The sequence below is a fragment of the Tenrec ecaudatus genome, chromosome X (genome assembly GCF_050624435.1).
Source record: "Tenrec ecaudatus isolate mTenEca1 chromosome X, mTenEca1.hap1, whole genome shotgun sequence".
Taxonomy (NCBI): domain Eukaryota; kingdom Metazoa; phylum Chordata; class Mammalia; order Afrosoricida; family Tenrecidae; genus Tenrec; species Tenrec ecaudatus.
Window position 1 is genome coordinate 17,941,462 of NC_134548.1, and position 576,716 is coordinate 18,518,177.

The 576,716-nt window shown below is 39.8% G+C and overlaps 2 protein-coding genes and 1 pseudogene across 5 annotated transcripts; 2 read left to right on the plus strand and 1 right to left on the minus strand.

Moving 5' to 3' along the window:
* The first annotated feature begins 81,126 nt into the window (after positions 1 to 81,126).
* CNKSR2 (connector enhancer of kinase suppressor of Ras 2) lies at positions 81,127 to 377,732 on the plus strand. 4 transcript variants are annotated; one of them, XM_075539028.1, is made up of 22 exons: positions 81,127 to 81,678; positions 136,031 to 136,194; positions 155,759 to 155,961; positions 164,619 to 164,706; positions 193,096 to 193,137; positions 211,974 to 212,093; positions 224,280 to 224,339; positions 227,335 to 227,403; positions 242,843 to 242,989; positions 256,157 to 256,290; positions 262,174 to 262,385; positions 281,611 to 281,700; positions 283,132 to 283,346; positions 308,643 to 308,691; positions 309,086 to 309,258; positions 314,022 to 314,095; positions 314,352 to 314,423; positions 321,339 to 321,406; positions 328,825 to 328,925; positions 332,965 to 333,511; positions 372,529 to 372,725; positions 375,359 to 377,732. In XM_075539028.1, the coding sequence occupies exons 1-22, from the start codon at positions 81,615 to 81,617 to the stop codon at positions 375,572 to 375,574; spliced, it is 3,105 nt and encodes a 1,034-aa protein (XP_075395143.1). In that variant the 5' UTR covers positions 81,127 to 81,614; the 3' UTR covers positions 375,575 to 377,732. The 4 variants fall into 4 exon arrangements, with proteins under 4 accessions (XP_075395143.1, XP_075395144.1, XP_075395145.1 ...); XM_075539029.1 differs by lacking the exon at positions 281,611 to 281,700; XM_075539030.1 differs by lacking the exon at positions 242,843 to 242,989.
* LOC142435116 (U1 spliceosomal RNA) lies at positions 210,787 to 210,934 on the plus strand (annotated as a pseudogene).
* A 1,403-nt stretch (positions 377,733 to 379,135) lies between the features above and the next one.
* Positions 379,136 to 381,079, minus strand: KLHL34 (kelch like family member 34). The gene has a single exon (XM_075538295.1). It carries the CDS (start codon positions 381,077 to 381,079, stop codon positions 379,136 to 379,138), a length of 1,944 nt encoding a protein of 647 aa, XP_075394410.1.
* Between the last annotated feature and the right edge of the window lie 195,637 nt (positions 381,080 to 576,716).

Here is a 576,716-nt window from a genome sequence, read left to right on the forward strand (position 1 = left end):
ATTAATTTCTGCAAGTCAGTTAACCAGTTGAGTTCATCTTCAAAATTTCTAGGAATAGACAAGTGAATTATTCCAGTGCTTCATCAACTTAATGAAACATTTCTATCGGTACTGTCATTTCCTGGAGCCGTGTTTTTCACTAATGCATTCAATGCAACTTGGACTTCTTCCTTTAATACTATTGTTCTTGATTATATGCTACCTCTTGAAATGATTGGATGTGGATCAGTTATTTTTGGTGCAGTGACTCTTTATATTCCTTCTATCTTCTTTTGATGCTTCCTGCATCATTCAATATGTTAACTCCAGGCTTGACATTTTTCCCCAATTCTTTCATCTTGAGATATGAAGAGTTTCTTCCTTTTTCACTTTCTAACTAACTCCAAATTTTTGCATGCTTCACTATAATATTTTCTCTTTTCAAGCTGTCCTTTGAATTATTTTTCTTAAGCTCTTTCTCCATCATTTCTTCCATTTGTTCTAGCTATTCATCTTCAAGACCAAGTTTCAGTAATTTCTACTGACATTTACTTTGAACGTTCATTTCTTTTCTTTTCAGTGACCCTTTGCATTCTTCATGTATAATGTTCTTGATGTCATCTCTTAACTCATTAGTGTTCAGTGTGTCAAATCTGTTCTTGAGAATATCTCTGAATTCATGTGCAATATATTCAAGGTCATATTTTGGGTCTCAAGGACTTCTTTTAATTTTCTGCACCTTGAACTTGAAGTCACATATGAGGATTTCCTGGGCAAGTTTTCACAGTCAGACACTAGTCTGGTTTGGGCTGATGATATTGAGTTGCTTCTTCATTTCTTTTCTCAAATGTAATTCATTTGATTCCTGTGGCAAGGTCTGTGTGCATATTGGCCTTGAAAAATTTCTATCATGCAATCTCTAGATTCGTTTCTGTCACAAGGCTATATTTCCCAACTACCGATCCTGTATTTTCAATTTTCTCATTTCAATAACCATTAATGCAAATTATCAATGAATCTTGATTGTATGTTTGATGAATATCAGACTGGATACTGGTAGAATTCTTTAATTTCTTCATCACTTGCTTCGTGGTTGTTGTGTAAATTTGAATAATAGTTGTATTGACTGCACTATCCCATCACAAACAGCATTGAACTTGAAGATAGTTCTAGTGATGTTTTTTTTGAACAAATATGCAATTCCATTCCTCTTGAAATCATCATTCCTAGCATACCATTCTAGTAAATCATGATTGTCCAACTCAAAATAGCCAATGCCAGTGCATTTTAATTCACTAATGCCTACATCAATCGTTATGCATTCCAATTTATTTTTGATGACTTCCAACTTTCATACATTCATGATTTGTACATTGCACATTCTCATTATAAATGGAAATGTTCAGCTGTTTCTCTTCATTTTGAGTCGTGATCCATCAACAGATGTAGGTACCAAAACCTTTGCTCCATTCAGGTTATTATGGTCAACTCTGCTTTGAGTTCGCAGCTCTTTCCCAGTCATATTTTGAGTGCCTCCCAATCTGAAGGGCTCATATTCTCACACGATATTGAACAATATTCTGCTGCTATTCATAAGGTTTTCAATGGCTAATCCCTAAGAAGCAGACAGTCTATTCCTTATTTCTAGTATGTTCTTAGTCGGAATACCCTACTGGTACCTGTTCACCATGGGTGATCTTGCCAGTATTTGAAGTACTACTGGTGGCATAGCTTCCAATATCACAGCAACACACAAGCCATCATAATATACCAAAGTTAATGATCACTGGTGGTATTTCTTTGGTGATTTTTTGGTACTTTTTGCTGTCTTTATGCCTGATGTTCTTGATATCAACCCACAACTCACCTGTTCTTTGACAATCAGCGTTCAGTGTGTCAACTTTGTTCTTCAGATAGACTCTAAATCCAGTGGGATATACTCAAGATCCTATTTTGGTTCTCATGCACTTGTTCTAATTTTCATCAGTTTCAACCAGAATTTGCATATAAGCAGTTTATTCCACAATCAGCTTGTTTTGAGTTGTATTGAGCTTCTCCATTATCTCCTTCTACAGATGCAGTACTTTGGATTTCTTTGTATTCCATCTGGTGAGGTCCATGTATATGTTGTTGACAAAATGTATTTACAAAAAAAGAGTGGCTGGTCTTGTGAAATTCTATCATATGATTGTCAGATTAGTTTTTCTTGCCAAGGCTGTATTTTACAATTACGCTATGCTTCCAAATTTGAATTCCAATCCCTAGTAATTATCAATGCACCTTGATTGTGGTTGACTGCATTTTTTACAAGCAAGGCCACCAGCATACATGTTGAATATGAGGGTTATAATTTCCCCATAAAGAAATAAGGTCTGTGTTCCCTATTCTTCAAATACAGGAGTATTTGTGGGGAGTAAGGTGGGAGACAGAGGTATAATGCTGGCATCATACAACCATGACATTAAATAAACCTTAGCTTTTGGAATATCAATACTAGAAACTTCTTGTCAAGTAAAATGAGTTGGGATAACTCTTCCATCCACAGCCTTTGTAACTCCTACTAACTGAATGGGTCGGGGCATGCAAATAAAACGTAGAGAACTTTTACTCAGGGATTGGTTAGTGTTGCAAGTCTGAGATCCTTGCATGGAGAGGTGGCCGAGGATCAAAGCCTGAGAGAGAGAGGCGGGCTTCCTGGTCCACAGAATTAGTAAATCTGAGTTTGGGCAGGAGGTTGGTTTGTAGTGTAAGGGTGCACTTTAGGCATTTTCAGCACTAAAAGAGCTTTGTAACACTCGTCCAGGCAGGGTATCATGGCTGAGGGACCAAGAACCAGAGAGTGACATGCTTGCTGGCATGACTGAGAAGACATCCTTCGGGAGGGAAAACAACCAAAAAGCATCCTTAGCATTTTGTAACCTGTGAGTATTATCTGTAAATCTTGTATGGACATTGCAATGAATTCTTGAATCCAAGAGAGAATTAGAGTACCGAACTGTCAGAATAGGGTAAGGAATTTGAAGGGTAGAGAAATGTCTGACTTCTACCTCATGGGAATCAGCCTTGAGTTTGTGGGGAACTGGCGTCTCTTTCTCCTTTGTCTAGTTAGAGGAAGTTACGTCATTTATCACTCACTTGGTAATTCCTTTCATAATTTTAAATCATTAGCTTTCCAGGAAAAAAAAGGCCCTGGTGGTATAGTGGGTTGCACATTGGGCTGCTAAGCAGAAGATCAGCAGTTCAAAACTACCTGTCATTCCATGGGAGAAAAAAAGAGACTTTCTGTGCCTGTAAAGATTTGTCATCTTTACAGGCACAGAAGTGCCCCACTCACAGGAGGGTTAGATGGCTCAGGGGAAAATCAAATCAGCGCTTATGCTGCTTCTCCTTCATGGCTAACCACCTCAGCTGCCTGCTGGAGAGCCTGGACCAGATGGACCTCAGGGTTGAAACTTTGAGAGAAGCAGCAAGCGCTATTGAGTAAGAAAAAGAAATCCTCCTAGAAATGATCCACAGTATCCAAAACAGCCAGGACATGAAGCAGATCAGTGGTGGAAAAAAGAGGAGAATTAAATCTGACTGCAACTCATTTGATGGGAAGAACCCTCACCGTTGAAGTTTCAGTAGAAAAAATTTGGAACATCCTTCACCCCTGGCAGGAAGAATCCCAAAAGCATGCCACCAGGATCATTGATAAGGTGGTCAATACGTTTCGGGATGATCTGAAAAATGCCAAGAGTCATTTAATGTCATTGTACAGTATTTGCTCTTCTGAGGTGCGCCCCTGGGCCAATTGATGAGAAATAGTTATTGGCTGTGCTGTTGAAGACCAAAAGAAACTTAAGAGAAGATTAGAGACTCTACTTAGAAATACTGAAAAAGACTGACGAACACAAGGCTAGTAATATTTTAATTGCCTATCTAGTTTTTAGATTGAATTGTCTTATATTAGATCTAGTACCTAATATATATTTCACTATTCTGTGGATACTTGGCGTGTGCGGAGAGGAGAAAAATAAGTGCTCAGTTGGGGGTCAAAGGACATTACTGCTTTACTGGGGATTTTTCTGGTATGGAAACAGACAAATGCACATCACATGATGCATTTAACCAACAAGATGTTATTTCCCTTAAGCAACAGCATTCTTCCTGTATACTTTTGGGAACAAAGCACTATGCTTAGAGGATACAGGAACTACAAAACAAGATTCTTTCCCTGTATTCTCTCTTTCAGTCATCAAAAATTTTGAAGGTAACTGTTTCAAATTTGTTAGTACTTAAGATTTATGCATAGGATGATATTTTCAATATGTGAGAAAAATCACATGATTTTACTATGTACAAGTACTCATTTGTCAAATAGATCATTTCTATCAAATTTTAATCATAATAAAAATGAAAACAATATGTGTTTATAGTCCCCAAAACCCACAGAAGGCAGTTCTACTCTGTCTTATATGGTCACTATGAGTTTGGAAGCAACTCGATGGCACTGAGTTTTAAGGGTGAGGTTTCCATGTAGGATTTACATGTCCTAGAGTTTTGCATGGTCAACCACTATGAAATAGGAAGAAAATGTTAGCTCTTAGACCTTCTGTTTTTATTCCTTTTTTCATGCATATATTTAATGCACACTACTATTTTAAAGATATATATATATAGAACTATGCTATTGAACATGGTAGTGATTATTTACATAGTTACTGAACACGTGAAATGTGGCCAATCTGAACTGATATGATAGTTTAAAAAACATTGCACTTCAGAGACTCAATATAAGAAATGTATAAAAAGTAAGTAATTTTATATTAGTGACATATTGAAATATTATTTTAATATTATTAGTTCAATGAAAACATATTATTCAATTAATTCCTCATGCTTCTTTTTTCTTTCTAAAAAATCTGGGTACTAGAAAAATTTTAATTATATACATGGTTCTTACTTTTAGCTCACATTATATTTCTATTGGACAATGCTGATACGGAATATAGTTTTATAAAAATGCTGTTTTTGTTGTTAGCTGCCACAGACTTGGCCGTGACTCATGGTGATCCATGTATTTACAGAGTAGAGCTTCTCCAGAAAATTTTCTTTATGGAAGCAGATCACACAGTCTTTTCTTCCATGGAATTACTCCGTGGGTTTGAACAAACCACCTTTGGGTTAGCACCACTCACAAGCTACTTGCCCCACCCAGTCTCCTTTGGATAGTAATGCAATATGTACATTTAAATTTACAAACAAATAAGCTTATATTGGGAAGTGTATTCTTCTGCCTTTAAAAGAAAAAGAGCGATACCCACTGCCTTCCAGTTGATTCCAACTCATAGCAACCTTATACAGGGCTTGTTAGACTGTCCATTTTTAGAGGAGCAGACAGCCCAGAGGACCTGAAGGGTTCGACCTCCTGACCTTACAGTTAGCAGCCCAAGACTTACCCAACAGCACTACGGGAACACTTTTAAATAGTAATAGAAGTGGGTAATGTAGAAATGTTTGGATAATATTGATTTAGAAAGGCAATTGGGGGAAAAAGGAAAAGCACCATAAATGACAAGACTATTTGTTTATTATCCAAAGCCATCCTCCATCTTTTCCTCGGTCCTCCTTTCCTGAAGTCCTACAAAAAATATCCGTAATCCTTGAAGTCAATAATACCCTTCTAGGAGGGGCCAGTTTGCATTGCTTTCTACAATATAGTTAACTCGGTGTATACTACTGGCAAAGCTGCTAGTGTAGATCTTTCCCATTAAACAACTATCTCATTCAAATGCTGTATCTTACATGGCCTTGGTTCAAGATTACATATTTGTCAAGCCTAGAACAAAAGATAAATGCAGGACCTCTTATTCAAAAAGTATTAAAATTTAAAAAGATAGCAGAGCATTGAGAACAGTCCCCTATGCTCCTGGAATTCTGAGCAACCACACAGGTCATTTACCCATAAAGCTGACCCTGCTTCGGGTCACGATCTTTCTCTGAGCCTCCAGGTGTTCTTGGTTCTTTCATACCCCTAGATAATTACTGTGAGGGGCTGAGAATTCCCCATCCTGATTTAGCAGGATGATTATAGGCCTTTATAATTATAGTTTCTTAAGTAAAGGCTCTGCTCTTTCATTAAACTGCTAAAACCATATGCTTTCTTGAATCTCTTGGACCAACTCTGGATGAAGCATTCCTGGCCACAACAAAAAGGACATTTTTGGTCCTTTCACAAATGGGATACATCTCATTCCCTTAATATTTTCAATACTTTGATTAAATTTGAATTTGGTTGTTTTTCATATTGACTAAGAGCCTTTTTATCATTTTATTGGGGGCTTTTACAACTCTTGTTACAATCCATACATCAATTGCATCCAACATATTTGTACATGCATTCCATCATTCTTTTCTAGACATTTACTTTCCATTGAGCCCTTGGGATCAGCTCCTCATTTTTTCCCTCCCTCCTCCACGTCTCCCACACCTTGTGGCCCCTTGATAGATTGTATACTGTTAATTATTTTCAAATTTCACACCAACATCTGTCTCCCTTCCCCTCTGGTTTCTGTTGCTCTTCCCCCCCTGGATGGGGGTGTGTGGTTATGTGCCATTCATTGTGATCAGTGCCCCGCTCCCCTTCCCCCTCCCCCTCTCCCACCCCTCCCCTTACACTTTTGTTATATTTATTCCCATTCCTGTGCCTGCTTCCCATGTGTTGTGAGTTTTATCTCTTGCCTATACTTATGTACATGCTCCCTTCTAGTCTAAACTGGAAAGCGGCACTGGGGTCATGATAGCGGGGATGAAGGTGGGGGTTGGGGTTGGGGAGAGGGGTCTCAAGGGATCAGAGGCACACTGCGTGACCCATTAGTGCTCTACCGTACCCTGATTAACTCAACCCCTTCCTGTGACCCCTCTGTGGGGGGATGTTCCATTGTCCATAGATGGGCTTTGGTTCTCCACTCCAACCCCTCTCCATTCTCACCAATCCATTTTTTTTAGTTTGTTTACTGTTTGTTGTGAGTCTTCTTATGCCCATTGCATGGTCCCGATGCCACCTCATGATCGCACCAGTTGGTGTGATTCCTCCATGTGTGCTTCTTGCTTCACTGTTGGATGGCCGCTTGTTTAACTTCAAGACTTTAAGGCTCCAGACATTATATATTTTAATAGCCGGGCACCATCCTCTGTCTTCACCACATATGCTTATGCACCCATTTTGTCTTTAGTGATCGTGTAGGGGGGTGGGGGGGTGAACATCACAGAATCCCAATTTGTTAGAACAAAGTGTTCTTGTATTGAGGGAAGGTATGAGCACAGGTCCAAAGCCCATATGAAGCTTCAGTGTTTTGCCTTATAAATATATGAACATTGGCCAAATATCACTTTTGTTATGGATTAATGTATTTGCAAAATACATTTTGCAATGGACACCTCTGTTAATCTCCCTATCTATGCCTCTGCTTGCTAGCGCTTCCCTCTGTTTCCTTTTGCCTCCTCCTACCCTGTCATCACTTTCCCCCTTCCTCCAGCTCTTAGTGCATCCTCTCCACCAGCTTGGTGTTGCTCTAATACTCACAGGATCTCTACCCTCTTCCTAGATGCTGGTTCCACTTCCAAGAATCAATATTTTGATGAAAATTATTTTTTCAAAAGCTATAAGGTCTAAGTTACCTAATGAATGTCAAAATGAAATGTAGAGGGCTGTCTTTGTCACAATTACATTAAAATAGAAAACATACTAACAAACATAAGCATTATATTACCCTATAAAATTTCATTCCATTAAGATTTCATTATTAAGTTAGAGAGCTACTTAAGAGTTATGAAAGAATGAGTGTTTTTTAAGTTGAGGTTTTATTTGTTTTGTAGTGTTTTTAAATCATTTTATTGGGGGCTCATACAATTCTTATCACACTCCATACATACATCCATTGTGTCAAGCACACTTGTAAATGTGTTGCCACCATCATTCTAAAAACATTTGATTTCTACTTGAGCCCCTAATACCAGCTCCTCATTTTAGCTGCTCCCTCTGCACTCCCGCCTCCTTCATGAACCCTCCATAATTCATAAATTATTATTATTTTGTCATATCTTACACTGTCCGATGTCTCCCTTCACCCACTACTTTTCTGCTGTCCACCCCCCAGAGAAGAGGTTATATGTAGATCCTTGTAATCGGGTCCCCCTTTCTACTCCATCTTCCCTCCACCCTCGAGGTATCGCCACTCTCACCACTGGTCCTGAAGGTGTCATTTGTCCTGTATTCCCTGTGTTTCCAGTTCCTATCTGTACCAGTGTGCATCCTCTGGTCTAGCCAGATTTGTAAGGTAGAATGGGATCATGATAGTGGGGGGGGAGGAAGCATTTAAGGACTAGAGGAAAGTTGTATGTTTCATCGTTGCTACCTTGCACCCTGACTGACTCGCTTCCTCCCCACAACCTTCAGTAAGGGGGTGTCCAGCTGCCTAGAGATGGGCTTTGGGTCCCCACTCCGCACTCACCCTAATTTACAATGATATGATTTTTTTGTTCTTTGTTGCCTGATACTTGATCGCTTCAACACCTCATGGCCATACAGGCTGCAGTGCTTCTTCCATGTGGACTTTGTTGCTTCTGAGCTAAATGGCTGTGTGTTTATGCACACATTTCTCTTCAGTGATCATATCGGGAAGGTGGGAACCCATGGATATGATTTTTTGTTCTTTGATGTCTGATACCTGGTCCCTTCTACACCCCGTGGTCACACAGGCTGGTGTGCTTCTTCCATGTGGACTTTGATGCTTCTGAGCTTGATGGCTGCTTGTTTATCTGCAAACCTTTAAGACCCCAGATGCTATATCTTTTGATAGCCAGGCACCATCAGCTTTCTTCACATTTGCTTATGCATAAATTTGTCTTCAGTGATCATGTAGGGAATCTTGGTATCATGGAATGCCAATTTAATAAAACAATGTGTCCTTGCATTGAGTATGTACTTGAGTGGAGGTCCAATGTCCATCTGCTGCCTTAATACTAAACCTATAAATATATGCACATTGATCTATTTCCCTACCCGAGGGAGTGCAAAGGATAGACTCTAGGGCCAGAGCATGACATCCCATCGGATTTGACTGGAGGACATGCTTAGAGGTTGAAAACCAGACCTTGATCTATTTACAGGTGTTCCATTCTTTTTTTAAATTTTTTCTTTAAAAATAATTATTATTTTATGGGCCATTGGTTTTCTTTTTTGTTGTCATTGTTGTGTTCTCATTCATCACTTTGTCTTGCTATACCTTGTTTTTGGTGCATATTATTATCTCTAAAGATGTATCTAGATAAGATAGGCTGGATGAAGAGTCTGGAGGAGAAAACAATGCGACCCATCGCTCTGGGAGGACATAGGGAGGAGGAGGCTGGGGTAAGGAGGTAGTGTTGACTAACCCCGGGTCAGGGGAGCAACAAGTGATCCAAAATTAGTGGCAATGAGGGTGTGAGAGGCCTGGTAGAGATCTGGCAATGACAATGTAACCGAGTGAAATGACTGGAACCCAAATGAAGGCTGAGCATGATAGTGGGACAAGAGGAAAGTAAAAAGAAATAGAGGAAAGAACTAGGCGACAAAGAGGGTTATTTATAGAGGTCTAAATACAAGCATGTATATATATATATATATATATGAAGGTGGGGAAAAAGATTTAGGTTGAGTTTTTTTTTTTTCAGAATACAAATAATTGGCCCCAATTTACTTGGTATAAAATGTAGGAGTATGGATTTACCTATAATTTACACGAGTTGACCATTTTTTTACACAAGCTGACTTGAAATAAAGTATAAGCTCTGAAAATAAAGGAAGTTTAAAATTATTCCATTTGCCATGGAAAAGTTGGGAATAGGCATAGATAATGTATGGAAAAGTTGGGAATAGGCATAGATAATGGACATGTAAACATTATGATAGATAGATAGAAAATGATTTAAGGACACACCATCACATTGAACAGAACAAACCATATCTCCAAACCTATTGCTATTGAGTCGATGCTCACTCATAGTGACTGTAGGGCAGGAGAGAACCACCTCCTATGAGTATCTGACACTGTAACTCTGTGGGAATCAAAAGCTCCATATTTCTGCTGTGGAGTTACATGGTTTTGACCCACTGACCTCTCAGATCACAGCCCAATGCAAAAATACTATGACACTAGAGCTCCTATTGAACTGACAGTGTGTCACAAACTGAATAACCTAATTTCATACCACTGACAAATGGTCTACTTTTACATACCTTACGCCCCAAACCATACTTTTATTTGCTTTAAATTGCATTACGTATGAATTGAAAACAAAATAAAATGTAAACTGTGAAATCAAGGAAAATAAGTAAGTGCTGAATCAACACTTGAAAAACAATAAAACATATCATTGGACAGCATTCATGAAGTTATCTTTTATAGAAGCAATATATTGAATATCTTATATTCTTATGTTGAAGTGTTTATATAAAAACTAACTACCATCTAGTAAATTCTGACTCGTAATGGCCCTCCAGGTAAAAGCAGAAGCGTTCCCTAAAGTTTCTGAGGCTGTAAATCTTTGTGGGGAAAGAAAGCCTCATCTTTGGAGTAACTGATGGGCTCCAAGTGCGGACCTTTCAATTAGCAGACCAACATGACATGCCACCATGGGTCCTAAGTATTTATGTAACCAACTCAAAATACCTAACATTTCTGTAATCAATTAAATATCAAAAGAGCAGAATCTACTTTTACAGTGACATGATACATTGCAATTTCGTCCATGTCCAAATTTGTTTGCTTGGGGTCAGCATCTCCATCCAAGCATATAGAAAATGAATTAGCAGAGTTGCTTTAATTATATTATAATGTAAGCATATCAGAAAATACCAAGCAAAGTAACCCTTTACTAACCACTTATTGCCTATTAAGTGCAAAACACCATCTCACCTCTAAAAATAATTATAAAGCCTGCCCTGCTAACTCACCAGCTTTAAAAATTCAAATGAGAAAATTGTTATGAGGAAAAAAACACTTTAAAATCTGCTAACTCAGCTCACTCATGGTCATCGAATCATTTCTGTCTCATACCGACCCAATAAGCATAGAACTTCCCCTATGTGTTTTCAAGACTTTAAATCTTTACAGAAGTAGAAAACTATCCCATGGAGTGGCTAGTGATTGTGAACTGCTGACCTTGCAGTTAGCAATTCAATGAATAACTCACCATACCATCAAGAGTCTTTGAAAAGAAATAGACAATGGACATTGGGTCTCTACTTAAGTACTCCCTCAATGCAAGAACACTGTGTTCAAATAAGCTGGCATTGTGTGATGCTCACCTTACCAACATGATCGCTAAAGACAAAATACTTGCATAAGCAAATGTGGTAAAGAAAGCTGATGGTGCCTGGCTATCACAAGATATAGCTTCTGGGGTCATAAAGGCTTGAAGATAAACAATTGGCCCCATATAGCTCAGAAGCAACAAAGTCCATGTGGAAAAGCACACCAGCCTGTGTGATCCTGAGGTGTGGATGGAATCAGGTATCAGACATCAATGATGTAGAACAAAAAATCTTATCAATGTGAATGAGAGAGAGGGCAGAGAGGAGATCCAAAGACCATATGTAGACAATTGGACATCCCCTTACAGAAGGGTCACAAGGAAAAAATGAGCCAGTCAGGGTGCAGTAAAGCACCGACAAAACATACAACTTTCTTCTAGTTCTTTAATGTTTCCTTCCCTGCTCCACTATCATGACCCAAATTCTACCTTACAAATCCAGCTAGACCAGAGCATGTACACAGGTAAAGATAAGCGCTCTCAACACAGGGAATCCAGGACAGATAAAACCCCTAGGACCAATCATTAGTATAGTATAGCGATACCAGGAGGTAAAGGGGAAGGTGGGGGAGAAAGAGGTCACAATGATCTACATATAACCCCGCCTCAGACAGAAAAACAACAGAAAAGTGGGTGAAGGGAGACAGCAGTTAGTGTAAGACATGGAAAAAATGATAAATTATCAAGGGTTCTTGAGGGAGGATGGTGGGGGATAGGGAAAATGAGCTGATACCAAGGGCTCAAATAGAAAGAAAATGTTTTGAAAATGATGATGGAAACATATGTACAAATGTGCTTGACACAATGGATATGTGTATGGATTGTGATAAGAGCTGTAAGAGCCCCAATAAAATGATGTAATTAATAATGATACTATTAATAATAACATGAAATCTTTGGCAACATTTTCCCCATTTCTAATGATGCTGCTTATTGGTCCAGATGTGAGGATAAATTGTTTTCAGTATGTTGAGGTCTAATCCATGCAGAAGGCTGTAATTGTTGCTCGTCATCATTAAGTGTTTAAATTTTGTTCACTTTTTCAGCAAGCCAAGTTATGTCATCTACATATTATAGGTTATTAAGGAGACTTCTTCCAATATTGTTACCATGTTCTTTTTCATATAGCCCAGCTTCTTGCATTATTTGTTCAACATACAAATTAAGTAAATAAGGTGAAAGGATAAAAAAATAAATCTGCAAACCACTGTAACTATTTCATATTTGCATTATCATACACCCTCAGGAGTACTTTAGTTCTGAAGTTCATGTTTAGTTCTGAAGTGTCTTTTCAGGCAATTGCTTCCTCCTAATAGTTTAGTGATATTTTTGTAGCCATTCTACCTGTCTTCCAAATGTTACTTTTGAATGGTCCCTACATTGTGGATAAGCAAGTGGTTAGTATAATATCCACTTAAGGTATTACACCAAGAAATTTATATTTTGTGGTGCTTCTTGATTAGCATGACTGTTTTTCAAATAATATATTAAAAATAAGATTCATCTTGACATATCTACTCAGTAAATCAGAAATATATAGTCTCTATAATGAACTTCCAGGATGAATTCAGTTAAATAAGAATAGGTCATTGTAGGTTTCATTTTGTATGTGTAGATGACTCATTTCTTACTAGGCGGTTAATTCCTCTGTAACACATGGACAACAGCAGGTGAATTCAAATGAGAAAGGTCACTTCATTCAAAGTAGAAAAATAGCTGTGATGCGATTTTCATAACAGTCAGTCATATTTTAGTTTTATAAATGTGGATATTGACAGAGCCAATACTAAAGAGAAATACTTTCTTTTAGATGTGTAAGGAAAAAGGAAAAATACCTTCTCTCTGAGGACAAAACCCGCCATCTTCAGGACCATTAATTTTTCATATCAATAATCAGAAAGCAATAACCTTACTTGAGATGCATATTATAAGTTTGGTAGGTTTGCTTTGCGGAGGGGAGGGGGATATATCTAATCAAAGTCCTTATATGATAGTAAATTTGGTATAGCTAAATAAGCCATGACGTTGGCCTCATTCAGGTATTAAAAACTCACTGCCATTGAGTTGATTCCAACTCATCGAAACCCTGAGTAGGGTTTCCAAGGCTGTAAACCTTCATGGGAATAGTTATCTCATCTTACTCCCAAGGAGCAGCCAGTGGGTTGGAACTTCAACCTTATTGTTACACTTACCCTACAGTGACTCCAGGGTAATAGCACCCAAAGAACTGGTGCCTGCTACTTGCCAAATACTATAAATGACAAAATAACATCTCTATTTTTCTAAATATTCAACTCTATTCTAGGTTATGAAATTATAGCTTCTCATTCCAAAACAAAATTTCTAGGAAGAAATATTTTAAAGTAAAAAACACTACTATTTGATCCATATCATAAAATTACAAGACATTATACTTGAAGATATCATAGTAATAATTTTATTTAACTGTTTCACTATACAGATAAGGAAACTAAAGTTTAGAGTTAAAAGTACTAATAGAATAAATCAGTAATAGAACATAACCTACACTTGTGTCTCTGAACTCCTAATACATGATGTTATTTTTATATGAATTAAGTTGATTTTTATTACTTTTGAGATGGAAATAACTGTTTATTTCTAGGATTTGGAGTTAAAAAATAGAAACACTTTACCAAAACTTAGTTTCTGGTTATTTTTTCTGTTTTCAGGTAGTTTTCCTTAGTTTTATACTATTGCTACAACAACAACAAAAGCTAAGTAATAAAATATTTTGTGTCATCCTAGGCTCACCCTAACTCCTTCTTTATTCCCTGAAATTGCTCTGAAGTCCATTTCAGTGTTGATTTCCCAACACTATTATCTCTGGAGACCAATCTGAGAAGAGGTAAAAGAAGAAAACCCTGGTTAGAGAACAAAAGGGACCTATGAATGCACAAAGGTACTCTCAGCCCTCTCAAAAGGACTATTTTCCTGAGAAAAGCCATTAAACGTTGACATTTCTTCCATGGTTTGTACGTAAGCTACTCAAGACATCAATTTAGATTGACTGTCTGCATGGTTGTTATGAGAAGACTACAGGATTGCACTGACAGTTGTAAACACCACAATATACCACAGGGCCTCTTTTGACCTCTGCTTCTAAGTTCATATATTCTTTCCACCTCTACTGGACTCTTTCCAACAATAAACATTTTAGCAAGTATTTTTAACATCTTTTACTATGTGCTAGGCAGTGGAGATGCAGTGACAAATAAGGTAAACGTGGTACTAAATCTATAGTGCTAACATCCTGATCTGACATAAGAGGAAACAACAAAAATAACTGGTTGTGATAAAAGTTTTCTGTAAAATTTAGAAGATAAAATGATAGTAACTAACTTACTTGGCAGAGGATCCACTATTTGGCTTAACTTAAAGAACCCAAAGTAAATCTTACTGAAAAGTTAATATTTGCATTGCTCCCTAAAAGGCTAGTTAATGTGGTTGGTTTGTAGGAAGCAAGTGATTATGTATAAGATGAAGTAAGTCACAAAGGCAGTACTGATTACATAAGATGTTATGTGCCAAAGAAAGAAGTTTTGATTTTATTAGTATTGTAGGAAGCCATTAAAGAGTTACCCAGGTATTTTATACATTTTAAATTTCAAAATATTAAACTTGAATAACCCATAGAGAAAATATTTTATTATAAGGGTAGCTCTAATAGTATTGCTACTAGGGTTCCAGTTCATATATGCACAGGTTGATTCCAAATAAAAGATTTTTAAATTGTCTCTGCAATCAGTTAATGACTACAGACAAATTCTTGTAGTCATATATTTGTTTTAGGCTATAAAAAAAAAGAATAGCTTCTTGGGTCTTAAAGGCATGTCTTAAAGCAAGTGGACATCTAATTGAGACATCCACAAGAATCACACCAGCCTGGTAATTCAAGAATTATAAATAATAAAAATCCAAATCGGAAGGAGGGAATGATATCAAAGCTTAGATTGCAAACAGCCGGTTTGCAGAAGTGGATGACAGTGGAAACCCAAAATCCATTACAGGGTCTTGACATGGTGCAAGCCTCTGGTAACACCCCTGACTATAGTCCAGTGATGTGAGTGGCCATGCAAACTCGATTAAGACAGAACAGTTAGGTTACAATGTCATACCTTATCATTTAATCTGACATTTGACCCATTTTAAAGTAGTTGCATAGTAAAAAGAAAATGAAAGTGAACAGGAAATATACTTGGATTATGTTCCCAGTGAATCCCCTCTGGTCATAGATCAGGGATGTGAATCAGGCCACAGATCAAGACAGCTTTGCTACCTTGCAGAGTGCAATGGAAAATGATATTGTTACAGAATCAGTTAAGTTAAAATCTAACACTGTGTCTATCATTTGATCTCCCCTTTGAGCCATTTTAAAGTTCTTCTGATTTGTAATGTTTCCTGTTTTCTTGTGGATTGAGATTTTTCTTTGGTTTATTTTGTTATTTCTTGTGGTAGTTATATAATCATTTGTCAATTTGAGGATTAAGAGAGCAGGGATGGAGTCCAGCCTATCAATCATCGTATACCCAATGAGACCTCTGTGTGGGCATGGCCTTCCCCTGAGGATTCTGGGAATTCCTGTATTTCCTTCTGGGAGGTAGGAGACACTCAAGGCTCACTCCCTGTGAGACATTTCTGAGGAGAAGCCACATGACACTACACAGATAGACCCCGTCCCCTGGGAACAGGAGGAGCCATGTGGAGACCCCTGCCAGTGCTGAGATGTTTTTACTGCCACTGGAACCATAAGACTTTGCACCCACTAGCCTGTGATCTTCCTGCATTCGGAATCATTGCATGTGTTTCATGAGTCTGAAGAGGATCTTATAGATTGGTATCAGACATATAGGTTAATATCAGACTTATGGACTTGATCTGGACTGGGCTGGGGTGTTTTCTCAATATTCAATTTCTCTTGTATATAAAGCTCTTTCTTACACACAAGAGTGTCTATGAATTTATTTCTCTAGTCTACCTAGACTAACACACTGCTGTTGGGGTTTTCTTGCTGTTATTGCTTTTGGTGGGATATTGTGTATGTTTTCCAGTGTATGAAATCCAGAACCAGTAAATCTGCAGAGCCATTAAATGGATTAATGGCTTCTGTGGTATGCTGGGGAGGGTAGGGTGAAATGGTGAGCTAATAACAATGAGAACAAGGAGAAAGAATATGTTCTAGAACTGATTATAGTGATGACTGTACAACTCTTTTTAGTATGAATGAACTATTGAAGTGTATGATATGTTAATTATGTTAATAAAGCATTTTAAAAGAGGGGGGAGGGTCTGCTAGATCAGTTAAATTCAAGGCAGATGGCTCAGTTCAGAAGGTTATGGGACTATTTGGGGGAGGGGGGCCTCCAAAGGAGTCACCTTGACACCTTCTCTCAAAGGACACAGGAAAATCATGAGGACATACTAGAAGAAGCTTTTAAGAACACTGATTAGTAGAAGACCAGAAAAGTTGAGCCATGGAATTTTTATCCCAATCAGAACAATGTACCTGCTCTTTGTTGAAAGGTAGCAAGTCTTTTAACTGGGGTTTTTCCTCTATTTTGTTATTGTTGTAAGCTTTTTTGTTTTTCTCTGTTTGTGCAAATATGAAATCCAGGATGAGTGAATCTATAGAGATAGTAACCGGATGCATGTTCCTTGAGGGGATAACAAAGGAGGTTGGGGGAAATGGGAAGCTGATAAAAAGGAGCACAAGAGAGAAGAAAATGTTCTAAAATGTATTGTGTTGATAATTGTACAACTCTTCTTGATATTATTAAACTATTGAATGGTATGATGTGTGGATTATATCAAAAAAACTGTAAAAAAAGAATACCATTGGGAACACTTACACCATCCACCAAGTGGTTCTCAACCTTCCTAATGCTGCGACCCTTTAATACAGTTCCCCATGTTGTGCTAACCCCCACCAATCATAAAGTTATTTTCATTGCTACTTCATCACTGTCATTTTGCTACTGTTATGAATCACCATGAAAATATCTGATATGCAGGATGTATTGGATGTATTTTCATTGTTACAAATTGAACACAACTAAACATAAAGTATAGTGATTAATCACAAAAACCTGTAATTATATATTGTGAAATGTTTGTATTTTCCAGTGGTCTTAGGTGACCCCTTTGAAAGGGTCGTTCGACCCCCAAAGGGGTCGCGACTCAAAGGTTGAGAATCAATACTCTAACCCTAATCTTGCCCCTTCAGGCTTCTTTTTGGTACCAATATTCAAAGTAAATTTCAAAAGAACATAATCTGAGTCCCTCAGAGATACAAAAACTGCCATTTTGATGTAGTATAATTGAATAACTTGGAATTCTTCTAGGAAGGAATAAAGAGATGGAAATATGACCTTTAGAAGTATATACACCTCGATAAGAAATATGTTTGGAAACAAAGCTTCACATTTTGATATTTTTATTAATAAATAAAGGTTTCTACATTTTTAAAGAATAATTTTAACTTTCCCTCATAGACAGGACACTAACACATTGGTATCACATACGAGTAAAATTAGCTGAATAGATCATCCATTGACAGGGAGCTGCCTGAGATACAAGCCAGATTCAAAGAGGATGTGGAATAAGGGATACCATTGCTGATATCAGATGGATCTTGACTGAAAGCAGAGAATTCTCAAAAGATATTTATTTGTGTTTTATTGATAATGCCGAAACATTCCACTGTGTGGATCAAAACCATCTATGGTTAGTTTTTAGAAGACTGGAACTTCCAGAACACTTCGTTGTGCTCCTGAAGAAGTTGTACATAGATCATAGTTGTGCAAACAGAAAAAGGGAATAGTACTGCGTGGTTTAAAACCAGGGAAGGTGTGCATCAGGTTTCTATCCTCTCAGCATACCTATTCAATAGGTATGCTGAGCAAATAATCATAGAAGCGATTATATAAAAATAATGTGGCATCAGGATTGGAGGAAGGCTTATTTACAACCTATGATATGCAGCTGACACGAGCTTGCTTGCTAAAAGTGAAGAATACACGAAGCACTTGATGAGGATCAAGGATTGCAACCTTTACTATGAACTATAACTCAATGTAAAGAAGACCAAAATTGTCACAAAAGTTTTAACAGATAACATCATATGATAAAGGGAGAAAATATTACAGTTGTCAAAAATTTTGCCTTGCTTGGATCCACAATCAATGTTCATTGAAGTAACAGTCAAGATATTAAAAGATGAGTTGCATTAGGTAAATCTGCTGCACGATTGCAGTCCAAATAGTAACCACTAATCCACAAGGGCTCTTCTCTTTGGATTTCCCCATAATTCTCCCATAGTTTTGCATTATCCATTCCTCCCCCTTCCAAGCTATTTTTTTCCCTTCTTTTTTTAAAATTTTTTTATTTTAACAATTTATTGGGGCTGATACAATTCTTTTCACAGTTCATACATATACATACATCAATTGTATAAAGCACATCTGTACAGTCTTTGCCCTAATCATTTTTTTCTCTTTTCTTCTTTTACATTTTATTAGGGACTCAAACAACTCTTACCACAATCCATACATATACATACATCAATTGTATAAAGCACATCCATACATTCCCTGCCCCAATCATTCTCAAGGCATTTGCTCTCCACTTAAGCCCCTTGCATCAGGTCCTCGTTTTTTTCCCCCCCTCCCTCCCCATTCCCCCCTCCCTCATATGCCCTTGGTAATTTATACATCGTTATTTTGTCATATCTTGCCCTATCCGGAGTCTCCCTTCCCCCCTTCTCTGCTGTCCCTCTCCCAGGGAAGAGGTCACATGTGGATCCTTGTAATCAGTTCCCCCTTTCCAACCCACTCACCCTCCACTCTCCCAGCATCGTCCCTCACACCCTTGGTCCTGAAGGTATCATCCACCCTGGATTCCCTGTACCTCCAGCCCTCATATGTACCAGTGTACAGCCTCTGTCCTATTCAGCCCTGCAAGGTAGAATTCGGATCATGGTAGTTGGGGGGAGGAAGCATCCAGGATCTGGGGGAAAGCTGTGTTCTTCATCGATACTACCTCACACCCTAATTAACCCATCTCCTCTCCTAAACCCCTCTATGAGGGGATCTCCATTGGCCGACACTTGGGCCTTGGGTCTCCACTCTGCACTTCCCCCTTCATTTAATATGATATATATATACATATATACATATACACATATATACACATACATACACACACATATCTTTTCTCTTTTTTTTGCATGATGCCTTATACCTGGTCCCTTGGGCACCTCGTGATCGCACTGGCCGGTGTCCTTCCAAGCTATTTAGTAAAGATGTCTCCATTTATTTAACAAACAATTCACCACATTTTTTGCCTGTCACTTTTCATGTGGTGATGCCCAAGACTAAGTGTTTCAAGCACTGTTTGAGGGTAGTAAAATGATGTACTGTAGAGAGAACCCATATTTAGATGCCACGCTCATATGCTGGCATAAGTATTTGTACTTTGACATTAACCAAGGGCTTAAATCTTAACTTTTAAATACAGGAAGTAAGGGTGATTGCTTACTAGAACTAAACTTTCTTCCTTTTAAAAATGTTATTTTCAAAAGAAATTTCATAACAATTTTATTATGCAGGATGTTTATATGTGTGTATGTGAGTATGTGTGTAAAAGATACATTTAAAAATAATCCTTGTAGTGTTATTTGAAATAACTTAAGAAAAAGTTCGTTGGTTCCTTGAGCTAATAAAAAATATATAACGTAGTAAATCCAATTGCCTTTTTGATAGAAATGGATTGTTTGACTTGGCATAAGTTATATTGTTTAAATGAATAACTTTTAGTGGAAGACAACTGTCTGATATAATAACATTTTCTTCAAATTAAAACAGAGGAATCGAAAATGAAAAAGATTATGCAATCGTTCTGCAAGGTTATTGGCAAAATGAATAAACGTGTGTTTGGTTGCTCTGCAGAGACTTGACCTAATTGAAAGAGAAATGTGATGCCTGGTGACAGAGCTGAATAATTGTCCTTTTAAAAAGAGAATGGAATAATTATCCATCCTCTGTATTTCTTCTACAAAGAGTTTATGACTGCTTCAGCCCTGGGAAATAACTTAAGCTCCATGTTAGTAGTTTAATTCTGAGTCTTTATTAGTAAAACAATCACTTCTTGAATGCCACAATCACTGATGAATCAGAAGCTGCCCTGCACCTAGATAGGTGATTTTAGTGACTCACCGCAAGGTACAAATTCTAAAATAGTTTTTTGTTGTTTTTCGATTTTTCCATTACTATTTATGTTTATTTTTTACCTCTTCTCCCCCACCTCCTGCACACACCCTCAAGTCTGTTTCCATCCTAACCAATGGATTGATTTGTTGGAAAAGTCTGTAACTAGAAACATATTGATGTTCACAGCCATATAAGAAAAAAAATCCATCAATACTGTATCTCTACACCACACAGTAAGTAAGAATCCAAACCACCAAATGCTATTCAGTCAATTCCAACTCATAATGCCCCATGCAGCATTTCTGTGACTATAAATTTCTACAAGAGCAGACAGCTTTACATTTCTCTATACACTAGCTGGTGGACTTCAATGGCCCATATTGAAGTTAGGGGCCCAATATCTAACCCACAGCAACACCAGTATTCCTATAAAATAAGACACTCTTTATAATTATTTGCTCACTTCTTTTTAGTCCCCAGGAAATGATGAGCTTCTTTGCAAATATACTTTGTCTTTGTATTCCTAGTTTCTAGATTACAGTATATACTCGAGTATAAGCTGAGTTCTTCAGCACATCTTCTTTTCTTTTTTTAATCATTTTATTGGGGACTCGTACAATTCTCATCACAATTCATACATACATTCATTGTGTCGAGAACATATATACATTTGTTTCCACCAACATTCTCAAAACATTTGCCTTCTACTTGAGCCCTTAATATCTGCTGCTCATTTTCCCCCTCCCACCCCACTCCCCCGCTACATCATGAATCCTTCATCATTCATAGATTATTATTTTGTCATACATTACACTGTCTGACGTCTCCCCCTGCCTTCTTCTCTGCTGTCCCTCCCCCAGGGAGGAGGCTATGCGTAGATTCTTGTAACAGTTCCCCCTTTCTACCCCACATTCTCTTCACCCTCCCGGTATCGCCACTCTCACCACTGGTCCTGAAGGAGTCATCTGTCCTGGATTCCCTGTGTTTCCAGTTGCTATCTATACCTATACATCCTCTGGTCTAGCCAGATTTGTAAGGTAGAACTAGGATTATGATAGTGGGGTGGGGGGAGGAAGCATTTAAGAACCAGAGGAAAGTTATATGTTTCATCATTGCTATTCTGCACCCTGACTGACTCATTTCCACCCCACAACCCTTCAGTAAGGGGAAGTCCGTTTGGCTACCAATGGGCTTTGAGTCTCCACTCTGCACTCACCCACTTTTACAATGATAAGATTTTTTTTTTGTTCAACACAGTTTCTAATGTAGTTTTGTGGTAAAATTAGGTGCTTCAACTCATATTCAGGTTAGCTTATACTTGAGTATATATGGTATATATGCTATAAATGTTGGTTTGTACATTGGATCACCTAAGCTTCCAAATAGTGTTATTCTTAATGAGATAATATAAATTATTTAACCCGACTGCTAAACCAACTTCTTAAAAAAATCAAAAAGGTAGGAGGTAAAAACACATTCTTAATTAAGGTCTTGACTCTATTGCCGTTTGAGAATGTAATATTTCATAAGCTTAGTACCAAAATCATTGTGTCACACTGTGCACCCTTTATTGTCATAGAAATGAGAGCCTGTTTTGTAATAATAAAAGTTTTTTAGGGATCAGTCACTTTGATGAGATCAGCTTTATGCAAGGAAAATCAACAGTTACTCATCTGATTCATTTGACAAACATTTACTGAATGAATAATAGGCTGTATACGAAGTGTTATCTTCTTGAGCTGCCCTTTGAAATTTTCTATTTAGCTCTCCGACTTCATAATTTCTTCCATTTTCATTAGCTACTCTGCTATGAAGAGGAAGTTACAGAATCTCTTCTGGCATCTACTTTGATCCAAAGACATGTTGCATTAGGTAAATCTGATGCACAAGACATCATTAGAGTGTTGAAAAGCAAGGATGTTATTTTGAGGATGTAAGTGTGCCTTACGCAAGCCGTGGTAATTTAAATTGCCTTGTATGCATGTGAAAGTTGGACACTGAATAAAGATGACTGAATATTAGATGCATTTGAATTGTGACGATGGAGAAGAATGTTGAAAGTACCATGTGCTGCTAAAAGGACAAAGTGCACTTTAGAGACTAGCTTGGTGAGAATTGTCTTACATACTTTGGCTATTGTGGTGGTTACATAATCTAGTGTCAAATTTGGACTAGAGAGGATTAAGAATGAAGGGGTGGAGTCTAGTCTGTCAATTGGGTCATAGCCAACGGGGTCTCTGTGTGGGCATAGCATTCTCTTGAGTGTTCTGGGAAATCTGGTTTTTCCTCTTTGAAAGCGGGAGATATTTCTCTCTCTCTCTCTCCTCACTCCCTGGGAGACATTGCAGCTGACAAGACACATGGAACTATGCTAGTGCCCTGAGCTGGAGAGGTCTCTTGAACCTACCCTGATGCAACCAGACCTCTGAAGCCAGAGAAGCCACGTAGAGACCCCTGCCAGCACTGAGATGCTTACAACGCCACTGGATTCAAAGACTTTCTACCCATTGGCCTATGATTATCCTGCATTTTGTGTCATTGAATGTGTTTTGTGAGTCTGAAGTGGACTTTATCAATTGGTATCAGACATATGGCCTAACATTGGATTTATGGGCTTGACCTGGACTGGGTTGGGATGCTTTCTTAATGTAAATTTACCATTTATATAAAACTCTTTCCTATACACATATGGATTTGTTCCGGTAGTCTACCCAGACTAACATGGCTATGTTGTCAGGAGATATCAATCCCTGGAAGACATCATGCTGGGTATTGGGGTAGTGAAGGAGAGGAAGACTTTCAAAGAGATGGTTTGACACAGTGACTGCCACAATGGGCTCCAGCATAAGAAAAATTATGAGGATGGAGCATGGATGAGCGATGTTTTGTTCTGTTGTGCATAGGATCACTATGGGTTGGAACTGACTCAATGGTCCAAACAACAACAACATACTAAGTGTTGTAGATGCCAAGTTGAATGAGACAGGTCTCAGTCTTTAAAAATTCTACAGTGTAACTGGCCAAACAGATTCCTATAATGTAAGGTAGTTATACCACAGTTTATTATGACTGTAGAGGGAAAGCACCTGTCTGTAGTCTTTACCTAAGGACTCAGGAAATCTGAATCTTAAAAAATGAGTAGGAAGTACTCATGCAGAGAGGACAGTTTGAGAAATGATATGAAGAACAGGAAAAGGGGAAATGAAAATATCCCCGTGTTGCCGAAATATAAAAAATGAAGAAAGCATTGGCAAAAGATAGCAGAAAAGACAAGTAGTAGTAAGTTAAAAACAAAACCTACTGCCATCCAGTCAAATTTAACTAATAGCGACCTTATATAGGGTTTCTGAGTTTGTAAATTTTCACAGGAGCAAATATCCTCAACTTTCTCTGATGGAGTACCTGGTGGGTTTCAACCAGCCTACCTTGGGGTTAATAGTCCAATGCTTGTTTGACAGTGCCACCAGGTAACACAGGGCCAAATGTGTCCTGTTATCAAATCTGGAATTTAAGTGAACTCCCAAAGACTTTTAAGTGAATCAATGACAGGATTCAATGTGCATTTTAAGTGGATCATTCAAATTGAGATAAAGATGGATTTGAAGAATATAATACAAAAGATAGAGAATGAAGTGTTAATTTTTTTAAAGCCCACCCCACTGCTTTCGACTTGATTATATATACAGGGACTCTGAGGCTATAACCATTCATGGGAGCAGATAGTGTCAACTTTCTCCAAAGGGGCAACTGTTGGGTTTGCATGGCCAATCTTTCTGTCAGCAGTCCAAAGCTTACCAGCGGAAAAAGTGGTACCATATAGGTGAAAGCTTGTAAGAGAAAAATAGATGAATTCCAAAATTATTTAGCAGAGTCTGGTGATGTGAGCTGTAAGGAAGAGATTCCCAAGTTTCTAACGTGGGTGACTAAGTGGATGTTACCATTTCCAAAAGGCTTAATACAAGGTCAAAGTGAAAGAATTTTGATATTTTGGCATTTGAAATCATGGGAATAATAACTAAGAGAACAAAATGTTATGAGGGATAGTGCCATGGCAGACAGCAGAAAAGAAATTTAAAGGAGGGACTTATCAACAGGTTAAATAAAGCAGAGAAGCCCAGTTAAATAATGACTTAAAATAGCCTGTCTTATTTGACAGTAGGTTTTTGTCAAACTCACTTTTTAATTGGGTTATTTTGTAATTTAATAATTGGGAGGTCATACATAAATTATTCCATAATTCAATCATGTCAAACAGTATTGTACAATTGCTACCACAGTTAGTTTCCTTCCTGGACTCCTTGACATCATCTCCCTTCACCCTCACCATCCCACCATCACTCAAACCCCCCCACCCCCCAAAAAATAACACCCTTATTCTACTTGCTGTCCCTATAGGTTCATCAATCATGGGTTGGATAAACCAAAAAACAGAAAAACATGTAACACAACTTCAAGAGGATGACCCCCAATGATATAACACCTCAGAGATAAACCCTAATACGAACAAACAAACAAAAAAAAAACCAAAACCCAGAAAATATTGAAAACCAGATTAGATCCAGCATGCATCAGAGTGGGGATCAACTGACAACGTTGTAATTGTTCAAGTCAGGTTTATCCCTTTGATCTTCTATACTCATCTCTCCAGTACACTCTGTTTAGTAACCACTTTCCTCCCATCCTTAATTATGGATAAAGAGAAACCACCGGAGTCTTATTTTCTATGTAGTTTCCTCTTATGTGGCTTGGGCTCTCATTGTCACCCATACATTTCTGCAAATCTGATTCTCACTATTTATATTTTTTCTTATTGAAGTGTTTCAGTTTTCTACATATGTTAGAGATTAGCCCCTTGTCCAATGTGTCGTTTGGACAAGGAGTTTTTCCAACTCTTCCGGTTCTTTTTTTTTCTTTTGATAAAGGCTGTTGATGCACATAAGTGTGTTATTTTAGGAGGCCCCAGTCATCTATTTTGTCTCCGTTTCATTCGTTATATTTGATAGTGCGCCATTAAGTTATTCCCTGTTTTCTCGTTGTTCTACATAATTCTAAGACTTATATTTAGGTATTTGCTATATCTTGAATATGTTTTTGTACATGAAGTGAATTATGCGCCATTTCATTATTCTTCATATGGAAATCTGACTTTGCCAGAACAATTTGTTGAAGAGTATTTCTATACTATTTAATATTTCTGGCCTTTTGTTGAAGAGCAGTTGTCTGTAGGTGGATGAATCTATTTTGAGTTCTCTATACTCTATTGGTCAATGCAGCTACAATTGTACCAATAGAACAATGTTCTAACTATTGTGGCTATTAATAGGTTTTAAGGTCAGGAAGTGAGAGGGTTCCCACTTAGGTTATTTGCTTGATAAGTTCTTTGCTTATCCTGAGTCTATTCCCTCTCTACATAAAGTCAATAATTAATTTTTCCTTTTGTTTAAAAACTGAAGTTGCGATCTGGATTTGACATTTTCACAATATCAAGTTTTCCTATCTATGAGCATAGAATTCCATTTATGCAGGTCATTTTAGGTTTCTTTTAGTAGTATTCTTTAGTTTGCTTTGTATAAGTCTTTTGTTTCTCTGGGTTAGTTTTTTTCCTAAGTATTTAAATTTTTGTGTGGATATTGAACATGGGATTATTTTCTTAATTTCTTTTTCAGAGCATTCTTCATTAGTGTACAGTAGGGGTGAGGAAATTCCAGCCCTTGGGCTGTATAAAGGGTAGGCAATCTTCAATACCAGCTACAATCACATACCTTGCCAAAGAAAACCAGTTCCAGCCATCACATTAGGTGTGAGTTAATTAAATATTTGATCAGCATGACCCTGGAATGCTGTTATAAATATCCAAATTCCTGTTAGCAGAAAAAGATTACCCCCCACTGGTATACAGAAATTCAATTGATTGTTGTAGTTTAGTCTTGTATCCTGCCATGTTGCTAAACGTTTCTATTTGTTCCAAAATTTTTCCAATTATTTGTGATTTTTAAGTATAAAAAAACCATACCATCTTTAAATAGTGAGTTTAATTTCTTTGAATTCATATGCATTTTATTTTTTTTGTTGTTCAATATCTCTGGGTAAGACTTCCAGCATAATATTTAGTAAGAGTAGTGGTAAGGGGCTTCCTTTTTGTTTCCCGTTCTCAAAGGGATTGTCTTCAGCTTCTCCTTGAGCAAGATGTTGATCATTAGTTTTGTATAGATGGTCTTTATTGTGTTGAGAAAATAATTTTCTATGTCTATTTCGCTTAGTGTTTTTTATCAGGAATGGGTTTTGGATACTGTAAAATCTCTTGACTGCATTAATAGATATTTTGTTTTTATATTTTGTTTATGTGCTGGATTATATTCATTGTTTTTCTAGTGTTAAACCATCTTTGTGTCCCTGGTATGAATCCCACTTGATCATACTGGATTCTTTTTTGCCATATAAGATTTTATTGACCAGATTTTGTTGAGAATTTTTGCATCTATGTTCATGAGGGATTTTTATTTATAATTTTTGGTAGTGTCTCTGCCTGGTTTGGGGTTTCAGGATTATTCTCACTTCATAAATACATTTAAAAGTTTTCTGTCCTTATTTGCATTCTGAAATAATTTTTCTAGGATTGGTGTTAACATTCTCTGAATACTTACAAGCATTCTCAAGTGATGTCATGTGGCCCTGGAGTTTTTTCAGTGGAAATCTTTAATGGCCTGATCTATTTCTTCTTTTGTTATGGGATTGATGAGGCTTTCAACATCATTCTGAATTAATTTTGGTAGATAGTGAATTTATAGAAATATGTTCCTTTCCTCTGTTTTCAAAGTTGTTGTAAACACAGTCTTTCATGGTAATATGTTATTATTTTTTGTTAATTTCATTTGAATATTTTGTTAGACCCAGGTTGACTGGAGAAAGAAATCCAGGGAAACTCATGTATGTATAAGAGAGAGCTTTACATCAAGAGGTATATATCAAGCAAACAATCCAGCTCAGATCAGATCAAGTCATTAAGTCAGATACTACTCCATAAGTTCGATAATTGCTCTTCAGACTCACACAGCCACATGCAATGATGGAGAATGCAGGAAGATCACAGGCTGGTGGGTGCCAAGTCTTGTAGGTCCAATGGAGTTGGACGCATCTCCAGGGGTGTGGCTGCCATCAGCTTGGCACAAAGTGGCTCATCAATAGGAAGCAGAGAGAGAGGGAGATTCCTATAACCTTCCTTATGAGGAACTCATGCCCACAAGGAGGCACCATCAGATTGTGACCTAATTGAAAGTCTAGACTCCAACCATATCTCCTTATGGGTGCCATGTTGGCACAAAAAACCTATCACAAATGTGTTGTAAAGTCTATTTTCATCTTATATTCTTGCTATGTACACTTTCTTTTCTTTTATTCATTTGCCAGTGTTTTGTAAAGATTTTTAATTAGTTCAAAAAAACCAATGTCTTATCTCACTGAATTTTCTATTGTTTTTCTATGTTCTGAATCATTTTTTCTGCTCCAATCATTATTATTTCATTTTTTCTAGGTGATTGAGGCTTATTTTGTTGCTCTTCTTTTAGTTCTTTTATATGTTGGGCTAAGGTGTTGACTTTGATTCTTTCTCCTTTTTTCATGTGTGTGTTTATTACAATAAATTGCCCTCTGAATACTGCTTTCACTGTGCCCCAAATGTTTCGGTATATTGTGCTTTTATTCCCATTTTTTAAAAGAAATTTTTAAATTTCATCAATTACCCAGTATCTATAAAGCAGTGTATTATTCTATTTTCATGTATTAATTTTTGCTTTTTCTCTGGATATTATTAATTTCTAATTTTATAGTATTGATGTCTGAGCACATGGATTGTAAGGTCTCGATACTATAAATTTTGTGAAGGCTTGCATGTGTCCGAAAATATGGTTTATTCTATATCTTTGTTTCTCATGATGTTTTTTTGCTTTGATATCTGTTTTATCAGAGCTTAATATTTCTACACTTACCATTTTTGGTTATCATTAGCTTAATTCCACCCCCCCCTCATCCTTTAATTTGTAGTCTATTTTTGTCTGTGGAGCTAATGTGTGTTTCTTGTAAGCAGCAAATTGATTACAGTCTAAACATTCACTCATTTCTATTCCATATTTGTGGGATAAATCTTGGTGGATATAATGTTTTTGGTTGGTAGTTTTTGTCATTCTATTTTCTTCTTGCCTGCATGATTTCTATTGAAAATTTCAAGTCTATTCTTATTGGTTTTCCTTTTTGGTGAGTGCTCTTTTTTCTGTAGCTGATGTTAGGATTCTCTGCTTGTCTGTGATTTGGAAAGTTTGACTATGAGATACAATGCTTTTCTTTTGGGGTCTATCCTGGTTGGGGTTCTCTAAGATTTCCTGAATAGTGATTTTCCCTTCTTATTTGCTATTTGGGAGGTTTTTCTTCCAGGATTTCTTTTATTATTTTCTCGGTGAGTTTTTTATTTCTTCTTGAAATTCCAATGAGATGTAAAATTTTCCTTTTGATAGTGTTCCACACTTTGATCTTTTTGCTGATATTTCTTCTCATATATTGGGGTGTAGAAATTTGTCTTCAAGCTCATTAATCTAGCTTTCCATTGTTTCAGTTTGATAACTCTGGTCTTTCAATGTGTTACTTCTTTTATCTTATTATTCATCTTCTGGGTATATATTTGGTGTCAGGTTTCTAGCTTTACAATTTTTGCATTCTTCTCTAGAATTCTTTCTCCATCTGCTGAACAAACCTGAACATTATCATTCTGAATTCCTTTTTCTGGCTTTTCAGATCTTTTCTTCAATAAAAAATCCCATTGAATGTGGGTGTTGTTCACTTGTTTGCACTTGTTTTCTTCTTGTTGTTCATGTGAATTAAGATTGACTGGTGTATCACCAATCTTATTCCAGCTGTTAGGGTTGGGGAGACTGTTGTATCATGTGGGGCTAGTTGACTATGTCAAGTGGTGCCAGAAAAGAATATAGACACTACAAAACAAAAGAAGGAAATCAGAATGAAAATCAAAGAGAGAAATAGGGAAAGGGGAGGGAAAGAAAATTGCCATAAGAAAGAAAAAAATGAAAATGGAGTTTGGGAAGGGGATAAAAGTTATTATTCAGAAAAAAAGAGGGAAAGAAAAAACAGGTTTGGCTCAATTCTTCCCTTGGCCTAAGGGCAAAGTATGTAGGGGTACCTGTATGCTGCCTGCCCTGGTAGCTCATTGAGACATCTGAAGCCTGCTTGCCTTGGTGGCATGTGGTATATTTTTCCCAACAATTTGAAGGAGGACATTACAGCTTCCACAGCGGTGGTACTATTTTCCTGTCTCACCAAAATCATACGAGTGTATCAGCACCCTCACCAGTTTTTGTTGTTTTCTGGTATTTTACATTTTGCTATTAATTGTAGGGTGAGCTGATAGCTCATTGTTTCGATTTGCATCTCTTGAATGGCAAATGTTCATGAGAATTTCTTCATATGCTGTTGTTAACCTAACTATTTCTTTAGTTAGGTATCTGTCCATGCCCTATAACCATTGTAAATTGGATTATTTATCATATTCTAGTTGAGGTGCTGATGTTTTCTAAAATTTAATCACTTCTATAAAATGTCATTGCCCCAAATTTTTCCCAGTCTGTGTGTTCTCTTTCTACACTTTTGGTGAAATATTTTATACAATTAAATGTCAAATTTTAGGAATTCCTAGTTATATTGTTTGTTTCTGTTGTTTGTGTGTTTTTTATTTTTTAGAGTGTTTATGTCGTTTGTATTTGTTATTATTTGTCTCTAGTTTTTCATATATGATCTTTAGAGTTCTAGGCATTACATTGAGTTCGTTGATTCATCTTGAGTTTGTTTTTGTATATTGTGTGAGATATGGATCTTGTTTCATTCTTCTGCAAATGGATATCCAGTTTTGCCCACACCATTTGTTAGAGACAATCTCATACCTATTTTAGTGATTTCGTCCTTTGTTGAAGACAAGCTCTCTGGAGTTGGATTGATTTACTTCTGGATCCTCATCGCTGTTCTCCTGGTCTATGTGTCTATTTTTGCTCTAGTACCAAGCTGTTTGGGTTACCATAGCTGTGCACTGGGTGTTGAGATCAGAAAATGTGGAGTCTTCCTTGTTTTTCATCTCTAGTAGTGCTTTGTTTATCCAGGGCCCCTTTCCTTTCCATATAAAGTTGATGATTAGTCTTTCCACTTTTTTAAAGAAGGATGTTGAAATCTGGAAGGAGATTGCAAAATATATAAGGAGATCACCATGGGTAATAATGAAATTTTCATACTATTTAGTCTTCCTATCCATGATCATGGTATATTCCTCCATTTATTTAGGCCTCTTGGTATTGTTTTGTAGGTTTTTTGTTTGTTTTGGTTTTTTTTATGGGGGGGAGGTTTGCATAGGCCGTTTGTTTCTCTGGTTAGATTTATTTGTAAGCATTTCATCTTTTGGTTGACTATTGTAATTGCTCTTTTTCTAATGGTTGGAAAAGAGGTCAAGGTATTTTTTTATTCATTCCTCTTTGATGTTCACATTTATTGCTATAAATTTCAATCTGATACTGCTTTTCCTATGATGCAAAAATTTTCATAGGTTGCGTTTTCATTCTCATTTAAAGATTTTTTTAATTTTGGTTTTTACTTTTTTTATTACCAAGTAGTTTTTAAGAAGACTGTCATTCAATTTCCATGCATTTGACATTTCCCTTGATCTTCCTATTACTGGTTTCTAATGCTATAGCATTATGATCTGAGAAGGTGCTTAATGTTTTAAAAAATTATTGAAGCTTGCTGTGTGGCCTACCATAGGTTGTATTCTGGAGAACGTCCCATGTATACTGGAAAAGAGTGAATATTGTGTTGTTGAGTAGAGTTTTCTCTATATGTTTATGAGGTCAAATTGGTTGACTGTGTCATTTACTTCTTGTGTATTTGTTAAGTTTCTTCCTAATTGTTCTATCATTCATTGAGTGCGGTGTTTTAAAGTCTCTTACTATTATTATAATATCATCTATTTAGCTCCTCAATTCTGTAAGGTTTCGAGGCTGGGTTTGCTAGGAAAGCTAAACCAGAGAAGTTTACATATGAGAGAATTTTATCTTAAAAATAGCTACACTGTTTCAGAACAGTTAACAGGAATTGCAAACACACATGCACACATATATTGACTTTGTATATTTATTTTCAATCCTGAGACATTTAAAATTTTCTTTACTAGCTCCAATAACTTCTTTTTAATAACATTTTCTTGTGAATTCTTTGGTTCCTATACATGTAGGAGCATGTGATAGGCAAATAGTTTTATTTCTTTTCCAATTTGGAAACAATGAATTTCATTTATTTACCCGTTTATTCCAGCTATAACTTCTAGTACAAGTAATACTGGTGAATGTAAGCATCCTTGTCTTAACCCTCTTCATGAGGAGAAACTATTACCTTTCTACACTGAGTATTATATTAGCTGTTGGCCTTTATCATATTACGGAATGTCCTTTCTCAGTTTTTCAAAATTTTACAATGAAAAGCTGCTTAATTTTGTTAAATGCTGTTTCTGCATCAATTGGGATAATATTTTCTTAGAAAACTACAAACCAATATCCTTTATGAATATTTAAGCCAAAAAAAACCCCTAAAGTAAACTCTGGAACACAAAGTCCAACAGCATATTAAGATGATTACAAAATATTATGAAGTGGAAATTATTACATTAAGGTAGGATTGGTTCACTATTCAAAAATAAACTAATATGCTACACATTAATAATACAAAAGAAAAGACCACATGACCATTAGATTGAATAATTTAAATTGTCTTAACTTCTTGTTCACTGATTCTTTTTTCTCCCAGATTATGTCTGTTGTTGAACCACTCCAGTGGGATTTTTATTTCCATTTCTGTGTTTTTCAGTACCAGTAATTGTTTCTGGTTCCTTTTTATATTGTACCATTTTATTAATATTTCCTGGTTGTGAAGGGGTAACACACCAACATTATATGTACAAAATAATTGAAAAAATAGAGTATCCCCTTATAGTGGTCACCACATTTCCCTTAATGTTAGCATTTATATAACCAGTTTGATGATCAATAACAAGAAATTAACCTCAATAATATTAAATTATATGACATACTCAAAATATTTCCACAATTGTCTTTCTACTTTTTTTGTTCTAACATCCTATACAGGATACCACTATACCCATGCCTTTATCTATCTATCTATCTATCTATACACACACATTCAGGTAAGTAAAAAAGTATTGCTCTATTGTCCAGTCCATACATGTATAGGTTTTTTCCAAATAAAATGTATTTAAATATGTTTTCATGATAAATGGGAAATTGCTTACACATTCTCTTGTAGTACACTTGTCTTCATCTCATTAGAATGGTTATTTAAGTCCAATAAAAATGGCTTCAGAAGGTAAATAAGAGGCCATCTAGCTCAGAAGCAACAAAGCCCACATGGAAGAAGCACACCAGCCTGTGTGATCACGAGGTGTCAATAGGATCAGGTATCAGGTATCATCAGAACAAAAAATGTTATCATAGTGAATGGGGGGGGGGAGTGCGGAGTGGAGACCCAAAGCTCATTTGTAGGCCACTGGACATACCCTTAAAGAAGGGTCTCAGGGAGAACATGAGCCAGTCAGGGTGCGATGTAGCAACGAGGAAACATGCAACTTTCCTCTAGTTCCTAAATGCTTCCCCCCCGCCCCCACTATCATGATCCCAATTCTACCTTACAAATCTGGTTAAACCAGAGGATATCCACTGGTACAGAGGGACTGGAAACACAGGGAATCCAGGGTGGATGAGCCCTTCAGGACCAATGGTGTTAGTGGCGATAATGGGAGGGTAGATGGAGGGTAGGTTGGAAAGGGGGAACCGATTAAAAGGATCTACATGTCACCTCCTCCCTGGGGGACAGACAACAGAGAAGTGGGTGAAGGGAGATGTCAGACAGGGCAAGATATGACAAAATAATAATTTATAAATTATCAAGGGTTCATTAGGGAGAGGGGAGCAGAAAGGGAGGGGAAAATGATTAGCTGATGCCAGGGGCTTGGTGGAGAGAAAATGTTTTGAGAATGATGAGGGCAGTGAATGTACAAATGTGCTTGACACAATTGATGTATGTGTGGACTGTGATGAGTTGTATGAGCCCCTAATAAAATGATAAAATATAATTAAATTTAAAATGGCTTCAGAGGAGATCTACTGGACTGCATATATTCAAAGCACAGAGGTCTTCTCAGAAGGTCATGATGCCTGTTATTTGGGGGATTATAAAAGGTAATCTTGATTTTCTTGAAGGACACAAGATACTCTCAGAGGCTTATTAGGAAGAAGTGTTTGTTTGTTTGTTTGTTTAATTCGAAAACTGCATTCAGCTTTTCCATGAACTTTTTGAAACTCATATATATGTCCATAAGCTTCACTGGTTGTCCTTTTCTTGAGAACCCAGCCTAGGGCATTTGAAACCAGGAGTGGTTCTAGAAAATCAAACTTGTGAAGATGAGTTTACTAAGTGTAGTCTTAAGTCTGGCTAGTTTTAAGGCACCGATGACTCCAGTATCAAAGGGGGCACTGCTAATCCATTGTATGGGATAACAATAGAAATAAGCAAACTATTACTACCAATGGACAAAATATTTAAAGAGGTTCCAGGTAATGGCATAGTGGATGATTTTTGAGAACGTTGTCAGAAAGATGAATATAAGGAAGCTGGTTGTTTGGTCCTACTTTTAATAGACAAAGTGATGAAAGAAATGAGATCAGGGATTCAAAATGATATCTCAGGTACTACATAAAAGATCTGAAAGTTGCAACCTGGTACATGAAAGAAGGTCTTATTTTTTGAAGTAACAGAGCTAATATTGCCCCCCCCCCCAAAAAATAGGAAAATCAGCATCTTATAACAGTGGTTGAATTCCAATGTCAATTTAATTCCCTGCCTTAAGTTAAAATGAAGTCGCCAATTGGGAATAAATGGGATCCTGACACTTAGGATGAGGACATATGCGCAATCAGAAAGATGGGTACATAAGATCTATATTGTATTGCTTCACTTCTGCCAATAGAATCACCCTTCCAATCTGAAGAGATTAATCTATCTTTGTCTGCTTAGCCACTCCCCAGTAAAGCCATTATCCCTTCCACAACCATTTGATGAGATTACCCCTGTTATGTATGCTGAGATGGTACCTGGCATGTTGTCTGGAGCAATGCCTTACAAGAGACTGTTGAATGTACCCCCAGCACCAATTTATGCTTCTAGAAATATAACTAGACCTACTTGAGCCCAAAAAGATAAGTTGTGATCCAGAAAGATGTATACAACAGTAAAAAAAGTCCTGGATTTTTCTAATGTGAGTGGGCTACAAAATATTCAAGGAAAATGAAATAGAAAAATAATGAAATTTCCCCCACAAACATCTGAAGGCCCCTCATATGTACAAGTAGAGGGCATGTGTTGGAATGACTACTAGAGTTTGAGATAACGGTGCAAGAAACATGAAGTTGGGTCAGTCTGAGTCTAATGATATAGACTCAGTAAGCACAGATTCTTCATTCTGTTTCAGGTTAAGCAGTTAAGAAAAGATTTCACAGTTTATTTGGTTAGTTCACTGAAGTATGGATTGCATGGTGGCCCACACTAAATCAGGTGGAAGTACCAGAACTGCTTTGGGATATTTCAGAAGATATCGAAAAGCTTTGGGAAATGGATATATTGTTTTTGTTGTTGTTAGGTGCCTATTAAGTCAGTTAAGACTAATATCCACCTTATTAACAAAAGAGTGAAATACTACCTGCCCCTACACCATCCTCACAATTGTTCCTATACTTGAACCCATTATTGTAGCCACTGTATCAATCCATCTCAAGAACCTTCCTCTTTTTCACTGTCCTCTACTTTTCTCTCTACTGATGTCCTCCTGAAGACCTCCTGCATGTGGTCTTTCTGACAACATGTCCAAAATATGTAAGATAAAATCTTGCCACTCTAACCTCTAAGGAGTATTCTGGACTTATTTCTTCCCAGACAGATCAGTTTGTCTCTTAACAGCCCATGTTATTTTCAATATTTTTTCCAGCACCACAATTCAGATGCATTGATTATTCTCCAGTCTTCCTTATTCAATGTTTAACTTTCATATACAAATAAGGAAATTGAAAATATAATGGCTTAAGCGGCACCTTAGTCTTCAAAGTAATATCCTTGCTTATCAATATTCTAAAGAGGTCTTGAGCACCAGATTTACCCAATGGAACCCATCTTTTTATTTCTTAGCTGCTACTTCCATGAACATTGATTGTGGATCCAAGTAAGACAAAATCCTTGACAACTTCGACCTTTTTCCCCATTTATCATGATGTCACCGGTTGCTTTACTTGTGAGGGTTTTGGTCTTCTTTACTTTGAATTGTAATCCATACTAAAGGCTGCAAACCTTGCTCTTCATCAGGAAATGCCTTTATTTATTCTCACTTTAAGCAAGCAAGGTTGTGTCATTTGCATAATGTAGGATAAGACTTCTTTCTGATCCTGATGCTACATTCTTCTTTATATAAGCCAGCTTCTCTGAACCTAAACCTACAGATTGAATAAGTATAGCGAGAGGATATAACTCTGATGTACACCTTTCTTAATTTTAAGCAATACAGTATCCCCTTGTTCTGTTCGCACAACTCTCTTTTGATCTATCAAGTTTCACATGAGCACAATGAAGTATTTTGGAATTTCCACTCTTCTCAAAGGAATCCATAGTTTGGTATGAAGCACACAGTCAAATAACTTGGCCCAGTCAATAAAATAGAAGTAAACATCTTTCTGGTCTTCTCTGCTTTCAGCCATGATCTATTTGACATCAGCACACATATAGCCTTTGTTCCATGTTCTCTTCTGAATCGGGTCTGATCTTCTGGTAATTCCCTGTCAATATACTGCTGCAACTGTTGTTGGATGATCTTCAGCAAACTTTTACTTGCACGTAATATCAGTGATACTGTTCTATAGTATTTGGCAATGTTTCAATGCTTTTCTTAAGGGTTCCAGGTGCTATATCCTCTGAAGTGGGCAGCCAATTCTGTTCTTCATGTGGAAGCTCCTCTGAAGCCTGTTCACTTTGAGTGATGCTGCTGACATTTGAAATACTAGTGACATAACTTCCATTATACAAGCAACCCACAGGCTTACTACAATATGACAAACTGACAGACAAGTGGCGGAATGTGTATATTAAAGGAACTTATTCGGTCAGATTCCTAGACTACATATGAAATGTCCAGAGGATATGCAGTTTACCACAACAATGAGGAACAAATTTGTTAAGAGAGCCCCAGTACCCATGAAAACTCTCTGATTGCTATATTAGGTAAGTCAGATTTGACAATAGGAACTTCCATAATTAAACTAAGATACTTAACTAATATGGGATAAGTTGGACACCATGGTAGCCAAAGTACAGTAGCAACACTTACTCAACAAAAATCAGGGGGTTGTGGTTACTGTAAGACACAGTAAAGTCAAAAGAGTAATCAGAATATTCCATTGCTAGAGGGATTGTAGAGATTACTGAGACCATCAAAGATTTGAAGGATGCAGGAATGATGATTCCCAACACAACTGCATTTAACTTGTCTATTTGTATAAAAAATAAAACCGCTGGATCTGGCAGAATAACAGTCAATTATCATGCAATTTCCCAGGTGGCAACTTCCAGCATGGCTGCTATTTCAGATGTGGTTTTATTGCTTGGACAAAGTAATACAGCTCCTTTCACCTGACATGCAGTTATTGATCAGGTCAATGCCTTTTTCTCAATTCTGGTTTTGAAGGGTCACCAGAAACAGTGTCTCTTCAGCTGGCAAGGCCAACAATCCACCTTCAGTGACCTGGCTCATAACAGTTGTCCAACATTATGTCATAATTTAGTCCATAGGGTCCTTGATTGTCTTTTGTTTAAACAGACTATCATACTGGACCATTATATTGATGACAGTATGCTGATTAGACCTAGTAAGGAAGAAGTATCAATGAGTGTATACTTCAATGGTAAGACATTTGTGAGCTAAACAAAAACAACTCACTAACGTCAAGTGGATTCCTACTCATAATGACTGAGACTATAAATCTTTATGAGAGCAGACAGCCTCATATTTTCCCCACAGAGAACCTTATAATTAGTAACCAATCTTGCAATTAGCATCCCAAGGCCTAACCCACAGGCATCACCTGTGCTTATTTGTGAGCTCAAACTCAGTGCCAACTTATAGTGACCCTATAGGACAGGGTAGAACTTCCCCTATACATTTACAAGACTATTGGAGTAGAAAACTTCATCTTTCTTATAAGGAACTGCTAATGGAGTCAAACTGCTGACCTTGCAGTGAGCAGCACAACAGGTAACCAAAACAAGGCTCTTTATTTTAGACCTAGGAGGTGGTATATCAATCCAACAAAATTTCAGGTGCCTTTTACCTTAGCGAAATTTCTGGGGACCCAGTGATAGGGGATGCCAAAATATTTCTCCTCAAGTCAAGGATAAGTTATATCTTCTATATCCTTCTACAATTAAAGAGATGCAATGCCTGGTAGAACTCTTTGGATTTGGAAGGCAACATATCCCTCTTTGGAGTGTGCTACTCTGGCTTATTTGTGAAGTCTCTAAAAAAGTTACTGGTATTGAGTTGGGCCCATAAAAACAGAAGACATTACAACAGGTTCAGGTTGCTGGACAAGCTGCTCTGCCACTTGAGGCATATGGTCCAACAGATCCAATGGTGATTCAATGTATTTATCTTATGCTTTCCCCCAGATAATATTTCCACATACCTTTTTCTGAGGTGATTGTCTTCATTTTTCTTAATTTCTGTTTATCTAGAAATGTCCTAATTTTGACATTGTATTTGAGGAAACTTTTATGGATACGTAATTATTAGTTGGCATTTATAATGGTTTTGTATATGTCAATCTATTGCCCTCATACCTGCATGGGGCTTAGTGTTATTGGTTTATTTCCCAAGCTCCTCTCAGGATTCTTTCTTGACCTCAGGTTTCAGAAAGTTTTATTATGATATGTCTTGGTGGTTTGTTTTTTTAGGGTATCCTTCCTGTTGGAGGTTTATTGAGCTTTCTTGAATGCATATCTTCCCATTTTTCAAGATTTTACAGATGTTTTCTGCTAGCAAATTGTAGCGTGGCTATGCTGGACTGGCTGGCAGGACACCTCCACTCCTTATTTCTCTCTTTTTTTCTGCTTTCTTTAAGTTTATTCTTCCAATTTGATGTGTTTGATCTTATGATCTAACCTTTTATTTAATTTCCAGGGTTCCAGGATTGTCCTTTATGTCATTGATGTATTCCAATACATTTCTCAGGTCTATGTTGTAAACATAGAGTGTTTAGCACTAACCCTCTTTGAATTAATTTTGAATCTTCAAAGAGTTAAATCACTTGCTAATACTTCAATTTGGCTTCTTCTAGGTTTTTTGTTGATTTTTGCAGATTTAATACAGCTGCAGTGATTATCTTACACATTGTCCATGATAGGTGTCTAAAAGAAACCTAGCATGAGCTCTAGATAAGTAGAAATTCTGTTGAACTTTTCCCTTCAACTCCTTGGAAAAATATTCTCAAACAAGGAAACATATGCCAATTTGACTTTGAAACTCTGCTTCAATGATCTATCTTTTTTCAAATAAAAGTAATCAAAATTCATTTTTTCAAATTTGCCATTACCAAGTTGCATCTTCAAGACATCCTGGTGACACCTGTGGGTTAGGTGTTGAGCTGCTAACCACATGATCAGTGGGTTAAACCTATCAGTCACTTGTGAGTGAAAGATAAGACTATATGCTCCCAGAGAGATTTAGTCCTGGAAATCTATATAGGGTCAGAAGAGACACAATAGTAGTGGATTTGGTTATTTTGTTTTGTTTTAATGTCATACTCAGATACCCTAGTGTCATTGTGGTTAAGTACTCAATTGCCCCTCTCTGTCTCTATAACCCATTAACAATCATGTAATTATTAATAGGTATGGTAGTTACATAATCTGGTGTCAACTTGAGACTACTTAGAGTGAAGGTGTGGAGTTTAGCTTGTCAATAACTTTGCAGCTTGATGACCTCATTTGGACGCACAAAGGAGCTAAATGGTTCACTGGAAGCCAGACCCACACTCTATGCTTCATTTTCCTGCTCCTATTTGGAATTTTCCCTTCAAACTTTTACTTCATATGTTTAAGAGACAATTTCAGAATCTCTTCAGACTTCTACTTTGATCTTTTTTTCTTCCTGTCTTTTTAATGACCTTTTGCTTTCTTCATGTATGATGTTCTTGATGACATCTCACAGCACATCAGGTCTTCTGTCATTAGTGTTCAGTGTGTCACATCGGTTCTTGATATGTTCACAGAATTCAGGTGGAATAGATTCAAGGTCTTATTTTGACTCCTGTGGAAATGTTTTAACTTTCCTCAACTTCAACCTGAACTTACATGTGAGCAATTAATGGTCAGTTCCACTGTTAGCTCCCAGCTTCATTTTGGCTGGCTGAATCAAATTTCTGTGTCTCTTCCTGCAGACATAGTCCATTTGAATCCAGTGTATTCCATCTGGTGAGGTTCATGCATACATTCACCATTTACTGTGTTGGGAAAAAATATTTGCAATAAAGAATTCATTAGTCTTGCAACAATACATCATGCAATCTCCTGTTTCTTTTCTATCACTAAGTTCACATTTTTTTCCAACTACTGTTACTTCCTGATTCCAACTTCTGCATTCCCAGCTACAATAATTATCAATGCATCTTGATTGCATATTTGATCAATATCAGACTGAAAAGTTGGTAGAATTCTTCCATTTCTCCATCAGTATCTGTAGTGGCTGATGTGTGAATATGAATAATAATTCTATTACCCGTATTTCCTTGTAAAATATAGATTTTATGCTATCACAGGAAGCATTGTACTTCAAGATAGATCTTAAAATGTTTCTTTTAAAAATGAATGCGATACAATTCTTCTTGAATATGTAATTCCTGACATAGTAAACAACATAATTGACTGATTCAAAATGGCCAATACAAGTCGAATTCAGCTCATTAGTGCCTAGCATATGAATCTTTATGCATTCCTTTTTTATGACTTCAAATTGTTCTACTCATACTTTGTACATTCCACATTTTGATTATTAATAGATGTTTCCAGCTGTTTCTTATCATATTGAATTGTGCCTCTTCTGCAAATGAAGATCTCAAAGGTCTTTTGTCCATGTTTTATGGTCGACTGTACTTTGAGAAGGCGGCTCTTCCTTGGTCATCTTTTGTGTGCCTTCCAACTTTAAGGGCTTGTCTTCTGTCACTATATCTCACAATGTGCCTCTGTTATTCAAAGCTAATTCCTCTAAAGTGGACATCATATTTCTTTTTTGTATTCTGTTCTTAGTTTGGAAACTCCACTGAAACACATTCAGCGTGGTTGACCCTGCTGGTATTTGAAATATCAGTGATATAGTTTCCAGCATCACAACAGGCTGGCCACCACAGTACAACATACTAACAAAAGTCATGCATTTTTCTCATAGAATCCTATATTGCAACATGAGGTTTGATTTTTTTTCTTCAGCATTTTCAGCTTGAGACATGACAAACATGTCCTTTCCTTTTGGTTTGGTAACATTTGCACATTTCTTTATAACACTTTGCCTCTTTTTAAAAAATAAATCATTTTATTGGATGCTCTTACAGCTCTTATAACCATCCATACATCAATTGTATCAAGCACATATGTACATATGTTGCCATCATAATTTTCCAAACATTTTCTTCTACTTGAGCCCTTGATATCAACTCCTCTATTTTCTGTCCCTCCTGCACCCTCCCATACTCGCGAACCCTTAATAAATTATAAATTATTATTTTCATATCTTACACCATCCACTTTCTCCCTCCACCCACGTTTCTGTTGTGCGTGCCCCTGGAAGTGGAGAGTACATTGATCCTTGTGATTGGTTCTGTCTTGTTCCCCCTTCTCCCCCCACCTTCCTCCTACCCTCATGGTATCCTGTTCTGGATTTCATGTGCATGTCCTATACAAGTGTGCATGCTCCAGTCTAGCTGAATTTGTCATGTAGAACTGATATCATGATAGTGGGGGGAGGAAGCATTAAAGAACTAGAGGAAGGTTGTGAGTTTTGTCAGTGCTATACTGCACTGTGGCTAACTCATCCATTCCATGTCACCCTTCTGTGAGGGGATGTCCAATTCTCGACAGATGGACTTTGGGTCTCCAATCCAAGTCCCCTCATTTTCATCAATCTGATTGTTTATTTGGGGTCTTCTGATTCTTGAAATCTGAACCCATTGATACCTTGTGATCACACAGGCTGGTGTGCTTCTTTCATGTGGGCTCTATTGCTTCCCTGATAGATTGCCACTTGTTTAACTTCAAGCCTTTAAGACCCCAGATGCTATATCTTGTGACAACCAGGCACAATCAACTTTCCACACCACATTTGCTGATGCACCCATTTTGTCTTCAGAGATCGTGTTGGGAAGGTGAGCATCACAGAATTCCAGGTTACTAGAGCAAAGTGTTCTTGCATTGAGGGAGGACTGGAGTAGAGGCCCAATATCTGTCTGCTACCTTAATCCTTAATATATATATATATATATATATACTTATAGTTATATATTAATATATTTACATGATACATACATATATTTATACTCCTATAAATGTATTTTGCCTCCTAACTCTTTCCTCTATCTCCTTTTACTTTCCTCCTGTCCCACTATCATGTTCGACCTTCATTTGGTTCTCAGGAATTCCTCTTGGCTACGTTGCACTTGATCAAACCCCACCAGGCATTCTACACCCTCTTCACCACCGTTTTTAGATCTCTACTTTTTCCCTTGTCCCTGGATTTGTTGACTCCCTGCTGTCTTTTCCTCACTTTATCCTCTCCGTTGAGTTGCCATTGACATCTTCAGTTCAGTTTTTTTACTTCATCATTCATTCCTTGCGTTAGCTATTCTTTGTTCAAGGAGTTGCACAGTGGGTTAACACTTAACTGCTAATCCAAAGGTTGGTGCTTTGAATCCAAAAGATGCTCTTTAGAAGAAAGATGAGGCAATCTGCTTCTACTTCAGAATCCCTACAGAACAGTCCTACTCTGTTCTATAGGGTCACAGTGAGTTGGAAGGGACTCAACTGCAATGGATTGTTTGGATTTGGGTAATCTACAATCAAGAACAAGTTTCAGAGTTTCTTCTGACATCCATTTTAATATTTTCTTTCTTTCTTGCCTTCTCAGTGTACCTTTGCTTTCTTCTTTTATGATGTCCTTGATGTCATCTAACACCTTATCTGGTCTTTAGTCATTAGCAGTCAGTGAATCAAATATATTCTTGAGATGGTCTCTAAATTTAGGTAGTTGGCATATATTCAAGGCCATACTCAACTCTGATATACTTGTGAAATATTCTTTACATTCAGTTTGAACTTGCATATGAACAATAGGTGGTCTGTTCCATCGCTGGCACCTGGACTTGTTCTGAATGATGATATTAAGGTTTCTCACCTCTTTCCACACATATGATCAATTTGATTCTTTTGTATTCCATCTGGTATTCAGAATGACTATAATGTGGGTGTGTATATAGTATATGTATTATTTAGCTATGATAATTTTGAATACCTTGACTTATTTTAGCCTAATGAAAATTCTAAGATATAAGATTCTAATCTTGCAGAAAGCAATACCAAAGTTTGGTGAAGTCATAGTTTGCTTAATATTGCTGTACCTGGAATGTGATGTTTGGAATGAGAGCCCAACTCTATTTATTCCTAATTTAGCTCTTTAGAATTATGCCATATTTGACATTCTATATGGTCTGGCAAACAATGTTTTTCTTGCTATTTTGTAAAATTATTTTAAGATAAGTTATAAAAATATAATTCATGCAACTGGAAACATCCTTAACTCTGATTTTTGAATGAATACTTTCAGATTTTAGTTAAGTAGAAGTAAAACACTTAAATATTTATTTCCAAAACTCCAGACATCTGATACCCTAAGAGCCCCAGAAGTAGAGTAGGTTACATGTTAGGCTACTAACTGCAAGGTCAGCAGCTCAAAACCATCATCTGTTCCTTGGTAAAAGGATGAGATTTTCTGCTCCTGTAAAGATTTTCATAAAGCTTTGGAAACCCAAAGAAACAACTCAGTCCTCTCTTATTGGCTGTGAATTGACTCAATGAGTTATGAGGTTTTGGAACTCTAAAAGTCATTACATTAGAACAACTAATTCTTGATACTGATTTTAAAACCTGAACACATTATAAGGATAATAAACAATGCACCTCCTTTTCGTCATGTTCATAAACTATCTTGAAATAAAAAACAAAAAAGATTTTTTATGTATAATATAAAAAGTAACCACATGCTAATGTAAAAGTACTTGCTAGTTGTGCCTTTATGCAGGTCTATCTATATTTGGTATACAGTTCACATAGCATATAATTTATCATTCAATTATATTCAGAAGATTTGGGTAATCATCACCACAATCAGTTTGAGAACATTTTCTTCTTATAATCATGTCCCCCCCCCCATCCTCCCTTACCATGCCCCTAGGTGATTATCAATCCAGTTACTGTCTCCATATATTTATCTATCTGGGCTTCATATACAGAAAATAACATAAAATAGAAACAGCAAGCAAGCAAACAAACAAGAAACACTCAACAATGACTAGACAAAACAGAAAAATCTCACTCAAAAAGCATAAAACATTAAAAACAGAGACAACTTTAAAATGAGTCAAAATGGAAATCAAGTAAGTTAATACATGTTAACCTAGCTCCGTCTGCTCTAACTGACTTAACAATGCTCTCTGTATGATAGCAAGGCTATTCACTACCTTTGATTATAGTCAGAGGGCATTCACCGGAGGCTTAATCCATGCGGGTACTCTGCAAGTGGATTTTGGGCTTCCACTGTCATCCATAGCCAGTTAAGTGTTCAAAATTTAAACTCTGATACAATTCCCTTTCTCATATTTGGATTTTGTTACTTATAATCCTAGGATCACACAAGCTAGTGTGTTTTCTTCCAGGTAGATACCTCATTTATATGGCTGCTTTTTTATTTAAAAGCCTTTAAGACCCCAGATACTATTCTTGCTGATAGTCAGGCACCATCTGGTTTCTTCACCACACTTTACTATAGCACCCATTATCTTCAGTGATCTCTTCATGAGAGTGGACATCAAACAGATTTGGGGCTAGAGTTAAGTGCAAGGCCCAAACCATTCATATATCTGTGGTTTATGCATATCTTTGGTTCACTCTAGAGATGTCATTATCATTTTATAATCAAGAAAATTATAAATAATCCCCTGGGGTAGTGTGATTAATTTAGTCAACAATATGGAATCTAAAACACTGTTGAGAAAAGGAAAGTATACAAGTTTAGGCCGGTTTTGCATATATTAAACTTGTAATTGGATACTACTTACACAAACAATGAAGGGTTGGTGATAGGCAGAAACTTTCAATGACACTTATTCTCAAAGGTCAAACCATGTGTACCAGATAAATGCAAGCCTTAAGAAAGCAAGGAGGTTATTAAAATAGTAAATATATGGTCATCCTGGGCTACCACTTATTGGACACCCTGAAAGCAATAGATCCAAACCAAAACTCAAGGACCACCATTGCCATAATTTTGGGACAGCAGCTGTTTCTTCTCACACTACAGCATTTCAGCCTTAAGTCCAACGGGATATGTCAGTTCCTTACATCTGCTTTAGGTCAGTTTGACGTAAGGAAACGTTCACTTAGTGGGGTTGTAACATCAAATCCGTTTGGTGTGGCCTAAGAAGGATGTTGTTCACTTCAAAAGTACAGAGTTTAAAGTCCAAATGATCTACAGGACTCAGCCTGGATCAACAAGGGCTGGATAGAAACTAGGTCAAAAATGCTCTAATTAGGAACATATTGCCAAGTCTGTTCTCCCCTTGGGTTCTACTTAAATATTGTTACATGATTGTTTTTTTTCTAATGGGAGGTTGCTCCTCCCAGTTTACCCACCAACAGAAATGTAATCACCCTCTCCAAAATGTATATGCCCACCTCCCCATCTTGACTTGAGTTTCCAAAATATTTCAGTTATCACACTTGTTGTGACTGTTGATTTGGGGTGATGTTAGCCCATTGTTGGATGGCAACCACTGAATGGTATTCTCCCTCTCCCTCCATCTTGGAAATTTGGCTCCAGCTGTGGGGAGGTCTCCTCTCTCAAGCTGGTTTTTATATATGTATATATAAATGGGTGATATCTGGTTCATGGGTGCTAGGCAGGCTCTCTACCTTTATTACTAAGGAGACTGGATTAGATGAGTGCATGGTCTAAGAGCAGAAGTTTGTCTTTGTCTTGGTTTTCATTCTTATCATAGTGGATTCATACAATATCTGTCTTTTTGTATCGACTAATTTCACGCAGAATAATGTTTTCCAGTTCCTTCCACATCATAAGTTGATTCATAGTTTCAACACTGTCTATTATGGATGCATATTATGTGCCAGAGTTTCTTTATACATTCATCTACTGATGGGGATTAGGGTGTTTTAAGCTTTTTGGTATTGTGCACCATGCTGCGATATACATGGGAGGGCATATGTCTGCTCATGTTCATCCTTTTATTTCTTTGAGGTATATACCCAGCAGAGGTAGTGCTGAAACTTAGAATATTCCTATTCCTAGTTGCTTCAGAAGTGCCATACCATATCACTTTTCAAAATGTTTGTGCATGTTTGCAAACCCACCAGCAGATGTAAAGGATTTTTGCAAAGTTAAATGCTTGAGAAGCAAGAAATTGCCATGTTTTCCTCATTACTAAATGATTCTTGTTTCTTCTATCAAATTTCACATTCTATGAAAAATAGGTGAATTTGTAATTCTATGACTTGTTATATACTACATGTTCGCCAGCTAGAGAAGATGTGCTGCTTCAGTGAAGCTTGGAAATTGTGTATTGTTCAAGAATTAAGGTTTCTGACTGGGAGACATATGGTAAATCTTCATGAAGACAGGGGGGAAGGGGGAGTTGTCATGAAATGTGCTCCATTAGACTTGCCAGGGGAACAGAATGTACTTTCCTCTAACAAATGTCCCTTTTTAAGTGTGGTTGTCCATATATTTTCTTATTACATGCACAATTCTTTCACTTTTTCCTCTATGAATATGTAAAATTCTTTCTTTTTTGATTCCAAGATTTGCTTCCATTTTTCTTACTAAAACTCAAAACACATACTCATTGCATATAAAAAATAAAAACATGCTGGGAAACAGATAGCAATTCTATTCCTGGGAACGACAGGCTGATTAATTTGGTAAAGATTGTTTTCAGAAACTAAGATGGTGTGAGTGTGTGGTATTTACTATGGATATATTATCAGGAAGGGCCAATCCACATAGAGAAAGACATCACACTTTGCAAAATAAATGGACATCAAAAAGAGAGAACCTTTCAATGGAATGGCTTGACATAGTAGCTGGAACAATGAATTCAAACAAAGTACTGTTTTCAAGGATGGCACAGAATTGGACAGTGTTCTGCTATGTTGTACGTCGGGTCACTATGAGTTAGAGCAGACACAACAACCCTGGAGAAAATAATATTTTCAGAGGACCTTGGTGTGTGATAAGGGCACTTGAGGGACAGATATACCAAAGCAGCAAGACTGTTTTCCTATGTAGCTAAAACAAAGTACTGTATGCTGGAGTAGAAATAGAGACATAAAACTAGGTTAGGGGTAGAAATAGAGACATGAAACTAGATCAGGATCACCCTGTAAATCAGTGGTTCTCAACCAGCCTAATGCCTCGACCCTTTAATATAGGTCCTCATGTTGTGGTGACCCCCCAACCCTAAAACTGTTTTCATTGCTACCTCATAACTCTAATTTTGCTAGTTATTAATCATAATGTAAATACCCAATATGCAGGATATATTTTAATTGTTATAAATTGAATGTAATTAAAGCATAGTGAGTAATCACAAAAACAGCATGTACCATAAATATAGATTTTGAAATATTTACTTCTAATGACAAATGAAATTTTGTCTTGAAGCATGGTGTAGCATGGGTAACAGTCTTCATGCCAGGTACTAATATGTGGGCATATCTGCATGTGGGTGGACCCGCCTGGAGACAGATAGAGGAGTGGTGTCTCAGTTCCTAAGACCATCGGAAATATGTGTTTTCCTATGGTCTTGGGCGACCCCTGTGCAAGGGTTGTTCAATCCCCAAATGGGTCACGACCAACAGGTTGAGAACAACCGCTGTAAGTGATTTGACCACTGTGCACGCACAGGGGCCCGGGAAGATAGGAGTCGGGTTCAACACTGTGGAACCTTTGGGGTATTACTGGAGAGCTTTGAAAGAAAATTGCCGTCCTGACAGAAGAGAACTTGGTGAAATTAGGACCACCACTCTCAACGTAGGTTTAATTAGTACTGCAGGTGGTTCAGTATTGGTGACACTAGGAAATACTACTGACTTCTATAGAATTAAAGTGGAATTTATAGCAGCACCAACAGATTCCCTGATAAAGGATATGTAGTTCCTAAGGTGGCTCTACCACCCTTGTGTTGTCTGAGATTTCAGTGTGCACCTCCTAAGGAAGAGGCCCAAGTGGCTTGCCAGTTCATTGCATATGTCATTGAAAATTCACAGATAATTTAGAATGAGGGTTTACACATTTTTCAAAGAAAGTCAGCTTGGGTTCTATACTGCAATCTCCTTTGTTTCATCTATGATGGAAACATTTTAGATGCCTGCATGTTTACTTTGTTAGCTGCACTTTTTACTTTCTTTGACACCATTCCAGTAAGGGAAGTGGTAGTTATTCTTTCTTTCTGCCAGGTCTGTGTAATGGGGTGAATTACTCAAAGACCAGTGCAATGTAGTAATTTATTTAAAATGATTCTTCCAGCTATACCTATTGTTACACCAAATGACGTTCAATTTTCTGATAGGTCTCAGTAAGTAGGTGGGGGAAGATACTGATTGGATTATATGATTTAGTTTTGCATGCTTCTTAACAATATTAATTGTGATTACTATCCTGCTGGGTATAATAGCAACCATCTGAGAAGCAACAGGAGATATTTCACTACCTGCAAGACAGAGAGTCAGAAGTGGAGCCATCCTTTGACCCTGAGATTCCTGTGGACTGAACCTCTTTGATCCAGGAAATAGCTCTGACACCAGAGAAGTGGGAGAAAAGCAGAACCAGGTGCAAGCGTATGAAATAGAGTGGTGGATTCCCAGCCCACCGAACAAGTAAAGTCAGGTGCTTTGGGACAACAAACTAGCTTGTGGAATAATGTGTCTCCGTGCAATTAATTGGGGGAGCTGCATATGCTGACCCAGAGAACTGGAACTAAATGTCTTTGAGTTGAGTCTTATCGAAGAATGGCATGCCCTTTGGGCATTTATTGGCAGTCCTAAATGAGCTTTGTAACATTACTTTAGCATGGCAGAGGCTAGGCCAAGTGGCTGAGGGCCAATGACAGGCTTGCCTGAGGGCATTTCAGAGAAGAAACCGTCCTAACTGAACAACTCTCTCCTGAGCATTTTTCACCTGAACTATACCCTGTTAATTTCCTGAATAAACCCCCAGATCTTTAACATCAACTGTGAACTCTGTATGGCCACTGCAATGAATTATAGAACCCAGCTAAAAAGTGTTGTGGGATGTTAAGTTGGTGTCTGAATTTATAAAGAAGGCTGGGGGTGGGGCAAGTCTGTCCTCAGCCTCATAAACATAATCATTGGGTGAGGATGACATAGAATTTGATTTTCAGTCTCCCTTATTGAAGATGAAAGAGATGAGATATGGCCCCCATGCCATTATTTCGCATCCAAGTTCCCCACTCAGGCTTCATCAAAGCTTTAAAAGAGGGTTCCCAAGCATCAGGTCCTTTTTTTTCCCCCCTCCCTCCCCATTCCCCCCTCCCTCATATGCCCTTGGTAATTTATACATCGTTGTTTTGTCATATCTTGCCCTATCCGGAGTCTCCCTTCCCCCCTTCTCTGCTGTCCCTCTCCCAGAGAAGAGGTCACATGTGGATCCTTGTAATCAGTTCCCCCTTTCCAACCCACTCACCCTCCACTCTCCCAGCATCGTCCCTCACACCCTTGGTCCTGAAGGTATCATCCACCCTGGATTCCCTGTACCTCCAACCCTCATATGCACCAGTGTACAGCCTCTGTCCTATCCAGCCCTGCAAGGTAGAATTCGGATCATGGTAGTTGGGGGGAGGAAGCATCCAGGATCCGGGGGAAAGCTGTATTCTTCATCGATACTACCTCACACCCTAATTAACCCATCTCCTCTCCTAAACCCCTCTATGAGGGGATCTCCATTGGTCGACACTTGGGCTTTGGGTCTCCACTCTGCACTTCCCCCTTCATTTAATATGATATATATATATACATATATATACATGCCTTGAGAATGATTGGGGCAGGGAATGTATGGATGTGCTTTATACAATTGATGTATGTATATGTATGGATTGTGGTAAGAGTTGTATGAGTCCCTAATAAAATGTAAAAGAAGAAAAGAGAAAAAAATGATTAGGGCAAAGACTGTACAGATGTGCTTTATACAATTGATGTATGTATATGCATGAACTGTGAAAAGAATTGTATGAGCCCCAATAAATTGTTAAAATTAAAAAAAAAAGAGGGTTCCTCATTACTGCTGGACAGTGGTTGAAATTCTGGTTCTTCATTAGGCTTTCATTTATAGCCCCCTGGTTGGAAAGGGGACCTATGATGGTAAAGGGTGTGGGAAGTTGGCTTCCTCATTACTGGGTGGTGGCAAAAATCCAAGCTCTTCCCGAGCCTTCTTCTCCCACTCCCCCAGTGGTAGATACCCTTTGTGGTTTGCTTTCTTCTCATTACCTTTCACCTTATGTTTATTGTGGTATTTAATGTCCAATGCTTTAGTTGTACTTAGTGGAATAGGGAAAATAGTTCTACTCTTTTAGGAAGTGGAACTCATCCCCTTTGATTTAAAAATATAAATCAGATCATATCTCTGACCTGCTTAATGGTTTCTCACTGCACTCAAAACTAGTTACTACATGTACTACAGAGTCCGTGTGGTAAAACAGGAAAACATTTTCCCCCTCTGATAGTCTATTTATTTAGCCTATTTTCATAAATCTGTCCATTCACTATGTTTGAACTGCAATGGTTTTCTTTTTGCTTGCAAATCACCTCAAGTTTTTATAGACTCAGATAGTTCACACATGTTTTTGCTTCTCCCACGAATAAGCTAAGTTTCACATATTTTAAGACTGACATCACCACAAGGAGTTTCCTCTCTTCTTTATCCCCATTATGTTCTATCACTACACCTTTTACATTTCATACATAGTATTTGTCATTGTACTTGTATAGGTGGTCCTTTGTAGTTATGTAGGTGGCCCCAAGATTATGAATGAGGTTCAGTTCTAAGTCTGTCCTTAAGTGTAATTCACATGTAAGTCAGTACAGTTAGGCACAATTCAAGATTATCAGGAGTCAAATGTTTGGTTTAGCATATACTATATAGCATACCTTTCTATGCATAAAAACAGTAAAAATACTTCTAGATATTCAAACGTCTTTAACACAATAAAGTAAAATTTTTTATGCACAACACAAAGTTATAACCATTTGTGTTGGTGGTGTTGTTTGAATGTTTGTCACAAAAGAAGCCAAATCCGTGTCAGTTTTGGTTTTCCTTCTTTTTAAAAAATAATTTTACTAGGGGCTCACACAACTCTTATCACAATCCATACATACATCAATTGTGTAAAGCGCATCTATAAATTCATTGCCCTCATCATTCTCAAAACATTTGCTGTCCACTTAAGGCACTGACATCAGGTCCTTACTTTTTCCCTTCCCTCCCCACTCCCTCTTCCCTCATGAGCCCTTGATAATTTACACATTCTTATCTTGGCATATCTTGCCCTGTCGGATGACTCCCTTCACCCACTTTTCTGTTGTCTGTCCCCCAGGGAGGAGGTCACATGTAGATCCTTGTGACCCATTCTCCCTCTACTCTCCCAGTAACGCCACTCACACCATTGGTCCTGAAGGGATCATCCACCCTGGATTCCCTGTTTCCAGTTCCTATCTATACCAGTGTACATCCTCTGGTCTAGCCAGACTAGTAAGGTAGAATTTGGATCATGATATTGTGGGTGGGGGAAGGAGGAAGCATTTCGAAACTAGAGGAAGGTTGTATTTCTCATAGTTGCTACATTGCACTTTGACTGGCTTATCTCCTCCCCTAGATCCCTCTGCAAGGGGATCTCCAGTGGCCAACAAATGGGCTTTGGTTCTCCACTGTGCACTCCCTTCCCTCATTTACTATGGTAAGGTTTTTTTTGTTCTGATGATGCCTGATACCTGATCCCTTCAACACCTCGTGATCACACAGGCTGGTGTGCTTCTTCCATGTGGGCTTTGTTGCTTCTGAGCTAGATGGCTGCTTGTTTACCTTCAAGCCTTTAAGACCCCAGACGCTATACCTTTTGATAGCTGGGCACCATCAGCTTTCTTCACAACATTTTCTTGTGCACCCATTTGTCTTCAGTGATCATATCAGAGAGGTGTTCACCCTTGTTTTTAGCTTCTTGTGTAGCCACTCAGACCAATGTTTAGATCTGATGGGGAAAGAATCTGGAGGTTTTTAAAGCTGTGACACCTCTCTCTCTTTTAAAAATTTTAATTTTATTTATTTTGTTTTATTTATATTTGTTTTCCTTTTCATTTGAGGAATATAATACTCAAATACACACAAACCATATTCTATGTAGTTGTACAGCCCATCTCATCAAATCAAATCAGTAACTATTGGATTAAATCCTCAATATATGTGGATCTTTTGAGTTTTTATTTTTTCCCCACCTTCCCTCCCTCCATAGTTTCCCTCCCTTCCCTTTCCCCTCAATTACCCGCAACCTTGGCCTTGTCACAGTTTAAAATTTTATCTTTTTATGTGAAAAGCATTTTTCATTTTCTTTGTTTTCCTTTATAATAGTGGTGTCATAAAATATCTTTTGGAGATTGACTAACTTTGCTGAGCATAATGTTCTCTAATTTTTCTCTGTCTTAAGGTGTTCAACACACTAGAAATTTTCTAAAGAATGTATTTATGTGTATGAGTGTCCTAGAGCTTATGTATGTGTTCCTCTACAGTGACAATCTTTATTGTTTCCATCTTTTTGCTATTATGGAAATTGCTGCAATAAACAGTTGTGCATATATTTGTTTATGTTTTGTTCTTTATTTCTTTAGAATATATACCAAGTAGAGAGACCAAAAGATAGTGAAATATCTTTATTTGCATTTGTTTAAGGAAGCTCCAAACTGGTTTCTACAGTGGTTATTTAATTCTACAGGTCCACTAGTAATGTATGAGTGTCCCAGCCTCTCCACATGCTCTCTAGTAAACATTGTTTTGTTTAAATTTTTTCCCTCAAAGTTTCATGTAACGTGGTATCTCACTGTTGTTTTAATTTGTATTTATCTTACAGCTAATGAACACGAACGTTTCATAATGATTGTCGACTGCCTGGGTGTCATCTTAATAAGTTTTCCATTCATAGCGTATAACTTTTTTACTGGGTTATTCTTATTTTCCTTATTATAGTTTTCTATAAATGTGCCCTTCATCTGATATGTCATTACTAAATATTTTCCCCAGTTTGTGAGTTCTCTTTTAACTCTTTTGATGAAGTCTTTTCATGTATCTAAATGCTATGTTTTTAGAAGGTCCCAGTTCTCTATTTTGTCTCTTGTGTCTGTATGCTGTTAGGTGCTGCTGAATCAATTATGACCCGTACCAACATTATGCACAACAGAATAAAACAATGGTCAGTGCTGTGTCATCCTCACAATTGTTCTCATATTTGCGCTTATCAATGCAGGCACTACATGAATTCATTTTGTTGAAGATATTCCTCTTTTACACTGTCTGACTATTTTACCAACCATGATGTCCTTCTCCAGGGACTGATCTCTCCTGACATCATCTCAAAAGTACTGAAGATAAAGCCTTGCCATCCTTTCTTTTAAAGAGCATTCTGTCTATAGTTCTTCCAAGGCAGATTTATTTGTTCTTTTGGCAGTCCATTGTACTATCAATATTCTTCAACAGTACCATAATTCAAATGCATTGATTCTTTTTCAATCTTCCTTATATTCAATGTCCAGCTTTCACATGCATATGGGATGACTGAAAATACCATGGCTTTGGTAGGTCCACCTTAGTCCTCAAAGTAGCATCTTTGCTTTCCAACATTTTAAAGAGGTCTTGTAGAGCAAATTTACCCAATGCAATACATAGTTTGATATTTTGACTGCTGTTTCCATGTGCATGAAATGTGGATCCAGAGAAGGTAAAATCCATGACAACTGCATTTTTTTCTCCATGTATCATGTTACCTACTGGTCCATTTGTGAGGATTTTGGGTTTCTTCGAATTGAGATGTAATCCATACTGAAGATAGAAATCCTTGATCTTAAGCAGTAAATGCTTCACGTCTTCCTCACCTTCAGCACACAAAATTTTGTCATCTGCATGTCACAGATTGTTAATAAGCCTTCCTCAAATTCTGATACCACATTCTTCTTCATATAACCCAACTCTTCTGATTATTTTCTCAGAATATAGATGGACTAAGTATGGTGAGATGATGCAACCCTGATGCAAACATTTCCTCATTTTAAACCATGCAGTACTATGCCCTTGTTGTGTTTACACACCATATGCAGGTTCTGCAAGAGCTTAATCTAGTGTTCTCGTATTCCCAATCTTCTCAAAACTATTCATACTTTGTCCGCATGATCAAATGCATTAGCATGTTAATAAAACACAAGTCAACATCTTTGTGACATGCTGTGCTTACAGCCAACATCCATCTGACATCAGCAATAGTAGCCCCTGTTCCATGTCCTCTTCTGAAAGTAACCTGAACCTCATGGATACAATATCAATGATATTGTTCTGTATTTTAAGCATTCTGTTCTACATTTGTTTAAAAATGGGTATAAATATGGATCTCTTCCAATAAGTTGATGAAATAACTCCCTCTCAATTTTCCTGACATAGATGAGTAAATGCTTCCAGTGCTTCATCAGTCAGCTTGTTTAAACATTTTTTGGGTATCCCATCAATTCCTGGAAAATTGTTTTTGGCTAATGCTTTCAATGCAGCATAAACTTCTTCATTTAGTACCACTGTCTCTTGCTACCTCATGAAATGGTGGAATGTCAACTAGTTCTTTTGGACACCATGACTATATTCTTTTCATCTTTTCTCGATGCTTCCTGAATCATTCAATATTTTGCCCCTAGAATCTTTCAATATTTCAACTTGAGGCTTGAATTTTTTCATCAGTTCATTCAATTTAAGATATGCTGAGCATTTTCTTCCTTTGGTTTCCCAACTCCAGGTCTTTGCACATTTCATGATAATATTTCTTGGGCTGCCTTTTGAAACTTCATGTTCAGATCCTTGGCTTCATCATTTCTTTCAAGTACCTTACTATGCTATGATTAAGCGCAAGTTACAGAATCTCTTCTGACATCCACACTTACCTTTTCTTTCTTTCCTGTCCTTTTAATGACCTTTTGCTTCATTCATGTATAATGATTTGGATGTCATCCCACAGTTCATTAGGTCTTTTCTCATGCTGAAAATTTGTTCTTGAGATGTTCAGGATATCCCGGTGGGGTAAAGTCCAGGTCATATTTTGTTTCTTGTGGACTTGTTTTCCTTTTCTTCAGCTTTATAAATTTTATAAATTATTATTTTCAATGAGACATGTGGACTTCGGTGGGAAGAGATGATGGAGAAACTCAACATTAGCAGCTAAAATCAGACCTGGGTTGTCTGTGAAACAGGCCATCAATTGTTTATAAACAATTTCCTTTTCTTCAGCTTTCTTCATGTCTCATTGAAAATAATAATTTGCTATGCACAAGTCATTGCTCTTTCCAAATTCTATCATACAATCTCCAGCTTTTTGTTCGATCACCAACGCAATATTTTCCAACTCCTCCTCCTTCCCTTTTTGTAACTCTTGCATTCCAATTGCCAGTAATTGTCAATGTAGCTTGATTTCATGTTTGATCAATGGGATATTGAAGACAGTGGTAGAATTCTGCAAATAATGCATCACTAGCTCATGTGTTTACTACGTAGATTTAAATAATAGTTGTATTCATTAGGTTTTCTTGAATTTGGATGGATATACTCTGTGTTAGACAGGGTTCTCTAGAGAAACAAAACCAGAGCACTTATGATTTTTATATAGAATAGGTATAGATATATACAACATGAATATATAAACAGCTAATTAGTCCACAGAGCAGCACAAAGGACTCAGTTTAACTCACATCCATGAGACAAATAATATACTAGCAGTTCTTCAACTCATGACGGCTGCTGGGTGTAAGTCAAGGAAGCAGACAGCTGAGTCTTGTGTAGAGAAATAAGGCAGTCCAACCACAGCCAGCAAACAGCAGTGCAGGTCACCAATAGTCAGCCAGATGACAGGGTTCGATAGTCCCCAGCTCAAGTGATGTATGCTCCAGCAGTGTGGGGAAGGAAGTCTCAAAGGAACCTCAAACTATAGTGACAAAGTCCACGGGTTGGGTGTCCCACAGGTAATGTAGCTCTCAGGTTGAGGCAGAGAACTAGCTAAGGCAGCTGTACACTGGCATGATCATCAGAGAGTAAGATACAGAATGGCAAGGCTCACTGAAACATTTATCTCTTTGCCCTTCAATGAAACTGCAAACTTATTAATCCCACATGGGTTTATTGGCCAGATTGGCACAATAAACATACTTATCACATACTGCTACCACAGACAGCATTCTATTTCAAGATCTTGAAACATCTCTTTTTGAAAATAAATGCAACACCATTCCTCTTGATTGTTTCATTCCCCAAATAGCAAACCATATGATTTTCTGATTCAAAATGGCTAATACCAGTCCATATCAGCTCATTAATACCTAGATTTCTTTTTTTTCCCAAAGCTATGTATTTTAAGTTTTTTAATCGTTTTATTAGGGGTTCATACAACTCTTATCACAATCCGTACATACATCAATTGTGTAAAGCACATCTGTACATCCACTGCCTTCATCATTCTCAAAACATTTGCTCTCCACTTAAGCTCCTGGCATCAGGTCCTCATTTTTCCACTCCCTCTCTGTGCCCCCTCCCTCATGAACCCTTGATAATTTATAAATTATTATTTTGTCATATCTTGCCCTTTCTGACATCTCTCTTCACCCACTTTTCTGTTGTCCGTCTCCCAGGGAGGAGGTTACACGTAGATCCTTGTAATTGGTCCCCTCTTTCCAATCCACCCTTCCTCTACGCTCCCAGTATTGTCACTCACAGCACTGGTCCTGAGGGAATCATTTGTCTTGGATTCCCTGTGTTTCCAGCTCCTCTCTGTAACAGTGTACATCCTCTGGTCTAGCCAGACTTGCAAGGTAGAATTGCGATCATGATAGTGCGGGGGAGGAAGCATTTAGGAACTAGAGGAAAGTTGTATTTTTCATTGTTGCTACATTGCACCCTGACTGGCTCCTCTTCTGCCCAAGACCCCTCTGCAAAGGGATCTCCAGTGACCGACAAATGGCCTTTGGGTCTCCACTCCGTATTCCCCACCTCATTCTGATGATGCCTGATACCTGCTCCCTTCGACAGCTCGTGATCGCAAAGGAGGGAGTGCTTTTTCCATGTGGGCTTTGTTGCTTCTGAGCTAGATGGCCACTTGTTTACCTTCAAGCCTTTAAGAACCCAGATGCTATATCTTTTGATAGACGGGCTCCATCTGCTTTCTTCACCACATTTGCTCATTCACCCGCTTTTTTTTTCAGCAGTGTTGGGAAGGTGAGCATCATAGAATTAATGCCTAGATTTCTATGCGTTCCATTTCAATTTTGCAACAGCCTATTTTCCTAGATTGATACTTCATACCCTCCAACTTCTGATTATTAATTGATGTTTGCATCTGTTTCTTTTCATTTTAAATCATGCCCTTCAGCTTATGAAGGTGTGCAAGATTTTACTCCCACAGATTTTACTTCATCTAAATCATTATGGTAGATTCTACTTTGAAAAGGTAGCTCTTCCTTATTCATATTTTGAGTGCCTTCCAACTCTATGTGCATATTATCTGGCACTATCTCCAACAATGTTCTGATTCTTTTCATGGGGTTTTCAGTATCAGACAATATTTTGATGTTGTACTTAAGTTTCTCCATGATGAATTCCTCAAAAGTAGACAAGCGTCCTGCTTTATAGTCTGCTCTTAGTCTGGAAGCTCTGGGCAAATCTGTTTAACTTGTTGACATGTAAAATACTAGCGACATAACTTCAAGAATTGCAACAACATACAAGCCACCACAGTACAACAAACTGACACACAAGTGGTGGTTGTCTTCTATAGTGTGGGCATTTTTGTTATGTTTTGTAGAGCATTTATACCTTGGATTAGGGCTTCTAAGTTAGTCCCTACTTTTTCAGTGGTGGTCTCTATGGTATTAGGGTTTATAGTTATGTTTTTAATAAATTTTTCATTTGTTTTTTTACATGGTGTGATGTCTGGGTTTTTATCTATTCTTTTGCAAGTGGAGATCCAATTTTTCCACCATCACTTATTACTTACTGTGTTTCAATCCTTTATTAAGATCAGATGTCTGAAGAAATTCAGTTGTCTTTCTAGGTTCTCAATTCTAATCCATTGGTGTTCATGGTTATCATTGTACCAATAGTGAGCTGTATTAATTACTGTAGCTATATAGTAGAATTAAAACCTGGGTGTGAAAGTCCCCCTAGTTTGTTTTGTTTTTAATAGGATTTTTTAAACCTGCATTTCTTACCTTTCCATAGAAATTGATGATTAGTTTTGTTTACATTTCTTTGAAGAATTGTGCTGGCATTAAAACTGCATTGAATTTATATAGTGTTTGTGGTAATATTGACATTTTCACTATAGTTTGTCTTCCTATCCAAGAGCATGAGACATTCTTCCATTCCCGGAAGCCTCTTTTCATTTCTGATAAAACTTATTTATATATATTTTTTTATCTTTAGGGTGGTTATTATAAATTGTATTGTTCTTTTAATTTCCTTTTTGGAGTAATAGTCTGTAATATACAAGAATCCAACTAATTTCTGTGTGTTGATCTTATAGCCTGCAACATTACCAAATTTTTCACTTAGTTCCAGAAATCTTTTAAATGAATCTTTAGGGGTTTCTATATGTAGGGTTATATCATCTGCATATAGAGTTTTTGTTTCTTCTATGCCAATTTGAATGTGTTTATTATCTTTTGGATATCTTATAGCTCTGGATAAGAATCTGACACTATACTAAATAAGAGTAATGATAAAGAACAGCCCTGTCTGGTTCCCATTTGAAAGGGGAATGTTGTTTTCAATTTCTCTTCATTTCGTGAGATGCTAGCTGTTAGTTTCCCATATGTGGTCCTAATGATGTTGAGGAATTTCCCTTATACTTCTAATTTATTGAGTGTTTTTATCAAGAGTAGATGTTGACTTTTATCAGATAACTTTTCCGAATAGGTTGAGATAATCATATGGCTCTTATCCTTTATTTTGTTTATGTGGTGAATTACATAGATTGTTTTTCTAATATTAAACCATCCATGCATACTTGGTATGAATCGATACCATATGTTATCATCAACCATTGTGCTCTGGCTTTTATCATATTAGTCATTATAGGGATTGGTTCATAACTGGGTTAAACACAACTCAGATGCTCATAATCTGAAGACTATACAAAGGGCTTTCAAAAAGTCCATGGGAAAATTCCATTATCTTTTGATTCCATTTGCCTGTGACCTTTTTAAAGCTTCTTCATATTTCTTTTGTTTACTAGCATATGATATATCTCCCACTTGATTGTAGGGTTTGGACAGTCCGGAACCGTGTTCATTGTTTTCACTAGTTTATTTATAGTATTTAGCAGTAACCATTCAATAAGTGTTTATTGAATGAATAGACACATGGCATTATATGTAGAGACTACATTATCATCATTTAATCTAGAGATAGTCTCTTCTGTCTCTTCACTTGCCATGCAGTCATATTTTTATACTGTGCAATATACCCATGACACTTTCATATACCTGTCATTTCACTTGCTCTATAAGAAATATCTATTTATATGCTTTGTTTAGTTTATAAGATTTTAGATAAACATACATGGTCTATTCATTTTGGACCTATGGTGCATAACACAGGGCCTACGTATAGTATATGCTAATGTTGGTAAATAAATAAGTAACTTGCAATGTTCCAGAAAGTATTTTAAATGGTTCTTTAGAAAAACTGAAAATAAAACAGAATTTCTTCATCATTTGGATCACCAAAATAACTATATTTCCTTTTTTTAAAAAAAAGAAAATTTCAAGAGCACTGACAAAACTTACATGCCACCTTCTTTTTCTGGATACGATTCCTGATTATTGGAAAAAAACAGATTTGTCCGAGTTGGTAGGAGCATCTTCCTAAAAGTAAATAAGGCCCATTTTAGAAAATATTATTATATCTATGGTGAACGGGAACGTTTTTCTTCTCTTATTCCCTACTCTTATTTTTCTGTAATCTGTCAATTATTAGACTAGGTTTAAACATTTTGTTTCTTGTATTATTTTATTAGGCACTTTTTACATTTAAACAGTTTGATCTCTTTATACGTACTGGTTAAGTTATAAAAACCTGCTAAGATTTCCAAATGCTGACATGAAAATGGACATAACATCATGAACATGAGAGAATTCCCTAAAATCTAGGTGTTTTGTAAGTAAGCAATACTAAACTGTAGAATAAAGGGGTTTATATTGTTGTTTTAAAGTGTTTTATCACAGCAAAAATATATATACCAGAACAATTGCCAATTCAACAATTTTACATGTCATTTTGTTGATAGTAATTATGTTAATCATGTTGTACGCTATTACCACTATTCATTTCTAATTATTCCACTACCATTAACAGGAACTCAGTGTCCCTTAAGCAATGATTCCTACTTTCTCCCTGTCACTGAACCCTGGTAAACACTTTGCTATTGTTAGATGCTGTCAAGTCAAGAGACCAAAACATAATAATTGCTATGTTTGAGTCTATTGTTATAGGAAATGTGTAATTCCATCTCATTAAGGATCCTCCTCTTTTTTGCTGACCCTCTGCTTTAGCAATCATGACATCATTCTTCAGGGATTAGTTCCTCTAGATAACATATTCAAAGTGTATGAAATGAAGTCTTATCATCCTCACCCCTAACACAGACATTTCTGCTGTACTTCTTCCAACACAATTTGTTCATTCTTCTGGAAGTCCATGTTTTTTCTGTCGTTAGATGCCATTGAGTAAGTTCAAACCCATAGCAACCGAATGCACAACATACATAAACACTGCCAGGTTGTGCAACATCCTCATAATTGTTCCGGTGCTTGAGCCCATTGTTACAATGGAATTATGGTGTCAATTCATCTCCTTGAGGGTCTTCCTCTTTTTCATTGCCCTTTTACTTTATCAAACAATGTCTTTCTCCAAGGATGGGTCACTCCTGACAACATATACAAAATATGTGAGAGGAGGTCTCACCATCCTTATCTCTAAGGAGCTCTCTGGCCATACGTCTTCTAAGACAGATCTATTTGTTCTTTTAGCAGCCAATAGATAGTATTCTTCACCAACACCATAATTCAAATGCATTAATACTTTTTTGATTTTTCTTATTCTTTGTTCAGCTTTCACATACATATGAGGTGATGTAAAATACCATGGCTTGGCGTCTGAGCACCTTTATCCTAAAAATTACCTCTTTTCTCATTTATACTTTAAAGAGGTCTTTTGCCCAGATTTGCCAAATGTAAATTACCTTTGGTTTCTGTATTTCATATAAATGAAGTAATAGAATACTTTCTAATTTTTGAATGATTCATTTCACTCAGCATAATGTTTCAAGTTTCATTTTTGTGGCATACATCAAGACATCCCATCTATTTATGAATGAGCAATATTCCATTATGTATAAATACCAAATATTATTTATCTAATGATGGACATTTATATTGCTTGTATCTTTTGACAATTTTTGCTGCAAGGAACCTTTTAATCGAGTCTATGTGTTTTTTCTTACCCTAAAGCGGTAACATGTAGGTTACATTAAGTATGGGTTTATCCCAGGAATCCCTAATGATTAGGGAAAATAAAGCTATTTATTATATAAAATTAAGTTTCCAGTGTTGCTAATTTACTAGGCCACACATAGACTGGCCTAATGTATCTATGCAGGAATTCAGCATATTTTATTATTTTGGGGAGTATTTACAGACTTCCAGATTTTATTTTTGCCAAGTCGTCAAGTGGTACTTATTCAGCAGCTTGGTGACAACTGCTAGGTAGGCTTGTACACTTCCATGGATTTGTTGAGGAGAAAACTAGTCTAAATGGATTGACTTCTAAAGCTCTCTATTTATACAGACAGCAAAGCAAAATCAGCATGGGATCAAGTCCTCTTTTCCACAGTCGTACCTAATAACATTAAAACCAGAGTAGCCAAATGACAGGCAACACAACTGGTTAGTTGCTCTGTTTTTTAGACGCCAACTCTAACTAACTATAATTAGATATTTTAAAATTCTGAAGTCATATCTGAAGTGAGGTTGAAGTGGAAATTCTCATGCTTCATTAGAACAAGAAAGGTGGATTAGAAATGGGCTTTTGATTGCAATTAACATGACTGACAATCTTGCCAGGTGCCAGGATGGATCAGAGTGTTTTGCGATGCCTTAAGTCAGACTGCATTTGAACCTTGTTTACATGATGTAAGTAGAGATGTTCAAGAACACCAGAGCCAGTCAAGTTCAAAGGGTGCCATCACTCTATAGGTGGTGAAAGTATATTCAGAACAGAAAATTCATGTAGTGCTTAATTAGAGAACCATTACTATTCGTTGTAACTGTTCTATTTCTGACCTATTTTAACACATACCAAATTGGCCCCTGCCCTCCATTCTGTCCATCTCAAAGGTGTGATCCTCATGTCTACCAGAGTTGATGTTGTTAGATGCTATTGAGTATGCCATAGCAACAAAATACACTAAGGAACACAATGCTGCCCTGACCTGTACCATCTCCATGATTGGTGGGCCTGGAATGCTGTGATCTATAAGGTTTTCCCTGGCTGCTTTTCAGCAGTAGGTTGTCAGACTTTTGTTACTCAGTCTAAAACAAAAAGTTCCACTGAAACCTGTTTAGTATCACAACAACCCACAGCTTCCAATAACTGCTGTTGTAAGGTGCTGTTGAGTTGGTTTCAACTCACAGTGACCCTATGTATAACAGAATGGAACATTTCCCCTTGCTAAACAATGCTCAAAATTGTTGCTATGTTTGAGCTCATTATTGTAGCCACTGTGTTATTTCATCTTGTCTGGGCCTCTCTCTATTTCCCTGCCCCTCTAGTTTACCAAATATGGTGTCCTTTCCCAGGGACTGGTCTCTCCTGACAACATGTCCAAAGTATATGAGGCAAAGGCACCATCCTTCCCTCTAAGGAGGACACTGGGTGTACATCTTCTAAGACAGGTTTATTCTCTTGGCAGTCTGTGGTACTCATAATATTCTTTGCCAACACAATAATTCAAATGCATCAATTCTTCTTTGATCTTCCTTTTCAATGTCCAACTTTTACATGCATATTAAGTGGCTGAAAATACCTTGGCTTGATTTCCAGGAAGACGGCGCTGAGGTGAGAGTAACCTCATTGGAAGCTCCCAGAGTAATAGCTGTGTTGGGGATTAGGAAACTAAATGGAAGAGTAAAGGAAGAGTATTTGGGTCTCATGGTACCCTAGGTCTCTGTCCCAGCATGTGGACCAATCTTTCCTGAAGCTCTGTTCTGTCTTGCCCTCTTGTCCATACCATCAAGATGTGGCATGACTTATGGCCTGATACCCCAGCCACATTAATCTGTACTGATTGCACTGTATGTCCCACTCCTGATTTGTGGTGGTCACTCAAACTGCAGCCCCAATGTTGGAGTCTGAGTAATCTGGGGATCCAGCCAGATGTGTCCACACAGCCTAGGCTGCTCGTGCGTGATGCTTGGGTCCCATGACCATAGAACACACTGCCACCCTGCAGTGTATCTTGGCAGAGCCTGAGATGCCAGGTAGGTCTGATAGGCTCAATTGGCACTGCTCATTCTACCTATGTCATCTGAAAAATGGGTCCATGGAGATCTCCACCCACTACCTGCACACACTTTTGGAGTCTGAAAGATTTGTGGATCTGGCCAACTGTCCTAGCAGCCCAAGCCAATAGCATGGCCTGGGACACATGTCTGCAATGGGTCCCTCGCCTCTGCCAGTGCTGCTTGTGCAACCTGATCGACCTGTGGCTAGAGGCTCTGGCCAGAGCAGCCTGAGCTGATCACACAGCTGGTGCAACCAGCTACTCACACTTATATTTCACTCCATCCCATAGTCTTGGGGCACCAGGGACCCCTGCTGCATGTGGTCTCAACCACTTTAACCCAAACTGAAGAGCAGTGCTTGCTACACATGGACCTGGCCAGTCCCAGCCCTACTTCTAAGTGCTATACACACTGCACATAACATACTACCTCCAACAACATCAAAATTCCATGTAAACCACAATTAACACCATCAGTCACTATAAGAAAGCAAGAGAAACAAATCACAAGATCTGAACCTAATGATATATACAGAAGAAGGAGATTTTGAACTACCAGAGGAATACATCTTCAGAATGCTTTTTGGATTCATACAGGATATGAGGAAATCAATACAGAAAAAATGGAGAGGACAGAGTCTACATACTGAAGGGAAATACAAGCATTAGAGGACGATGCAACAGATACAAAAATAAAGATAAAAGATCTTACCAACAGGCTGAAAGAAGGAGAGAATTGTATCAGTGACCTCAAAGATAGCCAAAGAGAATTCAACAAACATGAAAGACAAACAAGATAATTAAAAGCTGAAGAAGACATGAGAACAATGAGCGATGGTATGAAGAGAAACAATATTAAAATAATTGGGATACAAGAGTAAGACATAGTAAGGGAATTCCTGGAAGAAAACTTCCACAATTTAATAAAAGAGGGTCAGACAATCATCTAGGAAAGAAAGAGGACACCAATTAGAATGAACCTCAAGAAGAACAGACCAAGGCATATAGTAGTCAAAATATCCAACTTTGAGGAGAAGGAGAAAATCATAAGAGCAGCTAGGAAAAAAAATCTGTCACATATAAGGATAATCAGATAAGAATATGCTCAGACTTAGCAGAAACCATGAAAAAGAGGAAAGAATGAGAAGTAGCATATTAAGAATAACAGTAACCCAAGAATCCTCTACCTCGTCAAACTCTCCATCAAAAAAGAGAGATAAGAGTATTCCCAGATGAGGAAAATTTACAGAATACATTAAAAAAAACACAGCACTACAAACATTACTTTCCAACTTACTTTGGATAGAAGACCAACATCCACAGCACACAAACATGAGACCATGGCATAGTGTAACACTATCTAGAGGTCAATGCACTGAAAACAATGCCCAAGACATCTTTGACCCAATGGTGAAAAGAAGGCAAAATGAATCCCCCACACAACTACGGATGGAGGTAGAAAAATATATATCATAGCAAAGAATCCACAGATGGATGTCCTTACTATGAATGTTAATGCCATTATAAAAACAAAGCAGACTGGATTAGGAAACAAAACCCATCAATCAACATCTCAAGATCACAAACAAAAATAGGTTCAGGGTCAAAGGATGGTGAAAAGGATATCAAATGAATCTAAAAAATCAGGTATTGCAATTCTAGTCTCTGACAAAATTGATCTCAATGTGCATGACATTACAAGAGAAAAATATGGGCACTATATAATGCTTAAGTGATCAGTAGACCAAGAGCCAGTGAGCATATTAAACACATATACTCCCAATGAGACACTGACGAAATTTGGTAATCAACTCTTTCAAAAGATGAAAAAAGAAATCTCAGGGTCAACAATCATAGTAAGAGATTTCAATAAACTGCTATCCATGAAGGACAAATCAACAGGAAAGAAGCTCAACAAGGTGGCTACAGAACTAAACTCTACAATCAGACAACTAGACCTAATGGGTATATCCAGAGCTCTCCACCCAACTGCAAGGAAATGCATATTCTTGTCAAGTGCACATGGCTTGTATTTGAAAAGAGACCACATGCTTGGACACAAGGCACTCAAGTAAATTCAAACATATAGAGGTCATACAGACTTCCTTCTCTGACCACTATGCAATAAAGTTGGGAATCAACAAAAGAATAAACTGGAAGAAAAGAACAAATACATGGAGGATACAAGACTTACTTCTTCAAAAGGAGTGGCTATTGGCCCAAAGTAGACATGAAATTAGGAAATTTCTAGAAACTAATGAGAATGAGACTACAACATACCATAACCTATGGGACACAACAAAGGAAGTTATCAGAGAATGTTTTGAAACGATAAATACACACATGAAGAAGGAAGAGACTTATGATCAATACTCTACCAAAATACCTTCAGCAGTTGGAACAGTCAACAAAATAATCTTTCTAATAGCAAAAGAAAAGAAATTATAAAAACCAGGGCAGAAATAAATGAGTGGTGGAAAAGAGGGGAAATTAACTCAGTAAAAAGTTGGTTCTTAAAAAGGATGAACAGAATCAACAAACCGCTACTAAACCTAACAAAACACAGGAAAGAGCAGACATCAATATCCAGGATGAGGGATAAAACTGGGGAAATTACACCATACCCTCATGAAATTAAAAGACTAATTACACAATACTATGAAAAACCATACTCCAATTAATACGATAACTGGGAAGATATGGGAAAGTACCTTGAAAAACAAACCCTCCCCAGACTATTTTATATAGACAACAAGAACTGGGACACACTCATAGCAAAAGAAGAAATAGATAAGGTTATCAAGGAAGTACCATCTAAAAAAAGCCCTGGTCCTGATGGCGTCAAAGGAGAATTCTACCAAGCATTCAGTGAAAAGTTAACACAAATTCTACAAAAAATTCTTCCAGACCATATAAAAAGACAGTAAACTCTTAAACACATTCTACAATGCTAGTATAACACTGATACCAAAGGGGTGCAAAGATCCCCACGAATACAGAATAGGAGGTTAGCTCTAATGAACTTTGATGCAAAAATCCTTAACAAAATCTGGCCAATAGAATACAAAAGTATATAAAAATAATCGATCATGACCAAGTGGAAATGATACCAGGGATGCAGGGATGGCTCAATATCTAAAAAGTCATCAGCATTATCAGCCACATTGACAAGAAAAAGGACAAGAACCACATGATAATATCAATAAATGTATATACACCCATAGGAAGATAAAATATATGAGTGGAACACACTAAAGATAAAACACTTATGTACACCAGTGGCATTGTAGGCATCTCAGCGCTGGCAGGGGTCTCCATGTGGTTTCTCCAGTTCCCAAAGGCACGGGGACTATCCGTGTAGTGCTATATGTCTTGTCAGTAGTGTCTCTCAGGCAGTGAGCATCGTCATAGAGAGTCTGTCTCCCACCTACAAGGAGGAAATACAAGAATTTTTAGGATTCTCAGGAGAAGGCCATGCCCACACAGAGGCCTCATTTACTATCACCCAAATGGACAGACTAGACTCCACCCCTTCACTCTTAATCCTGTCAAGTCCCAAATTGACACCAGATTATGTAACTACTATAGGTGACCTTCGAAAAATTTTACTTGCATGACATATAAATGACACTTTTATAACTTGAACTTTCTGTGGGGTCACCTTTCTTTGGAATGGGTACAAATAGGAGTCTTTTCCAGTCATTTTGGCAATTTGCTGTCTCCCAAATTTCTTGGTATAGATCAGTGAGTGCTTCCAGTGTTTCATCAGTTTGTTGAAACATTTCAGTTGGTATTCCTTCAATTCCTGGAGCCTTACTTTAAGTTAATGCTTTCAGTGAAGCTTGACCTTCTTTCAGCACCATTGGTTCTTGCTCGTATGCTATCTCCTGAAATGGTGGAATGTCAAGTAGTTCTTTTTGGTACAGTGACTCTGCATATCTTTCCATCGTCTCTTGATGCTTCCTGCATCATTCAATATTTTGCCCCTAGAATCTTTCACTATAGCAACTTGAGGCTTGAACTTTTTGCTTGAGTTCACTGAGTTTAAGATATGGTGAGTATTTTCTTCCTCTTTGGTCTTCTAAATCTAGGTCTGCACATATCATGATAATATTTTATTTTTTCTTCTTGAACTGCCCTTTGAAAATTTTTGTTCAGTTATTTTACTTCATCCTTTCTTAGTTTCCTTAGCATCTGTTCATTTATGAGCAAATTTCAAAGTCTCTTCAGACACCCACTTTTATCTTTTATTTCTTACCTGTCTTTTTAACGACCTTTCACTTTCTTCATGAATGATGTTCTGATATTGTCCGGCAGCTCATTAGGTCTTCTCTCATTAGTGTTGAAAGTCAACTCAAATTGACTACATCTGTGGGAAGAGATGGTAGAGAAACGCATTATGAGCAGCTAAAACAAGGCTAAAGGCTAACTGTGGTACAGAGCAACAATTGCTCATATGTAAGTTCAGGTTGAAGCTGAAGAAATTAAAAATAATCCTCAAGAGCCAAATATGACCGTGGGTTGATCCTAAAGCAGATAGGTGTTAGTTATTTATGAGATGCAGTGTCTAGGAATTAAATCTGACTTCTTCATATAGAAAATGAGAATTTTACCTATGAACACCCACTACCAATTAAGATGACAGAGTTACCCCATTGCTTAAGTAACTATCTTTTAATGTTACAGTTGAACATTTCCCCCCATGATCTAACTGTAGTACATTCTTGCCACTTTATCTCCTGTCAGCCCTGGATTTGCATTATCACTCTATTTATCAAAGTAGCAACAACTCTACTTTTGTTCACATTGTCCTTCTGCCTACAAGCTATTTCATTATTGTTTAGCTGTGCATATTAATCATTTAAGATAGCAGATATTTCCCCTTCATATAATCTTCCCTCCAGCTGAATTGCTTATTCTTTGCACAATACTGCCATTGTACTTCTCACATTCTAATAAATTAACTATGAATGCTCTATTTATTTGTACATGAGAGTTTTGGTCATCTTTATGGCCACAAAATTAATTACATAGACTGACTTGTTAAAGTGTAAAAAATTTTAAAAAGCACTGCCCGCAAGTCTATTCTAACTCACAGTGACTCATATGGACAGAGTGGACCTGTCCCATTGAGCTTCAAAAGCTATATTATCTTTATGGAAGCAAGCTGCCACATCTTTTTCTCATGGATCAGCTATTAGCTAACAACATATCAGTTCATTTGTTTTGTTTTCAGGACTCTTTCTAGGGTTCTCTAATAAAAATCCCAGAATGGACCAAAATCAGGAAACCTAGCTTCCTTAGCATATAAACTCTTATACATCAGAGAAGATTCTTTTGCAGCTATTAGTTAGGAACATATCAATTCATTAGTCCTGAAAACAAAACAAAATAAAACTAGATTGTGATTACCTCCATTCAATTTCTCTTCATCTCCAGAGGATTGCTGTGAATCTGTTTAGCAAAGACACAACTGGAAGTCATACAATTTACCCTAGAGGCAGAGCAACAAATAAATGATTCTAAATTTTTGTCTCCAATTGCCTTTCCTTGATAATCTGAAGTGAGCTTTGGTCAGGAGCAGTATACTACTGAAGGTCATGTACAGTTAAAAGTCTGTCCTTACTTCTTTCATGATTGAGTGGCTATTAAAGACAGATTGCTATTAGATGTTTATATCAGAGGTTTTGGTTCTTAAATCAATGATTATAAGTGAATTACATTGGGAAGAAATTACCAACAATATTCCAAATTAAAAAAAATACTTTTATTGGGGGCTCTTACATCCCTTATCACAATCTATAAATTCATCCACAGTGTCAAGTACATCTGCACATATGTTGCCGTCATCATTTTCAAAGCATTCTCTTCCCACTTGAGGCCCTGATATGAGCTACTCATTTCTCGCCACCCCCCCAACCCAATGTTCCAAATTTTTTCAGAGTTTTTTTCTGTAGCATTGTTTTTAGGTATAGTTTGTGTTTTTATTCACTTCATCATTACTAACCATATCAGAATTTCCTAGGCAACTTTTCTGTTCTTTGTCCAGCATAGTAGGGGGTTGTATAAAGGTCATGAAAAAACTCCATTATCTTTTTACTCCATTTTTCCAAAAACTTTTTGAAACTCCCTAATAGAACATCTGCTTTTGAAATTGTAGGAAAGAACTCAGTGGAAAAGATTTATAATCTTGGAAACTCTATATAAGGTAGTTGTGAGTAAAAAATCAAATCAATGGCAATGGGGTTTATCCCCTAGGGCAGAGGATCTCAACCTGTGGGTCATGACCCCTTTGGGGTCAAATGACCTTTCCACAGGGGTTGGCTGATTCATAACAGTAACGAAATTACAGTTATGAAGTAGCAAAAATAATAATTTTGTGGTTGGGAGGGTCACCATGACATGAGGAGCTGCATGAAAGGGTCGCAGCATTAGGAAGGTTGAGGACCACTGCTCTAGGGAGCTGTGGCAGTTAAATAATCTACTGTCAACTTGCGAAGGGGTGAAGTCTAGCCTGTCAATCAGATCGTAGCTGGATGAACTCATTTGGAAGCGTGATGAAGAAAAATCGCTCACTGGAGTCCAGATTACACTCTCTGCTTGTCTCCCTGGGAGACATTCTTGTTGACAAGCCACATGGAGCAATGCTGACGGTGCCAGAGCCCTGAAGCTGGAGGAGGCATGTGGAGACCCACACCAGAGCTGAGATGCTTCCACCACCACTGGGTCCACAACTTTCCACCCACTGGCCTGTGATCTTCCTGCATTCTGGATCATTGCATGTCTTGTGTGAGTCTGAAGAGGAATTTATAGACTGGTATCAGATATATGGGCTGAAATCAGACTTGCAGACTGATCTGAACTGGGCTGGAATGTTTTCTCAATATACAATTTCTCTTTTATAGAAAGCTATTTCTTATACATTTATTAGTGTCTATGAATTTGTTTCTCTAGTCTACCTGGACTAACACAAGAGCTCTGGTGGCTCAATGGTTAAAGCAGTTTGCTATTAGATAAAAAAATTCGCAGTTCAAACCTACTAGCTCCACTATGGGAGAAAAGACCTAATAATCTGTTCCTGGAAATTTTAGGAAACTTTATGGGGAAGTTATACTTTCTCATATAAGGTCACTTGTCTCTCAATTTGTCATACTTTGGTGGCTTGTGTGTTGCTGTTATCCTGGAAGCTATGTCACTGGTATTTCAAATGCCAGCAGGATCTTCAAAAGTGAACGGGTTTCCTTGAAGCTTCCAGACTAAGAACAGAAAATGAAGAAGGCGTCAGCTCCCCACTTTGGCAGAAGGGGCTTTAGAAAACCTTATGCATAGCTTCAAAACACTGTCAGTTACTGAGGCCTAACGAATGGAAGCAGAATATTGTCAGAGGTAGTGTCAGCATATGGGCTCCTTGAAATGTGACTGAGGCAGAGCTGATTTTTCAGACTGGAGTGCACCATGATGATGTGAATCAGTAAAGCATGAGGGGGAGCCTTCAGGATCTTCATGTGCTGATGGGGCAAAAATCAATGTAAGGAGAAACAGCTACAACAATCTGCTAATGATCAGTCTTAAAATGTGCAGAATATGAATTTTGAAAAATAGAAGTCATCAAAAATGAACTGGAACACACGGATATTCTAGGCACTAGCGAGCTGAAATGGGCTGGTATTGGCCACTTTGGATGAGAAAATCATATGACTTTCTCTGCCAAGAATAACCCAATCAAGAGAAATGACATGGTATCCATGGTCAAAAAGGACATTGTAAAATCAATCATGAAGGACAACGTCGTCTGTGATAGGATTATACTTATCTACCTTGAAGGAAATCTAATCAATACAACTCTCATTCAAATTTACACACCAATCACAAAAGTTATCAATGAAGAAATTGAAGAATTCTACCAATGACTTCGGTCTGAAATTGATAAAACATGCAATCAAGATTCACTGATAATTATTGGTGACTGGAATGCAACAGTTGGGAACTAAAAGGAAGAAACAGTGGTTTACACTATAAGGCGCTGGTGATAGAAAAAAGCTGGAGATCCCATGGTAAATTTTGAAAATCAGTAACTTATTCACAGCATATACCTTTTTTCAACAAGACAAAATGTTCCTGCGAACATAAACTTTACCAAATTGAATACACAGAAATAAAATCCACTACATCTGTGGGAAGGCATGATGGAGAAGCTCAATCTCAGTAGCTAAAACCAGACCAGGGGCTGACCATGGGTCAGATTGCTCAGATGTAAGTTCAGGAAAAGCTGAAGAAGATTTTTAAAAGTCCACAAGAACTTTGAATCTATCTCACCTGAATTGAGAACATCTCAAGAACAAATTTTCTGCATAGAACATTCATAGTAGAAGACCTGCAGAGCTGTGGGAAGACATCACCACTGTTACTCCTGAAGAAAGCAAGAGCTCATTAAAAAGACAGAAAAGGAAGAAATAATCAATGTGGTTGTCAGAAGACACTTGAAAACTTTCTTTTAATGGTAGACAAATGAAAGAAAGAATGAAATCAAAATGCTGAATAGAACATTTCAAAGGGCAGCTCCAGAGAACAAAGTAAAATATCACATGTGCAAAGAAGTAGAGTTAAAAAAAAAAAACAAAAGGAAGGCACATTAAGCATATCTTAAACTGAAAAAAAGTCAAGATAAAATTCAAGCATTGAGGGGCATTAATCCACCCAAGGGGAGGGTATTGTTTATATCTCCACAGGGAAAGTGGGACCAGACTTCAACCCAGTGCCGCAAGGTGTGAATGCAATATCCCGGCGTGGAGTAGGGAACTAGTGGAGAGGTCTGGGAGGCTGGCCCCAGCACCAAAAATTAAGTGGATTCCTGCCCCTCCCCCGAAAAGAATTTGTTCCAAAGGACGACATTGACTCTGCAGCTCCGGGAGATGAACATATCTGATCAGAGCACACGGGAGAAGATGAAGGGGCAGGAGGAGAGAGTGGAGCACAGCCTGGCCCACCAGGCCATGATGATATTGTTCCTGAGTAGAGCAGCCCGTCCACAGAGAGAACAACATGACTGGCCCCACTATGAGAAATGATGCCAATCAGTGACTAAGGGCGATACAGGGGACAGCACCGGAGACACAGTGTGAGAATTGCACCTGACCTGATCCCACCACACCGAGGCAAATCACTGGGGGAGTACAGCGAAACAGCAAGGGAATGGAGTGGCAAGGTCCCCAGGGAATGCTGAAAGTGGACTTTGGGGCCAGGGGATGGTGCACCAACAGACTGGACTGGAAAACGCTCCTAAGGGCCAGCAAACGATCACTGAACTAACTACAAGCTTTTCTCTTGTGAACTGTTTTGTTCTGTTCTTTGTCAGTGGTTTGTTTTTGTTGTTTTGTTGTCTGGTTGTATACTGTTGCTTTGTTTTCCTCTGTCTTGTTTTCATGCATGTTAGTGTCTCCACAGGTCTGTCTGAATAGGACAGGCTGGATGAACTATCTGGAGGAAAAACAATGGGACCGACAGTTCTGGGGGGATTTGGGGTGGGGGGTAAGGGGGGTAAGGAGGTGGTGTTGACAAACTCAGGGACAAGGGAAAAACATGGGACCCCAAATGGTAGAGAAGGGGGTGTGGCAGGCCTGGTGGGGAATGATCAAGGGTAAGGTTGCTTAGAGAAGAGGTATACTCTAGCCCAGGTGGCGACAAAGCATAGTAGTAGGGCAGGAGGAAAGTCAAGGGAGATGGAGGAAAGAGCTAGGAGTCAAGGGGCATTCATGGAGGTCTAGACAAAGACATGTACATGCAAATATATATAGGAGGATGGGGAAATAGATCTATGTGTCTATATTTATAGGTCAAGTATTAAGGTGGCGGAAGGACCTTGGGCCTCTACTCAAACACTCCCTCAATACATGAATACCTTCTTTTATTAAATTGGAACTCTATGATGCTCACTCTCCCAACACAACGGCTGGAGCCAAAGTGGGCGAACAAGTAAATGTGGTGAAGAAAGCTGATGGTGCCCGGCTATCAAAAGAGATAGTGACTGGGGTCTTAAAGGCTTGAAGACAAACAAGCGGCCATCTAGCTCAGAAACAACAAAGTCCACATGGAAGAACACACCAGCCTGTGTGATCGAGTGGTCCCAAAGGGATCAGTTACCAGGCATCAAAGAACAAACAATCATATCATTGACTGCACACCTCCATGATAGGATCGCTGAAGACAAATGGGTGCATAAGCAAATGTGGTGAAGAAAGCTGATGGTGCCCGGCTATCAAAAGAGACAGTGTCTGGCGTCTTAAAGGCTTGAAGGTGAACAAGCGGCCATCTAGCTCAGAAGCAAATAAGCCCACATGGAAGAAGCACACCGGCCAGTGCGATCACGAGGTGCCAAGGGATCAGGTATAAGGCATCATGCAAAAAAAAAAAGATATAAGTGTGTGTATGTATGTGTATATATGTGTATATGTATATATGTATATGTATATATATATATATATCATATTAAATGAAGGGGGAAGTGCAGAGTGGAGACCCAAGGCCCAAGTGTCGACCAATGGAGATCCCCTCATAGAGGGGTTTAGGAGAGGAGATGGGTTAATTAGGGTGTGAGGTAGTATCGATGAAGAACACAGCTTTCCCCCAGATCCTGGATGCTTCCTCCCCCCAACTACCATGATCCGAATTCTACTGGTACATATGAGGGCTGGAGGCACAGGGAATCCAGGGTGGATGATACCTTCAGGACCAAGGGTGTGAGGGACGATGCTGGGAGAGTGGAGGGTGAGTGGGTTGGAAAGGGGGAACTGATTACAAGGATCCACATGTGACCTCTTCCCTGGGAGAGGGACAGCAGAGAAGGGGGGAAGGGAGACTCCGGACAGGGCAAGATATGACAAAATAACGATGTATAAATTACCAAGGGCACATGAGGGAGTGGGGAATGGGGAGGGAGGGGAAAAAAAGAGGACCTGATGCAAGGGGCTTAAGTGGAGAGCAAATGCCTTGAAAATGATTGGGGCAGGGAAGGTAAGGATGTGCTTTATACAATTGATGTATGTATATGTATGGATTGTGATAAGAGTTGTAGGAGTCCCTAATAAAATGTAAAAAAAGAAAAAAAAATTCAAGCATTGAGTTGCAAAGATTCTATGGGCAAAATATTGAATGATGCAGGAAGCATCAAGAGAAGATGGAAAGAATTCATAGTCACTGTACCAAAAAGAACTATTTGACATTCCACTACTTCAGGAGGTAGCAGATGAGCAAGAACCAGTGGTACTGAAGGAAGAAATTCAAGCTGCACTGAAATAATTAGCCCAAACCAAGGATCCAGGAATTGAGGGAATAGCAGTTGAAATGCTATGGAAGCACTTACTGGGCTGTGCCAGGAAATTTGGAAGCTTAGCCAACTGACTAGAAAAGACCCATATTTGTAACCATTTCCAAGAAAGGTGAACCAGCAGAGTGCTCAAATGATAGAATATCAGTATCATGCACAAGTAAAATTTTGCTGAGTATCATTCAACAATGGTGGTAGCAGCATATTGACAGGGTACTTCAGATTCAGAAGACATGGAACAAAGTATAACATTGCTAATGTCAAATGGATCTTGGCTAAAATCATAGAATATCAAAAAAGTGTTTACTTGCGTTTTATTTTGTGTTTTCTTGACTATGCCAAGGCATTTGATGGTGTGAATCATAATAAACTGTGGCTACATTCAGAAGAATGGAAATTCCATGAACATTTCATTGTGCTCATGAGGAACTTTTATGTGGATCAAGAGGCAGCTGTGTGAACAGAACAAAGGAATACTGCATGGTTTTAAATCAGGAAAAGTATGCATCAAGGTTGTTTTCTCTCACCATAGTTCAATCTGTATGCTCAGCAAATTGTCAGGGAATCTGGTTATATGACAACGAATGTGGTATCAGGTTTGGAGGAAGGCTTACGAAGAACCTCATTATACAAAAAAAAACAACGCAAAACCTGATTATGCAGATGTCACAACCTTGCTTACTGAAAGTGAGGACTCACAGCATTTGCTGATGAAAATAAATGATTGCAGCCTTCAGTATGAATTATGACTCAATGTAAAGAAGTAAATTATGTAAATTATGACTCATTGTAAAGAAGTAAATTATGTAAATTATGTAAATTATGACGCAATGTTAAATCCTTATAACTGGACCAATAGGTAACGTCATGATAAATGGAGAAAAGATTAACGTTGTCTTGGATTATGCCTTGCTTGTATCCACAATCAGTGTTCATGGAAGCAGTGTTTCAGGAGATCAAAAGACATGCTACATTAAGTAAATCTCCTGCACAAGACCTCTTTAGAGTATTTAAAGGCAAGGATGTTACTTTAAGGACTAACATGTGCCTGACCCAAGCCATGACGTTTTGCATTTCCTCATATGCATGGGAAAGTTGGACATTATCTAAGGAAGACCAAAGACGAATCAATGCATTTGAATTGTGATGCTGGAGAGGAATATTTAAAGTACCATGGACTACCAAAAGGCCAAACAAATCTGTCTTAGAAGTACGGCTCAAGTGCTCTTCAGAGTCAAGGATGATGAGACTTTGTCTTTGGATATATGATCAAGAGAGATCAATTCCCGGAGAAGGACATTATGCTTGGTTAAGTGGAGGGTCAGCAAACAAGAGAAATGAGATGGACTGGCACATTGGCTATCCAATGGGCTGTTAGGCATAGGAACAATTGCAAGAATGGTGCAAGACCATGCAGCATTATTATCTCTTGTGCATAAGGTCTGCCATGGGTCAAAACTGACTTGATGGCCCCTAAAAAGAACACGAGTCAGAATTCATTTGGAAACAGACAATTACTACATACCTTGTGTGGTCTGTTTTAGGACATGCACTAAGCTCATGTGGAAGAAATATGTGGCGGTCTGTTTCTGTTAAGATGTACAGCCTTGGGAATCCTAGAGGGCACTTCTATGCTGTCTTACAGGGCTACTGTGAGTAGAATCACTAGGTGACAGTGGGTTTTGGTTTTGTTACTAATATATCATAGTTGTTTTCTCTATGTTGTTATTGCTCACTACCCAGTTATAAAAGAACCATAAAAAATAATTTATGAAATACATTACTTATTAAAATCTATAATTAAATGGACAACTATTTAAAATATACAAAATCTAAGCAAGTAGGTAAAAATCACTAGAAAGGGCTCGGAAAGACATTTTGTCTAAATAATAAAAACGTATTAAAATTACTTGCATGGCAAAGACCAGTGGTTCTCAACCTGTGAATCGCGACCCCATTGGGTGTCGAATGACCCTTTCAAAGTGGTCGCCTGATTCATAACAGGAGCAAAATTACAGTTATGAAGTAGCAATGAAAATCATTTTATGGTTGGGGGGGGTCACCACATGAGGAACTGTAGTAAAGGGTAGCGGCATTAGGAAGGTTGAGAACCACTGCCTTAGACTCAGCAAACTTGCTAACAGCAGAAACAGTAAGTAAAGGTTGTTGTTGTTATTTACCTTCATATCTATTTGGACTCAAGGTGAACCTATTGTGTACAGAATAGGAATGCTCCATAGGTTTTTCAACGCTATGACCTTTTGGAAGCAGATCGTCAGGCCTTATTTATTTCCAAAATGCCTCTTCTTGACATTGAACTGTGAACCTTTTGTTGGTTAGTAGCTCAGATCTCAACCATTTTCATGAAGATCCCTATAAGATAACCTAGGTTGAAAAATAAGGACAGTGACCCTCAGTAAACCCATAGAAAATCTTCCATTTATCACTCAGATACCAGTCAGAGGACCATTTATAAATTCCATATCCAAACTAAATAGAATCTTTATACTATAAACTCGAGAATATTTTGGTCCAATTTTTAAATTTTTAATTAAATCTGGAGGAGAAAAAGATAAAAAAGAAATGTTATACTAATTAGTGTCATACATTGAATAAAGAGATTAAAAGTGATTTATTTTGTTATGACTACAAACAACTCACATGTTTTATATCCCCAGTTAATTTAATTAATTTAACCTTTCTTTCTATTCTGCCTGCTTCCAGAAAGAATCTAAGGCTGCTTCTAAAGAATTACACTTTGGCTTTTGTTTCTAGATGGTTGATGTATGTGTGCCATCATGCTCTCTAATTTATTATATTTTAATATGCACTTTATGACAAGAAATGTTTCTCATCTATAGTCTCAGTCCTTTGAATTATGAAATAAAAGCCAAAATTAAAGACCATTATATGTAGTTATACTATCCTATACTTTAAAAATTGAGCAAGGTATTAACATTTTGAATAATAACAAATCAACTAGTTTATGTGAGATATTGTGGAAAGAAAAAGCAGGGAACTTTAGCTGACCCACTTGGAGTTAAAAGAGTGAAGGAAATATTGATTTAATCACTTTATTTTCTTCTGCCCTTCAAAACTGAAGAATACTTGAAGTGACAAATGTTATATTCTGAACAAATTAACAGAAATAATACCTATCATATTGTCAGAATCAAAGGCTATGTTACTTTGTCGGAGAAAGTTCCAGGAAGAGGATTCGGGTCAAACGCTTAAGGCCTTGGTAAAATCTATCAGACACTATACCTCCACATTCATATTTGGTTCAGTCTTTAGAATTCATCTTTATAGTTAATTCAGTTGGGGCAAATTAAATTCTTACTGTGACTTATATAGGACCAGAGCATGTGCACAACTTAATTCTGATATATAGTCTTCCTCAAAATTCTCTTTCTCTAAATACATTTTACCATCTTTTGGGCACTAGACTTTTAATGAAATATGCATCTCCTTTGCTTTTACTTCATTCTGGTCTTCTGGCTTTTGTTTTGATTTATATTCCATTAATTACACACACAATTAAGGCTGGTCTTGATGTACAGTTTGATCATTTGGCCAAATTTGGTCATTTCCTATTCTTTCAGTTGCTGGTTAAGTTAGCTAACACTCAATGGATTTTCCATTAGCTGATAGTGTTAATCTCCTGACACAGGCAACAAACCTTAAAACTAATTTCCAAAGTTTGTATCCTAGAATCACTTAAACTTAGTATTGGTATTCAAATTCTAAGCTATGACCTATGAAAAATTACCTACCCTCTTTGAGCTTCTTGGTTATTAAAAAAATAATTTATTCAACTATGTAAAATAGGCTCGGGGATAGGGAGTGAATGTGACAAAGTATTTTTTTTCATCTTTAAAATGCCTGTTGATTGAGCTGTTGTAAGCTTAAATGTATGTAAACTACTAAGCACTGTGCTCAATAAATGTTGTTATTGTTAGTTTTATTATTTTGATAAAATAACTTTTAAAATCACCATATGATTATAACTCATGATTCACACTATAATGGGATTAAAATTTAAGCTACTCCATAAATTATGGAGGCTAAAACGGGTCTTTTCTAGACATATTGATACACTGTTCGTTCTTAGACTCAATTGAAATATAAGCACTCCACAATACAAAATCTTTCACACCCGGTCAGCCAAGAAAAAACTTTCCATCAAAACCATGATCTGGATTAGGAAAGGAAAGTGCCCAAATTGTATCCCGATCCTAGACTTGCCTAGAGTCTTCCAAATGTGTTTCCAATTTACTGTTAAATTTATATTGTTACACTAAATAAGACTAGGAGCCGTAGTTATGCTGAGGGTTAAGCATTGGACTGCTATCCGAATGGTGGACTTTTAAAACCCACCAGACATTGGGAGAGAAAGATGAGGCTGGTTACTCCCGGAAAGATTTACCACCTCTGAAACCAGGTATAAGGTTGTTACTGGTTGGAATGGACTGGATTACAGAGAGTTTGGTTTTAGTTTGGATTGTTTTGGTAAATAATAAGCCTAACTACAGAGCATTTACAACTTTGCTTTGTATCATTACCATGAAAACATTTAAATATGTTAAGGGGTTGTGGACATGGGCAGGTGTGCCAGTTGAGAAGAGCGGCATTTCTGCATCTCACAAAGTTGAACAGGGAACAGGGGGTTCCTGCCAACCAACTGACCGACCGACACGCAGTTGCTTCCGATTCATAGCGACCCTATAGGACAGAGTAGAACTGCTTTTGTGGGTATCCGAGGCTGTGGCTCTTCACAGAAGCAGGAGATCCTCAACGTTCTCCCACGGAGAGGCTGGCGCTTTGAACTGCCGACCTTGTGGCTAGTAGCTCAACTCGTAAGGGAAATTCTATTGATACTTTGTAAATGGTCATAGAAATGGAGCTATTTAGGAATGACAGCGCCAATATCTGCAAGGGTGGCTGAATTTGTGGAATTCCTTCTTTGTACTTTAACGAGCAGTTTCATTAGGCAAACTCCATCTAAGGGTCACCAAGTGTCTTGTCAGCTTTTGGAAGAAAAAGAATCTGGAAGTGGCATGTGGCTGACAAATTGCTACTCATTTGAAAGCCGGCAGTTAGGTATCTTTAAGTGCTTCTGTAAGACTATGCGACATGAAACAGTATCTTGTCGCTAGGGTTTGGGGCTCGCTCCCAAAGTTGCAGAAGGTGATGGGGGACCCGGATCGCGCCAGGTTCGCAGGAGACCAGCCACCAGCGACAGCTCGTCGGTGACAGAATAAGCGCCTGGCTTCCCGGGCCCCTGGTCCTCGCTGGGGAGCCCCTCGACAGCAGATCCACCCCGCCACGTCATTCCTGCGTTTGAGGCTGGCGGGTCCCCGTGACCAGGTGGCGCGGGCGGCCCCGGGGCTCGGGAATCACCTCGTGAGCCTACTCAGCGGCCGGCGAGGGCGGGAGCGAGGAAACCCCGGCCCGGGCGAAGCCCCCGCGCTCCGCCCGCGGAGCCTCCGGGGCGGCCACAGCTGCCTCGCCACCGTCCGTGCTCAACTGGCGGGCGGTCGGTGCCGCCGCCGCACCCCCTCACGACCCCACCCCCACGCCCGCACCCCACCTGAGAGAGGACGACGGGCCAGGGCTCAGGCGGGCGCTGCAGCCCCGCTCGCGCCAATCTCTCTCCCGCCACCCTCCGCCAGCGACCGCTGGGGCGCGAACGTGGAACTGGCGGCGGTCCGCGCCCAACACACCCACTGCCTGAGAGACCCCCAAACTCCGGCCCCGGGCCGCGCGCCTTTCGCCTCGTGCCGTCGCTGCGCGCGCGCGCACGCGCCGGGCGCGCTTGCCGCTGGGCCGGGGGGCGGGACCGCGCGGCTGCGAGCGAGCGGGCGGGGGGCTCGTGGCGCGCGCGCCCCGCACACGCGGGCTGCAGGGAGATATTTTGGGTGGCAGGAGGCCCCTCGTCATTTCCGCCGGGCAGCGTGTCGTGCTGGGGGCTTCACTCCCGCGCGCGAGGCGAGCGGGGCAAGTTGGCTGCGGGCGCGCGGCGGTGGCTCGTTCCCCCCGGCGGCGCTGCGACCCTGGGGCCGGGCAAGTCATGAACTGAAGGCGCGGAGAGAAGGCGACCGGAGCGGAGCCGCAGAGGCAAGCGGCAGCCCTCACCGCTGACCGACCGACCGACCGACTGACCGAGCCTCCCTGGCGTGGAGCCGCGAACCCCGCGCACTCCCCTCCCTCCAGCGGTCCCTTTCGCAGGCAGCTCCTTCTGAGAGTCTTGACAGCCGGGAGCCGGGACACACAAAAGCCACCTTCTCTGCACCGACCGCCCCGCGAGGCAGCGGTCGCCCGGGGGACCCCACCTGAGGGTGCCTGGGCTGCGGAGTTCGTTTGGTGGCGGAGCCCCGCGCCCTGTACGGAACCGATCCCGCCCCCATGGCTCTGATCATGGAACCAGTGAGCAAATGGTCTCCAAGTCAAGTGGTGGACTGGATGAAAGGTAAGGTCCGAGGCTGGGATCGGCGGAGGCCAGGGCGCCAGAGGGGCTAGGCGGGGCTGGGAGATCGGGACCCCGCTGAAGCCTGGACGGCGGGATTCGCTCCCGGGGCCAAGAGGACTAGGCGATCCGGCTTCCCTCTCTAACCACCCCCCACCCGACCCCATTGCTGGGAGGAGACCCCCCCCCGCCCCCCGGACCTGGACCTGCTCTCCGGAGAGCCTCGCTTCCCGGACCCCTTTGTTCCCGGGAAACCTGACGCCCCCTCCATGGCCATCCCTGCCCAGGTGCCTGCTCTGGCGCCAACTCTCCCCGCAACTTTTCCGCTCCAGTAATGGGGTCAGCAGGCGGCCGCCCCCATCTGGTTCTGGGGCTGACCCGCCCGCTGTCGCCCCGGGCTGCGGAGGCTGCAGGGCGCCGCTGCCGCTTTGGGAGAGGCCAGTCTGCCTCCCCCGGGACCTCTCCTCCTGCGCAGTCCGGGGCCCCGCAGCTGCTAAGGCCACCCGGCTGGGGGCCACCACGGGTCCAGAAAGGCGCTCCGCGGCTCTTGGCTCTCACCCATCTCCTTTTCCCTAACCTGGCAATTTCGAATAGCCACCAAGAAGCTCGCCCTCCTGGTCGAAAACGTGGGCTTTTTCTCTTTCCCTGGGCTTTCCTGCCTCACTATCTCCCTCTGTTGTCTGAGTTAAGGGGCTTATGGAGGGACTCCCCCACCCCCTCCTGTACCACTAGGACCACCCCCCTCCTTCCACGTTTCATCCCCAGGTCAAACTCCACCCTAAGGATTTGGGGGATGCTTAGAGGGGTTTGAACAGACGGATCAGGGTGCCCTGGCCACACGTGGGGGTTATTAGTGCCCTGCTGGTGCCTGATCTTGGTCACCAACTCCAGGTAGATGAGTCAGGGACAGAAGGCTTCTGATATTGGGAAATGCCCTTTGAGAAGAGAAGGGAGCCCTCTTCTTGGGGCTTGTGGAGCAATGAGACTTTGGAAGCTCCCCTGGGGTCTTTAGAAGGAAGGTTGGTGCTTAGAAGGGATGGCCACTGAAAGGGAGAAGCTGTTTCCCCAATTTATTTTCAGCCTCATTGCTTATCCTTGTAGATTTTTCTTGATCCATTTTGCCCCCCCTTTATCCCTTGACTCCCCCCCCCGCATTCACTTTGGTGGCAAGTGCTTTGCAATTGCAAAGCACAGTACAAATGTGAGTGAATAGAATTGAAGCAAATTCATTATCGATGGCCCCCCTGTGTGTGGTGCATTGTGCTAAGGTGCTATGGGGGTTATAAAGATGACTAAGACAAAGTCCTGCAGCGGCTCATCTTTTACTGTGTCTTCATTTCCCATATTTGCCTATGAAATAACAGCTTTCCTAGATTCCCGATGATTCCCACCCTCACCCACCCATGCTAGATTCTCAGATACAGTCAAAGGGCTGTCATTTCGATTAATCCGACAGAGAAGAAAGGGCTAAGGCATATGCAGGAAGTGAGCTGCTTAATTAAAACCTGTCTTTATTAGCTAGTGCTACTGTAACAACAATACCACAAGTGGATGACTTTAATAAACAAACACAAATCTATTATTCTCACAGTTTGAGCGGCTAGAGGGCCAAATTCAGGGTGCAGGCTCTAAGGGGGTTTTCTCTTTCTGTTGGCTCAGAAAGGTCCTCAGTATGATTTGGTGTCTTTCTCTATCTCCACTCCTCCTTGCTTGTTTTATCTCTTTCATAGCTCAAAAGTGGTTGATTTAAGACCCACCCTTAACTAATACAGTCTCATTAACATAACAAAGATGACCCATTTCCCAAATGGGATTATAACTCCAGGTTAGAATTCACAACACATTTTGGGAGAACACAATTCAATCCCTAACAGCCATTTCTCTGAATTTATCTAAAAGGTTACTTTAGTGTCAGTCTGTTGCTGAAACACTCAAAAAAAAAAAACCGATCTGTATGGCTTCCTGGGTGTCATATTACCTTTCAAGATTACCTACTTCTCACCAATTCCCAGAATGCTCCCTGACCAGCACTGTATAACTCCATCTTCTTCACCTCCTACCCTCCCCCACAAGTTACCTCTGCACTTTCCCCTCTCTCAGCAATGTAGGTGGACTGAACCTAGTGGAACATGTTTTGACCCACATTCTTAATTTTCCAGTCCCACTAGTTCTTTTAAAACCTCTCCACCCAAAAATGTAGCTTCTTTGAAGCTGGGCTAACATCTTTAGCTGTGATTCAAAGTGGTTGTTTTGTTTAAGTTGATTAACTTGTTTTCATACTTGCTGATAAAGTATTTTGTGAGGTGTTTGAACAAATCCAGGGGGTAACCAAGATACAATTTCCATATCTTTGTACATATAATGTGACTAAAAGAGAATAACTGGTACTATTATTGGGATATTACAAGCCCGAAACAGCTTACCGCTGGAATTTCCATAAGACATATGAATTGGATTGGAGAGATTAGGTGAAATAAGCTTTTAAAACTATGGAACATTTCCTCAGCTTGTAATTTACACCATTACCTCAGGTATTTTTTCCCTCTCTACCGTGTTCCTTTACCATGAGTTTGGAATCTTTGGTTTTGGAATTTGGACCATGTTCCCTAAATAAACTTTAAAAAAAGACATTTAAAATGCGGGTTTCATGCCATCCTCAGATGCAATAAGGTCTAAAAGTCAGCTGCTAATTAAGCTGTAACTCTAGAACAGATAAATATCACTTAGCATTGCATAATGGCTAGGGTTCTAGCACACACACACTGTATATTATACAACATTAAGTGAGGTGGTGTCATAATGGTTATGCATTGGTTCAAAACCACCAGCTGCTCTGCTGAAGAAATAGGAGGCTTTCTACTCCCCTTAAAACTTACAGTCTCGGAAACGCATAGGGGCAGTTGTACTCTGACCGATAGGGTCTCTACAGGTCACTACAAGTCAGAAACAACTTGATGACAAAGAATTTGGTTGGTTTGGGTTTATAGTATTCAAAAGATGGTAATGAGCAGAACTTTTCAACAACATGGTGGGGTTTTCCAGAGCATTCTCTCCCTTATTGATGTGACAGTTTTCATCATCCTTTAAAATTATAGATAGCATTTTAAGCTTATAGCCTATGCTTTCAGCTATTCCAAATCATAAATTGTTATAACTCTTGTTTAATAAGATACATGATTTATGCCCTTTCAAGGGTATTTTTCTCTTTATTGAACAGAAAAGGAATCAGTAAGCATATAAGAATTCCGTGGCTGTGTACTTATGATTAAAGATAATATATAGAAGTAATAGAGTTATAGAATATAGAAACTCAAGTTATCAGGGAAGTAAAGGGAAAAAGAAAACCAGGCTGACAAAATTATTAAACGTGGGTAACATGTAATCAAGATTATATAGAAGGACTATTTATACCTCCCAATTATTTGTGATAAATTTGGGGGACTTAGAAATATACGATCTATTTATTAATGGTTGTTAAAGGTAAATGAAAATGCTTGCATATTTTTATTTGCTTACCCCAACTCCACTATTTATAATGTCTACTACTTGCTGAATTTTTTTTCTGAGTGAATATTTGCTGTCACACAATACCAGTGTCAGTATTAGTAAGCATACGAACTCCTCAAAAGTCAGATAAATGGGCAGATTCTTGACTATCCTGATAGTACTTCTGGTTACTTGCCAATATCTCACAGATTTTCAGAATTTCAAAAAATTCATTTTGTAAAAATTTTGGAGAAAATTAACTACTCATCATTTTAGCATCTTGAAACCAGTAGTCTACAATTGGAAATTGCATTCATTTCTCATGTAGCTTGACAAAACTGTGGAGTAAAAATCCTTCTCAAAGTAAGTAAAAGCTGCTCAGGTATTGGAAAAAGTGACAGAAAAGTAGGTCAATAACTTTCTAATTTTTGTGTGGTCTACTAATCTATATGACATTTTATTTTCTTAGTTCCTATGTGTTCACTTCCAGGACCTGGAAATATTTCATAATCGGCAACTGTGTGAGTCACCAATAATTTTCTACCTTTTTTGCCAAGTGAAATATAACAAAGCCATCTGGACACTTTAGGGCTTCTACTAATTTTATTATTTATTTTCCTTGTCCTTTTTATGCCAAATAATTATAACTTTTTACTTACACCTTTCTCAACTCAGGCTCATTCAAAATATCCACATGACAAAGCTAAATTTATTTTCCAGGACCAGGCTTCTTTCTATGACATCCTTCCAGTGAGTATTTTCTTTTCTGGGTCAAATAAAGTGATTAGGTATTATTTTCAGAGTCAAACAACAGGCCCCCCTTTTTTTGATAGTGTTCTCACAGTGTTTATGACTAGCTCAAACCAATTTTATATTATTATCATTATTAAAATGATCTGAATCTTTACAACAGCCTATTCTCAAATCATCCAACATTCAACTGCTTTGCCCCTCCCTGCCTTGCTTTCTATAAACCATTTTCTATTCGTTTTCCTCAAGCAGCATTCCCTGACTTCTCATTTCTGCCCTGAGATGACTCAGCCATCTTGAGGATAGGAACTGTAATACACTATTTTAGGTATTAAAAAAGGAAAACAACGATAAAACCAGTGTTTTGAACAGAACCCTGTAATAGAGGAAGTGCGGTGATGAAATCAGGCTGATTCAGTAGAAATGTTAGTGCTGTGGAGGGGAATGTATCTGAGAAGGCAAAGAAGTTTTGATAGGTATGCTGCTTCTCTCCTTCCCCCTCTAAGGCTCAGAGCTGAGAGTAAAATGCATCTTAATTAGACAAAGGAAAACATCAACATTTTGAGTTAAATGGACTTGAGAGATTAACTTTGGGGCAGGAATTTACAAGTATAAGGGGAAATGTTAAACAGCATCCTATTGGCTGTATCACTTTATTTTGAAAAATTATATATTTTTTGCAATTGCAAAGTGATTGTATTGTCACCAGTAAGAATCTACTTTGGAGTTGACATTTTGTGAGAACAGGAGTTTTTATAATTTTACACAAAGGATGAATTTAGTTTCTAGATGTAGAGTTTAGTTCACAAGAAACATTTTTTGGGGTGTTATTAACACGTGTTCCTTAAGAAAACACTCATAATTCAGTGCAGACTAGGAACAGTATATTTATGTGGTTGTATTCTGGCCTTTAAAAGGCGTTCTCGTGGCATTGTGTTACAAATTGGGCTGCTAACAGCAGGATCCACAGTTCAAGCTTCGCCATGGGAGAAAGATGGGGCTTTCTACTCCTCTAAAGAGTTACAGTCTTGGAAACCTGCAGGGAGAGTTCTACCTTGTCCTGTAGGGTTGTTATGATTTGGCATTGACTTTATGACAGTGAGGACTTTTTTGTTTTGTTTTGGTTAATTCTAGCCTTTAGCTATTATTTACCCAATAGGTCTGTATGGAGAGTGCTTTCATGGATTGTTTAAATAAACTATTTTTTTGCTTTGGGAGAATTAGACTTTTTAAGGGACAACAATAGCAAGGACACTTACCTCAAGGCAAAGACAGGCGATAAACTAGGGCATTAGGTAATTTTTTTAAGTGCATTCTTATCCAGGTACACAAATACCATCGAAAGAAAAGATCGTGTATTTACTAAGTCAATAAAGGGTACGGTACGTATATGGGGAAGGTACAGTTTTATTTATTTAACTCAGGCATCCTCCAAAAGGGATATGTATTCCAAATGGAGAGGAGCAGCGAGAGACTCGAGTTCAGATGGGGTGATTAACCAGAGAGAGGTTGTGTCTAGGATTGTGTGGTTGAAGGCAAGAGGTGGGCAGGACAGGGAAAGTGAGGGAGGAGCATGAGTAGGTGGCACAAAAGTACAAGAACAAATCTGCATTTCACAAAGACAATAAAACTCTCATCGTGTCCTGAGTTTAAATAAATACCACATTATAAAACTTTGGCTGCCAAAACTAAACCCACAAAGAATGTGTATTGAATTGGTACAGCTGTTTCAAATCTGTTTCTCAGGAATAATTTGGAAATAATGTTAAAATGAGTTATTTTAATGATTAATTACATCATTAACATTATGTTGCTGGATATTTAGAGTTGCCCTGATACACATTATTATGTGAAGAATGGAGATGGAAATTTAAATATTGATGCTATTCTTTAAGCAGTACTATATTATAATTTTCCTTTATACCAGAGCAACCTCAGTTTAGGACTTAATATGTTCTTAATGACTTTTAGCTTTCTGTGTGACTGACAGCACCTCACACGTAATGCAGCTTATGAAAGATGAAGCGTTCCAGAAGAGTGGATGATCTGTACTGTTAAAAGGAAGGTGGTAGAGGCTGAATACATTGATAATAATGGATTCTAAGGCATTTTTATTTTTTATGACTGTCACGGTCCAGTGTCTGACTGAAGAACAAGTATAGTATTCAATTCAGTATAATTTCATTGACTAATGTTCAGTGAGTGAATTCAGGTCCTTCAAATGCCACATTGTTCAGGTCATGTGATCAAAGGAACCAAAAGGGTTAATTTTGCTAAGTATTTTAAAACATTCTTCCATTCAAACAAACATGGATGTTATATATACAACGCAGAAGCAAAATTGGCAGGATTTTAAAGCTGAGACCAGATATAATAGGAATGTCCCATTTGCAGTGGGCTGTTTAAACCTACGTTCCCCAAACCTCTCAGGGTTATGAGTATGTTCACTTCAGCAATTTTGGTTGCATCAGTTGAAGAGTTGGAGAAATGGTAGTTGGGTTTAGAAATGGTAAAATTAATGTACTCTGCTTTCTCTTTTTCTCCCATTATTACAAAGGGGAAAATAGCTTCTTTTTTTTCCAGTTAAGGTCATAATTTGTAGCATCTTAATTTTGATTTATCTACCCATCAACCTGTAGTCAAGATGAACATCTTGATTCGCATCTGAGCCTGTCCTCCTCGCTTTCTAGCCCCATCAGGTTAAAGCGATTTAATGGTTTCTCCATGCTTTTAAGATAAAGATTAGAGCCCTACCTAACATGGCCTAAAAGATGCTTGAATATTTGGCTATTGCCTGTGAGGTAAGCCCCTTTCCTAGTACAAGCTACATTGAACATTCAGTCCTTCCTGTTCTCTCAGCTTTGTACTTAATGTTCTCTTTTCACCTTTCTTCACCCTGTTCATTTCTAGTCCTCCTTCAGATCTTAAACCTTCCAAAGAAAGCCAAATGCTCTCTCAGTGCTGTGTATATTTCCTTTGTCTTATTTGCCAGTTTTCATTGCACATTAATTTGTATGCTCATTTAATTGCTGTCTAGCTTCCCCACTAGATTTATGGTACATGAGGGCAGAAATATTGCTTGCTTTCCATAACAGTACATATGAGAGTTTCTGGTCCAAAGTAAGTGTTCGAAAAATATTTGTCGATTGAAGGAATAAAAAAATACATTCACGGGCTATTGATTTGTCAGCAAATCTGCTCTCCTACATGCTGCATATAAAGTTCCTTATAATGCTCTGATGGATACTTCATTGCCACGGTGTATGCTGTGTGGCAGATTAGAGTGAAAGGACTTTTTCATAGTTTTGGCTCTGGCCAAATTAAAGACCTGTCATCATTTAGACTCCTCTGTTATGAAATAGTAATAATTTCAGGAATCCATAGCACTTCTGTGTTTATGCTATAAATTATAAGTATTATTTGCTCATGTCACAAATGGGCTACTACAATCAGAAAATACTTATGATCTAAATATCAAAACTCATTCCTTTTCCTAGGTCTTTGTATTCCTTTAAAATTTCTAGACTAACTTAACAAATTTTCTAATTGTTATTCATTTTTATGTTTGTAAATGGATGCTCTATATTATTAACAGAATTTATAAAATGCCTAAAGATGGTTTTCTTATTTTTAAAAAAGCTCATCTAAGAAATGAAAAGGCATATTTTCTTGTGAAAATAAAATGCCCTTTGTTAATTAGGAGGATAAAATGGGAAAAAAGCTTGTTAGTATAATATTCTTTATTATATTTATATTCTTTATTATATTTATATATTTCTTATATTTCTTTATTATATTTATATTCTTACTTGCATTCCTTTTATTGGAATATCATTCATATACTATAAAGGTAGATCTTACATGAACATTCATGAACAATTTTCATATTCCCTTTGACTTTGATAAAAAATTCTAATATTCTTTAACAAAATATGTTAATTTTATTAATTTTTGAAGGATTCTTTTGAAAACCCATGTAGAGAGTTCATTGGTGCCTCATAGGGATTTTTTTCTGAATTATAAGCTACTAGACAGCCACCAGTAGGCAAGTCGTAGGGATTTTTTTTTTAAATCTTTTTATTCCCCTTGAAATTTAGCAATGTTGAAATATAACTCTGAATTATTGAAAATTTGAAGGCATTCTTATAGATATGCCAGTTTATTAACTCTTAATAAAACAACCCTTTCAAGTGGAAAATGTTCTAGTTAGTACTGCAAAACAATGGATTGCAGTTGTACCCTGATTTGAACTATAAACAAAAGTTCAACATGATGGAATTTTTTAAACTTTAAGGATATATTTAATTTCTTATTTGATTTTAATGTAAATGAAACTCTTTTGAGGTTTCCCTTGTTATTCTTTCTCTTGTAATTTCAGGAAACAAAGGATATAGGAAGGCATATGAATTCATTGACATATTTTTTAATAAAGTACAGTAATTGCTGTTTTAGTTTTCTATGTGTTTATTATTTTGTCACAATGTAAAATTATTTTAAAAAACCAAGATTAAATAGAATAAAAACTGGCAATGGCATTTTTGCATGAGAGCCTGTCATGATAAAAACATCATTACATAACTAATAACAAGTATAGAACACATGTTTGTGTTATATTTACTTGTCTTTGCTGGTTTTGGGGAAGCAGTCTCGTTGAAAGTAGGTTTGAACATCTCCAGATAAAATGGGAGATAAGAAAAAAACATTGTTAATTGCCTTTTAAAATATTGTCCAATAAACTTACCCGTTTGAACTTTTAATTTTGTTTCATGTATATCTGCTATAATTAAAACTGGTTTGCAACATGTTTTCTCAAGTAATCTCTGCAACAAATGAAGTCTGGCTTATATCCTAGATTTCATGTATAGTATGTATTTTTTATATTTTTATGTATTATATACTTTATGTGTATTTTTTCAGCTTGTTTACCAAAGATCCTGAAAGGATCCATTTTCCAGCAAGTTAGGCTTATAAATTTAGCTTATTAATTAAAGCCTTCCCGATACCGATCATAATCATGCTGAATAATTATCACAGTATTAGTTTGATTATAATTTTGGTCTGATTTTTACATGCCTGTGGTAAATATTTTTTGTACTTTATATTTTTTAAATGTTTGATAGTTCTGAGGACTTGCATTTTTTCCCCCATGCCCGAGCAAAAGAGCCACATTTTCGGGTTGTGTAACTTATATTTTCATCTTCAAAGCAGACCACAAGGCTGGTTGATGCATATAAAGTGTTTTAGAAGTTTTTGCTAATGGTGCTCAAAACTATGCGATAGTCTAGTTTTCCTCTCAGCCTGCCAGCGCCCATGTGGAGGCTTAGTTAGATGTGCTATACAGCCAAACATCGTATGTTTCCTCCATATTTCCCTCTGAAATGGTGCCACGTTAGTTTTCCGGAGTTTCTGTTGGTACTAAAGGTTGCATTAAATCAACAACAGGTTTTCTTGTCTAGACCATAGGATTTCAGATCGATGTTGAATTGTTACCTGTGGATAAAGCTCAGTTGTTTCCAATGTTTGGAGTTAGGTAATTGTTCTTTCTAGTCTTTATTTTCTAGTGTGCATGTATTGTGTAGATAAAATGCTTCAAAATATTTATAGTATGACTAAATTAATAACAGTATCAATAGATTTACCTTATGCTTTAGGGATGCTTTAGAATGTTTTCTATCATAAAATTATAATGATGTGTCTAAAGTAAACTAGAGAGATATATAGAAACCATAGATTCATTCATGTGCCCAATCTAAGTACAATTAATTCTTATGACATGGCCCTACTTTATGCTTACTCTTGTGAACAGATTACTGAAGATGCAGGTGCTATAGCAAAGTGTGAAGAAACCAGATGGTGCTCAGCTAGTAGAAATAATAGGGTATTGGGCCTTAAAGTCTTGTCTTCAAACAAACAACTAACTAAATGCGTTATCAACCAAGTCCACATGGAAGAAGCACACCAGCCCGTGTGATCCAAGGATTGTAAATAATAAAATCTAAATCCAAAGGAGGGAATTGTATCAGCGGTTAAATTGTGAACACTTGGTTTGCAGAAGACTGTGGATGACAGTGGAAGCCCCAAATCCATTTGCAGGGTCCCTGCATGGATTAAGCCTTTGGCAAATCCCCTCTGACTGTAGTCCAGGCATGTGAATCCCCTTGCTATCAGAGAATATTGTAAAGTGTATTATTGCAGATGTAGTTAGATTAAAATGTAGCATCTATCAGAGCCTTGTAAAGTTGATGATAGTTATGTAGTTACGTTAAAATGTAATACATTCTCTTTGGTTTTTCCTTCGACCCATTCTAAAGTTGTTTCCGTTTTTAATATTTTCTGCTTTCTTTTTTTGATTGAGGTTTTTCTGTTTTGTGTGGTCATTGTTTTGGTTTTGCCTTTTTGTTGTTTTTGCTTCCTTTCTGTGTTTTGTATGAGTTTTTGTATATGCAATCCAGGATAGGTAGATCTACAGAGACAGTAACTGAATTGATCACTGTCTAGGGGCATGGCAGGGAAAGATGGGTATGGGGAGTGTAGAGCTAACACCAATGAGTGCGAGAAGAAAATATTTAAGTGCTGCTGGCAAGCCAGCTGTCCAAACCCACCAGCTACCTTGCAGTAGAAAGATGAGGCTGTCTGCTCCTGTCAAGATTTATAATCTCAGAAACCTAATTAGGGTCACTTTGAGTCACTCAACTTGATGGCAGCAGTATGCTTAGCCAAGAGCCATTTCATACTAGGGAGAAATACAAAAGCTACTTAGAAGTAAAATATAGTTGTAGAGCATCTGCCTACTTAAATTCTTGGGATTTTTTTATTGACCTCCCTCAATATTGCATTACTATAGCTCCATTTGTCCAAATTAAATGTCTCAAGTACTTCACATTTATTATTTGCAATCCTTAAAAGTGAGATAAGGGACAGCTATTAACATCCTTTTACAGGTAAGGTGCAGAGAAGTTAAGCAGCTTAACAGATTGTGGAGCTGCTCAGTGATGTAATTACATTTGACATGACTCTTCTTTCCCCATTGGATTGCATGTATACTTTTGGGAGCGAAGAACATAGCTAAATTTGTACATAATTATCTTCAGATTTTATTTTTTTAATTCCATCACTTTCTACTTATGCAAATGGACAGACTATACTACATAACACTCCAAAGTTAGCAAATCACAGCCTCACGATAGGATAGAGTACAACTGCTCTTGCAGCTTCCAAGACCGTAACTCTTTCCCTGAGTAGAAAGCCTTGTTTTTCTCCCACAGAGTGCCTAGTGGTTTTGCACAGTTGGCCTTGTGGATCAAGGCCTGATGTTCAACGACTATACCACCAGGGCTACTGTAATATATATTATAGAGTTAAAAGCAATTGGAGATCCTGACTCCATCAATTCCTAGATGCATGAACTTAGGTACAGAAAATCTTAAGGAACTGACCCAAGCTTTCTTATTTTTATTTACCTCATAAGATTGTTGTATAGTGAGAACAATACCTGGTACATACTAAGTGAACCATGCCAGCAAGTTTTTAAGGACAAGGTTCATTCCATTGGTAATATTCAGACAGAACTAATAATAAATGGTTTGTTGAATGCTTACTGCATAAATATACATTAAACTTGGTGTTTTTCTACATTATTTTTAATGTCTACCCTAATCCTGAAAAGGTAAACTTATCCTTATTTTATAGATGAAGAAACTTAGCGATATTACACACGGCTTCAAAAAGTTTGTGGAAAAATGGAATCAAAAATTAATGTAGACCCTCTTGCATTTGTGTTGTATATTTTTCTGTTTTTCAATATATGAAACCCAGGATTGATGAACCTACAGGGACAGCAATTAGAAGAGGGGGTTTGGGAGTACAGTGGTGGTGGTGGTAGTGGGTATAAAAAGGAGCCAATGTCAAGGAGTCTAGGAAGGAAAAGGTTGTTTGGAAATGGAGTGTGGTAGCAATTGTACAGTATTGTTTGATGTGATTGAACTGTGGGATAATGTATGTATTAACTCCCAATTTAAAAACATGAATAATAAATTTTTTAAGTAATGGAATTTTCCATAATCTTTCTTAATGGTTCATATACCCAAGTATCTTTGATAAACCGAACTCATTGACATCAAGTTGATTTTCACCTCATAACAACTCCATCTATATAGGGCTTTAAAGACTATAAGATCTTTAAGGAGCAGACAGCCTCATCTTTCTCACAGGGAGATGCTAGTGAGTTTGAACCACTGACCTTATGATTACCAGTCTAATACCACCAAACTCACATTACCACCCTACTCAATATTTTGAGGAGTGAATAAATAGTAAGTGAAAGAAGTAGGATTCAAATTGGTTTCTAACTGGTTCCAAATTATAAAATAATTTCCACCTTGTCTTTCTACCCCAGATATATATATGGAATCTTGGGAATCATTCAAAACATGCGAATGTTCTCTCCATCAGTCCAATCTTCTGTAGTCTCTAATAAGGTAGTCTGGGTTCCTGGGTCCTTTTGCGTTCTCTGGGTGTGGTACTTCTGCTTCTCAGAATAGGACTATAACCAGTGACCAAGATGCCACACGTAACTGTAATCACGGTGACATTTCTTTTATTGGGAGCTGAACCCCAGGAGTTTGTTGTTCACTCCTGCTGAGTGTGGACCCAAGAAAAAGCCCTACTTCAGATTATTGCTGCTACCCACCCAGTAGTGAGCAGATGATTATTTCTCAAAGGATAGTTAATAAAAGGTATCAGTGCCCATAGTGCCTGATAATAATCACGAAGTAGCTTCATAGTTGAAGAAATAATGGCATCTGTTATGCAGACAGTCCCCGGATTAAGAATGTCTGACTTACCAACAGCTTCTATTTGCTCTTTAATGTTATGTCAATTTACTTTCACTTTGAAACATTGAGCCAACCCCTCACACTCAGCTCACTGCCCTCTAGTCAGTTCTGACACATAGCGGCCCTCACAGATGGAGTAAATCTTTATAGGAGTAGAAAGCCCTATTTTTCTCCCATGGAGTGGCTGGTGGTTTTGAATTGCTGACTTTTCAGATCTCAGACCAACGTGTAATCACTATGTCACCCAGGCCTCTCCCTTGTATTAAAGTAATGTTAATAAGAACCATATGGAAATGTCCTGAGTTGGCTACAAATTCTACTTGAATATACACTTAGGGAAAGATCTTGTTCATAACCCAAGGACTGCCTGTACTATTTTGTGCAGATTCACCCAGCAGTGGTTAACACTGTCATTTGTATCTCAGTATTTAATTGAATAGGCTTTTTCAATACATTTCTGTATCGTTGAAATACACACCTAACTACCAAAAGAGTTTTGTTTGGAAACTTTTTTAATTGTAGACCATATTGCTTCATAAGACAATACTGGATCATGAAAGACACTTAATTTTTACCGCTCCAGGAAATGTAATCACAATAAAAAAACTTACGTGAAATAAATGCAACACATGGAGTGATCGGATTGAATTAGAGGTCTTTGATCAGTTGCATATTTTACAACTTAATGCAGGATTTGGTCAAAGTGAAAAGACGAACATCTTATCTTTTAGCTCTCGTTTCCCTTTGATATTTTTTTTCATGAAAGAAACGGAATGTCTTTTTATGTAGTATTTCTATTGCTAGATGCACTTTCTTTTTTAATAATTGTTTTATTGGGGGCTCTTACAATTCTTTTTACATCCATACATCAATGTATCTGACATAGTCATACACATACTCCATCGTTCTTTTCTAGACATTTACTTTCCATTGAGCCATTGGGAAGTTACTTAGCTTTATTTTCTTTTACAGTGAAAAATTTTTTTCCTTGTTTACTTATGGAACAAAGGGATTGAAGTCTCACTTTTTATGAAAGCTACCACAGTACCAAGGACAATAGACACTTAAAAGCACAAGAGTACCGAACTGTGGTAATCACCAACTATGGTGAAGCAACCCTGACTTTGTGCATTTGATTATGTAAAGTGCTTTTTTCTCTCCTGAAGTGCTAATTATCTTATAAAATTCATATGAATTAAAATGATTTTGTTTGGCGATATTTTTGAGAATTTTATCACTTTCATTAAAATAATTGGATATTCTGTTAAATGGTTTGGTAAGAGATAGACTTTAAAGTATGATGACACAGTAAATTTCCATATCCATTCGTTTTTAAGGTGTGTGTGAGTTAATGTTTATGTAGTGGTTTATTATGTCTAAGAATTTTTTTAATGAAGCTGCCTTGTCAGCTTATTCTTATATTTGCACTGGAAATCATTATACACTCACAGGTAATAATTAAAGCAGGCTGAAAAATAGCTAATGATATAGTGATCACCCCATTAACCCCTTCCCCACACCCCGTCCAAATGACACATCAACCAAGAGCCTGACTGTATAGTGGTTATCTAACTGCAGGATCAGAAGCTTAAAACTGTAAGCCTCCCCATGGGAAAAAGGTTTTCAGGACTCATAAAGATTCATAGTCTCAGAAACCCACAGAGAAAATTCTGCTCTGTCCTATAGAGTCACTAAGAATCAGTCCGTTTTTGCTGACACTTTGAAGGAGCTCTGCTGATGTAGTGGGTTATGCATTAGACTGCTAACTACGAAAGTTCGAACCCACCACTAGCTGCTCCAAGGCAGAAAGATGCAGTGATCTGCTACTGTAAAGATTGACTGTAAAGATTAACTTGTTGAATGCAAAATTGATCAGGTATGTAAACCCCTACCTAATTCACAATTAAAAGTTCAATCACCCCCCCCCCAAATTTTAGTCTCAGAAACCCAAAGGGGGCAGTTCTAGTCATATCTGTAGGGTTGCTATGAGCCTGAATAAGCTACATGGCAGTAGATATTGAAACACCAATAATGAGGCCATGAAATTTTAAGGCTATAATATGTTTCTTTCTAAAAGGAGGACAAGCACACAAGGAGGCTTCAAAAAGTCCTGGGAGAAATGAATTAAAAGACAACGAAATTTTTCCATGAACTTTTAGAAACTCGTGTGTGTGTGTGTGTTAGACACACGCACATACATACATATGAGAGTACTTACAAAATTATATGGAAAAATTGATGGAAAATATTATGATCTTTTAAAGCCCCTTCATTCATATAGCTGAAGGAACCCTGGTGGCGTACTGGTTACAAATTGGGCTGCTAAGTACAAGGGCAGCAGTTCAAAACTACCAGTTGCTCCAAGGCTTTCCACCCTACTAGAGAGCGAGAGAAACAGAGACCGCATCATGGCCCACCCCAGGGATGACATCCCTGCTTAGAGCAGTCAGTGCATAGAGAGGAAAACAGGGCTGGCCCCACCACTGATCCATAGTGCTATGGGGACAGCATGGGAAACATTGTGCAGAAAATTTACCCAGTCCAACCCATACACAATGGGGTGAAACATGAAGGGAGTGCAACTGGGCAGCAAGGGGAACAAAGTAACCAAGTCCTCAAGGAATCCTGAAAATAGACTTCTGACTGGGGGATAGGGCTTGGCACCTCATCAGACATGATTGGGAAACATACATAAAGGTCAGCACACAGACCTGGAACTACTGTTTTTTTGTTTTTCCTCCTGTTCTGTTTTGTTTCATTTGTTTGTTTTATTATGTTTTTCTTTTCCTTCGCCCTGTGTCTATCTATGCAAGATAGGATGAACAATCCCAAGGAGAAAACTATGAGACTGGAGGGTTTGGGAGGACATGGGAATGGAGGGGGCGGGAAAGGGGAGTAGGGAGCCAAGAAACGCAGAGATAAGGTAACAACCGAAGATCTAAAATTGATGGTGAGAAGGTATATAATGCCAGGTGGGACTTGACCAAGAGCAATGTATCTGAGAGGAAATACTGAGAGATGAATGGAGGGTGAGCATGATAGTGGGATAGGAGGAAGGTGAAAGGAAATAGAGAAAAGAAACAGGCAAAAGCTATTTATAGAGATATAGTTATAGGCATGTATATATGTAAATCTATTTATAATAAAAGGGATAGAGGCCAATGTACATATTTTTATATGATAAGATAGCAGACAGACTTTGAACCTCAACTCAAGGCCTCCCTTAACACAAGAACACTTTGTTCTGATAACCCGGCATTCTTTGATAGTCACCTTCCTGACCCATTCACTGAAGACAAAATGGGTGCATAAGCAAATGTGGTGAAGAAAGCTGATGATGCTCTGCTAGCATCTGGGGTCTTAAAGGCTTGAAATCAAACAAGCGGCCATCTAGCAAGGAAGCAACAAAGTCCACTTGGAAGAAGCACATCAACCTGTGTGATCATGAGGTGTTGATGGGATCAGGTATCAAAAAATCCAAAACAAACAATGATATCAATATTCGAATAGAGACCAAAAGCCCAACTGTAGATAATTGGATATCCCCACCCCCACAGAAGTGGTAAAAGAAAGGGATGATTAAACCAATGTGTCATCATTCCTGTAGTTCCTGAAGACTCCCCCCACCCCCCGCACGCACATACAGTACCTTGACACAGTTCTAACTTACAAATCTGGCTAGACCAGAGAACACACATTGGTACAGATAAGAGCTCTGGACACATGGAATTCAGGACAGATAAACCCCTCAGGAACAGTAATGGAAGTAGTGATATTATGAGGGTAGGGGGATGGTCAGGGAGGGGGAATGATGAGAAACAGGGAACCCATCACAAGCTTGGGTATATAGCCCCTCCCCAAAGAGGAGGAATACAGATGTGGGCAAAGGGAGACAATGGACAGTGTTAGATACGAAATAATGACAATATATAATTGATTGGGGAGGGAGGGGAAAAAGAGGCGATTATACCAAGGGCTCAAGTAGATAATGTTTAAGAAATGATGGCAACATTTATACAAATATGCTTGATACAATTGATGTATGAATGTTGTAAGAGTTATAAGAGCCCTCAATAAAATGATTTAAAAATAAATAAAAGTTTCAAAAAAAATTTTTTAAGCTAGAGTTCCCTAAACTCACATGGGGCAGTTCTACTCCCTCCTATAGGGTTGCTGAGTCAGAATCTACTTGATCACGGTAAGTGAATGAGTCAAATAGCTAGCTAGATGTAAAGATAGAGGTGCATCTACATATCACACACACAGCTCCAAGACTATTATTAAATTCATTCCTTAATGTCATCAAATATCTACTTGGTATTCAGATTTTTAGTTTCATAAATGTCAAACAATTTTGCAGTTTTAAGTCACGATCCAAATAAGTCCCACATATTACAGTCTTATTCTTTATTCTTTTTTATATCAATCTTTTTGGACTGAACACTCCCTTTATATAACAGACATTACATAATGTCTCCTGAAGTAAAATTCTTAAGCAGTGTAATCTGTCTACTGAGATAATTTTTTAAAAATTCAGTGTAATGCTTATATTGTATTAAAAGGAAAAATAAAGTTATAAAATTAGATACTCAGTATGGATATACTGGAAGGAAAAAATGATGCTTTGACCTACTTTCAATGAACATTTCGGGGTGTAAGAAAAATAATAAGATCAGAAGTCATAAGAGCGTATCACTGGTGGCGTAGTTGTTACATATTGGGCTGTGATCCACATGGTGAACAGTTTGAAACTACAAGCAGCTCTGAGGGAGAAGACTGGGCTTTCTATGGAAACCTACAGAGGGTTGCTATATATCATCATGGACTTGATGCCAGTGAGTTTTTTTAGAAAATTAAAAAAAAAGATTATTAGAAGACTAACAGGCCAGATTTATTTGACTTGGGGTCCTAATAAATCCTGTTGGGCACTTAAAAGTCATGTGGGAAGGAACCACACTTTGGTGGAGAAATGTCAGATTCTAGGGCTAGGGCAAGGAAAATGCAAGGTGAGCCTCTGAAGCATATTTTAGTGCCAGAAAATAAGGAAATACTCAAAAGCACATTATCAAAGGGACACAGGAACCAAAGAGGTCCCACTGGCTAAAACAGGAATATTTGAGCAAGAAAATCAAGTACTAATGGATTATAACCCAAAGTATACCTTAAGTATCCAGAAGTGCACACACTACCTTGGCTAGTAAACAACATCATCAGAGATAAAGTCATGTTGGTATTATATATCCTTGAGAGGATGTAGTATCAAGAGCACTTCCCTGCTATAATTTCCCCAGCCCCCAAGCCCATAGCCACGAGAACAGCCTCCTAGATACACCCAAATTTAAATATGCTTTATAAGATACGTGACCAATATTTCTCAAAACTGTCAAGAGCAAGAAGGAAGATCTCAGAAACTGTCACAGACCAGTGGAGGGTGCAGAGACAGAATGAATAATTGCATTGTGTGTGGTATCCTGGGTGCAATCTTAGAAACAGAAAAAGGACATTTAGTGGGAAAAAACGAGTGAAATCCAAATGTAGTTAATAGTAATATGTCCATGATGGTTCCTTTGCTGTAATGAATGGGCCACAGAGCTGAAAGTTGTTAATAGGGGAAAATGCAACTTTTCTGTACATCCTGAAGTATTTTGAAATGAAATATTTAAATTTTAAAAAGAACACTTTCAAAGGTGGTAATTCTAAAAGATAAACAGTACCCCATCTATGGAGTCACTTTAGCTTGTCTCTCTGGAAGTATTAATAAATGACTGTCCAATGCAAAATAACACCTAGAAAGATCTTATAGAACATAGACCATTCTTCATTGTATAGGAGAACTTCATCTATGGATCAGACAATCGTTGGGTAAGTCTATGCATTCTGATAACTAAAACACCTCACAATTCTCACAGTGCTCCCAAGAGGCAATACTGACCCTCTGACTCCCGATCTCCTGTATAAAGCGCATGGCTTTCCACAGGTGAAAATTTTTATTTAATGTTAGATATTTGATTTCCATCCCACTGAAACGAGTCTGCCTAATTAGCACATTTTGCTATCGAGGCGATTTTAACTCACAGCAACCCTATTTAGGGTTTCTGAAGCTGTAACTCTTCATGGGAGTAGACACGCTCATTTTCCTGCCAAGGACTGGAAGCCCAATGCTTGCCTGACAGTGCCATGGAGAGAGCCTTAGTTTAGTTACCTCAATGCTAACAAATATGCAATCAAACTCTTAAGCAGAAGCTTGTGATATTCTAAGCCTTTTAATTGTAGTTTCTGTAGATATTATGTCTATTTCGTTAAACAAGACGTGGCTATTTTTGAGTCCACAAATGTAACAGCTGAATGTATAAATATAGATAATACAAAGCAGCTTCAAAATGTCACACAAAATTTCCTCATCTGATAATTCATTATTTTCCATGAATTTTTGAATCCCCCCCTATTTATTTTCCTAGCGTAGATATCCTAAAGTGGAATATAACTAAGAGACCTTTTCTGCAATCAACTTTTGTTTTTGTCATTAGATATATAACATTTTCATTTTATATAATAGGGCCCAGGTAGTGTGTTTTGTAATTGAGTTTGAGAATTGTTCCAACCTCAGATATTTTTTTGACCAAATGTCCAAGAAATTATATCAGCTTCATGACAGAACTACTTCAAAACTTTCACTTAATGCCTTTTTGGTTACGATAATCTGTTTTTCCGATGTGAAAAATTTGAAAAGGATAGTCTGGTAATCAGATAAATTGTAACTGAGTTGAATGTATTAATCTCATATTTCTCTTGCCATAATACATTGAAATGTAGTAATTATCACAGCGTTGGTCTGTGTGATTCTTTAGTAATCCACCTCTGTAAACTTGTGAAGTTGTTGATGTGAATGTTTTGGCATTCTTTCTCTGCTTTGCTGCTAAATGCCATTTTGTGACTTTAAGCTCTTTAGTACCAGCCTAGATGTGCGTAAATGTGCTGTCTGTGAAATACTATTGTTTTTTGTATAAAGGATTCGTTTTAGGCTCACAGGAATGAAATTTTTTCTGCTTTGTTTTGTTTTAGTAACATACAATTATTTTGCAATTACAGAAACCTTAACAAAAACCCTGTATAAATGATATATTCAATAGCAAGAGTTTGAAGGTACCTTTGAAAAGGTGACTACAAAGTATCTTTTGATTTTGCAACATCCCCCAGTACTTGGAATCTTCAGAATCTATTTTAAAGGCAACATTTAGATTGAGGGTGCTTTGAAACCATTCCCTTAATATTTTTCATAACATATTACAGATATTTCAGATGATAAATTATTGAGATAATACAATCTTATGATCACTAAAAAATTATTTGTATGACATATGAATTACAGATGGTGAGTAGACGTGGAAGCATTTCTAGGGTGCAGATGGACACCAGTTCTTGATTAAGAGGAATCATTTTGTAGTAACCACATCCTGTAGGCTGCCGTAAATTTTGTATTCAATTTTCCCAAATGAAAATGCCAGATGATATCTTTCAAGGCTACTGAAAACATCTTCATCATTTGTGGCCATACATAAGGGCTCATTCCACTTTCCTTATCTTCTTTCACCTGTACATTTTATACAGGTGAATAAAACAAATAACTAAAGACACCTACTCAAAAGTTCTGTATATAGAAGACAATACAAATTATCCATAGAATCAAGTTGAGATTTGAAGTAACTCTGGTTGTATTTGCCACGTGTGTGAAATCCATCTCTTCCTGAGCCCTTGATTTCTTTATCTAAACATGAAGATAATGAAAATATACTTTATAGGGAATACTGAGGAATAATTAGGAAAGATGTCCAGGAAGAACTAAAGTAACATTTTTGATACTGGAAACATTAAAAATCTAAGTTTTGTAACAGGATTTAAAAAATTATCTCTATGGAAAAGAGAATTTTAAATATTCCCATTTAGAAATAAAATGATAGAATGCAGTTTACATGTTTGCCTTAAGAACGGAGTGCAAAGCAGAATGTACTGATTTTAAAATGTATTTGGGGCATGGATTTCAAGTAGAATCTTGGGAATGTTTTCCCTCATACTAACTTCTGTCTTTTATGACCTTCTTTCTAATAGCTTTATTGGATCATTTCTGTCCAGTTCTCTTTTATTAAGTTAAATAATTATTTAAATAATTCAGTCTAATTTTAAAAATAGTATCTCCTACTTTTCCTGCCAGGGAACTCAGTACAAAGGTCCTAAGGCATTGCTATTGGCGACTCTGCTGTCTCTGGCTAAGTCTGAATGAGTAGATAGATGAATGGTTCTTCTCAGCACTGTTTTAGCACAAGGTTCATGTTCACTGAAATTTTCTTTCAGGCCATAAGAATGAAAAATAAGAATTTTATTGTCACAGGTATGTGTATGATGATCAGAATTGTTTTTAAACAAATCTGTAATGAAATGCTAATTACTTACAAGCACTAGAGTGTCATTTAGTGATAAGAATGTATTGTCTTTTCATAGGAAAAAGAGTCAAGTGTCCGAAGCAAAAGACCAGTTCATTTGTGCTTAAATCAGTGAAACAAGGGAGAATCACTGGCAAAACAATGCCCTTTCTCATGCGTCACAAATGGCATTTGGGTTGTGGACAATTTAGAAGCATTGACTGTGGTGATGATTACACAACTTACTATGATTAGACTATTGAATTGTGTGATTTGTGAACTCTAATGTCAATAAAACTTTTTAAAGGATATGTTAGTTTCCATATTATGACATATTTTTAAAGTATACTTTTCTAGCCCTAGTATGCTACTTTTTTACCATGCTTTTTTTACATACCACATATTAACCTGCTTATGTTTTAAGAAGCACACCAGCCTGTGTGATCATGAGGTGCCTAAGGGATCAGTTATCAGGCATCAAAGAACAAAAAATCATATCATTGTGTGCTTACCTCCCTGATACGACCGCTGAAGACAAATGGGTGCATAAGCAAATGTGGTGAAGAAAGCAGATGGAGCCCGGCTATTAAAAGATATAGCGTCTGGGGTCTTAAAGGCTTGAAGGTAAACAAGTGGCCATCTGGCTCACAAGCAACAAAGCCCACATGGAAGAAGCACTCCAGCCTGTGCGATCACAAGGTGTCGAAGGGATCAGGTATCAGGCATCATCAGAACAAAAAATGTTACCATAGTGAATGAGGGGGGGAGTGCAGAGTGGAGACCCAAAGCCCCTTTGTAGGCCACTGGACATCCCCTTACAGAAGGATCTTGGGGAGACGAGCCAGTCAGTGTGCAATGTAGCAACAATGAAAAATACAACTTTCCTCTAGTTCCTAAATGCTTTTCCCCCCCCCCGCCCTCCCCACTGTCATGATCCGAATCCTACTTTGCAAGTCTGACTAGACCAGAGGATGTACACTGGTACAGATGGGAACTGGAAACACGGGGAATCCAGGGTGGATGATCCCCTCAGGACCAGTGATGTGAGTGGCAATACTGAGAGGGCAGAGGGAGGGTGGGGTGGAAAGGGGCAACCGATTTCAAGGATCTATATGTGGCCTCCTCCCTGGGGGACAGACAACAGAAAAGTGGGTGAAGGGAGAGGTGGGACAGGGCAAGATATGACAATAACAATTTATAAATTATCAAGGGTTCTTGAGGGAGGTGGAAGTGGGAAGGAAGGGGAAAAATGAGGAGCTGATGCCAGGGGCTTGGGTGGAGAGCAAATGTTTTGAGAATGATGAGGGCAATGAATGTACAAGTGTTCTTTATACAATTGATGTATGTATGGATTGTGATAAGAGCTGTATGAGCCCCTAATGATTTAAAAAAAAGAAATGTGCTCTATATATTCATCACTGACATATCTTGTGCAAATGATGTCAACTTACTGCTAAAATTTAGTTGAGTTTTTAAAATATAAAATTAAGCAGGAGGAGTCCTTAGTGGCACAACAAGTTAAGCACTTGGCTTCTAACAGAAAGGCTTGGTGATGAAACTCCGAACGCTCACAGCCAATGAAAACCCTATGGAGCACATTTCTCCTCTGAAACATAGGGGCGTCCTGAGCTGAATTGATTTGATGGCAACTGGTTTACTTTCTCATTTTCATCACCATAACCGTGTAACATTGTTGACTGTAATGCTTTCCAAGAACTACTTTCACCATGATTTGGTTGTTGCTACTTCATTAACTATAGACAAAAAATGTCACGTTTTCATTTCCATTAAATATTTTATATTTAAATTTTGAAGACCAGTTGTACTTTTTTCTTTACTTTTTGGTGACTCTTGAGCTATTCATAACTCATTTTATAGTAATGTATATACTCGTGTATAAGCTGAGTTTTTCAGCGCATTTTTTATTTCGTTTTTGTGATAAAATTAGGTGCCTTGGCTGATAATCGGGTCTTCTTATACTCAATTATATAGGGTAGATGTTTTAAAGTACATGAGTACCTTTTAAGAAAAGAGATTGGTGATATAGTTGTCCTTATGAGAGTTAATTCCTATTGCTGTCATGCCAAAGATGACACATTGTGCCATGACAGATTTGTCAGTTCTTTTGAAAGTCTATGGTACGTACTTTGAATTTCTTCACCAGCAGCATAATTCAAATGCATTGATTCTTCTTTGGTCTTTATTATTCAATGCTCAACTTTCACATGTAAGCAAGATACTCTAAGGTATATAAAAATAATACCCTTTTTACTGATATTCATTTTAAAAGTGTGCTCTTAAAATCAGGATCTGTATTTTAATGTTCAAGAATATTTTAGAAAGATGAATACAAAACTGTTTCAAATGAGTTAGAGGTTGAAGATCTCCCAAATTTCCACCTTTCCCAAAATCCTATACCAATCCATTATCTCTGTAACAACTACACCACTATTCCCTTTACTATATTCCTCACCTTGCAGGGTTATGTGATTCACCACAGTATCTCACAGAACTCACCAACTGTCCAAAGAAATGGCTCATGTGGCTGTTAAGGCTGATAAGTCCCAAACTAGAAGTTCAGGTGTTTCTCTGGAGGATCCTAGTCAAGCACAAGCATGTGGAGTCTGGTGAATCAAGCCAGGTGTTAGGTACAATTAAGGAAGTGCCAAGAACAATCTTTGATAGAGGTGTGCTTTGGGCTTTCTGATATCAACAAGTTAGGGAGAGGACACGCTGATCATTTCTGCACATATTAGATGGTCCAGGTCTAGGCTCAGCCAGTTCTGTGAACTTGGTCTCCTGCTGTTCTCAATTAAGCAGGCAGCTGGTAGTTTGACTATTATGAGAGCAGCTTAAAACTGGAGTTCTTGTTTTAACACAGGTTATACCCACATGTGTAAGGGGTAGGATGCACAATACATCACAAAATGCAGGGCTTTGGCTAGAAGAGGGACCCTGGAGGTGTAGTGGGTTATGCATTGGGCTGTTAACTACAAGGCCAGCCATCAGCCATTCCTTGCGAGAAAGATGAGCCTTGCTGCCCCCTCAAAGATTTATAGTCTCAAATACTCAAAGGAGGCAGTTCTCTTCTTTCCTGAGGGCTGTTATGAGTTGGGATTGAATGGATGGCAGAGGGAGCTGGCTAGAAAGGACAGATACCATCTAATGTAATAATTCTTTAAGGTACATTGAGATATTTGGTTTGTATTATGCGTGTTTCATGTACTTGGAAAGTTCTTACAAACTGTATCGCCATTTTTGTAGACTTTTATGATGATGTGGAGCCCTGGTGATGTAGATTACTCAGTGTGCTGCCAACCTAGAGGTCAGAGTTTGAAACCCCTAGCTGCTCTATGGGAGAAAGATGAGGCTTTGTACTCCCGTAAAGATTTACAGGGTTGTAAACCCACTCAGGCAGTTGGAATCAACTTGATGGTAGTGAGTTTGTTTTTGAGTTTAATATGCATGGTTTAATTATTTTTGCTAGGCATATTTGAAACACAAACTCCAATACAGTTCTCATATATGTTGTTGAACACATTACTTAAGAACATTTACAAATCTCTTGAGCTTGTGCTATACCACATATGAGAAAGTGAGCTCAGAAATTTAAGGTCTTATCCATGTCACATATATTTCTATAGCAAAGTAGTTTAACAAAGAACCCAAATAGGAATATAAAATAATAGTTTTAAAATTCTAAACTCACTGCCATCGAGTAGATTCCAACTCATAGGACAGAATAGGACCACACCAATTGATATCCGAGGTGAAAGCTTTGTGGAAGCAGAAAGCCTCATTTTCTGTGGAACAGCTTGTAGTTTTGAGCTGCTGACCTCAGTAATTCACTGTAAAGGCCAAACACATCTCATAGACCATGCTCATGATTTGGAGTTTATTAAGCACGTTAACAGGTTACAATTTCAAATGAGAAATGCTCAAGATACAGTTATTCAGTGAGAACTACCTCTTCCCAGCCATTCCCCCAGGAAGACCTCACTTTGGTCCTCAGCCTCAGCCATTTGGCTCCTTGGCCCCTTTCCTGCTCAGGCAATATTACAAAGTTCTTTTAGGGATTCCAAAACATGCCCAAAGGGCAAGCTACTTCGTCACAACCCTCAACCCAAAATGCTCAGCTCTAGTTCTTTGGGTCAGCAAAACTAGTTCCTTAATTAAACATCTGGAGGCACCTCATTCTTCCAGCAATCCTTTTGCTCTATGGCACTCAGCTTTGCTTTCTCTGTGAACCACAGAACCAAGAAGCTCACCACTCTGTCTTATGCTCTGGCTCTAGATTCTGCTGGTGCCCAAACTTTCTGTCCCTGGATCTAAGAAGTTCAATGCACAGGGATATTGGGGTCTAAAAGACATGCTCTACTTTCTTAAGGGTAGTGAGATTCTTCCCTCCTGCTTCTGACATGGCTCATTTTATACCCAGCGGGATGGCAAAATTGACCACACTTCACATCAGAGTTCTAAGTTTTTACAATCAAAATTAGCTTGGTTACCAATGACTCACAACTGAGTCAAATAATCCTATCAGTTTTTTCTCCCACCTCTTACACATATACATCAGGAAAAAGTCATTTGGTGGGAGTTACTAAGGCTATGGATAGAAGAGCCATATCCAGTAATTCATTGCGCCACACCCTTCATATATGAATGCCTAGATGCCATATGTTCCATAGATCTTTTCATTGTTGTGGGAACATCTCTTCCAAGAAGAAAAGAATGAATTACTTTCATCACTGGTGTCAAAGTTAGAGTAAATCTTGATTATTGTGTGCAACAAGCTTATTTCATGGAACAATCGCTCATTAATATTTGTTTTATATTTCATTTTACCATAATCAAATGTAAGACTATGGTAATCCCAAGCCTCAATGTTAGGTTGTTAGGTACCCTAGAATTGATTCTGATGCCTAGTTTCTCTATGTACAATATAAGAAAACACTGCCTGGTCCTAGGCATCCAGTAATTGGAATGTTTGAACCCATTATTGCAGACACTGTGTCAACCTCGTTTTCACCGGTCCTCTACTTTATGAAGCATGATGGCCTTTTCAGTGTACTAGTTCCTCCTGATGCCATGTTCCATGTTCATAAGAAGTCTTTCCACCCTCCATCCTAAGGAGCATTCTGTCTGTAGTTAGCCTGGAAGCTCAGCTGAAACCTGTCTACCATCAGTGATCCTGCTGGTATCTGAAATATTGGTAGTATAACAGCATTGCAGTGACATGGGGGCTACGGCAGCAAGACGAACTGACAGACAGTTGGCAGAAATGCATTTTTTAAAGAGTTAAAATGTTGGGACAAGTTCTACTGATGGTCTTCTAATCTGTGTGTTTGACTCAATGATTTATAAACCTCATTTCCCTACTTGTGGATTAAGCCTCTGTTGGGGAAATTAAAAAAAGAAAACTCTGTTGAATCCCCTCTGATCATAGAGCAGGGCTGGGAATAGCTTTGCTATCGTACATAGTGTACTGGAAAGTGGATTATTTCAGATGAGGTTCATTTAAAATTTAAACACCTTATCATTTAATATCCCTTTTAATCCAATTAAAATTTGTTCTACTTTTTAATATTTTCTGATTTCTTTTCAGTTGAGGGTTTTCTCTGTTTTACTTTGTTATTGGAGTTTATTAATTTTAGGGTGGATCTTTTGGGTTTTCTGTATATGAAATGCAGGATAGATAAATCTATAGATACTGTAACTGGATTAATGGTTTCTGGAAGGTATGGCATGGGTGGTTAGGGGGAAATGGGGAACTTAAACAATGAGTACATGAGAGAAGAGAAACATTCTAAACTTGATTGTGGTGATGATTGTACAACTCATCTTAATATATTGACATATTGAATTGTATTGTATGTGAATTATATGCCAATAAAGTTGTTTTAGAAAATCTCATTTCCCAAAGATTTGCAGATTTTGAGTGCAATGCACAGCAGTCACAGCAAATTAAACACAAATCAGAACACACCTTTTTAAGGTCCATTTCGAGCTTGTTAATTGATTTGCCATGCTGAATAATTTATTATAATTTATTTTAATATGTTCAAATTTTAATTATGAACAATATGCATGTTCCCAAAGCACTAAATGTGGAATAATTATTGACACTGGATTACTTAACTGTCTATAAGTAAATAATTCCTGCTACTGTAATTTTATTAGAATACATTGATCACTACCAAATATACAAAGAACTGTCTTTTTAAAAAATTCATTTTATTGGGCGCTCGTACAATTCTTATCACAATCCATACCTACATCCATTGTGTCAAGAACATATGTACATTTGTTGCCATCATCATTCTCAAAACATTTGCCTTCTTCTTGAGCCCTTAATATCTGCTGCTCACAAATAACTGTCTTTGTTACATCAAAAAAAAGTATAATGAAATATCAAGGGTACTGGATTATTTTAAAATTTGTTCAGAGTCAACTTACTGTGATTTTCTGTTTTGTACATACTTTAGATATTGTTTTCGTCTATAAGTAAATTTTGCCTAATTTATACTGTTTTTAATCTCTCTCTCACACTGTAACATCCCTATGTCCCAGTGTTATTTAAAGCCTCAAGAGTTGGAATCTCTGAATTCAGAGAATATTAAATTAGAATCTAGAGAAACTATTAATAGTGTGGCATATGCATTTATTTTATTAGTTTTTTGTTCAGGCAATTCAATTACATGTCCACAGTGATATTTTCCAGTAGTTATTTTTAAATAAATACCTAGATACCAAATAGGGAGAAACCACTATATGAAAGAACTTTAAAATGGACATGTACATATTAATACATATTTTCCAGTTTATTATGTTTACAAGTCCCTTGTATTACTTCTGCTGTCAAGCACCAAAAACCATGCTGTGATATTCAATAGCTCAATGAAAATAGAAAGTACTTTTTCATTTTACCATTGAAGTGCCATTGTGTATTTTCTGTTCTGATGGCATTTACTTTCCTTTAGAAGCTACTTTGTTTTGCATGTTAATTTTCAGGTATTACATTTTTCAAGATTTGTCATTCTTTAAGAAAGGCAAATTTATATAACTTAATCTCTTGAGAATAAACTGTGGCATTATGCACATTTCTTGATAGCTGCTGTCAAAAATGGAATAATAACACTTTCCCTGGCACAGTAAGATGTGTGGTCACTTAGGATAGCACTGAGTCATACTTCTGGGGCCAGTAAGAAAAGTTCAAATCATTGGCAACCACCTGGGCTCTTCGTGTTCCGTGACAAATGGCAAACTGGCACATGGTGTTACTGAAATGTTTTTCAAATGCCTAAGTCCAAGGAATAATTAATGTTAAGGAATGCAAAAACTGTCTGAAATCCATGATTTATATTGAACCCGTAGCAATGAATTTTTAATTCACTTATGCTTGCTTAATAAATTTATAATTTTGTTTAATTGGGTTTATAATTTCATATGCTAAAATTAAAACTACTTGTAAAGGACTCAAGAATTGAGTTTCATTCCTGCTCATTTATCTATCTATCGATCGATCTATTTATTTATTTATTTTTAAGGGTGGTAACTAATCTCAACAACCCAGGCAACAGTGAATGTATTTGCTGGAGTCCTAATATATATATGTATATGAAGTATTTGAGCAATTACGTAGCAAAGTATAATAATAGAAAATTTAGTTGTTTGCTGTTGATATATATCAGAAGAATTTGGAACCATGGAAACTAGCCTCCCCCATCTACTCAATAAACAACCATAGAGCATATGTTTTTTGAATGTTTTATTAAATAATTATGTAAATATGGTTAAAATAATCACCTCTTAAAATATAATCTTTAATTGAATGGGTTCTTTTTGACTGTCCAATCACATGTTATAGCTCTTGTTAAGTGCTACCAAGTTAACGCTGTCTCATAGTGACTTTATGTATAACAAAACATTGCCTAGTCCTGTACCATCATCAGAATCGTTGTTATAGTTGTGTTGCATTAAATTCATCTCATTGGGGGGGTCTTCCTCTTTTTACTGACCTTCTACTAAATATGCCACCAGTTTTCTCATCAGTTTGTCATACTGTGGTGTCTTGTGTGTTGCTGTGATGTTAAAAACTATATAACTGGTATTTGAGGAACCAGCAGGGTCATCCAAAATGAAAAAAATTCAGAGGCGCTTCCAGACTAAGAACACACTATGAAGAAGAACAGGCTAGCCATGGCAATACTATTGATAGTATCGTAACACTGTCATTTACTCTAAACTTAATGAGTAACAGAATATTGTCAGTGATAGTGCCAGAAGATGAGCCTCTTAGGCTCGAAGCCACTCAAAATATGACTGAGGACGAGCTGGTTTCTCAAAGTAGAGCCAACCATAGTTGACTCAGATGGAGTAAAGTCTTCAAGACATTCCTTCATGTGCTGATGGGGTATATAACTCAAAATGAGAACAAGCAGCTTCAAAAATCTAATAGTAATTAGAACTTGGACTTTATGAAATATGAATCTAGGCCAATTGTAAGTCATCCAAAATGGAATGCATAAGGATTGATATTATAGGCACTAGTGAGCTGAGGTGGACTGGCATTGGCCATTTGGAATCAGAAATTCAGACGGTCTCTATGGTGGCAATGACATAATCAAGAGGAATGGCATCGCATTCACCATCACGAAGGACATCTCAAGATCTGTCTTTACGTACAGCGCTGTCTGTGGTAGGATAATGTCTCACCACATACAAGGAACTCCAGTCAATACAATTATTCAAATTCATGCACCAACCACTAAGGTTAGTGATGCAGAAATTGAAAAATTCTATGATGTCAGTCTGAAATGGATCAGACATGCAGTGAAAATGCATTGATAATTATTGCCAACTTGAATGAAAACGTTGGAATCAAAGAGGAAGGACCAGTAGGTGGAAAACATGGCCTTAGTGATGAAAACAGTGCTAGCCATCATATAATAGAATTTTGCAAGACCAATAACTTCAATCCAAATACCTTTTTCCATGGCACAAACAAAATATTCACATCGAGTTCACCAGATGGAATATTTAGAAGTCAAATTGACTACATTTGTGAGAACAGAAGGAAAATCAGTGCATTTGGACTACGGTGCTGGCAAAAAACATTGAAAGCACCATGAAGTGCCCAAAGAACAAACAGATCTGTCTTGGAAGAAGTACATCCAGAAAGCCCCTTAGAGGGAAAGAACCATACGTCACCTTCATGTATTTTGGGCATGTTATCAGGAGAGACCAATCCCTGAAGAAAGACAAAAAATGTGCTGAAAAACTGGGGTTTGGCTTATACACGGGTCAGTGGCATGAATGGGTGTCATCTGGGCAAGCCCAACTAACAAAAGGAGGAAATCTCATGAAGCCTGACATAGAGTTAATAGCAAAGTGGGTTCGAGATGCATGGGAAGACATTCCAGAAGACATGGTGCGACGTGCCTTCCAGAAATGTAGTATTAGTAATGCTATGGATGGCAGTGAAGACTGTGCTTTGTATGAAAATGACAGCAGTGATGGTGATGACGGCGATCTCAGTGAGGACAGCGGCTATGATGACCTCACACCAGCTGAAGCTCTGCATTGGGATACAGATGACGATGAGGAATCCAGTTTCGAAGGATTTTAACTCCTTACATTTTAGTTTGGTTGCTGATTGAGCTCAGGGACTAGTACTTTAAGATATCATTGTTGATACCTTATTGTTTTTGTTGAACCTAGTTTCCACTTACTGTGCTGGTTTACTAATGTTAAATGACTTGTCCTTTTATTTATGTTTTTATTTAAAATAATTTTAAATACATTTTATTTGTTTTGATTATTGAAACTCACCAATAGCTTCTGCATTTTCCACCCTAGGCTTATACTCGAGTCAATCAGTTTTTCTGGTTTCCCAGGTAATAATTAGGTACCTTGGCTTATACTCAGATTGGCTTATATTCAAGTATATACAGTAATACTTGGTAAAGTAGAATGGCAGTGAAAAAGAGGAAGGCCCTCAATGAGGTGGAAACAATGCTAGGGATGTAACACAGTGGCTGCAAAGGTGAGCTCAAACATAAGTAGTGGCTGGTGTTTCTTTGTGTTGTACATAGGATTGTTATGAGTCAAACTGACTTGATGGCACCTAACAACTACTACCAAACAGGATATCTTTTTTTCCAGATATTGCTCTAAAATAAGCAAGACGAACTCTCCCTAAGCTTTCTTCTAAGGGGTATCCTGTCTTATACTTCCTCTGAGACAGATTTGTTCATTCTTCTGACAACCCACGGTGCAATAAATATTCTTTTTCGCTACCACAATACAAATGCCTTAATTATTACACCGTGTATATACATTTTATATGAAACTATGTAAATATCCTTCAGATGAATTGAGATTTCTTTTAGAGAAATTGTATCTCTTATAGTCTTACTTGAAATACATGATTTTCTAATTATAACACAGCTACTTCTGTATGTTTTAGGTAATTAATGTGCATATGGGCTATGTATAGTGTTTTCAATAGTAAAATATGTGTTGATACTACAGGTATTTTTTAAAAGTTTCACTAAACATTAGCATTTACTCGAAAAGCCCTTTAAACCCATTGCCATGAAGTAGATCTAACTCATAGTGACTTCTGTAGGACAGAGTAGACCTGTTCCATAGGATTTCCAAGGCTGTAAATTTTAAGAAAAGCAGATTGCCACACCTCTTTCCTGAGGAATAACTTTTGAGCTTGAACCACTGACTTTCATGTGAGGAACAAGTGCTTTATCCTCTGTGTCACCAAAACCCCACCCAAACCAAAACCTAACATTGAGTAGTTTCATAGTGCCATTGAGTTTCACAGTGACTCTTTTGTCTCTAATTAATCTCTACTTTATCTCTAGATTATAATATGTATTGCAATTAACTATGCAGAACTCACAAAATTCGCGGTTAAGGTTAAAGAGTTTATTAGGAAAGTTAACAAATTGTAATGCCGATGGGAAAGGCTCAGGGTAGTTATTTGATAGGACGTGTTACAAAGTTTCAAGTCTGCTAATAAATGTCCAAAGGGGCATACTACTCTGCTGGAAGCCTCAACCTAAAGCATTCAGCTCAAGTTCCGCACACTCAGATCTCAGAATTACGTGCCCAGAGACACTCCAATCCAACAAGCCTCATCCCATAGGCACTCAGCTCTATTTCTGTGGGTCAGCAAGTCCAATCTCCCCAACAAAGTGCCCAGAGGCACCCTACTCTGCAAACCAGCTTCCTGCACGGGAGCACTCATCTTAACTTGCTCCAGAGGTTGAAAAGTCCATTACTCTGTTCCATGCCCTGCCTCCTGGTTCTGTTGATGCTCTTCTGATGGTATCACTGTCTTCTAATACAGTAGCTTCCCTATGTAGGGATTTGGGGCTCAGAGGATGGGCTCCAATCCAGACTGTCGCTAGTACTTAGATCCCAGCTCCTGCTTCTCAGAGGTCCCATTTTATAGGCAGCAGGATGGCATTCTATAGAAATCTAGTTTGCGGTTATAGGTGGATCTTACCAGTATCTTCCCCCACATTCTTACCAGATCCATGTAGGGACAGGATTTTTGGTGTGAGTTAGAGACTTAGGCTAGAAGAGTCAAATTCAATAACCAACTACCCCTGCAGTGAACTATGGGGTATCTGAGGCAGAAAATCCTTAATCAGGATCAGATGGTCTGTTTGAATCACCAACTTTGTGGTTAGCAATCTCAAGCTTGCCCAACAATGCCATCAGGGCTCCTTAAAAAAATTAGGATAGTACAATTTTTTTCACTAGACTATCAGTATTCCTAGTTCAAGTTTTATCAGAATTTTAAAAAACCATATGAGTGCGTACTTCTGACAAATAAACCTATAATGTCTGTTCATAATTACCAATGTTTAACTTGACAATTTGAAGCATAAGTAGTTTATTACATTGGGAGGACTGGGACTTTGAAGTCAAATACGCCTAAACTTAATCCCAGCTTTGCAAATTTTTGACTATATTAATTTGGGCAAATACCTCTTGTACTGTTGATTCTCTTAGTCCCAAATTGAGGAAATACCTCCTTAATTCAAGGAGGACTGAGGTTCCAATGAAAGAATATATGTAAGACATACTACCGTCACTCACACTTAGTAAGTTTTAGATGAAGGTTGGCTATTATTGCTATCAATACCACTACCTATGCAGGAAAGTAGTAGTCAAGCAGTAGTAATATACAAATATCTTAGTAGAAGCTAGAGAAATATTGTGTTAGTATTGTTGCCACCCGGTGTCATATCAGTAGCCTATGGTCATTTATTATAATTGAAATTGAATATAAGTAGGTATTTTTGAGCCAATCCAATTTGATTTCAATAAAATTATATTTAAAAACCTAGAGAATAAGAAGAGGTTATTGTGAAAAGGAAAAAAGGCTCTATAAGCACTTCATTTACATTTGAGTCAGAATCAAGACTCTGCCAAGAATGGACTGCTGAACTCAACATGACCTATTCATAGAAAAAATTCCACTTATGTAGCTCATGCCTTAATATACTTGGATTGCCCTGCTCTAACTGTTAAAAAAGTAATACTTCTGAAATGTAGTAATCCTCATATTTTTCATTTGGTTAGCACAATATTTTGTTAAGACTTGGCAAAACGTAGGTTTCAGAATATTTCAAGAATATTATCTGGCACATGGACACTATAAATATTTGTTGAATGAACAAATGAATGAATTCACCCCAGCTAATAAAACGTGCTCTCACAGAATCACAACTACTTGAACATCTGTCTCATAATTGAATTTAGAGGCAGGATCAGGAGTATTGTACATGACCTTTTTTTTCTCTTCCTCTCATTCAAGACATAAGATAAGTTACAGGAAATGTTTTGTCCTCATCTCAGTCTACTCCTGGAAATCCAGCCACAAAATGGCTTTTGAGGTGACTAAATGTAGCTGACTATCTAGCTTCAATTTAGACTTTCTGCTTATGATTAGAGGCATTGCTTTTTCTGTTTGTATGGATTAAATACTTTTTTGAAAGCTTTTTTTCCCTTAAATGTGGCTGCTTTAGTGAAAACCCTGATTAAAATATATAAAGAAAATACCATTTTAAAATAATATATTTGTCTTAATTCTCGTTGGAAAAACTGTCCTAGCATGTACATATGTAAATATATTTATATATGAGGATGTGGAAATAGATCTACGTGGATATATGTATAGGTTTAGTATTAAGGTAGTAGATGGATATTGGGCCTCCACTCAAGTACTCACTCAATGCAAGAATACTTTTTTTCTATTAAACTGGCATCACCTTCCCGACACAATTGCTGAAGACAAAGCAGGTGCATAAGCTAATGTGGTGAAGAAAGCTGATGGTGCCCGGCTATCAAAAGAAATAGCATCTGGGGGTCTTAAAAGCTTGAAGGCAAACAAGCGGCCATCTAGCTCAGAAGCAACATAGCCCACATGGAAGAAGCACACCAGCCTGTGCCATCACGAGGTGTCGAAGGGATCAGGTACCAGGCATCATCAGAACAAAAAATCATATTATTATGAATGAGGTGGAGTGCAGAGTGGAGACCCAAAGCCCAGCAGTAGACAATTGGACATCTCCTTACGGAAGGGTCTCAGGGAGGAGGCAAGCCAGTCAGGGTGTAGTAACAACAATGAAACGTATCTATCCTCTAGTTCCTAAATGCTTCATCCCCCATCATGACCCCAATTCTACCTTACAAATCTGGCTAGACCAGAGGATGAACACTGGTACAGATAGGAACTGGAAACACAGGGAATCCAGGGCGGATGATCCCTTCAGGACCAGTGGTGAGGGTGGGAGTACCGGGAGGGTAGAGGGAAAGTGGGGTGGAAAGGGGGAACCAATTACACCGATCTACATATAACCTCACTGGGGGATGGACAACAGAGAAGTGGCTGAACGGAGACATTGGACAGTGTAAGATAGGACAAAATAATAATCTGAAAATTATTAAGGCCTTATGAGGGAGGGGTGAGCAAGGGGAGGGGGAAAATGAGGAGCTGATGCCAGGGGTTTAAGTGGAGGGCAAATGTTTTGAAAATGATGAGGACACTGAATTTACAAATGTGCTTTACACAATTGATGTATATGGATTGTGATAAGAGTTGTATGAGCCCCTAATAAAATGATTTTTAAAAACCTGCTATTTGTGGATGAAAAGAACAGGGATAGGAAAGATAAGATTTTGAACCTGTATTTATTTCAGATATTCCTTCTTCCTTCTTACAAATATTTTATAGTGGTTGATGAACACAAATATAGTTTATAAGTTTTTTAGTGTAACTTTTCCAAAACACCCTGGAGATTAACCACACTTTGCTTGAATTTGTTCTGAGTGGCTAATTTTCTTTTAAATCACGATGTCAGGGATACTAATTTAATGAATGAATTCAGCAAATTGTATTAAAAAGTGATCAGGAGAACATAAGAAACTTATGTAATCCTCAAAAAATAGTTTTGGAGGCAAACTTTTAATTGTTTATGCGAAGTGGTAAAAAAAATAATGGGGTTTTAAATTTGAAAATAACATATAACTTATTCTGGAAGAACCAAAAACAGAAATGTCGTAGCCTCTGATAATGAGATATTTCTAATCCATAATAAATGTTAAACTAGAAACTTGTACATACAGTAGGAATCCTGGTGGCATAGTAGTTACATGTTGGGTCATGCTCTTCAAGGTCAGTAGTTCAAAGCCACCAGCCACTGTGCTAGAGAAAGATGGGTAAACAGTCTCGGGAACTCATAGGGGCAATTCTCTCCATCCCATAGGGTTGCTGTGGTTCAGCATCCATGCCATGGCAGCGAGTGTGCATATGTATTTTGTACAAGTAGTAATGATCTATTTATCTATTCAGTGTCTACTATGTATCCATTTTATTAACTTTGTGAGTTAATTTGGACATTATACTGGCATCTTTAGGGTAGCTGTACTAACAGACTTTAAAGATGACACATAGAAAGGTTAAATGTTTTAGTAAATGACAAAATCAAAATTTGAATCCAGAACCCTCTGACCCCAGAGGCCATAAATACATTTTCTTTCAACCATAGTTAAATAAGAGCTCCTACCCTGTAGAGACCCTTCTTCTTTTCCAGTGAGAATTATTTTCAGTAAGAATTCATCTTAATTCATTCAAAGAATTGGTTCTCCACTTGGCTTTCAAAAAAGGGCAAACACATTGCATCTACATTCAATTGTATACCGCTCCACCGCTCCACATGTATTTGGTTAGGCAGCTTTATACTATAATCTGTCCAACTCTCTGTGGTATCCTTGGGTGAATAAGGACACAGTGCTGGAAACATAGAGTACATAAAAGGAAACTGATCATTAATTTGCTGTTTTTCTTACCTAAACACATTTAGAAAATTAGAATAAATCATTAGTATTCAAGAATTATTTCGTTTGTGTTCCTATTACGATTTGCTACTGTAAATGTTTATGTCAATGACTATATTTGAATGTATGATGATACTTAATAGCTATAATATTTTACAGAGACATTGATATGTTTATATATACTTCTATATATGACAACTAATATGAAATTTGAACAGCAAATTAGCACATGTATTCTAACATTAACAATACATTTTATATTGCAGAACATGAAACTATTTTACATTCAATTAGTACTTAAATACTATATGATATTATGTTAAAATAGTTATTGTTGATACATGCCATCAAGTCAGCTCTGACCCATAGCGACCCTGTGTACAACAGTACGAAACACTGCATTATCTTGCGCCCTACTTAAAATTTTCCTATGCCTGAGCCCACTGATGCAGCCACTGTGTCAATCCTTCTCTTGTTGGCCTTCCTTTTCCTCGCTGCCTCTCCAATTTACCAAACGTGATATTTTTCTCCAGGGAATGTACTAGCCTGACAAAATGTCCAAACCGTGTGTCCAACATAAAGTCTGGCCTCATTGCCTCAAAAGAACATTCTGACCTTACTCCTTCCAATACAGATCTGTGTGTTCTTTTAGCAGTGTGTGGTAGATTTCAATGTTCGTTTCCAGCACTGCAATTCAAATGCATCTATTCTTCTACTATCTTTCTTATTCGGTGTCCAGCTTTCACATACATATGGTGCAATGGAGAATACCATGGCTCGGATCAGGCCCACCTCAGTCCTTATAGAAACATCTTTGCTCTTCAGTACTCTAAAGAGGTCTTGTGCAGCAAATATACCTAATGCAATACATGTGTCTTTTGATCTCTTGACTGCTGCTTCCGTGAGCATTGATTGTGGATTTAAATAAGACAAAATCCTTGAAAACTTCAACCTTTTCTCCATTTATCATGATGCTACCTGTTGGTCCAGTGGTGAGGATTTGGGTCTTCTTTACATTGAGTCATAATCCATAGTGAAGGCTACAATCCTTGATCTTCATCAGCAAGTGCTTCAAGTCCTCCTCACTTTCAGGAAGCAAGTCTGTATTATTTCCATCCCGCAGGTGGTCAGTAAACCCTCCTCCAGTGCTTATGCTGCACTCTTCTTCATGTAAAGCAGCTCCTCTGATTGGTTCAGCATATAAATTGATCAAATATGGTGAGAGTATAAAACCCTGGTGCACATCTTTCCTGATTTGAAACCATATAGTATCCCTTGATCTGTTCCCACGATTGCCTCTTGCTCCATGTACAAGTTCAGAAAGAGCCAAGGAAGTGTTCTGAACTTCCTGTTCTTTTCAAGGTCATCCACCGTTTATTATGGTCCACACAATCGAATGCCTTTGCATAGTCAGTGAAACATAAGTAACCATCTTTCTGGTCTTTTCTGCTTTGCGCCAAGATCCATCTGCCATCACCCTTGTTCTGCATCTTGTTCTCAATCTGGCCTGACCTTATTACAGTTCCCTACCAATGTGCTGTTCCAAGAGTTGGACAATCTTAAGTAACATTATACTTGTGTGTGATATTGTTCCATAGTTTGAGCATTCTCTTGTGTTACCTTTCTTTGGAATGGGCACAAATCTGGATCTCTTCCGGTCAGTTGGCAAGGTAACTGTCTTCCAAATTTCCTTGCATAGAGGACTGGGTGCTTCCAGTGCTTCTTCAGCTTTCTGAAACATTTCATTAGGTATTTTGTTAATAATGCCTGGGACCCTGCATTTAGTGCAGCTTGAATCTCTTAGCTCTTGTTCAGACGCTGCCTCCTGAAATGGTGGACTGTTGGCTAGTTCTTTCTGCTACGGCAACTGTATTCTTTCCGTTTTCTCTTGATGTTTCCTGCATCAGCCCTGGAGCATTCAATATTGTGCCGATAGAATCTTTCAAAATTTCAACTTGAGACTTGATTTTTTTTTGTTCTTTTGGGTTCAGATATGCTAAGAGTACTTTATTTTTGGTTTCATACTTCTATGTTCTTACACATTCCATTAAAATATTTATCTTTGTCTTCTGAAGCAGCCCTTTGACATTTTCTGTTTAGCTCCTAGACTTCATCCTCTCTTCTTCCATTTGCTTTAGCAACTATGATTGAGAGCCTGTTTCAGAGTCTTCTGATATCCACGTTGACATTTGTTGTCTTTTTAATGGCCTTTTGTTTTCTTCGTGAATGATGGCTTTGATGTCATCCCACAGCTCTTCAGGTCTTCTGTCATTAGAGTACAATGCATCATATCTATTCCCGAGATGTTCTGGAAATTCAGGTGGGATAAATTCAAGGTCATATTTTGTCTCCTGTGGACTTATTTTACTTTTCTTCAGCTTTATCCTGAAGTGACATATGACCAGTTCATGGGCTGATCCACACTCAACCCCTGGTCTGGTTTTAGCTCTGATATTGAGCTTCTCCATCATGTTTTCCCACAGATATAACCAGCTTGATTTTAGTGTATTCCATCTGGGAAGTCCATGTGTATAGTTGCCTTTTGTGTTGTTGAAAAAGGTATTTGCTATGAAAATGTTGGCTTTGCAAAATTTTAGCATGCCATCTCCAGTTTCATTTTCATCATCAAGTCCTTATTTTTCAACTACTGTTACTTCCTGTTTCCGGCATTTGCATTCCAATCACCAGTCAGTGATACATCCTAACTGCATGTTTGATCATTCACACTGAAGTTGAGGTAGAATCTTCAATTTCTTCACTAGCTCTTGTGATTGGTGCAAAAATTTGAATAACAGTTGTATAGATTGGATTTCTTGAAGCCGGATAGATATGATGCTATCACAGATAGCATTGTACTGAATGATGGGTTTACCTGGATCCTTTCTCAATGAATGCCATACCATTCCTCTGGATTGTGTTATTCCTGGCTTCCTAAATCATATGATTCAAAATGGCCAACACCATTCTATTTAAGCACACCAATGCCTAGGATATCAATTTTCATGCATTCCATTTCGTTTTTGACAACTTCTATTTTTTCCTGAAATTCATACTTCACCCATTCCAATGCCAATCATTAGAAGATTTTTGCAGCCGTTTCTCTTTACCTTGAGTTATGCCCTAACAGCAAATAAAGATCCCACAGGCTCCACTCCCACAGGCTTTACTGGACTCAAGTCGATTCTCCTCTAAGAAATCAGTTTTTCTTAAGTCACATTGGAATATCCTCGGACCTGAGGGGCCCATCCTCGGCAGTATCTTGACAGTGTTCCGTTTCCTTTGTTTACACTTTCAGTATGTGACAGTGCTTCAAAGCTCTGCATACGGTTTTCAGTGGCTTCTTCCTCCAAAGTGAGGAGCTGAGTCCTTCTTCATTGTCTGTTCTTAGTCTGGAAGCTCTGTTGAAACCTGTTCACTCTGGGCGACCCTGCTGACATTTGAAATCCCAGTGACATAGCTTCCCGCATCACAGCAACACACAAGCCACCACAGTACGACAAACTGGCATACAAGTGGCGGGCTAAAATAGTTGGCAGTGAGATTTTTACATTTAATTGACATAATTTAATTATTTGTGCTTGGCTTATCATAGTACTTGTGTTCTGAATATTCTTAAATTAATCTATTGCATTTTTAAATATATGACTGAGTGCAAGAAGTGGCAACCTATAAAAGACTAGCCAGGAAAACACTAGAAAAATAAAAGTATGAGATGCAATTAGTGCTCATTGTTGTTCGGTACTGTAAAGTAGCTTCTGACTCATATTGCCCTCATGTGACAGAGTAGAATTGTCCATAAGGGTTTCCTTATGGAAGCAGATCACCAAGTTGTTCTCCCAAGGAGCAACTCGGTACATGCCAACTGACAACATTCTGGTTAGCAGCCAAGTCCTGTTTCATGACCCGGGCTTCTTGCAATTAGCCCTTTCAGGTATTAACACATAATATGAAGCCTCTATAAATATAAGGGGCTTCAAATTTTTCATGAAAATTTGTATTATGTTTTTATTTCATTGTCCCATCAACCTTTTAAAACTCTGTCATAAAATGAGTTGTGATGTTAGCACATGATTAGACAAATATACGAGTGGACTAGAAGTAAAAGCCCAGAACTAAAACCTAGCCCATAGGGAAATTTATTAAAAGCTAAAGATGGCATCTCCAGTCACTGGAGAAAAGAACTTTTCAATAAATAGTGTGCTTTCACAACTGGGTAGGCATTTGCTAAAAGATAAAATTAGATTCTTGCATAAGAATATACTTTTTTAAGTTTGATAAACTGTTGAACACAAAAATGATGCTCTCTTCTGTCAACCCTCACCTAATCCACAGTATAAAGTGTTTTAAAAATTGAGTTTAATTTAATCCTTCTTTTTTAAAAAAGGGCATAGCTCACAGCAACAATGAATACACTCTGAATTGCCTAGGGATCTAAATGTCAAAAAAGAAGCCATACAAATACTAGAAAAATCTCCGGGTTGAATTCCTCTTTAACTATAACATACATTTTTTTAAGAAAATTTCCATAGAATAGCAAATTTTCTTTTTGAAAAGGCCAGCTTTCTGTCTTCATTTTTCAGATGTGGTTATTTTCAGGTGATGAGCATAAGGGAAAATAATTTGCCTTCTGTATTTGCACACTTCTTACCTGGTAGTTTTTTAAAATATCACTGTCAAAATTATTAATTAAGTAATTTATGCTCTTTAAGAAGAATAAACTTGCTTTCAATGACCATGGCATGTCTGTATACATTTGCAGTATTACCCTAATTTTTTTCATATGATTATTAGAGTGTCAAAGGCATCTCAGATTCCATGATGATGAGGCTAGGGGAAATATTTTTTTTAATTGTGACTATTCATAGTCACAATCTAATAGTCACAATGAAATTTAACATATTTCACCTAGTCTCATCATCATGGAAGTGGAAAGGAGCACAGTAGGTAACATGTTATGCTACTTAATTACAAAGTGAACAGTTTAAACCCACCAGCTTCTCCACAGGAGAAAGATGAGGCTTTGGGATCCTGTAAAGATTTACAGTCTTGGAAACCCCAAAAAGCAGTTGTACTCTATGCTATAGGGTCAATATGAATAGGAGTCAATTCAGTGGCAGTAAGTTTTAGCGAGTTATGACTGCTGACAGGAACTCTGTTGGTACAGTGGTTAAGTACTAAGCTGCTAAACAAGAGGTCATGGTTTGAACCCAACCCAACCAACCACTGACTACTCCAAGGGACAAAAATATGAGTCTGCTTCTGCAAGGAGCTACAGCCTTGGTCACCCTCTGGGGAAGTTCTAGTCTGTTTTACAGGCCTACTGTGAGTCATAATTGACTCAATGGCAGTTGAGTTTTAGAGGAATAAAGAAGGAGGATGAAAAGAAACATTTTTCAGAAACTGGGGTTTATATTACTTGAAGAGCCAAAATATGACCTTGAGTTTATCCCACCTGAATTTGGAGACCATCTCAAGAACAGATTTGACACATCAACAATAATGAGAGAAGTCCTGACGAGCCGTGGGATGAAATCAACATGATCAGAAGAAAGCGAAGAGTCATTTCAAAGGCAAGAAAGAAAGTAAAGATCAAATGGACAGCAGAAGAGACCAAGAAACATCCCTTAAGTAGTATTTGCTCAAGCAAATGCATAAACAATGAAGCAAAAGAGCTGAACAGACATTTTCAAAGGGCAGCTCAACAAGATAAAGTGTTATAATGAAATGTGCAATGACATGGAATGTGAAAGACAAACAAGAACACATTCTTCTCGATACCAACAGAACAAGGAAATACCGGTGGTTTTTGTTATTTGTTGCTGCTGCCTTGGGCACGGGCTGCTTGTTAGTGAGGGCAAACAAGCTGCAATGAGGCTATGTGAAGCATGAGTACCTGAACTTTTTTTGTGACTGTGCCCAGGTCTTCTGCAGGAATCGAAGGAGTTAGTGGTCACTCACAGGAAAAAGAGAGCTATGACTGAGAACTCATCTCAGGAGGCAAGGGGCAGCAGGAGCAGCGGTAAAGCCTGAGTCAAAGTCCTAAATCTCTGGCACCTGGTCCATTGTCCCAGTACCCTTCACTTGGTCAAACAGAAGTTCAAAAGCAAAACTATTAAAAATTTCAGAACAGTGACCACAGGGTATTAAAAAAAAAAAGAACACATTCTTCTCAAGCTGAAGGAACTGGAGGAAAAAAACCAAGCCTACAGTTGCTATAGTGAAGGATTCTAGAGGCAAATATTGAATGATGCAGGAAGCTTCAAAAGAAGATGAAAGGAACGCACAGTCACTGTCCCACACAGAATTAGTCAGCATTCAGCCATTTCAAGAGGTAGCCTATGAGCAAGAGCCAATGGTGCTGAAGGAAGAAGTCCAAGCTGCACTGAAAGCATTAGACCAAAACAAGGCGCTAGGAATTGATGGAATACCAATGAAAATGTTTCAATAAAATCAATAAAATGCTTTTTAAATGATCAAACACTGGAAGCACTCTACCCTGTGCCAAGAAATTTGAGAGACAAAAGACTGGCCAACTGATTGAAGACAAAAATCCAGAAAACTACCTGAAAGAGATCCATGTCTGTGTCCACCTTAAAGAATGGTAACCCCACAAAATGTTGAAATTAGTGAACAATATCATTAATATCGCATACAAGTAAACTCTTGCTGAAAATCATTCAACAATGGTTGCAGCAGTCTATTGACAGGAGCTACCAGAAATTCAAGCTGGATTCAGAAGAGGACATGGCAAGAGGGATATCATTGCTGATGTCACATGGATCTTGACTTAAACTAGAGAATACCAGAAAGATGTTTACTTGTGTTTTATTGACCATGCAAAAGTATTTGTGTGGATAATAAACCACAGATAACATTGAGAAGAGAAATCCCAGGATATTTTATTGTGCTGATGCAGACCCTGTAAATGGATTAAGAGTCAGTTGTACGAGCAGAACAAAAGAATGTTACATAATTCATAAGAGTCCACAAAGTGTCTTTTTTTAATGGAAATATTTAAATTTCAACATAATCATGTTATTCTTTTCCCTTTTAAATCTGCTGGGTGTTCTATCTTGCTGTTAAAAGTCCTCCTTATCCCAGTTTTATGCCGATCCTTTCCTATTTTTACTTACAATAAATTTATTTTTAACCATATTTTAAATGACTTTTACAATACGAATGAAGGGTTTTACTTTTTTCCCCTCTTTCCCAAATGTACAACCAGTTGTTAAACACAGCTTATTGGATATCCTCTTTCCTCGATTATTCAAAATGTCAACTTTATAAAAAATTCAAATGACATATTTCAGTCATAAAAACTAAGATGCCTTTGGGTAGGACTGTTTCTGGAGTCTCCTTGTATCATTTATCTATTCTACTTTCAATGCAATTTTAACTTATTGATGCTTTATGTAATTATTTCTATCTTAATAGTCATTCACATATTTACCCCTGTGCATTTCAAATGTTTCTTGGTTTGCTCATGTTTTCTGTCATATATAATTTAATATCAGTGTTTCAATTCTCACACAATATTTTCATTGGGATAGCTAAATTCCTTGAAATATTCATCTCTAGATTAAGTAGGTAGTTTATTGGTTAATGTGGAGAGAATGAATATCTATATGGTATTAGGTCTTCATATAATATGTCTTATTTATTTAGATGTTTACATCCTTCAGTGAAATTTGATAGCTTTTAAAATATATGAAGGATGAAAATGTTTGAAAATTGATTGTAGTTATGAGTGTACATCTTTTTAATATGTTTAAACCATTGAACAGTATAGTATGTGAACTGTAAGTCAATAAAATTGTTAAAAATAAAATTAATAAATGAAATTAAAAATAAAGCATTGCAGATAGTAAAGACAGATGTATAAAGTTGTGTTTCCTCCAAGAAAGAGTTTCTCAAATCAATTTTTCTGCCTTCTATGCTAGAATTAATTTTTTTTAAGTTTCATTCTTACCTTTGAACTTCCTATTCTTCGGTTCTAACAAGATTATGAACAATGAGTCCCTAAAATAAATCCCCACCAGTTTGAGCAGAAGTAATTTGGTTATTTTTTCCTTTTGGACAAGATTTGAGATTGACATGAAAATAATAGAATCCGATCTTTTAGGTAAAAAAAGATTTCTTGGGATGGCATGGCTCAGTTTTGAGTGTAACTAGAAGTTTCCATTTTTGAATTTTACCTTTTCTTATTTGTAGTACTAGGAAATCCAGATCACAATACTTTGTTCATAACTACAAGTGTCTGCAGCTTTGACAAGCAAGTAAAGTTGCCCTTATCATTATTGAGTGAATTAAATTCTTGTTAAATTACTTGTAATCTGTCGTATTATCACCAAGGGAACATGTTTCCAAGACACCTGCCGACAATAAAACATAGGTTTTCTTGCTTTGTTAAATATTTTGGTGCATTTCTTAATCTACTCTTTCTTGGAACAAGTGGGTTTTTTCCCCTCTAGATTCCTTAGATTTTTTTCCTATTTCTAAAAAAGTACCATAAATTTAGTAGCCTGTTGTTTAAATCTTTGTGATTTTAGCGGGTTATGTGTCTGGCTGCTTCTGCAAGGTCAGCAGTATGAGTTCACCAGCTGCTCTGGTGGAGAAAGATGAGACTTTTTGCCACCATGAAGATTGACAGTCTCAGAAATTGGCAGGGCCATTCTCGGTCCTGTAGTGTCACTGGCAATCAGAATCAACCGGACGGCAGTGAGTTTGGTTTGGTTTGTTTACAGTTATAGTGACTTGGTAACGACCAACTTTGGGACAGGAGTGGTTTTGATTTATTTATAAATTTAAAAGAGAAAATTAATCTTCACATTCTTTTTCTTCCTCCTTGTTTAGTCTTTTTTCCCTAGGAAAACTAATTGTTTATATCTTATAGAGGTAGTTCACTTTTTCATCTAGTGGTTTTTGTCTGTCAAATAAAACTTACGTGTTAGGCTAATAAGTTTTTTTGGGGGGGTGGGGGGCTTTTAATATATTATCAAAACAAACCCAATTGATATAGTTAAAATTTATTGTGCCAACCTGGCTGATAAACACATGTGGGATTAATTGAAGGTGGAGAGATAGATAAATAGCTCTGTGAGCCTCGCCTTTCGAGTTCTCCGGTCTCTTGTTTGTGATGATCAGACCAGGGTGCAGCTGCCTTATCTGGTTCCCTGCTTCAGCTAGCAAGTCTCACTTCCTGCAAGACATTCCTGAGGAGAAGCCACATGGACCTACTCCGATGCAGCCCTGGGTGCTGGAGCAGCCATGTGGAGACCCCTGCCAGTGCTGAGATGCTTACACGCTCACTGATTCTGCTTTCCTGCTGCAGTCGGCGTCATTGTGTGTGTTTTGTGAGATGGAGGAGTACATCCTTTTATTTGCTTACTTATAGCATTTATTAAGAAACAAGCACCAACATTACAGTTTGGGCTGGTAAAAGCAATATTGTAGAGTAATTTTTCTTTCTGGGAAATCTATAGAATTTTACATTGGCTGTTTAAACAATTTGGTTTACTAACTCATTTTCTCTGTTGAAGAGCATGTGGTATATATAATCAGAAACATAAGAATATTAAGCTCCATTAACTGTTGGTAACTAATGGTATTAATGAAATATTAATTTATGGCTTGTAACTTTGGAAACTATTATCTAAAATTTCATTCTTAAGTTCCCTAGCAAGCAAATATTATCTGCTAGGAAACAGATGTTCTAGAGGTTAATTAATGATTGGAAAGGCAGTGACTCTGTTGGGTAAAAGGTAAGTTCAAGATTTTTAAAAATACGATCTGCCGATCTGTTTCTTTGACATAGTATTTGCGAAGGCTCTATCTGGTATCTTTGCTTATCATCTTTTTTATTCTATAAGTAACTGCAATTTCTCCTTTCCTTTCTGCCTGGATTTTAAGGGATTTCTAACCTTCTTGTAGGGATTTGGAGTCTAGGGGGCACCAAGGAAAAGCAACAATTATTGACAATCTCTTCCAGTTTGATTGGTCAGAGGGCAAATCCCACTCCCAAAATGGACAGTGATTACAGAAGAATGATATTATATATAAAGGCAAATTATACTGAGCAGAGAGAAATTATAAGAAATATGATAAGACCGATTTTAGGAGGTCACTGAGCATTGCTTAGTGATAAGGGGCATGAATTTGCAGTGCGCGTGGTTTCTTTCCTTTTTTGAAAAACTTCCATAATCTTTTATAACAATATTATTAAGAATTTGCTTAAATGAGTCTGGTGATTTTTCTCTACAGACTTCACATTTTAGAAAATTACCAATAGTTTTCTAAGTGCTCCTTAAAACAAGCCATTAGGAATTTATTCAAATAAGCATAATTATAATTAGTTAGAAATAGCCTTTCCCCCTCTCTATTTAGCTATAATAATTTGAATAACCTACAGTATGAGAATTGGTTCTTTTTTGTTCTCTGTAACTTCTGTGGTTTATGAATTTACAGGGTATATTTGTTCATGAGTATCATTATAAATATATCTACTAATTGCAACTGCTAACATAGTGATTACACATTGGTCTGCAATCTGCAAGGCCAGTTTTCAAACCCACCAACTGCTCCAAATGAGAAAGAAGGGACTTTCTACTCCTATAAAGAGTGACAGTCTCTTAAGCCCACAGGGACAGTTCTAACCTTTCCTACAGGGCCCCTCTGAGTCGACATCAACTCAATGGCAGGTTATTTGTTGTTGTTTTTAAGCCAAAAAGGACATGACAAGGCTTTTAGAAACCTAAGCCTAATTGCATTTATATATATGTAATATATATAATAATTTAATAATGACTTCATCATTTGTGGAAAATTAAGTACCGTTTAACAGTTGTTGCTCCAGTACTCTAGCTGGTGTGTGTTGTGACACGAATGCCTGTAAGGTTTAGGTAAAATTTGAATATATATGACAATATTGTGGAAGTTGGAATTTGTTAATACACAGTGATTGGGGAAAGATATTACATTTATAACCATACGACCATTGGATCTTGCTACTTAAAATGTATTAAATAGTTCAAAATTAGGAAGGACATCTCTTGGGAAATTGCTAGAAATGTAAAACCTCAGACTCTACCCCTGGCTTGCTTAATCAGAAGCCACATGATAACAAAATTCTAGATCTTTTTCATATACATTCAAGTTTGAAGCAACAGGCAATTGGCATTGCTTTGGGTTATAATTGTGCAAATGAATTTGATCAGGTTTCACTAATTTTAAGGGGGATAAGTCAAACCCTCAAAATAGAGTATATTCCTATTTTGTAATAGAAACCTATATTCCTAGGTTTAGGAAACATGTGATAAGCGAATTCAGCTTTTACTATAATATAAAATCAAACCATCAGCATCAATGCTGATTGATAGTGACCCTATAAATTAGAGTAGAGCTGTCCCACAAGATTTCCAAGCCTGTAACTCTGTAGGGAACTTAACTGCCACATTTGTTTCCCATGGAGTAGCTAGTGAGTTCAAACCCTTTAATTTCAACTGGCATGAGTGCTTAAACAATGCTACACCAGAACTACTTTTTAGTGTAACTATTTAATTATCTAATTCCGACACATGAAACCCATTAGATACAAATTAAATATCACTGTTTATATTCTTAGGAGACAATCTAGCAGAAATGGCTGAGGAATAGTGTAGGATTTTTTATCTCAATGATAAATTCCTATTAATACACTTTAAACTTTTGCTGGAAGACCAAAACTTATAGGTTTATTTCCATTTTCAAATTTGGTTAAACTGATCCGAACATTCATTGGGTCTTAATCCTTTATAGTATGTTTTACGAGTTATAAAAAATTAATACACAGATTCTGCATTTTCTTGACTCTGCAAAGGCATGTGGAGCTTAGCAGATTATCAATAAAATTGTAAAAAAGTGGAAATTCCAGAACACTAAATTGTGCTCATGGAGAACCTGTACATAGACTTAGAGGCAGTCATTCAAATAGAAAAAGAGCAAACTGCATGGTCTCAAGTCAGGAAAGACGTGTCAGGCTTGCATCCTTCCATTATGCTTATTCAGACTCTGTTGAGGAAATCGGACAACCTGCAGTAAAGTATATAAAGAATGTGACCGGATTGTAAGAAGACTCTAGCTACTTGTGATATGCAGCTCACACAGTTTTATTTACGGAAAGTGGAAAGAATTGATAGATTATTAGGTCACTAAAAATAATGAAATGCTTATATGTGAATTAAAATATTTAGTTGTAACTTTTAAAAAATCGTTTTCTTAGGGGCTCATACCACTCTAATCACAATCCACACGTACCTGATTTGTGTAAAGCACTTTGTACATTCATTGCCCTCATTATTCTCAAAACATTTGCTCTCCACTTAAGCCCCTGGCATCAGGTCCTCATTTTTCCCCCTCCCTCCCCGCTCCCTCCTCCCTCATGAGCCCTTGATAATTTATGAATTATTATTTTGTCATATCTTGCCCTGTCAGATGTCAGTTCACGCACTTTTCTGTTGTCCGTCCCCAAGGGAGGAGGTCACATGTAAATCCTTGTAATTGGTTTCCCCTTCCAACCCACCCTCCCTCTACCCTTCCAGTATCACCACTCACACCACTGGTCCTGAAGGGATCATCCGCCGTGGATTCCCTGTATTTTCAGTTCCTATCTGTACCAGTGTATATCCTCCGGTCTAGCCAGACTTGCAAGGTAGAATTGGGATCATAATGGAGCGGGGTGGGGGGGCGGCGGGGAGAAGCATTTAGAAACTAGAGGAAAGTTGTATTTTTCATCGTTGCTACATTGCACACTGACTGGCTGTCTCCTCCCAACACCCTTGTGTAAGAAAATGTCCAGGGGCTTACAAATGGGCGTTGGGTCTCCACTCTGCACTCCCCCCTTCATTCACTATGATAAGATTGTTTTGTTCTGATGATGCCTGATACCTGATCCCTTCGACACCTCGTGATCTCACAGGCTGGAGTGCTTCTTCCATGTGGGCTTTGTTGCTTCTGAGCTAGATGGCCGCTTGTTTACCTTCAAGCCTTTAAGACTCCAGATGCTATGTCTTTTGATAGCTGGGCACCATTAGCTTTCTTCACCACATTTAGTTGTTCACCCACTATGTCTTCAGAGGTTGTATCAGGAAGGTGAGCATCATAGAATGCCAATGTAATAGAAGAAAGTATTCATGCATTGAGGGAGTACTTGAGTGGAGGCCCAATGTCCTTCTGCTACCTTGATACTAAACCTATAAATATATGCACACACATCTATTTATTCATCCTCATATAAATATATTTGCATATGTACATGCCTTTGTTTAGACCTCTATAAATGTCATTTGCCTCCTAGCTCTTTCCTCTATTTCCTTTGACTTTCCTCTTGTCCCACTATCATGCTCAGTCTTCATTTGGATTTTCAGTAATTCCTCTTGGTTACATTACCCTTGATCACACCCTACCAGGCTCCCTACACCCTCCTTACCACCGATTTTGATCACTTGTTGTTTCCTTGTCCCTGTGTTTGTTAACACCACTACATGTCCCCCCACCTCCCTCTCTCCCATGTCCCTCCAGAACTGTCGGTCCCCTTGTTTTCTCCTCCAGACTGTTCATCCAGCCTATCATATTTAGACAGATCTGTGGAGATAATTACATGCACAAAAACAAGACAGAACAAAACCAAGCAGCAATATACAACAAAACAACAACATACCCATGACAAAAAAAATCAAAACACAACAAGAAAGAAAAGCTTGAAGTTAGTTCAAGGATTGCCCGTTGGCCTTTAGGAGTTTTTTCCAGTCCAGTCTGTTGGAGTACCATGCCCTGGCCCCAAAGTCCACCTTCAGCATTCCCTAGGAACCTCGCCACTCCATTCCCTTGCTGTTCTGTTGCAACCCCCCCCCCCCCAGCATTTTGCCTCAGCGTGGCAGGATCAGATCAGGTGCAATTCCCACACTGTGTCTCCGGTCCTGTCCCCCATAGGTCTGTGGGTCAGCAAGGGGCATCATGTCTCATAGTAGGGCCAACCATATGGTCCTCTCTGTGGACTGAACACTATAATTGGGAACATTGTCCTCAAGGCATGGTGGGCCAGGATGTGCTACACTCTCTCTTCCTCCCCCTTCATCTGGTCCCATGTGCTCTGATCATATATGTCTGTCTCCCGGAGCTGTAGATTCAATGCCATCCTCTGAAGTAAATTCTTCTGGGGGAAGGGACATTTATCAGTTGTAACTTCTAAAGGCAGTTTTTATATTTTCTAATTACTCTACTAGAATCATGTTAAAAAGAGATTTTACTGTTACCATGTTTTCCTGTTTATTTTGATTTCTTATTCAGGAAATCATGGATATAGTCCTAAATAATATATAAGATAAGTTTTATTTGTACACTTTTTCCTTTCACTTCCCTTACAAGGTGGAGAGTTAGGGGGATGTACATAATGGATGGAGAAACAAACCAGGTCAGAGCAAGGAGGTTTGAGAGAGCCATAAGTTTCAATTCACATAGATTAAATAGGGCATTTGAAGGTCCCAAACATTTCCTGCCAAAGATGATCATTTCTTCAATGGAGCTGGAGAATGCAGGGAGGAAGCCAAAAGAGTGCAGCTACTTTATAGACATTGCAGTCAAACATTGGGGGCCAAAATGTGTATAAATTAAATGGAAAAATATTTTTCTCTATAAATCTTCACTTAAACCCTAGTGAAAAGTTGGTTTATTTAAACAACAATAACAAGAAAAGTGACACTATGAAGATATTTTCTTTGACAAAGGTAAACTGGCCACAAACTGGCTACTTTACATATAGAAATCAGAGACACCTTTGTAGGATGTACACCTGACTTTAAAACCTTAACTGGCTCTCCTTTGTTTTTTTAAAAAAAAACAGTATTTAAAGTTCTCTCTTTTTAAAATGGTCCTGAAAACATATGTACCCAAATATTTTGCCAACACATTTTCCACAGGGACAACGCAGTAACATTGATTGTATTGGTTATGTTGTACCACCACGATCTGCCTTCATCTAAAATATTCCACCGTCATTAACATAAACTCAGTGCTCTTAACCTAAAACTTACCCTTCCTCCATCCCTCCTATACTTTTAACCATTAGTAATTAATAGTGCTTATATATTTTTGTTTATTTCATATAAGCAATAAACCATAGGAGACCTTTTGTGACTGATTTATTTCAATCAGCTTAATGTTTTCAAGTCTCATCTATGTTGTGAGCTATATTAGAACTCAGTTGCTCTTTGGGGTTGTGTGATGTTCTATTCAGTGTCTATGTCACATCTTGGTGAGACATTTCAGGAGCTTCCATCTTTTGGCTATGTTGAAAAGTGCTGCAATTATTGGTGTACAGGTTTGCACTTTTACTTTTGAGTGTATACTGACTTAAGATAATGATTGTTGGGTTGTATGGTAATTTTAAAAATATTTTTCATTGTGCTCCCTTTTGTCCCCTACCTCCTAGAATGTTGCCTAATTCAGAAATTGACATTCAATAAGTATTTGTTTTAATAATAAGTAGAAATTTATATCAGGCATTGGAAAAGGATCCAGGAAGGGGAGGGATTGTTAATCTAGGAAGCGAATTGATCAGTGAAAAGTCAAAGATTTGTGCTGTGGTGGAAGTATAGGAACCTGCAGCTATTGACCTAGGAACCTGCTTTAAATTTGAGGAAATCAAAAGCATTAAGGGCAGCCTGAGTCTGAGGTGATCCAAGGTTAGGTATGTCCCAGAGTAAAGTTAGATCAACGCCATTTTCAGTGGCAATTTATGGACCATCCCCATTATCACATTATCACATCATCCCCACTATCACCTTGGAGAAAGCTCCCTCCTGCCCATGGGCATGTGATGACTCATTAACATTTTTATACTATTTCTTCAAAATTCATTGAGACAGCATTTGGAAACAAGGTTCCTGTTTTTCCACTTGGAATAGTTGATTTAAAAATAATCAAAATTTATACACTTTCCAGGAACAGTTTTCAGTATGTCTTCATACTATATTATTTGGATATTGAATGGTGTAATAAAATGACGAATGCATTAAACCCCATCAAGATGAGGCAAATTATTTTCTTTTGAATTAGCGTTGGATGAAACATCTTAGGGGTGAGTTCTATGCAAGATGCGCAGAATTTCACAAATCACTGCCTTTTATAGTTTTATTGTATTCAATAAAAAGGAAAATTGTGCAGTATTAGAGAAATTTGACTGCAAATGGACATAGCATTCATAATCAAATGTAAGAACGTAACTTACAGCTGTAGCTTTTATGTGTCTATATACCTCACAAAAATTTTAAGTCTAATTAAAATTTGCAAGCAGCAAATTGAGCTTATTCATGATTAATCTGTTATTTAACTTCTACTTTTTAAAATCAAAATCAGTCAATGTACTTTTTAGGATAAGCAATATGACATTTAGAATCTTTCATTTAATAGTTTCATTATATTTCCTCACTATGTAAGTGTGCATCCGCAAACATTTTTGGTACTTGTTGGCAAACTTTTAGTTTTCAAAAGATGATTCACATCTTATACAAGATTTATTTATGTTCTTTCTTCGGTGATCCCCTAAACCAAACCACTGCCATCTAGTTTATTCGGTTCGTAGCAATCCAGAGGACAGAGTAGTATATTCTTAGGATTTCGGAGACTAAATTTTTATAAGAGCAGATAACTTCATTTATGTCTTGTTATATAATCTATTCATTTTGTAATTCTTATGATCCTTCTTTTTTGGGCCACATTTTATATACACATATTTGGTAAAATTGATTTCAACCTTTTAATTAAGACAAATACTCTAAAATATTATGAGCTCATTGATTATATATGAATAATGTGACATTACATGTATGTAAGTATATGTATGCACATATACACATACATACATTTGTAGATATATAAAACATTTGTTTAAAAGAATGACTAAGAAACATAGGCATGGAGAAAGTTGTTCTTAAAAGATATTGGGAAGGGATGGTCAAAGAGGTAAGAGACCAGAAGAGAGAGCTATGTACGACCAATGGGTAATGAAAGGTAAAGAAGATAATATGGAAAGGTTGCAAGGTGACTACAGTTCCTTTTACGTGGGCCCTGGTGCTAGCCTCGTATCAGAAACCAAGCAGCTTTTAGGACTGTCACACTCTTCTCTCAGTGTTAATGGGACTTTGTTTCTCGTTAGGTACATTTGTCCTATTTATCCAAAACTTAATTCTCTACTGAAGGTTTTTGCTCTGGCATAATTTCAGCTGGAATGCAATTCACTATGAACTTCCCTGTCCCTCTTTGTTGGAATCAAGAACTTCACGTTTCTGCTAACTGCCCAGTTTACATGGCTTGACTCAATCTATAGCCTGATCAACTGGTCTGCATAATTGTGAAAAAATTTTAAAAAGGTAGTTTTTCTAGTGCAGTAGAGGTCAGGCCCACCATGCCCCTCTTTACTTGTTTGGTTAAACAGTTTTCATTCAGGTCTTCAATATTTTTTTCTTGTAGGTCTTGATGACTGCTTGCAGCAGTATATTAAGAACTTTGAGAGGGAGAAGATTAGCGGGGACCAGCTGCTGCGCATTACACACCAGGAGCTGGAAGATTTGGGCGTCAGCCGCATAGGTCACCAGGAACTGATCTTGGAAGCTGTCGACCTTCTGTGTGCACTGGTAAGGACAGGTGGGGTCATGGGAAACCCTTTTGGATGCTTTTCTTGCCCTTTTATTAGTTTTTGCTTTATTTGTTTGGTTCCTCCTTTTCCTTCTCTCTCTTTCCCCATCTCCCTCTCTCTGTCTACTCAGTCTCTCTAATTTAAATGCCGGTAGGAAAAAACAAATCACCTAATTCGCCATCAACTGGGTGGAGTATTTTCCTACTTCCTTAAATCTAGCATATTCTAAAATGTTGAATTATATAACATTAAAGAAAATTATAAATCAGTTGGTGACCTTACATTTATCTTCTTGAAAGTTTAGGCAGCAGCATTTGGAGTATACAGTTGTATACAGTCAGGTATAACGTGTATTCCCTTACTAATGTCCGGACTTAGTGTCACAAATACTAAGGAGTCCTGTTCTCGAAAATGCATCCTTAACATAATAAAGTTATTTGAGTGTTCTTTATGAATATATGCAATAAAAATTAGATGTTCTACATTACATAGTGGCTTTTATATGTGCAAAGGTCTATGCATAATCATAAAAAATCAATATCAACGTGACATTCTAGCAAGATTCTGCTAGATCAGATATTATTATTAAAACTACATTTTTCTCTTTGACATTAAGTAAGATATTGAAGAAAGAAATGATAGAATACATTTAACATTTTTAAAATATCACCAATAGCACAAATAAATATGTTCAGCATGGACATCAAATATATTTTACAATGTTAGTTCTTTGTATTCAGAATCTTAATTTGAATGCATCATGTAGCAGGTGTTTGGGTTTATAATAGTTTTGCCTAGTAAATATGAGTGTATGAGCCCTAAAGGCTTTGTTTAATAACTTTTATTTAGGAAATAGATTATTTTGATTTTACATCCTTTCTGGTGTTAATTAGGGGATCAGAGCGATATAGAGAAAGGATATGGACTTTGCAATAATCAGGGTGCAAATCTTGGCTCAATTACTGGCAATTGTGGGCAAATAATTTCACCATAACCTCAGTTCATCTCTTTAAACTAGAGATAATAACAACTGCCTTTTCATGTTGTGGTAAAAAGTTTTTGTATGGTGTCTAATAAAGTATGTGGAACACAATAGTAATTCATTAAATAGTAGCTGTTAGGAAGATGATTAATTAGAAATGGGCAGGTAATTAAATACAGTCTAATGAAATAATTAATAGATTCAGTACTATATTATTCCTGTTGTGCCAAACATAGATAAGAGTTAGTTCCTACCCTCTTGCTAGTGGGTGGCAGTTACAAAAAAGCCTACCATACTGTAGGCTAATTACTAAAATAATCCTATGAGCTTAGTATTATGGGAACAAGGAAGGGACCATTGCTATCTTTGACAAACATAGATGATTTCATTTAGAAGAGGTAATATTTAAGCAGCTCAGTGGGTTTTTGTTAGGTGAATAAAAAGGGGGAAGGGCACTCTAGGTGAATGAAACCATAGACACACAGGCACCCAGAATAAAACATTGATGGCATGTTTTAAAAATAGTGAGCTATTTAGGATAATAAAAATAACTAGGACAGTATAGTAGGAAATGAAGAGGTAAAAGAATGAGAATAGACAGTAAAGGGCCTGTAACACCTTTAAAAGGAGTTGTTGGTTCTTCTAGGTGTGGGTATTGGAGACATATACAAGAATGGCTAAATACTTGATTTAAAAGAACTTTAGTGAGAAGCAGAAATTAGAGTAGGAGTAAATTAGAGACAAGTATAAATGTTTGGAACAAACTATGTGAGACATAAGTAGATCCTGAATTAAGGTCACAGCATTAAAATAGACATCTGGTGAGTAGTATTGGAGAAATTGAGAAAGAGTTCATCTTTTTTTTAGCTTCCAAGATAAAATACATCATTAAGTACTAAAGATAGGAAGTAGCAAGGGTAGGTTTGGGTGGCAATAGAAGTTTTTTTTCAAAACTCATTTCAAACTCACGAGCCACATCATGGGGGAAAGCTGACGGTGTCTGTATCCATAAAGTCTTTGAGCCTCAGAAATCCTAGATAGGTTGTTTTTATGACATTGTTTTGTTTTGGCCGGGTGGGTGGTAATGTTATTCAGAAGCCCTGCAAGAGTAGTGGGTTCAGTATTAGGCTGCTAGTCAAAAAAAAAAAAAAATCAGTGGTTCAATCCCATTAGTAACTGCAGGTGAAAAACTAAGGCACTGTGCTATTGTGAAGAAGCACAGCCTTGGAAACCCTGTGGAGTACTTCCCCTCTGTCCTTTAGGGTATCTATTAGTCAGAATCAACTTGATGTCAGTGAGTTTGCATTGAATTGAGTATGTAATTCAAAAGGATACTCATTAGACCGTCAAACATATGGGGGCTTCAAAAAGCTTATGAAAATTCCATTATTTGATTCCATTTTTCCTTGAATTTTTGAAGCTGTCTTGTATAAGTTTGAATCAGAGAAGTAGTTGAATATTTAGGACTTGAATCCATCGGAAGACAGGAGATCAGCTAGGGAGAACCTGTAACATATAAAGAACAAAGAATTGACATTAGGGTTGCAGAAGAAGATGAGCATCTTGGAAACGAGACTTACAAAGTAGTGAGATAAGCATGAAGGCAACAAGAGTTGACACAAAAGCATATAGGAATGTGATTTTCATTAAACACCATCAGGATGATCAAATTTCACTAGAAGGCAAGAGGATAAGCAAGGAAAACAAAACACTTGACATCAAATAATTGCCCAAAGAGTATAATCCCAAATCAGATTTAATAGCACCTTGATTTACCTAATTGTCAATTGATGTCAGAGAGGCATCACTCCCTCATCCTTGCCTGGTCTAAATTTAGGCCCCCCACTGCTATTCCCTTAACCATCTCATTTGGTAGTTTTATATGTAGATGCATATCTATAAGATTTGTGACTCTTCCGGTAGACTGTAAGATTTGGGACAAGTGAGTGTGCCTATTGAACACCTAGTGTGTGGCACACATGACTGGCAGTAGTGGATCTCAAAACATAGTGATTGAAGTGGGGATGAAAGTGACAACATATTGCTCACATGATAATTTGGAGACATTATTTCCCTATTCCTAAAACAAAGATAAATAATTTTACATTGTACCTTATGCTTGTTTATGGGACACAGCAAAGGCAGCCATCAGAAGAAGGTTCATAGCACTACATGTACACCTGAGAAAGGAAGAGATACTCATGATTGATATGCTGACACAAAATTTACTAAAACTAGAGCAGAGTCAGCAGGAAAATCCTACTAATAGCAAAAGGAAGGAAATTATAAAAATCAGGGCTGAGATTCAGAAGAGGGAAAATTAGAAAACTATGGAAAAATTAATATCGCTAAAAGTTGGTTCTTTGAAAGGATAAACAGGATCGATAGACCATTGGCAAACCTAACCAAAGAAAGGAGGGAACAAATCTCAATAGCAAGAATAAGAGATGAGAGAGGGGTCATTACAACAGACCCTAATGAAATCAAAAGGATAGTTACACAGTACTATGAAGGATTGTACGCCAATAAATTCAACAATTTGGAAGACATGGACAAATTCCTGGAAAAACAATCCCTCCCTAGATTATCCTCGGTGGACATCAAGAATCTCAACAGACCCATAGCAATAGAAGAAATGGAAAAGGCTATCAAGGGATTACCAACAAAAAAACCCCTGGACTAGAACATATGCTTGCACTCTATCCCTTGTCTGAATCAGGTATCAGAAATGAATCCTAAAATGGCCCCCAATATCATTAGCATGCAGATCGCAAAAGCCAAATCAGTAGAACGAAGATGATGCAACAGAAGTAGCTTAGAAACTAAATATACTGGTTGCAGCTTTGAGGCATTCTTCCTCTTTGTGATTTTCACAGCAGATTTAGAACATAACATACTTAAGGCCCATCAGGCAAGGGATTTGTTATCCAAACTGCTGGTAATAGATGTGTCTAAAAGATTTCTGTTGATAAACCTCTCCAGCAACCATATATTTATGTTTGGTGTAATCCTTCTGAAGCAGAAGCTCTACCACCAGAGATCTCTGATAAGCAGTTAGATGAAAGGGAACACACAACAGGAGAGTGGAAAGGTGAGGCATGTGATAACTCTAGAGCAAACACATGAAAAAGCAAATGAAAAAGACTTGGATGGTAATCCTGGCACCCTGAGTTTCAAAAGGAAGGACAAAGAAGTGGATTGAATACCAACTGGAAGAAGAAATTTAACATAATACTGAAAAGAAGGCAAACAGGCTTGACACAGCATCTCATTTGGAGCAACACCTATTACAGTACTTAGTAGCAACCAGAAAGCACCGATGCCCACATTACCCAGCGATGCTTGCAAATAAAGTAGCCCCATTCACTGGGCAAGACATACCACCACTCCTGCACCACTTGATCAATGATCGACAGTAGCTAACGCCAGCCCAATACACTCTCAAGTGCTCTATGTGCACACACTCCCATCCTTTATTCACAACCATAGTAGAAAGGTAATAAGGTCCTAAGTGTTGCTATGTTTGTGAAATGCGTGGCACACCTGCCCCATTCACAGATACATTAAATATACTCCCCATATACAAAAATACACAATAATTCTTGGGCAAAATATGCCATCATACAATCAATCACCAATTACACAAAAATACAACACAAGCACTGTGTCTCGGAGACAACTTTAGTTCACACAAAAAAGAAAAGAGTGGCTCAAACAAGTTATCACAGACTAAAAATTACTTCCAGAGGAAGAACTATCATTGAAAGTACCTGACCAGGAGTGAGAAATAAGAATATTTAAACAACCTATCATTGAATCCATTCTAACACCTAAATGTCTTCAATTAATTGAGAGAAAGATCAAGGAAAAGGAAAAAAACAAGGAAAACAAAGTATTAAATGAATACAAGAAAAACAATATAAGAATAGACAAAAGTAATGAACAATCCAACACCCCTCTAAAACCAACCCCGCAAAAAATTCCCAAAAACAGAAATCAAGAAGAGTAATACTAAGATTTTCCTCATAACACATTAGAAGAGCAAAGGAGTAGAATTTAAACAACAGAATACAGATTTTGCAAGATTGAAGAGAAATCTCTCAATAGTAAATTATTAGTGGAATAATCAGAACAAAAGAATGAAAGTAAATGAAAACAACAACTAAGAATCATGTGGGAACACATTCAAGAGGATTAACTTACATGTGGCCAGATTTCCAAAACAGTAAGACATAAAAAACTCAAAATCGCCAAACATGTTAAAAGAATACTTCCTTAAAATCCTGAAAGATGAATGCAATGAACCACAAAGAAGAAAAACACCAAAAGAAAATCACCAAAGCAGGGACAAGGGAACAACAAGTGATCCAAATCAGTGCTGAGGAAGGACTAGGAAGCCTGGTACGGTGTCACCAAGGGTAATGTAAATGGGAGGAATTACTGAAACCCAAATGAAGGCTGAACATGATAGTGGGACAAGAGGCAAGTAAAAGGAAATAGAGCGGGGAGCAAATGCTTTGAGAATGATTGGGGCAGGGAATGTGTGGATGTGCTTTATACAACTGATGTATGTATATGTATGGATTGTGATAAGAGTTGTATGAGTCCCTAATAAAATGTAAAAAAAGAAAAGAGGGGAAAAAATGATTAGGGCAAAGACTGTACAGATGGGCTTTATACAATTGATGTATGAATATGTATGAACTGTGATAAGAGTTGTATGAGCCCCAATAAATTGTTAAAAAATAAAATAAACAGCAAAAAAAAAAGAATGACCTACGATGGAACATTCTTGGAATGAATTTGCTTTCATTCATCCTAGAAATATTTGACTATCAAATCTATATTTCTGTTTTTTATCATTAAATCAACCAGAATAAAAAAAAGGAAATAGAGGAAAGAGCTAGGAGACAAAGGGCATATATAGAGGTCTAAATGGAGGCATGTACATATGTAAATATATTTATATATGAGAATGTGGAAATATATGTGCATACATTTACAGGTTTAGTATTAAGTACTCACTCAATGCAAGAACATTCTGTTAAATTTGCATTCCATGATGGTCAGCTTCTCTACACGATCGCTGAAAACAAAGCGGGTGCATAAGCAAATGTGAAGAAAGCTGATGGTGCCCGGTTATCAAGAGATATAGCTAGCATCTGGGGTCTTAAAGGCTTGAAGGTAAACAAGCAGCCATCTAGCTCAGATGCAACAAAGCCCACATGGAAGAAGCACACCAGCCTGCATGATCACGAGATGCCAGAGGTATCAGTTTTGAAGCATCAAGGAACAAAAAAATCCTACCAATGTGAATGAGGGGGAGTACGGAGTGTGGACCCAAAGCCAATCTGTAGGTATTTGGACATCCCCTTAAGGAAGTGGCTTGGGGAGGAGACCAGCCAGTCGGGGTGAAACATACAACTTTCCTCTAGTTCCTAATTGCTTCCTCCCACCCCACTATCATGATCCCAACTCTACCTTACAAATCTGGCTAGACCAGAGGATATACACTGGTACAGATAGGAACTGGAAACACAGGAAATCCAGGGTGGATGATCCCTTCAGATCCAGTGGTGAGAGTGGAAATATCGGGAGGGTAGAAGGAGGTTGGGGTGGAAAGGGGGAACAGATTACAAGGATCTACATATAACTTCCTCCCTGGGGGACAGAAAACAAAAGTGGGTGAAGGGAGACGTTGGACAGTGTAAGAAATGACAAAATAATAATTTATAAATTATCAAGGGTTCATCAGGGAGGGAGGAGTGGGGAGGGAAGGGGGAAAATGAGGAGCTGATGCCATGGGCTTAAGTGGAGAGCAAATATTTTGAGAATGATGAGGGCAATGAATGTACAAATGTGCTTTACACAATTGATGTATGTATGGATTGTGATAAGAGTTGTGTGAGCCAATAATAAAATGATTTTTAAAAATTAATTAAATTGTAAAAAATCACCAAAGCATATCCTAATTAAACTTCCAAAACCAAAGAAATACTCCTGAAAAATATTTGAGAAAAACCAACAGTTACCAATGCAAGTTCTTTGGAATAACAACCAAAGGAATATGCAATAACCCAAAGTTAAAACACATGGCAATATCACTGAAGTACCAATCCTGGTAGAGAAGAATCAAAAGTAAAATGAATCTACAAGACTGACAATATAGAGAGACTCAATTTGTAATGGAGGACAACTTAAAAGCAAAAAGTAAGAATAGTAGTTACAGAAGTAAAACAAAAATTGGCAAAGCCAAGATGGAATGTATTGTTTTAAATTTGGAAAGCAATCAATAAATTTCAATACAAAAGATTTACTGAATCATAAAAATAAAAAATATCAATGACTTATTAAGCACAAAAAGATCAAAAATGAAACCTATGAGAAGCTCTATATCATTTAACGTATTGACTTCCATGACCACTTATTTCAGTCCAAGTAAATAAAAGCCTAGACAACTTTAATAAAAAGGAGAAGGGAGAAGAAGGAAAAGAAATGGCTTAGAAGATGGGCCCTGTTTGCCACAAGTTGAGAGAATATGTTTCATAAGAAAGGCGCCGCATAGATACACTGCATATGTGCTAGACCTCCCACACTACAAATTTGAGAAAGGAAAGAATATTGATGATATAAGGATAGACTCTAGGTTCTAGAGTTTAACCAGTAAAGCAAGCACTCCTGACCTTAACTTATTTGAAAGGATGGCTTCATAGATAGAAGGTAGTACCTCCTCCAAAACAGATTTTTTTCCCAAAGCTATGATATAATTTTTTTTTCACAGACAACCTTAGCACCTTCAAAGTACTTTGCATTACACTGAATGCATTTGTTAAATCTGCAATTCCATTCTTGGAAACATTTTTCAAACTCATCTATTTGGATTACTAACCACCTCACTCATTTTTTCACTCTTCTAAGTCAGCAAATCACTGCTTTCATTTCCTTCTGTATTCATGGAAACAAAAAGAAAGTTGCACAGTGTGATGTCAGGTGATTAAGGTGTATGGTGCATGAGAGGCATGCTGGGTTTTTTTTTTTGCCAAAAACTGGTACATTGAGATGGCTGCATGAGCAGGTGCTTTGTCGTGGTGGCAAAATGAATCCTGTGTCTGCCACAAATCAGACTCCCCCCCCACCGCCCCCCAACGCACTGGTACGCAAACTTTTCAGAACCTCTAAATAGAAAGCTTGATTAACAGTCTGACCTGGTGGAACTCACTAAAGTTGACATTTTCATCTATTCTGTAAGTTGACGGATATCCAGAACAAGGTTTGGTCATTAATTGACATTTCACCTGTTTTGAAATGAGAAAACTACTCATGTGCTTGAGATTTTCCTTTAACGGTGTCCTTGTCAGCTGTGTTGAACATCACAGCAGTTTCTCTAGCTTTCATAGCCAAATGCTGTGCTCTTAAATCAGCCATCACACAAAATACGAGGTTCAAGTGAAACTGCTTTTACAAAAAAATTCACTGTGACCAGAGAGAACCTTCCCAGGTGATGACACTGAGTGCACTAACTCAGAATTAATTGCTTGATGCACGCCTAGTTGGCAAAATGTGTACTACGAAAGCTGCACTCCACCCAGCACGATTCCGTTTTTTTTTTTGGGGGGGGGCGTACCACTTCATATGTCTTAACTGTTTCTAAGCTTGAGCTATGAAGCTGTTGTAAATTCCTCCAGCTGTTGAGGTTTACTAATATTACAAATCTAGGTGTAAGCACCATAGTATTGAATCATTTTGTTGGAATAACATTATGTGGCAGAGTTCTCTGGAAATTAACCGGAAAAATGAAAACTCTCAATTCATTTTTAATGCTTTTATTCAGCAATAAATTGGGATATGTTCCCCAAAGATAGTAAATGATAAACTAACCTTTTACCACTTAATTGAGATTCATCAACAAGTTAGAATTGTAGATATCTTCTAGTTTATACAAAAGATGTTTTCCAGTGAATATAAAGCAAATTTCTGAGGAGTAAATACTAAATTACTTCCAAATAGCATTAGAAAATCAGAATGCATTTTGATCAGCAAGTTTAATTGACTTGACCTGGGGGTTGTACTGTTGGGAACTAGAATTATATCTTGTGTCTCTGAAAATGTTATGTCTTTAACAGGAACCCTATGGTTATACATTGGGCTGTGATCCACTAACTCCACAGTTCAAAAGCACCTGTCCCTCTGAAGGAGAAAGACTTAGTCATAGAAACCCTGCCCTTTAGGTTCTTTCTGAGTCAGCATTAACTCAATGGTAGTCACTTTACTGGCATTACTAATTTATTTGTACATTTATTTTTTCTTTCAACATTTACATATTCATCTACTACCATGTTGAACTAGATGTGTATAGTCCAGTAAGGATACAACAGTCATTAATTTAGAATTAAATAAAATTACCAGAGGAATAGAGAAGGAAATGATTAATGCTGTTGGGAGACAGAAAAATCACCAAATTCCTTTTGATTCTTTTGTGCTGTGATATAGATATTTTCATCTAACTTGTCTTGAAGTTAATCCGGATAGGAAATAAATATTATGGCAGCTTATGGAAACCAAATATTTATATAGTCACTTGTTCATTCATGCAGTATGTACTTATTAAGCATCAACTATGTTATTTGTATGTTACTCTCGAAAGTAATAACTGTTCATGATTTGAAGCTATATTAACTCTTTCCAAACTAGGTATATTAACTCAGCTTTTCAAGTACAGCTAAATATATTACTTCAGGTTGTAGAGAGCAAAGTATATTAACTGAAGGAGTAAAAGCATAAATGAAATATATACATATATATAGTTTTACATACAGCCCTTAATTTATGCTCTGACAATATATCTTTGAGTGGGAATTATAAGTAAATCACTTATGACAGGAAAAGAAATGTAAATTTATTCTTCATGTATTTTTCATATAATAGACATTTTACATGAAATGTTTGATGTTTCCAATTGCTAGAAATAGTTTCTTTGCAAGATAATTGCTTGGCTCATTCATCGCTAAATAATTTATTTTCTAAAATAAGATTCATTAAAGCAAGCCTTTTAGGACTCACTCATATTTATAAATCACAACTGTTGTAAACCTAAACACCTGCTACATGATGCATTCAAATTAAGAACTCTGAATAAAATAGGATTGACATTGTAAAATATATGTGGTGCCAATGGTGAATATATGTATTTGTGTTTAGTGAGAATTTGCAATTGGTAAGAATATTATAAAAATGTTAAATATATTCTATCATTTCATTCTTATGTATGCCTTTGAGTGCACAAAAATTGAAAGAACTTTGCTCTAATTAAGATTAGTCTGACAGTTGACTCAGAATGGAGTCATGACTGGTTCCTGGTAGACACCTGCTGAGGACAGGCATGTGAATAAATGTGAACATACAGGACAAAAAAGGAAGTTAAATACATTCCATGTCCAACACCAATAGCAATGCTTAGTTTTCCCATGATCAGTTAATGAAAAGTACATGTATAGTAAAGAAACCTCTTATGTGGTTTTTTTTTTAAGTTTAGACAGTACCTCTGATCTGTGTAATCTTGGCCAAAAGCAAATGGCTGCTTCATTTACTTTTAAAAGTTGATGAAGAAAGCTGAAAGTGCCTGGCTACCAAAAGATAAAGTGTCTGGTGGTCTTAAAGGCTTGAAGGTAAACAAGAAGCAACAAAGCCCACATGGAGGAAGCACACCAGTTTGTGTGATCATGAGGTTTTGATGGGATCAGGTATCATGCATCAAAGAGCAAAAAAAAAATCATATCATTGTGAATGGGGAGGAGTGCAGTGTGGGGACCCAAAGCCCATCTGTAGGCAACTGGACAATCCCCTTTAGGAAGCGTCGTGGGGAGGAGATGAGCCAGTCAGGGTGCAGTGTAGCAACAATGAAACATACAACTTTCCTCTAGTTATTTAATGCTTTCTCCCCTCCAGTATCATAATCCCAATTCTACCTTACAAATCTGGCTAGACCAGAGGACATACACTGGTGCAGATAGAAACTGGAAACACAAGGAGTCCAGGACAGAGGAACCCCTCAGGACTAGTGGTGACAATGGCGATATTGGGAGGATGGGGGGAAGGTGGGGTAGAAAGGGGGAACTGATTACAAGAAACTACATATAACCTCTTTCCTGGAGGACAGACAACAGAAAAGTGGGTGAAGGGAGATAATTTGTAAATTATCAAGGGTTCATGAGGGAGGGTGATTGGAGAGAGAGCGGAGAAAAATGAGGAGCCGATACCAAGGGCTCGAGTAGAAAGCAAGTGTTTTGAAACTATGGCGACAAACATACAAATGTAGAAATTACACAATGGATGTATGTATGGATTGTGATAAAAGTTGTAAAATTTCCAATAAAATGATTTTTTTAAAAGGTTGTAGACAAAAGAGTATGCTTTATTTATATATGTATTTATAAACATTAAGGGCTTTTACAGCTCTTGTAACACTCCGTGCATCAATTTTATCAAGCATATTTGTACATATGTTGCCATCATTATTTTCTAGACATTTATCTTCTATTGAGACCTTGGTGTCAGCTCCTCTCCCCCTCCCCTACCCACCCCCACGGCCCCTTGATAAATTATAAATTATTATTTTCATATCTTACACTGACCAGTGTCTCCCGTTCCCCACTGTTTCTGTTGTTTGTCCCCCTGGGGAGCGTGCAGTTATGTGTTGATGATCACGATTGGTTCCCCCTTCCTCACCTCCTCTCCCCACTTTTCTCCTGCCTTCCTGGTATCACTACTCACATTCCGCTTCCTGGATTCCATGTGTCATGTGCTCTTACGTCTTATCTGTATCTGTGCACCTGCTTTGGTCTAGCCCACAGTGAAAGGCAGTACTAGGGTCATGAGAGTGGGGGATGAGGAAGCCTCAAGGAACCAGAGGAGTGTTGTGTTTCATCAGTGCTTTACTGTACCCTGATTGACTCATCCCTTCCCTGTGACCCCGCTGTGAGGCAATGTCTCATTGCCTACAGATGGCCTTTGGGTCTCTGCTCCTACTCCCCTAGTTCTCATTAATCTGGTTTTTTGTTTGTTTCTTGGGGACCTTCTGATACCTGTTACCCGGTCCTGTCAGCACCTCATGATCACACAGACTGGTGTGCTTCGTCCATGTGGGCTTGTTGCCTCTCTGCTAGATGGCTGCTTGTTTAACTTCAAGTCTTTAAGCCCTCAGATGTTATATATCTGTTGATAGCCGGGCACGATCAGCTTTTTTCACCACATTTGCTTATGTAGCCATTTGCTTCAGCAATTGTGCCGGGAGGGTTAGTATCACAGAATGTCAGGTCATTAGAACAAAGTATTCTTGCATTGAGGAAAGGCACAAGCAGAAGCCCGAAGTCCATTCACAACCTCATTGCATTGCCATATAAATATATGTACACAGGCCAATACTTCTATTTTGATGAACTAATGTATTTACATATGTACACATGTATACTCTATCCATAGCTTTATTTCCTAGTTCACTCCTGTTTCCTTTCACCTTCCTGCCCCATCATCATGCTTACCACTTAGTAATTCCTCTCAGTTATACTGCTGTTGCTCCAACACCTCCTAGGATCTCTACATCCTCCTCATTGTTGATTTTAATTCCCTAGTTGTTACCATGTCTATGGAGTTGTTTTTCACCACTCTCTTCCCCTTTAGTCACACACACAGATCTTCTTTCATGAAAGAAATAGCATAAAGTTATTAGCAGTGGTTTATTATGAGCTACTTGTAATTGATAATTGTAAGGATAAAAATTAACTTGAGAGGCCAATTAATCCATCCTTTTTATTAAAATAGAACCACATAGACATTGTTACATATGGATGCATATCTAATCTGTTTTTATATTCCAATGAAAAAATATGATTCTGGAATATCAGTGTAACTAATTGTATGTTAACTAGGACAAGTTGTAAGAATTTGTTTTAACATTCTTTGCTACGTGTCTTTTCTATTTTATTTTCATTGCGTTCCTCTGTCTTCCCCATTTTCACTTTTATACCACACTGTGTATTGCTTTAGTAGGTTTGCAAGTCAGAAGGCCTTTTTAGAATAGTATTCCAGCTTGTGTCTAGTAGATTTTTCAATTTCCTAAATTTTACACTTGATCTTAGCCAAAAGGCCGAGAAGCGATGAATTTCCTAAATTTTAATCAACCATTCCTTAGCTCAAAAAAAAAAACATGTAAGCAATATCACAAGATGCTGACTATGGACTATTGAGTAATTATTTTACTTAATTTAATATCTTTTGTATCTGTCCCTCACAACAGAATTCAATTATGTTTGAAATAAAAGGCATATATATATGGCTTTTCATCCAACTCTTATATAACTTAGAGCAGGGGTCCTCAAATATTTTAAACAGGGGGCCAGTTCCCTGTCCCTCAGACCCGTTGGAGGTCCGGACTATAGTTAACAAAAACTATGAACAAATTCTTATGCACACTGCACATATCTTATTTTAAAGTAAAAAAATAAATGGAGCAAAAACATCCAGCAGGTGGATAAATATCCTCGGCAGGCCACATGTGGCCCACGGGCTTTAGTTTGAGGACATCTGCCTTAGAGTATCTAAACAAACCTCAGGAAACTTTGTAGCTATAATAGCATGAGAATTTTAAAAACAACAAGGGATATTTAGAGAAGACTATATAGACTTTTATACTTTTTTGGACTATATATTTATACATAAGATTTTTACCTTATCAATTTTTAGAGATGGGAATTGAAAGGGATACAAAACAATGTAAAATTTTGGTTTTAGTAAGTAGACAAGGCATGCAAATGTAAAATTCTGCGTTAAAATATAAGGAAATACTTGATTTTGTTCTGAAATGAGAAAGACTGCAAGGTTATTACACAGGTTAAAAGGAAAAATCAATATTGATTGGATAGAATCTTGAGACCAGCTGGAGTTTTAGAACCTTTAGCTTAAAATGAAAACAAAGCCAGAGCAATAAAAAAAATTACCCTATCTTTTTAAAGAAATGAATATTGGGTGATGGTTTTTACCAGGACTTGGTACCAGTTCATTCTAGTTCAACCTCCTACAGCGAATTTGTATTTCCCCACCCCAAATATACTAATTCAGAATCTAGATTCCCACAAGCTACCCAGCCCATCTGTGTACATAATACTCACATGAGGATCTTGGGAAAATGATTCTGAATCGATGTATCTGGGGTGGAAATGCAAATTTTCATCAGGGGATTGAAGTACAATGAACAAATTTGAAGCTCTGGTATTACCTTAGGCATAAGTTCACCGATCTACTTAAAACATATTCTGTTGACTTTATATGTTGAAAAATTTCACAACATAATTACATTCCAACTTGCAGTGGGTGCTTAAAATTGCTTTTTAATATCCATAATATTCTGGATTTAAATTATCATTGCTCACCCCTAATAATGTATTGGATAGTCATAGGATCACATGGTTACAGGAGACTTTAGAAATGATCTAGGTAAAATGTACTTTGTGCACAAATACAGAATTTTATGTGCCTAGAGTAATGGAATAAGGGCAACAGCACACAACATGGTGACATAGAAGAATTATGAAGTATGGTCTATTTCAGAATCTCAAAGCTTGAACATTCATTTTCTAACATTCAGAAGTTTAATATGGCTATTATATTTTCTTCAAAAAGAATTAAGGAAAGGAGGTCTTCCAAGGAAGTGAGGGAGGCAAAGAAATGACAGCAGTCTTGGGCAAGCACATGTAGTTTGAAACATTGTTTTGGTTTTGTTTTATCACGATATTCAATGTATTTTAAAATCGAAAAGATTATTAAACACACGAGAAGTTACTTTACTTCACAAGAGAGCAGAGTTACCAAAGTTTGACTGAAACAGTTTTAAGTGATTGATAATCTAAGTCAGAAAAATCAGAGCGAAGAATAAACTGTTCGTTTTTCTTTCAATCCCTCCATCATTTTCTCCTAAGTGGTCATATTAATTACAAAAATGTCGACATACTTAAGACTGATCATATGACCCTTATGCACTGTGTGGTTGGTACAAATGATTAATACTTCAGGAGAAAGGCATGATAATCTCCTTCCCCCAAATCAGCCACTAAAAACCCTATGGAGTGTCGTTCTTAAGGTTCTTAAGGTTGTCATGAGTCAGCATCCACCGGAGCAGCAGATTAAGGGAAACTAATGTCGAGTTCTTGAGCAGTCTTGTAGAAGGGATTATGCCATGATGTTAAGGAATGGAGAAGTATGAATTAGGAAGGTTTTGACAAAAGCATTAAGAAAATGTTTCTCATGGTAGGTATTGACAGGAAATAATGAACTTTCCTTTGGAGCAAAAACTGCATATTTGACAAAAGGGATTGTTTCTAATTATTAAAAAGAAACATGTGGGTGACTTGTGAATACTTCTAAATAATTTTAGTGTGTCTTTAATTTTAAATGTTCAAAATATTTTAATTTGCCTTCTGGTTTTTATTATAAATAAATTTTTATTTAAATTATTTTTTCTGATCAAATGCTTGAGATGTCTAATATTACATGTACATAAATCAAACCTATTGCCATCAAGTCAATTCTCACTCATAGGGAACCTATTTAGAGTTTTCTAGATTGCAAGTTTTTATGGGAGCACAAAGCCTCATCTTTCTTCCACAGAGTTACTGGTGGGTTTGAACCATTAACCTTGTGGTTAGCAGTCTAACACTTCCCCAACAGTGCCACCAGGGCTCCAATATTATATAGAGAGACAGCTAATTTAAATTAATCTTTTATGCAGGCAATGATTGTAGAATGAAAGATTCATTACAAAGTAATTTTTTAGGTCCTTCCCTAATAGGTTGAGTTTCTGTAAGAAACTTTTAACAGGAGAAAAGACCTGGATATCTATCTACTGCCATCAAGATGTTAACCTAGAAAACCCTATGGGGCAATCCTGCCCTGTCACACAGGATTGCTATGGGTTGGAATAAACCTGATGGCACTTAGTAAGAAGAAACTATTATAAATTGCTTGTAAGCAAATATTTCTTCATTACATTATTAATAACAAAAATGAAAACATTGTACTTCAGGGAAAATTCTTCTGGAAAAAAATTCGAACTATTCAGAAGTATCATTTATATTTAGTTGATATAATTATGAATTGCTTTTGTCATTAGTAAATATCTTTAACAAACTTATAAAATGTTCCTTATAATGTAATGACAAGCTGTATATAATCTCCCAGATGTCTCATAGATAATCAATCATCAGATGCTATCAGAATCTGAACAGGATGCTATTTTATTTTCAATAGCTTAAACTTTTATCTTGAGAGAGGAATACTGAAATTCAAATTAAGACATGAATTCCAGATTAAATATACTGTATTTAGGGGGAGGGCAGAGTATAATTCCAACAAAAGGAGTACTCATGAAATTTTTAGTGAAGGTATTTCAAATCATTAGTGGCAACATAGGGGATAGTAAGTAATATTTCCTTCATGAAAATCAACAGCAGACTGGTCTCAAGAAGGTAGAAGGTAAATAGATCCCAAATGTGTCCCACCTTTTCAAACTGCTGTCACCGCTGACATCAGCCACCACCTCTCCACTTGGTATACATCTCCTTTACATCCCAATGTTCTGCAACTCACTACAGTTGGCCATTCAGAACTCACAACATAAAGGAAAATGACACTTCATCTTATGGATGCTGGTGGTTCTCAAATCATAATTCAGACATCTGTCATGGGGATCCTCCTTATCCTCACGGTTGTGGAAGCTAGAAAATTAGGTCTAAGAACAGAAGGGTCTTGAAGAGAAAGGCAGACCAGATGCAGGATCTGAAGGATGAGCTCTATTCTTGCTGGCAGTGAGATCCCCTTTCCTGCCTCTCAGAGGGTTCCTTTTATACTCAGCTGGATGACAATTACTTATAGGGGAATCTACCAGTAACTTCCCCTACCTTCTATTTTAAAAAATATTGGGACATAATCCAAATATCATACAATTCACTAATTCAATCATATCAAGAAGAGTTATACGGCCATTACCACAATCCACTGTAGAACATTTTCTTCTTTCTTGTACTCCTTGTTATTTTAGTGCCTCATCTCCTAGTGTCCCCTGCCATACCCACAAGTAACCATTGATCTAGTTACTGTCTCTGTAGAGCGGTGGTTCTCAGCCTTCCTAATGCCGCCGCACTTTCATAGTTCCTCATGTTGTGGTGACCCCTCCAACCATAAAATTGTTTTCGTTGCTACTTCATCAGTGTAATTTTGCTACTGTCATTAATGTAACGACCCCTGTGAAAGGGCCATTTGACCCCAAAGGGGTCACGACCTACAGGTTGCGAACTGCTGCTATAGATTCACCCAATTTGGATTTCACATAGTGAAAATCATGCAGAAACAAAACACAATGAAACAAAAAAAAAGCTAACAACAAAACAAAATATTGAAAAAACTCAGTTCAAAACAGAAAATATTAAAAACTAGAAAAAATTAAAAGGGGCTAAATAGGAGATCAACTAATAAGGTATTAAATTTTAAAATAACTACATCTGCTGTCATCTCCTTTCCAATGCAGTCTCTCCAATAGCAAAGCTAGTCACATCCCTGATCGATAGTCATAGGGCATTCAGCAGAGGCTTAATCCGCCTGTACTTCCCCTTGACTTTGTTTTTAACTGATAAAGTTTTTAAGTGGGTTGAAAGGGGGACCAAATCAGGTATTACATTTTAACCTGGCTACACTGACTCTAATCGTCTTTGTAATACTCTTGGATACAAGGGTATTCATATCACTTGACTATGGTCAGAGGGCAATCCCTATTATTGAAAGTTTGGCCTCATCACCAACTCCCATTGTTTGTGTAAATTGTGTCCAGTCATTTAAGAGTTTAATCTGTCCAAGTCAGTAATTCTCATTGCAGGTCATAGCCACCTACACTGACAATCTTCCTTTCTCAGGTGTGTTTTATTTATATTCCCCCAACTTCTTGCCCTGACCCATTCAGGAAAAGATCATTTGGTGGGAGTTAAAGAGATTGCCTAGAAGAGCCACATTAAATAATTCACTGGAGAGTGTCAAAATGTTAACAAACTCCATTTTTCTCATGAACGTTTTGAAACCTCCTAAAAAAATCACATAAATGGGCATTTAATCTGTATGCACCCAAAACATCCTCTTCCTCCTTTTTTCTCACTAAGTCCTCTCTTTCTATAATTATCAATATTTCAAACCCTGAATTTCATAGTCAGAAGTCCCCAATGGTTGGTGGCTTAATATAGCTAAATACACTGTATGATTATGTTTTCAAACTTCCCATGTACTTTATTTTCCATTTCAATTGTTGTCACCACCCTTTTAACATGAGAGAAATATGACTGTGGCAGAATGTGGTGGAAGCATCCTGCATAGGTGATTTGCAGTCTCACTCAGAACATGAGTCTAAGCTCTGAGCTCTTTAAGGAAATAACAATCTTCCTCTTATTCAGTATCACAAACTGTAAAGGGAGTATAAATTAAACTTTGTCTCTAGGTTCAACCAAGATCTAACATTCTTTGCATTTTATGATTTTCTTTAAAATGAGGATATCTTTAATTTTAAACATGATGGCAAAACACTTGCTTTATGTGGTTAAATCAAGATGACCCATCGATCAGGATCAGATTAACCATCCTTTCTCGGGGTGGTGTTACAACTCACACTGGTGCTATAAATCTTTATTGTACCTTAATAAATCTTCCCATCTTCTCCTAAGGTTTACTAGAGATGATCCTATGATTTTTTTCTTATTAGAAAATGGTAAAAAGTTTTATTACAGCTTTATTACATTTATATTAATGAATGTAATATCACAGAAATAATATATAAAGTTATATTATTTAGTGTGAATATTATAACTAAACTTTGAAAACAGAGGCTAAGAAAGAGAATTATCTTGTGCTTTTTAATTTTAATGTTAGGTTATAATTATCTTGCTCACTTAAGTGAAACAGCATTTTCCTGGGATATAGATTCATGATTGTGTGTATATATCTACACACAAACAATTGTTGATAATCTCACAAATAAATGAACTTTCAAACAGAAAGAAACAAAGTAGAAATGTTCATGAATCCTTATACTCTTGCTGCCTAGGGTGACAGCATTCCAAAATATAATGCCCATGTTCTTATCTGGCTATAGTATATAACATGTTTTATTATTATTATTTTTTTGAAATGACATCTCTCCAAACGGACTATGGATTTCTCTAAGCCAGTGGTTCTCAACCTTCCTAATGCTGTGACCCTTTCAGACAGTTCCTCATGTTGTGGTGTCCGCCAACCATAAAAGTATTTTCGTTGCTACTTCCTCACTGTCATTTTGCTAATGTTATGAATCAGGCGACCCCTATGAAAGGGTCATTCTCCCCCCAAAGTGATCATGACCCACAGGTTGAGAAGCGCTGCTCTAAGCTAAGAATCCCCTATTTGTAACTCTCACAGTAGCCTCGCTGCCTGTACATAGTAAAGTTTTCAATAAATATTTTATTGAATGTATAAAATATTGACCTAAGGTTCATCCCCGCCTCCTTTTATTTTACAGAATTATGGCTTGGAAACAGAAAATCTTAAAACCCTCTCTCACAAGTTGAATGCATCTGCCAAAAATCTACAGAATTTTATAACAGGAAGGAGAAGGAGTGGCCATTATGATGGGAGGACCAGCAGAAAATTGCCAAATGACTTTCTGACCTCTGTTGTCGATCTGATTGGAGCAGCTAAGAGTCTTCTTGCCTGGCTGGACAGGTAAAAATATTTACATGTCTCATAGACACTCTTTGTATTCTTTAATATTTTCCTGTAAAAGGATGTATTACAGGAGTAATACATAATAAATGACTAATGCTGCTTCACTATAATACAGGTTGAAATCAAACAGATATTTTTCTTTTGTAAAATTTTATATTCAACCAAGCAGCCAATTAATAATTACTCTCTGATAATTGCAAAATTCCCTCTTTTTTTATAGGTTATTATTTAGCTGCTTGTTCACACCATGCCTTACAGGTCTCTTTGCTCTTGCTTTAGTTATTCTTTCTTATTATTTACATTATATAGTTTCTCTAGATATTATGAACCTTTAGAAAATTTTCAATTTTGTTAATTTCTATTTGTCTTGGGACATATTAAAAGACAAACAAAAACTAAGCATGTTCCCACGGAGTCCATCCTGACCTATAGTGACCTTGTAGACATTAGAACTTCATAGAGGCTGTAAAGCTTTATGGAATGAGGCTGCTAAATCTCCTCCCCCCACCCCCCGAGCGGCTAGTGGATTTAAAGTGCTGACTTTTCACTTAGTAGCCAAGAGCTTAACTACTCCACCACCAGAGCTACCCTTAGGATATATAAAATAATACAAAATTTTCACACAGTTTTATAAAATATATTATGTTGAAATTGTGCATGTGGAAGGGATGGTTTCAAAAATTTTGTGGAAAACATAAAGTAGTAGAATTTTTCTGTTAACTTCAAACGAACCATTTTATTGCGAATTAGGTAAAGGTGTACAGAGCAGATCATCTCTTACTTTCGACAGTCCATATACATTTTGTTTTGTCTCAATATCATTGAATCCCCAATATGTAATATCACTTATCCCACTTCTACTCATTATCTGTTTTTTTTATGCTTTCATTTAAATCTTTAATGAACCCCCCCCTCGTTATCTGTTTTATTCTTCCTCCTTTCCTATCACTTTTAAACATATTCCTTTGGAAAATTATACCCTTTTGAGCTCAAATGGTTGATTCTTTCTAAGATGTGCATGCATCCATAGTGCTATTTTCCCCTTATAGAACTGCCCTTTTTAAAATCAACATGCGCCAGTTAGTTCCAGACCTAAAGTGTGACTAAGTACCATTGTGTTGATAGCCTCCCAATCTCTATCTGGCCCAGTCACCCTGTCTTTTTTATGATTTTGGATTTTACTCCACACATTTTTCTCCCCATGTATCCAAAACCTTCTAATATGATCTTTTCTTTTTAGAACAATTGGTAGTGGTAGTCCAGCACTAGCTTCTGGGGTCAAGGTTATGGAGACTGATGTTCAAGTGGCTTATTAGTCCACTGGACTAATTGTTTTCATGTGTTTTGATTTCTATCACTCTTCTATCAACTGGACTAAAAAAGGCCATTAGTTGTATCTTAGATGGCCTGTTGTGAGTTTTTTAAAAATCATTTTGGGAGCTCTTGCAGCTCTTAAAACAATCCATACATACATCCCTTGTATCAAGCACATTTGAACATATGTTGCCATCCTCATTTTCAAAAAATTTTCTTTCTACTTGAGCCCTTGGTATCAGCTCATTTCCTCTCCTCCCTCATGAACCCTAGATAATTTTTTTTCATGCGTTACCCCAACCACTGTCTCCCTTTACCCACTTTTCTGTTGCCCATCCCCTCTGGAAGAGGGTTGTATGTAGATCATTGTGATCGGTTCCCCCTTTCTTCCCCCACCTTCCCACACCCTCCTGGTATCGCCACTCTCATTATTTGCCCTGAGGGATTTATCTGTCCTGGATTCCCTCAGTTGTGAGCTCTTATCTGTACTAGTGTAAATACTGTGGTCTAGCCAGATATTTAAGGTAGAACTGGGGTCATGATAGTGGCAGGGGGTGGGGAGGCTGGGGAGGAATCACTAAATAACAAAAGTAAAGTTGTATGTTTCATTGGTGCTATACTGCACTCTGACTGGCTCTTCTCTTCCTTGTGATCCTACTGTAAAGTGATGTCCTATTGTCTACATATGGGCTTTGGTTCTCCACTCCATTCTCCCCTTCATTCACATTGATAGGATTTTTTGTTCTGGGATTTTCGAGGCCTGATTGCTGATCCCATCAATACCGCATGAGCACACGGGCTGGTGTGCTTCTTCCATGTGGATTTTGTTGCTTCTCATTTAGTTTGCTGCTTGTTTATCTTCAAGCCTTTCTTTACCACATTTGCAAGATCTTGTCGGGAAAGTGAGCATCACACAAAAATAGACTGAAACTAAAAGATGAAAAAAAACAAGCTAATGACAATCAGAAAAGAACAAGAGTGGCTTCTTATAAAATAGACTTTAAGACACAAACCACCGTAAGAGACAAAGAAGGGCGTTGAATAATGAAAAGAGGATAAAACCATGATAAATATCGATGAAATATCTCAAATGACATAACTCAACCTCTAGAAGAATAGAAATAGGTAACTTGCAATAACAGCAGGATACTTCAATATAACACTTTCAATGATGGACAGAACAGGTAGAAAGAAACTTAACAGAGACATAGAAGATCAAACAACACAGTCAGTCAATTTGACCTCATAAACATATATAGAACACTCCACCAAACAATAATACACTATACATTATTTTCCAGGACACATGGAAGATTCTCAAGAATAGCCCAAAAAGCAAGCCTCAATACATTTATAAACATGAAAATATTGGAGATAATCTTTTCATGTCACGCCCTATACAATTAGAAACCACTAATAGAAAGATCAAAGTAAACTTTAAATACATGGAAATTGAATAGCACCCTTCTGGGTAATACAGCAATTTTTTTAAACGAGAATTTAAAAATTTTGTAGATCAAATTACAGTGAAAATGACATACTAAAACCTTAGGCACGTAGCAAAAGAAGGGAAAAGAGGGAAATTTACAACATTAAATGCATGTATAATGAAAAAAACAAAATCAACACCTTAACCCAACATATCCAACCATTAGGATAAATGCATCAAAGGAAGGCTTCACAACTGGAGGAACACAACAATAAAAGCAAAAATAATGTTAACCGGAGAATAGTGGAAAAAATCAACAAGAAGTTGATTTTTGAAAGGATTAATAAAATCAACAAATTACTGACAAAGCTACAAAAGAAAATAAGATACAAATAACATTAGTAAGGAATAAAATTAGCACTGTACAAGCAATCAATAGCCTTTTAAAAGCCTCCTTGTATAATTATATTTATATGTAATAGACTATGCTATAATGATTAACAATAATTTTTAAGTATTCTTTCTGTCATACCAAACCAAAAACCAAAATCACTGCCATCGAGTTGATGCTGACTCGGAGTGACCTTCTAGGACAGGGTAGGATCTGCTCTTGTAAGCTTCCAAGATGTAATTCTTTTTTTTTTTAATTAAAAAACTTTTATTGCTAACTGAATAGACAATTTATAGAGCAGATCAGTTCTCCATTAAAAAATTCATATACTTTAAAATTTTCAATCCTCACGATGTACCATCACTTATCGCACTTCCTCCCTGTTTCCTGTGTCCACTTTTTATTCTTCCGAACTTTGTCCTTGGGTAAATGCGGCCCCTTGCTCTCAAATGGTTGATTATTCGGAGGTATGTGTACCTCTCAAGGGTACTGTTCTCCTTAAAAACCTGACTGACTGTTGCTGGGCTGAAAATTAAGCCGTGGGGCTAAATCCATTCCCTGACCGGAAGTAGATTTTCAGGTCCTTCTTCTTAGTCAGTCATAGTCTGGAAGCTCTGCTAAAACCTATTCACCAGAGGTGACCATGCTGGTATTTGAAATAGAAGTGGCACGGTTTCTGGCATCATACCAAGACCTGTCACCGAAGTTAGACAGACTGGTGGCTGTTCTCCTAAATGACCACTTGAAATGTAATGAGGCATGATGCATTTGTGATAGTTATACAATATTCAGTGAAAATATCTTGCACAGAAAAAAGATGCACACATAGATATTTGGGAAGTTAAAATGCAATTGAGATTTAAAGTCATAGGTATGTTACCCTGGCCTTTAGAGAGTTTTAGAATTAATTCCTCATATTTTGCTCTATTTTCTATAAAACTTATTACTTTCTAATACAGTATATAGTAAAATTCAATTTCATTAATTGTTTGTATCCATGAACCTCATCTGTCCCCAAAACAAATCTTTCATTATGTTTTCTTTATCTTATGTAAGGGGTCTGTTTTTTTTAATTGTTTGCTTTTGAAGAACTTATTGCTTAAATGCTTAATTATAAAAGTTCCATGGGAATGGTGCTGACTAAAATTCTTATATGTTTGTCAGTATAGTTTGGCTTTACTGATGGCGATTAAAAATAGCCACTGCCATAAAATATGGCCAAGAATTTAGCATTTAACCTAGGCTTATTTCATTGGGATGAAGTACCATATAATGCTTTACTGAAGAATTTTTTTAAATTTAAAGATGGTTATTTTGATACTAAATAACTGGTTTTATTTTTAATAGCATAAGTAAATGATTTTGGCTTTAAAAAACTTATTACATTTTGGAGATAACTTGGATGCACAGCAATAAGATTTAAGCTTATTAGATTTTTCATTTTATGGATGACACAGGAAAGAAAGAAAATATAGACAAAATATCACTAGTTTTATATACTGAATTTGATGCTTTATTTATATGAACTCACTGAACCTTCACACAACCTTATCTTTATCCTTATTTCACATATGAGAAATTAAGCTAATTGTCTGAAGTTAATTTTCCAGTGTGGACATTATATTTCGAATCTAATTTTGTATGACACCAAAGCCCATGTTGTTTTTTCTTTCTCATGCTGTCTCCTTTTGAAAGCTAATTCGTAAGGATTTTAGGAAGTGATTTTCAGGAAAACAGCATTTAAATATTTATAATTTAATGTTTATCTTTAATGCTAAGTAACAAGAAACAAGTTTTCCTGGTTTTAACCTTTGTTGTTTGGTGTCGTTGAGTTGATTCTCACTGTGCACAACAGAATGAAGCCCTACCTAGTCCTGTGCCAACCTCCCAATAGTTAAGTTGGAGCCCATTGTTACAGCCACTATGTCAATCCACCGCCTTGAGGGTCTTCCTCTTTTTCACTGTCCCTCTCATCTACCTTTTCCAGGAACAGGTCCTTCCTGATAACATGTCCAAAGCATGCATTCTGACTATATCTTCTATGGTATCTTCATTCTTCTGGCAGTCTGTAGTCTAGTCAAGATTTTTCTCCCACACTGTAATTCATATATATCAATTCCTCTTAGGTCTTCTTTATTCATTGTCCAGCTTTTGCACACGTATTAGATGATTTGAAAGTACCATGAGTTGGTCAGGCACCAAATCTTAATATAAAATTTTATTTATAGAAAAGCATTTTTCCCTGTAGGAAAAAGATCTTATTTTCTCTCATTTTAGCTTTACCTATAATCTTATTGTTTACAAATACTTTTCAAGACCATGCTTTTTTGATTAACTTAATGAAATACCAGTATCATTGAAACTCTTTTTAATGTTTAAGATAGAATTGGTATTGTAGGGGGAAATGTTTAATACCCATAAACATTGCCAATTTCAATGGAGCATTAATTTAAATGATATTTTCATATACCAGCTCTTTATCTTTTGACTAAGATAAAATCTAAGCCAAACAAAATTCCTCTCTTCCTCCCATTTTAAATATTGACTTGGCTGTAAATGCAGAGTTTGCCAGAGGGAATGCCTCAGAGAGGAATCACAGTTGGTAGCTTTACCGTGCACTTTCAATGTGTGGTTAGTTGTCTATTTTTAACCTACATCCTGCTGTTTTTCACACCTCATCTTTCTTGCAGTTTTCTATGGCTTTGCCAAATCAATCTGCTTGAGGGTTTACAGATCACTGTATGTATGTCTTGCATTGTGCAGTAGATTTAATGAAAATATTCAAAATGAGTATAAAATTTGTTGCCTCATATAAGAGAAGATTTTAACTAATGCCCTCTTCCATGATTGGAAACTCTTAATTCTATATCAGGAAAAAAAGACCCCTGAGAGATTGAATTGAAAAACCCCAGAAACAACAGTGACAACCAAAAGCCCCAGCGAGTGTGGCTCACATTGATTTTGTCTTATTTTCTCTGACCTACTCATTGCTCTCACTTGGCTTGGCACCTTGGGTTCTAGAGCAGAGCAGTGTTGATAAGGCTGCCACTGTTCAGTAGACTTTTCTTGAGGCTATAGTTATGGTATTATACATTTTCCTCATTGGTGCATCTAATTGATTAAAGATTTCTGAATGATGAATTATAACGCTTTTATTTGAAAAGGATGTACAGCGGTTAATTACTTACAGATCATGGACCGTTGCCCTAAAAGAATAAGCATTGTATTAACCATGTGATGATTTAAGGATAATTGCCTATTATATACAATTTAAATAAAATAATTCTCATAATTGCTACATATTGATGAGCCAAAGATTTGATTTTTTTTCTTTCTATATTGAAAACCTTTCCTTCCATGAATTTTATTTCCTTTAGAGTCACTGGATTCTTTTTGAAAAAAAGTAGCCCAAGTTCAAAACTTTTTTTGAAGTTTAAAAAAAATTGGTTTGTTTTTTTAGCTGATCATATTCAGTTACTTCAGAGAGATTCAATGCTTTATCTCATCAATGAGCATTATGTCATGGCTGAGTCACCATCTTTTGGAATCTACAATGATGAGCCATTTCAGGATTTGTTTATCCTTATATATCAGCATTTCCAGGTTTAAATGGAGCCCTGGTGATATAATGGTATGCAGTTGTCTTCCAACCCCAAGGCCTGCAGTTTAAAGACACAAACCTCTCCACGGGAGAATGATGTGGCAGTCGACATCCATAAAGATACACAATCTCAGAAACCCTTTTTAGGGTCTCTTTGAGTCAGAATTGCCTCAATGGCAAAGGTTTTGGTTTGTTAATCTGGTATCTTATGTGGAACTGAGTGAAAGGTGATTGAGTTGCTGAGGATTCTAGAGGGGAGGCAAATTCATTTCTAGTAAGTTGCCTAAAGAGATCTCAAAAAGGAAATCTAAATTGACAAGGTTTCAGCAAATTGACTAAAATTTCACTTTCATCTTGTTTGTATTAAGTTTTGTTTTCTTTTCCGTACATTTAAAGTTTGACCTCACCAAAACCTGATTGGAGTTCACAAGTAGGTAACTGGCATTTAGGAGTATAGGAGTCCCATACGCTAGAAGTATTGTACAGCCACCGAGTTTTCCTTTAATACAAAAAGACTGCTGTTTTCAGTGTATGTATACATAAACATAAATGTACATATAAACGCTATACATGTGAAGGCTTCAAAAAGTTTGCTCAAGAATTCCATTATATCTCTCCCGTTTTCCATTAATATTTTGAAGCCCCCTAATATTTACTATTTTTCCACCAAGTTATTCCATGAAAGATATGAACTCACATATATAATAGATCTAGTACTTGGCAAGTTCATAGAGGCAGACTATTAGTATTGAAGCGTGGCTTAACAAATGTCCACTCATATGTCCTAGATTGGAGTAGCAGCCTACCACTTATTAGTTACATGGATTTCTGTCCATCACTTACCCTTCTCTTCCTTACGTTTCTCATGTCAAACCAGTCATTACTAACATTAAATTATTTATTATATTTAAAGCACTTAGATCAGTGGTTGGAATATAGTAAATCCCCAGTAAGTGCTAGCTATGGTTATTTTAAACAAATAAGCAAACCCACTGCACTTGAGTCAATTCTGATTCACAGACTATAGGACAGTGTATAACTGTTCCCATAGAATTTCCAATGATGGTTATTATTACTAGTTCATAATTATTAATACTTTAAGGTGATAAAATATAATCAGTTACTGTCAGGCCAATTCCAATTCATGGTAACCTCAACTATGTCAGAGTAGAATTGGTCTCCATGTAATTTTCAATGGCTGAATTTTTGGAAATAGATCTCCAGGCCTTTATTCTGAGGGACTTGAACTTCCAACTTTTGGGTTAGCAGCCGACTGTCATTAGCTGTTTATGTCATTCAGGGACTCCTTCAGGAGTATACTGCATTAAAAATCTTAAGGTTCTCTAGGTAAATAGTGTATTCTTAAAATGGTCGCTCTCTCCGGTGCGGAGTGCCCCTCATCCCGGGAAACGGGGCACGGCCGGAAAGGCGGCCACCCCCTCGCCCGTCACACACCGCACGTTCGTGGGGAGCCTGGTACTAAACTATTCGTAGATGACCTGCTTCTGGGTCGGGGTTTTGTCCGTGTAGCAGAGCAGCTCCCTCGCTACGATCTATTGAAAGTCAGCCCTCGACACAAGGGTTTGTAAAACAAAAAAAAACAAAAAAAAAGGAAAGAAAATGGTCGCTCTCTTTTTTATTTGCTTTTCATGTAGCAGAGGCCTTGAATGACATTCCATTGAACTTATAAATATTAAGAAGGGAAAGAAATAAATTTAGTGACAAGCAAACATTATTTATTTCATTTAATTATCCCAAGTATTTCTTCATTTTAAAAATATGATCACAGATAATTTTATCACCATTTAACCTTCAAAATAATTCATTTTGTGTTATTCAAAATCTTATTTTACACTTAGTATATAGGAACTTTTCAAATTCTGTTTCTATGAATGATAATTTTCTTTTTTCCTTTATAGATCACCGTTTGCTGCTGTGACAGACTATTCAGTCACAAGGAATAATGTCATACAACTCTGCTTGGAATTGACAACAATCGTGCAACAGGTATTAGCTCACAAACACTCCTTCTATTAATGTATTCATATAAATTACCATATCCTATTAATGTATTTCATAATCTGACAAGAAAACTTTTTTCACAACTTCTATACATGATGCTTGTTTGGAAGGTTCTCATTCAAACACAAATGGTCCTAAAAATTTATATATGTAAATATTTATTGGGAAATTATGCATATGGCTCAAAAAAATAAGAGTTTTATTCACCAGAAGAGTAAAAATACTCGAACCTCTCAAGACATAATTAGGTTCTAATGTCTTTTAATCTCACATTTTCAATGGAGATGACTAAGCTATTTTGCCTTTCACAAAATTAAATACCCTGGTCAAATATAAATCTAAGACGTTTGAGCTGAATCACTATTATTTCTTACTTGTTCAATTACTAGTTTCATGTATACATACAAACACACATATAAAATAATTTTTAACATTGATGTAATTCCATGTTCTGTTTTCCTACTTTAGTTATCATATAAGTCACAGATCCCTAAGGCAAATGCTTGGTTTAAGGAAAGGTTGAGTGGTAGAATCTGGGGTAAATTCAATAATACATAAACCAAACTCACTGCCATGCACTCGCTTCTGGCTCATGGAAGCCTAATAGAGGATAAAGTAGAACTGCCCAATATGGTTTCCAAGTGCACTCTTACGAGTCTTTACAGAAGCAGACTGCCACACCTTTCTCCTGTGGAGTGGCGGATGGGTTGTAACTTTTCAGTTCCTAACCAAGAACTTTAAAACTGTGCCACTAAGCCCCCTCAGTAGTACATATCATGTTAAATCTAATAACAAAACATGTCAGAGAGGTCTGAAGCCTACACATACAGATTTGTGGAAATCTAACGTAGTTGCTGCTTTCTCAGAGTGCCATTGTATTGGATAGTTTGGGGAAGTTGATAATTTAATTTATGCCTCTATCCATGTCCTTCATTACCAGGAATGCTTATGAATTTATAATAATCTTATACGTTATGAAATAAATACATTTCAGCAATATACATTAAAATTTTTCAGTAAAATGTCTGTTGTACTCTATGGATTTTCATTATGTGTAGGAGAGTAACTTTATGACTTAATTGTGCAGTATGTCAGATAATCAAGCAAATTTTATGACAATAATAAAATTAGAAACTCATTGCTATTATTAGATAATAGGATATACACAAAGTTGATGAACATATGAGCTCTGAAATACCCTAACAGTGACATTGCATGTCTTCATCTTTGGAATAAATTTCATAATATTACAATTTCTGAATTTCATAATATCCCAAAGAACAGTAGGGATAAAAGTGACATTCTAGGACATGGGTTAGCAAATTTGTACAGGTTCTAATAGTAAATATTTATGACTTGGAGATCATATGGTCTCTGTGTTGTCTTAATTAATGTCCTATTTTATTTTTCTGGGTTCTAGCCTTTACATTGCAAAGGCCACACAAGATTAATAAAAATCAATTAAAGGGTTTATTAAGGAAGTTAACGGGTTGTAATGCCAGTGAGAGATGCTCAGTGTAGCTGTTTATCAGGACACATAGCAAAGTTCGTTCGGGTCTAATAAATGCCCAAAGAGGAATACCACTCTGCGGAAGCCTCAATACTAAGGCATTCAGCTCAAGCTCCAAGGGTCAACAAACTCAGTTCCCTGATATAAGTGCCTAGAGACACCCTACCTTCAGTAAGTCTCAGTCCAAAGTCACTCAGCTTCACTTATGGGACATGCAAGCTCAGCCTTCTCATGCTGAGAGGTACCCTACTGCACAAGCTAGTCTCCTGCCCCAAAGCACACAGCTTTACTTGCTCCATGGGAAGTCTATCCCGCTGTTCCATCCTCTGGTTCTTGGTCCTGCTGTTGCTCCTCTGATGTTTCAGCTGTCTTTTGAATATAGCAAGTTCATGGCACAGGATCTCCGCTTCACTCTGCTCTTGCTAGTTACAAGATACCTTTTTCTGCTTCTCAGAGGGTTCATTTTATACACAGCAGGGTGGCACTCCAGGGAAAACCTGTTCATAATTACTTACAGGTGAACCCGATCAGTATAGTTTCCCACCTTCTTACCAGTCTCATGCAGGAAAAGGTTGTTTGTTGGGAGTCTAGAGACTTTGGCTAGAACAGCCACATTACATAATTCATTGCTCTTGCAGTCTCTTACAATTGCTCAGCTCTGCTGTTGTAACACAAAAGCAGTCATAGACCATGTGTAAATGAATGGGCATGGCAATGTTCCAAAAAAAATGACTTGCAAAAAGAGGCATCAGGTGAATTTGGCCCATAGGTACAGTTTACTGAGTTATGTTCTAGGTCTAGGGCAGTGCTAGTCTAGTGGGGTCCACAGACCAGCAACGTCATCAGATCAACATGCACTATATGCCCATTTTGAAGAGGATGCTGTGCCTTCTCTAGGGCTTTTCTTTTCAATCAGAAAGTCTGCAAGTTTACTGGTCTCCTAGGTGATTCTAGTTCTTGTATATTGTTCCAGGTGACAGATTTAAAGAATAATAATATGTATTATTTATATATTTTTTCGAGTAATTTTGTATTATCAGTGACATTTCTTTTAAAATTTTATGTGTTAAAGCTGTGTGTATTTTAAAGGTATTAAACTTGACCACAAGCTAGGGGTGTAGCTATCAGCTTATTAATTTATTCCATTTTACACTAGAGAAAGGAATTCGTTCGGCTTTAAAGTGTACCTATTGCATAGTATTTGTAGTAATCCTTTATAGCCACTTAGTAGTGGATATGTGATTAGTTGCGATATGAATACAAACAGAAGTAGTAATAATATAATGATTATGCTTGTTATCCTGGTATGTGCCAAATTCTGTGAAAACTAAATTAGGCATAATGTAATATTTTTCATTTATAGATAAGACTCAAAACAATTGAAATATACTATGTAGTTAAATGAAAAAATTAAAAGTTATTTTCAACTTTTAACACTCAAGAAACCAATATTTGTTGCCAGTTCCTTGTTGAAATAATCAATCTGATATAAATAGCCAAATAATTTTTATTTCCAAACATAATTATGACAGTAAATTAACTGGACAACTTTTGAGTAACTGACCGACACGATGACATCTTGTAAACCTTGACTCCAATAGTAAATAGCACTAATGATAATTTTTCTTGAATATATTGAAAGATAACAGTAGGGAATAGTTTTTATCTAATTTGTGGATAACGTTTTTATCTATCAATAGGTGATAAGCAAAGTAATCATGGAAGAAAAAAAGGTATTTTTTTAACTGTCAAAGTATGGTATGAGGTCAGGAATGGAGAGTTCTCCTATGTAAGAGATCATCAGCCACTCTACCCTTCCCATGTTACCTTTAGAGGAATGACTGAGATAACATTCAGTAAATTAAGGTCTCCCTAGGGAAATTTGCAGTGGTGGAAATGTAGTTTATGTCAGTTGCAACTAACTCACATTTTCGGCTCTTTTAATAACCGACCATCTAAATAACAAGGGATTTCATTTTTGTCTGTTTCCAGAAAGCATAAACACCTGCAATTGACAGCTTCATGGAAAACATATATCATTTTAATATTGCTCTCAGAGGATTGTTTTATACTCTCAATAGAACTATTTTACAGCTGTACTATTTGTTTTCATCATTCTCTTTAGGAATCTTACTTTCAAGCAATAATAGGTTGAAGTATTATTTATAGGTCTGGAAAGATTAGGAAGAATATAGAGAGATGCTTTTACAGGTTCCACTTTAATTGCATTCAGTCTTGATCAAGCCTAGAGTATTTGAAACTACTCCCAATAACTGAAACATTCCAAAAATACTTTGAACGTGTATGGACCGTCTACTCCCACTTTTTACTATATGCCCGTTTTGAAGAGGATGTTGTGCCTTTTCTAGGACTTTTCTTTTAAATCATTTTATTAGGGGCTCATACATCTCTTAATCACAATCCATACAGACATCAACTGTGTAAAGCACATTTCTACATTCATTGTCCCCATCATTCTCAAAACATTCACTCTCCACTTAAGCCCCCAGCATCAGCTGCTTATTCCCCTCCTCCCTCCCTAGTCCCCCCTCCTTCATGAACCTTTGATAATTTATAATTTTGTCGAATCTTACACTGTTCAGCGTCTCCCTTCACCCATTTTTCTGTTGTCCGCCCCCCATGGAGGAGGTTATATGTAGATCCTTGTAATCGGCTCCCCCTTTCGACCCCACCCTCCCTCCATAGCGATTCTCAATGGTCCAAAAGGGATCATCTTCCCTGGATTCCCTGTGCTTCCACTTTCTATCTGTATCAGTGTACATCCTCTGGTGTACCCAGATTTGTAAGGTAGAATTACAATCCTGCTAGTGGGGAACTATCATTTAGGAACTAGAGGAAGTGGTATGTTTCATCATTGCTATACTGCATCCTGACTGAATCGTCTCCGCCCAGAGACACTTCCTTAAGGGGACGTCCAATTGCCTACAGATGGACTTTGTGTCTCCACTTTGCACTCTCCCTCATTCACAATTATATGATTTTTTTTGTTCTGATGATGCCTGATACCTGATCCCTTCGACAGCTCGTGATCGCACAGGCTGGTGTGCTTCTTCCATGTGGGCTTTGTTGCTTCTGAGCTAGATTGCCAATTGTTTACTTTCAAGCCTTTAAGACCCCAGACGCTATATCTTTTGATAGCCAGGAACCATCAGCTTTCTTCACCACATTTGCTTATGCATCCATTTGTCTTCAGCGATCATATCAGGGAGGTGAGCACATAGCAATAGGATTTTTTTGTTCTGTGATGCCTGATAACTGCTCCCTGCAGCACTTCGTGATCGCATAGGCTGGTGTGCTTCTTCCATCTGGGCTTTGTTGCTTTTGAGCTAGATGGCCGCTTGTTTACCTTCAAGCTTTTAAGACTACAGACACTATATCTTTTGATAGCCGGGCACCATCCGCTTTCTTCACCACATTTGCTTATGCACCTGCTTTGTCTTCAGCGATTGTGTCAGGAAGGTAAGCATCATGTAATGCCAGTTTAATACAAGAAAGTATTATTGCATTGAGGGAGTACTTGAGTGGAGACCCAGTGTCCTTCTCCTACCTTAATACTAAACTTATAAATATGTGCACATAGATCTATTTCCACATCTTCATATATACATATATTTACATATGTACATGAGTCCATTTAGACCTCTATAAATGCCCTTTGCCTCCTAGCTCTTTCCTCTATTTCCTTTTACTTTCCTCTTGTCCCACTATCATGTACAGCCTTCATTTGGTTTTTAGTAATTCCTTTTGGTTACATTACCCTTGGTCATGCCCTAACAGGCCTCCTACACCCTCCTTACCACCGATTTGGATCACTTGTTGTTCCCTTGTCCCTGGGTTTGTTAACACCACTTCCTTTACCCCCACCTCCCCCTCGCCTATGTCCCCCGAGAACTGTCAGTCCCGTTGTTTTCTTCTCCAGATTGTTCATCCTGCCTATCTTATTTAGACAGACCTGTGGAGATAATAACATGCACAAAAACAAGACAGAGCAAAACCAAGCAACAAAAGAATACAAACCAACAACAAGACAATGACCAAAAAACCCCCCAAGAAATCACAACAACAAGAAAGAAAAGCTTGCAGTTATTTCAAGTACTGTTTGTTGGCCTTTAGGAATGTTTTCCGGTCGACTATGATGGGGCACCAAGCCCTGGCCCCAAAGTCTATTTTTGGTATTCCCTGGGGACTCTGTTGCTTTGTTCCCCTTGCTGTTCTGTTACACGCCCTTAGTGTTTTGCCTCAGTGTGCTGGGATCAGATCGGGCAGAAATCCCACATTGTGTCTCTAGTGTTGTCCCCTGTAGGGCTATGGATCAGTGAGGGATATTGTGTCTCATAGTGGGCCGGCCACATGGTCTTGTCTGTGGATTGGCTGCTCTGAGAGGGAATCTCGTCATCAAGGCTTGGTGGGCCAGGATGTATTCCACTCTCTCTTCCTCTGCTTTCATTTGCTCCCCTGTGCTCTGATCAGACATGTCCCTTTCCTGGAGCTGCAGCTTCAGTGCTGTCCTCTGAAATAAATTCTTCTGGGGGAAGGGACAGGTGTTTCTAGGACATATTGCCCTTGCATTAGCTAGTTCTGTTTTTATAAATCTAGTAGCTCATAACATTTGTCACAGTTACTTCTACCTCACTCTAATTTTCCCATCACCCTTTCAGTTCCATTTGTTACTTTTATGATACCTTTAAAAACCAAGTCTCTTTACATGGGTGTTAGGGGTTCTCAAATTGCTTACCCTATCCCAACTTGTACCTGGCTTCATATCTCAATTTATGTACATTAACCATGTCCTTCTACTATACCTTAAGAAGAATATTAGATGTATGTTTCTCTCAATAAAACAATGTATTCATTATGATATTTTAATTATTTTTAAGTATAGAAAAACACTTTCAGAATAATCATCCCAACACCTAGCTCCATTCTTTACACATTCAGAAATTGCCAAATTGATTACCAATTCCTCTCTTTGGAATTCCAAGGCCTGTCTGTGTGATCCTAAGAATACTTTGATTTTAATTTTCAGTCCATCAATGTATTTTGTGTTCTTTGTTCATGTGGATGGCATATGTTGCTAAAATGAATTTTACAGGCTCATCTTTTTATGTTCTGAAAGCTCCTTAGATAGAACATGCTGCACATTTCTTTTTATCCCTGCCAATTTAAGGGTATCCATCTTTTAAAGCCTCTAGGATATACCTCACATCCATGATATATTTTTTATTTCCCACAATTGTTAGAATCATCTTTCAACTTTAACCATGTATTTATTATATTAACTGTTTGTCTTCTATTTTTATTATCGTTTTTCCCTTTTTGCTCTTTTTTTACTTCATACATTTAGATTTTTTTTATTATTCCCTGTGCGTCTTTTATTAGCTTATAATTTGCCGTATGTGTTTATAATTGCTGTAATGCTTATAATGTACATCTTTAATTTTCAGTGATGTCACTTCATGTATAGTATAAGAATCTTAAAACAAGATCCTTCCCATTTCCTAAATCCTGTTTTTTTGCTACATCCCATCTTTCATTTTACCTGTACATATGCTATAAATACCACAATAGATTGTTATAATGTTCATTTAAACATTAAATTATCATTTGAAATATTTAAATAATGAGAAAATTATTGTTTTATCTTTTACTCACATAGTTACCATTTCCATTGCTTTTCATCCTTTTATGTAGTAGACTCAGATTTCCATATAAGTATCATTCTTTTTCGACCTGAATTATTTCTTTTAACTTGTCTTCTACTCATGAGTTCTTTTAGCTTCTATATCTCTGACATCATTATTTTGCCTCTGCTTTGACAGATATTTTAGCTGGTTAAAGAACTGTAAGTTGAAAGAGGTTTTTTCCCTAATAATTTAAAAGATGTTCTTCCACTGTGTCCTTGCTTGTATTGTGTTTGATAAAAAGTCTGGAAATTAATGTGCTAGGACACAGAGCGATACTTTCGTAGGTTGGATTAAGTCTTGACAAAACATGGAGTACTTGAAATCACTCCAAATATAGTCAGAACACAGAAGGAACATCTGTACCCTCTACCCACTATATTCTCTCTTTTTAAGAGGATCCATGTCTGTTCAGCGTCATTTTCCCTTACTATGGGTTTAATTTTCTGCTTCTTCATATGCTTAGTAATATTTCTTGGTTTCTAGACATTGTGATGCTGCCTTTTTTGGTTCTACATATTTTCATATGCCTATAAATGTCTTTGAGCTTTGTTCTGGGAAGTCATGAAATTATGTGGAAACAGTTCAGTTCTTTGGGGCTTGCACTTCATTAGATGGCAGCCAGAACAGCAAAACCCTTTCGGCTAATTTTACCCCCCTTTGGCCTCGAGGATTTTTCTTATACATATCTTCTGATCTGTATTGAGTTGACTACTTGAAGGGGTCTCTGCAGACCTCTTAAGCCCTCTTTCTGTTGAGTGCTGTGTTGTGCACGCTTTTGTTACCTTGGCTGGCCCAGACTTCTAGTACTGTTCCCTCAATTTAGGGAAACCACAGCCCCCATATTGGTTTCTTTTTCATCTGTTGTCTGGAAACCCTTTTCAAGCAGTAAATGGGTACGCTTTAGAGCTAAACTTAGGTGTTTATCTTCCAGTGGCCACTATTCTTTCTTGCCTGATGTCCATTATCTTAGAAACGGTTCTTTCATATATTTCTTCCATTATATAAGTAGGTTAGATGGGAGGGCCCCTTTTACTCCCTTTTAGGTAGAAATAGAATACTTCCCATAGCTTTGCCTAACACTTCAGACCACTGTCATGAAAACTACATTCTGCTTTGAATAATAATTATCTGACTTTAAATTATAAACTCCTTAAGACAGAAACAATGTGTTACTCATTTTCATGTTATCTACCTTACGAGCCAAAAACCAAACTCTCTGCCATTGAGTCAATGTTGACTCATAGCAACACCTTGTGGGTTTCTGAGACTAACTGTTACAGGACTAAAAAACCCAGTCTTTCTCCCACAGACCTGCTGGTGGTTTTGAACTGCTAACTATGCGAATCACAGCCCAATGCATAACCACTACCCCACCAGGTCTCCTTATATTACTATAGTATGTGCTCATTTGTACTGTTAAAAGAAATTTTTCTTTAATGCTTAAATTAATATTCACTTTTTTCATCTCCTGAGTAAAATCTACAGTTCTGACTTTGCTATTCATGTAAAGAACCCCAGAGATGCCCATCACTCTGCATCTAAATTAATATGCTTAAAATAAAAGTATTGATCTTCATAGGCAGTTTCCAAGGCTAGAATGGATGTGAACAAAACTATCTGAAATACTATGCAAATATGTAAAGCTAATAAGACATATCTTTTAAATTTAATCATAAGGATGTATACTAGTATTTTAAAACCATCTCTTTAAGAAAGCATTATTTTCTCATGATATATGATGTCATCTTTTTTAGGCACCAAGTTTACTGATATTTGTAGGTCTTTCATTGGGCTGTCTTGACCATTGCTACCTATAATAGCAAACGAGAAGGAGATGAAAAAAATAGTTAAGTGTTTATTTTTAATAATGGAATTATACATGCTTTCTATTAGAAGGTTCTTTTCTATGTTTTACAAAAACATTAAAAATTAATTTAGATTTTTTAAATGCCGTGTGCATTGAAAAAATTCTACGATAGTTTGATAATAGCACAGCATAAACAAGTCCTTATATTTTAAAATAGAAGATATAACTTGATGAACAGTTAATGCCTATCTAATGTTTCCATTCAACTACTATATACACATTAATCACTCCCTTCATTTGGAATTGTAGGAAGTATCTAAAGATAGAAATTAAACTTAAGCTACCAGTAAAAGAGGCCAGTTTGAATAAGGAAGGTTTAGATATAAAAAAAATCTGGGGCACGCATTTATTACCAAGCTTTAAAGAAACCTCATCTGAACAGTTAAGATGGTAGCTAGGCTTTTAAATCTACTGTGCTTCAAATTATTTTTTACTCAACTTTAATTATTTTTATTCCCTTTGAAGCAAGATGAGATGATCAATATCTAAAAATAAACTGTCACAAGTCCCACCCCCCCCTTAGCACAAAAGGAAGAGGTAACATTATAAAGCCAGTGGAAAATACTTCTTGACAGTGGCCACAACTACCTTAAATTATGCTGGAATTTGAGGAGAAAGATAATATAGATTTCCCCCCCTAATGTTATGCTTGAGAGGAATTCATTTAATCAATCTGTTTTATTGTCAGTTGTGATGGGGTTGAATAAGTTATATTTAAAGTCGTTTAAAAATAATTCCCCCCCTCCACATGTTCCTTCTGACATAAGATTGGTTATAAAAACACTTTTGCGAAAAAAGGAACAGTAGTTTTAAAATCCTAAATGGAACAAATTTTCACAAAGAGCTGAAGCTTCACTTAGAGCACTGTTAGCAACGGAATCAGAAAAATAAGACAGGTACCCACACACTTCTTGTCAGCATTGAGATAATTGCCATGATGTTTGCCCTAATGGGTATCAGCTTAACCTAAAAGTAGTCTGTACCATTTTTATATTCATCACTTCAAATACAAAAATTTTGAAGTAAATTGTCACTAGTTTAAAAAAGAGCACAAACGTTGATAAAGTTTGGAATATTTGGTGCAAGGGACTATGCGTGGGGGAAATGAATCTTGGGAGATTTTGACTATTTCACCTTGCACAAGCCATGTGCCATCTACAAACAAATAATCACATGCATTCATTGCTAGAATGATATTAGATGTATTTTTAATTGGTTCCAAAGGTGAAGTGAAAAAAGTGCCAATTATGAAATAAAGAGATTTGATTAAAAATCAGGGTAAAAACTGTGTTAAATACTGCATACACACACATATTTCTCTATTTGGTTTTTAATAATTTTCTTGACTTGCACTTACAGTTGAATGTAAAACACTGAATTGCATGCTGAGAGAAAAAGTAAATGTATTCTCAAATTTTTAAAATGCTAAATATAGAGTAAAACTTTTTTTAAGTTAGTTCAAGGATAGTTTGTTGGCCCTTAGGAGCGTTTTCCAGTCCAGTCTGTTGGGGCACCACGCCCTGGCCCCAAAGTCCACTTTCAGCATTCCCTGGGGACCTTGCCACTCCATTCCCTTGCTGTTCCGCTGCACTCCCCCAGTGCTTTGCCTCGGTGTGGTGGGATCAGGTCAGGTGCAATTCCCACACTGTGTCTCCAGCGCTGTCCCCTGTATCGCCCTTAGTCCCTGAGGGTCATCATGTCTCATAGTGGGGCCAGCCATGTTGTTCTCTCTGTGGACTGGCTGCTCTACTCAGGAACATCATCCTCACGGCCTGGTGGGCCAGGCTGTGCTCCACTGTCTCCTCCTCCCCCTTCATCTGCTCCAGTGTGCTCTGATCAGATATGTCCCTCTCCCGGAGCTCTAGAATCAATGTCGTCAATTGAAACAAATTCTTCTCCGGGGGGAGTAAAACATTCTTCTAAAACTCAAGTTCTGGAAATATGCTTTTACCTTAAATGGGTTTCTCAGTTGTATTGATTTGAAACTTCTTTTTTTAAAAATCTTTTTATTGGGGCTCATAAGGCTCTTATCACAGTCTGTACATACATCAATTGAGCAAAACACCCTTATACATTCATTGCACTTGCCATTCTCATAATTCACCTTCCACTTGGGTTCCTGGAATCAGCTCGGTTTCCCTTTTTTTCCCCAGTCCCCCTCCCTCCCCGATCCCACCCCTGGTCCCTTGATAGTTTATAAATAATTATTATATCTTATCTTACACTCCCTGGCGTCTCCCCTCACCCGCCTCCCCATTGCCCATCTCCCAGAGAGGAGGTAACACATAGATCTCCGAGATCGGTTCTCCCTTTCTACACCCCCTTCTCTCCTGGTGTCGCCACTCCCACCGCTGGTGTTGAGGGGTTCGTCTGTCCTAGATTCCCTGTGCCTCCAGATCCCCACTGCACCGCTGTACATCCTCTGGTATAACCAGGTCCGCAAGGCAAGGTAGAATTGGGGTCATGATGATAGGGAGGGGAGGAAACGTTCAGGAACTAGAGGAAGGTTTTGAGTGTCACTGTTGCTACACTGAACCCTGAGTGGCCCATCTCCTCCACACTACCCCTCTGGAAGGGGTGTCCAGCTGTCTACAGATGGGCATTGGGTCCCCATCACGCACTACCCCTCTTTCACGGTGATGTGATTCTCACCACCACCCCACCTTTGATGTGGGAGACCTGGTCTCCTCTGTCCTTCACGGTCACCTATGTTAGTGTGCTGCTTCCGTGTGGGCTTGGTTGCTTCTGGCCTAGATGGCCGCTTGTTTGCTTTCAAGCCTTTAAGTCCCCACGCTATATCTCTCAGTAGCCGGCCACCATCAGCCTTCTTCACCACACTTGCTTATGCGCACTTTCGTCTTCAGCGATTATGTGAGGAAGGTGATCGAACTTCTTTTATAGACGTTCTCATTTTCCAATTTTTTTAGATCTAATTTTCCTTGAACTTCACTATCTGAATAGGGTGGGAAACATTTTGCTTTTTCAGATGAAAGTTGGGGGGGAAAGGAAAATAAAGAAAATCAGTAGTCTTTGACGTATATTTGTTATGAAAGAACATGATAAAGAAAGGAATGTAGAGCTAATCATTTTATAGATTTCTTTAAAACATTGATTAAAGTATGCATACACAAGTCTTGTTTCCTACCCACAAAAACTTGAAGAAATAATATTTAGTAATAAAAATTATTAATGGAGAGAATTTTAGCTAGGAACTGAAAGTTCATTTAGAAGTTGAAAGTGTTTTTATGATCTTTGCTCTTTTTTTAGATTAAAATGTATACCATTGATATTTTTTATGCGATCAGTATAATGTTTTTTGTGCACCACACTCTATGCCACCTTAAATTTTTTAAATAGTAAAAGTAATATAAACTGCTTTGCACATATATATATGCATATATATATATATATATGCAGTACAAGTAATAAAAAGGAAGAAAAAAGCATTGCTTGTAATGGTGTAACCTAAAGACAATCTAGGTAAATCGTTTGCCTGTATTATTCCATCCTGTTTTCAGATACTTTTGTTGTTAGTTGGCTCTGACTCATGGTAACCCCATGTAGAGAATAAAACTGTTGTAGGGTTCTACACCAACTTCCTAATTGTTAGTGTATCGTCAACTCCATTGTTAAGACCACTGTGTGTTTTGAGTGCTTTGCAATGGAGGGGCTTCATTTTCCAGCACTATATCGGCCATATTCTGTTATAATCCATCAAAATATATTTACTAATTTTTTAGAGGACAAGGGTAAGTCAAAAGGTATTGTTGTTTTTGTATACCAGTTCATACATAAACAGTTTATTCAAAACAAACATGTTTAAAGATGACTGATCAGTGATTGTTGAGGATATGTTCTCCCAGTAGTACACATAGTATAAGTATACAACTGTGTCGGGTTGCTATAAGTTGGAATTGACTTGCTGGCAGTGAGGTTTGGGGAAGTTTCGTGCGGATACCTTCCAAAAATGTCCCCTAAGAGAATCTGAGAGGCCACGTAAATTCAAGACACAGAGGTTAACTCGGAAGATGCTGATGACTCAGAATGATTTTGGGATCCCCGAGGGAAAATCTTCATAGAGTTTTTGAAGAATACAGAACTATCACTAAGGCTTATTAGGAAGAAGTTTTAAGAAAATGGAGAATTGCATTGGGAATAAAAAGTTTTCCCCGCCTTCCCCCCCCCCCTGAGGAGTTTTTTTCCATTGCAATACACTTGCTCATTTCCTGAAGAGAGTATCAGGGCTGTCCTATGACAAATTTCAGTAGGACACCTTAACTCGCCCACTGTCCAGCCCAAATCTTGCCCCTGTAGACTTCCTTTCCCCCCTAAAAGTAAAGAATACATAGAAGGACCATGATTTCTGTCCCTCAGGAAAACCCAAACTGCCATTTTGATGCGGTGTAAATCAAAGAGTTCAAAATTCTTTGGGGTAGGATTAGAGAGATGGAAACAGCACCTTCAGATGTGTATAGACCTAGATGAATGTCATGCCTAAGAAACAGTAGCTTCATGTTTTCATATTTTTGCTTAATAAAAGTTTCTATGATTTTATAGCAATACTTTTTATGTACACTTGTAGAACAGCATGAGTTTTTCCTAGGTTTCTTTAACCTGGAAACTCCACTGAAACATGTCCACATCATTGACCCTGTTGGTGTTTGAAATACATGTAATTCAACAACATATATATCACAGTACAATTTATGATGTATTCCAATTCAGACCCATCCTTATTTATGCCCCTTTTTACATCTTATCCCTAATAATGTGTACTATATGCAATGTTTCATATGGAATAAATATATAGGTCTTTTCTATGTATCCTCACTCATATTTAATTTAGTGACTTTATGTGTTTTATATGCCTAAGAAAAATTAAGAGATTTTCTAGTATTTATTAAATTAGCCATTTATGGTTCAAACGTTTAAATATATATTTGTAAGTATTTTAAAAGTGTAGATTTTTGCCAAAATCACATAAGGAATCTTAACATCAAGTAGATCTGGATTCACCATTCTGCTTCTGCTCTTTGGTAGATGGTATGAATTTTGACGAATTACTTTTTATATTTGATATTTCATCATTTTCTCTAAAAGTAGATTATTACCTTGTCAGCCTTGTAAGGGTGTTGTGAAGATTAAATTCTGAGTTTGCCCATGATATGGCATGTTGCACGGCCCTTCTAGTGTGTCTTTTTCCAAGGCCTCTAACCTCAGCTAATTGCTTGCTCCCTCAAAACCTAAAGTTATAATGTTGGACTTATTTTGCTTTTGGATAACCATGAAAAAAGACCTCTTTCTAGAATTAGAATGATTTTAAGAAATCATTTTATTGGGGGCTCACACAACTCTTATCACAATCCATACATACATCCATTGTGTCAAGTACATTTGTACATATGTTGCCATCATCATTCTCAAAACATTTGCTTTCTGTGTGAGCCCTAGGTATCAGCTCATCTTTTTCCCCCTAGAATGATTTTTCTAAAGGATTTTCATTTTACGTGGTATGTTCTTTCCATTTTTTAGGCTTCCATTAATTTTAGGCTTCCATTAATTAGGCTTCATATTCTGAAGCATACATTCAAATATTCTCATTCAAAATAATACAGAAATGAATTTTGATGACCCGTGATTTTCCCATCCCTACCCATATATTTAAATAACCCAGAGTTAATGATGTCAAATCACAAAATGTGTAACAAGCTTTGAAGGGCCAGCAGATAATAGACCTATGGAATATGTTTTAAAACAGATTACCATTCAAGTAACAATTGAATACATATAACGATCTAAAGGGGGACATCAATTATAAAGGAGTAGACAGAGAATGTGTTTTATAGTTCATGTATTATTAAAATATATGAAAAACCTAGTCAGGATCGCCTCACCACCAGCTCAAAGGCAACTTAAATACTGGTTTTAGTGTCTACTCTGGGTTGGTGTTTGAGCCTTCCAAAATCAGACATTCTAGGTGACCTGAAAATTGGACTGGACCCTTGGGATTGAAACTAGGGCATTTCAGACCAAAATCCAGGACAAGCTTTATATGTAATTTTTACACAATGTGAATTGCATTATTTAGCAAGCACACTGAAAGCAATATGAAAGATGAGCCTATTTTATTAACTTTATATTTAAATAAATTTAATTCAGTGTGCTTTATGTGTAATCCTATAAATTATCTTCAGTGGTGTTAATTAATCTTGAAGACATAATATCTTTGAATACTGTTCTATATCATTCTACTATATATAGTTAATCAGAAATTAGCTATAGCGCTATTAGAAATAATACTAAATTATTTCAGGTTTTTACCAAAGACAATGAAAATTATACTTATTTAGAACTAAAAAATATATGGTATTCCCAGAGCTCTATAGTAGCTGGAGGAATGTTATATGTATACACCTGCATCTTTTTACCAGTCTGGAATAAAGCATTATATATAAACACATGCACACCTAAAACCTTTATTCATGTTAGTTTTTTTTAAAACTTTATTCCTGTTAGCTGCATATTTCCTGAAGGCTCAGAATTGCAGGTAAAGTGACAGTGATGAAATCATTGTATGATTCAGTAAAATACTATTTAAAATATTGGGACCTAATAATTTATTATCATTCCAGCTTTTCTAACACCAGCATACCTTGCAGCAAAAACTTTAAAACATATTACATATCATATAAAAAGGAATGCTGAAATGGATGATTTTCCTAAGTTGGTTCCTTTATAAACCTAGACTACCATATTTGTCACAGAAGTAATATGCCTGCCTATAATGTACATAGTGCACATAGGAAACTAACACACAAGGTGATTGATCAGTTTGTAAAAATTATGTAAAAATGTGTTATTTGTGTGAAAATGTTATGTGTTGAGTCATCTTGCACAGATACCTTAAAAGATGTAGATAGTATTACTGTCAGTAATAACAAAAGAAGTAATAGATGTACTAATTAAGTTTTCTTGTGTAGCAAACAGCATGCTATTTTCTGCTTTTTTCACCATATTTAATTTTTAAATACTTTATATATAATGATGTATGATATTAAAAAGTTATGACTATTACATCCAATTTAATATCTGGGACATTACTATGAGAAAATCCTAAATGAATAATGAGTCTATAGATTATTAAGATATACCACATTAAACCTTGATTCAAGATAGCACCATTAACTAGATAGCATACTGTTTATCAGGAGATAAATATATTATCATCAATAATCTAAAAATACTTGTTGTATACATCAATATAAATGTTGCTCACAGTTACTGAGGCAGAAAAAAAGGTTCCATTTTGTCTAAGAAAATATAATCTAAAACATAAAAGGAATGAAGCTACGTGGGCTAATAAATGTTTATCAATAATACAATTGTATCATAACATTAATTTAATCTCTGACAATACCAAGTGGATAATCTTGAATTACTGTTTAATTTTAATTTGGGTATTAACTTTGCTTGAACTCATAATTTGAATTTGTCACAAGGAACCAATTGTCTCATATTTAGACCTTGTAACATTTTTCCCTTTTGTAATATATTAGATGCATTATAATAAGTGACTTGGTCATCCAGAAGCTAGAGAGGTTTCTCATTATATATAAAAGGATATTACAAGCATGAATATAAAGTTATTTATGTTTTTATATAATATGAACCTTCATGTAGAGAATGGCCCAATTATTTCTGTTGAAAATATCTCCTGAGATAATATGGATTAAAATTGGAAAACAAAATCACGTTTAAAATGTTTTTAAAGCTGCGAATCTCAGTCTATTTTTGCACTCAGTGGGAGTACGAAGAAACTAAATGTACTAGTTTGTTTGGCAATTAGGAATTTTGCTTTCAAAAATATAGCATTAAACGTTTTATTTTTGTATCTAGTCTATAAAACTAATATAAGATGTTTATTATAGAATTTAAAATAGAGAAGTGGAATAAATATTCATAGCTGATATATGCCCATAATAGAGTATAAAATATATAAAATGAGACAATGCAGTTGACTATAGGATTTCTTCTTCAAAAAATATTAATAATCTAATGGAGAGACTGACTAATAGGTAACGGATGGAAATATTAAATATTATGCAGATCTCAACTCTAGACATGTCAAATAAACTCTTAATTAACAATGGGAAATAACTTCCTGATTCTCTATAGCATCAAAACAAAGCTATTATATATTATAAGTTATTAAAGGAATTATAATCTTACTCTGAGTTTTCTAATTATTGGTACCCTGACACTTTAACTTTTTAACAATTTTTTCATTTAAACCTTGAAAAGCTTTGTTGCTTTTTGTGAATTTATTAGAGACCCATCAGGATGCTCAAAAAACAGTTGGTCCCTACCCCCATCTCGATATACTAAAAAGATCTCCATATCCATTCAACTACTGAGACATTAGCCTTTCCTTGTCAAATGCAATGAAGCTACATTTTATTTTTTTAAATCATTTTATTAGGGGCTCATACAACTCCTCACAATTCATACATACATCAGTTGTGTAACACGCATTTGTACATTCATTGTCCTCATCATTCTCAGAACATTTGCTCTCCACTTAAGCCCTTGGCATCAGCTCCTCATTTTCCCCTCCCTCCCCACTCCCCCCACCCTCATGAACCCTTGATAATTTATAAATTATTATTTTGTCATATCTTACAGTGTCCGACATCTCCCTTCACCCACATTTCTGTTGTCCATCCCACAGGAAGGAGGTCACATGTAGATCCTTGTAATTGGTTCCCCCTTTCCAACCCACCCTCCCTTCACCTTCCCAGTGTCACCATTCTCACCACTGGTCCTAAAGGGCTCATCCGCCATGGATTCCTTTCCAGTTCCTCTCTGTACCCGTGTACATCCTCTGGTCTAGCCAGATTTGTAAGGTAGAATTCAGATCATGGTAGTGTGTGTGTGGTGGGGGGGGGGGAGGAAGCATTTAGGAACTGGAGGAAAGTTGTATGTTTCGTCATTGCTACACTGCACCCTGACTGACTTGTCGCCTCCCCGCAACCCTTCCATAAGGGGATGTCCAATTGCCTACAGATGGGCTTTGGGTCTCCACCCCACATGCCATCTCATTCACAATGATATGATTTTGATCTTGGGGAGAACTAGTTCAGAATTTTGGAAAGCAATGTTGTGTAAGGTAAACGTGTTGGCTATGTTCACTGGCAAATAGCCAAGGTAGTTTCCACTTTTTTACCACTGAGTAGCACACCTTAAAAGATGTGGGGCTAATGAACAGTATTTGGATGCCAATTAATTTTCCTGCTTTTTAGTTGAACATATCTACTAACTAGTCCAACAAAGGAACCAGTGTTATCAGTCAAACTGTTGGTATAATGTGTGGTTTTTGTTGCCTTTTCCTGAAACTTCAAAGGTGATTCTTAAACCCCACCCCTCCGGTATTATCTCCAACCTACTGAAAACTGTAGATAGCAATATATGTTTCTTTGTTTTATTTGTGGAATAATAAATTTGAGGGGGGAGTTAAGCACAGAAAGATCTGACACCCCCCCCCATACTGGGGCAAAACAAAAAGGGTGAGCTACAGAGTACCAAGGGGGGAGCAAAGTAATGAAGTCCCTGAGGAATCCCCAAAATAGACTTCAGAGGATGGGGGTCAGGGTGTGGTACCTCATCCTACTCAACTGGTAAGCACTCATAAAGGTCAACAGACAGACCTGGATCTATATATAGGCTTTTCTTTGTTGATGTTTAGTTTGGTTATTGTTTTTTCATGTCTATTTACATAAGATAGACAGGGTAAACAATCCCAAGGAGAAAACAATGGGACTCACCATTCCAGGGGACATGGAGAGAGGAAGCTGGGGGAATGGGAGAGCCAACAAACCCAGGGACAATGGAACAATAAGTGATCTAAAATCAATGGCGAGGAGAGTGTAGGATGCCTGATGGGGCTTGATCAAGTGCAATGTAGCCAAGAGGTATTAATGAAAGTCAAGTGAAGGTCAAACGTGATAGCGGGACAAGACAAAAAAAAAGTAAAAGAGAGGAAAGAACTAGGAGGCAAAGGACATTTAGAGAGGTATAAATACAGTCACATATGTAAATATATCGATATGTAACTATAGGGAAATAGATCTATTTACATATATTTATATAATAAGTATTAAGGTAGCACACAGACATTGGGTCTCTACTCAAGTAATCCCTCAACGCAAGAACACTTTGTTCTAACAACCTGGCGTTCTGTGATGCTCACTTTCCTGACATGATTGCTGAAGACACAATGGGTGCATAAGCAAACATGGTGAAGAAAGCTGATGGGGCCCGACTATCACAAGATATAGTGTCTGGGGTCTTAATGGCTTGAAGCTAAATAAGTGGCCATCTAGCTGAGAAGCAAGAAAACCCACATGGGCGAAGTACATACACACCAACCTGTGTGATCATAAAGTGTCGATGGGATCAGGCATCAAAAGACCCAGAACAATCATATTCATGTGAACAAGGGCAAAGGTTAAGTAGCAACCCAAAGCCCATCTGTAGACAATTGGACATCCCCTCACGGAAAGGTCACAAGGAAGGGGTGAACCAGCCAGGGTGCAGTATAGCACATATGAAATATACAATATCCTTCTAGTTTTTTAGTGCCCCACCCCACTCATGACCCCAATTCTACCTTACAAATCTGGCTAGACCAGTGCATGTACACTGGTACAGATGAGAGCTCTTGACACAGGGAATTCAGGACAGATAAATGAATCAGTACTAATAATGAGAGTAGTTATACCATGAGGGTGGTGGGAAGGAGAGGGGAGAAAGGGGGAACCAATCGCAATGATCGACTTATAAACCACACCCCCCAGGGGACGAACAACAGAAAAGTGGGGGAAGGAAGATAGTGGTCAGTGTAAGATATGAAAATAATAATTTGTAACATATCAAGGGCTCATGAGGGAGGGAAAAATGAGCTGATACCAAGGGCTCAAGTAGAAGGAAAATATTTTAAAATGGGTGATGGCAACATAAGTACAAATGTGCATGATGACAATGGTATGTATGATTAGAACTGTAAGAGCCCCCCCAAAAACAGAAAATGAAGAATAGCACAGCAATATATCATATATACCAATACTCAAAATTAACATGTTTTTAGATCCCTTCAGTGTCAGTCAGTATTACTATGTATCCTTCCAGTAAATGTTTATATATGATTTTTAAAATCGGTATATTCTCTTTTTCTTCTAACAAAATATTTTTAAATTATTTTATTGGAGGCTCTTACAACTCTTATAATCCATACACACATCCATTATGTAAAGCACATATGTACATTTGTTGCCATCATCATTTTGAAAACATTTTCTTTCTACTTTGAGCCCTCATGAATCCTTGATAATTTATAAATTATTAATTTTCAAGCCAAGGATAAGAGGATCAGGGATTTAAGCAGGAGGGTATAAAATCATGAAAACAAAAACTCACTGCTGACAGGTTGATTCTGACACATAGGAACTCTGTAGGACAGGGTAGATATGCCCTGAATGGGAGCAGACCACCTTGTTTTTCTCCCATAGAGCAGCTCCAAAGTTTCATATCAGTTACCTCTTTGATTTACCCTCTGGATAAAAGTCATAGCATTTAAATGACTCAGAGCATCACATGATCAAATTCGCTCAACTTTGATCTCTTCTGTTTCATCTCTCACTGTTCTTTCCTTTGTTAATAGTCATACTGCCATACATACACAGATTAGTCTCTGAGACTATTTTATGCAAAGCACTTCTACCATCTTTAAGTCATAACATCTTCTAACCTCGGTTTACACATCATTTACTCTGGGAAGTTACCTCTAATTCATATAAGATAAGGCATTAGGGCCAAATGAAATCATTGGGGAAGCTGCAAAAACCAGAGTTGGTTAAGATATGTATGCTTTTCACTCTATCCCCATGTTATTAAAAATCAACATAAATAATTATAAGGAAATTTAAATGTTGGCTTTCCCTACAGTCACTAATTTGATTATTTTACATTTTGAACACTAAATATCCAAGTTGCTTTATTACCATCAATTAGTTTATTTGTTGGTTGAATACTCTGACCCTGCATAGCCATCTGCCCTTAATCCATCACAGTATTTTTCAAGAAATATTTTTCCGTAAATTTCAGTAAACTGTAAGCAGTGTGATGATATCAATGTCTTATTCACTATTGTATCTCCAGAACCAGGATAGTGCCTGGAACGTGGATATTGATCAATAAGTATTTGTTTAGTGTGAAAAGAAATCATTCTTATTCTGGTTTTCTCAAGATATACAATTATGTAGTTGAATGACAGTGCGATAGCACATTTGGGAACAATGCAAATGCCTATCTATTTGGCATGCAATCCTCTTTGCTCTCAGGACACTTAGCTTTCAGTCCTTGATGAATCTAAATTTAGTTTGGATCTTGTAAACCAAATTCAAGTTCCAAACAAGATAAACTTATCCAATTCAGAGAATTGTTTTTACTCCTTGGCACTTTATCTTTGCTCACAAAGCTATGGGTAATTGGAGCTCCTTTTCATGGCTCTTTCCCATAGTTGGTCCTATAAGAAGAATTGGTTTCATTGTACTTTGCTGCTACTGTACTGTCATAACATCTTGGAATCTGCTCTTTACAGAATGAAAAATAGAGCCTCTAGTCAATAACTTCATTAAATCCCTTTCATTTTTCCTTCTTAGATAGTCCCTTAAACTGTTATTTGTTTGCAATTTCTGTTAAGTGGCTCCCTCATATTTTGTAACTGTGAGATCTCAAATAAATAACGAAAAGTACATTCCTACTCATAGAGACCCAATAGGACAGAGTAGAATTGCCCCGTGGGTGTCTGAGACTGTCACTCTTTATCGGAATAGAAAGACCCATTTTTCTCTGGCAGAGTGGCAGGTAGTTTCAAACTGCTAACCTCATAATTTGTAGCCGAGTGTGTAACCCACTACATCACCGTGGCTCCTAAGTGCTCTATACACATATATATCTATTATAGGGTATCGAATTGGGCAACAAAGACAGAATGTTTTTATTGCATAAAGTCTTATTGAACAATGCTGCTCCAAGACCCTTGCTGTACACATGCATACAAAGACAGGACTTGATGAATTAGTTCTGATCCAAATTAATCCGGAATGACAGCAGTCAGTAACCAGAAAGACTCTGCTTGATGAATTTACCACACTTACCATTCTTCCATGTGGATATATTCTGGATTCATTTGGTTTTCCCTTTGATATCACTCTTTAAGTCATTATCCCTGGTCTATATTTGCCATACTAAACCTTTTATTTATATATTCTCTTTAGTTGGTAGATAGAACCAGATCTTCATTTTTCCCTGATGCAATCTTCCAACAGTAATCATGTTATATAGAGCATCCCTCGGGCATTGTTTACATTTATAATATTTAAATTAATTGAGTAATGTAAACTTGTTTACCTGTGTGTTATTTAATAATTTTTTTAAACTGTAAACTACCTTTTTATTTTTCCTCCCTTTTCTATTGCTTGAACCCCACTTCCCATAAAATGTTCAGTTACTTTCCTATGTTGAAACATTTCCTAGAATAGTAATGTATTAATTTTTGTTGCTTCCTCGTCTACATTCCGTACCCTATCCTTTTCAACAAGTATTTCATCCCCATCATTATGTTAAAAGTCATCTTCAAAGGTTCTCAATATCATTTTGCTCAGTCTCTCACTTAAAATAGACATTGTTTATCATTTCTCTGCTTCTTACTCCTGAAGTTCTATCCTCAGTTCTCTTCTCACTGTGCATAGTCTATTTTGATGAACTCATCAGCTATTGTTATTATTCCCCCTTATGTATGCAAATTGCTTATGTCTCTGACTCGGTTTTAGTTCCAGCCCCTCTTTTGCAACTTTATGCTGGACAACTTGATGTCTTATCTCTTAGCCATTTTTATTTTCACGTTACCAGAGTGTAATTATGTATTTTAATCTCCCAGATCCTCTCTTTTTTTACTAATCATTTTACTGGGAGGCTCTTAAAACTCTTATGACAATCCATCATTCAATTGTATTAAGCACGCTTGTACATATATTGCCATCAACATTTCCAAAAATGTTTTTACTTGAGCCCTTGGTATCAACTCTATGTCATTCATTGCTCAGGCTTGAAACCCTGACCTGAAGCAATGCTGACTTCTTCCCTTCCCATTATTCTCTGTATGTAACCAGTCACTAAAACTCTTTCATTCTGGCTGTAAGTGTGGCATCTACCCAGGCCCATCTTTCCTTTCTGCGTATGTAACATATTTTCTATTGAAATGGGTATTCCAACTGATTTCCATGCCTCCAGTTTTTCTTCATTTCAAGCCTTTGGCCTCCTTTCCTTTATTTCCAGAAAACTTAAAATAGACCCCAATCTAACCATAAAGAGTGCTTGTGGCACTGTGGATGGAGTAGGCATGGGACAACTAACCACAGGTACCCTGGTTCAAATCCACCAGTTATTCTGGAGTAGAAAAATTCAGCAGTCTGTTCCTGTAAAAATGTACAGCCTCTGAAACTCTAAGGAGCAGTTCTACTCTACATGGTCACGTTGAGTCAGAATTGACTTAATGACAATGGGTTTAACGTCCCATATTTAAACATCTGTTAATACCTCCCTTATATCAGAGTGAAAACATCCACTTGGTATATCTTGGCAGAAACACAACTTTGCAAAGGTCACCATATCTGTGACTTGAAATTTAAGGGGCCATGATGAAAGGAATAAGGTAGGTTTTGGAGATTGTTAACTGGACCAGAGGGTATCAACACATGCACTCACAACACATGTTGCTGTATCAACAATGACACTAGGGAAGCTACCCGGTCTTCAAGATCTCCCCAAGAAAAATCAAGAGGAACTGCTATTTGACTCAGTAGCATTTTTTTTGTCAACCTGTAGACTGTAACTTCAAAATAGAAATTAAATTTTTAGAAAAATTAAAAAGTTACTTCCCCTTAAAATAGAAACAACAATTTTCTTTAGTCTAGCATTGGTAGTTTTCACAATTTAGCCTTATTTTTGCCTGCTATTACACACTGTACTGCTCCCCAATATATTACTGTATTCCGTAATTAGTTTTACTCCTTCAAGGCCGTGGCTTTGTTAGTGTATTCGCACAACCTAAAATATTCTCCTTTCCACCCCAGTTCCCATTTCTAGATTTCAATGTTATTTAAGATGAGCTTAAATATTCTCTCTTCCAGAAAATTAAGTCGGTGTATTGTTAATCAAGCCAGAATCTATCTCCCTTCCTATAGAATATTATGTTGCTTTAATTACTCAGCAGTCTCAAAATTCACTCCCATCAAGCCGATTCCAACTCATAGTGACCCTATATATAGTTCAGGGTGGAAATGCCCCCTGAAGGTTTCTGGAACTTTAACTATTTACTGGAGGAGAAAGCCTCATCTTTCTCCTGTGGAACAACGTGCAGTTTTGAACTGCTGAACTTGAGACTATCAGCCCACTGTGTAACCACTATGCTATCAGGGTTCCTCTGGACAGTTAATTGCATTAAGAAGAAGCCAGATCTTCTATAATACCATAAAAGTGTTTTGGTTACTTTAATTAATTAATTCGAATATAAGACTAACTCATTTTATGAATCAATCACAGATATATGAAAACATTCTGATAGTTTAAAAGTAGAATGTGTATATGTTAATTGTGAATGTTTTATATACCGTACATACTCGTGGTTACGCCGAGTTTTTCAGCACAAAAATATGTGCTGAAAAACTGGGGTTCGGCTTATACACGGGTCAGTGGCATGAATGGATATCATCTGGGCAAGCCGGACTAACACAAGGACTAACACTCATGAAGCCTGACATAGAGTTAATAGCAAATGACTTGTTGTCCTTTTATTTATGTTTTTATTTAAAATAAATATTTAAATACATTACCCCACTGATGTCTCAACTTTTAGTAATTTTATTTTCATTATTTTGATTATTGTAACTCACCAATAGCTTCTGCATTTTCCACCCTAGGCAAAAATAATATTTTATCTCATTTGTAAAAGCTTACTATAATAAACACTAAAATGAGACTGAGCTATAATACTTATTATTATAAGGAGCCTTGTAAAAGTTTGTGGAAATTTTCTATTATCTTTTATTTGATTTTTTTTCATGAACTTTTTGAAGCCCCTTCCTATAGTTATATGTACCACTATAATCATATATACTACACCGTAGCTCTTCACTACTTTTGTGTATATATCATTAATAACCTAAGTTCTGTTCTTGTGAGACATATTACTTTTAGTGAGCATTTTGACCCCAGTACTTATAACTTGTTAACTTATCAGTGAAAATATATAGTAAGGGAGTGCTTTCTGTGTGTTCTGCTCAGCATAGCAAATACATTATTGTTCCACAGGAACAGTAGCTGATTATGAAATGCTTGTTCCCAGATTCTGTTTCAGGGGCATCATTTGTCCAAGAAAAACTCAGTGCCATCAGGTTGATGCCAACTCAAAGATAAACCTATTACACAAAGTAGAACTGCCCCTGTGAGTTTCCAAGACTGTAACTTTTTGGGAATAGAAATCCTCATCTTTCTCTTGTGGAGCAGCTGTTGGTTTTGAACTGCTGACTTGCAATTAGCAATCCTAAAAATAAAAATGTTCAAAATTAAAGAAGGAGTTCTCATTTTTAAGAATATTATCCCCTCATTAAGAAATTTGTCCATTTAACTGTACAGGACATTATTTGTGGAAGCATTATATGGAAAAGAATAAAGACAAAATGCAAATTTTATTTTATATGTGGTGTAGTGGTTATGCATTGGGCTGGGATCGCCAAGGTCAGCAGTTCAAAATCAGCAGCTGCTCTGACGGAGAAACACAGGCTTGCTACTCTCATAAAGAGTTCCAGTCTCGGAAAATCACAGGGGCACTTCTACCCTGTCCTATAGGGTCACTATGCGTCAGTATCGACTCAATGGCAGCAAGTGTGGTTCTTCGACTGGAAAAACTTGAACTACTGAAGGAAATTTCCAGGAGTGTATTGTGGCATAGCTCAAAATCTAGTTTGAAAATTCTAAATTTACTTCTATCCTAAAAATAACTAGAATGCCAGAAGTGTATTGTTCCATAGGATATATCATAAATGGGTTCCTAAAATGTAGATTTCTCCAAATGCAGTTGTATTTGACTTTTTAAATTTAGCACAATGCTTTTAGGAAAGATTTGGTCCTTGGCATAAATAAAACGCATACTTGCATAGCAAATATTTTAAAATCAAATTTTAAAACTCATAACCTAGTGAAATTATTTCCTCAAAGTACCTAATATGTATTTAAATATAAGGGGAGTATCCCCAAAATACAGTTTTTTTCAAAGCTATGTAATTAATTTTTTTTTACAGAACAAACATCACCTTCAAAGTACTCTCCATTATACTTAATATATTTCTCAAATCTGTGATTGCATTCTTGGGAACATTTTTCAAAATCAAGGGTTCATTAGGGAGTGAGGAGCGGGTAGGAAGGGGAAAAATGAGGAGCTGATACCAAGGGCTTAAGTAGAAAACAAATGTTTTGAGAATGATGATGGCAACAAATGTACAAATGTGCTTAACAAAATGGATGTATGTATGGATTGTGATCACAGTTGTATGAGTCCCCAGTAAAATGATTTAAAAAAATAATAATGGAATTGCAGATTTGACAAATGTATTAAGTGTAATGGAGAGTACTTTGAAGGTGTTAAGGTTGTTTTGTAAAAAACTTTAAATACATAGTTTTGGGGGGAAAAATCAGGGTTTTTTGGGCTGTACCCACTCACAGTTTTCCCCTGTGTTGTTATACCATTAATATGGTACAGACTTAGAACTTTAGTTTTTTAATTTGGGAAAATCCCTTTTACATCTGACCAACTGATCATATCCTCTGTTTCTGGAATGGTAGGCAAATAGGAAAACTTGTATCTGCTGTGGCTGAAGAAAGTTAGAGAGTTAGCATGCGGAAACTGGAAACCTGCCCACGTTTCCTCAAATCATCGCTTCACAATGTAATTGTGCTGGAGTGTCATTTCTGTAAAATTGGGCTATTATAAATTTAAATCTTAGTACAAATTCTCTTTATAAATGTTTTATCTACACCTTGGCTCCTGTCTTTACAATAACTCATGTTTTATTCACAGTTGACATTGTATAAGTACATAGACAGATTTGTAGTAAGCTTCTCCTCTGGCACAGGAGTCCCTCATAAAAGCAAGGTTCAGTCCATTCTTCATTTCTATTAGTTTGTAAAATAAATCGGAACTCCTTCTAGGAGTGAAAATGTTAAGTACACTAGCACGAACATGTAAGTAAACTACGAAAAACTATTTTGAACAAGATTCTATTTTGTTTCAATTAAATTCAAGGGAAAAAAGGAACTGAACAGTAATTCTTTAAAATATTTCAATTAATTAGAAAGCCATATGGAAAATAATTTGTAGTTAACTTTATTATAAAATAAGCATTTTAGAATTAAAGAAATGATATCCAGCAATTAATATATAGTTGAATATATTTATCATTTACTGTATGTCACACTGCCAAACAATGTATTTCAATTCTCATTTATTCCTAACCCTTACAAGGCTAGTAGTGAACTCATGCCCATTTTATTAAGTCTTTGAGGAAGCCAAGGCTTAGAACACTTTGATATATTGCTGCTTATTGTAATTCTAGCACTTACATATAAAAAGGCAAAAATAATATTTAAAAATTAAAAAATAGATAATTCCAGGGATTCAAGTTTGATAAGTGTTATAAACTTGATATTTACTAGAAGCATGTATCCACTTTAAGTGTATAATATAAAGAACATTTCTGGAATATCTTGCAACATTTGCTATGACAATATTTATTATACTTCGGTATGATTATTGAAATAAAATTGATATTTGAAATGCTAGCAATATTTAGAAAAATGCATTCATCACAGGTAATGTTTCAGATAAAAGCAGTCACAATAATTTATTTTAATACTCTTCTTACTTCTCCTTAATGTATGTTATCCTATATTATGTAGTGAAAAGAAAAATATTAGAAATTAAAATTAAACAAAAAATAAGAATTTCCCCCATCAGAAGTAATGAATAGAACTAACTTTAGTATAAAATTTCAGATTTTTTAAATAGTTCCCTCAATTTTTTGCTTGAATTGTCAAAACGTTTCCACATTTCCAAAGAAAGTATTTTTAAAATGAAGTTTTATATGTTGGAACTAATGTGTATGCTTCTTTTTTTTTAGGATTGTACTGTATATGAAACAGAGAATAAAATTCTCCACGTGGTAAGTATACTTGATGTATATTCATATCATTACAGACTGTTTCTTTGTTTAACTGGTAATTAAATAAAATGTGCAAAATAGTAAATCAACATAGAAAATGTAGTGACTACATCATTTTGATACAATTTTCAGGATCTTTTATAGGAATTGTAGAGAGAATCAAAGCATACATTATGTTAACTGTAATCATTCTATTATATCTAATAGAAAAATATTATGTATTTTTATTGTAATATGTAATAAGGTTGGAACATAATAAATAATGGCTACAGGAAAAAGAAAATTAGAAATCATTGTTTTCACTGTTCATCTCCGACATGAGAGATCAGGAAAAGGTACTTTGTAACAAAGTAACTTTCTCTTATCATCATTCTGATGGAATATTAACTACATTAAATAACTAAACTTCCTTTGCTTTTATTGAGTATTCACCAGCCTTCCTATTTTAATTTGGCAAAGTTGATTCAATTAATGATTTTGAAGATAATTTTTATTAGAAATGCGTTATGTGATCAGTATTGTTTTGTAAAAAGCACTCACTTTTCTTGAAGATGAACAGTTTCCCTAATTTTGTTTGTGTATCAGTTTCTTGGTTGATGCCAATATGTCCTAAGAACTTCTTCACCTACAATGCAAGGTCATGGTGTTTCTGCATGCGCCAGGTCCAAGTGAATTAAGATCTCTATGCCTATCAATTAATAGTTTCCTCTTTTTTTCCTGCTTCCAAATTATGAGTTTCATAGTTCTAAAATATTTGGATAGTTTTAAAACAAAATTTATCTTATGTTTAGAAAGAGAAATATTTTAACATTTACCTAAATATGTGTCAGAAAATATTAATTCAGAATATTCCAGTGCAGACTTTTTCTAATGTCAAGAAGAGTTAGAATCTACTATATAATTGCTATTGAGTAATGATGGTAGCCATAGTGATTTATAAAGATGGCTTGATGAATAGATAATTAATTTATTATTTTAACAGTTAGTTCAGGAGGGAAAATAATTACTACCAATCCTTTTTCCATTCACCTGGTTGGTCTGAGAAACGGGGGAAATTAAGATTTAGCAGACAGAATTGTCTCTAGGGCACCTAACAACAGCAGCAATAGTGAGCTTGAGTTCTATCCAATCAGGATCTCAGAACTTTCCAACCTGCCACCTATCAAAGGCAGAAGAAGGGGAGGGGAATTTGCCACTGGCTCCAGGCCAGTTTTACTCTTGGTCCAGTGTTGCCCCTGGAGGTCTTAACTCTTTCAAACTACTAAGTTCTCAGAGGCATTAGAGAGCTCCATGTGGAAAAGGAAAGGCAGTGCAATTAGGGCAAGTACATTTCTGTAATAATGGTGGAGGGAGTGCGCTGAGAGAATGTGAGATACATCTCAAAAGGCATCTAGTCTTACTCGTATTTTTATTGTTTAAAAACAATAACCAACTTCTTACTGATTTGAGTTTTAAGAAGATTAATTCCAATGGAAAACATTATGGAACTTTGGTGGGGGGGGGGGTATTGTCTTTAGGTGACAATCCAAATTTTAATGTCTTCTGGATCACATACAGTATTATGATATTGGAAGCTATCAAAATGTTGCATATATAGCATGAGCAAGTTTCAAAAGAGTCATAGTATAACACCTGCGTAAAAAACGTCTACAGAAAATGAAATAATTTGAGATACTGCAACAAATTTAATACTCTCTTTGGATGATGTGGTTATCAGTTAATGGGCAAATACCAAATTTTTTAGTCTAAATCATGCATCAATGATTGACTATATCATATCAATTAAGTGTTAATCAGGAAAAAATATGCAAAAGTGAAAATATTTTCGACTAAAATATCCAGATGAATGGTGGAATAAGGAAAACCACTGTGTAGTATCCCAGCCTCTAGATTTTAAAAATAATGATTTTCCATAAATTAGTAGGATTTACAAATAGGTTTTAAAATAAAGAACAGTAGGCAACCATTGACTCATAAATAGCATAGCTGAGATATACTGCCAAGATGATTTAGAATTCTATGTACTATATGAATAAGTTTTGCCTATTAATCATATGAATAGGTAAAAGCAAATAAAATCCTCTTTGCTGTACCAGAAAGTGAATACATAGATATTTAGAGCAGCTGCCATGTGGCTGTGATTTCAAAATAACAAGGAGAAACTCACACACCTGAGTAGAAATCACCGTAGTGGAGGGAGGGGAAAAAAAAAAGGACCTGATGCAGAGGGCTTAAGTGGAGAGCAAATTCTTTGAGAGTGATTAGGGCAAAGAATGTATGGATGTGCATTATAAAATTGATCTATGTATATGTGTGGACTGAGATAAGAGTTGTATGAGCCCCTAATAAAATGTAAAAAAAGAAAAAGAAAGAAAGAAAATGATTAGGGCAAAGAATGTACAGATGTGCTTTATGCAATTGATGTATGTATATGCATGGATTGTGATAAGAGTTGTATGAGCCCCTACTAAAATGTTTTTTTTTAAAAAAGAAATCGCCGTAGCTTGAGGTACAAAAAGGTTCATCAACCGTCTTAGCTCAGACCCTTCCCTCAAATCTTTATTTCATTTAGATGGTTTGTTAGGTGCCTTGGACTCAGTTCCAACTAAAAATAAACCTGCAAGTACAACAGACCAGAAAACACTGCCCATTCCTGTACCATCCTCACAATTGTCTTGCTTGAGCCTATTGTTACACCTATTGTGTCAGCCCATCTGGCTGATGGCCTACTTCTTTCATTTTCCCTCTACTGTACCAAACATGATGTCCTTCTCCAGGAATAGGCCCCTCCTGATAACATGTCTAAAGCACGTGAGGGGGAAAAAAGACTATTCTTGGTTCTAAGGAGCAATCTGGCTTATGTCTTCCAAAACAGAAGCTTTCATTCCTCTGGCAGTCCACGGTATTACTGGTCAGCATTGTAATTCAAAATCATCAATTCTATCTTTCTTATCTAGTATCCATCTTACATGCATATGAGGCAAATGGAAATGCCGTGGCTTGGATCAGGCTATACCTTATTCTTCAAAGTGATATTTTCGTAACATGTTAAAGAGGTTTTTTTTGTAGCAGATTTGCTCAATGCAATTAAAGTCTTTGGTTTCCTGACTACTGCTTCCATGAGGATTGATTATGAATCCAAGTAAAATACAATCTTTGACAACTTGAAGCATTTCTGCATTTATTGTGATATTTATCGATCCAGTTGTGATATTTTCTTTATGTTGCGGTATAATACATGCTGATGCATATAGCCATTGACAGTAGTGAGACTCAAATAACTTAACAATCAGTTCACTGTCCTGATGACCATTTTAAATATAAAAGAGGTATACCAAAAGGTAGTTTATTATTTATAAATAATATCAGAACACTGCTATTGTGGAGGTGAATATTTTAAAAGTGTAAAGAAATTTTGGTTTCTGCATTGGGTAGCTGTTCAGCTTCCAACCTTATACGTGCATTGTAACAACTGGTTCACCTAATGTAACAAAAAATGATGTGTGGGTTCTATTGAACAGGTGAGAATTGGCTGAATCCCATCACTTGTTTTTGATCTTCATCAGTAAACACTTTGAACAACCAAGATTATGTTATCTGCACATCACAAGCTTTGAATGCATCTTCCTTCATTTCTGATGTCATATTCATCTTATAGGCTATCTTCTCCAATTATCTGATCAGCATGCAGATTGATAAGGATAATGAAAGGATATAACCCTGATGCAGAACTTTTTTTAAAAAACATGCAGTATCTCCACGTTCTTTCCAGTGACTGCCTGTAAGGTTTTACGTGAACACACTGAAGTGTTTTGGAATTCCCATTCTTCTAAGTTGATGCATAATCTGTTAGGATCTATCCAAAAATGGGCTATACCATCCCCTGGGGGTGGGGGTCGCTGTAACGATCCAGGGGGCTGCAAAAGCAGATGCCTACATTTTATCCTGGGTTAAAGGCTATAGTACGAAAGTTTTAATCACTAGGGTTGCCAAGTAATATATTTTTTCTGAAAAGGGGCAGCAGACCAAATACGTTTGGGAACTACGGCATAGTCGATAAAACACACGTGTGGGAACAGTGTGCAAGAGGCCACATCTGACCTTCTCTGGCTCCCAAAGCTGACTGCCACAAGGAAGAGGTTAGACAGACTGCCACCCTCCATGCCTTTTTATCCAAGTCACTGTTTCTGAGGGTTTGATAATTCAAGGCAGTGGCCACACAGAATTCACAGACATTGCTCATGATTATGATGTTTATTAGGGAAATTCACAGGTTGTAATTTAGGTGAGAAATTCTCAGGACATAATTGTTTCGTTAGGATGATTTCTTCTGTACCATGCCCTGAGGCCAACCTCTCTGGTCCTCAGCTCGTTGGCCTGGCCTCTCCCCTGCTCAGGGAAAATTACATAGTTCTTTTAGGGCTGCTAATAAATGCTCAAAGGGCATGCGACTCTACTGGAAGCCTCAACTCCAGCTCCATGGTAAATAAATCCAGTGGTCACAAGTAAGTGTCCAGAATCACCCCATTCTATATTTCTGCCCCAAAGTACTCAGCTTTACTAGCTCTGTGGACTGGAAAGCCACCCCGCTGTCTCATGCTTTGACTTTCTAGTTCTACTACTCTTCTGCCACTTCTCTGGTACCATAACTGTCTTCTAGATCAAGGAGATCAATGTGCAGATATCTTGAGGTCCAATGTATACACTACTTCCAGCTCTTCTCTGTTAGAAGTGGGATCTCCCTCCTGATTCTGAGAGAACTGATTTTATACCCAGCAGGATGACAATCACAGTTAAATCTCTTAACAGTCATTCTCTGCTGAATCATAGAATCCAATTAATATATTCCTCCACCTTCTTACCAGACTCAGCAGGAGAACAAAAGTCATTTGGTGGGAGTAACAAAGGCTATGACTATAAAAGCCAAATTAAATTCACTGCATTGCAACAAATAAACATCTTTCTGGTATTCTCTGCTTTCAGCCAAGGTCCTTCTGATGTCAGCAATAATATTCCATATTCCAAGTCCTCTTCTAAATTTGGCTTGGATTCCTAACACCTCCCTGTGGATGCACTGCTGCAAATAATGTCTACATTCCTTTGAATTGCCTTCCTTTGAAATGGGCTTATGTGGCTCTCTTTCAGTCTGCTAGCCAAGTCTTCCAAATTTCTTGGCACCTCTAACACTGGATTTGTTGAAATCTTTTAAATTGTACTCTTATCAATTTCTCAAGCAATGCTTGTGCTTTGTCAGTGCCTTCAGTGCAGCTGGAGCAACGTCTTTCAATACCAGTGGTTCTTGATGATATGCTACCTCCTAAAGTTCTTGGACATTGACCACTTTTTAAACACTTTTTTTAAAAGCAGTGATTCTGTGTATCCCTTATATCTTCTTCAGATGCTTCGTGCATCATTTGCTATTTTGCTTACAGAATTCTGCAATATTGTATTTTGAGGCTTGAACTTTTCTTCAGTTCTTTCACCTTGAGAAATAGCAAACATTTTTCTTCCCTTTGGATTGTCTAGCTCCAAATCTTTGAACACGTCATTATAGTATTTTGTCTTTTTGAGCTGCTTTTTGAAATCATCTGTTCAGCTCTTTTAATTCAGCATTTCATCCTTTTCAAAGTCTTACCTGATATACATTTTGATTTTTTCTTTCCCTCCTGTCTTTTTAACTTTTTTTTTCTCGTGTAGGATGTCCTTGATGTCTTTCCATAAACTCATCTGGCCTTCAATCACTAGCGTTAAATGTGCCAAATAAAACCTTGAGAAGGTTTTATTTACTTGGGATACACTCAAATTTGGATTTTGGCTCTCTTGAACTTGTTTTAATTTTCTTTGACTTCACTTTGCATATGATAAATTGATGGTCTTTTGTGTTTGTTTGTTGTTTTCAGTTCAGCCCTTAACCCCTTTCTGACAACATACTGAGTTTATCATCTCTTCTTACCTATGTAATCTCTTTGGTTCCTTTGGATTTCATTGGATATTTGCAATAAACAAGTCATGGGTCTTGCAAAAGTCTATCATGTTATTGCCAGTGTTGTTTCTGTCAAGACCATATTTTCCAAGTGCTCTTCCTGCTTCTCTGTTTCCAGCTTTCTCATTCCAATTCCTTGATTGGTATGTATCTCAATTCCATGTTTGATCAATTTCTTATTCTTACTGGAGAAGTTGGTAAAGATCTTCAGTTGCCCCATTATTGGTATTAGAAGTTGGAGTGCATATTTGAATAATACTTGTATTAACTGGCCTTTGTTGGAGGCATATGGATATTATCCTATCACTGACAAGGTTGTACTTCAAGATAGTTCTTGATGTGTTTTTGTTAACAAGGAATGCAACAGTATTCAACTTTTCATTTTTAATTCCAGCATAGTAGACCATACAATATGACCTACCATATGTTCAATTCAAAATATCTAATACCAGTTAATTTCAGCTCGCGAATGCTTAGATGATTGATCTTTATTAATTCAATTTCATTTTAATGATGTATGATTTTTCTAAATACATGCTTCATATATCCCATGTTCTAAATAGTAATAGATGTTTGCAGCTGTTTCTTCTCATTTTGAGTCATGCTACATCAGCAAGTAAAGGTTCTGAAACCTTTGCTTCATCCATATTGTTGATAATGGCCCTATTTTAAGGTGGCAGCTCTTCCCCAATCATATTTTAAGTACCTTCTAACCTAAAGAACGCATCATCCGGAACTTTATCAGACAATGTTCCACTGTAATTCATCTCGTTTTCAGTGGCTAACTTTTCAGAAGTAACCTACTTGTTCCCAATCTGCCTTAGTTAAGAAGCTCCAATGAAACCTGCCCACTGTGGGTGAATCTGCTGATATTTTAAGTGCTGTGGCAGAACTTCAAGAATCACAGCAATATTGTGAGCCACCACAGTATGACAAACTGACCAGCCACCAGTAGACTAGATGACGGGAAAGGCAATTTTCAAGAGAAAATAGACCATTCTAATAAAGGCCTCTTATAGCTTAGCAAGTCCACAAGGCATGGAAAACATCAGAGTGCTTTTCAACATCTTGGCAAGCAGATTTAGAGACCTGAGGACAATTATGAGGTTGTATGTCCTTTCTGTAAAGTAGGCCTCTATTGAAGGATGAATGAACAAAAAGCATAGGAAACAGAAGAGTACATATCCTTATATATATTACGAGAAATTATTTTAATGAAATTTTATTATAAACATTTGTTTAATGTTTTCAATAAGAGTCCAAAAATTGCCTATATTAAAAAATATTGAGGATAAGACCAATTTAATGGAGTGAAAAATTAAGTTAAAAATTTTAATTAAGAACATGGGAAAAGAAACGGAATCATGCGGAAAGCAATAAATTACAGATATTACAAAACAGTGGTGTGATAAGATATAAGATAAACTATAAAAATTAGTAGAAAGATGAAACTTATGAGAAAATTGTATCTGTAGAGGATAGATTATGGTTACCCCACCCCTAACTCATTGTAGATAAACCAAGGAAATCTATGATAGGAAAGAAAGGATATAATGGATACATTTAAGAATAGAAATTGGAGTATGATATGTGGATTCAGTGCCAAAAAATGAAAAAAATTAGGTTTTACAAAAATACAATTGGGAAATGTGTGTTAAGAAAATCAGAAACTGTATTGAAAAAATTCTTTCAGGATATGTTTTGGTAAAATTTTATAATTTCTATAGCAAAAAAGCAACCCTGATTGTATTCAGCCAGTGGGAAGATATAATGATTTTTCCTTCAAATTAAAAATTAGATTTTATTAACTAAACGATGGCTCTCAGAAGACAGTGGAACACAATCTATGTCTTTGAGGGAAAATAATAATAACAAAAGTATTATATTTAACTGAATTATCATTCATGTGGGGAAGTAACAAAAATATTTTTACATCAGCAAAGTCACTAAAGTATCTTTTTGACAAAAAAGTTGGAAGAAGCTCATGAATTCACTAATAAATACAGCAGTACTTGAATTCAGAATAGGAAAGTTGTGATAGCAAAGGAGTGGATATAAACAACAAACAATGAAGAAGTGACTAAAAATTATGAGTGCTGAATACTGTTTTTAAAATAGATATTGTTAATGATGAATCAAATGTTAATGAGGAAAAACCCCATTCCCATCTAGTTTATTCAACTCATTGTAGACTCCCTAGGAGTAGAGGGTTATGATGGTGGACAGAGAAATGTGAGAATGAATAAAAGGAGACTGAATGGCTTGTGTTTCCTTGGAATTTTCCATTAACAATAATGGAGCAGACAGCAGAGTGTAGCCATAAAGAATAAAAGGAAAAACAAAGCAATCAATCTTATATATTCCTTTGTAAATTATTGATTGTCATCTGAAGATAAATTCTATTAGAGTCACCTATATTGATTTCCCCTTCAGCTATGCTTTGGCCCTGATTACAGATTCCTTGTTAGCCCACCTTTTAGTGCTCTACACAGGACTGTGTTATGTGGGTATGTAGTTATTCATTGACCGTGAATCTGCATTTCCCTTCAGCCCCTCACCCTACTGTATTCTCACTCCCACCTTTCATCGCAGCCTTGGAAACGGGAGAGGGAATCACTCCTGAGAAGGCATTTCAGAGCTTGTGATTTCACAGACTTAACTCTGCGCTGTAGCCCTGTTGCGCTTCTTGGTGATCCTGAAGCCTGTGTTGGCATTGAGAAACTCATGGAAATCCCATGCCAAGACCAACCATGAAAGTCACACTGTTTACATCAGATGGTCTTGAGCTCAAATCCGCCTAAGCCAACAGTGTGGTATAGTACAAGGCTCTTCTTCTTCTCGTAAAGATAATGCAAGCATTAAGTACAGCCAATGTCCACTGTATATTGCTGTGTTAGGATTGGCTTTTAGTTTTTACAGTACTTTACAAAGTACAAATATTTTCTCTTGCTCTAGCTTCTCCAAGCTTGTTTTTTTCCTGTATTTGGGTTTGATGATGAAGTAGGCTTGTTTTGGCATGTTAAGTATTTGTTTTATTTAATAAACATGTGTAATTTTTTCCTGTCTTTAAATTTTAGTTCTTTACTCCTCAACTCCATCTGGGCTAAGATTATTGTACCATCTGTGCGGTCCAGACTAGAAATGACTCCAACTGCACCGAGCCAACAATTAGATGAGAGGGTCCTAGAGGAGAGAAGAAATCGTTCATGTTAAGGCTTGCCATCCAGCATATCATTTATATAAGCATAGTTTTATCTCCTAATTACTCCAGACTTGAGGATATATTTAAGGAACTAGGGTAACTTGAAAGTCCATAAAAAGATCAGTGGTACAGTGGAAAGTCAGTTTTTGCCAATTTTAGCCTAGATTATTCTTCTCTTAAAACCATGGTCTTAGGTCAATTACCAATGGATTTTTTTTCATATGAATGACCTTTTGGTTGACACTGTGGCATTTGAGCATAAAAAAGTATGACCAAGCCAATTAAAACATGAATTCTAATACCAAGTTTTATAGCTAGAACGTGGCAAGATGTTTTAACAACTTTTCCTTCCTCCCTTTTGAAGTCCTCCTTGCTTCATTCTCTTGAGTCCCCTTTCACTATCACTGTGATCATCTTGAAGTGACATGCCCATACTATTGCTGAACTAGATATTGTCTTCTTGAGGAGTTTTAGATTGTCTTCAAGTATTTGACACTTTGGTTGTTGATTGCTTTGTGAATTATATTTAACTGCAAATTAATTTGTTCACACACATTTTCCCATGCAGGAACAGTAGAGAAAAAAATGTAGACATCATATGATGGAAGCACAATCTGTTTTGTCTTTCCTGGGACCAGAAGACAATGTGGATATACTAAAGGAAATTTGACCATACATAAATTTTTTAATATTCAGTTTTAGTGTTTCCTATCATGATTTAGAGAGACAGTATGTAACTTGGCATGTTGACATGGATGTTCTGGCTAGCATTACCTTGCTGAACACATTATACATTACAAAGTACTTGTCTATTCTGATACCTTCTGGGGACGTGATCCTTATCCTGAAGAAATATTCTTTTTTTTGTGGAGTCAAGTGAGGCATAGCCATGCAGTGCCATTTTTAGAATAAGAACTGGCTTCGCCTCACCATTCTGACAATTAGTAGCTATGAGCAAGCTAAAAAGAAAACTGATTAAATGAGGGGACTGAATATCTGTTATTTGTAAAGTCTAAATGCCATAATTCACCCCTTGTCTGTCAGTTTGACATACTGTGGTGGCTTGTGCAGTGCTGTGCTCTTGGAAGCTCTGTCACTGGTATTTCAAATACCAGCAGGGTCACCCAATGTGAACCGGATGCAGCAGAGCTTCCAGACTAAGAACAGACCACAAAGAAGGAAGAGGCTGTCCATTTTGGAGGAATTAGCCACTGAAAACCTGGTGCAGAGAATTGGAGCCTTGTCAGATACTGAAGGCCAAACGAATAGAGCAGAAGATTGTCACAGAGAGTACCAGGAGCTGAAACCTTCATATTGGAAGACACTCAAAATATGACTAAAGAAGAGCTACCTTCTCCCAGTCAGACAACAGTGATATGGATGGAGTCAAGTCTGTGGGAGTGCAGAAAGAGCTGTAACATCTACTAGTAGTCAGAAATTGAAATACACCAAGTTGAATCCAGGCAAATCTGAAGGCATCGGCAATGAAATGAAATTGATAAAGATCTATATCGTAGGCATTAGTGAGCTGAAATGGACTGGCATTGGCCGTTATCCGTCAGAAAATCATATGGTGAACTCTTCTGGGAACGACACAATCAAGAAGAATAGCATCAAAAAGGACTTTTCAAAATTTATCTTGAGGTGTAATGCTGTCAGTGATAGAGTTGTACCTATCCCCACTCAAGGACATCTAATCGATACAACTATTCAGTTTTATGCACCAACCACTATAACTAGTGATGAAGAAATTGAACAATTCTACCAACATCTTCAGCTTGAAGTTGAGCAAGCATGCAGTTTGGATTCATTGATCATTATTGGTGATTGGAATGCAAAAGTTGGAAACAAACTCATTGGAAAATTTGGCCTTGGTGATAGAAATGGAGCTGAAGATCACATGATAGAATTTTGCAAGACAAACGACTTCTTCATAGATGGAGGAAGCTTCAAAAGAAGCTGGAAAAGAATACACAGAGTCACTGTACCAAAAAATAAAAATAATAACAAAAAAACTAGTCGACAGCCCACCATTTCAGGAGGTAGCATAATAGCAATGGTATTAAAGAAGAAGCATAAACTGCACTGAATTGAAAGCATTGGCCAAAAACAAGAGTCAGGGAATTGATGGAAGGGTGCGTGTTGAAATATTTCAACAAACAATGAAGCGCTGGAAAGCACTAACTCATCTATGGCAGGAAATGTGGAAGACAGCCACTTGACCAACTGACTGGAAGAGATCCATTCCAAAGATAGGTGACCTACCAGAATGCTCAAATTATAGAACAATATCATTAGTATCACATGCCAGTAAATTTTTTTCGGAAGGTCATCCAACAACAATTACAGTAGTACATTGATAGGGAGCTGCCAGAGGTTCAGGCCTGATTCAGAAGTGGATGTGGAACGAGAAAGATATTTACTTGTGTTTTGTAGACTATGCAAAGACATTCAACTGTATGGATTACAAAAAGCTATAGATAACCTTGGAAAAAATGGGAGCTCCAGAACACTTCCGTGTGCTCATTTGGAATTTGTACATGGATGAAGAGGCAGTTGTGCAAACAGAATATGGAATACTGTATGGATTAAAATCAGGAAAGGTGTGTTTAAAGATTGTATCCTCTTACCAAACTTGCTCAATCTGTATGCTGAGCAAATAATCAGAGAAGTTGAATTACATGAAGAAGAATGTAGTATTAGGATTGGAGCAAGGCTTATTTACAACCTTTGATATGCAGATGAAACAAAGTTGTTTGCTGAAAGTGAGCATCCGAAGCACTTGCTCATGAAGATCAATGATTGCAGCCTTCACTTTGGATTGCAACTCAGTGTAAAGAAAACCAAAATCCTGACAACTGGACCAGTAGGAAAATTCATGATGAGTGGAGAAAAAGTTTGAAGTCCAGGATTTCATCTTGCTTGGATCTATAATCAGTGCTCGTGGAAACAGCAATCAGGAGCTCAAAAGATGCATTGCTTTAGGTAAACCTTCTGTACAAGACTTCTTTAAAGTCTTGTAAAGCAAGGATGTTACTAAAGTGGGCCTGACCCAATGTTTTAGTTTAATTGCCTCATATGCACGTGAAAGTTGGACATTGAATAAGGAAGACTGAAGAAGAATCGATGCATTTGCAATGTGATGCTGGAAAACAATATTGAAAGTACCATGGACTGCCATAGAACAAACACATCTGTCTTAGAAGAAGTTGAGGCCAGAGTGCTCCTTCGAGGCAATGATGGTGAGACTTAGTCAAGAGAGAAGACCAGTCCCTAGAGAAGGACATTATGCTTGGAAAAGTGGAGGGAAAAAGATAAAGAGAAAGGACCTGGACAAGATGGATTGACATAGTGGCTATGGCATTGGGCTCAAACATAAAACCATTTGTGAGGATGTCACAGGTCTGGGCAGTGTTTCAGAACTGACTCAATAGCACCTAATAAACAAGCAAAAATAAAAACCCAAAAAACCTCACAGAGCGTTGGGTGCCATTGTGGCCTTTAAAACATGATGTCTATATGGGAAAGGTCACAGGATGGTAATCAGTGATTCTGGGCCAAGGCCACAGTTTACTGAGGAGCTGCTCGGTCTGTGTGTGTATATCTGGCTTTATGGATCTTGGAGCAGGAGGAGAAAGACAGAAAACCAGCACCCAGGGAACCTTGGAGAGAAGCCCCTTCTCCTGCAATGTTCTTCCAGCTCCCTCTACTGACCAAAGCATAACACCACACTCACTGTAAGCAGGAGCCCTGATTGTGTAGTGTTTATGTGTTGGGCGGCTAACCACAAGGAGAGCAGTTTGGACCTCCCAGCTGGTCCATGGGAGAAAGATGAGGCTTTCTACTTCTGTGAAGAGTTCGTCTTGGAAACTCACAGGGGCAGTCAGTTCTACACTGTCCTATAGAGTTGCTTTGAGTTGGAAATGACTTGGTGGCAGTGAGTTTTGGTGCTCGCTGTAACGGAGAATGAGTCTGGTCCATTGTCAAGAAGCAAGGACTGAAGGATGCCTGTGGAGCTGAGAACCAATAAGTTCCTAACTGGCGATCTAAATTTAGCATGTCTCTTCAGAAAACCACACGTAACAGCCTCTAATTTCTCCACTATAAGTGAAAAAAAATTGCCTCCAAGTCCCATTGTTCCCTGTGGCCATAAAGTATATATAGCAACAGAATTTTCTGGAGCTCATCATCATAACACTACTTGAATGTAAAACACAAAGCTAATGAAATAGTCTTTCTACTAACCTTTATCTTAGGCGAGCTTCTGGTATGTCCAGATCCTTGTTATTCTTCAGCCTGGAAAGTAGCTTGCCCTCTGCCAACTACACATTCCTCTCCTCGGGGAGCCTGCATAGCTTTGCTTCCTGTAGACGAAACAGCAGGAACACACAAGGAGGCTTCAAAAACTTCACAGGCAAATTCCAATCTCCTTGAATTCCATTGTGCTATGAACTGTTGAAGCCCCCTCATGGAACAGAGATACAGTTGCCCAATCTCTCAGGAAAGTCGGGAAGTTGCACAGATCTTGATTCCATGTGTTGCTCATCAAAGCGGGTGCAGATTTAGGACTGACTTTCTCTCGTTTTGATTGGTATTTTTGATATCAGTGTAGTTGATAATGGCTTCTCACTAAGTTTGGCTCTCTAGGTATAAAAATAACTGACAAGAATGAAAACATGCAAAACTGCCTAAGTATAACTTGGTACTGCCGTTTAAAAGCGGTGCAACCAGGATCAAGTTGTTTTTGAAATAACCTTGATGACTCGGTTCCCTCTTCTGTACAACAAAGATAAAGAACAATGTCCATTTTAGGGCGGTTGTGAGGATTGCATTATTTAATACATAGAGGCTTAGAAGAATACTTGGAATATATTGAGCTCTCGGTCTACATTATTCATTCGCTATTCACATTGCTGTGAAATAGATACCAATTTATCCCAATTCTGTGAATAAGGAAACAGACACAAAGGGATCAAGTAACTTGCCTGAGATCCTGCAACTAGTATGTGGTAAAATGCCTAATCATGATACCTGCCTCTCTAAACCCCCTCAAAAACCAAAATGCATTGATTACATTGATGCCAACACTTAGCAACTCTATAGGAAAGGGTAGACCTGCCTCTGTGAGTTTTCAAGACTGTAACTTCATGGGGATAGAAAGACTCATCTTTCTCCCTCAGAGTGGCTGGTGGTTTCAAACTGCTGACCTTATAATTAGTAGCTCAACATGTAACCACTGTTCCTTTTAGATGCCTCCCTAGAAGATCATGATCGAATTTTAAGATTGTAAACTTCAGATGTATCATTTCAGCAACTTTCTCTTTACTCGTTATGTTGATGCTTCTCTATCTGTGGTAGGCAGAATTCCAAGAGGCCTCCAAGGCTCTTGCCCTCTGGTGTATCATCCCTCTTCATCAGGGTAGGTCGGATCTGTGCATATGATAGATATCATATATTTCCATTTATTTGCTTAAGTTCTCTCTGAAGAATAGCTGAACTGTTACTCAACTTATATTGAAACACATAAGTAGAAATATTGTAAGTAAGTCTATCATGCCTGAGCATATTTTGAGGCTACTAGAAGACCACTTTCCTATCCCTTGCCTTATCACTTAGAATACATTCAATGTTTCATGTTTTCATGCAATAGTTAAACTTAAAATATTTGTCTAAAAATTATCTGATAAATTTAGAGATACTGAAAGAAAGCTGATACAGTATTACAAATCTGTCTTGGAACAAGTATGACCAGAGGGCTCCTTAGAAGCCAGGGTGACGCGGCATCGTCTCTCATACTTTGGACATGTTGTCAGGAGAGAGCAGTCCCTGGAGAAGGACATCATGCTTGGTAAAGTGGAAGGGCGGCGGAACAAAGGAAGGCCCTCCACTAGATGGAGTGACAACCCGGCTGTAATAAATGGGCTCAGGCAGAGAAACAGTTGAGAAGATGGCACAGGCCTGGGCAGTGTTTCATTCTGTTGGGCAAAGGGCCACGATGGGTCAGAATCAACTGGATGGCACCTAACAACAGCCCAATATATTTAAAAAAGTCACACAGCATCATTAAGTGTAGGACATGTCTATCTTCAGTTTTGAAAGATTCTTAAAATTATAGCTAACCTTGTCTCATTGTTATTCAGTCATTAAACCTTTAAACCATTGTGAGTAGTTTCTAACAGAATCAAAAGAGCCAGTTTTAATACTCTTTGTCATTTTATGTTCCCTAATTGTGGTAAAGACAGGTTATTTACTGTGTTTTAATTTTTGTTCCATTTTTTCCCTTCCGTTTGTAGAAACAAAAGTAGAATTTACAATCCTTTGATGTAAATATTACAATTTACCACATGCAAAACAAAACAGAAACCTCCTTTCTGCTAGTTAGCTACTAGGTAGAGTACAGTTGGCCTTTTGCTGCTAAAATTGCTTTTAGTTTGCCCCATAGAGCCAGGGCTTTCACACTCTCAGTTCTAACCCTCCTTCTTCTTCCTAGTCAATGACCCCTTGCTCTATTTCTTTAACTTTGCTCTCTCGTCTGGTAAACTGGCCCAGGTAACACTTGTTTCAGGAAGTTGTTATAAAAATAAGGGAGATAATGAATATAAAGTACTTACCATTCTGACAGATATATGGTAGATGTTCTGTAAATGTTATCTAGTATTATTTGTGTGATAATAAATTATAATAATAAAGGATGTATTTTGGCATATGAGTTTTCTTTTCCTAGAACACGCAGTAGCAATTGATACTTATGTTTTAAATAACATAATTTCACTGAATGAACAGAATTGAACAAATTAACGGTTTTACAAGTGTGCGTTAAATAACTTTGTTAGAACTTTGCCATAATACTCAATGTAGTTTCCTGCGGTGGCTTGATATATTATATAGTGATGAGTATAAAATTAGCATATAAAGCAAGAACATTTTATACTCCTCCTAGAATTGACTAGTTTATTCCTGTGGCAATTGCTGCAGTTTAAAGTTTCTAGTACATTATCTCAGAAGCAGACCAGCAAGGTTCTCATAGTTTTGGTTCTAACTCTTGCTTTTTGTTTATTTGGATCTTTAATCTATTCAATATTGATAACTTTTGATGGTAAAGCCAATATTTTACTCCTGTTTTGTATTCCCATAGCAGGTATTTATAAACAAAGTCATTCAAGAAGAGAACTCTGAAAAAATTTGTAATTTAATATGTTGGATTGATTGGTATTTCTTTTTCTTTTTAAAATAAAAGTCTACAGTCTATTATTTCTGCCATTTCTCCTTTTATCCTAATTCTAAGTGTTACCAATACCCAAACAGGAGAGATAATGTTGCTTAATACCAGTGTGTTACATGAAGTTTGAATGTTGTAATGCACTTACATTGGGATATATATATATATATATATATATATAGAGAGAGAGAGAGAGAGAGAGAGAGAGAGAGAGAGAGAGAGAGAGAGAGAGAGAGAGACAGAGAGAGAGAGACAGAGAGACAGAGAGACAGAGAGACAGAGAGACAGAGAGGAGAGGAGAGATAGGGTCCCAGTGAGCTACATCATTTGTGAGCCCTGATGAAAAATGAAAATTTGGAGCCTCATGTTCCAAAATGACTAAGAATTTCAAGGAGACAACAGCAGAACATAAGGCTCCCTGTTTCTAAAGTATGGTCTTCTTGTTGGTACTTTTAGATACTTACTGGTTTCTGAAAGTATCAAGACTTGAACATCAGATAAGAAATAGATATAACCTGTTCATCATGATCATATAGGTAGACTGGGCAATGAGATTACTGATCAACAACAGAAATGAGAAAAAATAATTCATCCATGAGTAATGACTGAGTCCTCTGAATGTAGAAAAACCGAGGAGAATATAAGCATTTATTTAGTGTGGTCTTTGCATAAGAGCCATATTGAGCTCTTTTTAAAACACATTTTCTTGATTTGGTGGTGGTGTGGTTACTCATTGGGCTGCTACAAGGCCGTGTTCGAACCCACCAACCACTCTGTGGGAGAAGGATGAGGCTTTCTTTTCCCCTAAAGAGTTACCATCTCAGAAACCCACAGGGGGAGATCTACCCTGTCCTATAGGGTTGTTGTAAGTCAGAATTGACTCCATGGCAGTAAGTTTTTATTGTTAATGTGACTTATTATGGAAATTTTATGAAATAATTTTTACTATCCATTTTCTACATGAGGGAACTGAGATTCTAGGATAAAAAACTTGCTTTAAGTCACCAGCAAATGGTGGCAAAATAATGACTATTAGTTCATGTACTTTCACAAGTATTGGTATCATGCTAATATCTATTTTTAGAGGTTAGAAGCAATAATAATAATAATTATAAGGTGAACAGAAAAGTCTACCTTGGATGAAGTACAGCCAGGAATCTCCTAAGAAGCCAGGATGGCAACATTGCATCTCATGTATTTCGGTATGTTAGCTCATGAAACCAGTCTCTAAAGAAGGCATGACGCATACTTACCTGGCACGAAGGTGGTTTTCCCAGGGCGAGAGGCTCACCCATTGCACTCCGGATGTGCTGACCCCTGCGATTTTCCCAAATGTGGGAAACTCCACTGCATAATTTGTGGTAGTGGGGGACTGCGTTCCCGCTCTCCCCTGAAAAAAAAAAAAGCCATGATGCTTGATAAAGTACGGAGAGGTTAAGAAAAACAGAAAGAGATCCTCAAGACGATAGATGGATTGATACAGTGGCTGCAACAATGGGCTCACACATAACAATTATAAGGATGGTGTAGAACCAGACAGCGCTTCTTTCTGGTGTACACACACAGAGGGTTGCTATGAGTCCATATTGACTTGACACCTAATAACAAGCCACAATAAGATTTATATGAGTCGGTACCCCAAAAAACTGGAATTGCCCAAGTGGAAGGTGAATTATGAGAATGATGAATGCAACGAATGTATAAGGGTGCTTTGCTCAATTGATGTATGTACAGACTGTGATAAGAGCCTTATGAGCCCCAATAAAAAGATTTAAAAACAAAACAAAAACCTGAAATTGCACCGAGCAGAGCTTTCGTAGTACACATGTTCTCCCACTAGGCAAGCATCCACCAACTCACTCTGAGTTAAAACACTCGGTGGCATCACCTGGGAAGGTTCTCTCTGTTCACAGTGAAAATGCAGTTTCGCTGTCTCCTCATTTTTGGTGGTGGCCAATTTATGAGAACAGTGTGTTGATGAGGGTGTTTCGTTAAAAAAATTAAGTACATAGCTGGTAGGGTGGGATTCTGGTTTTGGGGGGCTAACCCCTTGTATATGTGTGCATGCTTCACCTGAGCACCTTTTTTTGCGTAGTAACTTGATTTTATAGAAATAGCAATTATTTTCTTCTGCTGCTTTTAATGCGCCCTCATGGCACAATGGGTTAAGCATTGGACTGCTATCTGAAAGTGCATCAGTTTGAAAACACCAGCTATTCCATGGAAGAAAGATGTGGAATCAGCCTCCATAATGATTACATCCTTGGAAACCCTCTGAAGCAGTTCTACTCTGCTCTATAGCGTGTTGGAATTAACTGTTAGGGCTTTTATTGTTCCTTGCAAAAAAACCCGGAAAAAAAACGTATAACAAAAAGTGATTTGTGCGATACTTATAACATGTGGTTACCATTCTTTTTCCTTCTTGTTTCCAGTGTAAAACTCTTTCTGGAGTCTGTGATCACATCATATCCCTGTCATCAGATCCTCTGGTTTCACAATCTGCCCACCTGGAAGTGATTCAGCTGGCAAACATCAAGCCAAGTGAAGGCCTGGTAAGAGATACCATTTTTATCAATGTCGTCATCCATCAGGAGACAGTTAATGACATGGGCAAAGCAACCTCCAAATACGTCAATCTGTGAATTTTAACACTCACTGAGCAGATTTATATTTCTCTTTAGGGAGTTAAGGTAGTGCGAGTTTTCATGATAAGATGTTTTAGGAAGATAAATGAAAATGGAAATGGTGCATGTTGAATTACCCTGTTTACCATGGTGATAATTTAGCTTTCTTGCATTTTTCTATCCCCCTCACCAAAGTGATACTTAAATTTTAAAGCAAATTCAAGTCTGCTGATAAACACCACATTGCTTTCTACCGAAGCACCACGCACGGGGGTGTCTTGTTTGTTTGTTTTGCTTTAGTTTGTTCTGATTTTAATAGCTCTTTTTTCTCCTGGGGTGAGTAAGCAAAACAAAACTCATATTCTTTATAACTCATAGCTATTCTTTTTAAGGGCAAACAAGCAAGTGGATAGCGCCAATAATAGGCTTACATCCATGCATTCTATTTTTACTTGTATTATGTAATAAGATAATCATCTTCTGTATATTGTTCACCTGATTAAAAAGTATATTGCTTCTAAATTTAACCCAAGGGAGAGGTTTTTGTTTTGTTCTGTTTTCAAATAAGCTTCTAGTCCCCACAAAAGCCTGTAAAATTGATGTTAAAGTGGGAGAAAGAGAGACAAAAACCAACAGCAACAAACTGGTTCAAGATCATCTTTCTTCCATAGTTATTCCAGGTTAGCTTCGTGCTTCAGTGTCTGCTTTCTCCTTGTAACTGGATTTTTCCACGGGATCCATTAATACTATTTAGAAAACAGAAATCTGGGAACTTAACATAAATAACCGAATTCAGGCAGTATGTTCTTAAGGATCACCAACCATGTTTAACGGTTGATGTGAATTTTTTTCTTCCAACAGCCACAGATGGCAAAATCCTCAGTAATTGGTGACCAGTGATTTTTAGGTCTGAAGCTGTCTGCTCTATAAAGTCATTTTAACTTGACTCTCGATATTTGGCAATCTCTTTATGGGCATCTTTAGTTCATAGTGCTAGTGAATGTGGCTTTTAAGGGTATTTTCCTGGATTGGTGGAAATCAGCCTGTCAAACATAGCCAGCATGCTATCATCATAGTGTATAACTATTATATATCATTTTGATTCATTTTAAGAGATTATTTCTAACATTTATAAACTCATTGGAAGTAATTATGATTTTAAATTCTTAGTACTTTTTATTACTTTCATTACGTTTAGTTTTACTTTAAAGATCCTTCCATCTATAGCAGGAGGAGCCCTGGTTGCACTGTGGTTTCATGGTTCAGTTTGAAACCAGCAGCTCCTCTCAGGGGAAAGATGGGGCTCTATACTCATGTTAAGAGTACAGTCTTGGAAGCTCACAGGAGCAGTTCTACCCTGTCCTATAGGGTCTCCATAAATTGGCATTAACTCGTTGGCAGTGAGAGTTGTCGACCTATAATATTAAAGTGTTTTCTTTCTACATATTCTCTTTTAGTACTTGAAAAGGAAAGAAGCTTCTCTGAGCATGATATAGAGATTGAAAATTTAGTGACTAATAGACTAAGAGTCAAAACAGAGGCACACAAATTGCTTACATGCCCTTAGTGTGTTGGGGTGGGGGTTGTAAATGTAACCTTTGACATCGATATTTTCATCTGTAAAAGGGAAAGGGGCAATAAGAGTTGTATGAGCCCCTAATAAAATGTAAAAAAAGAAAAGAGGAGAAAAAAAAGAAAATGATTAGGGCAAAGAATGTACAGATGTGCTTTATACAATTGATGTATGTATATGTATGGACTGTGATAAGAGTTGTATGAGCCCCTAATAAATTGTTTTTAAAAGGGGGGGGAAGGGGCAGGAAGGGTGGCTTGAAAACTCAAAAACAGTTTCCACCGAGTCATTTCTTACTCACGGTGACCCCATGTATATCAGTGTAGAATCAGGTTTTTCAGGGTTTTCAATAGCTGATTGTAGGAAGTAGATGGGAAGCTTTTCTTCAGTGCCATCTCTAGGTGGACTAGAAATAGATCTCCCTTTAAAGTCCCTTCTAGTTCTAGGAATCTGTGCTTTTAAGGATAATGGTATTCAAAGGTGTCATTTTATCCCCTCCAACTTTCAATGATGTCATTGGGTGTGTGTAAATAGTCACATAATGTGATTCAATACAATGTTAATTAATGGACTTTAAGAAATCTTGATTTTGTTTTAATACAGATAAAGCCCTGGACTTGTCTTTTATTGCCTTTAATTTAGAAGAAAAATATGTGTCTGTTCTCTGGAATTGTCATTATTTTTAAATGCTGAGCACATTCAATTAAATAATCTGGGAAATCGAAGGGAAAGACTAGGAATGCCTACAACTTGCCAAGTACTTTTCTCAAATTTTACAGAGTAGGTATTAATTTTCCAATTTTTCATATGAGACAACATCAATTGGCCCTAAATACGTTGTTACAAATAGAAGCTCACCACAATTTGAAGGTTTCTGTATGCATATATGGAGGTCATTTTGTTTCCAGAAAAAGCAAATGGACTGAAGAGGTTAGGTACAATGGGGCTTAAAACAAGAAGTCCCACTGAATTGATTCTGAGTTCTAGTGACCCCACAGGCAGAGTACAACTGACCTATGGCGTTTCCAAGACTATGATTCTTTACAGTACCAGAAAACAGCATCTTTCTCCCTCAAAGTGGCTGGTTGGTTCGAACCACCAAGTTTTTGGTTAAAATGGACAGTTTAACCTTTGCTTTAATAAGGCTCCTTATAAGAAGAAGAAAGCTCTAAAACCAAACCAACTGCCATCCAATGGATTCTGACTCGTAGTGAACCTTTTGGGAAGAATACAACTGTTTCTTAGTGTTTCGGAGACTGTAAGTCTTTGCTCACTGCCATTGGGTTGACTTTGACTCATAATGACCTTGTCGAATTTCAGAGACTGTAAGTCTTTCCAGAAGTGGAAAGCCTGGTCTTTTTCACGTGGAGCAATGGTGGTTTCAAACTGCTGACCTTGTGATTATCAGCCCAACATTTAACCACTGCACCACCAGGGCAGACAGCCTCATCACAGAGAGGCTGGTGGGTTTGAACTGCTGACCTTGTGTTTAACAACCCAATACATAACTCACTGCACAAGAGTCCTTAATAAAGAGAAGAGGGAGAAACATAGATTAGCTAAGTTTAACACATTTTATTATTGATGACTGCTTACTTCTAACCTGGCTGATAAGGATAATGTAGCCTTCTCGCCACGTCAGGAGGCTTTTGAGGATTTCAGTTAGGAGGTAATGCATGGTTTGACAACACTCCTTTTCTAGTGGCTATGAGTTGGGCTGCTAATTACAAGGCCAGCAGTTCAAAACCTGACCTGGCTCTTCAGGAGAAAGGCAGTACTTTCTATTCCTGTCAAGAGTTACGGTCTTGGAAACTCACAGGGGCATTTGCATCTTGTCTCTAGGGTAGCTATGAGTCCATATTGACTCGATGCAAGTGAGAGAGAGCAGTTTCTGACTGGTGTTTGCAGTTTAGTTCAGGCTCTTTATAGTTAATATTTGATTATATGCAAAAGAAACCCTTTAAATCCAAGTAAGATGCCGTTAAGTTTCCTTCTCAACAATATAGAGTTAATAAATAATAGAGGAGAGGCTTGAGTCCAGGTAAATCTAAATGAAGTGCAACTGAACAAAGCTAGTTCCATGAGCCCACATTCAAATTTGCAATTGTTCCAGGAATGTGTGAGAATTTGGGGAGAATGACTTAAAACTGGAACTACTTTGGGAAATTTATGTTAAAAGGCCAATGGGAAAGGATAATTGGGAAGACATTTCCAGAGGAAGAAGAGAAACACAGGAAGTGTTCAAAATTAATTTATACAACCTTTTCTGGTGATTCATAGGAGAGTAGACTAAATAAAGACTTTAAAATAATTTATTCAAGGTTGTGATTTTAAAACTCAGCCACCATTAAGTGAGTTTAGTCACTTATATTTGAATTAAATAGAGTTGCTGATTTTGGTAACACTTAGCCTGTGCTCAGCCATAGCAAATGTCTAAATGATAAATGAAGGAAAGAAGTGGAAAGGGGGGGGATTAAGCTTTAACGAGGTATAATTAGCCTAGAAAAATTTACAGAAGGCCTGCCAATCTCAAAACAGAATGTCTCTTATGTACAATGGATCATTACTTTTTTATTCAAAAGACAAAATAGATACAGGCAGGCAGTCCCCTGGTTACTGATGAGATCTGTTCCTCACTGTGTCTTTAAGTTGAATTTGTAGGTAAATTGGAACAAGTTCAATTCAACCTTACTTTTATGGAGTCCAGGTGGTGTAGTAGTTATGCAATATCCTGTGGTCTTCAAGGTCAGCAGTTTGAAACCCAGCTAGCACCACGAGAGATAAAGGTTTTCAACACCCGTAGTTAGTCTCAGAAACTCACAGAGGTGGTTCCACCCTTCGCTATATGGTCGCTATGAGTCTGCACCAGCTCGATGGCAATGCGTTATAGTAGAGCTCTGTTGCGTATGTAGTTGGTTAGCTATTGAGCTACTAAATGTACAGTCCATAATTTCAAATCTACTAGACACACCTCAGGAGAAAGATGAGGCTTTCTGCTCTATTAAAGATCTGCAGTCTTGGAAAAACCCATAGGAGGCTGTTCTGTCTACTCTGTCTTAGAGGGTCACAGTGGGTCAGAACTGACTCCATCACAATGAGTTCCATTTTGTTGTTGTTGTTGTTATTACTTGTTTAATTTGGGTTAGTGTAAGGGAAACCTTTTAAGTGATTGAAATATGATGCATGTAGCAATTGTAGGTGATTGTGATGAAGAATTTGTTGCCAGTAGGAGCTGATTCAGTCATTCCAAATTGAGGGCAAATTTACATAATATAAAGGGGCAACTATAAGGCTTCTATTACTCTGTAAGTCAGAGTTCTTAACCCAGGGACTTATTTTAGATTGTTTCTGTCACAGAAGAAAATCTTTTACTCTGTTAGGAGTGAAGAAAAAGGAATTTTATTGAGCAATAATACAGCTCAAGCAGGACAGCATGAAGTGAAAATACAGTGTGCCCTGGGGTCTTTATGGAGTTAGAGGTTTTTATACAGGAGAACAAAGAAGTAGTGGGTTAATGCTGGATAGGGCTGCAGCTCTTGAGTCTCTTGAGATGTAAAGGGTGGGCCTTTTGGCTGGGTAAGTAGAAGCGAGTTTTACTCCCTAGGTGAGTGGTCCCAGCTGATCAGGTTATACACATTCTTTCTGGGAACCAATTGTTTACATAATGATGCATTATTCATTATTTGCAGGAACCAGTTGTTTACATACTGCTCTTTTGCTTCCTGGGTAATTGATCCCACCATTCCTGTCCAAGTTTGAAGATTTTCTTTTGTATTCCTCGGCTTCTTACAAAGTTAGCCAAATATCTTAGAATTTCTCAGATCTCCAGTTCCTTGAAGAATTATAAGGAATGGCAAGCACAGTGCTTAGTTATGATTAAAACATATTTGTGATATAATACTTCTAAAATGATTTTTAAACAACAACTAGCAGAAAGCTATTGGAAGGAAAATTGGGGCTACCTTAACATATCAAAACTGCATCAGTTGAATCTAAAGGACTGAGTTGGGAGCTCATCCTGGGGTAAGACACTTGGCCTCAGAAAGTTCTTTTCCAATGTAAGCACCTTCACTGTCTCCAAGCATGCCTTGTTCCACGGACTTGACTGTGAGGTTGCTTAGGCTCCTGCTGGTTAACTGGCATTTGGAAACAGAATGAAGCAAATGTCATTTTGGCAGACTGAACAGGAGAAAGGGAACAGTTTAGAGTCAGCTCCAAAATTCATCGATTTTTTTTTTTTTAAGAACAAAGGCAGAATGGCATTTCTGGTGAAAGGAAAGCCTGGGATTATCTTTGTTCCAGAAAGATAGCCATTTAAATTTTATGTCCTCTTGCTGTTCGAACCTTACACACAGGTGATCAGATGTGCTTCTGTGTACTGTTCAATATTCAGAAGATAATCAGATAATAATTTTTCTAAACATTTGGCCATTTTTCTCGTTAGAAGGAAATAAGAAAAATAAAAAGTCAGATTTGATTCTTACAAGCACTTATCACAGATGGTTTATTGAGATTGGAAATGAAAATATTGCAAGAAACATCTATTTTATGTGACAGTCTTTAAATATGCATTGTTTGTATCATATTGGTTATGCCTACAATAAGGTTTGTGTAAGGTGGGCGAGGGGCGCCAGATACCAAATCAGTCGAATTTAAGCAAACAGGCTTTATTAGGGAGAAAAACCCATCCTGGGTGAAGTCTCACAGTGTCCAGGCCGAGGGAGTCGTGCTTCAAGCTATAAGGGTGGTGTTTATATTGCCAGGGAACATGTAACTGGGTTGCCTTGAGTCTGTATAAAGTAAAGTAGTCAGGGATTGAGAGACACAGGTACATCCGAGTTTCTGGAATGTAAGTTGTCTTCCTGGTTCCGGGTGTATTCGTGCAGGGTGCAGGGCAGGCCGTGAGCAAAACGGGCCGCAAAAAAAGACTTGCAAAGTTGGTGAGAGGTTGCATTAGCCAGCTCTGGTCAGCTCTGCACGCGGGTGGGGGGGAGATTCAGAGGTCACTTGCTGCTAGGAGCCGGCCAGATAGTGATCTGGCCAGTTTTATAATTGACTTCTATGTACATGGCTAGGTCTACCTGTATGTAAGCTATTAAAAATAATTTTTATCCATCTAAATTAATTTTAATATAAATTATGTACAGTTATTAGGATGAATCTTTTTATAAATAGTAGATAATTAAGTTCATTTGCTAGTTTTTAAAAAATTATTAAATAACACATATTATTCACAGTCATAGTTAAATTATCTCAAGAATTTGCTTAACTCAATATCAATGGTGTCATTTTTTTCTTAGGGTACTGGAATTTCTCTATTACCTGGTGATTTATGAAGTTATTTAACACTTGCTAAAAACCTTTATTTCATAATCAGAAATATAGAGCGCTGAGATAAATGTGGAATAAAAAAATAAACATCTGCTTACAGTTGTCAGAAAAAGATGAACAATTAAAATAAAGTTAATATCAAGCCCAGTTACTTCCTTATTACTATATTTTACATTGCACATGTGTGGTAAAGATGTCTTGGTCCTTTAGAATAGATGTTAAACAGTCAGTCTTAGACTTTAATATCTAGTTACTAAACAATAAGTCAAATAACCATACATAAAACTCACAACTCTTGATAGTAGTTGAGATGTGGACTCTAGGATTACATTGCCTGTTCTTGAACAATGACTTCACCACTTAGGGCAAGCTACCATTTCCTTTACTCGCAAAAAGGTCGTAATAGTCACCACCACACAGGCAGGCAATTGTGAAAAATATATGAAAGACTTAGAGTCTTCCCTGTGTTTGTAACATGTAGGTATTAGTAATGATGTGGAGGAATGATGACAGTTTTGCTAAAACCTGAAGAATGATTGCAAACATCTTATTTTTTCTAAGTTCTATAGTAACAATGTTATCCTTACCTTTCAATAAATAATGGGATACATCTACCTGTCTCCAGCTTAAAATTCAATATTACTACAGAGCCATTGATACTTAATTCCTATTTCTACTTCTGTTAAGAAGGCTTATTTTATATAATATAAAATTATAAACTTTTCAATTAAGAAAATAGTTAATAGGTAAATGATCATCATTTTTAATTACACTCATTTTGTTTCACATGAGAGACCTAAGCTCAGTCACTTGGGGAACCGATACCAATATTTAAGACGTATGACATTACTGAAATGACCTTTTAGAATCAAAGCCTGAACAAACCAAAGCCAAGTTTACTACTTCAGGTTGATTCCAATTCATGGTGATCACACACATTATAGAGTAGAATTGGTTCACAGGATTTTCTTGACTGTAATTTTTTTAATACTTTCTACTTTCCTTTAATTTATTTTTCTTTTTTAAATCATTTTATTGGGGGCTCATACAACTCTTATCACAATCCATACATACATAAATTGTATAAAGCACATTTGTACATTCATTGCCATCATCACTCTCAAAACGTTTGCTCTCCACTTAAGCCCCTGGCATCAGCTCCTCATTTTCCCACCTCCATCCCTGCTCCCTCTCCCTCATGAACCCTTGATAATTTATAAATTATTATTTTGTCATCTTACACTGTCCAATGTCTCCCTTCACCCACTTTTCTGTTGTCCATACCCCAGGGAGGAGGTTATATGTAGATGCTTGTAATCGGTTCCCCCTTTCTATCTCACCCTCCCTCCACCCTCCTGGTATTGCCACTTTCACTACTGGTCCTGAAGGGATCATCCGCCCTGGATTCCCTGTGTTTCCAGTCTCTATCTGTACCAGTGTACATCCTCTGGTCTAGCTAGATTTGTAAGGTACAATTGGAATCACGATACCTGGGGTGGGGAGGAGGGGGAAGCATTTAAGAATTACAGGAAGTTGTACGTTTCATTGTTGCCACACTGCACCCTGACTGGCTGTCTCCTCCCGACGACCCTTCTGTGAGGGGATGTCCAGTTGCCTACAGATGGGCTTTAGGTCCCCACCCTGCACTCCCCCTCATGCACAGTGACATGATATTTTGTTCTTTGATACCTACTAACTGATCCCTTCAGCACCTCCTAATCACACAGGCTGGTGTGCTTCTTCCATGTGGGCTCTGTTGATTCTCAGCTAGATGGCCGCTTGTTTACCTTCAAGCCTTTAAGACCCCAGACACTATGTCTTTTGATAGCTGAAACCATCAGCTTTCTTCGCAACATTTGCTTATGCACCCATTTGTCTTTTGCAATCGTATCATGGAGATGAGCACATAATGCTATGATTTTTTGTTCTTTGATGTCTAATAACTGATCACTTCAGCACCTCGTTATCACACAGGCAAGTGTGCTTTTTCCACATGGGCTTTGTTGCTTCTGAGTTTGATGGTGGCTTGGTTATTTCAAGCTATATCTTCTGATAGGCGGGCACTATTAGCTTTCTTCACCACATTTCCTTATGCAACCGCTTTGTCTTTAGCGATTGTGTCAGGAATCTTGGCTGTTATTTTTGTGTGTGTGTGTGTTAATCCCATGGCTTTTTTTTAACAATTTATTGGGGCTCATACAATTCTTATCACAGTTCATACATATACATACATCAATTGTATAAAGCACATCTGTACAGTCTTTGCCCTAATCATTTTTTTCTCTTTTCTTTTCTTTTTTTATATTTTATTAGGGACTCATACAACTCTTACCACAATCCATACATATACATACATCAATTGTATAAAGCACATCCATACATTCCCTGCCCCAATCATTCTCAAGGCATTTGCTCTCCACTTAAGCCCCTTGCATCAGGTCCTCTTTTTTTTCCCCCTCCCTCCCCTTTCCCTCCTCCCTCATGTGCCCTTGGTAATTTATACATCGTTATTTTGTCATATCTTGCCCTATCCGGAGTCTCCCTTCCCCCCTTCTCTGCTGTCCCTCTCCCAGGGAAGAGGTCACATGTGGATCCTTGTATTCAGTTCCCTCTTTCCAACCCACTCACCCTCCACTCTCCCAGCATCGTCCCTCACGCCCTTGGTCCTGAAGGTATCATCCACCCTGGATTCCCTGTACCTCCATTGGCTGTTATTTTTATGGAAACAGATGACCAGACCTTTCTTCTGCAGTACTGATGAATGAATTCAAACCACCAATCTTTAATTTAATGGACTTTCTCAAATCATTTGTGCCACCCAGAGACTCTAAAGTCTACGCAATAATTTCCTGAGAGTTCTATACTTATTTATTTTTATCTCTTACTTGCTTTCAGTGGAAGTACATGTATATTCAAATATCTAAATAAACAATTAGGATTCCTGGTGACACAATGGCCCAAGTTTCTGGCTGTTAGCTCAGAAGGGTGGTGATTCCAATGCTCCTGCTGCTGCTCTTACGGAAACAGAAGAATGAGCGCCTGGAAACTTCTACCGGCCATGATCACATCCGTCCTCTCCTGCAGGGCGGCTGTGAATTGGAATGCACTAGATGATAGCAGGATTACTTTGGAAACATATACTTAATAAAAAGCCTTGGGAAGTGAACGTTATAGTAATTGTTTACATGGTGCTAATATATGCTTTTTCTTACTGGGATTCTTGGCTATTGCTCAATCCTTGTTATTCCAAATTTGACTTTCATTAAAATGAACGGTTTTCACTTATGGAATGAACCAATGACTTACAGTGCAAAGCACTTTTGTAGATAAAATTTAAGTAATTTTTCCCCAAAAGATATTTTAAAGTGATAGAATCTTCTTCAGCAGGGAAAAAAAGCCATTAATTGAATCTATAATTTTCAAATTGTATTTAGTATATTTTAATTCTTGATTGGGATATTTTTATCTTTAATTTGTTTATTGAGCTATCATTAACATAACATACAATTCAATAGTTCAATCATATTTTTAAAAAATTGTGCAAACATCACCACAATCAACTTTGAAACATTTTCTTCCTCTATATCCATTGCTCTTGTCCTTCCATTTTCCTCACCCTCCCTTCTTAGGGGATTATTATTTCAGTTAGTCTTCATAAATCCTGCCTTCCCTATATAGAAAAGCATATGAAACAAGGAAAAAGAATGGGGGGGTGGGGTTGAGCGGGGGGCAACGGACCTAGCAACAACGATCATATAAAACAGTGAAAGTCCTCAATCTAAGAAAAAGCAAATGATATTAAAATTTTAGGGCAAATTGAAAGTGTGTACAAAAAGAGATCTGATGAGAAAGTGTTGCATTTCAGTCAAGTACTGTTTCTAAGAACCTCTTTACAATATTCTTTGTCAGACATTAGGACTGTTCATATTCCTGGTCTATGGGCAATGGGGATTCCCTAGGGAATGTTTTGGGGGCTTCTACCATCATCCTTAGCATTCTGCAAATTGGTTGTGTGGAATTTAGGTACTGGGTACTATTCTCTCTTCTGATTTGGATCTTATTATACGCAATCCTTTGGTCACACATGCTGGTATGTTGCTTCTGTGTGGACTTAGTTGACTCTTCAATTAGATGGCTGCTTGTTTTGAGACAAGACCTTTAAGACCCTAGACACTGTTTTTCCTGATAGCTGGGAACCATCTAATTTCTTCACCACATTTTTCTATGGTACCCAATATCTTCAGTGATATGAGGGCAAGCACAAGGTAGGGCCATGCCTCAAGAACTATTTGTTCTAATATTAGGGCTATGATCAAGCAATAATTCAGTCTATTCATATAACTTTTAGTTCTATATATCCCTGGTTCATTTTTGGAGACATCTTTGCCATTTTGTTGTATTACATCATAGAACATCCCCATGAGACTTAAGGTAATTCTACTGATAGTAACATTAGTATAGTCAATGATAAAATACATATTTTTCTTTTAAAGTCCCATGACTACTCATAATTTAATTTTTTGTTTTATTTGTTATTTGTTAGAGTTTGCACAATTCCAGATTTTCTGAATAATTGTTAAACTCTCATGAGGTTTTTACTAAAATCTATTTTTTAAGTAGAAATAGAATCTTACTCTTTTATGGAGGTGGAGGTGTTGTCACACATTACTTCTTAAATATTCATGAAAAGTTGATTACATAGAATGAGTGAAACTTCATTAATATGATATAAAAGATAATACAGGTAGTATTGTCATTTGTTGGTCTCCAGTTATAGTTTAAAGAACACTGTGGAAACCTACTGTTTGTTGTGTAATGTGTGTCAAGTATATGCCAATATTTGAGTCACCTTTTGTTAACTTTAATTTTGCCATGAAACATAGAGTGTAGACTTTGTGCAAGATTAATTGAACTCTTCAGAGTATTGAACTAACATGCAACATTTTTATAAATCTCAGGCGATTCACTTACCCAGTAGTTATTTGGTTAAGTAAACTTCAAGCCACTTCCCACAAGATTAGAAACCAGAACATCTGGCAAGATTTTATCACTAGTTTAATGACATAATTGAATCATATATCTATCACTCGGGCATGTAGCAACTGTAATTCCATAGTGTAATTTTGTTTTTTTGTGTGTGTGAGGTTATAATGTATTTGAAAATATTCCAGTTGCTTCACTTTTCCCCCTTGATGCTGTCTTTTTCTTAGGGTATGTATATTAAATCAACCTATGATGGCCTCCATGTAATTACTGGAACCACAGAAAATGTAAGTATCATAGCATTTTAAGTTTTGGAGTGTGTTTTTCCCTTTTAATGTTTACCAGCTTAAAGATCTCACATAATTAACATTGACTTTTGAGTAACATGCATACATTAAGAAGTACAACTTAAAAAGACATAATGAGTTAGAGCTGGTTTCAAGTAATTTCAGTCAATTTATTTGTTTAAGATTTAACTAGTTACTTAAAGTCAATTTGATGGTTTCTGTTCACGGCCAGAGATGTGTTTTTGTAAAGTATTTTCAGGTTCATGACAAGTTATGGTGACATCTAAAATGAATCTACTTCCATCTGTCAAATATTTTGGTTATTTTAAGAAACTTACTTCATGCCTCAAAGGAACATTAGATAGGGCAGGCTTTCTGAATCTTGTAGAATTATGCTCCGTTGCTTGCAGAATAGGAGGGAGCAGCTCAGTGGTTCCCACAGTGTGGTCAACCTGTTGAATCAGAAACTCTAGGGCCTAGCCTCTATTTCTGAACAAGAGATTCTCTTTTAAATGAGTCGGAGACATGATCAAGTCTGAGAACCACTGAAAAGCAGTGGGCCAGAAGTCCCCAGCCCTTGAAGGCTGCCCTAACCAGCTCTGCTTCCTCATGGCAGTATTGCTTTTGGTAAATCACTTACCCTCTCATTGCATCAGTTTCCTCCACTCTAAATGGGAAATATTATTTGCTCTACATACCTCACTACATTGCTATGGAAATCCAGTTAATAAATGGGAACGACTATGCTATAAAAAGCTATACAAATGTGAAATGCTCGCATTGGGCATTAACTTGATCTGTATACTTGATTTGAATAGAATAAATCAGCATTCCTGCACCTGGTTGTTCCAGACTTCCATTCTGTTTTATATGCAGGTATTAATAAATCATTTAGAGATTCTGACAAATTACATGTTTGTGCAGTGTTTCTTAAAAGAAGAATGAAATGAAATTAGTTTAATCTCAAGTTATTATTGATCTTGACAATTTATCAAAATTTTCTTTTTAAAATTAACGTTCTATTCATCTAAATTACATAGTATTTTTAATCCTTCTTTGATTTTGTCCCCACCTTTATCTCCTCGTTTTGTGTTAAGGTAAAACATATAATATTCATCAATCAAATTCCTACAGCAGCTTCATAATTTGGTATTAAATATGAGTTATATAGGAATCAGAATATCAATTAAATATATATTGTGAGCTGTTTAAAAATTTAAAATACAGTACAGCGCTGAAACAATATGCTTGCCAGTGATCATTCCCATTTATTCGTATATTCATTTCATTATTTATTTGACAAACTTCTTTTGTATGTCGGCTATGCTCCAGGCAAGGGCCCGGGTGATAAAAGAATTTTTTTTAATGTTACCTTTCCTGCCCTAAAGCAAGTCTGAATTTATCTTTGTAAACGGGTAGCGAAATCATATGACCAAAGGAAAGAATAGTAAATGCCACCAAGCAAGGGAAATCAGAAAGAGTCAGGGAAAAAATGATGAATTGAACTACATCTTGAAGACTTGATAGGAACATATGTCTATTGTGTGGGATATGTGGAAAAGCATTGCGTATTATATGCTTTGCTCATATGAATTATTTTGGAAATATCTTTTTCTTGAAAATGTTTTACAGATTTTGGCATGCTTAGTCATTTATAAATAGGAGATATGTCCACTCTTAGTAAACCTGCTCACTAAAGTGGTCCCGTTTTTTCGCTCTCCTATTTCTTATTTTTTTCAAATGCAAAATGAGAAATGATCTGTAGGATCTTTCTTCACACTGAAAGTCTACAATTTATGTGACTTATTTTCATTTCAATTTATGTGTAACAAATGCTATTTTCTATCAAACCAGGACCATTTGCTTGATATTTTTTCTTCATACATTCCTTAAAAATGATCAATTGTGGATCAGATGGAATAGGGACAGATACCATAGTGTTATCTTTTCAGGGTTTTTATATGGTATTTTTCTCTTTTACTAATAAAGATCTGTGGAATAAATACATTTTTTCCTTGTCATCCTTAGGGCTTCATTCACATGCTAGCTGAATCTAGCTCCTTAGTAGTATACTTGTATTATTACTTCACAGACTGGAACTTTGTGAGATGTATTAGCTTGAATTCTTGTTTATGGCAGATACTTTTAACATTGTTTTAAAACATTTCATTGTAAATTAGGTAATAGTATATACATCAGATGATCATTTTTGTATTCAATAACTTAAACAACTCATCAAACATATGTTTATTGAATTAAGGTTAAGTCGTTTTAAGACTTCTTTACTGGAAATTGGAGGTCAATGAAAAGTAGATGAACTAGAAATTACTTTTATTGCTGGTTTTATAAATCTCTATTGAGAATAAGGAAAAAAGTGATGGGTTTATTATATCCTATAGAAGCATTAGCATTTTATTTTTAGCACATTGCATGTGGTTTATTTGCCGATGTATCATATTATATAAAACATAGAAATCGCTCATCATATAATTAGATCTTTAGAGAGAGAATATCATACAATACAGTTTTGGGCTACTTTCTACCAACCTTTGGTTTTCTAAATTATTCCGCATTGATATTATTCATGATGAAAAAGTTAGAATCTTAATTATTAGTCTTCAACATTTATGCTGATAATGTGAGCATAGAAATTTATGCAAATTATGTATATTAAGCAGAAAGGATCAAAGTCTATAAAAAATAATCTTTTAAAATGTATGATGAAGCTGTTCATCAGTAGAACTTAGCAGGGTTGTCTGCATGACTTTTACAAAAGTTAACATTATCATTCAGTTAGTATTATCATTTATTTCCTGTCATAATACAGAGTACAAATAGCATATTAAATACTGGCAACAATTTTTATTTGTTTAATTCCTTGAAGACAATAATTTAAAACTTGGTCTAGTTTAAAGAGATTACCTTATTTATTGCCAGAGAGAGAAAATGACTCATAAAATTACGTCCTTTATTATTTCTTTTATATTATATTCAGTCACCTGCAGATCGGTGTAAGAAAATCCATGCTGGCGATGAAGTGATTCAAGTTAATCATCAGACTGTGGTATGTATAATTACCTTAAGAGTCAGTGGGAAGAACTAAGTTAAAGATTTACTAAAGTTTTACAAAATACTAATGAGAAGAAGTTGTCTGTATGTAGAACAATTGAAGAAATCACTGGAAAGCTATTTCTCATTATTTGATGTAATGTAACCATGGTTCGAAAAGAACATGAAATGCCGGTGGTGGTTTCAGTGAAGCATCCAATACAATACTATGTGGACAGGTGTAGGATAACATACATCAAATGAACTGGGATAGTAATTTTGCATAAAAATTAAAGTGGTGATGCATATAAATTTGATATTTTCTTGATATAAGTGTTATAAGTTTAATTTTTAAAAGTTTGATTGCCTGGGAAATATGCTTTGTAATCATTTGCATTGATTTATTTACTTTAGCATTGATTTGTTACTAAAAACACCAGCCTAGGAGTTTTCATTTTTCCTTTAAGTACAGATTTCTTTGAAAATTTTAAACTTTAGTAGCTGAATTGGGTCTTCATTTCTTCGAAGAGCTCTTGACTCTAGTTTTAGTTGAAAATCGATTGCATTAATTAAATAAATTAATAAAATGTTCTCATGAGGAGTTCTGGTGATCCATTGGCTAACTAGCTACACTGCTAACCAAAAGGTCAGGAATGCAAACCCACCAGCTACTCTGCTGGAAAAAGATGTGGAAGTCTCATTTTAGAGTGGAAAGAGTAGAAACCCAAAGGAGGCATTCTACCTTGTCCTATGTGGTCCCTGTGAGTCAGAGTCAATTTTAGGGCAGTGAGTTGATTATGAACCTCATGACTTTATTTAGCTAAGAATGACAGTGGCATTCTGTGATTTTTGAAAATTTTCAAGGATCCTCTTTCTTAATCCTAAATTTAGAAAATGAATGTTACATTATTTTCATTTCTTACTATTTTCTTTGCCTCAGTTGATTCATTTTGCTATATTTTTTCTGCCAAAATAATGTGTATTTTTTAATAATCAGATTATTAATATAACAATCTTCATTTGGAATTTTTGGATAAATAGTCTACTTGTAGCTCACTAACTCGTCAGAGTACAGAATTCTCTTTCACTGCAACCTTTTAACTAAGTTTATTTTGTCATGTCTTAGTGGTAAAAGAAACTTAGAAAAGCTATATTTTGTAGATAAAGAAGACTTGTGTTAAAAGACTTATCTTCCTCAATGATTCTGATTTCAAGGCAAAGGGACTCATTTTAATGTTGCCTTCGAATGAACTGAGAAGGTGGTGATATTTTGGAAAGGTTCCTAAACCCGGATGATCACACTATGCTTGTTCAATAAGTTCATTATCTAAACGAAAGCTTAAAGTTTATGGGAGAAAGACACTAAATAATCTAGAATATTGGTTGGAGACAAAGCTTTTCTGTGCTATAAACGTGTTGACGACTAGAAAGTTCTCATTACTTGAAATTATGCAAAGTGGTTGTCCTGACTGCAGTTTCTTTTCCCCTAGGATGAGGATTTGGGCTATGGGATAAAGCAGCTGCTTCAATATATTGGCAGCTTTTCCCTCTCTTACAATGTTCACGCTGCCTCCATTTCTGAAATGTGACCTTAACAAATATGACATCTGGCGGATAGTTCCTGCACTTACTTGATTCTGAGGGTAGAAAATAATATCTCAGGGGAAAACAACAAACTTATTCAAAAATGTTTAAGGGGAATAGTCTGTAGACTATTTTCCCCCAAGCTTAGAATTAATGAAATCTGTATGGATTGGTAACATTTAAGTATAATAAGAGTATGTATATATATTTTTGCATCATAGCAAGAGTCAAAAATGATGACAGTTCTACAGAATAATGACTGCCGAAAGTGGGTTTCGGTTTTTGCTGTGAAATCGACCTAGGGTTGGTTCTCAGTGAGTTGTGGTGGCTAATTGAGCTCCAGTTTACTTGTTTCATAATCATAACAATAGTCAACACTTGCTGAGTTCTGGCACTGGGCCAAGCAGTACATATTTTATTTCATTCATATATTACAATAATCCTAAAAAGTGATTCTTTTTGGAAATTGAGGGTTATAATAATTATGTAATTTACCCACAACTTGGGGCCGTCTGAATCTAAGGCCCATACCCTTACTTCAGTTTTAGTACATTGCTTTCCCAAACTGAAATTGCGAAATGATCAAACAAAAGGAAGAAGGATCCCAATAAGCATGTAAGTACATCTCAAGGTTTAGTGAGAGACTAGTGAACCTCAAGGTAAGAGAGAAGAAGAGGGAAGTAACGTTACAAGTGAATTTGAAATGTCCTTTTACTACCGCTTCTATTCTTTCCCCTCATCCCCTCAGATAGACTAGATATGTTTTACACCTCTCACAATGTGGGGCACACATTAAGGATTCATTGAAACAGAACTTTCCCACCTTTCTTCCCTCTCTTTACATATTGGAACACTGGGTCACCCTGAGTCCACTTCTCGATGAGCACCTTATAGGGCCTGCACATTGATTTTCCTTCATACTAGAGGCATTCTCTCATTCTAGAAAAAGCGTTGAGTTCTATGAACGTAGCTTTGCTTAATAATTCTCTCAATGACTAGATTTTCTCTTTGGTGTTCAATCAAGTGGAAAATTTGTGGGAGTGCGGGGAAAGGGTTTTGTGGAATGCAACTTACTTTGTGTTTCCAGATGTTGCCTGTATTCTGGTCTCTACAATGTTTCCAAATTCTTACTACACAATAGGGAGAGGAGATAAAATGCAAATTATCTGGAATTTGTTTCTAGGAAAGGGTTGCTAGGTAGATACATTAGTGGAAACAAGTGTAAATTATTTGTAATATGCAAGGACCTTTCCTATTCTTGCTTTTATTGCCATGGACCTTATGGGTTGGTCATGATGTAATAATAAGGTCCATTAAAGTATAGCCCAGTTATACTAAAAATGTACAGTTCATATTAGTTCTCTAATCCGTTAGCTAAATGACCATGATGTATTAATTTCTAATTTTATGAAAAATCAATTTAGTGTCAATAATGAGAAAAGCAACTTTTAAATCTTATTAATTTTGATGATAGCAGTCCAGTTTGCGTTTTTCTGTAATTGTAAAATTTCTTACTGCTTAAGTATACTTGAGTATACCTTTTACAGGTAATTATGCACAACATATAGAAGTTGCTTGAAAGTTTCCCCTAAATGTCTAACAAAGTTGAATGAATCACAGATTAATTCAATTATTATTTTTGAAATCACTTTATGGTATATCTTGTCCAGTTAGACCTGTGTGTTTCTAGTTTGTTTTTTAACATATTTTTATTTGAAATGAAACTGGAATTTTTATGTCCATTTTCATGTTGCTATTTTTTTAAAGTTATACATGGCTTTTAACTTATCTACCCAACCTACTTCTGTGGCCGAGAAGCCGTGACTGCCAGGTAGGAAGAAGGCAAAATCATGACCATCCAAGCAAAGCAGATTGAGTCCTAGTGCTTGTCTTCCCCACCACTGAAGATCCAACTCCTCACAGGCTGCTGGACTCTCCCAAGATTTTCCCACTTCATCTGCCACTATACTCCTCTCTTGGGGAGATACCTCTGCATAACTTGAATCAGCAACTCTTCCTTCATGATGCACGTTTTCTTTTTTCTTTTTTTTGAACCTCACAGGACTGTTTATAGTAATTAAAGCTATTTGGGCATATTCCTAATGAATCTGTTAATTTTCATGTTAACACTGTCTTGGGTATGAGATTCCTTCCTTACTAAAACCATATACTTAGCTCCTTAGAATTGTCCATTGAAAAGAATGTCACACATGATGGTTGAACACAGCATTCTGAAATTTGTCCTTTAATTTTGTACAAATATAAAACCTATTGGCTATTATTTTTAAAGGTCTTTTGGAACCTGGTAACTACACTGGGGCATGAAAGGATTCAATTGATATGGCTAGCAAGGCTATTGAAAGAGGAAAAAAAATAACCAAGTTTGGACAGTCTAGGAAAAGATAGATGGTGACACGTGGTCAGTATGATGATCACTGATTAGCGAGAGATGGACAATGAGAACTGTGACCTAGAGATTGTTATTACTGCTAAAAATGTTACACATCATTGAGCAAGATGAGTAGGTGATAGGAGTGGGAATGGGGTTAAGCAAGGGCACAGATTCCGTCATCTGAAAATTTTTACAAACGTGTCTCCCTCATTTTTATTCACACTGTAGCCTCTCCCATTTTTGCTCCACTCTCACCTTCTTATTTCCTCACCCTCAGAACAAGAGAGGACTTGGTGCCACTTAGCCCCTCGACTTGGCAGTGATGATTAGTTTCAGTTCTTCACTGAGTGAAATCAGTACCATTCTGTGGTCTAAAATCAGATGTCCTTTCTCTTTTCACTTACTATAAATTGTCATTTTTTTCAGGTTTTCTTCTAATTGTAGCTATTTCTCCTTTAACATTCTCTTTTCTCACATGACTAGTTTTCCTCCATTTTTGCTCGTTCTGTTTTATTCTTGTCTATGTTTCTTTCTGTTACATATTCTAAAAGGAGAGCACATTTTTCTTACAAATTTTCTTATACCTCAAAATTTGAAAAAAAGTGAAATCCAATGACGGTCTATCTGGTGTACCCCATTCCTGTAAAAATGAATGATTAACTGGATTATGGAGACTAAATATGTTCATGTAGTATTTAAAATATCACTTAATAAATTATTAATACTTTAAAATAACTATGTTAGCAGTTTAAGAAATTCTCATTCTAGGAGAGGGAATTTTTCTCTTTTGCAACGGTGGGGAAAACCCCTAAAGAGACTTTTACCAAAAATTAAAGGAAACTGAATTCTAGATCTCAGTTATTCATAATATTTCAGATTCTACTGTATAGTCATGTATTTTTTACATGGATTACTTTAAACTTTATAAGAATGTGTGGAAACTGGTTTTGTAGTGCCACATACTGAAATAAATTACATTTTTGACTAGAGAAATCAATTTGTTATTTTACTATCCAACATATTGCATTTTTCTCTTATAACATTAAAGTTTATGAAGACTTTCTATAAAGTCAATAAATTGTATGATGCCTTAGCATTGTTAACTGCCTGTCAGAAAATCTACTTTCTTTGCAAATCTCTGCAGCTTGATTTATTTCTTCATGTTTGCTACTAATTTACTAGTCTATTCTTGAAATATGTAATTACTATTTAAAATTGTACTCTAATTTTATTTTAGTGTAATTTTCAGTGTCCACAGATAGTTGATATTATTTACTTATTTCATATTGAATTGAAAATGTGTCTTATGAGTAATGATTTTATATGCACTTTAAAATGTATCTACTGGTTGAAATTCTTTACTACTACTACTACTTATTAAATGTGCAGCGCATTTTGAAACTCAGTAACAATAATCTCAGCCCTTTTGCCAGTCTTTATCAAAAGAGAAAATATATCAGTCATAGTTGCCTAATGTAATTCCTATAAATTGTAGGGATGGACAATTAGTGGATCTCATTTAACTGCTTGGAGAGGATAAAGAAATTATTACATCAAAGTGAAATACATTATAACACCAGAAAGAAAGAAATTCAAGAGATAAGGACACTTGTGTGAAATTCATTTTTAGGTTACATAGCCCTAAGATTCAAATACAGGGTTTAATCCAGTAGCATGGTGGCTGAAATTTTAAGAGAACATAGCCACTATTTAATTTTACGCATCCTCTCACACTGTCCCCTCTATATTTCATTATCTTACTATTGGGCAATAAACAATTAACTTTAATTGGGAAGATTGGCATGTAGAGTTTACTATGGCTCTATTTAGTGCCAACACTTAGTTATTTTTTTCTGCATTGCTGTGATTCTGGTAAAATGATTACTAAAGATAACATCTACAGTAACAATACTTATGGCCAATATGGAAGTTATTAAAAGAAAACTTCATTGCAAATTTTAAAAGCTATTTATTTAGCCAGACACAAGGTGACCTCGAAAAGTTTGTGGGAAAATATCATTGAATTTTTAATTCTATTTTTCCATGAACTTTTTGAAGCCTCTTCATATATGTATGCATAAACAGGTAGGTCAGTAGACTGATTTCGTATTTTGATAAAGATACTTTTGTAATGTTTGCTAGAATATTCAAAGATGCATATATCTATGTGAAACGTCTACTAGTAAATAGCATTTAAAAATTATTCATAGTGATGTAAAATTTGAAGCTTGTCACTTTAGAGCACAAGGTTTTGGTTGCTCCCCAACTCCCCCACTCCACCCCAATTTTGGTTCCCAACCTAAATTTAAGCATTATTTTGTTTTCATAAACAAGAAATGACGTTTTCTTTATTATTTCTCAGACTTGAAGGGAGACTTTATATATATTTAGATACACATTCTTTGTTTCATTCCTTACTTTGGTGATTATGAGCCTCTTTTATTAATTAAAATTATTTCCAGTGTCTTTCAACAGAACAAAAATGAAATATAGGAAACAGTTGAATTTCAACAACTTCCAAATATAGGTAAAACTTAAATTGTTTTTACAATTTAACCTATATAAATATCTTTATAAAATTCCTAGTTATAAATCTGTATTTGGATTTTTCAAATAAATGTTACTGCTTTTAGTGGAATGAGGTTCTGTGATACGATGAAAAATTGACACACATATTTGCCTTTCGCTAGGATATTACTGTCTTTTTCTTCCATCTCTTCATCACAAAGGTTTTCAGGCTCAGTCTTATGTTTTGGGGAAGTTTTGGGAAAGTCAAAAGACATTGTGAATTTAGAAGAACTGAAAATAATTAGCTTTGATTTTAGTTTTACACAGCATATATGAACATAACTATATGCCCCCCCCCCAAACAAAAATAACCATCGACCTTCAGAGACCCCAACATAAGCAGAGACACCAGTGAAACCAAAGCTACAGTTGGTGTAAATGACAGGTTACAGAAGATAGTCCAAGTAGCTTCATATAGAAAGTTGCCACCTTTGGTAAAAATGCATGTGTGATTCAGAGAACTTAGAGTAAAAATGGACGGTTAATCATTTGTTCCTTCCATAAACTTCCTCATGAAGCAATCAAGGGCTTCTGATTTAGCCCTCAATCTTTTTTGGCTACGGAATGAAAGATTCCAGGAAGATGGTGATAGGCTGGGGGAGGGGACTTCTTGTATTGCTCAAGTTGACTCAGACTCCCCGTCCATCTTCATCATTGGAAAATTATGTTCTCTTTTAGTGCTTGATTTTTATATGCACTTTATACTACATATGCACATTAATTATATAGGACTGTGAAGTGTATATGAAAATAGTATTCAAACAGATGTATGCAAAGTAAAATTGTGAGCAACTCAACATTGTCCAAGTTTCACAATACACTTAGGCAACATACTCAAAATGCCTTGGTGTATTCTTATTCACTGGATAAATTCCTTTCAAGGTTAAGGAGGATGTGAGATGATTGAATGAATAAAATTGTGGGGTTTTGTTCCCCATTAGAATAAAATACTTAATTCCCATATCCTTTCTTTTCAAATGCTTGCTTGTTTTGTGTTCTCCCCAGACTATCTCTTTTTATCATACTTATACAAATACCAGTACTAAGGTTTATTTGAGATATATAAACTGGAAAATTTCAAAATTTCTGAAAACTGAGTCACCTATTCAAATGATTTTATGCTTGGATTTAAAATAACTTTTGCATATAATCCCTTAATAGAATGCACATTCTTTAGTTCATCTTTTAAATTTTATATCATTCTTTTTAGGGAATTAATTATTATGGAAGAGCATATATACTAGGTATTAATATCATGAATCTCTTTATTAGTAGCTAGTGAAAATATTAAGAGAAGATGAAGATTACAGATTGGTACTCAAGATTTAGTATTTCTAGGCTCTTTAATGATATTGCGTATCAAAATTACTTTTAAAATGTTTACATTCGATATTTTTTCATGGCTCTGTTTTGCTAAAGAAATAGGTAATCATTGGTATAAAAATTGGATTTATTAGGTACTTTAATTTTTTTGTAATGTAAATATGTTTTGAGAACCAAAGATTTTAGGAAACACTTAAGTGCCGTTACCCACAGCACGATGAGTTCTGTATTGAATGAAGGCCCTTCTGTGCTTTTAAAATAGAAAAAGGATATTTGGGTATAAGAGATCCATATCAGAAGACATTTCAAGTCTCTTTGGAATTTCATTCGTGAGGAGGCATCATTCATAGATTTCAACCTGAGATATGGAGCCTATGTATACACAGAACCATGTCTAAGTGTTAATGATGAATTTGTTTCTTTGTCTTGTGAATGGTTATTCGAAAAATCCCAAGAAATGTTCCACCTTCCTACCTGTGACTATAGTGATGCTCTTTAATAACAAACTCCAAAACATAGCTGCGAATTAGGTAAAGAAGTTCTAAGTTGATAAATTTAAATCCTTTCCATATAACTTTGGATACTTGGGGCAATTGAGTGGAGTGGATGTCTTTTCATACATTGGGCCAATAATTCAGTTCTTATTTGGAAAACAGGCCACCACAATTCATGAAAGGGTCAGAGACAGACTTCGTTCCGTTATATACTAAGAAGAAAGGAAATCTTTCTTCAGCACTCAATCTGAAGACCTTTTTTGTACTTACTACAAACGACCTATGTTGCGCTTTACCCAGGACACCCAGTCTTCTTTAACCTGATCAAAATAATTCCAACTTGTTCCTTCACCCCCAGAACAACACACACACACACACAGACACACACACACACACACACACACACACACCTTATGGCTTATAATAGTTAGAATACCTTAATGAAGTTCTGGCGGGATTTTAATCTGTTTATGCTATATGTAAAATTTTTTATCTAAATTCAGGATTATATATAGATTAGTAAACAATATAACTTGCCATTCCTTGGAGAGACGGATACCTTGTATTATAATGAATATAATAGTAATAATTGAGTATATAAGAAAACATGTCTATATTTCATCAGACATTTTGTGTAACATACATGCTGTGATTTTTAAGAGGTTTGTTTCCACCTTTACTGTGATGAAATATCTTACTAAAATATTGAGAAAGGGAAAGGTAGATGCTTTGTATCCACAACATTATCTTTCCCTAGAAGAGGGACACTTGCTTAACTGTGTTCATGTAATACAAATGATAAAGTAGAATCTTTTTGTGACAAGAATCTATATCCACTGTCATATTCTTTGTCATAACCACATCACTATAACTTTAAATCTAGAGTATCCAAGTTAGAAATACTAAGAGTTTTTCAAAGTTCATTTTTAAAGGGAATGTTTATTTGATAACATTGAGTAAAGAACAACCACTATAGTTTTACAAGCAGGTATATTATATTAAGAGAAAAATTAGTACTACATCTGGTTTTCTTATAAAACCAAACCTTCCTTTGGTGTTTAAAGGTGCTTTGTTGTCTCTCAAACATATATAGTCTCATTTCACTCTACTGTCTCACAAAAAACTTGGTCAGTTATTAACAAATAGTATTTAAATCCAATTGATAAAGGACTAATTTGATTACAAGGTATATCAAGATAATTAAGACTCCATTTTTAATTTTGGAAAGCTTGAAAGCCAAGGAAAAATGTATGAGGCCAACTAAGAATAAACTCACTCTCACTGATGCAATTCACACTCATAATGACCTATAGGACTATACAGAACTGCCCATATGGCTTTCCACGACTCTTAAGGAGACAGTCTCATCTTTCTCCTATGGAGGTGCTGGTGGTTTTGAACTGCTAACCTTGAAGTTAGCAGTCCAACCCGTAACTCACTGTGCCACCAGCGCTCTTGTTTACTATGAGACAATACATGACAAATGGAACTAGGGAGACACTTGTGCAGGTATAAGAAGAGGTTTATGATGTATTTAAGATGAGCTTTTGTGCATGGGTAAGGTTTTATAGATGAGATAAAAATTAAACGCATGGAGAGAAGAATGCTTTTGCAGCACCTTAGTTGAGAAAACCAGTGTTTGACGGGAACATATATGTTCACTACTGAAACAACTTTTAAAATCATTCATGGTACAAAGCCTTTTCTAATCATCCGACCAGTGTGTTTATTCCACCTCATTACTCCACCTCTTGTTCTGTTTTCCAGCCATACTTAGTTGCTGAAAATTGCTCAAACAAGTGATATTTTGTCTCATAGCTTTCTTCGCCCCACTAACGTCCACACTCCCTTCACTTGTTCAATTCATAAAAAGCTCAGCTGAGAGTGAATAAGTAGCCTTCCCTGAACTCACAAGGATGGGTTAGGTAACTTTTGGGAGTGCCCATGATACCCTGTATTAGCTTACTGAGGTGCTTTTCTTACAGTACTCTAAATGTCTAGTCACCTGCTGTTCTTTCCCTCTGCTCATTATGCTCTTTAATGAGGCACAATCTGCACCTCGTAATTTACCACCGTATCTATACACGGAGGACTCAATAAGCGCTTAGTGATTTATGTTTACTATCTTGTCATATTGAAAAACTAAAATATTCTCGACATAGGTAAGTCACCACATTTAAGGATCTTTTCAGCACAGAGGTTCTCAAAGTGGGGTATGAGCATCACTTGAAGCATTGTTAAAAATAGGAATTTATTGGTCACCACACCAGACCTACTATGTAAGAAACTCCCAGTAGGACCCAGCAGACTGTTTTAAGCAGTTTTACATGCATCAAGTGATTCTGGTGCATGCTCAAGTTTGAGAACCAGTGCTTGAAAGTAGTAGGAGACAAAGATGTACCCACATTCACGAATTGGCTAATTAGGTGGAACCTTAGAGACCGATTCAAAGGTTTTCAAAAGGAGAGCAATTGTATACAATGGTGGTCTCCTGAGCTGTGGAATGACTAGAAGCCAGCAAGGCCACTTGTACTCTCTCTTAAGTCTAGGGATCCTATACTAAAGCCAGCACTAAGGCACTGTTAAGATGTGCTCGTTGCTAGGATCTTTTCTTCTTGGCACATACACGGATTACAAATGAAGGGGAAAGATCATAGGTGAGCCCAACCTTTGCCTCTGATGAATGAGGGCAATGGGAAATTGCGTTTGATTTCCGAACAGTCCCATTCACTTGGGCAAGCAATGAGACATTCAGAGGAAAATGCTTGGATGCGACTCTGGAATTGCTACTTATCTCTTTGTGCTTTAGTTGCTTCACAGTGTAAGCAAAGTTTCAAAGCTTAGTTCATGGGCTTTCAAAATAATGGAAATATAACTCAAAGGAATGTAACATAAATATTGAAAACTAGCATGGTAAAGTATAGGTGCCTGATAATTCAATAGCTGTTAGTATGCTTGAACTGAAGTGAATAATTGGAAATGCATGACTCAAGTTCATGATAGAAAGTATGGGTGACTAGAAAGATGTGGGAATCCTGAAGAAAGTAGTTAGTTCATAAAATATTAGAAATGATTACCTTAAAGGGAACACCTACATTTATTGGTTATTGGGAGGAAGGAGGATTGAAGGCAAGTCAGGTACTTGTTCTTTTGCACAAACGGCTCTATTGTCATCTGTTCTCATTTTCCTACCACCCACTCTATATGTTACCATTGAAACGCATTGTGATATTGGAATTCATTTAATCATTCAACCTATACAAAAATAGCTTAACATCTCATTTCATATTCAAGAGTTTCACAAGTTTGCAAATTTCTTATTTGGATGTCTTTGATTATTAGCGAAATTTTCATCATTTTTATCTATACTCTTTTATCTTGAAATTTTGCACCTTATTTAATTTCATTCCTTATTAATGGTTCATAACATGTACATTACTGATTTATTTGTTATTACTATAATAATATGCTTTCGATTTCAATCCTATCATACATAATATTCCAAACCAACCAGACTTAACTCAGAAAATGAAAAACATATTTTGAAAAATGATTACCAAATACTTACGTCTCTTTTTACATGAGTGCACTATAACATTGAGCTTATAACATAAGCTCCCAAATTTGTCGAAGTTGTAACATAAACTTGCCTCATTTGATCACACCATCCCACACAACAGCTGGAGGTTTAGAACTACAGCTCAATGCAGATGTCTTGAAAAAATGTCCAATCAAAACTATAGCTTCTGCGGAGATCTGCTGGTCCAGTGAGAGCCAAATCTGAGAGATCAGCTCAGAAGCTTATGATGACTGTGTTTTTATTTTGGATTCCGGAGAGTGATCTTGATAGATATCCTTGAAAAACACAGGTTGATCAGAAGAGCTTATTAGGATGAAGTTTTTAGAATATTGAAACTGCACTAGTGAGAAGAAGGCCAGGAACGTTTGCATCAAGGAATTTTTGTCCCCTCATGACAATATACCTAATCATTTAAAATTATCAAGGGTGCAAATGGACGTGATAAAATTGATGCATGGATGGCTGTAAGAGCTGTAAGAGCCCCCAATAAAATGATTTCCTAAAATAAAATAAAATTTAAAATAAAATTATCTAGGGCTGGCCTACGAGAATTTCACTGGGAATCCTAACCTCATCCACCCTTTGACCCTGATCTTGCCCCTTCAGACTTCTTTTTGTTCCAGAACCTCAAAGAACATTGAAAAGGAACAATTTTGAGTCTCCTAAAGATGAAAAATTTCCTTTTTGTGTAAATCAAAGAGCACAGAATCCTTGGAAGAAAAGTTAGAAAGGAGGAAACATCACCTTCTGAAGTTGTAGGCCTAGATGGAGGACATGCTACGAAACAGTAGTTTCATATTTTGATAGATTCATTTCATAAAGGTTCTAAAAATAATATTTTTGTTTCCCACGTACATATAGCAAAAAATGAGCCAAGTTTGATGTTTTTGTTGAAATTCTTCATCCAGAACAAGCGGTACTGAATAGGTAATTCTTAAAATATATGAGTTCCTAACTGGAGTGCTGTTATTCATAAAGTAGGTTCTATTTGACCTGCACATTTTTTGTGGTGGTTTATGAAAGCAATTTTTTCTTATTGCCAGAAATTCAACATTTAAAATCATAAAAAAGAAAATCTATTTCACAATCTCTATGCCTCTCTAATATAACCACTACTATCATTGTATATCTTCCTGTAACTTTATATACGTTTTTTACAAAAATAGTATTGATGTACATTTACCATCTTGCAACTCACTGCCAGACAACAACGTTCCTCTCTTACTAATGGAAAATTTAAAAATAATATAATTTATGTAAGTTCAGACAATTGTGTAACGCATATTATATATTTATCTGTGCTTTTAATCCAAATTATTTCCTATGTTAGTGGAGGTAGGTTTTGGGAGTCGGAGACATGGACTCTTTATGCTTCTTGGTGTATATGTGTTTGATTCTTATGAAAACATTGCTAATGTTATGTCAATGATAGTGGGAAGACTAATTAAAAAGTACTAAAGTTATATAACCACATTTTCTGTCATTAAATAACATTCAGCTGTAAAATTCAAATCTAACCAAATTAACTTTCTCATTAAAAAACAATTCTACTTTCTGGTGGAAAAACAATTCTTTATTTTGTTTACTAAAAAAGCATATAGAAAGTATGAATGGAGATGAGTCAAATTACACTGAATACCATTTAGTCTCAGAAATCTTCAACTATTCATAAAGAACTTATGATAGATTAAAATGAACAAAATAACTGGATAGAACACTATGTATAAACTATTATGGAGAATAGATAAGCTGGAAGAAAGGCCTGTCCATCATATCGACTGCTTTATATACCGGATGATTAAGTAAATGAGTCATATGGTTATTATTAATTGTTGCTCATAAATTCTTTATATAACCAATCTGTTTTCTCCTTCCAAACCTATAACTCAGATATCTTCTCTCTGCCCCCCCCCTTTTTTTTCAAGCATTTGGATTTAAGCTTGTTTTTATTTGACTCTTAGCTTGTTTGAAAGGCTATAGGGACATTATTTAGCCATCAGAGAAATCAGAATCAAAGTAATATGTCTTTGGGATCATAATAATTTCTACTTATAGATAGTAGGAAACATTTGACCAGTTCCATTACTATAGTTGATCAACATTAACGTGTGTGCGTGTGTTTTCCAAATTGGCAGGATCTTATTTATATTAGGCAGAGATCACAGTGACTTTTTGGTTCATATCTGAGGCTCTTGAGATTTTAAGAATGTACATTGTCTCACTTCTTTCTTGTCCTCTTTTCTTCACCATTACTCAACTCAGCAGTAGTTAAGGTTATACTTTCACATAATGCCCCTTAAATACACCAGAGTCTTCCAGTGTCCTTCCGTGGATAGATTCCAGATTACCTCGTCATCATGGTCTCCAGAGATCTGCGCTGCTGCTTTGGGGAAGTGCTTGTTCTCTCCAGTTAAGCAGTACCTTCTGGACAAAATATGAAGAACTGACAAAAGACACCCTCACTCTTTCACTCAGGTGCATAAGAAACTAGACCAGTGTTCATATCATTTACTAAATCCTGCTTAAAATTCAGGATACATTTTGAACCAGCATATTTAAATAACACATCCTAGAATGTGATATTTCATTCAAATTAGAATACAGATATTTACCTCATATATAATATTGTTTAAAGAACAAATTTTGGAATAATACATTTTAATGTGCTTTTTAAAATAATTGTAAGATTTCAGTTACCTGAGACAGTATCATTAATCCATTAAAAAACACTAACACAACTTACTCTGTGTTCAGAAGTTTAAAATAATAATGAAGTATTTTAACATGACTAACATCTGAGCCAGGTGTCAGAATATTTACCAAGTACTTCGGTTTAATTGCACAATATGTTTTGAGATGAAAGTCAAATAAAATAGCTTCATTAAGTTTAGCACATAATATTCTAAGTTTATAGTGTTATTTGGAATACATTCCCAATAGCTGCTATATTGAAGAAGCATTACCTTGTCATTTTTATTCTATTTTTATAGCATGGTAAAAGGTTTATTTTATTGAAGCTTCCATACATGAGAATGTTGCCTTGGTGTGTCAGCACCAGATATTGCTAGTCTGATGCCAGTCCGAGTTAAGGGCATGTGTGCCACATTTATCTAAAAGATGGTGATGAGAAAGCATGTGGTGTGTTTTATTAAGCTCCGGGCATTGCCAAGTTCTTGTTTTCAGGCACGTGGATATTAAAATTGTTACTTGTGAACAGAGCTTGGATCTAGACCTAAGAGCTGAGCAGCATTAATGGTGACAGGATACTGGTCTAGCCTCTCCTTTGACATGGTAAATGTCCACTATGTTGTCTCATTTTGATATGGACTCTTATGCGATAACATGCTTAATCAAGTCAGTGATAAAATTTCTTTCTTGAGTATAAATCTCCTGAAAATTGATAGGATGGTACACCAATTATGTGATTAAAAAAACTAATCTTATTAAAGGGGGAGAACATTAAATCTTGAATACTGTACCTCAATTTTATTGTAATGATTTTGCTGGTTACCAGGTGGGGTGGCAGTTGAAAAATTTGGTGAATGCACTACGAGAGGACCCGAGTGGTGTTATCTTAACTTTGAAAAAGCGACCTCAGAGCATGCTTACCTCAGCACCAGCTTTACTGAAAAATATGAGATGGAAGCCCCTTGCTCTGCAGGTAATGAAGCTTAATCATAAGTCATACACCATCATTTTAGCCATAGATTATCTCAGTAATGCTTCTTTATTGTGCCTCATCTAAGCAGCATATGGATTAATCTTGTATGCTTTTGGAAATTTGTTTGTAAAATGATCTCTTCACAGCTTATCCGAATAGGCTTAATTGTGATGAAATCTGAGAGTTACTATAATTAATCCCAAATGATAAAGAACCCTGGCTTAATTTGTAAACATTTGAAGCTTAATTCCAAAGAACCACAAGTTATTTCATTGCCAAACTAGGGATAGAAATGAAAAACAAAAAGTTTCATTTTGTGATATAATCTTCTATTGTTCAAATTGTATTTGCATATACTTCTTGAGGAAACTAGGTGATAGCTTATAAAGTTATTTTAAATTAGTTCATAAGATAATGATTGATAAAAAGTAGGAAATCAAGTTTTAATTAATAATAAAAATGTAACTAGAACATTCCTCCTAACCGATCTTTTTTCTCTTTCCACCATTGAGTGGCATAATGAGGGAAATTGTTGCATTTGAATTTCTGCTTTTTTTTTTCAACATAAATCATTACTCTAAAGTATTACTCTGGGTATTGATTAAATTTTATTAATGTAAAGCAGTGTTAGCTAGGAAAATTTTAAAGTATGGTTGTGATTGATGAAAGACAAGGAGGTGAGGTAGTAAATTTTAGGATATAATCTTTAAACACTAAAGAACTTTTTTGCATCATAAATCTGCATTTTTATAAAGAAGTGACTAGTATCTTGTCTTAAAAGTCTAATTTTAAAAATTTTACCCACTGAAATGAAGCATTGCCCACTGTTCAGATAAAAACTCAAAGCAATATGTTAAACTGTCATTTGCTGTCACTGCTGTGCAAATTGTTAATACATTTATTGGAATATTTCATACCATTCATAGATTTTTTTTCTAGTAATTAAACTCTCCATTACATATGAATGGCCTTATTGATTGTTTTGATTTTTCATTGTTTAAAGTTTTAGTTCCTATTGGCCTCAGAGCTAACTTTATATGTACACCATATAAAAACAAATAAAATGCTCCAACCCTAGGTTCTTAAAATTTTAATGTGAATCTTTCTATTTTTCAAATGAGTTTATATGTAACTGTATCCTATGTCCAAATGCATTTGATTTGCAGTATATGTTTATTACCATATTTTTATCATGGTCATTAAAGCTCAAAGACTCAGTAAGACATAAATTAGCAGACCAGATGTACATGTTGCATCATTTTGTTTTCTCATTGCAGTTATAAGTTGTTTGTTCTTCCACTCTATAGTATCCTATTGACATGATGTCCCCAAGGACTCATCTTCAAAGTCTGAATGATAGGACCTTTGTAAAAGAGGCCCCACTGCCAGCCATTAGCTTTTTGTCTCTTTGTAGTGTACTTAAATTTAAATAACTCATCTCTGTTTTGAGGAAGTGCCATTGAGTTGGCTTCAACTAATAGTGCTCCTAGCTGACAGAGTATAACTGAGGGTTATCTTTAGCTGTACTATTTATGGGAGAAAATCATCAGGGTTTTGTCCCATACAGCAGTTCAGTTAGTAGGTGAGTATTTTACCAGTTACTACCACAGCTCTATAACTTTAACCATCCCTTGTATTTTCACATTGAACACCAAAAGGATGCTAGTTTACTATTGACCCATGAAATGGGGGAGATTATCTCTAGCAAAGAAATGGAAATTTTGTTCTTCCCTTGGATTCATTTCCACAAATAGAAATTAAAGTGGTAAATTAAATAACAGCAAGAGCTAGTTCAAAATCACTTTTACATGAAATGTTGACATTGAAAATTTGACATTTTATTTTGTGTAGGTACCCATTGGTATGTGTATCTTTAAAGCTAGAAAGCATACCTTATTTTTTCATTGTTCCTAGCTCTGTGATAGAAGTTAAGGTCTTATTCCTAGGTCTATTCCTAAACACCAATAATTGTACCTAACCAGATCACTGATTATATTTACTCCTCATTATGCATGCAACCAGTCTGTATGTATTTGTAGATTTATTTTTTCAGAATTGTAAAATCGGGGGTTAGGATGCAATCAGCATTTTCACAAGTGATTTCTCCCTAGTGCAAATAAACATTTTTATGAATGTGTTATTTCCACTGAACTGGGTTCACCATATTAGCATCCACCTATAGTTAAATTAATACTATTAGGAAAAAAACCTGCCTCTTGCTCCCAAGAAATTGTATCAGGGTTCACATTTCCTAAGCAGAAGAAATATTATTAGTTCTAATTAAGAACATGCTTCCTGCTGGTGCTAAAACCAAGTCTTAGGACTGCGGCTATAGGCAAGTCCTCCACATAGTGCACCAGCACCATCATCCCATATCTGTCCCGGAACCCATTTTGATGTCCTCCAATTGTACCGTTTCAGATTTCCTTAGGCTGTGGCCTGTGCTACAAATATAAAAACATCTAGGAAACCTCTGGTCAGAATCTGTATGCAATGTATATTTTGAAATAACCAAAAATGACCAAAACTGAGGATCTCAGGATCTGGAAGTTGAAGATACACTGCCTCTCAAGAGAAAGTCAAAGAACTAGTGGAAGGAGATGGCCTGGGAGATAGCTTTGTAGGATTTTAAGACTTTGCTTAAAGGCCACTTTTTCTTCTAGTACTTATGATAGGACTAATAGTCCTCTGTATAGAAATTAACACGAAGACCATTCTTCTCATATTCTTGCTTCTGGTGTGTGTACAAATACAGTGGGTACAAAATGCCCCTAAGCTTGCCTATCTTCAGTGTTCAAACTGAAGGAATTGAACATTAGTTTTCTTTCTTTCATTTTATTTTTCTCTCCTACAGGGTGTACTACTAGAAATTATTTTAAATAGAATCCAAGTACAAAAAGCAATACACCATGGCATTTCTTTAGCTCAGTCTGTTTCATCATTTTTAATATTTTACCAGGCTTAATTTACCTATTAAATTTTTCAGATAAAATACCGAAAAGTTTGTGAAGTCTGAAGGTATACATTAATAGGAATAAATGCATCCATCTAAAGATAATTTTATCCTAATATAAGGAATATTGAATTTTTAACTAAAAGAAAGTAATTTGTGCCCACACAAATAGGATATAACCTTATGTACCCCCAAGATACAAGATTATTATTATTTTAATGAAAAGACCACTTTTTCTAGAAAAAATTAAAAGGGATAGTGACTTTGAATGGTAAACCACTAAAACAGTGAATTTTGATTTTCTTTCAAAATATTCATGATATGCTAGTCAAATAAACAAAAGCATACAATTCAGCCTCATGGTCACAGAGCAATTCCATTAGCACATTTCATGAAATGTGGCAGTTCTTTTGTGAAAGTCCGGTTTCTCAAGCATTGTGGAACACCGCTGTAGGACTAAGAGATGCCGTAGTTAAATGCTACAAGCAGATTTAATATTTTGAAATGGAATTTGTGTTCGTCTGCAGCCATTTATAAGTAGCAGTGATGTCTTACCTGAGATACAGCCTTTTATTCTAAAATAGCAAGCTAGGAATTCTTTGCTTCACGAGAGCTTTTTTTAAAACAAAGAAATCCTTAGTGGCACTCTGCTAATTTACTGTATTCTGGTATGCACCGTGACTCCTTGGTATGCATGGCAGACACAGCTTCTTTCCAGCTCAATGAAAAATCCCAAGGAATTGTGGATAAACTTCCAGGTATATTTTTATGTGTTTGTGGTTTTACATTATTGTGCAGAGACCATGAAGATGCATGGGTGGTGTAATTGTTTTAATAAGAAATGTGTGGAAGAATTAGTTGGACGTTGCCAAGAATGCTCCTTGAAATCATCATTGGGAAAAATAATTTTCAAAAACATTTAAGAGCCCAGCCTTATGTGGTGAGGACTCTTCTCAGAGATGACCGTTAGAATCTGTGCTAGACACTAGGGCTCAAACCAGTTTTATTACATTCAAGTTGTATCATTAGCATTATGTTCCCAAACTGAATTTCTAATACATAAATTTCTTATATTCATGCCATAGTTATACTTTCATGGTTGTGTGCTTTTCAGCTAAAGTTTTAATGCTTACCATTACTTTAGATACCATTTTTGCAGGATATTTAATGGAAGGCAGAAATTCATATCAGATGTTTTTGACTAACACCTGGTGTGAAAACGGGAGAATCCTGCTTACACTGCATTTCAACCATATACAGATATGAATGGTTGAAGTCTTTCTGTAAAAATCAAAAGATATAAGCAATTAGCACGTACTTCAGTATTAAATGTATGGGTCTTTGTAACTGAAAAAAAAAACAATAGTGATAGAAAATATATGTTACATGGTTGGGACAAAAAAAGAAAATATATGCTACTAAGAGTTTTAGAAGCATGTTTTGTAAAGAGAACTAATAAAAATAATATAATATTATTAACACTAGTTGTGAACTAATATTAGGAAAACACTAGGAAAAGTAACAGTTTTTAAAAATAAAAACATAATTGTGCTGACTGGAAGCAGAAGCATTGGCTGTTTCACATGGCCAAGTTATAAATAGTACAAACAATTGTGTCACACATTAAACTTTTGTTCGTGAGTGGAAAGAGTCTAGGTTACATGATATAGTTTCTATATCAAATCTGTAGTCCTATTTGTCTGCAAGTGGAATAGGAGAGGTAAAATTACATGCTCATAAAAGAATATTGTACTATTTTGTATTTATAAATTTTGAATCCAGAAAAAGCTGTGAAGCCACTAAAAGTGGAAGAATTATGCTTATATTATTTGCAAGTAATTTACAACCTATGAAAAGAATAGCTAGACAAGAGTATGTCCAATCATTTTCCAAATTAGATTTAGCGTTTTTTTATATCATTAAGGAATTTAAAACTATATTGCATAAGGCATCTTGTCTTGTCTCCTCAAATCAAGAATCCATTTTCCCTGGAACATTTGTTTAGATAATCCAGAGAGAGCTGCTAACATAAAACAATATTTGGTTACTGGTGTTGGAGATTGTAATCGTGTACGTGGACCAAATGAAAAGGACTGGTGTGAATGTTCTATGCTAGCATAATGGGATATTGTGATCCACTTGAATCTGTGTTTATTTCCAAAAGTGAATAAAATAAATGGCTGGGCTTGGTGCTTGATGTGATCATTTGTATTGCAGTGTGTATCTCCCTCCACGCCACCCCAACCCACACAAGGTAAAGCGAGCTTTGTGTGAGCATTTGCATTAGTTAATTTTATAGATACCTGCATCATGCACTGTTTTCATCTTTAATGTTTGGGCTGTGTTTATGTCATTGGTTTCATTCAATACTTTTTGTAGGTCTTATCAAAGTTGGATCGGTTACGAGACAGACAACAAAATTAAGGTGTCCTTGCCAAAAGTTGATAAATGTAAATTTCGTTCCTTAAATATAGAAATTCTTTTCTCATTGTCTTTAAGATAATTAAGAATTTCAGAGATACATTGATAGCTCCCAGATATGCTCAGTTGCTTTCGAGATGTTAGAATTTGGGAGTACAAAGAAAACACCTGATCCAGCAAAGGAATTGAACTGAGACTTCAGTGATCTCTTACAAAAGAAAACTTCCTTTCACAATAATGACAACTTTCCAATGATGTTTACGCTGAACCAGTAGGCTATTATTGCTCAAGCCACCACTCTTTTTGCAGAGGATGATTTGTGCCATAAAGCATTTTGGGATACACCTTTACAGTATTAAATCTATCCTCTAGTTGAGATCCCGTGAGAAATGTATTAACAAGTTGTACATAGTAGATTTCTGAGTCCTATTAGCAGTAGTAGGTTGTCATTAATTGGTCTACGGTTATAAAGGTCGATTTACAGAGCTTCATAGGAACATTTTACGTAGCATTTGGCCACTGAGAGCAATGGGTGCCTGTACGTCCAGCTGTAGAAGAACAATCACGTAGGAAAAGGTATATTCCGTGTTGGAGCTTCATTAATGGAGAGATATGAATTATAAATGTATGACAAGATCCTCCTAGGAAATAAAACCATGTCATACGTTATTACACACTGTAATGGATCAAATTAAACTGGAGCTTCACGCTTTCTTGAGTAATATTTTTGTATTTTCTCTGTGTTGATAGTTACTGTCTTTCCATACTACTGTAAGAAAAAGTAATCAAAATGACAAGCTAACCGGTATAAAGAAAATAATATTTCCATTTATTTATCCTGTTTTCTTTAAGTTGAAAAGCATGTGCAGTATAATGGTCAGTGCTTATACGTAAGAACGAATGATTAAATGCTGCCAAAATATAACATGCTACTCTTTTTCACTATTATACCCTAATTTTTAGATATTGTTGTCATACTAAAGATTATTTCTATGAGCATTTTAATTGAATGCTGAGAGATCTCCCTTGTTGAGTTAAAGGAAGCTAAATTTGTTACTTTTGGTGTGCACCCGAATGGTTATTGGTAATAGGTTTATTTTCATTGTCACTTGTTATAAGTAGGAATCATTCACTGGTAACTTCATCTAATTGTATCATTTTTCTGTCTCTGATTTAGTCAAATTGTGCTTATCTTTCGAATGTTTTAATGCATTTTTAATTCTTTTAGGTGTCTAATCTTGCACTCTTTAAACTGTCAAAGTTAAAGAAAATTTTAAGAAATTGTAATTTTTGTTTGGAGAGTTAATTAGCTATTTCATTTTACCATGAAGCTTCTGTTTCGCCATACTTTATTTTTCATGGCCTAATGTCTAAGTTTACCCACTTATTTTTAAATGTGGTTTATTTTTAATTTTTTAATTTGTTTCTTTTAATTTGGATTAGCTTATCAAAAACAATAGTTAGTCTAAAAAACTAAATATACTTGTACACCTGATACATATTTACAAACCCAATTATATCTGCATCATAAAGGTGTCAAAATATCTTCCATGATTGACCTGTTAATAAAGAAACTATCCAGTTGAACTAAACAATGAGGGTGGCTAATTACATTTTTCTGTGAAAGAATTAGTTCTTTTCAACTAATTCAACTAGTAAAATCACTGGTGTGATCAATCTAATCAATGATCTGTTTTAAAATGTCACAGAGGCTCGTTTTTCCTTATCTTGCTAGCAATGGTAAGATGATATCCATATTCCTACAAGGAAAACTAATGAACAGTACTGTTAGTCAAATATACACAATGACTGCTAATGCCATACACGAAGGCATGGAAAATGTTCACCAACTTCTGCATTCTGAAATTGAGCAAACATGCGATCAAATGCTTTGATGATTTACTGATGATTGGAATGCAAAAGTTGAAAGCAAAACCAGAAGCATCGACAGTTGGAAAATATGGCATTGGTGATAGAAATAATGCCATGATAAAATTTTACGATACCAACAACTTATTCATTGAAAATACCTATTTTAAATAACAGTGATGTGAACCTCGCTGGATGGAATAAACAAGAAGCAAATCGCCACCATTTGTGGAAAGATAAGATAGAAAAGCTCAATATCATCAGCTAGAATAAGACCAGGGGCCAATTTCAAAACTGACCATCAGGTTCACGTTGAAGCTGAAGAAATTTAAATCTAGTCCACAAGACCAAAGTACAACCTCGAGTATATCCCACCAAAATTTAGAATCCATCACAAGAACCGATGTGATGCACTGACCACTAATGGCCAAAGACCAAATGAATTGTTTGATAACATCTTAAGACAGCATGCAGGAAGAGACCACAAAGTCTTTAGAAAGAAAATGCAAAATATGGATACGAGGAGACTGAATACTTGCTCTTGAATGTAGAATAACAAAAGCAAAAGGAAGAAATAATGAAGCATAAAGACCTCAACCGAAGATTTCAGAGGACAGCTGCAGAAAGAAAAGTATTTTATTAAAATGTACAAAAATCTGGATTTAGAATACCAAAACCAAAAGGGTCGAACACCTATATTTCTCAAACTGAAAGAACTGAAGAAAAATTTAAGCCTCAACTGGCAAATATGAACAATTAGAACAGTCTGTCAACAGGGAACTGCTAGATATTAGAGCCCAATTTATACGAGGACATGGAACAATATTGCTAATATAATATGGATCCTTGCTGAAAGAATAATTACCTTTAGTTTATTGGCTATATAAAGGTATTTAGTGGTGTGAATCATAGCAACTTATTCATATTACAAAGAATTAAAATTCCAGAACACTTAATTGTGATCATGTGGAACCTGTAAAAATATGGGGATATTGCATGGTTTTAAATCAGGAAAGTTGTATTTCAGGAATGTATTCTTTCACCATACTTAGTCAATCTGCATGCTGAGTAAATAATCCAAGAAGCTGGACTGTATAAACCAGTGGCATCAGGATTAGAGGAAAATTTAGCCAGTGACATGCAATGATAAAACATTGTTTCTGCAATCAAAGGGGACTCTAAGCACTCACTGAAAATCAAAGACTGTAGCTCTCATTGTAGATTACACTTTAACATAAAAAGAAAAAGTTCTCACAACTGGCCAATAGAGGCAACATTCGGGGAAATGGAGAAAAGATGGAAGTTGTCAAGTATATCATCTACTTAAATCTATAATCAGCACTCATGGAAGCAGCCATCAAGAAATCAATGATGTATTGCCTTCAGTAAAATTAATGCACACAGCCTCGTAAATAAATGTGTTAAAAGGCAAGATAACGCTTTGTGGATTAAAGCGCCCGGCCCAAGCCAGGGTATTTTCAGCTGCCTCATAACATCCTAGTCTTTGCACACACACACACATGCACACCCTCCAATCAATGTTCTTCCCACATGCAAAATACATTTACCCCATCACATCGTGCCGGAAGTCTTAAATCAACTGCATTCTAAAATCTCATCATCTAGCTCATCAAAAAAACAAAATATGCATGAGAATTTATGCATATTCCATACTGGAGAAAATTTCCTCATAATCTGTGACACCAAGATTACAAATGACCTGTTTGAAAAGTACAATTGCACAACTATGACAAAGTAGTTATACTTTGCATTACAAATTGGAGAAATTGGAAAGGAGGAAGAGTTCACGAGCTTCAAGCAAGTCCATACCCAGCAGAACAATTTACATTAGCTCTCAAAGCTTGGCCACCATCCTCTGTTCACTTAGACCATTTGGGAAAGACCCTGCCCTCTGTACTCTAAGTATTGGCTACACGCTGGATCCTCAGGCCTGGCCTTCACCTATGTCATCCAAGCCCATTTGGAGGGTAGCTCTGCTCCCTCAATTCTAGGTGGTCCCATGCTCCTGGGTCATATAAGTACGGTCCTCACACCACTAACCCCAATAGGGCCCATTTTTCTATCCCTTGGGTATGGAAACCTTCCCCCTCAACTTTGGGTGGCAGCCCCCCCACACTGCAACTGAGTTGGCAAAGAGCTACCATTTTTGCATCCTAGGAGACTGCAATCCTACCCTTTTAGACCCAGGAGGCCATGACCAGCCACATCCTTTAGAAACCTGCTTTCTGCATTCCTTCCAACAGTTTTCCTGATCTAAGCGATACTCCAGGGACGGTCCTTTTCCTTTCTTGGAAGACAAGAGATATACCACTGTTGGTTTTGACTTTTATAAGTCTATCAACAGTCTCTTCAAGACAACCTAGGCTTTTGCTATTCAAATAAATAAATAAATCGAACACGGCCATAAAGTCAACTCTGACTAAGGCACCTTAAAAATCTCCTAACCTCTACCCATTAATTCCAAAATGGCGTTCACATTTTAGCTATTGTTTGAACCGCACCCTACTCTGCTGATAAAGAAGAGGGAAAACGGCCTTAGCTGTCTCGCACTTCTACAACAGCGGGGAACTTTCACAAACAGAAAGTTGTATTCTCGCAATTTAACAGCTGGAAATCTGAACTCGGAGTGCCAGTTTCTTTTTTCAGCTCTGGAGTGAAGTTCTTGGCTCTTCAGTTTCTGCTTCCTGAGTCCCTGGCTAACTCCATGTATCTTGGAATCGGTCTTACCCCATAGCTCCTTCTCTTGTCTGCTCGTTTAATCTCTCTCGCAACTCAAAAGAGATTGAGTTAGGTGTTGAAGGTACCTAACAGCGACACGAATAGTATCCTGATAATAACAAGCATGATAACATAGCAGTTCATCTTTACAACACGTGTTTTAGGGGAACACAATTCAAGCTGGGGCACTCCACCATGTGTGAAAGCGGGACAGGGCATAAGGAAGACGGAAGAAGAATGGATGCCTTTGGATTATGGTGGTGGAGAAGAATATTGAACATCCCCTGGACTGCTAGAAGAATTAGTAAATCTGTCTTAAAATAAGTACAACCAAATTGCTCCTTACAAGCAGGATGTGAGAACTGTCTCGGATACTTTGGATATTTTATCGGCAAATATCATGCTTGATAAAATAGAGGTTCACAAAAAAATAGGAAGAACCTCATAGAAATACATTGAAACAACGGCTGCTACAATGGACTCCAACCTGGCAATGATGATAGTGAGAATAGCAAAGGCCCACTCAGTGTGTGTTTCTGTTGTACATAAGGTTGCTATAATGGGAATTGATTTGACAATATCTAACAACCACTTAGCTAATCTCAATAACTGGTGATCTTTAGGGAAACTCCTTGTTGACAATAGAAACCTGGAGTAATCGCTGTTGAAAGGCAGTTGATATTGATGTTTACATTTCTTGAAAGAAGAAAGCCACAAGTACCTGAAGTAACCAATTCTGGGAAAACTCTAGATACAATAAAAGACTCTGTAATTGTAGTCATTTTTACAGTTTATTTTTTCCTTTTTATTTGGAGATGCGAAGAGGTAGGAAGGCACTAATCAAGAAAACTGTTTACCTCCGTAGATGATAAAATAAAAGGGAGAGGTCTTCGAAGTACAAATAGTGGTCCTAAAAGAGAGGAAAGATCGTCAGATTTTTTTAGATTACTTAAAAAGCAATTTGCTTTTAGTACTTTTCCAAAGTTTGCTTATAATTATTATCTCGAAGACAGTATTTTTTAAAACATTTTATTAGGGGCTCATACAACTCTTATCACAATCTATACATATACATACATCAATTGTATAAAGGACATCTGTACATTCTTTGCCCTAACCATTTTCTTCTTTTTTCCTCCTCTTTTTTACATTTTATTAGGGGCTCATACAATTCTTATCACAATCCATACATATACATACATCAATTGTATAAAGCACATATTTTTAAAGCATATTGAATATAGTTTCCTCTCACCGTACACCTGTTAGTGTACTGTGTAATGAATATTTTATTTACAATATTTCAATTCTTTTATTATAAAACTCTTGTCAAAATTCTTGTTTAATGTTATCTGTATTTAATATGAAGATGTCCTGACAGACATAGGAAAACAATTATAAACAGCCACATCCACACTAACTGCATGCACACAAATATTTTTTTCTTGTCTAGATATATGATCCAATGAATCAATCATTCAAGGTTGTAGAGGCACACAAAAAATACATTCTTCTGAAAATTTTAATTCTTTGTTTCTTGGAATGTCATGGCATTCACCTAAACTTGCAACTCCTGTGATTACATTTATAATCTCAGTATGTTTCATTGTCAAGAGTTCTGTTTCCAAAATACCCCACCTGGTCCAAAAGTAGGAGAGTTAAACATAGTAGCTTTTATTGCATACTGACATATCTTAAAATCCCTCAGTTAACATGTAAAGGTCCTTTTTAAATATCATATGGGAGAGAATATTATGGAGTCCTAAAATAAGTGATCCATTCTTTCCCCTGTGTCTGTCTGTCTCTCTCTCTCTCTCTCTCTCTCTCTCTCTCTCTCTCTCTCTCTCTCTCTCTCTTTCTCTCTTTCTCATCTCTGTTTCACATAAATTAAAACTTAACCATCTTTTTGGGAGGATGTGTGATTTCAAGCTATTAAGGTGAGCAGTGTAACCAAGTAAAGTCAAAAGTGTGAGCTGAACCTTACACAATGTAGCCTGCCCCAGTGACCTATATTGTGCATATACATTGTACTTATGCCTGGTTTTTAAAACAAAGTTTGTCTATCTGTACAAAAGTATCAGCATGATATAAAGTAGCTGTAATGTGCCATTTTCATTGTCCAACGATACTTGTTAAAGTTACAGAACTATGGATCTATATAATTATGCAAAACCTGCTTCTGTACTGGCTAAAAGGATATATTGCCATGTGAAGATCCAGTCCATTTTGTAATCATTATCTCTGGTTTTCAATTGCACTAAAACTCTTACTTTTAATGTGTTAATTGTATATGTGGGTAATCCATACAGTCTGTGCGAGAAAGATGCAAATGAGGGAATTATAGCTCCACTCTGGAATAATTTCATGAAGCACATGATCAATGTTAGGTGCTGGTAAGCTTCGAGTTGGGAGTGCTCTCCAGTTAAGGCATTAGGACAGAATACCCATTATCTTAACTTTTAGAACAGCTGTTAAAGGCAGGCACAGAACTCAGATTTATAGATATGCAACCAACATTCTTTTAAACCAGGATAAATGTATGAGCCTCTAAAAGTGAAATAATTATTGTGTCAATTTGATCAGCAAACATTTGAAGACGTACCATCAAATGAGTTTGAGAAGACAGTTTTTTTATTTACAAGAAAAAAAATATTTTCTTAGAAAATAATCTTTCAAATTCGCCTTTCATAAGACATGTTAAAGTACTATGGTCTGACCATCTTTGGCATTCTGATAACCTAAATGTCTGATTTGTCTTTTGAGTGGAAATGACATGAGATATTTTCTCATATATCAATCAAAATATGTGTAAGCAAATTCTTTCGAGAATATTTTTTATTATCCTTCCTTTGGAGGTATTGGTGAGATTCTGATAAAGTACATTTAGCTTAGATTTTCATGCTGTGAGGTCAATCTCCCCATTACAAACCACTGCGTGTTTTTTAAGTCGCTCTTAGGTGGTTATACTACAGGAAAAGGTGAGTTGGGAACTAAGGGGGAAATGCTTATGTAATTGTTTGTATTTGGAGATGCAAAGGATTCTTTCTGTGCCGAATAACATGCCTCTTGATTTCAGTCAAGTTCAGAAATTTAGCAGAAATAGATATTTTAAAATAACCCTGTGTCATTGTTGTTGTTGTTTTGTGTGTTGTGTGCGTATGTATTTTCTTTTTCATTTTAACCAGCCTCTTATACCTAGAAGTCCCACAAGCAGCGTTGCCACGCCTTCCAGCACCATCAGTACACCCACCAAAAGAGACAGTTCTGCCCTCCAGGACCTCTACATCCCCCCTCCACCTGCCGAACCATACATTCCCAGGTACAAAAGTAACCATAATGTTGCTCTGGTCAGCTTCTATCTAAAGTCTAATCCAAGGAACAGTGGAGAAACTGTGAAGTCAATTCCCAAATGAATATTTTCTCAGAAATTCTGAGCACCTTCTGGAAAGTCACTCCATTATTAATAATGTACTCTGTTAACAATTACAGTAATTAATGCATTAAAAATATTTTTCTTTAGTTTTAGAGCTACAGGAACTTATGAATAATGTTTCCTAGAAAATATTTAAATATACTTAAGAAGGGTAAATGATACTGGCTTGTCTTCTGGGTACATTGTGCTGAGTTTAGTCAATCAAAAGAGACAAATATCATATGAGAGCACTGTTATTAAAACATGAACTATGTGTTACTCTCTTATACCCATTTTTCTCAAATAATAGGAAAAAATAATAGGAGAGTAGTGTGAAATAGTAGCTGCAGTGACTTTACCAGGTAATGAATAAGTGAGGCCCTTGGGCTAAGAAGACCCAGGGCATCCCAGTGTACTTTGAAGCTTTTCCTGCTCTTTGAAGAGGAAAAGTTATAGACATTGTTTATGCTTTCTTAAGTTGATGTGGTCCAGATAGTTTTTCTTTCTTTTTAAAAAAATGATAATAGAAATTCTAGATTTCTATTTCCTTGGTTCATTTTTGTTTCAGAAAGCACGGAAAGTTTGCAAGAGAATATATTACCATTTAAAGTCTGTTGTCTTGAGGCTATATCTTAGTTTCATTTCCAGTCTCCTATTTGAAATTCCTGACAGTCCTAGGAGAACATGACTTTGTTTGTAATACATTCTGTCCAAAAGCATACTTTTAACTAGTCTTGTGGAATGCAAACATTGTGAGGAAGGCTTAGCACTAAATAGAGATAATTAGTACCAGTAACCAAAAAATTGACTCAGTTTTGAAATTTGTTGTGCAATTATTTCAAAGCAGTCATTTAGGTCCCTTCTTTCTAAGGGCCATACTTAATATTAAATTTCTTCTGTATGTATAATTACTGAAACATTATATGTCTAATCAATTTCCATTTGCTTTATTTTAGAGCCCCTACTTTTTCAGAAAACCTTATTCTATTGTTTATGATAGTACTGACATTTTAGGTACTGAATACTGCCTGGCAATATGACCTGTCTGCAAAAACCAGGTTGTTATCGAGTAATAAAACTATAGTTGGCTTTATAAACATTTTTGTCCTGATTTTTGAAATTTAAATATACCTATGGAAACATGTTTATGAGAAGATATCATTTACTAAACTAACATTCTATAAAATATTCTAGTATATAATTTATAGCCATAGGTTCAATTTGCAATCAGATGCACACACCCATCCAATATCCTACTAAAATAAAAGTTGCATTTACTCTAGGAAGATAATGTCTAGCGTCCTCGGTACTCCTGTACAAGGATGTGTGCTTTAAATAGGACAAATTATTTTGGAGGGTTTTTACTTTAATCGAGAAGATTTATATTTAAGCGCAAATGATTGTTTAAAGGGCCTTATTCTTCAGAGAGAACCCGAGGTGACACTTTGGGGTAAGCATTGGACTACTAACTTCAAGGTTGGCAGTTCAAACGCACTAGCAATTCCATGAGGAGAAATTTGTGGCTGTCTGCTCTTGCAAAGATTTACAGTCTTTTGATAAGAATTGTATGAACCCCTAATAAAATGATTTTTTAAAATGCCTTTTTTGGGAAGGGGAGAGCAATTTGGGCGCCTCTATTGAAATTAAAAATCCATGTAAAAAAATATGTACTGTCTGAGACCACAATATAGGTTCCCTACAAGTTGGGAAAGACTTGATGACAGTGGGGTAGGCTTTTTTTCCTTCCTATTTTTCTCTTTATTACTATTCAAAATCCTATCTATATCAATATATATATCAAAAGGTTGTTATCAAATTTCTGAATTAAAAAATATTTTTTAGTTTTAGAGGGAGAGGAGCTTATGAATAATGTTTCTTAGAAAATATTTAAATATACTTCAGAAGGGTAAAATGATACTGCTTGTCTTCTGGGTACAATGTGCTGAGTTTAGTCAATCAAAAGAGACAAGTATCATATGAGACCACTGTTATTAAAAAAATCAAGAAAAGATTTTCATGCCAAAAGAAGAAGCCTTTTATGGATGTCAGGTGTGGTCGGTGAAATGTGGCTAGGGGAAGGCAGGCTAGAGCAGTGGTTCCCAAACCGTGGGTTGTGACCTCTAGAGGGGGTGTCAAATGACCCTTTCACAGGGGTCACCCAATTCATAAGGATAGCAAAATGACAGTTTTGAAGTAGCGACGAAAATAATTTTATGGGTGGAAATCACCACAACACACGGAACTGTCTGAAAGGGTCACGGCGTTAGGAAGGTTGAGAACCGCTGGGCTAGAGAGTAGACAGGTGCTAACTAGGGTGAAGAGGGAGATAATATCTTGCAAGAGGGAACCGGGCAAACAGTGGAAATAGGGAAAGACAATGGAAGGTCTGATGGGCTGTTGAATGTAAAACTGATTATCTGCTCTGTAAAGCTTGACCTAATTCACCAGAAAATGATTTTTTTTCATAAAACAAAAACTGTACTAGAGAACACGAGAGGTTCAAATATCGCAAGGATGATCCTTGTTTTACCAGCAAGACTTGAAAGCTTCATACTTTTTGGTAAAGTTCCTAATTACTGTTTACTATCTTGCTTTATGGAGCACTGATAGAGTAGTGGTTTACTCGTTGAGCTGATAACCACAAGGTCTAGTGGTTCAAACCACCAGATGCTTCACAAGAGATGGATGAGGCTTTCTCCTCCCATGAAGATGTACAACCTCAAAACTCAAAGGAGCAATTCTATTCTGCCCTGTAGGGTCTCTATGCGTTCTAATCAACTCAGTTGCACCTGGGACCTTTCTTTTTCTGCTAATTGATTTTTAGTTGATCTTAGGATATAATGTAGCAGAATATTCAAAAGATATTTTGCCTCATTACTAGTTAGCAGGTTACATAATATTTTCTAGCATAATCAGAACAGTCCATGCATCAAAGAAGCTGCAGCCTTATATTTAGTCTGGATTTTAAGCTTACAAATGGCTTCTCATTTTAAAAAATGGTAAGATACGTACTCAAGTTTAGTAGAATTTTCTCCATGTAATTACAGTTCTTTGAACATATTTATTTCAGGAAAAGTCGTGGTCACAAAAGACAAAGCATTTAAGTTTTTGAAATGAGAGACTTGTTTTGTGACTATATACAGCTGCCATAAATCATGATAGATAGTACATTTTGCATGCAATCAAATTCTTTTTTATTATACAAATGAACAGTATAACTCTTTTCATGCCTATGAAGTTAAAGCATTAATTTATTTCTTATTTGCTCCGTTGTGTGCCTTTAACTAATAAAGCACTATTCTTTGCATCCTTTACCTTAAAACTCTAATAAATAAAGAATCTAGATTAGTACATGGGCAAATGTATAGCATTAAATTTTAAAGAACTTTGTAATGCAATTAATGAATACTAAAAAATTCTTCAGGTACTCGTGATATGTATGTATGTACAACACATTTATGAATTTATTTTGCTGTTTTGGGGGTTGTACTTCCTTTAATTCACTTTTATCTGAGGGTGTTTCATGTAGAGATGTTTAATTCATCTGCCCAGGTTGGTATATGGCTCATCGACTGCCTCCTTAGCATTGGGCCCTAATCTCAGGGTTAGTGGTTCAAACCCAGTAGCCTCTCCTCAGGAGAAAGATGAGACTATCTGCTTCTGAAAGATGTATAGCATTGGAAACCATATATAAGGTCTCTATGACTCGGAATTGGCCCAAGAGCATTGGGCTTTGTTGTTGCTGCCGTTTCATATCATAAGCAGCACTTGCAGCATTCTACCGCAGGGTATGTCCATAGAAATGGAGCATGGTGGATTAATTACCCTCTGATCTCAGCTGCATTGACATTCCATTTCGAGGCTTCAGAGAGACGCCTGCCCATTTGTAAATAGGCATTAACCTTGTGCCAGTTGCCACAAATGCCTTGCAGCTCTTTGCAAGGAAATTGCAGTGTGAATTTCTTTTTGACTGCGGACTAACGGTAACAAAAACGACCAGGGAATTTGTTCAGAAAAAAGTTCTCAATGAGATAAATAAAAAATTCTGCCTTTGTACTTTCTGAATGCTGCTTAAGAACTAGCTCTGCAGTTATAATTGAATAATCAACAATACTTTCATTTTAAAAATATAAAGAGGACATGGAAATGTAAGTGGCAACTTCAGCTTGCAATAAGTTAGACTGAATAGCATGTACCATGTAGTACATATTTCAAGTAATAGGAATATGGCTCTCTACATTTGGTGAGCCAAATTAGGGTGTAAGAGAGAGGGGGACAGGCAGACAGACAGCTAGAAGATCCTGAGATACTTATTTGATATTTTTACCAGCTTATCACTATCTTCATATGATACAATAGGACTTAGTTGATTGGGAGTTGTTTTCTATAGATTTAAGAGTTCAACCTTAGAATATAATATAAAATTAAGTTTTTTTTCAAATTTCATTATATTCATGGCATGTTTCCGATAACGGGAAACGATTAAGTGCTAAAAAGAAATCTAAGTAATAACAGACAAGGGAAGAAACATATCTCCCTTATATGACTACTCATGTTCCAGAAGACAAGTCTTTCTAACATTTTTATAAGTAGTGAATCAAACTAAACAAAGTTCTATTTAACCAATCATAAATAGAATATTTCTATCAAATTACCACAAAATTCTATCAAAATAACCCCTAATACCAATTACGATGTATAAGTAAGAGGTTTTAAGGATCCTATGTATTTTTGGAGATTCTTTGCTGTAGAATCCTGTATAACAGCAGATTTCAACCTGTGGGTCATGACTCCTTTGGAGGTCAAACAACCTTTTCACAGGGGTTGCCCGATTCATTATGAAGTAGCAACGAAAATAATTTTATAGTAGGGCATTCACCACAACATGCGGAACTGTATTAAAGGGATGCAGCATTAGGAAGGCTGAGAACCACTGTTGTAGAACAAAGAAACTCGTCACTGCCCTACATTCCAGATTTCATGCTATTCCATCTTCTTTCTATACGAATCACTTGCATATAATGAAATGCTGATTCTTCCATTTAGAGTGAGTTCTGTGAAAATCCCGTATTTTACTCTTAACTGAGAAACAGAGACCTTGAATACTAAGGCTAATTATTGACATTAAAGTTTATTTTAAATTATTGGCAATGTTGTTTAAAATTCTTACAATACCAGTTTACATCAATGCTAATTTGTTTCTTATGCCTGTAGTACCCCTTTACAGAGGCGATAGTTCCTAAGTAAATCTTTGTTTTTAAGCCAACCCCAAATCAAATCTGCTGGCATCAATGCGTTTCGATTCATAGCAACCCTGGATAGGGTTGCCAAGGCTATAAAAGCAGACAATCTCTCTTCTCTCTCTCACGGAGCACCTTGTGGGTTTGAAGTGCCAGCTGATAGAACAGAGCTCATTTAACGTTGTTAATTTAACAAAGCTAATGTAACATGGTTAATACCACTTTAAAGACCAAAGCCAAGTTTATATGCTCTAATGATTTTCATTTATGACAGAATAGAAAAACATTGACCAGAAAAAAGAGTTGAAAGTCCATGGCCCATTGCTTCCCATTTTTAGCTGTGTGACATTTAGCCACATCATGTAACCTGTCTGAACCCTAGCATTTTCTTTCTCCTAAGTAGGAATAATTACACATTTTCCCTATAACCGTCCTTTGAAAGTTAAAAAGATTAAAAGATACTGTGTTTGGGAAAGGTGCTGTTATTTTAGGCACTAAAATGAACCCTAACTCTTTCTTACCTCCTCCTCCTCTATGTACCCTTCCATAGAGATGAAAAGGGAAACCTTCCCTGTGAAGACCTCAGGGGCCACATGGTGGGCAAGCCAGTCCATAAGGGATCGGAATCACCAAATTCATTTTTGGATCAGGAATATCGAAAGAGATTTAATATTGTTGAGGAAGATACTGTCTTGTATTGTTATGAATATGAGAAAGGAAGGCCCAGCAGTCAAGGAAGACGAGAGAGCACACCAACTTACGGTAACTATGCCTTCTCTTTGAACATTTCTGTTAGAATGTACTTCTGCCACAAAAGTCTTTATGCCCCTGCATAGGTGTTGGACTGTGAGAATTGCTTGATAGCATTGGAATCTTTATAGGGGATCTGTGTCGGTCATGTGCTTCTACGTGGAATCTTCACTCTGAGGCATGAAATTAGAAATTATCCTAAGTTTTCCAAAGATAAGTCAGGACAGTAGTAACAATTGAGCTCATTAATGATTAAATGACAATCTTTTTAGAATCACATGTACTTTTTTGTGTGTCAGATGTTTCCAAAATGGAGTATGTAATTCAAAGGGGTTTTTCTTGTGTTCTACAATGAATACCTCATGTTAACATGACTTCTTTAAAATAAATTTGTTTCCTTATTCCTTGGGAATGCTTTTAAATCTCAAAATTAGAGTTTTCTGGGAACTTAATTTTTATATTTTTTACAGAAGCTATAAAATGAATTTGATATATGAGTAGGAAAGTTGACATTTTAACCAGATGGACATGTTATATACCAGACAGAAATGGGCCTAGAGTTGCCATATATCTAGGATTTTTTTTATATTTAACAAAAGTGAACCAGTCACAGTACTTTAAAAAAAAACCAACATAGTGCTTTGCAGATAAAGTTGCCTAAAGTCAAAGTAGGAAAGCATGTGGTACTATTCTAAAATGATAGCAATTGGAAGACCATGTTCCTTTTTTACCCAGTTTCCAAACTATAATTTTCCATGAGGCACTAATATATACTGTGGGGAAGAACAAGATTCCCTCCTCATTAGTCCAGACATTCTCCAGTGGCAGCTGAGCAGACAAAAAGTTGTTTAAAATGCTCCATACCTCAACGTGTTCATCATGGCCCTTTACCTAGCTCCTGTGACACCAGAATAACAGGCCTCACGTACTTTATTACTCTGCCTTGCTTTCTAATGCTCTTGGGCACTGCTTTTTATGATTTTTTTCCAAGTTGACCCTAAGGAACAGGTACTATACTTAGGTTATTCTCTGTACAAGTGCTTTTTCGGCATAGCTTCTCAATTAGACTATTCTGGTAGCACTTAATTTTAAGCCATTATGTTTCGATTCTTCTGCCTTTGCTTTTCTCCCCTACAGCATTATAAATACCTCTGTAATATGAAGGCCTGCCATCTTTGTTACCCAATGATTACTAAAATAAACTGAAGATAGGAGACTCTCAGTGAGACTCAATGAATGTAAAACAACAATTTAAAGGAACAGAAAATTGCTTGAGTGGAATTTTCGAAAAGTCCATAAGATTCTCATTTATTTATTCCACAGATACTTAATGGCTTGTGCCCTCTCTAACTTAGGGCTAAGATCTAAAGACTGACGTAAATGTACCCCACATACCTCAATACAAATAACTTCAGAGCTTTGCAAGCAATGACAGCTGACTTCCAGAATAACACTTCTGTATGTAACCTGTATAGTGACCCTAACACTCCCTAGTATGACCGAAGTTCTCTTGTGTTTGAAAATAATGACAATGAAAACACTATTCTGATGAAGTATATAGCAAAAAAGTATATAGTGCAAAATATTCACATTTAGGATGTTGTGGAAATGACAGTAATTTAACTTTTAATTGACAGTAATTTAACTTCCAAGTGCTTGTACAATACTCAAAAATGCAGTGTATAAGGCATTTATCTGTAGTATGTTCAATTTAGGTCTTAGTCACAAAAATTCTTATATTGAAGTCTGTAAATTTAACCACCATTACACTTTTATTTTTCCAGATTTCCTCTTCATTCAAAGAGGTTAGAGTCTGGTTACAATTGTGAGAAGCAAGGGAGTGATGTGTTATAGTGCCTAGTATGTGCTTTTGGTGAAATATGTGTTGGGTGTGTGTGTTAATAATTTCCTTTAGAAGAAAACCAGGCTAGCCCCAAGGAGTTGGAGATAATGATGTCCCACCCGTCCAACTCTTCCAAGATGCCATTCAGGCCCACCACCACCACCCCCCTTGAGTATATCCCCTCCCATTTTTCAGATTGCTACAACATCCCACAGAAACTCACAAAACTTTGAGTGAATGTCTCATATGATAGTGAGTGCTGTTCATTCAAAAATCTGAGGTCAGACAGGAGTGGGCCAGATGCAGGATCCAGAGTCAGAAGCCAAAATATCCAAAAATCACAGCATGTCTCCTTGCTTCTACTAAACCTTGGTCAAGAAAAAGAGGTCTGGCTTTCCTGGTGAGGCGATGTGTATAGAACTGTATGGTGGCACCATTATATATCCAAGGAGAACAAGTATGGTTTAGTTCACACTCAGTACTATATGGTAGGGTCTTAAGGATGTCATCAAGGAAACAGTGTGCCCTGGTTCACACCCAGTACTAAGGTGGTGAGTTAGGCCAGGTTGACTAGAGAAACAAGGTGGTATGTTAGGCCAGATTGACCAAAACAAATCCAGAGACACTCATATGTGTAAGAAAGAGCTTTATAAGCTTTATATCATAAAGTAATTGTATATCAGGAATACATTCCAGCCCAGTTCGACTCAAGTCCATAAGTCTGATACCAGTCCTTAAGTCCCTCTTCAGACTCTCCCAGTCACAAGCAATGGTACATAAAGCAGGAATATCACAGGCTGGTGGATGCAAAGTCCTGTGGATCCAATGGCAGTAGATGCATCTCTAGGTCACTGGCAGCAACCAGGGTCCACCAGCAGGAAGGTGAAGGGAGAGAGCGAAATGGGAGGTTCCTAGGGCCTTCTTTATGAGAAGGCTACACCCATACAAAGGCACCAGCAGGCTGTGACCTGAATGAGTGGTTTAATACCACCCCTACACTTTTATATATCTTTAAGTTGACATGAAATTATAGTATATATTTATATAGCTACCACAGGTGGGATCTTAAAGATAGCATAAAAGAAACAAAGACACCCATACAGGAGTTGTGATGGCATAGTGATTACATTTTGGGCTGTGATCTTGAATGTCTGTAGTTCAAAACTACCAACCACTCCTCTGGAAAAAGGCGGGGCTTTCTACTCCTATAAACAGCCAGTCTCAGAAACTCACAGGAAACTTCTACCTGACTGCCTAGAACTCAGCATATAGATGAAATACAGGAAAGGTAAATAATTACTCAACTAGTAAGTAACAGTTCTGGGATTGAGCACCCATGGATATTAGTACCAATGGTACTAATAACTGAGTGCATTTGGGTGTAATAAGAATTTGCTAAATTATTGGGAAGTAATTTCTGAAAAATGTCTTACTCCTTCCACATTGAAGTATTTTATTTCAGATGAGCAAAGGGATGTAAAATAAACTCTTAATTGTAGGCAAAATGAGCTAGGTTAGGTTATGTTCATTTTAAATCAGAGAGCACAAATCAGGTTTTACTTTCCTAAAAATAAAAAACAAGAACGGAGTAATATTTAGAAACAGATATCAGTAGGAGAAGTAGCATAGACCAGTGAATGATTGCTATCGCAGAGACATAGTTTGTATTTCTACCTGCCATTATCCCATTGTGACTTCAGGGATGTTACTCTGGGCCTCAATTTTATTATTTGTTGAATTGGAGATAATAGCTGTCTTATAGTTTAGTGAAAAATTGATAGCAAGATGTTATGGATTTCATTGAAAGTACCCTGTATGTGTTAGATTTTTATTTTCACTACACTCACTCATTTATTATCTGAATGCTAGATTCCAAACCAGTGTTATGCAATACTCAAGGGATGTACCCTATCTTTGACTGGTATCACTCCACCCCTCCCTCTGTCACTCATTGCCCATTGGGCACCCCTGGCATATATCATCATTCTTGTATGGGGCAGGCAGGCCCCCTTCCCCATCAGGTCCAGGGTGCTGATGGTGATCATTGACTAGTATGGCTTGTCTTCTATTCGCCGATAGTTCTTTCCTGCTTCCCTTTTCACTCTTCCTATTCCCCCTCTACTGACATCCTTGGCATCTTTGGATTCTCACCTGACCTCCCACTGTCCCCACCCATAACCTCACTTCTTCCCACCATTTCCCCCCACCCTGCATGGCCAGACCAAGACATTGCCAAAGAAAGACAATACACCACAATTGGTCAGCCGCCATCTCTCACATCCTCCAGGATGTAATTCAGGGTAGCACATGGTGGGCAACCTAGCTCCAACAGTGGCCCCATGTGGGACTGAAACCAAATTTTCAAGCTGAGATACTGCCTGGAAATTTGTTTCAGGTTATTGCAAATACACATTTTCAGATAAGGAGATATTCAATAAGGGTAAGTGTAAGTGTATTCTTATTACATAGATGCTTTAATGTAAACAGAAAGGGGTGGGAGAGAAAGCATTAAAAATCAAGTTAACTATTTGGTCTCATCTGCACATGTTTCAAAGGCACAAGTTTAAATGTGATGAGTGCAGTTGCTTGGCAACTTTTCAGAATTATAATATTTCCTATCAGCTTTCCCTTTCTCCGTTCTCAGACTCCTTGCTCTTGCTTTTCCATTTCTATGTACAGAAATCAGCTAAAAGGTAGACACAGTTGGCTGAGTCTATGTGGTGTGAGTGGTCATTTTTCATTAAAATTTGGGGAAAACATTTTACAATAATATAGCACAACAGTATTATTTTGAAGATTGGAATCTAGCCTTTTTCTGGTTGGTTGAAAACCCAAGCCCTACAGAAAAGTATATGAATGAATGTAAACTTGGTTTTTAGAAATGTTATTTTGTACACAGTGGATATTTAAGAAAAATAATTTCTGTAACATTGTACCCGAACATTTTCCACTCTAATAACCAAGACAAAAGATAACCCAATATCATGTCCTTTTAGCCACCAGAATAGGAAATGACAAAATAAACCTATAGCAGCCAGGTGCCATGGGCAATGAAAGATTCTGCAAACTAATACCCTTCATTCATGAGAGACCAAGTGTGTCTATAGTGTCCAGGGTCTCTTCATTATAAACTTTCCTTTTTACAAATTCATTCTAAGAACTTTGCTGTATCTTTTGAACACAAATTATAATTAGCATTTAAAATAGTTCTTCAAGGATAAAATACATTAAATAAATGTACACTTTCTTCTCAATTTCCAAATATAAGAGTTTCTCTTTTCTATGATTTCTTAATGTGCTCTTCCCTCTCAGGTGAAGGTTTAGCTATGATTCAACACCTCTGCTAGATGGAAGAGAAAATGGGATTCTAACCACATGAAATCTCTGTGTTTAAGTAAAAATAGCCCATTTTGAAAGCAGAACTAACTATAGATACAGTAATGAATTGGAAATGAGACTTTGACTGTATTTAGAGTAATTATAATTCCTTTGGATCTATTTAATATTTTTCATAAAGTCAACATTATGGGTAGTGTCACAGAATAATTTTATAAGTCAAACTGATGGTGTTAAGTGACCAGGGAAAAGCAGTCCAGTAATATTTTTATATAGACTATGTCTAATATGAAAATTAGAATAATCCTCACTCTTCTATAAATCTTACAATTTTACTAGCATAAATAGACTTACGTTTGGTGTCCCAGCTACTAATACAAGCATTTTATATCTAATAATTTTAAAGTAATTTACTTAGCCTGCCTTTGTTTTTCTATTTGTAAAATGGGGCAGCAAAACTACTCAGGATATTTATGAGGATCAAATGAGGTCATGTATGTCAGCTAGGACAGTTCTTGACCTTATAAAATGCTTAAAAAAAGTTCTTATTTATAGAAACTACTTAAGACATTAGTACTAAATCACTGGACATGAAGGCCAGGGACTATCACCTAGACGGAGGATATCTAGGTCAGGTAGCAAAGCAGAGTTCATAAAGATAAGGTTCTTCTAGGAGCTTCAAAAGGTTAATGGAAAAATAAAATCCCAAGATAAGGTTATTTTCCATGAATTTTTTGAAACCCCTTTTGTACATCCTAGTTCAGTGAGTAACAAATGTGGCCTTAAAAATTTGTGCATGGTCACCGACGGTAAGGAGCACCTTTATTCTCGGTCTGCCTATAACGCCAAAGACAGAAAAGTGCAAACCCAAGAATGGTGTGCAAAGTTTCCTGGAGCCTGGGGCCAGATGAACTAGATGATGCCCACCACCATAACAACCACTCTGATCAAGACCACAATAGCAGGTCCAGGTTAGAGCGAGTTTTAAAAATGTAGAAGTTACCTTCCCGCCACCAAAACAAAAAAAAGGGGGGGAAAGACCAGATTGACTGGGTGGAAAGAGGCTAAAGGAACTCTCTTGCCTTGAGAAAATCTTTTAACTGGAAACTGAAAACACCCCCAGAAGCCACCTGCCAACCGGACAGTAAAACAAAGAATGCAAACAATATGCTTCTCAGAATAAAATGAGATCAACAGGACATTTACCCAAAACCTACGATGAAAAGACAGGGAGGGAGGGACTGGGAAAACAGAAACGGCAGACCCAGGGAGGAAATAGGGAGAGTGTTGACACCTTCTAGGAATACAAGCAACATCATGGAACAATTTGTGTCTGAACCCAATTGAGAAACTCAATTTGTTTGATAAGTTTCACTTAAAGTGCAATATAATATTACTGGTGCTTAAACAGTATGCTAGGAGCAGTGGTGAGATTCAGGCAGTTTGGCAAAACGAATACTTCATTTTTTGTTAAGTGTGGCTGTTAAAATGGCACTTGTGATCAAAATTCTCTAGAGTGGAAATCAAATCATAAGTGTATACACCTTAACTATTTTCTAACATTCATCTGTCCAACAGCGTTTTCTAAGCACCTGTAGTTACATTCCATAGGTATAAAAAATTAAATGAAACTATTCTTTAATATTTCTTTATTTCATACAACTCATTATATGTTGGATGAAATACTACATTTTTATTCACTTGCATTTTTACTCCAGTAAACAAACATAAAACTTAAGATAAAAAGTGCCAAGCTAGTGCATGATACATTATCATTTGTTTCAGTTTTATATTACTTACATACGCCCCAAATGTCCAGAAGATATTATGAACAAATGATGCGATTCTTAAAAAAGTATTCACAGACTGAAAGTAGTCAGAACAATTGATGTAAATTCAGCAGAAACGGAAAGGGGTTCTTCAAACATGAACTTAGTATGTTCAGAGAAGAGGAGTTGCCACTTTCTAATATGTCAAACACAATGGCAATTGTGTAATTGTCCTACCTCTAAAGGAATGGGATGCTACTTCTACAGTGAACAAATGGTTAAGGATAAGTCACACAGCCATTAATGCTTTAATAAAAGGGAAGAATATTGCAAGTGAGGACAGCAATCGAGAAGCAATGTGGAAATATAAGTTTTATTGCTTTTGTCAGATATTTAATATTTTTATTAATATTTTAAAACATAATCTAGTTTTATGTACCTCTTTAATTGTTCTTATTTAAACATGAACTGCATGAAATAAAGTACCTTTTGGTATTTTTCTTTAATATTTTTAGCAGTAATTAGCACAGCAAACCTGTGGTTGAATTATTTGAATCCCACCATTGGCTAGGATCCCTGGCAACAGAGTGGTTACCTATTGGGCTGTAAAAAGAAATGTCAGCAGTTTGAAACCAACAGCCACGACACAGGAGAAAGATGGGGTTTTCTAATCCCATAAAGAGTTACAGTCTCGGAAACTCACAGGGGCAGTTCTGTCCTGTCCAGTAGAGGCTCTTTACGTCGACAGCGACTTTATGACAGTGAGAACTGGTGTGATTGAATCAGATTAGCATCGCCTTCTTTGTCCTGGAGAGATTTCGGATGGAACAAAGGAGCTAGATGTGTTCCCCCTACATACCCTGTAACTAGTTGTGTCAGTCTGGGTAGACTAGGGAAACAAATCCACAGAAACACATATGTATAAGAGAGAGTTTTATAAAAAAAAGGGTAAGTGTACATTAAGAAATCATCCCAGCCCAGTGCTTCCCAAGTCCACAAGTCCAACATTAGCCCATGTATCTGACACCAATCTACAAAGTCCTCCTCAGTCTCACAAAACAGACGCAATGACGCTGACTGCAGGAGGAAAGCCGAATCAGTGCACATGTAAGCATCTTAGCGCTGGCAGGGGTCTCCACATGGCTGCTCCAGCACCCAGGGCTGCATCGGGGTAGGTCCATGTGGCTTCTCCTTGGGGATGTGTTGCAGGAAGTGAGCCTTGCAGTTGAAGCAAGGAACTGGCTGAGGCAGCTGCACCCTGGTCAGACCATCAGAGAGCAAGAGACCCAAGAGCTTGAAGGTGAAGCTTACGGAGCCATTTGTGTCTCTGCCTTTCAATTAATCCCACATGTGCTTATCGGCCAGGTTGGCACAGTAAACCTTGACTATCTCACCAGTCATTTTAATTAATAGCAATTAAAAGAAATTTGAATCTAATTTTCAGGTTTGGTTTTGCAGAAGAATATTTAAACAGTTCATCACATAAAAATCGCCTGATTCAAATCTTCTTAAAATCTATCACCTCATATGATGTTCCAGAGGGACCCAGTTATAGCCTCTCAGCATCAGAGATCTGAAAACAATTCCACCAGCTCCTACACCTGTAAAAAATGTATTATTATATTATTTTATTTATATATTTTTATTATTATAAAAAGAGGGAAAGAATTGGAGTCTTTCAGAAGAAATAGAACCGACAAAGAAGAGACCTCTCTGAAAAGTCCAAGGTAGTAAGTAGGTGATGGATAAAACCATAAGATTAAGAAAAGTTTAAATAAATTGCAGGGAATTAAAATGTGGGTGAAACGGAAACATTAGCAGACTGAATCAGAAAAGCTAATTCACCTACCGGGGTGGGGGACAGGGTGTTCTTTAAATTAATCACTAGAAAGAAGATCCAAAAGATACAAAAATTCTAATGCAGTACGTCTCACCTAGGAATATTACCGTACTCCTAGGAGGTAAATACCAGTAGCTGACGATATTTGTTACTACCTAGCAGTTGGTGGGTGCTACTGTGTTCTGTTTCTAACAATATTCTTATTTTCTGAACTGTACTTTTCCTCTAGGTTCTATAATTCGTTGCAATGGCAACACAGAACTCACCGTATTCATAATTATAGAGTTTATTGAAGTAGTTAATAGGTTACAGTCAGGTGAGAAATGCTCAGGATAGACATAAGAAATGGCAACTGGGTATAAAACGAGCCTTCTGAGAGGTAGCATGATATGGATTTCCTCGGGAGGTGGGGAAAGAGATATGGAGTTATTTGGTCAGGGCTGCTAATAAATGCCAAAAAGGCATGCCCCTTCACTATAAGTCTCAAACAGAAGGCTCAAGCTTCATCGATCAGTAAGCTCATCTCCTCCAATTAAGTGCCCAGAGACACCCCATTTCACAAGCCCACCTTCTACCCAAAGGCACTGGGCTTTACTTGCTCTGGCTCCTGATTCCACTGCCACTGCTGCTCGGCTGCCATTCCTTTGATATCATGAGACCAAAAGCACAAAAAAGTCCAACAAGATTTTCAAAGCCTTCAGTATGTTCATATGAATTGATTAATCTCCCCAAAGGGGGAGGGGGGTTAAGTGGGGGAGTTACAATTTGTTACATCTCCCAATGGCTTCTTGTTTTAACTTGCATTAAATCCAGATATGTACCAAAGCCAGAGTAAATCATATTTGTGATAAAAGTTAAAATTACATTTCTAAAACTAAGTAGAAATGTCAGGGCATGATGTTCTATACCCCAGGCTACTTGAGCAATTGCTAATTTCACTGAAAAGCAGTTTTCCAGCAGTCATACATGAAATAGACCCCCAGGGATAGAAAATTTCAAGTGTTATATCCTAGGTGGTTAAAGAAGAGATGACTCAAATTTATAAACTGATCACCTTTGTATCAGTAGCTGTAGAAACATTGGAGCAAATAATGAAAACAATACATCACAATTTAAAAGTATATGTATGACAACCAGATATTGTTTTATAAGTAACATGCTACACCAGTGTATTTCTGTCTACGTTAGGCAAACTCAACTCACTGCCCGTCTGTCAATTCTAATTCTTATCAAGCCTGTAGGACAGGGTAAAACTGCCTCTGTTGTTTTACAGGAGTAGAAAGCCTCATATTTCTCCCACAGAGCAGTTGGTTTCAAACTGCTGGCCGTGTGCTTCGCAGCCCAACACATAACCCAGCAGGAACTCAGAACCCAAAGTTAACATGCAAAGGCTGTAATCTCATCCTCTGTTGAGTTATTCACATAGTCTTAAGAATGCTTTATAAGAGTTGCAACCTGGCTGGGAGAACATTTAAACAAACAAAGCAATAATCATACATGTCATCGAATTATTTTGAAGGAAAAATAACCTGGATTTTTATTTCATATAGTGCTCTTGAATGAATCATCACTGAGGCAATTTGAAAAGAACACTGGGCAGGAATTTTAAAGTCTGTATTCATAGACTGTTGCCAGGACTGATTAGATGCAAAACCTTAGATATTCACTTCCCTGTGTCTCAAATATTTCACCAGCTACTTTTTTTTTTTGCTAGCTTCATTGGCTAGTCTGATCCCAAAGAGAAATATGTAAAAGAAATTTGAAAATTATAACAAAATATTATTATTTCCTTTTCATGTTCATCAGTGATCCCATTTAAAAGACAAGAAATTCGTAAGAATTTTTTTTAATCAATTGCTTGCATTTGTAGTTCTTTAATGTGAGAGCTGGGTGTTTTTAAACAAATAATATCTGCATGCCTTTTAATATTTTTATCCACGTGTTTATTAACGCTGAGCACAGGAATGGGGTAAAAGTACATTTCAGCACAGCTGCTTTGTACCCATCAGAAGACTGGGAACTCTGTTGCCTCGATACAGGCTGAATCCTTCCTCATTGCTCCCACACCTATCTGTTATAGAGCTGTCTCTTCACACAACGGTAATATTTAAACTAAGAAAAACTTCCCCTTCCCAACTCCAGTTGATGGTAAAATGTTTACAAAAGATAATTGGGTTCAAAATATAATTAGCCTTGTCATCAAGTGTGAAAAGTGTTACCTTTTTTTATAGTTCAGTATTTTGTCCTACATTTTTTAACCTTACTCCTCATGTAAAGTAATACCTGAACAAAATCTACCCTTTTCTTTGAAATGAGACTTTGTATCTCTTTTGTGTTAGGGAAAGTGAAAAGACGTGAATTTAAAAGTCATTGGATTTGTATGTGATCAGTATTATTTATGGGATATTAAAACCATTGCTTAAATGATCATCACATTAAAATGTTTATTGGCCAACCACCTTTTCCCCAAGATATTTTATCCAAAAATGAAAAAAGTAATGTCCCTAAAGATCAAAGGACCCATTCTTACTTATTTTATTAGATCCAGATGTATTACCTCTATATTTAAGAAACTATTGACTCCCCGTTTCATTTTGTTTTGCATCTTTTATGAATGTGTGCTCCTCTACCTTAAATAACCTCAGGTTGTTTCCCTAGAAATATAGTCAGCCGTCTGACTATAATTTTTCTGTCTGGTATGCGGGATGTTTGGTAGACATATGTGGCAAGCTTATAGTTTATGCCTTACTATACTCATGTTCATAAAAATATTGAGGAACATATTCAGAGCAGATGTGTGTATGTGTATACGTTATTTCTCGAATCGAGAGCAAGATTTACTCTGGGCTTTAAAGGCGATGGCAGACTTACATAACAAAGAGCTCTGTGGCAGCCTTAAGAGGGGACTGTTGCTCGGGTGCTGTTTGTTATTCTGCAACGTAATGATTGTAGCATGGTTGGGACTTCCACAAAGAAATCCTCCGAGCCAATTTCAGTCTTTCCTAGAGAGCTGCTGGGAGTCAGAATCGACTGCACAGCGGCGGCCTTTAGCGGGTGGGAAGAGAAGCTTGGCGGGGGGGTTGTTTGTCTGTTTGTTTTTAAGTGGTACAATTAGAAGAGGTAACTATTGAGTGGTGTTCTTGCTTATGCAGACATCCCGGGAGCGTAATACGGTGATGTTTTCAGATAACAAATGAGAAAGGACTTCAGTTCTAATTTGAGTACCAACAGCTCTCTTAAGTGTCAGTTTGTCAGAAAGATGAAGCATGTTGGTCAGGCTGGCTTACTACCTTGGAAAGAAGGGCAGGAGGAGGAGGGAAGGGGAAAGACACCGGGAAACTAGAAAGTTAGGCGCCCTTGTGGTCCTGTGTAAGAAGAAGGTCCCGTGTTTACGTGCTAAAAAAGCTAACAATTAATAAATATTGACCAGTTACTGTGTTTAAGGCACTGTGCTAAGAGCTAAGGATACCACAGTACAGAAAATACCTTTATCCCCTCTTTCGTAAAATTTGCATTCTAGATGGAACACAGAATCCAAGCAGCTAGTATAATAAATCCGTTGCCTATAAATGAGGACAAATGCAGAGAGACCTGACCTAGAATAAGAGCGCAAAGAGCATTCTTGATTAAGTGACATTCTTGCTTAGTTCTTAAGGATGCATGTAAATTTAGGAAGAAAGGCAGCTTAGAAAACCAGAAGAGGGCAGTGTCCTGGACATCAGTGCAGACTTGTTCTAAAGAGGAGAGAGTACTAAGTACTGAGAAAGGTAAGTCTTGAGAACTATCTGCTACATTTAGCAACCTAGATGCTATATTGACCTTAACAATAGTCTTGGTGGAGTGGAGCCAGAAACTTAACTGGAGAAGGTTCAAGAGACACGATGAGGCAAGAAGTTGGAGGCTGGCATGGAAATATAAAGAAGTTTTTTTTTTAAGGGAAATCGAAATTGCTGCTAATCTGTGGTTAGGGTCAAGAAAGCATTTATTTAAAGAAAGCATTATTGTTTTGGGAAGATTGGAGAGATTATCAGCAGGTTAAAATGCAAATAGGAATGATTGAGTGCTTTCAGGTGCTACCTAATCGATTCCATCTCACAGCAGTTGGCTGTACAACAAAATGAAACACTGCCTGGCCCTGCACCATTGTTTGTTTGTTTGTTTTATATAAATCACTTTATCAGGGGTTCGTGTGACTCTTATCACAATCCATCCATCCATCCATTGTGTCCAGCATATTTGTACATTTGTTGCCCTCATCATTCTCAAAACAATTCCTTTCTACTTGAGCCCTTAGTATCAGCTCCTCATTTTTCCCCTCCCTCGTGAACCTTTGATAATTTATAAATTATTATGGTTTTGTCAGGTCTTACACTGTGTGACGTCTCCCTTCACCCATTTTTCTGTTGTGCATCCCCAAGGAGATGATTATATGTAGATCCTTGTGATCTGTTCTCCCTTTCTACTCTCATTAATGGTTCTGGGGGGTTCATCTGTCCTGGATTCCCTGTGTTTTCAGTTCTTATCTGTATCAGTGTATATTCTCTGGCCTAGCCAGATCTGGGGGTGGGGTGGGGAGGAATAAAGGAAAGTTGTATGTTTCAGCATTGCTACCCTGCACCCTGACTAACTCATTTCCTCCTTGCAACCGTTCCATAAATGGATGTCCAGTTGCCTACAGATGGGTTTTGGGTCCCCACTCTGCACTCCCCCTCATTCGCAATGATAGGATTTTTTGTTCTCTGATACCTGATCCCTTTGACACCTCATGATCACACAGGCTGGTGTGCTTTTTCCATGTGGGTTTTGTTGCTTCTGAGCTAGATGTCTGCTTGTTTACCTTCAAGTTTTTAAGACCCTAGACACTATATCTTTTGATATCCAGGCACCATCAGCTGTCTTCACTACATTTGCTTATGCACCCGTTTTATCTTTAGCAATTGTGTCAGGAAGGTGAGCATCATGGAATGCCAGTTTAATAGAACAAAGTTGAGGGAGTACATGAGTAGAGGCCCAGTGTCGGTCTACTACCTTAATACTAAACCTTTAAATACATGCACATAGATCTATTTCCCCATCATCCTATATAAATATATTTACATATGTCCATGCCTGTATTTAGACCTCCATAAATGCCTTTGCCTCCTAGTTCCTTTCTCTATTTCCTTTTACTTTCCTCTTGTCCCACTATCATGCTAAGCCTTTATTTAGGTTTCAGTAATTCCTCTCGGTTTCATTGCCCTTGATCAAGCCCTACACGGCCTCCTACACACTTCTCGCCATCGATTTTGGATCACTTGTTCCCTTGTCCCTGGGGTTGTTAACACCCACTTCCTTTCCCCTGCTCCCCACTCTCCCATATCTCCCTGGAACCATCGATCCTGTTACTTTCTCCTCCCACCTATCTTATCTAGATAGACCTGCAGAGATAATAATCTGCGCAAAAACAAAACTGAGGAAAACAAACAACAAAAGAAAACAAAACAACAACAATAAACAATGACAAAAACAGAAAAGCCTGAAAATAGGTCAAGGTCTGTTTGTTGATGTTTAGGACTGTTTTCTGGTCCAGTATGCTAATGTACTCTGCCCTGACCCCAAAGTCTATTTTTGGTATTCCCTTGGGACTTCCTTGCTCTGCTCCCCTTGCTGTTCTGTTACACACCCTTAGTGTTTTGCCTCAGTGTGATAGGTCAGATCAGGCACAGTTCCCACACTGTGTCTCCAGTGTTGCCCCCCATAGGGTTATGGGTCATTGAAGAATGTCGTGTCTCCTAGTAGGGCCGGCTATCTGGTCCTCTCTTGGCATTGGCTGCTCTGAGCAGGTATATCGTCCTCAAGGCTTGGTGGACCAGAATGTTCCACTCTCTCTACCTCCCCATTCATTTGCTCCCATGTGCTCTGATCAGACATGCTCCTCTGCCTGAGCTGTACCTGTAGTGCTGTCCTCTGAAGTGAATTCTTCTGCTGCAGCCACTGTGTCATCCCATGTCATTGAGGGGCTGCCTCTTTTTCACCGATCCTTCATTATACCAGACTGGTCTCTCCTGATGACATGTCCAAAGTAAATAAGATGAAGTCTCATCATCCTCATTCTGAGGAGCATTTTGACTGCTTGTTCTCCCGGCAGTTCATGGGATGCAGTCCATGGAAGGTGCAGTATTCTTCACCATCATCACATTTAATATATCAATTCTTCCTTGGTATTTCTTACTCATTGTCCAGTTTTCTCATGCATATGAGCTGATTGAAGATGCCCTGGATTGGCTCAGGTGCGCCTTAATCCTCAAAGTCATATATTTGCTTCAGTAGGAAGGGAAGAAAATGATGTAGGATGGAAAAGAGAGGATTTCTCAAGTGATGACCTTGAGTAGTTTAAGAGGGTTAGGATCAAATTATTTGAGAAATCCTTAAGCTCTCATGTCATTTCATTCAAGCATTCAACAAAAACTTAAAAACTGTCTACTCTGGATTAGAATCATTGTCATGAATGTTTATAACAAATATATATGAGACCAAAAAGTGAAAACAGGTATAAACAGATGTGATACAATCTAGCATGCATCATATATACTAAAACTACTTAGAAAGAGCTAAGGGATCAAAGGGAATTTGTAGCATTTGTTATATCACTGACAAGGCTCTATTCTATAAAATAAAAGTTTATGTCCATGGAATTCAGAATTATGTATACTAGAATTGAAACAATAATTTAATATTAAAATATAATATTATAGTTACATCACTATAAAGTACTCCATTATTTTCTGTATACTAAAATAATTAATTTAGTGTTCTGTCTAGTGTTTGATTTCAACTAAATACAATTTATAATAAAAAGCTGCCATCAAGCTCAGAGAGAATTTCAAATTAAATTCAAAAGGGTTTCTTTTTCCTATATATTTCTTTGAATGTGCTAAGAAATACAATTACAAATCTTACCTCTCTAAAGAGTTCACTTAGAAATCCACAAATGCATGGCAAATAGGAGAAGTCAAATAACAAGCAGTAATACAAGAAAACTTGAAGCACTTACTGATGCAGACCAAAGATTACAGCCTTCAGTATGGGTTACAACTCAACAGAAAAATTTTAAAATAATCAGCAAAACTGAACCAATAAGCAACGTTGTTAATGACAGCAAATACTGAAGTTGTCAGGATTTTTTTTTACTTGGATCCAGAAGCAGTGCCCATGGAAGTGGCAGTCAAGAAATCACATGTTGTAGTACATTGGGAAAATCTTCTTAATGTCTTTAAAGTGTTAAAAAAGCAAATGTCACTTTGAAGACTGAGGTGCACCTGATTCAAGCCAGGGAATTTTAAATTACCTCATATGCATGTAAAAGTTGGACCGTGACTAAGTAAGACTGAAAAAGGATTGATATCCTTGAATTATGGTATTGGTGAAGAATATTGACTATAACATGAACTGTCCAAAAAACTAGCAAACCCTTGTTGCAAAAAGTATAGGCAGAATGGGTCTTAGAAATGAGGATGGCAAGATTTCATCTCACTTATTTTGGACATGATATCAAGAGCCACCAGTCCCTGGAGAAGGCCACCATGCATGGTAAAGTAGAGGGGCGGTATAAAAGAGAAATCCTTCAATGAGATGGATTGACAGTGCTGCCACAATATGCTTGATTTTGAGAATGGCACAGAACCAGTGTTGCCTTCTGTTGCACAGAGTCATTCTGAATTGAAATCCACTGAAAGTCAAATAACAACAACGTAACAAAGATGGGTAGAGTGTTTTTATTTATTTGTTTGCTTATTTATTTAGTTAGTTTAACCTACAGGACTATAACATCAAATCATGATATTTTTCCACTTGAGTTTTGCTATCTTATAAGATCAAAATGTTGCTATATAAATGTAGATCCAAACATATTTCCAAGTTGTAGTCAGTGCTCTCTATATTTTGAAATGAAGTCATTTATGCCATTGTCTCTTTTTCATTCTGGCTGAGACAACTAAGAAGGTTTCCATAAGTGTATTATCAATAATTTAGCACAATAGAAATTTGATAGAAAAATTAATACATAGAAGCAACATTATTTAAGCATAAGCAAATAACATTGTTTACATTTTAGGATACTTATTCTGATTTGCACTGTTAAATTTACAGCTTTTTAAATAATAAAATACTGAGGGTTCAACTCTTATAAAAGTAAATTTTAAAGTCTTTTATTTTAGTCAGTTTTTGTCTAATTCAATATATTTTCCTTCGAATTTGAGTTAGTAATACCCACTGTAATTCTGTTGTTGTTGTTTTTAAATCACTTCTTCAAATGTCAGTGTTAGAACCATCTGCAAATTCTCTTTCTTATGGTGGATAGCACACCAGAAGTATCAAGGACTTAATTACATGCTTCAATGATTTATATCTATTCGAATCTCAGGGAACATGGCCCAAGCACAACTAGATATTTCATGTGATATATGTGTATTATAAATGCAAGTAGCTCTTCTTGCTTTTGTGTATCTATGAGTATCTTTGACTCCAGACAACCAACCGACTCCTTGAAAAGATCAAATTAGAAATTCTAAAGTAACATGTAGAGCAAGCAAGTACAACAATCAACAGCTTATTTGTTGGATTCTCACTTTTCAAAAGCATTTTTGATGGCATATGGAAACTGTTAGAGCTATTAACTACTTCAGTGTTAGTGCCCATGATGAAATGGAATTACTTTTAAAATCTGGATCCTAAAGAAATAAATTGAAGATATTGGAAAATATAATAATCATGGCATTGAAAATCCAGAGGACTGGTTCTACAAAGGAGACTTTTTCTAAAACCTCAAATCAACCCTTTATGAGCAGAATATATGAAATGAGATCAACTCACCCGAATCTGGAATCTTTGTACAAAATATAAAGTCTATATACTCTGAAAAAGAACCTCTAAATAAACACTACAACATTGAACTGAATATTTTTATCATGTCGAATTTATCTTCTGACTTTAAAGGAGCTTAGCAAAACATACTAAATAAGCCATGGAATTGTGCAAAATAAAATGCCATAAGGCCTGTAAAAATTCCTCAAAAAACAACGTTAGAACAAAAAATGTTTTAATTAGTGGAGTGATTACGAAATTTAGCTCGGCAAAGAAGAAAGGCAAGAGGACATAAAGTGACTAAAAGACTGTAGAGATTAGATCGATAGAGTGAAAGAGGATGAATTGTTGTTGTAGGCAGTGTGTTAAAACACCAAAAGTAGTCATTGAAAAGTAGGATTTTTGGAGGGATTTCAGCCTGTGCAAATGACAATGTTAGGTATATGATAACAAGAATGAGTGGGGTAAGAATGTCAGAACATCAAGAAACAGAATCGAGAATATTGGAGGGCATATATTAAAGTCACCAAGACATATGACAGAACCAGTATTTGAGTGCTATTACTACCATTACCAGCTGTGTCCTTGGACAAGTTACATTACCTGTCTCAGTTTCCTCATTGGGTGAAATGAAGACAATGACAGCTTATTTCTCATAGTTGTTTTGAGGATCGGATAACTTACTGCATATGGAACCCTAGCATGTGGTAAACTGTAATATTACCCTGATTATTATAATCATCATTCTTAGAATCTAGTACTGGATGAGTCGCAGTTTTTCCTTCATTCGACATTTACTAAGCATTATGCCAGGTATTGTGCTAGTTCTCCTTTTAAAATTCTGTATGATTTTCTTTGGCTATTTTGCGTTTCAGGAACTTCAAGTTCAACCAAAATGATACTCCACAGCCGCCTTTGCCATGTATTCTCCTTGCTAAAATAAATGCTGCATAGTAAGAATACAGACTCAGAAGGAAATAGGACAGGCCATGGCAGTGGTTGCTTGGATCTGGAAATTAGACATGCTCACTGTAACAAAAGAGATTTGGGGGGACAGATCCAACTGTAGACTAGAAAGAGAATCTAGCTATGTTGCTGGTGTATGGTGGTATTCAAAATGTATGGTTATAGGAGTTAGGAGGTAGTAAATATGAGAAATTAGCCTCTGGTGTTTCAACATGAAACATAAAATGATCTGGCAGGAAGGTTAAGCATAGGGCTACCATGTTGGAGGTAGACTAACAAAATATAGACACTTGAGCATTGGAGAATAAGCTGGGGATCCAGTAATTGAACATGAAATATTATCAGTGAAATAATGATCTTCTTTATAAAGGACCACACTCTTCAAGTCTGGGCTCTTGAGAGGAAACTTAGGCTATTTATGATTTATGAAAAGTAAAAGAGCCTTATCATCTGGCCAAATTCCACAGGCAGTTTCACCTTCTGGCTCAAAGCACACATTTTCTTCATCTACATAAATGCCAACCATCATGTTGCATAGGAGTGAGTGTGTTTTGCTGATTGTAACTGAAAATCAGTGTAAGTTTGAGGAGGCATGGGGAAAATCCAAAACAATGTGATGTGAATTTTGTTCTCTGTGTTTAGGCAAGCTACGACCTATATCTATGCCAGTGGAATATAATTGGGTGGGGGACTATGAAGATCCAAATAAGATGAAGAGAGATAGTAGAAGAGGTAAGTGTTCTAGAATCTTAGTGTAGGCTGGGTTGTTTGAACAATAAGCAAATTTAAATGCTCTTGAAATAGGATATTATGGTTTCAATGGGAAACTGTTCATTCTGTCATCAACCGTATGGTATGCCAAAATCTGCTTAGGCCAAGAGTTGATTATCTTGACCAGTTATTAAATAAATATCTTCCCTGAATCCTTCCTAAGGGATCCAGGGTAGATCAGTGTGCTATTAAAAATTTACTGTCTATCATCTGAAATATAATATTTGTCCGGACAAAAAAGGTCAGAAGTGTGAAACTGCATTAAAAATATTAAGTTCACCAAATAGGCGTCATTTATGATCAGTCCCCAATGGTCCGCAATGCAATCTCTCTCATTACTTTTATATTGATCTAACCTTAAAGTAAGCATTGAAGAACATGGGTAAAAAAGCTTATGGAAACTAGGGCAATGACTAATGAAAACCATAAAGAAATGGAAAAACAAACAAACCCAAAGCAACCAAACTGCTTTGCCTTTTTTCTCCCCTATTCTGTTCGCTGTTCAGGGCTACCTTCTTTCTTGGGATGGGGTACTCTTGCAGTATCTGCCAGTTTTGATGTCCCCTTCTCTTGCTGGTGAGGTGAGCCATAGATAGAGCAAGTGCAAGTCTCCTGGCCAATGAGATTTGGCCACATGTGTACATGGTAGGCCTCGTGGGTCATGCTGCTATTTCCACTTTTCCAGAGCTAAAAGCTGAAAGGTTGTAGATGAAAGTAAAACAGAAGAACAATCCATAGCACCTAAGCTCATAAGCTTCCTTTCTAACATGTTTGACCTGTTTGTAATTTCTAACCAGTGTAAGAATTTATTTCATTTGTGCCCAGATCCACAGACCACACAGGGACACTCAAGCATGAATATCTGCCCCATTACACTGAATTCGTTGGTAAATACAGGAACATTGACAGATTATTTTACATCTGTGTATTCACTTATTTTGCAAGCTCCAGTTTCTAATCTCATTTTTATGTGATCCATTAGTGGGTTGCTAGTGACATCTATTAAAAAGCCATATGAAGTACTAAGTGCTATCAATTTACATATGGCTTTTATGAACTAAGTTTCCTAATGCTACCTAGCATGCCACACGTCATTGTCATCAGACTCTAGGAAAGTTTTATGAGCCACACACTTAGAACTTATTACTCAAGCTCTACAGGTGATTCTGATGTGTTGGTCTAGAACTAAAACCTGGGAAAATAGTCAACTGTCTATTTTGTATTCTCTGATGTCAACACATTAAGATCCTTTATATTGTCTTTCCATAGATAGATATTTTATAGATTAAATCAAGTTCAATTCCGGAAACGTAATCTAACAGCACAATTTGGGGAAAGGACAAATGTGGGATATTTGCATATTCATATGGGTGTATTTCTCTTTTTATATAGAGAACTCTCTACTTCGATATATGAGCAATGAAAAAATTGCTCAAGAAGAATACATGTTTCAGAGAAACAGCAAAAAAGACACAGGGAAGAAGTCAAAAAAGAAGGGGGATAAGAGTACTAGCCCGACTCACTATTCATTGCTACCTAGTTTACAAATGGAGGCACTGAGACAAGACATCATGGGCACACCTGTGCCAGAGACCACACTCTACCATGTAAGTACATCCTCGACTCTGGATTACAGCTTTTATTGCAAAACTGGTGAATTACTTTTTGGGGTAAATTCCAGATTTTTCTATTGTCATGTTGTCATGCAAGGTCCTAACTTAGTTAATACCCTTTCTAAAAGGATGAGTTTCTTCTTCAGTTTACATGCTGAATGATTTCATATCTAGTAGCAGGTTCAATCATCGGTGTGATAATACATAGTGATTTGATTACTTAAGCTCAACATTAAATAGACTTTTTAGAAAATATATATGATTTTACCAAAAATGATCATCTTTTATGAGACTGATAGAGTGTACGGTCATAGAGAGAAGAATGAGAAGATAACATTTTATGGGAAGGCAGACATACCAGTGGTTCCATGTAATAGGTGTGTGAGCTGTAGCTATAACATAGGAGAAGAGCCTTACCTGCTGCTAGGGGAATGAGAAAGGGCTTCATAATGGAGATCATCTGAGTGAAGAGTAAAAGATGAGTGGCGGTATTTTAGGGGGAAGGCATGTGCAAGAACATAATCTCTGTGGCTCAGAATTGCTGGTTCCTTGAAAGACAGGAAATGCACAGGAGGAAAGGACAGTGGATGGATGTGAAGCCATAGACAGGGATTAGATCACACATTTTATGATAAATTGAAGCTTCTTCCTGCTATGATGAAAGCCATTAGAGAAACTTGGCTGGGGAGTTACATGTTTGCTTGACCCTTTAAATTACTCTATTGCAAAGTTTCAATTGAGAGTCCAAAGGTAGGGCCATTAATTAAGCGCAGGCCATGTGGAGACTGAGACCCTCATTTATATTGACTCACATATTCAAACCATGGTATACCTTGGTTGAAATGGAGTTTGCTGGCCCAATGGAACTATAAGACTCTTGATAAATGTGTAAAAGCGACTTGTCTATGGACGTGTATGATATATGAGTATTATATCAAGAAAACTAAAAAAAGAAGCAGAAACCAAACTTGATCTATGGTTCCATGGGTGAAAGAGGAAGAGATTTTGCTTATAGGACATTGAGTTTATTTTAATGATGGTGGAACAATTTGGGGGGGGATATTGTTAATGGTTGTACAAAATAAAGCATACAATTAATGGCACTGAATTATACACCTGGTGTTGTGGGGAGGAAATAAAAACATGGTCTACAAGTTTTCAACTAATGTGAATAATATGATCAATACTCACAGTAACACAGAAACATAATCTGTCACTGATGTAGAAGGTATATAGTGTGAAGAATTTAATAACTTGCCTTTAGTTTCTCTTTGGATTAACTCTCTTACATCATCTACTTACTTATTCCAAAGCACTGTCATAAACTACAATGTCAAGAAATAGTTTTCTTTATTTGTATTGGATTAGGAATGTCTGTACCACTCCTCTTTTTACTCTCTCATCTCCCCATTGGTATAGATGACACTCCCCATCCCACCCCCCAGGCTTCTCCACTCCAAGAAACTATGGCGCATATCAAAATCTGCTTTGTGAAATCGCTAATAAAATTATTTTTATCCATAAATATTTTAAATCAGTCTCAAGTTAGTATTCCTAGATGTGTGATAGGGATCACTTTAATCAGAAAAGTAATAGCCTAAGCAAAAAGTCTGAATGTGAAAGACATCTGGCCTGGTGGCAGGTTGTTAGTGAGAGAAGAACTAGGAGTTGGAAGAAGAGGCCACTTCCCACCTAGTACATCAAATGTTAAAGAATTGCGATTTTTCTCTTAAGAAGACAAGCCATTAAAGACACATTTAAACACTCAAGCCTGTTCTGTGTGGCCATGAACATATGGAGCATATTAGGAAAGGAAAATAGAAAAATGAGGCTTGTGAATTATGGATAATACCTTCGTGTGGTTTGATGCTGTTGAGTTGTGTCTGACTCAAAGCAGTGTTAGGTAGAAGAGAACCAAACATTCCCTGTTCTTCTCCATTCCTGTGACCATTGCTATGTATGAGCCCTTGTTGCTAACCCATCTCCTCAAAGCGTTTTCTCTTTTGCATGATGTCCTTCTCCAGGGACAGCTCCTTCCTGATAACAAGTCCAAAGTTTGTGAGATTAAACCTTCCCATCCTCACTTCTCTTTTTTTTTTTGCCTTTATTTAGACTTCTTTTTTTTAACATTTTAGGGGCTCATACAACTCTTATCACAATCCATACATATACATATATTAATTGGATGAAGCACATCTGTACATTCTTTGCCCTAATCATTTTCAAAACATTTGCTCTCCACTTAAGCCCTTTGCATCAAGTCCTCTTTTTTCCCCTCCCTCCCCGTTCTCCCTCCCTCATGAACCATTGATAATTTATAGATTGTTATTTTGTCATATCTTGCTCTATCCGGTGTCTCCCTTCACCACCTTTTCTGTTGTCCATCCCCCAGGGAGGAGGTCACATGTAGATCCTTGTCATCAGTTTCCCCCTTTCCAACCCATTCACCCTCTACCCTCCCAGTATTGCCCCTCACACCCCGGTCCTGAAGGTATCATCCACTCTGGATTCCCTGTGCCTCCAGCTTCTATCTGCACCAGTGTACAACCTCTGCTCTATCCAGACTTGCAAGATAGAATTCGGATCATCGTAGTGGGGGGGGGGGAAGCATTTAGGAACTGGAGGAAAGCTGTATTCTTCATCGGTGACTGACTCAACTCCTCCCCTAGACCCCTCTGTGAGGGGATCTCCAGTGGCCGACAAATGGGCTTTGGGTCTCCACTCTGCACTTCCCCCTTCATTCACTATGGTGAGATTTCTTTTTTTGATGATCCCTTATACCTGATCCCTTCGACACCTCGTGATCACACAGGCTGGTGTGTTCTTCCATGTGGGCTTTGTTGCTTCTGAGCTAGATGGCCGCTTGTTCATCTTCAAGCCTTTAAGACCCCAGACACTATCTCTTTTGATAGCCGGGCACCATCGGCTTTCTTCGCCAACCCATCCTCACTTCTAATGAATAGTCTGTCTAGGAGTTTCTCCCAAGGCAGACTTGTTAGTGGTTTGGGTAATCGGTCCATGGTACAGTCAATATTCTTCACCAAGACGTTCATGCAAAAGCACCAATTCTTTCCCAGTCTTTCATATGCATTGTCCAGCTTTTGCATGCATGTGAGATGATTGAAAATTCCGTGTTTCGAGTCAGGAGCACATTAGTCCATCTTTGGTTTTTAACACTTTAAAGAAATCTTTTTTTTTTTTCACAAGAGAAAAGCTTGTAGTTAGTTCAGGGATCGTTTGCTGGCCCTTAGGAGCGTTTTCTAGTCCAGTCTGTTGGGGTAAAGAAATCTTTTGAAGTCAATTTGCTAAGTGCAATATATTATTTTATTTCTTGAATGCAGCTTCCATGGCCTTGATTGTGCATCCAAGTAAAATGAAAATCCTTGAAAACCTCAATATTTTCTGATTTTAATTATGCTGCTTATTGACCCTGTTGTGAGAAATTTTGTATTTTTATGATAAGATGTAATCCATACTGAAAGCTGTCATCTTGGCTCTTCATCAGTATTTCAGTTCCAGTTTGCTTTCAGCAAGCAAGGCTGTGTCATTGTATATTGCAGGTCATTAATGATCCTTCCTCCACACTTGATGCTAGGTTCTTTATAGAGTCCAGTTTCTTGGATTCTTTGCACAGCATGCAGATTGAATAAATATGATGAAAGCATAGGAGGACAAATTCTCAGCACTTTTCCAAAGGGCATTATGTAACTATATCAGCCATGGTGGCATAGTGGTTATGCATTGGGCTGCTAACTTCAATGTCATTTCGAAACCACCAGCCACTCCTTGGGAGAAAGACAGGCCTTTCTACTCCTGTAAAGAATTGCAGTCTCCCTTTGTCCACTTTTCTGTTGTCCATTCCCCTGGGATTACACTGTCCATCATCTCCCTTCACCCACTTTTCTGTTGTCGGACAGCGTAAGACATGACAAAATAATAACTTATATATTGTCAAGGGTTCATGAGGGAGGGGGGAGCAGGGAGAGAGGGGGAAAGATGATGGAGCTGATGCCAGGGGCTTAAGTGGAGAGCAAATGTTTTGAGAATGATGAGGGCAATGAATATACAAATATGCTTGACACAATGGATGTATGTATGGATTGTGAAAAGAGTTGTATGAGCCCCCAATAAAATGATTTTTTAAAGATAACCAAGAAAAAAAATCACCTGAGAAAATAAAAGCTTCAGATGTTAAGCAAATAAAGTATCTGGCAATAAAAAGCAGAATGGAATCTGTAGGGGAAAAAAGAGTTGCAGTCTTAGAAATTCAAAGATGCAATCTACCCTGTCCTATAGCATCGCTATGAGTCAGCATTGACTTGATGGCATTGAGTTTGGTGTTTTGGTATCAAGAACCTGGGACCCCTGGTGGGAATGTGAGTCAAGCATTGGACTTCCAACTGCCAGGTCAGGAGTTCAAGCCCACAGCGGTGGAAGAAAGATGAGGCAGTCTGATCCTGTAAGCATTTACAAACTCAGAAACCCTAAATAGAGATTGTATGAGTCTGAATTGATTCATTTTGGTTTTGTTATCAAGAACCTGGGCTCAATAACTTCATTTCTAAAATTTCATTTTAAGGATTCAGAGAATCCACTCTTACCTCATACTTTTATCATATGCCCTAAGTCTGTAAACTAGTATTTCCCAGATAGTTAATGCTTATCCAAACTACATTTTGCCAGAAGGCCAGCAAAGAGTAAAAAGCACATTGGTATTTTTGTTGAAATCCTCCCAGATCATACTGAGCCCCAATCGCAGAGTAGAGGACTTGTATTTCTCCCTCTCTTCTCAGATGTTCTACTCTCATAAAGAGTTACAATCTTGACAATTCACAGGGGGCAGTTCTACCCTGTCCTATCGGGTCCCTCTGAATCGGCATGGATTGTTGGCAGTGAATTGGGTTTGGGTTTTGGTTTCACTTTTAGAAAATTATTAGGGAATGTTACACATTTGTTATGTCTAGTGAGCCTCACATCAACCTTTGTTGCAAATGATGAAATGCAAACCGTGATATTTTCCAGATGTTGATGTTGCTGTTACAAGAGAAAGACACACGGCTCAGTCCTGCACCAGCCTCACAATTGTTAGGTTTGAGCCCATTATTGCAGCCACTGTGTCGATTCATCTGGTTGAGAGGCTCCCTATTTTTTGCACCGGCCTTCTATTTTACCAAGCACAAAGCAATTTCTCCAGGGACTGGTCTCTTGCAGCTAGATGATCTCCATTCCAACTTACCCATCATCTCCCCTCAAGCTATGTTATGAAAAAGCATAAGTTCCAGAGTCGAAACCTGAACCCAAATGATCTGCTCCAACCATCTTTTTGTGCTCTACACCAGTGGTTGGAACATGGTAAACCTTCTCTACACAAAGAAATTTGAGCTTTAACGAAAACATGAAAAGTGTGAAATTTTAACAAACATGTACCTTTTTTGTTGACTTTAATAGCATTTCAATGCCTGGATTGATTTCTATTCACATTTCTGCTTTGTGTATGAACATTATATATATATATATGAAAATATACAAAACTGCTGCTGTTATGAAAACATAAGTCTATAGCTGGGACTGTAGAATATTAGAGTTAAACTTGCTTGGACATCACAGGCAAAAGAACATACTCTTAAGTGATTGCTTTTTCTATTCATAAGAACTCGAGTTTTATTATTTTTATTTTCATGCACATTTATTTGAGCAATGAAAAAGTTTTTTTTCCATTGTGTTAAGTATTCTTTGAAAACACAAGATCAATATCAAGATGTAATTCAATTACATTTGTGATGACCCACTAAGCTTCATTCTTACCAGTTATTCATATGTATAATGTGCCATTTTTAGCAGTAGAATAAAATTATGAAGATTGAATATTGGGATTCACAGGATACTATCTCTGCTATATGACTAGCTCCTTGTAGTTAAAAGATTTTTTAAAGGTAATGAAAACTTAATTGAATTTGGTAGGAGGCTCATTTGTTTAGCTGTTAACAGAAATGTTTATATAATAATAAAGATTTAGAAGTTTAGAGGATTATAAAATATACATTTTAATTTAAAAATTAATTTTACTTCTAGTCTTCCAGTGTATATCATTTTTATTAAATGGATTTTAAATCAAATAACGCACGATGTCCTATCTATTCTAATCATCCATCATTTATTTACCACCTCTTTATTTTCTACATGCTATTCCCTCTACTAAGAATACTTATTGTTTCACCTCCTACATTAACAGACTGCTGCCCCCTATCAAAAAAAAAAGGATAAACCACTGCTATGGAGTCCATTTCAGCTCATCTCTCATCCACACCTATCCCGTGTGCTTTCTCTTCAAAATATTTATGTACCTATGTGATGACTTACTGCCATTCTTCCTTCTACACGGAAAGGCAGGCCTGTCGGGATGGACAGGAAAAGCTCTCCATCTTCTTCAGTACTAGATTTTAGCACCCAGTAAATAGTACCTTGAGGGCCTGGGGTAAGATGAAAGTGCTTAAGTACAGCCCTTCAAGCTATGTTTCTGTACCTCCCACCAAATGAGTGGGTGGAAACGTGCAACTAGGGTACCTGAAACACTAATAGAGGATATCTGTCAGATTTTCTGTGTAAAGAGAGCCATCTCAGAAGCAAGCGCAAAGAATTCCAGGACCATCAAGACATAAACAAAAAGCAGCCACCAGTAGAGAACATGTGTCATCACTGCAGTGGTGGAGGTAGTAGAGGCTGTGACACAGAGACCATGAGAGAGCAAAGAGCCAAGAGCAGTGCGTAGACCAGTGGTTCGTGAGCCCTTGGTGGGTGGGGGGGGGCGAAGGACTCTTTCACAGGAGTCACCTAAGGCCATATTTCTGATGGTCTTAGGAACTGAGACACCTCTCCTCTATCCCTCTCTAGGCAGGTCCCCCCAAATGCAGATAACACCCACATACAGGATCGCCACAACATGAGAAACAATAATAAAGAGTCGTGGCCTTAGGAAGGTTGAGAACCATTGGTTTAGACTATGAGGTAGTATGGCAAGTGGGCTTCCAGGCCCATGAGGATGGTTTTCAGTACACCTCTGCTCCACAGATGCCAACAAGACTTTGCTCCACTGCAGCCCCCGCCCTGCTGTCTCTGTCTCAGCTTCAGAGCTTTAGCTCCAGCAGCCCCCGCCCTGCTGTCTCTGTCTCAGCTTCAGAGCTTTAGCTCCAGCTGCTTTTCTTTCCTTCCTTGCTCTGCCACGTCGTTATAAGAGCCCAGTAATGCCTGTCAGCCAAGCTGGAGAGTGGTTTGCAAAACAGTTTTGCCTACTCACTAATTCTCTGTCTGGGAAGTGAAAGTGGTTAGCTGCAAAAGCCCTCATCAGACGTGTGCTCACGTGAAGAAAAGGCATACTGCTGTGGGGGTACATAAAATTCCAATGTAGGCCTAAAACACCTTTAGGTTAAAAATGATTGGATGGCTCTGAATCTCATCTTTAAGTCTTTGAGGACGTTCTTCTTCCTGAATATAATATACCCAGAAGCCGTTGCCATTGAGTTGCTTCTGACTCACAGTGACCCTGGAAGACAAAGTGGAGCTGCCCCATGGGACTTCCAAGGCTGTGAATAGTTACAGAGGCTGTTTGTAGAGCCGCTTGTGTGTTCTAACTGCTGACTTGGGGGTTAGAATCGAAGCATTTGACCACTGTGTCACCAACGCTCCTTTAATATAATACACATATGAGCATTGGATCTCACAGTAAAGCTGCTAAGCTAAATTCATAAACAAAGTAATCATTCATTTTATATCTATAGACTAAGCTGCCAAGAAAAGTAAAATTTGATCTATGCAGTTATACTTTCACAAGTTTAATTTTAGATGGTTTATTAAAAACAGATTTTGAGTGGGTGTTCAGAAATCTGGAAGAGTCATATCATTTCAATATTTCATGGCTTTTCTTACTTATTTAAGATAGAGCTGCAAACATTTCACTTTTGTTTTGCTTCTAATAAGACTAAGTCATTCTGGTCAATTTGTAAGGGTTTTTGTATTGTTTTGGTGCGGGGGAAGAAAGAGATGGTGTACTTTTAAAGCGCATTTAGTTTGTATTTATTTAGCAAGTAAATAAACATGAACCAGTCACTGCTCTACATACCTTATAAATATTCATTTGTATCATCCTGAAAAAACTCCTATGAGGCAGTTTACCTTATTATCCTCATTTTTACAGCTGACAAAGCTGAGGGATATAGAGGAAATAAGGAGTAAATGGGGGATCATGTACTTAAACTCTAGCAGTCTTTTTCTTATTGTACCATATTGCCTCTCCAAAGCAATTCTAATCGTGTCACCTGTATGTGATTCCCATTCTAAATGTTAGGGAATATATAAAGAGTAATAAAATATTGCCCTGCTACTAATTAAAATAGGTAATGATTACTGATTTTTTATTTTCTGTGCTGAGCGCCTATGAAACAGCATCTCACTGTGTCCTCAAAATGACCCTGGGAGATTGGTGTTAATGTTATTATTTCTGTTTCTGTGGAACTGAAACACAAACAAAGAGCTGACCTTATTCAAAATCACACAGCTAGTCTGTGGCAAAAGAGAGATGTTAGTCCGCATAATCCACTAACTCAAAATCGCATGCCTTTCGCTGACGGGAGTGGTTTCTACTCATAGATATTTAAGCATTAGGGAAGACAGAGCTATTGTTATCACAAGGTGTCATATTACCACCAGGTAAACATGCACAATTAAATGTATCTGCAGTTACAAAGTTTGGTCTGCCCATCCATAGCTGACTGGCTGAGTTGGCTTGCCTTACGATCGGATCAAAGCAGCTAGTTGTTTTATAACAGCCAATACCTCCCAGATTTACTTTACTCCCTGAAAAGGCTGTATGATGTTCTTCCTCATGAGGTGCTTGCATGCATGTCCGGTATCAGCCCTAAATATCGCTGTATTCATAACTATATGCATTTTCTGATTCCTGTAAATGATTTGATTATTTCTAGCTTGTTAATGCTACGTGCCAAGTCCTAAATGGGAATAGACGGGCCTGGAAAAGCGTTTTCCAGTGGTCTACATCCCTTAAGCAGTAATTCTGAAGGTAGAGTCAGTCTGTCCTTGAAATGGGCTTTCTGATGACTGACACTTGACCCCGATGTGGCAAGTCTGCCTTTGATGCTTCTCGGAAAATAACATAAAATTGGCAGATTTTCAGTTTTCCCATGTGACTAGATATTGCTTACTGTTAAACTACTAAATGAATTCTGAAAGGTTGCAAAAGGGATCATTATAAAATAAGGCATCCATAGAGTGCTCCATATTCTGATTCTGTATTCATTCAAAAAGCCTGGCATCCATGCAGCCCTCAACAATAGAGCCATGCTCCTGCTACACAGGCACAAAGGGAGCTAGTGCGGCTTCCCCCAGTTTCAGGAGGAACACTATATTCCCCTTCAGAATTTTCTTTGTTACCTGTGGTTTTCCATTTCGATTCTTTTCCATTATACGTTATTGTTCGATTTTATAATGATCAGTTTTAGGATTTGTTTTGGTTTTTGGATTTGTTTGTTTGGTTCCCCCTAGAGTGTATAGTGATTCATACATTCCCTCAATTTTCTAAGAATGAGACTTTAAGGCATATGTTATTTATAGGTAAAATATGAATCATCTATACCTCAATAATTATAGAGTAATATTTGCTTGCTATTACCCATTAACTTTCCACTGGAAATGGAGGCATAGGAGTCTCAGGCGTATTTTGACGTATTATGGGGAACCATGATGAAATGTATACTTGGATCCATTGCCTCCGATATAGAGATGTGATAAAAACAAAAATTGTTATCCGTACTTGTTTATAAATATGAGACTGTTATTGAATGTTAGTTCATGAAGGGGCCTAGAAGAAAAAAATTCAGTCAAATCTCCTGATTTATCTAAACTAATTAATAATTCCATTTAATTTTTAATCATTTTATCGGGGGCTCATACAATTCTTATCACAATCCATAAATCCATCCATTGTGTCAAACACATTTGTACATTTGTTGTCATCATCATTCTCAAAACATTTGCTTTCTACTTGAGCCCTTGATATCAGCTCTTCATTTTCCTCATCCCCCCTCCCTCATGAAATCTTGATAATTTATAAATTATTATTATTATTATTTTGTCATATCTTACACTGTCCAACATCTATATTCACTCACTTTTCTATTGTCCATCCCCCAGGAAGGCGGTTATATGTAGATCCTTGTCATCAGTTCCACCTTTCTACCCCACCTTCAGGTATCGCCACTCTCACCACTGGTCCTGAAGGGGTCATCTGCCCTGGATTCTTTTGTGTTTCCAGTTCCTATCTGTTGTACCAATGTATATCCTCTGGTCTAGCCAGATTTGTCTGTTTGATTTTTATAAGGAGCCCTAACGGTCCTGTGGGCTAGCCATTAGACTTCAATTAGAAAAGTCAGTGCTTCAAACCCGCGAGTCATTCCACAGGAGAAAGACGAAGCTGTCTACTCCTATAAGGAAATGCTGTCTAAGAAACCTTATGTAGTGTCGCTATGAGTTAGAACAAACTTAATGATAAGGGGTTTTGTTTTAGATGTGTTTATTTGCTTTTCATACTTAAGGTATTTTTATAGCCAATCCTAGATTTGGTGCACTATTAACATAAATATTCCTTGGAAATTCAAAGATTCACTAATACAATATTTAATTTCTGGAAAAGATGAAATATACAAATTTTCCATTATGTCATTGCTACTAATGACAGCGAAAACAAACTTACAAATCACCTATCAGGATACTCTAAACGGTAGACAATAAGAGGTATATACTGACTTGGCCAGAGTGTTAGAGGAAGAACCCTGGTGGCATGGTGGTTCATGTGTTGGGTTGCTAACTGCAAAGTCAGCAGTTTGAATCCACCATTTGCTCTGCAGAAGAAAGAGGACATTTTCTACTACAGTAAAAAAAAAAAAATCTCCAGCCTTGGAAGCTCAAAGGTGCTTTTCTACTGTGCTCTGTAGGGGTGACTCTGAGTTGGAATGAGCTCAATGACACGGACTAGGTGAGTGGTGAAGAAGCCTGCAAACCTGGGAATGTTGATGAATACACACCAAATATAGCCTCAAGAAAAGCTTGCTCTCTTTAATCGAATCACAAAAATCTCACCACCATAAAGTCAATTCCAACTCATAGTGACCCTCTTGGACCGGCAGAACTGCTCTCGTCGGTTTCCAAGACTGTAACACTCTCCAGGTGTCGGAAGCCTTCTCTCTCTGTCCCACGGAGAAGATGGTGATTTTTAACCTACTGGCCTTATGCCACTAGGGCTCCAGGAAAAGGATGGCCCCAAATAACAAACTTTTCATCATACCTGCCTCTTTGCAAGATGAAAACTCTAGAAAAGGTGTGTTCTCCAGTGTACAGGTGTAAAAAATATCAATTCACTAAGAAAGGATGATCATCTTAAATGTGTGTGTACCAAACAAAAAAGTTCATGAAGCAAAATCCAACAGAATTAAAAGTAGACACTGACGAATCTAGAATTATACTTCAGGACTTCAACACTCTTCTCTCGGTAATCTATAGACTCAATAGACAAAAAGCCATCAAGAATATAAAAATACTGGCTGATATTGTCCATCAATCAATGTATTCTAATTGACACCCAACAGCAGCAGAATACACTTTCTTTAGAAGAACCCATGGAACATTGATCAGGATAAACTATGTCTTGAGTCATTAAGGAACCTTTGCCATGTGAAAGCAAAATACAGCATTGGAGTCTTGCAAAGTATGTTCTGTGATTATAGTGGAATGAACTAGAAATCAATAACAAAAAGATAACAGGCAAGTCTTCAACTTCTTGAAAATTAAACTGCACATTTCTAAGTAATTTATGGATAAAAGAAGTCTCAGGGGAAATTGAACTTAATGAAAATGACATACAATTTATACTCAGAGAAAATTTTTGTAGCACTAAATCCTTATATCAGAAAAGAAACCTCAAATCAGTAATCTCAACTTCAACCTCAAGAAATTAGACATAAAACAACCACCACCACCACCAAAAAAAAAGTCACAAAGAAGGAATAAAGAGCAGAAATCAATGAAATTGAGAATAGAAAAATAATAGAGTAAACTAGTCAACCAAAACCTGTTTACTTGGTTTGCTTTTTGAAAAACCAGAAGATGTACACATATGCATACATATGTCTAGACACACATATATCTCTGGCAAGATTGACAAAAATGTGAGAATATTCAATTTGCCAATCTCAGGAATGAAAGAGTATAACTCTACACACTTCACAGATTTTAAAAAATACAAAGAATTGCTATAAATGGCTCTGTGCTCACAAATTTGACAGGACTAAATGGACTAAATCCTGACCACCAAAACCAAGTGAATCATTTGAATTATCTTATTCAGATTAAAGAACCGTAACCACTAAAAGACTTGTAGTTGGGATTGGGACCCGCCCCTCAGACCTCTCCACTAGTTCCTTACTCCATGCCAGTATGTTGCGTTCACATCTTGGAGCACCTGGTTGAAGTCTGGTCCCTCTTTCCCTGTGGGTGGGTTAGTGCCTTGTTCCCCTGCTGCCCATTTCTTTTTTTTTTCCTTTCCAATCCATGCTTCAACATTCAGATTCTATTCACCTTCAGCAAACAAGATTCGGTTCATATCATAGGCATAAACCTAGTGATTTGCTGTACTTACCTAAATGTTACACAAATTTACATCTTAATAAACTGAGACTAGGTCTCTTGACTCAGGTTTTACATGGGAATGAAGTGGATTTAAGGCACAGTTATGAACTAGTTTCTTGCCAATAAATTGTCCACGAACAATGTTACACTGTTTTCCGCCTCCATGGACCTTTCTGTGGCTTTTGACTGTTGACAACAGCTGGCAGTGGGCCAATGTGCATGAGCTCAATTTAGAGTTCAGTTCTGAGTTGTATTGCTAATTCTGTTTCTCAAATATCAGGATAAGCCGGAAACTGTATCCTATTAAACATGAATTCACAACAGTCTGGAATTGTATCAAAAGAGCAGTGTTTTATCCCCAGTTTTTTTATATTCAAATGATTTAACTCTATTTGAACTTTCTTCCCATAGTAAACAAGAGAACATGTAAATTATCTTCTCATGGTTTCTTTGTTATGAGTCTGGAATGGCTTCAAGAGACAATGGTTCTTACAGCTTAACTGCCTCCAAGGAAGAAAAAAAAAGACTCAACCTCAAAGGAAAGAATTGTGTTTTCTACCATTCAAATGACCACGAATAATGCTGTTGTGGTAGTGTGAGCTTTAATTCAGCTGTAGGAACTTAGATACATTTCGGAACCTCAGTTCTCTTAAGTAAAAAGAGGCTGAGAATAGCTACCTCACCTGGCTAGTTCAGCAATAAATCACACAGAGTGTATAAAGTTCTTTCCACTGGGCTCGGCACATTATAACTCTTCTTAACCACATAAAGAGAAAAATGAATTTCTATGGGAGGAAATGTATATCTCCATGAGCAAATCAGGAAGCCTTCTGAGATTCAAAGCTGCACTCCCGTTAGGAACTACTGAATGTGTCATTTGGAGCTCAGTCAATCAGAGTTATCTATGTGACATGGAATAAGGGAGTAGATTTACACAATTGAGGGGATAGTGAAGGCACCTCAGTAGAGCTGGCCGTCAAGAAGAAAAGCTGGATATTCATGGAAGCAAGCAAAGCAAAGCAAACTAGAGCACTGCTTCTACCTTGGGTAAAATCCTTCTCCATGTTTACTCCCAGGCTCCTGGTCCACGACTCAGAATGAAGGAAGTTGTAGCCACATTGACAAAGCACGCCAACAGAAAAGTGTCTGAATGTGTGATCTGCGGTGCCTGACACCCTACACCGACCTTCTGAACATAATGACTAGATAGGTACACTGGGATTCTGCAAAATTCTTATGGTATTGATAAGTATTGATACTGGATCCACACAGAGAAGACTCCTGTCAGTCCAGCTTACTTAAATTGGCACAGTCGGAAACCACTAGTAGGTCTCCTCGGTGGCCATTGCAAGTGCCTCCCAGACAAAACCTGCTTTGAAATAAACGATCTAGTTGCTAGTACATTTAAGGATTGGTGTAGACGTAAAAGTTTCTAAATTATCATAAATCTGTGAATTCTAGAGTGCAGCCCACCTCTATGAAGGTATCATGTCCTAGCTACTAATTTCGTTTTTCAAAGCCTACATTGTAAAATGTAACTTCAAATTGTCTTATATCAAATGGTCTTAATCAAGAGCTGGATTAATATAAATAATAATTCTGATATAATATCTAAATGTACCTAAGAAGAGTTCAACATCCGAGAACACATCAAACCATTCCTTTTTTTAAAGAAAAGTTGTTTACATACTTTTCGAGGTAGAATACCAAAAGACCTATATACTTAAGCCATGTTGCCTTTCTAGTTGTTCAATTTGTTTGTATTTTGTTGCATTATAGAATCACATTCTCAAATTTATCACAGGTTGTTAACAAAAGTGAGCCAGGTAAAACCCATTGCTTCAGTTTCGACAGAAATACGTTTCAGGCTATTGTGTTTTCTATAGCTTTGCATTTCCTGTGTATATCTTTTGGTGAGGTAAAGCTGTGGTCTCCCTGTGGTGACAATGTATGTAAAGTATCCAATGGGTACAGCATCTAGCATTGAGGCAGTTCTCAAATATTGTCAACATCTTTTCTCTAGCCCTACTATCGAAATCGGCTTGCCAGTGGGCGGAGAGCAGCCAAAACATGACCTAGGTGCATGTGAGGCAACCGGTACTGGAGATGCGGCAACCACATCATGTCCTCCAGAAATCTCATTTGAGCTCAGAGCTTTTGTGGCGCGCTGGCTTTCTCTTATGTAGATTTCTCATTTACAAGCTGAGCACAGCACTACAGGGAGAACAGCGTGGAAGGCTATTTAAATTGACAGCATAATAATGGTTTCATTCCTGCTACAATCACAGAATTTTCTAAAACTCCATGTGAAGGGCTTTTTTCCTCTTCTGTGACAGAAAACAGATTTTGCTTTCTTATTTTTAAAATCCTGCCATTACTAGATGCTTCAATATGAAAGAGAAGGACAATGTTTCCTGTCTCTCAATTATTTTATTAGAAAATGCATATAGTGACATACTCTTGGGAAAGTATTTCTCTTTAAAAATAATAATGACCTGCAGGTCAAGAGAACTTCCAGTGAAATTAGCAGATGTGGAAATATTTGAAGTAGATATCTTGGAAAACTTGTCTCTTTGCTATATAAGAGCAAATATCTCAGAGTAATAACTCGGTATAAATATACTGTTAGCCATAACGATATTTAAATAAAATCTAGCCATCTTGAGACTAATTATATTGACATGGCAAGGATTCCATGGTGAGAAAATATGTCCATTATATTAATTCTGTTTTTAAATGTCGAAACAAGCCATTTTATTTCAGATTCTTTTCAGAATAAAGCTATGAAGTCCAACAGTCAATACCTCAGGGACTCACACACACTAAGTGGTCAGTTACTACATTGATACATGCTTTCAATATAGGACAGGTACTGGGCTAAGAACGGAGTGCAAAGTGCTAAGCTAAGCTGATGATGTCTGCCTTCAAAGATACTAATGTGGTACTTAAACACAATTTGAGAAAAATAATTTCAAGACATTGCATAATAATCAGCAGTGTATTAGGTGAAAAATTACATAACACAAATGAATCAACTCCAGGAGATTTCTCCTGTGCAAAGAATTAGTGGAGAGGCAAGCTTGCCTTATTTGGATCACTGATTTCCTCATCAGTATTGACATAGGATTTTTAAATTGCACTGTTAAATTAACACTGTTAATAGTTTGGAATAAAATGTGATTGCAGTCCCGTCCGTGTCTACCTCAGCTGTTTGATAACCTTCCTGCACCTTAATTTCCATCTAATTTGCAAAATTAAGATTAGTTAATAGGAGCTTCCTCTCATGAAGATATTATGATCAATCATTGCTCCTAAAAAGCAGCTTATCTGTTTTTCAATCCATATAGCAATAAAACTTTCTAATGAAAATAAAATTAGCAAAAGCATGAAAATTAAAGATTGATTAAATGTTACTGATTTGAATTGTTTCAGGTTATATAAAGTCTTATACTTATTGATAGCAGTTTACTTACATGTCACAGAAGGTTTTCATAATTTTGTTCATGGCGGAGGCACTTCTTAGTTTTCTCTCACATAATTGCTTTGACAATGAATTACTTTGGTGGTAGTATTGTCAGCATAGTGGCTAGGAGTTCAAGTTTTGCTGCATTTTGAGACTTGACTCTGTAACTACCTGAGTGTAACTACTGTACAGTTTTATTGTAAAATTAAGATTGATAAAATATACACAGTGTCTTCTACTGGGCCTAGCACATAATAAACCCTCAGTGGTGGTGGTGTTAGTTGCTGTCCAATTAGTTCTGACTCATGGTGCCCCATGCACAACAGACCAAAATGGTGCCCTGGCTGGTACCATCTTTATTACTGTTGGTAATGACACACGACTATTCTTTTGTGATCCATAGAGATTTCATTGGCTATTCTTGAGAATCGTGTTACCAGGCCTTTCTTTCCAGTCTTAGCCTTTCTTAACCAATTGGTTTCCACCAAGTCCATGGCAACTCACAGAAACCCCATGTTTGCAGAGTAGAACTGCCTTCCTTCAGTAGAGTTTTCAAGGCTTTCAGAAACATATCACCAGGTGTTCTTCTGAGGTGTCTCAGGGTGGGTTGAACTGTTAACTTGTCCTTTGGTAATCGAGTGTTTTACCCTTTGACTGAGTAAATCTTAGCCATCAGTAAATCTAGTTTAATTATGTTTACCAAAGGGTAACATTTCTATTTCTTAAAGGAAATGATTCTTGTAACCCTTCTCAGACAGCCACCAATCATACTCCTTTTTCCTAACTTACATTCCATAGGAAAAGAAGGGATTTCCTTATGAGATATCTTGTCTGAGTTTCAGCCGCCTCTTCAGAATCTGATATGCATAGCATTCTTTTCATGAGCCAGTAATTCTGTTCAGCCTAATTAGTTTCACTGGCTTTCTCTAGATTCCTCCCAATCACTGCCTCTTTGATCCTAACTGCTGGCTTATTTTTGGCCTGCGTTCAATAATTAGAAAGGGTACCTACTTTTCCTTGTGAACTATTTAAATCTCAAAGGTTTTCACTTGTTTAGTTGGGTTTTTTTTTTCATTAGGTATGTGGACATAGCTGTTACTTATTCCATGTTGCAAATTGCTATTGGTTTTACTAGTCACAGAAGACGTCTTAGAACTTTACAGAAATCACAGTAAGAGGAAGTTGCTAGACTGCAACAAGAGAGTATTTTGATTGCAGATTTTTCCATAAATGTGGCAATTTGCAACTTGAGAAGAATTTAATAGTGGCTGATCTTTCAAAACTAACACAGAAACTGTCGTTTTAATCTTCTCCCACAAATAAAATAAGTGCTTCTGAGAATTTCAGGATAAGAGTGACCCAAATTGCCCTCCCCCACACTTCCCCTTACAGAATAAGGAGGAATTAAGCTTAAACAGAACATCTGCGGACAAAATGAAAGACAAGTGGTCTTTTCAAGCAGACATCTGAAAAAGGGATCTTTGATAGCCCAACAGAATACTATTGCACGCATCACCACAGTTAAGAAGAGGGCCAACAATACTTTCATAATGGTCCTTTATTTGAGCACATTCTATTTTTATGGAAAGAATTATGATTTCAACACTTCTATTCATAATTCATCATATAATTATTTGCATAAATATCTTTTGACTTGGAATTAATGCACTTATGCCAGCCACATCTTGAATTTCTATGTAAGTTTCTAAGTGCACAACAATCTCAGTGTTATTAATGCTAAAGGAGAGTAAATAAAAAGGAACTATATTATCTATCAGAAGAAATGGTTCCCCAAAGAACAGAATTTTCATTAAGATGTTATATATTGATTATTGGACAAAAGACGCCTGGCTTGTTTTATTTCTTTAATCCCTTCTTTTCCTGCGGATTTTCTTCAGGTTATGACTATCAACTAATTAAGGCTACCTTCTGTGATCCTTGATGATGGTTTAACATCCCTCAACCAAGCTTTATTAATCGATCACCTACTATGTGGTGGGCCCTCTTCAAGGCAGGGGATAAAATGGAATATAAAAATGGCAAAATTCTCTTCTCTCAGGGAGTTCATACTTGGAAGGAGGGTACTTCTATTGATAAACAAATAGAAGTACTTCAAATAATGCTAACTGCTAAAGGAGCCAAATCAAACAGGAAAATAGAAATTATTGAGGGCAACAGGAATAATAGTCATAGACAGGGAAGCCTGGGAAGAATTTACCAAGTCCTAACAACCCCTGGACGCATTTCAGACAGAGGGAGAAGCAAGGGTGAAGTTTCTGAGGAGGAATCATATTGGACAAGTTCTGTAAGCAACAAGTATGGCTAGAGCAAAGTGAACAAGGGGGAGAGTAGTCCTAGTCCATAGATGCCGTGGGAGACCAAGTCATGTGACCTTCAAGGTCTTTGAAAGGATGTGGGCATCTAGTGAGGTGAGAAGCCATTGGAGGGTTTTGAGTAGAATAACATGGCTTCAATTTTATTTTATCTGCTGTATTAAAAGTTTAGAGGGTAAGAGCAGAAGCAGGGAGATCAAGGAAAAGGCATGTCAGGCATACAGGTGAGAAATAAGGATGACTAGAACCAGGGTGGTTGTTGTAGTGATGGTGAGATAAATTCATATTCTAAATATATTTGGAAGACATTTGATATGGCTTGTTAATGGATTGGTTATGGAGTATATATTTTTTAAAAAGAATATGGTTAAAGATGAGTCTCAAATTTGAAACTTCAGTTATTAGGGAAAAAAAGAAAAAATGCCAATTGCTAACATTTAGAAGACTGGGAGAGGAGCAGATTTGATTAATGAGTGGTGGATATCATAAACTCTGTTTTGTCCATGTTAAACATATTTAGTTAGCTCAGCCAAGAACTTCTGTCTGGCAATATGAATTCAAAAGTTTCTAGAGACCAGAATTTGTACAACAGTCTGAAAAGATTCAAAGAACTTTCACCCAGATGTGTACTACACTAAGTACAAAATGTTAATGAGGGCACTAAAAAGATTTTAATGAATATTGGTTTAGGAAATAAGGTAAAAATGCAATTTTTTCTTTTTTTGTTTTAAACGTTTTATTAGGGGCTGATACAACTCTTATCACAGTCCATACATATACATACATCAATTGTATAAAGCACATCTGTACATTCTTTGCCCTAATCATTTTCTTTTCTTTCTTTCTTTTTCTTTTTTTATATTTTATTAGGGACTCATACAACTCTTATCACAATCCATACATATACATACATCAATTGTATAAAGCACATCCATACATTCCCCGCCCCAATCATTCTCAAAGCATTTGCTCTCCACTTAAGCCCTTTGCATCAGGTCCTCTTTTTTTTTCCCCTCCCTCCCCGCTCCCCCCTCCGTCATGTGCCCTTGGTAATTTATACATCGTTATTTTGTCATATCTTGCTCTATCTGGAGTCTCCCTTCCCCCCCTTCTCTGCCGTCCCTCTCCCAGGGAGGAGGTCACATGTGGATCCCTGTAATCAGTTCCCCCTTTCCAACCCACTCACCCTACACTCTCCCAGCATCGCCCCTCACACCCTTGGTCCTGTGATTCCCTGTGCCTCCAGCCCTCATATGTACCAGTGTACAACCTCTGCCCTATCCAGCCGTGCAAGGTAGAATTCGGATCATGGTAGTTGGGGGGAGGAAGCATCCAGGATCTGGGGGAAAGCTGTGCTCTTCACCGGTACTACCTCGCACCCTGACTGACCCATCTCCTCTCCTAAACCCCTCTATGAGGGGATCTCCAGTGGCCGACACTTGGGCCTTCGGTCTCCACTCTACACTTCCCCCTTCATTCAATATACACACATATTCTTTTTTTTAAAATGACATTTTTTCAATGATAACTAACATCTTTACAGTTGCTTTCAAAAGGAATGCATTCTGGGTGGTCAATTAAGACGTTATGCTTGAAATTCTTACATACAATAAACATATGGAAGGATATAGCCATGATCAAAAACAAACTCTAAACTTCAAGGGCCAGAAAACAGAATTAAAATACACAGTGGAATACCTCCTTGGCTCTTAGTCTCGAAAGAGGCAGATAATATGTGGAAGTCTACACTAATGGCTATGAGAGAGCAAATGGACCCCAGCTTTGACTCACTTGATGAAACCAGTTGGGAAGGCAAATAGTGCTTCCTCACCCACAAGTAAAGAAGTTGAATGCAAGCACTGTCCAGGATTAAAACTTAAATAAAGCTTTATTCCTGAGTGTGAGTAGGAAACAAAGAAACATGTAGACTTAAAACCACGGGCCAAGTCTCTCTTATTTGGACTGACTAAATGGTATAGGAGCCTATGACACCCACAAAAGGCCTCCACTGAGGATCACCAGAGAATAAGAAGGGCAAGAGACTACCCCCCTTAAGGAGGAAGAAACACAAAAAATAAAAATTCTCTCACGAAGATCTTTCCACTCAAGCCAACATTTAAAACATCTAAAGAAAATTAATGTTTTTAAAAAGCCATAAAATTCAATAATCATAGGATTCATAGATTTTTAAATGTGAAATATAGGAAACTATAAAAACTCTGGAAATATATTTTAAGCTAAAAGAAGGAAGATCAAGACCAGTGCCTATTCAAAAGAATCAATACTAATTAGGCATTCTAGAAAGGTAAAATGTAATCAGTGACATCAACACTATGTTGTGGTTAGCTTCCATCAACTTGGTTCCAACTCATGGTGACAGTACAATAGAAGAAAACACTGCCCAGTCTTATACCATCCTCACAATCATTTCTGTTTTGTAACCATTGTCTTCATCCATCTCATTGAGGGTCTTCTGTATCCAACAGTCATCTCCTTTTTTATGATAGCCTTCTCCAAAGAAAACATGTCAATAACAGGTTTCAAATCTATGAGGTCATGTTTCATCATTCTTGCTTCTAAGAATTGTTCTAATTGTACTTCTTCCAAAACTGATTGACATTTTCTTCTGGGAGTCCAGATAAGATAAGGCCCTTTGAAGGTAAGATAAATTTTAGACTGGATAAAAGCAGAGAGAGAATTAGGAAGTTGAGCCCAGCTGGTACATTGATTTGAACACACCAGTCCTTCTGTGGAACAAACATGAGGCTCTCTGCTCCTGCAGTTAGCTCGACTCTGCCCTATTGGGTTTCTCTGAGTCAGAATCAACTCAAGGGCAATTGGTTTTGACTTTGAGAAGACAAGCGAATGAATTCACCTAAAAAGCATTGCAGAAATGTGAAAGGATGAAATTATGAAAAACATATGAATGGTAAGTTCAGAGATGTGACATGACTGGAGGGAAAAAAGGGACCAAAATCTCTTTGCAGAGATAATGCCTGAGAATCTTGAAGATTAAAGACATACCTCCTTCTAGTACAATGCAATGAATGTTCAAAAGGGTTCATTAAAACAAATTATAACCTAGACATACCGTAGTAAAACTATAGAATATTGAGGGGAAAGAGAAAAGTAGTTGAAAAGCCACACAGAGGAAATAACAGATTGCAACCAGCAAATGGCAGAGTAGTTATAGATTTCTTAATAGCAACAGTAGATGCCAGAAGAAAATTAAGTAATATATTCAAGATATTAAAGTGATTTTCAACCCAGAGTTCTATACCAACCAAGCTTATTACTTAAAAGTAAAGGGAACATGTATGTTCCAACAGCTGGAACTTTCCATTCACATACCACTATGAAAGAACTTCTAAAGGATATAATTCAAACCTTGAAGAAGGGTGATCTGAAGTGAATAGGAAATAAAATATTTTATGAATGTTCACTCTTCTGTGAAACACTTCATCATAAATGCAAAGATTTTAGCTCTCCTTTTAATTTTTTAATTAGCCACAGCTAATGGCCTACTGTCATTAAATTTATATCATATCCTTAAAATTGGGGGAAATTTTATCAATTAAATTTTTGTCACTTAGAATAAATAATTCTCTGAGTGTTACGAGAAGAAACTATACCAAATCATAAATTTTCACTTCAAGGTGCTTAATAGCACTGTTGCTGGTAACATTTGGAAACCTGTTGGGAACCTATTTATGAATAAAGAGCAGTTTCCAATATAAGTTTATAAAGGATCTTTGGAATATGAAGCTGTTTCTGCTAGATCCCAGAGACGATCTAACATGTTCATTGATGTACCAGAAAGACGTACCAAGCAAAACAGATAGTTGTACTCAAAACAAAGATTGATTTCAGTGGCACAGCAGGAATATACAGCTAGATCGGTAAGGGGGAAAAGACACTGATGGAACCTAGAGGAATCCATTTGCAGGCCTCTTGTGCTCTGCCCCTCCTAGGATGGACCATACAAGGTACACTCCCCTCCCAGCAGCAAATATGCATTCATATGTGTAAGGGTTCTGTCCAGGAAAGCCCATGAGATTTAGCCCCCAAGATGTTTATTGAGGATTGGTCAGGAAAGCATTGTCATTCTCCAGAAGGAAAGTAGGTGTTCCATGCCCCAAGCAGGCAAAACAGCCTTATTTTTAGGAAACTGTTTACCAGCCAATTTCCCAGGTTCGAGCCAAGGGCATTTCTAAGATAATAAATACCCTCGGACATGTAACATTAACTCTTTTCTACACAGAGACCTGTTCCTTAATAGTAGTTTGAATTATTTTCCCATTATTTTCAAAAACCTGGAATTTTGTTAGTTTTATTATTGTATAAAATGTCAATTCAGTTCGGAAAATGAGGTTTCTCCTAAGAGTTTTCTGTTGGAATGTTGACAGTATTTCCAAAGGATGTCGAAGTCTTAACTTATTTGAATGATGGCTAAAACTGTATTTAGGAATTCGTAAGTTTCAACAGTGTGTATTCTGATTATATTCTACAATCAAGATCTTGATGAGGATATATTTATGGGGAAAGAAAGGAGAATCTTTTTTAAAAAGAAAGCATAGTATAATTATGCTTCTATGTAGATATTAAATGTACCCGCATGTTCTAAGGAATAGCATGAAAAAACAGAAGTCATATTATGTTGCCCAATTCTTCCAGGCTGTTATCTCTGTAGCTTCCTGAAAACAAGCCACCCCCATCTCCGTCTGTTTTTAAATTAATGAGGTTTTTTAATTATGATAACTACTTGTGGCAACACACAAGAAAAAAATAAAAACAATCAGTAAATTTACAGCCAAACGATTTAGGGAAGATAACTACATGTAAATTAACTATATTTAAGCATACTGGCCTGAGTTATTATATTTCCATTATTATTTTACAATGAAGTGCACTCAAGAAAATCAACAAAACATAATGGATATTATCTTGCATGCTTTCTCAGTAAGTGCTTGTGGATATTTGTAACCATGGATGCTGTAAAGTGTACATGTGCATATATGGTGAATACACCCACATGCACACATATTTAAATTGCTTTGACTCTTGGGCGCCCCCTTCTGCATTATAACGTGCATGAGCACATTATGTGATCCTTATCTTTATATTCATGAAAATTATGTAGATCGTATATGAGAAAACTATAAAGGTATACTGTAATTTATGGTTAAACATATTAGATAAACTGTCAAAAATATGAGTTATTTTATAAACCTGAGGCACAGTGAATTTTTTTAAACATTTTATTAGGGGCTCATACAACTCTTATCACAATCCATACATATACATACATCAATTGTATAAAGCACATCTGCACATTCCCTGCCCCAATCATTCTCAAAGCAGTTGCTCTCCACTTAAGCCCTTTGCATCAGGTCCTCTTTTTTTTCCCCTCCCTCCCCGCTCGCCTCTCTGTCATGTACCCTTGGTAATTTATACATTGTTATTTTGTCATATCTTGCCCTATCCGGAGTCTCCCCCCCCTTCTCTGCCGTACCTCTCCCAGGGAGGAGGTCACATGTGGATCTTTGTAATCAGTTCCCCCTTTCCAACCCACTCACCCTCCACTCTCCCAGCATCGCCCCTCACACCCTTGGTCCTGTGATTCCCTGTGCCTCCAGCTTCCATATGCACCAGTGTACAACCTCTGCCCTATCCAGTCCTGCGAGGTAGAATTCGGTTCATGGTAGTTGGGGGAGAAAGCATCCAGGATCTGGGGGAAAGCTGTGTTCTTCATCGGTACTACCTCGCACCCTGACTGACCCGTCTCCTCTCCTAAACCCCTCTGTGAGGGGATCTCCAGTGAGGCCAGTGAATTTTATGTAAACAAAATGCAGTTGCTTTTTACAGTCAGTAGACTTGTGAATTGTGGATTTTTCTTCAGAGCTTCTAAACAGATTAGTTATTTGTTAAGTGCTGTTGAGTTGATTTTGACTCTTACAGCTCTCATGTAGAGCTGCTTTATAGAGCGTTCTCTGAAGTCTTTATTAGAAGCAACCGCCAAGTCTTTCACCCACAGAGGTACTGGGTGGACTTGAACTGTCAACCTTTCAGTTAACAGCCAAGCACTGAACCATTAGGCATGGAGTAATTGGATAGGCGGATTTCCCCAGGATGACTGTTTGGGTGGGGAAGAGTGATACAGGGAATGGGATTCAAGGGAATTATTATAATGATGTCCCATGCAAACCAAGTCCTGTAAGGCAGAAACTGTAGAGACAAAAGGATGGGCAGGACATTGCAATCCTGTGCCTAGACCAAGATTTTAAGTAGCAGAATGAGGCTGTTAGACTATGTCGACCAGAAGTATTAGATACTTAAGATATCATACATGCGGTTTGGGGGCAGGGAGCTAAGGGTAGGGAGGTAAAGAACACTAGAGAAATCAAGGTACTAATATCACCGACTCCATCAAAATCAATCCCCAATAACTTGCAGAAGTAGAGGTGAGAAGAAAATGCTGATCCATGTGCTAAAATATTTCATAACTGAAAGGGGGACTTCCAGGTAATTAAGTGATGATGGCTTATACAGGGTCATGAACTTGCAGTGAACATAATATAATCATATTTGCCTAATTCATATGATTATTTGTGAAAACAAATGAAATATGTGAGAAAAGCACTGTAAACCCCTCACATTGGTGAGATGCCATCTATCAACTTGGTTTGGGTTTCTGCAGAACGTAAAGACTTTCACTGGCTTTTGAGAGCTCGGTGCAGCTTACGAATGCTCTGGGAGGCACCTGGAGCATCAGATGACAGCAGTTTCTCTCTTTGATTTCAGACATTTCAGCAGTCCTCTCTGCAGCACAAATCAAAGAAGAAAAGCAAAGGTAAGAAAAGGAAATGTAGCTGCTATTTGGCACCATGATAACCTCCAGGACGCTTCATCCAGTTTGATCTGGAAGAGCACCCACCCACGCCCGCCCCCGTACAGTAACCCCCAAGTCCAGCTTCTCCTGCAGCTCAGTTATAATACAAGATTCCTTTTACAACACAGTCTTCAACAGGTTTCAAGACGAGCATGTTTCTGAATAAATGGCCTGTCGCTATGTTGTGTAACAGGTGGTAAAGATTTCCATATTTTCCCATTCCGATACGATGTGAAAATGAGAGTGGTTGAGATGAAGTGCCCAGAGTTATTTTTGGAACTGACAGATTGATCTGCTAACTTTTTACCCTGGATCAACTTGACGAACATTTTCACTCACTCACTGTTATCTTCAGGTCCCATAGCAGGCAAGAGTAAAAGAAGGATTTCTTGTAAAGATCTTGGCCGTGGTGACTGTGAGGGCTGGCTCTGGAAAAAGAAAGACGCGAAGAGTTATTTTTCACAGAAATGGAAGAAATACTGGTTTGTCTTAAAAGATGCATCCCTATATTGGTATATTAATGAGGAGGTAAGACATGCACTCATTCTTATTTCCACATGTGTTCTATCTTTAACAAGAACAAGAAGACGTATCATTTTGAGAATCAGACTTAAGACTAGCTCAGAATACATCTGCTAGTCATTTTTCATCTTCCCCTCTAAAAATGACTTGAGGTTCTTCAAAGATATTTGTCGCAGTCATTCTGATGTAGCAACATATCTGAAACACAGGTTAAAAGATAGCAAAATATCACATGTCCAGCTAAAAATATCAACTGAATACAACAAATAGTCTAACTATATGAATATAATAAAAATTTAATACTGATTTTCAATACTTTGTTTTTGTTCTATTTCAATTTTTTCTTTGTTTTGTGGGGGAGGTAACCCTTTAAAAATTTAAGTAAATTAATATCACCTAAATTTATATCAAGTTTTCTTTTAAAAAAATTGGTTAACTGGTTATTTAAAAAATATATAGATGTTCACTTCATGTGTTCAAATTGAGAGGGGTTATATATACTTCATATGAATTGGTATTATGATATTTTGTTTCATTTACAACACATCAGATTTTTTTAGAGAGCAATTATATTACAACCTGTTATGCATCACAGCCAACAGTATATTATTGATTCATATTTCCTCAATTCCACATTTGTTTTGATTCTATAGTTGTGGCTATCTATCAGTTCATTATATTCGCTTTATTGAATATAGTAATTTTTATCCCAAAGTATAGCTGTATTAACATATGTGCAGGTTGACTATTCCCATATTATAATATTTTGTTAAGTACTCATCAGTTTACATTTACAAAATAATTTTTGAAATAAAAATTTATCATTTTTATGCCTACAGTTGTTGCACACAGAAGCTAAGGAATTTGATGTTCCCTAGACAAGATGTTATGTTATAGTTAAAGAAAGTAGAATCGAGAATTACACTACCTGTGCTATTGCACCTCAGTTTCCTCATCTGGGGAGATGGGATAATGATAGTACCTATCTCACGAGGCTATCATGTGAATTAATTAAATGAGTGGAAAAAAAACTCACTTAAAGCAGTGCCTGGCATATAGTAATCCCAGTGAATATATAATGTCAGGAGTGTTTTTCAAATTGACTTATTTCATTTTAAAATTATTGAACTATTTTGCTGTTTAGTATATGTAAATGGCTATATCTTCTATATAGAAAGATCTTGTATTTCTAAGATTTTTTTTGGTCAAGAAATTTTTTAAAAATTTGTCATTTCATTAACTGTACTTTATTTTAGAAGTAGTAAACAAATAATAATTTATGTACCTTTTATTAAACAAACACTTATTAAATGACTTTTATATGTCACTCAAATTGCATCAAAATATAATATCAGTGCGTTTCTGTTTGTTATAGTCATTTGTAAATTTGTTTGCATTATCCTAAATTATATTCTTTCAAAGTTTAAATGATGAAAAGCCATACATCCTTTTTACTGAACAGTACCTAAGTATTAATCAAAGAATTATTGCTACCAGGCTAGCCTATGAAAGGTGATTGAATAATTCTATCGTGCATTGGGAGAAATATCCTATTGTGTATTGTGACACTTTTTACGAAAAATGTAAAATAAAACTCTTATTACATCAGTATGCAGATAACTACCCTCAAAATATTTGAAACTGTTCAAAAAGATTAAATTTATAACTTGAAGAAATCAAGGGTAACATAAAATAGAAATGAAACATGAAGGAAATGATTTGAAAGTATATTTGCCTCAAGCTTGTAAGAAAAATAATGTAAATAGTGAAAGTTTAATATTGTTCTTTTTCTTAACACACATTTCAGTTATTACGTTTTAAATAGAAGCCTAGCATTTGTAGAAAGATTTTATCTTTTATCTATGCATCTGTGTATGCACACACACATTGAGACTATGTCACAAACTAAAAAACAGATTAGATGTACATGATATATATATATAAAACGGCTTCAAAAGCTCATGGGAAAAATGGAATTACAAGAGAATTGATTTTTTAAACCCCCTCATGCACACTGAAAATTAAAAAGAGACTATGTCCCCATCCTCTATTTCAAAGCAGTAAACTTTTTTTATTCCTTTGAAGCAGTGGACTTGGGGATAATCACATTCACAGTTGATAGGTAAGACCGTAGCATCAAATAAAAGTTTGATAGCACCAATGTTTGAGCTTGGTCAGCTGTACACGAGACATAATAATGAAAGAGTTTACTCAAGGACAGGATTAACCTAGTTAGGATACATTGTACCTAACATAAGATTTTGTAAGACGCTTATATTGTTTTTCTCCTTCCGCATTAGCAAGAGGAGGATTTTATGAATTTCATTTTCCAAGTAAAAAATGACATAAGTGTACATACAAGCCACCAAACCCACTGCCATGGAGCTGATAATGACTCATGGCCACCCTAATTATGAGTCCACTGCTTACCCAGAAGCACCACCAAGAGAAATATCTATTTCAAGAGATATCTCCAAAATGAGAAATTGTTTTCAAAATGATTTTATTGGGAATTTAATACAGGTATCATTATCATTCCATAGTTCAATCACATCAAGCAGTATTGTACAATTGATACCACCATCAATTTCAAAACATTCTTCTCCTTTTTACCGCCCCTGCACCCCCCACTGTCACCACTGTCCCCCCAGAAACCCTTATTCTACTTGCTGTACCTGAAGGTTAATCAATCCTATGTTTCATATACTGAAAAACATATAACAAAAATTCAAGAGGGTGACCCCCCCCCCAATGATCAGATAAGCCCCAATATGAACAAACAGTGAACTACAGAAAATATTGAAAACCAGATCAGGCCTAACGTGCATCAGAGGGGGGATCAACTGACAAGGTTTGAACCGTTCAAGTCAGGTTTATCCTTTTGATCTTCTGTACCCATCTCTCTAATGCACTCTCTTTAGTAACCACTAAAGATATGTCTCCTATGGTGATTTCCCTCTAGGGCTGGGAAGATGTATATATAATCAGTTTTTTTTCAAAACCATTTTATTAGGAGCTCCTTCAGACATCATATCATTCTATATTTCAGTCATTATCCAACAGAGTTGTATAGTCGTTCCCACATTTAGTTTCCATATTTTTCCATCTTGAACTCCTTGATAACCGCTCCCCTTTTCCCCTCCCTCCCCTGCCATACCCTCCAGGAACCCTTACTCTGTTTGTTGTCTCTATAGAGTCACCTATCCTGCGTGCATTTCATAGACAGAAAAGTATGTAACAGTCCAGAAGGCTACCAGCAATGACAACATACAACAGAGACAATACCCCAATGTGGAAAAAAAGAGAATATTAAAAACCAGAGCAAACACACAGTGTATCAAGAGGGAGATCAAATGACATGATTTTAACTGTTCAGGCCACATTTTAATCTACTCACGTCATCTCTCCAATACTCTGCCTGATCACCAGGTTATTCCCATCCCTCAATTATGGTTAGAGGGAAATCACAGGAGTCTTATTCCCTGTGTGGATCCTGCCAATGTATTTTGGGATTCCACTGTCAGCTCTAGCCTTCTGCACACCAGAATCGCTCAATTTAAGTTCAGATACTATTCCTTCCTTTGGATTTCGATAATCTCATTTACAATCCTTGGATCATGCATGTTGGTGTGCTTCTTCCACGCGGGCTTAGTTGGCATCTCCCTTAGATGACTGACTGTTGAAAAACAATCCTTTAAGACCCCAGAGGCTATTCTTTCTGATAGCCAGGCAATGTCCAGTTTCTTCACCGCAGTTTGCTAGAGCACCTATATCTTCATGAGGGTCTGTGAGAGATGTTTTTTCTAAAAAATCATTTTATTGGGGTCTCCTACAGCTCTAGTCACAGTATATACATACATACATTGTGTCAGATTTGCATCAGAAAGGACATTTTACATGGGTGGAGGCTGCAGTCTCCTCCGTTACTCTTTTACTCACATCCCTCTCTTTTTGTTCTTTTTTAAAAAAAAAATACTTTACTTGGGGCCTCTTACATTTCTTATCATAATCCATACGTTCATCCAGTGAGTCAAGCACATTTGCACACATGCTGCCATCATTTTCAAAGTATTCTCTTCCCACTTGAGCCCCTGGTGTCCGCTCCCCATTTCTTTGCCGTGCCCCCATCCCCCTCCCTCATGAACCCTTGATAAATTATACACTATTGTTTTTTAAAAATACAGTTTTATTGGCACGTAATCCACATATCACACAATGTAAAAGTTAAATCAAATCAGGAAGAGTTGTGCAATCATTACTACATCACTTTTAGAACATTTCCTTCTTCCTGGTCTCATTGTCATTATCTCCTCATTCCCCCGACATACCCTGTGATACGACCAAGACATCACTAATCTAGTGATTGGCTCTATGGATTCACCCGTCCTGCATGTCCTATACCTGAGACAAATACACAGAAAAGCTAACAACGGTAACAAAATAAAGTAGGGAAGAACCTCAATAGAAAAGAGAGCAGAAAATATTAAAAACTGTAACAACTAAAAATGAGTGAAAAGGGAGATCAAATGATCAAGTGTTACATTTTGACCTAGCTACCTCTTAGCAAGAGATGTTTCACAGGTGCAAGAAAAATTGAAGTTGCACGCTTCCCAGTGGACTTTTTCCTATTGCCCTACGTGTACAATGCCAGGCAATCCGAAAGTTGATAAGTGAGGAATTGTTGCATCGATGATCAAAGCATAGTATATAACATCTTCTACTTCACTCTTTTGTACATAATATCCTAAATGAGATGGTTGCCTCTGTAGGATGAAAAAGCAGAAGGATTCATCAGTCTGCCTGAATTTAAAATTGATAGAGCCAGCGAATGCCGCAAGAAATAGTAAGTTGGTTTTATTTAAAGAGGGACAGGGAAAGAAAGAGTCGTTTTAATTTCTACTTTGTAAATATGTCTAATGCTTTCAAACTAATTTTTTGTGGGCCAAGAATTTATTTTCTAGTTGATTTCTACCATCATGTTAGAAGCATTATGTATATGAACTCGGGTTAAATGATGAAGCAATGTTACTCATAAAATTACTCGTTTCTAATTTATTTCCCAATCGAAACCAAATAAACGTTCTCTGGTTCTCTTGCAGTGCATTCAAAGCCTGTCATCCTAAAATCAAAAGCTTCTATTTTGCTGCTGAACATCTTGATGATATGAACAGGTAAACCGTTAATTAAATTTCAAAGTACTTCAACAGTCAGGCTTAGAATTCCAAGTTTTCCACTTAGATTGCTGCTTCGAGTCCACATTGATGCTTAGGGAGCAATGTCACTTAAGTGTCTAGATTGATTGATCCACTTAATAATAAAATAGGCCAGTTATAAGTACATACAGCCATACCTAATTTTAAAGACTAGAATTTAAGAAGACACACTCAGTGACTATTTGTTACGAATATAAAAATGCATTAGAATCTATACATAGCCAAAAATTCACTGTAAAAATATTTAAAATTTTAAGGCCTATTTTGAAAAGGTCTTATACTTTATGTACCCAGATGGTGAAAAAAAAATCTGTCCATAAAAATAGCTGATTTTTTTCCAAGTACTGAGTATTTGTGATAGAGCATCCATCTCAGTAATTCAGAGCGAAGTAAAATTAGTATTTCTATCACCTTTTACCTATCACTAACCAAATCCAAACAGCCACCTGAATAATATGGTCACATGGTTATTTAGCAGCTCAGGGAAAGCCTAGCTATATATTTCCATGGTGGGAAAGGAAAATGTGCTTCACGTTTTCTTTCATTTTTCTTTCAGTGTGGATGAGTTTGATCCTCTCCCCCTTTTCTTTTCCTTTCTTTTCTCCCTTTTCTCTATTGTAGAAATTATGTTTAAGGTTCAAACGTCTTCTCTTTATATAACCCATACAGGAAGTACATTATTACTCTGCTTAGAATTGGGATGAGGTAGCATAGCATGGTACTCAAAAGCATGGACTTTGGAACCAGATCGCTCCAATCCAAACTCTACCACTAATTAGCTGTGTCACCTCTCCATGATGGGCTCTGGTCCCATCTGGAGAGGGGGAATGATAGCCATCGCTGCAGTAGAACTTCTGGAAGGACTAAATAAGTATTCAGAAGGGCTAAATAGAACAGTGGCTACTAAATTTGTAAATTGCTATATAAGTGTTTGCTATCAATGTATATTCCGTCCATATACGTTCGGCTTTTATACCATACACCTTTCTTTATATGTCTCTTACAATAGCCAGCGGTTTTTAATCCTAAACCTGTATGGCTTCATAAATAACTTGAAGGCACTAAATGATCTTCTCCTTTAACCCTTGGAAGGACAGGCTTTGTAGTTTTCCAGAGCAAGAATGTGAATACAAGGAAATGGCAAAGAAGGGGTGGAGAATACTTGATTAAATCTGTTTTTATTAATAAGGGAATTGAGCCTTTCATGGAGCTCCTGTAATCTCCTCTTGATTTTGTAACTTACCATTCGTGAAATTGCATACCAGGTAATCAGAATTCTGAGAACTTTTTCTCCTTAACTTGTTCTCAAACCGAAAGTGCAAATTCACATGCACATGCGTATGGGGAGGGGTACAATGATTACGCTCATTTAGTTTGTGCTTTAATTATTTTATAAATCGACTGTGCTCGTTACCCACTATTCATCTTCCATATGATGAGCTCAGTGCCCTTGGGCTAAATATGGAATCTGCATCATGACCAATGTGGAAATTAATGATATGCACCAGAACATAGTCATCTCCATCTAAGAATTCTCATTTAATCATTCATGGCACATGCTAATCAGGGTCTTTTAATCTTGGAAAATGGCCTGCTTAAATATGTATTTTGATGAACTATAAAATCATTCTTGGTCTCCATTCCCTACCCCACATTGTTTTAAAGATGAGCTTATGTTACTACTGCCCTTTCCTAATATTCTTACCGATCTAGGTTGATATATCACAGAAGCCACTAAATTGAACCCATGCATTGCATTTTCATGATTACTCTAAACTGTGAGTGACAAAAAATGTCAATCTGCTTAAAAACATCATCTCCATATAAGGCAGTGCTTGTTTTTTGTAAGTTTTCCCCATGGTGCACGCCAGCTTTTAGTATAAAATTCTCTTTAAAATATTAAATATTTTATTAAAAGTTAATTATAATAGACATTCTTTGATTTGCTTTGATTTGGCTTCTATTTTTATAATCATATTCTTGATGTCTACAATGTGCTGATCTGAGTGTTAATTCATGCTATATATAACCTTACAAAGATCGAAGTCTTTGATAGATGATATATTTATAATATAATGAGTAATCAATATATGCTTTATCTGATTATTTCATAATTTTTCTTAAGCATTGCTGCCTTTTTATACAAATACACCATGGTACAGAGTAATAAATTTTCCTCTTACATAACTAGGAAAATATGTCAGTGGTCTTTCTAAGTGTTCATTTTCTGCTGTAAAATCTGAGCGTATCACCCAGCTAATAACCTAAAGATTGGCAGTTCAAACCCACCCATTGGCTCTGCTGGTGGAAGACCTGGCAGTCTGCTATTTCAAAAGAGTTCAAACCAGAAACCCTCTGAGCACGTTGTCCTGTTACACAGGGCACTGTGAACCTAAACCAACTCAATGGCACTTAAGAACAACAGACAGGTATACCCCTACTTTTCAAGGGCCCACTTTACCCCACTTCACTTTTACAGAAGTTTTAAACTTGTGCTTTTTATGGTTAACTAAAAGAAATCCAAAACAGCATCTTTGCTTTTACCCAAAAAGAGGGAAGGCGAAACTAGAATGCAGCATTTGTTTTACCCGGGAACCTTTAAAGGGGCAACACACACTAAGCAGCAAGACTGGCAAATGACTCCTTCCCTGGGAACTATGCTCAGCATGCCAGTAGCAAGTCACCATAGCTTTCAATTGTGTCTGTAAACCTCCATGTTATTGCTGTTAGGTTTCATGTGTTATTTGCTATGTTAGGTTTTATGTCTTATTTGGTCTTTGGCGTCCGGAAATGCTCAAAAGGTTTTCCTCTATAAATTTAAGATAATGGCATCTCTTTAGGGTTACGTCATTCCAACACTTCACAGGAATGCACTACTTTTGGATAGCAGAAGAAACCTGTACATAATCACACACATATGTATGGATATGTGGATCCATACGTATATCCAATTAAATGTATCTATGTGCATGTAGATAGATAAACACATCAAAAATGAAATCTTACTTTTTTGAACAGCTCTAAGTTAGTGAGGTAATGTTTACAAAAATACTTTTAAGCAACCGACCACCATCCATCTGTTCCCTTCAAAGGAAAAGGCATTGAAACATTTATACACATACACACATACACCCACAAAGGGACTTCAAAAAGTTCTTGAGAAAATGGATCGAAATGATCATGGAAATTTTCCATGAGCTTTTCAAAGCTCGTGTGTGTGTGTGTGTGTGTGTGTGTGTGTGTGTGTGTGTGTGTGTCTCCCCGATGTCTGTGATGAGAAAACAAAATACTGTGTTTCCCAAGTATTACGAGACTTATGTACTGAATTTATCTGGCCTATATATTTCTTGCCATATCAGTACATGTGAGGGATCGCAAGAGGTTCATGGAAAAATTAATTTAAAATATAGTAGAATTTCCCAGAAACATTTTTTGCAAAGCTCTCACATATGTCTTTGTAACTGTGAGAATTTACCTATTTGGAGTTAATCATTTATATATATATGTATTTGTATATTTATATATATATATATATATATATATAGGTCTATAATCTACAAAGTTGGCAGTTTTAATCCACTAGCCGTTCCATGGGAGAGAGATGGGGCTTTCTACTCCCATAAAGAATTATACTCTTGGAAACATACAGGGGCAGTTCTGCGGGGCCTGATAGGGCCACTGTGAGTCAGCATCGACTCAATGGCAGTGAGAGTTTGTGATACATTTCCCATAGTTTCTACTCTTATTTCCCTCTCAGTACATTATTCTTTTTCAGTATTTTATGTCTTTATTAACCTATTCATCGTAGGTCCACTATCACCAATTTATGCTTTCTTCTTTGAAAGCTTTGGTAGTGACATGGTAAGACACTGACTATTTAGCTTAATATTATAAAACCTCATTGTCAATATGCTTTTGACAAGCTCTTAATTTAATACTTGTATCCCTGAAACCTATCTATAATAAACTGCTTCCATCCCCACTGCTTTTGACATTCTAACTTTTTAACCTTCCTTGTTTCTTAGCACTTGTCATTACCTAACTTATATGTATTTGTATCCCTATGTTCTGTCTGTGTTCACTAAAATACAGACATCATTGAGACAGGTACTTCACTTTGTTTCCCTGGCAAATGTAGTCTCTCTAAGAATTTTTCTCAAAGCAATAAATGCATATATATGGGTGGGTGTGTATATATATATATATGCTGTTCATAATAGCCTTTAAATTCCAAATAATAATTATGTCAGGTAGATAAGCAGCTTTCAAGGCAACACAATTGTGTGAGTTCAGCTTTCCGTGCCTGTAAACAATGGCTTGAACTTACCCACATACTTTGTAAAGTAGTTTGTTTTGTTTTTTAATTTTGTATAGACACACTTTTTTTCTTAAGACTACTTTAAACTTTAGTTGTCTTATGAAATCTAGCAATTCTGCAGCTCATTGAAAGTAGAGACCATTCTCATGCATTTCTGCATCCCATAAACATAGCTTATTGTCCAGCACATAGCAGACAGTAAATATTGTTGAATTAGAACATTACAGAAGCTTCTTTTAGGTTTTCAAATTAGTTGCCTATGGAGCACACTGTACTTCAGACCTCTTGTAAAAAGAAATTTCACTGATATAAATAAATAGTAAGCATAAGGCCCTAGATTAAATTTCATCTGTCCCCGTCCCTCCCACACACACACACAAGTACCAGACTATTTCTCAAGAATACTAAGATTTGCCTTTTAGTACTAATTCAACTCCTTTCTCCCTAAAAATCAGCAGTAGACTAAGTTTTAATTTTGACCTTTTACTAATGATTAGAGTAACTTGTAAAAGTGGATTTGAAAAGAAGTTGATTTCGTGACTTGGGGTTTAGTATCTTCTGGAGTGTTTGTGTCCGTTCTTATTGTATGCCAGTTTGGCTCTAGTCACATCGCAAACACACTTGAGGTGCTAAATGACATTCTATGTTTGGTCAAATTAAAGTTGGAATATGAGTGACTTATGACAGAAGCTGACTTTCAGTTTGAGCTTGGTTATTCCTAAAATTGAAGTGTGAATTTCGTAGATGTGACTTTAGAGACACAACTTTCCTCCCCTTCAAGAGAGTGTAAGCATTGATGCACTGTTCGTACCACTTGGCATTCACTAATAAACTTAAAACCAAGCTCAGTCACTGCCACTGGGTCAATTCCAACTCACAGCAACCCTGTGTGACAGGGGAGAACTACCCCTTTGGGTTTTTGAAACTGTAACCCTTTTTTTTCAACAGTTTTATTGGCAAGTAATTTATATATCGTGTAATTCAATAATTCAATCATATCCAGGAGAACCGTACAATTGCCCCACATCAGGTTCTTAAAGGACCCCGCCCCAGGGTCAAAGCACATCTAAGATGAGTTATGCAATCACAGTTCATTCTAGTTTTCCCTCCTCCCTCCCTTCTTCACCATTTACTCCTGAGATCCCCTTTCCCTCCCTGTCATGCACACACATCTGTTTTCCCTATGCCCCCTTGTATTAAAACTGTTATTCTTTATGGGAGTAGAAAGCCTTATCTTTCTTCTGAGAAACTCTTGATGGCTTTGAACTGCTCACCTCACACTAGCCCAAAGCATAACCACTAAGCCACCAGGGCTCCTTCAGGCACATCACTGAAAAGAATGTCATTTTCCACTTGATGGGAGATTATCAGACTGAGGACAGAAGCTCTCAGCTATAATTTTTTTCTCAAAACTGTGTCTTGATTAGATTATTAAATAATTCACTAATGTTAACTTTACTAATGATTTCACACTTACCCAAGCTAGTCTGACAAGTCAGTTCAACCTTCCTTAATTGCTGATTTTAGAACATATTTGGATCAGAGCTCAGGATTTACCAGTGGAAGAGTGTCACTTTTGTTTAAAATTTTATGAGCTGATAATGTATGATATAATGTGATCAGTTAGAATAATGAACCCACAGAAAATTCTAGCGAGACAGGAGACTAAAACCATGCTTTGCATTAGACAGTCCCCTAAATTGGCAATAGCAGCACAATGGAGAGAAGGCAGCTAAGATTTATTTGTAATATATAAGGTTAGCAGTTCAAACCCACCAGTCAGTCTAGAGGAGAAAGATGAGACTCTCTGCTTTTTTTTAATTACGATTAAGTACTTTTATTGGGGGCTCTTACATTTCTTATCACAATCCATACATCCATCCATTATGTCAAGCACATTTGCACATAGGCTGCCAGCATCATTTTCAAAGCACAAGCTAAGAAATCCCATATAGAGTCACTATTAGTCTGAATTGACATGAGGCCAATCGGTTAAACATAGATTTACAACGTTTTTGAAAACGTAATACCCTTGTATTTAAAGCTCTGTTTTTCTATGTTTTTCTACTTGAACCATTAACCTTGCATGAGAAGTTCATTATTTCAAAATAAAGCAAAGGTTTCATGATAAAACTATTGTTTTAACTGGCAAGTTCTACAGCATTTTCTCTCCTGAGGACAAGTAAGACCATTTAAATATCTCTGACAGAGTGTTTGTTGTAAAGAAACAGCACAGCTGGAATGCTGGGAGTGCTACATTTGGAGCAACAGAATTAATGGGCCTTTGATCATCTTAAAACCCTGTATGTTACGGATCTTAAGAGCTATCTATAGCCAAGACTTTCCTACTGAAATAGCTTCATTAGTATGGGAACAATTTGTACTACGTCAACTTATAGCTCATTAAAGACTCCATATATCAACAGTAGCAAAGAACACATCTTGTATGAAGAATTATTTTCCAGAACCTGAAACATGCTATGAAAATACTTCTAAAGTAAATACTTCTAAAGAAGTAAGGCATTAATAAATTACTGCTTTTATTTTCTTTTCAGGTGGCTTAACAGGATTAATATGCTGACTGCAGGATATGCAGAAAGAGAGAGGATTAAACAAGAACAAGGTAACGGAATACATACATACATACATACATACATACATACATACATACATACATACATACATATATATATTTGCATGATACTTTTTCTTGCCATTATCCTGAAAGATGCAAGAACTCACCACTATCGCTTGAGAAAAAAATATGTATACAATTTGTGACTCTTTTTCTTCAGGGCATTTCATATCCAGACCATAGGACCTAAGAGGGAAAGTTTTCAAAATTGAACCGAGAGAGAATTTTGCGAGCAGATAATGCAGAATCTTCCCCTATTTGTTGCCCTCTCTTCTTCAATTTCTCCGGGTGGGCTCAAAAAGCCTCTAGTTGTTTGTGGAAGGAACTCTGGAGGTACAGTGGTCAGAGGTTTGAACTCAACCTCAGGAGAATGATAGGACAATCTGCCTCTATGAAGATTGGCAGCCTTAGACATCCTGTGCGTCCATCACAGCGAGTTTGGTTTGGTTGGTATAAGATTGACCCAAATCCAAGCCTTGATCCATTTTTGTTTGGTTTTTCTGTTTGACAGTTTCGTAGATAAACAAGTACCCTATGGTCTAAAGCATTCACATGCAGTACCCCTTCTTCAAGTAATGATACCATTTGGATAGAGTCTTCCGTTGTAACTGTATAACTCTGTCATCTTGCCCCCCGTGCTGTGGTGTTGACCTCCTTCGTATGACGCAGTGTCAAGGTACAGAGTTGAAATCTGAACAGTAGCAGAAGCAATAGGCACCGTTTTGAGATGGCTTGGCCTTTCTCAGAGGGGTTTTCTGTATAACCCACATGGGAGCACCAGTAGCTTTTTGAAATGGCTTGAGGCCACCTGAAGTTAAAAGGATTCAACAGATTGATGCACACCTAAACACAAATATATTTGTCTTTCCCGGGAGTCTAGAGCCAGTTGGTGGATGGGAAAATTCTGAAATTCTATTTTCTCTCAAACTCAAGAGTAAAATCTCACCCAAATATTTGAAAAAACATCTAAAAACTAAGGGATATCGAGATCTAATCCATAAAGGCAGTTCTACCCCATCCCTACAGGATCTCCATGAGTCAGAATCAACTCATGGATTTGAATAGAGTGAATAGATCGATCCAAAGGAGCTAGCCAGATCACAAAAGTTTTGTTTTTCCTATAAAGGGATGAATAGTACATATTTTAGGCTTTGTGGACTGGGCAGTCTGTTACAGCTAATCTGTCACAGCATGAAAACAATCACAGATGATGCGTACACGAATGCATGAGTGTGTTCCAAAGAAAAATGTTTATAGACACTGAGATTGTAGTTTCATCAAATTTTCCTGGGTTGAGAAATGTGAGGATATGTCAGAATATTGCTACAAAATCATAGAAACTTTTATTAAGAAAAAATACAAACACGAAGCTGCTGTTGCTCACCAGATCCTCCATCTAGGTCTGTACACTTCTGAAGAGGGTGTTTTCGTCTCTAAGCCAGTGGTTCTCAACTGTCTTCGTGCCGCGACCCTTGGATACAGTTCCTCATGTTGTGGTGACTGCCCCCCCCAGTCATAGAATTATTTTCGTTGCTACTTCAGAACTGTCAATTTACTACTGTTATGAATTGGACAACCCCTGTGAAAGGGTCGTTTGATCCACCCCCCCCCCAAAGGGGTCGCAACCCACAGGTTGAGAAACGCTGCTCTAACCCTTCCCTCAAGGAATTCTGTACCACATTGCAGCAGCAGTTTTGGCATCCTTGAGGACCCCAACTTGTATTCCTTTTCAATGTCTTTTGAGTTTGGGAAACAAAGGATGTCTGAAGGGGTGAGATTGGGGGTGTCTGGGGTGGGGGCCAGTAAGGTTTTCCAATGAAATTCTCAAAGAAAGAGCAGGTGTATTGGCGCGATAGGGAAAATTCCTTGGCACGACTCTCCTGACCTTTTTCTTACCAGTGCAGTTTTCAGTTTTCCTGAAACGTCTTCCTAATAAGTGCCAGCAATCATCCTGTGGCCTCCAAGGCCATTTTATCAAGATGACCCCATTGAAGTCCCAACAAACAATTACCAGCTCTCTTGTCATAGGGCTGACCTCTCTACCTCCAATGCAAGTGGCCCAGCAGATCTCTTTAGAAGCTACTGCTTTGCTTGGACCTTTTTTGTTTGTGTTTGAAGGCACCCTAATGAGATTAGGACAAGTGTATTACTGAGAGAACTTGCCTGCAGCCGTCCAGACTGTAGGTCACAGAGACACATGTAAACAAGCTAGTGCATGTATGACTTAACCTTATATTTCCCTTTTAACATGTTTCAACCATTTGAAAACATAAAACCCATTCTTGGCCTACGTCCGCATGGTATTAAAGCAGGAAGAAGGTCACATGTGGCCCCTTCAGCTGTAATTTGCTGACCCTGGTTTAGGCCCAGGGGTGAAGGAGATGGAGGAGTGATGTGGAATGAGGATATAAGGCAGGAAGGTTTAACATACAAAACAAACAAACAAACAAAACCCCCAGCAAGACATGGTTCCTACAGATGGGAATTTATCACCTGGAGGACAGCAAAAAAGTGCACACTTAAAGTTGCTTAAGAAAATTGAAGAGCAGCATCAAAGTAAATGAATTCTAGCTTTTACACAGTATATATCTGATGCTGAGAGGAACTGGCTTGGTGGACAAGTGACTAGTAAGCCTGATTTCAAGTTGATGGTGGAGAGGGAAAGAAAATACTGTATTCCATTTTAAGTTGTTCCGGGGAAGACCTTTTTCTCTACTAGGCATTCCGATTATATAATGGTGATCCAGGCCCCTATCCTAGCTGAAATTATGTTACTTTTAGTATGGTATAGAAAGTACAGTGTCATAGAGTTAAAATATAAATCAAGTTTCATGAGAAGTAAGAGGCTGGAGAGATTCACCCCAGAAGGAAATAGGGGAAGATGGTGTTGACTCGATTATCTGAACTGGTTCTGGCTGGACGGGACAGATGTGGACCCAAGGAAATAACATAGTAAAACATTGTTGTGAGTGGGAGCAGCATGAGTGATACACTTTATTGCCCACCTTGATGCCTCAGTCGAATTTTTAAAATTTGTGCCAAGTATACACACACATAGACGCACAGGAGCCTTGCTTATGTGTTGGGCTGCTAACTGCAAAGTCAGCTGTTCGAAGCCACTAGCAACTCCATGGGAGAAAGACAGGACTTTCTACTACAGTAAAGCGTGACATACAAGGTCAGAAACTCATAAGACCATAGGGTCACTATGAGTCGGCATCGACTCCATTGCAGTGAGTTTCAAGAAGCCAAGGATTAGAAGTATGGACAGTGTACTAATAGGGAAAAGAAACATTGAGATCAGTCAGATTGCAAGAAAGGGGTTTTCCGGCTTCTGCATTTTGCTTTACAGCTGTGTATGGTCCTCATTTTAGTGAATTTCATTTATACTGCTTGGTATTATAAAGCCAGGTTGAATCATGGATGAAAGAACTGGTAAGTTTTCTAGTGCATGCAGGTTTCAAAATATATTTAAACCATGCATTCATGCTACCCTCTTTCGTGTAAGTATTCCATTTTTTGTGCATATGGCATACCCAAGATTTAAAGAAGGTGAGATGCAGCCTTCCCAATATATCCGCTGACTGGAACGTGGTAGAAAACCGTAGGCAGAAGCTGATTGCTACAGTATAAACAACTTCAGTCTCCGGTGTCGTTTTGACTACCACTCACTGTATGTTCCTCAGGCGCTGTAACCAAGGGCTACTTTCCCATCTGCATGCTTAGGTCACACTAGGTGTGCAGACTAGCTCCTCACTCCATAGCGTTCTGTGACATCTCTTGTGAGTCCCAGTCTCAATGTGCAAGTTAAACTTCATAGAAGATACAACTCTGATGGTTGGGAATAATTCCCAAAGGTGTAAAGAAAAGACTGCCAAGTATTTTGATTTAAAGACCCAGCACAATTTAGAAATGACTCAGTTATTGGCTTAAATAAAAGTTTAGTGACTTGCTATATTTAACTCCAGAAGTGTAAAGGTGCTGAGGTTCCACGTCATTATTTTTTAACAAGAAATTCTGCCAAGTTCACAATTTGGCTAATTATCAGTGAATCCTTTTTCTATTTTTTCCCCCCAGCTACGAGTCACATTATTTTCAATCTGATCAAAGGTCTATATAAAGGTTTATTTATAAAAATGAATATAATACTTAGATCTCTTTGATATTTCTTAGTATTTCTGTTCTAAATTTGAAATCTATTTCCCCTCAAATTATCCTTTGATATCAACACGAAAATGGAAAATATGAATTGACCCCACACAGTGAGCACATGATTTGTTAAAAAAAAATCCGGAACCACCCAAGAGATATTAAATGTATCCATTTATCTTGTTCTATTTAGAGAACTAATAAACATACATTAAATTTCCCTTAGAATATAATTCAAATTAGTTTTAGCCTCTGAGCAACGTGTGTGCATTTAATTTTCCACACAAAATGGCTGACTCGATTTTTTTGTGTGGCTACTGCTCTATCAGTGCTCTCTCAAAAATACACAGTTTAGTGCAAGGGAAGTAGTTAATTTACAAGTAGTATTTCAACTTTTTCTTAAGATCCTAAGAAAGCTTTAAATTAATGGTGCTTTTCAATAAACTAAAGCTTACACCAAGTAGTGGGCTAGAATTCTTCCTCATTTACCTGGGGGAGAAAAGAAGAGAGAAACGTACCTCAAGGCTGTCACTTAATGGAGATCTCAAGGACCACTTGAGATCGTTAGCTTTTGAGACACCATCAAGGAGAAACTCAGCACGGGTGCCACAGCCTCTGGAAAAAGAATGAGGACAATATAGGCAGAAGTGCTTGTGGCAAGCCTGATGCTGGGCGCTTGGGGGACGTTAATTCCTTTTATGCCTGCTGTGACTTCCCACCAGTACTTCAAGGACCCATATGACTACCCAGCCTAGGTTTCAAGAATCTAGAACTTGCTTTTTTGTTGTTGTTACTTGCTGCAAGAGAAACCACATTATCTACAAAGGTGAACGCCAAGGCCTTTCTTGCTTAAGTGATCTCCATCAGACTGCCCTAGCATACTGCCTCCAAGTAATACACCTAAGAAAATAAAGGAGTCCTGATACTTACTGAGTGCTTTTAAGCTGCAAGACACTTGAATGCATTTTTTTCTTATTCACGACTACCACCCCACCTCTGTCTCAAGCACATTTGTACATATGTTGCCATCATCATTTTCAAAGCATTTTTTTCTACTTGAGCCCTTGGTATCAACTCCTCATTTTCCCTCCCCTACCATGGAACCCTTAATAATTTATAATTTTTTTTCATGTCTTGCACTGTCTGATGTCTCCCTTTACCCCCTTGTCTATTGTCCATCCCCCTGGGAGGGCGTTATAGGTAGGTCATTGTGATCTGTTCCCCTTTCTCCCCTTACCTTACCCTTACCCTCCTGGCATGGCTACTCTCAATATTGGTCCTGAGGAGTTTATCTGTCCTGGCTGGGTTCCCTGTGTTTCCAGCATTTATCTGTACCCATGTACATACTCTGGTCTAGCCTGATTTGTAAGGTAGAATTAGGGTCGTGCTAGTGGGGGTGCAGAAAGCATTAAAGAATCAGGAAAGCTGGTTTCATGGGTGCTATACTGCACCCTGACTGGTCTGTCTTCTCCCTACAACTCTTCTGTAAGGGGATGTCCAATTGTTTACAGATTACCTTTGGGCCTCCACTCCACACTCCCCTACTCCTTCATATTATGAGTGTTTGCTCTGGGTCTTTGATCCCATGGATACCTCGTGACCACACAGGCCGGTGTGCTTCTTCCATGTGGGCTTTGTTGTTTTCAGCTGGTTGGAAAAGCAGGGAGCAGTTATCCGTTCCTTTAACGGTGACAAAGCAGGCTCAAGAGGTAAAGTAGTCGTGCTAAGAGCACCAAGTTGATAAGTGGAGCAACCGTGCATTGAGCCGACATCGGTCTGCATCTTTAGTTCATGCTTTTTCCATGAGTATTTGCCAGGTTAATTTGGGGGTGATTGTGCCCATTTATAGTTGCAGTGAGACTTAGTATACTGGCTGCCACCAACATGATCCCATGTAAGAAACAGACATCAAATTTAGAGGAACTAATTCTTGCTTATCTTTCACTCAAAGGAGATAACTAATGGGGGTGGAGACTGAAGTCCTAGTGTTTAGAGACAGGAATATAGTGCAAACTTATTTTATATCCCAACAGCCACTGCTGAAACATATCTGTTCACAATAGCCAGATTTAAATATAGCAATAGAAGAAAGAGGATTAAGGCCTTGGACATCTTCCTTTATCATGCATCCCATTTTCCCCTAAACTTTCTCAAGAGTCCCAGTGACAGTCTTCAAAGCTTTAGGACAAGGTAATGTCTTAGTTCAAATTTGAGCTCTACTACTCTCTGGCTAGCATCAATGTTAGCTGTCCTTTCTATTAATAATATTATCCATCAATACAAAGAGAGTTGTTTCTATAAAATATATGCCACGCTTTTTCACCTAATCTCAGTGTTAGTTAATGCGTGTAATGGTTCTTTTGAGATTTTTGTTCATTAAAACAGGGAACCTTTTCTTTTAATAACTCTCTTTTCTTAAATCATTTGCCATTCATATGGACAATACTTTGGGGTTTTTCCCCCTGTAAAACAGAGAATTACCCCAACAAGGTGTGTGAAAGTAGTTCTGATCATTGACCTTTCTGCTGCGTTTGACTTCCTTTAGTAATGTCCCTCAGAATTCTTTCGTTCCTTCATGCCTGCCGTCTGCCAATCACCTCGTCTAGTGGGCTTGTATTTTTTACCCTTTTAAGTAGTTCTGGAAGTTTGGAACTTTCAGGTCACATCAGCAGATTTGCCCTTGTGCATTTGGCATGCATCAGGGTGTGCATGTGTTTCCGAGTCAAGGTGGGAGTAATGTGTTATAGAGATTGATGTCAGCGTGACTCTGGAAACAGTGATTGTTAGATAACCAGTGAATTAGAGCCAGTGAAGCAAATGTGGAGCATTATTGTTGGAGAGCCGAGTACATTTGTGGAGCTCTACAGCAATACATCTGTTGCTTTGCTTTGAGTATTTATCTTTAGGATAAAACACTACAGCTTTAAGAGGCATAATCTGACACTGTCCAGTAATTGAAACTTTAGAATAATATGGCCTGGAAGCTGAAACAACCTACCCTCTATTTGGATTAAACAATGTCTTTTTCTTAACCCTCTATAATTGTTACTGCATAGAATTACTTACTTTGAAAAGAGGTGGCAATTAGGTGATCGTACTCTTCCTTCCTCTTGAAAACCCAGTGGAAAATAAAAATTGGTGGGCCTGGGAGAATGGGAGATGTCGAAATGGGAATTTAAATGCCCTTCTGTTAAATGACAGAATTCTTGGCAATATGGTGAACAACATGTAATGGAATGCTACTGTGTTCTTTTCAGATTACTGGAGCGAGAGTGACAAGGAAGAGGCAGATACTCCATCAACTCCCAAGCAAGACAGCCCACCGCCCCCCTATGATACGTACCCACGGCCTCCCTCTGTAAGTTGGCAACAAGAGCATCCCCCATAGAGAATCTGATTCTTGCAGCAGAAACATCCTTTTGCATATTAAAATGTATACAATAGGGAAAATAGATAGTAAATGGAAGCTGGATTTAGGTAACACTAGCACTGGAAAAATAACAGTACTGGAAATAGAACAAATGGAAAGCAACTTTTGAAGAGAAGGTTGACTCATTGTGACAAATGGAATTAATGTCACTGAATAATTTGTGTGGAGATTGTCAAGTAGGAACCTTAAAAACTCAATTAAATAAAAAAAGAAAACATACAGTAGATTACTTGCCAAACTTCAGTTTCATTGCAGGGAAAGAAAATTGGAGAATAAAAATCAATAAGGAAGAACATTCTAAAGCAAATCAGAATGTTTTTAGTACAGAAAAATATCACCACAGATTCCAGGCAGAATAAATACCGGACTGGTTTTATTAGGGAAATATATCAATTGTGCCATAGTACCCTTCATAGAAATATCAACAGGAAAAAAATGGTTGTTTATTTTTTAAGATATATAAAGTGGATTATTCTGGATATTCCACACTAATAATATTCATTCCTATGTCCCATAGAAGCAACTCATAAAGATTAATAGCGTATGAAAGGACTTCAGAAAGTTAATGGAAATATGGAACTAAAAAAAATAGAATTTTTCACAAACCACTTAAAGTCCCTTCATATCTATATTGAATGTGCTTGAGCATGTAACTTTTTAACAATAACCTGACATTTTCTTCTCTTTTATTTATTGATTTTTTTAATTTTAATCCTTGATTTTTTATTGGGTTTTGTTTTTAGTCATTATATTGGGAGCTCTTACATATGTCATAACACTCCATAATTCAAATGGATTGAGCATAATTGTATGCTACTAACATCAGTTTCTAAACATTTTTTTCTAGAACTCTTTGATATCAGCTCGCCATTATCCCCTTCCTTCCTGACCCTCCCCCCAGGAATCCTTACTGTTATTAATGTATATATATATATATATATATCTTACCCCATCCACTATATCCATGCACTTACAATTCTCTTATGTGCTCCCCTCAAGTGGGGTTATACAGTCATCGTTGCTATCAGCTCCCCCTTACTCCCCTCCTCCCCCCTCCCTCTTTCCACATCCTCAAGAACTCATTACTCCTGTTGCTGTTTCTGAAGGGTCATCCATCCTGGCATTCCTGTCTTGAACAATCTAAATTATGCAAATGAACCTATGTCGATCTAACAATAATAATGGGGTAAAAAAAATAAGCCTTAATGGTGAGGGGAGAAAATAATAAAGAACCAGAGGATAGTTATGTGTTTCCTCAGTGCTCTAATGCACCCTGGATTTATCATCCCTTCTGTGTCATGGTTCAGAGATTCTTCTACCAAGAATTTAGATGGTATTATTCCCATGCAGTATTATCAAGTCAGTCTCCAGTTCACTTCTTACCCACATTGCTTATTTTGGGCTATGAGAGGAAGAAAATTCAACCAATAGTAAAAAGACAGATATGACTTTAAGACTCACAGGCACCCCCAGATATAAAGGGAAACTGGGACAATCTTAGATAGTTTTCTGATGATGAACATTAAGTTAGGGAGGGGTCTGATTTAATGTACACATTCCTATGCTACTCTGGACTCTCTAAGCCTATGTAAATTATTCCGTGTACAGACAGAACTTTGGTTTATAAATCAGGTAAACGACTGCTTTGGTTTCCTTGGAACTATTCCATATTATGCCCATTTCCCATCAGAATTATCATAGGGTCTCAGTAGTATTTCAGTATTAGACAGTACATGGTATGACATGATCACACTAACCACAGGATTGACTTGCCTTTCTTCAGGCTGACTGAGTCTCCTACATAGGAAATGGAAGCTGGGTTTAAATGGCAGTAACAGCCAATCTAATATCCATATCACTCCAAGGAATTTTTAATGAGAAACTGCTAATACAAGATGGCGATATCATTCAAGCTAACCCTCAACCCTGGCTGTGCATCAGAGTCAACTCTCAAACATTTTAAACATGGAGATGCTCATACTGAAAACAGTAAATTGGAATATTTGTGAATGACTCAATGGCCTACACTATGAACTCATTGAGAAAAGAAACCCTGTTCTGTTCATCTGTGCATTCCCGTAGGCTAGGACAGCACTGGCCCTTATTTATTACTATTATGTAGTGCTTAATAGATATTTCTGAAATAAAAGAATAAGTACTATTGCATAAAAATTGAAAGGGGGGGTCACATTTTTTTTAAAGTTTGATGACAGAGGAGAAGTGCAGGGGGTACTACAGAATTGCCCCTATCTGTATATACATTTCTCTAAGGGCAAGGGCTAAATAAGCGATGGAAAGAAAACAAGGAAGTTGGTGACAGGATATATACACAGTTCACTGGATTTTTTTCCTCTTTCCCTAAAACATCTTGATCTAAACAATTTCTTTACAATATTAATGGAAGCAGAACGGAAAACTGCAGATTCACTGACCAGCTCTATAAACTTATGAATCTCAGAAAACCTTCACTGTAGTTCAGACCTATAGGAAGGCAACCCAGTGCTCATAGGATAGGCCACATGCCTTCTCCATCTGTGATGATAATATTGAATCAACCTGGCTCCACCTCCTCCCAGACAGGGGCCAGGCTAGTGTGCAGGCACCCAGAACTGGGCTAAGGCTTGTTGCCAGAGGAGAAACTGCATGTATTTTGCAGGATGCACTCCAAGCCTGTATCTCGACTGGTCTTCGTTCTCTAACAATTATTCCCAAATTTTAAAATTCCTGGGATAAAAATATTTTGCTTTTCTTTTGTCTTTATGTACCGGGTGGTGTCTCTGCTCAAGGAACCCTGGTGGTACAGTAATTAAAGTCCTCAGTGGCTAACCCCAAGGTTGGCAGTTCAAACCCACCATCCTCTCTGTAGGAAGAAGATGTGACTGGCTGCTTCCATAAAGATGTACAGCCTTGGAAACCTTGTGAGGCAGTTGTACCCTGCCCTATAGATTCTCTCTGACTCAGAATTCAACTGGTCCAGCAATACTTTAGTTTGGCTTAGTGTCTATGCTTGAGGCAAATGCTAATCCCCATCAAGGTGTAACATTAACCTGCCTACATTTTTTTCATTGTGATACATATATATGCAACAAGCCATTTGCCATTTCAGCATTTTGCAAATCTACAATTCAGTGACATCAATTACATCCATCATATTGTTACATCACACTATCCTTTAAAAAATTGCCATTACCCTGAAATGAAGGCTAGTGTCCCCTCAACATTGAGCCCCTCTTTCCCCTCTCCCTCTCACCCATTGTCGGTAATCTCTAATAAACTTTATCTCTGTAGTCTTGCCTAGACTAGGTATTTGATATGAATGAGATAAGATATTCTTTGACCTTTTGGGACTGACTTATTTCACTCAGCATAATGTCTTCAAGGCCTATCTATATTGTAGCATGTGTTAGACCTTCATGTATTTCTTAACACGCTTGAAAGTGCCTGAGAATTGACAAGAGTATAAGACAGCCTTTCTTTGAAGAAGGGTTCTTGTTTGTTTCTAAGCATTTCATTTTCATATTCAAACGATTCTCTCTTTGCTCTCATCCCAAAGTACATAAAATCTGGAGATGCAGATTTAAGGAACCATCTTCAGGATTTCAAATGTATAGAGTATTTTAAATCATAGTTTTTCCATTGATGAATATTTTTGAAGCACCAACATTCTCTTAAACTTTTATTGCTGTGAAAGCTTGTGTTTGTGTATTAGATCTTTGTCCTGCGAGCCCAGTATAGCTACATTTCAATAGCTCCAGGCCTCAGTCTTTTGAAATAGAAGTGTGAGCCTACTTTTTGAGCTACTTGAAAGCTTGGATAGTCATTAACTTGATTAAATATGAATCTGCTACTTCAATATTATCAGGCGACAACCAACCCTATTATTCTTGGTGGCTGAGGTGAGGGTTGGTAGAAGTGGTCGTTCATTTCTGAGGTGACTGATCTGAGGCTCTTGCCATCCTCTCCACAGATGAGTTGTGCCAGTCCTTATGTGGAAGCAAAGCACAGCCGGCTTTCCTCCACAGAGACCTCTCAGTCTCAATCTTCCCATGAGGAGTTTCGCCAGGAAGTGACTGGGAGCAGTGCTGTGTCCCCCATACGCAAGACGGCCAGCCAGCGCCGCTCCTGGCAGGACTTAATTGAGACGCCACTGACAAGCTCAGGATTACACTATCTTCAGACTCTGCCCCTGGAGGATTCTGTCTTCTCTGACTCGGCGGCTATCTCTCCTGAGCACAGGCGGCAGTCCACCCTTCCAACTCAAAAGTGTCACCTGCAGGATCACTATGGGCCATATCCCTTAGCTGAGAGCGAGAGGATGCAAGTGTTAAATGGAAACGGGGGCAAGCCTCGAAGTTTCACTCTGCCTCGAGATAGTGGGTTCAACCACTGCTGTCTGAACGCGCCCCTTAGTGCCTGTGATCCACAGGATGATGTGCAACCAACAGAGGTGGAGGAAGAGGATGAGGAGGAGGAGGAGGAAGGGGAGGCAGCAGGGGAAAACATAGGAGAAAAAAGTAAGTATGTTTATGGAGATTCTTAGCCTGTATACAGAAAGTCTGAACCTTTGTGAACTTATTTTAAGAAAATGGAATTGTGCTTCTTTTTTTCTTAAAATAATGGTCTTGCTACATAAGAACTTCAGTTACTTGGAGAGCAAATGATGAGTAACCAAGCTTATAACGCAGGACACCCACAGCTAGAGCAAGTCCTTCTTTCCTCCAGCTACCCATTCGCTTTGTAAGATTAATGGTATTAATTTCTTCTCCTTACTTCTCTTATCCATGTTCTTCTCCCTTGCATGCATCATTCCTATTGCCCACAGTGGTTGATCCCCGAATCTAAGTGAAACCATAATTGCTTGTAGCAGAGTGTCCGAGAAGCTTTGGCTGAGTAAGTAAATGAAGACACAACATGCTTGCCTTCCATTTTCAATGGGTCAGCAGATTTAAAGGAAAACTTCAGAAGACAGTTTTCCCAACAAGAAATTCTACATAGCATTCCAGCAAACTCCAAAGCGCTGAACTTGTTTCTAGAAACCAACTTGTCAAAAGCATTATATCTACTCTCTTGGTATGTATGTTGATTGCAAAAGTCAATTTTCATGAATCAACTCTTATGAGAAAAGAGTCAGTTACATTATCCTCTGCATTGTTAGCATTAAGAATGCTTGCTGGTGATTAAGTTCTTTATACAACATGCCATACCAAGCATCTGTTGATCACTAATGTGATACGCCAGATAAAAAACCAGGTTTGTTGAAGGGGAAAGGCATAATGCAGTTATGTTAGTGTAGAAATAAAATCTAGTTTTGGCTACCAACCCTGAATAAAAATTGGGAGGAAAAGTACAGAAGGAATAGTATAAAATTGTGTGCCTCCTGTATTCAAAATGAACTCGGGGTCAGCTGACTGAACCAAGGTTGATGAAACCACAGTTCCTGGCTAGGTTCCCTGAAGCCTTAGACTTTTCTTTTAAGGATACAGGCTGTCTGTATCCTTCAACCTATTTGGCAAGCACGTGGCACTTTGATTCCAGGACATGTTAATAGAAGTTTACCCCAACAGGGAAAAACAATTCCAAGCTCACAGGGTTACCAACGGGTCAGAAGTCACATGTTGATAGAAACCAGGGCTCACTGATAATAGGGATCCCTTTGGAGATGATCGGCCAGATAGATTCGGTTTCCTCTTAGGGTATAACTCCTTATTACACTATTTAATGTGAACTAAACCATATCTTTCACCAGCAAAATATAAGAGTTACTTATAATCAAACTCAATTTAGTAGTTTCCATGTGAAGTACAAATACACACACTCACAAAAATCATGGATAAATGGAATCTAAAGATAATGGAACTTTTCCATGAGCTGTTTAAAGCCCCCTTATGATTCAGCCGTAAGCTCCATGAGGAGGGCTATAAACCATTTGCTACAGGTAAGGAAATTACCATCCATGCCCCGCCAACCCTTCCCCAAATGCACATTCAGCTGAGATGATATGAGGCTTATGAAAAATACAGATAGATAGAAGATAAGAGACACATTAGGCTTCTTTAGGAGTTCTGGCAAGCATAATATTACATGTTTACTATTATACTTGCACCAAGATTAATTCGTGGTTTGGTAAGTTTTACCTAAAGATGAGTTACAGACTTCGTTTCCAATGCCGTCCCGATGCTATGCAACAGCTGTAACTGACCATGTGAGGTTTCTTTAGTATTCTACAAATATTGGAGAAAATACATTGCATCCATTTGTAAGTCAATGGTGTTAAAACTGGGCACTGAAATCCAAAATCCACCAAGTCCCGTGTCAAAAATTAAGCACAGCCTTCCAAAATAGAGATTTGTGGTCAGTGAGCATGTCGTCATTGTCACGGGAGATGGCTTTTTAAAGGGAGGCTGGCTTCCTCCTCGTCATTGGAGGAGGCAGGACTAAAAGGAGAAAGTGTGTCCTAGAGTGGGAAAGACAAGCATCGCACCCACGCTGCCCTTCCTGCTCATCTTTTAGCACTACGCTGGGCATCTCTAACTAGATAGCTTTGCATAAAGTTGGGGTTTTTTCTTCCCTATAGCATCTCTGGACCTTTTCTGTTGTGCTTCAGAGTAGACTTATTTTTAGCCATAGAGATGCATGCTCAACGTGATTTCTTTCCCTTAAGGTTCCCACATGAATTAAGTGGGCAGTCATTAAATATTTTCTTCCCCCTGCCCCAACCCCAATGAGCTCTCTCTTAGTGGAATAATCTTGATAAAGCCAGTCCATTTGTTATTGCACATTTTGTCTTAATGAGTAAATAATGTGGGACCGTCCAGCCTATTCCAGTCATACCTGCTTCCCTCCCTGTGGGGGTGGTGCACCATCTTTCAGGCCCCGTTATCCTCTGGGCATTTGTCCATTAATCTGGCCACATGCCTCAGTGTACTTCAGGATATTCTCAGCAGAGCAGGGCATTTCATGCTTGCCTAGAAAATGCTTCTTATTTAATTAAATAAGTATGTTCACTTTTCTCGTGATGCTTTTTCTGCATTGCTATTTTTAATATTTAGGAGTGGCAATGTGATGAACCGTTCACTTGAGAAACGTCAGCCTTAAAATTGGTGTTTTCCCAAAAGAATCTTTAAGTTTTAGTTAAGAGATGGCATGTTCATGATTGCCTTGGATTGACCATTGAAAGTCGATAGTGCAGTTTGCGTAGCCAATCCAAGTGTTCTGTGAACCGAACGTAAGTTATACCAGGAAAGGAGCCTCAGACTTAGGTGCATGCCACCTGCCACGGAGCACTCTGTGGCTGCATGGGCAAGCAGGCAGTTCATGTTTGCGAAACTCAAAGCCCTTCCCAGGCCAGCAGTTGGTTTGACCCACTAATGGGAATTTGTACTCTGCGAGTACAGACCTCTGGCTCCACACTCTCAGTTTGGCAAGAAATTAAAACTACGAGGCGGTAGGCGGGGGGCAGGCAGAAGTAATGGAAGAAAACATGAACATAGTGCAAGTCTTCTTAGAGGTAAAGAATTATGTCATCAACGAAATCTCTTCTTACAATTTATATTAGTCCCTACCTTCATGCAGTGTGTGTGTTATCGTGCTTTAGAGCTTCCAAAGCAAGTGAAGAAGCAAGCTGTTCCTCAATGCTTGACCTAGATGTTTTTTCAATTTCTTTGTACATGCGGAATGTGACCCTGCCTGTGAAGTAAAAGTGTGGTCCCCTGTAAGACAGATTGCGATCTCTAAACTCATAGCTGAACTACTGTTTGTCTTCTTAGGAAATACGATTGTTTAACTGAGTCATACTGCAATTTTTCCTCATTTTATTCTAACATGGATGTGACTAAAAGTACACAGATGAGACCTGTCTTGTTTTCCTTTGACTGAAAAGTCAGCTTGCATATTAATTATCCTGACCTACTTCGTTGACATTTGTGAGAAGACAAGCAATTTCCTATCGTCCCAATTAGCAGTTTTGAAGCTTATAATACCTCAGTTAAATTAAATTATAAATTATGTCAGTTTATGCAGATTTCAAAGAGTGGATCGTAACAGTGTGGGATGAAGTAGAAAAGCATATTTCATCTAGAAAGCATCTGCCATCACACTGAAGTATTGCTTTAGATAATGCATCTCCATGTCTGTTTCAATCTCTCTCTTTCCTTTGCCATACAAGGCAATTTAGACGAGGGTTTCCAAAGAATCTTCCCTTAATCCTGATGACTTCCTTCTGGCAGTTTTAGAGGTACTGTGTTCTTGGTACTTTCATTTACGCCATGGAGTTATAATCTGCTCTTTTTCGTGGTTTTTGTGATGGCCAAAACTAATTGTAAAGTCACTTTTTAATATCTAGCATTGTTTGCACACCACTGATAGCTTAGAAGCTGTCCAGAATATGCAGATCATGTGACAATCCTAAATTATCTAACCAGAGAAACTAGCTACCGACGACTGATGCAACGCAAAAGATGCATTCATCTTCTTAAATCATTGTAAATGACCTAGAGAACTTCCCTGATGATTTTCTAAAAGTCAGGAATATTATTCTGCAGGGCATCCAGCTATGAATATGTGCATAGGGAAGATATTCCCAGAACATGAAATCGTGCTGAAAGCAAAACAAGGAACATGGTGAAAACCGAGAACACCATTGCACTTTTCACGGCGATGTTTGTTGTCAAGGCAAATTAGGCGCAGACACAAAGAAATTAGAGGAGCCTCCTCATGAACAATCTAAAAATGTAATTCAGGTCTCAAAGGAATAGATAGAGAAAAGTATAAGAAATATGACTAAAAAGACATGCAATCAAGTCAGACGTTTGAGGCAAAATCCCTGGCTGGTTATGTAAAAAGTACATATAATGAAAGTATACAGGAACATCTTAAGAGTTATTTAATCTCCCAATACCCTGTATAATTTTGAGGAAGGAATGTTAGGCAGACGTAAAACTCAGAATATTAAATATAGAATCCAGCTATAATTCTGATACTAGTCGTAGATTGAATGTTATCACACCTTCTTAGGTTCGTTGGTTGGCTGGTGTTCTCGTTTTTTGTTGTTGTTTTTTCCCTGCTCAAATAATAAAGAAAAGGTATTAACTTACAGGAAGAGCGGAGGTGCTGCTGTTCTGGGGTCAATTTAGTGAATCTACAACCTCAATTATTTTTTTCTGTAATGGCCAAAGGCTTTTGTCCTTGATCTCAAGCCTCAAGCAACAGCTCCAATCATCACTTTCCCTAAAGACAGCGTCCACGGAGCCCAAAGACAGGCTCTGTTTTTCGTCCTTTGTGTAAATTCAAGGAACACTCTCCCCGTATTCCCCCAGCAGATAAGCCCCCACATTCCATTGTCCAGGTTGCATGATCCCATGAGCATGAATAAACAAGTGTGAATAAAAGAGAGCTGGGTTTGCTTTGAAGCTCCTGAAGGAGTTTCCAAACACCTCATCATTACATTCTTCTGAGCAGCTCTTCCACTGTGGTCAGGGTGCTCTGTCGTCAGAGGCTGTGTTCCAGCAGGACCTCACTCTCTTCAGAAGTGTGTGCCTTTACCCCCGATCATCGCACATCAAGAAAGCCTTGGCACCATGGCAATGTTAAATATGTAAAGCGGGGGGTAAATATGCTGCAACCCTCCAAATATGGCAAGTTTTGTGCCATTATCATAGCAATTAAAATGAACAAGCATGTTTGACTCTAACTAAGATGTGATCCTTGCTAAGAGTGCAGTCTTTGGAGAGATGCCCCCAGTCCAATGATGGCTTCAGCACTTGCACCTTATGACTGATCAATTTATTTAACACCTCTAGATCTCAGGTTGTCAATCAATCATATGATAACAGCGTCCATAACAGTATCCATCTTGTGAAAGGGCCCTGATGGTGGCGTCAGGCAAGTGTGGGCAGTTCAAACCCACCAGTCACTCCTTGGGAGAAAGATGAAGCTGTCTGCTCCCATAAACATTTATAGCACCAGCAATCCCAGCGACAGTCAACATGAGTCCAAATTCACTTGGTGGAAGGGGCTCAGATGGGATGTATCTCTTGTGTGAGGATTCAATTAATGCCAGAAAGTACTTGGTAACCATATCTGACATGTTATAAGCCTGCCAATTAATGATATATACTTCACACCGATTTTATTCAGATTTGAATTTAGGAAAAGAAGGCAATTTCAATACTTAGTGAATTGCTGTGTACCCTCGAGTCGATTCCAGCTCACAGTGACCTCATGTAACAGAGTAAAACTGTCACCAGATGGTTTCCTCAGGCACCAGTCTTTTTTTTTTCAAGATTTTATTTTTTTAAACATTTTATTAGGGGCTCATACAACTCTTATCACAGTCCATACATATACATACATCAATTGTATAAAGCACATCTGTACATTCTTTGCCCTAATCATTTTCTTTTTTTCTCCTCTTTTCTTTTTTTACATTTCATTAGGGACTCATACAACTCTTATCAAAATCCATACATAAACATACATCAATTGTATAAAGCACATCCATATATTCCCTGCCCCAATCATTCTTAAGCATTTGCTCTCCACTTAAGCCCTTTGCATCAGGTCCTCTTTTTTTTCCCCTCCTTCCCCACTCCCCCCTCCCTCATGTGCCCTTGGTAATTTATACATTGTTATTTTGTCATATCTTGCCCTATCCGGAGTCTCCCTTCCCCCCCTTCTCTGCCATCCCTCTCCCAGGGAGGAGGTCACATGTGGATCCTTGTAATCAGTTCCCCCTTTCCAACCCACTCACCCTCCACTCTCCCAGCATCGCCCCTCACACCCTTGATCCTGAAGGTATCATCCACCCTGGATTCCCTGTGCCTCCAGCCCTCATATGTACCAGTGTACAACCTCTTGGGCACCAGTCTTTATGGTAGCAGGCCAGCAAGTCGTTTTTCCAGTGGAGTAACTCATAGGTTTAAACAGCTAGCTTTTCTGTTACTTGTGCAGAGCTTAACCTGTGTGTCACCAAGGTTCCCTAAATAGTGGATTAGACCTGGAAACCCCCACTAACTAGTGTTTACTTGACTGCATGATCTACTTTTGTTCAGTTCCAGCTATTGAGCTGAGTCATACAAACTACTGTTTGTGTAGATCAAAACAGTGAAAATGGGCAATTTTGTGTGTTTTCCATGTAATATATTAGCCATATCCGATTCCTCTTTTTGCCTTTGGGAGCTCCAAAGAAACCATGAATTCTAAAGCAATGATCCTCATACAGATGTACTGAAATGCGTATTTGTAGGTCTTGACATTGGGGTTTTCCTGCAAACGTTTCCCCCTCACAACCCTTCACTGACAACCCAGCCTGCCTCATGTGTCCCTCACGGCTCCCATTCATCCCCTGGTACCGATTCCAATCCACGGAGACACCATACATGTCAACAGAACCCTCTGCTCCACAAGGTTTTCGGTGACTCACTTTTCAGAAGTCGGATCACCAGGCCTTTCTTCAAAGACACCTCCATGTGGACTCAAGTCTCCAACCTTTCAGTGAGCTGCCTCGTCTCTGGTACATTCCCCCTTTTTATGCCTTACAGTGTCGAACTTGCACTCAAATGAATAACCAATAGCTAACCCGGAAAACAAAAGTCTCAGGAACATTCATAATTAGTGAAGCCAGATTTTAATGGCAAAAGAATGAATTCTAGATGCGACAGAGTCACACCAGCAGAAGTTGTGTTTAAATAACAATTAAAAGGATGACAGTCCCTCATCAACATAAGAAAGACATATTATAATTTACAATTTGCCTGACTGAGCCACAATATAACTTGTTACTATTTTTCACGTGCCAGAAAAGCAGACAGCCTTTCTTCAGATAAGTAACAGTGTATTGGCAGTTATTCAACTGTGTGTTCTCAAGAGTCTTTTATATGTACCTATCCTAAGGTCAAAAAGTTCTGGTGGTGCTGTGGGTTAGGCTTTGGGCTGCTAACAGGAAGGTCTATGGTTCAAACCCACCAGCTGCTCTGCAGGAGAAAGATAAAACTGTTGGTTCCTGCAAGGATTTACAGTTTCTGAAACCCTACCCAGGACCACTGTGAGTTCGAATTAACACAATGGCAGTGGGTATCCTGAAGTTAGTGTCCTTTTACCTTGGTTACCATTGCTAGAGCAAAGTGAAGGGCCCAAAGGTCTCATTTCTGACTCTCCAGAGATACTTACTGTCAAAAGTTATGCTTTAAAAGATTAATTCTAGTTTTAAATTTAATTTCTCATATGTCTTCTGATAACTCAATATAAGTAGGTAGGTTGGGATGGTTTGGGTCATTTAGAATTCCTGCTTTTCACTAATTTTTTTTTAAAAATATAACCTTAGTTTATAAGCAGTAGTCTTGTGAAGTAACTTACCTACCACCTCAAAATCCAACCCAAATCCCAGAATTTGTGACCCTAGAAAAGGCAAGCAATGCCTGTTGACCTTTGTTGAAATAGGAGGAAACATGTAAGAAATAAGACATGCTGATGGCTACCCATGAACACTTGCATATACTCTCAACAAATACCTTTAGTTCCTAGAAACATATCACTCAATACGGAAAAAGTTACCATTGTTCTCTTTTTAAGTAAAGAAATGACTTTTGGCCACGGAAAGTGTTTCAATTTTTTATCATTATTCTTAAGAACTTCTAGAAATCTCTTGTATCAGGAATGGCATATGAAAATTTCATATTCAAGGGGGCTGCAAAAGGTTCATAGAAAATGGAATGAAAAGACAAGGGAAAATCTCCCCGCCCCCCATGAACTTTTTGAAACTCTTTCATATAACTAGGATTTCCTTGTACTACAAAATATTTTAGTAACATCAACATTTTGAGATATTTTCCAGAAGTATTAGAATACCTGAAAATTAGAATGAAAGTAATCTAACTCATGGATTCATTTCAGGGCAACAGATTCTGAAACATTTTTAAATCATTGATGACCTAATGATTTAGTTTTCTAGATTTTTGTTAAAATGTAGACCAAAGCTTTGTATTGTACTTGTGGTTTGCTTTATCAACATTATATTCCAATTCATCCCAAGTATTCCTTTCAAGTCATTTATGTAACGGGCATCGTTTGTGTCTTACATTTTTGGTCCTATATCCATAGTGTATCTCTCTTGCTGCTACAGCCCTTCATGGAAAAGATGTGGAAAGCAAGGAAATGTATATAAATGCAATGTGCAGGTATGGAGCAGCCAGAGCAGACTAGGAACAATTACATGTAAGCTACAGTGAGTGTGCTAAGCCACAATAATTTAATTTTTGGCTTCAATAATTTCTTAACAATTTGAATGCAATATGAGAAAAACGTTTTCATGATTTCTGAAATTGGGCCTAATTGATTTGTAACAGTGTGGGGTTTTTTTTCCTAAATAGAAATGTTGTTCTCATTAACACCAATTACAGTTTCAACATTGAATTCCTAATACAAGGCTCACAGCATGTGGAAGTGGATTTCAGGAGCTTTTTATTTGACAAGGCAAGAGATTACAGCTGAAATCTCTTGCCTTGTCAATTACATTGATTGATTATGAGGGTCACCCTAGCGTATCCCTAAGTCTAGTTATAATGAAAATTTCTAAATGAATTATAAAAAATAAGACAAATCTTTCTTAAAACATGAAACTGAGCAAATGATTCAAAGTATATAGCATCTGTTTTATCTGTGTCAATAATTTTCCTCAGTAACCACTTGGTAATTTTCTAAAAATGATTCTTTGAGAGCACTACTTTATTTTCATTTTAAAGTACTGAGAATCACTTATGCAAAATATAGGAGACTGATTGGAATCAGATGAGATCACTTTTAGAGGAATTTCTGATGTGGTTCATTCTTTAACATTATGGCTGAGAAATAATGCATTCTGATTACTCAGCTGTATTAACACAATCAGATGTTTAAAAAAAATCGATGAAATGAACATCGTATTACATTGAACACAGATTAATACTTCTTTAATGATTGAGAAGATGTTTCTTCATTTTATAATACAAACCATTAGGAATTTAATTATGAGAAAAAAATCTATTGCGGAACACAGGAAATGTTAGCAGACTGCCAAATTCAGAAAATTAAACTTTGGGAAATTTGAAACTTAACATCTGTAAACAGAGCTTTGTATTTTCTTTCTACACTTGAAATCCCGAATCTTCCATGACTTTGAAGCTAATGTTTTCCATGTGTCATTTCTCTTACGATAAATCACCCATAGAGTAGATTGGCTTAATGCCTAATATTTACACATTTAAGACCTGAAAACGTTCTCATCCACGGCTATTGGTTCTCTTCATCGTGACTTGCTTCCCCTTAACAGTTGTTGATGTTCTTGGCATCGCATGCCCTAATTTAGAATCTTTTTCTGTAACTTATAAAACGGACTTTTAAAAGCAGTCATTTATCTTGAGATTCTTAGTGAGAGAAAATAGTCTATACCTTCCATGTCCCTAAAATTGGGTGTTACAGCTTTTTGCTCTAGCATTTCTGTTGTTTTCGCCTTGTTCTTTAACAATGCCCCCACAGGAGTTTTATGTACATTTTCTACTTAAAAAACAACAACAACAAAACAGAGAGGAAAGGACGGCTTGGAATCAGTGTGGCTTTCATACGGCCCTCTGCACGTGCTGGCAGGAAGCCTCGCCTGCACTTTGTGCTCTGTTGTCTTATTCATCCCCTACGTAGTTTCTGGGTAGCCTCCTCTTGATTTAGCATCTTGGATTTTAAAACTCACGATGGTCTTTTATTAACCTTATTTAAGAGGATTGTGCCTTAGCACTAGACGTAGGAAAGGTGTTTACCATTCCAAAAATAATTCTGTGCAAATGCTTAATATCTTTGTAGATAAGTTAAAACCCAGCCTTAACTTTGAATGCTTCCTTACACTTGTAGGAACGGGGCGGGGAGGGGAGAACATGTCTTTCTATAGATGGTGTTTCTCTGTTTATGCTACAAAACTTGTTTCTAATGCTTTATGTTATGTAAAGGATTCGTGTAAGAGGATAGATTTTTTTTAAATTGAAGTGAGTGTATAGCTTGTGTCCTACTTTATGTAAACAGGGAGAAGTAGGAGTCTCTGGGTAGCACACAATAAGTACTGTACTACTGAAGGCTGGGGGTTCAAGCCCACCTAAAACTGCCTCAGGAGAGGAGTCTGTCGATCTGTTTCTGAAAGGTCACAGCCATGAAAACTCTATGGAGAGCAATTCTATTCTGCAGCACCTGGATTCTTCATAAGTTGAAATTGACTTGATGGCAACTGGTGTTTTCACTGGATCCTTTAGAACTTAGAAGAAGCCGTGATGGTGTAGTCGGTTACTCATTGGGCTGCTAACTACAAGGTCAGGGGTTCCAGTCCACTACTGGCCCATGCGAGGAAGATAAGACTGTCTGCTCCCATAGAGATTTACAGCTTTGGAAATTCAAAGTGACAGTTTTACTCTGCCCTACAGGGTCATAGGGCTTGTATTTGGATTTCTTGGATGTTTTTCAGAACTTACATATTTTAGGCACACTTGTCTACACTCTAACCCAATATTGAAATACCTTTTATATATTTAGAGCATTATTGTGGATCCTCTATTTGAATAATGTTGGAGACGCTACGCTCTCTAGCTCCAAAGACGGGGTGTTCCATATTGGACAGCTCTAATACGGAAGTCCCTTGTTGCATTGCTACCAAGCTGACTTCTTAAAATTTTTCTACTTAGAGGTCTTGAAATTACAAATTAGAAAACTACAGAGCACTTATTTGAAAGGCTGTCATGTGGAAGATGTATAAGATCATTTTTGAAGCCCCAGAGGGCTTAAGTAGGTGGAAGTTCTAGGGAGGCTGATTTTAGATTGAAAGGAAAAACATTCCTTTTTGCATTTGCCTATAAATGGAATAATTAGTCTTGTGAGTTTCGTGCCCATTACTCACTGCTGAAGGGAAAAAATCCTGAATTCCCTGGAAAATTTAATGTGACGGCTTTTTCAACACTGGCGCTCTTCAGCTTAGGGCCTTGCACTTTGTGGACTCCAAAACTATAGAATGGAACTGCGTTATCTATCATAGCTTTTCTAGTCTCGCCTCTGAGGCAGATGCATATGAACATTGTTAATGTACGCCTCCGACATGAGTTCGAGATAACTCACCATCCTAGCCACCTTCATCTGTCCTCGTGGCTTCTTTTTCTGCCTCCATGCCAAGTGCACTGAAACAATCACAGTGATCCGAACACTCAACTTTTGTTAGTATGATTGTATTATTTTAACTTACTGTTGGCTCATATAATGCTTTAATTTTACCAAGGCGGAAATATCATCTTAAATTTATTTATTGGCCTAGATACATTTCTATGGAGATAGTTTTTTATTTATTTATATATATTCTATTTTTTAAGTCTCCGGCCTCACTTAGATTTATCACGCTGGCCTTTGCCGGCTGTGTTGGGTTTTTTTCTTGTTTATTTAACTAAGGGAACTCTCCTTTTATGTAGTAACTCTCAAGAAAATTTAATAGTGGCCTTGGAGTGATTTCCAAAAGTTTTCTCCATTCGTAAAGTTATGATCCACTGATTTAATGCAACACGAAGTAGCTTTTTAGTTGTATTCCCAGTCTGAAGACTATAGGCAGAAAACGCCGAAAATATCATTGTTTCTGCTTTAATTTTTAAAACTATAGATATTTTCAAAGCCTTTTTTTCTTATTGGTTTTTCTTTTCTCTTTTTAAATCATTTTATTGGGGGCTCATATGGCTCTTATCACAATCCATGCATATATCCATTGTGTCAGCACATTTGTACATTTGTTGCCATCATCATCTTCAAAACATTCTCCCTCTACCTGAGCCCCTGGCATCAGCTCCTCATTGTTTTTCCCTCCCTCCCCCTTGATAATGAGCCCTTGATATTTCCTTAATTATAATTTTTTCACATCCCACACTGACCATTGTCTCCCTTCAGCCACATTTCCATCATCCAGCCCCCTTGGAGGGGGCTATATGTAGATCAATGGGATCAGTTCCCCTCTCTTCCCCCACCTTGCCCCACCTTCCCTTTCCCCTTCTGGTATCGCCACTCCCACCCCTGGTCCCCAGGGATTTATCTGTCCTGGATTCCCTATGATTCCAGCTCTTATCTGTACCTGTGTACATGCTCTGCTTTAGCCAGATTTGTAAGGTAGAATTGGGGGTCATGTTATTGGGGAGAGGAAGCATTAAAGAACTAGAGGAAAGTTGTATCATCAGGGTGTATTTTCACCCTGACTGGCTCATCTCTTCCTAGTGCCCTTTCTGTAAGGGGATGTCCAATTGTTTACAGATGTGTTTGGGTCTCCACTCCGCACACCCCTCATTTACAATGATATAATTTTTTGTTTTGGATCTTCGATGCCTGGTACCTGTTCCCATCGACACCTTGTAATCAATCGCACCGGCTGGTGTGCTTCTTCCACGTGGGTTTTGTTGCTTCTCAGCTAGATGGCCGCTTGTTTATCTGCAAGCCTGTAAGACCCGAGATGATATATCTTTTGATAGCCGGGAACCATCAGCTTTCTTCACCACATTTGCTATGCACCCATTTTGTCTTCAGCTATCCTGTCAGGTAGCTAAGCATCATGAAATGCCAGGTTATTAAAACACAGTGTTCTTGTGTTGAGGGAGTACTTTTGTAGAGAAAGCCTTTATTTTCATGTTCAGTTTTTTTCCCTTAGCTAAATATTTGGCATCCCAGCACTCGTCTTGTAAAGTTGGTATTATTATTTTCTGCCTGATCTTTTCTACTGACTTCTTTTATAGAAATTCTCCTTTAAGCTAAGGGCATTTTGTAAAGAATTTTCTTGTAACTACCTTGACTTCAACTTCTTTTATAGCTCTGACAGTTTACATTAGTATGACAGGAATTACATGTTTTAAAGCTACTGATCATTGAGAAATTCTGTTGGTTCTTCTAAAAATTAATTTAGAAAATAAAGATAGCAAGATGTTTCTTCTAGTTGTCTTCAATTCAACATTAAATCCTAAATAGTTTTTACTCATGCCTTAATGTTTTTACAAAATTATCAGGATTCTAATGCATGCAGCAATTATTTATTTACATGTATGAATCTCACACATATTTATTTATGTTGTTTGTTTATTTTCAACTTTAGTAAAAAAATATTGGGGTTCAGGTTATCTTGTTTTATTTTTATTTTTTTATTTTCAGAAAGTTTCACAGAAATTGACCTTCAAGCTTTTATTCTGCAAATAAAGTATTCTGGAATAAATGGGGCTATGAAAATTCAATGACTTCATTAGAATACTTTGCAAGATTTTAAATCGTTTTGTTCTTGAATCCTTCGATTTGCTAGGATAGAGAATGAGAATCCTACAGAGCTCAGCTAGTGGCAGAGCTTAGTAAGACTGTGGAAAGAAGAGTACCCGTGATTTTCAGTAGCTCACTTTTTAGACCCAAGGCATACTGGACAGAATGGTCCCTAAGGTTCATCGTTCCTACACTACCCCGACTTGTATCCTAGATAAAACAAGTTGCATTCCGATTTCTTCCATTTTAAGCCTTTATAAGAAAATGAAAACCTTATTGTGAATTGGGTACACCAGTTTCATATTTGCACTACCCCTCAGTGCAACACCTCTCTTCATTGTTTCCCCTGCCTCTATGCCTCCTCTCCTACCCCTTCTGAACTTTGTCACTGGTGTTACCGGTCCCTTTGTAGACATGTCTACTCTTTGGCTGAAAATTGAGCCACAGGAGTGAGTTCCGTGCAGACCTGAAGGGTGACTAAGGGCCATAGTCTCAGGTGTTCCACTAGTCTCTATCTGACTCGTAAGCCTTTTTATCTCCACTGTATCCAGGTACTTCTAATGTGATCCTTTTCAGAGGGACTGCTAGTGGTAGCTGGCACCATCTAACTCTTTTGACCTTGGGATAGCATGGTCTGTTAGTCCATTGGACCAACTGTTTCCAAATGTCTTTTGATTTTCAGCACTCTCCTTTCCTCCCAACAGGGAGGGACCAATAGTTGCACCTTAGATGGCCACACACACGCTTTTATGAGCTGTGAGTCGGAATCAGCTTGATAGCAGTGAGTTTTGTTTTGTGAGAGAAGACCTCAGTTGCTTCTCACCAAAGTAAGGAGACCAAACCATGGTCTCTGTGGACCTTGGCTCATGTGAAATTTGAGGATATCTATTTGTTTGATTATCTAGTCCTAGATGTATGCTAACTGTGTATAAAAGGCAAAGTTATTGTTTGAAGGTGATCTCATGATAGTTAGAAAACACCTGGTAACACTTCAGAATGCATGATGTAATGAAAATTGGTGTTGAGTCACATTGGCAATCTTCCTTGTCATTTGCACACAGGGAGATGTAACATTTCTGACTGAATCATTAACACACGTGATGGCAGGTGGTTCTGACTCTAGTCGGTTCTGACCCTGATCCTGCATCGTCCTCAGCCACTGTTGCTGTGTTAGAGCCACTGTTGCAGCTATCATGTCCACCCACTGCATTGACAGGCCTCCTCTTTTGTGATTGATAATAAGAATAAAGAGTTAAAGACAGGTCTTCCAAAAGTATTTGCTTTTATTCACTAGTCACATGTGACGAGATAAGGTGTAGAGCATATTATGAAACCTAGAGTAAATAAATAATAAATAAAATGTTTTCCTGGATTTATAACTCACAAAGTACTATATATACTGGAGTATAAGCCAACCCAGATATCAGCCGGGGCACCTAATCTTACCACAAAAGCTGCATGCAAAATGTGCTGAAAAACTCGTCTTATACACAAGTATATATGGTACTATATATTGTTAGAAAAGGGACATAGAGGGCTGCAATTGGTGCGGTCCATTAAATAGAACACAACGAGAATGAGATAACTATTATTTGCTAATTTCAAGTAAACTTTAGCAGTGTTCCTCATTATTTTGAGTAGTGAGCTTATAAAAGACTTTCGTGGATTGAGAGTTTAATGAATACACCCTAGTAATGATAAGGAGACAGCCAAATTACATGAATAAGTCACTGCTTAGCCATCAAAAATATTTCTACTGGTGGCGTAAAATAAGTTTTTTATTTCTAAAATGTGTAGGAAGTCGTATGCAGTACTGATATACCTTTTGAGTATTGTAAGATAACTGCGCTCTAATCCGGAGCTTGAGACCAGTTGATGAAATGCTTTAACACAGTGCAGAACTAGTCTATATCTCTTTGTCTTGAGTGAAACAAAGAAGGCAGTTTGCTTTACTTCACAATCAGCAGAAACCTGTTGAGTGAGGCGTCCTTACCTTCCCAAAGGTGAATCACAAAAGCAGGCAGAATGGATGCTTTAACTCATCATATGTATAACCACTGACTAAAAACTCCAGAGCCGTGTATTGTATGTGCAGTCAAGTTTAGTGGAATTAAAATTATGAGAATTATACCATTTAAGTAATTTCTTATGGCTGGTGGTACAGTGGTTATGCATCTACTCCTCACATCTATGATATGTGAATAATTTGAAAATCTAGGTCATTTAAAAGAGAACACCCTTTAGCAATGGTTAGACTATCACTTCATATAAAGTGTAAATCATTCTTCCTTAGCATAGTATGGCCAGGAATAGCATCTTGTGACCTCAGTGACCTATCTTCCTAATGTTTCCCCACCTGTCACATAGTTTCACGTCAAAGGCAATTAGTACATTCTATTGAAAATCTAATAGCATATTTCCCAGTTGTTTAGAACTCTTTATCTAATGTTTAATATACATTCCATATGCTTAGACATTGAATAAAATGTATTTTAGCAATCTAATTAAATTCAAATATTTATGGACCCACTAAATGTCCTCCATACTCCTTGTTAAGTACTGAGTAAACAAGGATTTTTTTAATCACAGAATCAATAAGTTCACCATCTCATGGGAGATTAAAAACACCCAAATATATATTAAGTGTTTTAAAAGATGAGCCTATGAAATTCCATGAAAGCTTGCTTATCTCTACCTTGTAAAATCTCAAAGGCAAGGCCTCGTACAGAATTAGTGAATAGGATTGCACCAGAGTGCAAAGACACATGGTAGATAGTAATAGATTGTGTGTGTGTGTGAGAGAGAGAGAGAGAGCGAGAGAAAGAGAACACTTACATACATAGAACAATTGCGATCAAGTAAATTTATACTGATAAATAATTTAGGGAATTATCACCTACAGTTTCAATGAGTAGAAATGAGACAAAAATAATGGTAGAATTAAATCATGTTCCTGGTACACGATTCCCAAAAGTTTGGCTTTTCGTAGAAGGATGAAATCAGATGTAAACTTTGGAAGGTCATTCTTATAGCAATGCAGAAGGTGGGTTGGGGATAGAATTAAAATGGTAGAGAAACCAGTTAGGAAACTATTTCAATTATCCAGATGAGAGATATGGTGTCTCCGAATTCTCTCTTCAGAAAGAGGAGGGTCGGAGGAAAGTAGCAGTAGGGTGGCGGCTTGTAGCACCTCGATGGGGAATTGGAAAATGAGCTAACCACAAATTAATGAGCAATCTGCTGATAGCCTGAAAGGCGGAAGTCAGAAAACACAAATTTAGAACAGTGTCCACAGGATAGATATACAATTTTCTTCAGCACTGGTTCAGGTAAAGGCTGAGACTAATACTTCAGAGGTCACATGGCTCACCATGATGACAAGATCAGATGTGTCATGTTTTTGAATTTGACAGCAAGAACCCGGCAGAGAAGGCATTATTTCCAAACAAGTCCTCAATATCCCTCAAATGTTCTCAAGGGGGCCAAAGCAACCAGCACCTTTGGAACACGTGCCACTGTGTTAAGTGGGCGATCTAATGGCAAAAGGAAGGCCACCCAATAGAGTAGGGAATACTCGTAAATCTCATTTGTAGCAATAAGATTTATTCCATATTTCAGCTTTTTGTAAAATGATCAAGGAACTTGAATTATGAAGAAGTGAAATTCCAGCTGTTTTCACTTCCTACCTGCTTTCTACACCACATCTTCTTTTACTCATTTCAGCCAAGATGACAACATCACTAACAAGTTGGTACTTGAATAAAATATTTTTCAATGTGATATCAAGGGCATAAGCTGAGTGAAATGAATGAACTCTATGTATTTGTCCTTTTAATTTCTCTGCTGTTTAAGGAAAATTCCTTTTCTATTTCCTGTATGCCTGTCTGTTAAAGTGGAAGGCATTTAAGTGATTTAGTTTTTCTGCAAAGGATTGGAAAGGCAGTCTATAAAACCGAGTATGCCTCTCAATCTGAATCTGTCATTATTTTCTCATCTCTTGCCTTAATATTGCCCCCTCAGATAGATATTTTGAAATTCCGGTTAAAATTTAGCTAAATGTTTCCTTTCGGAGAATATAGTTAGTTAGTTAGTTAGTTAGTTAGTTAGTTAGTTAGTTAGTTAGTTAGTTAGTTAGTTAGTTAGTTAGTTAGTTATAGGTCTATATAAAAGAAACTAAATGTTGTAGGTTTCATTACAGCAGGTCAAGGTCAGTTTTCACATGCTCCATCAAGGACCAAAAAGCCTGGATCTGGTCTTTCATTGATGCCAAATTTATCCTTTACTCCTAAAGGTCATAATTAGTTTATTTTCTCACTATTTAATCGATGCCCTAAAGTTACGTTACCATGATATGTGTAAATGAAACAATTCCACCACTTGAGTCAAACTCTTCCTTAGCATTGTAAACTGTGACATGATTCCTTTTATAGCTAATTGATATCGAATTAATATTGGGATACTGAGAAAACTACTTCCCAAGGGTTACATCTTGAGACCAATGTGAAAAGTATGTGATAGCCATGCCCATCAACAACATTATTTCAGTATTTTCATATTCTTAGACTTTATTCATCTTCTTAAAACCATTCTGAATCTTTATGCACTGTATTTTGGTGTACGCTAAAGAACCTTCTTTGATCTACTTATTTTTATTATTAGATTAGATGAGGGTGAGAAAGGCAATAGATTTAGGAGTAAAATTGGGAACTGCTAGTGATCTTCCCAGTTCCTACTCACAGATGCCAAAAATGTGGTTGTGCGGGGCACTGTGTGTTCCCTTGGCAAACATTCCTTCCTGTCATTGCCTACCAGGCTGAAGAGTTGATTCACGTGACCTGAAGGTACCGAGTTGCAGCAACCACACTTTAATCTGTGCCCAACTTCTAATTTCCTATTTGCAGTATGTATATTAGCAGAACAAGCATTCATTATTTAATCTGGTAAGGCTTTCTGCCCCCATAAAGATTGAGAGCCTAGGCCGCTATGAGTTGGAATTGGTTGGATGGCAGTGGTGGGTATTTTTTTTGTTTTAGTGAGTTCTAGTGAAACTCTTATTTTCCACATCTGTTGCCAGGGCATTGCATGGGAAAGCACTTTAAAAAGTGCACATTAATAATCAGTACTGTTACTGAGCTATCAGGCTAAATTGGTTTGTCTTCCAAATCCTTACACTAAATGGAAGGAAAGTAAAAGTTGTACGGGGCTAACTCTTTCTTATGATTCTTTTTAAAAGGAAGACTATATTACACAGCATATGGCACAAGTAGAGATGCCTCCTTTAAACTCATAAATTTTGTTCATCTAAGAAAAGCAATTACATAATTAGGGACTAAATTATTACCTTTAACCCCCATGTTTTAACTTTTGCTTTGACACTTTAGTAGTCTGTTGATGTCTCTGTGACCCACCTTTCTTCACAGATTGTCATGGCAACTCTAGAGGCACAGTCTCAGTTCATTGGCGCTGCCGGCTTTGTCAATGCTAAATACAGAAGCTGCATTTGATTGCAGCTTGTCTGGTTCTATAGGGAGCCATGTGCCACAGTTTCTTTCCACTTACCAGACTGACTGTCTCATTCCCACGGAGACGGGATCTGCCCACACAACTGAGCTCCGAAGCCATTCCTAGTCTGGCTAAAACTAAGGACTTGGGAACCAAGGCCTTCCATAATTCAGGTGTATTGTATCGTTAAAGAGTTCCTGCCTCTGCTTTTGAGATATTTATTGATTTTTCACAAAGAGGGTCAGGAGAGACAACTTGTCACCTTCTAGTTTCCTTGGTCACCTTCTAGTTTCCTTGGTCACCTTCTAGTTTCGTGTGTATGTATGGAATGCACCCCGTGCACACTTACTTACTAAGTAATGGTGTTTCATTCCTAATGAAGGATCAACATTCCTACGTAATAGTAACTACATGTGATATACGCATCAGGGTAGTCTTTTTTGTTATTTTAAAATTTTTTCTTGGCACATAATCCATATATCATGCAATTCAGCCGTTCATTCATATCAAGAAGAGTTGTACAGTCATCACCACAGTCGAATTTAGAGATGTTTCTTCTATCTTACACTCAGTTATTAATTCCCTATTTCCTCACAACCTCCCCCACCATACTCCCAAGAAATTATTAATCCAGTTACTGTGTCCATAGATGTAACTGTCCTAGATTTCATATACAGAAAATCATACCCAGAAAACCTTAATAACAATAACAAAGTAAAACAGAGAAAACCCTCCATCAAAAAGAGCAGAGAATATTAAAAACTAGAACAAGTTTTGAGTGGCTCAGGAGGGAGATCAAATGATACGGTGTTAAAGGGTACTCTAACTGCATCTGCCCTAATCCAGTTTCCAGTGCACTCAGCACGATAACAAGGCTAGTCACATCCCTGGTCCAAGGTCAGAGATTGGAGGCTTAATCACGTGATGGCCATCTTAAAGTAGATTTTCTAAATTTGTTTCTAAACTCACCATTGAGGTTGTTTGGTTTACTTCTGCATTTGCTCACATAAAATCATTATGAGAAAAATTATTCTAGGATCTTATCAACACTACATGGACTTAAGAAAAAATTGCTGTAATTCATTACTATAAATCTGTTATAGTTCATCGAGCTAGATCTGATATATTTTCTATAGACGATCGCATAGACCAAAATAACCATTTTGTAATGTGTTCTTTTATTTTCTTATTTGTCTTACCATTACACTCATCTCACAAAGGAGACCGACATTTCAGAGTGCTTTGATGATCGTATTGGTTTCTGAAATACGAATTGCTCCAAAGCCACTCGCTATAGCTGCAACTCTTTTGTGCTCTCCACTCGGCCTCCTAAGATGGCAGTAGTCAAAGACATGATGAGGACGTCTTAGGGGACACTTGGGAATCTTAAATTAATCCATGGACTTGACATCCTTACAAAGTGACTTAACCTGGCATCTTGAGTTTGATGACAATGTGGTGGTCCTTGTTTAATATACTAAATACATGAATGGGACTCTTTTAAAAAGCCTGACTAAGGAAGTATAGGATTTTTCTTATTTTAAAACTTATTAGGAAACTCTCACTGTTGTTGAATTGATTCCGACTCATAGCGACCCTAGAAGACAGGGTTAGTACTGCCCCTATGGGTTTCTGAGACTGTAACTTTACAGAAGTAGAAAGCCTCATCTGTCTCCTTCAGAATGCCTGGTGGTCTTGAACTGCTGGCCTTGCAGTTAGCCACTCAATGTATATGCACTGCACCTCCAGGACTCCTTTTGGTTTCATAAAGGAACTTGAAGTTAATGAATTTTCAATAAGATATAGATTTATTAATATATTTGGATTTTGTTTTGCTCATTTGCATGAAGTTATTCATTCTATATTTGAATACAAAATGAGTTGTACAATGTCTTTTTCCATTTCAAACATTTGATTTTTGCAAAGGGAGTTCTCCCCCTAAAGAAGTCCCTGTACTATTCTAGTTTTCGTAATTAGACTGGTGAGTGTAAAATTCAGCTTATGATGCTAAGTGTAAAACACAAATATAGTTGGAAACCTTTCTCAGGAGCTATAAAGTCATTTCTATTTTTCCATAAGAACACTGAGAGTCAGCACATCTCTAACTCCTGAGTAAAATGCACTTTCTTTAAAAGGGCAGTGCCATGTAATTTTCTAAGGAGGGAAAAATGAAATTCAAACATAATAGTACATTTATATATATATATGTATATATATGTATATGTATTAAATATATTCTTGATTCACTAGCTTTTCATCCCAAATGCCAGATGAGTCTACTGGCCTAAAATTTTATAACAAACACTTTCCATGACAGCTGTGATGAACTATAAATACTCACTACTCCTCGGATGGTTTTTAATCAAGCTGGACAATTAGGCTACTTAGTTTACATCCTAGCAATATACCTTACAGACAGAAATTTATAGTTGCTTTTTACCACTTTTTTCTTGTCATATACACAGTACATTTTTAAACAGGTAAACGTAATAACTGTGTTTATCTCTGCAAATGACTTTAACCATGGGGATTTCTGAGAATAATCGATGATAAAATTATCCTAGGTTAAAAAAGTATCATGTGATGACATCATTGACTAAGATGAGAGTTCAGGTTTGTTATAGATTTACGGTAAGGGAAAATATGAATTCTGATAAATAGTTATTCAGGTAAAGGAAGATAAGGATTTTGAGAAGGAACTGTTGAGGAATAGTTTCACATTCTTGCAAATGTTCCTTCAATCTTCATACCTTCCTTGGTGCTTGCTTTGTGGGGAAGGTGTTTCAGCTGTCTTTCTTGCTAAGAAATTCAACTGGCAGTTGCCCCAAAGTAATAGCTTCGTGCCAGAGTTGTTAATAAGCAAACGATTCCAAATGTCAGATTGGTATGCCAAGGAGGTTAGTAATAAAGCATTAACATTTAGAATTTATTGCAGAACAATCAGTACCACAATTTTTCATAATATTGCAAGCTCAAGCACCAAAAAGTAGTAATCAGCAGAGGTCCATTGCAAGCTTCCAGAGTCATCAACAGTGTTACCGTATGAGGGGAAATAATGTCTTTACCTCTTTAGCCGAAGAATCACTTTTATACCTTCAACAAGTTTACAATAGAAAGGTTTGCTAATCACTTATTTTCTTACCTCTACACACAGCCTACACATACCTGTTCCACTCTTGTTGAAGGAAGCTTAGTATGTCACCAACTTTTGTGGATCAGTACTGGTATATTTTACTCTTTATTTATCCTCAAGGGCTGGTAGCATTGTTTAAATAAGCAAATAGAAAGGCAATCTCACCCAAATCAAAATGGCAGCACTTTGAGAATAATATATGAATTTAAAAAGACAAGTACATTTACTTTGTATAGTTTCTGAAAGAGTAACCATACTAAACATATCTTCACAACCACAACTCCCCAGATATAAATACCTACCAGGATCTATGTTGACCTCCTCCTGTGGGCTTACTCATTTTGGAGAATTCAAGCATGAGGGACAATTGAAATAGCGTTGGTAATAAAAGAATCGTCAGTGTCCTGAAGACTGCTTGACCACTCAATCACATACATGGATCAAAGTTCAGATAAGACTGGAACTGCTTGTCAGAGGATAAGATTGGAAATGGTTGTCTCAGGTATGAAAGAGAAGGTTATGTTAGAATTGGAAGGATCAAAGCAATACTCACTGAAAGTCACAGGCAAGAAAACAAATTAGATGTGATTGGTACAAATACACGTTTTCTTTTTGGCAAAGCAAACAGAAACCGATGAAATGTGCCATCATGTCTGATTTGTTTGTTCAGGTCAGCAGTTTTCATTAGGGAAAAAGTTACTACATATTAATTTTCATCCCGACGGAATATGAGACATCTAATTACAGCCTTTTAATATAAACATGTAAGGTCAATTCTGCCTCACGGTGACCTTATCAGGACAGTGCTTCCAAAACTGCCAGTGTTCCAGAAGTCACCGCTTCTTTCTCCTCGGCCGGAATAGCTGATGGATTTGAGCTGCCATCCTTCCAGTTAGCGGCACAGCGCTTAATGCGTGGCGCCACCAGCATTCTGGGGTGGTGAGAGAGCTTAAATTCTCCTACGTTAAAAACTTGCATTTTTCTCTCAAGTATTTGAGGTGGTTTTTTTTTTTTTTTAAGTATTTTGTTTCCTACACTGGCTTCATGTCTTAGACTTCAGGCCAGGTCTGTTACCCCCTGTAGCTCTTTGAGCTGGAGAGCAGAGCTCTAAAGACTTTGTTTTAAAATAATTGTTCATAGAAAATAGGTTGCGGAAACAACCCTATCTCTTTTATCTGCCAGTAGGCTGCCTTCCACCCACACTGCTGAAGAAAATTTACCAGGGCAGGTTATTTTTTTAACTAAGGTTTTTCTCACTGGAGCTTACTATAATTATTCTGTTAATAACCCCAGAATATCATTTATTGAAATAATTTAAGATATGTCTGCACTAAGATGAAGGGGTTCAATAGCTGATTAATGTTTTAATGTCTATGGTAAGCCTCAGAAATTGCTTGTTCCCCATTTTATATGCTGTTAACTGCCATAGAGTCAGTTCCCAAGTTATGACAACTCCATCATCTGACCGTTGTGATACATAAGGCATTTATTAGCTGAATTTTGGCAATAGATCCCCAGTCCTTTCTTCCTAGTCTCTATTAGTCTAACACTTCACTGTAACCTTGTCAACATGATAGCAACACACAAACTGCCATTAACTGACAGGTGGTGGCTGTACTCGAGGGCATTGAGTAAGAGTCAGACCTGGGTCTCTTTCATGGAAGGTAAGAATTCTATCACTGAGCCACCACTTATGTATATGTATATATGCATATGTATAGTGAGTGATTAAAATCAACACATGCATGTAATAGAAAACTATTGGAATGATGATGTAGTACACAGTATATGCAATAGAATATATACATGTGTATATAATACAACAGGGTTGTTTTCATTGACAAAATTGTCAGGCAGAACTGGGGAAAGAGTTATGTAGTTATACCATGAAGTCTCTGAGCTCAGCCTATCATCTTCACATATTTTGGCCCTTAACACTTGACATGCTATAGATACTCCCACACACCACTGTGGAGTCCATTGGTGTGACTGAGTAGAACCATTCCATAGGGTTTACTGGCCTATGATCTTTAAGGGGACAGATTGCCAGGACTTTGTTCTCAAGTACATGGGTGGGGTCAAACCAGGCGTTTTTAGGTCGTAGTCAACTACAAATCATTAGCACCACCCGGGGTTATACCAATAGGCACCTATTCAATCCTTATTGAACACTCTGTGTCCACAAAAATGAATTCTTTCCATTGTAACGTCTGCACGGGGACCTTTGCAATGACAATGTTACCTGGCAACATTTCAGAGTATATGTTTCTGCAACATCTCACGCAAAATGAATTAACATATTACATGCTTCTGTGACTAGGTTACTATTTAATCCTTCAAAGGATTAAGCATAAAAATCAAGGATTGTTAATTCTCGTACATAAGCTTCACGTGAAGGGCAGTCTAGGTCTGCCTTTATTTCAGTTAGTGGTTTTTAATGCAGGTCGAAAAAGCCAGAGTGCATGCTATGCTCGAAGATAACTAATTTATAAGTGTACTGATAGGTACATTAAGATGAGATACTACTTTCATAAGAAAATACTCCATCTCATGCGGGTTGTGCACATAAGATGGAATTGTGATTTGGCAATTTAGGGGAACATTCTAATTATCCGGACAATGTTTATTTCCATATCTGTGGCTAGGTTTATCAAAAATTTTAATTGTAATTCTTTCTTAGAGAGCTCCATAAGTGCTATAAGCACAAATGACACGACATTTTTTTTTACTATTCATCACATTATTTTGGTATTTTGTCATGAAATTTTTACCCCTCATTCATAAAATAAAAATTCTCCAATTCCTTCTCCCTAGCATAGGTTCCCAAACTTACTTGGCCTGCTGCCTCCTCTGCAGAAAAAATTACTGCGTGCCCTCCTGGCAATTAAAAACTTTTGGTGCAGTAGGATATGTGTCGAGCTGTTCATCACAGGGTCCGCAGTTCAAAACAACCACCATTCCACAGGAGAAAGATGAGGCTTTCTACTCCCAGAGTTACAGTCTTGGAAACCCACAGGAGCAGTTCTGCCATGTCCTATACGGTCACTGTGAGTTGGAATTGACTCCATGACAGTAAAAGAGCATAATCCAAGAGAAAGTACCCGTATCTGCGGCCATAGCCCCCATGGGTGATTCTAGCACCCCTAGGGGGCAGTATTGCACACTTTGGGAAACACTGACTTATAACATTAAATTAAAACTAAGCAAACAAAAAGATATTTTTAACCTTATACCTTGTATATTTGAACTGAACTTTTTATGATAAAATCACCTCCAAATTTTAGAAAGAGAATAATCAAATTAAAGTAAACAAGCTTCTATTTTCATCTGAACTAAGCTATGAGCCCACTCTTTGCAATACTTACATTGAGAAAAGTAACTGTCATTGGCTGTCAATTGTTGACTGTGTGGATAATAGTAAATTGTGGGTGGCATTGTGAAGAATGGGAGTCCTGGAACACTTATGTTGTGCTCCTATAGAACCTGTACATGGACCAAGAAGTAGTTATTCAGACAGAATGAGGCTTTAGTGCATGGATTAGAAACAGAAAAGATGTGCCTTCGTGTTGTAACATTTCACCATACTTAGTCTGCATGCAGAGTGGATAAGGAGGGACAGGATATCAGAATGGGAGGATGGTTCATTTACAGCTTATGATGTGCAGATGGCGCAGCCCTGCCTGCTGAAAACAAGAAGGCCATGAGGGACTTAGGGATGCAGATCAAAAACAATATGCTGCATTATGGATTGTTCCTCACTATAAAGGAAACAAAATCCTCAGAACTGGATCAGCAAGCATCAGCTTGATCAACAGAAAAAAAAATATTGACGTTGTCAAAAGATTTCATTGTACTCGGATCCCTGGTCAATGCCTATGGAAGTAGCAGTTGGAGATCAAACAATATATTGGACAAATCTCCAAAAGAACTCTTTAGTGGGTTAAAGGGAAAATGTCACTCTGAGGACTGGGGTGCATGAGCCAAGTCATGTTATTGTTGATCGCCTCATGCATGCAAAAGTTTCATAGTGAATAAAAAAGACAGAAGACTTGGTGTAGTTATGTTGAACAATGCTGAATATATCAGTAAAATGAACACATCTCTCTTCGAAGAAGTGCAGTTGGAATGCTCCTTAAAAGTGAGGATGGTGAGCCTTTGTCTCATGTATTTTGGTCATGTTATGACGTCCCTAGTGGACATCATGCCTGGTAAAGCACAAAGTCCACCAAAAAAGAGGAAGACCCTTGATGAGTGATTGCCACGGTGACTGCAACAAATGGGCTCAGACGCAGGAATGGGTCAGTCAGTGTGAGTCAGAGCTGGCTCGATGGTCCCTAACAGCAACATCAATTCGTAGTGTTATGTGTTCCTGCTTTCCTAAAAGAGAATTTAATTCTGAATGCATACATTTGCATACATTTAGAAGAAAAAGATGTTTCAGAGGGTCATTTTTTTAAAAAAAATTTAAGAAGCACAGAACCAGTCTAAGATCATGAGGTCCTCATGTGGTGCTGTCGTTAGGCATAGCTGGCTGTGATTGGCCACTTTTATTGTTTGCGAGTGGCTTCTGGCAAGTAGTCAGTGGTTTCAATTTGCCTTCAAGTTCCACAATAAATCCAGTTCTGGAACTCAGCCATAAGTAGGAATCAGAAGATCTTAGACACTCTCCACCATGTTCCACTTGTTCTCTCTCGTTCATCCAGGAAAATATTTTTTCACCTGTTTTATGTTCAAACTGAACCTTGCTGGTTGAACATCTCTAGTTACTCACAAGTGTCCAGTGCTTCCCAGTTCGATGCCGCTGCTGACAATTTGTATTTTCTTCCCCAGATACACTGAATCAGAACCTACATTTTCACTGAATCCCCAGATGTACACATATGAATCACATGGATGTCTATAAGAATAACCCAAGAATCTTGTTAAAATGTAGATTCTGGTTCAATATATCTGAGGTAGAGATGCAAACTCGGGGAATGGGTGTCAAACAGGAATGAACCAGTACAAAGGCTTGATCTAATATCATCTTCAGGCATTCCATATCAGATACACTATTGGAAACTTGATGAAATTTCTAAAACTCACCCTTCCAGAAATTAACTTTCCACTTAACATTTGGGAGGTTTTTTAATTGGGTCTTTTAATATACAATAAATGAGAAATAAACAAGCTCCTTCATGTACTCTATTTGGATTCTACTTGTGTCTCAAAGAATTTGCGTGGAACCTGGGTTCACACTGGATTAAGTCCACCAACCTATGACACAAAATGGCAGGGCATCTGGATCTACCACTCAATTTCAAGGTTATTAACTGATAGGAAAATAGGATGTTTATTCTTTCCAAGAAGAATGGAAACGCAACAAATATTAACATACTAAACAGAAATATTGTTGATTTTCTTTGTAGGATCATGGAAATGTTGCTGTCATTTCAAAATATAATTGGTTAAAAACTTACTAAACAAATAAAAAGCCCAAACTCACTGTCATTTATGTCATTCCAACTCAGGAAACGAAGTACAACTGCTTCAGAGGGTTTCCAAGGCTCTAAATGTTTACAGGAGTAGACAGCTTCATCCTTTTCCCTCAGCATGGTTGGTGGTTTTGAACTACCAACCTTGTGCCTAACCCACGACACCATCAGCAATTCTTACTGTAGTACCTAATGAAGTATTTGTCAATAGCAGCAGCAGGGAATGTTTTTATAGTCAAGAGATTAGCCCAATGAAAACAAAACAATCAAGAGGTTTACACTTTAGGTTTTTGTTGCCTTAAAAAAAAGAATATACAATTTCTACTCACCCTTTAAAAAGCAATCCTATCAGTATAATAAATAGTTTTAACTGGTTTAAATACGTAGCTGCTTGAGAAGGGCACTGTTAGAAATAAAGAAGTAGACGGTACCGAGAGCTCAATTCAAATTCAAAGGGAGAGCGAAAGTGTTGAGAACCAGAATGGGCCTTGCAAAAAGTTGAAGGCCCGTAAACATGAGATTCAAGACAGTCTTTCATTTGACAGTATCATATGATGTGGGTTTGTTTCTGTGTGTTTTTGCTTTTTTTAGACATTTAAGTAGATTTTCCGTAGATCATTAGCATTTCTGTGACCGAGCCCCTAACCCACCTGACTCATCAATGCTCTCCAGACTTAGATTGAGAATGCACACATCAAAACATCCATGCAGTTTATTCAGTGGGATTGAGTCGGGAAGTAGCTTTGCAGGTGTTCTCTTTGCCTCAGAAATAAATAGGAATTATTTAGTGCGACTGAAAGGGGGAGCTTTAAACAGTTTATTCAACCAATTATGAAACAAACTGCCAGCAAGTCAAGCTGGACGCACAGCCACCCTAGAGGACGGAGTAGCTTCGCTCTGGTGGGTTTCCAGAACTAACTCTATGGGAGGAGAAAGCCTCATCTTTCTTACCATAATCTCAGTTAGCCAAGAGGTGACCATCAGATTCCTCAGCAGAAGCCTTGAAATTGTTTGAATGTTGTGGTCCATTGGTAGTAGGACTACAAACGCAATGGTGTGTGACAGAACTGCAGCTGAACTCCAACCTCCCTCTCTGTTGTGGTCCCATTGTCAGCTGCCGTCCAGTTGGCAGCTCATGGCAGCCCTGTGTGTGATGGGATCGAACTGCCCCTAGGGTGTCCTTGGCTGTCCTCGTTACAGATGAGCTCAGTGGGCCTTGCTGCTGCAGAGCCACTGGGGAGTCGAACAGCCAGCCTTTCAGATATCAGCCTGTCACAAACCACCTGTGCCACTCAGGCTCCTCTCCATCATGTAAACGCACCCCACAAGGATCACTTAGGGAGCTTGCTTATAGTGCTACGTGGCGGACACAGAAAGTTAGATTCAGTCCATTAGGGATAGCATTCAGAACCTTGTTTTTAACATAGTTCAGCACCCTGACTCCTGAGGTTCTGTAGCCAGACCTACGGAGCACTACGAGTTCAGATTTGTACAGACTACTGACGCATTGTAGTCCTTCTGAAAGAGCAAGTCTTACCCGCCATCCTCCTGCACTTTGGCAATCTGTTAACAGAGAAGGTCTTTCTGGTCTCATGGAGTAGAATTCAACAGCCATGGTGGTGGTGTGGGTTAGGTATGGGGACAATAACCAGAAAGTCAGCGGTTCAAACCCACCAGCTATTCCACAGGGAAAATATGAGGCTGTCTGCTCCTGCCCGCACCCCACCCTTAATTTAAAACCTCACCCTAAGGAGCTGTTCTTATTCTGTCTTATAGAATCACTGTGAGTCGAAATGGACTCTCTGGTGGCAGGTATAGAAACACTGGGAGTCCCTGGGTGGTGCAAATATTTATCACACTTAGCTGCTAACAGGTAGGTTGGAGGCTTGAGTTCACCCAGAGGTACGTCAGAAGAAAGGCCTGGTGATCTACTTCCCAAAGAGTACAGCCATTGAAAAATCTTGGGGTGTATCCTTCTAAGTCCATGTCATCAGGAGTCAGAGTCAACTCACTAGCAACTGGTTTGATTTGAGGTGTTTGGCTTTCTTGCTTTTGTTTTTGGAAACAATGCTGGAGAGTGTGGGATTTTACCAAGATAACATAATTGCCAGGCTCTGTTTTAGGCTTACCACCGCCAACGGCCCTGAAGTTGACCCCGACTCACGGCAACCCTGTGTGTGTCAGAGTAGGGCTGTGCTCCATAGGGTTTTCAGTGGCTGCTTTTCGGAAGTTTTGTGTGGGTTCATTGGGCATGTTAGGGAATACCTCAGATGTTAAGCCACGCTTAGAACCGTGTCCCTACGGGGAAGTGACAGTTATGTTCAAAACAGCTTGCACATTTTTTGAATGGCTCGGATAAATTAGAAACGACCTTGTGCCTAACATTAGATGGCATCCGAGTTTGCTGTTGGGAATTCTATGACCTTGTACAACAAAGTGATAGAAGCCAGAGCTAGCGTCCCACACTCCAATATTCCAAAACCTAAGGTGTTCTTTCCCCGGTGCTCCAACTGACCTCCATATGACGCTTACTTCAACCACAGTCTGTTTCTGCAAAAGAAAAAATAACGTGATTTTGGGGGTGGAGGGAGGAGGCTATTTTCTGCAAAAGGAGAATGATGTGATAAACAAATATTAGTTCTGCTGATTTCTGAACTGAGCGATATCCTATTTTCTGCATGCGCTAGTGTTTGGGGGCAATAGATGCCCCTCCCACTTTCTAAGGCAGGTGGTAATGAACAACATGCTTTCTCTGTCCCTTCTCCTACTTTGTTCCTTCTTTTTGATATAACTCAAAAGCTACTAAAGAGCGTTGTGGGTAAAAATCTCTAGGGTAGAATTTTTTTTAAAAAAATAACATTGCTGATTTATGCTGGCTGAAAATATCGGGACTTCTGAAAATCCAGAATAAAGTGAACTGAAAGAGACTACAGTTTATTTTACCCAAATTGTTCTTAGTTTCTCAGGTCACTCAGAAACTTCAGTCTCTTCTACTTTCTTAACTCCTTGACATATGGCTTATGCTCAGGTATAAAGTCACTCTTTCATCGTGTTTATCACAGCATTGCATTTGTCTTTGCCTTGTTGTTAGCATGTGGCCTTCCCACTGGAGAGACAGTAGTTGGGCTCTTGTGCTATCTCCCTGATTAGAACCCCTTGGTGTATCTATCAAGGAGCCCTGGTGGTGCCATGCTTAAGTGTTTGGCTGCTTGCCTAAAAGATCAGCAGTTTGACCCCCACCAACAGCTCTGGAAACCATATGGGACAGTTCTACTCCGTCCTATGGGGTCACGAGGAGTCAGAATGGACTTCGTGACAATGGGTGTGGTTTAGGGTTAGCATATATTTGGGGTAGCTCCAAAGAAAGCAGAGCAGAAAATTTATTTTTGATTGATTGCCAGGAAAGATCTTATGTAGACATAGCTAAATTATATTGAAAAACTGATCGTTTTACATGTCTATAGAAAATACTTTTAACTGGAACTTTTTGATTAAAATTATAGATGTGTATATACGAGTATTGAGGTGAGAAAAAATTTATTTGTGCTGCTTATTGTTTTGTAGACCTAAGACTGGCCTCTCCAAATAGTTGAGCTTAATGCCCAAAGTGTCCAATTTATGGCCAAGTAGACCTGCATGGCAACAGAAAGACATGATGATATTAACACCATGTGCGATTTTAGCCACATGTTTCTATTTTCTCTTCATGGGTATTGCATGATGGTATTTCTAATACAAATACTAATATGCTTTTGGAAATAATGGCACTTGCAGGTCTTTCATCATATTGTATCACTGCTTTATCATATTAGGCTAATACACTACGAGAGTTGGTAGAACCTCTCCATGCCAAATCGGATCCACTTCTGTTGGCACTGAATCCATGGGACTGACAGATTGATAAGCTAATGTTTAGAGAATTTAGATCGGAGAGAGTCGGCACGGCGCAGACTCAACATCAACCTCTTGCAAGCAACTCAAATGGCCTCGTCTTTGCTGTTTCTAACAGAAAACAAACTTTAAAAAAAAAAGTGTAGATCGTCGTTTTTCGGATTGGGGTCCTCCCTGAAGGGATATTGAGAGGGGCGGGCCACTCTTAAGAAGAATTCGAGCTTTCTGCATTGGGACTAGCCTAAGATCAAAGCTCAGCAAGATGGAGCCCAGTACAGAGAACGGCATGTGTGTGGGAGAACAGAAGGGGGAAGGGGCGTGATGGAAGGGCTCTGTGGTGACACTTCAGTTGTGTTCTCCCGGCCCCAAGAAAAGAGAGGGATCTGCTCCAGGAACTAGGAAACCTGGGCTGTGTAACGGACTTTGTGATGGCCTCTTGAAGGCAAAGCAGGGGAAGTAAATTCTGTATACGTGTATTTTGCATTTTTAAACAGTGACGTGCTGTATTGTACTAAATCAAGTGTAATCTATTAAGGCAAGGTATACACAACCTTCTCTTCAATTTACTATGTTTATTCGATTATAACGTGTATTCAGGTGCAACACAGAGACTGCTTTGGTGACAATAATGACAATTCCTCATTCCAGGCTTTGTTAGATTCCTCAGATAAAAATCTTAATTTTCTCCTTATTTCTTGGCACTTGTATATCAATGGTGTTGCCTACTAGGAAAGGCATGAGCTATTCTTTTCTGTAAAATATTCATAATCTATAGGCTGTGATTTTCATTTCTGAAAAAAAATATTTTGTCGGGATGTCGTTCAAACTAGCTTCAGATATTATTTAATACTGTGTAACTGGGTCCCCTGTGGCTCAATATTGCTTTATTTTTCTTCTGTAGTGGATGTGAAATTTTGTTTATTTAGTTGGACAAGATACACTGTAATAGCTTCACTGCTGATCAATGGATATTTCATACTGTGCAATGAAGAGATCATTTAAAATTGTATTTTGAAATGTTTCTTTTCTTCCTGTCGCCGCAGTGTGTGGTATTGCATAATGTGAATACCTGTAAAACATATATAAATTTCTTCAAAATAAAAATACAACCAATTGGTATCAGATATTTTTAGCTAGCTAAATAATTTGCTTAGTATGCTTGATCGTAAATATCTTTCTAAAGAGAAACAATCAATCGTTGCTTCTTTCCCACAAATGGAATTTGTGTTGTGAATAAAATCACATTGCTCTGCCTTACGATTTGCCTCTGTGCTCTAACCATTCGCATGTCTGATTTAAGTATGTAAATCTTGTGCCTTCGGTATATAAAAATCCATCAAAAGCATTTTTTTGGCATTTAATCCTAATGGAAATGTCGGGGTTAATTCTCCCTATTTAAGTCATAGTAAAATGTTACAATCTGAGGAATTTTAGTTTCTGTTCATTAAGAAATACAGTGACTATACATTACTTTTCCCTTATAATCATCTCTGAGCTTTGGTTCTAAACAGTCCCTTGCTTATGTCCTTAACCTCCCTGGCTCTCCTAGTTAAATCTTCTAAATTCTGCAGGCAAATTGAGAGTCTGCCATTTAAGTTTGCAATTGCCCTTCAAAGAACCTTCCCTTCTTTGAGTTCATAAATCAATACCTAGGGCACCAAGGTTTTGCCATCGGAAAGAGTCATCATGAACACAACTGTAGTTCCCTGAAAATTCAACCACCGCCCTAGATCGGTTTCCTTAAAGCCACAGAACTTGGCAGAAATCACCAGCTTAGAGAATGAAATGTTGCAGAGACTTCAGCTCTGTCTCTTCCTCCCCATCCCTGTGCAAGTGAATTTTCCTCTTCTGAAGAGGGGGTTGACAAACACCCACGTCGGCCATACGTGAATTTGTGAAGCAGGCTGTCATTTTTGCAAAGGTGGCCTTTAAATGTACGTTTTTAAAGACACACTCAGTAGGTTCATTAGATGTATTCAGAATATCCTTTTAAGGGAGTGCTGTGTTTTTATATGGTCTCACACACACTTCCTGCACTAAAATTGACTTTTTTTTTTAATCAGAGAAATGATTGCCCAGTAGAAATATTTGGATCTTGTTATTTTTCCTAAAAGATAATAAACCAGTTCTAATTATGAAACAGGTAGTTGATTAAAGAATAAAGCCTTAAAAGTCAGCTTTAAAATTCTTCTGCTTGTTTCTGATATAGCAAATTCCCCGCCACCTAGTTTTACAATGCTAAGCATAGCTAGTTGATGTATATAAAAGCATGAATTAAGAGCTAGTATTCAATTAGAAAACAAATACAATTTCAGTGTAGATGCCCGACTACTTCAACATCGGGAGCGTAAAACCTACAAAGACATTAAATCCATTGAAAGTATCATTACCACCTGACATATAAAGAAGTCGTTCGTTGTGAGAATATTAATTTAGTAATCATAGAAAAATCTTCCTGCGGCCTCAGTGAAAATATTAAGTGACCCCACCCCACCCCCGCCACTCCAGTGACATGAATAGTGTTCCACCTGCTTGATATTATCCGCCTGGACACCTTCACAGCCCTCTGCTGTTGTCCAACAACAGATGTCGGTCAAATCTGACTGGTGACTAATAGTACTTGGTGCAGCCTTCTCTACCACTTGTCCTTGAACCTTTCACAACCCCCGTGTTCATTACACAAGCTGTGTTCGGGACAGAACGAACTCCCCGTGATGACATTCAGTGTCCAGTTTTCAAAAGAGCATGAATCCCTTCCAGCACGTGTCCCAGGCCTGAGGGTCCATTTTGGTTTTTCAGGAACCCAATGGGTGACTCATTTTGTCAATTGGGGAATGGGGGTGGGGGTGGGCAGGGTAGAGCTCCTTACATGTTTACTGTCCCTCCAAGTTGTGGTTGCAGGTGTGGGGCCACCCGAGCAACCATTCATCTCATCGACTTTGTACTCCTCTCTCCCAACAAAACCGGAATGATATGTGTACACGTGCGACTGTCCTGAGCATTACACAGCCACCTGACACGGAACTCCTTTTAGAGTGTTTCACGTAAAAAGTAGAAGAAAGATCATCGTTCTGTTCCAACTCGTTGGGTGCCCGAGGTGCTGTGCCAGGGACAAGAAGGAGATGGTACACATGGCCCCAGGGAGGTATGGGAAGGAAACGTGATGGCCTGGGGCCACAATAAAAAAAAAACAGTGGAGACCACTGAGCTTGAATGGAAGGAAATCCATCAGCCAAAAGAGCGTTTGGTCTCTCAGAGGCTCCTTGTCATCTGCTTAGGAACGATTTCTCCAACAGACTGTGAGTTCCCCTTCGTGCACCTGTTCTTGGAGCTCTTGTTGCTTGCTTATGATCGGGAGATCACACACAGCTTTAGTTGGCAAGATTCCCTAATGTCACTAGCATAAAGAGAATAATCTTCTCTCACCTCCGCCATGTATGCACAGCCAGAAACGACCCTCTTGGGCGCAGGATACAAGTTAATTAATCACAAACTTAAGTGTGATCCTCAAATCTATTAGTCCATCAAATTGCATATAGGAACGGGAACAGCTTTGCTTTGATAAAATTGGAGTTTAACAAGTACGCAGTCTGACTCAGTCCTCATTTACACATTGGTAAAGATAAATATAACTGGGGAGGGGCATTATTGCAGAATAGGTCCATCTATTTCTGACTAAACCAGGTACAACTTTTTTTAAATTTTCTGAATGAATCAAACATAGTTCCTCGTTAGAAATCACAGAAGACTCCTTTCTGTGTCCTGTGATCTCCATGTGGTCCCATCTCCTTTGCCAACTTTGCAAAGCGCGACGTTCACCTTGCAAAGAACGCTGGTTTGCGGCCCCTGTGTCAGTGACGGAACCGGCACAAGGGGAGAAAGACTGGGAGCAGACCTTACCAAGGGCTTGCTTCCTCTGGCCAAGCCAGCCTCCAAGGCAAGCTTCTTCTGAGAGAAGACAAACCGGGGTTATAAAAAGAGAGAAGCCCACAGGGAAATGAGGACACAGAGAAGAAGAGAGGCGAAGAGAAGGAAATAAAGGTGCTTTCATATTTTCTATTGCAACAGCAACCCAGAATGACATAATTGGTATTCAGCTGAGAAAACTCAAGGAAACCAATTGAAAATTATAAACGAAAATAAAGGTCTGTTTCTGTCTTGAATGTTGAGTTCTGTGTTGTGTTTTGACTGTTGAGCGCAATGAATCAGATTATAATGTGACTGCCCCTTACCCTCCATCCTTTGAAAATAAAAGGACCCTTTGTCTAGTCTTACAATGTTGAGTAAGTGGTGGCATTTGGGGGACCTTGGCTTTTCAACCCTCTGCCGTCCTCATTCCATGACTGTGTCTTGTGCGGTGTTTCCATGTGTCTGCTCGGTCCAGGGGCCTTTACTCCTCTCGCTAGAAACCGCACTCTGCCATGACGATGCTGGGAGTGTTTCCGTGTATGTCTCGGTGTGAGTCCTTGTTCAAATGTGCTGCCCAGAGATCAGTCCATACGCAATTCCTCGGACAGCTATCAAACCAGATTCTTTGTAGAATTATGTTGTCTTTTCGTTGAAGGTTGGCTTTTTTTATCCCCCCACCCCCTTAAACAGCAAAAAGGGCGAGGGAAAGCTTTCCGTTTCTATTTTTTTAATAGCACGGTGTGTCATTCATTATGCTAAAATCTTTACCTTTCATAAAGTGAAACGACACTGAGGGTTTATGAAAACTCGATCACATGCCCCATTATTCTACGCACTGTAAGAAGAGCGGGGGTGGGGTGGGGAGAAAACTGGGTCAAGTGGTTTTTGGTTTACTTTTTGTTTTCTAAAATAAAATAGATACTCTTTGCCATGTTAGGTAATATGGAGGAAGGTTATCTTAAAATACAAATTTACCATGTAAAAAGCCTCCCTTAATTCCTAAAAGCATAATTGGAATCCCCCTTTCCTTCCCTTCTTTCTAGGAGGCCATTGCATACCTTAGCTATATCATTTATATCGCTTGGGCCTCCTATTTCTTTCTATGAAATTACATGTAGCTTTCGATGCAGGCGTTCCATGAGGCAAAAAGATCCATGATGACTACATAATTCTTTGGGGCCCTTTCCCTAGTGCATGGCTTTATGAGATGGAATGTCTGCTGTTCAAGTATGTCCTTGTTTCTACAATGCCACTTCATTGTGCTAATTGATGTGACTGTGTGCTTCCTTTGTTCCAAACCATTCCTCTCTGTCTTGCTTCAATCTTGCTCTTAACCCAAAAAGCAGCTTCTCCTTGGTACGATCTTCCATCCACCCATTCCGCACAATCCTGTAGGTGTGGAAAACACTCAAAGAGGAGCCAGTAGAGATTTTTCAAACTGTTATTTAGAGGGATTTAAATCTCTGTATGTGTATAGTTCAAAGGTATGCTCTGGCTAAGAAGTTCAAATTCAGTCGAGACCACTTGGCACACATAGGGATCGCATTTACTGCTGACAACAAGGGCTTTTCTAGTGGAAGGATTCCAGAATCATGCCATTCGTTGCTAACCTTGGCAGCAGAGCCAAGAGTGCAATTTGAAATCTGAGCCAAACTACTCTTTAAGCCTAAAGGTAATCTCTTCCACTTAAGGAACTATATGTTTGTGATTTTTTTTCCAGGCCATTTTAGGTACTCTCTTTTAAAAATCTTGTATATGCTACCTTTTTAAGGCAAGCTCATATTAGCACTTGCAAGTGTGAATGCTGGTTAAAAATGAGGGATTTCTGGAGCCAATCTGCCCACTTAGCAGCCAATCTCACTCCACCACTTACTAGCTGTGAGCTTGAACATGATAAGCTGAAAAGAGAATAGATCTCCTCTTAATATTGCCGTGAGAATTGAATAAGATAATAAATGCTAAGCATTTGATCCTACTGCTTAGCCCATGTAAGTATCCACTACTATTCCTACCACTTGTTGTTTTGTGTGCTCTCAAGTTGATTTCCACTCATAGTGATTCTGTAGGACAGAGTAGAACTTCCCATATGGTTTCGTAGGCCAAAATCTTCATGGGAGCAGATCGCCAAGTCTTTTCTCCCTCGGAGCCTCTGGTGAGTTGGAACCACCGGCTAGCAGCCAGTCGTTTAACCCATGTGCCACCAAGGCTGCTATTAGCGATGTTTTTTTTTTTAATGATTGAAAGCCTGAAACCATCCCACGAACAATGGTGGGATGAATAACGGTTGGTATTTGCTTCTTGGGCAATATAATTAGTATCTCTCAAATTTTAGTTCCATGTGCTGTCGAAGTGAACACATGAGTATCCCTCAAATACGACGCTTTGGTTGTATATTAAAAGAAACATACCGCCCTACTTCCGGCCAAAGCCTACTTCATCTATACTTACCGTTCTTGAATAATCCATGACACCGGTCTCCAGGCAATTACCGAATACGGTGCGAGTGTGATTTGTTTAGCTCAGTCTAACATCCTCTGCTGAATCAGTCGTCATTATTGTAATTCCAAATTATTTAATTAGAATGTTTTCTTCAGGTCTTACAAATACTAAATAGCTTCTCTGAGCACGTGCCAGATATTTTTTAATTTGCAAATCATCCTGTTGCCATATTTCACTTAAGGAAAGCATTATTATTGATGACAATTTTGGATCATTTAACATATTTACTGTGTGGCAGGCATTACCATGACAGTCACATGAAGCCTATTATCATCTATGGCACATCATTGGAAGAGTTTTATAAGCAAATATGCTCCAGTGAACTCTAATATCTGGAAAAATGTAAAGTAGAAAGGTGTTCCTTGAGTCCTGCTAACCCAGGAAAGTCCTATGACTCAGCACTATTCTTAGCAGTAAGATGACAAAAGACTCATTGATGTTTTCAAATATATTATGTGCAAGATTGTTTCCATCTTGTGTACCTTTTGTACTCTAATTCTTTCCACTAAATGGACTCATGCTATCTACAGGGATTTGCTACACGGAGAATATTTGGTTAGTGAAAACATCCGATTATTTGATCATTCTACAACAACTGGCTGCCTGTAGTTAATTATATCCAATATAACTAGCAGCTGTGAAGGGTTTTTTGTTTTGTTTTTAATATAACACAGTATTTCCCAGTCGTTCATGATCCTGTTTTGCAGGTGGTTTGGGTTGTGTTTGACTTCTTTTCTTTCTTTGGGGTTTCTTTTAAATTCTTATCATTTTATTTATAGATTTTTGGAGTGTCAGCTAACTGTGTATTACATTGGATTCATATTTATCCTTTTTGTTCTTTCGGATATTGCAGGTGAAAGTAAGCAAGAAAAGTTAGGAGACTCATTGCAAGATTTATACAGGGCATTGGAGCAGGCCAATCTGTCGCCTCTAGGAGAACATCGCATTTCAACCAAGCTGGAATACAAGCTGTCGTTCATAAAGAGATGCAATGATCCTGTAATGAATGAAAAACTACACAGGCTGAGAATTCTCAAAAGCACTTTAAAGGTAAGAAATAAAGTAGAAGAATGAATTCCTTGGCGAGTTTCCCTCTTGGACTCAAATTGGACCAGCAGATATTCTAGAGGAAGAAAGGCAAATTGCAGAGGGCGGGAAGAAGAACCGGAAGCTAGGATGTTCCTAGCCCAGCAGTATATGAGTAAAGAGGAAATCATCGCCAACTTTGCAATAAAGTCCCACAAGGCTGATGACATGTGACACTTCAAGGACAACACAAGCTGTAGTGAATTTTTGTTTTCAAAAAAAAAAAAGGTGTGTGTGTTGGGGGGCTGGTGTTATTCCTCACTCTGTGGTTTCCCTAAGACAAATATCAGAGGACTCCTAAACACAAGGTCAGCAGTTTAAAACCACCAACTGCTCTACGGGAGAAGGATGAGGTTTTCCACTCCTGTAAGAGTTACAGTCTCAGAAACCCACAGGCATAGTTAATCTGTCCTATAGGGTCACCAGAAATTGAGACGACTTGATGGCGAGTGAGAGGGTGTGATTATCAGCATTATTAAAAGAATGCATCATGCATGCAGAATAGAGTGGTGGACACTAAAAGCTCTTCGGTGAATATTCTCCACCTTAATGACTAGGCACTGAGAGTGAAGCCGCTGCAGTTTGTGTTCCCTGTAGCCATTTTCTCATTGATCTCATCAAAACTCTACATTATCAGCTTCAATTCATATGATACTTTTACATTTCCTAAGAGTGATTTCCTATAAATTTATCTCCCCGTTACCTTATTATATGCCCCCCCACCCAGATGGGGAAGGAGGTGTCAATGAGAGCAGAGTCGCTGTCCACTTGATTCTGACTCATAGGGATCCCCTAGGACAGAGAAGAGCTGCCTCGTAGGGTTTCCAAGGCTGTACTAATCTTTACGGAAGCAGCCTGCCACATTTGGTTCTCCTGAGGAGGTTCAATCCACCCGCCTTTGGTTAGCAGTCAGGGACTTCAGTCAGGTTTTCTGTGAGCAGAGAAGGACGCCAGAAAGTTGAGGTCGGCACCATGTGTATATAGGAGAAAAAGAAGTTTGGAAAAAGCAGCAGCCACACGCAGTGCTTCTAGGACACTCTAGTGGAGAGCCTGCCGTAAGCACTTAGCCTAAGCGCCCTTGACAAATCCCAAATGGGAAAGAACTATCATCCAGGGTGTTTGACTCGGGAACTTCGGGAAACAAAAGGTCAGAGGGCTCCTGTGGGAAGTAGTTCAGATGCATAGTATGTTTCTGAAGGTTTGTGATCTTGAACGGTAGAAGACTACCAATGAAATCACCAAGAGAGAATCAATGATGAGGTCAGGGAAGGTGGGGTGGCATGGGGTGGGGTAGGGGCAGGGGTTCTGAGCAAACAGTCACAATTTTAAAGTCTGTTCGCTTTTCATTGATATTCATGAACGCCCTTGCAAATTTGTGGGAAATACCAGTGGAATGTTGGTAACTAAGACCCTAATTTTACACAGAGTTGGTGTAGTGGTTATGTGTTGGACTGCAACCGAAGGTCAGCAGTTTGAAACCACCGGCAGTTCCCCGGGAGAAAGACAAAGCTTTCTAACCCCATAAAGAGTTCCAGTCTCAGAAACCCACAGGGACAGTTCTACCCTGACCTGTAGGGTCACATTGAGTCCAAATCAGCTGAATGGCAGTGGGCTTGATACTAGCCATATGAATACCGCCGCTTCCCAAGATAGCTTCCCTCAAACTCTATCTATTTAGCGCCAAACTCTGCCTGAGTTATGAGATAAGCAAACATTCTGAAGCAAGTTAGGCTCACATATTCTGAAGACATGAGCTCTCTCCCTCCCTCCCTCCCTCTCTCCTTCCCTTCTTCCGCCTCCCCCTTCTCTCTGCCCCTCTCACTTATCTTTTATGCTCTGTAGACCCCTCTTCAAATGGATTCTCTTCTAGTAACAAAACATCTGAGTGCCGGACCCATCAGTACAATAAGTATGCTTGACAGGTGCTCTGCTGGACTCCAGGACACCCTTGGGTCCTTAAATAACACTGAACTCTCAGGCTGCCTGAAACCCACATCTGGTCCGATTTCTACTTGGGAAATGCACTTCTTCCACAGGCGAGGTGGCGCTGTGGTGAGAGCTGGCTTCCGAGACACAAGGCAGGCCCTGGTTCCATTGCCACCCACGCGCTGCAGGAAGGCAACTACAGCATTTACACAGCAAGACTCCTGTATGTGAGGAAGGCCATAGTTTCTCTCTGGCATACACGAGGAGCCTGGCTCATACAGCAGGAGGTAGATCAGGTACAAAAATAACTCAAGAGACAGCCTATGATCTAGTCAATCCATGGAGCCAATGATGATGTGTCAGGGAGACATACAAGAGGGCGCACATTTTTCCCACGTGGTTAAGGACAGGGTCAACAAAGAAGTGACATTTCAACTGGTTCTTAAAGAAGGAGGCTTGACCAGGAGAAAAGAAAATCAGAGAGAATGAACAAGATGAGACAGCACTCGGGTATAGAAAAAAAGGACACTGGAATTTGAGTCAATATATTTTATACAAGTTCGGGTTCTTAGAGAACTGCACATTTTATTGTTTGCAAATCGACGTTTTTCCTTGTAACGCTGAATGACAATTTGTATCTATCTTAACTGTCAAATCCTTTTGCTTTTCAGGCCAGAGAAGGAGAAGTAGCCATTATTGATAAAGTTCTTGACAATCCAGACTTGACATCTAAAGAATTCCAACAATGGAAGCAGATGTACCTTGACCTGTTCTTGGATATCTGTCAAAACACCGCCTCAAATGACCCATTAAGTATTTCCTCTGACGTAGATGTAATCACTTCCTCTCTCTCACACACTCATTCTTACATTGAAACGCATGTGTAAGTGTATTCTGCCTTCAGGCCATTTGGTACCTCTGGGTACTCTGAACACGTACATAGGGTAGTTTATATATCGAGGTGTGGGACACTCAACGAGCTATACTTTAATGTTACTGAGAACTACTGGTATATGAAACCAACCATATAAGGTCACAATCCCACTGTCTTTAACGAGCATTTGTATATTTTATATGCAGTTAGTGCTCAGCTTGTGTTTACCATGTGCAAAATAAACTGTCTTTACTGACTTCAAAATTAACTTTTGCAAACAATCTAAAGGCAGGTGGTCTTCAAGTAGTAAAAACCACAAATAAAGGCAGTTTTATATCTAAGGTCATCTTTTCTCCCTAAAAGTTAATTTTATATAAACAAGACTTCAAAAATTAAATCACATTTTTTCAGGTACAGACATCTTTGTGGGTGGGAAAGAATTTAAACCTTTTTTATATTTATTAAAGTGTTCTGAGAATTTTTCTTAAACATTGCACAAAGTTTAATGCTGTAGTTTTATTTTTGTGAAATGTAGATGCGCCTACAAGAGTTAAGCTACATAGAAAAGCTTCGACATAAGAAAAGTTCAGGTATCTAATATCCGTCTTAATAGTCTATTAACTTGTGAAAGCTGGTTAATGGAGAAACGATTCCAAATCTATGAGAACACTTCAGGGTGTATCAGGGCAAAGCTTTGTAAGATGTTTTTGTAACTAAGACCAAAATTGAAGATAGAGCTGCTTTATTTTCTTGGTTTAAATCTTCCTTTATTTTTGTAGTGATGAATTGCTGATTGTGTATAGAGGAATTTGAGAATGGATTTAAACACACACACACACACACACACACAAGCAGACTTAACTCACCCAGAAAGGCAGCTAACAGCTTTCAATCTCCAACTCATAAACTACTACAAGGTATAAACAGAAAAAAAAAATCAACTTACCGGTTAGCATCTGATCCCCCCACCCTACCAGTCCATTAATTAAACTAATATAATTCTACTTCAGGCAGGGAAGTGAAATATATCTAGTTACGGGCTGATGTGCGTTATAGTACGGCAACAATCGAAACTGCACTTCTCTCCTAAGGTTACTCAGAGATAAGCTACATCGACTTATATGCGAGAAACTATTCTGAGGCTGGTCCTAGCTTCGTGAATTGTCCTCGAGTGGATGAAGTCGATGAAAACATCCTCTTCCCCTATTTCCATTGAGAAAAGTCACGTTCTCTAAAGCGATCACAGCATGCTAATAACCGTGCTGCTTTTCAGTGTCTGGCTGCATAAAGTACAAGTCACCATTTGCTGTGTTTTAAGGAGGAAGGGACCCTCCTTGACTACTGTGTATCTTAAACTCCACTTTTACTCAGCTTGATACTGTTGCCTGTACCACTTGGTGAATGTACTTTCATCTTTAAGAGTTCCACTCTACCCCGGTGAATCTTCTTGCTGTCGAGGAGGAGAACGTGAAGAACTCCCCAGCCAGGCTCTGGTTCGTTGCTTTCGAAACCATCATTGAATCGCTTTCGTTTTGCAGACTTTGCACAACTGTACGGGAGAGTGGCCTTTCTACAGCACATTTTCAGTGATCTTATATTTAGTCAAAGTGGATGAGAAAATCATGTATTAATGTTTGTATGGAATTTTGGGTCCAGTGTACTATTTTTATCATTTCAAAAACCAACCAAACAAAAAAACAAACAAACATATTTGTAAAAATACAAGAACATTTATTTACTGCATGAATAATGGACGCACATTAAATTTGTGGGATTTTGTATATGTGCCAAAAACAAAACAAACACAAACAAAAAAAAACAAAACAAAAAACTCTTGTCCTAAAATGAAGTGTGCTTGTTACAGGTGTTTAGATGTTGTTGTTTATTAGACCAATTGTGTATGTTCACATAATACTCTCTGTATTCTGATGGGTGTGGCCTGTATACAGTGGCCAGGTCTCGCCCTGTAAACAGCAAACAGTTGCTATGAAGCAGCTTTTTTGTAAAGTCAGCTCTGTTGTATTAAATGGTAAAATTAAAATACTGAATTTCAAAAGCCTCGTGACTAGCCTAGCATGGAAGAGACCTTTGACCACTATGTATCTGTACATTTAATTGCATTCGTTTCCATTCTTGGGGAGAGGCGGCACTGTAAACTGAAGTCAAATAAATTCAGCTCTTAATGAATCCTTATAAAGCACCTGCTTTCTTCATACAATGCCCTTACCACCTTTCTCGTGACCTGATCATGCAACACCGGCCTACCCCCCCATTGCCAGCTCTAGTTTTGCGGGCAGAGGCACCTGGTCTGGGTATGCTAACACCCTTGCGAAGACCCGGAGCGATCAGGCTGGTTTCCCATTTACGAACATTAACTTTGAAGTTTCTCCTGCGTCTCTTTCCTTTCTCTAGACACCTTGAAGGAAGCAAGGGGGTGGGGGGACGAACCACTACAGAATGAGCGTGTAAAGAGCATGAAAGAAATACGCTTGGTTTCATTTCAGTTGTCTGCCCCACTTCACTGAGGAGCCTGATTATTTTGACTAAGAATTGCTTAAATTTATTCTGGCTAAGAATTAAAATCGAGGAACTGTCTGCTCTAAAAAACTTCCAGGGAGTCTATGCTCCTAGTGACCCTATTGGACAGGGTAGAACTGCCGTGTGGGCTTCCAAGACTCTTTACGGGGGTAGAAAGCCCCGTCTTTCTCCTGTGGAGAATCAGTAACCTTGTGGATCGCAGCCCAATGCGTAACCACTATGCCAAGGAGCTGCCTAAAACCACAACCAAAGCCGTCTGTGGGTGATAATGAGTGATTCAAAACAACGAGGAGACTTTGGGTACTCGTACACACTGCTTTCTGCAGAGAATTTTTTTCCTGCAGTCCCATATTTATATCAAACCATCCAAGCCAAAGGGCGAGCGTGGCTCCAGAGCATTAAAATGAGAGTTCCTCTTTCAAGGATGCCCTACCGTTTTAGCAGGGCGCTTTCCCTTCATTATTTACATACATCGTGCCATCCTCTGAGATGATGTACATTCCAGCCTTTGTAGTCAACCATCTTCTGGGTGTTGTATGTAACTTCTTGCTACCTTTTATTGACGGGAGGAGTGGGGGGGTGGGCACAAAAATTCTCATTGCTTAGCCCTTCAGTAAACACTCTGTAGGAGGGAAAATAGGGTCAGATTTCTTTTGGAAAATCCATTTCTAGCCCATCATGGAGTTCCCATATACCCTTCTATTGTCCTACCCCGTTCAAGAAGCCCTGAAGACATCGTGGGTTGCACATTCGATCGCTAACCACAGGGTGGGCAGTTCAGTCTCACCAGCAGCTCTGCGGGAGAAGCATGAGGCTTTCTGCTCCCGTGGGAACCTACTGATGGCAGCGAGTATGGTTTGGGGTTTGGCCTTTGGTTCTCAGCATAAGAGGGAATGTTCCTCTTTGGCCAAGGCCTGGTGTGCCTCCTTCACCTTCAGAAACCACTGAGCCCCGCGCCTCCTAAGGAAAAGCCTATCTGTTGCTCTATCAGCCTGGTCCAGTGCAATTCTTCCTATGTCCATGGGAGCCTCCTGGGCTAACCTATTAATCCTAGCGCTACATCGGGAGCCCCGCCGGGTGCTTCGTCCCTCTCCTCATCCCCATCCTCCGGCAGCTGCAGCACCGCACACTGCAGGCCGCTCCAGGCCCAGGGCAGCGCACAGCTGATGTCCTCCCAGCGGTCCAGATCCAAGTCGTAGCCCACCACGTTTCGGGTGGGCACTTGGCGAGAGTCCTGCCACTTGATCCCACCCAACAGCAGGGCCGTCTCCTCCACCACAGCCAGCCCATAGCAGAAGCGGTCATAGGGCAGCGGCCGCAACCGCGTCCATTGGTCCACCCCAGGGTCATAGCGCTCGATCTCAGAGAAGGGCTCATAACGCCCCAAAAAGGCAAACACGGCGCCGCGCAGCGCCGCCATGTGGTGCCCAAAACGGGCTGTGCCCATGGGCGCCCTCTTGCTCCACGTCTGCTCCCCGGGGGCCAGGGCGAACACATCCCGGAGGCTACTCGCGCCGCCCTCTCCCCTCCCGGCTTTGCCCCCGGAGATGTACACGACACTGCGCTCCCCGACAACCCCCGCGTGGCCATGCAGCGCCAGTGGCAGTGTCCCGGCCGCGGTCCAGCGGTCCCGGCGCAGGTCATAGGTCTCGGCAGAGGCCAGCGCCTCCCCGTTGGCGCCCAGGCCCCCCACTGCCAGCAGCCCCTCGCCCACCAGGCCGCACCAGAAGTGGGCCCGCGCCTCGCGCATGGCGGGCACCGACGTCCAGACGTGGAAGCGCGGGTCATAGCGGTGGACTTTGGCAGTGGCCACCCGCGGGGCACCGGCCTGGGGAGGGCAGGTGCTGTCCACAGGGCACTCCCCGCCCAGCACGAACAGGAAGTTGCCCGCCACGCACACGCTGTGGCCCAACACGGGGGCGGGCAGGCGCGTGAGGCTGCGCCAGCGGTGGTTGTACACGTCGAAGGCCACCACATCCTGGGTCAGCTCCCACTCGTCCTCCTCCTCCTCCTCCTCTTCCTCCTCCTCCTCCTCATTGGGCTGCGCCCCCGCGCCCCCACCCCTGGCGGGCCCCCGACGGACCACCACCTCCTCCATCACCACTTCCTGGCCCCGGAGCCCCCCGACCAACAAGATGCGGGTTTGGGGGCTCCGGACGCTGGTCTGCTCGCTCTGCAGCAGGGGCTGGCGGGAGGGGGCCGTGTGGTAGTTGAGGGCCTGGATGATGAGTCCCTTGACCCGCGCGGGCAGCGTCAGGCCCGAGCCGGAGTACACGCGCCGCAGCACGGCAGCGGGCACCAGGCCGAAGCGGATGCGCTCCAGCAGCGGCGTGCAGTGGGCCAGGCGCTCGGCGGCGGGCTCCCGCTGCAGCCAGGCCAGCGCCAGGCCCAGCAGCTGTGCCTCGGCCACCCGCGCCACGTCGGGGGCGCCCAGCACGGCCCTCAGCGACCCGGGGTTGAGCTCCAGGAGCCCCGCGTGCCCCGCACCAGGCGCCAACAGCTCCCTCAGGTGGCGCACGAGGCAGCGCTCGGCCGCAGCCAAGGTGGGTGCCAGGCCGAAGCGAGCCGCCACGTTGGCGGCGAAGCAGCAGTTGTCCGGGGCCAGCTGGCGCTCCAGGTAGCGGCCGCACAGCCCCAGGGCTTCGGTGACCTGCAGGTAGCTGGCGGCCTCCAGCGTGTCCTCCAAGGTGTCCATGGAGAGCGGCAGCCAGGCAGTGTAGATGAAGTCCAGCAGGCGCTGCAGGCCGGCCGCCGACGGCACCCGCAGGTGGATCACGCGCAACTGGGACTCCCGCGTGTGGCTCTTGAACAGGGCCCTGAAGTAGTCGCTGGCGCACGCCAAGAGGGACCTGTGCGCCGGGAACTCGCTGCCCTCCACCTCCAGCGTCACGTCGCACAGGAAACCCTCGGCGCGCAGGGCCTGGTAGCCCGTGAGCAGCGCGCCGCCGTGCGCTTTGCAGTAAGACAGGAAATAACTCATGGCGCCCAGGGCGGGAAGCTGCCCCTAGCAGGGACCCATGTTTGGCGGCGCCGCCTCAGGCGCAGCGGAGCGCGGCCAGGCAGGGGTGCAGGCCGTCCCGCGCCCGACGGGGGCTCCCGCTTTCCCTAGGAGCGGCGAGCGAGGGGGACACGCTGCGGGGAGGTTCCTGGAGGGCGCCCGCCTTGGCTGGAGAGGCCTGGTCCCTGGCCCGCTTGGGGGATCCCACACCTGCGCACGAGGGGCGGCTGTGGCGCACACCATCACCTGGAAGGGCCTCGCTGCGAGTGGCGCCCGCGGCCGCTGGCTCTCCGCAGGCGGGCAACGCCGACGGGCTGGGCTGGGGCGTCCCGGGAGGTGGATGAGGAGGCCGGGTTCTGTGGACACGCCTGGGGCCGGGGACGACTGGCTAGAGGGCCGAGGGACAGGGAGAGTGAGCAGCGTGCTCCCTGCCCAGGATCAAATCAAAGCCCGGCGGATTAGGAGGGGGGGTGCGGGCGGGCCCCGCGAGATGGGTTGGAGGCGCGATCATAGCAGGCCGGCAGCTCACCGCGACAGGAATAGCGCGCGGCCCCAGACTGCCCCAGGTCGCTGGCCACCAACCAAGGGACAAGGGGCCAGACTCCGAGGATCCAACAGGCAGCCTGTAATCAAGGGGTCCCAGAAACCGGACAAGGGGTGCAATAAGGGGGAGGTGCGCTCACTGAAGAGGTGCGCAGGGACCACCCCAGCCCACCCCACCCCCGCGGTTGGGAAAGAGGCTCCTGGCCTTCCACTTGCTGCTTGGAAGAGGCACTAATTAATCCGGCGGGAGCAGGGATTGGCGGCGACTTTTCACGCTGACACCCAGGAGGCCGCTGCGCCGCGGCGTCACTGACTCTGGCGGGAACCACGCCTTGGCAGATCTGGGGCTCCCCGCCGCTGCCAGCGGCTCTCGCTACTACGCCCCTCACCTGGACTCCCTCTGCCAGATCCCAGGCCCACTCGGTCTGCGCCTTCCCGCGGCGGCTGCAGGCTCCCTGGCTGGCCACTGGCACGCTCCCCGTTGGGGAACTTGTTCCCCACCCCCAACACACATCCACGCCCCCGCTGTCCAACCCAGGCAAATCCTCCCTTCCTGTTCTGGGACCAGGCCCAGCCCAGCCCAGCCCGTGGCAACGTGGACAAGGAAATTGTAGGTGACTTGGATTTTCTGCCTTTGAATGATCACATCCTTTAAAGCAAGAGCTCATTCTCGATTCTCCCTCTGACTTCCCAGGCTCCTGTCTAATTGCTAGAGGCTGCACTCTCCAGACCAGGATGAGCTAAAGGGCAATCATGTTGCAGAGCTCCGGACGCAGCTGGAGTTTCTTAGCGCTACTCCTCATGAAAAGTTATTTTTATAGGAAGCAGGTGAGGAAGGGCCCACCACTACCCAGCACAGGCGTGATGAATAAGGCCATTCAATCTTGAGACGTGAGGAAAGCATTTCCCCTGCTCCTCCAGACTGCACTTCAACAACCAAATGATGAATAGTAACGGTTCCTTCTTGCCAAGCTGAAGAAGCATGGTTAGCTCTCATCTCAATTGATTTTCCTATTTTCTGATACAATTCCTCTGGTGGTCTGTTGTCAGGGAGCCTTTTGAGATTTCTCAATAACCTGTATTTCGGACATTGAGGGCTGCATTTCATGGGGGGGGGGCAGTCTTAAGAAGGGATACAATTCTATCAGCCTCTGCCTGGTGTGCAGTCAGGCCCCAGGTGGGGAATGGCTCTTGAAATACATAAGAATGTTAGTGACATGATTTTGCTTTCTAGTCAAAGCCAGGTCTGCATGGGGGCTTAAATCCGTCAATTTGTAAAATGCAGGCAAGGTCTCAAGGTTGGATTTGCTTAAAACTCTGGAGGGTAAAAATACTCAGATTTGACTTTCTAATGTCAGATCTACCGAGGGGCTCAGAGTGGGGTGCTGGTTTGGTCTGGCTTTGGGTAGGAAAACACGGTTCAAGGGTCAGTTTAGCTCCCTTTGCCCAGACCTGCAGATTGAATTTGAATTGATTTTGATCAAAGGAATAACAATTTGCTGGGAGGGATTTTTCAAGATCTTGTAGTCAAACTAACTCCCTTCCCTCTACAAGCTCTTGTTCTCCTTTGGAGATGGACGTGGCAAATGAGGCTCAAGAAGGGGGACTGGCAAAAATAAAACTGAAGAAAACACAGTAAGTTGATTTCAACTAAATATTTAGGATGATAAGATACACTTTCTTAAACAGTATATTTTTAACCCGGAAATCTGATCCCATCTCCTCAGATCTTTTCATGACAGAGCATTCTGCTCAGATCCAAAATGTCCCACTTATTAGAGGACGTGAAACGATGCCACAGAAGATGTTGCGCTCTTGGCATCAAGAATCCAGTTCTGAGCCCACTGCTGACCCCACACACCGTTTTAACTTGTTTTGTAATTGAAGATTCAATGAGTTAGCTGAACAAGTTTTTAATAGTCAATATGTCGATGAGGGCTTATTTAGAAAATGTAGCTATCAATCTACCCAGGAAAGCCACTGTCCCTTGAGTAATGTTTATATAACATGTATTTTAATTCCAAGGCCCTGGTGCCACAATGGGTTAAAGGTTGGGCTGCTACTTGCAAGGTTGGTGGTTCAAACCCACCAGTCACTCCATGGGTAAAAGATGAGGCTGTCTGCCCCCATAGAGATTTACACCCTCATAAATCCTAGAGGGCAGTTGTACTGTTTTATAGGGTGGCTGTGAGTTGGAACCTATGGCAGTGAATGGGTGGGTGCTCAAGCACTCAGCTGGCTTTTCACTGAAAGATAAGTGGTTTGAACCCACCAGCCAGCAGTTCTATTGGAGAGAGACGTGACAGTCTACTTCTGTAAAGATTCAGCGCCTTGGAAACCCTGTAAAGGAAGTGCTTTCCTATCCTATAGAGTTGTTAGGAGTTAAAATTAAAATTAACTCCACCTCAGTCGATTTGGTTTGAATTTGGTGTAACCTTTTAGGTGTGCTCAATACCATTTCAGAGTCTTGTCTTAAGTACCCAGGAGCCTCCGGTGGGGCTCCTCCAGAAAGCATGGCAATGAACAGATCTGATGGGCTTATTTTGGAAAGTGTGCGCTTCTGAGTTGGCCTCCCAGTTTAGACGATAAATTCCTTGGGGGCCGGTATGGTTTCTTGGTCCTTGAGTCTCCAGCCTCAGAGCCTATCAGTCTGTGACATGCATAATGTTGCGTTGAACGCATAAGGGGACTGAAGCTATCAGGAGAAGGATTTTTAAAAGTCAAAGCCAGCTGAAAGTTAGTGCATGAGGACTCAGATGCTGTCAGAGTCGACCGGAACTTTGTAGGGTTGAGAGGACTGTGACGTCTCAGACGCTTTTCTCCCGAGGCGCCTCTGGATGCGTTCAATCACAGCCTTTCCGTTAGTAACCAGCTCCTGGCCCTTGTGCCCCACTCAGGGGCTCCCCCGTTACTTCCTTCACTCGTTCTTTTTCTTGCCTTCACACAGCTGTTAAGACACTTCCTGCTGAGGCCCTGAGTTTACAGTCATAAGAAGCTTGGGGATGACCACAGGTGCCCCCCAACTTGCCCAGGTCAAGGTCCAGAGATTGGTGCCACCTGCACGAGAAGCCCTCAACCAGACCCAACTCCCCTTGGGGCTCAGCATCCACTCCCATCTGCTGCCGTTGTCACAGGTGGCCTGCATCTCGCCCCAGCAGCTCTATTGAGCCACAACCATTTTCCCGAGCCTCCTCCTCATCCTCTGTCAGCACTGTGACCTGCCATTGCTCCACCCCTTCATCTACCTGCGCCTCTCCTATGACAGACCTTAGAACTGGGTTTCTCAAATTGAGGGAGGTGCTAGGATGATGGAGGGTCTGCTGTAAAAGCAGATAGCTACACTTTATCCTAGATTATGGACAAAAGTTTTTAATCACCAGAGGAGCACTGAGTCATTTTTTTTTCCTGAAAAGGGCATGGTAGGCCAAATAAGTTTGGGAACTGGGACCTAGCACTCAGTCCTCCAAGCACCGCTTCCTCCCGCAAGGCAGCAACACCAGTCAGCCAGGCTAGGCTGTTCTCTGTGGATGGGCCCTGCCGAGCCAAGCCCACACTCCAGTCACCTTCACCTATGAAACAATGACCTATGCTTTGACAAGGCCAACACTTTTCAAATGTGCGTGTTACGTTTATTTTACAAACACAGAATAGACGCCTTTTGTAACAGTTTTATTGCATTATAATTAGCATCCATGGAAAGGTTTGTTAGTGGATTCACCGAACTGTGTAATAATTAGTTACCAGTTTCAGAACACATCCATCACCTCAAAAATAAGTTTTGTATTCTTTAAGGAGCCCTGTTAGCACAATGGTTAAGTACTCAGCTGCTGGCTCAAAGGACGAACCTGCCAGTGGCTCGAGGGGCAGTATTGTCTGGCAATCTGCTTCCATAACGATTCAGCCAAGGAAACTCTTTGGGGGCAGTTCTCGCTCCTGTGGGTTCCCTTTGAGTTGGAATGGACTTGACTCCATTAGCCCCAAGCCCAAAGCAACCACCAATCTGCTCTCAGTTGCTATCGATTCTGGACATTTCATTGCAAGGAAGTCACACACTCTGTACTCTTTCGTGGCTGGCCACCTTCACTTGCCACAAAGTTTCCTGTTCCTTCCAGTAGAAGGCACTTTGGATAAAGAAAAAGACTGTGTCATGATCACCTCAGGGAGCTTGACTCAAACCCAGAAAACTCAAATTCACTAGGCCAGTCCCTAGGAAATGGCATTTGGAAGATTAGCGTTTGGCCATCTCACCTACTGGCTCCTTTTAAATCCAAAGAGGCTTCATTCCAACACATGGTTTCTGGCAGTATCTGTGGAGTCCCTATTATTAGAAATTACTGTGTGAATTATGTTAATTTGGAAAACATTATAAACATTAACTGCCTTGTAGAAGAAAGAAAGAAAAACACATTACCTTCATCTACTGCCAGGACCAACCACTCTGTGTGTGTGTGTGTGTGTGTGTGTGTGTGTGTGTGTGTGTGTGTGTGTGTGAACACGTGTGTGTGATGTATTCTATGTTTGTGACATGAAATTGGAGCGAAATGCTCTCCAGGGGTGTGAGATGTGCGCATGTCTTTCCTCGTGGGTGTTATTGGCCATCTAACCGCGCCGGCAGTTTAGGAAGCACTGTGGTGGAAAGGGAAGGACTGGGCATTGGAGGCAGACAGACCTGGGCTCCAGTTCCAGATCTGCCCCGGGTGACCTTAAGCAAGTGACTCGAATTAGGTGTGTGTCATTTTGGTATTTTTAAAAGAAGGATAATGACTCTACATTCACGGCCCTGGGAAAATAAAATTAGATCACATACAGGGCTGCACCTAGTACACAGTGCACCTCATAGTTCGAAAGCTGTCATTCTCTGTCCCTGGACGCAAGCAACCCTTCATATCAGATGCCAACCAGGCAGGCCGTTGAACAGAGCTATGGTTCTCAGTGGTGCTCCCGGGGCAGCACTAGGAGCCTGTTAGAAATTCTCAGGCCCCACCCACCACCGCCTGACTGAGTCAGGCATGCTGAGGGTGAAGCCGGGCCATCTGATTGAACAAGGCCTCTAGCTGGTTCTGATGAGGACCACTGCGGTGGAGGATTCTCAGTCATGTCTGCCACATCCTGAATTCGCTGTTCTCACTAATAACCTGGATATGATATTAGCATTTTATAGAAAAGAGGAGTCCACTCGCTTCAAAAAGTCAGAAGTCAGAGACCCAGAGGGGAAAAAAAACTAATGACCTTAACCCTTTGACATGTGTCACAGCAAACATATATTAAGAGATTTTTCCCTTCCTGACTCCCACAAGCAGAAAGTATTAAGAGTATATCTCTGAGAGATGAAATGCTGACTTGTTAACTGATATGGATTCCCAAATAACACCTGGTTTCATACTGAAAAGGTGAACAAACAGGATAATTCCTAAAGAGACCAGGCAGGAAGTGGGGTCTGTGAATTGTCTCATATAAAGAACATATGAAGAAACCAGGGAGAGGAAATTTCTTAAACAGAAAGATCACAAGATCTACAACATACCCACTACTTCGGTCTACAACATACGCTCTATCTAGGTCTACAACATACCCGCTTTCTAGGTCTACAGCATACCTGCTATTTATGTCGACAACATACCCACTATCTCGGTCTACAACATACGCTCTATCTAGGTCTACAATATAACCCGATATCTAGGTCTACAACATACCTGCTATCTAGGTCTACAACATACCCTCTATCTCAGTCTACAACATACCCTCGATCTCGGTCCACAACATACCGGCTATCTAGGTCTACAGCATACCGGCTATCTAGGTCCAGACAAGAGAGGAAATGACCATAATTTTCAACTTTCTGAATGGGAAGAATCGAGGTGGTTGGGGCAGCCAGCAAGAGCAGCCTCAGCCCCAGTAAACTGATTCTACCAAGGGAAATTGTGCTCCAACGTGTATATAGTTTCAGCCTTTTGTTGGGTCACTTTTCTTGGGAATGGGTGGATCTCTTTCAGTCAGTTGACCAAGTAGCTGTCTTCCAAATTTCCTGGCATAGACCACTAAGTGCTTCATCAACTGGTTGAGACATTGCAGTTGGAATTCCCTCGATCCCTGGAGCCTTGTTTTGGGCTAATGCTTTCAGTATCATTGGCTCTTATTCATATGCTACTTCCTGAAATGGTGGAATATTGACTAAGTTCTTTTTGGTACATTGACTCTGTATTTTTTCCATCTTCGTTGTATGCTTCCTGCAGCATTCAATATTGTTTCCATAGAATCTTTCAATAGTGCGACGTGTAACTTGACGTTTTTCTTCAGTTCTTTTAGATTCAGACATGCTGGGCATGGTCTTCGCTTTTCACTGTCAAATTCTAGGTCTTTGCACACTTCCTTATTATATTTGGCTTTGTCTTCTCCAGCTATCCTGTAGAATTCTCTATTCAGCTCGTTGACACCATACTTTCTTCCATTTGCTTTAGCTTCTCCACAATTAATAGCAAGCTTCAGTCCCTTCTGGCTTCCACTTTGAACTTTTCTTTCTTCTTTGTCTTTTTTAAAATAAATCATTTTATTGGGGGCTCTTACAGCTCTTATAACATACCTTTCATCAGTTGTATCAAGCACATTGGTCCATATGTTACCACCATCATTTTTGTCTTTTGAAAATCATTTTATTGCAGGCTCGTACAACTCTTATCACAATCCACACATTTATCCATTGTGCCAAGCACATTTGTACATTTGTTGGCATCAACATTCTCAAAACATTTCTTTCTACTTGAGCCCTTGGTATCAGCTTCTTATTTTTCCCCTCCCTCCCCCCTCCTCCCTTCCTAATGAACCCTGGACAATTTATAAATTATTATTATTTTGTCATGTATTACACTGTCTGACATCTACCTTCACCCACTTTTCTGTTGTTAGTCCCCCAGGGAGGGGTTATATGTAGATCCTTGTGATTGGTTCCCCCTTTCTTCCCTGCCTTTTAATGATCTTTTTCTTTCTTCATGAATGATGTCCTTGATGTCACTCACCACTCATCAGGTCTTCTGTCATTAGTGTTCAATGCACCAAATCTGTTCTTATGTTTCCAAAATTCAGGTGAGCTAGACTCCAGGGACATACTTGGCTCTTGTGGACTTGTTTTTATTGTCTTCAGTTTTATCCTGGACATACATATGCATCATTGAGGGCCTGATTTTACCTGCGGATATTGAACCAGCATAACTTCCCACAGGTGGTTGATTTGATGTCTGTGTATCCCAATGTGGAGAGGGTCATGTGTTTGAAAAACACAAAAACTTTTTGTGTTTGGGGGGGAAAAGGGTATTTGCTAGAAACAAGTCATTGTTTTTGAAAAATTCTACCATGTGATCCCCAGCTTTGTTTCATTCCCTAAGTCCATATTTTCCAACTACTATTCCTTCTTTGTTTCCAACTTTTGAGCTCTAATCACTGATAATTATCAATGTATCTTGATTACATGTTTCATCAACTTTAGACTGAAGACATTGCTGGGATTCTTCAATTTCTTCATCGTGAGCTTTTGTGGTTGGTGCATAAATTTGAATACTAGTTATATTGATTGGATTTTCTTAAAGGTGGATAGATTGAATCCTGTCATTGACAGCATTCTACTTCATGATTGATTTCTCAATGTCCTTTCTGACAACGCCCTTCCTCTTGATTGTGTCATTCCTGGCATAGTAAATCATATGATTTTCTGATTCAAAATGGCCAATACCTGTCCATTTCAGCTCACTAATGCCAAAGATGTCAATCTTTATGTATTCCATTTCATGTTTGATGACTTCCAATTTTCCTAGATTCATACTTCACACATTCCAAAGTCTGATCTTTAGCAGATTTTTGCAGCTGTTTCTCTTTTCCTTGAGCCATGCCCCATCAGCAACTGAAGATCCAGAAAGCTCTCCTCCCACAGGCTTTCCCTCCCATCACAGCATCACGGTCAACTCCACTCAGAGCAGTCACCTCATACTCAGTCACACTTTGAGTGCCTTCTGGCCTTAGGGGCCCATCCTCTGGCACTGTCTCTGAGAAAGTTCTGCTTGCATCCGTTAGACCTTCAGTACCTGGCAAGGTTTTGCACCTCTGCCTACAGCAGTGGTTCTCAACCTTCCTAATGTCGCGACCCTTTGATACGGTTGCTCATGTTGTGGTGACAACCCCAATCATAACATTATTTTCATTGCTATTTTATCACTGTCATTTTACTAGTGTGATGAATCAAGCAACCCCTATGAAAGGTTCGCTCGACCCCCAAAGGGCCCCCGGCCCTCAGATTGAGAACCGCTGGCCTAAGGTTCCCAAGTGGCTCCTACTCCAACGTTGGGAGCTGAGTCATTCTTAGCCTGCAAGCGCCGTTCACTTTGCAAGTAGCATGCCAAATACCAGTGACGTCGTTTGTGGCATCACAGCAACACCCAAGCTGCCACAGTGCAACCACCGGCTAGGCGAGTGGTAGAACACACAAGAAAAAGTAAAATAGGCCAGACAATGAGAAGAGTTGACCGAGGCTTGAACAAATTGGGACTTCTGTGACTCTGTCAGAGCCACACCTGGTCCCCGGGACCTTTGGTCATTTGATTGCACACCACTGGCCATTCTACCAGTGCGCATGCACGTAAACCCAAAGTGCCTGCAGGTTGACATCCTCCTCGGCACCTCTTGGTTGACGCGCAGCTGGAGTGACATCCAGCTTCTTTGACTGTGGTCATCACAACTTTCCCTGGGGGGCTCCAAGGAGATGACCTGCAGAAGACCACTTTAAAGTGTTACACAAAGGAGAAGAGCCATATGAAACCAACCCACAGCAGGGCGTTCTCAGTGGCCACAGGCATGCAAACTGCGGACAGTGATAGGGAAGACGGAAGATGCATGATGGTGTTAGAGAAGAATGCTGACCATCACAGGGACGGCCGGAGAAGGATTGAATCTGCCTTGACAGAAGTACAGCCAGATAGTCTTTAGAAGCAAGGATGATTCGAGTTTGGCCTCACATACTTTGGACGTATTATCAGAAGCCATCAGTCCTGGTGAAGGCCCCCATGCTTGGTAAAGTGGCGGGCGGAGGCAACGAAAAAGAGAACGGCTCTCAAGGAGATGAACTGACACAGTGGCTGCAACAAGGAGCCCAATCATCACGACAGTTTTGCAGTTGGCACCAGACCGAGCAGTGTTTTGTTCTGTCTGGCAGAGGGCCTTTATGAGTCAGATCTCAACAGCAGCTAATCACCCCCACCCGCATTGGGCTGGGGCCCCAGTGACCCTCTGTGGAACTCTGATCGGTAATACACTTTGTTTTCCCTCTTTGTCTGTATATACAACCTGCCCCAACCTACCTTGTCTGGGCACTCTTCCTACTAAATCACATTCATGGGAATCCTCATCTCAGTAGCGGCTTCTGGAGCATACAGCCTAACAGCAGATGGGTTTCCCAGAGGGAGGGCCCAGGCTATCAGCAAATCTTTCCCTCCACTGGCTCCACTTAGATGGCAAACAAAGGTCCATCTGTGCTCCACTTGTAGACAGGTAAAGGATACAATAGGTACACTGTGCAAATGGATGTGTTCCAGGAAGTCAGTACTGCCTGATCCCAAGATGTGGCAGCTGAGACGCTACCCGCTGCCATGTAGGTACCTTAGCTGCTCACCGCCAGGTTGGCAATTCAGCCCTCAGAAGGAAACTCTGGGGGTCTGCTTCTGACAGGGAACCACTGTGAACCCACTCTGGGGCTGCTCTGTTCTGCGCACATGGAGTCAGCAGGAGTTGGAAGCAACAGGATGACAAGTGGTTTGTTTGTTGGCTCTGGGTTTTGTAGTTTGGAGACACTGTCCCCGTCAATCCTACCTGCAGGTCCAATCTAGATTGGGGTTGCACCCAAAGCGTGCTCTGTCGAGTTGATTTTGTGCCCTCTTATCATCCCTCCTAACCTGGCTTGCTGCCCTATTACCCTGGACTAGAGCGTCCCTAGCATGCATCACATGACCTGAGAAGGCTTGACTTTGTCTCTAACCTTTTTCTCCTTCCCATGGGAACCCTTTGCATGCTCCCAGGGTGCACATTCACAGTCAGACTTGCATCTGTCGTCCGCACGCACCTTGCCAAAGCTTGGCTGCCACTGATCGTTGTACCTGTCTTGGCTTCCAAAGGTCACTCAGAGACTTGACAGAGTTCTCAGTGAGAGCAAGATGAGCCGCCCTGCAGGTCCCTGTGGAGGCGTGTTTTCGGAGAGTGTGGCTGGGGACCACCAGTATCAGAATCTATGGAGGCTATTCAAATTCAGATTCTCGGGCCCCAATCTAGATCAATTACATCAGAATCTTTAGGCACAAAGATAGTGTGCCTTTTTTTAAAGGTCATTGTCTTGGGGGAGGGGGGCGCTTACAGATCTTAGGACAGTTCAGACATGCATTGTATCAAGCACATTTGTACATGTTGCCATCATTATTTTCTAAACATTAACTTTCTATTTGAGCCCTTGGTAGTAGCTACTCTTTATTCCCTCCCTCGTGACCCCTTGATAAATTATAAATTATCAATTTCATATCTTACATGGACCGCTGTCTCCCTTCACCCACATTTCTGCTTTCATCCCCCTGGGGCGGGTGAGGGAGGTCCTGTTATGCGTCATCATTGCGATCGGTTCTCCAGTCCTCCTCTCCTCCCCCCCCCTTCTCCCTACCCTCCTAATATCACTACTCTGATTTCTGTTCCTGAGGGGTTTCTCTGTCCTGGATTCTGTGTGGCATGAGCTCTTATCTGTACATGTACGTGCTCCAGTCTAGCCCGCAGTGAAAGGGAGAACTGGGGTCAGGATAGCGGGGGTGGGGTGAGGAAGCCTCAAGGAACCAGAGGAATAGTGTGTGTTTCGTCGGTGATATACTGCACCCTGGTTGACTCATTGTCTTTCTTTTAAACAAGCTTCCCAGGTGTTTCTCACCTGTTACTCAAGGTGTGGTCAGCTAATCAGCACAATCACCATCACCTGGAAAATTGTGAGAACTATAAATTCTCAGACACCACTCTTGTCCAACTGCATCAGATACTCTGGGTTTTTTTTTTTTTTGTTTTTGTTTATAGCAAGTTATCTAGGGGATTCTGATGCAGTCTCAAATGTACGAACCACTCATAGAGAATTACAATGTATTCATTCAAAAATTATATTCATTTTGTTCTGCATAGGTGCTAGGCAGTAAGGGTCCAAATCAGTGGAAGATTCTAATCTTGCAGAGCAGCAATATGTCTCCTACATTACCATGAAGCGTCCATTTTTCTCAGTCCTTTTCATTAGGTGGTACACATGCCTAAGTGCTTGGTGATTGCCCATGGGTGTGGGTTTGAGTCCTTTGGGAGATGCCTGGTGATCCATCTACTTCTGAGCAGCCACCGCAATGAAAACCCTGAGCAGCACACTTCTACTCTGTGGAACGCATGAGGCAACATCAACTCCATGGTCACTTCCTCTGCCTTCCCCAGTCTTCCCTCAGGAGATGGGAAGTGAGCACTCCAAGACCAGCTCTCGAGTGACTGTGACCCCCCCCCAAAGGGACAGTCTATATTGCATCTGCACATGTGCACTACTTCCAAAAATCAGACCTCCACCCCCGAGAGGCAGATTGGCATTTAGGATGTGATCATAGGGTGCCGTCTGTCTTGTTTGCATCTCTCAGGATGGTTGCAGGGTACAAGTTAATCTGGTTATGAGAGGTAGCTCCAATATGTCGTCTGCGTACAATCAAAAATAGAATTAGGGAACCCCCCTCAAGGGGTCAGTAAATTTCGCCAGTCACTTCTGTGAGGAGTTACATGCTTTAGAGAGATACTCTTTCCTGAACTTTCCATGTCAACTGTGCCAATCACGTCTGCTGTTGTCAGCCCCAACTTTCTAATGATGGTGCTCAGGGGGGAGTAGGAAAGAATTTGCCACAAGACTGTGCCAACAACGGAGAGATTGGAAGATCACTTGTTCTCGGCCGCTGATGATCTTTGAGCCAAACCCAACTTGCTGCCATCACGTCTTCTCAAGCTCAGAGTGACCTCTTCCTCATATTAGCAGCCTCAAAACCTGATACCCCCTTTGTTCAAAGTTCTCTTTGTTAAGAAAGATTGTGAAAACCACTCTACTAAGTTTGACCTACACAACAGTGGGCACGCTGTAGCCACTGGACTGTACAGCTTGAGTAATCTAAGCAGGGTTTCATGGTTGACTGGAAATATTAGTTTACGCTCCAAGCAGGAAGGCATTGCCCCCAGAGTGGCCAGATCTGTTCTACATCTCTCACCCTACCAAAAGTATGTTGTCACCAGACTAGAAAGACACGGGGCTGGAGCTGAGTGCTAGAACCTTCCCCAAGGTAGAGGGAGCACTTACGGACTGCTGTTCTATCAGTCACGGGGCCCTAGTGGTACTATGGCTACTTGCTGGGCTGATGTGCTAGTCTGGGTACTGTAGAGAAACAAATCCACAGAAACTCATGTATAAGAGAGAGTTTTATAGAAAGGGTAAGTGTGCATCAAGAAAACATCCCAACCCAGTGCTGCCCAAGCCCACCAGTCCAACATTAACCCATTAACCAATGTGCCCAACATCAATCCAGGAAGTCCTCCTCCATCTCACAAAACAGAGGCAATGATGCTGACTGCAGGAGGAAAGCTGAGTCAGTGAATGGATAAACATCTCAGTGCTGGCAGAGATCTACACACGGCTGCTCCAGCACCCAGGGCTGCATCGGGGTAGGTCCATGTGGCTTCTCCTCAGGGATGTCTTGCAGGAAGTGAGCCTTGACAGCTGAAGCAGGGAACGGGCTAAGGCAGCTGCACCCTGGTCCGACCAGAAAGCAAGAGACCTAAGAGCTCAAAAGGCAAGGCTCACTGAACCATTTATCCCTCTGCCTTTCAATTAACCCCACATGTGTTTATTGACCAGGTTGGCACAATAAACTAACTACCTCAGCTGATAACTGCTAAGTCGAGAGTTTGAAACCACCAGTCACTCCAACGGAAAAAGGTGAGGTTTTCTACACCAGTAGCGTTACAGTCTCAGAAACCCACAGGGCAGTTCTGCTCTGTCCTATAGTGTCACTCTGAGTGAGCATTGACTCGATGCCAGTGAGTTCTTTGTTTTGTAAGAAAGGGGACTCTGGATGGAGTCGGTGTGCCTGGATTCAAATCCTCACCCTACTATTCGCTATCCATTTAACAATGGACACAGGCTCTCAGTCTCAGCTTTCTCATCCTAGAAGTGGATGGGACAGGGTGAAATACCCATATCCCTAGGGAGAAGACTTATAATCAGGGCTTTTTATAGAATCTTCTTTCAACCTCTGAAAATACTCAAACCCCACAGAAAAGGGTCAACAAACCGTTAACCTGTGGTATTTAAGAGCAAGGATGGGTTGGTACAATTTATTAATGGATTGAACTAAAATTCACAAGTAATTTATGATATTGTAGGAAGGAAAAATCATTACATAGGAGGGATCAGTATATTCATATGCACCTAACTCGGGGCAGAGTAGATTTGGATACCCGGGTTCACAGAGCTGCCTCCTACAATGTATTGGGGAACACTGCACACTGAAAGCCCACTGCAGATGAGGTGGTCTTGGATGAGTAGTCATGCTCCTGAGTTAAAAATAAATAGCACAAAGGGATTTTACCAAATCCTTCCTTCAGCCATGTATCTATGAGGGATAGTTTGTGTAGAATAATGTTTAGTAGACAATAGACATCGGATGGTTTTGCAGATTGATATTGTAAACAAAGTATCTCTCAGCAAAAGTATAGTCTGAAGCAAATGGGAGTTTAAAAATGGGGTGGTTAAATGAGGAAATGAGAGATTTCAGCTTTAAAGGAAACATTGCATCACAAACTCACATGCCTGCGAGGCTAATAGGCACTTAGGAGCTCCGTGGTGCTGTTGGGTGAACCAGCCTGAAAGCCGCCATAGAGGGTCACCATGAGTCAGAACAATGGCAGTGGAGGGGGTTTGTTTAAGATGTATATTAAAAGTAGCAATTGATAGAAGAACTGCCCCCAAAAAATCTAGTCATAGCTTTAGAGGACTACACTCCACTCTCTTTTCATTTCATTTTTTCCTGGACACTTTGAAGCTCCCTCGTACTGCTGATATGCACACGAATAAACATGAAAATATACAACCGATGGAGACAGTTGTGAAGAAATGTATATAAATGGAAGATAGATAATGATAGCACAATATAAGGATTACTAATGCCCTGGAAATATGAGGCCCATTAATTCCCCTGAAATAAATAAATGAAGTTACTGATTGGAAGTTTATACCTTGTTCTAGGGAAATATGATGTAGAATATTCAACACTGACATATTCTCTTTGTAAGCTTTTGAACTTTAAAATGATCTATACCTATAGCTAGGTGTAGACAACAAAAACTTCTCCAGGGGGGAAATAAGAAGGGTAGGGCAGATCTATTCATGCGCATTCACCAACAATTCTATGTCTAGGAATTTATTCTAAAGAAATAACTTTATGGGCACATACAAGGATGTCCATTACAATTTTATTTATAATATAGCCATCTTTTTCAAATATTTAGAATACCAAAAAATAATCCACATTAGAGAATACTTGGTAGCCTTTGAAATTACTTTTTATGAGACTATTGGATGTTATAGGGGAAACTTTCATGATATAATACCATCAAGTAAGACAATCCTAGTACAAAAGAGTAAATGGAGTCTTACTCTAATTCAGTACCCATGCAAGCACATGTACACACAGGAGAAAAAAATAAAGACAGGAAAGATCTACATTCACGTGAAAAGCATGGAGAAAGACATGACCAGCGAGGTGATACAGCACAAGCAGCCCCTGAAATCCCATTCTCCCACTCTTTGGACTGGACCCTCTGACAGCATTCCAGAAAGGATAACACTGCACCCCCTCCCTCTGACCTCCCCTTTGTCCCTTCCCCCCAGTTACAGGGTCAGGGGGTCAGAGAACATCTATGTGACTATGTAGTTCTTGTGGCAATCCCTTGGTGGAACAAATGACCTGCTTAGAAAGGAGAAGCCTCCAGGCCCAGTAGCTGGAATTTTGATCCACTAAGCCAGATTTTTCCTAAAGTCCCAAACGAGGAGGAAATGAGCTTCCAGAGCCATTCAGACCAGATTTTCTTGCATGACCCACTTTTGATATATTTCAAAGTTCCGACATATCTAAAATTGTCACAACTGATTCCATTGACTTGGAAACCCCGTTCCTCCATTGTATGGAAACCCAAGATTTACCCCAAGGCCTTGGCCAAACGACAGACTCCCCAAAGTTCCCTCTTCCGTTTGCAGCCCAAAGCCACTGTCCAGCCTCCATGTCCAGTGGGGGAGCCTTCGTCTCTTAGTGCCGCTGCGAAAGAAATACCCTGTTTGGGGCTTTTCACAAACCAACTTACTTCCCCACAGTAGGTGAGGTTCAAAGCCTGCATGCAGATGCTGGCTCTAGAAGACGTTCCCTCTCTCTGAGGAGCCCTGGTGGCACCGTGGGTTACACACTGGGCTTCTAACCTCAACTTCAGCGGTTGGAAACTACTAGCCATGCCAAAGGAGAAAGATGAGGCGTTCAACTCCCGTAAGGAATGATATATAGTCTCAGAAACCCACAGGAGCAGTTCCATTCTGTCCTGTAGGGTCACTATGAGTCAGAATGGACTCAATGGCAGTGAGTGAGTGAGTGAGTGAGTGAGTGAGTGAGTGAGTGAGTGAGTGAGTGAGTGGCTGGCTGGCTGGCTCTTTGCAGCTTCTGTTTCTTGGTCCTGGGCAATCATCGTGTGATGTCGCATCTATTCCCCACTTGCTCTTGCTTGTTTCTGGTCCTTGATACCTTAAAATTGGTTAAGTTTCAGACAGGAACCCCCCCCCCCCACACACACACACACACTGAAAGGGCCTTATGAACATGACAAAGAAAACTCTAGGCCCAAGTGGAATGATACTGACGTGCACAGGAGCTCGGATTGACAACACGTATTTCCGGGCGGGGTGGGGGGATACAATTCAATCCAGTTCTAACATTGTGATTTCATGATACCCCTGCTGCTTTATGAACCTCACTTCAGCACTCGCTGGTCTCTCCTGGAGAGAGAGCAACTTTTCAAACCATTTTTCGTTGTTGGTGACAAGAAAATCGCTGAGCCACGCCTTTGATGTGCCGCAATGAAGCCGCCATTTCTTTGATTGGTGTGCGGTGGTTTTACAAGAGAATTTCCTATTTGAGGCATTACAGTGATTTTTTTAATGGACTTATTCTTCTCTAATGAAGCAAGGTGTTAACTGGAAATATGAATAAGGAGATCTTTGGCGAGATTTTTCAGGCTCTCAGTGGCTTTCGAAAAATAGTAGGGTTAGTTCTTTTTATTTTCAATAACAAGAATTCCTTTGACACAAAGCTTAACATTTCCTCAAAGAAAATGTTACAATACCAGAAGCTTTCAGGCTGACATTTACTTAGTTTTTACAAGAGGAATATTTAAAATTTACACAAGGTTTACATCTGAACATCTTCAAGTTTTATAGGTATAAACCTAAAGGGGAACTCTAAAATCAGAACCTTGAACCAAAGCATTTTTCACATGTCAACGGGAGTGCGTCCAGGTGACTAGTTCTAGGTCAGCAGGCTCGTATCCTAGGAGCTTCCTGGAGTTTTTACCTCAGGTGGCCACCTGCTTGTCCAGAGAAACATACTGAGCAGGCAGGTGCCCAGCATGAGATTGACCAGTGAGAAGCAACACAAGTTAGTCTACTTCCTTGCCCCATACAGCTTACCTACAGACCCCGTCAGGAGTGTTGTCTGAATATTTTAAAAAGAATCCGTGTCACATAATCTTTCTCACCCCTTTTCATTATGAGGATTGTTTTGTGAAATAAAAATCATTTACAACTTCTCACTTCATAGCGGGCCTACTTTTTGTCCCTTGATAGAGAGAGATCAAAGCCTCTTATGTCCTTCTCTTATGTCCTTGGACACACACACGTGTACATGCATGCGCATGCACGCACACACATGCCTCTTTGTGAAAAAAAGGGTAAAGTAGAAAATAAAAATCATCCACATTTACACATCTCAAAGAAACAATATCTTGGAATATTTGTTTCTCCTTCACTCTCCATCTTTGTGTATCTCCTTCTTTCCCCCTCTCCTTCCTTCCTTCTTTTATTATTAGCTGAGATTGAATGCAGATATCATATCATTCCATATTTCAATCATGTCAGGTAGAATGTACAATTCCTACCATAATCAGTTTCCAAACATTCTTTTTCTACATGGTCTCCTTGTCATCGTCTCTGTTTTACCCCTGCCCACCACCACTGCACCCCCTTCCCCCTGCACCCCTGGTTCGACTTGCTGTCCCTCAAGGTTCATCGATCCTAGGGGAACGTGGTCACTAAACAAAGTGCTTGGGAGAGAGGAGTATAGAAGATCAACGGCATAAATCTGACCTGAACCGTTACAACTTTGTCAGTAGATCTGGTTTCCAACCTTTTCCGTGTTTTTTGTTTGCTTTGTTTTGTTTTCATATTAGAGCATGTCTCGGAGGTGTTATGTCAATGGAGCTTATATGTTTTTCTACTTTTCAGTATATGAAACCTTTTTAAAGAAAAATTTTTGTCAATATAATGCTTGCTTTATTATGAAGAATCCATTTGGTTTAGAAGAATAAAAAGTTAAGACAGTTGAAAAATCACCTGCAAAACACCACCCAGAAGAAATTTTCGCTAACTTGAAGAAAGTCCCAGACAATTCTCTAAGCTTCTGTGAAAAGAGAGAAAAAAAAAAAAGACAGATGGATACAGATGAGGAGAATTTTAAGAGATGCTATTTCTTAATTGCAATATGAATAAAAGAGCTAAATGTCACTTTAATGGAAATATTTTTAATTTTATTTTTAATATCACAGAAAAAGAATATAAAGTAAAATCAAGAGATTCCTAATCAATATTATTTACAAGTGTTATTTCCTATAGTAGTCTTCTGACTCTACCAAAAAAAAGCTGTTTTAAAAAGTAGAGGAAGTGGTTAGGATTGGACTTTTCAAATCACTGGTTCCAATTTTAGATAATATTTACCCCCTACTATGAACAATGAGCCCATTAATACTTTCACACTGCCTCTCCTCCCTTACTGTTCATTGTTTGATGGTTGTATTCTTTTTTCTCATGGCCAACTTAGCGCCTTCACATCTACCCTGTTGCAGTAGGGTGTGTTGCAGTAGGGTATGTTGCAGTAGGGTGTGTTGCAGTAGCGTGTGTTGCAGTAGAGTGTGTTGTAGTAGGGTGTGTTGTAGTAGGGTGAAATTTCCTAATAAGCTTTTCTATCCCTGTCTCTCCCACCAAATGATTGGGTGGCACTAATAAAGGAGACTGCTCCGTATTCCTTTCCCGCCCCCTGCTGTAAAGAGGAGCTGCCTCATCAGGAAGGGAGAGAAATCTCAGGACCATTTGAAGCAGAGCACAGAGACCATTGTAAGCTTGAACTAGAGTCTTGACCAGTTGACCACCCTATACACACAACCTGAGTTTGGTCTGGGTGCAAGTATGTCTTACGGGTTGTATGACAGAAATTTCTTCCCTGGCTTTTTTTTATTATTGTTGTGGAGTCTGCTTTCTTACGCATTATTAGATTTTGATTTTGTTTTCTGTTGGGTCTCCCAGCAGTGAAGACAAGCATGGCATAGCATAGGGTGTTTGCTATTTCAAAGGGGGGAAAGTAAGCAATCTGTCTAATAATGGAGCTTCTTGATGAGGTAAAAAGTCCTTCATCAGGGAAAGTTACAGATACATGCAAGGTAACAGGGAAACATCTAGATCAGATTTTTAGTTCAATCGGCTATGACAAACCAGAGTTATTTAAAATTAACATTCTATCACAGTGCATTAGTCTGGGTACTTTAGAGTAACAAATCCACAGAAACTCCTATGTATAAGAGAGAGTTTTACATAAAGGGTAAGTGCACATCAAGAAAACATCACAACCCAGTGCTGCCCAAGCCCACAAGTCCAACATTAACCCATTAACCCATATGTCCAACACCAATCCACAAAGTCCTCCTCCATCTCACAAAACACACACAATGACGCCACTACAGGAGGAAAGCCGAGTCAGTGAATGTGTAAGCATCTCAGCGCTGGCAGGGGTCTCCACACGGCGGCTCCAGCACTGAGGGCTGCATCAGGGTAGGTCCATGTGGCTTCTCCTCGGGGATGTCTTACAGGAAGTGAGCCTTGCCTGCTGAAGCAGGAAACTGGCTAAGGCTGCTGCACCCTGGTCCAACCATCAGAAAGCAAGAGACCCGAGAACTCGAAAGGCGTGGCTTACTGAGGCATTTATCTTTCTGCCCTTCAATTAACCCCACATGTGTTGATCAACCAGGTTGCCACAGTGAACTCTAATGATTTCTCACAGTTAGGTAGCTCCTATTGCTTTTTATCCCAGTGTCTTTTTCCTATGTCCTCGGCGCCTTCATTTTCATTGTTACTGGCATAGCTTCCTGAAGCCAATGTAACTTTCTCCGCAGATGAAAGACTGGTCTGGGACAATTAAGATAGTTCTATGGGCTCAAACCTAGCACTGATTGTGCGAGTGACACAGAATCAGGCAGTGTTTCGTTCTGTCCTACATACGGTTGCTAGCAACTAGAAACAACTCGGTGGCATCTTATATTATAGCAGCAACAACTTTGGATAGTCACATCGGGAGGCTCTTAATGATTTACTTTTTTGAAATGACTACCCAAACCGCTTCCCCCACCACACACACACACACACACACACACACACACACGTCAATTTGTCTTTCTGAAGTGCATTTTCAATGCAACATTTATCCTCAAACAGCTAAATTCTAATAGAAGTTCTTACTGCATTTACTTCAAATTCCCATTTTTCAAACAAGGAAAATAATACATCTCTCAAGCATTTCAAGGTTTTGAAAGATGATGCTTAAAGTACTATGGAACTAAAGAGTGTTATTAAATTCATTTTATCGGGTCTGCTCTTATGAGCCATTAATACATCCAACTTTTACAAGCGCTAGATTATCTCCTGCCACCCAGAGAAGAGGAAGTTCAGCTTATTGCGTGAATTATTTGGTACTTGTATCAGTCAGAGTTCTTGGCTGCAAGCAACAGACATTCTGGCTCATCTAAATGCATGAGGAATGATTAAATGGTATCGAGTGACTCATAAAATCATCAGCAGGGCCAGAAAATGAGGCTTGGGAGGCTATGCAGCCAGGAACACTGCCTTAGACCACACATTGGAGCAGGAACACACGGACATCATCAGTACTGCTCCTGGTCAAGAAGGCCCTATGCACCACTGACTGTGCTAAGCCTGGAATAGCGCCGTGAAGAGCATAACTTTCCTTGGAGAAATGACTGTTCTCGGGCAAAGAAAGTACAAGATGAGCCTGGCACATCGAAAGAAGTACTCAAAGCACAATGGACGCATTTCCAAAAGACCTCGGGGCTAACTGGAAGGAGCTCCCACTGGCCAACTTTGGATCAATTTAAGGATCAGCATGAAACATGTTAGTAATGGATTCTAACAACAACATCAACAGATCAATGAGTCCACAGTACTACTATGCAAAGTGGGCCGGGAGGGTGGGGGGCGCTCTTCTTTACAAAAGAAGCCAGCTGGGAAAATACAAAACTTAGAAATCATTTTAAAGTCAACAATCTGATCATTGATTCCAGCAAATCATCAATGGATACTAAAACCAATAGGTGAGTAATTGTTACAGATCAGGATAGTCACACAATCAAAACATCACTCCACAGATTATTTTGTTAATTACAAGGGGGGAGGGGCAAGATATCGTTACACTGGCAAGATCTAATGGGCCCTGCCTTAAATAACTTATCACAGTACCTGCAATAATGGGACACCTGGGCATCATATGCCTCCTGATGTCATACAATGGGAGAACACAAAATTACTTTGTGGTAGTTACATAATCTGTTGTCAATTTGAGACTTAAGAGAGAAGGGGTAGTACAGGGGAAAAGGGACCAGATATAAAGCCAGTGGCAGGTGAATGCAGAGTGCCGGCAGGGAGTGGGGAGCCAATGGAGGGGCCCCCATACCAGCTACATGGACAGCTGCCCCTCACCCCAGAAGAATTTTCTTGAGAGGATGGCACTGAAGCTACAGCTAGGGGAGAGGGGCATGTCAGATAAGCACAAATGGGAGCAAAAGAAGGGAGAGGCAGAGAGAGAGGAGCACAACCTGGCCCATCAGGCCTAGAGGATGATATCCCCTCTCTGAACAGCCAATGGACAGAGTGGACAATATGGCTGATCCCACTATGAGACACACCGTCCCGTGATGGCCCAGGGCCCTAAGGGGGACAACACTGGAGACTCGGTGTAGGGACTGGCCCAGATTGACCCTGTGACACTGAGGCAAACCACTAAAAGCGTGTGACACAGCAACCGTGGGAGCAGAGCAGGGAGCCCCCGAGGGAGTACAAAGGACAGACTCTCGGGCCAGAGCATGGTACCCCATTGGACCTGACTGAAGGATACACCTATAGATCAAAAACCAGACCTTGATCTATTTACAGGTTTTCCTTTCTTTTTAATTTTTTTCTTTTAATTAATTTATTCTTCTATAGGTAATTGGTTTCCTTTTTTGGTGTCATGGCTGTATTCTCACTCATCGCCTATCTTGCTATGACTTGGTTTTTGGTGCATATTATTATCTCTATAGATCTATCTAGATAAGATAGACTGGATGAATAGTCTAGAGGAGAAAACAAAGGGACCAATGGTCCCAGGGGGACATGGGAGAGGGGGAGGAGGGGGCAAGGAGGTGGTGCTGACCAACTCAGGGACAGGGGAGCAATAAGTGAGCCAAAATCAGTAGCAAGGAGGGTGTGAGTGGCCTGGTAGGGATTCAGCAAGGGCAAGGTAACCAAGAGAAATTACTGAAATCCGAATGAAGGCTGTGCATGATAGTGGGACAAGAGGAAAGTAAAAGGAAATAGAAAAAAGAACTAGGTGACAAGGGATATTTATAGAGGTCTAAAGACTGGAATGTACATATGTAAATATATTTATATGAGTGTAGGGAAACAGATCTATGTGCATATATTTACAGGTTTAGTACTAAGGCAGTAGATGGACATTGGGCCTCCACTTAAGCACTTACTCAGTGCAAGAACACTTTGTTCTATTAATTTGGTATTCTAGGATACACACCTTCCCGACACGATTGCTGAAGAAAAATGTGTACATAAGCAAATATGGTGAAGAAAGTTGATGGTGCCCGGCTATCAAAAGATATAGCGTCTAGGTCTTAAAGGCTTGAAGATAAACAAGTGGCCATCTAGCTGAGAAGCATCAAAGCCCACATAGAAGAAGCACACCACCCTAGCTGACCAGGAGGTATAGAAGGGACCAGTTATCAAACATCAAAGAACTAAAAATCATATCAGTGGGTGCCCACCTTCTGATATGATTACTGAAGACAAACGTGTGTATAAGTATATGTGGTGAAGAAAGCTGATGGTGCCCTGCTATCAAAAGATATAGCATCTAGAGTCTTAAAGGCTTGAAGATAAACAAGTGGCCATCTAGTTCAGAAGCAACAAAGCCCACATGGAAGAAACCCACCAGCCTGTGTGACCATGAGCTGTCGAAGGGATCAGGTATCAAGCATCAAGGAACAAAAAAGCATATCATTGAAAATTTGGGTGAGTGCAGAGTGGAGCATCAAAGCCCATTCGTAGCCAATGGGACACCCCTTACTGAAGGGTTGTGGGGAGGAGATGAGCCAGTCAGGGTGCAGGGCAGCAACAATGAAACATAACTTTCCTCTAAGTCTAAAATGCTTCCTCCCCCTTACTATCATGATCCCAATTCGACCTTACAAATCTGGCTTGACTAGAGGATGTACATAGGTACAGATAGCAATTGGAAACACAGGGAATCCAGGACAGATGACTCCTGCAGGACCAGTGATGAGAGTGGTGATGCCTGGAGGGTGGAAAGAATGTGGGGTTAAAAAGGGGAACTGATTACAAGAATCTACGTATAGCCTCCTCCCTGGAGGAGGGACAGGAGAGAAGAAGGAGGAGGGAGACATCAGACAGTGTAATATATGACCAAATAATAATAAATTATGAATGATAAGGGGTTCATGAGGTAGGGAGGAGTGGGAAGGGAGGGGGAAATGAGCAGCAGATATTAAGGGCTCAAGTAGAAGGCAAATGTTTTGAGAATTATGATGGCAACAAATGTACATATGTTCTTGACACAATGGACAGATGTATGGACTGTGATAAGAATAGTATGAGCCCCTAATAAAATGATTTTTTAAAAAGAGTGAAGGGGTGGTGTTCAGACTGTCAATCAGGTGGCAGCCTGATGATCTCATTTGGAGCTGTTAAGGAGATAAATAGCTCACTGGAGGTGGGACACATAGACACTCTGCGAGACATTCCTGTGAACAAGACACATGAAGCTACACTAGAGCCTGGGAGCTGAAGGAGCCAGGTGGAGACCCCTGTCAGCATTGAAATGTTTCCACTGCCACTGGATCCACAAGGCTTTCGACCCATGGGCCTGTGATCTTCCTTTCATCATTGCATGTGTTTTATGAGTCTGAAGGGGACTTTATAGATTAGTTTCAGACATATGGGCTAATATTGGACTTAAGGACTTGATCTGGACTGGGATGGGATTTTTTCTCAATATTCAATTGCTCTTGTATATAAAGCTTTCTTTCTTTTTAAATTGGGTGCTCTTACAGCTCTTATCACAATACATACATATATCCATTGGATCAAACACATCTGTGCATATATTGTCATCATCTTTTTGTATAAATCTTTTATTGGGGGCTCATACAACTCTTACCATGTCATCATCTTTTTCAAAACATTCTCTTTCTACTTAAGCCTCTGGCACCAGCTCCTCATTTTCCCCCACCCTCCCCCATGTCCCTTTGATAATTTATAATTATTCTTCATGTCTTACACCGACCGCTGTCACATTTCACCCACTTTTTTGCTGTCCATTCCCCTGGGAGGGGGAGGGGCATACATCAATCATTGTGATCGATTCTCCCTTACTCCCCTTACCCCTATCCTGGTGCATAAGCAAAGGTGGTGAAGAAAACTGATGGTGCCTGGCTACCATCAGATACAGTGTCTGGGGTCTTATAGGCTTGAAGATAAACAAGCTGCCATCTAGCTGAGAAGCCACAAAGCCCACATGGAAGAAGCACACCAGCCTGTGTGATCACAAGGTGTCAAGGGGATCAGGTACCAGGCATCAAGTATCCAGAACAAAGCAAACAAACAAAAAGCATACCAATGGGAATGAAGGGGAGAACAGAGTGGGAACCCAAAGCCCATCAACAGTCAATTAGACACCCCCTTGTCTGAATGGCCACAAGGAAGAGAAGAGCCAGTCAGGGTGCAGTATAGCACCAATGAAACACGCAACCTTCCTCTAGTTCTTTAATGTTTCCTCCGCCCGACGCCCCCACACACACACACTACCATGACCCCAAATCTATCTCACAAATCTGAATAGACCAGAACATGTGTACTGGTACAGATAAGCGCTCACAACACAAGAAATCCAGAGCAGATAAACCCCTCAAGACCAATAAGGGGAGCAGTGATAAAACTCTTTCTTATACACATATGAAACTCCCTGGATTTGTTTCTCTAGTCTACCCAGACTAACACATGCTTATATAATTTTCTTGCCAGGAATGTTAAAATCAAATGAAATAGGCAAATCCAAATTGTGGGCTCTTCTATAAACCAGCAGATACTTCATCTGGGCACTTTTGAAATGTACATGGTCATGAAAGGCAAAGATGGTTCGATTAAAAGAGACTGAAGCCTGACAACCATGTCAATGTGTGGCCCTAGATTTGATCCTAGATTATTTTAAGGCTCTAAATAACATTTGGAAGCAATGGGGATGTTTGAATATGAAAGTTATTTGGGATACTATTATGGTTGCCACCATCTTGGGTGTGGAAATCATCTTGTGGATATGTAGGAGAATCACTTTTCTTTTAGGAGATTATGCTGAAGTAATTAGAGGTGATACACCAAATTATCTGCACCTTATGGCAATGTTCTGCAGAACTAAAGCAAAATAGAAAATCTGTGTGCGTGTGTGTCTGAGAGAGGGAGAGAGAAGAGTGAGAGATGTGTGAGGATTAAGAAAATATGTCAAAATGCTACCAATTGGTGAATATGGCAAAATGTTAAAAATATGAGACTCCAGGCATACAAGATATATAGAAATTTAGACTCTTGTACAGTGCCCCAAGTGACATGACAGTTCTGGTTTTTTTTGTTTAATGTTATAAAATTCCATAAAAAGAAGCCTCCTTCTTAGGTGAGCAGAGATGGGCAACTGTCTTCCTCCAGGAAGCATTTGCAAAGTGTCGGAAGGACTGAGGATCAGTTTGGCCATAGGCAAAAAGAGATTATGGAACCCCAGGACTGATTAGAATCAAGAGGAGCCCCCAAAATATAGTAGTTTCCCTTATTAGTTTTCTCCTACAGGATTTTGCTAAATTCTGGGGCAGTGAGAGAGACTGGGGATTGAGACAACTTGGCACATTTAATTACGTTAACTATATTAAATATAAATAGGTTAAGTACACCAAGGAAAAGACAAAGACAAACAGAATGTATTAAGAAAACAACTACATGCTCTTTTTGAGACAGATCTTAATTATAAGGGCACAAAAAGTTAAAAATAGAAATATGGAAGAGATGTACCTAAAATGAAATTGACTCTATTAATATCAGACGAGGTAGATTTTAAGGAATCTGACTAGAGAAAAAGAAGATATCCCATATTATACACCCCTATAAAAAACAGTCATGAAAGCATGAAACACCGCACAACATGGAAAAATCTGGAAAACATTATGCAGAGTGAAGTTAGTCAATCACAAAAAGACAAATACTGTATGAGCCTACTACTATAAAAAATATTAAGTAAATACATTTTGGAGACCAATTCACAGACAGGTAGAGAGGCTGCCTCGTGTCCATGAAGCATACATCACTGCCCTTATATGTACATCCTAAGAACCATCTCACAAGAGGAGTCCTCATCTCAGGTGGGGTCACTCCGTCAAGAAAGAGGGAAAGGGAGAAGACCACCCCCTTGATGCCATACAACATTGGGATGAAGTCTCATTGATTCGTGTGCAGACACTGTGCAGGAGTGAGAAGGGAACCTTAGTGGACAGTCAAGATCGGAGGAGGGGACCAGCTAGGTTTCAGAGGAGGCCTTTACACTTCTGTTGGGGGGTAAAGGGTGAGGAGCACCCTCACATCAGGAAGGGACACCCAACACGAATGACACAGAACCCAAGGGGGGAGAATTAGCCCAGCACAACGTTCCTGATTAGACACTTGAATTTGTGTCTGCCAGACCCTCAGTGAGCCACACCATGTGTTATACACTCCGGTGCCCTGAGACTCTGCCCTTTCTGGGAACACCACACCCCTCAGAGGCCATGCAGAAGGACTTGGTGTGGAAATCCCACTGAATAAGCTGGGCTTTACCTCAACATGACCTGCAGCCCTTGGATACAAGACTGACACTCCCTTGTGTAAGAAGGAACAGATGATTGCCACCCCAAAGCTGTGGAATTGGTGGTCGCTGGAGCTTGGTTAGGGGCCCTTGCTTTATGGGTATCCAATGGCAAGTGGCCCAGAACCACCATATATGTGCTATTTTAATGCGCTCCTTGCTTTACTATGACATGTGTTAATCTGCTATGCAACGTTCTATCCTGGAAAGTGAATGTTACTGAGAATTTTCACATAACACCAACCTTCATGTTCAATATAAACAGAGATCAGTCATTTAAGAGTTTGATCTGTACAAATCAGCAACTCATAGATTGTGATTCCGAGCTAGGCTCTAATTGCATATCCTCGTTTTCTTAACAGTATGTTAAATTCTATGTCATTGGATAAATTAAAATATGCCTTTTGCCCCAGGGGTTGATTGATAATGTTCTTTGTCATAAAATGATAATGAGACCTCTAAAGTGAACCAGAGTTGTACATAATCTATGGACAAGTGAATGGATTTGGGGCACCCACTTATTTCTAACACCAACCCAAGAAAATTAAATTCTCAAAATGCGGCCCTGCTTGATGCTGGCCCTTATCAAGAGATCACTGAAAATATTGGTGCTATGGCAAAGTGTGATGAAGAAAGCTGATGGTATCCGGCTATCAAAAAGAATAGCATCTGAGTCTTACAGGCTTGTCTTCACATAAGCAGCCATCTAAGTGAGGCATCAACTCGGTCCACATGGAATACGCCCACCAACCTGTGTGATTCAAAGATGGTAAATAACACAAAGGAGGGAACGGTGTCTAAGCTTAATTGGTGAATACTCTGTTTTCAGAAGGACGGGGATGACAGTGGGAGCCCAGCAGGGGTAAAATCTCTGGAGCTGCCCCTCTGATCACATGCAAGGGATGCAGAAAGCCATGCTATCAGTCAGAGATTATTGTAAACTTGATTATGGCAGACAGAAGGAGGGTATACTGCGATTGCTGGCCATTAGATCTCCCTCTTGACCTATCTTGAATGTATTTGTTCTAATTTTAAATATTTATTTTTAATAATTTTATTGGGGACTCATACTACTCTTATCACAATCCATCCATCCATCCATCCATTGTGTCAAGTATATTTGTACATTTGTTGCCATCACAATTCTCAAAATATTTGCTTTTTACTTGAGCCCTTGGTATCAGCTCCTTATTTTTCCCCTCCCTCCCCACTCCCCCCTCACTCACGAACCCTTGATCATTTATAAGTTATTATTACTTTGTCATATCTTACACTGTCCGACATCTCCCTTTATCCACTTCTCCACTGTCTGTCCCCCAGGGAGGAGGTTATATGTAGATCCTTGTAATCGGTTCCCACTTTCTATCCCACCCACCCTCCACCCTCCCGGTATCGCCACTCTCACCACTGGTCCTGAGGGGTTCATCTGTCCTGGATTCCCTGTACTTCCAATTCCAGTGTACATCCTCTGGTCCAACTTGATTTGTAAGGTAGAATTGGGATCATGATAGTGGGGGGTGGGGGGGAGGAAGCATTTGAGAACTAGAGAAAAATTGTATATTTCATCATTGCTACACTGCACCCTGACTGGCTCATTTCCTCCCCACAGCCCTTCTTCAAGGGGATGTCTAATTTCCCCCTGGGTCCCCACTCCACACTCCCCCTCATTCACAATGCTATGATTTATTTATTTATTGGTCTTTGATGCCTAATACCTGATCCCTTCAACGCCTTGTGATCTCACAGGCTGGTGTGCTTCTTCCAGGTGGGATTTGTTGTTTCTTAGCTAGATGGCCGCCTGTTTGTCTTCAAGCCTTTACGACCCCAGATGCAATATCTTTTCATAGATGGGCACCATCAGCTTTCTTCACCACTTTTGCTTATGCATCCACTGTGTCCTCAGCAATCAAGTTGGGACAGGCTGGTGTGCTTCTTCTATGTGGGTTTTGTTGTTTCTCAGCTACATGGCTGCTTGTTTACCTTCAGGCCTTTAAGACTTCAGATGCATATCTTTTGGTAGCTGGCACCATCAGCTTTCTTCACCATATTCGCTTGTGTACCCATTGTCTTCAGCGATTGTGCCAGGAAGGTGAGCATCTCAGACTGCCGAATTATTAGAATATGAACCAAAATGGGCCAAAAGGCCCAGGTAAAAACAAGTAGCAATAATTTAAATACTAAAATCGTGGAGTACGTGTTCTGATTATAATGCATTAAGCCTGAAATCAATAACATACATACAAAGAGGAAAAAACTAACCCAAATTCTTGTAAAGATCAAAAACTGCTTTGGGGTCCCTGGTGATTCCTACGGACCAAAGAGATGGAGGCTGGTTGAATGATGCAAGAGGGTCTGAATGTTTCCTTCCTGAAAAATATAAGAAGAGAGCTCTTGAGATGAGATCTGTGCCCCAGAGGAATTTCTAAAGTTGTTGGGGTTGGCTTGTTTTTTGTTTGTTTGTTTGTTTGTTTAAACCAACTTACTACCAGAGTAGATTCCAACTCATAGGGACCCTAGAGGGCAGATAGGGGTTCCAAGCTTCGACATTGTCAAACAGTCAGAATGCCTCATCTTTCTTCCAGAGAGGGGCTGGTGGATTGGAACCATTCACCCATTAGTTATCAGTCCAATACATTATCCACTGGGCCACAAGGGCTCTTCCCCAAAGAGCAGACTCCCTCAACAGTACCACCGGGTCATTTTCTGTTGTTACCATCTGCGAGCCTGGGGGAGGGGGTGGGAGTGGGGAAAGGCAGGGAGAATGGTGAAAGTCTTATCCAAAGGTAAGAACTTTTTACATTCTGAGATATTTACAGATGAAAGAGAATTTAAACTTTTATTGGAGCAGGAGGGGCATGTCAGAATGAGGATCTGGATGAAAACAAGACTGGCCAGAGACTGGCAATGGTGAAACTGATGGACGGATGCACAGGGGTTGGCTTATGCTATCCTATCTGGAACACGTGTTGGTTGTTTGGTTGTTTTGTATAATGAAAAATAAAAAGACTAAATAAAAAGGAAATAATAAACCAAGCCAAAGATGGCAAATGTCTCTCAAAAACTGTCCTGGAGGCAAATGAGAAGGGACAATTCCTTTCTAGACACCAAAAAGCAGAACCTGCAGAAGAGGATTCTGAGGAGAACAGTGGAAAGATACCAGCGGGTTCCAGTCAGGATTGAAGAGGTTGCCACTCCAGACAAGACTAGTTTCCAATAGATTTTAATGGAAATTGATTTCAGGGTCAGGAGCTTTAGAAGCAGCACCAAAAATAACTTACATAGTATAACTTTGTGTAATAAACACTCTTTTGACATTTTCTCTTTTCCAGTTTTTATTTTTAAATGTACGGTACATAAAATTTCTCAGCCGTGAGTCTGATTTTTTTTTTCTCTTCCTGCATCTGGTGCTCGTGGTACTTAAAAGGCCAATTCTCTATTTTTGGCTTTTGTGGGTTTGAGCAGTATTTCCAGGTTCAAGGGATAAAGATTGCTCACTAATATTTTTTTAGAGGATGAGGTAATCTCACGAGCCAGGCTATGAAGATCCAAATATCATAGAATCTGATGAAAGTCTGAATATCAAGTCTAGTGAGAGGAAGCAATTCAGCGGAGTGATGAAAAACTATGATGATGTTGATATGATACATTCCATTGATCACATATAAGCCTCATGACTTATTGGAACATGTATATAACATGTGGGCTATACTTCAGGAGACCCAGTGTTAGCAGCATTGATAAAAATGAAAACAATGCAGATTACCCCATTTGTACATGTGAAACCTAAGGATGCATTCAACTCGGGACTGTGTTAAATTGGCCTTCCCTTCAGCAGGCCCTCATCCACTTGACAAATGTTCCTGAAGTCTCTGTCTTTGAGCCAGCCATTTTATTTTTCAAATTAATGTTCAATTTGCAAAGATCTCTTTCTGAAAAATTAACAAGAAGAGTGCCATCTCATCCATGAAAATGTTGGGCTTCTACTTGGGAGCCAAGCCATCTGTAGGGCCTGCTGCCTACTCATTCCATGCTTCACTCCACAGTAGGATCACGGGAGGAAGATAAATTATAGTCTGACCCTTCCAGAATTCGAAATCTGAAAATCGCCCAACTCTGCAATCTGGCTAACAAGGGTTTTAATGAACTGGTTTATGGAGCTTCATCTCTCCAAGCTACCCAGTCTCACTCTCAATGAATCCATTGCCATTGATGACTGTTGGGATTATCTAGGACACTCAGGGCCTCTACAGTCACCATACTCACGACCACCCTACAGCACAGGGTAGAACTGTCCTTGTGCATTTCTGGGATTGTAATTCTTTATAGGAGTAAAAAAAACCCATCTTTCTCTCAGTAGGGGAAAAGAAGAGCTGATATCCATATGCCCAGGGATGGCTCTGGCCTAGAGGTGGACACATGTCACTTGCATTCACAAGCCATTGGCAGAATAGTCACAAGACCAAGGCCCTGTGTAACCTCGGGAGAATGGGCATAAAACCTTAACCATGTGCTCCAAATGGGGACAATAGTAAACCCCAATGAACAACACATTCTCCTGTAAATACGCTGCCACATAGAAGCCTCCCCTTGACTCTAAACAGATAAACCTGCTTTACCGAGGAGGCTTGGTTGGTTTTGTTTTTTCCCTAGTTACTGCCTGCTGCTGCTGCTCCTTTTGGTAGATGTCTTCCGTTTTACTCCAATTCATGGTGGCCCCACGTGATGGAGTAGAACTGCCCTAGGCGATCATATTTATGGGGGCAGATTTCCAAATCTTTTTCTTTCTACCTTTCTTTCTTTCTTTTTTAAAAATATCTTTCATGTAGAGCCACTGAGTGGGTTCAAAATGCCAACCTTTTGGTTCACCTTCTGGTAAGCCAAGCGCTTAACTATTGCACCACCAGGATTCCTTATTCTTCCCTACCAGGCCATTATAAGGAATCATGGTGGTGCTGGCAGGTACAGCATTGGACTGCAAATGGCCCAGCTTGGTGGTTCAAACCCACCAGCTGCTCTTCGAGAGAGAGTCGAGGCTATGTGCCCCTGAAAATCTTGACAGTGTCAGAAACCCTAACTGGGGTTGCTATGAGACGAATTGACACTGTGGCAGTGAGTTGGGTTCGGGCGCTTCAAAACATCATGGCCAACCATTTTTGATTATCAAAGCAACCTCCATTCAACTTACATCTGAGTTCAGTTTGAAAAGGGGTCTCGGTCCTGACTCGCTAGGACAGGTTTCGAGTGGAGGATGGTACATGATCCACCCTTATCCATGCCCTTGTCCTGTTTTAGGGACAAGCGTCTCTATGTGCAGGGGCAAGCAGTCCTTTTCTTTACTGATTAAGTTTACGTTCTCTGGCTAACACTGGCAAGCCATCGATGTTAGCTGCTGTGGTGGAGAGTCTGACTTGTGGCGACCTTATATACAACAGAGCCCAAAGTTGCCTGATGCTGCCTCATCCTCCCAAAGGCAGGTTCGAATCCATCATTGTGACTCCTGTGCCAGTCATCTCATGGAACGCCTTCTTTGCCTTTGCCCTCGCTGGCCCTCTACTTAAGCAAGCATGATGTCCTCCTCCCATCATGGATCCCTCCTGCGGCCAGGGCCAAAGCAAGTGAGTGAGTCAGACAATGCTATATTTCGAGCCCTGGGCTTCTCATCAACTGATTTCTGAAAGTAGATTTGGGGTATGTCTTGGCCTGCAAGTGGGTGGTGGAAGCCAGCAATTCAGGTAGATGCCATTTCAACAGGCTTCCCAATGCCGGAATTCTCAGGGAGCACATTGGTGGCGCCTTTAGAGGGCCAGTGTGGGGACTTCTCCCCTGCACCCATGCCCTTGGCCCCTATAAAGACAGTCTATCCTCAACTTCCTCCAGCAGGGCATGTCTCGGCTGGGAGAGCAGCAAGATGGTTCAAGCCTTTCAAGGGGGTCATTCAAGTCACAGAGAGCTCTCAAGTCCTCCCTGCGCCATGTGGAAGAGAGGTGGGAGGGTTACTTCCATCTCCTACCTCAGCCCCATCACCTATGGGCTGTTCTTTTGGCCCTTGTGCAGGGAAACCAGGGGCAGATCGGGTAAGCAGGCATCCCACTGGGTGAATGAGATAGCAGGCTCCCTTTTCTGCCTGGTGGTTCTCTTGGCTTTACTGACAAGAACAAACACCCTTCCACACATATACAAACATATATCTATATACCCCTCCACACATATACAAATATATTTAAACACCCCATGTGTGGCAGAACTGTACTTCATAGGGTTTTCAATCGAACTGCCCCCCAAAGATTTTCTTGGTTTTAATCTTTATGGAAACGGATCACCAGCCCTTTCTTCTGTGGCACCACAGAGTGTGTCTGACCCACCAACCTCTAAGTTGATCGTCAAGTGCCAATCCCCCATGGACCTTACCTCCTACACAGGACAAAATGGCCTCTTTTTCATAACATTATGCTCACACTTTCAAAAGACCTCTCTTTGTATAAAATCACAAATGCGTAAACTGACATTTTTGCTAAAGCAACTTCTCATTCCTTGGTATGATACACGAGAATCGCTTTGTTCCATCCATCTAAACATTAACTCTACACGTACGCACATGTCCCTCTCAAACGCTTTCTCCTTCTTTTCTGAGAACAGGGACATCTTCTATTTTAATCCTTTAAAACCGATTTATTTTTCTAAAATCCAAGACTGGAGGAGGGAAACGTCTTAGAGCGTAAATTCCGAGCATCCAGTTTGTGGAAGGATGAGGATGACCGTGCAAGCCCAAGATCCATTTGTAGGAAGAAGCCTCCAGTGAATGCCCTCTGGCCATTGGCCGGGGTATTCTCACACAGAGCGTGCTGGGAAGTGGGCTAATGCAGCTGTAGTGAGGTGAACATCGAACACCTTATCATTTGTTCTCCCTTTTGATCCATTTTTCATTTGTTCTGGTTTTTATGGTTTTCTATTATCTTTTCAACTGATGTTTTTCTATGTGTTATTGTTTGTTTTTCAGGGCGTTGTTCTTGGGTATTGAGTTTGTTTTGATTTTATTTTTTTTTCTGTAGTTGAAATTCGGGATAAGTAAATTTATAGAAACAGTTACTAAATTCACAGTTTCTTGGGGTTATGGCAGGGGAGGTTGATAGCACTTGGGGAGCTAATAATAATGAGTGCAAAAAAGAAAATGTTCTAAAACTGATTGCACGGCTATTTTTAATATGTTTAAGCTATTGCATAGTATGATAGGTGACTGATATGTCAATCAAAACTTAAATTTAAAAAACTGTTTTTCTGAAAAGTCTGGCCCCGTGTGTGGAGATGTATGCTGGGCTCCAGCAGGGGTCGGGAAGCCCCGGAGGGCTAGTCCAGGCTGTCCTTGGCTGCTCATCGTAGGTGGGATAGGGTTTGTTGAAGAGACTCGTTCTCATCATTGCCATCTCTCATGCTCTCTCCACCATGAGCTTTTGCAGTGGGAATCAGAGCTGCCATTCCATATAGCCTTGAATTTTCCCTAGGTGTGTTTTTTTTAACTCTACCATCGTTTCCTGGTGCTGCTGCAACAGAAGTGCCACAGGTGGGTGACCTTGAAGAAAAGATAATGATTTGCCTTCCATTCTGGAGGCTCAAAGTCCAAATCAACATCTCAGCAGTGTCCGTTACTTTCCTGTTGGGAGCCCAGGTGGCCGGTGCTCCTCACATGGCTTCTGGCTTCCCCAGGAGCGGCCTACGTGCCTCTGGGTCTATGCTGCTCGATCTACAGCTCAGACGTGATGAAGCTGAGAACACAATCTACACTGATGTGGCTGCAGGAATAAAATGGAAACCGAATTGTGAGAAGAGTTGTCTAAGCCCCCAGTAAAATGATTTAAAAACATAAAAAGCAAACCCTGGTCTCTAACAGGCGAACAATCAAATGTAGAGGGGTGAAGGCTCCAACACATATTTGGAGTGACACAGGTCAAGCCTGAGCACACCCTGAAATCATAAAAACCATTTGTATCCCATGGTGTTGCCCCCTGTGGCCTATGGCTTCTGGTGTGACAGAGGAGGCACGGAAGGGGCTGCCTTTCCACCAGGCAGGTCCTTGATGCTGGGAATGGATTCTTGGCTGCCACTCTCATTCTCCCAACATTCATTTTATGAAGGAAGGCCTCCCATGGTTTCTGAATCCGCTCTGTTCTTAAAAACGTGCTGCAGAGAACGGGTTTTTTTTTGTTTGTTTGTTTGCTTGCTTGCTTGCTTGCTTGCTTGCCTTGCTTTGCTATTTGTTTCAGGGGAAATATTTATTACTTGAAATGGTCCAAAGACTGCTTTCCTAGCTCCTCCCAAAGCCACAACCGACTTTCTCAAACATCAAAATGCCATCCACCGAGGATGTCTACGGCATCCAAAGCACTGAGAACACAAAGTTCCTCCTGATGGGTGAGCAGCGCTCCATGTGAATGCAGAGCAGGGCTTTGCAAACTTCCACAGGTATCGGAGCCTGTGGGGAATGTATCAGAGGACAGAAGCCGGAGCTTTCAGAAATTCTGATTCCCAGGCCAGGGATGGAACCCAAAGAGGAGCAAATCTCACAAGGCGCCCGGTGAGGCTGATACCACCGGCCCAGGACCGCCTGAAGAGGGGGCTCCTGGAGAGGATAAGAATTCCATCTTCCCTCCACAGGCCAAGGATGCTATAAAATTTCTAGTATAAATCATGCAAGCCATACTTACCACCAAGTCAAATGAAATCAGAAGGCAATTTTCAATCGCTGTTATTTAGCAACTGAGGAGTTGCCTGAGCAGAGTCTGGTGGCCAGAGATAGGAGACGGATGTTTTCATCAAAGCTGGAGTCACGTGGCAAATGAAAGATGAGCCGAACGGTATATACCTGCTGTCTCTACCCCATGGCCCAAGAAGGCTCTGGCCATGGACGTGGTTTGGAACCATTGTCTAAAGCTGTATAGATGAAATGGTGCCATGACAACCCTCTGTTCATTTTCTCCTTGCTAAAGATGATGCAAAGGGGCCTCCAAAATTCATGGCGAATAAAATGGAGTTGAAAGATAATGGAACTTTTCCACATACTTTTTGAAGTCCCCTCGTATAGCAAATAAGCCCACATGGAAGAAGCACACTGGCCAGTGCGATCACGAGGTGCCAAGGGACCAGGTATAAGGCATCATGCAAAAAAAAAGATATAAGTGTGTGTATGTATGTGTATATATGTGTATATGTATATATGTATGTGTATATATGTATATATATCATATTAAATGAAGGGGGAAGTGCAGAGTGGAGACCCAAGGCCCAAGTGTCGGCCAATGGAGATCCCCTCATAGAGGGGCTTAGGAGAGGAGATGGGTTAATTAGGGTGTGAGGTAGTATCGATGAAGAACACAGCTTTCCCCCAGATCCTGGATGCTTCCTCCCCCCAACTACCATGATCCGAATTCTACCTTGCAGGACTGGATAGGGCAGAGGCTGTACACTGGTACATATGAGGGCTGGAGGTACAGGGAATCCAGGGTGGATGATACCTTCAGGACCAAGGGCGTGAGGGACGATGCTGGGAGAGTGTAGGGTGAGTGGGTTGGAAAGGGGGAACTGATTACAAGGAGCCACATGTGACCTCTTCCCTGGGAGAGGGACAGCAGAGAAGGGGGGAAGGGAGACCCCGAATAGGGCAAGATATGACAAAATAACGAGGTATAAATTACCAAGGGCATATGAGGGAGGGGGGAAAGGGGAGGGAGGGGGGGAAAAAAAGAGGACCTGATGCAAGGGGCTTAAGTGGAGAGCAAATGCCTTGAGAATGATTGGGGCAGGGAATGTATGGATGTGCTTTATACAATTGATGTATGTATATGTATGGATTGTGGTAAGAGTTGTTGGAGTCCCTAATAAAATGTAAAAGAAGAAAAGAGAAAAAAATGATTAGGGCAAAGACTGTACAGATGTGCTTTATACAATTGATGTATGTATATTATGAACTGTGAAAAGAATTGTATCAGCCCCAATAAATTGTTAAAAAAAAATACTGGCCGAGGTGCCAGTGTATATGTTGCTATCTGTTGTCAAGGTACCTCCATAAGGACCCTATGAACAACGGAATAACACACTGCCTGGCTCTGCGCCATCCCCATGATCTGTTGCCGAATGGACCATTGTTCTCCATAACTTTTCACTGGCTGGTTGTTGGAAGTAGATTGCCAGCCCTTTCTTCTTAGCCTATCTTAGTCAGGAAGCTCTGATGAAATATGTTCAGCAGCATCATAACAGCGTGCAAATCTCCCCCAACAGATGGGTAATAGCCCAGTGAACCACAATGCCTCCCTGGGTATGTAGTCATCAACAACAACGATGATGCCTCCCTCCTGGACTCAGGAGCTAGTAAGAACGAGCTGCAATAAACAAACACATCGACAAAGCAGATGCCACCGCAGAGTGATAGAGATAGGCAGGGGAGGAGCCCGTCCGAGAAGGTGACATTTTGTTCATTTTCTTTGGGGCCGTTTAAAATACAAAAGAGGAACTAGGAGAAAGTAACGACTATCCACATTCCGACCCCCTGAGCATCTTGGCGCTGTTACTTCTAATTAAAGTCGGTTGGAAACACAGGGAATCTGGGATGGATGATCCCTTCAGGACCAGTGCTGAGAGTGGCGATACCGGGAGGGTGGAGGGAAAGTGGGGTGGAAAGGGGGAACCAATTACAAGGATCTACATATAACCTGCTCCCTGGGGGACGGACAACAGCAAAGTGAGTAAAGGGAGACGGACAGTGTAAGACATGACAAAATAATAATTTATAAATTATCAAGGGCTCATGAGGGAGGGGGTAGGAGGGAGGGAGGGGAAAAAATGAGGAGGTGATACCATGGGCTCAAGTAGAAAGCAAATGTTTTGAGAATGATGATGACAACAAATGTACAAATGTGCTTGACACAATGGATCAATATATGGATTGTGATAAGAGTTGTAGGAGCCCCCAATAAAATGATTTAAATTTTAAAAAATAATAAAGTCAATTGGTGCTTATTTCAGGGCTGCGAGAAACCATGGGCTTAATGGACAACCGGGGAGCCCGGGTGAGTCTCGTCACTGCAGCTGTGGCATGAAGGGAAATGATTAGCAATCATTAGCAACTCCTGGTGGGTCTCGAACCTATTACCATCATTTTCCCCTTCACTCCATAGCTGCAGGAATGGGAAGCCAGTCGATGCACCTCCAGGTTTTTGTTATTATTGAGTAGCCAACAATGATCTCATCAGGTAGAGTAGAAGGACTGGAGGGAGGGCGGGGTATGAAATAGGTGGAGGTGGGAAAAGACGAGAAGAGCCCGAGTTCCGGCCTTTTGCAATGGCTTTGAAACACCTCACTGCAGTTGTCAAGGAAGCCCCTGGAGAAAAGATTCTGGAATGCAGAGGAGACAACATAATAATTTGGGAGTTGTATATAGATATTATTGAAAGGCAAGGGACCAGACAAGATCATCCCGGGAGAAAGTTGACAGAGAACGGAGAACAGAGGCTAGGGGTAAGCAGCCAATGCAGGAGTGGGCGAGAAGAAGAGCAACTGGGGGACAGGAATGAAAATGATTCCCCGTATGGATTAGGAGGTAAGATGAGTGCCCCACCCCTGCCTCTGCATACCAAGAATTGGTACACAGCTTTTTCCTTTTGTTAAAGTTTTAACAGTGTAGCATTCATAGATCATACAATAGTTACATCACATTAAAGAGTTGTACAATCATCACTATAATCAATTCTAGAACATTTTCTACCTTCAAGTACTTATTGTCATTAGCTCCCCATTTCCCTCCACCAGCCCTGCCATACCCCCAGTAAGCCACAAATCCAGTTATTTTCTCTATTGATTTGCCTATCTTGGATATCATATATGGGAAAACATACCCCCCAAAAGTAGCAAATAAAAACAACAACAAATAAACCAGAGAAAAGCCTCAATGGGAAAGAAAGTGGGAGTTTTTTCTCCACCCTGGATTCCCTGTGTTGTGGGCTCTTATCTGTGGCAGTGTGCATGCTCTGGTCTAATCCAATGTGTAAGGTAGAATTGAGGTCATGATTGTGGGGGGAAGGAAGCGCCAAAGAACTAGAGGAAAGTTGTGTGTTTCATCGGTGCAATACTGCACCCTGACTGGCTCATCTCTTCCCTGTGACCCCTCTGTGAGGGGATGTCCAATTGTCTACAGATGGGCATTGGGTCTTCACTCCATGCACCACCCCCCATTCACCTCGGGTATGGTTTTAATCTGGGTCTTAGATGTCTGATACCTGATCCCATCGGTAGCTCGTAATCACACAGGCTGGTGTGCTTTTCCATGTGGGCTTTGTTGCTTCTTAGCTGATGGCTGCATGTTTATCTTCAAGCCTTCAAGACCCCAGATGCTCTATCTTTTGACAGCTGAGCACCATCAGCTTTCTTCACCACATTTGCTTATACACCCATTTTGTCTTCAGCGATCCTGTCAGGGAAGGTGAGCATCACTCAGGGGCAACAAGCAGAGTAGAAATACCAGGAGGATTAGGTGAAGGTTGGGAAAGAAAGGGGGAATCAACCACAAGGATCATCTAGAACCCCCTCCCACGGGGATGAATAATGGAAAAGTGGTTGAGGGGCGACAGAGGACTATGTAAGATATGGATAAATAATCTGTACTTTATCAAGGGTTTGTGAAGGAGGGCAGGTGGGGGAAGAAATGGGGAGCTAATATAAGGGGCTCAAGTGGGAAGAGAATGCTTTGAAAGTGATGGTGGCATATGTACAAGTGTGCTTGACACGCCGCATGAATGTATGGATTGTGATAAGAGATGTAAGAGCCCCCAATAAAATTATTTTTAAAAGAAAGCAGGAAATATTAAGTACTAGAACAAATTTAAAATGGGTCAGAAATGGAGATAAAATGATACAGTGTTAGATTTTAACCTACTGTTAACTACATCCACAACAAACCATTTCCCATGGCACTGTGCATGGTAGCAAGACAGTCACATCTCTGGTCTGTGGGAATTCACCCGAGGCTTAATCCAGGTGTATTTCCCCTTCACTTTTTTTCTGTCTGTTTTGTTTTGTTTATGCAACAATTCTTTAGAATGAGGCAAACGGAAGATAAACTGCTAAGGCATTACATTTTAATCTAACAACGTCTGACATGATCAAGTTCACAGTGCTCTCTGAGAGCAAGGCCATTCACGTCCCTAGTCTGTGGTCACAGGGGATTCGCCAGAGACTGAATGCATGGGTGGGGACCCTGCAAATGGATCTGGGGCTCCCACTGTCATCCACCACCTTCCGCAGATTAGCTGTTTGCAGTTTAATCTCTGACACCATTCTCTTCTTTGGATTTGGGGTTTTATTCATTGTAATCCTTGGATCACACCGGCTGGTGTGCTGCAGCAGATAATGCTTGCCTCCGTGGCCTGAGTCGAGTGGCATCAAGTAAATGGCTTTAAAGAAATTACTTTCTCGCAGTTCTGGAGGCTAGATGTACAGATTGGAATCTCCACCATGTTGATGCCTTCCTTATGGGTAGTCCTGAGAATTCATTGGGTCTTGTGATTTGCACATGGTATCTGTCTCCCCTGGCATGTACCCCTATGTCTCTGGGTTTGTTCAGCTCTTCTCATTCAGAAGCAATTAGGCTTAAGACACACCTGCCACGAAGGTGACCTCATGAACATGAGGAGAAAACCCTTTTTTTCCCAAAGGGATCCCCGTACATATTTTGTTGGGCACAATTGAATCCACAAGAATCTATTTGCTGATCGTGCTATCCTTTTGGAGACTGGCTTCATCGGGAACTAATGATGTTCAACTGCTGCTAAACTTATTAAACTACTCTATATACTCGAGTATCGCCAAGGCACCTAATTGTACCACAAAAACTGCATTAAAACTGTGCTGGAAAAAGTTAGCTGAAACACGAGTAGATACAGTTTTTCAGCAGATCAGGGAATGAGAGAAGAATTGCTGCTCTCATTTCGTGGCCCAGGCGAGTCCTTGCAAAGTAAACTAAACTGCTCCTGCCAGAAGTGTCAGAGACAATGTTTTGACGGGTCTACCGTGATGTCAGCTTGTCTTCATTAATTGGTGCCCCGTTCCCTGTTGACAACACGGGAATGCCATCTGCATGTTGAATAAGAAAACATACCCGCCTCCTACCTCAATTATGTCTAGACCTTTCTGAGTCCATGGGCAGCCTTCACGCCACAGGCTACCACCTTTGTTCAAAGACACAGCGAGCACTTGCGCGCGAAGTAACAAGTATTGCAGTGTGTTGTGCTCCCTGCTGAAATGTCAGGCTCTGACAGTGCACCCTTCCCTGTCGTTCTCGCAATGCAGAATGTACTCATCCATTAAACAGAGTCGCCCAGGGACAACCTGAAGCCCCTTTGTCTTTGAGCTGACCTGATTGTTCTCAGACCTGACTGCCAATGGAAATCATCTGGGGCTCTTTAAACAACAACAACACGACTGCTCCTAAGAGCTGCTCTCTGAACCAACTGAGTCAGAATCCCTGATGGTGGGACCAAGGCATCGGGGCCTTTTGAAAGTTCCCCCAGGTGATTCCCAAGGTGCAGTGGTTCTTGAGAAGCTCAGTCGAAGGGAATGTCACCTTTCATTTGCTGTGGCTACAGAGAGTAGGGGGCAGGAGGGCACCCTATGCTGTCCAGTCAGTCTGAGACTTTCAGAGCTCCGGGGAAGAGGGGCTCGGGTACGAAGAGTGTCCACAGAGACTATGGTAGAGAAGCGTCTCCAGAGGGGCGTGAAGGTCTCCATTTGTGCAGCTATTGTCACTGATCACAGGTGGCGCGGTGGTCATGTGGTGGGCTTTCTATTCCCATAAAGAGTTACAGCCTCAGGAGCCCACGGGGAAGTTCTCCCCTCTCCTCTCGGGTAACTACGAGTCAGAATGGACTGCATGGCAGTGAGTTTGACGTGTTTGATCATGTGGGCAGTGGAAAGCGGCGAATATTTAGAAGCCAAAGATATTTTTCCCCTTTTGTCCACGTGCTTTCTTCATCTCAAGGTTGTTCCCTGCTCCCACTTTCTCCGTGTGGCAGACAAAATGATGTCCTTAGAAACGGAACGTGGGCGACCAGTAAACTCTAGTTATCGCTGTTCTATATAAATGAGCGTTTGGCGCCTCAAGCCCACCCAGAGGTCCCTCAAGAAGCCAGAGAAAGGTCTGATGAGCTCCTTCTGAAAAATTAACCACTGAAACCCCCAGTGTGGTGGTTAGATTGTATGTCAACGTGAGAGCAGCTGTGTGAGGGGGATAGGGGTGAAGTCCAACGATGCCTCCTGGAAGGTGTGGTTTGTTCCTATAAGAGAGCATGTGAGACCGCCTCTCTCCATCCCTTCACCCTTCCTGTTTGCCCTGTCCTCTTCTCACCAACCTTGGGTCCATTCTACTCTGTACCCACCAGCCCGTGACCTTCCTGCTTCCCACTTCACCTTTCAGCCACATCAGCTACACCAGACTGAAGCGAACTCCCCCTCACATTGGACCCATGGACTTGACTTAGTCTGCACTGGAATGCCTGCTTGATATAAAGGTTTCCTGGTTGTTTTTTTCTTTTCAAATAGCCTCATCCATTTTTAATTTATTTTATTGGGGGCTCTTACAGCTCGTATCACAATCTATACATGCATCCATTGTGTCAAGCACATCTGTACATAGGTTGCCATCATCATTTTCAAAACATTTTCTTTCTACTTGAACCCTTGGTACCAGCTCCTCATATTTCCCCTTCCTCCCCCATGAACCCTTGATAATTTATAAATTTTTTTCTTGTCTTACACTGACTGCTGTCTCCCTTCACCCACCTTTCTATTGCCCATCCCCCTGGGAGGGGGGCATACGTCAATCATTGTCATCAGTTCCCCTTTAAAAACTATACTTCCCCCCCCCCACACACACACACATACATACTTCCCTTACCCTCCTGGTATTGCTATTCCCATTATTGTTCTTGAGGGCTTTCTCTGTCCTGGATTCCCTGTGTTGCGAGCTCTTATCTGTACAGTGTACATGTTCTAGTCTAGCCAGATTTGTTAGGTAGAATTGAGGTTATGATAGCGGGGGGTGGGGGGAACATTAAAGAACTAGAGGAAAGTTGTATGTTTCGTCGGTGCTATACTGCACCCTGACTGGCTGGTCTCTTCATTGTGACCCTTCTGACAGGGAATGTCCAATTGACTACAGAAGGGCTTTGGGTCTCCACTCTGCCCTCCCCCTCATTCACATGGATATGATTTGTTTTGTTTTGTTTGGGGTCTTTGATGCCTGATACCTGATCCCATTGAAACCTCATGATCACACAGGCTGGTGTGCTGCTTCCATGTGAGCTTTGTTGCTTCTCAACTAGATGGCCACTTGTTTATCTTCAAGCCTTTAAGACCCCAGATGCTATATCTTTTGATAGCCGGGCACTAACAGCTTTCTTCACCACACTGGCTTATGCACCCATTTTATCTTCAGCGATCATGTCAGGAAGGTGATCATCACAGAGTGCCACGTTAGGAGTGCCGTGTTAGTAGAACAAAGTGCCCTTGTGTTAAGGGAGTACTTGAGTGGAGGCCCAATATCCACCTGCTGCAGTAATACTTTATAAATAAATATATGTACATAGCTCTATTCCCCTATCATTACATATAAATGTATTTACATATATACATGTCTGTATTTAGAACTCTATAAATGTCCTTTGCCTGCCAGTTATTTCCTCTATTTCCATTTACTTTCCTCTTGTCCCACTCTCATGTTCAGCTTTCATTCAGATTTTGGTAATTCCTCTTAGCTGCATTGGCCTTGATCAAGCCCCCGCACCCCACCCAGGCATCCTATGCCCTCCGGTTTAGGTCACTTGTTCTTCCCCTGTCCCTGAATTTGTTTGCCACCCCCATTCCTTTCTCCCACCTCCCCCTCTCCCTTGCCGCCCGAACTGTTGGTCCCATTGTTCTCTCCTCCAGATTGGTCATCCTGCCTATCTTGTCCTGATAGACGTGAACAGACAATAATACACACAAAAACAAAGCAAAGCGAAACATAACAACAAAAGAAAACAAAACAACCACTAAAACGAAAAAAAAATAATAAAATAAACCAACAGCAAAAAAAGAAAAGCCTTCAAGCAGTTCCAGGTCTGTCCGTTGACCTTTATGAGTCTTTTCCGGTTAAGTCCACTGGGGTACCCCGCCCTGGCCCCATAGTCCATGTTTGACATTCCTCGTATACTTCATTGCTTTGCTCCCCCTGTTGCTCTGCTGCACACCCATAGTGTTTGACCCCAGTGTGGTGGGGTCAGATAGGGCACATCTCTAGCACCATGTCCCCTGGGCTGTCCCCCATAGTGCTATGGGTCAGTGGGGGACATCGTGTCTCCTGGTGAGGCCAGCCCTGTGCACTGGCTGCTCAGAGCTGGAATGCTGTCCTCAGGGCTTGATGGGCCAGGATGTATTCCACTCTATCTTCCCTCCCTCTTCGCTCCTGATCAAACACGGCCCACTTCCTGAGCTGCAGCTTCAGTGCTGTCCTCTGAAGTGCATTCCTTTGGGGTGGGAGTGTGTGTGTAGGGTGTCCATGTAGTTGGGATTGGGGCCGGCCTCCACAGACCTCTCTGTTGGTTCACTGCTTCATGCCAGTATGTTACATTCACATCTTGGCATACCAGGTTGAAGTCTGATCCCTCTCTCCCTCTCCTGTGGAGAGGTTATTGTTTCTCTCTCTCCCCCCCCCCCCCTCCTTTTTAGTTGGCTGCCATATATGTATCCCTGGGTTGGGTTTGACCCCTGCCATAGTACCTGAACTTTACCCCAGACATGTATATACATAGTAGCTTTACCCCTATGTGTCTTTTGCATTTCTTAAAGCTTACCTCAGCAGTCTCATGTTGTACTTGTCCTTTTGTGCTTGGCTTACTTCGCTTAGCATAATTCCCTCCAGTTCTTTCCATGCAGCCGTGTGTTTCCTGCATTCATCATGGCTTTCTAGGGATGTGTTTGTATGTACCAGTTTTTTAATCCATTCATCCGTTGATGAAAATTTGGGTTGTTTCCAACTCCTTGCGATTGTGAACTGTGCCACGATGAACATTGAAGCACAGATGTCTGGTCGTGGTTTCTTTCTTGCCCCTTCTGGCTATTTGCCCAGTAAGGGGATTGCAGGGTCGTGTGGCAGCTCGATTTCCATCTTTTAGTTATCACCAGATCGATTTCCATAGTGGCTGTACATACCTACAGGTCCACCAGCAGTGGATGAGAGTTCCTGTCTCCCCACAGCCCTCCAACACTTGTTACTTTCTGATTTTTTTAATTGGGCTATCTTTGAGGGTGTTAGGTATCTCATAGTTGTTTTAATTTGCATTTCTCTAATGGTGGGGAACATTTTCTCATATGTTTATTGGCCATTCGGATTTCTGCTCTTGTGAAACTTCTGTTCGGGTCCTTGGCTCACCTCCTGAGTGGGCAATTGTTTATTTTCTTATTGTAAGTTGGCAGAGCATTGTAGATTTTAGTAATAAGGCCTTTGTCTGATGTGTCATTGCTAAAAATGTTTTCCCAGTCCGTGAGCTCTCTATTACTCTCTTGGTGAATTCTTTCTATGTACACATTCAGTGCATCCCATTTGTCAAGTTGTACCTCCTCTGTGTTTGTGTCCCTCCCTATTTCTGATAGCCTATGTATTCCCTGTGCCAAAGTTCTCTGGTTTGTCCCAATTCCCTCATTGATGGCCCTAATAATTTGGGGTGTTACCTTGAGGTCTGTGATCCACTTTGAGTTTATTCTTGTGCATGGAGTGAGATAAGAGTCTTGCTTCATTTTTCTGCAGGTAGATGTCCACTTTTTCCAGCGCCACTTGTAGAAGAGGCCATCTGCTTCCCATTGGATATTTTTATTTTATTTCTAGGTTTTCAGTCCTTTTCCATCGATATGAGTATCTGTCATTATACCAGTACCACACTGTGTTGACCACTGTGGCTGTATAATAGATGCTAAAGTCAGGTAGAACAAGCCCTCCCACTTTGTCCTTCTTCTATAGGAGTTCTCTGCTAATTCAAGGTTTCTTCTCTCTCCATATGAAGTTGGTAATCAGTTTTTCCAATTCTTTGAAGAAATGTGATGGTATTTGTATCGGGATAGCATTGAACTTGATATAAAGTTTTTCTTAAACATATATGAGTGTCACTGGTTTCGTTTCTCTAGACAACCCAACCTAATACACATATGGAGCACAATTCTATTCTCATACCCTGGGTTCACCGCAAATCACAATTGACTCTGTGGCACATGTTTTAAGTAGAAATTCTAGAAAGCCTTGTCTTTGGAGTACTTGGCTATGACCAAGTGGAATTGGATGCAGTGAATGTTGAATAGATAATTAAGGCTACAAGTCTTAAAATAGTGAAATTATCCTGTACTGTCTAGGTCAGCTCAGTCTAACCACAACAGCCCTTAAGAGCAGAGAATGTTCTCTGGCTGGAGGCAGAATGGATGCAACAGAAGGGGAAGTCAGGGAGATTCAGAACCTGAGAAGTACTCTCTCCATGTGGCCAGTTTAAAGATGGAAGAGGCCGTCAAGAGCTGAGAGAGCCTCCTGGGTGACAGTCAGCAAAGAAATAGGGAAATTTCTCCTAAAACCACAAGGGATTGAACTCTGCCCATATCCAGAATGAGCTAAGAATCAGATTCTTACCTAGCGTCTCCATAAAAGAGCCCAGGCTAGCTGACACTTAGATTCCAGCCTTATAAGACCCAGAGCAGGGGAACCAGGGGAACCCACTCAGAACTCAGACCTACAAAACTGTGAGGCGTGATTCTTGTGTTATTTGAAGTCACTATGTTTATGATCCATGTGTTAGCCAGCAACAGAAAATTGCTGCAGCTGCCAAGACATGCTTTGACCTGTTATCCCAATAATAAACAGTTTAGTGCCATTGGCTTTGCTGGTTGAACACAAATCACAAGTTGAAAGATGAGAAATCTGGCAAGTTGTGCCAGTCAATTTATTCCTAGGACATTTAGTCTGTTGACTTGCCAATGACAGGTGGTGGTGAGGACAACTTAGATAATGTTCCTTTCTGCAGTCTTTGAACACAATCATTCCAGACAGATGACGGAAATTACCGTTTGGCCAGCCTTGCTGTAAAAATGTGACATGGAGGTATGGCTTTTGTAAGAAAAAAAGTTGGAAATGCAATGCATGAATTTGGAACAGTGGCTTATGACCATTTTCTTCTAAAAGTATAAGAAAACTATAGGGACTGTGGAGCAATTCATCTTGACCATTTCCCATACATATCGTCTTGGTTTCCTCTTGCTGCTATAACAAAAACAACACAAGTGGGTGACTTTAAAGAATAAAAATATGTTTTTTTCTAACAGTTTGCAAGACGAAAAGTCCTACTAAGGGTCTGGCAATGTTGATGCCTTCCTCGTCAATGGCCTCAAGTGTTCCTTGGTCCCTTGGTGTGATAAGGCTTTGTGTCAATGTGCTGAACCAGGATTCTTGGTGGTTTAGCAGTAAACGTGAATTGGGCTGCTGGCCTCGAGCCTAGTTTGCAACCACTAGCCACTCCATGGGAGAAAAACAAGCCTTTCTACTTCTGTAAAGAGTTAGTGTCAGAAGCCCACAGGGGCAGTTCTACTTTCCTATAGGGTGACTATGAGTCAGAATCAACTCAATGGCAGTGAGTTTGGGTTTGGGTAACCCTCCGTGATCTGACCTAACACAGTGTAATCACAGTTATCATTTGTAAACTTCCACAATGAGAGAAGATTTGGATAGAATGCAACACCTTTACGCAGGCCACACCCGATGCAATCAATTGAAAGGACATTTCTGTGCGGGTGTGACCTACTTCCAATGTAAGTGGATGCTGTGGGAAAGTTTGCATCCAGCCATATTGCCTGTTGATGATCCTGGATGTCATCTCAGGCCTACTCTCTAGTCTGCTGATCTTAGATGAAGTCCCCTCTGTCGGGCTTCCTGCTGATCTTGAGCTCATCAGCCTCTAACAGTGACTCAAGTTAGGAGAAGCCTCCAGCCTAATATCTGAGCCACAGATTTGGAACCTGCCTGGACTTGAATTCACCCACTTCTACAACTGTGTGAGCCATTTTCACAATAGAAATTTCTTTACATATAAACATATGTAAGTGTCACTAGTTTTGCTTCTAGAATGAACCAAACCTAAGCCACTTGGCTTATAGATGGTCTTCCCATGTTATCTGTCTTCCCCTTGTGTGTATGTTTCTATTCCCGTTCTACCTGTTGTTGTTTTATAATGACTCAGAGTAAGTAGATTCAGAACCCACTTTACCAAGATAGGATTTATTTAACATAAACAAAATCCTCTTTCCAACCAGGATTATAGCCACTGATACAGGCGTTAGGTTTCCAACAAAGATTTAGGAGAGTGGGGGGGGACACAATTCCTTCCATAACAGATGTTACTCGAAGAAGTTGGACACACTCTAACTCTATATAGTCTTCTTAATTTCCCAGCAGATTTCTGCTTCTAGCCAGGTCGATACCTTCTGGAATCACAGCATGTGTCCCCTTTCTGAGCATATTTTATTAGCTCTAACAATAGAAGCCAACTCTATTTACTTTACACATAAAATAAATTTATTGCAGTTCATTGACTAGCTCACATAGCTAGCTGGAGAATCACCTCTAAACATGGGCAGGAAATACAGGGAGCTAAATATTTAGATCCACTGTTAAAATTACATCACAGAGTCTATTAAGTAGGCCACTTCTGAGCCATGCATGCCACTCTAACTTGGTCCCCTCTGACTGCTGCCTGGTATGGCTGTAGTGGCAATGAATTCTAAACTCCTATTTCTATCTCTAGATCTGAAAGTCCTGGTGGAAGCATTTTATTTTCTCAGTTTAGATTACAGGCAAAAATGTCCAGCCACCAGGAGTCAAGGAAAGCAAATATTTCCTAATGCCGCTGTTAGAATAGAAATACCACCAGTCGGGTGACTTGAAGGAATAGAAATTTATTTTCTGTCCGTTTCTGGGGGCTACGAGTCGAAGTCAGCGTCTCTAAAATGTCTTTCCCTTCCTGGAAGAGTGGGGTGCCTCTACAGCCTGTCAGTAAAGCTAGACGTGCCTACCCATGGAGCAAGAGGGCCGAGAACTTTCAGTAGAAGAGTACTAGTGGCATGGGGTGACTCCAGGCATTTATCAGTAGAGCTAAAATGTTTTCCAAACATATTGGAGCTTGTCTTTCTTTTTTAATAAATCACTTTATTGGGGCCTCATACAACTCTTATCACAATCCATCCATCCGTCCATTGTGTCCACCACATTTGAACATTTGTTGCTATCATCATTCTCAAAACATTTTCTTTCTACTTGAGCCCTTGGTATCAGCTCATTTTTCCCCTCCCTCACAAACCCTAGATAATTTATAAATTATTATTATTTTTCCATGACTTGCACTGTCTGATGTTTCCCTTCACCCACTTTAGCTCTTTAGGTTTCAAAGAGTTGGATCTTCATCGACTGGGCTCTGGAGTACAGGGCTGCCATTCACAAATGTCAGAGAAATGGGGGCATTTCTGCTACCCAAAGCTGCGGGGACATCACTGGGTTTGTTTCGTTTGCATATTCAAACTTAATGCCTTAATGCCTCTGCCCATGTCCTATGTCTGCATGGAGACAGACATCGGGCCTTTTTTTTACAGGGAGGTAGAAACAGACACATACCACTGAATCTCTAAAAATAGCAAGTACAAATCAAAAAGTATTGCCACAAAAATCATAAACACCTTTTGAGAAACACTATTGTTTCTCAACAGGTCTTGCATCTAGGGTATACACCCTTCTGAAAGCAGTGTTTCCATCTCTCTAATCCCACACTCTTCAATTCACAGCACACCCAAACAGCAGTCTGGGCATCCGTGAGGGACTCAAATCATATCCCTTTAAAATGGGTGTTTGGGGAACAAAAAGAAATCTGAAGGGGCAAGACCAGTGCTGTAGGGTGGATTGGGTGTAACAAAGCTCTCTTGGGGTCATCCTTGTCACCCTCAAAGGAACTAGGGCGTTGTCATGATGGAAAACAAAATGCCTCAGCCCACCTGGTCTGACCTTTCCTCACCAATGCAGTTTTCCATTTTTTAAGCATTTCTTAATAAATTGGCCTGTGTCCTTCAAGGACGTCTACCAAGATAACCCCTGTGGGAGCCTGAGAAACGATTGCCGTGCCCTTCTGAGCTGACATCTCCGCCTTGAATGTAAGCCGCCTAGCAGATCCCCTTGGAAACCACTAGATAGATTGGACAATGCCTAATAATGATAACAACCACAGTAAGACAAAGGACTGGGAGAACTCTCAGCAGTCTTCTTTCCACAGAGATGTGTTGAAGTAGGTTCTGTTTGGAATAAACCTGAACCTGAACCCCAGGGGAAATCCTTTTTGACTTACTCTCAGAAGTACCCTTACTGGTTAGAAAACAGTATCTAGCCCAAGAAAGCACTCATCGGATCCCATATTCATTTCCATGGAATAACAGCCTTTGGATTAAGTGAAATAAAGCTCAACTGCGACAAAACATCCAAAGCATATGGGAGCAATGTTTCTCTATCTCTCCTAGAAATGTGGGTGACCCAAGAGCAGGACGGTGGCGCTGGGAACCCAGGTTCCTGTTTTCAATACTGGGTTTCCATCTTGTGATCCAAGATGGCCATGCCTGCTTCGGCCCTTACATCTGCAATCCTGTTAGAAAGAGGGAGGGGAGAAGCGCCTGACTGCTCCCGTCAAGGGTATCTCCTAGTGATTATCAATGTCACTTTTGCTTAATGACTTTGGGCTAGGATTGAGTCACAGGGTCCCCCCTAGCAGGAAAGAGGGCGACCATGCAGCCAGTTAGAATTGTGGAGCGTTCCTGCTGCAAGATGGAGAGGGTGTAGATTAAGGGAGAGCTGCCTCTCTCGGCCACTTGAAAGACCTTTTCACATTTGACCGTGGTGAAATTGCCTTCTCCCTCTGCCATGCCCACATCCCCCTCAAATCGCCATGGCATGGAAAAGCCGAAGCGAAGGACTTGCTTACCACGCGTCAAGTGCAGGGCTTCCCAAGACATATAACGATCCACTCAACGGCATTTCCATTGCTGAGGGGTTCATTTACTAATTCCTTCTTGATGCTATTACTTCATTTGCCATTTTCACAGCAGAGCCTAGCAGGCTACCAAATCATTGGTATTGATTACCCATTATGCTCAAGCCTCTTTCTCTTTTATCAGTTTATTCAGGGATACTTGTTTATTGACCTTATACTTAAGCCCCAAGTCGCGTACACTGTTGCAATAACTTACATAAACAAGAGTGATGGAAAGTCTAAGATACTTAGCGGGGGGCAGGGGCAGCATGGGATTCGCCTGGGGAAGTTTTATTGTAGCTTTCAAAAATTTTCTCATAGATTTTACAGAAAGAGACATTGGGTCTAACCATATTTTCCCCTTGAGATATGTGTCTTATAAACATAAACATAAGCCATTATAGTCAGAGTTGTCTTGTCTATTCATTGCAATGGAGAGCATTCGCCATGTAATGTCGTTATTGCTAACCGGAAAGTTGGTGACTCCAAACCACCAGCTGCTCTGTGAGAGAGAAGACCAGATGGTCGGTTCTGTAAATGCTTACAGCCTTGCAACCCCCTGGGACAGTTCTACTCAGTTCTGTAAGGTCCCTATGAGTAGGAATCGACTCGATGGCACCCAGCAGCAGCAGAGATTAGATAGATAGATAGATAGATAGATAGATAGATAGATAGATAGATAGATAGATAGATAGATAGATAGATAGATAGACATACATACATACATATATACCTTCCTGTTTTAATCTCAGCATCATTATGAAAATGTAGTTTGGAATATATACAGAAGGAGAGTGTTATGCTCGTATGTAAAAAATTCTAGTGTGTGTTTTTTAATGATTTGCATCACCAAAGCTATTTCAAGATAGACATACTTCCTGCAGGAAAAAATAAACAAAACACACATGCACACTTCCCAGTCGAAAAATGTTCTGCCCCTCACTAATATTTAGAGAGGAAATGGCAAGACTGAATCACTTCTGAAATCAATGTCTATTTAACCAGTCACGTTTTCTGTAGAAAATATAATCTACTGCCTACTACAATTAGGGTGTTGGAGGGTTCTTCGCTTTCATCATTTGTATTTGAAAGCAGTAACCAGCCCTGTGCCTCTCATAGTTCTTTGCCTTCTTCCGCCTGACTATTTGGCTGTGTCTCTAACCTACCAAGGGTTCAATTGACATACCAGTCCCTCACCCAAAGATGGATGGAAATGAGTATGTGTTATGGATTAAATTGTGCGCGTGCGCACGCACACACAATTATTTGGCAATCCTTTCCCCACACCCCAAAACTCTCAGCCTACATGAATTATATGCCAAGAAAACTGTTCAAAAGAAAACGAAAGTAATCTATAAGCTGAATATATATATAATTTAAAAATACCCCTCTGCCTTCAAGTCAATTTCGACTCATAGCAACCCTGTTGGAGGGAGTTAAGCTGCCCCTGTGCATTTGGGAGGCAGTACATGCTGGACGTAGGAAGCCTCATCTTTCGCTGTGGGATGGCTGGTGGGTTTCAACTGAAGTTAGTGCCCTAAAGCATAACCCATGCCACCACCAGAGCTCCTCTTTCTAGTCCCTAAAACCTGTGAAGATGTCCGTGTGTAGAAAAAGTCATTGAAGACATTCTCACTTAAATTAACATGAGATCATTCATACTGGAGGGTCCTAATCCTATCTGAGTATGCCCTTGTAAGAGAGAAAACCTGAAAGGACAGACACTGGGGCGATTGGCCATGTAACTACAATTGTGCTCAGCTACAAGCCAAGGGCCTCCTGGAGCTACTCGAAGCTGGGAGAGACACGAAACGAGCTTCCCCCTCATTGACATCACAGGGAGAGTACATGGGGTGCAGACTGCACGAGACGACATTGTCAGAGGGTAACGCCAAATGTCTAAAATTCTTGTTAATGTTTCAGCACAAAATTATGGTCTGTGGAGGTGTCCCTGGAGCTAGCTATAATAGAAACATCGTTCATAAGCCCAGGTTCCATGTAGCAACATACCTAGGAGGTCAAAACTTCATGCTAATTGCCTTTTTGATCATCTAAGGCACTCTGGTCAGAGCTGTCTTTATGACCCGATTAGCATGATGCTTTAAACCACGATGTTAACATACATAATGAATGAATGAATTGCAAAGTTTCATCTGCCAAGCTGTACAAGCACACAGTGTGTTTTTGTTGTTTGCTGCTATTTATCTAGTTGCTGATTTGGGACAGATTTTCTGGTGATTTTTCTTACAGTGATGTGATAAGCATTGTTTGTGGACCTCTGTCAATAACTTTTTGGAGACTGATGTAGTAGTTAGAGGAGAGAAAATAAAGAGACTTTCACTCTATTATTAATTATGTTGTACCTGACCTGATACTGATGTGATTCAATGTAGAAAGATTTCATGAAACATTTTGTGCTTATTACAAGTATGCTAAGAAATATTACATGTAAACCATTTACAACTATATTTATTATATATTATTCCATGATTAAAATTGATCAGACACATTACTAAAGATCATCTGGTATGATCTGGTACAGGAGGAGGGGTGTGTGTGTGTGTGTGCGCGCGTGTGGTGGGTAGCATGAGGGTGTGTGTGAATGTGTGTGTGTGTGTGTGTGTGCGTGTGCGTGTGTGTGTGGTGGGTAACATAAGTTACCAGTACTGAGTGATACCAATTCTGCTTTCCCCTAAAACCTCCTACTCAATAAAATTTTTAAAAATTTAGTTTAAACAACAACAACAAAACACCCCCATCCCTGCAGGCCTGGAGTGGAATAACTGAGGCATGTTTTTCTCCGCAGCTCCCAGAGCATCACAGCTGGATTGAGCTCGAAAGTTGTCCCTAGTCGTGTTTCCACTCCCGGACCAGTCTTTCTATCTCCTCCTAAGGAGACCGCCTTTGCTTGACTCTCTGGAGGCAGACAGAGCCAACAAGAAAGGCTTATTAGAGTGTGCGTCCTCCTTTGGACATGTGCCTAAATCCTAAGTGCTGATGTATCTAGAGGGATTTAGGTTGGGGGGGGCGTTATTTAAATGAAATCAAAATTATTTTACTTGTGACTTACATCAACAAGTATATGATTTTTAATGATTGGCTTTCCTCCTCCTCATCTACTCATCAAAGAGATTTCTCAAGCTAGCCCTCTAACATACTCACCCAGCCCAGGTGGCCTATTCTGAGAGGCCCTCTTCTCTCCAATGGGCTGGCCTGGCTTAGTGCCCCTCACCTATGGATTGTACTGCAGCCGTCGTTTTCAAAACACCTGCCGCCACTTTAAGTGCTGGCTCTTCTTGTTCATTTTGCAGCCTGGATGCGGATCTTTCTAAGCTCAGAGCCGAGGTTTGCAACCACTAGGCTCACTGGTGGCCAGGGAGACACTTCAGGCAGGAGGGTGGGCTGGTGAGGGCCACGGTGGCCCGTCCGTGGCTGTGTTAATCTCGCAGGAGTAAGGAGAGCAAAGAAGGGATTAAGCGAGTGTTGGTGCCTGAGTCACCTCGGGGCAGTTCCAGGTCACAAGCGCACGGAGACTATGTGACATTTAGATGTCTCGGGTCACCCCAAGCCAAATTCTCTCTTAGTCCTCGCTTGGCTTCCCCACATGAGCTTGGCAGCAGCTTCCTTAACCTTCAGAAGAAAATAGATAATGAGTGTTTGATTGTGCATGAAGCACTGGGGCTTTCAGTTGCTTGGCCAGCCTGCAGAGAAGCCACCCACGGCTCAGGTGACCAGCCCAAGGTCTCTGTGGGGCAGGGCGCAGGCGCATTCAGGCCCACCGCCCTTCCCCCTACCCCAGCTTTCCTCCTCATTGCTACCTATCAGCCAGAAAACTTGGAAAGTTCTACTAGCTGTTCTTTGACACTCCTCAGTTTAGGTGAAGTCACCGATGCCAGGCACCCCTCAGTCACTCTCTGCATCACCAACCACACAATGACACCCCCGGCCCCAGCCCCTGCATCTTGATTTGGGTGTCTGTTAAGTCACTAATCAGAGCGATGGCAGCAGCCCCCCTGAATGTGCTATCCTAAACAGCGAATTCTGAGAGCCACCGCAAAGTGACCTCATTGGGAACCAAGCGCCAACATTGGCAAACGCACCCGCTGTCCGAGGCTCAGAGCTAGACGGTTGTATAATCGTCCTTCGGTGGAGACAATGCGGTCACATGTTAGACAGTCTAATCGCCGATCAGGGGCAGGTTTGATTGCAGATAATGTGCTCGCTGGCCCGCAACTTAATTAAGGAGTGTCTGAATCAACAGAGCTTGCAGATGCAGGTCTTGCCTAATGGGGGGGGGGGTCTGTTCGAGATGGTTGCCTCCATTTAGCCTCCAATGGTCTGTTGTCCAGGGGGATGCGACGGGCCATTGGCAGTGTTTTTCCGAGAGACCCCACTGAACAACATGCCAGTTCCCACGGTTTCTTTTCTTGCCAGCACTAGGTAGGCACTCTGGTTTTGCTCGGGGTCCAGTTGGAAGGGATTGACTTCAGGAAGGCAGATCTTGGGGCAGCCTCTGGGGGAAGCACGTTCTCTGAGGAGATTAATGCCGCAGTCATTCGGTCGTATCTGAGGTTCAAGCCATGGGAGGGGGGCGGGGGAGCTCCTTCCCCACGCTGGGAAAGAAAATATGATGGGAAAAGTCTAAGGAAATAAGCAATAAGCAAAGTAGGGCTGAAGCGTGGAGTCTTTGGGTCAGATTCTCAGCAGTAGACAGAATCGGCTCTGCATTTATTGAAGCCTGATGGGTTTATCCAGGGCCAAACTGCTGGCTAATTTCTCCTCCCGAATTCCCCGTGCTCTGCAGTTTACCCACGTCTCAAAAACAGTTCCTGGGCGGCACTCCTCACAACCACCATGCCTGCCAATTCGTTCAAGACTTGGGGGAAATAGGGGTGGGGGGTTGTTGTGGTTTCTTTTATAAATGTATTCATTTTTAAGGTGAAAGAAAACTTGGTCTGCACAGTCTCCTTATTTGTCTCGTTATTTGCTCCTTGGATGGAGACAGCTAAGTAGTTTCCTGTTTCTTCGTTTTCAAATTTAAGTAAAGACAACTAAACACATGTCATTTAAACATAAATTTTAAAATATAATAATACAGTTGGCTGCTCGTGGCTGATTTTAGAACACTAAACCAAGGACTAATTTTCAACACCAATGTTAGCCAGAGAGAGGGGGCGTACCCTGGTACCAAACCAAAACCCAACTCACAGCCGTTGCGTCAATGCAGACTCAGAGGGACCCCACAAGACAGGGTAGAACTGCCCCTGGGGGTTTGCAGCACCGTCACTCTCTATGGCAGCAGAAAGCCCCATCTTTTCCCTGCTGAGAGGCTGGTGGTTGAATGCACTTAGCAGTTCACCCTGTAACCCGCCAGGGCTCCTTTATCTGGAGCAGCGGATCCACATTCACCAACTCCACGTTATGGAGGAAAAACAATCTATTAAAAAGTGACAGGAGCCCAATCACAATGCAGGCTGTCTTAATGGAGTTCCACTTGTGATTGGAATACTTGCACATGGTGTACATATGCATTTATGTGGGAGCCTCATGGTGTGCTGGTTATGCGTTGAGCTGCGATCCGCATAATGGCAGTTCAAGACCACCAGCAGCCTCTTGGAGAAGACAGGGCTTTCTACTCCTGTGAACAGTTACCACCATCTCAGCAACCCACTAGGAGTTGCTATGAGCTAGCGTTGACTCAGTGGCCATGAGTTTGCTTTGGGTTTTATAGACATTTCCATTGGACCGGGCACTCTGAGGGAGTCACATGCTTTTCAGGTGCTTAACATTACTCAAGTCACAAGAGAATCACAAGAGATGTGTCAAGTATAACAGTCAGATAACACACAATAAAAGTAGATTCTGGGATATACAAGCAGTCTTCAGCAATGTCTTAGGGACCCTCTGCGCAGAGTTGTCCAGATCACACAGCACACCGTAGATCTATCTTTGAGCCAGAGAGAGAGAGTTAGAAAACTCCCACAGAAGCTGGGGTGACAAACAGGGCAAATGTCGCAGGAGTTAGGCTACCTACAAACAAGGTAGAGCTTAGCCTCATGTTGGATGATAGTGCTTTACTCTTTTTTTTAAGTATTTTATTGGGGGCTCTTAAAGCTTTGATAACATTCCATGCATCGATTGTATCAAGCATATGTGTACATGTGCTGTCATCATCATTTCCAAAACATTTTCTCCTTGAGTCCTTGGTATCAGCACCTTTTTATTCCCCTCCTTCCCCTACCATCCCACCCTCATGAATCTTTGATCAATTATATATTATTATTGTTGTTCTTAATATTATTATTTCAAATCTTACACTGTCCATTGTCTCCCTTTACCCCCATGTCTGTTATTTGCTCCCTTGGGAGGTGGGGGCTATCTATACAACCTTGTGACAGGTTTCCCCTTTCTCCCCCTGTGGATGATAGTACTGTAATGGATGACACTGAGCAGCAATTTGCAAACGGTCCAATTGCCACCTGGTCTCCTGGAAGGTGAGGTCTTTGGATCCTTCACATATTTGTCCCCTCCCTGTGAATGCAGGAAGCCACTTCAGCCCAACTCACAGTGCGATATGAGTGCAGACCTCATTTTGATCTTTTGGGTACCTCAGCTGCTGGCACTTGAAGTTCCAGGGGAAAGCTCCTTCCCTGTGGAATCTGCTGCTTGCAAGTACAATCTGCGTGTACATGCTCAGAACCAGGGAACGAGCTGGTCAGACAAAAACATCGCTGGTGTCCCGTAATGCCTGGTTCTCCTATTTGATGCCATCGGTGAATTGTTTTACACAGGAGAAGTCCAATGTTACGGCATTCCTTTCCTCCTTTAAGAAGCAAGCCTGGGATGGGTGGATATGGGTCAAGTGCATCGAAGAAGCTGCAAATGAAAGATTCATTATTGAGGTTGTGCCTCTTTCTCTGAAGGGCACCTTTAGGTGATGATGTTGCTAGAGCTCTCATCTTAGTGTATGGCTGCATCCTCTCTCATAGTCAGCAAATATAAAATGGGAGCTGACTTCAGTGCAGGATTTAAGCCAGTTTGGTTATTTGCTTTGTGGAGGGGGGGGGCGGATTAAATCAGCATTTGGGCTCTCAGGGTTTTTAAGCCTAGCAACCTGCTTTGTTCCCCACGGGCTGCTCCACGCGGGTTGGTTGGAGGTCTACGCAATTGCATCAGAGTGGTCTCATGCACCCTCTCCTGAGAAGCTCAGTCAAGGTAAGCAAGGCAGAGAACTAGCATTGGCTACATCAATGAGTGCATTCAATCTCAGGTTAAAATCCCAAAGGAGCATCAGTTACCAAGTTCAATATAGTTTATATTTAAAGGTAGATTGCAAAGCCATGATCTGATGCCCTACTCAAAAGAATCCGTTTTCATTGATGAACTTGTCCTTGAATCCAAATGAGTCCTGTTTTCATTCTATGGTAGATCCCCCCACCCCCACCCCATCTTATCTGGGAAGAGAGAACCTTCATTCGACATCAGCCCAAGAACGTGCAAGAGGGGATTTCACAGAATGGTTCATGCAAATTCTTCATGTTCCTTAAATGGAATTGATTGCCACGGGAGGCTTTTTGTAGAGCCTTGTCAGCACTCTGGTTAAAAATAAGAGATTCGTGTGAGGTATGTCTCATCCTTCATGTCCCAGGCCCAACTGGTAAAATTCACCTGTGTCATTCAGTGACTTCACAAGTAACCCGGGAAGCAAAACACATTACCTTTCCATGTGTGCTCTTGAAATGTAAAGGTCTTTATTTAAATGAGTGGTGGAGATCGCTGGGTGAGTCCCGTGCACTCTCTACTCCCAAGGGAGAGATTTTATTTTAAGGATCCCATGAAGTCATGAAACCCGTGGGTCCTTCCTCCCATGGAGAGAGGAGTGCAGCCAATGGATTTCACGAGTGAATGGGTTCTGGGTCCCACCTAGCAGAGAGGCTGACACATAGAAGCTCCGTGGAACGGTGGGCAGATTGGACGTCTCAAGAGGCGACTTTGTAGCATGGCTACACACGTGCTAGTAAGGGCATTTTATCTTGTCTTTCCTGATTGAAATTGGTGGTCGCTTTTGTTTTTCACTCTCCTTTTGTGTAATGAACTGTCCTCGACTCCTTGTATCTTTGTGCACCCAAGGGATAAAACTCCAATGGAAAAACAGCATAATCGGTGGTGTACTGACCTATAAGATACATAATGCCATTTCAAGGTGATGTGTGGGTTTTGAAAAAGCCACCTAGCATGAGAGGTGGGACGTCTTCTAATTATCATTTTATCCAGATCAGAATTCTCTGCTTTTGATTGCACTCAATTGTGAGGATGGCACGGGACTGGGTAGAGGTTTGTTCGGTTGTGTGTAGGGTCACTCCGAGTTGGAACCGACTTGATGGCACCTAACCACATGAGCTGTCCAGTGCATGATGCAATACAGAGCTTCCTAACTCCTGGAGAGGGTGCGTTTCCATCTTAAGATAAAATGCGGATTAAATGTAAGACTCAAAAGAACCCACCCAACTTGTTGGATGACTTTGGCCTCTACTATGCTGCCCGTGTCACTTGGCGAACTGCATGAAGAGCTGACAGTCTTTCCAACGTCACTAATGTTGAAACTGTACTTGGCTCACTGATACTTCAACAAAATGAATGTGGAATTCCATTCTGGACCCTTCCCAAGCTGTCATTGGAAGTCGAAGAACGCCCTGAGCAGCACGCGAGCATAGTCTTTCAAGTCTGCTTTGATGACAGAAGTTGAGGCTGACATTGTGTTCTGACTACTATTCCCTACCTCATAGGTCACCAGGAGAACCGCAGCCAGTGCAGGGCCCCAGATCTATGAACAGAGGGGGCCCTGGGTAACACCTAGAATCAGGCCCCCTGATTCTGCAGCCAGTCACACATGAGGGCATGAATTACCCTGCTCGTAGACACCCAGTTTTTGGAAACAGAAGGCCAAGAGAGTCGTTTCTACTTGGCATCTTGAGGAGCACAAATGATTTTTTTAAGTGGTAGGCTCTGAAGCAAAAAGTTGAAAAATCACTTCGCCTGATGGAGGTCAAGCAGGCCTGCACAACTGAAGTATAGTTGTTGTCACTGAATGATATTACTCTGTAGAGAAATGGGGGCTTTGGATGGGTCTGTCCCAGTTGAACTCCCTGCTGAGAGTCTGCTTTTCCACCTGAGGAAATGGCCTGGCGGTCACCTCTGACCACCTCTGGCTACACAAAGGGGAAGGAGCGTCCAACTCCATAGGTGCCCAAGGATAATTCCTATGGCAGAGGTCAGACATACTTCCACCCTCCATCCTCCTTTACTCTATTCTGAGAGCAACTGTGCCTCCCCTGGTACTCTACTTCTCCACTGGGTTCAATGATCCACTGCAATGTCCACACAGAACTCACAAGCAATATTCATGATTATGGAGCATGTGGTGGTTATATAATTGTTTGTCGAATGGGGTGGAGTCTAGCCTGTCAATCAGGTCACAGCCAATGAGGCCTCTGTGTGAGCATGACCTTCTCCTGAGGATTCTGGGAACTCCGGTATTCCTCCTTCGAAGTGGGAGACACTCTCTCTCTCTCTGCTCACTCCCTGGGAGACATTGCAGTTGACAAGCCACATGGAGACAGGCTGATGACGGCCAGAGCCTTGGAGCTGGAAAAACCATATGTGGACCCCTGCCAGCGCTAAGATGCTTACACCGTCAATGGATCCACAAGACTTTCCACACACTGGCTTGTGATCAGCCTGCATTCAGCATCGTTGCATGTATTGCTTGAGTCTGAAGAGGAATTTATAGATTGATATCAAATATAGGGCTTAATACCAGGCTTATGGACTTGATCTGGACTATGCTGGGATGTTTGCTCAATATTCAATTACTCTTGCATCAAAAGCTCTTTCCTATACATATATGAGTGTCTATGAATTTGTTTCTCTTGTCTACCTGGATTAACACAGAACTTATTAGGGAAACTAACAGGTTACAACATGTTAAAGATAGTTTTGCTGTCCTTGCCACCTCTTCTCGGCCATGCTGGTAGCTATGTCTCTCTCTGGTCCTCAGCGTCTCAGCCACATCAGCCTTTGGCCTCTGACCTCTGCCCTGCTTAGGTGAGTGTTATAAAGCTTGTTTACAAAAAAAAAAAAAAAAAACGCAAACCAAACTCACTGCCATCAAGTGGATGGCGACTCATAGTGACATCATCGGACAGGGTGAGAACTGGCCCTCCTGGGTCACTGAGATGTACATGTTAATGTGAGGAGAAAGTGCTGTCTTCCTCCCTCAGTACAACTGATGGTTTTCAACTGCTGACCTTTCACACTGCAGCCCAGCCTTAGCACTGATACATGCCCAAAGGTCGCCACTCTCTGCAAGTCCACCTCCTGCCCAGAAGCAGAAGCGTTCAGCCTCACTGGTTCTGTGGGCTGGGCATCTCCCTGCTCTGTCTCATTGTCTTGGGGCCTCTTCTGAGGCTGCCACTTCACACAGGAATCTCACGCATGTTTCATTGGTGGCTCTTCTGCTTGACGGCCCTGTGGCTATCTGCCTCTCAAACGGCTCCCTTTATAGCCAGCCAAGTTAGAACCCTCTGGGCCGTATTTGCATGCAGTCACTGGGTGGAAGCGAGAAAGACTATGGATCGAAGAGCCATACCACGTACTTTCACGTCACTGCATCATGCCAGGTAAACTGAATCAGAGTCTAGATCTAATACACACCGAGGCTGAGAGAATCACCCCACCATCAGCCGCTTCCAGCATGGTTTTGAGGCAGTTCTTCTCCCTGTGGAGAATTTGCATTTCCATCCCAGATAGACTGAATCAGAGTCTACATTCCACAAGATTCCCTGGTGATTCTATGACTCCTGATTAAACATAGATTCTCAGTCAGTATACCTGAGATGGAAATGGAGTTCTCAGCGGGGAGATGAGCTGGCTCAAGACCATGCTAGAAATTGCTGAATCGGGGTCGATGTTGCTGTGCTTGTCAACAGCAGTTAAAAAAGAATAATAGTCATTTCGCCTGAGTAATGGTGCTGGGGATTCTACAAATGTAGTGAGACACTTGCCTTCCAAACAATGCAGTATTGCCAACACCCCCCCCCTTTGTTTAAATCTTCATTTTTGGAAGTTACCTAGGCATTTCAGAAGATCATAAGCCCCTAGAAAACTATGAGTGATTACTTTTGTTGGTGCTAATGCTGTGTATTGATTACCTTTACCTTGTGTCACTCCTCACGCCTTCCTTCCTAGCAGGAGGCGTGGTTTCTCTTCCTTTAGACATGTCTCTCTCTCTCTCTCTCTCTCTCTCTCTCTCTCTCTCTCTCTCTCTCTCTCTCTCTCTCTCTCTCTCTCTCTCTCTCTCGGGTCCTGATCTCTAGGCTCTATTGTATTGTGCCTGATAATGACCTCTATTCTGCCTGGCAGAGGGAACTTTGTGAGCCCCTATGGGAGTAAACTGTACTCACAATAAGAGTCATCCCTGCAGGTGGAGGAACAGCAACCCAATGTCCAATTCCTCAGGCAACGCATAACTTCACACACAATGATCAATCAACCATGCTTTCGCCCGTGGCCCCTGTGATGGATAGGTTTCATGTCAACATGGTGTATCTGTGGGGGGTATGGATGGAAGCCAACTTCTCAATCAGTATACAGCCAAATGATGCCCCCTGGGGATGGGGCTTATTCATAAGAGATACTGGAAAGGCCTCGCCTCTCTCTCTTTTCCTTCATCTTCCTGCTGGCTTGGTTCTAGTGTCTGACTTCTGGGGCCAGTAGCCTGCTGGCCCTGGGAGCTGTTGGTGGCCTGCCATGTCCCTGCCACCCTTGGATCCACATGACTCTGCACCTACCAGCCTTTGATTGCCTAGCTTCCCACTTTGCCTTCCTGCTTCTTCACCTGGTGATGTCATGGGTCTGGAGGTGCCTCTGGTTAAAATCTGACCCAAGGGCTTGAGTTAGACTGGCCTGGGCCATTTTCTTGATGGAAATTTCTTTCTTGATATAAAGTTCTTTCTGATATATATGAGGGTTACTGGTTTTTGTTTCTCTAGAAAATCCAGCTAAACACAGCACCCAATTCCAAATGAGAAATCCCCACTTCAGCAATAAAAATTACCTTTCTTCAGGAATAGGCAACGATCTGAGGATGTGCAAATTAATTTAGTCTGAATTCACATTTTTCATTTACTCAAATGTTTATTTGAACTCATAATTTAAAGGGTGAAGAAATAAAATACCTTCCAAATATTGACCAAAACATTGTTTACAGAACTTTGCATCAAAATCATTGTTATGCACATTTCCATACCCCTCTCCATAAAATCATCTCTCTCCTCAAAACTACATGAATTCATGTGCTGGTTTGCTCTGCAAGGTGCCAAAAATGAAGATAAATTAAGTGCAAACAACTAGAAGGAAGAGATATAAATGTACAAAGATAACAATTCTTCTAGAGTTTCGGGCATTCAAGAGATTCATAATCTTCATACAAATATATAAAACTTTTAGTGAGCTATATTCATTTAAATCCATTCTCTTTCTCTTCAATTCTTCACATCAAACCTGCAAAAGAAAAGCCAAAGGAGCCATTAATTTTATTTTCATGAGAAATTTTTAGTAATAGCTTAGAAGTTGGTATTGCAGGAACAAGTCAAAAACGCCCCATTTTGCTTGGAATCATCATTATCTCAATTTCATCAATGGTCACTAGGAGTAGCAGGTGCGACTGTCCTAGTGATTTAAGGATTCCAACCTACACGAGCCTGGCTTTATTCTGGAGGGTTGGAGTGTAACGCTAGTTTTATAGTGATGATTTTCAAGACCCTTGGTACCTGTGGTAAATATCAGGGGGGGACTTCAAAAAAATTCATGGAAAATTCCATGATCTTTTCATTTCATTTTTCCATTACCCCTTCAGATACATCACTCTCCTTGCTGTTAACTGCCTAGTCAGTGACAACTCATGCTGACGTTACATGTCATCAAAGTAGTTGGATGTTTAAAAAAAAAGAAATGATCAACTTTTGATTCATGCTAGTCTCCAAATTGGATCAAGGCACCATCTCCTTCCCAGTCCAGGATTCCCAGGTGAGTGTGCTATGTATAGAATTATGTTGAACTCCTATCCCCTGAACTGATGAATGCGATTTGTCTGCAGAAATTGGATGTATAGGTTTTGTTTGGGGGGTTGTATATTTATCTATTTTTAAGGGAAAAAAAGGAGCCCAGTGACATAGTGGTTACACATTGGGCTGCTAACTGCAAGGTCCGCAGGTCGAAACCGCCAGTGGCTCTGAGAGAGCAAGCCAGGACTGTACAGAGATACCATCTCAGAAATTCACAGGGGGCAGTTCTGCCCTCTCCTCCATGGTCACTATGAGTCAGCATTGACTCCATTGCAGTGAGTTAGTGAGTTCTCTATTAAACAGAGAGCGGGAGGGGGTCCTAATCCTAGACCCTTCTGAATGAAACCTTCTAAGAAGAGAAGGGTACACCTGGAAACAGTTACCCTAAAGGAGAGGGCAACATGGAAGGTTCCATCGACAAGCAGGAAAGGGACACCGAAAAGTGCTAGCAGTCACTAGCAAAAGGAGAGAGGCAGGGAACAAGAAATGCCTCCTCCCTCCGGGCCCTCAACATGGCCAAGGTCCTGAATTTGGACTTCCGATCTCTGGAACCATGAACAAAAATACATTTCTGTTCCTTGAGGTTACCCACTTTGTGACAAGCCTAGAAGCCTATGTCCTGGCCAGTCTGCTGAGCCTAGGAGAAACAGGAGAAAAAAACGTGTGGAGCAAAGCTACCTCAGCGGAAGTGCCCACCCGAGCCCAGTCCACAGGAGATCCCCAAGCTGAACGCCAGATGCCTAAGTGAGCCCAGCCCAGCCCACCTTAGATCAGCTAAGGGACAGATACCTGACCTGTAATCATAAATGTGCTTTCAGTCATTGAATTCTGGGAGTCGTTTGTTATGCAATAATCACTCATGGATACGGTGCCATTTATTATAAAGGCTCTAGTAAAGTGGGGGCGGGTGGGTTTTGAACATGATTGACACGGAGTTTTTCATTCTTTGCTGTCATTCTCTATGTGTTTTACTGAGCGGAAGGGGCTGATTCTTCTCTACGAACTGGAATGCTCACATTTTTTTAAAATTACCCATGGCTACAAAAAAAAAAAAAAGAAAACTTCCCAGACAAGGACCCTGCGCTGTCTTGCAGATACGCTGGGTAGCTCTCTACCACCTACCCCCATCTCTGACCACACTCGCCCATGCCACCTGCACTCCAAAATCGCTGGACCACTTCCAGCAAGATCCTTCATGTTTCGCACCTTTGAAGGAGCCCACTCCTATGGCTCCTGCTGCGTAGCAGGAGCCCAGCGATAGATTGATCAGGTGAGAACAGGAAAGGAACCAGAGCTAGAGTTACAGCCAAACCTGAGAGCTTCCAGGGGAAGCTGTGGGCATGAGAAGGGCACACATAGTTGGTCCTCAGCCCCAGCCCGGGCCCAACATAGCCTCGGTGTGCTCTGGCCATTAATAATGCTCAGTCGCTGTGCGGGGTGACAGTGCCTCAAACTAAGGCAGAGGCCCCTAACAAGCTGCCCTTGAAGGTGAGACATTCCTTGGGCTGGTCTGAACAGCATGGAGGGGGCGAAGATCCACAGCAAATTGTCACTGAAGCACATTCCATGAGATATGACAGAAGCACCCAGGCTGTAGAACACAGAGTCAAGGACCATGTATAGCACCACTTGGATATGGAATTTATCCACCAAATCCTTGTCACAGGTAGGTGTGCCCGTGGCTCCCGAGACCCACACGAGACCTTGACAACTGGGTCTACCCATCAGCCTCTGCCAACAAGGAAATCTTGATGCAGTTTTCCCAGACCACCGTGACCACGGAAAGGGGACCTTGCTATGTAGAAGAATCAATGTCTGAAGTCTTTCCACAGCACGAGCCCCCCGAGCCTGTGCTCAATGTGCCCAAGGACTCAGGGAGCAGGGGCAGTGCTGGTTGAAAAGAGGTGTGGGACCGTGCCACCAACTTGCACTTCTGGCCCGTGAGGGTGGAGAAATAGCTGAGGGGTGATGGTGCCAGGTTTGAGAGCCTCCCCACTGACTACACACAGGTACCCCATGCCATTGAAAGAGTGATTTGATTCTTCCTTGTAGAAGGGGCCAGCATATGGGCCGAGGCCCCACCACGGTGCCCTCCTACAGATCATACCTCTCCCCTCGCCTCCTCCTGGGATCTGAGGGAGGCCAAGAGGTGGCAGCAGCTCTGAACTAGGGCCCCGAGGGTGGCTAAGGTCAGATCTGGTCCCCAGAGTGACCCCTGTGAAACTGGAGTGTATGTATAGGCATGTCCGTAGGATCCTGGAAAGCGTGAATTTGGGGGCCCAGAGATCTGGTGGAGCTGCTCAGTCTGGGCATGGGCTTGTAAATGGGAAGCCGTGGGAAGGGAGCCAGAGCTCGAATTGCCCATGCTGCAAAGCACACTTGTTTGTCAGGTTGTTGGAATGCATGTGTGCTGGGTGGGATCCCAGGTCACACTGCTCTGCTGCCGAGATAAGAACTCTTCTCTGTTCGCCTGTGTCCTGTTCTCTGTGGGGGCCATTTGTGTGAGCCACGTGGATGGACTGTAGGATATCCCACCACCAAGACATCACTCTCCAGCTAACCCACACACCTTTAGTCTCCACAGTGCAAAAAGCCACAAGAGCTCCACTTGGAGCTACTTTGGGGAAAGGCTTGCCTTGGCTGGTGCAGGGATAAGACACCCAATAGCTCCCTTGTGTGGTAGTCTGCCCGGGCTGAGGAGCATGTGATGTTTACACCATGCCGTAACCCATTTATAGCTGTCTTACTCAGAGTTGCCACAGCCCCACACACATCATTTCGGAAATGAGTCCGCTCAACACTTGTCTGCATTTGGTCCTGTAAGCAGACAGTGCGACGAGGGGGGGGGAGGGGGGGGGCAGTGCAATGATGACCTCCTCCTATGTGGTGCTCAATCATAGAGCTATAAACACAGTGACGGTCAAAAGGAGCCAAGGCCAAGGCCACACTTTATTTCCCAGTTCCATGCGCAATGACCAACCACAATCCCAGAGCTGACCCTTCAAAGTCCTGGAGTTGTCAGTGGGGAGCCAGAAATAAGAAGCATGCCTGAGGGGGGGGGGTGCTGTCCTCCTTAGTCTCGAAGCAGGATCACACATTCCTGTCACCGTCAAGCCCACCATGTGAGGCAGGCAGGGGAGTATTGCCCCAATCATACTACCCCAAAGGCGTAGGTACCAAATCCCACTCCCTAGTGCCAGGAGCAGAAACACACCCAGAACTCTTACCTGGAATACCTGCTTTTAAAATATGTACAACTTGTTGTTGTTGCTGTTTTCTTCCCTCCCTCCCACCATCGTGAATCCTTGATACATTCGATAGTATTTTTTCATATCTTAGACCATCTGCTGTAACCCTTCACCACATATATGTTCTTTTTCCCCCTGTGTGGGGGGCTGGGGGGGAGCTATATATCCATCATTGCTATCAGTTCCCTCTTTCTTCCCCCTTCTCCCCATCCCCCTCCCCTCATGGTATCACCATTACTGTTTCTGAGGGGTTACCTGTCCTGGCTCATGGACATACTCGAGTCTAGAAGGATTTTTGTGAGCTAGAATTGGAGTCATGATGGGGGGTGGGGAGCATTAAAGAACCAGAGGAAATTGTGTGTTTCATAAGTGCTAAACGGTACCTTGGCTGAACACTTTGTTTTATACCACATGGCCACTCTTAAACAAAGATCTAAGCCAAAACATTTTTTAAACTGTTTCTCAAACTATGAGGCAGCCACCAAAATTAGGCTTTGCCCTCAACACTTTGGGTAGCCAAAGAGAAATCATTTCTAATCGCCCCTCCCCCCCAAAAAAGTCCCCAAAACAAAAATCCAAACCCACTGCCATGAAGCTGATTCTGACTCATAGTAATTCTGTATGGATTTCTGAGGCTGTAAATCTTTACCATAGCAGATAGCCTCCTCTTTCTTCCACAGAGCTGCTGGTAGATTTAAACTGCTGACCTTACAGTTAGCAGGAAAATACTCAACAGCATCACCAGAATAACTGTACTTACATCTGAAATTGCCAGTGGATCCACCCCAATGGAAGACCATTTTCTTGTTATATAGTTAACAGAATATGTGAAACCTATAGACCTCTTTGTCTTTCTCTCATGATCCATTCCTAAAAGACATGTTGTCATCGAGATCAAGAGTGTTGATCATAGTGAGCAGTCCAAAGACTCAGTGTTCCAAGAAAAAAATATGACCACCGATGTACCATTAGGCAAAATTAGAACTATGCAGGTTTCTAATATTATAAAACAGCAACATTAATTGCAAAGATGAGGAGAACTCGAGTTTGGGTGCTATTTTTCAATTCCGAAATCCAGACGGACTCACTTGCTTCAGGTCACACCCCATTGCTGATGGGGAACCAAAGCCTTGCTGGTCTTCTTTCCTTACAACAGTGGTTCTCAACCTTCCTAATGCCGTGGCCTTCTAATACAGTTCCTCATGTGGTGGTGACCCCCCAACCATAAAATTATTTTCGTTGCTACTTCATCACTGTAACGCTACCGTTATGAATCAGGCGACCCCTGTGAAAGGGTTGTTGCACCCCCAAAGGGGTTGCAACCCACAGGTTGAGAACCGCTGCTCTACATGAAATTCTTTCTTTCAAAACTGGTATGAAATGGACATAATTAATCTGTACATGTTGAAAGTACCCTTGCTAAATAGATCTATACTAAAGCAAAGGTTGGACCCAAAAAATATTTATGTCCTTATTCTAATGAACACCAAAAGTCATTATTTTTCTCTCAGAATTTATCATTTTGTTGGTTTTTAGATTTTTTAATTAAATCATTTTATTGGGGGCTTATACAATTCTTATCACAATCCACACATACATCCATTGTGTCAAGTACTTTTGTATATTTGTTTCCCTCATCATTCTCAAAACATTTGCTTTCTACTTGAACCCTTGGTATCAACTCCTCATTTTTCCCTTTCTCCCTGCTTCCCCCTCCCTCATGAACCCTTGATAATTTATAAATTATTATTATTTGTATTTTAGAATTTTTAGAGTACTGTATATACTCATTATAAGCCAGGGTTTTTTTCAACACATTTTTAATGCAGTTTTGGTGGTAAAATTAGGTGCCTCAGCTGATATTCGGGTTGGCTTATACTCGAGTATATGTGATAATATATAAAAAGTTGGACATTGAATCAGGAAAATCAAAGAAGAATCAGTGCATTTGAATTAGGATCCTGTCAAAGAATATTGAAAGTGTCATGGATTGCCAAAAGAACAAACAAATGTGTCTTGGAAGAAAGTACAGCCAGAATGCTCCTTGGAGGCAAAGATGACAAGACTTAGTCTCACACTTTGGACACACTGGCAGGCGAAACCAGTCCCTGGAGAAGGAGGTCATACTTGATAAAGTCGAGGAGCAGCACAAAAGAGGAAGGCCTTTGTCAAGATGGATGGACACAGTGGCTGTAACAGTGAGTTGAAACATGGGCACAATGATAAGGATGGCATAGGACTGGGGGTTGTTTCATTCTGTTGGACAGAGTCTTGATGAGTCAGAACCAACTTGACAGCACCCAACAACAAAATGCGCAAATGTGAAGTGAATAGGTTGATGAATCTTCCCACACCTATACACCCATATATGCCTTTAATGTTCACAAAGCGCGTCAACGCTACTGAAGCCCTGGTGACGGCCAGGTCAACAGGAGAAAGATGGGGCTGTCTGGGAAACATTCATAGTCTCGGGAACCCTAGAGAGCAGTTCTACTCCGTCCTGTAGAATCACTATGAATCTGAATCCACTTGATGGCAATGAGTCGACTCTGAGTTTGGATATGAGCATGTCCTCATGGTCTTGTTTGGGAATTACCAGTTCCAAAAGCTGAGAGAACAAAGTTTAGAGTGAGAAAATGACATGACATAGAGGGAAAGAGAGAGAGAAGAGGAGAAGAGAGAAACGTTCCCAGGTTAAATGAACTGAGAAACACCAGGTTAAACAAACAAAAAAACATTGTTTCAGAGCTCCTCTGAGCTTGAAGCATAAAAGCATATACTGTATATGTTGGCTGTGGGGATGATTATCGTGTATCATTTTCAAAGGACATTTCAATACTGAACTGTTTTTGCCCTAGCTTTCTGTGTGTGTGTGTGTGTGTTTTAATGAATTATTCATTAGATTCTGTGGTAGTCACCTAATCTGGTGTCAATTTAAGGATTAAGAGTGTAGGGGTGGAGTCTAGGCTGTCAATCTGGAAATAGACAATGACACTTCTGTGTGGGCGTGGTCTTCTGAGAATTCTGGGAAATCTGGGACTTCCTCCTTGAAAGGCTGAAGACACCTTTCTCTCTCTCTCTCTCTCTCTCTCTCTCTCTCTCTCTCTCTCTCTCTCTCTCTCCCTCTCCCTCTCCCTCTCCCTCTCCCTCTCCCTCTCCCTCTCCCTCTCCCTCTCTCTCTGCTACTTCCTGGGAGACATTGCAGAAGATAAGACACATGGATGCAACCAGACCTCTTAAGCTGGAGAAGCCACAGAGAGACCCATGCCAGCACTGAGATATTTTCAATGACACTGATCAGACTTTCTACCCACTGACCTTTGATCTTCTGCATTCGGCATCATTGCTTGTGTTTCATGAGTCTGATAAATTGATATCGGAAATATGGGCTAATATCGGACTTATGGACTTGATCTGGACTGGGATGTTTTCTCGATATTCAATTGCTCTTGTATATAAACCTCTCCCTTATATACATATGTGTGTCGATGGATTTGTTTCTCTAGTCTACCCGGACTGACACAGTACTTCATCAAGTGGACGCACCGTGGTTACTCAATTGGGGTGCCTTGGCATTATGGTGATGGCAAAGAATGTTGAATGTACCATGGACTCCCAGAAGAACAAGCAAACCTGTTTTGGAAAAAGTGCAGCCAGAACACGCCCTAGAATCAATGGTGGCCAGACTTCATCTCACGTATCTGGCTGGCATATCACCAGGACCAGTCCCTGGGGAAGGACACTGTGCTTGGTAAAGTAGGTGGTCCAAGAGGAAGAGAGAAAGACCCTCAATAAGATGGAGCAACAGCGGCGGCACTCGGGGGCTCAGACCTTGTGAGGATGGGGCAAGGCTGAGCAGTGTCTCGCTTTGCTGTACACACATAGCATCACAATGAGATGGAATTGACTGCATGGCGCTTAACAACATCCTATGATTGGGCATTTCCGTGCTGACTCCATTGTATTATTATCAATGGAGAAGACTGTTTCACATTAACATGTTCTTTCGGGTAGACTTACACCAGGCAGGACTGGGTGAGGAGGCATGCAAATCCAGGAGAGCTGGGCCTCGCTACTGTCTGTTATTATCCTCTTTCTCTTTCTTAACATCTAGGCAGGTGGAGTGCCGGCTGTATAGCAGGCGCTCCCTGTTTGTTGAAAGAATAAATAAATGTCTGTTTCATGATCATTCCCCGTTCATCTCTGTGAATTGTATGAGAGGGAAATTGGAGACTCATTGTTTCATTTAGCATCCCTTTGATTACTAGCAAGGCTGCACGTGTTCTCATGCTGCTCAGCTAATTATAGATCCACTTCAGTGAATTGTGAGTTCATTTGCTTTATCTATTAAGGTGTTAATGTTTTGCTTCCCAATTTGTATGGGTTCTTTATATAATTATACAGTTCATGCAAAACAGTTTTATTGATAAGAGTTTGCTATTTAATGTTTATACTGTTTTTCCCAAGCAGAGATTTTTTTTTAATCAGCAAGGGGTTTGGAGGGATGATTTTGATGGCTTTTACTTCTTAAAGGAAAAAAAAACCATCCGAGCAAGTAAAAAGAAATACCTTCATGCCACCCACTCTCCCTCCACTCCTCCTCCCTCGCCCCATCATTCCAACCATTATTTTAAAAGCTAGATCAAGTCAGATCCTACTGTTTTCATCTTATCAGCTTAAAGGGGGGGAATGGTCCACAACAGAAGTATTTGCATGGAAAGAAGAAGCTGTGTAGCATTTGAATCCTGTTTAGAGGCTGTTGTACATCACTCTCGAAGTGACAGGGGTTTGGTTTGATTCCTGTTGTTTGGAAACCACCCAGAGCGGAGCTCTAAGTAGGCTGCACATTTGGAATCACTTGGGTAGTTTGCAGACCTCCGAGAGCCCCTTGGCCCTAGGCCACTGACATGAGACTGTGGGGCTGCAGTCCATCTGCTAACCAAGTTGAGGACCATGGGCCTGGGGGCACTTCTCAGATTTTAATGGTTTTAGGAATTCCAGATTCTGACTCGATGGGTCTGGGGTAGGGCCTGGGACCATACTTTGAGAATCAAGAATCTAGAATAACGGTTGTGTGTGTCTATCCTACAAGGTCTCTAAGAGTTGAAATTGACTCGCTGGCAATCAGTTGGGTTTCGTGGGGGGTGTGTGTGTGTGTGTGTGTCTGTGTCTGTGTAGTTGGGGAGGGGTCTTTGAGTTTTGCCCCTCAGGGGACATTTGATAAGTTGTGAGGCCCTGATGGTGTAGTGAACTATGTACAAAGCTGCTAAGCACATGGTCAGTGGTTCGAACTGACAGGATGGTTCAAGGGAGGAAAGATGAGGCTGTCCACTTCCCTAAACATCGAAAGTCTTGGAACCCCCCGGGGGCAGTTTAACCCTGTCCTAGAGGGTTGCTATGAGTCGACTAAGTTTGGAGCGAGGACTGTTCAGACTGGACAGAAGTGCTAGGTGAGCAAAGACGGGAGCATCAGCTCATACAGGCCCGAAGGACAAAGTCCCTGAAGCCTGTCCAGCAGGAGAGGGACAGTATCGCTGTTTTGTTTGTTGTGTGCGTTTTTTAAGATTCTTCTCGCTGCGTAGCTCTGGCAACCAAAGCCAAGGGTGAAAGGGTATTGAGGAGGGACACACAGACGTCATTATGACAGCCATGGGGCATTAGGCTCCATCCCTGCAGTGGGTTCACCTGGGTGGCAGCAACCAGCATGGCAAGTGAACGGAATCAGCAAACCATTTTCACAGGTGAAGAGAAAAGTCAGACCTGGTCCCAGGGCTCTTGGCTGAAGATTGAGAAGAGAGGCCAGGGGTTCTTCTCGGCAGGATTTCACCTTCACCTCTCATACTTGTGCAGAAGCTGTGAATATGTTCATTGGGCCAAATAAGCATTTCTTGGAAGAGAACATCCAAGACAAGCCACCATTGGCGCCTTCCCTGACAACCCTACCAATTCAAGGTTAAGACCTTCGGACTCGATTTAGTTCATAACCTGGGCACTGCCTAGATAGGAAATGGGCTTTGTGAGGGAGACAGAGCTGTTCCTAACAATTTAACCATTAATAAAAGCCTGCTATAAATGGAACTCAGGAGAGAAGTTGGCTTGTCAGAGGGCAAAGAAGAGGGTCCCATTAGACAAAATAGGTCATGCCGGGAGAAAGTTGTCATGTTTCCTGCCTAGTTACATTGATCTGAGATGACAGGCCTTGTCGGTTTTTAACTGATGGAAAAGGGAAAGAGAATATACAAGAGGTTCCTTCCTGTTGTCTCCTTTCTTAGAAGATGGCTGTTTCGAAGAGGATTTGAAGGAGAAAGGATCCATTTATCACAGTTATGAGTTTGATGCTTCAAAGCCTGTGTGTGTGTGTGTGTGTGTGTGTGTGTGTGTGTGTGTGTGTGTGTGTGTGTGTGTGTGTGTTTTCACAAGTTTCCACAGGGTCCCTCTGGCTGCATGTTCCTTGCTCCTCTGGTAGTCCTGAAACCCCAGCTCCTAGAGAGGCGTCTCCTTTCTGGTGGCTTGATTTTTGGCAATACCCTCTGCTTGGTTCTTGTTGATCTGGTTTTCGCCCTCATAAGCCAAGTGAGAGAGCAAGAATCTTGTTTCCTATGGGAGGTAAGCCAAGGAGAGGGAACCAGGTAATGAAAGGCCACATTGATCCCTCCAGCATGTGGCGTGGCCTCCCCTCCAAGGTTCTCCTTCCCTCTCCCTCCTTTTGGTGTACCTTCCCCTCAAGACTTGAGAAAGTAAAGAGAAAGCTACTCCCAGAGCTCAGGGTGTGAATTTTGCTTGCAGTTTGATTGATCAAAGCTCCCTGTGGTAGAAGCATCAGAGAAGCAGGCTTCTTCAAATTGGGAAATAACTTGCTAATCTCCCCAGAAATAAGCATCCTTTTGTGTTCGAATGGAATAAAAGACTTTGTAGGTGGTAAAGATCAGTTGGGTTGAAAGCAAAGCAAATACTGAAATGTGAAGGCGATGAGACTTTGGGCAATGCCACGGCTCTAAACTTCAGTGTCCTCGTCTTTAAAACCAGGAGTAAGTCCTAGCTTCCATGGGGGCCCCCAATGAGTCTTGCCTCCCAGTATTTAGCACGCCCCCTTGTATCTTCTCCAACACTGAATAGGACTGACTTGTATCACCCACCTTTAGCATATGACAGAAACAACGGAGTGTGACTTTCAAGGCTGAAAGTCATTTTAGCTTCTGCCTGGCTCTTCCTTGGGTCACTTGCTCAGAAGAAAGCCAGCTGCCATGCTATGTGGACACTCAAGCAGCCCATTGAGGCAGTCCCCAAGGAAGGGAACCATGGCTTCTTGATACAAGTTGCCGGAAAGGAGAGTGAGGCGCCTAGGAAGAGGACCCTCCAGTCCTAGTCTAGCTCACATCTTGACTGTCACCTCTTAGGAGACCCCCACCTGTATTCAAAGGCATCATTCCTGCTCCAACTGTTGTGTTGACAATGGATTAGATGGTTGGGATCCATAAAGTTTTCACTGGCTGATTTATAGAAATAGAGTGATCACCAGGCCTTTCTTCCTAGTCCGTCCTAGACAGGAAGCCCTGCTGCAACCTGTTTAGCATCCCAACAACACACAAGCCTCCACCGAGGATCAGATGGTATTCGAGCATGAGATGTATTATCCAGGAATCCAACAAGGGCTCCCTCGTGACAGGCAAGAGCCCTACCATGGAACCAATAATTGCCATCTGTGGGACCTGGCTTTCCGAGGACACTTAACTGTTTTCCATAAATTTAAGGCATTCATCCCAGCCACCTTGTTATTCAACCAGAGAAAATGCTGTTCCAGGCAAGAAAGATTTCAAAGAAAACAAGACAAGATTTCAAAGGAGGATCAGAGAAATGGAAATTCTCCTCATCGCCAGTTGCACATTAGAATCACTTGGAGATCTTGAGCAGAATACTTATAACCTGGCTGACCCTCTGCCTTAAAGATGTAATCGGCCTGGGTGGGGCTCAGGCAAGTCCAAGTTACTCTATCGTGCAGTCAGCACTGGGGCTCACTGCTTTAACTGGCTACTGGGATGACTTAGCCAACACTCTGCTGCTGCTTGACCCTGAAACTAAGATAATTAGCATAAGCATGATTGTCACCCAAAGCCAAGGTGAGTATGACATTGGCTTCTGTCTTTATGTCATAATATTTGAGAAAGTTGCCTATCGATCCATCAGATGAGGATCTTGTGGTGGTTACATAATCTGTCAACTTGCGAAGGGGTAGAGTCCAGCCTGTCAATCAGATCACAGCCAATGAGACCTCTGTGTGGGCATGGCCTTCTCCTAAGGAGTCTGGGAACTCCTGTCTTCTTCCCTGGAGGCAGGAAACGCTCTCTGCCTACGAGACATTCTTGTTGACAAGCCACCTGGAACTATGCTAATGGCAGCATGAGCCTTGGAGCTGGAGGAGCCATGTGGAGACCCACGCCAGCACTAAGATGCTTCCACTGCCACTGGATCCACAAAGCTTTCCACCCACTGGCCTGTGAGCTTCCTGCACTCAGCATCACTGCATGCGTTGCGTGAATCTGAAGAGGACCTTACAGACTGGTATCAGACATTGGGTTAATATTGGACGTATGGACTTGATATGGACTGGGCTGGAATGTTTTCTTGATATACAATTACTTTTGTATATAAAGATCTTTCTTATACACATATGAGTGTCTATGAATTTGTTTCTCTAGTCAACCCAGACTAACAAAGAGCTTGTGGGCCTTTGGTCCTGTCTTTTCTTGGAAATTACAGAGTGATCAAATTTAGAATCTCTTTTGTGTTGTACTTCCACGACCTAGACATCCGTATAACAGTATCCTTCAGTGAAGACTCTTACACGTGGATTTTAGTCTCTGCATCTACTTGAAAGTTGGGAAGGTCTGCCTTAGAAATATTTCCATGGAAATGGGGCAGGGGGTGTGTGTGATTTCTCTCCTCTTAATCATTCCATTCAGGTACATTACAGACTCCCCGGGATTATTTAGCTTTATATGAATTGGAAATGCAACAATAATACTTGGCATTTATACAGAAATTTCCCGTTTAAAATCTTCAAACATATAGCACTTCTAGGGAAATGAATATTTTATGTTTTGTAAAGCACTAACCCTGAATGAGGAAGCAGCAGTTTAATAGACCAAAAGATGCCATGGCATTGGGCACATCTGCTGCACGAGACTTCTTTAGAGAACTGGAAAGCAAGGATGCTGCAGTGAGGTCTAAGGTGCACCTGACCCAAGCCATGGTAGTTTCCATAGCCTCGTATGCATGTGGCACTTGGACATTGAACGGGGAAGACTGAAGCCGAATAGATGCATTTGAATTGTGGTACTCAAGAATGATGTTGAAAGTACCATGGACTGCTAAACAAGGACAAACAAATCTGTCTTGGAAGAAATGCGGCCAGAGTGCTCCTTAGAGGCAAGCGTGGTGAAACTTTATGTCATCTACTTTGGCCATGTTGTCAGGAGAGACCAGTCCCTGGCAAAGGATCTCATGCTTGGTAAAGTGGAGGGACAGACAAAAACAGAGAGGCCCTCAAGGAGATGGATGGACACCGTGGCTGCCATAATGGGCTCAGGCAGAGGAACACTTGTGTGGACGGGAGTAGAAAGCCCTGTCTTTCTGCCTTGGAAACTAGTCTTTCTCCTTCAGAGAGGTTGGTGGTTTAAAGCTGCTGACCTTGTAGTTAGCAGCCCAACACGTAGCCACTACCCCATAAGGACACCTCTTAGGTTCATATATTCAAATGTATTAGCATTTCTCCACCTCTGTATATTAGAGCTTTCTACTCTCAGAGTGACAGTCTCAGAAACCCATCAGGGCAGTTCTACCCTGTCCTATAGGATCACTATGAGTCGGCATCCACTCGATGACAGTGAATTTGGTTTGGTTTAGACAATGTAAGTATTAGTGAATATTGCTTCATTGATGCTTGAAACATCTAGTTTTCAGCTACAAAATTTCACCAAGTGTCTCACTATACTTTTGTGATGGGCTTTTTAGGAGATTCTGAAAATCCAAACCTAAGCCATCTGGATTAATGGGTCAGTGGTTCTCAAAGTGGGGTCCCCCTCAAAGCAGCAGCACCTGAGAATTTGTCATAAAGGACATTTCTTGGACTCACTCCACAGTTACTGACTCAGAAACTCCGGGGGAGGCGGTTAGCCTAGTCATTTAAGTTTCAACAAGCCCTCCAGATGGTGCTGGTGCCATGAAATTTTGAGATCCATGGCCCTACCAGGGGTCCTCAAACTTTTTAAACAGGGGGCCAGTTCACTGTCCCTCAGACCCGTTGGAGGGCCGGACTATAGGTAAAAAAAAAACAAACAAACAAACAAAACAACTATGAACAAATTCCTATGCACACTACACATATCTTATTTTTAAGTTAAAAAAAATGGGGCAAAAACACCCGGCCGGCCAGATAAATGTCCTCAGTGTGCGGCATGTGGCCCGCAGGCTGTAGTTTGAGGACGCCTGATAGATCAATCTAAAAGATTTGTCTTGGTTGCTGCCCACAGGGTGCTGTCCTTGGTGCTGCCTTTTCCCCACTCTCAGTGTTTCAATTGTTAGCTCTTGTGGCATAATGAGTTATACATTAGGCTGCTAACCACAGGTCAGCAGTTCAAAACCACTAGGCACTCCTTAGGAGAATGATGAAGCTTTCTACTCCCACATAAAGAGTTACAGTTTCAGAAATCCACAGGGACAGCTCTACCCTCTCGTACAGGGTAGCTATAGGTCAGAATTGACTCAATAGCAGCGAATGTGAGGATTTTTTTTGAGTCATTGAACTGTCACCCAATGCACAGTGACATGAAACGCTACCATGCCCTGCACCATCTCTGTGCTGAGTTGCGGATTAGATGGCTGTGACCACTGGGGGGTTTACTGAATGATTTTTTTTATGATCATCAAATGTTTATTAATGAAGACTCACTGCCATTGAGTTGATTCCTACTTATAGCTAGCCTTTATAATATTTCAGAGGCTGTAAGTCTTTAAACTGTTCATCTTTCTCCCATAGGATGACCAATGGGTTTCAATCTGTGACAGTTCATATTAGCAGACCAATGTTTAGCAGCTCGATCCCCCAGGGCTCCTTTATCATTAATGCTAAAGTGTAAAGGAATGCATTTGTTCAGAACAGCTACAATGCGCCTTCTTCCTACCCATCGAAGATGGTGAATTGCCTTGATCCTCACCAATTTCTTGCTACATAACACCAGGGCTTTTTGTTTGTTTTTATTAAAAGAGCATTTGGGGAGGGGTGGCTCTTACAGCTCTTGTAACAACCCATATATCAATCGTATCAAGCATATTTGTGCATATGTTGACATCATTATTTTATAAACATTTACTTTCTATGGAGCCTTTGGTATCTGCTCCTCTTTTTCCCATCCTCCCCCTCCCACCCTTGTGACCCCTTGAAAAATGATAAGTTATTATTATTTTGATATCTTACACTGACCACTGTATCCCTTCCCCCACAGTTTTTATTGTTCATTCCCCGGTTTTGGGGGGGGTGGTATTATTGAATGATTTTTCAGTAGAAGATCATCAAGACTTTCTTTCTACTCTGTCCTAATCTGTGGAACAAGCTGTTCAATAGGAGAAGTTCCACGGAAACTTATTCACCATCACAATAACACATAAACCTCCATTGATAAACATGTGCTAGCTATGTGTGAGGTTCACTGGCTGGGAATCAAAGCTTGTTCTCCTGCATGGAAGGTAAGAATGCTATCACTATTCTCATAAAATCTCAGGTGTAAGGAATAGTTTGCTTCTCCAATCGGCAGGCCATTCATTCAAAGCCAGCATGGAGGAAGAGCTACACTCTTGGCTGCTAATCTGCGTGTCTGGAGAGCGTTGCTCATGGTGGTGGAATCAGGGTCGTCACTGGTTAGCCTTGGCTCAGAAGGACTCCCCAGATCATTCTCCTGACAGACAACCAGCAGTAAATGGTTCTTCAGAGGGATGGTGCAGAGCATGGCAGCGTTTCATGTCACTGTGCACAGGGTGACAGATCAGTGACTCAAAAAAGCCCTCACATTCGCTGCCATTGAGTCAATTCTTCACATTGATGATTATGAGGCATCTTGACCTGAAGTTTTCCTCAGAGCCATTTGGTCTTTCTGCAATGATTCCTAAGTACTGGATGAAATCTCTCTCTCTCTCTCTCTCTCTCTCTCTCTCTCTCTCTCTCTCTCTCTCTCTCTCTCTCTCTCTCTCACACACACACACAGAGAGAGAGAGAGAGAGAGAGAGAGAGAGAGAGAGAGAGAGAGAGAGAGAGAAAGAAAGAATAAGTTTTAAAAATAGGCAGCAAGAAAGCAGTCAGTGGAGGTAGGGGTGGTTATAGTAGGTTTCCTGTGAGATGGCTCCATAAAGAGAGGAGGGTTGATATTCTCCCCTGGAGCCTGCTCAGCTCAGCACTGGCCCCCTGGCAGGGCTGTAATGAATCCCCCGCCTTGGCCCCTGTTGTAGAATGGTTAGTGACCCTACTTTTCTGATTAGAAGGGATTATACCCACTTTCTACAGATTGCCTTCATTACTAGCTACTCTTAAAATTAACTTTCTCTCTGAGATGACAATACATCCCCCAAATCTTCCACCCTGTGCAAAGTTGCAAAAGTCACATAAGAATTCATTGCAAATTCAATTCCTGCCCTACCCATCTTATAGAACTGCTGGGGGGCTTCACGGATTGAATGAACACGAGACTGTTTCAAAATCATGAAAAGCATATGCAAGGACTTGTTAATATTTTCCCTACCATCAGCCTGGAGTTAAAGGCTGAGATTTCATGTTTGCCATCCAGCTCCAAATAAGCCTCTATTTACACTGTTATTTGACCAAGTTCCTCAGCTGTGTGTCACTTGATACATGCATTTATTAATAACTGCCTACCTGTTTTACTGGGAGCTCTGGGAGCAGACTGGGTTACACGTTGGACTTCTAATGACAGGGTTGGTGGTTCAAACGGACCAGCTGCTCTGTTGAACAAAGATGAGGCTGTCTGCTCCTGTAACGTTTAGTCTCAGAAACCTTATGAAATAGTTCTCCTCTGTCCTGTAGGGGTCACTGTGGGTCTGACGCGACTCGATGGCAGTGAGTTTGGAGTTGCCTGTTTTACTCCTACTGCAAAGGCAACATGACTTCATCGGCCACTTAAATCGCGGCAGGAAGAGGGAAGAAACACTCATGCTGAGTAATAATCATTGGAAATTGACTGTGGCTGGGACACAAGCCAGCGCAGAATGTCTCCGAGATGCCCAGGGCGGGCTTAAGATCAATATGGCTCTCATTTTATTTTCTGGTCTATCAAGTCCCTAAGTGGATGTCATGGGCTAAATTGTGCCCCCCACCACCACCCAATCCTAACCTCTATACCTATAGTTATTAGGGCACTCTGGTGGTGTGGTGGATTAAACATTGGGCTACTAACCACAAGGTTGGTGGTTCAAACCCATGAGCCACCCTTTGGGCGAAGGATAAAGCTGTCTGGTTCTGTAAATGTGTAGAGCCTCTGAAACCCTATAGAAAAATCCTACTCTGCTCTATAAGGTCACTGTGAGTCAGAATTGACTTGGTATCCTGTGGTTCTATCCCCATTTTGGAATGGGATTTCTTTGTTATGTTACCGACCATCTTTGAAGTAGGATGTATTTGAAACCGTTTCTTTTGAGACGCAAGAGAGATTAAACAAGTAACCCAGGAAAGCTAGATACCATACCACACAGAGATTGCCAGGGGACCAAGGACCTGCTCCCAGAGCCGGCCCCGAGAGCAAGACTTCGCTTAGAGCAGCAGTTCTCAATCTGGGGGTTGCGACCCCTTTGGGGGTCGAAGGAGCCTTTCACAGGAGTCTCCTAAGACTATATTTTCGATGTTCTTAGGAACCAAGACACCGCTCCTCTATCCGTCTCCAGGAGGTCCGCCCACGTGCAGATACACCCACATACAGGGTCACCACGACATGAGGAACTATATGAAAGGGTCGCGGCATTAGGAAGAGTGAGAACCACTGGCCTAGAGACAATACCCTGCATCGACTTCGACCCAGTTATAGTATGAGAAAATCCATTTCTGTCTGTTAAAGTCACCCTCCTGTTGTAGTTCGATCACAGCAACGTTAGAGAACAAAGGCAGTGGTGCAAATGGTTAGGCACTCGGCTTTTAAGCAAAAGGTTAGCAATTCGAATCCACTAAGAGGGGCCTCAGAAGACAGGCGTGGCAATCTGCTTCTGAGAGATCACATCCTTGAAACCGCTGTGGAGCATAGAGCGATCTACTCTATGATTCAGAATCAACTCAATGACAACTAATAACGGCCTGCCTACCTCCCTGTCTATAGACACACAGGCACAGACATACACTGCCAATGTCCACAAGATGACTGAGAGGATGAGCTCCCTCCTTCTAGCCATCGAGTGCATTTGCCATGGTCAGAAAAAATAAGGTTATGAAGGACCTTGTTTTTCCCTGATGGGAGGGCGAATGACAGCTTAATTCTTCAAATATTTCTTAAACGGATTATCTTTAGAGAGGAAAAAATTCAGCAAGTATCAAGCAGACGCACTTGCTGGTTCACTGTGACGTTTAAAAATCCCTTGATCTCGGCAGAGCAAAATGGAAGCGCTCAAACGAATGTTTATAAGTTCGCCGTCTCCAGACCTAGGAGCTGCCTTGGGCTCGCAAGAATGGAGCTACATTGCCTCCTCCAGGGCAAAGGTGGGAACTGCAGCTTAACCACAAACTAGTTACAGCACCAAGTCAAGGCAGGTGGTGATTGACAAAGAGATCATCATCCTGGTTGCTTATGTGTGCTTCAGTGAGCTCCTCTTAGCCACAGAGATAATAGGATTTTTATTTGAAGTGAGATTCTTTTCAGAATTCTTGAGAAAATATTCAATGACTCTTTTAGAGAATATTTCATTGAAAAACAAATAAGCAAAGTCCGGCCCTTGGCAGCAAGAGGCAGAGGGCCGAGGACCTGAGCAGATTCAGGGACAGCAAAGGGAAGGAACACGTGTTGGATTCTGAACTGCACCGAATGCCCCAGCTCCGTTGGGGTTACCTCTCAAGAGATCCATAGTTGTGCCCATGCTGAAGACTGTGGTGGGGTCCAGCGGAATGTGGAAATGATCAAACGTCGTCAGTGATATCACACACAAGTAGACCGCTACTTAACGAGAAAGTGGTTGTAGCACTCCCATGGTTCAGATAAACAGAGCTCAATCATTTAAGAGTCCAAGCGATACAAATCAACAGCTCGTGTAACTACCTTTTCGCAAGAGTATAGCAAATTCTATGCCACTGGATAAATTAATGACTCTAGCAATAGATTTACCTTATGCCCCACGGGGATCATTGATAATGTTCTCTACCATACAATGACAATAAGGTCTCTAAGGTGAACCAGAGACATAGATAAACCATGAATGGATCTCAGGCTCCCATTTAATCCTAGCTCCAATCTAAGAACAATTAGTTCTTATGACATGGCCCTGCCCCCCCCCCCGCCCGCCTTCATAAAGAGATAAGGGTGCTGAAGATAAGGGTGCTGCAGTAAAGTGTGGTGAAGAAAGCAGATGGTACCCGGCTATTTATTGGAATGGTGTCTGGGGTCTTAAAGGCTTGTGTTAAAACAAGCAACCATCTAAGCGAGGAGTCAACTAAATCCACATGAAAGAAGTACACAGCTGGCGTGATCCAAAGATGGCAATCACAAAACTCAAATAGGGTGAGGAGAAAAGCATCAGAGCAGAAATTATGAACTCCTAATTTACAAAGGGCTATGAATGCTAGTGAGAGCCCAAACGCCATCTGCAGGGACCCCACACGGATTAAGACTCTGGTGGATTTTCTCTGATCACAGTCGAGGGACACAACCTTGCTATCAGACAGAGACCATTGTAAACTTGACTACTGCGAATGGAACTAGGTTACAATGTGATACCTGGTCATTTGATCTCCCTCTTGACCCATTTTGGATCTGTTCTAGTTTTAAGAATTTCTCGCTTTATCATGACAGAGGTATTTTTCCTTTGGCTCATTCCAATATTGCCGGTGGCCTTTTCTTTCTTTTTTGTTTTGTATGTTTTCCAGTATATGAAGCACAGGAGGCGCAGATGTATAGGGACAATAAATGGATATAAGGGGGGTGTTGAAGGGTAATGGGGAGCAAACAGTGAAGAGAGGATGGGGGAAGGACATTATAGAACGAACTGTGCTAGTATATATACAACTCTTAAAATAGGACCGAACTATGGAAGTGTATGATATTGAATTATAGCTCAATAAAACTTTTGGGGGGGAAATAAGGTATGAATAGTGTCCAACTTCTCATTTATGTCACAGCCTGATGGGGTAGGGCCTATTTTAGAATCTATAAAGAGGTGCTATGGAGAATAGACTTTTTCTCTTTCTCTCCCTGCTGGCCTGATTCATAGGTCTGATTTCCTGAGACTTGAACTGGTGACCACCATGTGGCCTGCTAACCCTTGGGAGCTGTCAGTGGCCTGCCTTGGCATATTTCTCTTTCTACTAGCCTTTGACTTCCTGCCTCCTGTCTCGTTTTCCTGGTCCATCAGTCAGCAGCTTTGTGAGCTGGGAAGGGTCTCCAGCTAATGTCTGACCCATAGACTGGAGTTGTGTTGGGCTGAGTGGCTCTTAATGGCTGTAATGCTAGGTTCAAACACAGCACAGTTGTCAGGCTGGCACAGGACCAGGCATTGTTTCATTCTTTCAAAACAAAGAGCCACTAAGTCAGAACTGACTTGAGGGCACCTGATGACCACAGCAACAACCTGAGATGGGCTTTCAAATTTCTATTTACAGATGGGGTTCAGCGTGACTAGGAACTTGCCCAAGATCACAGAATCACCATGGGTGACACAGCAGGAAGTGAACTGCAGGTATGCCTGACACTCTCATGTCTACCCTGGGTGGGCCTCTGTCAGCTTGCCAGACTACTTGCCCATGCACAGCTTTCTGTGCAGTTACAGCCCCTCTCCTGCCCTTGGCACTCAAGCTCCAAACCCCTCTTACTGCAAATGGAACCCTAAAGATGCTCCAAACGAAGCGTCTTTGCCTTTCCAGGCAAAAGGAGATAGGGATTTCAGACTGGGTATTAACCTTGATTCAGCAGCTCTCTGGAACTATCTATTCCATACAGATGTAGGCGCTGACATCAAGTTCCTTCCAATGTGAATACTCTATAGTTAATAATAGCTTCACTATACTGAAGGATTTATACATATATATATATATATATATATATATATATATATATATATATATAATACAGTGTGGTGATGCAAATAATGCTCATAGTCTACAATTTTTCCAAAGTGCACAACCCCCTTGTCCATGAGTTTCCTGTGTGCACTCTAAGTGGTATATGCTTCTGTGTGTGACTTAAGTGGGTGTGTTTTTAAGACAAATATGTTAATTCCCGTATTTCTCCGCCTGAGTACTATTGAAATTTGGGACTGGACAGTTCTGTGTTGGATGCTCTGGCCTCTACTCACTGGAGCCAATGGCATCCACTCCCAAGTGTGATGACCAAACACATCTCTAGGCACTACCAAATATCCTCTGAGGACAGAGTAAAAATCACCCCTGGCAAGGAGGTCTTTTTCTCATTTTTCATATAAAGAACTTGAGGCATCGAGATTATACAAGTTCACAGACCAAGGGAGTAGCTGAGTCAGGGCATGAACCTATGCCTGCATCACCTGTGAAAAGCGCATTCCGCAACATTTCTGTCAGCAGCATGGCTGTTTGTCCAACGCCCTAATCGAGAACTTTGTCACCTGTTTTCAAAGTCTTCACTCCTGCTCCAACCATTACGTCTCGACACCTCCTCTCACATCCTTACCCAACTAGACTCTTCTTTGTGGGGTGTTATCTACTGTGAACCCAGTCATGCTTGGCACATAGTAGGTGCACTGTTGTTCAGTACATAAATCAGTGAAGTCATTTCCTTATTATAATCCTCCCTGCAAATCCTCTTCATTTGCATTATGAAAAAAAAGTTATTTTGGTGCAGATAAACTCCAACTAGCCTGTTTGCAAAAATGCTTAGAAAATGAAAATTCAGTCTAAAGAAGTCTGTGTCTGAACACTCCGGATTTCATAGACCAGTTTGGCCGATTTTCATGGCTTCATCGTTGCTTAGAATGGACAAGTAACATGGTTCGTATCAGTTGGGAGCAGAATTGGGGGTCAGGAGCATGCTGGGAAGTCCAATGTGGAGTCCTGGTAAATGATAAAGCGCCGCTGTGGGCTTGGGCCAGAGGAAGTGCCACTGCTCTCCCCACAGAAAGGCATGCTTCCTGTGTGCCATTTTCCCAGCAGTCAAGAGGAGTTGTTCTGAGCGAGCCTTTGTGCCACCTGCCTGCACGAGAGAGACCCCAATCTGTCGAGTGCTTCCTACAGAGTTCCCTCAGCGAGACAAGCCAATTGGCCCACCCTGCCTGGGATGAACCAGCCACCACGGGCCATATGCATAAAGCCACAAAGCTAAGGGGGCGGGGTGATCGGACGGCCTGGAGGGAGGATGGCAAAGGGTGCGAGTGAAATTGCCAAGTCTGGCTTTGCCCCTCAAGATGTCTTCCTGCTCCTGTTCAAATAACACAGTGTGTGGAGGAAGTTCAAGCGAGCAGTGAGCAGAGCTGTCACAGTGCATGCAGCCAGGCCTGATTCGACAGCCTGTAATTCCCTTCCCAGCTTCCTGCGTGGGCTGTGCGCAGCAGGAACGGGGACGGGGCGGGGGGGGGGGGGCACGAAAAGGAGGAGTCATGAGCAGGAGAGGCTGCATCATGATGACACAGATGCCTGACAAGCGCTTGCTCCTCCTGGGCCAAAGGCAGCTCCTTCAAGGCTCTTGAAGCGCCAGGCTAGGCTGCCTGGTGCACAGCTGGCTCTTCGTCTTCCCCTTCAGCGCCCCCTTCCTTCTTCCCCTTCTCCTTCTGCACGGCTCTGTGTCTCCCTTCCATCCTTTCTCAATATTTATGGACATTACCTGCCCATTCCTTTTGGAAAGACCAGCAGAACACATGACTTGTGCTTGAACAAATGCCAATGTGTAGCTCCGTAAGCAGTGAACAGTCTGTCTGACGCAGATTTGATGTCTTCAATACCTAGTGCTTAATAAAATACTTGTAGAATGAATGAATGAATGAATGAGTAGTTCAAAAATTATAGTTCTGTGTTCTTCATGGAAGTGACCACTTCAACCATTTCTTTGGCCTCTGCTTAATTTTAATTTAATTTTATTCGATTGCTACCTAAAACAGTGAAATATTCACAAAGCCTAGAAGTAGAACATTCTTATAAAAGGAAGTTGGTGACCGTGAGGCTAGGAGCAGGTGTGAGTTTGCATCTCACCTCTGTGACTTTAAGTGCAGTGTGGCCTTGGTCTGATATGTACATATTCGTCTAGAAACAAAATGGGCATAAAATAGACCACATGTGCTCAGCATGAAGCACAAATGAAAGACAGTATGTGAAGCACAAGCCAGTGTTTGGCATATATGAGGGTTGAGGTTAGGGGGCAACTTGGTAAAATCTCAGGATTTTGTCCTTCCCCTCCATTTGGGAATTGGATGTAAGAGGAGTTTCCTTGAGTACAAGGCCTGCATCCAGTATACATGAAGGTTCTGGGAAAGCATGCTCTCTCTTGATCCTGCCTCTGTCTGGTCATCCTTTGACTTCTAGTTCTTAGGATATGAGTCAGCATCCTGTCATCTGACCTGCTGATGTGGGAGTTGTCCGTCTCTGCAACTACGTGAATTGGGAGAAGCCTCCATCCTGATGCCTGATTCACAGATTTGTGACTTCCCAGCCTCCAAAACTGAGTCATTTCCATGAAATATACTATAGATAGATAGATAGATAGATAGATAGATAGATAGATAGATAGATAGATATACAATTCATTGGTTGTATTCCTCTAGAGAATCTAGCCTAAGGCTTATTATATCAAGAACATATAATAAGTAGTAATGATAATGATGACAATAAAATTATGATATTGATGTTAGTGGCAATGATTCTTAATGCTTATTACCAATTATATTGTAAAAGATTAGTGAGCTGTGAAGATAAACTACTCCTTACTCATACACTGAGAAATAAGCTGCCAAAATGAGTTGCATTTGAAGCATAGTTCTATAATTCAAGAATATCCCTTCCATAGATGTTTTATCAATTGTCAAAAGAATAACATTTAAGAATGCGTTACTCATTAGTCTCTAATTACTGTGAAGATATTATAAATACGGGGCACTGAATTACTAGTCTTCATTAATAAGTCAATTTCTGTAACATGCAACACATTGATTGCTTGGAAAGGAAAGTTATGTGTTGGTCCTGACACCACCCTTTCAAGGTAAAAAGGCAGTGTCTCATTCTCAACACCACTGATATCTAGAGCTCGATGATTCTGTGTTGCGGGGGACTGTCCTGTGCATTGTGGGATTTTCAGCAGCTTCCTTGGCCTCTCCCACCTAGTTGAGAGCCCTAGCCTCCATCTCCCAGTTGTGACAACTGATAAATTGTCTCCAGATATTGTGACATGTCCGCTGAAAGTCACAATGGCTCCAGCTGAGAACTAGGTAAGCTGGCGTATTGAGTTCTATTGCACTGGAAGCAGCAAACATCTGGCTTAAGGAAATACCTGCCCATGTCCACGTTTCTTTAGAAGGCGATCGTGCTTCCCGTCTACCTTCAGCCCAGCAGGTTAGAACAGATCTACTCTGTTGTCAAGTCTACTCCCTGAAATCTCTCTCCACCTCCAATCCCTCCAGAGAATTCACAAACTACACCCTCCAGATCTCTGTTTTCATAGAAACCATCCAGATTTCCTCTGTGTGTTTGTTGTCGAGAGCATTGAGAGGGCCCTTAAAGCACCTGCCACCATCTACTCAAAGGCTTCACGCATTCACCCTCAAGAGTCCTTTCCAATTCACATGGGTGGTAGCCGGGTAGCAGGGAAACAAATGAACAAAACCTTGTGTAATTGATAGCCAGTGAAGAACTTGTCTCTATCCTAACCAAGCAAAGAGCAGGGGAGGAGGAAATAATCTCTCTCTCTCTCTCTCTCTCTCTCTCTCTCTCTCTCTCTCTCTCTCTCTCTCTCTCTCTCTCCTCTCTCTCTCTCTCTCACACACACACACACACACACACACGGCTTTATCTGAGAGTGAAAGAAATCTCAATATAAAACCATTTCCTTCATTGAGCTTCTGTAATGGGTCAAAGCTGAGAACAGTTCAGAATTAAGGCCAAACGTTCCCAAAAAACACAGAGAAGACATCTGGAGATCTCCCCCCTACTCCCCCCCCAGGGGTTTTTTGTTTGCTTGCCTATTTGTTTTGTTTTTTAAGCTGAGTTTTATGTAAAACAATAAAAGAAAAGAGGAGAAAAAAATGATTAGGGCAAAGACTGTACAGATGTGCTTTATACAATTGATGTATGTATATGTATGAACTGTGATAAGAATTGTATGAGCCCCTAATAAATTGTTAAAATTTAAAAATAAAAAAATCTCCAAAAAAAATAGATTTTTAAAGCTTTTTGACCATTTGAAAGGGATGATATTTCAATCCACACACATCAATATATTCCTCAGCTATAGATGTACATGTAAGTTATATATCACAGTTTACTCTAAGATGATAACAAGTTTGCTTCTTAAACATGGAGTTGCTAATATTACTTTGGTTGGTTGGTTATTGATTTGAGATCTTTCTTCCATTTTCGGCATTTAGTACTATGAATTTCCCTCTAGGCACAGCTTGCAGCATATCCCATGTTTGGGTATTTTATTTTTGCCTTTCATTTTCATTCATCTGGAAAGTATTTTCTAATGTGCTTTATGATCTCTTCTTTGACCCACTGGTTAAATTAGGACAGTAATCCACATAATTGTGAATCTCTATCTTTGTCCTCTTCAATTCATTAAAGTGTTTTTTTATGTCCTACCATATGGTGAGTCCTGGAGAATATTCCATTTGTAACTAGAGAAGAATATGTATTCTGCCTTTGTTGGATGAAGTGTGCAATAAATGTCAGCTAGATCGAGTTAGTTGATGTGTTGTTTTCCTGTCGATATCTAGTTCTTCTTTCCATTATTGAAAGTGGGCAATTATTAAGGTGTCCAACTCTTACTCCAACTCACTAATTGGCCATTTCTCCCTTCAATTGTCCTTTTTTTTGCTTCATATGTTTGGGCCTCTGTTGTTAGGTTTTATGTGCACTTTTAATCTATTATCCAAGTGTATACTCATTTGCCTTCCTGCCGACACTCTCAAAACTACCCTGTGGATCAGCAGGAACAAAACCAATGTGTAATGCTTAACATTTGCGGGAAATGACTACCTCTATTACAGATGACAGCTCTTTTGGGTTATTGGTTAATATCTCTTGACTATACAGAGATATTCTTTAAAAAGAAAGTCAAGGCATTAATGAAATTTAAACTATTTCCTTCTGGGTTTGCACATTTTCTCACCTTCTGAGGAATATGGACCAAACAAATTTTCCCCTAATATTTCACATTTAGTGGCCCATTACTTATCATGGTCAGCAATGTTACCTTCAGCTCATGCTAGAAAAGATAGTCGTAGGTAATTTCCTGAAGAACATAAGGGCCTGGACAGTCTACAAGAATGTGTTTCTGAGGGACACTAGACCTGGTGTGACCACAGTACTAGGAACATTCCACAGACAGGTTCTGTGTTTCAAGCATGGGCCCGGCCTTTAAGGGGCGATATCATGGAATCATGAAGAATATAAACAAGAAAACCAATATATTACAACGTGGTATTGTCACAATGTAAGCAGAATATTTCGGAAGTGGGGCACACCCAAATAGGTAGTATAATGGTCCTTTTGAGAGCTACAAAATCCAGACGGATTGGTCCTATGGGACATAGGGTGGAGACTCACTTCAGATTCTGGGGTTGCATATGGGTAACACCGGCATTTTATCATTCCAATTTACTCTCACATATTAACCTACAGCAAAGCTTCTCAAAGGCCCACTGATTGCCCTCAAAGGACTTGTTTTTGCTCCATTCGTAAAGAAAGACAGAAAAAAATTCACAGGTGCTTATTTTTACCGTGACCAAAAGTTACTAAGTTGTTAAGAATCACTATAATTCTGCATTGTTTTGCATCCCCGGTTTAGTACATAATGCTAAAATCTCACTGCGAAATAGCCTGTGGCTAGACTACAATGCCCAACACATAGAGGAAGAAATTGTACACTTTTCATGACTGGCAATTTATTTCTAGTGCCTCGTAAGTCGGAGAGAGATTTTTGTTTCAAAAGCTACTACCCTGATGCTCCATAGCATGGCCATGGGCTGATTCTTAGGCTTGACTTTGCTTAATCATTCATTTTTTTCTTGCACGTGCTTCGGTGTTAAGTTGCTCCTCCTCCAGTTCTTTCCTAACTGAGTTCTGTGACTACTGGACAAGAGACGAGATTGTGGAGGAGCACAGTCTTGTTAAGGTCTGTCCCCAAAGTTTCGGAACTACTGCCCTAGAGGAACTATTGTGACTCGGTGTTCCATTCCCACTGCCTCCTTGAGATTGTCCCAGACTCCCAATGATCGTGAATCCTCCCTCTGATAAGTTGCATCATATATTATTTCTTCTTACTACTGTTTAGTGAGTTATAAACATCCATGTGAATTCCTGAATCATCAAACTGCTCTCTGATTCTTGAATAATTCTCTCCTTTTCAAAGTTCAGATTTTATCTTTCCATCAAGACTTAAGTAGCCCAAGAGCAGGGACCAAGTACACACACACACACACACACACACACATAAACACATACATTGACCTTGGCACAGGAAAAAGGAGACTTCCATGTTTCCAGTGTTCTTCCCTGAATACTTGTGGTCTGAGATGAGAGTTAGGAGGGAACAGAAATGGTCACAGAATCTGTTTGGACGCCGGTCCTGAGAGCAGTTCTCCGGGTTCCCCTTACTCCTGTACAAGAAGTCTGCGGTAGCATGTGCTGTGATTATAAGCGGGCAAGCTGATAGTGGATTCTGATCATGGGCATGGGGGTGGGTGGGGGTGGTTCCTGATGATGCAGCAAACCAGCAGGCATAGGAGTGATGAAGGCCACCTGGTTTTCTGCCTCTTCGCCTGGTTCCTGGACTTGATTCGGTAACAACCTGGTCACATTTCATTATAACCAGGAGGAACCTGAAGGTTTCAGGGCCGGAAACCCTACCTTCCCTGCACCAGCCATCCCTATCCCAGCCTGCCTTGGGACCCCATTTGAGATGCTCACTCTAGTGTCACTTGGTTTGGGTTCTAGATGTGCTGTGTCTGATGTTTGGCTCTGGCACCTGCTTGGGTCCAGTTCCCAAGTCCTTTCCACAAGCCATGATTCCTGATGCCTCACTGGTCAGTCATCAGCCTCACTGGTTCCTGTCCCGCAATAGTTAACAAATTTCTATAAACAAGTGTGGTGGTGACACAGGACATGGAAGCCATCTAGAATCCCATATGAAGCACTGACCTCAGCTGCAAGCAGATGCTGCTCTGTTGTCTCTGTGTAAAACACAGATGGTCGTAACAACTACAGCCTCGGTTGTGAACCTGGGTTTTCACAGTGAGTGGGACTTATTCTCCCAATCCCCAAGGCAGCCACCTGTTGGATGACATACCTGGACAATACATGCTAACAGTGAGTGGAGAAGTGGCAGCCCCAAAGAGACAAAAGCATCCCAACCAGTGAAATGATATTTATCACTTATGACTCCACGCAGTCTATCAATGTTCAGAAATGACCACAAACCACCCCGGCAGACGTCTCGAACCCTCGGGTATGTTTGCAGGAGAAACACGGCTCAGACCCAAGTAAACCAGCTTCATTCCTCTCTGCCAAAAAGAAAGAGCATTCCTCGTCTTTAAACAATGGCTGTGCTCATTGGGAATTCAGATCAATCACCCTGACAGTTTACATTTTTACGGTCTTGTAAGGAAAAGAACAAATAGGCCTCTCCCCGCAATGGTTTTCATTCTTAGAATTTGTTCAAGAGGGAAGAATCATTAAAGCCTTGTTTGAGAAAATGAAGTCACCAAAAAAAAAAATGTCCTGGACACTTTGGTACCTTTTTAATATTTTATCGAGTTGCTATTGGTCCCTGTAACCACAGATCCAAAGCTATTGAATCCACTTCACAGCTGCATACCACAAGATCCTCTCGGAGCTCATTTTAAAGCAGCCTGTCTTTGAATGTGCACGATCACATTCTTCTGCAACTGGAACTGGGGTTAAGTTGAGGTCAACATAGAGGTCATAACAGCAAAGCCCTGTAAAGCTTGCGTTAAAAATTCCTGGGTCTAACTGACCGGTCTTGGTTGGGTAGTGATAATAAATATTCCAACAAGTGAATTTCCCTTCTCGGGGCTGTCTCATAAGGGAGTTCTGCAGCTCCATCTCAGCCTGGCAACCCAAGACGGACAGAGGATCATGATAATCAAACATCCACTTATTCCATTATGTCAGAACTAATAAGTGCAGGTAGCTTTGCTTCGGGTTGGCTCCCTTTTATGTTACTCTGGCCCCATCCAAGTCCCCAGAGTTCGTTCTATGGCCACAGAGCCTACTGTGTTTTCGGCTGGCTCTTTTAAGTAACCGTGCTGAAAACACTCGATACTCTTCTTTTATTTTCACTTGAAAGAGCTTCTTTCTTCCTCTGGGCTACAAAGAAATTGTTCCGGCAGAGCTCACTAGCAAATGCACCACCACGTCAGCATAAGTGTTGCACAAATAACGTGGGCAGGACACGGTGGATTGTCTCACAGGGTTCGAGTAGAAGACACAGCAGGGCCCCGTTGCCGTGCCCACCTCGGCCACCCCCATGGTCAGGAGAGTAAACTCAACACCAGCAGGGAGCGAGCAATGAATCTATGTAGTGGCAGTGAGAGGAGGGCGTGGAAGCAGAGTACTAAGCGAAGTCAGACTAGGACAGATGGGGAAAATCCTTTCGTGTCACCAAGGAAGGGCCCTGGTGACTCAATAGTTAAGCGCTTAGTGGCTAACTGAAAGGTCAGCAGTTGAAACCTACCTGGTGGCATGGGGGGTGGGGGGACCTCTGGGGCGTTTCTACTCTGAAGCAGCTCACTGGTGTACAATATATCGTTAAAATTCATCTCGAGGATAAGTGGGTATCTTAAAGGAAATGATGCAAGCAAAGCTCTTCATACGTGGTAGAAATGCTTGTTTGCTGTTTCTTAGTACCCAGTACGTAGCAGATACTCAATAAAGAGGAACTGAGGGAGTGAGCGGATGGATGAATGGACAAGCCGACAAGTGCGTGCTTTATGTTCCCAGTCTAGACTTCAAGTGTTGCTTCCAAAACTGGAAGAAACTGCCTAGCTGGTGGTGGAGGGCACGGTGGGTGGGAGGGAGGTTGGGTTCCGTCCTTTAGGATACAGACAGGAAGTACTCTTACAGCCTCCGAGGGAAAAGAATGACGGCTCGAGGTAACTTCCCTACTCCAGCTGCTGGCATGATTTCCCTTCCAGTCCATACCCGCAGTTCTGCAGAGGGAGGGCAGGGCTGACCCTCTGCCAGCAAAAGCCAACCCCATTGTCATCTAGTCCATTGTGACCCAGGTGGGTATTGCAGGAGGACAAGGAAAATGAAGAGAAGAGCCCAGGCTCTGTGCTCCGTACCTTGTCCACTGTAGCAGCAAGTTGGGAGTCTCCCTTTGCCCTGTCCACACCTAGACTTGGTAGCAGTCACCTGGTCTGCCAGGTCTCCTTGTTTCCAGATCTGAAATCCTGGGGCTCACCCTCCCCAAGTGCCCTGTTTCCCTGACCCTCCAGTTCAGCCATGGCTCATCTTTCTTGGTACCTGGGTGGGGCAACTGAGGCAGGAAAGGGTGGAGGGCTCCTGCCCAAGCATTTTCCTCTCCCAATCACTCAACTGAGCAGGGTAATCAGAATGGAGATGGCAGACAAATGAAATAGGCCCAAAGCTTGGGGTGACGTATCAGAAAACCTTTGCCCCGAAAATGCTGGTCTGAATTGAAAATCACTCAAACCCAAGACACACTGCCATCAAGTCAATGCTGCCTCATATTGACCGTATAGACAGGGTAGAGCTGCCTCTGTAGGTGTCCAAGACGGGAGCTCTTTAAGGGAGTAGAAAGCCTGGTGAAGGACACTAGTTCTTCTGAATCCCAATCCCTTCAGTGGAAACCTTCCTGCAACCATTTTACAGTTGGTCCTTTGGAAACAAAGGAAATAGTTTTCCACTCACCTTTTTTTCTTTGCAACTACTGTTCAGCTTTGGGGACATATTTCAGTTCACTTTTAATATTCTGGATCTCCGATAGGTTGACCGCGGGTCCTGGAAGTTTCTTTGCTCCTGGAATTGGCTTCTTCTCCTCATCCGAGGTGGGAGGAGCGCCCTGAAGAGAAAGGAGAAGAAATTCAACCCACGGAGACAACTTCTTATCTCCCTGGGTCACGGACGTGAGTCAGAAAGGAATTCAGACACAACTCATGTCTGAGTGTAATCCCGGGGTTCCCAGGAGCTCGGCGGAAAACAAGCAGCTTCGCCGAACTTAGACAATCATAATGTGTCTGATCGCTTAGAAAAACTACCAGCAGATAGAAGGATTCGTGTTTCCAAGAGAAGCAGAATATGAATGCAGGGCTGACTCTAACAGTGAACTTAGTCCAAAGTTTTCAACTGTCTTGTTTAGGGTACAGGGACTGAAAACCTTTGACACGGCGACATCTTTGGGAAGTGTCAATAAACAGAAACCAATTGCAGCAACCCAGTTGTCTTTGAATATGGGCAAGAGGGAAGGCGTGACAGAGGAGGCGATTTCAAAATCGCCTCCCCTGGGAAGGTTTATGCCACAGCTTTGGAACAGGACCGCATCCTGTGTCGTTTTTGTTGTTGTTGTTGTTGTTGATGATGATGATTTGTGGTCCAGTAGGGTCCAAGTCAGCTTGTTTGTTGCTTCCCTGATTCATCCTAAGAAGGTAGCCTAGTGATCTCTCTATACCTATGTGTACACGCAACACACATACGTTTAAGGTAATTAAAAAATAGCACGACCAGTTCCGTGTGGTTCAGACAAAAGTTCATTGCTAACCCATCCTTCATAGTTGCTGGAGGGCGGGGCTGGAGAGCGTATTGTCTGCCGCTCCAGAAGTGAGCTATCGGTGCAAACTTGGATTACCATGGCAGCCAAGAGCACTTCCCTCTCAGATCAGTTTCCTGCAGGAAGGGTGGGATTGAATGACAGCCCCAGCGGCTTCACCTTGAAATCCACCTGTCTCCATGCTGAGGTCATGCGTCTCACGGCTGCTTCCGCCAATGCCTGAGGGTAGCAATGCAGGAACACGGGCCTTTACCTAGGAGAACTGGGCCGCCTATGACAAGCATCTTTGGCTCAAGGATATCCTGACCATCTTGAGAATTTTCTGTGAACAACACGGCAGTCCTTCCCTGACTTGAGCCTACATCACACAGGGTCTGACAATTCCCACAGCCCCTGTGACTCCAGCCCATTCTTCCTCACGTGTGTTTCCCCCAGCCAAGAACTCCCTGTCTAATCCCATCGTTGGATGTGCTATTTGGTGAGGAGAACGCAAGAGAAGAATGGTCAACCTCCTTCTGCTCTGCCAGGAAACCGGGGGACCCGATCAGCACAGTTCTGGGGAAAAGGCCCAAGAACTGGCATTTTTGCTAAAGGGTCACGCCCTGTGCTCCACCGCCTGAACTAGGGAGCCTGTCATCGGGCATTAAAACTGATACACTGTTTGAACCCCCAGAAATGTTCCTAAGTCCCTGACTGGAGAGGATGAGAAGAAATATAAAGTATCGAGGTGCTGTTCCTCTACTACAGGCGAATATCTTTTTGCCCCTATAATTTTCTACTCTGAATCTGTGCTGATGAAAGGGAGAGTGCAGGTTGGGGCCACAAGACCCATCTGTAGGCAACTGGACATCCCCTTACAGAAGGGTTATGGGGAGGAGACAAGCCAGTCAGGGTGCAGGGTAGCACTGATGAAACACACAATTTTCCCCTAGTTCTTAAATGCTTCCTTCCCCCACTATCATGATCCCAATTCTACCTTGCAAATCTGGCTAGACCAGAGGATGTACACAGGTACAGATAGGAACTGGAAACACAGGGAATCCAGGAAGGATGATCCCTTCAGGGCCAGTGGTGAGAGTGGAGATACTGGGAGGGTGGAGGGGGATCTGATTATAAGGATCTACATATAACCTCCTCCGTGGAGGACGGACAACAGAAAGGTGGGTGATGGGAAATGTCAGACAGTGTAAGACATGACATAATAATAATTTATACACTATCAAGGGTTCATGAAGGAGGGGAGTGGGGAGGGAGGGAGGAGCTCACATCAAGGGCTCAAGCAGAAATCAAATGTTTTGAGAATGATGATAGCAACAGATGTACAAGTGTGGTTGACACAATTGATGGATGTATGAATTGTGATAAGAGTTGTATGAGCTCCCAATAAAATGATTTTTTTAAATGTCACCCATGTGAAATGACAAAGTAACTCCCTATAGAACATGCCTGCTGAAAAGATCTGGAAAACGTTTCCCCCAGATCAATGCCCAGAGCCCTAGCATCAGCTCTGTCATACACACAGTTCATTCACTAATAAATGCAGATTCAGAAGCAGTCACTAACACGGTTAAGCGTCTATTTGGAGGACTTTGTCTTCCTAAATGTTCCTTACAGGGTTTCTGGAGGGAAATGTTTAACAAGGCTATAACGGGTGGTGGGTTTTTGTGTTCAATACATGTTTCCTCACACAAGGTTCCCTGGTTGTTAGGTGGGTAGAGCTTAACAAAGCAGCCCAAAGGAGAAAAATGTCTCCTTTGTTGTTGTTGTTAAGTTCCTGGGGAAAACGCATTCACTATCTTTTAACATCAATCTGTGATATACTGACACAGGTACTGTCAATGTGTACACTGCAGTATGACTATGTACAGATTAATCATGATAAGATTTAATGTTAGCCATTTTCCTTTCAAGTTATTAAAACTTCAATGGATTGTTTTATTATTATTATTTATCAAGGTAAAAGTTTGCACACTTGATTTGGTAAGGGTTCATATAATAGAGACTTATAAGTGGATGCAATATTTAATCATCAGATTTTATGATAGTGACTCAGGAAAATGGGGTAGCGGTGGTGTATTTCCTTAACTCTCATCTTTTACAATGTACTGGGAATCAGATTCCATTGCTTCTATGAATTCCTTATTACAAGAATTAAAGTGAATTAAAGGCATGACCAAGCAGGGGTTCTAGATGATCTCATCTGGCTAAGCACATTATTGTGTTCTTACGTAGATCTTGAGAAGCCCTTGTGATGCCAACCAAGTCAACAGTTTGAAACCACCAGCTACTCAGAGGGAGAAAGATGAGGCTTTCTACTTCTGTAAAAAGTTAGTTTTGGTGGCAACATATGTACAAATGTGCTTGACACGATGAATGGATGGATGGATGGATGAATTGTGATAAGAGCTGTACGAGCCCCCCCAAAAATGATTTTTAAAGAGTTTTACATCAACTAAGTCCACAAGGAAGAACCATACCGGCCTATGTGATCCAAAGATCAAAAATAATCTAACCTAAGTCTAAAGTGGTATCAGAACTTAACTTGTAAACACCCGGTTTGCAGAAGGCTGTGGATGACAGTGGAAGCCCCAGTCCACAGCTGGACTAAGCTTCTGGTGAATCCCTGGTTGCATCTGGTTATATCTGAGGCATGTGACTAGCCCTGTTATCAGAAAGAGAGCACTATAAAGTCGATTATGGAAGATGTAGTGAGGATGAAATGTAATATCATTTCATCTCCCTTTTGATCCATTTTAAAGTTGTTTCCGTTTAAAAGGGTGGGAGGGAAAGATATCAGATTAAGCCTCTGGCGACTCCCCTCTGACCATGGACTAGGGATGTGAATTGCCTTGATATCATGCACAATGTATTGGAAAGTGGATTATTGCAGATGCAGTTAAAATTTTAACACCCTATCATTTGATCTCCCTTATGATCCATTTACACTTGTTCTAGTTTTTAATATTTTCTGATTTCTTTTTGATTGAGGTTTTTCATCTGTTTTACTTTGTTATTATTGTTAGTTTTTAAAAAATGTTTTTCTGTATATGAAATCCGGTTTAGGTAAAACTATAGAGACAGTAACTGGATTAGTGGCTCCTTGGGGGTGTGGCAAGGACTGGGGGGGGCGGTGGCGGGGGGGGGCGGGAATGGGAAGCTAATAACCATGAGTACAAGAATAAAGAAAATGTGCTAAAACTGATTGTGGTGATAATTGTGCAACTCTTCTTGATGTGATTGAACGATTGAATTGGAACATAGGTTAATTTTATGCCACAAAAACCCTTGGGGAAACAAAGAGTTAGAGTCTTGGAAGCCGAGAAAGGCAGTTTCACGTCACGCTGTAGGGTAACCGTGAGTTGGAATGGACTTGATGGCAGTGAGTTTGGTTTGGACTTGGAAGTAGATCAGTGATGGAGAAGGGGGCCTGGGTTTTGATAGCGAGAGCTCGAGAGCAGCCACATGAACCACGATATCATGTTCACCAGTTCCGGAATGGCTATTGTTTTGCTACGTATTTGTAAAAGTTACCGAACAACAAGCCTTTCTCAGCTCTTTATTACCAGTTGCCCTGTTGAGTTTCCCCCTAAGCTCTCTTATCTGGAGCGATGCAGTGTGTTCTCATTCCTGCTCACACATGGAAATCAGTAGTAATAGCATGCACACTGCTTGCTATTCTAACTGGCCTGTCCCAATAATGTGATCCTCCCACCAACCCTATTCTCAGAACGACCCTCTCGAACAGGGCAGACTGTCGCTGTGAGTTTCTCTTGGTGGGAGTAGAAAGCCCATCTTTCTCCCTCAGAGCGGCTGGTGGTTTCTAACCGCCGTCCTCATAGACTGCGGCCCAGCAGGTAGCCCCAATGCCACCTGGGCCCTTTCTACCCTATGAGGCCAGTGTTGTTATCATTCTTATGCCTGTGTCCCAGATGAAAAAAAAACTGATGTATGGGGTTTCAGAAACTTCTCCAAGGCCACCCAGCTAGGAAGCGTTTCTATCTTGCAATGGTGGTGAGAGGACTGATTAACTGAAAATCCCAATGTGATATTGTGTAACTTAACGAGAGAATTCCAGTCCAAAAGAGAAGATTTACGAGGCAGCGTGGGGAGTTGTCAATACCCCTCAAACCATTTCGAGTAAACAGCTGCCTGATAATATGTAAAAGATCCTCCTGTATATTAACATTTGGCTCTGGGGCCTCTGTGCTTGGCACACGACAAGCTCTGGCTGGGCCAAGTAGATAGAGCGTGTACTCCAGGTCTGAGCACAGAGCAAAGGGCTCATCGGAGACCAGAGACAGGCTGCAGACACTGCCAGTGCATCCAGGCCTTGTCAGACAGCCAAAGCCTGATCCTGGCTATTCGCTGGGATGCATCCTTTGCCTCTCTGAGAGGGTTTCGTGATCACAGTCGTTCTGAGGTTAGACGGAGCACCTACTGGCTGTGATAGAGGTCGCCTGTGCTGTTCAGGGATGGTATACATGCTCTTCACTTTATACAGAGATGATCTTAATAGAAGGCTAGGCAACGGATCCCAAATCTCACAACGTTAGCAATTTCAAACGTCAATGTATAAGCTATTTCTCTGAACATGTTAGCAGGATGGACAAGCCCCTGCAGGGCATATGCTTGGTAGAGTAGGCAAAGAAGAAGAAGACCCACAACGAGATAGATGGACACAATGGCTGCAACAGTTGCCTCACATATAGCCCTGGTTTTGAGAGTGTCCCAGGACAGGGCAACACAACTTAAAGGCACTAGACTTCTTCAGTCTTCCTTCTTCCTTGTCCAACTTTCTCATGCATATGAGGTGATTGATAGTACCGTGACCTGGATCAGGAGCACCTTAGTCCTCAAAGTGACATCATTGCTCTTTCACACTTTAAAGAGATCATTCATTTGCAGGATCATTCATTGGGGATTTGCCCAGTGCAATACACATGCCCTTTGAAATCTTGACTGCTGCTTGCATAGGCATTGAATGTGGATCCAAGTAAAACGAAGTGCTTGGCAACTTCAATATGTTCTCCATTTATTGCATGGCTTATTGGCCCAGTAGTGAGGATTTATGTTTTCTTTGTGTGGAGGTGTAATCCATTCCAAAGGCTATAGTGTTGATTGTTATCAGCTTCAAATCTTCACTCTCAGCAAGCAAGGTCGTGCCAACTACCTGTCACAGATTGTTAATGAGTCTTCCTCAAAAGATAAATTGAGTAAGTATGATGAGAGGATACAATTATGATGCACACTTTCCCTGATTGATCTCATCCAAATGATAACCTCGTGGTCTGTATGTAGGTTCCACATGAACACCATTAGGTTCTCTGGAATCCCCATTCTTCACAATATTGTTCACAATATTTTATATTCCACGTAGTCTAATGCTTTTGTCTTGTCAATAAACCATAAGTAAACGTCTATGTAGTATTCTCTGCGTTCATCCAAAGCCATCTGATATCAGAAATGATATCCCTCATTCTGAATCCTATTCTGAATGCAACTTGAAATCCTGGAATTTCCCTGTCCATGTACTCCAGTATTCATTTTCAGATTCTCTTCGGCAAAATTTTACTTGCATGTGATGTTAATGTCTGCATTTTATTGGATCACCTTTCTTTGGAATGCACACAAGTAGATGAATCGATGGACCGATATTTATCATATCCCGTCTATCAGGGGTCTCCCTCACAGCCACCCTCTGAGGATGGGAGAGGAGCATTATTTTGCAGACACATAATCAGAAATCCTTGACCACAGTCTCAAAGGAAGTACTGGTGATTATAAGTTAATGTGTGGAAACGTTGTAGCATTGGAATTTACAAAAGCGCCTCAAAAAGTGCTTGGGATTATGAAATCAAAAAAAATAATGGCATTTTCCCATGAACTTTTTGAGCCCCCCCCCTCGTATAGTCATAAAAGCAGAGTAGGGCCAGGTCTTTTGAAACTTGCATACTCAATTTATTTTTCATCAAGTATGATGTAGTGGTTGAGATTCCAGAATTTGGCAATGCCACTCAAATACCCCATCTGCTTGCAAAAGTTATCTTTGTGTTGATATGAGGCTGCCCCCATGAATTTAGGGATACAATAGAAGTATATGCTGAATAAAGGGTTTGATGCCGGGTAGCCAAATTGTATTATAAAACTTCAAAATGGTGGTTGGTATGCTTTGGGGTCAAAAAAATTGCCACTTGCAAAATCAAAACACCTTTTTAATGAAAGAGAAAGTAAAGTATGCTGTGTCTTACGGCTTTATTTCATGCTAATGTTCTTGACTTATGCTGCTAATGAAATGCTTTAAAATCTTAATATTCTCTCTCTCTCTCTCTCTCTCTCTCTCTCTCTCTCTCTCTCTCTCTCTCTCTCTCTCTCTCTCTTTCTCTCTCTCTCTCTCTCCAGAATTAGACCTTTCTGGTTTCATCAGAAAAGGCACCATTTGAGAAAAAAATCACAGCACCTAGGGAAGGAGCGCTTTTCTATTTGTTGCATTTGTAATTGTAACCATTGTAAGAGTTTTATTGACGTTTAGTCCGCATATCATGCAACTCAATGATTGAATCCTATTATAAAGAGTCTGCCATCTCAATTCTCTAACATAATCTGCATTCTTGTATGCATTGTTATTAGCTCTCCATTTCCCCAATCTCCCTGCCATACCCCCTAAGAAACTATTAACCTAGTTATCATTTGAGCAATTTTGAGCTGAATTTTAGCAGGCCAGGTGCGTACATTTGGGAGAGAATTAAAGACTTAGAAGAGGGGAATAGTGCAGACACGCATGCGTGCTAGACTTCCTCATGAAGGCCTCTTTCCAGTGAGTCAAGCAGAGATGGAGCTTTTTTGCCTGAATCCACAAGGCATTTCTCAGGCTTGCTCTCTGCACTCCTGCCTGGGTTCAGCCCTCACCAGAGGTTATACTAAACCCAGCCTGCTCAGTGAGATACCAATGGAAAACTGCCAGCCAAACTCTAGTGACTACTCCTGGACAAGACACTTGGGAGACTCTGTTTCCCTCCCTCCACACAGACCCACAAAGGCAGTCTCTTCAGGCACAGAAAGCTGACGGGAGGGAATGAGGGACCGTGTGTGTCATCGCCGATGCGGACTGTTAATACCATAGCATGGCTCCTTGTGTCCTCCCTTGTCTGAGAAAGGCAGCACTGGCCCTGCTTCAGCCCCCTTCTAGTGAGGATTTGAGAGAGGAAACCAGGGTTGAGCACTACCTAGCTCACTTGTCCTCACCTCCTCCGTCTCAGGAGTACATTCTTTTCTTCGGGGGGGCTGCCCAGCTCCTGGCCGAAAGGCTCCCATTGGAATATTGATATTTGCCTAAAAAGAGAAAACAGAGAAGACTGAGTTCAAGAACAGAAAGAAGTTGCGATGAAAATCTGAGATGGCAATGAATGTACAAATGTGCTTGACACAATGGATGGATGTATGGATTCTGATAGGAGTTGTATGAGCCCCTAATAAAATGATTAAAAATCTGAGATGGCAATCAATTGGGGGCAGGGGGTGGGGGGAAATGCATGGGAAAATGACCTCATCTAAGCGTTTTTTTTTCCCAATACTTTAAAAATCTTTTATATCATTGTATTGGGGGCTCATACAACTCTTATCACAATCCATTCATCAATTGAATCGGGCATGTTTGTGCATATGTTGCCCTCATTCTATTCTAGACATTTACTTTCTATTGAGCCCTTGGTATCAGCTCTACCCCCTCTACCCTCATAACCCCACTACATTGTACATTATTATTATTATTATTTTCATCTCTCAGCGACTGCTGTCTCCCCCATGTTTTCTGTTGTTCTTCCCCCTGTAGAGGGGTGTATGGTTATGCATCAATCATTGCAATCGGTTCCTCTTTTCTTCCTTACTCTCCCCCTCTCCCCCCTAACCTTTTGGTATCACTATTCCCACTCCTGGATTCTGTGTGTCATGAGCTCCTATCCCTTTCTACAACTGTGTACATGTTCCAGTCCAGTCTGAACTGGGAAGCAGCATTGGGGTCATGGTCGTGGGGGGGTAAGGATGCCTCAAGGAACCAGAGGAATATAGTGTGTTTCATCAAAGCTTTTGTGAAAAGAAAACGAAAAGAGGAGCCAAGACAAAAGATGCAAAGGACATTTTGACTTCTATGTTTTACCATTTAGTTAGTACATTTTCCGGTGCCGATCCCTAGAGCTGCATGGTGGGTTTAACATCCCCCATGAAATGGAAGAAGCAGCCCTGGTGGTGCAGCAGTTAAGCACTGGGTGGCTGATTGCAAGGTTATAACCCGCCAGCCACTCCTCAGGAGGACGTTGAGGCACTCACTCTGCTTCTGGAAAGATCCACATCCTTGAAAACCTTCTCTGCCCGGCCGAGTTGCTATGGGTATTTCAGAATCGACTCCAAGGTGATGGCTATGGAATCGAAGAATTTGAAGACAGCTTGTGACTTTGGGGCTATTGCCCTTTGGTTGGGCTTCTTGCTCCCCTCTCTCTAGGAATGGGACGTGGGCCCCTTAGAGAGGCAGATCAGGGTATGCACAACATACCGTCTGCACAGAGGCCTCCTTTGGACTCCTCCCCATCTCCCAAGTGGGGAGAGATACTCACACCTCCTAAGAGCCCCTGCTCCCCCTCCTCCTTTCCACAATGGTCTGTAGCAAACCAAACCCATTGATACCTCAGGGCGACCCTATGGGACAGAGTAGAACTGATTCACAAATGTTTTGAGGCTGTGCGCTTTATGGAAGCAGGCTGCCACCTCTTTCTCCCAAAGAGCACCTGGTGGGTTGGATCTGCCAAGTTTGGGGTGAGCAGCGAAGTACTTAAGTACTGTACCACCAGAGATTTTGATTTTCTTAACCCAAGCCCACTGCCACCGAGTCGATGCTGACTCCTCCTCCGAGCGGCTGGTGGGTTTAAATAACCCACCTTGCACATAGCAATCCAACCCTTTCCCCAAAGCGCCACAGGGTCTCTGTGAGTGGTAGTCTTCGACCCTCTTCCAACCCCATGTATGCGGGGGGTGGGGGTGGGGGGCAGTCAGGAGAGTGAAAGTCAAGTGCCCTTTGTATCATGAATCTTCTCATGACATCCTAATCTCCATCAGTGGTAAACGTAAAATTCCATCTAGTAACTGTGAAATAATTTGATGTATAGAAGGAGATGTTCTGGTTGGGTGACCTCAAGTTGATTCTGACTCATACTGAGCCCACGTGACAGAGGAGATCGGCTCCGTATGGTTTCCTGGACTGCGAGCCTTCTGGGAGCTCCTTGCCAGGGCTTCTCACGCTCAGCAGGGCTGGTGGGTTCCAACTCCCAGCCTTTCCGTTAGCGGCTGAGCACTTAACGTTTGCACCATGAGGGCGCCTCTGATGGACTGACCTAATCATTTGAACTTGGAGAAGAGAATATGTAAATTTGAATCTTCTCCCTATTTGGTTTGCAGTTCAAAAACAGAGATGTTTACTGCAGACTTCAAACTTCTTCAACCAGTAGTTTATTGTTCACAGCAAACAAGCATTATAGACATCTTTTTAAAATTATTTTCAAGTAGAAGGCATTTTTGTCCTCTTAAGATAGAATATTGCCTTATGAGTCATTCTCTATGTGGGCCTCAAACAAAGAAATTTCATTTGGATGCTACACATGAAAACGATGCCTGAGCAAAGGAAGCAGAATATTATGTTACCTTATGCCACAGATTGCATGATGACAGCATCGCACCTGTTATAAGCTCTGTTGCCAGAGGACTGTTGCACACAGAAAATACCCAATGTCCATGCAACTTGGCAGTTCTTGATTCTGGTCCCACCAAACTCAGGAAGGGACTTTTCTCACCTACAGACTTTCAGAGCCTTCTCCTTACTAAAATCATGCTGCTCCCACTGGAGGAAAATGAAAACAGATCCAAAGTGTTTAAGGCAGATAAATCCCATGGAGCCAGGCTGGGGCCAACAGGCCAAGACACTCTTGTGATCAACCTACACTGTAGGAGAGGGCTTCAAAAAGTTCGTGGAAAACCTTCAACATCTTCTAATTCCAGTTTTCCATAAAGGCCTTCCAAAGGGGGCCACACAAAATGAGTAATAGATGCCAAAGAAGGGTCACATGGTAGAGGGAGCCATGGACTCGATGACTTATTTACAAGGAGGCCTGTTTCCTTCGTAAAGAATCTCTCAAAGAAATCAAGAGCTTGTTAGGAAATATTGCCAAGAACCGAACCCCACCACCATGGAATCCAGTCCAAATCATAGTGACCCCGGGCTGGCCAAGAATATTGAAAATACTGTCGACTGCCAGAAGAGAAAACAACTCTGTCTTGGAAAAAGGATAGCCAGAGTAGTCCTTGGAAGCTGGGTTGGCGAGACTCTGTCTCACATACTTTGGACATGTGATCAGGAGAGACCAGTCCCTGGAGAAAGCCATTGTGCTTGGTAAAATGGAAGGGCCTAACAGAGGAAGACGCTTGAGACAACATTGCAACTGTGGTTGCTACAATGGGCTCAAACATAATGGTGCAGGACAGGGCGATGTTTTGTTCTACTTTACATTGGGTTGCTCTTGACAGCACCTAGCAACAAGAATCTTTACACACAGAATGCCACATAAACAGCTCTGGATTCAACCAACCAACACTTCAATTATCAGCCACTGCAAGAACCAAAGCAACCTAAAATCATCTTGAGTGTTCATTCATTAACTCACAAGGCAACTTTTCAGGAGTGATCTGTACGTGGTGACACACAGTAAGTACACTAATAATACGATAGGTTTAATTGATATAATTTTAGGGCAGTGCTCTCGGAGTCACGAATTATAGGCTAAACTAGAATCATAAAGAAATATCCCTTATAACTTGAAGTTGATCAAACTATGTAGACCCGTAGCTTTCTTTTTTATATTTCGTTGGTGAGAGAATTATGCCTGCCATATTCTTGACTCTCACTGAACAAAGCTCTGTGCTCGAAGAAAAACAAAATACCTACTCGAGGGTTCAATTTTCCCATCTGCAAATTGGATACGGTATTTGTTACTCATCGCGGGTTTGGAATAACAAGCTGGCCTTTGACGAAGGAATGAACAAACACAGACAAAGTCTAATAAAAGACCTAGAGCTGGGACACGGGTGGATTTCCTTCTCGTCACAGATTCTGTAACAAATGCAAAGGAGGCAGTTGCTTGTTCGTTATAGATGTCTTTCGATGTCCTCCCCCCCTCCCCCCCTCCTGGCAGACATGGAGCCTCACTTTCCCAGGCTATACATAATTTGTAACAACGTCAAAGTTGGGGGTGGAAAAAATCTACCAGATCATCTTTTGCCAGAACAGGATACCGTTCCCTGATAGAAGACCTATCTGATGTGAAATGAATACTCCACTTGATCTCACCGGGTGAAGAAAAGTAGAAAGAATTCCCTGTAAATTAATTCCACTACTCTCTTAATTATTTGTATTGTTCTCCTGCTTGGCTCCAGGCTTTGAGCTAGGAGGAGGCTGGAAACACTATTCCCTCCACGGCTACTCCTGTGGGGTTGACAATGAATGACTTCTTTTCCCAGTGGATTGAATTCTGTTAGGTGCCAGACACTGAGTACAGATAATTCCTATCCAACTTGGCTTTCCACAGCCACTTTCCCCACTTATCTCCCCTTCTCTTTCAGTTCTCCCTCTTTCTCTCTTCTTCTACCCCCCGGTGAGCTTTCTGCATGTCTCCACAGTGCTCAGGGAGGCTTTGGGAGTTTGCGCTCCTTGTCTGTTGGTGTTCAATGATCCCCCACTGATTCGAGCTTTAGTTTTCAAAGGTCCCCAACAGCCCCTGCCAGCACTGATAACCACCTCCATACCATTTTCCCCTGCCACAGGCAGAGAAAACACCACAGGGTACACGTTGCTGTGTTTTCTGCTCGTTCCTATCCCCGTCTTGGTCCTGGGGAATGTAGCAGGGTATGGCAGTGGACATGTAGACAGTGTTCACAGAAGACAGTCAAAAGAGGCCGATGTTAACTGATCACTTAATCGTTTAAAAGAAGGCAGACACAAACAGATCTGCGCACACACCTACCAACGACAACATAGCCCTGGTAGTGGTTATGTGTTGGGCTGCAAACCACGAGATCAGCAGTTTGAAACCACCAGCTGCTCCATGGGAGAAAGATGAGGCTTTCTACTCCTGTAAAGAGTTACGGTCTTGGGAACCCATGGGAGCAGTTCGAGACCGTCCTATAGGGTTTCCATGAGTCACAATTGATTCAGTAGCAGTGAGTTTGGTTATATATGTAGATATTTATAAGCATATCTATATCAATATATATCTATATCTATAATCATTACTAGAATGCATAGTTCCTTTGTCTTTGCGGACTCTTAAAATGTAGGGTGGATTCACAACACACCACACTTTCCCACTCTTTATAATTTTGAGAAATGCCCACGCAACCGCTATTCCTCACCCATGATGTTTCAAACAGAAAGATCCTTTCTTTCTCTGTTCTAAACACTTTGTGTTCTCTGAAGTAATTTCCTGACTGACTCAACTTTAGTCTCGTCATCCAGGGAAAAGCAGATTTCAAGATCTGTTAAAATGACATGCGCTCTGCATTTGGTCTGACCTCCCCCCGACTGCCTAAGCTGCCACCCATGTATTGTGAGATAAGTGTCTTTTCTTAACATCTTATCATTTTATCTCCCTATGACCCATTTTAAATTTGTTAGTGCCTTTAATATTTTCTCCAACCTTTTTGATTGTGGTTTTTAAAAAATTTTTATTTAGGGCTCATACAACTCTTATCACAATCCATACATACACAAGTTGTGTAAAGCACCCTTTGCTCTGTTTTACTTAATTATTGTTCAGGTTTGTTGTTTTTTTTTTTGGTTTTGTTTTTGCTTTTTTGTATGTGTTTCTGTGTATGAAATCCAGGATAGGTAAATCTATAGACAGTAACAGGATTAATGTTTTCTTGGGGGTATGGTAGAAGAGCACAATAAGTACTCTTATTGAGGGGCTGGAATTCTTTTTGTTCATTTCAACTAGCCTCCTGGATTTGATAACTATGTGGGTGATTTACTGAGTACAAGAAAAATTTAATTGAATAAATATGCAGGTCTTATAGTGCTTTAAAGAGTGAAAACTGTCACTCATAGAATATAACTTCAGGCTCTAAGATTGTCCCCTCATTGAAGCCTGGCAATCTAGTGCTAGGAATTCTTTTTGCATGAAATCCTGCAACTGATAACATCTATAGAACCTGCAATCCAATCTCTTCATTGTACAGGTGAAAAACTGAGTCTAGTAGAAGCTCTTTTCTCTGATAGTTCCTAGCCCCTGACAAGAGACAGATGTATACTGATGGCCCAGAAACCCCTGAAGTGCTCAAGGCTCCTTGGGGACTCCCCGGATCCCCTGTTCAATTCTGAGTTCTATGTTTATGAAGAGTTGGCTTCATCAGTTCTCCGACCTGTTTATACCCATTGAAGTTTTTTTGGTTATAATTATGCAATGTAATCAAACCACAAAACCAAAGTCACTGTTCTCAAGTCAAGTCCAACTCGCAGTGACAAGACAGGACAGAGTAGAACTGCCCCTGTGGGGTTCCGACACTGTCAGTGTGTGTGTGTTTGAGAGAGAGAGAGAGAGAGAGAGAGAGAGAGAGAGAGAGAGAGAGAGAGAGAGAGTTTTAGAACCTTTATTAGCTAATCAGCCACTAGTTTTCATCCACGTTGACTGTCTGTAGGTTTTTGAAAATGGTGACAGGCATGTAAGTAAGCAATGCATAGAGCTTCTTTGGGGAATGAATAGTCATGCTGGAAGTTTCCTGGACTACCATACACAGAGACAGTATGGGACATTCCTGCTTCCTTGGCCCAGGCAGCTTTGTTGAGCCTGGTGTTGAATTGTATATCGGGTGTTCCCATCCCCTTCATGGCCAGTTTCCAAATCTCCTTGAGCACCTGAAGGGCACACTTCTTGAAGCCCATGCCATGGATGCGCGTGTGAATGTGGATGGTGTCCTCTCCGGTCACAGCTTCATGGCACCGGGACCAGGATGGAAAAGCAGACTCTAACTCTTTGTGAGATATGGCAAATATATATATATATTAGACAAGAAAAGAATAAGGGGTCCTGGGGGATATTGTGGGGGAGGAAAGGGACAATGGAAAGCTGATATGAAGGAGTTCAAGAAGAAAGAAAATGTTTTGAAACTGATTGTGGTAGCAATTGTGTAATACTGCTTGATGTCACTGAATGCTGGGATGTTATGGCCTCTATAAGAGCTCCCAATAAAAGGGACGGGGTGGTTTGAAATCTTGATCTTTCTCCCGAGGAGAAGCTTGTGGTTTTGAACTGCTGACCTTGCAGTTATCAACCTAATGTGTAACCACTAAGGCAACAGGGCTCCATAAACCACTGAACTGGGAGTGTAAAAAGAGTCTTTATATAAAAATTACGCTGAATACTTTAGACAGACTACATTTAAAAATTTCTATCAAAGTAGGTATGGCTAAGACAACCATTGGGAACAATTTAATCCCTGACCCAGAAAGATCCTGCTCTAAATTTCTTTGCACATGATTTTAAGTTGCTGCTGCATTGAAAAGAAACCCCACATTGGACATTATAAGCAATGTCTGAATTATAGTGGCTTGTGTAAGAAAGAAAACAGTAGGTCCCTGATCAAATAAAGGCTTTGGCTCTACATTCAAGCAAATCACACATGAAGGTTCATTTTCCAGGTTTTAAATTTAAATAAAATATTGAAGGACTGAATGGATCATTTTCTTCCACAAGCAGCTTGATTGAGTCCATCGAGCATCAAGGTCGTTCAGGGGACACGGCCGTTTGCATTTCATGACCATGGCTGTCACTGAGTCACTTCACTTGTGCTGTTTGCTCCATGCCAAAGTACTTTTTGAGGAATTCAAGGTTCCGTGTTTGACTGCTAGTTGGGTGGCTCGAGTCCATTCAGGTGTGCCTCAGAAGACAGGTCAGGTTCTCTGCTTCTGAAAGGTCTTGAAAATCTTACGAAGTGGTTCTACTCTACACTCCTGGGGTCACCGGACTTTGGAATCTATTCGATGGCTGCCAACAATGCCAATCTCAATCACTGTCGGCTATTGGCTTCTTCACTGAAATACTAACACTACTTCTGAATGTTGATTGAGTTCCTTAAAAGGGAGGCAACCCAATAACCAGAGAATACTCAGCAGATGAACTTTATGCCTTAATACTTTGGATGATTCAAACCCACGCTTCCATCCTTACACTCTGTGCTAATTGTGGGTATTCAGTAATGAGACTAGATAGTATTACAAAATGGTTCAGATTACTGCGTGGCTTGTGAAGCTGTGTAACCCTGGATGTTACACCACCTCTCCAGACCTTCCATTATATTCCATGGAAATCTCATTGCACTGTATTCAGCACACAGTCAACCCTGATTAAATTATAGCTGTTATTATCATAATCCCTAATCATAATTCTCAAAAAAAACGATTCTCAAGATGTTCTGGACTACTAGAAACTGGCTGGAGGCTTAGGAGTCAGTTTTCTAATTGTCCCCCGTTGCAGGTTATGAGGTCCCAAGAGGTGAAGCCACATAACAAAGCTATGACTTGGGCACAGGACTCTTAAAACATGAAGTTATCAGATGTCATGGGGGGAGGATGAATAATTCACCAATTTGGATGATGAATTACTTGGATCAAGACTGGAAAGAAAGGATTGAAAAAGACTGACTGTGTGGGTTGAAGCTCTGGGGAGCTCTTTAGTGGTTCACAAAGGAGGGGTCTTCAACAGGAAAAGCAAAGACAAGCAAGTTACTTGGTCTCATCAGAGAAAGTCGCCAACCAAGCTTATCACTGATAGGATTAGGTATCCAGGAAACTCTAGCTTTCCCTACCACCAGTCATGCCAGAGTTTTCTATTTGTAGGGATTAGGCCCAGTATACCTAGTATGCTGATGTTTCCCAGGTGCAACTGTGTTCCTATTAGCAGTGTTTGAGGTCTAACACGTGGCCTGGAGAGTACCAAACTAGAGTCAAATCCAGCCCACTACCTACTTTCCTTAATAGGGTTTATTGGAACATTGTTCCTTTCCATATTATCTATGGCTACTTTCATGCTTAAAAAGAGGCAGAGATGAGCAGTTGGAACAAAGACCTTATATATATATATATATATATATATATATATATATATATATATATATATATATATATATATATATATATGTATATATATGTATATATTCTGCTCCTTTGCTAAGGAGACAAAAGTTTTCATCTATTCAAGATGTTTTTTATGCCTTGGCTGAGATTTAATGAATACTGTTAAAAATTCAATTACAATTTAAGTGTCATCTTTCTTCAATGTGAAAGACAACAGTCCCTCCACCTTAGCAGGCACGATGCCCTTCTCCAGGGACTGGTGTCTCCTGACAAGACAGAACCAGTTGCAGAGAAGGCAAGGCCGTCCCAAATATTACTTGGCTGTTTAGAAGAATCATCTCTGAAATAAGTTGCATACTATAAACCACGTACTTGCCATACATTGTTTTGTTTATTCCTTGTAACAACCTTATTAAAAAGTGTGATCGTGTCCATTTTACAGATGGGTAAATGAAAGGTGAGAGACTAGGTCACAAGGGGAATGAGTGGCCGAGCAGAGATATGTAACTGGTTGATTCCATGCTGTCTGAAAGCACATGTTGTTGCTGTTGTTAGATGTCTTTGAGTCGGTTCCGACCCGTAGCCACCCTATGCGCAACAGAACAATAGACTGCATGGCCCTGTGCCATCCCTACAATTATTCCTATGCTTGAGCCCATTACTGCAGCCCCGATGCCAGTCCATCTCGTGGAGGGCCTTCTTCGTTTTCACCGCCCCTCCACTTTACCGAGCATGATGTCCTTCTCCAGGGACTGGTCTCTCCTTACAATGTGTCCAAATTATATAAGATGAAGTTCTGCCCTTCGTGCCTCTAAGTTGCACTCACTCTGGCTGTACTTCTTCCAAGACAGATCGATTTGTCATTTTAGGAGTCCATAACACTTTCAACATTCTTCTCCAGCACCACAATTGAAATGCACTTATTCTTATACAGTCTTCCTTATCCAATGTCCAACTTTCACATGTATATGAGGCAATGGAAAATACCATGGCTCCGGAGAGGTACACCTTAGTCCTCAAGTAATAGCTTTGCTTTTCAATACTCTAAAGAGGTTTTATGTAGCAGATTTTCCCAATGGAGTGCATCTTCTGATCTCTTCATTGCTGATTCCATAAGCATTGATTGTGGATCCAAGCAAAACAGAAACCTTGACAACTTCAAACTTTTCTCCATTTATCATGATGTTACCTGTTGTCCTATTTGGGAGGATTTTAGTCTTCTTCCCATTGAGTTGTAATCCATACTGAATAGTGCAATGCTTGATCTTCCTCAGCACGTGCTTCAAATCCTTCTCGCTTTCAGTAAGCAGGCTTGTGTCATCTGCATATCACAGTTGTTAATAAGCCTTCCTTCAATCCTGATGCCACATTCTTCTACATATAAACCTGATTCTCTGATGATTTTCTCATCATACAGATTGAACAAGTATGGTGAGAGGATACATCCCTGGCGCACACCTTTCCTGATTTTAAACCAGGCAGAATTTATTCCCTTCTTCTGTTCACCCAACTATCTCTTGATCCATGTACAAGTTCCTCATGAGCACAATGAAGTGTTCTGGAACTCCCATTCTTCTCAAGGTGATCCATAGTTTATTATGGTCCACAGAGTAAAGTGCTTCTACATAGTCAATAAAGCTATTTTTATCTAAACACTTGATTGACTTATGAAATAAGCAATATCACTTGTAAATACTGTGCTCTCTTAAACTAATCAACTATAAGAAACCAAACTATCGGCATTTTCCCCAGAACAAGGATGAAAAGCTAAGGAAGGGCACAGAAACTACTGTAATGAAAAGATTGGAAATAATGACGTTGTTGACACATTTTGGAAAATGTTACCAATGTCATGGAACAAGTTATATAAAAATTGTTACATAAGAACCTAATGTGCTATGTGAACTTTCACCTAACATACATGCATACATACACACACACTCACACATATAAATTTTCACACTGCAAAAGACTATCCTGTAAGATACTCGTTGAAAAGGTCCAGAATAGGGCCTTTACTCAAGTACTCCCTCAGTGCAAGTACACTATTAAACTGGTATGCCATGATGCTCACCTTCCCAACATGATCGCTGAAGACAAAGCAGGTACATAAGCAAATGTGTTGAAGGAAGCTGATGATGCCTGGCTATCAAAATATATAGCATCTAGGGTCTTAAAGGCTTGAAGATAAACAAGCAGCCATCTAGCTGAGAAACAACAAAGTCCACATGGAAGAAGCACACCAGCCTGTGTGATCATGAGGTGTCAATAGGATCAGGTATCACGGATCAATAAACAAAAAAATCATATCATTTTGAAGGAGGGGGAGTGTGGAGTGGAGACCCAAAGCCCATCAGTGAGCAAGTGGACATCCCTATACAGAAGGGTCACGGGAAAGAGACGAGCCAGTCAGGGTGCAGTATAGCAGTGATGAAACATATAACTTTCCTCTGGTTCTTTAATGCTTCCTTCCCACCTCCCACTATCATCATTCCAATTCTACCTTACAAATCCGGCTAGACCAGAGCATGTACACAGGACCAACAATGAGAGTAGTGATACCAGGAGGGGAAAGGGAAGGTGGGGGAGAAGGGGAACCGATCACAATGAACTACATATAACCCACTCCCTGGGGGGTGGACAACAGAAAAGTGGGCGAAGGGAGACATCAGACAGGGTAAGATATGAAAAAATAATAATTTATGAATTATCAAGAGTTCTTGAGGGAGGGAGGCTTTCTGATTACAGTCTTGGAAACCCACAAGAGCAATTCTACTCTATGTTATGGGGTTGCTATGAGTTGGAATTGACTCAAGGACTCATTGATAATGAGTTTAGTTTGGGAAGTTTTAAATAGAAAGAAGCGGTGGTTAAACTCTGTTGAGCAAAACACTTACTACCTTTAAATGCTACATATACAATAAGAATACTCCCTCATCAATTGAGGTTTCTATTTGTTCCAGACATGACCATACCTAGAGGTTTCTACTATAAACGATTTTGGAAATCAGATGGAAATATAATCATTTCCATATTTCATTTAATGCACTCTACTTTAGTCTAATGCAAAGATGATCAAAAAGACCAGATAGTGCTGAGTCCAGTTAGCCACATGAAATAATACTTCATTTGAAGGTACGTTAAATTAGGCTTCTTGCATGACATGAAATATATTGAAAGAGGTAATACCGCATCCATAAGGAACCGCCTAATTGCCTTTATTGGTAGATTGTTTTAAATGCAACATAATGGCAGCTAGGGGAAATAGTCAATAGGGACTTTTTAAATATTGAAAATCTAAAAATATGTCAAGGTCAAAATTGAAAATAAAATGCTAATGAATTTACAGAGCAGATTTAAGGCAGACCAAGGAGCCCTGCCAGGGCTTACACATGCGGCGGCTAAGCACAAGGCCAGCAATTTAAAAGGACCAGCCTCTCTCAGGCAGGAAAGTAGGCTTTCTACTCCTCCAAAGAGCTCCAGTCTTGAAACCAACAGGGGCAGATCTACCCCATCCTATCGGGTTGGTTGCTAAGAGTCAGAATCACCTTGACAGCCATGAGTTTCATTTAGGGCTTGGGAGGTGGCAGTGACTTGGGTCTTTGGTTTTGGAGGGAGCATTGAGGAATAAAATCCATACACTTTCAGTTTATGAAAAGGAAAAGAAACAAAGCCTGTGAGAAGGAAACTTGTTTTGTGTCCTGCAGAACACAAAGGACAGGTTCTGCTTAGCACTTCGGAGCTTCGGCTGCAGTGATTAAATAGGGTCATTTCATCTGCCTTGAACATAAGGCCATCCTGAATAACAGCTCTTACAATGATGGACAATTCATGAATATTTCATTACACTGTCTGAAGCATCTTGGATATAGACAGCCCTCAGAGGTGAGTATTGCCAGGGGTTTTCCAAAAGGTCATGGGAAAATGGGATTCAAAAATCATGAAAATTTTCCATGACCTTTTTACAGCCCCCTCATATTAGTAGTCCCACTTTACAAATGTGGAAATGGAGGCACAGCAGGGTACAGTCATTTTCCCATGATCCCACAACTTGGACAAGGTGAATCAAGGATTCAAAGTCCAACAATGTAGCTTCAGAGCTCTTGTTCCTAACCACGATGCACCCTGGGTACAGCAGAAGGTTCAACGGCTCAAGAACACCCACAGATCAGGGATACCCATTCAATCCCGCCATCGGAGATTCACTGGGTAGACACCAGAGGAATAAGCAAGATGATGTGGAGTCAAATCTTTGCCAAATGCACAGTTTGTTTGTTCTCTGGTAGCTACATGGGTGATAGGTGTCCGGAGATGATTCTATATCTTGTCACTTAAGAGTCCCATCAATTTAAGGATATGCATTAGTCATGGCAGGGAAATAGCTGTTCCTCTACCACTGGAGTGTGCTGGGATTTCTATAGCCTTCAACAATGCACTCAAGACCTGCCGGTGCACTTGCCCCTCCAAATTGCAGTCCTCCACTCGGGAGGTGTGGCAACAGTCAGCAAGTGCCAAATGTCCTGTGGAATTCAGAAGAGCCCAGGGGAAACGTAAAGGTTTAAAAGTTCCTTTGGACAAAACAAGAAGAGGCTCTACATCGATGGAAAGGAAAGATGGGATTTGAGGACCATTCACAGTATCCAATGGGAGAGCCTCTTTGGGCTCTGAAGAGAAATAACACCTGATGCATTGACAGAGTCGTCACAACAAGCTATCTTCCTAACTATCATTTGGGCTCAAAATCCTGACTTTCCTTCCCTCTTTATTGTGGGTAATATAGAAAGTCAGTTTAAATAGCCAGGGAATTTGTTGGCTGGGAAGGCTTGAAAAAGAAATAATAGCAGCACACGGGTTTTACAAGATAAACATTCAAGTCTTGAAAAGAACACTTGACTACCAAAGAATGTTACAGAAAGGTGACTTTTAAACAGATTGGCCAACAAAATCCACAGAACATAAAAATGGAAATCGAGTTATATCAATGAGTTCATTAAAAGCATATACATTGAGAAAGAGATCTTGAGAACACATATAAACTGCATTTCGGTAGAAGAGGATTCTCATTTGCTTGCTTGTCTCACAGGTCAAAACCATTAACAAAAACAACTTGCCTTCCATGTGGGCTTTGTTGCTTCTGAGCTAGATGGCCGCTTGTTTACCCTCAAGCCTCTAAGACCCCAGACACTATATCTTTTGATAGCCAGGCACCATCAGCTTTCTTCACCACCTTTGCTTATGCACACATTTGTTTTCAGTGATCATATAGGGAAGGTGGGCACATAATGATAAGACTTTTTATTCTTTGGTGCCTGATGCCTGATCCTGTTGACACGTCATGGTCACACAGGCTGGTGTGCTTCTTCCATGTGGGCTTTGTTGCTTCTGAGCTAAATGTTCGTTTGTTTATCTTTAAGACCCCAAATGCGATATCTTTTTATATCTGGGCACCATCAGCTTTCTTCACCACATTTGCTTATGCACCCGCTTTGTCTTCAGCAATTGTGTCGGGAAGGTGAGCATCATGGAATGCTGGTTTAATAGAACAAAGTGTTCTTGCACTGAGGAAGTACTTGAGTGGAGACCCAATGTGACCACAAGGTGTCAAAGGGATCAGACATCAAAGAACAAAAATCATATCATTGCGAAGGAGGGGTAGTGCAGATTGGGGACCCAAAGCCCATCTGTAGGCAACTGGACATCCCCTTACAGAAGGGTCATGGGGAGGAGACAAGTCAGTCAGGATGCAATGCAGCAATGATAAAACATACAATTTTCCTCTAATTCTTAAATGCTTCATCCCCTTCTACCCCCACTATCATGATTCCAATTCAACCTTATGAATCTGGCTAGACCAGAGGATGCACACTGGTACAGATAGGAACCGGAAACACAGGGAATCCAGGACAGATGATCCCTTCAGAACAAGTGTTGAAAGTGTCGATACCGGTAGGGTGAAGGGAAGGTGGGGTAGAAAGGGCGAGCTGATCATAAGGATCTGTGTATAACCCCTCCCTGGAGGACAGACAACAGAAAAGTGGGTGAAGGGAGAAATAGGACAGTGTAAGATATGACAAAATAATAATTTATAACTTATCAGTGGTTTGTGAGGGAGTGGGAGCTGGGAGGGAGGGGGAAAATGAGGAGTTGATACCAAGGGCTCAAGTAGAAAGCAAATGTTTTGAGAATAATGAGGGCAACAAATGTGCTTGACACACAATGGCTGTATATATGGATGGTGATAAGAGTTGTATGAGCCCCCAGTAAAATGATTTAACATAAAAGATAAAAAAATCCCTCCTTTCTTAGTTGTATCTTACAAGGCTTACAGACAACATTCTTTTCTTTTTAAAAAAAAACCATTTAATTAGGGACTCGTACAACTCTTATCACCATACATACATACATCAATTGTATAAAGCACATCTGTACATTCTTTGCCCTAAATCACTTTCAAAGCATTTGCTCTCCACTTAAGCCCTTTGCATCAGGTCCTCTTTTTTTCCCCTTCCTCCCCGCTCCCCCCTCCTTCATGAGCCCTTGAAAATTTATAAATTATTATTTTGTCATATCTTGCCCTGTCCGGCGTCTCCCTTCACCCCTTTTCTGTTCAGACAACATTCTTTTCTTTGAGAAGTAAGCCATCAGCTACTTTGGGTGGGGGTGTGTGGAAAAATATGGTTTATTCACCAAACAGGCTAGAAGTCAAAGAGTTGATGCTAAAACGCCAATGTGCCTACTTACCTGGATGGCTCTGACATTGGAAACGGGTTGTTTCGACATGTTCACGTGATCTGCTCCCTAACAATCAAAAAACAAAAACAAGTAAGAAACTGTTAGAGGTGGCAGCATTTCGATTCTCCGTCTTGATAAATTACAATTTAACTCACGATTCTGCTGGACAGTCACCCCTTTCCCTGGCCATCTATTCTTTCGGTCTCAGTTTCCAAAGCGACAGAGGGCCTCTCCTTCCTAATGCCTCGGGGAGAGGGAACACCAGAGCCCCCAGATAAATCATTCAGGAGGAGAAATACTGAGATGCCTCGCCCCTGATGCTAATGATAGGCAATCAGAAACTTGAAAGGCGCTATCATCTCCCTCCCTGCCCTCCTGACCCTCTGTGAGAGCTGCAAAGAGGCAGTGGGAAACAAGACACCGTGTGTCAGGCCTCGGAAGCTTTCGGCCTGAAATGGAAAGTTTGAGCTGAAAGGGCCAGTGCCAGGGTGCCTCAGAAGTCTGCAAGGACCACCTCCTTGTTTGGGGACCACTGAAGAGCAACAGCCTGTGTCTTCCTCCTCCTGTGCTCTCGACTCTAGGTGCCCTTGTCCGTTCAGCTCTGAGACCACGTTCACAGCCCCTATGTGCCCTGAGAAGAGACTTCGCCCAGTGCACGTTCTCAGCAAACAGGCAGATGGGAAGCCTCCCCTGTCTTCTTTGCCTTTTACAAAACATCTCCAAAGGCACAGGAGACTTGGCTGAGCATGCCAGAGTCCCAAGATCTGGAAGCACGTCCCCCGCAAGAAGAGCCTTTCCCTTTCTTTCAATCCAGGAAACAAAAACTTAACAACTAGTGCCCACTGTGTGGAGGCTGTGTAATCTGACAGATCGCGGCGATTCCTGTCACTCAGTCTAGTCAGTGTTGCCAGGATCGATCGAGCACTTAAATAGGCAACGAATTGAAACGTGTTGCTTTTTAAACCCCAACTGCCAAGTCCGTGAAGGAAGTTCTCTCCGCTGGTTGGTGAGAGTGTGTTCCCTGGGGAGTGAATGAGCTCATGATCCAGAGGCAGATGTCACTCCCAGCTCAGTCTCCCTCTCTGATACTAGTCACTGTGGCGGAGTTACAGGGAGAGGAGAGCGAAGGGGTCATCGGCCTCAAGTCCTGGGTAACCTGCACCATGTCGCCCAACATGTCTAGGTCAGATTCCTTTCCCTTAAATTACACCTGCTTCACAGGTTGCAGTAACAATCAAAATGACCTCATGTGCTTTAAGACGGCCTGGGAGCTACGAAGCACAATGTAAATATGAATCCTGTAATTGTCATTGCTCATACCTTGGGGTGCTAACTATAAGGTCAGCTGTTTGAAGCTACGGTTGGGGACGGGAGTGGGGGGTGAGGTTTTCTCCTCCTTTACAGTCTCGGAAACCCACAAGAGCAAATCGATTCTGTCCTCGAGGGTCACTGTAAGTCGGAACAATGACTAATAAGTTTGGTTTGGAGGGACTCCTGAGTGTGATGCTTATCTGTCACTTTTAAGTACAGGATGATGATGGAAATCCAGATAAGCCTGGTCAGAATAGAAGAGCTGAGAATAACCGGGGGTAAAACTTGCCCCTTGAGATCTTGAAGACCCTTGGCTTTTCCATGTGAAGTTAAATGATCACCTGTCTGGTAGAGGGGCAGCAAAAATCGAGGAGGGCTTTTTCAAGGAGATGGATCCACACGGTGGCTGCAACGATCTTTTGTTGTGCATCAGGTCGCTATGGGTCAGGATCGATTCACTGGAATTATTAACTGAACAACATAATTTGCATGACCATTTACACAGCGATCTGGGACCACAGACATGAAGACAAGGGGATCTATGCTGTTTTCACCTGATGGCTTTTGTAACACACGGACAAATGTTCTAGTAACATCTGGACAGAGCCTACATGTGTAAGGAACTAGGTAGACTTATATTTTATTATTAAAGAGCATAAAACGATTGAACCATCAGGAGTGACTTTTGCTCTGGGTGAGTTTGGGATAGATTGGTAGCCGAGATTTCAGGATGGATTTTCAATTTCCCATCTACAACACATAATTCAATCCCCAAAGGAAAAACTTGGTGGTTCCATTTGGAACCTATCTACTCCTCGAAAGCTCGTCAAAGCCATGGAGGACTTGAAATCCCTCCACCTCTAGTACTCTCCGTGCATGTAACTCAAACATAACTAATATCACTGGGGAACTTTAAAAAAAGGTATTGGACATAGCATTAATACCTTGCCATCAGTACATTTTTTATTATAATAGCAGATTGGAAGATTCACACGCACCCCCAAAATCGGACCGTGAATGATGGTGCTGTTGGGACTCCATTTACCTTTCAGAGAACAAAAAAGAGGGAGGGAGATGGCCATTGTGATTTTTCTCAGACACAATGACACAGACTGCTGGATTGCTTGGTTGTGGGCTGTGTACTGCTGAGCCTAATAGCTCAGGATCACCCTCAGGCCTGTCCCCTTTAGAGTTTCTCACGAGCCTACGGTCCCTCCTTCACGTTGATGGTCACCCACAATAGCGACATGTATAGAGCGTTGGTCAGGTCCCGACGCATTGCTCACCGGCAGATAAGATTGGTGCAAAGCAATTCAGTGGCAGCCCTTGCTGGCCTCATTAATCACAGAGAAACCAGGGCAAAGCACACTGGCGAATAAAAATAGATAGTGTCTCCTGCCTGTTGCCCTGGCCCTCCCTGAGCCCCCACCAGGGATCTAGCGTGTGGAATGAACCTGCCTTCTTCCTTGCCATGCTGCCTGCCAGGACCAGAAAAGCAAGTCCTGCTTCATACAATGGCGCAGGCTGCCGTCCTAAGAGGAACTCTCTAACGGGCTCTCTGACTGGGTCTGCTGGTTCTTGCTCCCATTGGAAAGCATGAAACGCTGGACGAGACAGATAGTGGCTGTTACAAAGCCCCCGCTATCGTGGAGATGCTCGCCAGCTTAGCACAGCTGAGTTTTCTTGGCAGGTTTTCAGGTCAGTGGGAGCCTTTAATGGTCTGTATGCTGAGTCATGTCCCGTTCACCCCTGCTTTTTTATTGATTGATTGATTGATTGATTGGGCAGCAGCTAGTATCTGACTTCTAAACCGGACTCTTGCTCGCTTACTAAAACTATGTCAACATGCACGGCACTGATCTAATAAGGCATCCGGAAGGAAATCTATCAATATTTGGAGATAAGGGGCTTTGTGTTGTTTTCAAGGTCAAGTCAACGGGTAAAGCTAAATCTCAAAGGAAGATACCCTCTGTCCTGCCGCTAAAAATAAGTCCTGAGCAGGGTGTAGAAAGATGCTCAGCTGTCGGAACTGGCGGACTCCTTATTCACTCTGCGGTAAATATGCTGAGAGGGCAGGAGATACTCAGAGTGTCGCCCTGCTTCGTAGCCTGGGGCCCACAGGGCCAGAGACACGGAGTCTGCTGGGTACGGGGAAACGGGGGCCAAAATGGAGCTGTTGACAACATGGTTCGGGAGTATTATTCTATACGGATAGGTATGAATCACTAATAGAGCTTTATTACCGAGACGAAGCCTGGTGCCTAGGGATGGGAGAAAAAGCCTTTTAAGCGAACTCTGTAATGATCCCAGCAATCATTAGCACTTAGGTAAACCACGGAACTCGCCTAATAGCTTTTCGCTGCCCCAAATTCTCCAGATTATTTATAGGGTGCCAGCCCAAGCCAGTCTGTAGCTGACCAACTGGAAGTCTGGCCAGGGCTGTGTCAGGGTCAAAGTTACCATATCTGAAAGGTAGAAATTTTGTAACTGTCACTGTCAAGGTAAACTACTTCTAGCTCAATATTTTGTTCAGTGCCCCCCTCCCTCTCCCCCCCTCCCCTGCTACCCCACCCCACCCGCAACGTATAAGGCAGAAGCAGCGCCAATGGACAGTACATTTACCAGGAATACACTCCATGGCTTAAGAGCCTACAAAGTTTTAAGCAGCCACAGTCCAGTTCGTTATCAAGGAATTTTCCTTTAGAAAGCCCAGGTGCCGGAGCTGGGTCCCTCTGCTTACCTGCTTTATTTATTTGTTTACTGCCTAAGGGAGGTCCCAAGCAGCCAGGTGCAAGAATACAAGGCTTCTTGGAGGGTGGAAGGGATGCACGGCGTCCTCTGAGCTGTGCTCTCAATTCCGATGCTTTTCATGTGGCTGAAACAGCCCGAGTGCTCGGCGCCTCACCGGTACGGAGAGCGGCTCCCGCCTCGGGGCTGGAGGGGAGCTGGGTTGAAGGCTAAGTGTTAAAGAGAATTCCTGTCATAGCTCACAGTTGTTCTTCCTAAATATAGAGTTTGATACAAGCCATACGCTGCCTGCCTCCGAGCGGCTTGGCCGTGCTGACAGCAGGGCTCAGATGTCAGCCGGGAGGTGGCTACGGGAGCTCACGGCCCTCCTAGCTTCCAGAAGGTGCGGGCTGCATTTTCTCACATCCTCGGAGGGAGCCGAGAGAAGTTCGCCAACTAGGAAAAGTTGCTATCTTTAGCTGTACTACCTGGAGGCCAGGAAATGTGCACGTTCGATATAGTTCGACTCCGGGAGGCGGCACCGAGGTGCGTTTCTCAGCGGGGGGTCCAGAGCGTGGGAAATACCCGGAACCCACCTTTGGCCACTTGGTAGCTGTTAAAGTTCTTTAAAAGCAGTATTCAATGAGTAGCCCCCAGCTGATCATTACAACATTACTTTCGACTGATGACACTGTCCTTTTGTAGGTCAAAAAAATGGTAGCCAATGGACCAACTCAGATGGTCTAGGTTCTAGTCAGTACTCACTCCCTAGACCTCTACTACTATACTGCCTCTACTAATGCCTATGGCTTTGTCCCCAAACAATAGGAGGAAACAGAAAATTAATTAATTAATTAACAAATTAAAAATATCCATTTAAAAGATGATAAGCACTAGGTCAGAGACAGCAAATTTTTTTATACAGTGCACTGTCAAATCCTATGGCACATGGCCGCTATTTTTCCCCCACTGTAAATTCAGAAATGGTTCTTTTTATTGTGGCAAAATAGATTTTTAAAAATATATGCAATTTTCCTGTCTGATCAAAGCACGTGAAAGCAAATGACGAGGGAAGAAGAGAGTGGAGCACATCCTGGCCCACCAAGACCTGAGGATGATATTCCTACTCAGAGCAGCCAATGCACAGAGAGGACCATAGATCTGGCCCCACCACGAGACACGCTGTCCCTCACTGACCCATAGGACTACAAGGCACGACACTGGAGGCACAGTGTGGGAATTGTGCCCAATCTGACCCCACCACTCCGGATCCAAACACTAAGGGCGTGCAACAGAACAGCAAGGGCAGCAAATCAATGAAGTCCCTTGGGGAATACCAAAGACAGACTTTGGGGCCAGGGTGTGGCACCCCATCAGACTCTACCGGAAAACACTCCTAAAAGTCAACAAACAGAGCTTGAACTATTTATAGGATTTTCTTTTTGTCATTGGTTTTGTTGTTGTTTTGTTTTATTTCTTTTACTGTTTTGTTTTGCTCTGCCTTTGTTTGTACTTATTATCTTCTCTGCTTGTCTATCTAGATAAAATAGGTGGGATGAACAATCCGGAGGAGAGAACAACGGCAGGATTGCTTCCTGGGGCACATAGGAGAGGGGGAGGAGGGGAATGGAAGGGACAAGGGAACAAAAAGTGATCTAAAATAAATGCTGAGGATGCCTGGTGGGGCTTGATCAAGGGCAATGTAACCACGAGGAATTACTGAAACCTGAATGAAGGCTGAACATGATCGTGGGACAAGAGGAAAGTAAAAGAAAATAGAGGAAAGAACTAGGAGGAAAAGGACATTTATAAAGGTCTAAATACAGGCATGTACATATGTAAACATATTTATATATAACAATAGAGAGATCTATGTACATATATTTATAGGTTAGGTATTAAGGTAGCAGAGGGACATTGGGCCTTTACTCAAGTACTCCCTCAACACAAGAACACTTTGTTCTAATAATCTGTTATTCTGTGATACTCACCTTCCTGACATGAGTGCTGAAGACAACATGGGTACATAAGCAAACATGGTGAAGAAAGCTGATGGTGCCTGGTTATCAAAAGATAAGGCATCTGGGGTCTAAAAGGCTTGAAGGTAAACAAGCGTCCATCTAGCTGAGAAGCAACAAACCCACATGCAAGAAGCACACTAGCCTGAGTGATCATGAGGTGTCGATGGGATCAGGGATCAGGCATCAAAAACCCAGGACAAAAAAATTATACTGATGTGAATTAGGGGTAGTGTGGAGTGGAGATGGAAAGCCCATCTGTAGACAATTGGACATCCCCTTACAGAGGGGTCACAAGGAAGAGACGAGCCAGTCAGGGTACAGTATAGCACCAAGAAAACATACAACTTTCCTCTAATTCTTTAATGCTTCCTCCCCCCACTATCATGACCCCAATTCTACCTCAAAAATCTGGTTAGATCAGAGCATGTACACTGGTACAGATCAGAATTGTATACACAGGAATCCATGACGCATAAACCCCTCAGGACCAATAATGAGAGTAGTGATACCATGAAGGTAGAGAGAAGGTGGGGAGAGAAAGGGGGAACCACTCACAATGATCTACATATAACCCTCTCCCAGAGGGATGGATAACCGAAAAGCGAGTGAAGGGAGACAGCAGTCAGTGTAAGACATGAAAAAAAATAGTAATTTATAAATTATCAAGAGTTCATGAGGGAGGGAGAGGAGAGGGAGGAAATGAGCTCATACCAAAGGTTCAAGTAAAATAAAATGTTTTGAAAATGGTGATGGCAACATATCTACAAATGTGCTTGACACAATGGATTGATGTATGACTTGTCATAAGAGCTGTACAAGCCCCCAATAAAATAATTCAAGAAAGGAAAAGAAAGTGTCTGCTGGGTGAATGTACTCCAAATCTGAGTCCCAGTCAGCGTGCCTGAGCCCTTGAACTAAATCCAGCCATCATCTCCTCCCAGTATTCGTAATGGCTGAGAAAAAGAAGCTCCAATTTACCAAGGGCCCTAAAGTCAACTTTCTGTTACCTGCAGCTGAATGCGTTTCAAATAGCAGTTGGCTTGTTCTCAGATCAATGAAAAGCAATCCAGCTTTCTGGTAGTGAAGGAACTCAGCAAATACCGGTGTTTGATGGTTAAGTCCTTGTCACGTGCTGCTGGAAAAGAATGGTGTTTTAAAATTCAATTTAGATTTCACGCTTTCAGATCAGATGTCACCAAAAGTGAGGGAAGTCTACAATAAAGAAGAGAACATCATGACCACCAACATGTTGCCCTAGATTTTCAGCTGCCCCCATGTGTTTGGAGTTCCTCCCCAGAGAAAATGGAGAATCACTCCAGGGACTGAAGCAACACTGAGTCATTGTTGACCCCTTGGCCCACAGGGGAGGAGTTGGGTTTTGTTTTGGTTTTTTTTTTTGCCAATTTATTTATTTATTTAAACATTTTATTCGGGGCTCATACAAGTCTTATCACAATCCATACATATACATACAATTGTGTAAAGCACATCTGTACATTCTTTGCCCTAATCATTTTCAAAGTATTTGCTCTCCACTTAAGCCCTTGGCATCAGGTCCTCTTTTTTTCCCTCCCTCCCCGCTCCTCCTTCCCTCATGAGCCCTTGATAATTTATAAATTATTATTTTGTCATATCTTGCCCTGTCCGACATCTCCCTTCACCCCCTTTTCTGTTGCCGTGCCCCAGGAAGGAGGTCACATGTAGATCCTTGCAATCAGTTCCCCCTTTCCAAACCACTCACCCTCTACTCTCCCAGTATTGCCCCTCACCCCCTGGTTCTGAAGCTATCATCCACCCTGGATTCCCTGTGCCTCCAGCTCCTATCTGCACCAGTGTACAACCTCTGCTCTATCCAGACTTGCAAGGTAGAATTCGGATCATGGTAGTCAGGGGTGGGGGGAAGCATTTAGGAACTGGAGGAAAGCTGTATTCTTCATCGGTGCTACATCGCACCCTGACTGACTCATCTCAGAGAAGGAGTTCTTATGGGTGCTGTGGTTCCAACGTGTGCTGCTAAACCCAGGACTAGCAGTTCAAAACTACCAGCCATTCTGAAGGTGAAAGACCATGCTTTCTGCTCCTGTAAAGAGTTACGGTCTCAGAAATGCACTGGGGCAGTTCTCCGCTGCCCTATAAGGACCACTATGATTTAGAATCAACTTGATGGCTGGGAAGGTCTTTTTTGAGTTGAACCCTGAAGGTCACTGATGAATTTTGACACTCCTGCCAGTCACTGTCTGCAGCAGCCACCAGTACTATACATGACAGGAATGGTGCTCTTGGCAACATGTGTGCAGCTGTGTCTGTGATAAGAAAAAAAATGGCGATGAGCTGCCCAATCAGGTCTCCTTTGGTTGTTAAGACTCGGTTGGTGCCTTTCTCAGTCTCCTCTCTGCCCACGTTAGCTCTCCTGAAGCTGCACACAATTCCCAGTGAACTGCTAGCTTTGCACCTCAGACTTCCCAGAGTTCCCCTGTAGGCCTGAGCCTGGGACCCCTACAGCAGGAACCTGCTTGCTAATCTCCCTTTATTGATCGATCTCTCTTCCTTATCTCACTTCGTCACATGAGTTCTCTGATACCACCTCCCAAACAAACCACATGTACACAAGCCTTCGGAGGTGAGACACCCCAAATCCAGACAAAAGCTTGTGAGAGTGGGGAGTTTTCATATTGTGGCAGGAAGGGCAGAAAGACCAACCAGTAAAACCAAACTTACTGCCATCGAGTCGATTCCAACTCATAGCAACCCTCTAGAACAGGGTAGAAATGCCATGTGGATTTCCAAGTCTGTAACTCTTTACGGGAGTAAAAAGCCTTGTCTTTCTCCCACAGAGCAACAAGTGGTTCCAAACGGATGGCCTTGGCCTTGCAGGAATCACCAGGATGTGTCACCGCTACACCGCCAGGACTCCTTGGTAGAGGTGCAGGGATGTCTCAACCAGGACCAAGCATGTCTTCTGTCATGTCAATTTTGACTCATATTGATGCTATATCTAAGAGTAGACTGGTCCTATAGAGTTTTCTAGACCCTGGTGGCACAGTTGCGTAATTGCTGGTCTGCTAACTATAAGGTCGGTGGTTCAAATCCGCCAGCTGCTCTATATGAGAAAGATGAGGCTATGAACTCCTGTACGAATTTACAACCTCAGAAACCCTATATAGGGTTGCTTTGAGTTGCAAGTGACTCCTAAGCAGTGGATTTTGCTTTGAGGAATCATTTTTTATTATTAATCACTTTACTGGGGGGTGCTTACAAATCTTATAACAATCCATAATTCAATTGTATTAAGCACACTTGTACATATGTTTCCATCATCATTTCCAAAGCATTTTCTTTCTACTTGAGCCCTTGGCATGGGCTCCACTTTCTCCTCCTCCCTTCCCCCTCCCACCTGCAATCCTTGATTGCTTATATGTTATTGTTGTTATTTTGTATCTTACACCATCCATTGTCTCCCTTCACCCACATTTCTATTATTCATCCCCCTGGCGGGGGGAGGGAGTATATATCCAACCTTGTGATCAGTTCTCCCTTTCTTCCCTCCACCCCCACCCCGTTCTCATGGCATTGCTACTCCCACTACTGTCTGTGAGGCATCTATCTGTCCTGGATCTCATGTGTCCAGAGCTCTTATGTGTAACAATGTACATACTCCTGTCTAGTCGGATTTGTAAGGTAGAATTGGAGCATAATAGTCAGGGGTGGATGGGGGTGGGGGTGGTTAGAGGGTAGGGAAGCATTCACGAACTAGGGGAATGTTGTGTGTTTCGTCCGTGCTATACTGCACCTTAGTTGAATCATCCTTTCCTTGTGAACCTGTGAGGGGATGTCCAATTGTCTAAAGATGGGCTTTGAGTCTCCACGTCAACCTGAACCAGATCACCATTTGCCCCCCACCACACACACACACACAGAAGAGCTAGTGGGTTCAACTCAACTCACTGAGCGTCTAGTTCACAGTCAAGAGCTTAGCCACTGTGCCACCAGGCCCTCTTTCAGACCTGATTTTCAAGTGCCAAATCTATCTAAGTCCAGTTTTTAAAATCCTTGGGTTCTGATTATCCCAACCTGCATCAATCACATCCTGCTGGTCAGGCGTGAGGCCACCTGGCAAAGACATGGTCATTGTGGTAGACAATTGTGAGACCAGCTCTTCCTGGAGAAGAGGATACGTATGAGCTGAGCAGCCTTCGCAGCTGGAGTCTTCCAGAAGTATCAGGAAGCCATGCACTTTTCTTAACCTTATGTCACACCCCCTTGAAATTGCTATTTTTATCTCATCAGTTTAAGGCCCCCATTTCTTAAAAAGGCACAAACAAAATTCACTAGCATCATTTCTAGTTGCGTTTTTTTCATCCCTTCTCCACTACAGTCAAACAGCCATAGTATAGCCACTAGTTCTGCTGGTGCTGTCAAGTCAGCATTGGAATGTTAACCTTAAGGTGCATGGTTTAAATCCACCAGCAGCTCTGAAGGAGAAAGATAAGTCTATCTGCTACTGGGAAGATTTCCAGCTTTAGACCCCCTACATAGAGTCTCTAGGAATCATAATCAACTCGTTGGCAGTGGGTTTGGTTTGGGTTAGGTGCTGGGCTGCAAGTTTGGCAGTTCAAACTCACTTAGAGCAGGAGAACAGTGACGCTATCTACTCCCATACAGGTTTAGCGTCTCAGGTTTTAAAACTGATTGTGGTAATGATTGTACACTTCTTGATATGACTGAACTATTGAATCGTACTGTCTGGATTATGTCCCAATAAAATACTTTTTAAATATAATAATAAGATGAAAGAACTAAACTTAAATATAGATATAGTCACTGGAACCCTAAGAAACAGTTCTACTCTGTCCTATAGAGTTACTATGAGCCAGATTCGACTCAACCACCAACCAAAAAAAAAAAAAATCAAAAAACGAAACTCACTCCAGTTGATTTCAACTCATGGTGACCCTATGGGACAGGGTGGAACCGGCCATGTGGGTTTCCACAATTGTTAACTCCTTGCTGGAGTAGAAAGCCTCATCTCTCGCCTGTGAGTCAGCTGGTGGTTTCGAACTGCTGGCCTTATAACCCACTTGTAACCCATTATGAGACCAGGGCTCCATCAACTCAATCACAGTGGGTTGGCTGGTTGATTTGGTTTTTATAACCCTTGTTCAGTTGCAAGGCATTTGCATTTGTACAGTTTTGTAGTCCTCTGTGGGTTGAGGAGGTTTTTTTTACTACTATAGATCAGTGAATCAAGGCTCAGAGTGTTCACTCAGAGTCACTAAGCCCCAGCCTTTGCCTCACAAATTTGGAATCTTCTTTGTTATGCTACATTGACCACAAGGAAGCACACAGAATGACCTAGACCTATGGTATCATTTAGGATGCATTTTGTTGCAAATCATAGACTAACTAGAACAAGGGTGTTCAATACGTTGATAGTGATCTACTAGTTGATCACAAATGTAGTGTGAGTAGATCGCATGGCATTAAAAAATAGATGTAAGTCTATCATCAATCCCATCACTTAATTAATATACAGTGCAGCCAATCAGATGCAATCTTAGGTGTCAAACACTTGCGCAAACAACTGTGCTGAGTGCTGCAAAACTGACAAGCTAAATTATCGCCAATGTTAAGATCTTGGAATTTTTTTCTCTTAAATGCAAGAAAGGGTATTAAAATGAGTGAGGGAGCTGGACCAAGTAAGTAGGCAAACACGTAGCACTTTCATACAGAATGAGAGATTTTGACACTACAAGCCGACATTCAGCTGAAGTCCAGAGCGCATGAACAGTTCTGGGCCTTACTCGCAGAGGGAAAGGACCCAAACATGAGAAAATGTGCTGCCTCCTTGACTGCGTTATTCGGCTCTACTTATTGATGTGAGTCATCCTTTCCCACATCAAGATCATTAAGTCCAAGTACCGTTCCCCCATGACTGATGATCATTTGGAAGTGTGCTTGAGGCTGGCTGTCAGGAGTTACTGTCCGGACTGTGCATCCCTGGCTCATTCCCCAGTGAAAGTCATCAGAGTACACTCAGGGAATGACAAAAAATGTACATAGTTAATTGTGTTGTGTTGTGCAACATGGACTCATGCAGTTATGCAAGGTACAGAAACATACATTGTACATATAAAAAATTCTCAATGTATTTATGAATAAATGTAATGAAGAAGTAAATATGTTTTGGACCTCATTTTGACTTGGTCATTTTATAAGGAGCTCGCATGCTGAAAAAGTGTGAGCACCCCTAAACTAGAAGTGTCTTAACCAATAAAGCCATTTCATCATCTCACAAACCTAGACTTTGAGAGCAAGATTTCTGGACTGGTTCCGAAATCCTTCGCCATCAAACAGACCCAAGCTCCTTCCGTTTTTCTGCTCTGCCACGCTCCAGTCAGCATTTCATCTTCCTGCTTACCTCCTGTTACCAGGACAGCTGCCACAGCACCAACAATTGGCCTGTCTTACTAGCATCCAAACAAGAAAGAACAGTAGTGATGGTGGGAATGGGGCTTTCCTTTCTCAGGGAGAAAATTTCTCAGAGGCCCCCCAGGAGACACCCCCTTGGGCTGGAACTGAGTCTCGTGGCTGGAAAGGAGGTTAAGGGGAAAAAAATGAATAAACGGTAGAAAGTGAATGGGGTAGACATGATTAGCTAAGATCAACACACAACTGGGATTCTTTTAGTATCTAAGCAGAGAGGAACAAGCGGTTAGTAGCCAAAGCATGTACGCACGATGAGAGCATCACATTGGAACGTGTGCTTTCCCACACACAATCGCATTTTATCTTCATGACCTGGTGACACTGTTGCTTTACTTTACAGTGCTTCTATTTTATAAATAACGAATGCACTGTAAAGCTCCTGACACACCTTGGAACTAGCCAATTTGAAACTCTAATCTAGGTTTTCAGGTTCTGATTTCCACCTGAGCTGTTCCCAACAGTGTCTCACCCACACACATTCATGGATAAGACCCTTATCTTCAAAAAAAAGAAAAGAAAGAAAGCTGAAGATCAAACCCACTATCACAAAATCAATTCTGATTCATATTGATGGAGGAGAACTACCCCATAGGGTTTCCAAGGCTGTGTATCTCTAGGGAAGCAGACAGTCTCATCTTTCTCCTGTAGAGTGACTGGTGGATTCAAACTGCCAACCTTTCAGTCCGTAGCTGAGAGCTTGTGCCAACGAGTCACCAGAACTCCTTAAGACTCTTATCAGGAGCCCCAAATTATAGTCTTCTTTTAGGTGTCTTGGTGCTCAATTCGTCTCTATCCTAAGTATGACTATCTTAGGTATGACTTCAGCTTGGTTAGTGAGTTCAAGAAATCATAATCTATGCTGACTGTGGCCCCTAACCCTTCAAACCTGGAACTAAACCCGCACCTTGGGGTGGGGGGTCGCCTTGCTGCCAAACAATTGACAAGCCTAGAAAGTAAGAAATGTACTCATCAGAATAAACACTCATAAGAAACCCAAAGGGCAGTATTTCCCCCAAAACAAAGCTTAGAAGGCCAAGCAGAACAGGACAGAAGGGTAAATGGAAACAGAACTGAGAGGAAGCAGGAAGAATGCTGTTACCTTGAGGGAATTCCAAATAATGTTAGGAAACAGCATGTGTATAAGTTGTTGAAGAGAAAATTAATTCAATCTGTTAACTTTTATCCAGAGCATAATAAAACTGAAATTAAAAAGGCTATGTATATGGCCAGTCCCCCATGTTAGGAACATCTGACTTACCGATAATTCCTATTTTCCCTAAAAATAAAATAATTTTAAATTTAATCCTATAATTTAATTGAATGCTACATTAATATATACCCATTTATATCATTCCATGTAACCTCCCCACCACCACCACTGCCAGAAAACCTATAGCCTGACCAAGAAAAATGATCACATGAAAAATGATGATCTAGGAAAATAGAATTAAGAAAAAGAAAATCGCTCTGATTTATGAAAACACTTCCTTTTCCCCCGACATTACCAAGAAAGAAGCCAAAGTCTTCCAGAACACTGATCACAGCATTTTTTGAGTCATTGATGGGGTTTTCCAAAGGATAATCATTTGATAATAAAGACATAATACAGATAATAAAGACACTTGATAATAAAGTTTCAGTTCTGCTGAAAATCAACCAGTATTTTGTTTCCTAACTGGGGCGTTGGCGTTCATTTTCTATACAGTCACTTCGTGCCCATGAGACATTCTATGAAGCGGGCTGTATTGTGATTTGAACATTGTGCAAACACCAGGTGTTAGTCGGGTTCTGCTTTGTCCTTAAGCGTCTCAAGCAAGCTTCTTGCCTTAGCAGTGACCTCACTGGGCTGAGACGATGTGCTTTTGTGTTTAGTGTGCAATCCAAGTCATGAGCAATTTTCGGTGAGACGTCTGCTCACACTGTCACTCGCCTTAAAGCTTTCATTGCAGTTTATCCATTAACGGCTTGGAAATTTTTTCCCTTTGCTTTTGAGGATCGCTGTGATTGAGGGTGACATGCCTAAGTCACCAATAATAGCATTCACTGATTTTCTACCTTCCCGTTGTTTAATAGCCTTTGCTTCGCTTCCAAATCAACACTGCTCCTTTGCCTCTTGCTGTTGCTCCCACTAACACTGGTTTGGCTCTATTGGGATCCATAATTCACTTCCTGGAAATATTTTCAAAAGGAAATTAAACAGAAATAATGCTACATACAACACAACACTCGAGAGACATGGCGTTGGATGTTACTACCTATGAGTTTAAGCATACACTGTTATATGGTAAACTTTATAGAAAGAAAGTACATGCATACATAAATCAACAACATAAGCATTTATTGTGACTATTGGCATATGTACTGGTGGTTTATATATGCACTGTACCATTATACACCTGGCAGTATGCAAGAGATATGAGACACATGTATTGCACACAGGAAGCAGCAAAGCTTACTACATCCTCTTCTTCGAGTGGGATTCCTGAATTCTACTGCAACCTTATGGATGTATATGTAGACATATGTTCCTCAAATGGATGTTATGCAGCACACAACAGCTTAATAGCAACATGTGATGGAACTCCCTATCCTCCCTGGGCCAATAATTTTCATGTCAATAAGGTTAGGAAGAATATTATTTCATGAAATTTACTATCAGAGGAAATTAGGTCATTCAAATGTAGTAACCCTAATGGTAAAAAGGGAAAAAATCCCTGTCATCAAGTCTATTCAGACTCACAGTGATCCTGTAGAACAGAGTAGAACTGCCCCTGTTGATTTCTGAAGCTGTAAATCTTTAAAGGAATAGAAAGCCTCATCTTTCTGCCAGAGAGCAGCTGGTGGGATTAAAACTGCTTGCTTTTGGATTAGCAGCCCAATGCATGACCCAAATGGGTAACCAAGAATAATTTTATCCATTGTTTTTGTTAATTGGTGTTGTTATTGCTTCCTGTTTTTCTCTTTAGGATAGACCAATGGAATAGAATTGAGAGTCCAGATAAATAAATGGTCTTTTAAAACAGTAGTTCTCAGCCACCACCCTTTCATACAGTTTCTCATGTTGTGGTGAGCCCCCCCAACCATAAAATTATTTTCATTGCTATTTCATCACTGTCGCTTTGCTAATGTTATGAATCAGGCGATTCCTATGAAAGGGTAGTTCGACCTCCAAATGGGTTGCAACCCACAGGTTGAGAACAGCTGTTTTAAAAGGAGCAATAAACAGCTGTTTATGAAGAAGAAGTGAAAGATGTCATCACTAACATCAACTACTCCTACTCCCTCAGTACTCTCCCTACCACCTTTGGGCTCCTTAATGCACTGAAGTAGCTCTCAGAACCCACACACTGTCAAGGAAATGGCTTCCGCTATTGTCGAGGCTGGCGTGTCTCAAATCCATGGGTCAGGTGTCAGGTTGGAGACTTCTCCTGACTCATGGTTCTGTGGGTTGACAAACCCAAATTGGCAGGCCGGATTACAGGTAATTAGCTAACAAGGTTATAGTACCTGATGAATCAAACCAGATGATCTCAGCGTCCAAAAACCAGAGCTCAGGTGATGATGAATCAAATCCAGGGTGCAGAATAACAGATAACTTCCTCAGACCACCATATACTCATATACTCTATACTCATATTGTCTGGAGAAATATAGATTATAGCTCTGCTTTTATCTCAGTCACTATTTCTCCTGAGAATATTATTCCATTGATTCATAAGATATTTTATCAAGGAGGATTAGAAACACACGATTGGCTTCCTAAATGAGAGCGTCAGTAGACTGGAGGATGTCTCAAAAAGTTTAGGCAGCAAATCAGTTCACCTTTTCTGAGATCCTTGACTGAGCATTACGTAAAGGGCTGATAGATGTGTTTGGGAGATATCCAAATGTGGAGGGAAGCCTTTTCATTGCATTCCATTTTAATATGGGCATTTTTAAAGCATGTTTATAAACCAATGTGCAAGGGATGAGAACGGTGAAGAGGAAGTCTTTGACGGAGTAAGGTCCAGAGGTGGGGATAAAATTTAGCCTCTGAGGCCTGGTATGGATTCAGCAAGGGCAAGGTAACCAAGAGAAATTGCTGAAACCCAAATGAAGGCTGAGCATGATAGTGGAACAAGAGGAAAGTGTAAGGAAATAGAGGGAAAAACTAGGTAAATATATTTATATGAGAGTGTGGGGGAACAGATATATGTGCATATATTTAACGGTTTAGTATTAAGGCAGCAGATGGACATTGGGTCAAGCACTTACTCAATGCAAGAACACGTTGTTCTATTAAATTGCCATTCCAGGATGCATGCATTCTTGACACGATAGCTAAAGAAAAATGTGTTCAAAAGCAAATTGTGTGAAGAAAGCTAATGGTGCCCGGCTATTAAAAGGTATAGCATCAGGGGTCTTAAAGGCTTGAAGATAAACAAGCGGCCATCTAGCTGAGTAGCATCAAAGTCCACATGGAAGAAGCACACCAGCCTGTCTGACCACGAGGTGTAGATGGGACCAGTTATCCGACATCAAAGAACTAAAAATCATATCAGTGGATGCCCACCTTCCTGATGCGATCAATGAAGACAAACGTGTGCATAAGCAAATGTGGTGAAGAAAGCTGATGATTCCTGGCTATCAAAAGATATACCATCTGGAGTCTTTGAGGCTCAAAGATAAACAAGTAGCCATCTAGTTCAGAAGCAACAAAGCCCACATGGAAGAAACACACCAGCCTCTGTGACCACGAGCTGTCGAAGGGACCAGGCATCACACAACAAGGAACAAAAAATGATATCATTGTAAATGTGTGAGTGCAGAGTGGAGACTGAAAGCCCATCGGCAGCCAAGCGGACACCCCCTTACTGAAGGGTTGTGGGGAGGAGATGAGCCAGCCAGGGTGCAGGGTAGCAACGATGAAACATATAACTTTCCTCTAGTTCTTAAATGCTTCCTCTTGCCCACTATCGTGATCCCAATTCTACCTTACAAATCTGGCTAGACCAGAGGATGAACATAGGTACAGATAGGAACTGGAAACACAGGGAATCCAGGACAGATAACTCCTCCAGAACCAGTGGTGAGAGTGGTGATGCCTGGAGGGTGGAGGGAATGTGGGATAGAAAGAGGGAACTGATTACAAGAATCTACATATAGCCTCCTCCCTGGGGGATGGAGAGCAGAGAAGAGGGCAGGGGGAGACATCAGACAGTATAACATATGACAAAATAATAACAATATATGAATTATGAAGGGTTCGTGAGATAAGAGGGAGTTGGGGAGGGGAAAACGACCAGCTGACATTAAGGGCTCAAGTGGAATGCAAATATTTTGAGAATGATGGCAACAAATGTATATATGTGCATGACACAATGGATGGATGGATGGATAGTGATAAGATTTGGACAAGCCCCCAATAAAATGATGTTTTTAATTCAGCCTCTGAGGCAGGAAAAAGGGGTGGTCTCTGAGAAAGAGCTAAGAGAGAAGATGCTTAACTATTGATCAGAGACTTTGCGGGGCTGGGAGTCAGGAAGTGTGGAAAAGAATGGCTGCCTCAACTTTCCATGGTCCTTGAAAAGGAAACCAGGTTTATGGACTGAGGAAGAGTTGAAAGGATTGCCTAACGATGTTGATGTTGGGGACCTTGTTGACTGAGAGATGCTTGTTCTGTTGGTGTGATGCCCCCTGTGTTGGGATGTTGGCTCCCCAGATAAGCACATCTTAATTTAAGAAACAGATCTGAAAATAAGATTTCACACCTCAATGGCCATGAAGTCTACCCCAAAGTCGAGAGTTTTCCATGGCTGCTGTTTCAGAAGTAGATCACGAGGCCTTTTTTCCAAGATGTCTTTGGTGAACTTGAACCTCCACCCAATTGATTAGTGGCGGAGGGCATAGACCATTTGCACCACCCAGTATGCAAGTGATTTATTAAAGAAAAGCTGGAGAACAAGAGTGAGATCTCAAGTCCCACTGAAGTGGTAAATAATGGTATAGCCTCTCTAGAATATAAATACACCACACCAGTGTCCCTGCCCCAGCAAAGGAGAGAGGCTGTCATATTCCAGACCATGAACCAAGGAGTGCAGGGCTGTCTAGAGGAACGAATTCCCAGGACTTCTGGCTCTCCTTACCAGCTCGAAAGGTCAGCTTCAGAAGCCCCAGGGCAGGCTTCCAAAAGAAAGCAGAAGTGTTGGAGTGGAGGGAAGGGTACAGAAGTCAGGAACACACACCAAAGGTGGATGGGGCACTGAGGGGACCTGAGTGAGCAAGGACAGCACCTTCCCTGAGACAGCTGTCTATTCATGCCATCTACCATGGCGTTGACTTCAAATTCACTGTGACCTCCACCTGGGTCCTTGCAGACCCGTGCTCCCTAGGTGTTCTGGGGCGGATTGTTCAGTCTTTCTTCTAAGGTGCTTCTGGGTAGGTTCAAATCTCCAACTTTTCAGTTAGCAGCCGAGGGCGTTCATTGATGGGACCACCCAAGAGTTCCTGTCCCCTATGTCGGGCTCAGCAAACATGTTTTTGAGTACATTGGTATCTTCTTACTAAAAATCTTCATTTATTTACAACAGTCTGACAAATTCATTCATACAAAAGTTCAGATTATTAATTGATGTTTGTAACTGGGTTTTTTGTTTTGTTTTGTTTTTCATTTTGAGTCCTGCCCTGCCAGCAAATGAAGGTCCCAAAGGCTTTCCTCCAGCCATGCTTGAGGGTCAACTCTACTTTGAGAAGGCAGCTCTTCCTCAGTCATTGTCTGAGTGCCTTTGACCCTGAGGGGCTCATCTTCTGGCACCATCTCTGACAATGTTCTGTGTCTTTTCATGTATCTGACAAGGTTCCATTCTGTCCATAAGGTTTTCCGTAGCGAACTCCTCATAGTCAGGAAGCTCTGCTGAAGCCTGTTCACCTTGGGTGACTGCTGCCATGGGAAATACCGGTGACATAGCTTCCAACACCACAGCACCGCAGGACAACAACCTGACAGACAACTTGTATTAATGCAATGTTGCCAGAAGCACTTCTGTCTATTAGTCATTTTCGAAGGAGAGTTTTGGGCAGCCTGTAAATATACTTAAACTTACATTCTCCGACGTTGTCATATGGAGCTCTGTAGCCTGGCTCCTTTTCAGAAATTAGGTCATTCTCATCTTGGTAGGGGAGGGAGGGGTCCTGACAGTGACAGCAGCCCTCGGGCACATTCACCAGAGACCCGCAGTATGCACAACACACCCCTGCAGCTGAGATAGCCTTGAACACACTTTCTACCCAACTGGAATTTTGTCCAAGTCAGGATCCGTCAAAGTGGCGAGAATCCCTATAGAACCACGCACTCGGCGGGCCAATTGCTATAGTCCCCTTTCCGCACTGTCCTGCAAAGTTTTCTTTTGTTTTGTATTTTTATCTGTGAGCACAAATGAGACACTGAATTAGCAAGTACTTGGTCCTTCCAGATAGAAAGAAGGACTACAACCCTTAACGTATGTGGGAAAGACAAGGCTGAATTCAGCACGATGTTTTCCAGACTCACTCGCAGTCCAACTGCAGCTATGAGACTGAGTTCAGACCAATAAGATCGGGCCTTGATTAGTGTAAGACAACACTTCTCAAAGTGTGGTCCATGGACTGGTGTTCATTTGTAAATGGTACAGAAATTCAGAAGTCAGGAATTAGGAACTCAGGCAATTTGACGTGGCCACCACATCCAACCATTTCAAGGGATAGCATACGATCAAGGACCCATGGCAATTGAGTCATGTCCTGATGGCCTTGGTCAGAAGACTCGGGACCAATCTTGTAAGCTCTTGTGGCAACTATAATGTCCCCTTCTGCTTCTGTAACTACATCTGTAACCGTGATGTATTGATCTGCTGCCAATCATGCTTTATGACAGTTTTCTTTGGCCCTCCCCCAGCCTTTAAAGTCCATGAATCTCAGCAAATGCCTGGACGCCATTAGGACCTTGTGTTAATGGTCTCCACAATTCAGATGCCATCTTTGTCTATGTCTTGTCTTTGTTCTGCTTAAGACATAATAAATATTCTCCCTAAATTATTTATATATCATTTACTTCATCCTGAAGGAAGAAGTCCAAATGGCATTGATGGCTTTAGGGGAAAATAAGGCTCTAGGAACTAGAGTGATGGCAATTAAAATGCTACCAAAAAAAATGGAAGACAGCTACTTGGCCAATTGACTGGAATAAATACATATCTGTACCCATTTCAAAGAAAGGTGACCAAAGAGAATGCAGAATTTATCAAATAGTATCATTAATATCACTCCAAAACCTAAACCAATTTCACTGCCATTGAGTCGATGCCGACTCATAGTGATCCTATAGGATAGGGTAGAACTGCCCCTTTGGTTTCCAAGACTGTATCTCTTTACAGGAGTAGAAAGCCCCATCTTTCTCCCTCAGAGTTTCTGGTGATTTCAAACCGCTGACCTTTTAGATCACAGCCCAATATGTGACCACTATGCCACTAGGGCTCCTTATTAATATCACATGTAAGTAAAATGTTCCTGAAGATGATTCAAAAACAGTTGCGACAGTACAGTTTCCGGGCCTTGCCAGAAATTCACAGCAGATCCAGAAGACATGGAATAAGAGATATCATTGCTGATATCAAATGGATCTTGGGTGAAAGAAGAGAATATGTGTTTTACTATTTAAAGGCATTGGACTATATAGATCATCACAAACTATGGATCCCCTGGAGGAGAATGGGAATTGCAGAACACTTGGTTATGATTATGCAGGACCTGTACAAGTAAGAAGAGGCAATGGTATGCACAGAAAAAGGGAAGGCTGCATGGCTTGCAATCAGAAAAGGCGCGCCTCCGTGCTGTTCTATTTCACCATGCTTATTCCGTCTATATGCTGAGCAAATACACCAAGAAGCTGGGCTCTGTGAAGAAGAACTCAGCATTGGGATTAGAAGAGGGCTTATTAAGAACCGGAGATCTGCAGAGGACACAGTCTTGCTTGCTGAAAGCGAGGAGAACTGGAAGCACTTGCCGATGAAGATCAAGGACTGCATCCTACAGTACAGATTACTGCTCAATGTAACAAAACCAAGATCCTAACCAGTGGACCAGGAGACAACATCATGAAAAATGGAGAAAAGATGGAAGATTTCAAGGATTTCATCTTTCTCAGATTTACAACCAATGCTATTGGAAGCAGCAGTCAAGAAATCAAATGATGTGTTGCACTGGGCAAATCTGCTACACAGGACCTTTTGAAAGTTTTTAAAGTTTTGAAGGGCAAAGATGTCACTTTGAGGACTAAGGTATGTCGGACTCAAGCCAGGGTATTTTCATTCTCTCTCTCTCTCTCTCTCTTCTTTTTAAATCATTTTATTGGGGGCTCACACAACTCTTATCACAATCCATACATATATCCATTGTGTCAAGCACATTTGTACATTTGCTGCCAGCATCATTTCCAAAACATTTGCTTTCTACTTGAGCCCTTGATATCAGCTCCTCATTTTCCCCTCCTTCCCTACCCCCTTCCCACATGAACCCTTAGATAATTTATAAATTATTATTATTTTGTCATGTCTTACACTGTCTAACATCTTTCTTCACCCACTTTTCTGTTGTCTGTCTCCCAGGAAGGGGGTTCTAAAGTAGATCCTTGTGATCAGTTCCCTCTTTCTACCCCACCTTCCCCTTCCCCTCCTGGTATCGCTACTCTCATTATTGGTCCTGGGGACTTATCTGCGCTGGATTCCCTGTGGTTCCAGTTTTTATTTGTACCTGTGTACATGCTCTGGTTTAGCCTGATTTGTAAGGTAGAATTGGGATCATGATAGTGGGGGCAGGGGGAAGGAAGCATTAAAGAACTAGAGGAAAGTTGTATGTTTCATCGTTGCTATACTGCACCCTGACTGGCTTGTCTAAGCCAGGGTATTTTTAATTGCTTCACTTGCATGTAAAAGTTGGACATTGAACAAGGAAGACCAAAGATGAATCAATCCATTTGAGTCATGGTGTTGGCAAAGAATATTAGAAAATACCATCGACTTTCAGAAGAATAAACAAATCCATCGTGGAAGTACAGCCAAAATGCTTCTTAGAAGTAAGGATGGTTAGACATCATCTCATGTGCTTTGGATAGGTTGTCAGGAAAGACCAGACTCTGGAAAAGGACACCATGCTTGGTAAAGTCAAAAGTCTTCAAAAAATGAGGAAGACCCATCAAGGAGATAGATTGACTCAGTGGCTGCAAAGATGGGTTGAAACATAGGAGTAATTGTGAGGATGACACAGGACTGGGAAGTGTTTCATTCTGATGTTCATAGGGTTGCTATGAGTCGCAACCTACTTGATGGCAAAAGAATCACAACCACATCTGTCCCGTCCCGCGGGACATCAAAAACGTGAACACCTAAAAGAGGGACTGGGAATGATGATGGGCAAGGGCGCGCGAAATGGAGGCAAGACAGGAATCTGATCAAGCCTCATTTTATTGAGTTGAGAGCAGAGGTTTAAATAGCCAGCGAGGGGCTGGCACCATTGCATCACATGTAAAATAGGGTACAGCTGAGGTAGCCAATAGTCGTGCATCTCCAAACAAGGAAGGAATGGCGGGCAACTGATCAAACAGGTAAGTATGCTAATGAAGCATTCCTGGTGAGTCTGAGGGGAGATGCCATCAGACATGTATTGACCAATGAGCATAGCAGCTGCTAGTGAAAGATCACCAATCCTAGCAAGGGTCAGGGCAGCCACCCTCTGGCAGGAAAGGAACAAAGGGCAGAAAAACCTCTGGGCAGTTCGTATGGCGAGAGTAGACTAATGGCTAAAATCCAGGGTGGGGAGACACGCAGCTCTCTACACACATCTAAGCAGCCTTTCCTTTACCTCAACACTCATTTGTGTTTGTGATTTACAACTGTTGGTTGGTGGTGCATTGAAAATGTCCAGAAACCTGGCAGTTCGGTTTGATTGCGTTTCTTTTCTGAGTGTTTGAGAAGCCCTGCTGCAAGCCATTGCACCCTGGCCCTTAAAATGCCACGTGACAGTCAGCCCTTCTTTCCCACCTGTAGCAACCCTGGAGGCCACTGCCCCTAGGTGTCATAGCTACAAAATGTAAAAGAACCACCTGACACACACCCCCATCAGACTGGCATGAATGAGAAATGGCTGTCTATCGGGTAAAGCTGTAGGCCATTGGAGTGGTTTGTTACTGCACCATAGTGTAGTGAGTGGCTACACTAACACTGCCGAAGGCACAATTGCCTTCATCCTAAATGGGCAGAAACATGAGTGTGGTCATGATACTCCCATATGTAGTCCTGCCATTCACCAAGGTACCCTCTGCCCCTGTGCTCCTTTAACCCTCCCTGCTCCCTCCTTTGCCTAGGACCACAATTCCGGTAGATAATCATGTGATCAGAATTTGGTAAATGTGGGAGAAATGCCATAAGAATACAAGAGTGCCAGTGAGCCTTACAGAGCTATAAACCTTTACAGGAGTGGATAGCCTCGTCTTTCTCCCAAGAAGTGACTGGTGAGTTTGAACCCCTGGCCTTGTGGTTAATATCTAACTCACAGTGCCACCCAGTGCTCCTTAATCACAGGTATTTTTTGTGTTAGTTGTCTATGGCCAACAGAAGGAAACACTGCCTGGTCCTGCACTACTGTTATAAAGGTTAGGATTTTCAAGCATATTGTGGGTGGGGGGCCCAATTCAATCTGAAACATCTATGATAAGAGATTTGGTTGGGTCAGGGGATACTTTTCACTGTGGGTCTTGGTAAAAAAGGGAAGTGTACATTGGGCCATTTCTAAGCTTTGGTTAAAGATTCTTAGCTAAGGAGGCAATGGTGTGAGAGTGCAGTCTAGCAGCATGCAATTTAGACTGAAATATAAAGGATTGACATTTTGAGACCCAGCTTTTCCATTCACTAGACCTGTGATCATGGACAAGCTGTGTCATCACTTTTCTTTTATGGAAAAAAAGGAGGCTTGACCTCCTACCCTCCCCATCAGATGTTCTCAGCTGTCTCATTAGGCCATTCAGAGCTGTGCATGCACTCTTGCTCTATTGATGGAGTGATAGGATATGAAGGATCAGAAAGCACTCTGTAACCTCTTAGGAACTCCAAGAAGTAGGTTGCTGTTCTAGTTAGAGACTGCTGCACAACAGACCTTGCTAGCATTTTGTGCAATAAAAAAAAATCCCTGCTTTATGCTCGCCCTCATGAAGACATCACTAAAGATACGGATGCTATTTCAAAGTGTGCTGATGGAGCTAGTTGGTTCCTGGCTATTAGAAAGAATGGCATCTGGGGTGTTTAAAGACTTGTCTTCAAACGAGCAGTCATCTAAGTGAGGTATTAACTAAGCCCACAGGGAAGAAGCACACCAGCCTATGTGATCCAAGGATTATAAATAATAAAATCCAACTTCAACAGTTAAAACATTGTCAGTTGATCCCCCCTCTGATGCACGTTGGGACTGATTTGGTTTTCAATATTTTCTGTGGGGTTTTATATCTTCTGTTTTCATAAGGGTGTTTGTCAGATACATTTTTTTCGTTGGGAGTAACCCTCTTGAATGCTTGTTATATGGTTTTCTGGATTTCAGCCTATGAAACCCGGGATTGACGTACCTGTATAGACAGCAAATAGAATAAGTGTTCCTGAGACGTACGGTGGCATGGAGGGGTACAAAGCAGGGGGCTCAGGAAGGAAGAGAATGTTTTGAAACTGATTGTGGTAGCCATTGTACAAGATGTGACTGAACTATGAAAGGATATGATGTCTGTATTAGCTCCCAATTAAATGGGTTTTTTTAAAAAATAAACTTGCTAAAAATAAATAAACAATGCAATCCAAATCCAAAGGAGAGAATGGTATCAGAGCTTAAACTGGGCACACCCGCTTTGCAGAAGGCGATGGATGACAGTGGGAGCCCAAAATCCTTTTGCAGGGTCCCCACGCGGATTATGCCTCCGGCAAGTTAGTCTCCTCCGACCACAGACCAGGCGTGTGAATCGCTTTGCTAGTGTGCAGAATGCAGTGGTTTTCATTGTGCGTGTGTTTTTGTGGTAGATTTGTGTATGTTCCTCTGTATATGAAATCCAGGGTAGGCAAAGCTATACAGTGCCTGCATTGATGGCTTCTTGGGGGCTTTGGCATGGGAGGTTGGGGGAATATGGGGAACTGATACAAATGAGGAGTACAAGAAAGAAGAAAATGTTCTAAAATTGACAACAACGGCACGAAATATCTAAGTGTAGGAGCTCGTACAGTGGCAGGAAAAAGGGCCAGTGCATGGAAGTGGCCACAAAAAGATGCTTGGTTTAAGATGACAGACAATGCATTGTATTTGAGGGCCGAGGTTGGAAGGATTTCCCTCCAGAAAAGGAAACATCAACAATGCAGAGGATAGAGGTGACACTTTGGCACTAACCCCTTGTGATAGTTACATAATCTGACATCAATTTGAGACTTAAGCGTAAAGGGGTGGAATCTAGCCTGTCAATCAGGTTGCAGCTTGATTTCATTTGGAGGCCGCTGTAGGTGGGACACTGACTCACTCCAGTGAGACATTCCTGTAGACAAGATACAGGGAGTTACGCTAGAGCCCTGGAGCTGAAGGAGCCACGTGGAGTCCCCTACCAGCACTGAGATGTTTCCACCACCACTGGATCCACAACACTTTCCACCCACTGGCCTGTGATCTTCCTGCATTCAGCATCATTGCATGGCTGTGTGAGTCTAAAGAGGAATTTATGGACTAGTAGTAGACATATGGGTAATATTAGACGTATGGACTTGATCTGGACTGGGCTGGGAGTTTTCTTAATGTACAATTGCTGTTTGATGTAAAGCTCTCTCTTACACATACATGAGTGTCTCTGGATTTGTTTCTCCAGTCAATCCAGAGTAACACACCCCTAGAGCAGCTGAAGGCAGTAGCGAACCTGTTGACACATACAGCTGGTTTCCCAAAAGAGCAGACGTGCTGGATGATTGAGCCAGGCAGGGAGGCAAGGCAGCTGGCTGCAAAAGCGGGCAGGTAGATCTGTTCATCCGGGAGGGCAAAGACCTTCTTGGGATCGAGGCTAATGTTTCAGTTAAATATGAAGTAACTTTATCCTCTGAGAGGAATGAGGTTTTGGGGTTTGGTAAAAAGAGAAAATGTTCACCCAATTCACAATACAAAGTATTTTCCAAAGCACTTGTGAGGTACATAAAAATGGTTTGTAATAACAAACGGGTGCTACTTTGTAGCTCATATCAAAACCCTATTATTATTACCGCATGATGTTAAGGATGTTTTGTGTATCTAGAAGTGGTCCTTAATTTTGCATGTATAAAATGGTATACTCTATACTAAGACAAACATTTGACTAACATGTTAGATGCGAACCAAGCCTAACTGTTCTTTTTTATGTACAAACTGCTCTTGAAGGCATATTCAGAAACAGAACTCATTCATATTCTGGGAACTTAACTGTCCAATTAAAAGTATTTTCCACATGGGGAAGAAATAAAAAGGGAGTCCTCACAGAGGGATTAAGAAATGACAGGGACCACGAGACAGCCCTGAGGAAGGACTGTGACTAGAAAGTGAGACCAGAACCAATTTTCATTTCAATCTGTTATTTTTCCTGTTAATACGGTCTTTGTATTATATCCTCTTAGTTTTTAGTTCCTCTTTGGTTCAATTATTATACTGAAGCATTTTAGAAATTGAAAAGAAGTTAGAAGTTTGATGTTGATTGGTGTGTATGTGTGTTTAATATTGCTAAGAAATTTTTATAACTCTGTCACTTGTATGCTCCACACCAATGTGTGCCAAAGTGGGCTACACCACCCACCCTCCTGCTGGGGGGTGCTGAAACAATCCAGAGAGGCTGCAAAAGCAGACATTTAAACTTTATCGTGGATCTTGGGCTATAGCACAAACATTTTGCAGTGCAGGATTAGGGGCTGCTGGGACTCTTTTTTTCTGAAAAGGAGGCCTTTGATCTAGTTCTATCCCTTGATATGTTTGCAGCACATATAAATACATAGCAAAGAAGACCTGGGGGCTCAGTAAGCTGCTAAGCATAAGGTCAGCTGGGGATTTCTATTTCCAGAAAGAGTTCCAATGTCAGAAACCAAAGAGGTAGTTCCACTCTGTCCTATAGGGTCCCTTTGAGTTAGAATTGACTTGGTGGCATTGAGGTTTTTATAAAAGCATATGCAGAAATATCCTCTGCCAACCCGAAATGGATACTCGCATTTATAATAAGTGCATGGCGTTGATAAGAAACATACTCGTTCAAGTCAACACACATTGCCAGACACTGGCCAATAAGGTATGCACCATGAAGAGATGCTCCAAGGAACTGTTCATTACAATGTTTCCTCTTAGTGGTAGGAAAAGAGTTGAAATCTGGACATGTAAAGCACCAAACGTTATTAATTATCGTATATACTCGAGTATAAGCCGACCCAAATATCAGCCGAGGCACCTAATTTTACCACTGTAAACTGTATTTAAAATATGCTGCAAAACTCAGCTTGTACATGAGTACATACAGTAATTCCTCTGATCATTACTTGATCATAAACCGATCTTTCTAATAATAAATGGAAGAGCCCTAGAGGTATGATACTATGGAGGAGGCTTAGTATTGGACTGCTAACTGAAATATCAGCAGTTCAAACCCACCATGTACTTCATGGAAGAAAAATGCAGTTGGCTTCCTTCCGTCACAAAAAATCATATGACTGTAAATGAGGGGGAGTATGGGGTGGGGATCCAAAGCCCATCTGTAGGCAACTGGACATCCCCTTGCGTAAGGGCCACATGGAGGAGACGAGCCAGTCAGGGCGCAGTGTACCAACGGTGAAGCATACAACTTTCCTCTAGTTTTTTAATGCTTCTTTCCCCCCACTTCATGATCCCAATTCTACCTTACAAATCTGGCTGGCCCAAAGGATGTACTCTAGTACAGAGAGGAACTGGAAACACAGGGAATCCAGAACAGATGATCCCTTCAGGACCAGTGCTTAGAGTAGAGATACAGGGAGGGTATAGGGAAGGTGGCGTAGAAAGAGGGAACCGATCACAAGGACCCACATATAACTCCCGTGAAGAGAGACATCGGACAGTGTAAGACATGACAAAATAATAATGATTTATAAATTATCAAGGGTTTGTGAGGGAGGGAGGATGGGGGAGGAAGGGAAAAAGTGAGGAGCTGATACCAAGGGCTCAAGTAGAAAGCAAATGTTTTGAGAATGATGATGGCAACAAATGAACAAATGTGCTTGACACAATGCATGAATGGATTGATTGTGATAAGAGTTTTACAAGCCCCCAATAAAATTATGAAAATAAAATAAAGATACTGATTTTTTAAAAAAATATTTATAGCTTGGAAACTCTATGGGCCATTCTACTCTGTCTTACATAGGTGCTTTGAGTCCGAATTGACTCAACAACAATGGGCTTGGTTTGGGGTTAAATGATATGTCCTGCTTCCTGTTTTGTGAATCAGATTTTACTGGGCCAAAGTTGCACCCATGGGCTGCAAAGTCAAAGATATTTAATATCTACCTTCAACAGAGAAAGAAGAACTGCCCTCAGATATGTCAAAACCAAACTGACTGCCATCGAATCGATTCAGATTCATAGTGACCCTAGAGGACAGAGCAGAACTATCCCTGTGGGTTGCTGAGACTGCAAATCTTTCGGAGAGTAGAAAGCTTCCCTCAGAGTGGCTTGTGGTTTCAAACTGCAAACGTTTCTGTTTCCAGGCCAATGCAAAACCTAGGATACGACCAAGCCTCTGAGATGCCGTGCCATTCCAATGTGTTCCCTGGGTGTCCCAATTTGTCTGAATTACTTCTTTTCCCCATGGGGGGAATAAATATGCTTGTTTTCATTTGTGAAAATATCGCCCTGATTCAATAAAGAATGGAGTGTTCTCAGCTGTTCTAACAATAAATTAGTCCAGAATTTAGAATTATTTGTGTTTCTTTCTATTTTATTGAATTTTTGGAAATAAAAATTTGCTGTTATAAAAGAAAAACCAACCAATAATGCATGTTCTGCCATGTTCCCAGTAAGCCGTTTTCCAGGTTTTTTAATGAAAGATTCCCCCCACTTAAATTATAACAATTAGTCTTGTAAAAGAAATCGTTCCTTTGTAAGAAAGTAACTTGCTTTAGTCTGTTTATTATCGCTAAGCAACTGCATCACAAATCTCAGAGGTCTACCTTCTTTTTATAGACACGGAGGCATTATCTGAGTTCCAAGAATTAATGTTAAGCTCTCACAAAGCGTATGATGAAAACAGCCCACACCAACAAAGAAAGCTAACCCTGCGACAGCTGTGTTGGGCCCTAAGCAGACCTCCGGTACCATTTACTCTGAGTAGAGCAAATATCCAGCTGTGGAAAACCTTTTGAGAAAGCAAGAGAATCCTTGCCAATGGATTAATCCCCCATTGGTATTTGAAATTAACAGAAAACTGGAGCCGCAGCCTTATAGCCTCACCAAGACGGCAGCATGAAACTTCTTTTGCCAAATAGTATATCAGTCCATCGAGAAGCAACATGTTTGTGATCCTCAGACATTTGTGTTCAGTTTTAGGAAAATAGACATCAGGTGTTTTGTTTGGTTTTAAATTCAAACCAACCAACAAACCAAGAAATCCCCGCCAAAGTCACTGCCACCAATTTGATTCTGATTCATAGGGACCCTATATAGGACAGGGTAGAACTGCCTTTGTAGGTTTCTGAGATTGTGAATCTTTACAGGAGTAGAAAGTCGCATCTTTCTCCCCTGGGGTGGCTGGTAGTTTTGAATTGCTGACCTTCCTGATAGTAGCCCAACACAGTACCCACTACACCACCTTACAAAATCGCTCTGAAAAAATAAAATAAATACATTGTTTATTGAAGAAGAAATCACTCCGAGACACTAAAGAAATAAGAACTAGGCATACAGGTAGTGCTTGATCAAGGGCAAAGTGACCGAGAGGAATTACTGAAACCCAAATGAAGGCTGAGCATGATAGTGGGACAAGAGGAAAGTAAAAGTAAATAGAAGAGAGAACTAGGAGTTAAAGGGTATTTATAGAGGTCTAAGTACAGGCTTCTACATATGTAAATATATTTTATATAATAATGAGGAAATAGATCTACGTGCATATATTTATAGGTTTAGTATTAGGGTAGCAGATAGACATTGGCCCTCCACTCAAGTACAGATACTCCCTCAATGCAAGAACACTTTGTTCTATTTAACTAGCATTCCATGATGCTCACCTTCCTGACATGATCACTGAAGACAAAGCAGGTGAATCAGCAAATGTGGTGAAGAAAGTTGATGGTGCCCGGCTATCCAATGATATAGTGCGTGCGGTCTTAAAGGCTTGAAGATAAACAAGCAGCCATCTAGCTCAAAAGGAAAAAAAAACCCACATGGAAGAAGCACACCAGCCTGTGTGATCACAAGGTGTCAATGGGATCAGGTATCAGGCATCAAAGAACAAAAAATCATATCATTGTGAATGAAAGGGAGTGTCCTCTGCTGCCATTCACCCACTTTTCCATTGTTCATCCCCCTGGGAGGGGGTTATATGTTGATCCTTGTGATCGATTCCCCCTTTCTCCCCCCACCTTCCCCTAATACTCCTGGTATCTATATTCTCATTGTTGGCTCTGAGGGTTTTATCTATCCTGCATTCCCTGTATTGTGGGCTCTTATCTGTAGCAGTGTGCATGGTCTTGTCTAATCTGATTGTAAGGTAGAATTGGGGTCATGAGAGTGTGGGGAAGGAAGCGTTAAAGAACTAGAGGAAAGTTGTGTGTTTCATCGGTGCTATACTGCACCCTGATTGGCTCTTTCCTGTAGGAGTGTCTGTGGATTTGGGGTGACCTTGTCACAATGTTATATGGTAACTGATTGATCTTCTCCCTCTCACCCCATCTTTAAAAACTGTCCCTAGCTGACATGTGTGAAGGGAGTGATATATAGTTCATAGACACTAGGCAGGCTCACTATCTTGTTCCCTGGGAGACCAGATTAGAAAACGCTCCTGAGAGCAGAAGCCTGCCTCTGTCTTGGTGTATATGCTTACAGTGGTACACTCCCACAGTATTTGTCCTTTTGTGATTCACTAACTCCACTCAGCATAATGGTTTTCAGGTCTCTCCATGTCTTGAGGTGTTTCTTGGTTTCATGGCTCTTTTTTAGGGATGTGTAGTATTCCATTGTGTGTATGTACAGAGTTTCTTTATCCATTCTTCTACTGATAGACATTCGGGCTGTTTCCACCTTCTTGCTATTGTGAACTGTGCTGCAGTAAACATGGGAGAGCATACATTTGTTCATGTTCTGTCTCATAATTCTTTTTTTCTAATCATTTTATTGGAGGCTCATACAACTCATCACAATCCATACATACATCAATTGTATAAAGCACATTTGTACATTCATTACCCTCGTCATTCTCAAAACACTTGATCTCCACGTAAGCCCCTGGCATCAACTCCTCATTTTCGCCCCTCTCTCCCACTCCCCCCTCTCTCACAAATCCTTGAAAATTTATAAATTATTATTTTGTCATATCTTACACTGTCCGACATCTCCCCTCACCAACTCCCCCATTGTCCGTGCTCCAGGGAGGAGGTTATATGTAGATCATTATAATCGGTTCCCCTCTCTACCCCACCTTCCCTCCACCCTCCCGGTATCTGTCTCATATTTCTTTAGGGTTTGTTCCCAGCCAAGGTATTGTTGAGTTGTATGGTATTTCCACTCACAGTTGTTTTAGGTAGCAGCATATAGCTTTCCAAAATGATTGTACCTATTTATAAACCCACCAGCAGAGTGTAAGAGTTTCAATCTCGCCACACCATCTCCAGCATTTGCTTTTCTCTCTCTCTTTCATTTTTTGTTTGTTTTATCAGGGTATCATTGTGGGTGTAAAGTGATACCTCATCATTCTTTTGATGTGCATCTGCCACATGGCGAGTGAGCATGTGCATTTCCTCGTGTGTTTTTTAGCTATTCAAGTATCATCCTTTGTGAATTGTCTATTAGTGTCCTTTGCCCATCTTTTGATTGGCTTGTTTGGTTGGTTGGCTTTGCTTATTGAGGTGTTGCAGAATCCTATAGATTTTAGTCATTATTCCTTTGTCCATTATGTCATTGCTAAAGAATTTTTCCCAATCTGTGATCTCTCATTTTACTCTTTTGATGTACATATGTGTTTTATTTTTAATAGGTTCGAGTCATCTATTTTGTCTTCCACTGTGTGTGCTTCCTTTATTACAGTGAGTAGTCAACATATCCCCTGAAATATGGCCCTTATGGCCCTTATGTTTGTACTAGTTTTCTCATTGGTGATCCTTATAACTCTGGGGTTTACATTTAGGTCTCTAATCTATCTTGAGTTTGTTTTCATGCATGGAGCGAGGTTTGGCTTCTGTTTCATTTTTCTGCTGATGGAGATCCAATTTTTCCAGCACCATTTGTTGAAGACGGGCCTATGTCCTAAGTTGGTCTCTATAGCAGTTAGATTTACCTCCCCAAGAGTTTTATTGTATTTTAAAAGATTTGCATATACATCAACACAACCAATTGTAGTGTATCCTCCCCCTTCCCTTATTCATTATCTGCCTCCCAAATTCCCCTCAACACCCCCTCCTCTATAAGCTATTATATCAATTGTCATCTCTATACATCCCTCCCTCTGTGCTTCATAAAATGGGAAATATACCGAAACAACAAAGAGGGAACAAAAACAGTGATTAATGTATATGTACAATAAAATAATAAGTCAGATAGAAAATCTCTGTCCAGAAACAAGCAAAACAAAAAAATTAAACCTAGAACAAATCCAGACTGGTTGAAGAAGGAGATCAAACAAGCAGATATCATATTATAGCGTAGTTCCACTTACCATCATCAAATTTACAATAGTCTCTGTGTGATAGCGTCCCTTGGCTGTGGTCAAAATGGTCTACCAGAGGCTTAGTCCATGTGGAGAGCCTGAAGATGGATTAGGGGTTCCCACTGTCATTCATAGCCTTGTGCAAACATGTGATCACAATTTAAGCTCTTTCCCTCCTTTGAAAGGAATTTGTTATTCATCAAATTCAGATTTGATAAATTCGGATTTTGTTGTTTATCATCCATTGATCACATAGACTAGTGTGCTTCTTCAATGTGGTCTTAGTTGATGCCTCACCTAGATGGGTGCTCATTTGCGTCCAAGCCTTTAAGACCCAAGACTCTATTCATTTTTGATAGACAGGTACCATCTTCTTTCTTCACCACATTCTGCTGTAACACCCATATCTTCAGTGATCTCTTTATGAGGCCAAGTACCAAGCAGGGCCATGTCAAAAGAACTAAATGTTGTTGGGTTGGGACTAGAATTGAGTGGAAGACCAGAATCCATTCTCGTGTCTATGGCTCTGGTTCCCTTTTGAGGTCTCATTGTCATTTTATGATATACAATATTATCAATCATCTCCCTGGGGTGTAATGCAATTCCCTCGATAGCATCATTAATTTATCCAATGGCATATAATTTAACATACTGTTGAGAAAGGGAAGTTATGCAATTATAACCCAGCTGTGAATCACAGTCCAAGAATTGTTGATTTGTACCGCTTAAATTCTTAAATGATTGAGCTTTGTTTACATTGACCGTGGGGGTTGGTACGAGGGGAAAATCCCCAGGAATAGTCATTTACGTGGGCAAATCCTCATGTGGCAGTTTAATTATATGTCAACTTGCACCTGGATGAAAATGGAGGTGTGCAGACCAAACCTATCAATCAAGTCACAGCTTGATGGCACCTCCTTAGGAGTGTAGTCATTTTATAAGAGAGACAGTGAGCTGTGTGCCGGGATTGTGAACCTGCTTTCAGGGTGGCCTCACATGGGCCGCTGACCCTAGAAACCACTCTAAGCACTGTTGGTGCCCTGCCATCTTTCCAGGACCTTGGAATCAAGCCTATGAACTCCCTGCATTCCTCTTCCTTGTCTGCTTCCTAGGCCTGCAGCCGCATGAGCCCGAAGAGGGCTCGCACTAGCACGGGACTCATGGACTTGAGTTGGACTGGGCTGGGCTTAAAAAAGTAATTATATATCAAGAAGGAAGCCCAGCCCAGTCCAACTTGATATATAATTACTTTTTTATATGAAGATCTTTTTTTATACATATATGTCACTGGTTTTGTTTCTCTAGACAACTCAGCCCCATGCAGCCTCTTTTGAGCCACAAAAACCCTGCTGTTCAGTCAGTTCTAACTCATCGTAGGCTTTTGAGCTATAAAGAAATTTAAAAGTAAATAAATAATATTTTTAAAGAAATTAAACAAGCAAGTGAGCAAGCAGAGATGGGGAAGACAGATGCCGTGCCACATGCAGATCCCCAAGGACCAGGAAAAACAGACCTTCCCCCAGAGTTGACAGAATGAAAAAGCCTTCCTGTATAACCAATATCCTAAACTCAGACCTCTATCCTAAATGCTGAGAAAACAAGGTTCGACTGGTTAAAGCCATTCGCCTGTGATATTTCTGTCATGTAAAACCAAAACCTAACCAGTGGTGGTATTCAGCTGATTCATGCTGGTTCGGCAGAAACAGTGCCTCACTTCTTGTTGAGGTCGGCGAACTGGTTGTTAAATGGCATTTGTGATCAAGGTGGTCTCTACAGTGGGCGACTAAGGAGCTGACCAGCATGGAAATCACGAATGCACATCCTTATTGTTTTGTAACATTTATCTGTGCAACAGTGTATTCTAAGCAACTGTAGTAATGTCTACTCCATCTATAGGTATAAAAAATTAGATGGAACTTTGCTTGTAATATTTATTCATTTCATAAATCTCATTATACTTTTGATGAAATACCACATTTTTTAGTCCCGTGCATTTGTTACTTCAGTAAACAGAGATATAAAATAGAGAGAAAAAGTGCCAAACAACCAGAGGGGGACACACTGTCATTTGCTGTGCCCCAAATTCCCGCGAGATATTATGCGTGAATTATACAATTCCTCAAAGTGTTCAAAGAGCAATGATATTGCCAGAACAATTGCTATAAAGTCAGCAGAAACATAAAGGGGTTTTTCAAAGATGAACTCAAGGTGTTCAGAGAATAGAAGTTCCCTGTTTCTAATCTCTCAAGCACAATGATGATTGGCTCAGCTGGCCCACCTCGAAAGGACTGGGATCCCGCGCTGACAGAGAGAGCATGGTCAGGGATGAATCACACAGCCGAGGATGCTCAGATAAAAGCGAAGAACATGTCAAGTGAGAATGCCAATCAAGAAGCAATATGGGAACATCATAAATCATGGTTTTATTGTTTTTGTCAGCTATTACTTAATACTTTTCGTTGATACCTAAAAACTTTCCTATAACATAATCTAGTTTTATGTTCCTCTTCCATTGTTCTTATTTAAGTATGAATTGTATGAAATAATGAACTACCTTTCAGTATATCATTTTTTTTCATACTTAAAATGGTCATTAGGGAAGCAAACCAGTTGTTCGATTAGTTGAATGCCACCACTGAAGCAAACCCACTGCCACTGAGTCTATTCTGACTCACGGTCCTCATAGCGACCCTATGGAACAGAAGAGAAACTGTTCCTTAGGGTTTGGGAGACTGTAAATCTTTAGGAGAACAGACTGTCTCATCGTTCTCTCGAGGAGCAGCTGGAGGTTTTAAAAGATGGCCCTGGAGTCAGCAGCCCACGACTAACCAGCCTTTCAAGAGAAACATATGCATTATGCTGAGAAGCATTGGGGGAGGCCAAGAGGAGGAAGAATCGAGTTTGTTAGAGAACAATGCTAGAAAGATCCTCACTAATTCTGGATGCATTTTATATCCAGATGTGAAGAGAAGAGTTTAACCATTAGCAATCTACTTATGGAGCCCAGCCAAGCCTCTTTTTAAAAATCATTTTATTGGGGGCTCATACAACTCTTATCACAATTCATACATACATCCATTGTGTCAAGCATATTTGTACATTTGTTGCTATCATCATTCTCAAAAAATTCGCTTTCTGCTTCAGCCCTTGGTATCAGCTCCTCATTTTCCCCTCTCTCCTGCTCCCCGTTTCCTCATGAACCCTTGAAAATTTATAAATTATTATTATTTTGTCATATCTTCAACTTAAACTTATATTTGGCACCTCTCCCATTGGGAGAGTGCTCGTTTGACTCTCAGTCAACAGCAACACGTATACAGCCCAGCACTTGAGATCACAGGTCGTCCTACCTGCAGACCACTCTTAGGAAAGCTCCCCTCAACTGGATGCAGATCTGTGTTCCCGCGGTGGCACAGTGGTTAAGTGGTTGGCTGACAACTGAAGGTCAGGAATGTGAACTCATCAGCTGCTCCGCAAGAGAAAGATACAACAGTCGGCTTCCGAGGAAACCCTGCGCGACCCTTCGCCTCTGTCCTATTGGAGTGCTGTGAGTCAGGACCGGCTGGAAGGTACTGGAGAGGTAAGGGAGTAGTTAGTTCGCATTTCCATTCCCTGCTCAAGGAGCTCGTCGTCGCCCTATACATTTTTCACTCCTGGTTTCTAAACTAAAATTCTTTGGTAAGTGTGCGCTTCCCTTTTCTATTGGATTAAAATAAAGGTAATATCTGAACAAAAAAAAAGACATTAGTCTCATATTACCAAGAACCCGAATGTTCATTGACTGCTTTTCTAAATGAGGTTATGCACAATTACCTCTGGAATCTCGCCTCAATTTCGGTTTCCTTATTTCTCTCCAAATGAACAGTAAAGGCACAAGCCTTTTATATTTGAAGAGTCTTGTTCCGTCAAGTCAAAAGAATCTCGCATATGAGTGATTCATTCATCCTTAAACATTAAAATTGAGGTAACAAAACAATCTTAAATGAGTAATTGTTAACTTTGTGAGAGAAATGAGTTTGGAGACTTCAGCTATGATGCAATCCATGAGACAGGAATAATCTGGAAAGCAGTGTACCCAGAAGAAGGCTAAGCTCACTGACTGCCATCAAGTCAACTCCAAAGCGTAGTGACCCTGTGGGACAAAGTAGAGCTGCCTCTGTTGCTTTCCGGGAGTAGAAAATGTCATCGCATGGAGCCGCTGCTGTGTGCAAATTGCTCACCTTGCAAGTGGCAGCCCCACTCATAACCCGCTACTCCACCAGGGACTTAACTACTATTTTCTATACTCAGTATGGTAAGTACTTCAGTGAATTGGGTTATTTAATTATACAATTTAATGTTTCCCCCAATTAATAAATGCAGAAACAGAGACACCAAGAAAGCAATTGCCCACAATCATAAAGCTTATCCTTGATGGTGCCCGATTACTGCCTAGTAGCCTGTCTCCACTGTCCACACAAAAGACGTCCTAGGATCCAGCCTTGCAGCATTCAGGGGCATAGATATTTCTGTGTCTTTTACCTCATTCTGCATGTGGGAAGTGGGCAGCAAGATTCCAAAATGAACCTGTAACCTTGAAAAAACTTCAAAGGTGAAGAGCTCAGGAAACTGACGTACAGTGCTCTTCACAGAGCAAAAGGAAAAGATAAATGTTTCATGAGAGCATTTAATAACGGGGAAAAATTATTGTCACACCAGAGAAAAAGCATTTGAAGACTATGATGAGGCTAGGGGTGGAAGTTGGGGGAGGTGGGGGTAGAGGGGAGAGACGGCAAGGTAAAGAGGGCGCGTGAGTGGGAAGGAGGAGGAGGAGGAGAAGGAAGAACCACACACACAGGGGTTTATGGAGATACTGGCATTATTTTGATTTCATGAGCTTGTCTACAGACAAGGAAACCAAAGTTTGGGTTCCCCCAAAGCAAAACCTGAGATGGGCTTTCCCATCCAGTGGCTTTGGTGGGAAGAAGGCCCATGTGGGAAATATGGGATCACAGGGAGTGTGGTTTCATCAGTAAGTCAGTTTTCACCTGATGCAGGGAAGCACGCTGGAGGACAGATGGCAACATAGAACTTCAAGAAAAGGTGTCAATCTTCGAGTCCTCATACCAAATGTTCCCTTGAGGTGGTAGGTAAGGCTACTCTTAAGTAAGGGCAACTCTTTGGAGCAGTAGCTCCCAGCATCTGGCCCTGGGTACGCTGACTAGTAAATGGGATCTGGATGAGGCACCAACAGCAGGTGATGGATTGAATTGTGTTTAGGGTGATGGATTGAATGGTGTTTCCCAGAAATGTGTGTTGGAATCTTCATCCCTAGCCCTGTGGATGTAATTGTGTTTGGAAATTGGTTGTGATGTAAATGATGCCATATCTGTGGAGGGTCTGTCTGTCTGTCTGCGTTGTGTTAAAAGAGATTACGTGCCCAATGAATGACAACCCGAGACCATCATATATGTGATGCTGTTTTCATGCTCTCTTTGCCTTTTTGTGACATGTGTTAGTCTACCAGGTAAGCTTCTGCCTTTGTAAAAGAGTGTAACTGAAAGGATTGCCCATCTCCAGCCCTCGCGGCTTGTGTAGCTAGTGTCCAATAAGCCAAATTATGAAGATGTACAAGTTAACAATTCATGTATGGGCATGTAATAAGCTGTCCTATACATGTATAAAATCCTTTGCACAACAGTGTTTTACCACTGAATATAATAAAGTGACTATTACTAACAATAAAATTACCTTAAGCTTCATGGGGATGATCTGTGATGTACTACCATAAAATGATGAAGATGTGTCTAAAAGTGAACCAGGGACATACAGAAGACATCGTTATATGAATGAAACTTTAGCTCTCACTTGATTGTAACCCTAATGTAAGAACAATTCATTCTTGTGACATGGCCCTGAAAATTACTCGCCCTCGTGAAATCCATAAAGATACGACTGCCATAGCAAAGTGTGGTGAAGAAATCAAATGGTGCTCGGCTATCAGGGAAAATAACATATAAGGTCTTAAAAGCTTGTCTCAAAATAAGCAACCATCTAATTGAGGAGTTAACTAAATCCACACAGAAGAAGTGCAACATTCTGAATGATGCAAGGATTGTAAACAATAAGATCCAAACCCACAGGAGGGAATGGTACCAGCACCTTCCTTCTAAACACTTAGTTTGTGGAAAGCTTTGGATGACAGTGGGAGCCCAAAATCCACTTGCAGGGTCCCTTACAAGGGTCGAGTCCCTGGTGCATCTCCACGGCCCAGAGTCTAGGAATGTAAACAGCCAAAAACACTGTAAAGTGGCTCTCAGCAGCTGTACTTAGACTTTAATGTAATGCTTTGTAATTACACCTCCCTTTGTACCTACTCTCAGTTTATTCTAAAATTTTAATACCCTCTGCTTTTTCTTAAATTGAGACCTGTTTTATATGATCATTGTTGCTGGGTCAATTTGTTGTTGTTGTTTTGTCCTTGCTTTGTATGTTTTTTTCTGTGTAAGGAAGCCAAGATGGATGGATTTATGAGGCTCGTAATTGAAATAGCAGTTACCTGGGGAGCGCACAAGGGTAGTGTGGGGGAAATGTGGAGTCAGCACCAATGGGTCCCAGAGGACAAAAATGGTCCCAAGTTGGTTGGGGTGATGACTGCACAACCCTTCTTGATATGATTGCACTATTGAATTGCGTGACGCATTCACTAGAGCTTGATAACACTGATTTTGAAATGAAATTAAAATTGAAGAAAAAGAGAGTAGATTAGAAACAGAAGTTAGCATCTATGCCTAGGGAAGAATAAATGCCACACAAAGATTGCTAAGGGACCAAGGAATTGCTGGGGCCACAGAAGTTTAATTTACATCCAGGTTGACAGACCCTTCCCCGAGGGCTGGTGCCATGAAGTCAGATTTCTGGCCTCCTAACTGTGGAAAAATAAATGTTTTTAAATTCACTCCCTTGTGGCATTTGTGTCAACAGCTGCAATAGGCAGCTAAGAGAATTTCAGGGGTGTCATGCAATGGCTTCTTTCCAGAGGCCATTGCCTCCAAGAAGGGTCCTCTGAAGTTCCAGGGTGAGTCCAGGGAAATCTGCCATTTTTCTACATCTACAGGAGCACACTGCTGTACGTTTTCTTTGGATTCTAGCAAATAAACAGGCTTCTGATAAGCAAAATATTGGATTTCTCCAACTAATACCCAGTCAAAGGACTCCTTCCAAACACCACTTTCTACGCTGACCTTCTTCAATTGTTGTTATTTATGCTTTTTCAACTTCGGTCCGGTATTGCCCAGTTTGGCTCCATCGAAGACCGCAAATGAAGTCCATCATGAACATCCCTGTTCTGACATTGTCCAGAATTGAGTTAAAACTGACAGACCAAGAAGATGGAGTTTGTGGTCAGAGGTCCCATCTTCAAAAAGTGACGGCTTCCATGCTCTGATCTGTTGCATTTATTAGCCTCATACATGAGCTATTGCTTGATGACAAAGCCCAATGGCTTTATGAGGTTTAAAAACGCTGCTCTATCTCACAGCTGTATTTATAGTGTATTTCTTTCGAGGAAACCAAGACAAAAGATCCTAAACTCTGTGCCATGGACTTCTTGGCAGCCTTTAGGCCTCTTCTCAGAACAAAAGAAATGTTTCCAATGCGCAAAATAGAACAGACCGAAGTACTGAGCTAATAAACTATATGAAAATGCACTTCTCAAAATATAAATATTAAATTATGAAATATGTGCTCCCTTATTGGTGGATTAAATATTAAGATCTAGTGCTATGTCCAATAATGACCATACATTTCAGGAGATAAGCATAAACGATATTTCAACAATTATAGCAACAACAAAATCATTTTAAAATCTCCATTCTATAGGGTTGCTATGAGTCAGAATCGACTCAATGACAATGAATTTGGTTTGGGTTTATTGGCAATAAAGGTATACATCAATGCCTATTGTTACTGTGATTTATTATCTATATTCCTCATTGAAGTACATACTAAAGTTTCAGGGTAGTAACAAGAAATGTATAATTATTTCCTGCTGCCACAGAGGCCAAATTATAGGACACTTGGCCAAAGTAAAATGGCTTATCCAGGGCCCAGTCTCTTACCCTTTTTAGTTTCTGTTTCTTGGTGCTAGGCTGTTAGCCTGCTCTTGTCGTCTATAACTACAGAACGTTTGCCCAGTGGTTAAGCAAGACAGGCGATCCCAACAGGTCTATTAAGGCTTTTGGATGCTGGTCGCAGTCAAAGGCCCACCAAATGAGGGGTGTCGGACATAACTAAAATGGCTTACACAAGGTCTGCCTCAAACTCCATTTAATCCTGGGTTCTGCTTCTGATTAGGAGAAGATGGCCCATGACCGTGGCCTTCCAGAAGCACGTGGCTAAAAGTTGATGCAAAGGACAAATTGATGAAATCTTTTGGACCAAAACCACATGTTTGAATTCACATCAACTCTTGCTATATTAAACTGGCCTTTCCCTTGCCCATCAGCCTTGGTCTAAATGTTTACTTAGCTGAGTCAATGCAAACATCTGACAAGCTTCTATCTAACCCTGTTAACTGCTAGAAGCCATAAAAGCGAAGAAGAGATCCTATTTATGGTCAGATCAGGATGTGAAAGAAATCTGCTCCAAGGAAGAGTCTTCACACAGCCGTCTTTTGTAGAAAGTGGAACAAAGGATGCTTTGCTTCATCGCAACGATCTACTAACAATAATTGCTTGAAAGGGTCTTAGAGCTGGCCTTCTCAAGTTTTCCAGACCAATTACATGGGTTTTTGTGTGTGTTTTTGTTATTAGCATAAAGTATGGGGGGTATTTATTTCTATGGTATTAAAATTGTTATTGTAAATTAGATGGGGGGTTGCATTTCAAATCAACCTGGTATTCGACAGTTTAAACGACTAATCAACACCCCCCATAACTGACCCTTTACTCGTGGCTTGATTTCTCTTCCACTTTACCCAAGTTAATACCCATCAACCATGGAGCCCAGTGATTTATCTTTCCTCCCTTACTCTCCCTGTCCCCTTGGCAATTGCTTAAGCCTGTTCCCTTTGGTGTGAACGTTTTTATCTTGGTTGTTTTGTTTGTGCGTTTTTGGACCAGGAGGGGGTGTGTGTGTGTCTTACAACTGTGGCCTCAAATAGTATATATTCGGCTTATACACGGGTCAGTGGTACCCTGCAAGGTGTAACATCTCGCTGGGCCATCCCCCCCTCAGGTAACGGGATGAGCGCCCATTATCTCACAAGTAATTGCTGTTTCTCCACTATTCATTCAAAGCCCCAGTGACACTGCAGGGCTTTGAATGTTTGTTTACTCACATCTAGCCAATCAGAGCCATCCTATGACGTGTATATTTGAATAAGCCTTTTAAAGATCTTGTGCGAAGGATGTGGCATGAATGGATGTCATCTGGTCAAGCCCGACTAACAAAAGGAGGAAATCTCATGAAGCCTGACATAGAGTTAATAGCAAAGTGGGTTCGAGATGCATGGGAAGACAATCCAGAAGACATGGTGCGATGTGCCTTCCAGAAATGTAGTATTAGTAATGCTATGGATGGCAGTGAAGACTGCGCTTTGTATGAAAATGACAGCAGTGATGGTGATGACAGCGATCTCAGTGAGGACAGCGTCTATGATGATCTCACACCAGCTGAAGGTCTGCATTGGGATACAGATGATGATGAGGAATCCAGTTTTGAAGGATTTTAACTGTTTACATTTTAGCTTGGTTGTTGATTGAGCTCGGAATAGTACTCTTAAGGTATTATTCTTGATACCTTATTGTTTTGGTTGAACCTATTTTCCACTTACTGTGCTGGTTTACTAATGTTAAATGACTTGTCCTTTTATTTATGTTTTTATTTAAAATTAATATTTAAATACATTACCCCACTGATGTCTCAATTTTTAGTAATTTTATTTTCATTAGTTTTTATTGAAACTCACCAATAGCTTCTGCATTTTCCACCCTAGGCTTATACTCGAGTCAATCCATTTTTCTGGTTTCCCAGGTAATAATTAGGTAACTTGGCTTATACTCGGGTGGGCTTATATTCGAGTATATACAATAATATTTGTCCTTTTGTAATTGGCTAATTGCACTCAGTGTAATGGTCTCCAGGCCCGTGTATGCCATGAGGTATATAAGGTTTTGTCATTTTTTAGCGATGCATAGTATTCCATAAGGTGTAAGTGCCAGAATTCCTTTATCCATTCTTCTACTGTTGATCATTTAAGTTGTTTCCATCATCTTGCTATTGTTATCAGTGCTACACTGAACATGGGTGTATAATTAAATGTTTTTTAAGAAGCTACTTCAGGGAAACCAGGTCCCGACACCAAAATGAGCTTTCATACACTACTGAGACATCTAGCTAAAGCTGTATAAACGTCTGCTTGTGATGTTTTTCTGATAGCACCTGGAAGCTATGTGACAATGGTTGGAAATCTCTGTAATTGGTTTCTGAAATTAATTAGTTACTTCTTTAAATGCAATTATCCAATAGGAGCTGATTCCCTACACCTAATCCATCCTCCTTATAACCTTAACCAAAGACTGCACAGTCGCACTAGAATTTCTTTGTTCTCTTGACTATATATGTCTTTGTAAAGGCTGTTAATTGGAGTCATCAATTCTCACTTATGTGGATGGTGCTTTCCTGCATCCAGATCTATTTTCCTTGTTTCCCCCTCAATAAACCCTCTTAATCTTATTTTAAGGACTGAATAGTTTTATTTTCTGTTTTGTTATGTTTGGGATTTTGGTTTTGTTTTGGCTATAATAAATTAACTAGTATGCTGAAAAGTGCTTATACAAAGAATTTACCTGAACATAATCTTCTTACACGAAGAACTGTCCTAGATATAACCTTAAAAAATAACTATGTAATCAGAAGAACTTACTGTCCTTTCAGTAAATCCTCTTTATTTTAACTGGGTTGGCGAGTCTTTTCATTTACAACATTATTTAAGACCTTAACCCCATGAATTCACTCCAGACTAGATAGAATTGAGAAGGCAGGTGTTATGGAAGTTTGACAGACCACTCGGTAGCTTGTGGGAGCACTCTGACCCTGCACAAGATAAATGATACATTTGTACAGCATTCACTCAAGTCAAATGCCATGACCAGGGACTTGTTTCTCAAGAATCCCCAGGGGCCCTTGCCTCCTTTGAGGCCCATAGTCTTCTCACTATCTTTTTTTTCCCTTCTTCTTTTTAAAAATCATTTTATTAGGGGCTTATACAACTCTTATCACAATCCATACATACATCAAGTATGTAAAGCACATTTGTACATTCATTGCCCTCATCATTCTCAAAACATTTGCTCTCCACTTAAGCCCATGGCATCAGCTCCTCGTTTTCCCCCTCCCTCCCTGCTCCCCACCCTTCATGAACCCTTGATATTTATAAATTATTATTTTGCCATATCTTGCCCTGTCCGATGTCTCCTTTCGTTCTCAATATCTTTGGGAACAAGATCAGACACTAGGCATTTACACCTAAAAACCCCCACAAATATGAAATATGGAAATTCAATGGCAGAAAAATCACTTGTCAATCCAGTGTGAACTATGTGGTCTGCAAGATGTTAGTGACAATTGACACTTCTGAAGCTGGTATGAGGTGTGCAGTCCCTCATCTACAAAAATCTGTTTCTGACCTGCTTTTTTCCTGGCCACCCTCCTAGGAAAAAGGAGGAAAAGCTTTGAGCGCGCTACTAAATGTTGCTACTTCTCACTCTCAATTAAAATATTTTGAAAGATAATGTGCTTCATAAAAAATGAAATGGCAGTTCTCTTTAGAGCTCCCACTTATGTCAGCGAGCAATTATGGCTTAAATTGAACCAAATTTGAGCCTGTCTCATTCTTTATGAATATAATAATAATCCCTCATGAAAATTCATAATTCCACCATTCTTACTGTATTTACACATCTCCCTTAGATGAAACACCTTAAAATTTCCATTTTATTGTGGAGAATATAGGCATGATAAAATCAAGTGGGTAATGCAAATTTTTTGCTTCAGTGTTCTTTGTATAGACATTTGAATGCTCAAATGAAAATCAAGTCAGTCCCAATCTTAGAAAACTACTGACCGCATCACGTGCTGTCTTCCTACTCCGGACTCTGTAAGGTCTCTCTGCGCTTCAGGAAGCTCAACAAGAGTGCTGGTGGGAAAGCGCTTCAGGGAATCAGCTGCCAACTGAAATGTGAGCATTTGGAGCCCACCAGCTGCTCCTTGGGAGAAAGATATAAAGGCAATGGGGCCGTTCTACTCTGTTGTACAAGGTCGGTATGAGTTGGTATCAATTTGAATGCCACGGATTTAGGTTTGGGTGACTGCCCACGTGTTCTAAACTTCAACTTTTTCACCCAATACATACTTATTGGGAGCCTCTGATGTGCTCAACAGGCAATAATAAATAAGCAGTGTTCCTATCCCTGACAGTCTCATAGTGAAGAGGGCCAAACCGAGCCAAACTCTCTGCCATCTGGTCAGTGTCAACTCATAGTGACCCCCTGTGGCTTTCTGAGACTGTAACTTCACGGGAGTAGAAAGCCCCATCTTTCTCCCAAGGAGTGGCTAGTGGTTTTGAACTGCCAACCATGCAGATTGCAGGCCAACTCATAACCACTATGCCACCAGGACCCCTTAGTGAGAAGGGCATATAAATCTAATCGCACTGTAACCCGATACGTGTTGCAACAGAAGTAGGAATGAATGTTGTAGAAATATAGAAGAACTCAAAATGAGTTTGGCCTGAGTAATTAATGAAAGACTTGAGATAAACAGTGATTAAAGTGTGAAAAGTTAGTCTGGATATATTAGCCCCCATTAGTCTGGAAGAATACATATAAAATGAATGATAATAATTGCTTCTGTTGTTGTTGTTGTTGTTGTTGTTGTTGTTAGGTGCCATCAAGTTGGTTCAACCCACGGGGACTCTGTGCACAACAGAACGAAACAATGCCTTGTCCTGTGCCATGCCTGCAGTTGTTCCTGTGCCACAGCCCATTATTGCAGTCACGGTGTCAATTCATCTCATTGAGGGCCTTCGTTTTTTCACCGCCCCTCCACTTTACCAAGCATGATGTCCTTCTCCAGGGACTGGTCTCTCCTGACAGCATGTCCAAAGTATAAGACTAAGTTTCACCATCCTTGCCTCTAAGGCATACTCTGTCCCTACTTCTGCCAAGAAAGGTCTGTTTGTCCTTTTAGCAACCCATTATATATTCAGTATTCTTTGCCAGCACCACAATTCAAATGCATCTACTCTTCTTCATTCTTCCTTATTCAATGTCCAACTTTCTCATACACTTGAGGCCATGGAAAATACCATGGCTTGTATCAAGTGCACTTTAGTTCTCGAGGTAACATCTTAGCTTTTCAGTCCTCTAAGGAGGTCTTGTGCAGCACATTTACCTAATGCAATGCATCTTTTGATCTCTAGACTGCTGCTTCCATGAGCATTAATTGTAGAGTCAAGCAAAATGAAATCCTGGACAATTTCAACCTTTTCTCCATTTATCATGGTGTTACCGATTGGTCCAGTTGTGTGGATTTTGGTCTTTTGACATTGAGTTGTAATCCATTCTGAAGGCTGCAGTCCTTGAGCTTCATCAGCAAGTGCTTCAAGTCCTCCTCACTTTCAGCAAGCCAAATTGTGTCATCTGCAGATCATAGGTTGTTAATCCGCCTTCCTTTTAGAAAGGGGAAAAATTGGAGAGGGAATCAAGATTATTACTTGAGACAAAGTCCTCAAAGGGTAAGAACGACTCCACAGATGAGTGAAATCTCAACTGTAGACAGGCTCACAAAATCTTTTAGTTGGACCATAGAAGGAATAGCCCAAAGAATAGGTAGAAGAGGCGGGAAGCCAAAATCCTGGTCTAGTGAAACAAAGGATGAGCAAAATGGTACCATGTGCGTAGTGAAAACTAGAGACTGTTTCCTGTTTTGTAGCTTATTTAAAAGCTCACGTAATATCTGTTTTTGCTGAGGGGGGTCTCTTGTATGAAATAGATCAACCCCTAGCTTTGCTTAAACATCTTTAGAGTTAAATTATGGAGCACTTATATTTATAACACATGGCTGCTGGGCAAGGAAATCTAGCTTATGATAACAAAGCCAAGCATAGAAGAAACAATCATTTCCTGTTCTGTTCAGGCGGCTGAGGTTGCTATCTTATTTTATCTAACTTAAATTTCTTTGGGCTTTAATTCCAATTGTTTCTAATAAGCAATGACCATAAAAATATGGTCTAACTTTTTTGATAATCTATTAAATCTTATAGAGCTAATTAATATTTTTTTTCCATTTCTTCCATCTCAATTCAACGAATTATGAAATGAAATATAGCTTGCTTCATTCAAGCCACTTTTTTAAAATGTTTTTTTCCTAGATAGGAAAGTAATAGATGTCCATTGTTTTTAAAAATGTAGAAATTTCACATAGGCCAAAAAAGAAAGCTACACTCGTAGCTTTACCAGAGAAACAAACATATTAACATAATGGTGAAGATCACTCGTGTTTTTGTATACATTTGTATGCTTTATGTAATCGGGATCAGAGTACACATATTGCTATTGTGACCATGTTTTAAAATTATTACTAAACGTCTTTGTCAACACAATTTTCAATGGCTATATAGATCTCAGCTCCTGCAAGATTGTGTGTATAACAGTATTTTGCCTCTAGTGCTTTTAACAGCCTGCAACCTTCTCAGTATCTTCCCCTGCTGCCATCATTTTCACTGTATATTGCCTTTCCCATCACTCCAGCCTGGCCATTTAAAGTGTGACTACTGGACTATCCCCATCCAGAGGCAAGAAGAGTGGGGGAAATCTAAAGACACATAGAAACAATTTGTCCTATGGACTCACAGACTCATCCATCTCCACACCCTGGAGACCAGAAGTCAATGGTGCCTGGCTACCACTCCCAACTGGATAGAGTGGGAGAAAAATGGGGAACAAAACGTATGATCATAAATGAAAACAGGCTTAGTGGTTGAACAGAGATTGTGAAGCTCCTAAGACTGTGGGCCTTAGTCACCCTTCATGTCAACGACTGAACTCACCCTAGTTCAGTTCACCATTTATCAACCATTTAAGACCAAAAGTGCATCATTTACAAAGTGCAGAGCATAAGAAAAGGATGAGGGAAAACAGGAAACATGAGGAGGAAGTGGGATAAATGATGTGACATTGAATGGGATTGCAACGAGAGGAATCAAAATATTTATAAAATGTTTAATGCCAAACTGGTTGCTCTGTAAACTTATACTCTTTCCATAAACTTTGAAGCCCTTTGTATTCTGTGATATAATTGCCATAGTAAATCCCAAATGGTTGCCTTTTGGGGTTTTATCGAGTTAATTTGGGGATTTTCACCATTTCTGGTGACATTCCTGTGCATGGATTTCAGGCACATCCATGATTATATCTCTAGGACAAAGTCCTAGGAGGTAATTTTTGGGACAAATTTCATATTCATTTTTAAAGTACTTGCATAGCCTCCTATATTTTTACTTTATAGAACCTACTACAATTGCAAATGATATTACTATTCTTATCACTCTTTTTCAAATCACTGTCTTCCCAAGAAGTAAGTTCCAACATTCAGACTTCCAATCTCTACCTCATTCGCTGCCTGTCATGCATGGAAGAAGTGTAAAACTCTCTTGTCAAGAGAATGTTTTAATTTGAAGAACATTGTGCCACCGTAACCATATGCCATGAAAGCAAAGTATTCAGTAAAGTGCCAGGTGTTTGCATATCCCTCCCAGAGCGTGTCTCTATAGCCAGTAACTTCGGTCAGGGCAGGGATCTCACACTGGCTTCCCTCTGTGTCTGCAGGCACAGCACAGCTCTGACACACAGTAGATATTCCAAAACCATTTCCTGAATTAATGCCTACCCATCTGGTCAGATTGACAGTCCCATGTATAATTAGAGGAACTTACAGCCCATCAACCTCTGTCAGCTAACTGTGAAACAAAAACTCTACATATTCCACAAATGGTAAATTGCTTAAAGAAAATATACTTTAAATACTTAAGCACATAAAGCCAGCTCAAGCAATCACTCAATTCAAAGCATGTAAAGTTGATTTATTTACGTCATATGTAAATATCACTACAGGGCAGCAGTCTCCAATAGAAATATGATGGAAGCCATACCTGTAATTAATTTTTTTCCCAATAGCTACTCCTTTTAAGTTTAAAAGGTGGGTGAATTAGCTTTGCTAATATAGTTCAGTTAAGCCTCTATGTCTCCAATATCTTCAATGCGAAATAAATGAACAATTATTAGGACTTTAAATTCTTTTTTCATACAAAGTCCTCAAGTGTGAAGTGCGCTGGATTTTAAGTTGAATTTCCACCACAAATACTTGAGCGCTATGTAGGTTTCATTAAATTTATAGTTGTTCCAACCTCACGATGTTTCAAATACTCAGGGCCAAGTTATTAGAAAAATACTTTAAATTTTCCAATAAATCAATTCCTCTCAGTCCTATTAGTCATACTTCAAATACTCAATAGCCATGTATTACTAGCAACTGGTGTATTGCAAAGTGCTGCAGAGGGCAGTCTTTTAAATGAATGTCTTTTAAATGGTCCGTTAGCATTTCAAGGAGCCTTTGTGGTATACTGAGTCACACTGTTGAGCTGCTAAGCACAAAGTCAGCAGTTTGAAAGCACCAGCCACTCCTGGGAAGAAAGAGAAAGCTTTCAACTACTATAAAGAGTTACAGGCTCGGTTCTATTTTGTCTATTTTGTCCATAGGGTCAATGTGAGTTGGAATCGACTTGATGACAGTGAGTTTGGGTCCCAAGTCCTTCCTTTTGAGAAGGCCACGCCCACAAGGAGGCACCATCAGGCTGTGACCTGATTGACAGGCTGGACTCTACCACTACACTTTCATATATCAAGTTGACATGAAATTATGTGACCACCACACACCCAAACAAACAAAAAACTCAAACCATTGTACCAAGCACATTTGTTACCATTATCATTCTCAAGACATTTGCTTTCTACATGAGCCCTTGGTATCCGTTCCTCATTTTTCCCCTCCCTCCACACTCCCCCGCCAACGCACCCTTGAAATTTTATAAACTTTTTTTTATTTTGTCATGTCTTACACTGTCCGACATCTCCATCCAATTATCTGTTGTTCGTTCCCCAGGGAGGGGGTTATATGGAGATTTCTTGTCATCGGTTCCCCCTTTCTATCTATGTGTTTCCAGTTCCAATCTGTACCAGTGTACATCCTCCAATCCAGCTGGATTTGTAAGGTAGAATTGGGATCATGATAGCGGCGGGGAGGAAGCATTTAGGAACTAAAGGAAAGTTGTATGTTTCATCGTTGCTACACTGTACTCTGACTGGATCGTCTCCTCCCCATGACCCTTCTGTAAGGGGATGTCTAGTTGCCTACCAATGGGCTTTGGGTCCACACTCCCCCTCATTCACAATGATATGATTTTTTGTTCTTTGATGCCTGATACCTCATCCCTTGGACACCTCATGATCACACAAGCCGGTGTGCTTCTTCCATGTGGGCTTTGCCTTCAGCGATCGTGTCACGAAAGTGAGCATCATAGAATGCCAGTTTAATAAAACAAAGTGAAAAAAAAATTTAATTTTAATTAAATAAAAAAAATAGAACAAAGTGTTCTTGCATTGAGGGAGTACTTGAGTGGAGGCCCAATATCCATCTGCTACCTTAATACTCCCCCTCTCACATGTCCGCCAGAACCGTCGGTCCCGTTTTTTCCTCCAGATTGTTTATCCCGCCTCTAGAGAGACCTGCAGAGATAATAATACCCACAAAAACAAGACAGAACAAAACAACAAAAGAAAACAAAACAACAGCAAAAAAAAAAAAATGACCCCAAAAAAGGAAAAGCCTGTAAATAGTTCAAGGTCTGTTTGTTGACCTTTAGGAGTGTTTTCTGGTTGAGTCTGATTTGGTGATAGCCCTGGTCCCAAAGTCTATTTTTCATATTCCCTTGGAACTTCGTTGCTCTTCCCCCCTTGCTGTTCTGTTGCATTCCCTTATTGTTTTTGCTTCAGTGTGGTGAGGTCAGATTGGGTGCCATTCCCACACTGTGTCTCCAGTGTTGTCCCCCATAGGGCTATGGGTCAGTGAGGGATATCATGTCTTGTAGTGGGGCCGGCCATATGGTCCTCTCTGTGCATTGGCTGCTCTGAGCAGGGGTATCATCCTCAAGACTTGTTGAGCCAGGATGTGCTCCACTCTTTCTTCTTCCCCCTTCATTTGCTCCCGTGTGCTCTGATCAGACATGTCCCTCTCCCTGAGCTGTAGCTTCAGTGATGTCCTCTGAAGTAAATTATTCTGGGGGGAGAGGAGGGGAGGCTGTCCACGTAGTTGGGGGTGGCCCCTCAGACCTGCTTCATGCTGGTATGTTGCATTCACATCTTTGATCACTGGGTTGAAGTCTGGTCTTTCTTGTTTATAGCTGTAAACCTTTATGAGAGGGAAGGGCTGGTGGGTTTGAACCACTGACCTTGTACGTAGCAATCCAGCACCAACCCAATAATGCCATCAGAGCTCTAATAGAGTGCCTTGAATATAAGAAAAACTCTTTTTAAAAAAAATTAATTTAATCATTGCATTCAGGAGTGAGAACAAAGAACAGATAATACAATTTTGTTTCTGAATTCCCCCCACCCCACCCCAAGTAATTTATTTTGAAGGATCTAATATATAGGCATGTTCACAAGACTCAGGGCAGTGGAAAATGTGCACATTTTTCAAGGTCCTTTCTGCTGTTTCTGGTCTCTCCACTTTATTATATCACTTTCCCTTTTGTTCACCTTTTGTCATCCACACCCTACATCGCCAGGCAGCCTGCAGGTGCCCCTTCTAGTCTGAAGAGAGACACTACCTTGTGGCTATAATTAAAAAGACTGAGCTGGTTTGATAATGTTTGCAACAACCCAAAGACTGCAGCCCAAATAGTGATCAGCTCTTATGGCTGAGTGGCTGCCAGGGGACAAAGGCATCTCTCCCTGGAGGGAGTGCTGGGACCAACCTGCAAGAGAGATGTGCAGCACCAAGTCGAGTTGTTTACAGCCCGGAGACTGATTCTTCACGGATGCCCTTCTGAGTGAAGAGATGCTACATGCTAATTTTCCTTGTTCGAGTGTGTGGATTTATGTGATTCTGCCCTGAGACCTGGGAGAGTCGATCAGTCACACCTGACTAGCTGCTCTGCATATAAATGCGAGCAAAGTCTCGGGAACCTGAGGAAGAAAATTTCATGAAAAATAAGTATGATTACTAGTCCCTTGTAAAGGGCAGACTAATGAAGGATTTCCAAGTGATTGGCTGGAGTGAATGGGTGGAGTGGGGTGAGAGGATGAGTGAGTGAGTGAGTGAGTGAGTGAGTGAGTGAGTGAGTGAGTGAGTGAGTGAGTGAGTGAATGAGTGAGTGAGTGAGTGAAAAATAATGGCAGAGACCCAAAGCACCCAGGGCCCTAACATGTTTGTTTGCTTCCAGAGGCAATTGCCAGCTGAGACCCATGGTCTTGAAGCGCCTTTCGAATTCTGATGGTAGAGAAATGGTTTCTTTGTTGCTCAGAAATTAGATACAGGTTGTAACGGTTTGGAAATGACTAAACTAGTAATTTTCTAGATTTAGTATATAAGATTTTACACTTAGGTTCTCATTTAAGAAAAACCATCTATTTAGAGAATTAGTCTTTTATTAATCAAAATGGATTTGCTTTTGAGGCCTAAACTATTTGGACTCAGTTCAGGCAAATGTTTTCTAGGAGCTGAGTTCTTAAACGGAAAGAGCCAACATAATCACATATTTAATGAACTGCATGAATGCCCTGGAAAATCCTATCCAGGCCTAGCATTAGAACAGAAATCATGACAGAAGATGCCAAATGGCTCCCATTTATCCCCAAAGGCCCCAATCATCTTAGGTTACAGTAAGTAGACTTATGCGCTGATTTGTTTTCCAAATTTCTTCTTATGGAAAGCCTCCTCCTTTTGAAAATATGACCTGTTTTTCTTGGCTAACTTAAGGGCAATGTGGACAACATTGAATTGGTTGTTTCTCAAATGAGATCAGTTGACCCCTCTGGGAAGTGTGTGTGTGTGTGTGTGTGTGTGTGTGTGTGTGTGTGTGTGTGTGTGTGTGTGGTGGGCAGAAAGTGAAGAGATTTGGGAAGCACTTTAAATGCTAAGCAGGGATGTGGAGAACTCTAGATTGTATGATTGTTGTTGTTGTGTTCAAGTGCCGTTCAGTCAATTCCAAGTCACAGTGACCCTGTGTCCAGCAGAATGACACACTGCCCAGTCTTCCCTGCCCCGTCCTCATCACCAGTGTTAGGTCAGAGCCCACTCTCTCAGCCACTGTGCCAGTCCATCTCCTGGAGGGTCTTCTTCTTCTTCTTCTTCTTCTTCTTCTCCTCCTCCTCCTCCTCCTCCTCCTTCTCCTTCTCCTCCTCCTCCTCCTCCTCCTCCTCCTCCTTCTTCTTCTTCTTCTTCTTCTTCTTCTTCTTCTTCTTCTTCTTCTTCTTCTTCTTCTTCTTCTCGTCCTCCTCCTCCTCCTCCTCCTCCTCCTCCTCCTCCTCCTCCTCCTCCTCCTCCTCCTCCTCCTCCTTCTTCTTCTTCTTCTTCTTCTTCTTCTTCTTCTTCTTCTTCTTCTTCTTCTCCTTCTCCTTCTCCTTCTCCTCCTCCTCCTCCTCCTCTTCCTCCTCCTCCTCCTCCTCCTTCTCTGACTCCGTTTCATACAAAATGATGCCCATTCCCAGGGCCTGGTCTCACCTGATCACCTGTCCAAAGTGCATCCTCACCAGTCACAGGCAAACAACTGTGAATGGTGAGCAAAACCACAGCCATTCTCATTTGAGTTAGCCCCTGGCTCAGAATGATTCACCTTCGTTTGTGTGGTGATGGTGGTGGCGGTTGGCCAGTTCCATGAGCTCAGCCAGAGCTAGGCATTTGTTTAGCTCTGCTTGAGTTCTGCTAGGGGTTGGAGGGACCCCTCTAACCTTCTCCAAAACCTACCATTGATAAGAAAGGCAATCAAAAACTTCATGCCAAAGTAATAGATTAAAGCCTCCCCTTACAGTGGTTATGAGTTGGGCTGCGATCCAAAAGGTCTGGGGTTTCAACTCATAGTGACCCTATCTACAACAGACTAAAGCAATGTCTGGTTCTATGCCAAGCTCACAACCACCTTACCAAGCAGGACATCCTTTTCCAGGGTATACCGGCATGGTTAGTGACACATTTCTTACATGGTTTCTTGCAACACTTATACTCACCTTAACAGCAACAGAACTAAAACACTCCGCGTGTAAGTGGGTTTGAGAAGGGCAAACCTGTGTTGTTTGAGGATCAACTGTACTCGTGGGGGTGGGTTGGATTACAGCTCTCCCAATAATGCACGTGTCCCCCCTTCCTTCAGTGCCCCCACCCGTGCTTTGTGATCTCTCTCTCTCTCTCTCTCATTTTTTTGCCTCAGCAGTTGGATGAAAAAGACTAGGGTGGAGGCGAACAGACAATGCTGCAGTTTGAGGGAGAGAGATGCCCTGTTCTAGTTGTAAGCTGTTAACAGCAGATGAACTGAGCCTATGCTGACGATTGCCGTTTTCTTCTGCCTTGAAGGGAGGCTCTTTCCCGAGGGAGGACATGCAGCATTCCTTAGTCTGGTATCTTTCTAGTCTTAAACTGTTCATTTGGGTTTTGCATGAGCAGTGTCTGAGAGGATGGAAGCCACCTGGATAACTGGACTATCAGAGCCAGGAGTTCCGAGAGGAACTGTGGCCTCGAGGCCTTCCCTGACCACCTCTTCCTCCCTAGAGAGTAAGCAAGGAGTGAAGGTGGGAAGGAGAGAGGGGCCCAGGTCAACAAAGGGACTCAACGAATTGTGGGTAGACAGCATTTCCCAATTCCATCCTTTTGTGTAAGGTTCCTCTTGCGAGTTAGCTCGATAGGTGAACCTTCGGAAGGTTCTTCTTTACCTGGCTTCGCTCCATGTGACCTTCTCTCTCATAGGAGGACATTTCTTGCACCTAATTGGGAAGAGAGGAACTTTTAAAATAGTGTCTTTTGGACTGCATCTTTGATAGAAAATTTCAGTTCCCGATTTAATGGTGCCAAACAGGGTCTCTATTCTATATGGCTCAATTTTTTTCATAATCAAGTTTTAAATGACCAAAGAGGCTGAAGTAGGATAGTTCTTTGTGATTATTTAATGCATGGTGCCATTGATGTCATCTACTGTATTAGTCATCTTCAGGTGAGGTAATGGCATTGGGTTAGGTCATTAGGCTCACTCTTTGGCTGAAAAGATTGTGCACCCACCCTGTGAGTCACACAGCAGTCAGAAGCAAGTCCCAAATACCCAATTTATGCTAAATAGTATTTATGAGTCTTAGATTGTTGGTATTCCCCTGAATAGAGTCAGAGTTAACTTAAAATCAGGGGATAGATTAACTTTTATCATTATAACTTGAAGACATCAGTATACTAAGCATTCCCCACACTAAAATTTAACTCAAAATTTGTACATGCTTTAAAAACTCACTTCCATGGGATCAATTCTGACTCAGAAAAACTCTGAGGGTAGAACTGCCCCCCTTGGGTCTCCAAACCTTTACATCTTTGTGGGAGCAGACTGTTTCATCTTTCTCCTGTGGAGTGGCTGGTTAAGTTCAAACTGGTGACTTTGTAGTTAGCAGCCCAACACATAATCCACAGTACCACTAGGGCTCCTACATGTTATGGTACATAGACAGGTATTCATAGATAGGTTATAGATATATAGATAACCTATCTAGCTAGTACATAGATAGGTAAGCCAAATTTATTTGACTTACTGCCCCCCTTTTCAGAAACAGAATTACTCAGTGATCCGCCCGCTCCACCCCCCACCCCCGCTCCCGGCAATGAAAAGGGTTTACACTGCTGTCTAAATGCAGGATAAAGTATAGCTATCTGCTTTTGCTGCTCTCCTTTTTCAGCAGCTCCCATGGGGCCAGTATCACTCACTTTGGACACCCCTGCTATTAGGTCACCTTTAAGATGAGTCCCGAATGATATCTATGTGCATAGAGAAGCCTTCTTAAAATGAATTTTCTGTTTAGCACTTCATGGACCAAAAAAAAGACACAAAGCAATGAAAACCGGAGCAAGCATTGTGTCTTGGATATTATAATGATTCCAACAGTTAAGACAAAAGCTGTCTCGTGACGGCATTAGGCAGGCAGCCATAAAATTGCTCTGAAGTGAACTCTGGAGAAGCGAGATATTTTGTTTTTGTATTGAAAACATTCACAAAGACTCCATTATAGAGGAATGTTACGTATGACCCAAATGCCAATGCTCTCCTAACATATGCTCTGTCAGACATTGCCTGGCCAGAGCAGCCCAGGGACAGTAGGGACTGGTCTTTGATAAATGTTGGAATTAAAGACACTTCTGATGAACATTGTGTGCCACTATTCCAAGCTGCCCAACATGTACCATCACAACCTACCACTAGTCAAACGCATTGCCATCCAGTCAAGTCTGACGCCAAGCAACCTGATAGGACCAAGTAGAATGGCCCTTGCGGGTTTCCAAGACTGGGGCTTTTGAACTGCTGACCTTGAGGTTGCACTACACTACTAGATTGCCTAGGAGGGAAAACGAACCCCAAACTTACTACCATCGAGTCGCTTAGGCTGCTGCTTCCCACTCCTCACACACACCCTCTACCATAGCACCAGGTAAAGGCGCCAGAGTCTGGAAGTTGCCGTGAGTCGAAATAGACTCTATGGCAATGGGTTGTATGACCAGGCTTTTATACCTTGTCCAAACATCAACAACAAAGACCACTGCCATCCAGGCGATTGCAACATCCAGTGGCCTTGGCTAGAGTTTCTGAGACTGTAAAGCTTTATGGGAGCAGACAGCCTCACCTTTCTTCCGCAGAGCAGCTGGTGGATTTGAACCACAAAATTTACTTGACAACACCCCTAGGGCTCCTGATAACCTGTCCAGTCCTGCAGTTCTCTCTCTCCACACTGGTCGAATTGAGTCTCTAGCCCCAGTCACAGGCTGAGCCTCCAGATGCCCTGCATGCTAGCGCTAGGATGCAACTGCCTGGCCAGAGTCCTTTGCTGTAGCTCCATTTAAGGAACTGCTCTGCACCCCTTTGTTGAAGTCATCCCAGGCTCAGGGCTTCTCTGTTAATTTGAGCATCGTGATTTAACATGCAGGCCACCCAGAGTAAGGTCAGTCTCCTTGGCATTTCTCTTCATATTTCTGCCTCATTCAGGCCTCCCTAGGAGGTCTTGGCCAAGGCCAGATTCTAGCCTGGCTGGCCCCATCCAGCTGTCGAGGGAAACACCCATAAGCAGAGCCTCCTGGTCCTGGGTGTGGGGACTGCTAGGTGCTTCATCCAGGCCTCCTAGAAACCACTCCTGCTGCTGACTTGACATTGTGTACCTGACCAAGAAACCAGATCTCTATCCCTGTTTAGTAAGATATTTTGGGAAAGAGCTTGTGATTATAAGAGGCAAAAGATTCCAGCTCTAGTCCTGTCTCTCCCACACACCAACTGATCGATAAACTGACCAACTGAATGACCGACCGACCAACCGACCAAGCAACCAGCTAACCCAAAGAGGCTGCTGCTGTGCCTTTCTGTGCTTCTATTGTCTAAGCACAACATGGAGGCTCCTGCTGGTTTGACCACCCCCATGCTGAGACTTGACTTTCGTGTCACCTGGCAAGCTTGCTAACATGTAGATATGAATTCTGTAGATCTGGGTGGAAAGGCAGCTTCGCAGCAAGGGGCCAAATGGGAATGAATTGAAATTTCAAACCGAGAAATGCAAAAATTACAGCACACCCCTTGAAAATAATTGGGACCGTTGAGGGGCATCATGGTACTGTAATTTTGAGGTTTGGGAGGGTGCAATGCAAATTTTACTGGAGCCAGTCTTCATTAAAAAACAAAACACATACACATTAATCTTCCCTCCAAGGTTTTCTAACACACCAGAAATAAATTACAGGGGGGGGGGGGAAGCACTACACATGAATTCTGCCCAGCTGTAAACTTTGCTTTTCATGTGAATTAAGTCTTTGATCCCTAAAAATCCATTTTGCTCTTGGACACATTCCAGACACTGCCCTCTTGGGGAAGCAACGGTGCCAGGGACAGAATGGCTGCTGGGAGATACGGTTTCCAAGAAATGAACTAGGGTGGGTGTGGGGGAGTGGGGGGAGTGGGAAGCAGCAGCTTGAGTGACTTGATGGCAGTGAGTTTGGGTTCGTTTTCCCTCCTTGGCGATCTCCCGAGCTACTTTTCTCTGTGGGCTTCAGAAAGGCTGGCCTGGATGCTTGCCCTTATGAGTGTGTTTGTCTTTGTAAATCTGCAAGGGCAGAGCTTATTCACAAGCTGCAACATGCAGGGCATCCAGCCTTGCTTGCTGAAAGGGAGGAGAACTTGAAGCACTTGCTGGTGAAGATCAAGGATTGCAGCCTTCAGTATGGATTACAACTCAATGTAAAAATAAACACAAGCCTCACAACTGGACCAATAGACGTGATAAATGGCGATGCCTTCAGTAACTGGTCAATGATATCCTTCTACAAGCTCATTGGTTTTGCACATCTGCCTTTTTCTGTGAGCCAGCTACGGTCTGCAGATGGACTGAGAGCCCCAGCAGGTGGAGGACACAGAAAGAAGAGTGCCCTTTTGGGCTCATCCACACTGGGTTGGCACTAGAGCCTGTTTTTTTACATACAGACATGCCCCACACACACGCACAATGCCAATGTATTTAGAGCTTGCAGTCATGTCTAGAGAGCCAAAGCAAAGGTTGAGGTGATGGCTCAGAACCAAGTCTAAGGCAAGAATGTGCTGAGAGAGTTCGATGATGAGGTTCTTCTAGACTGTAAGATGCTGCTGTCCAATCGGGCCCATGAGGAAGACAGGGGCCAGGAGCCTGGATGAAGAAAGATGGCACGCACTCCAGGGAATGTTGGGCTTAGCAGACAGACAGGGAGCTTGAGCAACCTGAAAGGCAAGAAGCAGAGGGAGTTCTGGCTGCCAGTGTCCCCAGAGCACATGACAGGATGGATCGAGCTGGCCATGCAGTAAAGAACCTGAGGCTATACGCACAGAGTAGCCAGGCCAATGTGGGGTCAGGAGCCCAGCAAGCCATCCTGGAAGCAATACAGGCCATGGCAACCGAACTATGTGGATATTTCTAGAATGTTTCCCCAAGCTGGAAAGCCTCTTCACCCTCTACTGCTGACAATGGTAGAAAACTCCTGGTGGTTATTGACATATGAGGCAGATCCTGACCAAAGTCTACCTGTAGGAAATAAACTCAGAGGCAATTCCCTTCAGGAGACCCAAATAAACTTATAAAGCCTCAAGATGATTGACCATTCTGGTCTAGAAGAGGAGCCACCAGGACCAAGCCACAGAGCCGGGTTGCAAGTTGCAGTGGAGACCAAATACATGGCATACACACCAAGCAATTTTTTTTTTTGCCATCCCGCCAGGAATACACACAGATGCAATTCTGGGTGATGACTAATTCCCAACTATGGACTTGGCTTAAAAATAACTACAGAGGCCACTCAGGGCCACTATGGTCAGTAATTCCATGAGGACATAAGCCAGGTGGCATCCTAATCCTCACCCCTCTATGACCTACACCCTGCTGGGAAGGGAGTTAACACCTCATGGTCAGGTTTATCCCTCATGCAACAAGAGACAAAATCAGCTGGTGAGGACAGCCAGCAGAACTGTCTGGGACAAATCCCAGGGAGGCAAACGCTGAGCGGAGCCTGGGATTGTTTGGCGATAGGCTTTGAGGCTCAGGAAAATGAAGCTAGTCACATCCTGGCATTGTTCAAAGCTTGTGAAGCTGCAAACCTTAAGTGCCACTCACCAGGACCTTCTGGACCAGAGTCTATCTTGGCTCACAAGTGGCCAAGCACCGATACCAGGAGGGTGGAGGGAAGGTGAGGTAGAAAGGGAGAACTGATTACAAGGATCTACATATAACCCCCTCCTTGGAGGTCAGAAAACAGAAAAGTGGGTGAAGGGAGACATGGAACAGTGTAAGATATGACAAAATAATAATAATTTATAAATTATCAAGGTTCATGGGGGAAGGGGAAGCAGGGATGGAGCGGGAAAAATGAGGAGCTGATAGCAAGGGCTCAAGTAGAAAGCAAATGTTTTGAGAATAATGAGGAAAACAAATGTACAAATGTTCTTGACACAATGGATGGATGGATTGTGATAAGAGTTGTGTGAGCCCCCAGTAAACTGAATTAAAAACAAACAAACAAGTGGCCAAACACAATCCAGCCCAATCTGTGAGCGAGCTTCACACAGATGAATTTATCCTAAAAATAACACCCAGATATAATTAGGAGAGGTTTTGTCCTCTGCCATCACCCTGACAGGTAGAGTCGCACCAGCACTATCCAAAAAGCACACAGACATTGAATTTGCAAAATGCATGACCTAAGGGAGGAGTAGCCCCATGAGGAGAAAATTTAGTTCATGTTTCTTGAGCTATATTCCCTGCCCCCAAGCAGTCTAAAATAGACCTTGACAGTAAATAGGCCCAATTGCAGCCTGGTGCATTCAGGTGCATTTCTGTGTTATGCGCACACACACACACACACACACACACACACACACACTTCACTGAGGCGCCCTCAGACCCTCCACAAGTGTGCAACTCGGAATCCCCCAAGGCTCACACATGCCTTTGATGAGACCTCCCTGGGACAGCTGGCTGCCTCTCGCCTCTCACTTCCCATGATGGGTTTTATTTACATTCCTCTCCACTGCATGGTCATGGTTTCCTTTTCAACTGTGGTCCACGGTGGTCCCATTTTCTTTTCAAATTCTTTTCCCCCCCATTTCTCCACAGTGCCTGGCACTTACATGCAGGAGATAGTTTCTGACATAATTGACAATCAAATTCAGGCACATTCCACTGAGGGGGACTTTTGGGAATTGCTCTTCCATAAAGCCGGCTGTGCCAATGTACTATGAGAATGTTTGCCTAAGTGGCTGATTTAAATTCTCAGTGTTGCCCTCTATCTACTTTGTTCTGTTTTTATCCGCCCTCTACACCCCCTTCCGGAGAAGCAGTACCAAATGCTAGGTAGAATAAGCGAACAATTGGACGATTCTGCAGGTCCTCGGCACCTCTACTGCCCTCCCTTCTTTGCTCTCAGGGGGAGCCTTGGGGGCGTCGCAGGTGACATAGGGAGCTGCATTGGAAAGCACCATTCTGCAGGAGAAAGCGAGGCCTCCCACGCCCGTCAAGATGTACCATCTCAAACCCCACAGGGACAGTTCTGTGCTGCTTTCAGGGGCGTGGTGAGTCCGAATGGCCTGGCTGGCCGGGAGCGTGGGGTGGCTGTGGCTGGAGCCCTGGTGGCGCAGCGGCTCCGTGCTCAGCTGCTCGTAGAAAGGGCTGAGGTTTGACTTCACCCAGAGCCCCGCAGGAGGAAGATGTACCCGTTTGCTTCTGTAGAGAGGACAGTCGTGGAAGACACCTACAGTGGAAGTGCTGTGAGTCAGACGGGATTAAACGGCACTGGGGGGGGGGGGGAGCGGGGGGCGCAGATTTGCCTTAGTTTGCTCAGCTTTGAAATGCTACCTCTTTTGGGTGGTGATTGTGAGACTAACAGAACAACAAAATGTGACACGCGATGTTTTTAGAAAAGTGCTAAGTGCCAGATGATGTGACCCTAGACCGGGAGCTTTTCAAATCACAGTGCAAAATGACACATTTGTCTGGCTGAGAGAAGGCAGTGCCCTAGGACAAGTGATGAGTCTTCAAGAGCTCTGGGGAGATCGTGTGGCCAGAGAGTCAGTCCAGCCAGCGATCAGGAGGCCGGAGCGTCCCGCGTTCCTCATGCCACCGAGAAGCAAGCTCCTGGATGTAACCACTGCATTGAAACAACGCACCTTCCTTCCAAAGCAGCTGGTTCCTAAAAGAGCCATTGGACTTAACTTCCTGATCCACAGGGCCTATTAAAAAATGAATGATGTACCTTTCTTCCTGGGAAGCATCAATCCATCCCCCGCTGTGGGTCCAGTGCCACACGCCAGCCTCTACCCAGCAGTGTGCTTGCTTTCTCCAAGAAGGAGCTGGTGGAAGCAGACGGCCTTCCCTTGCCTTACCCATTTTGCCCGAGTGGAAGCAGTGCTCAACACCTCTCCCCTCAGAGGCTTAATCTGAGGTACAAAACAATGGGAAACACTGGTCATTCAGTGGGAGACTTCTTCCATTCCATGACCCTGGTTTGATACTCGGGCATTGCACTTCATGCCCAACCACTGCTCAGTGGTCACTGGCAGCTTGCATGCTGCTTCGATGCTCAGAAGGCTTCAGTGGAACTTCCAGACTAAGACAGACTAGGAAGAAAGACCTAGGAATCGACACACGAAAGTCAGCCCATGAGAAATGGCAGCAAATAACAGTCATATTGTACATTGCAGCTCTGATGTACACTCTAGGCCAGGTCTTCTCAACCTTCCAAATACTACAACCCTTTAATACAGTTCCTCATGTTGTGGTGACCGACCACAATCATAAAATTATTTTCGTTGCTACTTCATAACTGTGATTTTGCTACTGTTATGAATTGTCAGATAAATATCTGATATGCAGGATGTATTTTCATTGTTACAAATTAAATATAATTAAAGCATAGTGATTAATCACAAAGCAATTTGTAATTATATATTGTAAAATATTTACATTATGTGTTTTCCGATGCTCTTAGGCGACTCCTGTGAAAAGGTCGTTCGACACCCCCCCCAGAGGGGTAGTGACCCACAGGTTGAGAACTGCTGCTCTAGGACTTCTAAAGGTTTTCTTTAGAGTGACCAGACTTCAACCCGGTGCTCCAAGATGTGAATGCAACATCGTGGCATGAAGCAGGGAACCAGTAGAGAGATCTGAGGGGCTGGCCCCAATCCTAATTACGTGGAAAGCCACTTCTCCCCCCAGAAGAATTCACTTCAGAGGACAGCACTGAAGAACACTTTGTTCTATTAAACTGGCATTCCAAGATGCTCTTGGATGATCACTGAAGACAAAGCGGGTGCATAAGTAAATGTGGTGAAGAAAACTGATGGTGCCTGGCTATCAAAAGATAGCATCTAGAGTCTTAAAGACTTGAAGGTAAACAAGCAGCCATCTAGCTGAGAAGCAACAAAGCTCACATGGAAGAAGCACACCAGCCTTTGTGATCACAAGGTGTCAATGGGATCAGGTTTCAAGCATCAAAGAACAAAAAATCCTATCATTATGAATGAGGGGGAGTGCAGAGTAAAGACCCAAAGCCCATCTGTAGGCAACTGGACATCCCCTTACAGAAAGGTCACGGGGAGGAGAAGAGCCAGTCAGGATGCAGTGTAGCAATGATGAAACATACAACTTTCCTCTAGTTCTTTAATGTTTCCTTCCCCCATCCCCACTATCATTATCCCAATTCTACCTTACAAATCCAGCAAACCAGAGTATGTACCCTGGTACAGATAGGAACTCGAAACACAGGAATCCAGGATAAATGATCCCTTCAGGACCAGTGGTGAGAGTGGCAATACTGGGAGGGTAGAGGGAAGGTGGGTAGAAAGGGGGAACTGATCATAGGATCTACATATAACCCCCTCTCTGGGAGATGGACAACAGAAAAGTAGGTGAAGGGAGACATCGGACAGTGTAAAACATAACAAAATAATAATAGATGATACATTATCAAGGGTAAGGAAGAAAGGGAGGGATTATGGGGGAGGGAAGAAGGGGGGAAATGAGGAGCTGATACCAAGGGCTCAAAAAGACAGCAAATGCTTTGAAAATGATGATGGCAACAAATGTACAGATGTGTTTGACACAATGGATGGATGTATGGATTGTGATAAGAGTGGTACAAGCCCCCAATAAAATGATTTTTTAAAACAACAACCACAAAAAATACTTACAGCTTTGGAAATTTTATATAGCAGGGGTTCTCAATCTTCCTAATGCTGCAACTCTTTAATACAGTTCCTCATATTGTAGTGACCCCCATCCATAAAATTATTTCCATTGCTCTTTTATAACTATAATTTTGCTCCTGTTATGAATTGAGTGACCCCTGTGAAAGGGTCGTTCAACCCCTCACGACCCACAGGTTGAGAAGCGCTGTTGTATAGGGTGAACAGCAAAGATGTCACTTTGAGGACTAAGGTGTACCTGGCCCAAGCTATGGTGTTTTCAGTCACCACATCTGCTTGTGAAAGTTGGACAATGTATACAGAAGACAGAGGGATTGATGAATTTGAATTGTGTTGATGAAAAATATTGAAAGTACTGTATGAAAAACAAACAAATTTGTCTTGGAAGAAATATGCCAAGAATGTTCCTTAGAGGCAAGGATGGTAAGATTTAGGCTCATGGACTTTGGGCATATTATCAGGAGAAATCAGTTCCTTGAGAAGGACATCATGCTTGGTAAAAAAAGACTTTCAATGAAATGAACTGACACAATGACTACAGAAATGGGTTCGTAACAAGTGTGTGGATGACACAGGACTGGGCAGTGTTTTGTTCTGTCACTGAGTCAAAACGGACTCCAAGGCACCTAACAGCAACAGCATGAGTTGGAATTAACTCAATGGCAATATTTGGGGGATAGTATCAGGGGTTGGGGTCAGGATGGGGAAATAGGTAGTGAAGGTCATGAGAAGCAACCTAAGTGAAACCAAACAATGACTTGTGACAATGTCCCTGATCATATCCAGTGCTGGAGTTTTTGCAATGTAGAAAAAGACCTAATCGGTCCTGCTGGAAGTACCATTTACACTAATGGCCAGGAAAAGTAGGTGCCCTGGGCTGAGAGAGAGAGCAGATCGGGTGAGAAGATCGCAGTGTGGCAGAGAGCCAAGGGTGTTTCTGCAAGAGAGGAGACAAAAGTGAGAGAGAATGTGCTCCATTTGTTAAACTGAAAGGACATCGGGAGACTACACTAAGTAGATTAGAGGGATGTGGAGGAGTTGCAAGAGAAGCTTGTGGGAAAGCAAGAAGGAATCCGATGGAGAAGGACTTTGTGGGCCATGTTCATAAATCTGTTCTCCCCTCTAAATGTGGTTAATGGGACTACTGTTCCCAATTCTTCACTTCCTTCACATTCCAGAACTTTCCTTCCCTGCCCTTGTCATGGCAGCACAGTGGATAGTGAGTCTCCTTTCTCCTGGACTTCGGGTTTGAGAATACGACTTGCTTTTAGCCAATGGATCTTTAGCAGAGAACACCAGGAGAAATTACCAGTGTGCTTGAATGGGGTAGCTTGCCCTCTTGCACCCCTGGCTCTTCTATAAGAAGGATATGCTTCCAGTGCCCCTCAGCCTAAGCCTAGGATCATGAGTCAGGGAACAGGCCAATACCCAACCTAAAGCCTGAAGTTACATCCAGCTGAAGGTAGCCTTGGAGAACCAAACTGCAATCAATCTGCAGAATAAAGAGCATGAACATCTTTATTTGTCAGTGCCTCTAAGCTTTGGGAATTGTTCAGGATACTGCACAAACTGAACTATACCCCCAAACCATGGCAAAACATCTTCTTGTTGTGTTTTCGAGAAAGCTTTCTGGCTCCCTTGTGGAGAATGGCTGGGAGGCAGAAACACTAGTTGGAGGAAATGCAGAGATGAGTTGGGAGAAGGTTTTGTTAATTCAGAGAGAAAGTATGGCGTCTTTGTCTAGGGTGTTGGTGACAAGAGATGAAGCAAAGCATTGATTTCCAGTTAGTATTCCTTTAGTGTGGTGTTCATTTTTTTTGTAGTTTGATTTTCCTCTTTTTAATACAAAACCTATTTTCCTCTTAGACCAAGATATACACAATTTCTCTAAAATGTTAGAGCTCAACAGCCTTTTCCACGGTCCAGCTTCATTTGCTCATTCATATATTCATTGTACTTGTACTTATTGGATGCCTGCTGTGTCTCAGAATAATAAGACATGACATCCTTCGCATCCAAAAATCCACAACCCAGAAAAGGGGAGACAGACAAGTAAACCAATAATTGCAATAATATGGGGTAAGAACTGTAATAAATGTGAAAACAAAACCTATAGGAACCGGAAACAGAACATGATCATTTCCTCTACTGACATTCCTGGAGGCATTAATGTCCATTCATGAGGACAAGAGATGTTACCTGGCTTTTATTCGCTGTTGTAAAAGCAAGGTTCCTAAAAAAAACAACCAAGAACAACAACAACAACAAAAAATAACCTAGTACCCAGAAAACCAAAAGCAAGCCAGCTCACTGCCATTGAGTTGATTCCATGCATAATAAATATCTGGGCTTAGCTTTCAATTTCCCTTCCTTTGGCTCAGATGCACCCCTTTACCCTTCTGTATCTTTCCAGTCTAAACGGCCTCAGATAGGATTCCTAATAAACTGAGATGATGCTCAACAAATTCAATTACCAACACCGGTGTAGGTCGAAGACTTAAGAGTACATTGCTTTGGGCCATGGAGAAGATTGCGACTGACTTTTCAGAACAGCGTCCCAATGGTGTTCTGAGTAAAGAATTCACACTGAAAGCTCAAGCTTCCTCCTCCTGATGCTAGGTCTACATCAGTGGGTCTCAGACCATTCCCATTGCACACTATGAATGAGTGAAGACAGGAAGGTACGCAGCCAAGAAGGGACAGCAAGATGGCTAATACAGTAGCCTTTAACCCCGGGGTGCTCAATACGTCGATCGCGATCTACTAGTCGATTACAACTGTAGTGTGGGTAGATTGCATGGCATTAAAAAAGTAGATGTAAGCTTATCATCAATACCGTCACTTAATTGATATACAGTGCAGCCAATCAGATGCAATCTTAGGTGTAAAATACATGTGCAAACAACTGTGCTGAGTGCAGCAAAACTGACCAGCTCAGTTAAGGACAATTCTTAGACCTTGGTTTTTGTCTCTTAAATGTGACGAAGGGTATTAAAATGAGTGGGGGAGCTGGACCAAGTAAGAAGACAAAGACTATCACTTTCATACAGAATGGGGGATTTTGACACTACAAGCCGACATTCAGCTGAAGTCCAGAGCGCATCAACAGTTCTGGAACTTACTCGCAGAGGGAAAGTACCCAAACATGAGAAAATGTGCTGCCTCCTTGACTGCGTTATTCGGCTCTACTTATTGATGTGAGTCAGCCTTTTCCCACATCAAGATCATTAAGTCCAAGTACTGTTCCCCCATGACTGAGGATCATTTGGAAGTGTGCTTGAAGCTGGCTGTCAGCAGTTACTGTCAGGACCGTGTGTCCTCAAACTATGGCCCGCGGGCCACAGGCAGCCCACTGAGGACATTTATCCAGCCTGCCGGGTGTTTTTGCCCCATTTGTGTTCTTTTTACTTCAAAATAAGATATGTGCAGTGTGCATAGGAATTTGTTCATAGTTTTTTAAAAAACTATAGTCCGGCCCTGCAAAGGATCTGAGGGACAGTGAACTCGCCCCTGTTTAAAAAGTTTGAGGACCCGTGGTACATTTTTTTGTCTTTACATGGCTCATTCCATTCAGTGAAAGTCATCGGAGTGAACTCAGGTAATGACAAAAAATGTACATAGTTAATTGTGTTGTGCAATATGGACTCATGTGGTTATGCAAGGTACATAACATACATTGTACATATGAAGAATTCTCAATTCATTTATGAATAAACATAATAAATATATAAAATATATGTTCTGAACTTTGTAGTAGGTAGATCTTTTTGACTTGATCATTTTATAAGTAACTGGCATGCTGAAAAAGTGTGAGCACCCCTGCTTTAGCCCAGTGGTTCTCAACCTGCCTAATGCCACGACCCTTTCATACAATTCCTCATGTTGTGGTGACCCCCAACCATAAAATTATTTTCGTTGCTACTTCATCACTGTCATTTTGCGACTGTGATGAATCAGGAGACCCCTGTGAAAGGGTCGTTCAACCCCCAAAGGAGTCGTGACCCACAGATTGAGAACCACTGCTCTAGCCTAATGAGCTCACCCTGGTCCAACTGTTGCTTTTGGTTGTTAAAGTCTGAGTTTTATCTCGGAGATCCTGATCCAAACTAACTCACAAAGGACTAAATAGCAAGCACCAATATACTTCATAGTTAATTGTTGTGTGGACTTTTTTATTCCCATCTGTCTGACCCGCACACTCCCCCCCAACCGCCCCTTGACAAAAGTGCAGTCTGAGTTCTCTGAGAGTAGAGCAAAACAAAGAGGATATAAACGTTAGAATGGAGTCCAGTTTTAGTAGTCTGACCTATTAGCATGCTTTGAAGTAGCAAGCATTCGGGGTATTACTGAGGGCTTTTCTACGATATGTATTGGGGAGGGGCGCTCTCCCCATGTGGCTCACCCCGGCCAGTTGTTATTTCTGGGTGACATTTGGATCTCTTTGAAACCTCTGTAGGCAATTTCTGCTTCGTGGCCTACAGCCTAGAAGCAGCTTTCTCAAGCGGAATATTTCAATATGGAATGGTTGACTAAGTAAATGCCATGTGTAAACAGCGCTCAATAAATGACAATCTGACTCCTCTTATGATAAAGGTGGGTGTAGCCTTGCAATATTGGCATGCTGGCTTTAAATTGGACTTAGGCCTCCATAACAAGGAGCGTGAGGTAAAATTTCACAACTGTTTGTTGGAACAATATTTGGTCTTCCAGTGAACTGGTGGATTTGCCTTCCTGTCTCCTACAACTAACCCCTAATGGACTATACGGCTTTAGGATAAAATTATCCAATGCTGAATAAAATGTAAACAGGAGCGTGTCCACGATTTCACCAGACGTCACTATTCATGCGCTCTTAGCCAGTGTATATTTACCCATATGTTTATGGCTAGGAAGGTCCTGGAACAGAGTTTTCATATTTATTTTAAATTCATGGTTTGTTTGTGTGGGGTTTTATTTTTGAAGTATGGATACTCTTCAGTTGTCAGGTTATTTTTGGTCTGTGAACTCATAAGAAAAAGTTTGGGGTGACCTCCTCCCTGGGGGAAGGACAACAGAAAAGTGGGTAAAGGGAGACGTCAGACAGGGCAAGATATGACAAAATAATAATTTATGAATTATCAAGGGCTCATGAGGGAGGGGGGAGCGGGGAGGAAGGGGGCAAAAAAAGAGGACCTGATGCCAAGGGCTTAATTGGAGAGCAAATGTTTTGAAAATGATGAGGGCAATGAATGTACAGATGTCCTTTACGCAATTGATGTATGTATGGATTGTGATAAGAGTTGTATGAGCCCCAATAAAATGTTTAAAAAAATAACAACCAAAAAAATAAACTTGGAAAGCAAAAAAAAAGAGAAAAAGTTGGGAAACTTTGTGGGAAAATTCCATTATCTTCTCATGACATTTTTCCACAAACTTTTTAAATCCCCCTCGTACGAGTTCATAGGCCAAAATAACTAGATAACTAAAGAGTACCAAGGCCTCACAAAAGTATTTCCCTGGTGGTATTGACTCTTGCTCAGTACTCTCTCGAGTCTAAGGTTGAAGGCCACTTGCCAAGTTGATTCTGATTTACTGTAACCCCATGAGTACCAAAGTAAAACTGCGTGGGACTGGGTTTTCTTGAAAATAACAGCTCTTTTCTGGTGAGTTAGGTGAAAGTTGACAGAGCTGAGCATAGTTTTGCAGTCGACAATTCATGAACATTCTGAATCAACGAATCCAGGGTAATCTCTGCAATGTATCCTCACTTATCCCACTTCCTCCCTGTGCTTCCTGTTTCCATTCCTTCTTTCCTAACCCTCTGAACTTGACTTTTGGGTCAGTGCTGCCCTTTTGATTATAAATGCGTGCTTACTCTAATGTGGAGGAGAGTTCAGTTCCAGACTTGAAGAGGAAAGGCCATAATCTTGGGGGTCCCTTCAAACTCTATCCAACCAGTAAACCCTGTGCTCTTTTGCTAACGAGAATTTTCTTTTTTTTTATGTAAGAGAGAACTTTATGTCAAAGAGCAATTGTACATTAAGAAAATATCCCCCCCCCCAAAAAAAAGAAAATATCCCCGGCGAAGAAAGCTGATGGTGCCCGGCCATCAAACTAACGAGAATTTTCAATGGCTGGTTTTCTTGGAAGGATATTTCCAGGCTTTCCTTCCAAGGTGCCTCTCCATGGACTTGACCTTCCATTCTTCAGTTAGTAGCTGAGCAACTCAACCATTTGCCCCACTAGTTCAATGGTAAAATTCTCACTTTCCATGTGGGAGATTTGGATTCAATTCCCAGCCAATGCACCTCAGGCACAACCACCTCCCTTCAGACTGTGGAGGCTTGCATCTTGAACAGGTTTCAGCACCACTTCTAGATGAAGACAGGGTAGGAAGAGCAGCCTGGAAACGGGCTTGTGAAAACCCTGTGAATCACAACCGTCTGCTTCATAACCGATCGTGGGGATGGTGGAGGACCAGGCAGCATCGCCTGTGGAATACCAGCCCCGACAATCGAATGGGTCCGAGGAGCAATTGTGTCATTGAGGGGTAAAGTTAAAGAGCCATCAGACCAGATAAGCATGCAAGTGCTCCCCTTCGCAGTCATGACTTCGGGAGCCTTCCGTGCACAGGCGGAGAATGTATTTCCAACCAAGGCTTATACACATTCTAGGGGCATGCAAGCCCCCCTAATTATCGGTAGCCACATGCATAATAAAGTGGGCTGTACCCTAACCCTAAAGGTCACTGAGTAAATTGGAGGAGTGACCTAACACCAGTGCCCAGGGCAGGTAAGGCGGCGTGGCTATCTTCAGAGCCTAGAGAGCAATAGCACACGTATAATCCTATAGCGTTAAATTTGCCGGCTACATAGCAATCAGCTATGTGCTTGTAAGAGGTCACTTTAAGGCAGCACTATTATGGAAGGATAAAGTAGGGAACAATATTCATGATGAAAATGTGATTGGGACTCACCTCCAACTCACAAGGGTGAAGACCTCCCTCCACCCCAGAAACCCAGTCTGCCCACCTTCATAATCTAGGAGACTAAAGGATTCATCTGCTCTCTGCTCCCCAGTTTCCTTCTGTTGTGCATGGAGTCATCATATGTTCAGCCAACTTGTTGGCCGTGAGCCGTAACGACAAGGCTGAAGGCCAGCCTCGAAGCTGGGTCAGCTCCCAGTTTCGAAGCGAGCAGTGAAAAGGAGTCTCAGGGCTGAGAACCTCATGGACCAGAGTGGATCTGCTGCTTGCTCTCGTTCCAAGAAGCAAATTCTCGGGTCCGCAGTACATTTTTGAACCCTGAGAGAGAAGCAGTACTGGGAGAAGCTGGTCTCCAGAAGCTGCGCTTCATTCACTAGGAGGGCTTATAAGGGAAAGGGTGACGAAGGGATGGCCCAAAAGAAGTCTTGCGCTTGCTTTTGCTGGAAGCCCTACAGGCGTTCCACCTGGGACCATCTTTTATACTAATTTCCCAGCTAGGGGCTGCCAGACCACACAAGTAAAATAAATTCAGACTGCAAACCACCTGAGGAAAAGCAATGATTGTGTTTTCTTTTTTTTTGTCCTTTATTGTACCTATAAAAGTACCCAATAGTTTACCATTCAAACTATATTTAAGAATACGATTCAGTAACATTCATGACATTCAACATATGGTGCAACTAGTACCACTCAGGATGATGATTACTAGCATGAGCATGTATTTGGTCGCACTCACCTTTCAAGTCAGGACAAACTTCCTTGGTTTCTACCTGAGCTGATGGATGGCTTCCCCTCCACCCTCACTCCACCCTAGCTCTTCCCAGATCCCATGTTTGTACAAGATTCTGAGTTCCAATTCTCCATTATATCTATGCCCACAGCCTTTTCTCCGAACCCCAAAAGCTGATACCGCCTAAGCCCCATGGTTATTTACAAAAAGCACGCTACTGTCGCCCTTGTCCCAGGTGACACAAGATATCAACACCTACAGCAGAACGCTAATCCATTCTACAAGGAGCATCGAGAGGCGATGCAGTCCAGTTCTGAATCCATTTTTCCCAGAAGAAATAACTGAAAATGGACTAATCTGTTCTTGACCACCAAATTTTTACCCTAACCTTGCCTTTTTATACAAAACATTATGCAGGAATTTCAAAGTAAATAAGTGCAGTTGAATAATATAATTTAAATAAGAAACAAAACATTAAAAACGTTTTTCATAACTGCAGGATGGCCTAGACCTTGAGATTGATGGTAACTGCTTTTCAGGAGTTTTTTCCCCCTTCTTTGCCTTTTTTTGTCTTATGTGGTCTGCTCTTGACATTTTCTTAACAGTTTTCTAAAAGAGTGTACTAAATTATCATCAACAATATCAATAACACGGTTAACCAGTTCTTTATCATGATGATTCTTTTCAAAAATCTTTTTCTTAGGTCCCATGCTTTTTATCTAAAAACAGTGCAAAAAGCCACAAAAACTAAGAAATTTGTAGCAAAACACTTGGAACACAGCTGCGAAAGGTTTAAACAACGTGTACTAGCAATGACAGCTAACACCTACTGATCAAACCATGAACTGCTTTTGTTTACAAAAATCCCATGCGTCAGGTCTGATTCCGATGTTTTGTTCGAGCTCTGATGCAAAATTTTCTCAATATTTTGCTTCGAAATCCAATTATGTCGAGCACTGATGCAATGGAGTACCGGGGTTCTACTGTACATGCTCTGGTCTAGTTTTGTAAGGTAGAATTGGGGTCACGATAGGGGGGGAGGGGAAGCATTAAAAACTAAAGAAAAAGTTGTATGTTTTATTGGTGCTATACTGCACCCTGCTTGGTTCATCTTTTCCTTGTGACCCTTCTGTAAGGAGATGACCAATTGTCTACAGATGGGCTTTGGGTCTCCATTCAGCACTCCCCTTCATTCACACTGAAACGATTATTTTGTTTGGGGCCTTTGATTCCCGATATCTGATCCCATCAACAATTCATGATCACACAGGCTGGTGTGATTCTTCCATTTGGACTGTGTTGCTTCTCAGCTAGATGGTCTCTTGTTTACCTTTGTGAGATTTCTCTTTTTTATTATTTTTATTTTATTGGGGGCTCTTACACCTCTTAACACAATCCATACATATATCCACTGTGTCAAACACATCTGTACAAATGTTGTCATCATCTATTTCAAAACATTTGCTTGACACAATGGATGGATGTATGGATTGTGATAAGAGTTGTACGAGCCCCCAATAAAATAATATTTTAAAAAATCAAAAATCATTTTCTTTCTACTTGAACCCTTGGTATCAACTCCTCAATTTCCCCCCTCTTTCTCCCATCTCCCTCCCCCATGTCCCCTTTATAATTTATAAATTATTCTTTTTTTGTCTCACACTGACCCCTGTCTCCTTTCACCCACTTTTCTGCTGTCTGTCCCCCTGGGAGGGGGGGGGCTACGTCAATTATTGTGATTGGTTCTCCCTTACTCCCCACCACCTTCCTTTACCCTCCTAGTATCTCTGTTCCCCCTTATTGGTCCTGAAGGGTTTATCTGTTCTTGATTCCCTGTTTAGCGAGCTCTTATCTGTACCTATATACATGTTCTGGTCTAGCCAGATTTGTAAGATAGAATTGGGGTCATGATAGTGGAGGTGGGGAGCATTAATGAACTAGAGAAAAGCTGTGTGTTTCGCCGGTACTATACTGAACCCTGACTGGCTCGTCTCTTCCTTGTGGCCCTTCTGACAGGGGGTGTCCAGTTGACTACTGATTGGCTTTGGGTCTCCACTCTGCCCTCCCCTCATTCTCATTAATATGTTTTTGTTTTGTTTGGGGTCTTAGTCTGATGCCTGATACCTGATCCCATCGACACCTTATGGTGACACAGGTTGATGTGCTTCTTTCATGTGGATTTTGTTGCTTCTCAGCTAGATGACTGCTTGTTTATCTTCAAGCCTTTAAGACCCCAAACACCATATCTTTTGATAGCCGGGCACCATCAGCTTTCTTCACCACATTTGCTTATGCACCCAGTTTTCAGCGATCATGTCAGGGAAGGTGAACAACACAGAGTGCCATGTTAGTAAAACAAAGTGTTCTTGCGTTGAGGGAGTACTTACTTGAGTGGAAACCCATTGTCCATCTGCTGCTGTAATACTTTATAAATACGTATTTATTAATATATGTAATACTTTATAAGTAAATATATGTTTATATAAAAACATAGCTCTAGTCCCCTATCATTATATATAAGTCTATTTACATAAATACATGCCCGTATTTAGACCTCTATAAATGTCCCAGGTCTTTCCTCTATTTCCTTTTACTTTCCTCTTGTCCCACTATCATGTTCGACCTTCATTCGAGTTTTGGTAATTCCTCTCGGCTACATTGCCCTTGATTGAGTCCCTTCATGCACCCAAGCATTCTATGCCCTCCTTGCCATCAATTTTAGATCACTTTTTCTTCTCTTGTCCCTGGGATTGTTGGTATCCCCATCCTTTTCTCCCACCTCCACCTGTCTTGTGTGTCCCCCGGAACCGTCAGTCCTATGTGCTCTCTTCTGGTTTGTTCACCCCACCTGTCTTATTCAGATAGACATGCATAGACAATAATATGCAGAAAGCAAAGCAAAACAAAACATAACCAAAAAAGACAAAAAATTAAATCAGGAAGGTAAATCCATTAAAAGGCTGTACATACTGAAAAAAATAAAGCAACAGCTAATACAACAATACAAACAAAAAATAAATTAAAAACCAACAGCAAAAACTGAAAATCCCTCAAACAGTTCCAGGTCTGTCTGAGAGTTCTTTCTTTCTTCCTTTTTAAAAAAAAATCATTTTATTTGGAGTTCATACAAATCTTATCACAATCCATACATACGTTAATTGGGTAAAGCACATTTGTATATTTATTATCCTCATCATTCTCAAGACATTTGCTCTCCACTTAAGCCCCTAGAATCAGCTCCTCATTTTGCCCCTCTCTACCCACTCCCCCTCCCTTATAAACCCTTGATAATTATTCATTATTATTTTGTCATATCTTGCCCTGTCTGATGTCTCCCTTCACCCACTTTTCTGTTGTCCTTCCCCCAGGGAGGAGGTTATATGTAGATCCTTATAATCGGTCACCCCTCTCTACCCTACCTTCCCTCACCCTGCCAGTATCGCCACTCTCACTACTGGTCCTGAAGTGATCATCTGTCCTGGATTCCCTGTGTTTACAATTCCTATCTATACCAGTTTACATCCTCTGGTCTAGCCAGATTGGTGAGGTAGAATTGGGATCATGATAGTGGGTGGGGAGGAAGCATTTAGGAACTAGAGGAAAGTGGTGTGTTTTATCCTTGCTGCACTGTACCCCGACTGGCTCATCTCCTTCCCACGACCCTTCCATAAGCGGATAACCAGTTGTCTATAGATGGGCTTTGAGTCCCCACTCTGCACACCCCCTCATGATATGATTTTTTGTTCTTTGATGCCTTATACCTGATCCCTTCTACACCTCGTGATCACGCAGGCTGGTGTACTTCTCCCATGTGGGTTTTGTTGCTTCTGAGCTACATGATGCTTGCTTACTAAGCCTTTAAGACCCCCCAGACACCATATCTTTTGATAGCTGGGCACCATCAGCTTTTTTCATGACATTTGCTTATGCACCTTTGTCTTCAGCAATCATGTCGGGACAGTGAGCATCATAGAATGCCAGTTTAATTAAACAAAGTATTCTTCCATTGAGGGACTACTTGAGTGGAGGCCCAATGTCCATCTGCTACCTTAATACTAAATCTATCAATATATGCACATAGACCTATTTCCCCATCCTCATATATATTTACATATCTACATGCCTGTATTTAGACTTCGATAAATGCCATTTCCCTCCTAGTTCTGTCCTCTATTTCCTTTTACTTTCGTCTTGTGCCACTATTATGTTCAGCCTTCATTTGGGTTTCAGTAATTCCTCTCAGTTACATTATCCTTGATCACACCCTACCAGGTCTCTTACACTCTCCTCACCATCAATTAGGATCCCTTGTTGTTCCCTTGTCCCTGGGTTTGTTAACACCACTTCCTTTCCCCCCACTTCCCTCTCTCCCATGGCCCCCCAGGACTGTCCCATTGTTTTCTCCTCCAGATTGTTCATCCAGCCTATCTTATTTAGACAGACTTATCTTTACGATGTTCCTCCTGAGATCCAGCAGTATTGAATTTTCTTCTTAGTAACTCTCCTGGGCTGATTTCTGCTGAGTCCCTCTGTTATGTGTTACTCAGTTGCCATCTTCCTGGAAGTCCCCAAGATTTCTTAATATGGCTCTTCTACCCAATTCTCTGTTACTGCGACCTAATTATTGGGTGGGGCTATGCAAATATGGCATGTGTAACACTAACAAGGGGGATTGGTCAGTTGTTTTGGATTTTTTTACC

Excerpts from the sequence above, each read along its gene's own strand:
- CNKSR2 (XM_075539028.1), top strand. The coding sequence starts at position 81,615 with ATGGCTCTGATCATGGAACCAGTGAGCAAATGGTCTCCAAGTCAAGTG. Across the intron at positions 262,386-281,610 it reads AGAGAGCACACCAACTTACG|GCAAGCTACGACCTATATCT; the intron begins GTAACTATGCCT and ends CTCTGTGTTTAG. Across the intron at positions 309,259-314,021 it reads ATTGGTATATTAATGAGGAG|GATGAAAAAGCAGAAGGATT; the intron begins GTAAGACATGCA and ends TTGCCTCTGTAG.
- KLHL34 (XM_075538295.1), bottom strand. The coding sequence starts at position 381,079 with ATGAGTTATTTCCTGTCTTACTGCAAAGCGCACGGCGGCGCGCTGCTC.